Below are 576716 nucleotides of genomic sequence, written 5' to 3'. Positions count from 1 at the left end.
ATATTAACGAAAAGGACATTGAAAACAACCAGTCACCCCCAGGAAACAGAGAAAGATTTGTTGACATATTCTCAAAAGCATTCTTCATCTTCAGGCTGATTCTCAGGCTTCATCCTTCCTGAGAATTTCAGCACAAGTGTTCATTGTTATTTTTGGAACTGACTTCTACACTCAAGTACTTGCTTGTTTAACATATTTTCCTTTCCTTAAACTTTCTGTTAAAAACTTGGGTTTTTGAGAGCATACACAGATTTCAGAATGAAAAGAACTGTTTTAATGGTGACACAAAGCAAGGAGGAGATGCATTTAATAAGACATAGTCCCTCCATTACTTTCGTAACACTCTCAATAGTACAACTGTAGTAGCAGAAGACAGTAACTTTGTATGTACTCTGTAGTCTTTTCTTACTTTCAACTTTCGATACACAATCTTCATATCTTACTTTAAGCATTTTATTAAAAATAACTGTCATTATTAAGTGTCATTATAAAACATTTTAATCAAATATTTTATCAAAAAGGCTTGAGGATGATGGAGATGCTAGAACTCAACGTTCTTGGGGTTAGTTCTAATACCTCTATTAAAACACTAGTTAATCTTCGTCTATGTGTTGAGCAATGCAACTTCAAAGAACACGGTATCAGAACCCAGGAGTCCTCCTGGAAGAAAACTTTGGTAAAAAAATATTCAGTGTAGTCTTCATCTCAAACTTATTTTCTTTTTGAAAATTTTGCTCTGTTCCAGTGCAAGCTTCTGTAAAGCCAAGTATTTTTAAAAGAGAATAAAGAAGGAAGTTCCTTGTAAGTTAAAAAAAAATTCATCTCTCTAGGTGTAAATCTGATTAAAATCTTAAAGACACTAATTCTTTCTAGCAAACAATCTATACTGGAAATCAGAGACACTTTTTTTTTTACATTTCAGCACTGCAACTTCATCTGATATACTTCTATGGTCCTTTGAATAATCCTCATCTGTCCTATTAATTGCTGACATGCATTTTAAATCTGTAATGTTATTTTATAATCCCTGAAAAAGCCTTCACCAGGAAGAGAAGAGGGGGGGGGGAAATCTACCTTTGCTAAGCAGCTTCTTGTAGATGCTGTGTTTATCATTCCAATAAAATTTAACATTGAACAATTAGGTGTTCATCAATCACGGCTTCCCGGAACAAGTGAGTATATTTTTCACATGTTGGAAGACACAAAGGCCAAAGAAAACAAGATGACTCCGATAGGAGAACACAAGGTTGTGACTAGAAAAATACTAAACTCCATGGACTAAGCTGTAATTCTCTATTAACAGAATGCTGGATAGTGAAAATGAATAATTCTTTTTCTTACCTGAAAGTGGCAATAATGATACCATAGTTACAAAGCACTTCATTGACAGTTTTGCATTTAGAAGCTTTGTGAGTTTTAAGCATTGAAAAATTAACTTGACAGAACTGCATTTGTACTGCTAACTTTTTATGGCACTATTCATTTTCCATCAGCCCCACAGAGGGCAGAATTAAAATCTCCTCTGTCCTACTGTGCTCTCTCTAGAGTTTTTTCAGAGAAACTATAAAGCAAAATAAAGATTGAATTGATTCTGTGATTATTTTAAAACAAAACAACAAAATCCCATACTTTTATACCTACTAATCAAAGCTAAAAGTAGAACGTTATCAACGCAAAAAACTACTAAAAAAAAAAAAAATTGTCCTTTGAAAACCAACCGTGGACCTTACCAGGGTCAGACCAGGTTCCACATCCACAGAAAAACAGAAATGCTTCCCTACATTCTACATGAAGAAGGATACTGAAAAGAAGTCCAGATATAGTCTTAGCTATAGTCTCAGCAATATTCACCAGTGCAGAGAAGTTGCATTTTAAGGCAAACTATAACCAATCGTATAGTAAATAGATCTGTACAAAGCTGAAATGCTTGGCATGCTAGTGGTAGGTAACAGTTTGATATCTCACAGAATACAGTAGATTATTTAGACCAAGTCCAGTGTTATACCATTCTTTGTGAAGTTACTTGCACCTTTCAGGTCTGCAGGCACGTGAGAAGTTGTTAATGCTAGATGCTGATGACAGAAAATAAAACTCAAGTTACTCTGCTGTTAGTGTTTTTGATGCTACAAATTCAAAAAAGTATATGGTTACTATCAATGAGAGTGCTAGTAAAGACTAGCAACCATTTAACTGACAAGTCAGTAGTACAGTTAAGCATGATAGACATAAGCTTCTCATGGTTTTGTACCTTAAATACAAAAGGCATTCTCTCTCCATTGTCAAATTCATAACTTGCTTGCAAAACACAACACAGACATACCTTAAAGATTTTCTTGCAATGCCTTAGATCTAGGTGACCATCTAACTCAGTAGAACATAAGTATATCTATCAGATAAGGCAAATAAAATCACATGAAGAAGAGTGCACAATAACAGAAAAGTTACTAATCCTGGCAGCATAAAATAATACAGTTTTTTGTAGCTACACAAAATATTTCTTGATATGTGAAAATACACCTTCAATTAAAACATTAACATAAAGTAATAAAAAAAGAGCTAGTATAGAGAAAAAGAGATAGTTTTGTAGGCAAAGAATACCTATAACATTACTGAAAGTACATTTAACAGAGCCTACTTTAACATTCCTTACCAGCAGGACAGAAATTATTCCTAACTCTTTACTGTAGCAAGTTTGAGATACACAACTGATTCATTGGCCTCTGCAACTAGCAAAATGTTAGACTATCCAATAAAACTACTTGTATGCTTCCTAACTCGATTTTAGCACTTTCTAAAACAACCAGCATAGCACTTTACTAAATCTGCTTACTGTCTTTTCAAGATACACATAACATGTCAAAGCTTTAAGTGCATCAATAAGCTTTAGTGGTGCTGACCAGGCTGAGCTGGTACATCCTGCCATACCGCTGCCCAAAGCCCTGGAGATGCATTTAAGCTCAGCCTAGGCCCCACAGTCCTAGCCAGAGTTACACTGCAAAAGCTTTGGTCCTTAGCTCTGTCACAGCTAAGTCCCTACCTAGCCTTAGATATCCTCCTGATCTGAACTGCTCCCTGATGCAGAACCCTGAATTCTTCAAACCAGCAGTGTAGGACTTGTTCTTTTTCACAGGTCAACAAGTGATTACTGGAGTGATTGGTGATGCTTTTAGAATGGAATTAATTTGCACCCTGAAAATTTTTAAAACCATATCTATCTTTACTCTAAAAAAAAAACCCACCAAACCCTGAAGAATAATTAGTGCAAATCAAAACTTGATAGTCAATTTTTTAAGTAATTAAAAATACTACTTGCTTTGGCTTCAGAGAAGAGGTAACACTGCAAGTAAGATAACTGTTACTACTCTAATTTACACTATGATAATAATTCACAATTCATTTTTAAAATCAAATTTAGTAATTCAATGCTTTATAGTTTGACTACAGCTAAGTCAAAATCCTGTATTTTGTGGATGGTTTGCTATAAGACAAAGTCAAGTTTGCTTTAGGATTTAATAGGCTCTCTAAGTAATATGTCATAGATTTATTTATGTTTTAATGTTCTTAGTAGAAACCTGCCAGGGGATCTTCTAGTCTTACTACCCCTTTTATTTTTTTCCTGGTACAGCTGCAAAATAACTAAGATTTTGGTCATATGTTACTATGCAGGCTGTGTTTTACCCAAATACATCATTTCATCAGCCATAACAATTGGAGAAAACAAATAATTTACGAACAAAACTGTTCTCCATGGGGCTAAATGCCTCACACAATACAAGCTCCAGGGTCCAAGCCGAGGCTCAGGATTTAGCATTTTGTCACATTCAGTAATTCTAAGTAAAAACACTTAAATAATTTGAAAATAGTTGGCCAAGCTGCAGCTAAAAAAATATAGACTTGTATTAACAATATTACATCACCTAAGCTAGTCAGACAATATGTGTTTAGATTTACATATTATTTATTTTTGTGCAAAGCCAGAGTAAATCCATACATTATAATGTATTTGGAGGCACAGCCTGAGGGAGTTCTGGTCCAAAATCAAGGAGCAACCAGATGCATATCTATTCAATTTACCGATATGAGTGTATACAAATACACAGTATTATCTCTTCGTGTTATATTTTTTTCTACAGCTAAGTATGTGATCTGTACGTATATAGTAACGGGACCAGTACCTGTGTGCGAGTCCCCAGTAAACCCCCACTGAGGGCTTACTGTCCTGAGCAGACGGCTCACATTTTAAAGGGCCATCACACAGACGACTGCGGCACAGCAGCTGCACGGGAAGTCTCGCAGCGCCACATGAAGCGCTCTAGCCCGAGGAGGGGCTGGCGGCAGCGGGGCTGGCAGGGGGCTAGCGGCGGCAGCGGGGCTGGCAGGGGGCTAGCGGCGGCAGCGGGGCTGGCAGGGGGCTAGCGGCGGCAGGGGCTAGCGGCGCCGGTCTGGAGGCTGGCGGCCCCCGGGGCGCTCGCTGAGGGGGCGCTCGCTGAGGGGGCGCTCGCTGAGGGGGCGCTCGCTGAGGGGGCGCTCGCTGAGGGGGCGCTCGCTGAGGGGGGGCGCTCGCTGAGGGGGGGCGCTCGCGAGCCCGCTGTTGCTGCGGCAACAGCGCCGCGCGCACCTGGCCCAGAAGCCCTCCTTCGTCCTCGCGCACGCTGGGATTGGCCGGTCCCGCCTCGGGGGCGGAGCCAGCCCACCTCCCCCGCCCTTTGCCCGAGCACATCCGGGTCGGTTGGTGTTTGTGAGGGGAAGTGCGCGGGGCACGGACCGCCGTGTGCTGGCGGCACGGCTCAGCTCGGTTCGGGGCACAGCTCTGTCGCCATCATGTCGCGGGGGTCCATTGAGATCCCTCTCCGGGATACCGATGAGGCGAGTCGGGAGCTGGGAGGCGGCGGCGCGGCCTGGTGCTGGGGAGGCAGGGGCGCGCGGTGTGATAGTAGTGGGGCGCAGGCGGTTACCGCTTCCTCGCGTAGTTTTGTCCCGAGCTCGAGGTGTTGTGTCACTCCCTTCCTTGAGCGGGATAAGTTGCTGGGGTTATACATGTGTCACTTTGCAGAAAGAAACCCAAACTTGCGTTCACCGTTGCCCCTCGGTTAGCAGTGCCTGCCCTCTGCTAGCCGCAACTTCCCTGTCCTTGCCCTAGGGGCTTGCTGGCGAGGGAGGGATACAGTCACACCTTCTGTCCGGGGTCCTTCAGTACCACGCTTGTGTGGAGAACGGGCAGCCTCTTCTCCCACAGTATTCTTTAAGCGTGTACTACGCTCAGGAGTGAAGATTTTGCAGGGAACAGCGTGTGATCTTTAGTTTGTGCTTGTGTACGGTGGCCTTGTCCAGGTAAATTCTCTCTCTAGCTCCTTAGATGCTTATTTTTCAACACACATGTCGCTAAATCAGCATATAGAAACAGGGCAGTTGATCCACTGTCATTTCCATATGGTTTAGAACTTTTCATTATTGTAGAGTGTCACAAGGCAAGATTAAAAATGTTTAAGAAAAGTATGTGTAGATATGCAGGGTATTATAAAGTTTCAAGTGAAAACATTCCCTGGCAGATACTAAATTAATACTGTGGCTAAATAAGGCATTAAAACATACAGCTTACAGGTTGAAGAATGTTTTTTTTATAAACACGTTTATCCACAGGCTAAAAAAATTTCTTAAGACTGCCATTGAATTTTTGTCTCTCAAAGGTACTTTCTGTGGGTTTCATATTGGAGGGCTTTTTTCTCTGTGACAGCAACTTCTGTCTAAGTTGTTAACGTTAATAGTTGATATTGGTGGTGCTGTTCTAATTATGGCAAGGACTGCTTCGATCCTGAGGTTTGACTTCATCACTAAGGATTGCTATGGAATATATATTTTTAATTTTTTTTTACAGATATTTTTTACTTTGGAAATATCTGTTTCTCATTAATAACTATTTCAGTTTGTAGATAAGAGTTGTCCAGACTTAAAAGCATCATTCTTTGTCAGACAGGAGGTATTATACAAGACAAACTCAAACTGAAAATATCAATAGTAGCAGAAAGGTTTTTGCTAGTACTATCATGTTTTGCTAGTACTATCATGTTTTGCATAGTCAAAACTATAAGCCCTTACAGACTCTAATCCAGTCTGCAGAGAAAGAGTCCCTGCACTGGTAATCGGGGTAGACCAACTACATCTCTTCCTTGCTGTAAGATGAAATTGTGATGTAAATGACTAATATTGAAGGAAACATTACTGAGTAGCAAGTGAACAATTAGGCAGTGAAATTGTGTTATCAGATATTCCATCTTGGCAATCTCAGTCCTTTTTCCTCATTTTCTTTCTCAGAAGAGTAGATCAACATCCAAAAAGTAGAACTTGCAAAATAATCCATGTATGGTGAAAAGTTATGAATGCCATTTTCTCGTGATGACTAAGGTTTTAATATAAAGAGTAGATTACATTTCCCAGTAATGTTTGCCACTTCAATAACCTCTTAGTTTTCTTCAGCATAAAGATAACTTTAGAAAATTTAAAGGCTCTGAGATAAGTCTTAGATATTGATTCTTTGACACCTGGTTACTTGGAAGGTTTTGACTGTATCCTAGACCTTTGTAGGAGTTAAACAGTGTGCAGTCAAGTTGGTTATTTGTTGAACTGTAAAAATTCTGAGCTGAGGTCTATAGTGAAATAACTTAAATTAGCATCTCTGTTTATTCTCACTGACTAGTAGCCAAAATATTTGTCTATCTTTTCTCTGATATTTGTGAGAGATCATCACTTTTGTGTTGTATAGAATGCAATACATTAGCACTTCTTTATTTATAACCTTGTTTAAACACAAATAATGATTTACATTTTGTGCTCTAAAACATCTGACTTCTTTGGAGCTCAGTGGTAGAGAACATTGTTAATGCTTTGTGAAAAGAAGATTTGTTTTGTTTGGTTCTAGGTTATTGAGCTCGACTTCGATCAGTTACCTGAGGGTGATGAAGTTATAAGTATACTGAAACAGGAACACACTCAGTTGCACATATGGATTGCTTTAGCGGTTAGTATCTATACAAGTTGTGTATTTAAATATCGTTTTCAGGTAATCAAATAATAATTTTCACTTTTTTACTTTTTTGGCCAGGGTAACTGAATTCTGAACAGGAGCTTAATGGGGTTATTCAGTCACTGATTCTAGGCCAGATACTTCTGATTTGACATTACATATATTAAGATTTTAATTTCATGGTGGTTTAGGGAAACAATGGAGTTTTTTTTTCCTCAATCTATGATTCTTCTGGTGTGTGCCTTTGATTGTGCACCTCATGCAAAAGGAATGAGCACTATCTATGCTATGGAAAGTATGGTGAAACACGTATATATCCAAAGAGGAAAAAACAGTCGAGTCTGTAGTTATGAACAGCTGTAAGACTTCTCTTTAAATATAAAACCACTAAGTTGAGATGACAACAGAATAATATTTCATGATACCATAATGTCTTTGTCTGATTATCCCTACATTTGTCTGATTTATCTCTACATTGTGGAAATAGAATCTGTATGACACCTAGGACATGAAGTTGATATGTTACTTAACTCGCTGGGGTAGTATTGTCTGTTAAAACAGTATGTTTTATAGCTGGAATACTACAAACAAGGGAAAACAGAAGACTTCGTGAAGCTGTTAGAAGCTGCACGCATAGATGGAAACTTGGACTACAGAGACCACGAAAAAGATCAGATGACCTGTCTGGATACTCTGGCAGCATACTATGTACAGCAGGCTCGAAAGGAAAAGAACAAAGATAACAAGAAAGAGCTGATTACACAAGCTACCTTATTGTATACCATGGCTGACAAAATTATCATGTATGATCAGGTAAACACAAAATCTGTTTAAAACCCTTTATCTGTAAATTATTTAGTGATTGTAAAGAAAACAAGTATTGATTCACTAAAGGAAATACAGAAATTGCTTGAAGTCTGTTGGTGCAGTGCATGTAAGCAAAACTCTTTAAGTATCTGAAACATGTGCGATGGCACCAGGAATGGTTATTTCTAGCTTGGGATACCTGGTAGTACTAGGTAGTAGGTCAGTCAATGTTTGGAAATTGGGAAGAAAGGATTGCTTGATATGTGAATTTTAGTGGATGATTAAGACCCTTTCAGTTAATTGTATAAAGCTTTATATCATAGCCAGTTAATCTTTAATGTCGTGTGATCTTTCCAATAAATGTATTGGAAATTGTTTTATCTTATCTAGAATCACTTGTTGGGAAGAGCCTGCTTTTGTCTGCTTGAAGGTGATAAGATGGACCAAGCTGATGCCCAATTTCATTTTGTGCTCAACCAGTCTCCAAATAATATTCCTGCTCTTCTTGGTATGAGTTTCTGAGTATTTTTGTAAAAACCTCGTCTCCCTGGTTGAGTTTTGGAATGAGTTGTGTTCTTAAGTGGGTGCATGTGTGAGTAGAAAGAATGTGATTAAGTGTTTTTGACCAGACATGACAGAGATGACTTTAAACTTGGGAAGTGTGTGTAGGTGTAAGATCTGTGAAAAAGGATAATGCTAGCTACCATCTTCTGAGACCCATGGGCGTACATCCCATCAAACTGCATATGTTTCCCCGATGATGCCAATGAAGCTGTATGCTCTTGTTGAACGTGAAAATACCAGTAATGAGGGATCAGTGGGCTTTAACACTTGTATTTTAATTTGTTTGCTAATCCATCTAGTCTTAGTAAATGTCTTTCCTTTGGACCAGGAGAGAATTAAGTTTCTACAGAAAACCATGAAAATGTAAATTTAATGTGTTCTTACATCTGATTTTTTTTTTTTCATCTAGTTGACATCATCAAAGATAATAAAAGTTGTAGTTATCAGAATTTTCTATTAGTTTTTAACTGTAACTTTTGAAAATTAGCATAGCACAAGTTTGCTAAGTAATGCTTCAAAGCTCCTGGTTTACAAGTGCTTTGTTTATATTTCTGATTTATTCATAACTGGTGTGTTGTAACAGGTAAAGCATGCATTTCTTTCAACAAGAAAGACTATAGAGGAGCCCTTGCCTACTACAAGAAAGCATTGCGTACCAATCCAGGTTGCCCAGGTAAGACAGAATGTTTTCAGTGCTTGCAAAGTCGTCTTGATTTAAACACCAAAGAGCTTTTTTGTGATCTACATCTGTCAAAAAAACCCACCCCTTATGATGGAGGAGCTCTTGTGTTGAAGTGTTCCTTAATTATTAGAGAAGGAAATTGCATTCAGGAGAATACTTTTTCATTTTTTCAAATTATTGGATTTTAAAGAGCTATTAGAAAATGAGAAGTTGCTTGTAAGAGAAGTTCAGATTGTATGGGAAGGTAGGGAACTATTCAAGACTGTTGCAGAACCTCTCTGTGAGCTCTTTTATTCATTGGTTAAAAAAACAAGGTATTAGCATTAACAGTGAAACAAGGCATGAAAAGTAGAATTCTTCATATTGTGCATGATGTGAGTTTTTCTGGTATGGTAGTTTTCTTAATGCAAAAACCAGGGAAAGCAATTGGCAATAGCTCTAAAAGCAATGCATGTGATTTAGAGATAATAGTTCTGGGTAGTTTTATGAGGTTCATAAATAGCCTGAAGTCTCTTGAGACGTGGTACGCTTTAGCCGAAAGCTATCTGAAAAAGAATTTGTTATGAAGTTGATGTCTCTTCTGTAGTCTGATTTAGCATAAGAATCCTTGCTGCAAAAGTGGATTTAGAAATGCAAGCTTTACTTTTAAACAAATATCTTCAATTCACTCTCCTTTTTCACACAGACACAGATTTGAAATTGCTGGACAGAAATATCTCTGTAGTCTTAGTTCACAGGCAGTCTAAAAGGGTAATATGATGTAAATTCTCTGTATTAGTTCATCTATACATAATCGTGGAAGTTATAGGATAATAAACAGTATTTTATTAGCAGTGAATGAGTCGATCATTTAAGGAGAAATGTCTAGCTAACTTGTTTATTTGTCTGCATTTTCTGAAGGCCTACTACTCTCAGGTGAACTTAACTTGCTTAAGAAATGTCCAACCCTTTCATCTGCCAATTTTTTAATGCTTTTCTCCATTTTTTAAAATACATTTCCATAAAAATGGTTTTTATTTGTTGAATATCAAAGTCTGTTGGAAACATAGACCAATGTTCAGGGGTACATAAAGAAATAAAGTCTTATTAATCTGTTCAAGTTAGTTTTGGTGCCAGGCGTAGGAGACTGCCTTTCAAAATAGCAAACTGCTGGATGGCTTTACAGGTTTTAAAGAAATATTAAAAATTCTGCTTTCACTTTAATCGATGTCCAAAAAAATAATGAAGTGGAAATTCGGGAATTCTGAATGATGTCATCTTGTTCTCTAGCTGAAGTTCGATTAGGTATGGGCCACTGCTTCGTGAAGCTCAACAAGTTGGAAAAAGCTCGCCTGGCTTTCAGCAGAGCTCTGGAGCTGAATTCAAAATGCGTAGGGGCTTTGGTTGGACTGGCTGTTCTGGAGCTCAATAATAAAGAGGTGGGTCTATGTTAACAAGAAGAAAGTAAACTGAGCATGGATTCTTGTCTGAAAAAGGAGTATATAAAAGCGATAATAACTTTTTATTAAATCATTTCAAGCCTTTGTCACTGCTGAATGATGTTGGAGATACACACTTGTGGTGTGAGCAGCACATTCTCTTTATTCTGTTGTTAAAAAAATTTGAACCCCACTGCTTATACAAGTGTTCATCATAGAAACACAGGGCTAGATTAGCTATTTTAATTAAAGTAATAGATATGCAAATACATGCCCTGTCACTTAAAATCTTACTGTAATGAGCAGTACTTGTGATATGTATAATAGCCGTACCTACTTAAGTCATTCGTGACTCCACGAAGGTTGACTAAATCAGTTCATACTTGAGATGCTCTTAAAGCCCTTAGATACTGGGAGGCCTCACTTGCAATGGCAGCTGTATTCCAGAGCATCAAGAATTTGTTTTGAAGGAGCATAATGCTAACAGGAAGGTCTGGTGGAGGGTGTCCCTGCCCATAGCAGGGGAACTGGAACTAGGTGATCTTTAAGATCCCTTCAAACCCAAACCATTGTACAATTCTAAGTTAAAAGACATGGTCCCAGAAGATTAGTCCTGGGCTTTAAGGAACATAAGCTTTCCATGGTAACATGTGGTAAATCAACGAGTAGGCAAGTAGAAGTTTAAACTAGGCTGAAACTATGATAAAGTGGTGATCCTACCTCTCTAGATGTCATATCAATAGAAAAAAACATATGCTTATGTAAGATCTGAGATGGTTAATCTATGCTAAGGAAGTTATCAGGGGAGTATGGGGCCTTTAAATGTTTTTTTAAAATAATGTTACATAATTGTATGTGGCTGAAATTTTCTGTTATGCTTTCTGTAGCACATGTAGCTCCCTAGAAAGATCTTTTGTTAACACAGAATTTCTGAAAGTTACTTTTTTTCCCCCCACCCGTGACATAGTAAACCAACAGTTAAGACTTTCATGAAGATTTCTGAAAAATGTGGGCACAAGAGTTTTCTTTCCTAAACCTGTGGAGACAACCAAAAATATTCTAAAGTCAAATTTTAATAGATAATTCCATGGTAAAGAAATTAATGAAGCCTGGTATCTTTTTTTTTTTTTTTCTGAAGTTCTTTTGACTAAAGTCAAGGGATGAGCACGCTCAGACTAAGTAGACCAAATTCCAAAAAGCTGTGATTAAAAGCTGATCCACTCAATTGTAATTTTTTTGTTGTTGTTTTTTGTAAGAAATGTGTTATCTGTGCTTTACTTCAAACTGCTTTCACAGTGTGCTCTGCAAAGTTAGTATAACATCTAAGAGCTCACATGGGGGAGGGAGAACACTCTCTGGGGAAAAGATTCTCTCTGGAGTTGCCAACTACTAATTGACATCTTTTTGGTGCTTAGGTATTTCTAATGTTGCTCTCTCCTGGAAGATGTTGTGTGTTCAAGTCAGGGTTGAGATTGCACAGTGTTCTTGTTGAGATCTGTCTTATCTCTGGCTTTCTGTAATGTAAGTGCTTAGGAGCTTTGAGACCTAACTGTCTCTTGAATTTGGTTGAGATTGAACATGAGATTCAGATTATCATAGAACTCAAACACAAAAACATTTTTGCCATTGAAAATTAAACAAGAATGAATCATCATCTCCTAGAGAAAGATAGTGCCTTTATGTTTTTTAGCTGCTGATTGGACTTCACCTTATGTGTTAACCTCACAAAGACTGATCTGTTCAGTATTAACAATATCAGCTTTCTGCTAATAATAATTCAAAAGTAAAGCACAGATTACATAAAATTTTTTGTATTTCTGTTCAGAAATAAATACAGATTTAAGTTGACATGTGTGTCAGCTAGATCTCATGGTGTCCCAAATAAATAGCAGTTATGGGTTTGAACTTGTAGGTAAGTAAAACTTGTACCTATGGAAAACTTCACAGTTTAAAGAAAGTTTCTATAGAAATAAGTTGATAAACTATCACTGTATCGTAATGATGTAGTGATATAAACACAGCAAACTTCTAATTTCTTTTATTAACAACTTAAATTCTAGTAGCTCTTAGTTCAACATCTGAAGTTATTGTTTCGAATTTGGACAGGAGCCTATTTTAATTTTGCTGTTGAACTAATGTATAAGAGATGGAAACCTAAACCAAACAGGAACAGGGAACATTGAATAGTAGAAGGGCTGTTGGGATGTGAGTGTGAAATGACAAAGAACACCAAGACCAAGTTGTTTTTTTTTTTCCTGGTAAGTCCTGCTCTGCTTTTTGGTATCCACATGTGGTGGCGTCATTATCCATTTTCCATCTGTATGCTGCTGAGAGAAAAGCTGAATTTACTTTTTTTCTGTGAGCGTATCAAGGTTTTGTCAGAGTTCCTGCAGCAGCCCAGGCTAAAGAATAATTTTGAAGATGTAATTGAGATACAGCTATTGAGACGCTACTGATACCTGTCAATGTTTCATTTAGGCTGATTCCATCAAGAACGGTGTTCAGCTCCTCTCTAGGGCTTACACAATTGATCCCAGTAATCCAATGGTGTTGAATCACTTGGCTAATCACTTCTTCTTCAAGAAGGTAAGAGGTCTGTGTAATTTTGCAGTTAAATACCTGATAACTTCTGAACTGCGAGGATTCTGGCATTATATTCAATCTAATTTCATGAGGCTAAGTGGAGCTTAATATGGAGCTCTTAATCTAGATGAAGTGTTAAGTTTTTTTACTTAAATTTTGTATCAACTTTTTGCAGGAAAGCCAAGAAAAGATGCTCTTATTTCTGAAGGTTAATTTTGCCCTGAAAGTTGTGTTCCTGCTGCTGCCTTCAAGCTTTAGATATGAAATATGAACAAGAATGATAACTGCTAACACTAAATCGGTTGTTATTAATTTGGTGCTATGGCTTATGTTTTCTTGTCTTTTCCATCTGTGCTTTTTAAAATAATAAATCACTTGACCATAAATAGAACAAAGGCTTTCAAATTTCATTTAACTTCGTTTTTTTCAGGACTATGGTAAAGTCCAGCACTTGGCTCTTCATGCTTTCCATAATACAGAAGTTGAAGCAATGCAGGCGGAGAGTTGTTACCAGCTGGCGAGGTCTTTTCATGTACAGGTAGGGTAGTTTTTAAGTCTCCTTTGAGATTACACGTAGTCTGTGTTGTAAAAGTTGATACAAAGCTTACCTGTGAAAACACTACTGTTCTTTATTTACTTCTTTTTACGTAGGAAGATTACGATCAAGCTTTCCAGTATTATTACCAGGCCACTCAGTTTGCCTCATCTTCTTTTGTACTCCCGTTTTTTGGATTGGGTCAAATGTACATTTATCGAGGAGACAAAGAAAATGCATCACAGTGCTTTGAAAAAGTTTTGAAAGCCTATCCTAACAATTATGAGACTATGAAAATCCTTGGATCTCTTTACGCAGCTTCAGAAGACCAGGAGAAAAGGGATATTGCAAAGGTGAGTGCGGCTTCTGCCAGCATCGTACTTTTACATAAAAGACTAGAACTTGAAAATCAGGTTTGAAATCAGACTGTGCCTTAAGTTGCATAAAACTCAGGATTACTTGGCTGTAGGTATAAAATAGTTAATATTGGCTGTTTATAAGAGAGTTTCCTAACAGTGGATAGAATTGAGACTCCTCCTGGACTCTGGTTAAATCAAGTCCAGGAATTTATAAGTGGCACCAGTATCACATTTGTATTTGGTGCTATGAAAAAGGCAGAGTTTCTTCCCATATACGTTTAAAATTCAGAAGGTGTTAAGTTAGCTAGATTTCCCAAAGACAGCAGCTTGTGATTTCCAGAGGATGCTTGTAGCATCTCTGGAAGGACAATGTTATGCTTTATTTCAGTGAAAGGGTTTATAAATCTAATATTGGGTAAATAAGTGCAAAAAATGCTAGGCATCACTTCTCTAGCTTCTCATGCTGTGTAACAGTTCCTGCTTCTCCAAGACTTTAAGCAGATGTTGTGTTCTACAGAAAAGTGTACCGATGAGAGAAGGAAATTGTTATTGATTGGTTTTTTTTGTGGCCAGACTGTGCAGATGTTTAGGATGTTTTCTTTTTCTTGTGGTATATATTTCCAGTGTTAAGATTATATCTTCACTCCTTCTTTTGGTTTGTTTTTTTTTTTTTTTTTTACCAGTTTTTGTGTCCGACAGAAGCAACATAATCATCTTCTCCTGTTTTTCAGGGACATCTAAAAAAAGTGACAGAACAATATCCTGATGATGTAGAGGCATGGATTGAGCTAGCCCAAATTCTAGAACAGACTGATATACAGGTATTATTAATATACACTTAATTCATTATGTGTGTAGTTTTCATAAGAGCACATAGAGCTCATTCTCCTGTTTTTCATGCACTTTCTCTTCCTTTGCCAAGGGTGCACTGTCAGCCTACGGTACAGCCACACGCATTCTGCAAGAGAAAGTGCAAGCTGATGTCCCACCAGAAATATTGAACAATGTGGGTGCTCTGCACTTCAGGCTGGGAAACCTAGGAGAAGCAAAGGTATGTAATTACTCCAAGTTTGAATTGAGTTTGCTGATCACCCATAAGTTTTACTACAAGTGTTCTGGAGTGCTTTATTCCTTTTGTTTTTCTTTTTATACTTTAGAAATATTTTTTGGCATCACTGGATCGTGCAAAAGCTGAAGCTGAACATGATGAGCATTATTACAATGCCATCTCTGTAACAACGTCCTACAACCTTGCCAGACTCTATGAGGCAATGTGTGAATTTCATGAAGCAGAGAAGCTGTATAAGAACATTTTAAGAGAACATCCAAATTATGTTGATTGTAAGAAACATTTTATATTAGTTCCACTGTCCTCCTTATAATAGCAAGTCTTCCTGTTTACAGTGTCTTCTAACCTCCTTATATGTGTCTTCATTTCTTTTCATAGTAGTTTTGGGGCTTGCTTGCCTACCCCCAGTTTTACCTACCTTTTTTCTAAGGCTTGCATCATCCTTATAGTACAGTCTTTGGCTTTAAACCTTCTATTAATTGGCAAATCATACAGTACTTCAAAAATCTAGCAGAATTAGTTTATCTAGACTTGCATACCTTTTGCTCACTTGCTCCCCACCAAAGCCTTAGCACCTCAGCACTCAGGGACAATCAGGACCATTCACTTGACATGCACAGGCTCTGCAGCTCTACCTACGTGGGTGGAAATCAGTTCATCTTGAACCCTGGACTTCCTCCAGGGAAGAAGGGCTATTGAGGATGTTAGCACAGCATCTATGGCATATGCTGTTTTTAGTCCTCATTCTGCTCTTCCTCTTGCCTCCAAGTGTCTGACCTCTGATATTTGCTGTGAAGTCAAGGTGGTAGCCCTTGCCCAGCAAGCAGCATCACACAGGATGCCCCAGCCTAATTTATAGCCTTTTCCCTGCTTATTTTCCATTCTTATCTGCTAACTGATACTCTTCCCAAAGCTTGCAGAGATAGGAGACGTGTTTAAAGTGGAAGGAGGAGAGTTATCTAACTGATGTATCTTCCTTTATTTGGGATATCTCAGTTGTGTTTAACTTGCAAAACCAATTAAAAACATTTACATTACTTTAACAGTTAGAAATCTGCAATTTCCATATCACCATTGTAGATGGATATTCCTCTTCACCCTGTGCTTAGCGGATCAAGAAAAAGATTGGTTTTGAAATTAATGCATGACCAGTATTGTCTTTGTTTGAGATGGCTTTAACTTGTTTCCAAATTTTTGTTTCAGGCTACTTGCGCTTGGGAGCTATGGCTAGGGATAAAGGAAACTTTTATGAGGCTTCCGATTGGTTTAAAGAAGCACTTCAGATAAATCAGGTTTGTAAGCCTTTAAGCAAGTCAAAGGAGGTGATTCTGCCCTTTTCCTCTAGTCACCTAAGACCCGAGGTGGAGTACTATGTTTAGCTCTGGGCTGCCAACATAGGAAGGACATGGAGCTGTTAGAGTGGGTCCAGAGGAGGCCGTGAAGAGGGCTGGAGTACCTCTCCTGTGAAGACAGGCTGGGAGAGCTGCTGTTGTTCAGCCTAGAGATAAGAAGGCTCTAGGGAGACCTTTTAGCAGCCTTCCAGTCCCTAAAGGGGCCTATGGGAAAGTCAGAGAGTGACATTTTACCAGGGTCTGTAGTGACAGGACAAGGGGAAATGGCTTTAAATTGAAAGAGAGTGTACTTCAATTAGGTATCTCTGGATATTGTCAGCTATCTCTGGATAACCCAGAGAGCTTCTGGATGTCCTGTCCCTGGCAGTGTTCAAGGCCAGGTTAGATGACAGCTTTGAGCAACCTGCTTTAGTGGAAGGTATCTCTGCCCATGGTGGGGGAGTTAGAACTGGATGATCTTTAAGGTCCCTTCTAACCCAACCCATTCTATGAATCTGTGATGATTCTAAAAATTAGAACACTTGAAATCCTATCTTAAAATTTTGTTTTCCTTCTATTTCATTTTAATTTTGTTTGTTCATGTAAACTAGGGGAAGGAGAGAGAGCTACTGTAATCTGCCCTCTATGTGTTGTTTGTTGTGGTAGTTTTTAAATACAGAGTTCTATTTAAGAACTTCAAAAAGTAACCTTGCAAGGAAAAACAATGCTTTTGCAACTCAAGTTTTTACTTAGGACCATCCGGATGCTTGGTCTCTTATTGGCAATCTTCATTTGGCTAAACAAGAGTGGGGTCCAGGACAAAAGAAGTTCGAAAGAATATTGAAACAGCCCTCCACACAAAATGATACTTATTCCATGCTGGCTCTTGGCAACGTCTGGTTGCAGACTCTACATCAACCCACAAGAGACAGAGAAAAGGTAATAGGCATCTGTCTGCCCTCTGTGTGATTTTTATTTATTTGTTTTATATGCTCTTAGCAATTCAGAACCTTTTCTTGATGCCCGTTTGGCACTTTCTAGTCCATAAAATTTGTGGATTGATCTTGATCCCTCATTTCTGTAATGGGGTATTACAATTGGAGTACTTCTTTCTGCAGGAGAAACGTCATCAAGACCGTGCATTAGCAATCTACAAACAAGTACTCAGAAATGATCCAAAGAATTTGTATGCTGCTAATGGCATAGGTGAGTATTACACCCTGATTTTCCTTTAGATGGGATGATACTCTTGTGTTTCATGCTTTAATATAGAATTGGTTTTGCAGGGCTTGAATGCTGTGTAGTGGAGCACAGGAAAGAATAGCTTTTGTACGGCAGTCATATCACTTAGTTTTCCATTAAGAACTTTATTCAGGGAATATTTTGTTTTCTTTGGTAGGAGTACATAGTACAGGAACCTGGAAGCTTACACTGTACATATTACTTTCCCCTTAGGAGCTGTCTTGGCGCATAAAGGATATTTCCGTGAAGCTCGTGATGTTTTTGCCCAAGTGAGAGAGGCAACAGCAGATATCAGTGATGTGTGGCTGAATTTGGCACATATCTACGTAGAACAGAAACAATACATCAGTGCTGTGCAGATGGTAACATCTCTGAATTGAACTACATAATATATTGAGTTAGATGACTTCTGAATGTTTCTCAGCTGTCATAGCAGCTGTGAAAGTTTCTGAATAATGCTTCAAGTTATAGGTCTATTTCTAGCATGCTGTTGGCTGTCAAGTCTAGATTTAAAAGCAAATCGAGAAGTGTGGGTAAGGGCTAACACAACACCTACCAGTTTGTATGCTGTGAGGTTTTTGGTAGAAGAGTTACAACATAATTGGGTTAGAGTTTTAGTCTTGGAATTAATTTTTAGTCAAAGGTGTTTCAATCAGTGTAGTTAACTGTGTGTGATTTACATTCAGATGTTACTGAACTAAGCAAGTGTAATTGGTTGCTGGGATTTTTTCAGTAGCAACACTTTCTATTTTTGCTCTTGTAAGAGATTACATAACTCACAATCAAAGCTGTCTGAAAGGCTGACTGTGCCATGGTCTCTTTTGCCACCGTTAACATAACAAGGTAATTCATGTTGCAAAAAATCTGTTGAGGTGCTGTAGTTTAACCTGCTCAATCAGGCTGACTTCCAAGCATCAACCTAATCTAACTAAATTGACTCAATTACTTGATCAAATGTATACAGAGAAGCTAAAGAAAAAAGTATATGTCAGACAAAATGGAATCTTAAGAGCAGACTTATTTCATTACAGTGGAGTCCACTTGCAGGCCAAAAAATTCAGAGATGTCCTGTAGTTTTTTGTGATGGTTCTAAGAAAGAGATGCTAGACCTTTTTCACCTGATCAAGACTTTGTACTTACTGACTTCCAGTGAGCTACTGTTAAAAAAGCTTTGGTAACACGATTGGGTTCATTCTCTTGTGTCTGAATGGAACCTGTTGTCCTTTTAACACAGTTTTTATTGACAAAAAGCTTAATGAAAATCTAATTTTAGCAATTGTTTAAGCAGTGAATTGCAGTGGAGAAACTGGTTATCATTTTCACCTTTTGATTTCTCAGAAAAATATTGTACTCATCTGCTAATGTATTTAAGTAAAGCTCTTAATAGAAATCTGTCTGTTTACTGAGGAGTTTTATTGTTCCCCGAGTTCTGCTGTGTACTTGGCCCAAGCCACAGCATGAGATATGTGATATTGCACTCAAAGGGAGACAAATCAAATGCAATAGCCTAGCTTACTCTGGCCACAACAACTACTCTAGTGAGTTCTCTATCATAAAGCACGCAAATCTTAGGCAGACTTAAGCTAAATGCAAAATCATTGACTCCGAAGCTGAGTGAAAATTGGGCACTCACAATACAGTGCAACTCACAATACAGGGCAGTTTCTGTATTTGAGCTGGAAATAAGGGGTGTGGTATTTCTTGCTATTGTTGAGGCTTAGAAGGTGTAAATGATTCTTTGAGAAAAGAATGTATCAAAACATGCCTGTTACTGACAAGGGTAAGTTCTGTAACTGTTGGGAACTTCAGTTCTAGGCCCACAGACCATATAGTAACAAATCTTCTTCTACACTTCAGAACAATTAAACAGCCCTTGGCATGCCAAATTATTCAGCTAGGTGGATAAAACAAATTTGATGTTGAATTACCTGCAATATGTTTTTCAACTAATTGCATCAGATATATGAAATTTCTACATTAAAGGTATTTCAATTTGTAAAGTATCTTGTACGAATGAAGAAAGTAGATTCTGACCCCAACCGTCGAGAAAAACTGAATGCTCTTAAAATGGGTCAGGTTCATTGGACTTCATGGTAATGTTACTTGCAAAGTGTTCTACTCTATTTTACGGCCTACAGAGCCTCCTGGACTGTTGCCAGTTTCCAGAAAAATGAGATACTTGCTGTGGAGTAGCATAAAGAGTTTTCTGGTCAGTGAAAAGAAGGCATCCATGTAGCATGATAGACTTCTGTGGAAAAACAAAAGGCATATTAGCAGTAATGTTTTTTAGGAATAGAAACATTTGCTGAAGTTAGCAAATCAAAATAACTAATCATTCTTACCTCTCATTTTTTTTTGTTTCCGTTTCAGTATGAAAACTGCCTCAGGAAGTTCTATAAGCATCAAAATACTGAAGTATTGTTATATTTGGCCCGGGCACTCTTCAAATGTGGCAAATTACAGGAATGCAAACAAACTTTATTAAAGGTATGAATATAAAATATCGTATATCACAGAATAAAATTATTGTAAGTTACATGTTTGTGTCTCCTTTCAGTCCCAGACTGCTGTATTTATGCTACCTTTTCTCTGTACGTCACTTCAGTGTACTTTTGTACATGTTGTAGCATGTCTTTAAAAATTGCTTTTGATTTACAGGCCAGGCATGTAGCGCCAAGTGATACAGTCCTTATGTTTAATGTGGCTTTAGTGCTCCAAAGACTAGCTACCTCTGTCCTGAAAGATGAGAAAAGCAATCTAAAGGAGGTGCTTAATGCTGTGAAAGAACTGGAGCTAGCCCACAGGTAAAGATGACTTCTTTCTAATCACTGTAATCTGTTTTGTTGTTCCCTTACAGTAAATTTACAGTGTAGCTCACAAATCTGATTAGAAGAGCAATTGTCCCCTATGAAGCACTGTATGTAATTCTAGAGTTTCCATCAGGAAAACAAAAGTTGGGCCTAACAAAAGGTTGTATTCAGGCTTTGCTACAGAGACAGATTTGTTTGGCCAGATGGTCAGTATGTATTTCTCAAAGGTTTTTATGTTAATATGACCAAGATGCTCTTCTCCTTGAAGCAGCGTAGTTGAAAAAAAAGTTGGAAATTGTGCTATGAATGTAATACTTGTTGAAAGATTTCTTTCATAACAACCTATAAGGCTCAAGGCAAATCTGTATTATCATAAGCCTAGTTAGTGACTGGTAGTACTTGAAAATAAATTTTGCCATGCTGTTGGCAAGTAAACCCTAAGTACTCTCATGGCTGAAGAACAGAATCAGCTTCTTAAGTGTATTTGAAATCTTTGAGTTTGAGTTGTTTTGTTTTTTTTTTAAACTCTGGGCAGAGGTCAGTGTGAATAATCTGATCCAATCCTCACCAGGTTTGAACAGAAAGTTTCAACCATTTCTTTTGCTTCTGGGTATTGTTGGTGTAGCTGTTGCTTGCTTTAGGCATTCTTAGCACTGCTGTTAGGTCAAGGAGAAGATGCCTTCAGTAATTCTGTCAACTAAAGCAACTCTTTCAAATAAGCATTTCACAATTCCAGTGCTTTACATGATGCAAGCTAAGCATCCAACATATACTCTTAATTAGAAGCTTGTTATTGTCTTAAAGTTCCACGAAAGCCTTTATTTTTAGCCATTACCTAGAAATTCAGACGTCTATCACTTTGTAAAATATTTTCCATAGTGCAAGACTTAAGCAAGGAATTATTCTTTCTTTTGAGTTCAGTCTAACACAAGCACTTCATTTAAAATGTGTCTTCTGGAATCTGGGAAGAAACTGGCAACCTTGAAAGTTAGGTGTTTGCCTTGAAATTAAATTCAAAACATTGAGCATCATCACGTACCTGTTTACTGGAAAAGGCTGTCAGCAAGGTTCAAGGAGGTTGTTCTAGAAGGATTGAAAAAAAATTTAGTTTTCCTTGCTTTTCTTATTCTGGTTTCAAGCACTTAAGTTGTGACAAATAATAAGTCTTTTGGGGTCAGCAATGTATTTGTTGCTAGGAGCTAGTAAATGAAATCTTAGAAGTCTCTTTAGAAATTTTCTGCTTTTTTGTTCCATTCTGGAGTGATTTAAAGTGCTTCAAGTTTTTGAGAATTCTGAGTATACTTTATATTGTTGTATTAAAAGAGGCTGCACAAAGAAGATTGGTGGTTTCCCCATCTGCTGAGTTTTGTAGGACTGTAATTCAGGGGTAAATGTTTTAAGGCAAAATTACAATAAGTATGTAAGTAATGCTGTATTTGCTTAATTATGTTTGATGTTTTTTCCCCCCAGGTACTTCAGTTACTTGAGTAAAGTAGGTGATAAGATGAGATTTGACTTGGCACTTGCTGCTACGGAAGCCAGGTAAAAAAACCCAAAACCTAAAGAAATCCGTTGTTCAGATATCGAGTGAAATATTTCTGTCTTGTTTTTCCATACTAAAATTCCAAAATTGCCACTGACAACTTCTTACAACAGTGGAAAAATACAAGTGCAGGGTTACTCCCTTATTAGGGGAGTTATAGGTTACTCCCTTATTAGGGGAGTTATAGGTTACTCTAGAGATAGAATTTCTAACTACTTTTCTGGTTAGGTTTGCTACAGTGTTGTGATTAAAGATGAGTTCTTCTGAAGCTGTCCACATTAGTCGAGATGATTCTTTTTATGTTGATGTGGGGGCTTTTGTATATGAATTGGCTGAATTTTAAGTGTGAAGCAATGTGTTTTGAAACTGCACGTTGGCTTACTAGGAAGCACTTTAGTTTTCTCAAAAATCTGTGCTATTCTATTGTGCTATTTCAAGTAGCTTTTCTTTCTTTGCTGGTGATTGTGAACATAGTGTTGTGATGCATGCCCATTATAAAACTGTTTCTTCCTGTCTGCCACCTTCCTTTACTTGAAAACGTTGCATGTTACAGGCAATGCTCTGACTTACTGAGTCAAGCTCAGTATCACGTGGCTCGGGCACGCAAGCAAGATGAAGAAGAGAGGGAGCTGCGTGCAAAGCAAGAGCAGGAGAAGGAGCTACTTCGCCAAAAACTGCTTAAAGAACAGGTGTTTTTCTATTTACTATCTTTTTTTTTTTAAAGTATACTTTTTAAAAGTATACATATCAACAATATTTATGCTTCTACTACTTTGTGTTGGGACTTGGTGTTCATGGTAAAATGTCTGGTGGCTATTTTTCTTGGTTATTATTAGCGCTAGAAGAAAATGTTATAGCTAACTGGGTGGTTCTCACTCTTTCTTCCCTTTAGCCTCAGAAATAGATTCTTACTTTTATCATGAAATAAAATTGGTGTCCCAGAAGGTCTGTCATCAAATATGTGTGCTTACAGGCTGGACGAAAAAGCTCTTGGTGCAGTAGTTCTGTCAGATTTTTGCTTACTCTAGTGTAGCCTTGTAGAAAAGTGGGTTTTTTGCTGTGTAGGCTTTCTGATCTGACATAGGCTGTCAAAGTCAGTTTTCCAGTTTCTTGTCAGCAGCATACATGCCTGTGATTATAACCATCACAATGCTGCAAATACAATAGTAATAGTTTTCTCTCTGTTTCAGGAAGAGAAGCGCTTAAGAGAAAAAGAAGAACAGAAGAAACTTCTGGAACAAAGAGCTCAATATGTGGAGAAAACCAAGAATATTCTGATGTTCACTGGTGAAGTAGAAGGATCCAAGGAGAAAAAACGTGGTGGCGGTGGAGGCAGGGTAGAAAGAAATTTTGATGATGTTATTTTTTGTAAATCCTTCGTTATCTTCATTTAATGTTTAGTCTCTTGCAGTGGCATAGATCTTGATTTCAAGCTCCTAGGCTTCACTGAGTGAAATGGCACAGGTTTAATAACCACATTAAAGTATTAGCTCCCAATTCTTATAAGTTCCAAGTACAGTGGCATCACCGAAACCTGTTCTATTCAATTGTTAAAATAACAGCTGAAGATGATTATGTCATTATGTGAAAATTTGGAATCAGTTTCTAATTTATATGAATGTAGAGATTATGGGAAAGTTGGCACAAGGTCTATATTTTAATATCTTTGAAAATGTATTCAGATTAAGGTTCTATTTTTAATTGTTTTCTAGTAACCTTTTAACTGGAAGGTGAATAACAGGCTGTACTCTGTGGCTTTTGTTTACGTAGCGTTCCAAAAAAGGAGCAGGGGAATTCGATGAGTTTGTCAATGATGACAGTGATGAAGATCTGCCCATATCTAGAAAGAAAAAGAAGAGGAAGGGCAGTGGTAGTGAACAAGATGGGGAAGAAGAGGAGGGTGAAAGAAAGAAGAAGAAAAGGAGGAGGTAACAGATACTTTAATGCTGGACTTCCCTGAGAAGTAGTATGGCTTTTGTGTATATTCTCATGTGGTCTTTCACAACAGTTTAAAAAAATGAATCATTGTCAAGAGGTCACTTGATTAACTTTTATTTATACATACACATTCTAAGACTTAAACAGCCACTCTGCAAAAGAAGTGTGTGTAACCTTTAATTGGGACATTTCTTGAGACAGTTAAGGTTTTTTTTGCAGCATTACACTTTAGATCATATTAAATATGTTTCTGTTTAAGACCCCAGAAGGCAGATGAGGGGAGTGATGATGAAGAACAGGAAAATGGTCCAAGACCTAAAAAACGTCGTCCACCAAAACCAGAGAAAAAGAAAGCTGTAAGTTAAACCCTGAGTAACCACATCACTTTCTAAATATGCATTTGGAGTTTAGTGTTACCCTAGTCAAGAGAGATTTATTAACATTGAAAGCTACAACGAAACTTCTTGTGGCAAACTGCCTCTGAGCTTATTTTTATCCTCCTCCTCTGTTGCTCTTGCTGCATTCAAGGATAAAAAGGATATTTCTGAAGCCATCTAGAATTAATGATAGTAAATGGAAAATTTTTTTACAGTCATGTCTGATTTTCTGAATATGTTTCTATGTTTGGGCACTGTGCTTTAATCGGCCACATGAACAAGCAACCCTTTGTTTTTCCCTGACGCAGCCCAAACCAGAACGCCTGCCTCCTTCAATGAAAGGGAAGATTAAATCAAAAGCCATCATTTCATCAAGTGATGATTCTTCTGATGAGGATAAACTCAAAATTGCTGATGATGGGTAAGGACCTTAATTAATTCTGTGTGTACTAAAGTTTCAGTGCGTACTTTCAAGAGAAACTGCAGTGTTGATAATAATGAGATAACACAGAGATAATGCAAAACCTTTTGTTGTACTCATAACATCACTTTCCACTGCAAATGAATTCCACTCATTCTGATAAGGCTAGCATAACTCAAATCTTGGTGTCTAGTTTTAATTTTAAGTTAAGAATAGCATCTTTTAATACTGATTGTTTGTTTTTTCCTTTTCCCTACAGACATGCTCGGAATAGCAACAGTGATTCAGATGATGGGCAGCGGCAGCACAGTAAACGCATTGTTTCTGATAGCGATTCTGATAACAGAAACAAATCTGGCAGCGAGGCAGGTAGTCCAAGGAGGTCCAGTGTCCATCCATCTGAGGAAGACTCTGACAGTGACAGGTCAGCTAGAAAAAGGAGGCGGTCGGATTCGGAGCAGTCTGACAATGAGTCTGTGCAGTCGGGGAGAAGTCGCTCTGGTGGTTCAGAAAACGAATCTCGCCCAGCGTCTCGCAGTGCTGAGTCAGACAGAGATTCTGAGAGAGGGTCTGACAACGAGGGCTCTGCCAGAGGGTCTGGTAACGAATCTGAACCAGAAGGATCCAACGATGAGGGGTCTGAAGGTGGTTCAGATGACAGTGATTAGATCTAACTTATAGACCATCTTTTTAAAATGTTTGTGTAAATATATTTCAGTTATAGGGAAAATCCATTTTTTATATTTGAAAACTGTGATTTGAAAGAAACCTCAATGTTTTAGTAAGCTGTTGTGAGACCTTCCTGTGTTTCTTTTTATTAGCAACTAATGGATGTTTCTCTAAGCTACCTTCTGGTATATTCCTAAACTGAAACTGCTGTAGATGAAGAACAGAATCCCTGTACTTTAATCAGCATACTAAGGATGGAATGCATGTAAAAGCTATGGAACATAAAATCTCTCTTTAGGTGGTTCCAGTGTGGCTAAAACTGTGTGTTCTGTGTTTATACATGCATAGATGGATCTTAAAATTCTACCAAATGGAACAAAGAGCTGTGGATATTTATCTTTTTCCTCATTCTGACTGAAGGTCAGTGGGGAAGGTTTTCTTGCTTTCCATTAAAGAATACATTTGCCATGATGTAATTCCTTATTTTTCCAAAAGTTTGTTCATTTGCTTCTGTTTCTGTTTAATTGGGTGAAAAGCTGCAGAGAGTAAGGAAATTTTATAAAGTAATGATGCAAATGTAGACGAAGTATTTAAACTGGCAGGTAAAGGAAAAAATTGGAGAACTTCATGTTGCTTGAGAAAGGTAAAGCTGCCAGTGTCACAATAAACTGTTCCTGCTTATTTGCTTGGAGTGATTTATTTTGCCTCTTAAAAGGTATAAGCAGAAAAACTGAAAATGTTACATGTGACAAAGGAATCTTGTTTTGAGGAAGTAGTCTTAACTTTGGTTTAGCTTAAGCACGTGGCTTTTGGAATCAAGTCCTTTCATAGAATGTGTTCAGGAGCTACAGTGAAAAATTTCTGTGGTGTAGACTGAAGACTCTCTGCAGTTCTGGAAAAAACTGATGTTTTACACCATTACACTTCAATCACATCCTACGTGAAGCATTTGGTGAGAGAGGAATATGTAGCTCTGGATAGTGTATTGCTACTGTTTTATAGTAGTGTATTACATTGTATAGCCTAAACTATGCTGCTCTGTTTTCAGAAGGTCTGGATTGTCACTAGTGATAGTTCACTGGAAGTAGTAACTGAAAGTTGAGTTTCCCACGCTACTATTCCTGGTTTGTTGTGAGCATTTGCTGTTCTCATTGTGTATGGGTTTCTTCATGTGTTTGTGGGCTGTTGGTAACCATAGCAGACAAAGTAGAGTGTAGAGCAGTTGAGATTCTCTTTTTGTGGTTCAGTTTGGTATCAAGTTTCCATATGGGATCTTACCTAAAACTTACATGCTTGGTAACATTCAGAGTGGAACAGCTATCATACTTGTTGAATTAGAGCAAAACTGAATCTTAACCGAGTCTTTTTGTTGATATAGGCACTTAAGTGGAAGATTTGTGACAGTCTGAGGCTGGAATTTATCTAACTCTAGAAACGTGCTGAAGAAAAAAATGTGGCCCTTGTAGGAAATGATTCTTCTATCAAGAGAATCATGATCCAGGTGCTTACCCCTTCCAGAATCACAGGGAAGCAGAGAATAGATATCACGTATGTGTGCTTGATGTCGTAGTGCTTCACTTAATAAACTAAGAAGGGTGAAAAAAACTATTGCAACTGAGGAAGACAAATATATGCCAGGGAAACAGAGCATTGTCAGGAATGGCAAGGGTAAGAGTAACCAGCTTTCCATGGATAGCAAAAGAAAATTGTACAGGTGAGATCAGAGACACTTTTTTGTGCCTCATACATCATACTCTTAATAACCTGATACAGAAGGTTATCTCTCATGAAAGGTCTGAAGGTTTGGTGTTGTATATTGCAAAGTATATTTTCTGTAGGTAAAATTGGCTCTAGATGAAGTGCTCAGTGGGTCATCAGCACCCAGTTAGAGAGGAGGGTTCTCAGTAAGTGTTAAAATCGAAGGGATTTCCATACATCTGTTGTCTGAGGAATAGGTGCATTTTCTGAGCTTTCCACAGTCAGAAAAGAGGCTTGTAAGAAGATACGACTTGAAAAGGCTTGAAATGCATTATATGCAAGAGACCAATCAGCAGGAGAGAAAAGGGGACAGGGGATGCTTTTGCTTCTGCCTTCACCTGCTTCTAATGAGCAAAAGAGGGGAAAAAAACAGCCAGGAGTCAACTTTACTTTTCCTTCTCTTTGATTAGGAGGATTAACAGGAGGATTAAGGTTGGATTTAAATCGCGCATTGCTGTAATTGGAGAGTAAGCTGTGTGTTAGCCTAATTCATAGTTTCTAATGCTTGTTTTTTGAAAGCTCAGTGATGGAATCACATTGCCATCAATCTCTTGGCAGCATTCCTTGCTTTCTAAAGTAGGTTGGCTTGCAGCTATAATATGCCTTTATTTACAGCAGTAATCTATTCCAGAATAAAGCACAGGGAGTCAAAAGTGTAATACTGCATCGCTATGGAAGGGTTTTATTTCTAGTTGGTTATGCATCCACTAACAAGTTGCATGGCTGTGTGGAAGAAGCGTTTCCTGTTGAGTTCTCTTGCACCTTGGTGGTTTGCCCTGCTCACACGTGAGCGCATCTGCTCTAGAGCACGGTGGAAAAGGATCATGTAGAGTTTGCTGTTAGCAAGCAGTTGATTTAAGAACAAAACAAGTCAAATTCCTGAAATGGATAAAGCAGACCCTTCACAGAACATGTACTTAAAAAAAGAATTCAAGTTGCTGAGTTGTTTTGTGGTTTTTGGTTTTCATTGGGTTTCATTGTGTTTTTTTATTATGATTTTTCTTGTAATCCACCTACAATTTTTCCTCTTTCAGAAGCTTTTCCAGGTCAGTACTTGGTGGGAAGGAGTAGCTGTTGCTGCTGAGTAACAAGCCACTGTGCATAAATTGATTCATTCTCTTCCTAAATGACCATTCCTGCTAATTGAACTCCTGAAAACAAGAGAAGTTTATCCACAGGTATCAAGGTGCAGGAATTTGGGAATGTGCTGCTAAGGAGTGCTTTAGACAAAGCAAGATCTGTGGTAGGAGCATTACAGCTGGAATTGTCAGTTCTTTTAATAAGTAAAGGCTTATTTCTGAGAAATTTCCTTTCTACATTAATTATTTCACTGTTTAGAGCAATAAGTGTTGTAGCAAGGCATTTTTTTCCTGCATAGGTTTAAAGCAGGGAGGTTGGACTAGATGATCTTTCAAGATCCCTTCCAAGCCTTAAGATTCTTTGATTCTGTGTGATTACAGGTTGGTTATTATTGTTTACATCTTGTATTAAAACTTACAGGCTTTCTGGAGCTACTCTTCTCCCTGGTTTGTTTTGTGCAGTTTCTTTGCTGTGATGATGTTCAATAGTAGCAGCTAACTTCCTGGAAAATTCCTACAGATGGAACTGCAGTTAGCAAGGGCAAACTCAGTATTAACACGGGTAATGGAACAACTTGACAAAATGCATATGAAAAAGGGTTTGTAATCAAATCCTTGTTCTCTTCATAGCTAGTAGTACTTACTGCTCCCAATAATAGTGTTCTGTTACCTAGCTAAACATTGTAGTTGCTCTACAGAAGAGAACTTGAATTGGAATTTAAGGGAATATTTAGGAGAAAAAATCAAAATAGGTATGCTGAAAATGTATTGTCTTGTATCTGTGAATTTCAGTCCACATCTGTTCAAACTTTGTGTACTTCATCCTAGAAGTAGTTGAAACTTGAGGACCTTTTTAGTCTTTGCAAAACCTATAGAAGGTACAATTGTATAGTCCTAAGACATCTTAACATGTCTTTTTCCTTTGGTCTGTAACTACTACAGAAGTTCAGAATGCTCATCATAGTTAGGTTCTTCTTTGAATTATTTTTGTCAGGGGTAGACCTGAGGTTGAACAACCTGGAGGTTGTTCTCTTCCCTTTTTTAATTTTTCCTTTACCCTGAGACAAAATCTCTTCCTTTCTCTGCAACCTCTAGAGCTCCAGACTGGCTCAGTATTTGGTCTACAAACTGTCTCATATGGGCACAATTCATTGAGTTAACCTTCTTACAGCTGTGTTTGAAATTGTCCGTGTTTAAGAGTCTATAGTGCTGCTTCTGAATATAGAGCATCCTTATGCATATCCCTGACTGGAGATACCTCCAGCATCGTTACAGTGCTGCCTGAACTCCAGACATGCTGTTTGGCTCAGTAGCATTCAAGAGTCTGGTACCTTCCCACCCATTCCTTGTTGATTAAAATACAATTATGCTGCATTAGCTAAAGAAACAGCTTCTGTTCAACATCTTAGAGTGATTGTCACATCGCAGTACCTTCAGTGGTTTTCTGTTACAAGGGTCCAAGCAGTTCTCTGGCTCTTTAAATGGTTTTGAAGCCTTCAGAGTTCTTAGCAGATGAATCTGCTCTCTTGCTTATCTTTAAGGCTATGCAAATGCCATATGCTAATTACAACAGCCAAAGCATTCTTGGACACACTGAGGAATATCAGGGGTCTCCTCTGTTTTTCAGGGCTCAGATCGTTGGCCTCCTGTCAAAGGTGCAATTCACTGATCACACAACACCTTCAGTGACAGATGTAGTCTGGAATGTTCTCTCTTAAACCTGTTTTCTAATGTGTAAGTGACTTCTAATTTAGGTCACAGGGCTTGTAGAGAAATCTGTCTTTTCTAGCTGCTTGTTCTATAATAGTAGGACAGAGGAGGTTGTAGTTTAAGAAGAATCTTTGCAGTGCTATATTCCCTCTGTTTCCACAAAGCTGCTCAGAGAAATTGTCTTTAGAGTCTTCTCACCTTTGCACCTGAAGGTTCTGCCTATACAGGCACTGCTAAAGCAACACACTGCTTTAAGCAGGACTCTTTCAAGTAGAGGCAAGATAGTAATAAATACCAGTCTTGACTTTCTTTGCACTGGTGACAGTTCCAGTTTTGAAGATGCTGTAGAGAATATGAAATGGATATCCTTTATCCACCTTCACTCTTGCAAGACAGATAACTCTTTTGTTCCAACTTTCAATAGAGTTCAAACTGCCCTAAACTGTCTCTTTTGTCCTTTGTCTGCCCACACTGTACTAAATTATGTCTAGTACATGTCCCATTCTCACAGCAGTCTGTCTAAGCAAAAGGTAACATTCTATTTTTTCTTGTGAAAAGCTGTCCTGGACCAGCTGGAGAGGAAGAATTATTGTCAGCAACTATTCTCTATCAGTGAAAAAGAAAGAGGAAATTGTATCTCATTTGGATTTACTAAGAAAATTGAAGTAAGTGACTTTAGTCAAAGTGCTCTTGACATTCCAGGCACACATATTTTTTGACCTCCAGCAAATCTATTGCTAAATTTCACCAAACACATACTCATTAAGAAATACTTGCACTTAATGGTGGATACAGACTGCTTCTGGATCATATTTTTCTGCTTTTGATGATGTCTTAACAGAGGTATTCAATTTGTTCACTCTCCTGATGAGCTACAAGAACCTGGAATTTGCTATGTCAGAGCTGCTACTGGTCAGATCTCCTGCAGGTTATCGTAACTTAGCTGAGTTTCTATTAAATGTTTCATTGTAGATGAAGACTTTGCTGGTTAGACAGTAAAAACATTTTCCTAGGTGTATACCTGAATGCACTGGGCTCTTTCATCTAGCATTCATACAGACTTGTCCCTCTCATCGTCATGGATCTATCTGTTTGGGTTTATGGTCAATGCATCAGGGGAATTAATGTGTACTTACAGGTTTAACCCATAACAATTTCATTTTTGTTCCTTGTTTCTTTCTTCAGTCTGTAGGCTGTTCATGGTTTGTGCAAGGTAAAGAGCCTTACAGGCATTAGCTGAGCTACAGACGTAATTAGCTATTGCCTCATAAACAAAATGGTATTGCTGAAAGGGATGGGGAAGGAAAGAAAAAGCCAGTGTGTCAGATTGGTGCTTAAAATACGTATTAATTATGGTCTGGTGACTTCGTTACTTAGGTCTCCACATTTCTAACTTGAATCTTCTATTTTGGCTTTGTTTTGTTCTCCAATCACATATTCATAATTAATGCCCAGAGAATTAATGTCACTTTGCCCACGTGTTTCAATTTCCATTGTCTTAAAACAGTTCAGGGGAAAAGATGATTTTTCAGTCCATGTGCAAGACCTATTGATCTCTCCAACTGCAAAACCAGAGAGGGGAAATTGTAAGAGAAAAAATGTATCACAAAAGACAGAATCTAGAGACAGATGGCCATTCACTCATAGGGACATCAATCCCTTGAAGTTGCAGAGGTGCTCTCTTGTATAAGGAGCAGCATTACCAGCAGTTATGTGTCTTCCTAATGGAAAGTGAAGTTTGAGTAGACTATATGAAGAAAACCATGCCTTGACCAGCTCTCTCAACTGCCATGGTGTATCTTCATCATGGATTTAAGATCCAGATATTGCTTTTAATAATAATGCAGTACCATATTTTGCTAAACCATTGTACTGCTTGTAGCTGGTTTAGTTCCTTGTGTTGTATTAGACTACTGAAAGCATGCACAATCATTACAGTGGAAAAAAAAGCCCAACTTCAAAAAACAGAATAATACAGATTGGGCCAATGTTTTTGACTCAAAATCTAAGATGACTTACCTTATTTTTTTAGCTGTTAACTCACAACAGGAGAATACAATCAGCTGTAATTCATGTCAGACACTTTTTGCCTGATCTAAAAGATCTTTGGAGCATAAATGGTATCTTACTTGATTCTAAAATGGCAGGCATTGTTGTGTGGTTAATAATAGCACACTGTCTGCAACATGTGCAACAGCCTCTCTCTCCTCCTTCATAGCAGAAAGGCTGGTGAAAATAATCTGGGTTTGATTCTGAGTGGTAAAACTTTAAAAGAAAGTAATATAAACACATCATTTTACTATTAGAAAGGTTGAAGTCCTGGCCAAGAGTACGGCTTGCAAACAAATTAGGGCCAGAATTGTTTTACAAAATGAAATCTTTATTGCTAAAAGTGGATCTTGGTGGTTGGTCTCCACAATGATGAGCTAGGTTTTAGGCCAGGCATGCCTTGATTCAATTCTTAAGTAAACTGCTACAAAGCTGCTTTGCTTTTACTGAGTACTTTCTGTAGGCAATCAATCAATATCTTCTAGAAGGCTTCAGCATAGGCTGTGGTTATAGTTGCACAATCACTGATGTTGCTGAGCAATCACATGTGGAAACTTACCATGAAAAAAATAAACCAAAACCCCAAACTGCCCAAATCCTCAGGCGCTGGGGGAGGATGGGACATGGAACCAAAAACCTCTTCCAGAACCCAGGTAAGTGAGCAGCTTGTAAATCCCTGGAAGACTGACAGCTGACTGACAGCTGTTCACTTTTCTAATGTAGAGGGGAAAGAGGAGATACCTCCCTGGTACCTGAAGCTTACTGAGCCCTATCTGGTGCCTGAGGTGCTCCAAAGCGCTGCAGAGGCAGCTGCTACAAAGGCTTCCAGCCGTGCCTTGGCAGCACAGGACATGACAGACCTGTATCAGCTTAGATGTTTCTGTTGAAATTCTTTGAAGAAGCCACCCAGCTGAACAACTGTCCAGGATGCTCCTTCTCAGTATTTAAGTTGTGCTTGAGGCTGGGTTGTACAAATGGTTATCTCATCTTTTGGACCTCTGACAGCTGAGGCCAAAGCTGTACACTTTGTAGCAGAAAGCACATCTGTGTTTCATGCCTACTGGAGAGGTGTCTTTGGCCCTAGCAGAGGCAGAGAAAGCTTGGGTAGAAACTCTGGATCAGCAGCAGCAATGTCACAAGAAAACTGAGAGTTTTTCTCTTCTAAAGCAGTGCTTGAGATAGTGTAAAAGAGGGCAACTTACACCTGAGCAGAAAAGTGTAGACTTCACGTTAAGCACACTTTGAAACTGGTGGTAGATGAGGATCTAAATTCTGCTATGTGAAGTATCTGGAGAAGCTTCATTAGATAAACCTACAAATTCATAGATGATACAGTAACTGGTCACTCAGAACTGGGGTAGATACATTCACTAGACTGTATCTCCATAGGCATGTGAGCATATCTAATACTTAGTATCCTTCCTCCTGCTGTCCAGTTTGATTTAGACTTTTAATTGCTACAGATGCAGATGTCACAGTTAAGAGGATGCATTTTTAGCATCTCTCAAAAAGAGTTAGTAAACCTGCTGGGACAAAAATGATCTAGTGTTGTAACTGCTGGGGTACAGGAGAGAAGATGCAGCAAGGCTGGTTGTTCCATAGCCAGCAGCTTGCTTTTCCTGAAAGCAGAAATCCCTCAGGCTTGCATCCTTCTCATGGGCATGACAAATTTGATAACCAGGTAGAATGTGCTTTCTTGCATGTGCTCTATGGGCGATATCTATATATCTATATGTTTAAAGAAAACCCAAAAATCAAAACCAACTGTAGTGGTTTTGTCTGGGCCAGGTTTGGTAGCAGGGGGATCTATAGGGATGGCCTCTTTAAACAAAGCTCTGCCAGAAGCTTTCCCTGTAGCTGATATAGGGCTAATGCCAGTCAATTGTAAGATGGACCCCACAGCTGACCCAGGCCTGGCCAATTAGTGACTGAGGTAATGACTCTGTGAGTAATGCATTGGAGAAGGGGTTGCTGTGCAGTTGCTAAATGGCAGCAGCAGAAAGGAGTGAGAATGTGAAAACATCTCCACAGACACCAAGGTCAGTGGAGAAGGAGGGGAAGGAGGGTGCTTAGGCCCTGAAAGAAAGACTCCCTTGTGACCTGTGGTGAGGCAGCTGTGCCCCTGCAGTCCATGGAGGCCACCGGGGAGCAGAGACCCACTAACAGCCTGTGGAGGAGCCCATGGCAGAAGGAGTGGATGCCTGAAGGAGGCTGTGACTCTATGGGAAGCCCACACTGGAGCAAGTTCCTGGCAGGACCTGGGAGCCTGTGGGGAGAGAAGAGCTCATGCCAGAGCAGGTTTGCCATCAGGACTTGTGATCCTGTTTTGACCTTTGAGCAGTTCTAGAAATCTAGACAGCTGTATTTCTAGAACAGTGATAGAAACAGGAGTTTTAGCTGATTGCACCAATGCAGTTTGAAACTGAGTTTCAATACATATTCTCACATTTTTTTTTGTCCTAGCAAAACACAATAAATGTCTTTTTACAAAGAGTCTTGATGAGCCACCAGGTACCCATTGATGCTAATGCTTTTCAGAGGCAGTTGTGCTCTGCCTTCAGCAGTGTCAGAACACAGATGTGCAGCACACTGTGTGTGTAGTGCAATTATGTGTTGATACTGAATTACTTCAAATTTTACTTCAGTGTCATAGATTGAGATAAGTGATTTAGATAATTTTTAGATGTCTGAAGATAAACAGTTTAGACACCTTGCACGGGCCCATGGCAGCCAATGGACTGGTATCCCCAGAGGGCACATCATCCTTTCCCAAGATAATTATCTAAGGTGGGTGGAATGAATCACTTCTCTGAGGAACCTGTCTCTCTGTTACATAGGAACTGTATAGATGTCTAGACACTCAACATTCAGAGTTGAGCTTAAGTAAGAGGAATCTTACCCAGCAAAACCATCACTCAGACATCATCTTTGTTACTCATGTGAATTAATTTCCAATTTTAGATATAATTTACCCCTCTAAGAACAATCAGGTAGGATCAAGTTCATGTGAGCTGTGATCACACTGTAAAAGGGATATTTCCAAGAACAGGTTTGCATACAGCTGGTATCCATCTACCAGTTCCCTTCATCTTTTGCCTTTTAGGAGTTTACCTTTTTAGTTACAATTTGGACAAAAACCCCTTAATATCTTTTCAGTCTGCTATTTCAGCACGTGTCAACAGCAAGTTTCTTCTCATAGTGTCAACTTAAGAATTACTACTTGTGCACCTGTGGAAGGCTGTAGCAATTTGGCATCTGAGCAATCAAGATGGAACTCTCAGAAGTTTGGTGGTAAATATGCAAAGAGTATGGGATGTGACTCCTATCCAAGTAGAGAGCATTGCAGTGGGAGGGGGTGACTCTGTGGCTGTGTGTCCCGGTAGCAGAGGTTGCTGGCTGACACGTGTAATGCACTAGGGCCTATGGAATACCTGTGCTTTTTGGAGAAAGCAGTTACAAGGTGTAGTGTCTGATTTCTCAGCTGCTCGTTATATATTGTACTGCACGGATAATAGATTACCAGGATGCAACTCCATCTTTATCCTGAATGTTTCCTAGTTAGAGATGAAATCCAAAGCTCCCGGGATGTCAGAAATAACAGTATTACCTGAATTTACAGTTTGACTATGCAGCAGCCTGTTTATAAAAGCTTGAGGGGGGAGGGTTTGACTCAGGTTTGTAAGAGGAAATTTCACTAAGTGTGCAGAGTCTTCTAAGCACCTTGGCCCACTTCCTGAACTGTGTTCCTTTTCAGTCCTTCGTACCGATTACTGTGGAATTTGCCCTGGCAAGGATTCAGTAAGGATAGCTGATGGAATAGCATGTTCTTTAACATAGCTGATACTCTAGATGTACCTCAGTCCTAGTCCTGGGCTCCTCCCACTTTCCTCAAGTTTAACCCCTTGCAGATTCATGCCAAAAGGCAGAAATAGAGGTGGGGTTTTAGCTGTTACTGCTTTATGATCTGCACCAACAGTGTAAATCTGCTGAGCTCTTGAACTGAATTTATGAGTGGCCTTTTATCATCCCTACATACTTCAGGGTCTTGAAAGTTAATTGAGGTGGTACTGCCCTTACTTTGATTCTGTAGATGGAGAATGATGAGAAATTGCAGGTCATCCTGGAAACATTGACTGGAGCAGGAAAGGGAACAGATGTATGCAACAGAGTTATCTACATCATCATGAAATAACCACAGCACCCCCCCTACAGCCTTCCTCACTTTGGCATGCTTTGGTCCTTCCTCCAGCAGCCCAGAGTGAACTGGTTTCCTTTGTAGAACACAGAGACAGTCCTACAATCTCAAGTTGTCTCACTGCACTACAGGGTTGGACAGCATTTAAGGTTGAAACATCAGCTGTACTGAGTACAGCTCCTGCAGGTTTGTGTTGTGTGGACACAGGGAAGGAGGATTGGTATTAATGCTTCTACTGCTACTCAGACCCTGAATATTAGTTATCTTAAAGCTGATAGTGCCTGCTAAGTTAAGTAACTGGATGGCATTTGGCTAAGAAAACCAAAAGCAATAAAAGTGGAGATAAATATATGTAATATGTATATAACATACACATACAAAGTACACATATGTTTATATACATACAGGAAAAAACAAGGCCTCACCTACTTGCCCTGCTGTATGCCTTTGGCTCGGCAGGAAGGCAGCACTGCCCCAGCCTGTTTCATACTCTGCTGTGGAGAACAGCTGGGAATGATTCTCCAGACTCATATTTGTATGATGCCACCTTATCCCTGAAGCATCTTGGCAGTTTAGTATGGAGGAACCTGCAGAGTTCTTTTCCTCAGAATGTGAAGTCCCAGCACAGAGTGTACTAGACTTTGGGTTTATAATTTGACTAATGTATAGAAGTGTTAGGAGACCAGATCCAATTAAATATGTTTTCAAGCACCTGACCATACCCCCCTTCCTGGAGCTGATACAGACTGCACAAAGCAAGCCTCTACCACAGGGAATTAACTTGGGCCTAATTTCATATTATCGAGAGGATTCAACTCAAAGCTGCAAGACTCCTTTCTGAGCAAGGCCAGGCACCCAGTATTCTACTCTTTGAAGTCACTAAATCTTCAACGGGCTCTGGAGTCTGAAAAAATAGGCCACCCTTCCATACAGGGTTAAAGCCATCAGCACAGAAATGCACATCAAGTCTTCACCTGTACTTCAATGTTTTTGCTCACCCTTCCTTTCTCAAATTTCCCTTAACACCAAAGAAGAGAAAACTCTATTTTATACCAAAGTGAGCTCTGTAAACTCTTACTCTTCCAAGGCATTTATCAGACTCCTTAGCAATCCCTTCTCCTTTCACAAACTGATGTGTTTTGCAAAGCTTCTTCAATAATAACATTCTGGGACTACTTCACACATTGGATCCTGCGGGGATGTGCACTGCCAACATCAACAAAAACTAAATACAAGATTTAGTTTGTTAGAAACCTCAAAATATTTGAAGAAGAAGTCCCACTCCAATGGCTGCTTTCCTCACGACAGCCCTGTATTGATGCCAAGTGTAACTGTTGTCATGGCTGCTTAGTCAACTCATTAAAAATAACAGTTCCCTGGTTTCCAACCACCAGCTGTATGGAGTCTGTTGGAGGAAATGGAGGGGGGCTGCGCAAAATGAATCCACATGAGCCTCTCTCACTTCATCACTGCATGAAAAGATGTGCTATTTTAGGAACTCCTTCCACCTAAAGAATCCTATTTACTCCCTGAACCTTAAGAGGTGGAGGCCCAATTTTGTTGCAGAGAACTCTTGGTCATTTGGAATTCTGCAACACCTGAGTAGGAGTGAGGCAGGGGAAATGCTGTAACGCATTTGTATCTCAGGCAAAGCTTTTCACGTAGCTATTTTGGGATGACAAACTTTCTCTGGGTATCTTGTCTAGAAGGGTCTGGAAGCAGATGCAGAACAACTGTGGAAATCTCCCAGCCAGGTTGATTACAGTCCCCTTTAATTGACTATGAATAGTGCTATCAAGCCTCACGCTGTGCAGCTAGGCATCTGCTCTGCAACTCTGCTGTGCGAGCAAGCATCCTATGTCTCAGCTGCACGTAGGTATTTGGTTTGCTTTTGACGACACAACAGCCAAGTAACTGTAACAACTTATCAAGACTCTAGCTGCCTATAGGGGCAAAACATCTGCTCTCTGGCCCACATACTTCCAGACAACAAGCAGCAATGACAAAGTTATGAGAAGATACAGCAATCTGCATCAAGAGAGGGACAAGTACCTTCACACAAGTGCATCTGCTAACAGTACTCTGGGTGACATCTCAGCACATTCTGACACTACCCTCCCATCCTAATTCTCATTTTTCTTATGAAGTCATGAGCTTCAAAACTGGTTTGTAGTCAAAGCAACTGCTTCCTTGCTTGAGCAATGAATGCTTCAAAATTAACATGTCTCATAGGGTGAGAATATCCAGGCCCTGCTTTAACCAGGGCGTACACTACCCCTCAGCCATTCTCTCACATTTTCACACGAGGTGGCACACAGCACTACCTGTTTTTTTCCTTTCTAACCCTGGTCAAACAGCAGGGGCAGGGAGCTCTAGCAGTAGCCTCACAGCACTTCCACCCCTACCCAGGGCAGAGCACATGGACTTGCAGGAGTTGCACTACTGCTGTTTATCTTAAGCTCCTGCTCCTCATCTATTCCAAGTTAGGGAAATACTTGTGACACCAATGGTGCCACATGCTTCCACCTCCCCTGCACACAGAACAAGAACACACCAAAATATCTCCATCTTTGAAGTAAATGTAGCAAACAGGAGAAATAAATACAGGTTTCTGCAAGCAGCTGCAGGAATAAGCTCTCCACTTTGCTGCACCAGGGCTCTGGTCACTGGTTTTAGAGAGTAAGTGGTACTAACTGGCTCTAAACTCATGTTTATCAGTGACTGCTAGATTTATCTAATCATTATTTGGGTTTATTCACTGCACTGGAAAAAAAAAAAACCCTCCAGCTCCAGGTAAGCCTTCAGCTAACAGCTTCCACCTTTTAAAAAAAGGTCAGCAAAGTCATACACAAAGATTTTGTCCTGTACACAGCCTCCTCCTCCCCTGGCCTCACAAGGCTTTCTCCTTCTGTCTTCCCAAAGGAAAGCGACACCTGTGCAGATGCTTTTCCCATCTGAATCCCTCCTCAAGATGTTAAATATAACCAATGCTAGAAAGAGACCTCTGTTCTGCTGTACAGGATGGTGTTAAGGACCAGTAATCCCACTTTTATACTTGGTCTGTCTTGGTGAGATTTTACAAGGTGTTTAAGAACCAGCCTCTTCTCTTGAAGGAACCTTTACTTTGGACATAGATCAACCCATGTAACTGTCCACCATGCATCTCCAACAGATGGCAGCGAAGTTTCCCGCAAGGTAACTGCAACCTTGTTGCCCAGTGCTGAAGGTGAAGCCAATGACTAGAACTGGTACAGGTTTCCTACCCCAGGCTCCTGGGAGCCCACCTGTTTACCGGCTCGAAGAGCACAGCCAGCTCACCCTTCATGCCCAATGACCCGAGCAGCAAAGCCTCCCTGCACAAAGACCTAAGACTGGAGCAATCGCATTTCCAGCTGCACAAGAATAAAAGGCTTAGTTATGCTGTTCAGATCATACAGCTACCAGCTTAACTACCAAAACAAAATAGTGCAGGTTCTGGTTCTATTCTCAAGTTCTGACTGGGAATAGTTTTAGCTTGCATCTCCTACTCTTGCCTTCCTCTAATGTCTACTGGTCAGAGACTTCTTTCATGATTTCTGCTTCCTCTAGCTCACGGTTTATCCAGTAACATGTAAACGGAGTGCAGATGGAGTAGTACAGTGATATGCACATTTGTTAGTGCTAACAGCAGAGCTTAAACATGAACTGAACAGACTGTTTAACACAACTGTTACTGAAACAACGTTAAAATCCCTGTGCAGAATTTGGAGCAGATGAAGCTTCAAACTGTGCTTATATCCCTCTAGCACCATAAAGGTATTTAACTGAAGAACCTGAATGAGAATGAAGGTCATTCACTTGAAAAGCACCTTCACCTCCCCTAGAACACACGTGAAGCAAGGGGTAAACCCTGCAGCCCCTCCATGACTCTACAGAGAGGAAATAGGGGAAGGAACAACATACCTCTCAGTTTTTGGAGGCCTGATGTTGATCACTGCTCACCACTCACCAGTGCACAGCAGTTCAATCTACATGAAAAGCAGATAGCTCCTGTCCTCCTGCTGCTCAAAGATGGGTTAGTGCTTTCCATCTCTGAACTCTAAAACCCAGCTCTCCTGTTTACTGCTCAGTATATAACATTACTGAAACAGCCTGCAAGGGCCATGGAACACGTGGAAGGGCACTGGGTTTGCAGGAGCACAGAACCTGTTTACAGCGCTACCCCCTGGACAGGCAGGCAGTGAGGCAGCTGAAGGAATCCAAGGAATCTGACTTGTAAGGGTGCCCAAGGCCACTGCTTGTACCGGTAGCTCAGGAAGCCTTCCAAGGCTTGCTTGCCAGCCACTGGGGAGAGCCAAACCCCATCCCCCAATGCAGCACAGACAAAAGCTCCCCCTCTGTCCAAGCAAGCCCACTTACAAACTCAAGCAGTTTTCTCACACTCCACTCTTTCCATCTCCCCTGATGCAGAAGAAAAGGTGCAGGCTGAAGCACTTGCACTTCCCTTACTGGCCAAACCCAGACCAGCAAGCAACTGTTTCACCATTACAAGTACATCACTTGTCAAGTCTGAATATCAAGAAGAAAAAAATTGCACTAGGGACAAAGGCTCTAGTAAGTAAGATATTTTGAGTATTTAATAGATGACATTTCAAGCCTGTACAATGCAACATCAATAAACTCATGGGTTTTTTGCCAATCTGATTTGAGAAACAGGCAGCTAATAGTCACTGCCACTTGATATAGAACATGCATGTGACCTGGGGAAAAGTTCAAGCATTAGGAAATTAAGCACATACTGACTGATAAAGCATACACTGGACCACAAGGCAAACTCCTCTACCATTTCTTCAGCACAATTTCATCTTCCTCATCACAGCACACCTTTACTGGCTAATCTTGTCTGTGACCTTATTTAGAGTTCATTTGCACGCTAAACACAATTATTGTTAAGAATCTTAAGACAGTCTCCAATCCAAGTCAACTCTCGCTGATGTTTCCTTCTGAAGGTAAATTAGTTGTCAGCCAAAGCTTTTTCAGTGGGAGACATTCAGAAACAAGTCAAGTATCACAATGTTTATTGATAGATACAAGTATATAAAACCAGGGCATGAACATGTCTTGATAAATTTAAGTAGACTTAATTTCAGTACTATAATAGAGGGACCAATTCAAATTTCTCACCATGCCATGTTTCACACCCACAAAAACCTCTTCCAAAGGGCATTAAACCATCTCTTCAGCTGATCTGTTTGTGCAAGTAAACCGGTTCTTTTAGAAAGACTTGTGCACTTGCCCAGGCTCAAGGATATTAAAACCTAGCACATAAAGCCCATGACTAGAGGTAGAAATACAGGCAATATACTATTACGGCAACAACCATCGATTACAGTTAAGGATTCTCTGTAACAACCAAATGGGATAATCAAATATTGCAACAACTCAAGTATTACACTGAGCAAAGTGCATTTCTACAGTATTCAGTGTTGCTATTCAGTTTTCTAACTTAAAAACAGCCTATGATAACTGGCAGCAAAGAAGACCCTTGCAACAGACTGCTTCTGCTCGAGAACTTATGATGTAATTATTGCATGCCGCTAATACACTGTTACCTAAACATTAAAGATACTCTAAAATATTTTTATTGTAGACTATTAAGACATACTACAAAACCCTTTTGCAGAGGATATCCTAGTGACATCTTCTGCATTAAATATTGTGAAACATTACAGCGGAATGAATTTTCGCAGTGGTTAGGTCAAATGCAGTTACATCATAGCAACAGTATGTTTGCACAATTTAAGGCTTTGGCTGGTTCTTTAGTCAGCTTCTTCTTCAGATTCTTCCTCTTCAGCGGTTTCCAGCCAGGTGAGCCACTGGTTTACCTGCAGTTACACAAAAGTGGTTTAAAAGGGGGCTTTAAGGGAGCGGGATTTATCTCCTCACTACATACTCCTGCAGAACACAGGTTTTAACTCCAACTCCTTTGAATAAGCCAAAACCTTTCAACCACACTTGGCACTAAATGTAGGTCTCCATTACAGAAAAAAAAATATTTCATAGAATGGTAAGGGCTGGAAGAGACCTCCACAGATCATCTACTCCAACCCCCGATAAGGCCGGTTCACACGAGTCACGTTTATAGTTTATCTTGTCTCACTCCTTCCTAGTGAAATACTCCATAACAAAGTTTATCTACCATGTCTTAAATGCCACTTCAAAAGGCTTCTCCAACACACAAATCTATTCTTATGCTAACAACTTTACCTGGAATAAAGCTTTGCCTTTCCCTGGAAACTCTTGAGTAATATCTTCTTTCCACGCCAAGAAGGCTTCTTCTTCAATGATCTCCATGTCATAAAAATGAACAAAGAAGCGCAGTAACATGCCTGTGGAAACAGATTTAAACTCTGTCATTTTTACAACCTTCTAAACAGCTTATCTGCCTGTAAGAAATAGCAACAAGCCTGAAAGCCATACACAGTCAAGTTCCATTTTGGGCAGGAGCCCCATGCACGTACCTTTTGGAAAGTTATTGTTGTAGCAGTGCACCTGGAGTGCATATAAAGCACTCACTTGCAGATCAACATGGTCATGGAGGAACTTTTGCATTACTGGCTTGAAGGAAAGAAGCAGCTGCTTTTCCTGCTCTAGCTGCTCTTTAGATGGAGCAGATGAAGAATCCGATTCATCACTAGGTGGATTTACTTCACTAGAAATATACTGCAAGAAACTGGACAAAAAAGGTTCTGTAAGCCAAGATAAAATACAAAGTGTAGCTGCTCTAAAGAAGAGAAATACTCCAAGTTCAGCTTGCTACTACTAAGAATATCCTCCTGCTTGGATCAGCAGTTAGGTCCATTCACAGTGAATAGCTCTGTGGCTGACTACACCACAGAATTCTAGTTTTGCTTCTCTTACGGCTCCAAAACATTCTGGAGAACACAAAGGTCCAGACTTCTTCCCAAGCAAAAACAACACAACGACAAGAGCCTCAAGGCTTGCTTTCCTTCTCAAAGACTTTGTGTGCTTAATACAGGAGAGGCTCACTCAGAACAGTTTATCTGCCCGTGTTAACTAACACCTTTTCCTGCAGAGCTACACACCAGCCTTCAGAGTTAGTGTCTTACTGGTAGGTTAACAAAATGTGTGCCTAAGCTACAGCATCTTACCTGGTCATCAATATATTCACAAATCCCTTATCTACATGAAGTTTGGGTGAAATGTTATCTTTAATCCACTTGTAGATGGCTTGAGGGGATGGATCTGATTTGATTTGCTTTAGCAGTTCCTTCTCCAGTTTCAGAAGCGGGAACAAGAAGCTAAGCCCCTTCCCTTCCAAGATCTCCAGCATGCGGTCCTTGTTCTGGTCGATTTCTGTCAAGGGAAGAAGGAAGAACATATTGAAGTGCTGGTGCCCATCAAAACATCCCATCAACGGCACATGCATCTGAGAACCTCTTAAGGAACACCATTCCCAACAGTCATGGCAGCTGATTGCACCAAAATAAGCTTAAGGAGAAAAACATCTTGTACACACTAACGTGAGGTGTCACAAGAACTATGTGGGAACTCTTACCTGGTAACATTTTCTGCATATTCACTTTGCTTTGTTGGAACAATTCTGTTAGCCATTCACGATCTTGTAACTTAGCTAACTGCTGAAGGCAAAGCAGGAAGAGAGGGAAATGGGTGCCACTTTCCAGTGGTTGAGCCAGCTCGGAAATGCTCACCAGTTCTGAAATAATGGCACGGGCTGCAAACTGTGCTAAGTAGGATTTCACCAATGGGATGTCCACCTCCAGTTTGGGGCACTGGTCCAATACATTCAGGAATGCCTATGGAACAGTAAACACACACAAGTTGCAATTCTGCAGCGATTCTGTTCTCGTGCACAGTAGCACTCCTGCTACATGCAAGCCTCACATTTCTTTTCAGCACTGAATCGCTTGCCAAGAGGTTCCCACCATTTCTAGTTCCTGAAATCTCGTACCTAGATTTGTCTTACGCCCCCCTCACAGGTTCATACATCACTTTCCCTCCTCAGATCAATAGACCTTAAAAGTTCGCACCCTGCCTTTACAAGCTTAATGTGGACAGCCAAGTAACAAGATCTGTGAGCCAAACTGAACTCCAGTACCTGCATGAAGTTGTCGCTTGTGGCTATTCCCTCCTGCTTGAGCAAACTGATCAAAGTACTTGCTTTCTCTTTGTCTTCATCTGACCTATCTAGGGACTGAATGATTACTTTGCTCAGCATCTCAGGAATGAAGTGTTTTGGAGCTCTCATTTCTCTCACAGTATTGACAGCATCATTAGCATTTCCATTATTCAGATACTCAGTCACAACAGCTTCCTAGAGAAAAAGGCACACAGTTAAACCCAGCATTCATTTTTACAGAGCATATACAAGGCTTCGAGAATCACTATTACACACTGAACTTACAGTTTGTTTAAGTAGCTCTTCTTTAGAAGGAGGTGGCTTCTTGGTGGTCTTTGCAGGCTTTTCTTGTATAAGTGGTGGATTTGTTTTAAGACCAAGTTGAGGAGGCTGAAAGAGATGCCAGAATGTCTTTGTTGTACATAACCATTATACAAATGGATGTATAAGAAGATAGAAGTATGAAGAAAAGCAGATACAAACCACATGAGGCTCTCAAACATCCTTTTTGTGTATACTGCTCTGTACAGTGACAGATTTCTCTCTCCCTTCCCATATAAGAAGCTAGCCTAAGTTTACATGCATTAAGAAACTGAGTATAGCCAACAACAGTCACTTTTTTATTTACCTGTCCCAAAGGTGGTGTCTGAGTGCGTGGTGGTTGAGCACTGGGAGGAATCATAGTTATCTGGGGCTGAAGCTTTGGCACTTGGTTTTTATTCATTGGAAAACACTGAGCAGGTCTCAGGCTAATCTGTAAACAGACAAGTCAGAAAAAACTCAAACTCTTTCAAGCATTCTGACCAAGAACACAACAGCCATGGACTCACACCAGCTGATCCCACTGAAGCACGACTTAGCCACTTCTACTATGTTAATACTCAAATAGATTCAGCGCAGGTGCTGAATTTCCCCCCAAAAGCATGACTTGGTGAATCACAACCTGCTGCAAGTTATTGATGTTTAGTTCCACAGCTATAAAGATCTGGAATCACTCTTTTTAGATGCGGTATGTTAGAGACCCAAGAAGATACTTTAGTGTGTTTGCTGATGTGTTTTACAGCCAAGACAAAACTACCAATTGCTCAGAAATCAGGATACACGTCTGGTTAACGCTCAAAGTAACAAAGCACTTTGGACATTTTGCCTATCACCCAGTTCTAAAAATAAAAAAAAAAAAAGTAGTCTGGTCCAGCACTTCAGGGTTTCTAAAGTTGAGGATTTTCTCAAGTTTTCATTAAATGTATTGTTATCAATGTGATGCATGGGAACTGATGTCAGAGTAGTGCTCTTGGGGAGGTGTGGGGGAAGAAAGTCACCCCAAGAAATTGCCCTCATATCTCAGTCTTGCTCATAGGACGCTGGATACCCTAAGGAAAGTGAGGGGGGGAAGGTAAAAGAGGAAGGGACAAAGAAGGAGGAGAAAGAGTTCCAGCATTAGTCCTCATAATAACGCGTCTTGCTATAATCATTGGGCAATATTTAGAAAGGCTTTAAGTAATGTAGGCATGTCATGTACCTCATCTGCATTAAGCTGTCCTTTCTTAGAAAACCGGGGTGGCATATCCTTCGACTGTCCTTGTTGCTGGGATAAGAGTCCCTGATTCTGGTTATGGTAGAGGTGGCTTTGCCCCTATTTCAGAAAGGGAGATATAGAGAAAGAAGTGCAGATGATGGAGTGGCGTACATCATATGGTAAGTAGTACCAGAGGGACCAGAAGAACAAAGATTCTATTTGCCAGGAAGGGAGAAAGAAGGAGCAGGGGTGGTGGGAGAGTAGCACCTATCCCTAAAAACAGGGCTATCTTAAATAAAAACCACACCATTCTGACCCACCAAAAGCCACATGCACCTTTTCTTGTAGTTAAAAAAAAGTGTATTCCTTGCATCTCTTTCACAATTTAGAAAGTGGTTTAGAATTTTTGTATCAGCTGAGCATCAGTCATTATCAGAATCAAATCTGAGGAACATAAGCAGACTATAATCCATAACATACGCATCTGCAGAGGAGCTTCTAAACAAGCTGAAGGCACCTTGTAAACATCATCTTTCTTACCTGACTTTTCAGAAAAGGTTTGCCTAGTTCTCCAAACTGGGGTTGAGCAGGAGGCATGAGGTGACCCCCATGGCCATTGAAAAGTTGGTTTGAACGATGGCGTCCCATGGTGGGTGAAAATCTATCCTGAATAACCCCTGGACCAGTACCAATTCCGCTACCTGTATTATTAAGAAGAAAAACTTAATTCTCGATCAGTACAGTACAGCTGCAGTCATAACATCAGCCTTGTAGTCTCAGCATACCTGGCATTTGTCCAAACATATCAGCAAGCCCTCCAAGTGGGTCCCTGTCAAGTTTCATCCTGGGTGGCATAAAGGGTCCCTCCAGAAAGAAGTCGCTTCTCATCGTTTGAGACATAGGAGCAGGAATAAAAACTCCCAAATCCTTTAAAACAAGAATTAACAATCTGGTCAATTTTGATGAACAGCCCTGGAGAAAGCCAAGTTTTTAAGCCCTGAACTACAGATGTCCAACTGTTTTTTACCCATAAGCCCTTACTGTCCCACTCTGCTTTAAAAGCAACTCCTAAGTGAACAGCCCAAGTTTTGCAACACAAACCTTTGCACTCAACACTTACTTTTACTGCATCTTGACGGATTTGATTGATAGTCTTTGGTCCATTGTCAAGAAAAGCTTTGCGAGGAACCCAGTTGTGTTCTCTCAACTCCACAGTATCCTTGGAACATATTGAGTTATTAGGAAAGGATTCAAGACAGCTTTGTAAGAAAAGAAAGCAGTAAGCTATTTATCACCATACCTGCAGCAGGAAACGAATCCTTGCTGGCAATTCCTTACTTGACATCAAGGAGCGCATACGGGCAAAGTACTGATCCATTAAGGACTGGGGAACAAAAGAGATGTTACAAGTGAGGGGCAATTCCATCAGTGGCTTGAGTATTTTCAGAAAAGGTGACTACATGTACGACACCCAAGCTGAACTACTCAGACTACCCTTTCCTGCCACCTCAATCTCCTTGGTGTCAGCAGAGCTTAAGGAAAGCTAATGCATAAAGACATCTCATCTGAGCCAAAGATAAAAAACCTGCTAGCAAAATCCTCATCACTATGACACCAACTTGAATGACAAGGACCAAAACGCATGTCAGATCACCTAATTGTGTCCAGCAGAGAGTTCCCTTAAACATCTTTTCAAGCAGCACTTGAAGACCACTCTCCCTTTAGGGCTTCCCAATGACCCTAACTCCCTTCTGGAAAGATGTTTAAACCCATTTTGAATGTCAGCTCCTTTTGCTATCAAGGGATTTGATGCAGGAGCAATAGTTGGCACTCTTGCTCTCCAAAACTCAGACCCCAGTTTTGCAATCAACATCTCAGACATAGAATTTAACTAGTTTAGCAGTGCAGTAAATAGACACATACCTTGGCTTTTGCATGGTCTAATCTAGGTCCCACTGTCCTCATTATCTGACAGAGGCACTCCAAATCCTCCCCCATATCTTTGAGTTGGACTCTCTTCTTCTTTTCCAAAAGCTGAAATATTGAAAGGGAATTATGTATTTCAACCTGTGACAATTTATAGTGACAAGCCTGTACACAGGCACACACAGAGGTTTTTAATCTTGTCCCGAAGACAGAGTGACTCACACTAGTTTAAAAACTGCCAATTGAACCACTTAGTACTTGGAAGTACCTGCAGTACCTCCCTCTGTGCCAAACTACATCTTCACTTGGAGACAATTCCTACAGCTTTGAACAAAGCTAATTTTACTTTCAGATCACATCAAAAGACTGTATTTCTAACAGTGGGAGGTAGGCTATTAACAGGACATATTTTTCAGTATTTTCCCAAGATTTCCAAGGTGGCCTTAACATGTACATTTTTTTTTTAAGTTTACAAACTGCTAGTTCTGCTCTTAGTCATCACCCCATCTCAATACTCACTGTTTTGATGCACTTATGAAGGATAGATTCATGAATAAGATCAAGCTTGCCAAGTTCTCCAATGAATTTGATGTTCCCCAGCATCTTGATCTTGGCAATGGCTCTCTGTTCCTCCTCCTCAGGAAGGAGGGGACCATCATGCTTATCATAGACTGGAAAACAAAGAAGTTTGTTTGTTTAACAGCTGTAGAAACAGAATATAAGTAAATACTATATTAAAGTGACTTTACACTTACTATCAACATTTCTGGTTCGGTTTTCAAATTCATCTTGAAGTTTAGATATTAGGAGGCGTCTGAATGTCTAAGCAAAAAGAACAAAGACAACAGTCAAGCTCATCAATACAACTACACATGCTAGCAAAATGGATCATTACAGACACAGGTATACTCACTGTGCTTTGCTTCTGTCCTGGATGACTCTCTGCTGATGGGCCATCAAAGTTGGGTGCATCTTCTGCCAGTCGCAGACATAGTTGAGCATACAGTGAGCTATACTTGGGCTCTTCAAGGGCTTTGTCTACGATCTAAACACATTTAGGTAATGTAGCATGTGGTAAGGTGCAAACTTAACTAACAACCTGAGTTGCAAGACACAAAACAGATTATCCCTCTATGACCTAGACTATTTTTTTGCTACTTCAAACAAGCAAAAATAATGGATTTTGTTTTAAACACCAGTCTCATTGCTGAACAAAGGAAAAAAGCTGCTTTACGCCACTAAAGAGCTTCTATACTCCTTAGGCAATAAATGGGACAAAGTTTATCCTCTGAACACTGAAGTTAGCATCAATCTGACCTCAGATTAAACGAAATGATAGCTGAATCAGTGTGCCAAGGTCACTTGTGGTAGCTCTTCCAAAACCATTAGGTCTGCTCATCAGGAAAACGAAGGCAAGGAAGTGCGAGTGCTAACTTACATCAAGACTCTAAAAAAAAAAAACCAACCAAACAAAATCCTCTACCACATTTACCAATTCTCAAGCTTGCTTCTTCCCCACTGTGTCCTTTTTGCACAAAGAACAGGGATGATATTTATGTCTGGATTATCAAATAGCCCATAGCCATGTTACTTCTGCATCACATTAAAACAAGACCACCTCTTTAACGCACAAGGAAACTAGTTAAAAGAAACATAGTCAGCTTACCAGCAGTATGACCCCTTTTAGGATGAGCTTAGATTCTACACCCACATTGAGGAGCTCAAGGCATAGCTTGTCAAACTTTTCAGGAGTAAGCTTATTGAGTATGCTAAAAAGAAACAAAAATACAGATAATAGGTACCACAAGCATCTTACAGCAAATTTCCTATTCAATTATTTCTTTGGAAGATGTTCAGAATGTGAAGCATCACTGAAAATACTAATCCTCTCACAAGAATTACTTAAAAGTATTTGCTGCTCCTGGGCTATCAGTTTCTGCCTCCTTCTCTCCAAAAGAGGCCACTCACAACCCCCTGAACTCCAGAGCCACATCTTCTATTCCTCCAGCCCCTTTATTAGGGATACATTTTGCTGAAGAAAACAGTAAGGAAGAACTTACCCTCTTACTTTCCTGAAGATTGCATCATGTCGTTCTTTGTCATTTGCGGAGTCGTCATCTCGTCTAGTGCTTCGTGAAGGAATCCATTTCTGAGCGTTTTGCCCTGGGGTTTTCCCCAGGAACTCGCTGGAAAATGTTAAAAAAATATGCTCATTGAAACAACCAGTTTCCAAAACTAACCCTTTGAAGTTTCAGAACCACCTCACTTTGGCTAAATCTGTTACTATCTTTCTAAGACCACGCACTTAGCCCCATTGACATTGCAGTACCTGTTGCAAAGTATTCACTCAACATTGGTAACTACCACCAAAAAAAGGACACCCAAGAAAAACCCTCTCAACTTTAAGTGACATGTATTAAAAGGTCTGTCCAACTCCTATCACCCATGACTCTCGTTATATACTTTTCTTGACAAAGGCTGGTGGAGCTCCTTGTACAACTTTGAAGATACTCTCTTTTGAACTTGGTATTTACCAACAAACATGCTCTTTGGCATAACTTTAAAGGTTCAGAAAGATGACATACCTGTTGATGGCAGTCTTGGGATAGTGCTGAGGTGCACCCCTACCACCTCCTCCGCCTGAAGAAGCACTGTTAAAAACAACCATGTAACATTGTGTAAGTTCAAAATACAAAGCTTTCAGTTACGCATTAGTTTTGGTATAAACATAAGACCAATTTCAATTCCCCTCAAAGGATAGTTGCTACTGCCAAGCATTGATTAAAGAAACCCCCAGCACCCAGAGCAGTAGTACCTGAAACGAGAAGCACCCCCTTCTGCAATCGCACTCTCCACTTTGGCGGCTTGACAACGAAGAATCTTCAAAAGAATAAAATGAAATTGACGGGGTGGGGAAAAACAAAACCTAGAAAGACAAATCGAGCATTCATATTATAGTTGTTTTAACTAGCCATGGTAGTATCTAACTTCTAATAAAAACACAAACACTTCTTAGAGAAGGGAAACTCTCAAACACTTAAAAAGTAAGCAACCTCTTCTTCATGCAATTGTTCAGAACATTTACAGAAAGGCTAATTTCATCATTATAGCCATGTTTTCTAACAAAAGTGAGGGAGAAAATATGGAAATCCTGTCTTGAGAAACTGAGAACCTCAGATTTGCCCTGTCAACCCTTCAAAAGCACTTGCAACGAAAAAAACCACCAAAATATGTGTTTCTTCTGCCAGTAGAGCTTAAGTTAATCCTTTATTAACATGCTTTACAAACTACAGTTAACTACGGCAAGACAGTCAGCTTTCAAAGTGAGCAGTACCTGACTAGTACTAGATCACGAAATGCACACTACTATACTAAAAGGGATGTATTCCACATCCAAGTCTAATGGGGATAAATAAACTACTAAATGAAAACATCGCCCCTCTTTACCCCTAATTTCAGCTTGCAATGCAGCAGCAGGGAGAAAGATGTTACTGAGCTGCTGAAGCAGTAGGCGGCCAGTCAGTGGGACAGAAACGCCTGGGGAGCTCGTAAATAACGTTACCACGGCGTTTTGATACTCCACTGGCGATGTGCTCCGAGACATTCTAGCAGCGAGCAGCCAGCCGAGCCGAGGCGGCCCCGGCGGCACGCGCACGAGGGCCGGCTCCCAACATGGCTGCCGCGAACAAAAGGGCTGCGCGAGCGGGAGGGGCGCCCCCCGGCGGAGGCGGGCGCTCCGCTGCCGCATGGAGCGGGCGGCACCGGGCTCACCGCACCGAGCCCCCTCCCCTTCCCCCCACCCCCGCCCCGGCGCCGCCCGCTCTCCGGCTCCGGCGCCGCCACCAGCCCGGCCGGCTCTTTGTTCTCTGCGAGGGAGGGGAGCGAGCTCCGCTTCTACCTCGCCGGCGGAAAACGGCGTCCTCAAACCGCGGCAGCCGCCTCGGTCCGCCCGGAAAGACGGGGAGGGAAAGCGGTCGGCGGCCTCCCCCCATCACCACCCCCGCTCGAGCAACGCTTTACTCGCCCAAGTCTGAACAGGAAACTTGGGCGAGGCCGGCGACAACAGATACGGGTTCTCGCTGGCCCACTCTCTCTTCCCCGAGGGAAGGAGACAGGAGTAAGTGAACGAGAAGCAAAACACAAACAGCCTCTCCACCGATTCTTGAGATCAGACAACTTGCCCCCGCCTCCCCTCCCAGAACCGCGGCACGTTACTTGCACTGAGGCTGCTTCCTTCCAAGGACAGACCTCTCGGGAGCACCTGCGGCCCTCAGAGACCGCTGCCAGAGACAAGGATCCTGCAGCCGCTCTGATCCCTCGACAGGCAGAGCTGCGAGCCGGCACTAACCCACGCCACCGCCCTCGCTACGACTGTGGGACTCTAACCTCAAACGCTCCTGCTCAGCTGCCCTCCTGCATCCAGCGGGTGCTGTCCCTCTCCGACCCTTCACTCAGCGTCTACGGTAATCCCAAAGCACACGGCAAGAGCGGCTATCGACCCGAGCCGCCATTTTGTGCGAGAAGGCGGCGACGAGAAAATGGCTGCCACTTCGGGCAGCCGCCATTTTAAGCGGCGGCTGCAGCAGTCCCCGTTCCCTCCCGGCCCCACATCATTCTGCCGACACTCTCGCATTTCTCACCTTCCCTAAGGCCTTGTCAGCTTCCCCGGGTCCCGGCGGCTACCAAGGGCAGGGGAAAAGGCAAGAGAAGGGGGGGGAGGGGAAGGGAGCCGGGGACCGGGGCTGGGGAGGGGAAGGGGGGAGCGCGCGGGACAGGGCGAGTCTCCGAGTCACCACAGCAGTTGCAGCACCGGCCCAACGCTTCCCTCCGCCACCTCCATAGAGAGCCGACCCGCTGCCGCGTCTAAACCGCACTGAGCCAGCCCCACTAACTTTATTACCGTTCACGCAACCTACCCCACCTCCCCTTAGCAGCCGCCAATGGCCGCGGAGGGCTCCGCCCGTCTTGCCAATCACAACCGAGAAAGGGGGTGGCCTTAACGTCGATGTGGGCGGAGGAGGGAGGAGGTTTGGTTGAACTGTGCCACCGCCGCAGTGCAGCATCCGTATTCGCGAAAGGCGCTACGCCGCCTCGCTGGCGGTAGGGCCGGGCGAAGAAGGGAGATTTGCGCAAGTGGCGTAGCCGGGTAATGGCGGCGGCTTGGCTGGCTGTTTGTTCCGCTGTTTGCTGCTCTGCTTCAACCGTTACAGAGCTCTAGTTCTAAAGGCCCAGGGTGTGAGTTCCAGTTGATTCTGTCACGCTCATAGGAAAGTATTTTGATATATATTTATTCTCATAAGGTTTTTTGGTTTGCAGTGTTTAAAATGTAATACATTTATTTAAGGTTTCTCCTCAGTCAGACCACATTTCAGATTGGAAGTAAAAAATTGGCTGAATATAGACTGTAGTCCTGAGCTTGCAATCAGATCCGAAGGAGGAGAGTGGCCGTTTGAGCTCCAGCAGTCTGTTTGTATGGATCCAGTTTCAGGTTTGCTTTCTGGGTTTGGAAACTATTTCTATCTCTGCATGTGCTTTTAGCTATTAAGTGGCCTGTCTGTGTCAGGGTGTTCTGCAGGCTACTCATGGACAACCAGTGCTGTTGAGAGATGTTTTTCTGTATTTATTATGATAAGCATGCAGCATCTCGTGGGGTTTTCTTGCTCCTTCTCAGTGAAACAAAACAAAGATGGCCAGGCTTTTAGCTGTAGGTGGAAGAAGTTTGAGTCACGGGAGACTTTCAGAGGCTTACCAGTTTTATCCTTTAACAATCAAGTCATAGTCCCAGGTTGTCACTGAGGTAGCAGCTACCAGGACTTGCCAAAGATTCAAACTTACTTGCTCTAGACAAAGCAGGACAGAAAAACAAGAGCTAAGTAAACCTGACAACAAATGCCACAAGCATCCACATCTGCTTTGTTCACACATAAACCTTCCACTTTCGGTTTGCATGACTCATAATTCAGATGACTGGGAGAAAGTGATACATGTAATAACTCTTGAACCACATAGACAGCAAGTCCAAACAAATTATATTGTAGAGTTTCCAATTTCCAACCTCATTCTTAATGCTTTCAGTGCCATGTGCCACAGTGTACCAAGGGTTATGTAAGGCCTAAAGGGTGCTGTCATGCCAGAGCTCATGTGTCACATCTTACCTGGGATGAAGTTTGTTCAAGAGAGGTTTCCTCATTATTCCTTAGCATTAAGTATAGTTTACTTACCAGATTCTGTTATGGAAAATCGTGAATAAATTACCTGAAAGTAGTTGCATAAGGGTGAACGTAACTGTCACAGGTACTTGTACCAGAACTGTTGTATTTTCCTGCATTTAACAATAGACGTTACTGCAAGAGCTTGGACCTTGCATGTGAATCTGCAAGAACAGAACTGTGCAGAACTCCATTGAAATCAATGGAATCCAGTTGAAAGAAGGGGTCAATGGGCACGGAGGCAACAGCAAAGTCAACAAGATGTAGATCCAGTTAATATTATTGAAATAAAATATTCTCAGAGTAAAAAGTAATAAAAATACTTGAAGATCTTAAAAGCAGAAGTGAAAGCAAGGATGGGATTTGCTTTGCATTGGATGGCAGAATATTCACATGAGGTGTTTCCAGGACAAGCATTCCAACACTGTTTAGGTCAGAGACATAATGATAATAAATAATAAAAATTAATAATAATCAGAGAATTTATCTTTTTTCGTGTGTGGGGAGATGTGAGGAGCAGAAGGGAGTGGAAAACCTGCAAAACACGGTAGGTACGTGTTGACAGACTAAGCAATGACTTTTTTTGGTTTATTTTAAATCATGCTATGAAATACTGATAACAGCAGAAAAACCAGCAATATTGGGTCAGTAAGAGAATAGTAGCAAATGATCACTGTTTTCTTAAAACTGTGTTGTTTTAGGCCTCAATCCTATGTTGTATTAAGACCAGCAGGATATAGGCTATTCCATAGCTCACACTGACTGGTGGGAACCTGAGATGTTTCTGTGCTTAGCTGCTCATAGCTTCCCTTCACATCTGTGCCACACTTTTGTCAGCCTCATTGACCAGCTGCACTAGTACAACTGATGAAGGCAATGAACTGTAGTAGAGAGGACAAAAAAAGGCTCTGCAATGCCTTCTATTTTATACATCTTGACAACTTCTTAAATTCCATAAATTAATGTGGGAGGTGCCATTATTTGTGTCTGAGAATGTAGCAGCCCAATTTCTGTGATTATGCAGTAACAAATTTACCTAAAGAATTTTTTTCCCATTTGCTTGACTTCACAAACAAAAAATTTAGTGAATGGAAGTGAATAGCTGTCAGTTTCACTATCACCTCGCATCTTAGAGTGTTGTCCAAATACCACCCTTCTGCTTTGTATTGCCCCCCTTTCTCTCTTGTCCTGAACACCAGTGATGCTTGAATTCAAATAAGCTGTTTTACAATTAACATAGTGGTAGTTCTGGATTTGTTTCTGCAAGTCTGAACTTGCAGAATCTGTGCCTAATTCCCACTTGAGTGCACTGCCACTGGTTATTTGGAGGGAGTGGCTGTCTGTGAAGTGTCACGAGGAACCTACTGTGTTGCAGACTGCATGGCACAGGACTTGCCGCCAGAGATGCAGCATCTCTCTGAGAGGAAGAAGAATGCCTCTTGCTGTGCGTGTGGCATAACTCAGAACCTGGACTGGCTGCTATCATCTACCAAAACAACCCCCAAAGTGTGGGGAAGCAGCTTTGCACACCGAGGAGTTTTTCCTTAGTATTGCCAAGCTGGAATCACTGTGACTTACCCTGTGTAGTAAGTTGCACTGCAGTGATTACAAAGCTGAGCCCTGCTGGGTGGAGGTTCCAGACGGAGTGCTGATGAGAGGGTAGCTGTAGCAGAGTGGCACTGTACCATCTCCAGCAAGTGCTGCATCTCATCACTGGTGGATCTAGCTCAGTTGGGTTTTATGCAGAGCACCCATTAATGTAGTATAAACATGCATATAATAGGAACCAAAGCATCGTGTTTAGAGTTACTGCAGAGTAAGTGATTCACTGAGAATTCACACCCTAGTTTACTCCATGATAATCTCTCTAATGTAATCACTGCCTGCCATTTCAAGTGAGCCTTATTTTTCTCCAAAGCCATATATATATAAGTCCTGACCTACCCCATGAAACCAGCAGTTGGCCCAAATATTTAACCAAATGTACTCGGTATAGGTTTTCCTGTGATAGAAGTCTGTCTCAAGGAGACCTGCACCGTAGACAAAAGGCCCAGGGAGAAAAAAAACCAAGAAAACTCAAATCCAAACTGAAAATCACACCTATATTTTTAATGTAAGTAGTTTTTTGGCACTTCTGCTGAAGCAGTGCTCTCAATGGCAAACCCATTTATACAGTGCAGATGCACCATTATGAGAATTGTTTGCACCATCTTTTGGAAAAATGCACTAATATATTGGTTACGTGCCTGATTTATGCAATACAGTATGGCTGGTGTGAAGGTGTTATGGAAGGCTTCGTGGATGTTCTCTACAGGGTTTTAATTTGCAGAGTACATATTGGTATTAAAACTTGTGAATATCTACAGAGATAACTTTTAGTGAGACTGATTTAATAACTGAAGCAAGAGCATTCCAGCCCTTCTAAACAGTGGTGGACTTCTAACCACCTGGGAAGTCACTTCTCTCTTTCTTTGGAAAATCCTTTGCAGTAGATTTCAGTAAGTTTTTGCTTTCTTCCATTTGTTTTCTGAAATGATGTTCCCTATACCCTTAACTCAGAACTTGGATTTACTGCTGCTGAGAACCATTCCTTTTTCAGAAATATATATATAATATATATATATATATATTTTAAAAATTCCTGAAACATAACAATTAGTCCAGCAGCTACAATTGCACAGGACTCTTATGGTGGTTCTTCATCAGAAGTATGGAAAGATATTTGGGATGTGACTTTATAGTTGGTGAAAACTGCCTACAATACTTAAATGTCAGGGATACTGACATTTCCTTGGTGAATGTTTATACAGGCAACCAGGTGAGGCAGTGCCTGTAAAAGTACAGCTGGCTTTGCTTTCAGAGGCCTATCCAGAACAGTAAATATTTGTAGCCAATATAATTGTACTAATACATAATCATCGTAACTTTCACAGAGGAAGATTGCAGATGTATGGGTTAGGAAAAAATACACACACAAAACCCAAACCCAACAGAAACTGTCTTCTCAGCAGGTCCACTTCAGTGAAAGGTGTAAGCTGCAAAATGTTTACGTTGTCTAGTCTTCTAAAATAACAAATCTGTTCATATATTTTTTTTTTGCATCAGCAGAGTGAGTGTGCTGTTCCTGGACTGCAGTGTAAAGCACTAGCTTTACAATAAAGTAAGAAACCTTTAAAATGTATAATTTTCATTATGCCAAGAGCTTTTCTTTCTTCTAACCACTGACAGCTCATGTTTGAATTACCTTAAAGCATGTCTATAATTTGTAATTTTTACAGTTATTAATATTTCATTTTTCATAGAATTGTAGAATGGGTTGGAAGGGACCTTAAAGATCATCTATTTTAATGTCTAATTCTGTCACCTTTTAGGCCTCTCCAATATGATGTCTTAGCGGGTTCTTGGGTTTAATTGTATGATGTTTAATAATTAATAATACCTACATCAGTTTTAAAATAAATTGGTATGAGTTCATTGGAATCTGCCCACTTAAGTGGTTTTGTGTCAATCATCTTCTACATGAAATACTTATCATATTCCTAAACAGCTACTGGAGCTGAACACAAATTACTGCTGATTGAGTTGGAGGAGTGTCCTATAGCCACATTGCATTGCTCTTATCTTTATAAAAATAACTTGTTGATGAACTCAGAAGCATGGGTAGGAAATTAAAATGCTGCTCGTGTTATTACCAGAATAATTTTGCATTATCTTATTCATTGCATAAAATGCTGTGTCACAGTGTGTTTGTGTAGGAAACACTAGAAATACAGCACAGAACCTGTATATGCTTTTAGTTTCTTGTAGAAAAGGGCTTGTAGTGAGCTACTCCGGGCTGTTTGCCTTACTTTTCCATAGGCAGAAATGTACCATGTCTTCTTCCAATTTAAGGTAATATTCACATGTAGTAGTTTTAAATGGTTGCGGTGAATATAATTTCTATCTCTGTCAAAGGATAGCATTAATATTCTGTTAGGTTTCTGTAAAGGACAGATTTTCTGTTGTTTAGGGAGCAAAGATTCACTTGATCTGAAAAAAGGGTGAGGAAAAGCTACAGCATTTTCAGTCATCAAGAGGAAGCAAAACCACAGGGCATTAAACAGTTAGATTACAATAAACAGTATTTCCACTGTTTGACCTATAGTTCTCTTTATTACATCCAGTCTACTTCCAGTGTGTTAAATTTGTTTTGCATTTTTGTACAGTATTTCTGTATTGGTGATCTTTATTCCTTAATCCATTTAAAGTGAGTGCAGCAACTCATTGAAATTATGTAATCAGTTCCTACTGTTGGTAAAATCAGTTTGGTTTCTAAAGGAATTGCATAAGGGAGACTTTTTCTCACTTGTAGCCAAATTGTTACTCTGGGAAGAGAGGTGGGCAAAGAGAACAAAAACCGCTATCAGAATGTGACTTAAATAAGCCAAACATCTGAAGACTCTCAGATCTCACAAAAAACCCCCTAGATCTGATTCTGAAGCTAGCTTTTATTAACCAGTAGGTGTTTCTGCCTTTGTGTGTCATGATTTTCTGTCATACAGTAAAACGGGTCCAGAGGAGAGCCACAAAAATGATCAGGGAGATGAACACCTCTCCTGTGAGGACAGGCTGAGAGACTTGAGGTTGTTCAGTCTGGAGAAGAGAAGGCTCTGGGGAGACCTTACTGTGGCCTTTCAGTGTTTAAATTGGTCTTCTAAGAAAGATGAGGACAGATGTTTGAGTAAGGCCTGTGGCAACAGGACAGGGGGTGATGGTTTTAAATCAAAAGAGGATAGGTATAAGGAAGAAATGTTTTACAAGGAGAGTGGCGAAACACTGGAACAGATTGCCCAGAGGGATGGTAAACGCCCCATTTCAGGAAACATTCAAGGTCTGGATGGACTGGGCCCTCAACAACCTGCTTACTTATTGTTGGACTAGATGACTTTTAAGGGTCCCTTCCAACCCAAACTATTCTATGCTTCTATGAAAATGTTAAATGTGTCCCATGGATTGAAAATATTTCGTTCCCTGGGGCAATACAAGCTATTTCAGCACCACAGAATTCTTCCCCATTAGCCAGCTCTACAGATTTAGTGAATTTAGGGAATGAATAATCATTAAACAAATGTAAAAAGAGACTTCAGAGGTGTATTTGAATAACATGATCCCATTTGTCTAGATTCCTTCTTGTGCAATTTTGAGTAAAAATGGATGGTCTGAATAGAAAAGGTTATGAAAACTTAGTTCTTTTGCAAGTTCTGTGCTAGTATGGCCTTGTCACCTGGCAACAGCCTCACACACAGCAGTGGGAATTGCTTTATTATGGTTGGTGAATAATCTTATGAAGGGTTGCAAAGTAAAGGGTGAAGGAGAGGTAAGCTGTATGTATGCTTATTGTAAAATACCTGTAATCAGAAGAATCTCCAACTTTTTCCTGGATTTCCTTGGTAAAATGAAAGTGGTTTTGTTTCTGTTTTGTTTTTTTTTGGGGGGGGAGTTGTTAGTTTTGGTTAGGTTTTTGTGATTTTTAAGTGAGAAGGTATAAAGTCAGCATAATTTCACACTAGGTAGTTATTCTGGTTAATATAAATGGTTTACTGAAATTATGTTAGTTTTGCCAGGCATTCAAGCTTAGCATTTAAATGCTATGTGTCCAAAAGAAAGTCCCACATCCCACAGTGATATAGACATGTTTATTTTCAGATGGAAATAGCAGGATCCCTAGACTGAGGTGATATTGAGTTGAATTACAAAATTTTCTAGAGGTTTAAGTTCCTAGATAATTCCTGGTTTCAGCATTTTTCACATACTGTGAGAACTGAGCTGCTGGTATTGAAGTATTTAACAGGGTGACACACCCCTCCTTCCCCCTTGAGCTAATCAAAAGCCTTTATTCCTTCTCTAGACTCTTAGGACTATATTTTTAGCAAGTGGAAGTCTGTTTAGGCCCTAAACAAACACAAAAGGACACAGCCTTGTGTAACTACTGGTGTTGGTTTTATCAGGGATTAATTTGACTCTGCATTTTATGCATATTATATACTTTAGTGAATGCAGCAGCTCTCAGAAAAATAGCTGAGAGCACAGCTACAGGGTGCTTGCTTCAAATATACTAGCTCTGATGTTCATCTAGCTCCATTAGAAAATAACAGGTTGATTAATGTTGTTTCCTAAATAACATCGGTGGAAAAGTTCAAGAAAAATAAGAGTCAGTAATTTAAGTTTAAAGCCTGTTCTGATCAAAGGAGGTAGTTTGGTGTGTCCATTTTTGCAGATTAGAAGCTACAGTAGAAAACTTTAAGTAAGAGCTCAGCTTCTTACTGTTCTAGGGAGGTAAAGTATGAAAGAAGCCAAAACAGATACAAATGATGTCAAAACTGTTCCTGCCAATGGGTATTGCTGTCCTCAGCTTAATAAAAGATTTCTGATTTTCCTTACACTTATCCTTTTCTTCCTGGGTCTTGATTTTCTTAAGTAATATATACGTTCTTAGCCAGCTCCCCATTCATCTCACTTTCAGCAGTCACATTGTAATTTTACTCACTGTGTCTTTTAGCCAGATAGGTGTAGAACCATGCTAGCAGTGTGACAAATAGAAAAAGTACAAGGCTGAGGATGTGTCAGCAGGAAAACACTCTGGAAGATGAGACCAAATACACAGAGTTTATGGATTAATTGAAATTAGAACTTGGATACATTCAGCCAGGTGTCTTAAATTGAATTATTAAAGCACTTTACAAAAGGGAAAACAAATGGCATGTTGCTCCTGCAGAAACATTAGTAACATAGGCTATTGTATTTGGGTGTACTAAAAATGGAAAAAAAGAAGATTTGTGCTTTATTTAGCATAAATTTCATTTTCATTTTGTCTTTTCCTGACTTAAAACTTTCCTCATAACAATAAATACAGACTTTCAATTCATAGTAAACATATATGCACATTTGTATCCTTAACAACAAGTTTGAGTGGCTTCACTAATCTCTGTATTTCCATGGCAAGACCATGGATACAGCAAATTTCTTCCATGTAAGCATTATTTTCAAGAAATAGATAATGAGGTTTGATAGGCAACAGGTGTAGTCATGTCAATTGACTAAAATGAGGACGAACTAGAACAAAGCTAGATTACATTATGGATAGGAAATTATCTATCCTTGTAATCAGGCAGCATTATACTCTTCCTGTTTAACAGGCAACTGTGTCTACAGCTAATGCATTGCCAAAAGGGTCAGTTGCAGAATAGGTATTTTAAGTAGACTACACTTACGGGAGTGATGATTGCTTTGCACTCTGTGAATTGTTAGCAGCAGTAGAACATGAAAAGGCGAGGCAAAAAACGATGTCAAAAACAATTATACTGTGGTGAGCAGGACTAGGGCAGCAGCAGTTGTCATCCTGTACTCAGCACTGCTGAAGCCACACTTCAAATGCTGTGTTCAGTTTTGGGGCCCTCACTACAAATTAGACACTGAGGTGCTGGAGTGTGTCCACAGACATGCAATGAAGCTGGTGAAGGGTCTGGGGCACAAGTCCTGTGAGGAGCAGCTGAGGGAACTGGGACTGTTTAGTCTGGAGAAAAGGATGCTAAGGAGAGACGTAGTCACTCTCTACAACTACCGGAAAGGAGATTGTAGTGATGCGGGGGTCAATCTCTTCTTCCATGTAACATTTGATAAGACAAGAGGAAACAGCTTCAAATTGTGTCAGGGGATGTTTTGATTAGCTATTAAGAATTTTTTTTTTTGACCAAAAGGATTATCAAGTGTTGAAACAGGCAGCCCAGGGAAGTGGCTGACTGTCTATCCCTGGAGATAGTCAAAAGCCATGAGCTGCGGTGTTGAGGGACATGGTTTAGTGATGGATGTGACAGTGAGGGGTTAATCGTTGGAATCAATGATCTTAAAGGTCTTTTCCAACCTTATATTTTCCAAACTATTCTGTGATTCTGTGAATTTGCTGGGGGTAAACTTTGAGTACAGAGTACTTCCCTTTAACTGTTGGGTTTTTTTCTTGTTGTATTAGCAAAAGTTGCAAAGCAATAGAAGTCAAGTTACAGAAGACAGATTTTATCTGTAACAAGCTTCATCCTGCCCAAATTGTATCATAAGTGTTACAGAAACATGGGATAGAATACAGGCAAAAAAACCTCAACCCACCTGGGCACGTACTTTACCTTCTAGCAGTTATGTTTTGCATACTTCTTCTAAAGTCCTTTCTCTCCTTTTTTCAAAGTATAGCCCCTCTAAAGTTTGAATGTAATCTTGTTTAGTTCAGTGTTGCCTCTTTACACTACATTGCGCACCTGTGTGAAGGCAGCACCGGGAATTTAACTCTGTACTTGCTGGAGATTGTTGTCACTTCTCAATGAATATAAGAACAAAAAGTCTTTGAGATTGTAATTCACATTCATGCCCAGTGACTGCCCAGATGGACAGAAATGCTCAGTAGGATATGGCATTTGAAGACTTGATATTTGTGTTGCTGATCAAGTTTAGTGCATCTATTACTTAATAGTGACTTCCTCCGTTCTGATGGTGGCCTTTTTCCACAAATCTCTACAAGACAGATGGGTTTCACGTTACAAGTCTTTATCAAGATCAAGGCTACTTTGACAGAAAGCACATCCTAGTTGGTATGGCAAAATTTGATGGGTCAATTTTTTGCCTGTTTATTCAGTTCATAATTGCTCCTACATTCAAACTGCTGTTTCAGTGATTTATGTGTTTTAGACAGAAAGAATATCATAGAATCATAGAACGGTAGGCGTTGGAAGGGACCTTTAGAGATTATCTAGTCCAACCCCCAGAAGACTTCTAAAAGTCTTCAGGCTTCTTTAAAAATTGCAGAACATCAGCATAGTGCTTATGTTTTCAAATGTGAATTTATATAAAGAGTATTATCTATTTATTATATTTGATGAAATTTAATACATCTTCCCCCGTAAATATTACTAAGAAGCATTCATTATTTTCGTTGGGGCTTAGCCAACTATCAAGAAAAAGGGAAAAAAGAAGCTTCAGTATTTAGGCCATCAAGGTCTCATAATCCTTGAACCTCAGGATTCAAAAGCTTTTGCAGCTAGAAACTTTAGTGGGAAGTAAACAAACAAAACTGATATCAGGAATCCTCAGTCTTACTAGAGCAAATGTTAAAAGGGTTAGCACTGATGTTTCAAAGAGTTTATTCTTTTACAAAATGTAAAGTTGTCACTTCTGCTATGCCCTCTCAGAATTGCTGATGCTGAGCTCCTGAAGGAAAATCACTACTAATGCAACTAAGTCTGCCTGGAAAAAAAACCCAACCCAAATGGAGAGCATTGTTGGCCTCCTTTTGATGTCAGTTGATGATCTAGCTTCATATGATGCCATCTTCTCGGTATGGTGTTATAGTCTATTATAGATAACAACCGTAATTAACTATAATGTAAAAATTATGGTCAGATTACTATAATATTGATTCTTACTTTCATGAACTGTTTTTTAAGAGAGAGAATTCAAAGGGTTTCACTTGAAGGACAACATGTTGCCTCACAGACCGGATATGCCTGAGGTATACCTGGCTAAAAAGACAACAAACACAGAGAGTGAGATGGGTATTTCTTATTTACAGTAGACCACTTGCTTTATCTCAGTTTTAAGCATGATTACATAGGGAGGGTAAAGCTCCAAATCTGTAGATAAAAGCATACAAAATATGCTTGCACCAATATGTCTTTTTTTGTTATTCAGTTGTGGGATTTATGCAGGTTTTATAGTTACTAATTTTGGAAAGTAAGTTCAGGAATAGATAGTGAAAACAAGGTTTGTAGTTTGGGTGGTAAAAAAGGGAGAGGAAGAGACTACTAAAGCAGTCTATACTATAGTGCCATTGAAGAAAGAGTGAAGTTACTACCTTGCTTGTGATACAGTGAGTAGAATTTATGGTGCAATTAGATATTAGGCCAGCCTAAAAATGTCTGGACTACATATATATATATGTAGTACATTTTATTATACAATTTATTTTTAAAGACAGTTTCTTGGCTATTTGCTGGTATATAATTTAGATTAAAAGATAGAAAAGAGTAGTCATACTTTATACAGGGGATGTATAAATACTCACCAAAACATGTGCTTTTCATGTTCTCCACACCGAAGTAACCATAAGCAACCAGGGTGACTGGACCTGGGTTGGGAACATGAAGCATTGGAAAATGACAAATGCAGAATAAACTGTTAGTGTCACAAATACCAAGTAAGATACATTGTCTTTTACTCTGGCAACACAGATTTGTTTGTAAGCAGTGAGTATTGTAAGTAAACATATCCAAAAATACCAGTTCCTTTCAATTCATCTTATGAATTAGACATAATCTTTTCTATGTAATTGATAGCAGATCTTTGAACGTTGTTTAAACCAATAGTCACATGGAAATGTGAAAGTAGGGTAAATAGTGTACTATTTTCATGATGAATTAAGAGTTCAAACTTAATACGTTATGTTTCCTGTGAATTGTCAGAAGAGATCAAAATAAAAACATGGGGTGAAGACAAAAAAAAAGGTTGGATTCTGTACTTACAATGTCAGAATAGATGCAAAGATTACCCCATTGCCCCAAATGAGGAAACTAATTACTTCCACCTTGGAGGTTTCTATCGACTCTTTTCTTTTTCAGAAGCTCTCTGTTTATGTCAGAGAATGTGTGCGAAACTAGTGAGAATCAGCAGGAGATCAGAGCTAACTCTGTCCTTAACCCCTCTACAGTTTTTTTTCCAATGAGATTGTGATTTTTTATGTTGACCATATGGATTTCCTCAGTGTCAGATTATTCTGGGGACCTATGAGAGAGGTGTGTGGAGAGGGTTGACTGCACATTTTCTACAGTCTCTAAATTTCAGATGTGTATAGAATGATCTAGGAACAATGCTTTTCATCCCAGACCATCTATTCTTTATTGACAAATTCCTGTAAACAGTAAGTGTCTTCTAAGGGATGTGTGCAAATAAATACCATTGTTTCTTAGCTTTTTTAGCATGTAGGTGGTAGGGACATAGGTGATTCAATTATTAGAAAAATGTAATTTACATTTCTACAGAAAGTACTGTAACAAAACAGCCAATCTGCATCTCAATAAATTTGCATCTCAGTAAATTAGCACCAGTTGAATTACACACCATGATTCATACATCAAAATCTTTACTTGCCTGTCTTTTAGTTTTTATCTGCTTTAGCTTTTCTAGATATTTGTGTAGTTTCTGTCTGAACAACATAGAAAAATCAATAATGTAAATTCCAGTTTTATTAAGACCTTTCATTTAATAAATACAATTTTTGTCCCATTTAAGGGTGTTTTGTGCTACTGTAACAAGGACAAAGGAGCCTCAGTACAAGACCAACTCGAGATGTAGTTAATTGGTCTGTGTTGCAGTCTGCAACTGGAGAAGGAAGATCAAGAAATAAAGGTATTGTCTTCATGGAAAAATTAGCGCTGTTCATGTGCAACATTATCAGCTGTTCTAGACAAATGTGCGTTATGGACACTGAAAGGGTCTTTTCAGGCCAAAAGGCAAAGCTGTGTATCTAAAACTATCCCTAAATTACATTAGGGAACATTTGAGAAACACATATTTATGACTAGGAAGAAGACGTGCTGCTTCTGATACTGAAATTTAACAGCGCTGCGTTGTGGAATGTCATTACTTACACCTTTGGATTTCACTAGGACTGTCATTGTTCAAAATAGTTTAATGCATATTCAAAGTGGGAAAAGCTGCTTTGCTTTCTGTGTGGTAACAATATTTATATTGGGAGTTAGTTAAGAGTTGGTGGTGTGCTTTGAATTGAGGTTAGTTTTCCTTTATGTTTACTTCCTTGTGTAGACGAACTGAGTTAAGTGCGTCACACAGGAAGTCTGTGGAGTTACTTGAGATTTGTGCTGGTGTAACAGGACACATGACATAAAATGTATGACTCTCTGCCCCTAGCAGATGCAATAATGTTCAGTGACAGCTCCAATAGGAGCAGATCTTAGGAAGTACTATTTTAAAAGGCTTTGTTAAATAAGAATGTTTTAAAGATAACTGGAAATAGTCTTCTTTCAATTTTAAAAAAAGCATGAATAGTGCATTATGAGCCTGCCCTGCTCATAATGATGGAATACTATCAATGCCCTCTGTTTTGCCAGCTTTAGTGTAACCTAGTCTATTTAAATTTATATTCTAAAGGAAAAAGATCAATGTCTGTGCCGCTCCAAGAAGTAAGTACTTCCAGTCTGTGCTGGACTTATAATATGCTACCTGTCCTTTACTTGTGACTTTCCTGTTTTGCCTCTAAAGTACTGAGAGAAAAACATTTGTAATACTGAAAGAACTGATGGAAGAGACCTTATAAATGTGTTCAAAGGCATCACTGCCATTTTAAAGCTCTTCATAACAAATAAAAGACAAGTGTGGACTTCTGCATCTCCACTAGTGTAGTAAATGTCATCACACTTTCCATTAGTATTGTACTGTGTTTTCCAAGAAGAGAAATGCCATCATGTTCATCCAGTTCAATTTTTGAAAATCTCTTTCTGTCTCTCTCCAGCTTCCAAACACTATTGAGGAGACTGGACAAAGTTAAACACGGCAAGTCAAAAGCCATATCCATTAGCCAAGATGGAATTAGACTTCCTGTTAAAAGAAGAACAATGAAAAATACTGACAGAGTGAACACACTGAGGCTTTCTTTAATTTAGATATTGTAGTCTCTTTGTATCACATATTTCCTGAATAGCTTTTACTGGACAGAATTGATTTTTTCTGGCCTAGCCTTTTCCTTTCTTCAATAGCCTTATGTTCTTTTTTTTTGTATGATACATTGGATACGTTAAATAATTCAGTTCCGTTCTCTAATCAGTATTTGTTAGCTTCCAGGAGTCAGCTCTTATTGCTAGGCAACTAAACAAGAAATCTCCATCTTTGTATTAAGCAGTTTGCTGTATCTATGCTTGACCCTATGCTTATCTGTATATATGTCTGTAAAATTACTTAATTGCTGCTGTAAACATTAAATTCAAACATGCTGCATATATTACACATATTGAATTTATCTTGAAACTGAGTTGTTACTAGTCAAAACAGCTTGGAAAAGGACACAGATTTGTTCCTCTCCCTTTTTAGATGTATTTCCCTCACATACAACTATCTTTAAGGGCGGCTGTTGTGCTGAAAATTACTTTTGTCTTTTGGACTATGAAAAGAAGAGCTATTTCTATATTAACCACTCCAATCTATGCATTTTTACATCAGGATACCTCCGTATTAATGTTTCTGTCTGATTTGAATTACTGTAATTCTCTGTGTGCAAGTTTTCCAACTTACGGGACAGATGAGTTTGCTTAAAAAACCAATAGCAGGGCTTCAGCAGATTGCACAGAGAGCAGTCTTTTAACAAAGCTTATACATTTAATATTTTAATGAGTTTGTATCAGCCATTGTGGTGTTTGATTGCATTTCCATTGCCATCCAGCTTATTTTGTTTACCTCTTAATAATAAAGTGACCTCAATAACATCATATTTATTTATTCTTCTTTTCTTCAATGTCATTTTTGTAGCTAGAGTATCACTCTTCTGCCATGGAGAAAAAACCCTTCCCAAGTCATGCATTGATATAACTTTTATTTTTCATTAAACTATTTAATATTTATTTTAATCAGTTCATGTCATGCTTTTAACATGTGTGTTTGTGTGTATGATATGTGAGCCTCAGTCTTAGAATTATAGAATGAAGGTCAGAAGGGATATGTGGAGGTCACGTGGTTCAGAGTCCTGCTGCTCATGGTTACTCCTAGAGCTTCAGGGCTTTGTCCTGTTTGGTTTTGAAAATCTCCACAGCTGGAGTTTGCCCAGGCTCTCCAAGGCCTTGCTGCAGTGCTTAGCTACTGTCATGGTGAAAATTTTTTAACTTGTGCATGGTCAGAATTGCCTTTTGTTCTTTCTCTCTATGCCTCTGAAAAGAGTCTGCTTTTGTCTTCTCTGTAACTGCTCTCTAGGTGGGAGAACACCACATTTGGGTTCCTCACAGCCTTCCCCCCCCCCCCCCCCCATCCCCTCCACTTGCTAAATAAGCCCAATTCTCTTCATCTCAGCTCAAGTAATGCAGCTCCTTAGCCTCTGGGGGAGGCTGCCTCTGGACTCCTTCCAGTTCACATTTCTCTGCCCTATACTGAGTGCCAAAACTCGACACAGTATTCCAGTAAAGGGTGTTCTGGATGTAGCCTCACAAGTGCTGAGCAAGGCGGAATAGCTTCCCCCAATATGCTAGCTATGTGTGTGCTAATGCAGATGGGGATGTGGTTTGCCATCCTTACTGCAGAAGTGCATTGCTGACTCACGTTCAACTTGATGCCCTGTCTTATGTCAGTGTTTAGAGGGTGCCATCTTAGTCAGGATCTCACTGTGCTTGGTATCCACACAAACACCATTGTGAAGCCAAGGTGATGGAGCGGTGAATTTTGCAGGTATTGCTTGGGCATGCTACCGTCACTACTCCTTAGTTAATCACTTAATTTAGCTGGCTGAATTACTTAGCCAGGTTTTTAAGTAAATGCTTTGGAGAGAACAAGCCCCTTCCAATACCTAACTCTGTGTTTTGAATTACAGTTCAAACAAGCTTCAGATCCTTAATATCTACAGAAGGAGCTTATAGATACGCTTTTAAAATTCTGATTGGCTCATATAGGTACACCTAAAATTGGTTAGTATAAATAAAGGAACTGAACTGATCCATTTTCTGTTCTAATTTTGGTTCAGCTGCGCTTCAAGTTGTTCCGCTGTCCTTCCTGTTCACATCAGAAATAGATTGGTAACTGACTCATGTTAGAAAATATAACATTTAAAAATAGAAATGATTGCATGCTGTGGGTGATCCCATGGAATGGGGCTTCAGGTGGAGGTAGGGTGTAAACCTTTTTGTCCACTTTGTTGTCACAGCACTATTATTTATTTCTCACACAGACCACTGCTTTTCTCACCTCTTCAATCTCACTTGCCTTATTTAGGAACTGAGGCAATCTGGCAAGTGCAGTTGAGGAGATGGAGAAAAGCTGTAGGTCTGCACTATAGTAAGTATTCTAGTAGGGCTGTCAGCTGTGCCAAGGATGTGGGAGATCAGAAGGGAGACGCTGAAGCCCTCCTTGGAGTGTGAATGTACATTGGTATTTGTACTGTCAGAGACACTTTTCTGGGGTGAATAGCTGATGGGGCTAAGAGGGCACTGCTCTGATGGCAGTGATAGCACACTATTGCTGGGCCAGCACAAAGGGAACTCTGTGGTCATTGAGGATCAGTTGTCCAAATGTACAAAGGTGGCAGACTGTGTAGCAAAGGACACAGAATAGGAGGAAACAGCATAAGTTTCTCCCTCAATTTCTGCCAATTTAAAGAAAAGTGAAGAGGAAGTAGTATCTCACATACCTATGCAGCCATTAGCCTCTCCTTGAACTGCAAGTACAGGTGTCAGATAATACTGGTTGTGGGGATGTATATCACAGATGTAAACCAAGCTAACACCACAGGTATACTCCATATAAACCACTCAACAGCTTAAAAAAAAAATCAGATTAAAGAGAGGCTTGTGTCCTCCTATTAGGCATCCACTAAGCTGCCCAATATCCACAAAATGATGTTACTGTATTTCCTGTTGTTTGTTCAGTTATAAATTTCACTTTAATTCTCGAGTTGGTACATCTGACCAAACTGTATCTACTAGAAATATTATTCTTGATATAATGTTAGACACTGGCTGTTTTCTCTTACTGATTCTAGCCAGTCTTTTTTCTTTCTCGTAATATGAATTTTCTGGTGCAGAGTAGCTAATTCTAAGATGTTAGAGATGAAAATATGAAACAAATAAAATAGTTAATATGTTTTTATATTTTATGCCATAAAAAATCCTGTATTTTTGAGACTTTAGCTTGCTTTCACTAAAACACCCCTACTGGGTTTGGTTTCTTATAGCATAATTTTCTGAATCTATATCCCCAAATCTATAGATAATTAAAATCTTGTATCTGCCTCTTCTGTGGACTAAAATTCTATGAAGATATAACGGAATAGGATTCCGAGAGAGGTGGTCAGTGCTCCAGGCCTGCCAGTGTTTAAGAGGCGTTGGGACATGGGCATTTAACTTTTGGTAAACCCTGAAGTGGTCAGGCAGTTGGACAAGATGATTGCTTTAGGTCCCTTCCAACCAAAATATTCTATTCCTATTCCTATTCCTATTCCTATTCCTATTCCTATTCCTATTCCTATTCCGCTCCATTCCATTCCATTCCATTTGATAGAAAACAATAAAAAAACAGTTCAATCTTCTAATAGAGTTAGTTCATCCACCTTCCTCAGCCTTTCCATGATGGTACTTCGAAAGTAGCAAACTTCAGCTCAGTTGTGAGTTCATAACCAGATTAAATAAATACATTTTATCAACCTATCAGATTTTTCTTTCCTTCTCACTGATGTAATTGTGATTTCCAACCTTGCCCTTTCTTACAGTGCTTCAATGGAGACATGAAACTGTTTGCCACAAAGTATTCTTGAAATAAGTGCATAGGTTTTTAAACTTCAGGTAAAATGTGTTAGAGTCACGGGATAAGCATGGCAATAGATTCTAAACATAAAATAACTGTACACCACATTTTCAGTATATTCATCTGTGTACATGCAGATGACATGCTTGCACATGCATATGACATGCCAGATTGTGGCTGCTAGAACTTGGATTTGCTTGAACTTCCTAACATATGTGAGTCTGCCTTGCATCCATTCCTCCTATGCAAACAAAAAGATCTATTTGAAAAGTGATTTAATCAAAGGAAGTTTTATTAAGAGTAAAGTTGAGACAGAAGAAGGAAACACATCCTGCTGTGCAAAATTTTACTCCAGCCTTCCCACTGCCCTGAGCCAATCTTGTCCATGTCTACAATAGCAAATTGTGTTGCGCAGTAAGGGCCAATCTATAGTTGGTGCTAAGAACCTGATGTCCACCTTACCTGTGAGTGGGGGGAAAAGAGGGCAGCTGCTTTGAACTAGCTCCAGTTTGCTCCTGCAAACTGAAAGTCCATTAATAGTTTAGCACATCAGATGCTCTGTAAAGTGCAGCTTTCAGCTTTATTTCATTTGAGGGATTTCTAGCCATACTCTTTGACCCATGCTGTGTGATACAAAGCAAGGTAAGAAGGAATGAATGGGAGATTCACTTCAAAAGCATTTTCCTGATTGGAACTTAAAGACTCAATGAGATGCTAATCCATTGATCAGATGGTTTGAAAAGCCAAAATTCAGCCAGACTGTAGGGAATTAGTACCTTCTTGTCTTTGAAAATAAATTAACTCTGTATTCACTGGTGCTTAAAAAAATTATGCCTGTGTATATTCTCTCTGCTAGGATGAGAGAGAGGAAACATGATAGCATATAAGGATGTTCACAACGGAAGCTACTTGTTAGGTTAATAACAAAAGACTAACCTGCTAACTCATGACATTCTGTTTCAAAACTAAACTTGAGGGTATATGGACAGAAATTATCTTCTATATCTATGATTTTACTATTTGGAAGCCTTCACTGTTTACCTTTTTTGTAGAGCTACAACTAAGAGAACGTTCCCAGTTTTCAAATGTTTCATTGTCCGTAATGTGAAAACTGAGACATTTAAGACCTTACATGAGATCCAGTGTACCACTTAATTTTATAGCATTAGTTGCAGACAGTGCAGTGAGATTGTTGATACCTTTATTCTTCTGAGTCGTTCCTGTAAAATACTACAGCAATGAATGCAGAAAAATATGATAGTTCTGTAATGACACTGGAACTGAAGAAGGTTATGTAATTCAAACACTTGTGAAATTAGTAGGATGATAGATTTCTTGCCAAGGCTTGTCTTCTGAGACTGCGGTTGTTTACAGGAGCTCTAGCACAGAAGCCCATGAGGAAAGATGATATGAGGAGGCTGATTCTGCAGTCTTATTCAGATGAAGCAGGACTTGCTCTAAGCAATGAATGCATTCACTTTCGTGAGGCAGCTTAATAATGGAACACTAAAGCACAACGGAATTGAACCCTACATCTTATTATTCGAAGTGTTGAGATAACTGAATGCACAATGCTTTATGACACTTTGGTATCATATGATTCACAGTGGAAATAGGTAACATAATATATACCACATAGGTAAAAACAAGAAGATTGAGGCCATTTGATTTTTTTACACAAACTGTGCTAAAAATAGGTAATTATCAACGGAGCAGAGGCAATGAGCCATATAGAAATTTATTACCAAAGCTGTCACAAACTGTAGCACAAAAGCTGCATCATTTATGTAGCTTTAAATGGGAATATTATCAGCTTTATGTAAAGATAATCAACCCATAACTACATATTTTTTAAGAAAAGTGCAAAATGAGCATTCTTTAAACTTTCCTTCTCCTTTTGTGAACTGCTAGAAATCAGTGTTCCACATGTGGCACTTCCTTCAGCACTACGTCAGTGTGTCTGCTGGTCAGTGGGAGTTTTGCCAGAGTACAGTCTAAAGCAGGTTTTGGGAATCCATGGTTGCAGATTGTGAAAGGCTGGCAGCAGAGCTAGCATGGGGTTAAGAGCCATAACGGATTGAGGGAGCTGGCTAAGAGAACCAATATTTTCTTCAGAGCTCAGCAGAAGTCCTGGAGTAGGGAAGCAGCATTTTATCTGTTTGGGTTGGAGGGGGTTTTAAATTCTGCTACTGGGTTTCTGTCAGCACCCTCAGCCTCTCATTTGGGAAAGAAGACTATAGTCTAGCACGACACATTTGAAAAGTCTGTGATCCCTGAGTATTTGAGCTTTGATATCTTACTGTGAGCATCTACTTTTAATCATATTTAGGGCCTGAGTAATTGTAACCATTGCTTGATTAAGTGCTACTTGGTCCCTCAGGGTTGTTTTTTGGTAAAAGGCGTATATATGGCGTATGTAAGAATTAATTAATTCCCTGCAGGTCTTTGTATCCCCTTCAACTCCCAGTCTCATTTTCTGGATCTTTCTGCCTGTTCATATGTATTCAGCAGCTAAACAACTAGGATAAAGAAAAAAAAAAGGTCATTAAAAAATACCAAATTGACATTTCCCTTCTTCAGCCTGTCACAGGATAACTGCAACAGAGAGGGGCAGCTGATTTGAGACCTAGAGAACAAATAACTCCACAACACTTTTTTGCCTGTGTAGTTGTTGTTCATTTTTATTGATTGGAATGAAACTTAAAAGTATGTTTCTTCTCAAGCCTTTTGAGAAATGACAGCTCTCAATATATGTGTAAGGCTGAAGCATTTATCACCAGCACTGTAAAGATGGTGAATTAGTTCTGCTGGAGTATGTGTGACCCCTGTGAGAGCTCTTCTGTCTGATGGTGAAATCAGAGGTTACTTAAAAAATTTTAATACAGGTGGAGGAGAAGAAGAACAATTTCTGTGTGATGTGAAAATTTATGAGCAATCAGTAAGTGTAATATGCAGGTTAAAAGCACCTTTTTTGAGAAAGCAGCAAAGTATAACATTATGTACTAAGGTCTGATTCCACAAATACATTTGCAAAAATTATTCCCCGAGCAGTCCTGTAGAACTCAGAGACACTTTCCTCATGAAGAATGATTTATACTTGAGTATAACTTCACTGGGGTTGTGATCTGGTTATTTAGTTCTGTAAAACTTATGTAGCTTCAAATATAATTGAAATTATGTTCCAATTGTAATTAGATATTTACAAGCAAAAGCAGAAATCACCATGAAAAGTATATTTATATGTTAAGAAAAAGAAAGCATATTAAGTGCAAACTAAAGCATTTCAAAAATAGGAAATGTCTCAGAATTTGAGTAACCTGGGCTGAATCGTTTGATCTGTAAAATAAGCATTAGAAATAAGCAAGACCCAGAAAAAAAGAGATTTCAGTATGAATTATTCCTGCTTATTGAAATTTGTGTGAGTGTAATTGAATAAATGACTCTCATATACTTGGGTGCATTTAGATATGTGTGATACAGCATGCTTAGTTCATGGGCACATGCATACGTTGCTCTTAAGCATATCAGTGGCTGTAACCTGGCCAAGTGAGGTCTTATGTTAGATGTGACAGATGTATACAAGTAAAGGCAAAGTAAAGTTGTTGCAAACCAGAACATATTTTCTAATTGTTCTACTGTGTGCGTTTGGACAAGTAAAACACCACACTTGTAGAAGTAATTACTAATTTGGGAAGGTCTAAGACAAATGTAAGTGCAATTTTCAGAAGTACGGAAGAGTCAAGGTCACTGAAAGCTGAAGATTTTGAGTACTTAAGGAAACTGACTTGGTAATTTTGGAAATCAACTTTTTTGTATGAGCTTAGTACACTTTAAAACCCTAATTTCACTCACCTCTGAATTTTTTTCCCCAACGTTAACAGAATCACCATAGTCTATAATCTCAAAAGAATACATTCTGATGATTGAAGAACACATTTAGAAAATGCTTTGGTTTTTGCTTATTAGTAAATGACAACATATTTTGTACTTGGTTGGGTTTTTTTTGCTCCTTCAAGGTGATATTTGACATCTGTCAAGCTGAAGATCCTGCACTAGAGTAGAAGTTATTCTACCAAAAATTAGCTATTATAGGAATAACTGATTTCCGAGTTCATGGTCATGTTTATGAAGTCCTGAGAGGACCATTTTCATTAATTTGATTTCCAGAAGGTAGCAGTACATATTTCTTTCTTTATTTTTTAAAATGTGAAGAGTAAAGGCAAATATCTTCTGGTAATATATACAGATTATACTTACACATTTGATTAATATATTATGTACAGATAATCTGTAAACTCCCTTGAAGTGGAACAAAAGCTTTAAAGACACTCCTACAATCTAGTTTATGATACCCGTAAATGTTATCACTGAGGAAGGAGAAAGCAATTTTTCCTGAACTTTACCTCCATGAATAATTGTTGACAAAAGGCTCTTCAGGATGAAATGTCACATCTTTTTTTTTTTCCTATGGCTTGTGATAGGTCACACAATCAAAATGGTAGGGTGATTAATTTCTTGTTAGGAAAGAGTTTGTCTACATGACCAGAAAGTTTTTCAGTTCTCTGTAACTTTGAAGCCACAATATGTGATGGAAGTAAAAGACATTGAGGTAATATTTGTGCCTGCTAATACAAACACAACTGTACCATCTCTTACTGGTTAGATAAAAATTCTGTCTGCAAAGTTCAGATCTGGAAATAAATATCAGAGCTGACCAACGTTAAATTTGTTGTTTAGTTTGGGTCCAGTGTTTCGTTTGTTTCCTGACATAGTTTTCTGTGCTTACATTGGTAATCCTCACCCCCGTAAAAGCAACTTAAACAGATTATTCTTTTGCCTCTGCAGTTTAATAAAATAAACTCAAAAGCAATTTCATTTTCTCAAATATAGTTCTGTCTTTATGGAGTGCATTGCTGCAGAGTTGTGATCTTTTTTGTCACCCATTTAGCCAACCTAGCTAGGGTGGCAAAGCCTTTTAATTATGGATCAGGCCTTGTTGAGGATTTCTGCAGAGATTGGATTCATTTATTACAATACATAAAGCAAATGCAATTTCAGTTCATCCTGCGTATAAATAGCTCCTCTAAGGCATTAGGTTTTTCTCAATTATTCAGATTACCCATATGTTTCTTGGGTTATAAACACATATTTTTTTATAAAAAGAAGAAGGAGGAGGACTGATTTTGACATTTTCTCGGTTACGAGCAATGACATGTCTGAAATTGTATCAGTCTGCTGCCAACTACGGATGTTGACTCAGGCATGAGATTTTTTCAAAAGGCATCCTTCCTTTAGAGACTAGTTTATCATGTTTCCATCTGTTGGATAAATATTTTTTGACTAAGTGTAAAACCTCAAATGCATGTCATCCCAGATGCTCAAGAAATTTTTCATCTTGACTTTTCTTCTTGAATGAGGGGCAACAAGGTGAGATGGAAAATCCATTGAAAGCACCTGCCAAACAAAGCTGTACAATCCTGTCTCAGGCAGATAGAAACTCCTTTAGATCACACTTGGAACTGTATTGTAGGGTAGCCATCTGAGATTTTGGACTTCAACAATCCCAAGATTAAAATCAGCAATCTGATGGCTGACAGTGCAAACAAATGTTACTGATCGGGTATGATTACCCAGCAGGTGGGAGATGTAAATCAGCAGCCTGGAGAGAATCAGGAGATACGAGAATGGCAGGGAGTTGTATGATCAAGTGCATGACCTCTGCAGTTGAGTCACACGAAATCTGACCTTGGGTTATTTTGGATGCTGGCTGATAGAAGCTTTTTCCTTCCAGTCTGAGCATTGTGGCTAAATAAATTTTCATTCCTGCTTTTTGTATTTTATCCTGTTGGCTTTATCAGATGGGATTGATGAAAGCAGGTGAGACCCTAATCCCGTTCTTTGTTGCGGGCATTCAGAGTTTTCTTGGTCCATCACAGGGTGTATTTGGAAAATAGACTTTTGGAGTGTACCTTAAGAGTCTGAAAAAAATATATGCTTATTTGTAAATACACCTATTTTTTTTTCTTCTGCCTTCAGTGAGATAATATAATGTTCTGTTGGTACATTCTCTCTGATCCTTCTGTGGCTTCACTTGAATAGATGTGTAAGGAGTCGTTGCTCAAATAGCAGCCTCCTCTGCACATGAATGTGCTTTCATTGATACAGATTTTTTTTCCTTGTTTTTTTATATTGTATCTATTAATGTATTCACCTAGGAAAAAGCAAAAGCAGAGAAAATAGAAGAGATTAAGTGATTATGACAGAAGAACAGCATTATGCTGTTGACTACTCAACAGCAGGTTTTATGAGAGCAGGTAAGGACAAAAAAATTGTTGGGTTTTATTTTTTTGAGTCAGTTATGAGTTTCCCTTAATGTAACCATTAGGAGACTTGGTGACCCTATGACCCTTTTTTACATGGCGTGATTTTGGCCTTGGAGTTTTCCTTTTTTGTCTCAAAAGCAGATTTCTTCTCTTTTGTATTTACATTTGATCCTGACCAAGGCAGTGAACAACTATGGCTTAGTGTAAGTTGGTGCTGTTACTTTCTTGATACCTTCCCAATTTCTGCTTGCAGAATAGGAACGTGACACTGGAAGTGACTCTCTAGGTCATAGAATCCACCTCTCTGCTGCAGCAGGCATCACATCTCAGAAATGCTGTTAAAAACAACAAAACTCAGTCATGAAACTACTTCTTCATGCACCTCACCTGTACTGAGATATACTACATTGTTTTAAAAATGCTGTTCATGAACTTTAAAGGCCTCAGCTCTGCTCACTGCTGGAAGAGAAGGCCTCTCTTCATATTAAACTTGCCTTCCTAACAGCACTACTGCTAAGTAAGCTTTTTTTTTCCCCCAGATGATACTGAAGATATATAGATGAAAATATGGTTTGTAGGTGTTTGCTTCTTTCCAGTTACTCTTACCAGAGTACTGTTCTGGGACTCCACTGATTATAAACCTAATTTCTTTGTCCAGCCTTTATGGCTAGTCAGCTATGTTTGAAAGTCTTCCAGCTTGCAGACTTGATTGTGCAGTTTCTTGAGGTGTTAAAATCCTTCTGGGGAGGTTTGTTTAAAGCTTTTTTTAAGATCTGTTTAAGATTGCTCACTGAAGTCAGTTATGGAAATGCACAAACTATTATTTTGTCAATATGTATTCTGTAAAGAATGTAGGAATAAAGTGGAAGATCCAGGCTTACTAAATCGTAATATAGTAGAGGAAGAACTCCTTGGCTTTTTTGGATGTTACAGAGACTGATTACAAAAGCCTTTTAAATAGAAACATTTCAAGACATCTGAATTGTATGTTTAAAGTCAGCATTACAGACTTCTCATATATAGGGAAGATTTAATTTTAGAATGCTTAAAAAAACTTAATGCCTCTATGACAGCTTTTCCAATTCAGTGAAAAATAACCAGCTTCAAGAATGATTCTATGGCTTTATGAAAGGAAATAGCATAAATAGCATGACCTGAGCCTATATCTTCTGGCCAGAAACAGGAAAGAGAAAAATCTCTGTGGAATTTCTGGTTTACATCTGGTTTGTTTTTTTTTTTTTTTCCCTGATTCAGAACTTCCATTGTCTTCAGTGATTATCTGAAATGAAATTCTAACCATGTAGATGTTTGTCCATCCTTAGCCATGCAATTAACTTGTTCTCTTTTCTTCCAGTACTCATTTCCTGGGCTGATACCATAACAATTTGCATTGATTCCCTACTTTATGACTAGTATTATAACTAAAGCAAATTGCTTTCTTTTCAATTGTTAAAATTAAGGTTTAAGTAGACCCTATCTTCATCTGATATTCTGTGGATTTATTATCAGCCTCTGACAAGGGAAATAATACAGACTTTTTAGATAAATATAACATAAACGACATAGTTCCAGAAATACCTGTCTAGCACTATCTTTTTTGAATTTGTGTACTAGCTAGTAGTTTTGGAGTTGTTTAGGGGAGATTTTATTGATGAAGTAAGATGGAGTTCTTTCTTATATACTTTGGAGTGGCTTATTGATGGTTTTCACAGAATCACAGAATCTTAAGGGTTGGAAGAGACATCGAGAGATCATGTAGTTCAAACCCCAGAGCAGGACCACCTAGAGTAGGTCACACAGAAACTCATCCAGGTGAGTTTTGAATGTCCCCAGAGAAGGAGACTCAACAACCCTTTTGGGCAGCCTGTTCTAGAGCTCCCTCACCCTCACAGTGAAGAAATTCTGTGTTTCTTTGGAACCTCTTGTGTTCCAGCTTATGCCCATTGTCCCTTGTCCTATCATTGGACATCACTGAGAAGAGCCTGGCTCCATCCTCCTGTCACACACCCTTTACATATTTGTAAACATTAACGAGATCACCCCTCAGTTTCCTCTTCTCCAAGCTTAAAGAGCCCCAGCTCCCTCAGCCTTTCTGGACACAATATTCCAGATGCGGTCTCACGAGGACAGAGTAGAGGGGGAAGAGAACTTCTCTTGACCTACTGCCCACAGCCCTTCTGATACACCTCAGGATGCCATTGGCCTTCTTGGCCATGAGGGCACATTGCTGGCTCATGCTCATCCTGCTGTCCACCAAGACCCCCAGGTCCCTTTCCCCTACACTACTCAAGAGTTCATTCCCCAGCCTGTACTGGTACATGGGGTTATTGTTTCCCAGATGCAAGACTCTACACTTGCCCTTGTTGAACTTCATTAGATTTCTCTCTGCCCAACCCTCCAACCTGCCCAGGTCTTGTTGAATGGCAGCACAGCCTTCTGGTGTATCAGACACTCGCCCCAGTTTATTGTCAGCAGTCTTGCTGACAGTGCCCTGTGTTCCCTCATCAAGATCATTAATGAATATATTGAATAGTACTGGTCCCAGCACCGACCCCTGAGGGACCCTATTAGATACAGGCCTTCAACTAGACCCTGTCCCATTGATCACAACTCTCTGCCTTCTTCCCTTCATCCAGTTCACAGTCCATCTCACTAACTGATCATCCAGCCCACACTTACTCAGTTTTGCTGTGAGGATGCTGTGGGAGATGATGTCAAATGCTTTACTGAAATGAAGATAAACCACATCCACTGCACTACCACCATCTACCCACCTGGTTACATCTTCATAAAAGGCTGGTCAAACATGACTTCCCCTTGCTAAAGCCATGTTGACTGCTCCTAATGACCCCCTTGTCCTTTAAATGCCTGGAGACAGCACCCAGGAGAAGTTGTCCATCACCTTTCCAGCGATGGAAGTGAGGCTGACTGGTCTGTAGTTACCTGGGTCCTCCTTCTTACCCTTTTTGAAGATGGGAGTGACATTTTCTCTCCTCCAGTCCTCAGGCATCTCTCCTGTTCTCCATGACTTACTGAAGCTGATGGAGAGTGGTTTAGCAATGACTTCCACCAGCTCCCTCAGCACCCACAGGTGCATCCCACCAGGGCCCATGGATTTATGCACATCCAGACTGCTCAACTGATCCTTAACCCAGTCCTCATCAACCAAACAAAACTCCTCCTTTAGCCTGACTTCCTCTGGGGCTCCTGAGGACAGTCTCCAGCAGTATAGACAGGGGCAAAGAAGGCATTCGGTAACTCTGCCTTCTCTGTATCCTCTGTGACCAGGGCACCTGCCGCATTCAACAGTGGGCCTACATTGCCTTTAGGGTTAGTTTTGTCCTCAATGTGTTTGAAGAAGCCCTTTTTGTTGTCATTCAAGTCACAGATGCACAAATTACTGGTTTTGGTAGGGCTCTGGCAAAGGCAGATTGATCTAAGTGCATAGAAGGGTGAAATTTAATCCTTAAGTGGGAATCTGTAGTTCTAAAATGTAACAATGCCCACTTGGGGCTTATTCACTGAGGAAACCTCCTCTGAGTTCAGTCACTCATCGACACCTTTGTTACAGAATTGCAGATCATCTTTATAATCCTCTCTTTTATCCTCATATCAAATATTGGACATTGCTTCTATGCTCACAGAGTCTGTCAACAGTTTCAATATTTTTGGCTGCAAGGGGTAGAAGCTGTGGAGGGTTTTTTGGAGGAGAAAGTTACAGGGTCTGTTCATATGTTATTCTGCCACATGATGTCCTCCTAACCTAGGTTAGAGTCATCAAATGCACACACTCCAATTTCAACTGTCAAATTCTATCAGACATGTATTTATATAAAAGGTATAATTTGTCTTACGATTACTCTAATCAGAAAGATCTAATTTTTTTGAGTTGCTGTATATGAATTGTGGACATTTTCTTTTGAGTCTGAACATTATAAATACAGTCTTATGATTACCTGCGTTAAAATCTAAAGCTTAAGAAGCTTAAGCATTTTAATTGTGTACTACTGTAATGAACATAGTCAAGTTTAGTGTTATTGGTACCCCTCACTACTTTGTAGAAATATTTCATGCTAGTTTGTAATTTTTGCACCAAGGTGTGATTTAAATGTTGCACAAATTATGTGAGAGTTGTAATTAATCTTATTATGAATAAATGACATAGAACAAAATTTCTAGCACTAGTAGGAGGTACAACACAAATACAGACTTTAAATATAGATAAAACATACTACTTATCCCTTCATTTTTGCCCTGTTATTTCTTGCTTTAAGTAGTCTTTGTCAAAACCAAATATATTTTATAATGCTCATGGAGCATATTTTTGTGTACTTAAGACTTTATGAATGTCAGTTTTCTGCCATTGATAAAAGTGGGTGGATAATCTTGTATGCTCCTATTCCAAATAAAGGCAAATACTTAAACTGAGGAATAATTTCATTAGCCTTAAGAATTTTCAGGCTAGTGCTGAGCACCTGCACCCACTGGAGGTCAGTAATGCGCTGGATGCAGTGTGGTGTTGAGCACTGACTCCTCCCAGCTGTGGCAGAGGGATTAAGTCTAAGGCTTTGTGATATTAACCAAAAAAAGAATTTAAAAATAAACCCTGCTTTGTTTGCAGCAGGGTTGACAGATGTTTTCTCTACATATTTTATCCATTTATATCTGTGTATATCAATCTATGTGTATAAATATGCATTTCTCACCATATAGAAACCAACTCATACTCAAGTAAAACTTCATCTCTTCCTGCTAACCTGGTAGGGATTTACATTGTGCGTAACTATTTGTAATAACACATACTTTACAAGGTGGCTGGATAGCAGCAAAAGGAATGTTTTCTGATACAAATATCTACATTTTGGAAGTTTACCTGCAAATCTGACTCTTGGTATGTCCATGAAATATGACTCTGAGACTTATGTCATACTGCTGGACTTTCTTCTGATATGGAACTTAAGTTTGACTTAAACTTCAGTTTAGGATTTTAAAATTAATTCTTTCCTCTGTTAAAAAGGGAGGAAAATGGTTATAGAGAATATTATTAGGGAAATGAAAAGAACCCTTTTCCATTGAATACTCAGTAATTGGCCCATCCCTCTCCCCTAAATGCAACCAGTACTATTTAAAGTAATTATACTAATCATCACAGTATTTATGCACAGATTACGTTCATGGAGAAAAATGAAAATGCTGTTCCAGCATGCCAGCAAAATCTGCTTTGACAAGTTAATTCAGTATTTACTTAATTAAACAATGGTAATAAAATATTTAATTGCACTTTGAGATTTCTATTTCTGTCATACAACCAGGCAAAAAATTCAGAAAATCCACTGTATGTCAAGCAATGAAAATGCCTCAAGCACATCCAGTGTCACTGTGTTTTATAGATTAATGAAAGAAACTGAGCTGCCACATGCACAGGTATAAATAGTTAATTATTTAATTCCCTTTCTGGTATTTAAAGGTAAAGCAAAAGAGAAATACTTCTCTGCTCCCCCAACCCAGCCCTGTTTGTTTCTGAAGAATGTTAATCAGCTTCCTAGTGCCAGCAGGCTACAATCACCAACTACTAATTAGTTTTAGATAATGATATTGGTAACAAGCCTCAAGTTCCTCAGAGGCAGTAGACTGAACTTGACTCAGATTTATTGAGTTATTTATAAAGAATGTTATTGTGACAAGCAATGTGAACAGTTTGGGCATGTTTAGTGCCAAATATTTTCCTTTCATTTGCTGCTATCGACACACCATTTCTAAAACAGATTTTGCTGAAATAACAGCTGGTTTTAGATTAACTTTCAATTACACAATGATAGTATTAATCTCCTTGTTAGTCCAATTATGTGATTACTCTCTTGGACATCTTTACTACTCAGGCAGTTAACTAATCACCTAAGGTAAGAACACTTAATTGAGGAAGATTTTAAAGTGAACTTCCTGTGACATTGCCTCTTTAGGAGGTCTGTGTGTGGTCTAGTGTCAGACAATGATTTTACACTGCTATTTTTACGCGGCATAAAGTTCTCCGGTTTGCAATTGGGTACATTGAGATTAATGTTGTGTTGGAGCTGCCAGCTGTGAGGAGTACAGAAAATAGTTCAGTCTCCATATAGAGCTTTTGCTACAGTTGTCAGATATGGGGGTATTTTGTATGTTCCAAAAAGTTATCCTTAAAATACTTTTCATCATTATGACAGGTAAAGAATACCAGTATCCAGGAGATTATAGCAAATATTGTGGAATGATTTAAGCCTAGAGCTGCAGTAGGAAAGCAGAAATGAGATATTTTAGCACTTGAGGTAGCACTCAGTTTGATGCCACCTTTTTCCCTGGTAAGTTTACATGGGAGGAGGATTGTGTTTAGTGGGTAGACATATGAAAAAATGCCATATCTGTTTCCTTGTAGCATTGCACATTACAAGTGAGACTACAGAAGATAGAAATACCGCTTACCTGTTTCCTGAATGACTTATCTCTGCTTCTGATGAACATTATAGGGATTATTTGACTTTTAATCCCAAATGCCTGTCAGAAAACTCACAGTGACATGTTGAAACATTCTGGATTTTGTGCTCTTTTTAACTTTCCATGGCATTCTTCTGTTCATATGTGTTCTGAGTAAAAGCCGGAGTCCTATTGCTGCTCCAAAAGATTAGGTATTTAAATACGGGATTTTTTGTTGTCAAATTCACATGTCTAAATGTCAGTTCTGAAAATGCTTGCGAGTGCTTTCTTGTGGTGTGTGGAGTCAGTTTTTGTTTTCCTCTTGCAATTGAAAGTTCCCAGTGTGACTGAAACTTCCTCAATTTTGACTAGCTAAGCATTAAAAACTACTGGAATTGTTATTTTTTTGTATATGTTGAGCAAGCTTCAAGACATACGTAATTGCATTTATGCCATCAAGAAAATATGTGATATTTTTGTCTTCCACTCAATAGAGCATCATTCTGAGATGGGGAACATTGTGAGTTTTTGTTCTGGTTTCCAGGAAAGTTTCTATCACTAATAACAAGTGTAAGAATCATTAATGAGACACCCAGTTGCACTCTTTCGTGTGATTCTTTTACCTGGCCCAAGAAGTCTTGAATTATTTTCCTAATAGTAACATAGCTGCAGTTGAATGGTGTAAAATAGTTTCCAGCTTGCTTTGTTAATATGTTCTCTGGGAAAATGGAAGACATGAACTTCAGCTCCCTCATTCTGAGGAGAAAATCAAAGCTGAGCTTTTTATTTCATAGGTGACTGCTAGGCTCTTCTGTGAACAATAGAAACCTTTTTTACTCATGTCCACAGGTTCTGCAGCAGTATAACAGGTGCCAGTCAGCTCTTCAAGGAATCTATACCTTTCTTAGGGGAGGGAGATCTAGGCTATGGATCTCTAGTGAATGAAAATGCTTTCCATCAAACCTGAAGAGGATATTTAGAGACATACCATTGTCTAAAAAAAAAAAAGTTTTGTCTACAGTAGCTTTTGGCACTACTTTCTTTCTGCTAGCTTAAGTTTGTTCCATTGATCTTGAGCCCTATGTAGGGCATGTGGCAACTTTTCTTGAAGTCCTAAACTCTGTTTTGAGACCAAGGAACAAAACATACCCATTGCAGCATCTGTATGTAAGCTTTTTGTTGTATTTATCACTTTATTCTACTTACACTTTAATTATTCTTAGTGTGAAATCTGCAGCTACCATTGAACTGCTTTTTCTCTTTGTTGTGTCATGATTTTTGGATACTTTTCCTCACAGTCAGATCTGATGAAATTGTGAGAAGAGTGACGAGTGTTTTAACAAAACAAACCAAAACCCTCTCAAAAACTGAGAGTCCTCTGATCCATTTATCAAGGATATGCTTAATTTAAATTGAAGTTAAACAAAAACACAATTAATCTTGAATTTCTAACTCTCTGATGACAAGGATATTTAAATGAAGATTTCATAAATTAAGCATGAAATTGGAAGTGGTATTAATAGCATTCTGTACTCCTATTCCCTTCTCAGAATTCTGTGGTAAGTAGCAGTATTATAGCTCTGCAGATGTTGATACAGAAGAATTACAACTCTTTCTGAGTGTATGAAGTGTCCAACTTGCTGAAGACTAAGGATATCAGGATATATCAGTTAAAATGAAAATACAGGTTCCATCTAAGTAAAGGACTGTAGAAAGCAAATTTTTTTTTCTTTAATGTAATGGGGGACAAATATATTGAAAATATTGTGTTTTATACAACCAAATTTTTGTCAGTAGGTAAAATTGTATTTGAGATTAACAGTATTAGAATATGATAATTACCCAGTGACTATGCACAACTGTGAACTTTGACAATGGAGATGGAACCATAAATCACTCCATATCTTTTTATTTTGTGTTCTCATAGCATGTTTATTAAATGTAGGATGCACTCCAGCTGTGAGATATTGGAATCTGGCTAGCAAGATAGCAAGCGTGGCCCATAATGTAACTTCTTTGTGTTTTGACTCCAGAATTTTATTTGTCAATCACCAGGTCCAACTCCCTGCTCCTTGTGGGACTACCTAAAACTGAATCACACAACTAAGAGCATTAACCAGATGCTCCTTGAACTCTGACAGTGCTGTGACCACTTCCCTGGGGGGCTGTTGTAGTGACTGACCACCCTTTCAGTGAAGAACACTTTCCTTATATCCAATCTGAACTTGCCCTGGTGCAGCTTCATTCCGCTTCCTCATGTGCTACCACTGGTCCCCACAGAGAGGAGATCAGCCCCTGCCCCTTTGTTGCCCCTAATGAGGAAGTTGTAGACTGCCATGAGGTCACCCCTCAGCCTTCTCCAAACTGAACCAACCAAGTGATCTCAGCTGTTCCTCCTAAGTTTTGCCCAAAAGACCTTCCACCATCGTGGTCACCCTCCTCTGGACACACTCTAGTAGTCTGATGTCCTTCTTGCATTGAGGTACCTAAAACTGCATACAGTACTTGAGGTGGGGCCACATGAGTGTAGTGTGAAGCGGGACAGTCATTTCCCTTGCCAGGCTAGCTATGCTGTGCTTGCTACACCCCAGGACACCATTGGCCATTTTGGCTACCAGGGTGTACTGTTGACTCATACTCAACCTGCCATCAACCCAAACACCTAGATTTCTTTCTGTGGGGCTGCTTTGGAGCCTCTCATTCTCCAGTTTGCATGGATAAGTAGGATCACCCCATCCCAGGTACAGTATTGAGTACATGCTCTTGTTAAATGTCACACAGTTGGTGATTGCCAGGTTCCTAGTCTATCCAGATCTCTCTGCAGGGCCTCTACACTCGAGGAGTCCACAGCTCTTCTTGGTTTAGCATCATCGTCAAACTTACTTATTGTACATTCAGTTCTTGCATCCACACTATTTCCAAAAACATTAAAAAGCACTGGCCCTAAAATTGAGCTCTGAGGAACCCCACTGGTGATGTACTGCCAGCCTGATGTAACCCTATTTACTAGAACTCTTTGAGTTTGCCTGTCAGCCAGTTTCATCACCCAACATGCTGCGAACTTGTCTAGCTGTATGCTGGACATTTTGTCCAGAGGGATGCTGTGAGAGACAGAATCAAGAGATGAAAGGAGATAAACAAGCAGTTTTGTTCTACTCCCAAGGGTCAGCTAACTTTCCCTTTTCTACTTCTAAGCACATAATGTGCATGGACATTTTTTCTATTTATGCCACACCAATTTTCTGCTTTCTCTTATCAGAGAAATATGAAGTGATTGCAGCTTGCCAAGGTGACACTAAGTGTGTAGTTGTTCAGTAAAGAGCTGATGTTTTATTGTTTAGGCATGCTATATTGTTGTGTGTCTCACAACATCACCCACAGGAGGGTTGCGATGTGCTTAAATGACAAATGCATCTCCCTTTGCCAAACTTCTCACGATTTGAACTTCTTTATTTGTTTGGCAAAAATCCTTAATGATGATTATTTATATTTGAAGTCTTCTGTCAGCTTCAGTTTGCTTCAGCCTGTCTGCTGTGAAAGAAATGTAGATCATGAACTTGTCAGTCAGGCAAAGGCAAGAATGTTTTACAGCCTTTTAATTATTTGAAAAGAGGAAAAGCTTTTTTCTACATATTTTTCCACTGAACTGCTGAGGGTAAAGCTATCTTTGAGAAGTATGGCAGAACAGTGTAGTAGCAAGTACTGCTACTTGGAGGAATTCTGCTGACATTACAGCTAACAAAAAACCAAAGCAAGTTTAAGAACCATCTTAAAGAGTTTCTTGTTAAAGTTGGTTCTTAAGCTTGCTTTGCTTTTTTTGTTAGGTACCTGAAAGTATGAGAAATTTCTTTATTAATGTTCTTTTTCTAGAAAACTATATGAACCAAACTTACAAAGCTTGAACAAATTGTCGAGTTCTTTTCTTATTTCAGTTAGTGTATGAATTTTAATACAAATACTTAAGCTAGAGCTCTCTTTATAACATTTACACATTTCAGTGGGAAATTAGCCAGCAGCGTATTTTATAAATATGAAAAGACAAAGAAGTGAATAGTTTGCTTGCCACATGAACAAACCATTCATCTTTGTATCCAGAGAAATGATGTAACATACAGAAAAGTAAGATTTCCATTAGAATATTTTCTAAAGATAAAAAGGAAAATAATTTGTTGGATTTTGAAACTGTTCAAATGAGTGTAAAAAAAAATTAGAAAAAACTGAAATAACTTGAATACCTTTAACAAAAAGTTAAGAGTAGTGCAGCAATGAACTAAAACTTGTACTAATAATGAAATTGCTGAAATTTTTTTGATCACTTTAGCAGGGAAAATTAGATTAGATTATGTAAATGGAAGTTTTGTGTTTTAATTACAATTTCCTTTTAAAGATTGTCAGTTTAACTATTGTTAGGATGAGCAATTCTTTAATTTCCAGTGAACTAAACTCTGAATTCTATATGAAAAGTTTCCATGAAGAACTAAATTTTAGTATATTGACCAAGAGAAAAAGAATCTGATAGTGTCTGGGAGGTGGTATCTTAGTTTTATCGTAATTCACAGTATTTGAATTCTACTGTTCCAGTTTACTAACTCATGAAAACTATATGGCAGTGTCCTCGTTTTTCCATTCTGTCTTGAGGGCATGATTTTCTTTAGTTTTTGTTACATTCTTCTGTTATGGCAAGAGACTTTAGACTGTAGAAGAGAGTGGCTCATAAAAGCTATCATCTGATTGATCAGGGAGCTTGTCTGATGGTTTCAGGTGAGTGTGGCACACCTGTAACATGTCACGGAAGGATATCTGACTCAAGATATCTTACTTTTTTATGTAGAATACAGTTAAATTCCTTCCTGCCCTACCCAAAATATTTTTGTAAATAATTTCAACAAGAGCTTTGAAGAGGTAAGGGTTTGAATGACTGTAACTGACTGCCATTTCTGGTTTCTTTGTTGTTAGAAAATACAAAGAAGGCAATGTATGCCAGAAAGGCAAAGCAAAATACTTTTTTTGGTTGAAGCAACTGTCTCTTTTGCCAGGAAACACAGTGTTTAGCCCTGGAGTCTCAAATTTGATATGTTTTCTCAAATCCTGTAAGGGAATCACTTTTTTTTTTGTTTTGTTTGTTGAGTATATCTTCCTGATAAAGAATTAACTTAGCTATTTACTAATGTTCCTAAATGTGGCTTACAAACTTATTTTAGTGTACAGAACCTTTATTTTCTCATGTAAGAAACAAATGGTAAAAAGTTATGTTCTCATAGATCTTTTAAGATACATGAGCATATGGGATGGCAGATGTCATAAAACATGAGAGGTTATACTTAATGAGAAAGGCGCAATGAAAATGAGTGAATAAGTCCAAATTAAGAACAAGAGAATAGAACAATGTTATTTAAAAGATTTTGAAATGTAGTTTTGAAGTAGCTGGAATAGAAATGGATGAAGTTCATTTGACAATTCATTCTGGAAGACATACTACCATTCTATGATTCAAGCTTAAACTGAAGTATATAAGTAGTTATGTCCAAGTTTATGCCATGCTGTAGCACATATCAGAGTTATTTTTATGGAACTGTAAAGAAAGACAAGTTTTCAAAACATATAATATTCTTCAGCTCCTTCCCAGGCTTTTAAAACAACTTATATTGCTATCTCCTCTATTTCTGCACTCTATCCTTTGTAGATTTTATTAATATTCTCTTGCCTCAATCTTTATATCCAAGAGTTGCAGAGATTGGAATTTGGAGTTGTAAAAAGAGCATTGCTTAACTATCCTCTTAAAAAACCAAAACCACATGAAGATCGAAGCAAAAAAACACGTTTTCACCTTGTCAGTTGACTGAGAGGCTAAATAAATTAGGACTTTGGCAACTGTAGTTTGCTTACCTCCTTCCTCAAGAAGATAAAATGGACTTTTTCACCTGTGCAAAACTACACTTCATACACCCATTTTTCTGTTTTTCAGGAACTCTTGATGTTTCAAGTTGTTTTTCTGTTTCATGCCAGAATAGTATGAAATGTTTTGACTATTTTCCTGAAATTGGGTTGTCAAAGTCAGAATTTCAGCTCTTTGATTTTGAGAAGTATGCATTGTCTGTCACTAATATACATGTCATGCTTATAACCCTAGCAGGAAATGTGGGAGATCTTGATTTAAATTTCTCTTCTTGGTTCAGAGCAGTTTATCTTACATTACCCAGAGTCAGGCAGAGCATAGACATGAACATGGATCCCCTGTGAATCTATGTGAATGTATATATATGTATACATGCCTCACCTATGGTATATCTCTGTACAAAAACAACATGCTAAAGTTTCATTTAATAAAAAAATGCTCTGTCATGTCTATGTTTATAAATAGCAAACAGTTATTTTCAGAATAACTCTTTAAAATTCCATTTAAAGCCATTAAGGTTAATCTGGGCATTTAAAAGATCATTATCAAGCAATTAATTTCCTTTCTGTTGAATATTGGATTTCTTAAAAATGCGTTTGAAAGGGAAAATTGCAGTGGAAGAAACTTTCAGACCAAGGAACAAAAATAAATAAAATGTCTTGATGTCTGGTGAAAGAACCCTTGGAAAAGCAGATACTAATTTCCAAAAGTAGGTTTTCTTTCTGATAGCCTGTCCTTTGCCATCCCCCCTTAGATCTGCCAAAAGGTTATATTTCTGTTACTTTCATCATTTCTGTTGTGGTTATATCTCAGAAGACCAAATTATTTCCTGAGTGATGAAATGGAGGGGAAAAAAAATTCAAAAAACTTGAGAGAGTAAGTCTTTATTCAAATATTAATTAACAAATTTCAGCATTCTGTGGTGAAACGAAAGATAGTGCCTTAAACTACCTATTTCTCACAATTATAGTCCTGAAGAGTATTGTATATTCTTCAATGTTGGCACAGTAGAAGCATCTTAAAGAGTGGCTCATTGTCTCAACTTGATTTTTTTGGTAAAATTATTAGCAGGAAAAAAGTTATCTTAATATTTTAATTGTATAAACATTTAGAATTATCAGTGCAGTTAAATACTGGAAGAGTAATTTAATGTCAGAGACACAGGCCTTTCAGGATCTCTGAAGACTCAGCCCATGTACTACATTTTAGTAGTTTTAGTTTTTAGTCGTTTAGTAGGCCTTGGTCACTGACTGCCTTCTCTGCTGTGGTTCCAATTATTTACAACTTGTTGTCTTTAATGTTTTTAAGTGAAGGATGAGACAAGGAGCTAGTAAATTAATTAGAAAGGTCAGGCACACTTGTAATTCTATGGTATGGAAATTGCTGTAGCTATGAAAGAGGAAATCCTGTTAACAGCTTTTAATTGACTTCTTGGCCACTGAGATCAATTAGATGGGCAGAACTCCCCCTCCGCCTTCACCCTTCCTGAGGAGATTTTTTATAACCTGTTTCTTTGAACAGAAAAGTGTGGATTGTCCTGTGAGCCAGGAGCTGAGAGTGACCACAGCACAGGTAGGACAGTGCCCTTGTCAACCACAGCAGAGTCCCACGGCAAGCTCCCTGGGCCCTTGGGCAGGAGCTGTGTGGGTGCAGGTCCCGGGTCAGGATGGTTAGGACATGTAAGGGCTGTTGGTACACTCTAGGCCCTGATAAAAGGTTGGTGAGCTGGTAATTTCATGGAAGATTTTGTGCAGCTGGCTTCTGGCACAATTCAGAGAAAATGAATATGATTTAGGTTCTCTCTAAGATAAGAGAATTATTCACAAGTATGCACAGATTAATGGAATCTGCTTTTTCCATTTTCTAATAGATATCCTCTCAGGTGGACAGTGTCTGAGTTTATAGGCTGATTATAAAGAATTTAATCTTTTATCAATATTCTTCAATATTATGTGATTTTGTTCTGTTATGCAGAGTACTGTCTTAATAGAGCCAAAGGATAAAATTAGGCATACTGTTTAGTGTTTGAAGCTTTTGGCCTCAGAATTTCTGAATCATGAAACTTTGGCAGTGTGAATCTGCTTTTAAAAAATGGAAAATATTGTATGTGTTCATTTCAATGGTAGAATATAATACTGTATTTCAATTCCTCACCACATAGGTTTCTCAGAAGCTTGTAAGGAGACTAATTAACATTTAAGCTTTTAATCGATTTCTTTATAATCTTCAGGTCCAAATAAAGTTTTGGATCTAGATCTAATGTTCAACCTCTGTTTTACTAATGTGTTTTATCCTGTTGTACAAATCCACGATGATTGGTATGTATAAAAGGTTTAGGAACTGAGTTTCAGGTTAAAAATAAGCAGTCCTTGGGAGACTATAAACTCACAGTTTAAGAGAAACCTAGCCTGCAATAAGGCAAGTATTAAAAGATGAATGCTTCAACTTAACTTGGTACTTTCAATAGTTATGCTATCAATTTCTGTGTGCCTCTTTAGTGTTTGTTCCATTCTCTGATTATAACTTGTGTTAAATGGGATTACGAATTTTCTGGGTAGTAATTAAGAACAGAACTTAAAACCAAAAGTATTTTCAGCATAATTAAAATGCTTTGCAGAAGTCTGTTCTGTTGTGTTTAGGCCAAAAATGAAACCTGTACCTTTAAAATGAAGATCTGAAATATTTTGAAGACAAAATATGACTATTTTCTTAAACTGCTTTTATGATATTTTGCACAGGAGTTACCTCCCCTTCATTTAAATCAACTCTGCAAGGAAATAGTTGTTTGTGCATGTTTTGCTCTGCTAGTCTAATGGAGCTATGAGCTCTAATGATGCTTCTAGAGGCTGCTGCAATACATATATATATCAAAAAAACCCCCAACAAAATAAACCAAAACCCAATAAAACAAATCTCTCAACCAAAAAAAAAAACCAAACCAAACCAACCCCAAATCCCACTGCCATACCCCATCCCGATATGCCAAAACTTCTCAGTGCCCTTAGGATCCTCATAGAATGCATTAATTTGGACTTGTTACTGTACTGCAAACATAGCAGATCAAGGCTGATACTGCTATTTGAATTAATTTGGTTTTGTTTCAGCATAAACAATCTGCAGTGACTATTCCAGTAATGGTATTTTCCAGAGTGCCTCAGAGCACCCACTTTGATTGGCAGGGCTGTAGTACTGGGCAATTCTGGAGAATTTATGCCTGTTATAGCAGCTACTCAATGTTGTTACTTAATGTGCAGTATTCGATCAGGGCTATAATTTACAGCAAATTGAACATATTTCCCACTCCATTTAAAGACTGCTCCATTGTTAGAAGGCTTGTGTCCTCTTTTATGGGTTTTTTTTTGTTATTTTAATGATTTTTTTAGCTTTTCCTGGTACCAGTGGCAGATTTGTCTTTCTGCTTCAGTATTTAATTATAGTTCCAGTGGAATTCTTGCTGTAAAAGAGTAACCTTAATTTACATTCCCTCTGAAGCTGTTTTGGCAAGTAAAATACAGTGCCTGTCTGCATAGTGTTATTCACAGTTTTTCAGGCCTCACTTCGGACATAGAGAAAATAATTGAGAGAAGGAATGGATACTTAAAAAGTTCTCCTTCCTTCTATTTTTGTGGTAAGTAGTTAGAGGGTCCCTGCTCAGATTTGTGTGTCATGCTGTATGAGGTACAGTGAAAATGGAGACCTCTGAATTTAATGACTGCTTGTCCCTCGAAGCTTCAGAAGCTTAAGTGAGGATACACACATCCTACTTACCCAGTATTTGTTACAGCAGTAACACAAACCTGCCTTGAGAGCTGCATCATGTTTTGTGGCTGTTTTTCCATGAGGACAATGAATCTTTGGGCTCATTTTTTCTTCTTGTGTTGTCAATGTGAGCTGTTAGCTTCATGGAGATGCCTTCAGGGAACCTCATTTGCAGTACAGTTGTCTTATTTAATATATAGTTCCTTCTTTCGGTTTGTCCCTAGGTGGTGTACTTTGCACTGTGAAATTAAATTCTCTTTATCTTTTAATATCAAATTCTTTAAACTTGGTTACACAACTCTTTCTTTACTTTTAACTTGCTGCCCTCTGTCCCATATAGTTAATCTTTCAATTTTTTGTCAGGTTTTGCTGACAAACCACTGGGTATATAAAAGCTCAGCCAGACTGATGGAAATTTCGTGCAAACACAGTGATCTTTTCTCCTTTTGTTCATTGCAGAATTTGGACCAGAGGGATCTTTTTTATTCTTATGTTCTTAGACGAGATTTGGGGACTAGAAACATCCTTTTCTACCTCTTAACCTTTCTGATCTTTTCTTGCTCGGTTTACTTAGGAGACTGCAGTCCCTTGCTCTATACTGCCTAAACAAGTGATTCGTAATACCTTGTTGCTCTGTTCCTATGTTGCATTCACAACATTGACTTCATAGGAATGGCAGTTGATTCAGTCTCCTGTGTGCAAGAAATGGTTGTTATTGTTTGTAGCTTGAATCCTCTTTAACCTAATGTGATTCTGGCTACTCAGGTGTCATTAGCACCTTACTTAATTTTTTAACTTGTGTAATTTTTCCCAGTGTTATAAGGTAATACATGTAAGCAGCAGTTCTGTAATTAACTTGCCTCTCTGTCTAAATATGTAAAATTCTCATTCACAGCTGTATTGATTTGAATGGAACTATGTTGCTTTAAACCAGTGAAAGAACTGCCTTCTGTTTTTAATATGATTTTGTGATTCTGAAACTGTGCTTGCTGTATTGTAGCCACACAAAAATGACTGGGGCTATTCGTAGTACCTGGAATTTAACATGTACTCAATGTTTTCCGTCCTAGGTTCATAATCTCTTTTTACTTTTCTGTAACTACTTCTGGTTTTAAGGAGTAGGACTGTATTTTTACTTTCCAGGCAGCTTTTAATTACGATGAGGCAATGGTAGGTTTTTAACGAATTCTATCAAAAAAGCAGACAAATGCTTCTATGTTTAAAATATTTCTTGAGCTATTGCGTAAATGTGCAAGATATTAAGGTTGAGGTGTTTCCTACTTAAATGAAATCTCCCACTAAAATAATGATGTAGTATGAAAAGAAAAAATGCCTCTTCATGCAGCTTCAGCTGCAGGACTTGAAGTATAAATCGATGGGGGAAAAAAGTGACAATTTTCTTTCAAAGGATTCAGTAATCAAGAGCTGTTGGGTTGTTTTTCTCTACTGAGGAAAATTCGACTCATAATTATAGCCTGCCCAATGCATCAAAGCATACTTTTCTATTTTTATCTAAGTTGTCTTACGTGTTTCTCATCCAAAATGTCCTCATCAGACTCACAATCATTCTCAATTATTATAGCCACTATTTCTGACTCTGAAGAGATGTTTTTTTGACAGTTCACATTTCCAGCCAGATTTCTGGTTTAACGAGCTCCATCTTATCTGATGCAATAATTAGAAGATCTACATACTTTCTATTTGTTACAGTGTTCTGTTTAACTTGTTTTCTTGTGTATTTTAAAATACACGTTATTATGCATTTATTCCCACAGCTGGTTGCCCATTTAGTAATTCATAATATTATCTAAAGTGTACAAGCTGAGTAGATGTGAAATTCTGTGTATGCAGATGTGCAGCTCATCTGTTGCATCTTGAGAGGTTGGTCTGTCATGCCTTTAAAACTGGTTTTGTGGAGTGAAATTCTGCTTTTGGTTAGTGCCATTGATCATTTGGTTAGGCTTCTTAGGCTTGGTTAGCAAGCTCCTACTGCTGTGAGGAAATTTTGAAGGCAAACAGTATTTACTTATGGAAAGAGAATTTTATAGGGTGATTTATTCTGAATAGTGACTCCCCCAACTCCCCTCCTTATGCTACAGTACCTGATACTATGCATAATTATAAAAAAAGGCTTTGATTGAATAAAGAGATTGGCACTAACTAAACCCTTGTTAGATTTTGTGCATGGAGAGTTAAGCACTGAAAAGGTGCCTTTCTTAAAACGAGGAGAATACTTGCTCTGATGTCTTACTGTTTTAGTTTAAGAATTTGGAATAGTGCTCAACAATTCAATTACTTCTGTATCTCTTGGTACATGTAATTTATTGCAGAATAGTAGAAATACAAATGTTATCTTTTCTTGTTTGATTTGGAAGCCAGGAAATATATTGGGAAAATTACTTGAAGATATAATCAGAAAAAAAAGATAGTGCTTTTGAATATTGTCAAGATGATCAGACCAAAAGAAGGATCTTTCTTCCATATCTTATAAGCAATTATTGTTAAACCCAGTAGTTAAATACTGTCTTTTTCTTGGAGAAGCAATATTGTATGTAGGACAGTGGTAGTGAGCTGGTGATAGAATAAGAGCTCCTGATCATTGGGTTTTAATTTGGCTAGCTATGAAAGAGTGTTTAATTATGATCAGTATGAATTTACTTTGCAACTGGAATAAGAAGATATTTGGAAATTCTTTCAGGAGCACAGAGATGATGCAAGAAGCTTCTTAGAACCACCATGTGGTTGTCTACTTTGTCTTCAGTTAGTGCCTGTTAACAACTGAGTGCTTCTATTTACAGGAGTCTCTCCCATTCTTACCAGACTTTTGCAGCAGATGGTGTCTGTTAAATAAAGAAATTTTGACTGATTTAAATAGGAGTTTGAAGAGATGTGACCTGATGTGGAAAGAGTAAATAGCTAAAGGGACAGGTTGAAAGCGAAAGTACTATTTCCTCCCAACTCTTTCTCTCAAGCTGTATTGAGTTTAAGACCAAGCAAGGTAGGAAACAGAGACAGTGAAAATGGAGCCGGAGTAGCAGGAAGCTTTCTTCCCAATTTGAACAGGCAACAATGGAATGAAAACCGGTGTGTTGGAACCATTGGGAACCTCAGAGAGGAAGCAAGGCACTTGCACCATAGATGCCTGTTCTTCCTTCCTATATGTATAGGAAAGAAAGTAAGGAAAAGGATACCGGTGATGTGGAGCACATGTCCCTTTGCTTAAGTATTCACATCCCACACAGCTCAGAAGTGCAGAGTACCTGGGATTCTGTGGAACATTACGTTTTATTTTCTTCACTCAAGAAGAGTGTATATCCAAAGAGATCAATCAGGGAAACAGTCTCTTTCACAAATAAGAGATTCTCTTCCATCTTTCATAAAAGAAACTCATCTCACCAGCCTTTGCTTTTTATTTCCTTGTAAAATTAGTTTTGCTGTAAATTTTTGCTAATTGCAAAAGTAGTCATTAGAAAGTTGGGTAGAGTAGTACCAACGAGAACTTAGTTACCTATAACAATAAATGCCCGTGTAAATGCATTATCAACCGCATGTTACTTTTTAATGCAAAATCTTCAATCACTCCTCGACTTAACAGTTGACTCTAAGGCAGATAATTTGTCATGGTGAAATAATGATAGGAATTTTATCTCTCAGGCCAAATAAATCAAGGTGTGGCATGACTTCAGCTCTGGAAATTGAGTGTTATTTGTCCTGTTTGCACATCTCTTCCTTCCCAATGAGACGTTTAATATGAGACAGACATATCTTTCTGACAATTCATAACATATTATGATAGGGATTACCTAAAACTGTCTCTGCAGTAAAGAAAGAATAGGATAATAGACTGTTTTTCCACTGGATGTCACTCTTAGCTTAGATCTGTGGTAGCTTAATACTAGGGCATTGTCTGCATAAACCTGATACCTGGTTTGCTTGGTGGTTTGTTGTTTTTTTAAAATGAAGTTTTAAAGAAGTTTGCTTAACATTATGACTTTAAGATTTTTTTAAGGAAAAAAGTGCTAAAATGTTAATGATATGTGGAGTTAGTATTTGCATGTGTGATTCTGGTGTATTTCTGGATAGGGAATGAGGTTGTGAAACAACAACAGAAGAAAAATCCAAATGCACTGAAGTTAAGTAATTATTTCCTCTCAAGCTTCCAGTGATTGCAAAGGAGTATTATTTTGTTGAACCAGAAGGGAAGTGCTTCCCTAGGCTAAAGGATGTTTCAACATGCCAATCCTACTTCTACTCCTCATTGCCCTTGAAACAGTAGGATCTCTGTAGATTGTAGTGGGATACTGTGGGTCTGTGAGGATGCCAATATAGTGTTTGCATCTCCTAATCCTCATCAGAGCCTCCATGTACATATGTTCATCTGCTTCATCTGGAGCATATACAAATAGAGCCATTCCTTTCTCCACTGTGAAGTGCCATGTGGGAGATGCAGTTTTTCTACAGTTTTGAGACAGAAATGTCTGGGATGAGGTGGGGAAAATTGCATTCCCTTCCATCACTTGCTTCCCATTTTGTTTGTTCAGTATATGAGAGAGATTTGACCCTAGTAAATATACTCCTGAAAGTCATTTTAGGTTGTGCCAATGAGCTAAACTCCTCATTAATTGATGTTCTGTAATGCTCCATCAGAAGCAGTAATTAAAGATATATCATATATAGGTTTTGTTTACCTGTGTTCCATTAAGTCGACACAGGATGCTTCTGGTTCTGTGGCATTTTGTTTTGCGCTACTCCTCAGGGTCATGCACAACAGCATACAGCTGCCCTTCTGTAATTGCATTTCAATGACACAACTCAGATGTTTGGTTCTTCGGCTCAGCGCTAACAATGTCACCATATATTGCCTACAAAAGAGCTTTGAAATTTACGTTCCTTTAAGGTGATTTCTGAAGTTCATGTCTTTGATACTTAAATGTCACATTACTTTGATTCAAAGTCAGAGCAGAGGGAACAAAATTTATATGAACACAGGAACGTGCTCTGCCTTCCCCATGGCCACATATTATAGTAAGCACGTGGGCTGAAAGTGAAGCACCGAGGCTGAATTTGGAAGTCCTGTCCTATGATTGCTTTTTCTCCTGCAGAGCTAGTTTGAACAGCTAGAACCAATATAAAGATTAAGTATATCACTCTATTTAACTTACAAAGTTTTTCTGTTGTCAATAGCATTTACTCCATTTGTGTTGCTTAAGTGCCAAATCAGTGTGTTTGTATTCCAGTCTCACCTGTGAGTTATTGTACAGACATAAACAGGCCTAAATTATTGCAGTTTATACATGGTCCTCAGCTGCCTTCCTTGCCTTGGTCTTTTAGGCACTGACAGCTGATTTCTTGTCAGTGTCTGCTATTGGATGACCGTTTGTGCAGGGTCACCTGATCCCATGGTACAGCCTCTGGTGTAGGGAGGAATTGAAAGGATAATTAAATACCAAATAGAATGTAGAACCTGTGCTTATAGAGCAACTGCATCAACAGCAAGCAGCATCACTCCTGGAGAACAGCAACTTGGATTGTTTGTTACAATATCTGCTCTAAGAAATGCATTGAGGAATCTATTATCTTTCTATTCATGCCAAGTGAAGTGATTTGGTACTAGGTACTTTGGTTTCCTGTTGCTCTTATACAGACTTTTTGTTCCTGTTGGGAAGAATATACTTTTATATTGATATTCATTTTTCTTTGCCATTTCCATTGAAAATGTTAGCAATGATAATGATTAATGTATTTGATGATAGTATTTGAGTGATCTACAAATACACCTCAGACTCCTTCTCTCTGTGTCCATCCAGAATTGCTTTTCAGAACCTACACTTAATCCCATTTCAAACATTTGTTTTCATTAGATATTGAAATACAAATTGTTAATGGGAATGATTATATGACTATCTCATAATATCAGTTATCATGATTTTCCTGTTGAAAGGCAGAAGTTTGTAAGCACTATCTTCCCTGCTCACCTTCCCATTGGCAAACTAGAGAGATGTGAACTGAATGACATATTACTGCTGTATGGAACAGTTGTACCAAATTTTGTAAGGGATAGCTTTTGAAGGACTATTTCTGTTGTATTAACAATACTTGCTACATTAATTTATATGCTTATTCAGATTAAAAAAAAATGGAAATTTTTCTTTACAGTTCTAGTATTGAAGACAAAACTCTACACATCTGATGATAAAGTAAAAGGTATGATTTGAGGATAATGCTAGAGATTGTGCTTGATGTTTTCTTCTATGCTGAAAGAACATCTCTTAATGTGTGAGCATTGCCTGAACCTTGCCTGAGGGAAGCCTGAAGAGCTGATGGAGTCATGCAGGCCTGGAGCTCAGCTGGAGATACATCGATGCTTTCCAATGCAGTGGTGTAGATCAGTTGTTCCATTAAATACTACTCATTTGTTACGTTTGATGATGCATCAGTAACAGGTTATTTAGTATTTCATTTAGACTGTAACTGATTTATTACTGTTTTGAACTGGAAGAAGTTGCACTCTATTTTCTTACATTTGGGAACATATCTTGCAGTATTTTTGAGTGTGAATTCAGATCTAGTAGTAGCAAGAGTGGGTTGTGTCTAGATACTGGGGAAAAAATATATACATATTTATCTGATAGTGCTTCTGAAGAGTAGCTGCTTCATCTGACATCACCATATAAACAAAGGCCTGGAAGGGAAGGAGGGCTTAAAAACAGGCTTAAAAAGGTTCACAAATGGATGCTTTAAGGAAGGGAAAACGGTATCTATAAAGGATTATGTCTCATCTCTTACTCTGGAAATGAATGGCAAGAATCTCTCTGAACAGCAATGGAAACTGTATTTTTTCCTCAAATCACATATCAATTCATGAACAAATACAGAAATGGCATTTAGATGTTTTTACATACTGGTAGTATATAAACTTTCCTTGCACAGGTGCTGATCCAAACACATATATCAGTAGCAGAGTGGACCCTGCTGCAAAGGTTTGTTGCTGGGTCAGACTGGAAAGCATTGATCCAGCATACTGTCCCAGTTCCCTGTGGGAATCATTTTAAGAGTGAAGCATGCCAGTCTATGAGAAATGATTTAGTTGACTGCAGAAGAAAATACTCCTATGAGGAAATTCAGCACAATGTTGCTAACCACATATATGATTTTTACATTATATAAAGAAGGCTGATGCAGTGGTAACTGAAGTACGAGAGAGTTTCCTGAACTGTAGGCAGGGAGAGATTAATAGCTAAACTATGTTCATAGTGCTGTCAGTGGGAGCTCTAGGAAATACAAAACTGCAGGTCACAAGAAATGTGTGTATTTGACACCTTATTTGGAGTATTTAGACACTGGATTTATTTGCAGGCACCTATAATCCTCTTCTGACTAACACTCTTCTGACTAGCATTTGTAATAACTTCACAGATTAAACTATTAAAATTAAACTGAGTATAGATGTCAATTTGGAAATGCTCTCCCTGGGCCAGGATTAAGATACGTAGGTTAAATTAAATCGCTGCTATCTAGCATGTGTTAATTGTATGAAGAAATGGAGAATTTCCCTCACCACGTTTGGCAAATCTAGTACAACTCACAGCAATCAATTTTGCATTTTGTAGAACTGAAAGAAGAAATATAGCAATAGAAATCAATGTGTTTCTGGTTTAATTTGGCCTATCTGCAATATTAAATAAAGGTAAGTATCCAGGTCTGTTTCACTTCTAAATACTATGAACCCTTAAAGGGCTCACATGTAAAGGAGGGAAAGGTGGTCAAAGTAAAGAAAAAAGAATGAATTGTGCTCCAATTCTGCTTTGGGTTTCCTGAAGAGATGGAAGGATAGGACACTTTGCATCAAAAATGGCATCTACAGCACCATTGTCTGTTTTCCTTCTGTGTTTTAGTGTATGAGGTATATTAGTCAGAGTCCATTCCATGTTAAGTACCTTAAAAATAGTCTGCCACTCTTCCAAATTACCTCCTTTGGCTGTCTTGGCATATCAGACTTGTTACTGATCATAAATGCCATCTTTATTCTTGCATTTATAGTTCACATTTTTACTCCTTTTTATTGCCCTTACATACATTTGTTTAGAACAAGTCTCTTTATTTCATGTTTCAATAGCAACAGGGTTATTTGGGGTTCGATTGTGTTTTAACCATTACTTGTTTGAGAGTTACAGCTACAATTTTGGGTTATGATTTCAGTCTTGGAAATGCCCTAAATATAGCACTGACTTAGTTCTACATTTTTTCCTTCATTATTTCGTCTCTTAAGGTACATTCAGCTTCTTACTGGAAGCCTGGAAGGTTTCTTTTCTAAGTTGTCACCATGAAAATAGTTGACAGCCTACTCATCACTTCATGCCATAGGGAAGCTGGCAGTGGAAAGAGATGAGGAAATAGTTTCTCTATTTTGAAGTGGACTGCAGAACAAAAAACAATGACCCCATTGGAGCAATGTTAATATTTTTTCTAAGATGTGGGTTTTATTTCCCCCCTTAAGCCTCCATTGATGTGGAATTAAATTAATAGTTTAATAAGAAAATGGCTGAAGGAATGCTACTGAATCAAGCTTTGTAAAATCAGTCTGCTTAATTTTCTGTCTCTTGCATTTCTGTTGTTTTCATCATAAGGAACAGTTAGCACTTTTGTTACTTTATTATGTCATCTGTGTTGTTATTTTGCACTACATGCTCTGCAGCAAGTACCTCTGGGACTTTTTTTCATTAAACAGTGATCATCTAATCAGTGTTGCAGAATTGGAGTTCAACTTTAGAGCTTTCTGTGTTTGGTCTCTAGGAATGCAGGAATGCTAAGTGGCACTAATTCAGAAGTTTTAGAATCTCTTTTGGAAAGCTAGAAACTTTTGGTGTTTGACATTTCTAGTAGCTTTTTTCCAGCTCAAAGAGATTGAACTCTTTTGCTTGGTTGGGTTTTTTTTGGAGCTCTCCTGTCAATGTTCTTACAACACTATCGTCATAGAATTCTGGGAAATGATAGTCTTGATTTGTTTGACTTTACTTTTTGGTTAACATGAAACAGTAGGAATTTTTCTAGTGAACTCAGTGCATAAAAAGATTGCCACTGTTCCTAGGCAAATAAATAAAAAACTCCATAGCACCCATCATATCTTCATGGTAGAAGAATCTATCAGTTATCAAAGCAACTTACATGTGGCTAATTAAGCACAAGTGAAAACCTACATTCCTGTCTTGTGACCTTTGTAAGAATGTTTATTTTGCTATTCACATACTCTTTCTCAGACAGCTATGGTTTTATGTCTTCACCTCTCCAAGTTTATCTGCAGTTTTTAACAAAAGCTATCAAAGTAGAGATTGTCTGGAAAAAAAAAATCAGTGCTTGATAGATGATGCACAGTGGAGAAGAATGTTTGAGTGTAAATCCTGTTCAGCATTTGTCTTACATTCTGGGGAGATGATTGAACCACTGAGCTTTTCTTTTTACATCTTCAACTCAAGTATTTCAATTGTCTGGTTTGTAAAGCTGCTTCCCATGACATTACATCAGTATGGTGGAGGCAGAAGTGAGTGTGGGTTAAAGGTTGATATAGAGAGATAGATATTTTTAAATGGTGGAGAAGAGAACCCACAGCCTTTGTCCTCATATATACAGGATCAAAAAGTCTCATTTTACACAAGGAAATCCTTTTTTGAATGAAGCTGTATTAAAAGGGTGGACAAAATCAGTGGGTTTTTTTGAAATTTATCCTAGTTGAAAATTTCCTGAACATTTCTAATACCAACCTATCCATCTCAAAAGAAAATTTATGCATGAAATTTGGCTTTATCGGTCGAATGTTGTAGCAGACATTTTAATGATCTATTTGATAGTGTGCTTGAGAGAAATGCAGAATATCTTACCTACATTTCTACGGATGGGCAGCAGGAAGACTTATAAGCATGTACACTGCTTTGATTCTAATATGTAACTAGTTATACAGTAGCACTTGTCATGCTGAGATATACATTGGGTGTCATTGCATTATCTTACTGATTTAGTGTTGGCTTTTCCCCCAGTGATCAATTTACTTGGATTATGAACCTGGCTTGCTGCAACAGGATATTTGTGAAAAGAACCCAGTAGGATGTAGAAGACTCCCTACATATAGGGAGGAGGATGTTGTCAGGGAGGAGGATGTAGACTAGCTTCCCTCTTAAAAAGATGAAAAATGGCCTCTGTTCACTATGCAAAACTCACTGACTCCAATGAACTTGTAAAATTGGAACTGTTAAAAATAATAATAAAACTCTCTAAAAAGCTGGATGTTGTTGCTGATGTTCCATTGGTTTTTGCTTGAACAAGAACGTTAAGTAACTGAAAGGGTTTGCAGGGAGCTTCAAGAGAAACTTGCTGTCATGAAGATTTTGGGGATATTCTTGTGTGCAGTCATGCATGTCTGTATTACTGCTAATGCTGTAAGAAGCACAATCAACATAAATTTTCCTAGTGCATTAACAAGAGACGTTAGCCAAGCTTGCCTTCTGACAATAGCATTACAAGCTCATTTTTCTAGTTAAGGTTTAACAGTATTTGTGGTTTCCTTGGCATTGTATTAACCAAAGAACTGTGCTGCTGCTCAAGCTGCAGATCGAGTCCAGCAAGCAAGAAGGAAAGAGAATCAAAACTAGGCTATTAACCTAAATGAGAGTAATGAGGCATTCTAAGCCTATTTCTAATTTGCATTCTGGACTTTGAAATCTTTGTTCTATCAAAATGAAACCAAACCATTATCTTTGGTCTGTTTCAGGTAATTCTGCTTCCAGTATAGAAAGTCCTGAATCAATTTATGTTAACATAGGTAGCTGGAGCAGCTAATTTGTATCATATTCTCCTTACATTTTCAGATGTCACTAGAGATATGTTTAGAAACTGAAGAAGTACTTGGGCATAGCGACTCAGAAATTATAGGTGCTCAAAAAACTGCTTGTGTCAGGCATAACCTCCTTTATCTCAAATAATCTCAGAAGCAGTTACAAGCAAATGTAGAACTCTGCTCTGAGTTGACTTGCTTCAATGTCAGTGGAGTTCAATCAGGTTGAAAAGGTGAGAGGAAAGCTAGGCAATTGTAAAAACTTTCTTTTAAACTTGTGAGATTCATTAACTTCAAGCTTCAACTTCAAGCATAATGGTGTCACTGACCAGAATGACACTGCTCAGATCACTTAATTTGCCTTTATGAGAGACCTTTTGTTGTTCAATGAAATATCTCTGTCTCTTACTGGTTTTCAGTGTGCATAGGTAGAAAAAAAGTTAAGCTAAACTTTTATTTTTATAGAGGTTTACATTGGAGAACCTCATTCTACTTTAATGGATGTGTATGTGAACCTGAATCCTAGAATGATCTGTTTTCACATTTTTCCACCTGAAATATATTTTTGAAAAATAGTAGTTGTTGGTATCATCTAAGATACTAGGTGTATTTAAAAAAAACCCAAAATTCAGTTGTTTTTTGATACTTCTATACACATGAATTTAATTGTCTTTTTTTTTGTTCTGCTGTCAAAAGTTCCCCTTGGTGTCTCTAGTTCTGTTTTTTCCACACTGGCTTTACTGGAGATTGCAGTCTGCATTGTTAGTGTGTAGGAACTCATTTCTCATTCAGTCAGATGGTCTTGGTGTGACTATGAAATGAAGCAAATAGTATGGAATGGGAGAATTGGCCCTAACACATTCAAGGATATATTTTTAAGATAAAGGTTTTGGGTTTTTTAATGTGGTAATTAAAAGTAAGTAACCTTCAGGCTGTACTTGAATCCAGCACGATTTGATTTTAAAGTTACTTTAAAGGAAGTTCTGTAACTTAGAAGATGTCTTCTGTTAATTTAATGGTTTAATACATTTAAATTAACTAACTAATCTGAAAGAAAATAACTTTGCAATCTCTTGGAAACTTGCTTCCATTGGTTTCTAATGGGACTTGAATTCTTTTCCAGATGTAATCTATTTTAAGAGGGTGGCTTCATGTTGCAAAAATCTGGTCTCATTAGATTTCAAGGACTTAACTCTTTTTTTCCCTAAGAACATACTTTTGGCAACTAGTACAGAGCAGTTTCCTGTTTCAGTAGTATGCTGCTTTTTAAAAATAATGCTGAAGCTGTGTGAAGTTTGCCTAAGGGCACTTCTTGATGACTAAACTAAAGATTATTTAATATCTGCAATGTTTCCAACATGCAAAAGGGATCTCAAAATATCTGGGTTTGTTAGCACTTCCTGGACCTAAGAAAAATGTCTAGGAGGTCGGGGATCAAGGATGAGGGAAGACTTATTTGTTGGTTGTTTTTTTTTTTTTTAAGCAGGAATTGTTGCACAAAGCATTTAAGGAAAGGCTGAATGGGGCTGCAACACAGCTTACTTACATCAAGAAGTCTGTATGCAGAATTTCCAGATTGATTGTTCAAAACCCTTCAGTACACTCTGGGAGAAATCCTAATGGTTTCTTGCTATATAAGAAGATTGTTTACAGTGCCTGATGCTGGTATGTAAGTGTCCATTTCACCGTGTATTTAGAATGACTCCTGCTCCCAAGACAGAGTGGAGATGGTATACCTTAGTGTTTTTCTACTTCAGTGCTATTTTAAAAACTATATTTAAGTAGATGTAGCTGATTTGCAGTGTCTGAAAGGATCAAGCCTGCAGGGTGTCTCATTAGACTGTCTATGTGGTTTTGTTTGTTTTGGAAAACAGATACAGTAAAAGGGGATGTGACAAACTTGCTGCCTTTTCTAACTGGAAAGGCAGTTGGTGGGCTTCCAATAAAATGTTATAAATGTTCCACCATTCCATAAACTGATTCATTTAAAGAATAAAGATTCACAGCCATGTATGATAGGAAAAATAACTGCAGAAGCTATGAAGATAGTGAACCATTCTTAGATAAATTTAGAGAGAAACACTTTCAGTATACAACTTTTTGATGAGTTGCTCGGTATATTCCCCCATTAAAATAGGAGTTTGCCTTAACTGTGTTCTTCTCCTTCCTGGGTTTTCCCAGATTTCCTCCTTCCCCACCTCGTGCTCCCCAACATGGCTCGGCTGCCAGCCTTGAAGCTAAAGCATGATACAATCTTTTTACGTCTTCCTGTTAAACATGGGTCCAGATGATCAGTGAGTTATGACTAGGGGATCCATGGTTGAGGCTATGATTACCTTGATAGCTGTGTGCACTGATTAGAGGAGGAACAGCTGCCTTTTGTGTCCTTTTTTTATGGTAATGCTTTAAAAATTGACCCTGTAATAGAGCCTACTTGCATGTCATTGTTTAGGTAGCCTGAAACAGTTGAGTGTGCACAAGCTCCTGGCTTACCCAAAGATTTGTATTGTCTCTTGTTTAAAAAAACCTAAAACAAAAAACAAAGCAACCAAAAATAACTCTTCTTCAGTTAACCCTCTGTGCCTGCATTACAGAACCCTATTGCTTATATTGCTGCATTGCATATGGTTTGAAAAGAGTCTTTTGGCCAATAGGAATCTGCATTATGGAAAGTGATCCTTTCTGAGCAAAGTGTGAGAATGGTATCTTTCAAATTGAAAGGTATTTTTCTCTGTTAGTATCTAACAGTTCTACAATGACATGGTCTATGATGCAGATGCTCACCCATGTGTTTATACAAGCTCCATAAAACAAGCCACTCAGAAATGTAGAGGAAAATATGAAATCATAGAATCATAGAATGGTAGGGGTTGGAAGAGACCTCTAAAGATCATCTAGTAACTAGGAATATGCACAAACAGGCATTGGCAGCTCTTTTTCCTTCTGAAAGTGAGAAGAAAAAGATGTTCTTACTAAAAGTCCGAGTCAGAGAGTGTTAAAATTGGCACTTGTATACAGCCAACAACCATATGTCAGATATAACTGGATGGTAGAACTATAAATTGAGCCAGTAATTAAACCCGGTGCTGTTATTAACATATTGGATTAGTTATGTACTTTGTCAGTTGAGGCAAAATGTTAATCTTTAATCTGAATTAGTTCCAAGTATTTAAAATGCAGCTTTAGCTTGCTTTACAAATCATGCTATAAGGACCTAAAGTAGTCCTTGCACTGGTTTTAGCTAACAGGGTCTTTATATAAAATCATAGAACTGTTTTGGTTGGAAAAGACCTTTAAGATCAAGTCCAGCTATTAACCTAACACTGCCAAACCCACCACTAAACCATGTCACTCAGCACCTCATCTACATGTCTTTTAAATATCTCCAGCGGTGGTTACTCTGCCACCTCTCTGGGCAGCCTCTTCTGGTGTTTAGCAACTCTTTCAGTGAAAAGTTCTTAATATCCAATCTAAACCTCCCCTGGCACAACTGGAGGCCATTTCCTCTTGTTACTTGGGAGAAGAGACAAACTCACACTTTGCTACAACCTCCTTTCATGTAGTTGCAGAGTGATTGTGGCTCCCCTCAAAGGCCTATTCTCCAGGCTGAATGACTCCAACTCCAGGCCCTTCAACAGTTTTGTTTCCTGTTTCTGGACATGCTCCAGAATCAAAATGTTATTCTTGTAGTAAGGGGCCCAGAACTGAACATAGTGTGAGAGGTGTGGCCTCACTAATGCCAAGTACTGGGGGACAATCACTTTGCAGAGTGGTAAGATTCGTAAGACAGTCTCTGAAAGATGTAATATTGTTAAGAGGTGGTGAGTAGCACTGTTTCTGGAACAGGCACTGTCACAGCAATTCTAGTGTGCTCTGTCTGTGTATATGGTGTTTGTGTGCTTGCTAGGGAAAGTACTCCATTCCTTCTGTCTCCTAATGATGGGAGTTGTTTTGGGCTGTGTGGCATGTCCAGAACAACATGTTTTGTTTCATTGTCTTGAATTAGACTGAGATGAGTGACCACAATGCTTCCCAGCAAGCACCCCAAGGCACCATAAATACATTATTATTCCTTTTCCCAAGGCTGTCCTTTTTGCTGCCCACATATGTCCCGTTCTCCACCTCAGGTTTTTTTCTCTTCTATGTATGCCCCTCCCACCCCCAATCCCCTTTTTACCTGTTGGTCCCAGTTTTGCTGCATCTATACCTATCTATATCTATTATCTATTGCCTAGATAATATCAGCTTTTTGTGGTGTTACTGTTATGGTTACTGAAATACTGCCAGCCTAGCACAGCTCAGCTCTCAGGAAGCCCTTAAGACTCTCCTTCAGTTATTGGTGTAATGAATCTGTTTTTCATCTAACTTGCCCATTACCACCTGTGAAAGCCAGTCATACTTCATGGTGTTAAGTGTAGCTGTTGTCATCTTTCCACCTATGGCATTTTTTGCATGCCATGTTCAGAAGCTTTTCATGCCCTCTGCAGTTGGCTTAGGCTCATGCCAGGGCCTAGTCCTTTGCCTGCAGCCCTAGTAGGTGTATAGAACCAACTCTGTTTCTGCCATGTCAATTTTTTTTCCAGGAGGCAGGTCTTCTTTGGGAAAGAGAGCATATTTTTTTCTGGTCATGCAAGAGCCTACAAAAGTCTTTCTGTTTACCCAACAACCTGGAGAAGTCAAATAAAACTGTCATGGCATGCCACTGAGCACTGAAACTCTGTGCAAACGTCCAATTTGATCTGCTCTACTGGAACTCTGTTGGAGTAGATATATCAGTTCATTCTTTTGAACCTGCTGGGCATTTTATGGGAAAAACAGCATGAGTATCTGTAAGTACTGCTTCACATTTCTATTCTTGCTTCTCCTAAAAAAAATTTGCAGTATCTCTGAGCACCTTTGAAAATCAGTTCTTTTAAGAATATGTAGGGTTTACATTACTAAAGTCGAACGGCCTGCATTTGTAGAAATTACCATTTATATGCTTTTTCTTAATGTCAATGTATCCTCAATTGATAATAGTAAATATAGAATCTAACTCTTTAGTAGAAATTAATGTTAAATAATGATGGCTAAAATGGGCTGAAAATTACTCGAGTACTTCATAGAATCATAGAATCATAGAATGGTAGGGGTTGGAAGGGACTTTTAGAGATCATCTAGTCACTGCACTTTATTTATTTTAAGGAAAAGCTTAAAGATGTTGTGGCTCATAGGCTTCCTAGTGTTTCAAAAGTCATGCTGTCATTTCTACAGAGACATTGGTGCTTATTGAAAGATAGCATCAGTGTTCTAAAGGTTTCACAGGCTCCCATAATGATTCTGTTGGGTATTCAGGAAGATCAAAAGAGTTCTTTCAGAATGGTAGGGAAGAGAATGATCAGTTTATTACTGATAAGGTGATCTGAGTAGAATAAAGATACATTAACATTCATAACAGTAGCAAATGAGCATTTAAAATAATTTTGATAGTTTCACTCAGTACCTTTTCCAGTAACTTGAAAGGGAGCAAGATGAGTACCCTTTAAATTAGATGACTGGAAGTTTTTTTTCCCTTGGGCACAGAAAGTGATAGGATCTGCTCCTAACAATACATGGAGGATGTACTATTGCCTGCTAAGACGTTTAGTGTATTTTAGAAACAGCTTGTATATTGTAACCTTGGAATTAGTTGACTGTGATATTGGGAGAAATTATCATAATCAATTTAAATAGGCACAGATAGTTTTAAGTTTAGTTTGGTGGAAAAAAAAAAAAATCTAATATCTAATCTAAACCTCCCCTGGCACAACTTGAAGCTGTTTTGCCTTGTCCTATCACTTATTAGTTGGGAGAAGAGACTAGTCTCCACCTTGCTACAACTTTCTTTGTTGTAGACTCCTTTGCTTAAAGACTCCTTGAAAGGACAGATTGAGAGGACAATAAATGGTAGCTAATAAAGGATTAACATTGCTTAATTAGCATGAAAATTCGCTTTACCTGACTTTGGCAGGTTGTGGGAAACACTGGAAAAAACAAAGGAAATGGTTAGCCCATATCTGAAAGAGCAAGAAGTCTCAGTAGACAGAACAGTTGAAAGCAAAAGATTCTTGCACAGGTGGAGGGGAACAGGGTCACAGGAAAACTTGGTGGCAAAGCTGGATATTGAATTAGTATCTTTATAGTGTTAGTTTTAGTACCTTTTCAATAAAAAGGCTTTTGTACTTCCTTTCCTTTTAGACAAATGTATGTCTTCACTGACTGTAGAAATCAGAATGGACTTCTCTGGGTTTTTGTATTAAATGATATGAAGGTATAAAATGCAGTTGTTAAAGACTATAATTACCTAATATGTTGCAATTACTAGGAATTAGAATTGATTTGGGCCAAAGAGCCAATTAGAGTTGGTTGCATTGATATGTATGTTCATTTAAAGAAAAAAAAAATCTTAATTTCAAGATGATTAATGAGCTTTAAACATAAAGTTTCCAGTATTTACAAATATTTTTATTCTCATGTGATTTCTTTTTTTAATTTCAGCATTTACTACAGTCAATAAAATATTTCCTTTGGTTTTTTTTTAATGGGTTCTGTACTCGACTTCTAAGGCTAGACATATAAAATAACTTGACCCACAAATGGTTTCCCACACATTAATAATTAACTGGTTCACTACTAGGTCACTTAACCACAAATTTGATCTGAATCAGGCATGATGAGAGCATCACATTTATTTTTAATTATTCAGAGCAGAAGATAGCCTATATATGCCCACTGAAGTCTTTAGCATCTTATTTTTCCTGCTGTAATGCACAGATGGCCTATTTACTTTCTTTCCAATGTGTTATGGTATACTTTCCCTGTTTCCCTGAGAGGACTTTTTGAGGTTAGTCTTAGGGGAAAGGTCCTGGTGGAGCTGGCAAATGATGTTATACTGTGGTTAAATTCAGGAATTGGAGTTGGTTAGATAAAAATTGTGAAAAACCTAATCCATAGCAGATCACAACGATAGAAGTGTGCAGAAGATGGAAGTAGAATTCACAGATGCTGGGACAGGGCTAGAAGGGACTGGAAGATGTCTATTCCATTGATCCTGAAAGAGTATGGAAAATCCCATGTGTTCATGTCTGCCATTGTCTTACGTATGTGAAACTTGATTCAACTGCTTTTTTTTACTTCAAGCCTTGATGAATTTCACATATGTTTCTCAAGCTTCCAGAAAAGTCTGCTTACCAGGTAGTATGCCCTCTTGGATGGAATTGATATTCAGAGGTGAGGGGAGACTTGTTTGAGTTGTGTCTCTGCAGAAAACAAGGGCAGGATTGCATGGGCTAAAGAGGGAAGGATGTCTGAACTTATATCCCAGTGATGAAAACACTTACCTGGAAGAGAGCAGGTCTGATTTCTAGTCCTTTCTCCAAAACTTTGTGTTTTACACTGAATATTCATGGGGTAAAATGCTTAGATACAGATAGCAGTTTGTGATCCTGATAGAGTAGGAGAGATCAAACAGACTTCAGAGGAAAAGTTCAGAGCCTGAGGAGGGGTAAGCTGCTTTTAGTTGGTACACCTGTAAAAGATTGGACAGTCTGGGTACTTTGCAGAAAAAAAAAACCAAACCAAAAAAGCAAGCATTTTTGATAGCCATGAAGGATTTCAAAAGTCCTATAGCTGTGCTTCCAGGAGGATTATTAAGGATATTTTATTTTAGATTGTAATAATGATAAATATATAGATATAATGACATCAAGGGAGATTTTCAAAGACACATAGATGCCTTTCTTGTCATAGCTGAAGAGTTACACTAAGGACATAACATAATATCCTTTACAATAAACAAAATCTTGCTACTGCAGAGCTGAAGGCTGCTTGAAGTGCAAAGCAGCTGCTATAGTATGAGATGCCATGTGCAGCCCTGCTGGGCACTGATGAGCAGCAGTGAGAATTGGATTTCATTTGTAAAGGTATTCTAAGGAAGCCACTTTGCTTATACACACATTTCAACACTGTAATTTTCAAAATAAAGTCTGAGGGATGCAGGAAGGCACCTCAATCTCTCTCTCATGATGCTGCAAGAATTTCAATCACATGATAAGTGCAAGAAATATTGGGTCATGGTTCTGCCATTGGTGCATTGGATTACTGCATTCCAGAGTGTACAGGCTACCTGACTGTGTAATCAGATTGTGACAGGAAAGCTACACATTTCAGCGCACTTGTAGATGAGGAGAATCTTTCTAAAAGAAGGACACTGATGCTGTATTTCTTAAATTACTCCAAGTTATTTCAGGTCTTCATTTTTTTTTTTTAAACACTAATGGAAAAAGTATACTTGAGATAATGAAACCTCAGTTTTCAGGATAATGGAAGTTTGTTTGTGTTTTGCAGTGTATTTTGGATCACTTCAAGTCTGTGATGAAACTGAATGTATTATTTCAGCAGGGGATTGTAGAAATCAAATATGAAATCAATGGACCAGTTCATGTAGCAGCACAGAGAAAGTTGGTATCTGTAAGCTTTTGGAGTGTGGGGGAAAGTTGGTTTGGCAAGCAACTTATGACTGTGTTCCTGTGCAGTTCTCACTGTGATGACTAACCTAGTGCTATGCTTTAGTTCGATTTTTATAACCTACATGTAAACATTGACTTAGCTGTAATTCTGCATGCAAACTCTTGGACTGACAAAATGCTTCTTGCCCTTAAATCTGCAGTTCTATCAGCTGGCTGCTTTTCAAGGCTTCCTGTTTGTGAAAGGAGAATTTAGGGATTTAGGATTCCAGTTGGAATTGTGTCTATGGCTGTTATCCTATTCTTATAAAAGAAGAAAGATAACAGAGTATGAAAGACCCTCATCTTCTCACTGACCTCTATTAAAACTTGCAGAAAAACTAATGCCTTGTGCCCAGGTTGTTCCTACACTTGCTGATGTTTTGCACCATTGAAGGCATTGGATCATGGAGAAAAGTTTGTACCACTGGTCTGTATTTATATTCTTTCCTTAAAGCCTTTGACGTGACTTTCCTGGGGACAAATTCCACAGTCACCTTGTCTTGGCTTTAGGAGATGTGGTGCAAGCAGCTTATTTGGAATGTTCCTGTGTATTTCTGGAGGAAGTCTGGGCACTCTGTTCTCAGATTCACCCTCTTTAAGGGCTATTGTAGACTATTGGGAAAGGTGATGTGGACTGTGCTTCCATGACCTCGCATGCCATGATTCTGTTATCTCAAACTCATCCTAATTGCCAAAAAATTCTTTGGTGGAGGCAGGGTTTCTAGCTCTCTCTGATGATCTGATCTCGCTGCTGCACCATCAACAGACTGCTCGGATAGTTACCCATAGTAGTGCTAAGGAATGCCAAGTGAGACTCTTAGGATCTTGTCTTGGATGCTGAGGTCTGTCTGACCAACAGTACAGTTTAGTTCCTACCACTGTGTTCTCACCTTCTAACATAAGTGGTTCATACAGGGCCATTTCCCACATGTGTCAGCTGCTGAGTGATGCCGTCTGTGGAGCTACTGCCTGAAAGTGTGCCTTTTCCCCTGTTGTAATCATAACTAAATGTTTGCCAGGAGAGTGATGCAAAGAAGCTTGGAATCACCTTACTTTGTGCTAGTGAGATATTAATCTAATTGAAGCCTGACTGTTTTGGCTCCCTAAGTTCTCCCTTGTGTTCAGCTTACTTTTTAATTTTGTAGTGATGGTTAGATATAGTGCTTTGGACCTTGTTTACTTTTTAGTATAAACTGAAGCCATCATCAGAACAAAGTACTGCAGCAATTACAACACTAATTAACTAGCTGGGATGGGACAAGTCCTCCTGTACTGAGATCTAGAATTGTTTAACTGTGAATGACTTCTGGATTAATTTTTAAGTAAGCTACCTGATAGATATTAAGATGGATTACCATCTGTGCCACAAGGATGCGTGATTGTTCAGCGTAGTCTTCTTGTTCCATCCCTGGCTACTGAAAAATGTATTTGCCTGCTCCTCCAAAATTGAGACTATATATAATAACATCCCTGATGGATGTATTGGATGCTTGCATACTTGGGAATAAATGAACTAATATTGGGACTTCAATTTTTCCATCTTTGTAATAACGCATTGTTGGTCTTGGAGAGTCATTGACACTGGAGTTTCGGATTGCTACCCAGTGAAGCACTAGCAGCAAAGACGTAAGCCACATGAAAATCCTGATTTGGATGCTGTTACTAACCAAAAATGTATTTCTTGAAAGGTGTTGCTGAGATTTGCCAATGTTTGTGTGATGATGGTTTACAGCACAGCTTTGCTTTGAAGTGCAAAACCCTCTGGTTGAAGGATTTTAGCAGTCCAAGATAGGAGGTTAAACTAGTCTGTATGAAAGATAACATCCCAGTTCTATCAGGTACATATGGGAGAAATCCAAAATATAACAGTAAATATATTGTAGGTGGTATGACCTTATCAAATACAGATGAATAACATAAAAGCTGTCTGATGTAGTATTGTTACTAAGAGATAGTAATGGGGTGAGAGTAGAAGGTCTTCTGCTGTGACTGATGGAAAAGGTGGCCTGGAGATTGAGACAGCAGAGTCAAGGGAACAGAGCAAAAAATAACCAAAAATTCCATTTAATAGCTGTTCTTTTTTACACCCAGGCTGCCTGAATTAGAAAGAGGAGATGGGATGATGTGTCTCCTTTCGTGTCTCTTTTTGGGATGACTGTCACCTGTGATAACTCTGGATTTTTTTTATCTTAAAGGTTAGAAAGTAGAAAAATTGTGACTATTACTTCCTCTGTCTTGGTACAGATTTTACCTTAAATTGTCCCTTTTTCTAGAAATCTCAGTGCATCAGGATCTATGAAAAATGATATACTCCGTGGTGTTAAGAGTTTCCGATGTATGCTCAGATATATGTAAATGGTAAATAGCTTTACTCCTTTGCGTGCTCTAGCATTAGATCTACTGCCTACTAGTTTGTAGTCAGTAAAATCCAACTACTTCACCAAAATAATGGATAGGAACTGCCCTGAAAAGGAAGGTGTTTCTGTACAGCCTATTCAAAATAATAACCAGATTTAAATTCTTGAAGACATTGCTTCATTTTTTTACTGGCTTTTTAATCTTGCTATACTTTATTCCTACAAATGCAATACTTAAAGGAAAGAATGAGGGTATTTATCTCTTGGATAGTGTATGAAGAGCACAATTGCATGTGCAATATGTCATTCAAAACAAATGCTTTCAACATATTGATGCATGTTCTGGGCCTGAGTAAAACCAGTTAGCAAGAAAATGAAGTTGCATGTATTTTTTATCCTCATCTAGAAAAGAAGTTATCTTAACACAGAACTGAATGAAATTATATTTCCTTTTTAATTGTTTTTTAACATATACTGGGAGTTACTTTTTATCAATGATATTTCCTACATATTTTTGAACCAAAATATTGTAATGTGGAAAAGTGTCTTTTATTTCTGTCTCACAAGATCAATATGACTCTGTATCCCCCTTTTAAACTATCTAATATAGTAGTAAGCCATTTCTTTGTGACTATCAGCATGGAAAAAGACAATGCCAGGGTCTGTGGCAGACTGTATGATGTGCTATAATACTAACCAAAGAACACATTTCTCAGGACATTGCCATTAGTAGAGAACAAAATTTCCCTACTAAGCCTTGCGTTTCACAGTGGTTATTATAGTGGTTACCTTCTTACTCAAGTTTAAGCTAGTATAGAAAAAGAACTTGAAAACCATGATTGATAAAACAGCAAATTGAAGGGGAATGTGTCTTTTCTCCTAATGTTTCAGTCTTCTGATTTGATTTCTGTAAGAACACTCTCCACTAGTGACAGGTAAATCCCCAAATTAATTTACTTACTTTTTCATCAGCTACTTCATTGAAAGCTGATCTTGTTTGAGTTTCACTTTTGTTTTGTTTTTTCCCCCTAAAGGAACTTGTGGACAAGTAAATATTACACTAGTGGTTTCAGTCTTGACCGTTTGTAATACAATGCAAGAGAACAGATTCTCAACAACAAAAAAATTACTTATGGGAATTCTACAATAAAGTACCTTGATTTTAAACATTGACAGTTGTGACGTTAAAAGAAAATGTCTTTGTTTTAATTGTACTTTGGCTTTTTAACTATATCAATACATGTATTCTCCACTTTCATCCTAATGAAAGGAAAAGAAAGGTACAAAAATATTCATGAAATTGTGGAATTTCTGAATTTATTCAAACTCCAGAAAAGGAGATAGGAATCAATTCTTGACTATTTTAGGAAGTTTGCACAACTAATGGGTATATTTCAAAAGTGATGATGGTTCTTTCCCTTTAATTTCTTTGTAGCTTCTCTTATGCAAAGGAAGTTAACTAATGTCAGCATGCTAATGTGTTAACTGTTTGTTTGGCTTTTTTTAGACAAAGAGACATTGGATAAAATTTGGCTCAGCATCTCAACTAATAGCTGCTTTATTTGAACATAGCTTAAGACTCTTTGAAAATCATGTGCTAGTTCCAAATTCTTCTCTGTGAAGTCTCAGCTTTCAGATTCCTACCCATATTTTAATCTTTATTCATAAACTAGAACTATTTGATCACCAAGAGTCCGTGGAAATGAAATATCTGTAATCATATAATTATTCTGAGATATAATGTATATACTTTTCCAGAACACATTAATATTGAAGACTTGTAAAAGAACAGAAAATTTCCTTCAAAATAGATCTCCATGTATAGACCTGTTCAATATTCTAAAGGCTTTTCTGAAGAAAATACAAGATTTCTCCTTGAGCAGAGCTTAAAATTAGCTTTCATGGGCTATGGATGCATCAATAAAAGGTTGTGCTGGGTGCAGAGGTAAAACACTGCTGGCATTTTAAGACTTATCAATTTGAGAAGAGCTATCAGTTCTGTCCTCTCTTGTCTTCTAAAGTTATTCTATGCATGTGTTATGCAGAACTTTCTATGTATTCATCCATTTAGTGTTGTCTCTGGACATGATAAGTTACTTAAACCCTGGAATTTTAATTAGTTGTGAGAGAAGAAAACAAAATTGTGGATCAGTTATCTTAATTTCAGCGATGTAGTCTTACTGAGATGCATAATTTACATCATTGTTATCCATGTCAGAGTTCAGAAAGGATGGTAATACATCAGTCAGACATAAAGAAACAGGGTAAGGAGAAAAAGGTCCTATCTATGTGTATAGGGACATTAATTAAATTAGATAATCACCTCTCCATGCAGCACCTTTGAATGAAATCTCTCTTTGCTCTTTCTTTTATTATCTGGAAAGTTGCTAAGTGTTTTAACTTGCCTTTGAAATGCTTTGTATGTGATTCTAGCTCATCTCTTGGCATTAGCATCTAGCCGTTTCTTGGGAAAATATGTGACTTAGGCAGCAAATACACTGGAACCTCCTGGCAGCAGTTCAGATAGTCTGCCAGCTGAGCCACAAGACCTAGGATGTGTATTAGATGTTAAGGGGGAAGTTGCTCTGTCCTTAAGGCACATGTTTCAGTATATGGGTGAATACACTGTGTGAAGTATTGTAATTTAAAATGCAAAGGTAAACTTTGGACAGAGATGAGTTCTTTAAAAACATACATTCAAGATGGAGGCTGGAGTGACATGGCTGAATAGACAGAACTAGAAATAAGAGCAGTTCTGACTGCTCATAAGGTTCAACACAAAGAGAGCCAAACGCTGGAGCAGCCTGCCCACAGATGCTGTGTCGTCTCCATCATTGCGGTTTCTCAAGGCCTGACAGGATAAAACTTTGAGCAACCTGGTATGATCTGTGAGCTGGAGGCTGGGCTATGAGACCTCCTGAGGTCCCTTCTGCCCCAAATTATTATATACTTCTGTATATAATAAAGTATATAATATATACTTTCTGCCCCAAATTGGACATAGCCCGACTCAATGCATCAGCATGCAGTTCTTAACTTAGAAATTCGGTGATGTTTCTGATATATGTCTAATTCTACTTGGGATGTGTTTTTATGCTTAATGCTTCAGTGCTGTGATCATCTGCCCATGTGCTCAAGGGAAGGTAACCCAGTCTTCGGGGAACATGGAGAGTTCCAAGTTGAGCATGTGAATTTTAGGTGATTGATAACTGAGCCTTTCTGGGCCTTCAGCCTGAGAGGGTTGTCAGCCCCTGTGCCAGGCTGCAAAAACAATGAAGCAGATTTGTTTCTAGGTTTCCCTGTCTGTAGCTGTTGATTTCACAAAACCTGTAGGCAGATTGCTGGAAGTCCTTAAGTGCTTTTTAGCCTCCAGGAGGTGTTTTGTCAGGAAAGAGTTCCCAAAAAACACGCGCCAGGAAGTTGGGATTTGTGCTTTACCGATTCCATGCTTTTCAGAAGTAAATGGGGGGCTATTTTATTACTGTAATGTCCTCATTCACATTATACCTTAAACTATTTCTTTCATGCTGACATTTAAAAGGACTGGTGTAACCAAATGGTGTTGGTAATGTCTTCACCTACACTAGGTAAAACCACGAGTTATATTCTGATTAGAGACTACAAGACATGTTTTGTTTGATTTAATATGCCTGCCTGCTCCTTCTTTGGGAATTGAGTAGTCAGTTTGAAAGTTTAAATCAAAGTTGAATTTTCTTGGCTTGCTAGGTTTTTTTTTGAAGACCCTAGAAAAAGTAAGAGCCCTTCCTTGCCTTCAGTAAGCGGGTGACATACTAAGAATGCCACCGGCAGTCCCCATGAGCATGTGGAGATTTTGTCTGTAAGATAAGGAATATGATCCCGTGTTACTGAGGAAGATAATGAGAAAGGAAAAGGCAAAACCTAGAGGTTGGACCTTACTCCTCTTTTTGGTCCTTCTTCCCTGGTGGAGTTGGTTTCACTGAATGTAATGCGTATAGGTCCCCTGACAATATAAATTTTCTCCACCACTAGCTGTCAAGTTGCTTTGAGCTTCATTGTGTCTGTTGTTCATTTACTAGCTACTCATAATCATTACAGTGAAAACAATATGGAAAATGGTTAAAATGCAGAGCTCACCATGCTGAAGGGGAGAAGGAGCAAAGAAAGTGAGACATAAAGAAAAAATAGCTAGCTGTGTACCAGATATATTCATGTATCTGCACTGTTTATTTGGGATTATTAATAGAATAATAAGACATTAAGCTCTCTCTTGCTAAAGGGCTTGCTAGTTTGAGGGGCTTTTTGTGTAGATTTTTTTGTTTAAATCAAAGATTGTGGAGAAAATGCATGTGTAGGGGTGTAGTCAATTTAACGGTACAAGCAACTGATAATTTTTCCCAGAAGAAATTGTAAGTGAATGACATTGTGTGTTTTAATGTGAGTTTATTTACAATTAGTTTCAAGGTATCAGGAGAAATATCTCTGTATGCACGAGTCTGGAATATTAACATTGATTATGGCACTAATAGAGCTTTACAAGCTTGTAGTTCTTTTGTACTACCTCCCAAAATTGCAGAGCTACAAAAACCTTTTGAGACGAGAAATTGTGCATTGCATATGCACTACTTTGAAATAAAAGGTCTTTGTGTTTTGGAATAATTGCACTTGTATCAGATTCTTTTATACTGCCATCTCTGATGTCTCCAAGCAGTCAGGAAAGGAATAGAGAGGCCAGAGAACGGGCAGAACCTCGATGACACCTCACTGCCTGCATACTTCACACTGTTGTTACAGTGGCAGGTCATGGTGAAGAAGTGTGGCAGACTGTTTTTTCCCTGAGGAGGAGAATTATTATCTCAGCTCATAATCTCCTTTTTTATTCCTTGGGCAACAATACAGTGATTTTTACTTTGGACCAGAATATATGCAGGCTGTTTAGCCCTCACTAACTGTTGTTAATTTATCTGATAGTTTTGTAGTTTTTGTAACTAAATGCTGCATTCTACTGTAGTTGTTTTTTGCAACTCTTGGTGCACTCAAGTGTCTTCAAATTCCCTTTAAGGTCTGCAGTTATCAAACAAATAAAGCAGAAACATTTATGTTCTCTCTCTGGAACTTATGGAAAAGTCACATATTAAAGAGCTTTTAATTTCTGTTTTCCATAAGCATTTGTCCAGAGGAGAAAGCTATACTAGAGCCAGTGTGCTGGTTCAAAGATACCTTTTGAATAAGTTATATGGTTGAATAAGTTTTTACAAATTTTCACATCAAAAGTCATTGTAACTGTTCTCACAGATTCATTTGTATTTGCAGTCTGGAGAGAGCAACACCATTTTATTGTCTATCAGATGTGAAAAGCAGAACCTCTGCTGTATAACATGTGGTAAAATATGTAGTAACTGTGCAGCCATGGAGATAGAAACTTCAGCTCTTGGTATGCAGCAGATCTCCTCATAACCCATTTCACCTTTGTTTCATCAAAGTAGTTGTTTTCTTATTATGATTGATACCATTTTCAAACAAATCTGTTACAGAATTACGTGATACATCAGATTTGCTTTGTAAAACCCACTTAACTCATACAACTCCATGTTGATGTGAGAAGTAGTAACTAATTTTTTTCCACTGTTATAGGTCAGCAGAGGCTTCTAGTAGGTAAATTTTCTTGCAATTGATGAAGGGCTGTGGAAAAATGTCTTAGCTGCAATCATATTTCTATAGCCTTTCCCAGCCATTGCTATAGAAGAAAGCTGTTAATTTCCTTTTCCACTGAAGTTCCTTGAAAGAAGAAAGTGGCTGTAAGTCTGGCTGTGTGGCTTTGGGAGTGGCATTATACAAATAAGTCAGATAGACTTGGAATAGTGTAACATGTTTTTCTCAGAATATGGATGACAGTGTCCAAAACTTGAACAAGATTTCAGAAAATCCGTGTCGGCTTATTTTCAAACTCTGTTAGAAGGTGACAGAATGAATGTAATGGGATGAAGCTGAGGAGGAGAGATTATATTAAATGTCAGAAATAAAACTCTGTCCTACTTTGGAGTAGTTTCCCAAGGGAGATGTGGGATGCTTCATATCTTTGAAGTTGTGTTTAAAATGAGACAGGGCTAGAAAACATAGTACAGTGTACAGTAAATGAGTAATGCATCCTGCCTTAGGTATGAGAAGGAAAACGAACCTGCTTGGTGCTTTCCAAACCTGATTTGTCAGATTTCATAAAATGAATGAAACTTTTTTTTTTTTAATTGTAATGCTTTATCTGAAAACATATTCTGCACAGAACACGTTTAAAGTTCTCTTCTTTGCACTTAATAATTAGTCTAATCAGTCATTCCATAAAAGCCAAATGTCATTAAACATAGTTATAATGTCACTTGGGAGATTACCTAGCAAATGAGATTGTATCTGTGACAAATCTCATCTTTAGTTTTCAGAAGATATGGAAAAAAAAAGTCGTCAGATGTTCTTCTTTATGCTCTCAGCTGAGTCAACAAATGCTGGCAGTTGCTGCTGACAAGATGGATGTTGGCCCATATGAATAATTGATCTGGTCAGTTATGGCAAATCTTCCCTGTCTGAAAGCCCTGAGCTCCAACCCTGCTCTTGTATTTCTCTGATTATGTTTCTGCACCCTTGAGTACTCTAGCGCAGCTTTGTGACTACCCACCCACATCTTACAGCCTTGGGTACCTTAAAAACCTTCAAACTGCAGTTTAAAATATCAGGAGCCTATCCTCTTAAACGATATAAACGTAGCTTTCTGCTTTAGGCAGATTCACTTGATTCATGGGAGTCCGTTCTGTTCTGTTGAGACTTTGAGGATACCATGCTAGTATACAGCACTTTATAGAATGTTTACTGCCTTCCTGTTTCTTGGCTGTCCATTATTTCAAGGGCAGATGTATTTCAAAGGGTATCCAATTTGTAAAGGTCATTCTCAGGTCTATATGCAAATGTAAAATGTTATTTGTACTTCATACTCTTATTAGACTTCCTAATTACATGAGGCAATCAAAATGAGTGGAGGCAGAGGCTTTATTCAATACTTATCTCAGCAATAAAAATGTATTGCATCAAACCTATTAAAAATAAATGGTAAAGATTAGCTGGCTGAATTCAGTGTTGATAAAATTACCTTAATCTAAACCAAGAATGCAATCAGTAGATGAATAACACTTCACAAAAATGGCCACGTGAGTGGGCAGTAGAATTAAAAGTGAGCATAATTTGGCACCTGATTGAGCTGGATTTCAGCCTTACTTTCATAGTTTCTATCCAGAATGTTTGTTGTTCGTTTTGCTAGGTGAATTTGAATGCATTTGTGGCTCAATGCATGTTCTCAAAGATTCTGGGGATCTTTTTCAGTTTTATCTGCTTTCCAAATATTCTAAACAGACAGTTTTGTGACCAAGCCATGGTTTTGTGATGATAGGTATTGGAAGCTGTACAATGAATGCCTTGCCTTGGCTTGCTCTTTTTTTTGGCACCTCCCACTGACATGGGACAACAGATGTCTTCAAGGTTGATAGACTTACATAGTAAACAGGCCAGCACAGTGTTGCTGAACTAATAGAAAGCCTAGTTTCTTTGGGAAAAAAATAGTTGTGGGTATTCCACATTTGACTAAAAAACAATGCAACTTCTTTTTCTGAAATGCAACTTCTTTTTCTGATGTGTGTCATCTTCATTTTACACCCTCTTGAAAAGACAGCCTTCTGACTCACACCCCAACATGTCACACCCTGCTCTTCACACCACAGGGTGCTTGATGCTGCTGATGATGCAGAGAACAGCTGGAATGAATGAACAGAGAACAGAGGTGTCAGACTGACAACTGTGCATCTTTCTGAGATAAGTTACTTTGTTTATAGCTGTGATAACCAATGATATAAAAAGCAGTAAGGATTCTGAGGGTAAATTCGTTTTCTTTGCAAGGTAGGATCTTTTGTCAAATCAAATGACACACGTTAAAATGTTCCTATTTCAAACAGAAAAGCAGTAGTTAATGTTAGTGCCAAGGACTGAGAGTACGTAAATGTATTGGCCTTTGTTATTGTATGATATATAAATATACTTTGTGTTATGTGTCAATGGTATCTGTTTGTATAACATTGAAAATAAAAAAGGTTGGCTTAATATAGTTAATTTGCAATCCCTGCCTTATAAACCACTGCACAAAATCATGCCTTTTGCTTGCAGGATATATTTATATACACTGTAGAAAATTTAGCCCTGAATAAGCAGATTTTCAACTTCCATCAGATTGAATTCAGAGGCATCTGTATCTTCTGCTGACTCAGGTAGGAGCTGAAGATGTCATATATTTTTTTGAATCAAATTATTTTTTTAATTGATAAAGTTACACATGCAAGAGGGAGAACTTGTGTATTCTCTACAATCAATACAAGCTCTTGGAAGAAGTTTTAATAGCATTAATGAGCTAAATGATGTAACACTATCATTCTTCATGAAATCACAGTCACTAGTATCTTTGCCTTGGGTCACAGAGATTTGGAATATATTATTTTCTAATTTAAAGAGAAGAGAAGGATTTCCTTTATTATCTTATGAAAGTTATCCTGCATAGCTGAAAATATTATTAAATGTCTTCAGAAGGGGAATTTAATCTTCTGGGCTGCTGACATTGTAAATTCTTGATGTTCTTTTAGTCAGCAGATACAGATACTTTTCCTGGATTGTGAACATTTTCAAGACTTTTTTTTTCCCCTAGTCTAACTCTTCTTTTCTTTGTGCGACTACCAATCATTATTCAGGCAAAAGATGAGCTAGGCAAAACCCTCTGAACTGAATAGTATTAGAATTAGATATGTCTATGGGATATTGTATTTGATGCTATTTTTTGAAGGCTCAGACATTGTAATTTATCTTTCTGAACTCTGTCCTATTTCTTTACAAACTCATGCTCTGAGGCTGAATAGATGGAAGAGTCATTAATTTGTTTCAGTCAAGAAAGTAATTAAAGAAATTAAAGTAAATGAAAGAAGTTAAATTTGAAGAAATTAATGAAGTTTCTTTAGCATGTTTAATTAAAAAAGACATTGGATAAAATCCTTCTGTTTATATATAGAATGGAAGGAGTGGGGATTAATTTTGCAATCCCATAGCTTAATGAAGAATTTTCTATTAAATTTTATTTAAAGTTCTGTTTTAAGACAGTATTCTGTGACCTTCCAGAAAAAAAAAAATCTCCCTGGCAGGAATATTTGGACAAAGCTTGAGTTGGACAGACATTAACATGCTTATCCATCACTGATTTTTTGTTCAGCAGTTACTTGAGGGAAAGACTTTGGAAAGCATAACAGTAAATAGAAACAGTGCAGTTTATCATGAGGAACAGAGGGCTTCAATATTGCTTTATAATTACTGGATGCACTGAAATATGTATATTGTTTTAGATGAGAATGGATTCTTTTGAGATTTGTTAAATACACCACCAGCCTAGCAGGGGTGTCTCAGGAACTAATCCATTATTCTTCATGAAGACTTCTACCAAATGATGATATTTGTGAATGCTGTCTCTTCATTACAGTGTCAATCTTTATGAAAATATGCCCTATGAATGTTGTGTAGCTGGTACAAGGGTTCATTATGAGCTACAGAGATCTTTATTTCCAGTCCAGGATTGGGATTTTGGACAGCTTGGTCATAAATTCTGAATAATATCAGTGAAATGTTTTGTATTGCTATTTGCAATATGGCTGACTGTGATGAGAAACGAAAATCTACGTAACTGTCAATCAGGATGGAACTACCTTCATAAATACATCCAATGTTATTCTAGGGAGGACCTTTGGTGTCTTTTTGATAGCTTTTGTAAATATCACCAATCTTTCATTTGTTTACCTATGAAATATCAGAAATGGGTTTTATATCTTGTGGCAATTCTGTCACCAAACTGACTGATCTGAGCAAAGCTGCTCTTTTTTACATCACTGTGGCTCAATATAGAATATGGATTGTTAAAATTGCATGGGAACATCAGCAGCATGTGAGTATTAAAGATAAACACACATTGTTACTGGAGTCCTTTTGGTAGAAAAAGTGTTGTGTAAATTATGAACACTTTTCTGTTAAACTGGAGATATTTACCAACTGTGCTAAAATTGGTTCCTTACAATTGTGGTAATCTGTCATGTTTTCAAACAGAAAGCTGTTATGGAACATGGGACTTGGACAGAATTACAAAAATAAAAAAAAAAAAAGAGAAAAAAAGACTCCAGGGTGAGCATGGGTCTGTTCACTGTGCTGTTTTTTCTTAAGCATAATAATTGTCAGGATAAAACACAGAATTGCCTCAGGGCTGTTGCAAAATACGGCTATATAGATAGAATCGAGACTGGGAAAAGATCATACGAACTAGATAAAAACTGAAGCTACTATATTTCTTTTTTTTTTTAATTAACATGGTTTTACCTTACCCTGAATGTTCTGTGAGGATGAAGTGAGACAGAATATCTCACTTCTGAAGGTATTTTAATTATCAGGAAAGATGTTCTGTTCAAGCTGTTTTTATACCAAAAGGAAGAATTTGTTCTAATATTTTACAATATTGTGTACACAGTGACTAATCTTGAGATGAAAAGTTTATCCTTGTATTTGAGTTCAGTTTTAACTGTGGAAGCTCATTAAGTGCTTTGAGCAAGGCTGGACTGTATGTTTGAAAAGGAATGCCGATATAAGTCCTTACTGGCCTAACCAGTAGCCAGTTTGCATGGTAGGCATACCAGGAGGAGGCAGCATTTTATTATATCTATGTACTAGCAAGTAGTTTCCTCTAAGAGTCACATAGTTTTATTACAGAGTACGTAAACATTGAGGAAATGTCTTAAAATTATTTGAAGGCAAAGAGTACCTCTATTGTTACTCTAGAACAGTTATATCCACAGATTTTGCCTGCTACAGTTAGTATTTATTGCAAATCGTTTAAGCTGATCATCGAGCAACTGATTGAAACTGTAGGGGAAAATTTGTGAAGCAATGAACCATTCATTGCAAAAAATTGCAACGTTAAGGTCTTGAATAAATGATCTATTCCTAATGTAAATGTCAGATAGTTCCCATGTCTTTATATGGCTAAACCACTTTTTTGTGCCTCTGGGGATAGGGGTGGGTGTGTGTGCATATTAAAAAATCTGCTTGAGTTTTATCACTTATTTTAGTTACTCCTGAGATTGTTCAGGCAGAGTTCAGACTTCAGAGAGCTCAATGTGATTGCACACCTTTTTTGTCTCAAATCTTTTAAATCAATGGCCTTTGTTCTGTAAACAGATCTGTACAGAAAGAGTTTGAGATTTGTGCTTCTTATCCACTGCAGTCTTTGGATGTCAGCACACTGACAAAGAGTTAGGCAATGCAGAGCTCTCTGTGGGATGGCTGCTGTTACTGTAAAACAAAATGCAATAGATACAGTTAAATACAGAGTGGGTACATCAACTATCAGACAAAAACATAGTATTAGACAACTCAATTGCAGGAATGTAACTGATAAGCATTTGCAGTGAGAAAAATCAGAATGTCTTTCTGTACATTTATGTGCCAAATACTTGATGTTTGGATCCAGACCATTTCTGACAGAAAGTACTTGTATGCAGGACTTACTTAGAGGCAGACATAAAATAAAGTTAACAAGTGAAAAATTGATTTGATTACAAAAGTGATTTAGTTAATGGGAGGGGGAAGGGGGCTATATCAACCCACTTTAGATCAACCTGAGATGGACCATGAAAGACACGAGCAGTGATTTTTCTTCTCTTATACTCACCCTCACTGAAATGATTGTTTTGTCTTAATCGAGCAATTAATTCCTACATGCCAAAAATCTTCTTAATCTCTTGTGTGTTGTATTGTAATTGAGCTGTTTCTAATCCCTGTCCAAGATCCTTGTCTATCATCTTCAATAATATGGTATATGTGAAGTCAAACAAATGTTGCAGTTCCACCAGTGAACATGTCTTACTGTACTCCCCTGAAGTAGCATTTTGTTACAGAGACAATTTTTTTAATGATAGTTGTGACTCAAAATAACAGAAATTTGGCATTTTTTACATTTCCAGAAGGTGTATCTGAGAAACAATAGCTTCTGCTGGTTTTTGAAGTGGAAATGATTTGCATGCTGTATTGCAATTTGCTGCAATTATTGCATCTGTATATAAAAAAAGCCTTGGGATGAGAGTGAGGGAAATTTACATTATCATTAAGCTTCTTATCCTAAAAACTTTATCTTGTGATCTATAAAATAAAGCTTTTACTAGGCTGTTTGTTTCCTTGTGATCAGCATGGCTGTCTTTTTCCCAAATACTGTCACTCACAAGGAGAGGTCCAAGCTTTGACAGTCAGAATTTGTTAAGTCTTCCAAATGGAAAGAAATTATGATATGTTTTTTTCACTTTAACTTGAATGGCAGTTGTATCTTGATTTTTAAAACAACTATCTAATCCGTAGCCTGCATATCTGATCGAAAGTGAGATGTAATTGTTCAATAGAGTGATGTTTTGCTCTCATATTACATTGAATCTTGCAGAGTTAGTTATGTCAAATGATGGTTACTAATGCTGTGAGAATAGCCAAAAACACTGCATGACTTCTCTTTAGGCTAATAATCATGATAAAAACCATACAGTGAATTTTACAGCTGCATTGCTTGCTGAATGAGTAGTCTTCAAGCACAGAAAGGAAGCATTCATAGTTTCCTTGCAAAGCAAAACTCATGTGAACAGCATTGACAAGGTAACGAGATTTTTTCTTCCTCCTTCTCTGCAATAGAGGATGATACTATGTGCTGAAGTTTAATAAATACATTGATTAAAACCAGCCTGGACATTTCAGTCCTAGTCCCCTAGGTAACTGTTATTGTATTTTTCATACAGCTTTAGGTACTGTAGTTTAAAATGCAGCACAAGATTTTGGAAGGGAAAAGTACTGACAGCTTGCCCTTGCAAGAGATTAATTTATACATTTTGAATTCAGAGGGTTATTTTCCAATATAGCACAAATAATGTTAGCCAACTTGAAAAAAATGGATATTTGTGGGTATACAGATGAGTGCAAACGACTGTTTTAAATCAGAGTATCTAAAGTGAGGGGAAAGCTGATGTAAAAGAGAGGAATAATGTGGAGTGGGGTTTTTTTTTTTTTTTTTTAAGACTTGACTGTCTGTTAAATGGTGAGATGTGAGTTTATCTATAGTACAAAATAATGTTGGGTCTGAAACAGGCCATATAGCATCTCGTGGAGCCACTTATGGACTCAATTTCCTATTATCTTCCTTACCATGTAACCAGAAGGTATTTCAGGACTGAGATGCAGTTTTTCTTTATGATCTCTTCAGAGCTGCAGACCACTTGAGGGATGTCTGCCTCTTGGATGGGTGAACTTGCTGTGCTGTGGTTCATAAGAGACTGAGGGAGGTCTCAAAAATGCCGAAGAGAAGCAATTGTTAGATTTGTTATTTCAAGAGATTGGCCCATAGTGCACAGGTTGGACATATTTAGGGCAAAGCAAATGTAATCTTGGAGGCTATAGAAATCAGAATAAATTGTATACATAAATAATAAATAGTAAAACTAGATAAATTACATTTCACTGCCAGGAACCAGAGAATTAATAGTGTAGTCTACATAAGAATAACAATAATCATATCCAAAACAAGTTTAAAGGTAGAGTAGATTTCTGTAAACTATGCTATTGTTTTACATTGGAGATGTAAAAGGAGAAATTAGGTATGTAGATTGTCATAAGAAGAAAGACTGGTTAACCAACAAGTTAGACTGAAGCACTGACAAGATTGCTGCTCAATGTCTGTGTAAACTCAATGTTTGTCACACATTTTGAAATATGCATAGCTGATGTGTGGAGAGACTCTCCTCATCAGTGTCCAGTGACAGTACAAGACTTGATAGGCACAAACTGAAACACGGGAGGTTCTTTCATAACATAAGGAAAAACTATTCTCTTTTGAGGGTGCATGTGACCTTCAGACGTCCTTCCAACCACAGTCATTCTGTGATCAGCTGTATTATGCTTCTTAATTCATTCAGATATAATTCCACTTTCACTATTTCTGTATTGGGTTGAAATTAATCTTAGTGAAATATATCTGGAGAGAAGCATTTTTTTTTCAATACCTGTACAGAATTGCAGGAACAAAATAATATTTTATGCTCTTGGGCTTAAGAACTTGGAGTATTGAAGTTTAGCCATGTACACATAAATTTTTTAAAAATACTTTCTTTCCTACTTTTATTCAATAACAAAACCTTTCCATTGAGCATGGCATATCCTAAGTTAATAACAGAAGCTAGGCAAACCTTTTTGGTTGTTTGAAATCTTTCCAAATTTAAGGGCAATTTAGGATAAGGAGATAGTGGCTAAGGAAAAAAAATGGCTCCAGAGACCTGATACATTGATCTGCCCCATGATTTTACATGGAAAATAAATACTTCCATTAATTGAAAGCATCAAGTAAAAGTCAGGACAATATATCATATTAAAAGAAGTACAAGTCTGGTTAAACTTGAGCAACAGAACCACTGAAATAAAGAGCTTGAACATGAGACAAACTATTGAAATACTATTTTTTCTGTGAGGCAAAGGTAGAAAAGAAGCTTATGGCAGTTCAAGTTGAGGCTTAAAACAGGGGCGTGTTGGGTTTTGCTGCTTCTTTTTAAAGAAGACTAAACAGGGAGAGAAGAGCTATGAAGGTAAATATAACATGAAAAACCCTCTATCCTCAGTTTAAAAATATCAAATTATAATTGAGAAATACCTGGGGAAAAGAAAAAACAGACTTACACTTTCAAGTAGGAAAAAAATTAAAGCAGAAGTATGGAGAAAGCATTCAGTAAGCGCTTTTCTTGTATCTGGCACTAGTCCAGCAGTGACTTTGCAGTACTTCTTTTTAAATTCCACCTCTAAAACACAAACATACAGGGATCTTTTTTTTTTTTTTTTGTATTTTGTGACTGAACTTCTAATCCTGGCCATTAGCACAGAGTGAATTTTTAGCAAAGTAGAAAAGTGATGGTTTTGAGTGCCATCTGCAAGTTGTCAAGGTAACGTGGTTGGATCTAGCCAGTAGCAACAGGAAAAAAAAAATTCTGAGCAATTTATGTTTAATTTTTAAGGGATAGATCTGAAAAACTGAAGATGAGGACTTTTATCTAACAATTGATAGTTATTTGCCACCACAAGGTCTGTAATTTTCCTTAATTTGTGATTTCTGCAGAACTTGCAGTATAAACTTCCAAAGAAAGAATGTTTCTTGAATGTAAATCATTAGTAGTCTTTTAGTCAGAACAGGTCTATCAGTATGATGTTCCTGTAAAGCTGTGTGTCCAAACAGGCAGTTCAGCCTTGTACTCCAAAACTATCTTAACTGATTGTGTGAACTACTCTAACTCATTTAAAACTTTAAGTTCCAGCTTTTAAGTTCCGATTTTTCTGGTGAACTAAATTTACATACAAAGACAAACTTCTAGCACTCCATTTTATGTGGAGCCAAAAGAACTTTAAAAAATAGCCAAAAATTATGTCTTGAGCAGAAGTGCCCACTCAGAAAGCACTTGGTCTCACTTTCCCAACCACCCAGACTCCCAGCTGCACCTAGGTTTATCCTGGTCTCTGCATGGTGATACAAGCTACCTGACTGTCACTTTTCAGCTGCTTACAGCTTTTTTGTCCTTTTTAACTTGTTCAAAGTAGAACAAAAAATGCAAGTTCTTTGAAACCTGCCTTTCTCCAACTAGACCCATAGATTTCTAATGATGAGCAGGAGCTTTCTCATCAATACAGTAGCATCTAATATTCAGAGGGTATCTGGAGAGACCATGAGCTTGCTGCTGCAAAACACTCACTGAATTATCTGATGGAAGTGTGATGTGCTCTTTCATGTCTTTATCTTGCCTTTGATCACTGATAGTATAATATAGAAAAAATAGGGTAACATATATGGAGCAAGGGATATGTAGGAAGAAGAATTTTATGTAATCCTAATGAGAAGTCCTTTGAACTTGCTTGAGGTAGTTGTGAAAAGGATGGAATCTAAGTACTAGGAAGTTTCTTATGCTTCTTAATGAGCTTAGAATAGCGTGTTACAGAGGTACAGTGTTACCCTACAACAGTTAACACATACTGTATTTCTAGAATCTATGCCTTTGTGACACATGAAGTAGAGCACCAAAAAGAGTTGAAGATGTGCATTACTACTAATTGAGTGGATTTTGAAAGTTGGAGTGTTTCACTTCTTTTATTTGAAGGAAACCCCCTGAAACAGATACGTAACACTTTGCAATATTGCTTTAGTACTCACAAAATCTTTGAATTGCAACCAATCTAGAACTTAAGCTGTTTTGTGACTTCCCTTGTTTGAACACTAGGGGAAGGTAGCTGTTCCTTTATGGTGAGATTTAAGAGCAGGTTAGCCTTTTTTGTATAGCCTGACAGGTGAATGAAAAGCTTTTAGTTAGTGACTAAAGCATTTTTCAATGATCAGATAATAGAATTTGTTTTCAAAAGACAAAGCTTGACTTCTTTTTATGGGCTATAATCTTTGATACCTCTGCACTTTGTTACATAATGAAAGAAATTGTAATCCCATCAGTGTCAATAGCACAAGAATAATTTACCTGTCATTTGTGGAAAATAATTGTATATTTTTATAACTGCAAATTACAGTTTTGGTTTTTTTTTTTTTTAATCCTCAAAACTCTTCAAAAGCCACAGTTTCCTCATTGCTGATTTATTCCAAAAGCTTTTCAAAAAAAATGTGTCACATGTAACAAAAGAAAATTTTGATGAGAAGGCTATTTTCTCTAACAAGTAATGCTCATTTCTAATGGCTGAACTTGTCTTGGATGGAAATAAAATTTAACAGTCTATAATATGATCATACCGATTCATTAGTAACTCTGTTAGCTTTCAAAATAGGAACCCTGTAGACTTTCTGTGTGCTGTTTTCTGAAAAACTTATCTTTAATTCCAGAAAATTAAATTGCCATTTGAACTAATATGTCTTCTGAAGGGAAGCTAGTGTGGTGCATCCACAGTGCTACACTACTAGGTTTAGCAATGCTAGTATAACAGGACAAGCAAAATATTCAGAAAAAATACCACACAGTTATGTTTTAAAAGCTTGTGTCTGAGACTGGCCTCCCTTAATTGTTAATCTAAATCATTTTTCTCTCTCAACCCACGTGTTTTACTAAATTTCTCCCTGCCTCCATATTGTCAGTGCTATTAAAGTGATCTCTGCACTAAAGCCTTTTGCATATGCACTGTTCTGTACCTGACCAGATGCCTTTAATGATGCATGATCTATGCTCTTAAAGGAGAAAAGCTTTTCATCATTCCCGAAAAGCCATTCTCTTCTTTGATTGATGCTCCTAATGAGATTGAAACTTTTTCTTTAATGTGCTGCATATTCTAAAAATAGTTTAGACATTGAAGCAATTCTCATAATAAAGTATTTGCAAGTCCCTAAGCAAAGATGGAGAAAATAAATCCACCACACTAAACCTATCAGGAGTATACAGTTAGAGGCTGGGAAATAAGGCTGGCAAAAACTGTTTTTACAGGAGCTGATTTTACGGGATAAAGTTCATTAGTATAAAATTCACTGTATGATGATGCAAGAATGGAATAGGAGAGGCAAAGGAACTAATTTAAAGAAACATATTAAAAGAAAATGTTTTTAAAGCCTTCCTGTTTATTCCATGAAGTTGGTATAGATGGTTTCCTCTTTGATCAATAACTTTTGCCAAATTAGAAATGGACTAGAGGGGATGGTCTAGAGGTCTAAAGATTAATTAATTAGAAATCTTCAGGAATGGTAAAGTGGTATAAAAACAAACAGAAATTTTAAATGGGTTTTCAAGTGATGTAGAGAGCAATAAAAGTAAATGAAAGCCTATTGACAGACCTACCAAAAAAAAATTCCTTGAAGCTCCTTCTTTATGTTGTCTGGAAACTAAAACCAAATGATCAGAAAGGTGAGAAGGTGGCAACACGACTACTGCCTGCCCCTCTGCTCCTAAACCACAAACATCATTCCTCCCAACTGCAGAATTACTAAAATACCTTGTGTTTTTTATCTGATGCTCTTCACATAACATTTTTGGGGATATATGTAGCCTTAAGTTATGTGGAGACTATGGAGGCTTGGACAACCATAGCCATAATGATAATTGACATTCAAAATATTAGTATCCATGGTAAGACTATAACAATGGGAATTTTCGAATCTTTTCAGACAATATTCCCAATAGGTAAGCAAATGTTTGAACTGCAGCAATATTCAGTTATTTGGTAGGGAGATTGTTTAACCTGTAATGCAAGTATTATTATTTACACACTGTAAGTATAAATTACAACTAGATTCAATCTATTCAGAACTTTCTTAAAATTGAATTGCTGCATTTACTAATAGTGATTTAGGACTGTACCCACCATATTTCATAAATATAGATTGGACAATGTAAAGGCTATGTAGTTAGAGGTATTGCAGTCTTATTTTGCAGACAAGTCAATAAAGTGGTCCTGATTTAATTTTGATATAGAAGTATTGCAAACCATAAACTACGTTGTACTAATGAAATAGCAGCTATAGCCTTGGAAGACTCGTCTAGACTTTAACTGGACATTTTATCCCATAGATAGTTCTTTGTTATATGTTAGGAAGGGATATGCATGGAGTGAATGAAAGATCATATGACAGGAATTATAATTTGCATGAATGATTGTTTCATTTTTCTGAAGGCAAATTTTTCATTTACAAAAGAAGCTACTAGGGCAAACAATGAGCACTGAAGTTTATTTATGTTCTTCAGATTTTTTGGTGTGTCCTGCTCTAAATATGTACTTCTTGTCACACCTAATATAATTAACTTCTGCTGTTGAGAGAGCTTAAGCTCAGAGTCTAGAAGTTTGCTCTTTGTTACTTGAAAACCTTGATGAGTAAGCCTGCTCAATGGACTGTCTCAAATAGCTTGTTGTAAAATATTTGTTGAAAAAGCAAATAGTAACAAATCAGAGAGAAACTTTCTTGACAGCAGCCAGAGATTAATAGGTCATCTTTGGAGAAGAAAACATTGGAAAAAGGTTTCTGGTTTGAGTGATATACATGCCATTGGGGCATTTGCAGGCTCATGAAGCCAGATTTATTATAATTTACTGTTTCGTAGACTGTTATGTTTGCTACTTCGCAAAAACTGTGTTCCTAAGATGAATGGTTTCATACTTTCTGCAATGAGAAGGAAACCAGATGAATAAACATTGATTTTCATCCCTAGTGACCGAAAAAAGGCAGGCAGACTCAGTTAGTATCTTTTACTCTTATCTTCATTGATATCCTGGTCTCAATTTTTTTGAGGTTTTTCATAGCCATTTGAAGGGCTTAGAGGTTTACATGTATGTATCAGTTTTTACTGGTGTACCATTTTGCCTTTTGTGAGCAAGAAGAACAAATCCTGCTGAAATATGTATTGGATTGTTGCATGTCAAATCATATAAATATCACCAAATTCCCTAAGAGAATTTGAAGATAGATTCTAGACTGACTTGTTTCTGTGTGTATGCTGAAATTCTGTTATCACACACACTCTCTTCAAAAAGGTCTTACATGTAGGTGGGTTTGTTTGTTTGTTTGTTTCTTTTCCATGGAAAAATTCTGACCTTTCTTATAGAAAGGATTTGAAAATGCTTTAGGAACTTCTTCAAATACTCCAGAGCACTATAAGACAGGCTTGAAAATATTCTGTATGTGTCCTTAGGAATGAACTGCCTAAAAAAAATAGAGGTTTTTTTTCTATACTGAAATTAAAGGCTTCAAAAACTTAGTTCTGATATTTCCTCTGTATCCAGGAGATGGTTCCCTGAAGTTAATACTAATTAAAACAAAATTAATCAAAACTATACATTTTCTAACTTTTGAAAGAGATAAAACCTTAATATCTGCTATGAATTACAGAAACTGGTAAGATAACCTGATACATTTGCTTTGCATCATTTGGAAGACTCATTTCACAGCAATTATTGACTTTGATCAATAAAATATTGTTTTATACAAATAAGCAATCTGCTAGGAACTTTTGACATTTAGGAACAGTCTGATCATTTTTTTTGCAGAAAACAGGAAAAACTTGATAACCAGATGCCACTAGCTAATACCTTTGGGACTTAATGTAAAAATTCCATAAAGCTTTTATGTTGTTCTAAAGTTTCCTATGTCATCTGACTCCTACCCAACAGATGTATTTACATTATGAACACAATAACATTATCACAGAAACTGATGTCTCAGACATCACCTGAAAAGGTCTGGGTATTTTTATCTTACATTAGTGTAAAAAAAAAAAAAATCTGACTGCTCTATTAATTTCTTAGATGTAGCCTTTGGATTTTGTTTTAATGAAGCCAAAGTAAATTTAGTTTACTCTCAAATTGGATAGTAGCCATTATTCAACTTTGTGCATTTCTCACTTAAGGAAGGAGGAAATGGGAGAAAGATATAGTGCAACAGAAGAAACCTGAATTAAGTTAGAAGTATATAGTGAACTGATTTGCCTTGAGTTTCATTCATGTTGTGCAAGAGGACTGGCAGGTTGCTGGTGCTTTCTGGTATCATTCACATTTTAAAGCAATGAGCACTTTAAAGTATACGTGTTCTGGACCTCTAAAATCTGGCAGTGACATCTCTTCTCTTGAGCTGCGTGTTGAGTATCTCACAATAAGGAAGTTAATCTGAATCTGTTCTGTCATTTCTGGATGTTTTGTAGTTTGGATCTTACACAGTCAATTTTTATCTCATATAGATCTCACTGAACCTCTGTGAACCTTGATGCATCATCATTTAGTATCCAGCTAGGATGTCTAATATGCTGTCTCAGAGTTAGTGATCTTAATTTGACTAATATGCTTGTTAATGTTAATGCAATTTCCACAATCTTTTGTTAGAGGACTTGAGTATTTACAATTTACCCTAAAATCTCAGCACAATGCTTGGAAAGTGTTAGGCTAACTCCCAGAATCACTTAGCTGAGTTAGTTGCTAAATAACTTAAAATGAGACTTAATGAAAATACTCACTAAAACAAACATTTGCTATGAGGATTGATAAATAACTTCAAGTAACTGCACTTAAGTTACTCAGTTAAGTCACAAGCCAGTCTTGTTAACATATTAACCAGTGGAAACAATATTATATAGTTAACTTTCTGGGTAGATTTATATTGGCTCCCCAACCAGACCCTGTGTTTCAGCCTCAAAAATGCATGGCAAATTTTAACAAATGGATGCATTTCGTTTGAGCAGTTGCTCTGTTTACAAACATACCTAATATAATTATCTCAAATTCATAATGCAAATGACAAAAGTAATTAGTTCTGAAATTTGGACTAGGGGGCTTTGTGTGGAATACTTCTCTCCAGGGGATTCTGTCTCAAAACATTTTAGGTCATAATTTATTGTATCTGAATCTAATAGCATGCCAGGTTTTGTAAGGTTTCAATTATGTTTGAATAATGTAGGAAGGAAAGAAAAAGTAATGGTTCCAAGCTTACTGTATTAATTTCAGTCAACAGAGAAGGAATTGTTTGCACTGGAGGCTACAAACATGCTCACTGCAATATTCTATGCAGCCTGCAAACAAAAGTAGATTATGTTCTCAAAACTGTGTGAAAATTGCTCATGCAAACAGGCAATTCAAGAAACCAATGTGACTTGCATGCTGAAATACCATAAATACGCACCTACAAACTGTGTTTTTCTCATCTAATCTGTCAGAATATTCCTAAAACCATTTGTGTATGCAGCATGTGTATTTTTCAGGTACTGAGTTTACAGAAATGCTTGAAATATATGTTCAGAAAGATGAAGTCCTTCATAAGCAAAAATATGAAGCTGTAATTTAAAACTACTTGCTTCAGACACTGCTATCTGCTGAAAGCACATCCCAGAAGCCAAAAAGCTCATACTGGTATTCAGTAATTTTCCCTCTTGCGCTTCAAGTGGAACTGGTACTTTCTCCCTGTTTCTGCTTTAATCTCATGTTCACATTACTTTCTTCAGTGATAGTGTATCCACTTTGAGTATGGTTACATTGCAAAAAATGTTTTAGAACACTTCATTGGGAACACCAAGTGGCATTCAGGTGTGCTGCCAAATTACTGCAGCACTCATCTGCGGTAGAAAGAGCACTAAATGCTCGCTCACCACCCTCAAGTCTGGCTTAAAAAGAAGGTTGATACTTTAAACTTTTCTAAGCAAATTTTCTTAGAGGCAAATGATGCATTTTTTTAAGTGCCAAGTGATAAACTGTATGTGTGCGTTTTTCTGCTTTTTTTCTGGAAAAAGTCTGTCTATATTTGCTGATATATATGGAGAACTGAATCCACTAAATGTTGGTAAACTTGGAAGACTCTTGTAACTCTAAGAACTGTGCTACTAGAAGGGCAGGAAACTTCTCAAAAGTCTGGAGATACTAAATCAAGACATGCTAGCTGGAGGCAAAGTTTTTGTGTTATAAGTTAGGAAAGCTTAGCACCAGCTACCACCATCCTCAGCAGTTTTTGAAGATGATATGCCTCCTACAAAAGACTGAAAAGAATCATATGCTTATGCCCAAAGGCAAGCAGCAAGTCACTCAGGAGTGCGTAAAAAACATATTTGAGTATAAATTAAGTGTTTTACCTTCTTTGAGGTTGTATATTGTAGCCCTGTAAACTGGATTTTCTCTTTTGCTTTTGGGCCAGTTGATGTACCTTTAGTAACTGCATCACTTATTTTAGGAACTCTAATGTTACTCTAACAGGCTGCTATTTGAATACTGTTTACTTTCTAATGGAGTGAGAGAAAAAGCAAAAGTTACTATGCCATTCCCTTGCCTACTATATATCTACTTACCCATGCTGACCTGAGCATATTCTGTACCAAGGAGTCACATGGTAAGTGAAAAATGACAGGGAGAAATAATTAGTCTGACAACCCCACAGTGTGTATAGGGAATATATGACTCTCTGCATCTTTTTGAGTTCAGTGAGTCAAGTCCATAATCAGCTGGCCATTTCGTTTAGCTCTAAGGGTGAAATGGGGTAACAGTCCACTTATGCTCTGGAGACAGCTTGATGCATTTGTAAGAAAAAATATCCAGCTTGTTTGCACCTCCATAACTTCTTCTTTTTTTAAGGATATAGAAGGAAAAGTGACAAACAATGGAATGTTTATATCTCCTTTTTCCCCCACCTCCCACCCCAAGTGGCCCTTTTCTGTATTTTAGGGCATCCTGAACTCTTGCTCTCATTTAACGCACCTATCATTTTTGGTTGCCAATTTTATCCACAGCCCACGTGATGAAGGGTATTAACATTTGAGAATGAGTACTAGACAATATACAAGAGGGCAACTGCAGATAGTTTACAACAGGATGTTCTCTTAAGTGACTACCATTATCCATATAGTAGAATTTCGAAGCAGTATTTGATGCAGATAAAACGTTGACCATGAAATGAATTGTGTACTGCCACTTTTAAGCTTGGAATCCTCTGTCATTCTGTACTACCTGCAACAATTTTGCACTGGGAGGGGGGATTAAGTGAATCAAAGCCCTTAAACTTCATTTATTAAAGTATTCTTTGACCTTTTTTCAGGTTTTTTATCCTCAGCCAAAAAGACGGGCTTTGTTACATTTAAACAACAAATAGAAATGTTAAAAGTGTTGTTGATTTCTTTTACAGTGTTGTCATGGTTTGACATGACAGCCTTTTCTGGTAAGGGGGAAGGGGCTGCAAAGATGGCTCCTGCAAGAAGTTGCTCACAACTCTCCCCAGCTCAGAGCCAGACCCACTTCTGGGGCTAAGCCAATTAGACGCCTCCATGATCACTTTTTAAGAAGAAGCCGGAAGGGGAGGTGTCTTCCTCCATCTTCTTTTCTTTCTTCTGCCCCTTCTTCTCTTCTTCTGGCTGGTGGTGGTGCAAGGAGTAGGAACAATGAGAGAGACAACCATGCGGACTCCAAGGTCAGTGATGAAAGGGAGGAGGTGTGCTGGAGCAGAGACTCCCCTGCATTCTATGGAGAGAACTGGTGAAGCTGAGATTTATTTTCATTTCTTTAAAGACCCTGCATCAGCGGGAGAGACTCATTTTGATAATGAGCCCGCATCAGGGGCAGAGAATCATTTTGCTAAAGCTGACCCCGGACCAGGGGCAGCGATTCACTTAAAGGCCCCGAGCCAGGGACAGTGATTTTGGCCGGAGGAGGCCTTGTCCCAAAGGAGAGGCCCTTTATCACTATGGCCGGAGCAGGCCCTGTCCCGAGGAAGGGACCCAATATCCACAGCTGCAACTGTGGGGAGGAACCCACGTCAGAGATATTCACCAAGGACTGTCTCCCGTGTGAGGGACCCTGTATCAGCAGAAGCCGCAGCTGCTGGGAACAACCCACACCAGAGAAGTTTGTTAAGGACTGTGTTCCGGGGGAGGAACCCCGTGTTGGAGCAGGGGAAGAATGCCAGGAGTCATCCTCATCTGAGAAGACAGAAGCGGCAGAGCCCATCTGTGAGAGACTGACCACATCGCCCACTCCCTGTCCCCCTGAGCCGTTGGGGGGGAGGAGGTAGAGATATCGGGAGCAGTGAGCTGGGCCCGGGAAGAAAGGAGGGATGGGGGAGGGAGATCTTAAAGTGCTGGTTGTAATTTTCTCATCATCCTACTCCCTTTTTGCTTTTATTCCGTTCTGTTTCTTGTAGAATAAACTTTCCTAGTTTCTAAGTCGAGTACTAGAGTCTGTTTTGCCCAGAACCATAATTGGCAGTGAGCCCTTCCTGCCCTTGTCTCAATCCACAACAATCTTGCTTATCTTTTTACTCCCATTTCGCTGGGTCCTCCACCATCTTAACGAGGGTAGGGGTGAATGGGGGCATCGAGCGAGAAACTGTCGTGGTGCTGTTGTGCTAGCTGGGCCAAACCACGACAAGTGTTCACTTGATTTAGCCATCAGTTGTAATGGTCATTGGTCAATCTACACCAGCAAAATACTCCCTTTGAGGTACTACCTGCAAATTTATGTTTCACAATAGAATGGCTTGGTTCTGAATAAAGGAGTCTGTGAATATATTTTAGATTTTGTTCCTCCTCAGCTGGAGACGTGTGTTAAAACACATCGATGGGATGCCTTCTAAGTCACTTTCTCTGAATTAAGTTTGTATGAGTTTTATCTCAACAATTATAATCTTTTTATATCAAAGAATTTTGTAGCTGGGAAACTATTTCAGGTGGCTTTTTTTTTTTTTTCCCCATCCTTTTTTCATTAATTTAATTTCTTCCTGTTCATGTGAGCACAGATATTTGCAAAACATATTAAAATCATGACTGCAAAAATTCAAGTTTTGTTCAAAACCCAGATATCTTGAAAGGTTATAAAGAAAAATGTCAAGCTGCAGTAGCTGCAACCAAAGGAATTAAGAATTGGACTGAACTAACGTCTCTCACTTCTTGTGCTGCTAAAGTGTATGTTATCTTGAGTTTCAGAATTTCTAAAACTAATTCAGACTATTGGCAAACAAGATAAACTCCTGAATACACTTAGAATTAGTAGAAGTGATAGGATTTATTAATCTGGAAGCAAAACTGTTTTTAGGGATGGAAGTAAGGACTGTTGGGAATGACTGGAGTCTTCTTGAATTGTAGACAGGGAGAAGACAAATCTCTATTGTGACTAAGAGAATTGATAAGGACTTAATCCTGAAGAAAACCTGAAAGGCTTTCTGTGATCAGATGAACATTAACTCCCTGGGACTGCACTGATGGCACCTAATGTTCTGCAGCCTTTCATATTGACAGTTGTATCCCCTTTTTGCATAGCAGCTTAATAGTGAAGGCATATCACAGGATGCCTGTTTTTAATGTAAGATCCTACAGAGATATGAACTGAAGAATTCAACAGGAAAAAGACTGTATCCTGGCTAGGCAGACCTCTGTATTTGCCTCTAGGCAAATTATTAGAGACAGGATATAAAACAGCACACTCTCATACCTGATCCAGTTGGGTGGTTGCTGTAAAATGACACCAGGATGTGGTAGCAAGTTCTCTGGTGCTTTTCTTGGTGTAGACTGTAAAACTCTGTTTAAGAATGAATTTGAAATGGTAATTGTGCATCACGTGTGATGCTCTTCCATTTTACCTTTTGGTAGCTCTTTGAAAGGGAGTAAATGATTAAGCAGAATTATGTTTAGAGACAAAAGTATCAGAGATCTTGTTACTCTATTCCTTTTCTCTCACTGGAGTTACAAAAAGTAGTATTCAAAGGTGATCTAATTATCCTCATTTATTGTTTAATGTGTTCCACTGCCTATTTTTTGTAATCTTGTCTATGCAAATATGCCTACTTAACAAAAAAGCAAAACCAGAGATGGAGACTCAGCAGTGCAGTTCACACCTTAGGGTTAAGGGGCTGAGATGTTTATACCAGTTAATCCTTCACTGACTGTTCAATGAGATGCAAAATAAGCATATAGTGCTGTAGCCTAGAAGGAAATAATTTTCTCCACTTACTCTTCTGAAAGTAAATAAGTTGATTTTTCAGTAAATGTGGGATTCATCTGTGAAATTTACATGCAGGGGCCTTTTTTACATACAGCCAGTAAAAACCTGAATTATTCATGATTTTGTAATTTCTTTCAGTGGTTGGTTATCCTGTGAGGGAGGAAACTAAAGTTTATTCTGCAGACACTCTCTCTTTATTACTGTAATGGGAACATTGCACTGGTAATTATAGTTTTACTAATTATACTTACTCATTTGCTTAATGTTCGTAAGAAGAATATTATTTAAATCTAGTTTGCTGTTAGACACTGTAGCTAAATTATAAATTGTAAGCAGGAAAGAGGTCAAGTCTGTTTGTGTGATCTTGTCCCTGTTTCTCTATTAGGTTCCTGGAAGGTTCCTTTTGAAAGATGGCCCAGTCAATGTTGAATAATTCAAAGAGTCTACAGACCTTATGTTTGTACAGTGCAGATAAGTATATTATAGGGAAGAAAAAAAAAATAGAAGGATTTCTAGCCCTGCTACTGGTTGCATCTTGCTATCACAACTGTTTTATCAACAAAAGCAAAAGAACCAAAATCCTTAATGTCTTCCTGTCAAGTCATTTCTCACTGATAAATGTAGACAACTGCTCTGCTTTGTTCTGCTTAGAGATAGTTTTGGGTTGTTTTGTGATTGGGAAATAGACTTGTTGTTTCTTCCCAGAGATTATAGAGCCAGATCCAAGACGCTTCTAAAGGAAGAAGATATTCTCTGTTGGTTTAAGAAGACCTTGGATCAGACTTGTTACTATCAAACCTCAGAATTTGAACACATCAGTCAAGTACCTATCCTGAATCTAGATTTTCATGAGATTCCTGTGGTTTTCCTAGGGTGAGTTAACTTCTTTTACTCACAAAGTGATGAAGGTCGAGCAGAATCTATTTAATTGCTTTAAGTTTATGTATACACTTGCAATTTATTTGCATATTTTGAGGTATGCAAAATCAGAATAGCTGACAGTGAATAAGGAAAAGGGCAAATAATTAGACAATGTAACGACTACTTGTGTAAAGTTCAGCGAATTTTAATAATTCTTAACATGCAAACCTAAATGTAATTTATGTTCCCTAAAAATCATCATTTAGCAAATATGTAACAGCAGGAAGGGTTCCATTCATGTAACACTGTCTGTAGAAATCAGGTAACCATTACTACATATTGCAAATGTTAATATGAAGTCTTTCATTAGTTGTGACAGGATATTGAGGCTGCAAATAACTAACTCCTGAATATCCACTGAGCATAAAAAGTTTCGAAGATTGTAACCACACATCAATTTCTGTGTCAACTTTTTAACCCCCAAAGCTTCACGTGGTATTTGAAAAAAGCCAAAAATTTTTCAGGGCCAATTCTTTTCTCTCAGATAAATGTGACCTCATAACATCATGAGCTGGATTCTTTACAGAAGTAAACTGACAGGACTATCAATATTGGTGTGAGTGTGCACACCATCTGAGACTGCAAGACTTGAGCTTATAAGAGTGAGATTCCTGTGGTGCTGCCATTTCTCTGTTTACTCCCAGAGGAAAAGAAATGCTTTAGTGATAAATGAAATTCTGAAAAGAAAAACAGCAACTCATGTCTCTTAATTGCCATGGGTGAAGAGTATTAGTAGATGAACATCAGTCTACTTATCTGATGAAAGAAGACAAGTGCACGATTAATTATTTAATAAAGCATGTTTGTCTTTGCCGGTAAGTTTTGAGGCTATTTCTCAAGAAACTTGAATATTTCCACTGAGTTGTATCATATTAGATAGACAGACTCCTGTTTTCTTACTGAGAAATTAGCTTGTTGAGGAAATTGTCTTAATGACAGCTGGATTGTTTGCTTTCTGCAGTAGTAGTTCACATCATCTTACTGTAGTACATGCTTGGGCACATGCAGTTATCTAATTGTCTGTTTTAAAATGGATTGTAATTATTATGCTTCATATGTTAGTGGAAATGCCTCTTGCATGGGCATTTGAAAATGTTTTTCTTTACTTTTTCCATACATGATTTATCAACTCTATCATTGCTTACGTGTTCTTTATTATGCCTTCCAAAAGATTTTTTCCAGAACGCTCTTTTGCTTAAGGACCACAGGAAGAAGATCAATGAAACTTAAATTCTTTGTCAAATATTAAGTCTTTTAAGCAATTTTTTGTAGCCACTGGCACATCCTTAATAGTCCCAAAGGGAAAACAAGGAAGGTAGCTATCAAAGTTGGATATGCATTTATTATCTTGTCATAAATACTGAAAAACAGAGACTCAGGAAACTAGACAAACACTTTTCCTAGGAAATTTTCAGAATATGTGTTAGTGGTACTTTGCTCAACTGTGAGATTCACATAATGCTCTGAAGGTTTTAGCTCTCCCTGGTTTCTGTGTCTTTGGATCCTAATTGTTACAACTTTCAACATAACTCTGCAGTTGATCTCTTTTTAAGTCCTTTGTGGTTGCTGTACATGTGTTTTTGCCACTGCAAGAAAGTGCTATAAGCAGTGATACTCCTAGGTCCTTCTGCATAAGGAGAGACTTCTGAATGTGTCTCTACTATAAAACTACTTAAAGTTGCTGTTTTCTAAAAATCTATTAATTTACATAATTACTCTGGCATGTACTTCCTTCTGGCCCACATTCCTTCTTTTGGTATAATTCCTCACATTTTACCAATAGAAAGCTGAAGCAGCTAGTTGTTAAACTTCATAGAAGAGATTGCTGTCAGAGCAATGCTTAAAATTTTGAATGACTTGTCATTCAGATTGACAGATGCCACCTCTCCTCACAGAAGTCAGACTAGAGGTTGTGCTGAGTGTGCTGTCAAAATGTCTTTGATGGTATTGTCTGTGACACTGAGAGCTGGGATAAGAACTGCAGGTCACTAGGGGTGAGCTATGTGTGCCAGAGAGATTCTTTTGCATGTAAATTCACTTTGTGACTTCCTGTATGCACTGGAGTGCTGGAAAATGAGTCTGAAGTCATGTCCTAGAGTGCCATTGAGGCTGCATTTCCTGGGAGGTAAATGAAGGCATTCCAGCAGCAAACTCTCCATATGCATGCACAGTGAGTGCCCAGGACTGGCAAGTGGCATGGATTTCCTTATGGGTAGATACAGTGTGGACATGTGGTTCTGCATCCATAATGCAGTGCAGCACATCAAACCCTCACTTCGCCTCCTTTGCCTGTCACTACTCAGTATACTGTAAATGCACCCAGATCCTGGAATTTCCAGAACTACTTACAACCAATCAGCAATGTGAGGAATTTTTTTTCCAATTGTCTTCTGTTACTGTCTGCTTGGGGTTTTTTTTTTAGTTGCTTTTGATATTTTCCACAGTCCAGGGCATTATGTTCTGTTCTCTTATTCTCATCACTTGTTCTCAGCTCATCTCAATTCAGTGCATCGTTGAATCTTGCATACTCCCTCCCCTGGTGCTCTTGCTCTGATTTATTCTGTGGTCATTCTTTTTCAAACTTCCACTGTTTTTTGTCTGATTTAAGAAGAGAGAAACCCATACTTCCTGCATGTGACTCGGTGTGAATTTTAAGTTAATAACATCCTTTTGAATACCATTCCAGATCTAGATATGTCAACTTTTTATCTTGTGGTAGGGATTGTGAACACTGCAGAAGCTTTAGAAGAAATTAGAAACTCAAGCATTTAATAATGCAGGAGCATTATTAAAATAACTCACCTAATGGATCACCTCTCCAGAGAGAGGAGACTAATGCAGGCAAGTAATCTGTGCAAGAAAGGTAAAAGATCCAAGAGAATGAAATTAATAGCATCATTTAAAAAAAATCTGCTTCAGTGCCTTTAATTTGTAAAGAAAGCAGGTTAATGATAATGTAGACAAAGGGTGAGATTCTATCAGTTTATCTTTAATTAAAATCCTTGCAGTCAGTGCAAAGCCATGGAAGCACACCTCAGAATCTTCTTTGTTTATTCACAGAACAGGAGCATCATGAAAGGATGTTTTTTTGTTTCCTTGGTCCTTAGTATTCCCTGACAAAAGGCTTACGAAGCCAACTCATTTCCCATGTTTCCCGTGAGCAAATTCTATGTATTGAAAGAAGAGGGTGGAGAAGGTCACTATTTCCAATATATCTGCTTAGACTGCAAAAAAAGCTGCTGAGTAATAGGGGACAGGAATTACATCTATTTCCTTTGCCCTGGGCCTGTGGGCTGTGCTGTAGTGAGGCCAGGATTATTGAGACATTGAAGATTTTTGGGTGTCAAACATCTTAAACATAATTTCTAAGGTGCTTTTCAGAGACCTATTTCTTAGGAAGTGCTGTATTGCTGCCTTTTCGTGGTATCCTATTCTGTGTACTTCAGGACACTTCTAGTGGTAAATTCACTGCTGGTAAATTCACTTACATCTTACTACGAGTCAAAGCTGGTTAGTACAAGTAAAGATAGGAGAACCTAGTGACGGTTCATGTTTAAAACTCTTCATACAAATTCATACATGGGTTGGAACTCCTGTGTTAAAGGATAATTTGTATTCTTTAAAAAAAAATAATGCCTTGAATTTATATAGCACCCTTGAATAGCACAGGCTTTGACATGTCAGAGATTTGATCTACACAAAGGAACAATTTGGCAAGCTCTAGGCTTAAGAAGCTCTTGAAAGAAAAAAACAAAAATATTTGTGCACCAAGAAGCAGAACTTGTGCTTTAGTAGTTACCCTCTCCTAGCATTTTAGAGCTCTCATAGCTTTGCTTATCTGCTTAGCTACATCCAGGAAAGAAAAACAAACGGTACTTTCTAGATAGCTTGTTATTATGTGAACAACATGAGAAGGAAAGATTGTCTGTTTCTAATATTTTGCAGTGATCAGACTTTATGTAAGACAGTTGTAAAAGGAAGTTCTTGGTACTGGTTTAGTTATTAGATATATAGCTATGGTTATATACGGATTTCAGAGGTATCTGCAGCTACAGCAAGCTCAGTAATGACTGAGCCTTGCTTGGGTGCATGCACATGGTTATATGTATGGGAAAAAAATGTTCTTTAAATTCATTTCAAGGCCATTCTGGTATTATTGTCTTACCAAATACATTTATTTTTATCCACAAGGCTGAAACTAAAACATTTTGATAATTTCTCTGTAAATGTCTCCTTCTAGGAATAGTCATTGAGACTATAAAGAAGAAGGTTAAACATATAAATTGACACCTTATTAAGATGAGAGTTTCTGCTATACTTCAAATCCAAACTATTTCATAATTGAATAAGATTCTAAAAACCTGTCCAAATGTTTTCCGTTGACTACATGTAAAAATTGCTGCAGAAAGGTCTGTATTATTGTTTTTAGTATTTCAAAGATGCTTTTAAGCCTTTAAATGTATATCTTCAGCTTTTAGTTATATTTAGAAATTCATGGAAAGAAATATGTGTGTGTTTGTGTAGTTTCCTGTGGTACCAATAACTTGGGATTTCATGTTTGAGTAGTTTGCTGAATCCAATCTTTTCATCTAATTTATCTGTTCTAAAATGTTAGCAAATGCTAGCTGTGTGCTGATTAAAGTTAGTCATTTGATTGAAAAGTTTTCAAGATGTTAACACTTTTCTATTGTTTCATTGTGGTATAAAGTCAGATCTAAAGTAACTGCAGCATAAGATCAGAGGTGCATTGTTTTTAGGTACACTGATCTGTCTTCATTCAATAAATCTGGCAAGTATTGTGGAGGAAAAATAAATATCCATAAATATTTAGCCATATATGAGTGAAATTAATCACAGAATGTAAATATAGAGAAGCTGATCTGAGTGTCTTCCTCTTGTTCTTCACCTGTCTTGAAATTATTTTCACAAAGCATCATCATCTCCAGTATCCAGTTAGTGTTTTCCATTTTTCTGGATTTGTTTTTCAGGGCATTTGAGTACATCTGAGTAGCTTAACTACATTCCCATGAGACCTGAGAAGTGAAACTTTTGTACAAATATCTATTTTGTAAACTCTTGGGAACCGAGTCTATTATAAAAGCTTTTATTGCTGACATGATTTAATGTTGCTTTTGAATATTTTAACAAGTATATCTGCATTAGAGATGCATTAAAGTAATATTGAAAAGATTTTTATATAGTCAATCAGCTATAGATTATGTTCTAATTCTTATTAAATACTCAGATTCTATTGTAGTTTAAAAATGTTTTAATGATCTAGTTTGTTTATACCTACTGTATGTGTGACACTGTAAAAATCCTTAAAAGATTATTTAGATCACTATACCTTTCTGATGTAAAGAAACTGCCTATGCTAAAAGCTAAGCAGATTCCTACTGTTTGAAATATCTTTTTTCTTTTCCTGACTTTATCGAAGTTCAAGGGTGTTTATACAGATAGTCATTCAATGATGTCCAATGATAGGACAAGAGGCAATGGGGCAATAGCTACATGCTAGAACATAAGAGGTTCCAAAGAAACACAAGGGAAAACTTCCTCACTGTGAGGGTGATGGAGCACTGGAACAGGCTGCCCAGATGGGTTGTTGAGTCTCCTCTGGAGACATGCGAAACCCACCTGGATGAGTTCCTGTGTGACCTACTCTAGGTGATCCTGCTCTGGCAGGGGGATTGGACTAGATGATCTTTTGAGGTCCCTTCCAACCCTTAAGATTCTGTGTTTCTGGAACAAGCATGAAATTCCTGGTATCTTTCTTTGTCCTGCAGAAATGAATGTTCTCATTCATCACATTACATTTAACAGGCTTCATGCATGTGGTCTCTTCATGACTTGTTTCCCAAGTGATGTGGTCAATGTTGCCTATCTCAAAGTGTGTGTGAGAAGAGGGAAGTGAGTCTAAATCTGTGGAAAGAAGGGAAAAAGAAGGTGAAAGTTCTTACAGGTCTGCTCCCATCTATTCTCTGTTCCCACTGCCTCCACCATGAACATTAGGACAGCTCACCACACTGCTTAAAGTTGTGTTTCCTAGTACACCAGGGCTATTTTCTTTTTCCAGAAACACACAGGGATTTTAGGAACTTGCTGGTTTTTTCAGGTAGGTAGTGAGGAACTGAAGTGTCAGTGGACAGTGGCATTCAGGCTTTTCAGTTCACTGTCCTGTAAAGGTACCAGAGTTAGCTCAAAGCTGGTTTGTACTGGTAGGAGTCATAGTGTCAGCATTTGATCTATCTACTCTGAAGAGAAGCTTCCTTTGGGTGTCATGGTTGGTGGATCTTCAGCTTTCAAAACCTGGAGCAATATTTTGGGGACATACTAGGCGATTTGGTGACTAACAGATGGGCTTGGGTGATTTAGTGAGCTAGGAGTTCTGCTGTCTCCCTTTTGCATTCCAGTCCTTGCCAGAAGTTCCTGCTCCAGAAGGGTGAGCTGTGTGCCTGCGCTTCTGCCACTCTCATACAAAGCTTAGCATTTCAGTTGATGCTAAGTTGGTACTAACATATTACGGAGTGAAGTTGGGGAGCAGGATTGTGTGCTTGTACTCTGCTATGCTCTGGTGTGGGAGCAGTAATTTCCTGTGAAGAGGTGAGATGAATACCTGGGAAGCTAATGTATTTTGAAAATAGTACTTACCCACTTCAATTGCTTATCTGGAAAGCTCTTTGACAAATATTTATCCAAGTGACAATATATCATAGTCTTTCTTGTGTATTCACTTTTGCTGTCTTATGGGTTAATAAGGAATAAGAGAAAGCTGAGGGAAAGAAAAAAAGATTGGAACAGTACAGAAAATGGAATGCTGATAAGGATAAATGCTGATGCTGGCAAAGAGATGATGTAATTGTACTTTAAGTGACATTTATGGGTTATGAAATATCTGCAGAAAATCTCAGAGAAATAATTGAACCAGACATTTTTTAGTTCTGGTGAACTATGAGCAAAAGATCCAATATTCCATGCTTTATAAAAGAAAAAAAAGGTTATGCTTCATTGGATAATACAAATCTAATGATGAGCTGATTTTCAAATTATACAATATGCACTTTTGATATATAGCTGTACAGCCTGAGAGACTTTTATTCTGAATTTAAAATTTCTATTAGCTTTGGATTTTTTCTTATCCTTGTCCCTGTCTCTTTCCCCCTTGGAGGCTTCCCAGAAAGATTTATATATGCCTAGCTCCTCAGAGAGGATGCATTCAGGTAGGTAAGTGGAAAGATTTCTTTATCAAACTAAGTAGGAGCCAGACTCAAGAGTTCAAAATGATTTTCTAGGAACTTGCTGCTGTGAACTGTTGACTGTCTGGACCCATGAGTTCCTTGTTCATGGCCAATGATGGCAGCAGAAATTTTCGAATTATTGGCATGAATGAAATGAAGAAAGTTCCCAACCAATTATCAGAGAAAAATGGAAAAGCACATGTGCCTTTTCCATCTGCATTATTTCAGACTCATTTCTTTTCTTTATATAATGTTTCCATTTTATTTCATTGTAACAGGAATTCTCCTTCCTTCCTCTCCTTACAATTTAGAGTTAATCCTAAAAGTTAATCCTAAATTTATAATTATACTTCTTTTAAATGCCTCTGGACAAATTTACAGATTTGGGTGAGAAGGAAATATAATTATTGTTGAGGTCAGTCTGTGGGAGCAGATAAGGTTTTATAATACATACTTTACTGATGACCTAAACTTGATTTTTTTCACTGCAAATTGTAGTTGACCACAGCTAGTGGACAATGGAGCTATGGAGAAGCTTTTACAGAAGTTCTGAATTTAGTTTCTGTGGTCTCAACCATTCCTAGTTGTTCAGACAGATTTGAAAACAGTATATATCTTTGCCTTTCTATTAGTTTAAGACATTTTTCTGTCCCCAAATCTGTTTAGGACATGGGAGAGCATGCATTTGCTTCACAGTCATAACAGTAAGAAGTCATTGACATGGTTGTTCCTGCTAGAATGTTCAATATTGTTTTTTAAATTGACATTTAAATGTAAAGGACATCTGGTTACATGTGATTTTGTTGATACTGATGGAATGTGTCCTTTTCTGAGACAGATTATGCCTTCTTGCCTGAACACCTGTTAATGTACTCTCAGTTTTCCTCTGGTGTAGATTCACTCTGTTACTCTAGTCAGGAACCTTTCATTTTGCTCTTTGCAATATTGAGAAATGCAAATCATCAAATTTGATGTGGCAGCTTAGGTGCTAATGTCATAGAGTGTAGCTCATATGCCTGACTGAACCCTGAGAATAATACATGGAGGAAGATGTAGGTGTGTGAAGTACGTTTTTTGGAGAGTTCTGGAGGAGTAAGTATTGTTATTTGCCATTGCTTGCTGCAACTCAGTATATCATAAAATGAAACATTATTTATGTCTAAACTTTACTAATGCTCCAAAATGGGACACAAACAGTTTTACCCCAAAAAAGCAGTTTAACTGTATACTGCTCTGATACTTTTTCATAAAATAAAACTAATAATTCTAAGATATTTTGTATGCTTTTCCCTAAGCTCTTTAAAAGTGATCCATTCCTGCTCTGTGATCAAATCCATAGAATGGCATGTAACTGAAAGTGTAGCTGAGTGTTCAGAACTGTACCAATTTCTTCTTTTTCAACGGCTATATATGTTTAGCATATTCTGTTAGCTTATGAATCATTGGTCTTGACACACTCCTGAGAAACTGAACATCAGCTTCACATTTCATACATGTGTCACTGTAGATCAGTCTATGCCAATTTGTAGGCAAAACTGTGGTTTTTTTCTTCCGTTTTCAGATTTTTTTCAGTTATTATTTTAGAGATATGTGAAGCAAATAAGTACTGTTTTCAAATATGTTAAAAGTTTATGAATGTGTGCAAAAATGAATAACAAAAGCTCTATATAATCCTTGAGACATGAATTGTAACAAGGGAAAATAGAATTTATTTGAATGTTAACAGTTAGTAAGATGCAAAACAAAGTAACTGTTAATGTAATAAATGCAAAATTACTTTTTTTGGTGATTTCTTTGGCTCACTTGCCCTTGTACTGATGACCAATACTGTAAATGGGAAGTACAGAGAATGACCAGCTATTCAAATAAAGGAACATACAAAAGGTCACAGTAATAAAGTTTACTGCCATCTTTCAGAGGTAAATGAGTCATTAAAACGCTAGCTTCTCTTTCTTACGGCAAAGATAGAAACAAATGTAGGATATGCCCTTTCTTGTTCTCATTTGTTTGACGCAAACAACATAAGCTTATTTAATTCTCACCTTCTAAAGATGTACTTATTAGTGGCTCTTTTTCAACGAGAAAATTAGTTTAAAAAAATTCAGCTGTCTGTCTTTACAGCTACTAAACTGATAGGTAAAAACAGACAGGGGAACACTCCTCAGACTTAAATCTATTCATGAAGGAAAAGCTAAAGAAATTTGAGAGTAGGAGGCTGACTGAAGGAGAATTGCAGTTACATACTCATATGCTTTCCACAGATTATTAAAAAGTATATGGCTTTGTGAACTAACAGTCTGCATCCTGTGGGGTTATACTATTAAACAAAAGTGTCCTGGGAAAGAGAAGGGAAACGGACGGCTCTTTTCCGCAGACTGCAACTGCCTGCTACTGAGCCAAGCTTGATTTTATTCAATCTGAGTATTGGCTTGGATTTCTGAAAAGGAAGTTTTGGAAGCCTGCCTCGTTCATCAGAAATAATTTAGGTACCACCACAGAGGCAAGAGAGGCTTCTCAGTATTGTTTTCTGTGTTTTATGATGTTGACATTCTTCCTGAAATAACTTGAGAGCTGCAGATAAAATAGTATTTTGGATTGTAAAAAAACATCTCATCAATGAAATGTATGTTTTGTTCTATCTAGTTTTTGGTAATGTGCCTCTTCCTCAGTAAATAGAACCCTTTCTGGAAACTTACTCTGAATAATAGCATCATTATGTCAAGGACTTCTTTGCAAAAGCGAAGTAGAGCAATTAACAAGAAATGAAAAAAAATATGTGAATGCTCTTATAAACTTCTATGGACTATCGACAAAAGATTTAAAAACCACAGTCTATTGAAGTGCAGATTCTTAAAATAAGTAACTTCAACATTTCTGTGTGACAAAAACCCATTTTTATATCTCCTGCAAACATTTTCCAACTGAACTTGCCAGTGAGAACTCAGTATTTAAGAGATGGGCAGATATAGAATCATAGAATCATGGAGGTTAGAAAAGACCCCTAAGATCGAGTCCAGCTGTTAAAGTAACACTGCCACATCCACCACATCTGCATGTCACGTTGTCAGCAGCACATTTGCATGTCTTTTGAATACCTCTGGGAATGGTCACTCAATTGCTTCCCTGGTCAGCCTGTTCCAATGCTTGATAACCTTTTTGGTGAAGAAATGTTTTGTAATATCTAATCTAACACACTTCATGACCTCAATGTCTTTCTTGGAGGGCCCAAAACTGAATACCTGGCCAGTACCAAGTACAGGGGGGCAATCACTGCTGCACTGATCCTGCTGGCCACACTATTTCTGATGCCATTTGCCTTCTTGGCCACCTGGGCACACTGCTGGCTCATGTTCAGCCATCTGAGGACCAGCAAGCCAAGATGTAGCTTCAGTTCTAGACACATAGCTGCTTTGGGGAGAGAGAGTGTGATAAATTCAGCCTTTTTAAAGTGTTTCCTCTTCTGATACTATAAATGTGACTCACACTAAGAAATTTAGTTACACATAAAAAAAACTTGCTGTGTAGTTTGCAGCTCAGTAGTCTCATAGTAAAGCTATTTAATTTCATCACAATAGGCCAAAGTATTTCCATTAAATGATCATCAGTTGAAAGCGTGGAAAGCAGCAATAAGACATGCTTTAAAAGATTTGAGCTGAAATGGTAAAATTATTTAGAATAAATTTTCACCTGGCTGAGTGTCAACATATTTAAAACTGAATTGAAACTGGAATATTGAAACATCTGGGAGTAAGACACTGAAGATTACTGAATCAAAGATTCAGTGATGACTCCTGGGGAGTTTTCATCCTTTCTCCATGTCATTAGGAAAATAGGAATGACTCTGTTGTGCTAGACTAGAAGTTCATGTATATGAGCATCTGTGACCAAATAAGAAGACTGTAAGACTAAGCAAAAGATGAAGGAAAACTTTCTCTGACTCCTCATTCTGCCTTCAGCTATTTGCCAATTTATGTGAGTTCAGTAATCTGCAGTGGTTTTCCATTTCATTAATTAGTCCAATCTCATGTAAACTTTGTTCTGAACCTGTAATGTGCAGTATGATTGCTAAAATTAACAACGCGCTAATTAGCAGGCCATTGTCTGATGCTTGTGGTGTAAATTGGAAAAATTCCATTGACATTTGGTACTGTGCCCACTTACATAAATACAGAGCTTTCATCCATGTTCCTAAGATAGAAACAGAGATTATTTGAAATATTTTAAGATAAGGAGACCACTTCTGGCATAAGAATCATATCATCTTTCCTTTTATTTTTTTTAGATCAATGGTTCTACTCCATTTTTAAGCGCCACTTTTATTGAGAATGCTAATATGTTTTAACTGACTCCCTAGAAATCCTCAGTGAATTTGTCACTAAGAGTGGTCTTGGGTTCATTTTTTGATGAGCCACTTTGCCATTCTGACATCTGTAACCAAGACAGAGACAAGGTATTAATCTAAAAGTATTCATCTCTTCAACTAAGTGATAGTGCTGAACTTCTTGAATACAATTTGGAATTTTTTGTCTACAGTCTTAGAAGAAAACCACTTCTTATGGGTTTTTTTTTTACAGGAGGTCTGTTCTTTACATCTTAGGTGTCAGAGGGCCTTTGGAACATCAAACTGTGTCTTACCTAATTCAAAATGATGAAGCTGAAACATTGTGTCATCTCATCCAAACTATATCACAGGAGAAGTTGACTTTATAGTTTTGCTAAGGAATGTCTGCAAATGATGAGTAGGAGCCAAGTACTGAACAACAAGCAGCAACATTTGAAATAACAGTAATTCAGAAATCTCTTATTCCTTTGCACAGTTTAACTAACTTGACTATCCTCTACCAATATATAAATTAACTGATCAGAAATGGCTTTCAATGTTAAACCTACCTAATTATGATGAATTACATTTGGTCCATGTCAGGAACATTCTATGAGAGTCCAGAAAATAAAAATTAATTATTGTTGCATTTATTCCAGTTGAATAGAATTTTGGACAAAAATAAGAAGAAAACTCATGCTCATTCTTAATTTACAAAGAGCAGTGCCCTTTAAAATGTGCTTATTCATGACAAAAGAAATTTGATTGGGTCATATCTTAATTGTTATAACCAGAAGACATCGATTCATTAAATGTTTTGTGATTTAGAATAAGAAATCCTTCAAAACCTTACAGATGCCTCAATCATATCCTAATGAAGAGAGTCTTTGGACAAATTTTCTTGATTACTTAAAAACAGATTTAGTGATCTTTCATTTTTATTAATAAGTTTCATATATGATGATACCAGAAAGGAAACACGGGCAGGCACTCGGGGATTCTTTCAGTTCAAGGATTTATCATTCAGACTTGGTCTCTGTCTCACCCTGTATGTAATCATTTACAACACTCTGCTTGTTGCATTTTGCTTGTTATTGTTAATGTAAAACAGATTCCTGGAGAGAGAAGCCAGAACAAGTAAGTCTCATTAAAAATAGCTCTTTGGTCAGTCAGGCTCCCAAAAAATACAAGAAAAAAGAAAGGAAGTAAAAAGTGAAAAAGATACATTCAGGGCCAGTAATATAATCATAATGTGAAATGGAATTGAAAGTTAGCATTTTAACTGAAATTCCATTTTTGGTTTTGTTTACCATCCTGCAGTTTTCATCTTTATCATCAGAACATCAAATATGCTCCACTTCAGTCACTCTGTGTGATAGCCAAGGGAGAGTCTTTTTAACCAAAAATAGCAAACATATTGGTTTTGATATATCACTGGATCTGGAATAATTCATTAAAGAGTTAACTTTTTGGCCTCAAACAATAAGTAGTATGTGCCATTTAGTAACTGTTCTATTCTGTACGTCATGGAGGTCAGTAGTACTAAATCATTTGTCTTTGAGAACACATAAAGGACACAGAATTCATTATACTGCCTAGTAGTACAAGCAGAATTCATAGTCATCATTAAAAAGTTGTAACAAAGGGTAAACTAGATGCTGAAATATAAACATTTACTTGCAAGAAACATTCTTGTGCCTAGGATTACTGGGAGGTTACGGAAATTAGGTCAGATGCAGTAGCTATAAAGTCTACTTTGTTCTCTGTTGCAGCTGGGTAAATTAATGGATTCTTCTCCCCCAGTAATTCAAAATGGCCTAATCCCACCACCATCATTCATGAGTTAGTTTTGCACACTGAATTGTTCAGATATGTTAGGTGAAACCTCTCTGAACTGATGAAACACACTATCATGTAGAAATGGTCCCTATCAATTTATGAATTTACTGTTCACAGTTATAATCTGTCTTTTGAATTTTCAAGGTCTTTCTGTTCTCTGTACTACTTTGTCCTGGGAACTCTAATCAGGAATTCCTTTTCTTATATTCAGAGCAATAATAAATGTTTCAGTAGGACTAGATAAGCTAGATGGATTTTTCTGGAGCCAGATTGGATGATGGCATTCTCGATAATATGGTTTTCATCTAATTTTTCATAGCTAAGACATTTTAAAATAAATACATTAAAGCAGGCTTTCTTAATTAAAAAAGCCCAATCAAATTAGAAAGCTGAAACTGAGGATGCTTTGTGTTTTCATCTCTACCCCTAAGCAATCGTGAGTCAACTGTCTACAATAAAATTTTGTCTTAAGATTTGTAGTATTGAATACAAACATGTTATGAACCCTGTGACTTCAGATGTTATGATAAAGTGTTGAAGTAGCTTAGTTAAATCCCATTTTCCAAAGTGACATTGACAATGTCCTTGTATCCCAATGAGAAACATTACTGAGAAACAGATCATCTATAGCTGTGTATAAGTTATGTGGTGGAATAACTTACAAAGCTGTATGTGGTAAAGTGTCTAATTTTCATAAAATCTACAGCACTCAGCACTGTTATCCGTTAAATCCCCTTGTTGGTGTCTGTTGGTGAGATGAGTCAAGGGGTAGGTAGAAGCAAGAATCCTACATATTTGCAGGGTGTAGAGGTCTTGAGGTGCCGTTGTTTCTGGTATTCAGCTCATGGTACATTGTGGTAACAGATCATGTAATGCTTGTGGTTCAGCACAGGATGTTTGCCCAGGATGCTGTGATTTAGATCAAGTTGATACCATGTGAAAAACAAAGATTCATAGGAAACATTTAATGCTCTTGAAGCTTGTTGAGAACAGTGTTTGCATAAACTGAAAATCATCTGCCATTTTGAGTACACACTGAGCAAAATTGTTTATCCTGATGTAAACCACTTGACTGATTAATTTCATAATTCTTTTTACTATTTCTTTCTTTGCATTTCGTTTCTTTGCCTTTCATAGACAATCATAGATTTCCCTGACTATGAAATTCCATTATTAAGTGTTTAAATGAAATGGGAAGAATGTTAAGGTTTTTTAGAGTAAAGAATAACATCATCTTAAATAGATGCATCTCTGTAGCAAACTGCGTACTTAGTCATCTTTCACTGTAATTAATGAAATCTGTGCTTCTCACTGCTTATGATTTAGGTTTCTAAGTAAGACAGCAAATTCTAATCAGTAACATTTTTATTGTTATTGACTCCTGAGGGAGGGACTTTGCTGTATAAAATCTTCCATTAGCTTATGTACAAACAAACAGTATGATATACCTACAGAATGCCATTATTGCCTGATAATTTCATATCTGTCAAGATTCCTACCTTCCTTTTCTGTTGACAGCCTGCATTAACATTGTAATGCTTAAAGAAAGCTCTTCCATTCTTACCCTAGAGCCATAATTACGTTTAGGCCTTGAGCCAGAGATAAACTTGTGCTAGCAAAATGTTTGTGTGTGTCCTGAAAATGTAATATGAGAATGATGCTAACTGGGTTCATGTCTTACATGCGATACAGGCAAATCCAGCAGCCTTATTCTTCCCCAGAATTAGTGATTATTCATTTTCCAAAGAATTGCCAGATTCAAGAGCTGTTTGATAACCAGTGAAATGGATGTTGATGGCAGAGGTGTGAGTTACAAGTCCAAGTTTCTAATCCAGCAAAAGATGTTTAACATGTATAACTAAAATAAATAGGACAATATAGAGGTTGCTGTGAACTACACTGTGGTTACATTGTCAGTTAAGGAGAGTTTCTTCTCTGAGCACGTACAGAAGTGACAAGATTGTATATGAATAGTTTTTGCCAAATAGTGCTTTTCTATCTTAGTTGGAGTAAGACTGATGGATGAACATAACAAAGCAAAGAGAACATTGTTTTCCTCTGTGGACTCATCAAGTTTTCTGTTCATCAGAGCAGAGAGAGGCAAAAATAGTTGATACGAATGTTATCTCATGATCCCCAAAGTGGAAGTTGACACATGAGAGAAAAAAGTGGATTGCAATCATAAAGCCTGCTCAGGTTATTGAATACTAAATGATGGAGAGATGGGAGAGGGAGAAAAATGGAAGGCAAAGCAATTTTAATTTTTGTCCAAAGTAGATGAATTTAGGCTGCTTGGTCTGAATTGGTTTCCATTAACATAGATGGAAGGCATAGGACTGGATGTATATCACAGCCTCCAGCTAGAAATGATGTGAAATGTTTGTTACCCTATTAATTAAACTTAAGCACATATGTAAGTGCTTGCAAAATATGTGGCTTTTCACTTTCTTCGTTTCCCAACTAATGTGATGATTCTGTTCTTAAAATTATTTTTAAAATCTGTTTTTAGCTTGCCCAGACCTCTGTTATGAAGGATTTCAGAATAACTGATTGAAACTGATGTGTTCCATTCTGTCAAGCAGTGATTCCAAATGTGGTATGACTGCACTTCTTTGAGTTGACTGGCCTTCACATTGCTCTTCTTCAGGACAGCCAGAAGGTAAGAAGGGCTGTCTCCACATAGCCACAACTGATGCATGGAACAGATAATTTAGGAGTTGATAAAGAAGAAAAGAGCTTTCACTGGTACCCAGGAAAGCTTTCTGTGTGTCTTAAGATACATGGCCAGACTCAGGGTTGCAGAATGATTTTTATGTAGGGTATTCACTGAAAGTAATGAAAATTGGAGAACATACCTCCACTGTGTCCTAGAAAACATGGTTTTTGGTTTTTGATGTCTTTGGGGTTTTTTTAATTTCCTACTCCGTCTGAAGGGCTTTTCAAAGCAGAGAAGTGATTTGACAGAGAGGAAAACTGGGATGCGAGAATTACTAGAGGAACAAGGATGGATTCAATAATATTTTTATTTAAATCATAAAATGAAATCCTAATTTGTTTTCCAGTACTTTATTTTAAAGTTATGATTTTTCTGGCAGAACAGCAGTGCCTTGAAACATGTTGATTTAACAGACACGTATTTTATGTCAATTCATCAATACTTCAAGGGAAATTGGGAAAGCTAGCCAGCTGGAATGAAACAAGTTTGTCGAGCTAGTTGGCTGGGAGGCTCTGTGGTTATCCAGGACTCAGTTCCCTAACTAGCAGCTGTGCAGGCTATCCAATGCTGCGAGTTGTCTCATGTACTGGCTGGCAGGGATTGTGTGGTTGCCCAGTTGCACAGCAAGGAGGCTTATCAAAGGAATAAGTTTTTGCATCTAAAGCATTTTTGTCTGAGAGATTCTTTTGAATGTGAAACTAGTAGGTGGATGCTTAAAATGCAATACAATTCAATTTGTTTTTAAAAGCTGATAGAGTAAAGCCAAGCAAAAATATAGAGACAGCCTAAGAAGTAACTAGTTTCTTCAATTAGAAGTAACCTCAGTGGGTATGATGAAATTTGCCTATTCTGGCAATGTGCTTTTCTGGTGCCATTAGGTCTCTTGTGACTATAACCACTACATATTTAAAGGAACTGAAGTTACTAGAAAAGACATTATGTAAATGTATGGCTAATACCATTTAAATCAATACAATGAGTCACAGTTTCGCAACATCTGAGTATATATTAGTGCTTCCATGTGTTAGATTCAGGGAATTTAAATTAAATAGCAAATGTTAGTGATACAATAAAAAAATATTCCTCTGCTTTGCATGCTGAAACCATATAGGATGCCTAGGAAAGTCTTTGAGAAAAAAATACAGTATTTATGCTGTTCTTTTATTGTATTATTTCATCCCACATAAAAATTTCGTGTGACTTGCAAAATTTTCCTAATACTTGCAAAAATTTCCTAATATTACATAAGGATAGGGAGTTGATTGTGTTTTGCTTTTTCAAATCTTTGAAATTTAATATATATGCCTCTATTCTTGCAGTAAAATGAAGATATGTGTGTACATATATATACTCTTTCTGCTGGAATATCTTTCAAAGAAAAATGTGCATATTCTTGTTTAAATATACAAAATTGATTTTATTTCCTTTCAGTTTCAAGAAATTAGTGTGGCTCCAGTAGTCATAGAATCTGCAAATAAGAACTGACTGTTGAATGGAACCATCATCAGAAATTCTGAATAGTGAATATAGTTTTTTAAGTTTCCTACCTACATGGGAACATAAAAGAACATTCAGAAGAAAACTTTTTTTATCGATCTATCAAATATGGCAGCAGCTATTTGATTGTTACCTAAATTTTAATGGTAGCAATAGTTCAGGCCTAAGTAAAAGGCTATTCTGTATTTGCAATCCACACTCTCTCAAGTGAATATTGAGTTACATTTTGTGACATTACAAATCTGAGGAATTTTTGTCTTGCAAATCAAAGATAGAAATTTCAAGTACAATTGGGTGAAAATTTTTATTATGAGCATAAGGCCTTAATATCTGAAGTATAACAGTTAAAACTCTGTATTAGATATCTACATAAACTCTAAAAATGTATTAGCTATCTGTAAAATATGTAAACAAGCATATATCAAATTTGTACTTCTAAATATTGTAACTACAGTCACAGATGAAGTAATTGCATATGAAATTAGCAACCATATGATTGTGTGGATTTACCTGATTTGATTTGCATGCTTGACTGTGAAGAATTATGCATGTGAATCAAGCTTAGTAAATAATTCATACCATATCCTATAGCTAACTAATTTAACATCAATTTTCTTTTAAAAATTTTGTAGGAGTGCAGTATTCTCTTGGAATTAGCAGCCTTTCAATAATAATTGCCAGTATCTAGAAATAAGTTCTGGTTTGCAAACTTTTCAGTGAAGAGTCACTATTACTCATTCAGTATTTGAATAGAGATGTTAGTCCTAATTGGTCACATGAACTGTATTTTTCTGGTTTTCTCACCTGATTTAAAATAATGCTTGGGTGTAGAGCACTTGTGTGAATATATGTTTTAAAAACAGGTTTTCTGCATGCATTTATTATCCTCCCTTTGCCTCTAAATCACAGCCTTTGATATCCTAGAGAGTCAAAATAATTGACAGTGGCAAGGGGAACTAAAGATCAGCAGCTTGGCCATAGCAAATACCTACAGTGAAAATTAATACTAAGAAAATGTTTTCATGAGTTTAACAGTAGAATTTGGCTTCAGATAAATAATTAGCTATCAGTAAGGTCCATAGTATTTTAAGGCACCTACTGCTATAAATTGGGCAATTACTGGCATCTAATGATACTACAGAGACTGCAGCAAATTTATTAAGAGTATAGGGTTGACTACTGGGGCTTGTCATTAAAAGAGAAATATAAATAAGACAGTTCACTTGCAAAGTAGAAGGAAAATGTGTGAAAGGCCCTTCCACATCCATTTTTGTTACACGCTTCAGAATCTTCGGTGAAACTAAAAGAATACTAAATCTTGAAAAGGATTACATTTCTGTTCCAGAAAGCTTAAAATATAAAATCTGGACAATATGATACAGAGTCCTTAAACTTATGAAAGCTGTTGCAGGAATTTACTTTACTATCTGGATTGTTTGTTAGATTTTCATTACTGGGAAGTTTGTCAAAAGAGAATTTGGTGATAGGCAAGGGAGTAGCAGGATGCTAATTTCTTCCTTTGACATTCTGTGACATGGGAAGTATATACTCTCTTCATCTTGGAATTCTGGGACTGTTTAGCTTGGAGAAGAGGAGATTGAGTGGGGACCTCATTAATACTTACAAGTATTTGAAAGGTGTATGTCAAGAGGATGTGGCAACACTTTTTTTCTGTAGTGTCCAGTGATACGACTAGGCGTAATGAACATAAGCTGGAACACTAAAAGTGCCACTTAAACTTAAGGAAAAACTTCTTTACTGTAGGGATGAAGGAGCACTGGCACAGGCTGCCCAAGAAGGTTGTGAAGTTTCCTTCTCTGAACGTTTTCAAAACCCACCTGGACACATTCCTGAGTGACATGATGTAGGTAGACCTCCTTGAGCAAGGGGGTTGGACTAGATGATCTTTAGAGGTACCTTCCAACCCTTGCCATTCTGTGATTCTGTGATATAGGCTGTAACAGTTGGAAGATATTTCAGCCAACTATAAGTAACATATACATCCGCTTTTGGAGACAAAGAACCATTCTGAATCTCAGGTGAGAAAAAGTAGGTCATAAAGATGCTAAGTGCTGGTTATTTATGGCAGACAATATTTTTGAAACAGTGGGTGCCCCCAGCTCTGGCCTCACATATTTCTCAAGTGCTACAGGTCACTACTTGATATTCTGTACAAGAAAAGAAAGGCACTTAGCATTCACTAGTGCTCTGGAACTACAAATGGCTTTCCAAATACTACACTAAGTCACACGATTTCTCTGATACATTAAATATTTGCTCATCATAATCTCATTTTTGCAAGCAGGAAGCATCAGTCACTCTTCAAGATAGAAAATGGAGAAAGGCCTGGCCAAATCACAGTGAAGGCTGGGTTAATGGACAGTAGCACAGAGTATCAGTTCTCTGCACTTTCTCTGGGATGATGCTCAAGGCTATAAAAAACTGGGTGTCTTTCCCACAATGAAAATAACATAGAAATTTAATTTGCATTTTATATTTTCTTTAACATAAACTATCTGATGCCAAGTCATCCAGGGTTTTTTGGCATTTGAGTATGAATAGATCTATTTGGAAAGAAAGAAGTAGTGTATATTGAAAATACCTCCAAGCATTTCTCTTTTTTCATAGCTGTTTAGCTTGAAGATAGGTATTTTGTTAACAGATTTTATCAACTCTCCAGGCTCCAGTCAGGAAGTTCAGGCAACCAACAATTACAGATACTTTTTCTTGAAGGAATGTTTTCTACTTTTGGGCTTAATTTCAAAGTGTTAAGAAAGTTCTTTAAATGTTTGAAATGTTTTAATAGTTTGAGTCCTGATTTCCTCTAAGATTATACTCTTTCCTATGGCATAGTGTCAGGATGAAGTATTTTAAGTATGGAACATAGACAGCACAAGCAGATTTGTAAAGATATTGCATTAAGGATATCATAGTGAAATGTTTTGTTGTTTGGGATTCCCGTAGAACAAAAGATCTAACTTCTTCCTTCAGTTTAAGAGAGAGGAAATAATCCAAATCTTCTCAGGTTTCCTGGTTTAGTAAAGTGTGTTCTTTTTTTCATTTTTGAGGAGTTTCATTTGAAATTTTATGAAACCTCCTGGTGCTTCTGTGAGCTGTTTATGTAGGTTTTATTATTAATGCAAGTCTAATACTTTATTTATGTTGCCTTGTTATAAAGCCACTTGAGGAACAAGACATACATACCTTCAGTGACAGTCTGGCTTGTTTATTTTGAATTTGTATCTTGAAAGGGTAGATGAAGGGTGAAAAATCAATTTGTGGACCTTTTCACTAAGAATATAGTGCAGAGAAATTATTCCACTGCAATCAACTGCTCATAAAGGGAAGCAGCTTAGAGAGATCTTTACAACCAAGGGGATCTTAAACTCAATGAAGCAAAAGGCTATGAAATCACCCCTAAGTTAGAAAGGGAGGCTTGTAAGATTGGAATTTTGGTTAAACAAGTTTGCTGTAAACTAGAAGTTAAATGTTTTTCTGAGTTTATGCATTTTAGATCATGAATTTCAAAATTCTCCTTTCCTAGTCAAATAACAGTTGATAGTGTAGATTCAGGGGGTTCCAGTGTTGTCATTTGCTTTTTTTGAATTCCATTGGGACCTTCTGCTCTTGCTGACCAACACCCAAAGCATCTGGGTAATATCAGTTCTGCCCTAAGAAATGCGCAGAACTGATTATTTGCCTAAAAATATTGATATGTCTCCAGTATGTTTCTTTCTTAAAATGTGTGACATTACTGTAGTTCTTATAGTCAGAGGTATGAAAATTATATTGCTGGTAGAAAGAACACTAAAAATAGAATTTAGTCTAAGGACATCCATTGTAGCTCTGTCAGTCCAGATAAGACTGCCGAGAATAGAGAAGTAATGATCAGTTGAATGGGTTGTCCTCTCTCTGGTTTATGGAAAGGCTTAGGGCTGGAGAGGAACTCTAATACAACAGTGAGATGCAGAAATACTCTGGCTATGAATTGTCCAGTTAATATTTATATAGGTAATATTACCAGTAAAAGCTTGAAGTTGCCTCTCCTGCTTTTTCTTACCCTTCCACTACCATGAAAGCTATGAAGACCTTTCATACATTTTCCAAACTCTAAGCAGGTTATAATTAGTCCGGGTCATGTCAATCACCTAATTTACAGCACAGCTTCAGAAACAGTTACATGACAGCTGGGAAGGAACTGAAATGCAATGGGAGGAGTGAGTGCACAGGCATAGGACTATCAGGGGCTTCTTAACCCAAACTAGAGCTTAGATACCACAGCTGTCACATTTTCTAAGTCCCTTCATTTGTCAGTATATCTGTTTTTCTTAATATATGCAAGTGGGGTGGGGTGAGGATTCTGACCCATACTTTGCCCTCTGTCCTAATCTCCTTAGAGAAGGACTCACTTTCACTGAGTGCTTAGACCAAATTGAGAATTCTGTCTTCTCTGGACCCTCTGTGAATTTTAACAGGTCAAGGAGAATATTTATCTAGTGTGACAGATATATGGAAAAAGTTAAACACAATTTTAATAAACCTGCTTATATCAATATGTTGTTGTAGTTTTATAAGGTTGGTCTTTTTGTCTGTGTGTGTGGTTTGTTTTTTGATTTTTCAGGAAAGCTCTTTATTATTTAAATTACAGTTTTATGGGACAATCTCTCTCAACTGCCTAATGATGCTTCCCAATTGTCTGCTACCATTTTCAACTGCTGCTATTGTCATACCTGTTCTTACAAAATTAATTACGATTGAATATAAGCTTGTTTTAACAGTATTGATATCTTTATATATTTTTGTTTGTTTTGCAAAAATATGCACCAATGTTTCCAGAACTGTTATGTTCCTTGTTACAGAATTTCATATGCTTTGCTCTGGTAATGTCTATAAGGGAACCAACAAAGCTACCACAGAGAGATCATTTATGTTCTTTTAGTTTGGCCATAGTTTGTCAGAAACAAGGCTGACTTTCTACCTGTCTTTCCTTGATTCTGAAGAGAAAATGATGTATGCAGAGAAGCATTTTCAGTTATAGATTATTCCAGGTTTTCAGCTGACTGGTTTGAGGCTTGATATTCAGTGATGATTCAAAGACAAGAGGATTAGGTTAAACAAACCTTTCTTTTAACAGCAGGTAAGCAGATAAGCAGTACAGTAAAGTAAGATGGTTACTTCAACAAGTGGAATTCTGGATGTGATGCAATTTTTGACAGTTACACTGAATTTGAGATGCAGGCCAGAGAAACAATGGAAAAAACATCAAGTTTTTTTTATTTATTGTCAGTGGAAAAGCTTTTCCTTATCACAGTTGGGGAAAAAATCCCTTATGAACTTACACATTTGAAACTGAACATGCATTTTGAATAAACAAACATGCAAATGCTTGATTTTAAATAGAAGACTTGTGAGCATACAGTCTTTAGCTTATGTAATTGAATGTTTGTTTGAAATGACAGGTGTATTGCAATACAAAAGATGTGTTTTGCTGTGTTAAATTAAACAAGCAGTGAAATAAATGAGATGAAATAATGTAAGACACCTGATAAAGTAGACAAAAATATTTTTATGTACTTTGAATATTTTCAAGATGTTAAAATCTTTCTCATATTACATCAGACTGAGATTTTGAATATAAGATTGAGAGGGGATAGCAGGAATGTGGCACAATGGGTACTTGAACTCCATGATTCAAGAGAGTTGGTTCTAAGGTAAGTCAAGATCTTTTCAACACCTTTGTTTGCTGCCTGTCCCAAGGGAAGCAGAGGGACAAGGGAAGAGATATGACCTTACAAATTCATGCTAGTCTTGTGGGATGGAATGGAAGGGTAACTTTTACTGGTGGAAGACATATTTTCTTTCAATACCAACTCCTTGATGAGCTCATGTTTCACTCATGGCAGCTTTACCCCTCCCTGGTGGCAAAGGCAGGAGCAGGGAGATAATGGGCCAGGGCTGTGGTAGAGGGGGCTTAGGCCCTGGGCCTTGGCTGATGTGTTGCTCTCATCATTCCATAGCACCTGCTAAGCATCTGCTTTGTCCATTCCTAAAACCAGCCTTGGTTATACCAACTAGAACCTTTTCTTTTATCTCCACTCCTGCAGATAGGTGTCTTTCTGTGTGACTACACAGGTCATTCAGTCACTTCCACCTTTAGTAAACTGAAAAAAAAATCCTTCAAAATCAGAATAATCCAGTATTTTCTGACAAATAAAACCAATCATCTCATTGAATGGTTCCTAAGTGGCATAAATATGATGCTATGTGAAAGGTGCGACCACATGGAAACCAAAGTTAAGGGGAGAAAATGGACTGTTTGTAAGATCTCAGGTGAATGGGATTTGTCCCTGAGCTTATATGACTGTATTTTTGAAAAGGCAGGACAAATTATAAATCATAGACTCATAGAATGGTACAGATTGAAAGAGACCTTAAGAGATCACCTAGTCCAATCCCTTAAATAGATGTTTAGCCATCTTCATGATATCAGTATAGTCTACTTTCTGTTTGCTGATAAATCATATGCATAATCAATATAACACTCATTTCTAATACCATGCTGAAGTTACATTTCACAAATTTGCTGATGACCATAGGCAGTTTGTGAGCAGTAGAGTTTAGTGTTTTAACAATAGATTTTTAAATCTTAAGTTTAAATCTACATATTTGTAGTGTGAGGTCTGCATATTAATTTTGTGAAATCTTAATAAAACTGATGTAAGAGAGTGACAGACAGGCCTATTAACATCAGGCAGAGATTTCATCTTCTACAGAGATTTTTTTATGGAGATGTCTCAGTTTTCCCACTGATCTTGTCTCTGAATTTTGAGATGAATGACAGTAAGAAATATGTTCATTTGTTTCAATCAAAAGGATTCAGTAAGAGATCCATATAATTAATTTTCTGAATCCTGCTATTTCATACTAACACCTAACCATCTCATAATTGCCTTAGAATTAAAGCTACTGCACATAAACGAGAAAGGCGACAAAGAACTGTATGTCTTCTTGACACATAGCCTTGTTTGAACTTTGATGTCTTGGAATATCCCATCTAGTTTATCATGTACATTACTATTTACCAGGTCTGCAGCCTGGAGCAACATATTCATTAGTTATAATTTTCAGAATTGCCTGAAAATGAACTTAGGAAAGTTGATGTGCTCTTTCATGTCAAACAATCTCAACAAAACTTGTATTAAGAGAGTGGTATTTATCTCTGTAGTGGGTCTGGGACGGTAGTGATTTTCCACAGCAGGTCCTGCAGTGCTGTGCTTACTGTTGATATCAATATTATGACTACCGCTTGCACAACATCGGGGCTGTCCCTCCAGCATTCCTTCCCCCACCTTCACCAATAGCTGTGAGTGGGCATGATCTTGGGAGGGACTATGGCCAGGACAGCTGACCCAGGCTGACCAAGGAGATATTCCATACCATATGACGTCAGCTCAGTAATATAAACTGGGGAAAAGGAGCAGGAAGGGGAGGCGAGATGCATTTCTGGCCTTCCCAAAGCAACCGCTACGCGTACTGAAGCCCTGCTTCTCGGGAGGTGGCCGGACATCGCTGCTGATGGGAAGTAGAGAGTAACAGCTTATCTGCTTCTGCTTTGCTTCCCGCGCGCGCGGCTTTGCTGCTTATTTATTAAACTGCTTTTATCTCAACCCATGAGATTCCCATTTTTTTTTCTCCCCTTCCCTGGCTTGCTTCTCGGGAGGTGGGGGGTAAAGCGGTGTGGTGGGCACCTGGCATCCAGCCAGGCTCAAACTACCACAGCCCTTTTGGCGCCCAACGTGGGGCGAGATAATAGCAGATTTACATTAACTGCATTGCAATTACAGTAAACCAATGAGAGCAAAGTTCCTGTGCTGGTCACGGAGCCTTGCTGCTATGCAGCTTATCTTACACTTTCTAATGTTTGGGAACACGATGCTCCTAACATTGACTCTTGGCTGTGCTTTAACCTTAATAGCTTTGCTAAGCTGGCTATATAATTTTGTGAAGAGGATGAAAGGGCCTGGGAACATGATGGCCCAAATAATAATAGCAAGTCTCATTCTGTTACTGATGAATTTAGTGTGCTGTGGGAGCTATCTTGTGGAGGCCATGGGGCAAAGCACCTCTTTCTCCTCAGCTCGGACTGATCTAGACAATTCTGTTACACAGACTTCCCAGGTCCTTAGTCACCCTTATACAAGAGTTTTAATATTACTAATTAACATGGTTGGTATATTATATATCTTGTGGAATCTGGAGTCATCTGGGTATCAGAGAGTACAAATTTGTGATGGAAACATGTTAAAATGCCCCCTGAAGCGGCCAGTCCCTGGGTGGCAGGGTATGTGGATGAATTTAGGCAAATTCCTAGGACGGTTATCACCTCCTGTAATCTGGGATTTTACATCTGAACAGATAAAAAACCCTGCTTTACTGACACGCTACCTGATAGAAGGGTGTCTTACCTACCCTAATGAGGCCCATCAGGTTCAGGCACTATACTGGGGCCTAGCCTCTGCCTACCGAGCTGCATTCCAGTCCTCTCAGAGAACTGTAATTGAAATGGAAACTCAAACGGTACCTGAGACCAACATAGTTGAGTCAGTCGCAGTCCAGCCCTCTCAGAGAACTGTGATTGAAATGGAAACTCAAACGGTACCTGAGACCAACATAGTTGAGTCAGTCGCAGTCCAGCCCTCTCAGAGAACTATGGCCGAGGTGGAAATTCAAACTATACCTGAGACTACCATGGTTGAGTCAGGGAACCAAACAACAACCACAGTGGTTGCCCCAGTAGTGAAAAAGAAGCAGTGGATAAGGAGGTCAAGTCCATATCATCGATTAGTAAGGGCAGACAAGGAGGAAGAGGAAAGGCTAGAAGAAGAAACTGGTCCTTCGGTAAGGAGATCAGGAGAAGTGAAAGAAATCGAAAAGGAAATGGAAACTACTCGGTCCCTCACCTCAACAGAACTTAGAGATATGCGAAAAGATTACAGTCGCCAGCCAGGTGAGCGGATTGGTGCCTGGCTGCTCCGATGCTGGGATAACGGGGCTGACAGTCAACAATTGGAAGGCAGAGAAGCCCAACAGCTAGGATCTCTTGCTAGGGACCGGGGAATTGATAAAGGCATTGGAAAGAAAACCTCAGTTTGTAGTCTCTGGAAACGACTCCTCTCAAGTGTACGGGCAAGATACCCATTCAAGGAAGACCTTGTAAATGCCCGAGGAAAGTGGACTAGAGCTGATGAAGGGATCCAATATCTAAGGGAATTAGCTGTGTTGGAAGTCATCTATGGTGATCTGGATAATGTCGAGGTCTCCACAGATCCAGACGATGTCCAGTGTACACGGGCCATGTTGAGAAAAGTGATCCAGAGTGCCCCAGCTACATATTCTAATATCCTGGCAATGGTGTATCATCCAGACATGGACATACCAACAGTGGAGAGGGTATCTTCTTGGTTACAGAACTATGAAGAGAGCCTCTGCACCTCCTCATCAGTGTGGGATGATGGCCTGATTGTTAGATCTGCCTCAAGAACTCAGTCATCCACTGTCCCGACCAGGGGAAAGGGAAGTCCCAGACGCAGGAGTACACCGCGAAATGAACTCTGGCTCTTTTTGCGTGGCCAAGGAGAGGATATGAGGAAGTGGGATGGTGAACCCACTTTTAAGCTAGAAGCGCGTGTACGTGAACTAAGGGGGAAGACAGCTGTTAGAAAAGGACCGCCCAGGAGAGCTGTCAGCAGAGTGGCTGCCAAACCAAAAGAGGACAATCAACAATCTCCAAGACATAGAAGAACTGCAACTACTTCCTTCGAAGCCAATAAGGAGACTTCAGGTCTGCAATTGCAAGGATCAGATAGCGAATACTCTGATGAAGAACAGAAATAGAGGGTCCCTGCCTCCAGCCAGGAGGAGGAAAGGGATGACCGAATCTACTGGACTGTGTGGGTTCGATGGCCTGGCACATCAAACCCACAAAGGTATAAAGCCTTAGTAGACACAGGGGCACAGTGTACATTGATGCCATCAAGGTATAGAGGCACAGATTCTGTCTGGATCTCTGGAGTGACAGGGGGATGTGAAGAATTATCTGTATTAGAGGCTGAAGTGAGCTTAACAGGGGACAAATGGAAAAAACACCCCATTGTGACTGGTCCAGAGGCCCCTTGTATTCTTGGCATAGACTACCTCAGGAGAGGGTACTTCAAAGACCCCAAGGGGTATCGATGGGCTTTTGGTATAGCCACTGTAGATGCAGAGAAAATCAAACAACTCTCTAATTTACCTGGCCTCTCAGAAGACCCTTTTGTTGTGGGATTGCTGCAAGTTCAAGAGCAACAGGTACCAATTGCTACCAGGACAGTGCACCGGAGGCAATATCGCACGAACCGAGATTCCCTGGCTCCCATCCGTGAGTTGATTCATCAACTGGAGGCTCAAGGAGTAATTAGCAAAACTCATTCTCCATTTAATAGTCCCATATGGCCTGTGAAAAAATCTGATGGAGGGTGGAGGTTAACAGTAGACTATCGTGGCCTGAACGAAGTGACATCACCACTGAGTGCTGCTGTACCAGACATGTTAGAGCTCCAGTATGAACTGGAGTCAAAAGCAGCCAAGTGGTATGCTACGATTGACATCGCTAATGCATTCTTCTCAATTCCATTGGCAGCAGAGTGCAGGCCACAATTTGCCTTCACATGGAGAGGTGTCCAATATACCTGGAATCGATTGCCCCAGGGGTGGAAACATAGTCCTACTATTTGCCATGGTCTAATCCAAACTGTGCTGGAAACGGGTGATGCCCCTGAACATTTACAGTACATTGATGACATAATTGTATGGGGCAACAAGGCAGAAGAAGTGTTTGAGAAAGGGAAAAGAATAATACAGATTCTCCTGAAAGCTGGTTTTGCTATAAAAAGAAACAAAGTAAAGGGACCTGCACAAGAGATACAGTTTTTGGGCATAAAATGGCAAGATGGGCGTCGGCATGTGCCTATGGATGTTGTGAATAAAATAGCAACTATGTCTCAACCGACTAATAAGAAAGAAACACAAGCTTTCCTGGGCCTTGTGGGATTCTGGAGGATGCATATCCCAGGTTATAGTCAGCTTGTGAGCCCTCTCTTTAGAGTAACCAGAAAAAAGAACTGTTTTGAGTGGGGCCTTGAGCAACAACAAGCTTTTCAACAAATTAAACAGGAAATAGCTCGTGCAGTCGCCCTTGGGCCCATCCGTACAGGACCAGATGTGCAGAATATCCTCTACACTGCCGCTGGAGAGCATGGTCTCACCTGGAGCCTCTGGCAGAAAACATCTGGAGAAACCCGAGGTCGACCATTAGGGTTTTGGAGCCGAGGATATCGAGGATCGGAAGCCCACTACACCCCAACTGAAAAAGAAATACTAGCAGCATATGAGGGACTTCGAGCTGCTTCAGAAGTCATTGGCACAGAAGCTCATCTCCTCTTGGCACCACGTCTGCCTGTGTTACACTGGATGTTCAAAGGGAAAACCCCTTCTATACATCATGCAACCAGCGCTACATGGAGTAAGTGGATGGCGTTGATTACACAACGATCTCGGCTGGGGAAATCTAATCGCCCAGGAATCCTGGAAGAAATCATGGACTGGCCAGAAGGCAGAGATTTTGGAGCATTGCCTGAGGAAGTAGCTCGCGCCCAAGAGGCACCACCATATAATGAACTGTCAGAAGATGAGAGGCATTATGCTTTGTTTACTGACGGATCCTGCCGCGTGGTAGGAAATCATCGTAAGTGGAAAGCTGCTGTGTGGAGTCCCACACGACGAGTTGTTGAGGCCACTGAAGGAGAAGGTGAGTCAAGTCAGTTTGCTGAAGTGAAGGCTATCCAACTAGCTCTAAAGATTGCAGAACGAGAGAAGTGGCCAGTACTCTATCTTTACACTGACTCCTGGATGGTGGCTAATGCTCTATGGGGATGGCTACAGCAATGGAAGAAGACCAACTGGCAGCGCAAGGGTAAACCCATCTGGGCTGCTGCATTATGGCAAGACATTGCTGCTCGGGTGGAAAATATAACTCTGAAGGTACGTCATGTAGATGCTCATGTGCCAAAAAGCCGTGCCAATGAAGAACAATGGAATAACCAACAGGTAGATAAAGCTGCTAAAATTGAACTAGCTCAGGTAGATCTAGACTGGGAGCGTAAAGGTGAGCTATTTATAGCTCGATGGGCCCATGAAACATCAGGACATCTGGGAAGAGATGCAACATATAGATGGGCTCGTGATCGAGGGGTGGACTTGACCATGGAAGCCATCACACAGGTCACCCATGAATGTGAAACATGTGCCGCAATCAAGCGAGCCACACGAATCAAGTCTCCCTGGAACAGAGGCCGATGGCTGGGTTTTCAGTATGGTGAGGCCTGGCAAATTGACTATGTTGGACCACTACCACGAACACATCAAGGCAAGCGGTATATACTCACCATGGTGGAAGCAACTACTGGTTGGTTGGAAACATACTCTGTAAACCACGCCACTGCCCGAAATACTGTCTTGGGTCTTGAAAGGCAAGTTTTGTGGCGACACGGCACTCCAGAAAGAATTGAATCAGATAATGGAACTCATTTTCGAAATAATCTCATAAACTCCTGGGCAAAGAAACATGGCATTGAGTGGATATACCACATCCCCTATCACCCTCAAGCCTCTGGAAAGATTGAGAGATATAATGGGTTACTAAAGACCATGTTGAGAGCACTGGGCAATGGGGCATGGAAGCAGTGGGATAAAAATTTAGCAGAAGCCACTTGGCTGGTCAATAGCAGAGGTTCAATTAACCGTCCTGGTCCTGCCCAAACAAAACCACTACACACTGTGGGAGGAGATAAGGTCCCCGTAGTGCACCCAGGGAAATGGCTGGGGAAGGCAGTATGGGTTGCACCTCCCATGGGAAAAGGCAAGCCCATTCGTGGGATTGTCTTTGCTCAAGGGCCTGGCTGTACTTGGTGGGTGATGAGAAAGGATGGGGAAACTCGATGTGTACCTCAAGGAGACTTAACCTTGGGGGAAAAATAACCTGTTATGTGAGTTATCTGTTGTAGATGAACTTTGCAAGAAAAACCGGACAAGTGGACAAACCAAGCCGGTGCTGGTGCCCAACACTGAACATACTGTTTCCCCTGGCCTGGATATTCATCTTGATGGATGAGACAGAAGTTATGACCTGCTCCAGTGAACATCTACAGAGGATGAAAGATATAAGAATGTTGTTTGTTTGTTTGATGCAAGATGCAAGAGGGAATACAAGAATGATGGTTGTCTGTTGAAGAGTGGGGGTACTGGTTAATGAGAGTATATAAGAATGTATATGGATTGTTAAGATGGTTTGTCTGAGCATGACATAAATGGTATGGAATAAGGGGTGGAGACTGTAGTGGGTCTGGGACGGTAGTGATTTTCCACAGCAGGTCCTGCAGTGCTGTGCTTACTGTTGATATCAATATTATGACTACCGCTTGCACAACATCGGGGCTGTCCCTCCAGCATTCCTTCCCCCACCTTCACCAATAGCTGTGAGTGGGCATGATCTTGGGAGGGACTATGGCCAGGACAGCTGACCCAGGCTGACCAAGGAGATATTCCATACCATATGACGTCAGCTCAGTAATATAAACTGGGGAAAAGGAGCAGGAAGGGGAGGCGAGATGCATTTCTGGCCTTCCCAAAGCAACCGCTACGCGTACTGAAGCCCTGCTTCTCGGGAGGTGGCCGGACATCGCTGCTGATGGGAAGTAGAGAGTAACAGCTTATCTGCTTCTGCTTTGCTTCCCGCGCGCGCGGCTTTGCTGCTTATTTATTAAACTGCTTTTATCTCAACCCACGAGATTCCCATTTTTTTTTCTCCCCTTCCCTGGCTTGCTTCTCGGGAGGTGGGGGGTAAAGCGGTGTGGTGGGCACCTGGCATCCAGCCAGGCTCAAACTACCACAATCTCCCATCCTGTTCTGTACAGATTATTGTGCAGTTTGACTTATTTTGTAATTCATGTCTCTTGCAATCATTTTGTGTGAAGATCAGTAAATATTCTTTAGGAAGAACTCAGATGTGATAAGAGCAAACAAAGCTGAAAAGGATAGATTATGAAATAGCAATATGACAAGTATGCCTATTTTCCACAATTTCTTATAATCCTGAGGTTCTCTATGAATACTAATAGAACTAATTATGAGTTTGTCACTTACTGTTTGGATTCTAATTAGTGTAAGCTCGTATATTCATTGTGCTAACCCAAAGGATAATGTGAACAAAGACTGAAATATTCTTTATGGCTGTGAAGATAAGAGACACCCCATAGTCTTCTAGTAGTTTACAAAATTTTCAGAGGCTGTGGCATAAAGCCAGACATCTGCAAATGTTCATCATGGAGGCTGTCTATGAAGATACTAAACCGAATGAATGAAACTGTTTCCGATATGGTGAAGGAAAGGAGAGATTAAGGAGGACTCAAATGGTGGAAGTGACTCTGTGACCATGAAAAACATAAGGAAACTAAACCAGACTGAATGTCTGGCAATTCTCATCCCTTGAAAAATTCTTTTTTTAGACACCAGAGCACTAGTAAACTTCCTGGAGAAGTGCATTTCAGGCTGAAAATTAACAATGTGGACCTGAGTTGTAAAGAGGGCAATTTCTTGAATTATTGTAGAGGTGAAGAACTGTGAACTTTTTTCTCTTTACCAGTGGCCTTTTCATGAAAAATATTAATATTTGACATTTTAAACATTTTCTTTTTTCATGTCGTATTAGTTGAAAATTCATAGTCATTACCCCAAAAGTCAGAGACATTCTGTGATTCAGTGACAGTCAAGAAATTTAATGTACATTCTCACTTTATTAATACAGGACATATTTATGATACCAATTTTCATATAACCACAAAATAATTTTATTACAGTATCAATGTTTCATTCAAAACATATATTTTTCTAAAGAAACATTTCTTGTTCATTCACAGTAAGCAATTTCAACAACACTTCCATTAAGGAAGATTCCACTCCATTAAGGTAGAGTCTCCTCTCTTTTAGTTTCAACATAAACTTTTTTTGAGAAGACTGTATGTAACTGAGAATTGGCACAGATTTCCCAGAGAGGCTGTGAGGTCTCCGTCTTTGGAGATATTAGGAAGCTGTTTGGACATCATCCTGGGTAACATTTTCTAGGTGACCCTGCTTGAGCAAGTGTCTTCCAGACAAGATGTCTTCCAAAGGTCACTGTCTACCTCAGCCATTCATTGATTCTATGAAAAGTTAATTAATTGGTCACCATTGTTTCAAAGTACTCAAAGCAGCAAACAATGTCTTAGTACAAGGTGATCCTGTAGTATAGTTCTCTCTGCTTTTCACAGGTCACTTAAAGTTTTGGGTTTTCATCTTGTTTCATTTGTCCATCTCTTTTTGTCTCAATTTTTTTCTGTTTGTCCATCATTTTTGTTTCATTTTCCTTTTTTTTGTTTGTTTTTTTGTTAAAATGTATCTTCTGTCTTGTTTTGATTATAGAATTTAAAGAAGAATTTAAAAGCTTCTTACTGTGAAAAAAGTTCCATCCATGCTTTAGTCTCTTTTTTCTTTTCTCCTTCTGGTTTTTTGGGTTTTTTTCTTTTCTTGCAGGACATCCTTAAAATAAGAAAAAAAGAAACACACAGTGGTCACCTTTCAAGAAAGCCTAATGAAGCTTGCTATTGAATTAATGAAAATTACTGGTATCAAAGCTTGTCAAAATTACAGCCTCCATTCCAGGCTTGTTATACTTTCAAATAATTGAAAATAATATCAGACTTTGAAACTGTAGTTTAATTATGGTACTATTACCATAGCTTTACTGCTTTATTGGGATAGGTTTGTTGGTCTTAGAAGCAAAATTAATTTGTTTATCATTTCGTTCTGAATCTATTTGTTTCAATAAATTGCAAAATGTGAGCTTAATCAACCATCAGGCATTCATCTCAACTGCATTTAATTTCTTCAGTAGAACAAGCACCCAATGACATCTGATGGGCCAAAATAGACATTTTATTAGTTTAGATTCTGAATGCACAGATGATAAATAATTATAAACTCAGTGCAATGTGAAATGTCTAACAAAAACTGTTGTTTCCCAATGAATATTGGAAGAGGCAGTATAAACTCCTTGCAAATGTATTCCAAATGTATTCCAAAAAAAAAGGATTTTTTTTGTGTACTATAAAAGCCTTTGCCACAGTCTCCCACAGCTTCCTACTGGAAGAAGTGGCTGCCCATGGCTTGGATGGAACTACCCTGTGTTGAGTGGAAAATTGGCTGATGGCTCAGCCCAGAACGTGATGGGGAATGGAGTTAAATCCAGTTGTTGCCCAGTCAGCAGTGGTGTTCCCCATGGCTCAGTGGGCCTATTTGGTGTAACAGGTTGATATGATATGGTGCTGCTTTTAATTCTTTCAGTAGAATTTTCAGAAGAATCTTCTGATTCAATATCTTCTTTCAGAAGAATTCTTTCAGTATTCCAATTACCTTACTTTATATCATTTTAGAATTTTTACTGACTCCTTTCCTGTGGAAAAGCCTGAATTACTTTTATGCTGTCCAGAAATAGACCCATTATGGTGACCCTAAGCAGCTAACAGATTCATTATCACTAAGTACTTAAAAAAGCAAGATTTCTCAAATAAGGGTTCAGACTTTGCTGTAACTCTTTGTTCTTGTGCCTAGCAGCTGAAAGAAGTTTTAAAGAGCAGATATCTGTTAGCAGTATGTAATGTAAAGGTTAGGCAAAGAAAAACAGGATAGGCTGACATTCATTTCGTTCAGTCTTGCTGTGGCAGTACTGGGTTCCTGAGAATGTTTTGTTTATGTTGTGTTAGTTTTGGAGGCAGTCAGCTTCTCTTTGCTTGTCAGTCACTTTTTTGTGACACGGCTGCCATTTCTACATATTGGCCAAGCTGGATAAAGAGCAGATACTCTGACTCTGAGACTAGTAGGAAGTAGGTTGATAAGAACTTTCTTTAAATTTTCCCCTCAGGGTTTAAGGCTTCAGTGCACACAAATGTACCTTAGCTTTCAATAAAATAAATACATACATACTCTGCCAATTAGTCCATGATGACTATGTACATAGATACACAGACCTCTGGGTAAACCCAACGTCACGATCACTGCGGTTGATTCATTTCTCATTTTCTATGGTGCTAGCGTATGAACACGGACTGTTACTGTCAAACTGATGTTCTGTCAGTTGACACCCTAGCATTCCCTAGGGGGTCAAGGGAAACGTATGTTTGGAACCTGTGTCCCTACCGAGACTAGGTTAAAAACAATTGAGAGCTGCTTTAACTTAGGCTGTGGCTGGGCAATGTACCATCAGCAAGCTGCTGTCAAAGATTTCCTGGTCTCAGCAGACATTAAGCAGCACTTTGTAGATCTATACATTTTTTAATGTTTTCACAAAACTGCAGCATCATCTATTGCATTCAGATCCAGAGAATTAAGACAAAAATAACCTCTTAATCACATTTTCACTGAAATCCTCTACAGTGCAGTGGGTTAAGGTGTTTCTGTACTTCTGTGGGTAAGATATTACTTGTCTCTGTATGTTCTCTGCATAAGAGCTGGTAGAAATATTCTGCGTTATTAGTCATTTCAGCATTGCATTTACACAGTCATTTATTTTCAGCTGAGAGAAGGTAGGTGATATAAGGCAGGATTTTATTTTCAATTTTTCATTCCTACTGGTCAATTTGACAGCGGCAGAAGAACTTACTTTCTACTATCAGCTTCAAGACTTTATGATGAAATAATGCTTTTAATGCAGCTAGAGTCCTGTACATTATATTAATGTTACATTTAACTCCTTGATGTGAAGTGTGATTGGGATCTGATTTTCCTGTAAATCAAAACCTTCTTATATTCCTACATTCATCCTGAATGACTGTCCTTTGTGGCACCTGTGTAGACTTCTATGCTTAAGACACCCTTATAGTTCATTAGAAGGGAGTTAAGATTAACAGTTGGAGTCACATTCAGTTGCAGAGGAGAACAAAACTCTGGAAACTGCTATCTCACCATTACTGCCTTGCAGTTGCAGGAAGGCCATGGTTGGGCATGCACAGCCACACCTTAGGTTTATTCTGTTGTGCTTTGCACTGTCATTCCATGGTTCTTGGCTGTCATTCTGATTGAAGCAGACTGGACAGAGAATGATAAATTTCGTATTAGACAGAGCGCTCAGACTGCAGATGAGGAAAAAATGGTACACTGTTCTGAGATATTCACAAGACATATGCCAAACTAATGTAGGAATGACATATGTGGATATGAAGATGTATTTCTACTTTGTCCCTTTTTGCTTCAGAAAACTTTGTGTCATGTATTTGGAAAGGTAAAAAGTCTTTGAACTTACAAACTGTTTTTTGGCAGAAAATACTATAAGGAGGAGTAAACTAAAACTTCCCATAGGATTTCTTGATGAAAATGGTTTGAATTCTTGAAATATTCTATTTTGGTCCAAAGGAGTATGACGACACTAATATAGATGAAGTAGCACAGAAGTATTAATACTCCTTGGCTAAGATTAGGGCTTTATATATAACTCTGTTTTGCACATTATTTATGATAGTTTTTTTGCTTGCTGCTTCACTTAGCTACACATGGTGATTGTCATTTTTAGCTGAGTACTATAATAATATATTGGGAAAACAATTTTAAGCCTTATGAAGTTAAACCTTTTTTTTTCCCCCCCCGATTGTTTGAAGGAACTTCTCTTCTGAAAAAGCAGTTTTTAGGAGGAATTTCTGCTTTCTAGTTCTCTGTCATTTTAGCTTCAGAGTAACCTAAAGTCATAGCCATTATTAATTTGTTTTACAAATATTCTTTATAGTCACAAATGCTAGAATTTTCTGAATGAATTAATTGATGAAAACATGCATTGTTTTATTGATTACTTCTAGGAAATACGCTGAACAATTTTTAAAGAAAGATGTGACAAAGGCTTATGATGAAAAGTAGTCATCCATTCTTAAATTTTCAATCTGACTGTAATAGCTGCTACATTCTATGTGTACTATTAGAAGTGTATACAATCCTGCAAGTCATTATGCACATGTATAACTTCATACTTACAAGAAATTGTAGTTACTACAGTGGGACAATTATATAGGCCAAACTCTTTGGCTTCTGTAAAAGTCTTTGCAGGCCTTTAATCGATGCTTGATGAAATCATTGTAGCAAGTTTCCCGTTGAAATTAGTGGACATTTTACTTACAAGATAGATTAAAAAAATTGGGACAAAAATACTCATAATCACAATAGATTATAATGGTCTGCATTTAAAGTCTTGCCCTGAAATCTACACTGCAGAAAAAATATCTACTCTGACATAGAGTGCTGAACAGAAGTATACACACATAGAATTACAGTGAGGAAGCTGCAAAAACCAAAATTGCATCTATAATTTCGAGAGTGACAAAGGAGAAGGGCACATAAGGTCCTCAGTTCAATAGTACTGATTCCAAACATGAACATCCATTGAGCCAACCTGAAAGCTCTTAAAGATTCTCAGGCCTGTAGCTGCTATTATTGCTAGCTTATGTTACCTAGTACTGCAGTATAGTGAGTCATATTTCCCTTCATTGTAAATATACTCCACTTGGCCTGAATTAAATGATCCTGCATTTTGATTGCATCAAAATTTTCAATACCATAATCGAATCTGGAGGTAATTAAACTAGCTCAGATTTTTATGTTCTCAGTGAAGCAACAATATTGCTCTCCATGTATGATTTTTGTTATGCGCAAATGTTCACACATTTCTAGGTGGATGAAATAAATTCTAAAGTCATTACGATGGTTGGGCTAACAACAAACTCGAATCCCGCTACTGACATTGTGGTAGTGAGGAAAGATTTTCATTGCAAGAAAGGAATAAGTAGGATTAGAAAAAAATTCTTCTAACCAGATTGATAAGTAAGATGTTCTGATGGGGACACTAATATTCTAAAAACAGACTCTCAGCAGGATGCTTACCATATGTGAGGAAAGCATTAGTCACAGCACAGACACCTCTTTTTTTTTTCCCTAATCAAGAGTGACATTGGTGGAGACAGGAGATAAGATACAACGTTGCAGAACTGGTATATTTGATGTCAAGGTCAAGGGAGGTTCTTCTTCCTCTCTACTCTGCCCTGGTGATGCCTCATCTGGAGTCCTGTGTCCAGTTCTGGGCTCCTCAGCTCAAGAGGGACAGGGAAGTGCTGGAGAGAGTCCAGCACAGGGCAACCAAGATGATCAGGGGAATAGAACATCTTCCTTATGAGGAAAGGCTGCAGGAACTGGGGCTGTTTAGTCTGGAGAAGAGGAGATTGAGGGGTAATCTTATTAACAGTTATAAATATCTAAAGGGTGGGTGTCAGGAGGTTGGGACATCCCTTTTTTCTATAGTATCTAGCAACAGGACAAGGGGTAATGGGATGAAGCTGGAACACAAAAAGTTCCGCTTAAACATAAGAAAAAACTATTTCACTGTTGAGGTGAGGGAGCCCTGGCACAGGCTGCCCAGAGGGGTTGTGGAGTCTCCTTCCTTGGAGGTCTTCAAGACCCACCTGGACATGTTCCTATGAGACCTGATCTAGATTGACCTGCTTCTGCAGGGGGGTTGGACTAGATGATCTCTAAAGGTCCCTTCCAACCCCTACCATTCTATGATTCTATGATTCTGTAAAGAAACTCCTTTTCAAAATTAACATAATGAAGTACAACTAGATGTGTTTATAATTTGTTAAGGATAAGGGCAAGACTAGATTTGGGTCTGGTTGTTTTTCTTGGTTTACAGTTGCCTGAATCAAAAGGAAATAGTAAATATTTACTGCCTGGGGGCATTTTCTTGACAGCACATGATGTATTTCCTACGTTCAAAAAATGCTGTTGTCTAATCTATGCCTCAAGTTAAAGAGACAGTTATCATGTCCCTTACAGGAAGACTGAAAGTGGAGATCTAAGAGATTTAGTCAGTATTTTGGATAGTTTAATTTATATTAAACTGTTTAATGCCACTTAATTAAATTACCTCAATTCCAAGGCCATCTCTGGCCCTATGTTGTCAGAATCTGTCAGACCCTGGCTCATGAAAGTTCTGCCAAGGGTAGTAAAAGATGGTAAGGTTCCCTGTGTTGTATGATCTTAGGTGAAATATGTCCACAAAAGACATCAAGAAATAATATAGCCTAGTTCTTTTTGTACAGAATTTTTGAGAGGAATCTGTCTGATCTGCTCTGTAAAAATGTGTGGCTGTGGCTATGGAGAATCACAACCTTGTTCTTATTATTGTTTTAGTGTAGCCTAATTTGAAGCACACAACCCCCCCTTCTCACATTTGAAACATATGCTAAGCAGGACATGGAGATTTATTAATGTCTTTTCACAAATTTGAAGCCTTGTCTTCTCTCATTATTTCCCATTTAGACTATAGAAAGCCTAGTACACTTAGTCTTTCCATATGTCATGTACTGTCTTCTCATAGGTTTTCAATGCTCACATCCATCTGTATTTTTTTTTGAAGTCTTATTCTGCAAATAGGACATGTTAATGTGAAAAGCCAGATGGATTTAGCTGGCTCTGTTTAGTGTTCCAACAAAGATCAACTTAAGATTAAATCTGGTAAGGTATATTCCATGACTGGGTCAATTATTAATGAAGAAAATGCTTGAAGTATCTGTATCTTTTATTGGTTTGTCTTTTGTGTTTTACACTATTTTGTTGCTTTGATTGGTTTGAAATTTCCTTTTTTTAAAAAAAAGGAAATGTGAATATTTTATTTTAGGTGTTCTATTTAAATATTCTTTGTGTTTTTAAATACACATTTTGGGTTTTATTCTAAGTACCTATCAATGTGATACTCTAAATATTCTGAATTTGTTCTTTGTATTAAAAAGCAAATCCCTTTTTCATCCCTTTTAATCTCTTATCTAGTATCTTTCTTCTCAAATAAATGGAAACATTTTTACTGTCTCCCTAGCTAGAGTATATGATATTAAAGATTTATTTGCTAGGTCTTCCCAATACTTCAGAGGAAATGTGCCTCCACTTAACTTGCAGAGTTGTTTCACAAAATCTTCTTGTTGGAATGTTTTTCGTTTTTCCAAGGTTTGAGTTTAACAAGCAAATTTGGGAGATTGCCTGGGGAAACAAAATGCAATTGTGCTGAAGTATTTGACAAATAATCATACATCAAAGCAGGTAAACCCTCTCCTTCCCCTCAAATATTTAATAAAGCTTGCAGATTGATATCACTGCAAAAATTAGCATATCTATAAAGTTAGTACTTCTGTATAGTTCTAACAGCATGTGGAAACAATGAACCTGACTGAATGTTCAGATGTCTGATAACTTCAGATTTTAATAGAATGCTAAACTATTTTCTGCAGGTTCATAATTGAGGATACATCTGTAAATTCTATCTTGAGTGCTTTAACAAACTGGAGATCTTTTTATTAATTTTTACTTGTTCAAAACTCAGAATCTATAAACCACATTTAGCCAGAGTATGAGCCAACAGCACTGTGTCAGGAATGAATTCAGTCTGTTGCATCCATGGGTCTGTTGGCATTGCACTCTGGAGAATGTTCAAAGTGCATGTTTTCCCAAGAGCTAACTACAGTCCAGCTCTTTATTCTTATAACAAAAAAGTGAGAAAGGAATAAAATCCCCTTCCCATTCAGAGCCCATCAGGTCAGCATGTTTTGTTTTGACATTGTCTTTAAATATTTCCAAATAAGCCAAACAGTCTGTGCTAGTACTTTCACCTCTAATTATTTTACTATTTCCAAAGGAACCTTTTTTACAAGGTAAGAGTTCATGAAAAATAAACTTCAGGTGAAAGGGACTGTTGTCTCTGTGATGAATGGCATTTCAGAAATTGCCAGTTTTTAAATGACAGAAATTACATTTTCTTCCTTCTTTGATTTTTAGTCTTTGTTTTAGTCACTGTGGAATTAAAGGAAAACTATAAATGCTGACAGACTGGTACAGAATGAATGACAGAAGTCTATGTTTCATGCCTTGCCAGCTTGTCAATTTCCTTTGATTCTTCAGCAGACACTGATGGAGATGTCAAATGCTTCTGGAATTTATGTGGATCACAGAACTATAAAAGGGCTTCGTGACAGATAACCCTCAAGAAGTTCCTCCTCCCATTCATAATAAAACAGTCTGATTTGTCTTGATTAGTAGACATTGTATTCTAATATCAAAGACAGGTTCTATTTGGAAGAGATATTTAATATTACTAAAACTATGCATTATAGCATCAAAGTGACTGTGATAAAGCAAAAAACAATTCAGTTACCACTTCAGTATCAGACACTACAAATCATGTTATACCTGATGTTGGATCTATTTGGTTTTGGTTTTGTTTTTTTACAAAAACTTACACCATAAAAGAGAGTTTGTTGTAGACATATATCCTTATATAGTGGTTTATCCCTTTTGTTAACTCCAAGAGTCAAGACTCTATCAATCAAGAGACAGAATTAAAATATTTTTTTTCCCACTGGATGATTAATAAGGTATTGTTGTGGTTTTTTTGTTAACCCACAGCCTGAGGTAACTAAACGTAGCTTCCATGTAGACACAGGTATGTGTTCAGAGAGTAAAGAAACAGCCCAGTTTTTACAAACGTAAGATATAGTTTCTGTCCTACTCCAGAAATGTGTAATATAAGTCAACTCTTGATGAGATCTTTTAGATAATGAAAGGGCACTGGTAATTTACTATTACAGGAAACATTGTAGAAATATAGTTTATTGGGTGTAACATAGATGACCATACCTTTTCTTCTCCATGAGTATGTTGACTTGGTTTTATAACCTTTTAAATTTCCATGGACATAGTAGTAAGTGTCATGTTGAATGTTGTTGACAAATGCTGTTGGCTTTCTAGTTACAAAGCTTTTTACATGTGCTACAACTGCTGAACATATTAGCTGCCTTGATCCAAAGTTTGAGAACTTCTTTATTTGAGATATTTGTGATTCAATTTATTTTAATTTCTAAAAAGATTAAAGCTTTAATAGGAATAGCTTTAAAACTGGGAGAAGATAGATCTTCTGAAAGCATCCTGTGCTCTAGAGAGAAAATATAATGGGTTGTATGTGCCAGTTGGCTGTGAAGGCTAAAGAGAGGCTGCAAAGCCCTTTAACTGGTATTTTAATGTTTTTGGCTGGATGTCTCAGAACTCCATCCAGGTCAGGGGCCTCCATAGTTGTACACTAGATATATATAAAGAAGAGTTTAAAGTCTTCAACAGATACAGTTTATACATGTAGTGGGTCTGGGACGGTAGTGATTTTCCACAGCAGCTCCTGCAGTGCTGTGCTTACTGTTGATATCAATATTATGACTACCGCTTGCACAACATCGGGGCTGTCCCTCCAGCATTCCTTCCCCGACCTTCACCAATAGCTGTGAGTGGGCATGATCTTGGGAGGGACTATGGCCAGGACAGCTGACCCAGGCTGACCAAGGAGATATTCCATACCATATGACGTCAGCTCAGTAATATAAACTGGGGGAAAGGAGCAGGAAGGTGAGGCGAGATTCATTTCTGGCCTTCCCAAAGCAACCGCTACGCGTACTGAAGCCCTGCTTCTCGGGAGGTGGCCGGACATCGCTGCTGATGGGAAGTAGAGAGTAACAGCTTATCTGCTTCTGCTTTGCTTCCCGCGCGCGCGGCTTTGCTACTTATTTATTAAACTGCTTTTATCTCAACCCACGAGATTCCCATCTTATTTTCTCCCCTTCCCTGGCTTGCTTCTCGGGAGGTGGGGGGTAAAGCGGTGTGGTGGGCACCTGGCATCCAGCCAGGCTCAAACTACCACAGCCCTTTTGGCGCCCAACGTGGGGCGAGATAATAGCAGATTTACATTAACTGCATTGCAATTACAGTAAACCAATGAGAGCAAAGTTCCTGTGCTGGTCACGGAGCCTTGCTGCTATGCAGCTTGTCTTACACTTTCTAATGTTTGGGAACATGATGCTCCTAACATTGACTCTCGGCTGTGCTTTAACCTTAATAGCTTTGCTAAGCTGGCTATATAATTTTGTGAAGAGGATGAAAGGGCCTGGGAACATGATGGCCCAAATAATAATAGCAAGTCTCATTCTGTTACTGATGAATTTAGTGTGCTGTGGGAGCTATCTTGTGGAGGCCATGGGGCAAAGCACCTCTTTCTCCTCAGCTCGGACTGATCTAGACAATTCTGTTACACAGACTTCCCAGGTCCTTAGTCACCCTTATACGAGAGTTTTAATATTACTAATTAACATGGTTGGTATATTATATATCTTGTGGAATCTGGAGTCATCTGGGTATCAGAGAGTACAAATTTGTGATGGAAACATGTTAAAATGCCCCCTGAAGCGGCCAGTCCCTGGGTGGCAGGGTATGTGGATGAATTTAGGCAAATTCCTAGGACGGTTATCACCTCCTGTAATCTGGGATTTTACATCTGAACAGATAAAAAACCCTGCTTTACTGACACGCTACCTGATAGAAGGGTGTCTTACCTACCCTAATGAGGCCCATCAGGTTCAGGCACTATACTGGGGCCTAGCCTCTGCCTACCGAGCTGCATTCCAGTCCTCTCAGAGAACTGTAATTGAAATGGAAACTCAAACGGTACCTGAGACCAACATAGTTGAGTCAGTCGCAGTCCAGCCCTCTCAGAGAACTATGGCCGAGGTGGAAATTCAAACTATACCTGAGACCAACATAGTTGAGTCAGTCGCAGTCCAGCCCTCTCAGAGAACTATGGCCGAGGTGGAAATTCAAACTATACCTGAGACTACCATGGTTGAGTCAGGGAACCAAACAACAACCACAGTGGTTGCCCCAGTAGTGAAAAAGAAGCAGTGGATAAGGAGGTCAAGTCCATATCATCGATTAGTAAGGGCAGACAAGGAGGAAGAGGAAAGGCTAGAAGAAGAAACTGGTCCTTCGGTAAGGAGATCAGGAGAAGTGAAAGAAATCGAAAAGGAAATGGAAACTACTCGGTCCCTCACCTCAACAGAACTTAGAGATATGCGAAAAGATTACAGTCGCCAGCCAGGTGAGCGGATTGGTGCCTGGCTGCTCCGATGCTGGGATAACGGGGCTGACAGTCAACAATTGGAAGGCAGAGAAGCCCAACAGCTAGGATCTCTTGCTAGGGACCGGGGAATTGATAAAGGCATTGGAAAGAAAACCTCAGTTTGTAGTCTCTGGAAACGACTCCTCTCAAGTGTACGGGCAAGATACCCATTCAAGGAAGACCTTGTAAATGCCCGAGGAAAGTGGACTAGAGCTGATGAAGGGATCCAATATCTAAGGGAATTAGCTGTGTTGGAAGTCATCTATGGTGATCTGGATAATGTCGAGGCCTCCACAGATCCAGACGATGTCCAGTGTACACGGGCCATGTTGAGAAAAGTGATCCAGAGTGCCCCAGCTACATATTCTAATATCCTGGCAATGGTGTATCATCCAGACATGGATATACCAACAGTGGAGAGGGTATCTTCTTGGTTACAGAATTATGAAGAGAGCCTCTGCACCTCCTCATCAGCGTGGGATGATGGCCTGATTGTTAGATCTGCCTCAAGAACTCAGTCATCCACCGTCCCGACCAGGGGAAAGGGAAGTCCCAGACGCAGGAGTACACCGCGAAATGAACTCTGGCTCTTTTTGCGTGGCCAAGGAGAGGATATGAGGAAGTGGGATGGTGAACCCACTTTTAAGCTAGAAGCGCGTGTACGTGAACTAAGGGGGAAGACAGCTGTTAGAAAAGGACCACCCAAGAGGGCTGTCAGCAGAGTGGCTGCCAAAACAAAAGAGGACAATCAACAATCTCCAAGACATAGAAGAACTGCAACTACTTCCTTCGAAGCCAATAAGGAGACTTCAGGTCTGCAATTGCAAGGATCAGATAGCGAATACTCTGATGAAGAACAGAAATAGAGGGTCCCTGCCTCCAGCCAGGAGGAGGAAAGGGATGACCGAATCTACTGGACTGTGTGGGTTCGATGGCCTGGCACATCAAACCCACAAAGGTATAAAGCCTTAGTAGACACAGGGGCACAGTGTACATTGATGCCATCAAGGTATAGAGGCACAGATTCTGTCTGGATCTCTGGAGTGACAGGGGGATGTGAAGAATTATCTGTATTAGAGGCTGAAGTGAGCTTAACAGGGGACAAATGGAAAAAACACCCCATTGTGACTGGTCCAGAGGCCCCTTGTATTCTTGGCATAGATTACCTCAGGAGAGGGTACTTCAAAGACCCCAAGGGGTATCGATGGGCTTTTGGTATAGCCACTGTAGATACAGAGAAAATCAAACAACTCTCTAATTTACCTGGCCTCTCAGAAGACCCTTTTGTTGTGGGATTGCTGCAAGTTCAAGAGCAACAGGTACCAATTGCTACCAGGACAGTGCACCGGAGGCAATATCGCACGAACCGAGATTCCCTGGCTCCCATCCGTGAGTTGATTCATCAGCTGGAGGCTCAAGGAGTAATTAGCAAAACTCATTCCCCATTTAATAGTCCCATATGGCCTGTGAAAAAATCTGATGGAGGGTGGAGGTTAACAGTAGACTATCGTGGCCTGAACGAAGTGACACCACCACTGAGTGCTGCTGTACCAGACATGTTAGAGCTCCAGTATGAACTGGAGTCAAAAGCAGCCAAGTGGTATGCTACGATTGACATCGCTAATGCATTCTTCTCAATTCCATTGGCAGCAGAGTGCAGGCCACAATTTGCCTTCACATGGAGAGGTGTCCAATATACCTGGAATCGATTGCCCCAGGGGTGGAAACATAGTCCTACTATTTGCCATGGTCTAATCCAAACTGTGCTGGAAACGGGTGATGCCCCTGAACATTTACAGTACATTGATGACATAATTGTATGGGGCAACAAGGCAGAAGAAGTGTTTGAGAAAGGGAAAAGAATAATACAGATTCTCCTGAAAGCTGGTTTTGCTATAAAAAGAAACAAAGTAAAGGGACCTGCACAAGAGATACAGTTTTTGGGCATAAAATGGCAAGATGGGCGTCGGCATGTGCCTATGGATGTTGTGAATAAAATAGCAACTATGTCTCAACCGACTAATAAGAAAGAAACACAAGCTTTCCTGGGCCTTGTGGGATTCTGGAGGATGCATATCCCAGGTTATAGTCAGCTTGTGAGCCCTCTCTTTAGAGTAACCAGAAAAAAGAACTGTTTTGAGTGGGGCCTTGAGCAACAACAAGCTTTTCAACAAATTAAACAGGAAATAGCTCGTGCAGTCGCCCTTGGGCCCATCCGTACAGGACCAGATGTGCAGAATATCCTCTACACTGCCGCTGGAGAGCATGGTCTCACCTGGAGCCTCTGGCAGAAAACATCTGGAGAAACCCGAGGTCGACCATTAGGGTTTTGGAGCCGAGGATATCGAGGATCGGAAGCCCACTACACCCCAACTGAAAAAGAAATACTAGCAGCATATGAGGGACTTCGAGCTGCTTCAGAAGTCATTGGCACAGAAGCTCATCTCCTCTTGGCACCACGTCTGCCTGTGTTACACTGGATGTTCAAAGGGAAAACCCCTTCTATACATCATGCAACCAGCGCTACATGGAGTAAGTGGATGGCGTTGATTACACAACGATCTCGGCTGGGGAAATCTAATCGCCCAGGAATCCTGGAAGAAATCATGGACTGGCCAGAAGGCAGAGATTTTGGAGCATTGCCTGAGGAAGTAGCTCGCGCCCAAGAGGCACCACCATATAATGAACTGTCAGAAGATGAGAGGCATTATGCTTTGTTTACTGACGGATCCTGCCGCGTGGTAGGAAATCATCGTAAGTGGAAAGCTGCTGTGTGGAGTCCCACACGACGAGTTGTTGAGGCCACTGAAGGAGAAGGTGAGTCAAGTCAGTTTGCTGAAGTGAAGGCTATCCAACTAGCTCTAAAGATTGCAGAACGAGAGAAGTGGCCAGTACTCTATCTTTACACTGACTCCTGGATGGTGGCTAATGCTCTATGGGGATGGCTACAGCAATGGAAGAAGACCAACTGGCAGCGCAAGGGTAAACCCATCTGGGCTGCTGCATTATGGCAAGACATTGCTGCTCGGGTGGAAAATATAACTCTGAAGGTACGTCATGTAGATGCTCATGTGCCAAAAAGCCGTGCCAATGAAGAACAATGGAATAACCAACAGGTAGATAAAGCTGCTAAAATTGAACTAGCTCAGGTAGATCTAGACTGGGAGCGTAAAGGTGAGCTATTTATAGCTCGATGGGCCCATGAAACATCAGGACATCTGGGAAGAGATGCAACATATAGATGGGCTCGTGATCGAGGGGTGGACTTGACCATGGAAGCCATCACACAGGTCACCCATGAATGTGAAACATGTGCCGCAATCAAGCGAGCCACACGAATCAAGTCTCCCTGGAACAGAGGCCGATGGCTGGGTTTTCAGTATGGTGAGGCCTGGCAAATTGACTATGTTGGACCACTACCACGAACACATCAAGGCAAGCGGTATATACTCACCATGGTGGAAGCAACTACTGGTTGGTTGGAAACATACTCTGTAAACCACGCCACTGCCCGAAATACTGTCTTGGGTCTTGAAAGGCAAGTTTTGTGGCGACACGGCACTCCAGAAAGAATTGAATCAGATAATGGAACTCATTTTCGAAATAATCTCATAAACTCCTGGGCAAAGAAACATGGCATTGAGTGGATATACCACATCCCCTATCACCCTCAAGCCTCTGGAAAGATTGAGAGATATAATGGGTTACTAAAGACCATGTTGAGAGCACTGGGCAATGGGGCATGGAAGCAGTGGGATAAAAATTTAGCAGAAGCCACTTGGCTGGTCAATAGCAGAGGTTCAATTAACCGTCCTGGTCCTGCCCAAACAAAACCACTACACACTGTGGGAGGAGATAAGGTCCCCGTAGTGCACCCAGGGAAATGGCTGGGGAAGGCAGTATGGGTTGCACCTCCCATGGGAAAAGGCAAGCCCATTCGTGGGATTGTCTTTGCTCAAGGGCCTGGCTGTACTTGGTGGGTGATGAGAAAGGATGGGGAAACTCGATGTGTACCTCAAGGAGACTTAACCTTGGGGGAAAAATAACCTGTTATGTGAGTTATCTGTTGTAGATGAACTTTGCAAGAAAAACCGGACAAGTGGACAAACCAAGCCGGTGCTGGTGCCCAACACTGAACATACTGTTTCCCCTGGCCTGGATATTCATCTTGATGGATGAGACAGAAGTTATGACCTGCTCCAGTGAACATCTACAGAGGATGAAAGATATAAGAATGTTGTTTGTTTGTTTGATGCAAGATGCAAGAGGGAATACAAGAATGATGTTTGTCTGTTGAAGAGTGGGGGTACTGGTTAATGAGAGTATATAAGAATGTATATGGATTGTTAAGATGGTTTGTCTGAGCATGACATAAATGGTATGGAATAAGGGGTGGAGACTGTAGTGGGTCTGGGACGGTAGTGATTTTCCACAGCAGGTCCTGCAGTGCTGTGCTTACTGTTGATATCAATATTATGACTACCGCTTGCACAACATCGGGGCTGTCCCTCCAGCATTCCTTCCCCCACCTTCACCAATAGCTGTGAGTGGGCATGATCTTGGGAGGGACTATGGCCAGGACAGCTGACCCAGGCTGACCAAGGAGATATTCCATACCATATGACGTCAGCTCAGTAATATAAACTGGGGGAAAGGAGCAGGAAGGTGAGGCGAGATTCATTTCTGGCCTTCCCAAAGCAACCGCTACGCGTACTGAAGCCCTGCTTCTCGGGAGGTGGCCGGACATCGCTGCTGATGGGAAGTAGAGAGTAACAGCTTATCTGCTTCTGCTTTGCTTCCCGCGCGCGCGGCTTTGCTACTTATTTATTAAACTGCTTTTATCTCAACCCACGAGATTCCCATCTTATTTTCTCCCCTTCCCTGGCTTGCTTCTCGGGAGGTGGGGGGTAAAGCGGTGTGGTGGGCACCTGGCATCCAGCCAGGCTCAAACTACCACAATACATAACTAGGCAAAGCAGATAAATAAAACAGAAGGAAGTGTAGGATGAGAACAAGTAACAGAAATAGTTGCATATTTTGACACAGCTGAATTGGATTCACTGTTCTTGATGTAGCGCTCTTTAAGACTACAACAGCACTACATGTTCAGTGCAGGTAATTAGCATCTCCTCAGACACTAAACCAAAGTTTACATAACATCTTTTACTGAACAGAATTCTTTAGTTTTACATTTTGAAATGTTGCTTTGTCTTCAATGCCAACACAAGTTGCTGATTTTGAATATAAAAAGTAATGACTGTGGAAATTTTTGGCATTAGCTTTTGATTTACCTGAAAAATGTCACCTTGTGTTCAGAAAGGGAAACTCTGTTTCCAGCTGAACTTGCACTTCTTTTGTCAGTGTAGTAAGATATTGTCACAGGATACTGGATTCATGCCAAAGTTAAAGGTTTCTTCATAAAAAAAGAGACCTTAAACACTGACAATACATTTTTATTGAATGTATTATTATTTAAGACGACAAAAGAACTATAAATCATTGTGAGATAAATAGGAACACATTAGAATTACAGATATTTTAGTGTTGAGCCAATGTATTGTAACAGTATGCAATAACCCAACTTAGGAACTGATTGTATCCAAGAAATTACTATTACTATACTATTCTAATGGAAGAAAGACTGGATATACACACTGTCTGGCAAGCAAGCTATACTTGTATATAGAAACTCGTTTTTACTTGTATGTAGCCTTATATTACTGAATATTGAACTAGCCACCATAATGTCAGGGAAAGCTGGTATTAAACTCACTCTGAAAATGTCTTGTTTTTTTCTCCCTATTGACTAGAGAGACACACTTCCCTTCCTAAACAGAAACATACATCTTTGACTAGATATCTAAATTCCAGGAGCCAAAAGATTGGTCAAATGAATCCCTGACTTCAAGTCTACAGTTAAAATGTAAGGATATCAGGAAATATCTTCAGCTGAACTCATAAATTGAGTTTAACAAAGCAAAAAGTGTAGTGTAACATTATTTTTTGTCATACTTTGTTATTCTTAACACTACCATGTATCTACTTAATATACAGGAGTTATTGAGTTTCAAAATGAATTGGGACAACTTAATTTTTAAAAAAGCATGCTGTATTAGCTGTATTTTCTGCAAGATGCCAAAACGTTAATTAAAGTGCATCAATGTCAAATAATATTTCTGTTAAATTTCCTGGAAATAATTTGCTCAAATCTATTTATAACAGATACATGCAAGTTAACAACTATGATTTCCAAACTCTTTGGTCTCTGAAATTGTGATAAATGTTACCAACAGGTTCTAAGCTTTATTAAAATAATTGGTACTAAGCAATGTACAACTTTCTGCTTCAACATCTTTGAGAGATCCAGGATCGTAACATTTTTTGTATGTAGAAAACATAATGACTGGATGGAAATGCCATCTGCTAACTGGTTACACTGCATACCTGCATTGCTGAGTGACTATTAACTTCAGTAGAACAGCCTGACCTAACCTAGGTGGACCTGCTTTAGCAGGGGTGTTGGACTAAATGATCTCTAGAGGTTCCTTCCAACCCCTGCCATTCTGTGATTCAGATGGGACATCATCGTGGTGTACCAAGTTTCTAGTGTACCAATAGAAACAATGTGAATGAGTATTTAAAGGTTAAAGATTAACATAACAGCTAAACATGTACACTTCTGTTTGCTCTTTTTTAGGTTTTATATATATATATATGTGAAATACACTGTTTCTCTTAAAACTTAGTGTTTACTTTTTACCACCAGTAAATTATTTCAGTGGCTTAAACTTTTCCCCTTTGCTTTTGGCCCAGACATGCTGGATAAAAATTCATTTGCCTGTCCTGCATCCTTTCTTACTGCATGAGTATTGAGACTAATGAGCCTGCCTCCTGCATGTGTTTGGCTTTGCCAGACGCTTCCTCTATTTCTCCAGACACATTTTTTTTCCCTAGATATTATCTATCTTATTGTTGTTGCTTTTTTGGAATTTTTCTGTGCCAGCTTCCTATACAGATTTCTTCAGCAGGACACCTGGTTTGAGCTAAATTATACATAAGCACACAGTAGGCTTCTGATTTCTTGCAGTAGCTCAAAGATGATCATGCTAAACAATGAAATCTTTAGATTGTGAATAATTTGAATTTTCTGCATTGGTTAGAAATAGTGATTATTTTAATCAGTGAATTGTAAGAAGCATTTGACTGTATTTATTGAAAAATACATTCAAATATCTTCTGCAAGTGTGTAGGGACATCACAAAATTCTTTTGGATAGATTTTTGGTTTTTGGAAGATGAAAGTAGTAAGTGGACATACTTTAGTCAACAATTTAATTATTTTTCTAGACAGGGAAATAAAAGCATGTAGATAAAGTGCTCAGAGTGTAAAATAATAAGAAAATTATGAAAATATTAAAGTATTAAAGCATGGACAATTACAGAAATATATACACCACATAAAGAGAGTGTGTAGATTAAAGAGAAGGAACTATTTACCACAAGGGCACTGAGCACTTCTGTATAGCAGTTAATGCAGTTACAATATTGTTTGTATAGCAATGAAAGAATTGCTCAGGCATCATAAATGTGCTCTAAAAACAAAGAAAGTGTATCACCTGTGTTACCGTGCCTTCAAAATTCTACATCAAAAAGCAAGAGCAAAAGTATGCCAAAAATAAATACCAGTCCAGAAGCACTTCACCATGGTATCTTGAGCTTTGCCTGCTCATGTATAACAGAAGAAAGGTGTGGTGATTAAAGCCAAAGTTTAGGTCTCAAGATATTTGAGGTTAAATTGTCAACCAGAGTAGAAATTTCCTACATGACCTTAGGCAAGTCTTTTAATCTCTATCCTTCTATGAAAGGGGTACAATGATTCTCTTACAATTTGTCTATTCCACACATATGCATTGTAAGTTTTTCAGTGTAGGGTCTGCCTCTCTCAGATGTGCAGCATTAGGCACAGCGATACTCTGTTTTGAGTAAGAAAAGACCCCTGCACACATTTAAAGCCGAGAGACAACTCTCTAATATTGTTTTAGATGGGAAATCTTCATTGAACTTAGCAATAAGACTCCACAAGATCTTACTAGGGATTAGTAGTCTATGCAGTTTTCTCATATAAATGTATATATGGAGGAGTCAGAAGATTTGTTCTTTACATTGTTTGCATTGCTCACAGCCTGGTTTTGTCAACAGGCTCTGGGCAAATATGGCACCTTACATCAAACTTCTTGTTTTTGATGATAGCCAAGAGTCAAAAGTGCTTTTATAAGTGACCTGATGAAATGACAAATGGCAAGGAAGCAAATCCGAGAAAGAATATCTAAAGAGTATCTAAAACTCTCATCATCTTTTTTTCAGCAGTTATCAGTTGTTATAAGAAAAGATAGTGCCACTTCTAATGACTCTTCCCTACCTATATAGATATTCTAATCAACAAAAAATTGGGCATCACTGTTTTTGCCACCCCGTTGTCATAAAAGCATAAATAAGCAGAACAAAGGCAATTTGCAATGCCAGCAACTTGGATTATGTTAAGAAAAGAACAATAGGTCAGCAAATGATCTCTTTCCACCGAGATGACTTCATGCTGAGTCATTGACCATAGACTCACCTGGAATTGGAATACAGTATGAATTACAAGATGTTACAAGAAATAAAAAAACTTCTATGACCTTGTTTCTCTGCTGTGATATAAAGGGAAAGCTTACTCCACTTTGCTGTTCCACTGTCTCATAGAGTAGATGTTCAGCACCATGTAAAATTACAAGAAAGGTATTCTCAGGTACATTTCTTGCACCAGCTCTGAAGCACCACTTTAAAAATGTAGGAGGCTTTTTGTGGTGTAGATCACACTTTCTTTTGGTGCTGTAGGTCCTATTCAGGTGATGGTATTTCACAGCATTACAAGTTTGAAGCCAGTTTTTGATTCCTTATTTTGTCAGTTTACTCAGGATATTTAGTCTAAAAGAATATTGAATTTTAAAAGTCCCAGCTGTTCTTCAACAGTTAAATCTGCCTGAAGGTATAAAACTTTCAGAGCAGTAGCATAAAAATATGCCATATATTTTGAAATGCAGCCAACTACACTGGCATTGTGTGTTGTTACTGTCAGCTCATATAGGTGCTGGACACCCTGAATCAATTATGAGTCATTATTGCCATTGAGAAAGAGTATCCAAATATACAATTCCCCTGATATATACAGCAAGAAATATAAATTTGCCCAAGTAATTTCCATTTCTTAATTTTACTTATGTGTTAGTTTTCCTGTTCTCTGGATATGGAATCTGCATCTCTACTTATCTCCCTTACCACAACATGGAGAATGAAGACCTACTGTTCCTTCCATTATGAGCTTTATTGTTTGTTGCTCACTGTGAACACACAGCATCCTCACTTAATCTGTAAGTAACTGCACAAGAAAGACAGGCGTCATATTCTATTATTCTTGTCATAGCGATTAGTATATATAAATTGTGTTGTGCATAGGAATAAGACTTCTCTAGTGAAGCAAGCATTTATTACTGTTACAATAAAAATGTTCTCACAGAAAAATGCATATATGGAGGTAATAAAAATACAGAACGGTGTAACATATGTAGAGTACATTTCTACTTGTGTCCATTTTTAATACAGAAAAGTTGTTTGTCATGCTAAGATTTCTCTTGTATCATGTCTGTATGTCTGTGCAGCAGTGTCCTGAAACAGCATTGAAAGGTCCTTCATTTGTTAATTCGTGTAACAGGTATACTTCTGGTACAGAAACTATTCCACAGATGTGGTTTAGTAATCACTGGCTGCTCATGTAAATTCACATTTTCAGTTTAGCAATGAAAGATAAGCTCTGCAGAGTAAAAGGGCTGCTCTCAAAGCTGGCAGCAGCTGGAGCTTTGCTCAAGAATCTATTTTTTAGACATGCTTAAGTGACAAAAGGCAATATTATTTCCTGCACTATGTTTAAACTAAAACCTCAGTTATACAGAACTGTCACACTCATAACTTGTGGTCACTAAATAATGTCAGAATAAAAGAGGTGAATAATACTTTGAAATGTGCTCACAGAATTAATATGATAGTTATGCAATTTTACATTTACATTAATAGTTCAGTGACAATGATAAAATCATAAAATGGAAAAGTTTCATTATAAACTGAAAGCCAGTCAAATGCATGTACTTTGAGTTATTTTGCTTTTTGCAGATAGCAGCTGGTGGTGAGGATTTTTTCTGGCCTGCAGGGGGAAAGAAAAGTCACAGACAAAATTGAACTCCAGTTACAAAGAACCTAAAGAATGTCATATATCTTATAGAACGGCAATATGATGTAGCACTTCTGTACTTTTCACCTCTTCTTTGATGCAGCTGTTACGATTTGCAGAACAGATCAGGGGTTATACAAGTGCATTTTCTGTGCTGTTTCTGGTTGACTGTCTGGTGTGCAGAATGACAACATGCTGGGAAACCTGCACTCTACACTTACTAATACATATGCCATTGCCTTTTTAAATGGATGTATAACTCAAACTGCAAGAATACATTCTGGTCTTCAGTAACCAGCATGTATTCAGAATAATTCTGCTGGAGTTAATTTTGACTAAGTTCACAATTTGAGCCATAAATCTGGCACCACATTTTTAGTGGCAATATTTTATTTCACTTTCTGTAATTGTTTATTTTGAACTGAAGGAGTAGTTTATTAAACATTTGTAGTAAAAATGAGATCCTTGATAGCTGTTGATGATTAAAAATAATTATATGAGCAATCTTTGTTTAAACCAGCAGCATTCCATACTGAGAACAGGCTGCACAGAGGGGTTGTGGAGTCTCCTTCCCTGGAGGTCTTCAAGACCCGCCTGGACATGTTCCTGTGTGACCTGATCTAGGTGAACCTGCTTCTGCAGAGGAATTGGACTAGATGATCTCTAAAGGCCCCTTCCAACCCCTTCCATTCTGTGATTCTATGATTCTATGTCAGAAATAGCTTCTGCATAGCTGACCTTGCTTCAGGCAGAGAGATGTTCTAATGACTTCTTGAAATCAGTTCCGTACTGTTTTTTTTCATGATCCATTGACAATTTGCCTTCTCTGCAATGGCAAAAATGCATATTTACTGCTACTTCTTGCTAGGCAAACAGACGTTTTTCGAGTTCTGATCTGGTATTCTGTGAGCTATAATAGCAATGAAAAAACAGTATAGCTAGAGATATCTGTAACAGAAATAATGACCCCGATTCTTGCATCTTTGCTTATAGATGTGGGATGGCCTCAAGTAATAGAAACTTCCCATCACCGGATTCCAAAACTGGTATTTTAAGTTTCATGTAATGTGATGGATCTCAGGTATTAACCCCATGACCTTAAACTAAGTCTTTTTCCGTGGCTGGAGACACGGAAAACTTTAGAATTATTTAACATAGGAGGTTGGTTTGCAAAACCATTTAAGACTAAACTGAGGGAAAAGTGAGGAGTTTTTTGGATGGAATTGGAAGCAGTTGTTTTGCTGATGTGTACTACGGATGAGGTTAACAATACATGGCTCGACTGTGACATGCCTGAAATTTTTAGTTTGTATTAAGTAAAAGACTAAGTTATTTAAGCATTCTGTTGGGCATGTTGCAAGTTAAAACATGGTGTGTTTTCAGTTCTTTACTAGTGAACTTTATAAGAACATATTTCATCAGAATTTCTGCACTTTGTGTGCTCTAATGTAAGCTCCTCAATATGGTGACTGGGAAGAATGATGAGCAGGAGCAAGAAAAAGTACATGAGACTTCACATATCCTCTTTTGAGATCCTGGTTTTCAACTTTGCCTTAGCTATTGGGCAGTCTCAGGAGAAAGCAGTAGGCTGTTGAGCTAGTCTTTAGATACTTGGGCAGTGTATAACTGCTGATATAGCTCCCATACAGTTAGTGGCATCTATGGAATGCTTCAGGAAGCCCTGCACTACAATGTTATGGACAAAGGGTCAGATTTTCATAAAGCTAAATATTAACCAGTCACAAAATCACAGGATCTTAAGAGCTAGAAGGGACCTCGAAAGATCATCTAGTCCAACCCCTTTGCCAGAGCAGACCACCTAGAGTAAGTTACACAGGAACTGGTCCAGATGGCTTTTGAATGTCCCCATCTTTTAAGATTCAGGTGAACAGAGTGCTGGGCCATCTCGTCTTTTGCCAAGAGAGGTTAGACTAGATGATCCCTGAGGTCAATTCTAGCCTGATATTCTATGATTCTTTCACTAGCTAATGTTCTTACTCAAGCTCTTAACAGTGGATTTATGTAGCAGTATACTTGCTTGTTCTTTGTTTCTTCAAGGAGAGCTTGGATATAAACATCTTTCCGAAGATCCTAGTTAAAGCCTAGTTAAAGCTCTATCAAAAGACAGGGCAAGACATATCTTACTATTCTGTGGTTTAGAAAAAAAACAACAAACAAAGAAAGTGAACTAGCAGAGGAAAAAAAATGAGGTAACAATTAATTACTTTGTATACCCCAATGAAAATATAGAAGGCACTTAAAGATATTACTGGTAGCAAATGAGGTTTTTGTAATGCTATACACAAAACCTGATTATTTATTTGTTATTGTTGTAAGCAGAAGGTAAAGAAAATCTGATATGTGCTTGTGTGCACATACATACATAAATATGTTCATGCAAAATGCATCTTTGCTATTTTATGAAAGTGATTCAGAATGTCAGCTGTGTCAGCATAGACTGACAGAATATGCTTAATATACATCGGTAATATGTACTATAGATACTGTACGTACTATAGATGATATAATGCTCCTAATGAATCCCAAGTTTATATGTGTTGGTCCAAAAACTAGTCAGAAGGAAGGAAATAGTGTCTCACCTTCCTTCCTCTACAAACCTGTGATATTTTCTTTACATTTTGATTGTGAAACATGTTTGTGTCCTGTTTTGAAGAAACCAGACACTCTCGCAGCATTTTTGAGAGAGAAATTGTGAGTAATCTCACATAATACCTCTGTTTTCAGTGTGGAACTAACAAATAATGTAATGATTCAATGTAGTCCATAGTGTTTAGAAGAGAAGTTTACACGGACTAAATGTATGCTTGAGGCTATACGCAGTCTACATGTACATCCATGTTAGCACATCAGGGTGAAGTCAGAATATCTTTTGGTATAACATTGTGTGTATTGGGACAGGCACTCAACTGTGTCTGTGGTGTGCTCAAAGTGGTTTCATTCCTGGTAGAACCGAGACTGTAATTGTGTACCTGGTTGCTACCTTGAGTACCGACTTGAAACATGGATGTTACGTTCTCATGCACAGTGTGCAGTCAGGCATGCAGCATCCAGTCAACACTCATTGCTAGTAAAGGTGCAACATGGACACTTTGTCCTGCTGCAAAGTGAACTCTAATCCTTCCCTCTTTGGATATTTCAGTTATGTGGATGCACATTACATAATATTTAAGCCCCTTGATGGTCATTACTGAACACTCTAAAACACTGAATGACTAATGAGAGACATTACTGTAGCAGACTCCAAGATCAGGGGAGAGTAAAAAGCATAAACAACTAGCCATTTTCTGAATATTTTTCTGATAAGCCTTTGAATTTAGTCCAATAAGCCTGTTAATGAAGACAGTAGCTTACAGCACTTCAGAAAAAATCAAACTGATTCAAATAAAAGCCTGTTGTAATTACAATAAGCTACTATATGGTTCATATATTTTTGATAAAAGTGATTACATTCAACATTTCCTAAAATGAAATGGTGAGAAAGATTTCAGATCTAATGTTCTTTTCAGAGTTTCAAGTATGGTCAGAGCTAGTTGTTTCGATAGGATAGAGTAGAGGTCTGCCCTCTCAGTGGCATTCTGTGTAATGAATTTGTCAAACTAATGATGAAATGATAATTATAGGATGAGAGAAAGGAAAAGAGAGAATGAGCAGAACAACCAGATGCCAATAACACAAACAAACACATGAAAACCTGGTAATGGCACGATGTGGCTGTTATGACTGTATGCCTGGCTACTTCAGGGCTAAAGATATGTTGGGAATTAATATTGTTGTTCCTAGGAAAATGATGTAAAGATTGTCTTTCGTACCACGTGCTTGTTTAAAAGAAGAATTTCTCACAACAATGGGTGAAAATACACAATAAAAGCTCACATTTAGTGAAAATAGTTCTACTGATTCTGTTCACTTCTGGAAAATGGATGGATATCCCTCTGAGGTAAGTAAGATTCTTTAACTCTAATAGTATGAGATAAAGAACATAAAAAGTCTTATACACTCTCAGAAGCTTTACTTCTTATCACCTCCACTGCAGACAGTACAAAGGTTCTTTTTTTCCCAGTAGCTGTACTTTCATCCAGGGAAGAGAACAAGCCCTCCCACCCCCTCCAAGCTCCCACCTTGTTCTCCTGTCCCTCATTTCTTTTAAAAATATTTTTTCAAAGCTTGGTGAAGCTGGTTGATAATAATGTTCTGTGCATGGCTACAGAAACCTTCCTTCCTGTACCATGCTCCATCTGCAGACCAGCCCTTAAATCTCCGGCCTCTACCTCTTTCTCCTGTTATCTGTCATAAATCCCTTTGTTCTTTTTTATGTATTTGGCTTTTCATCTTCCTCTTGTCATGCCAAGATTTATTCCAGCTGCCATTTTCTGTACTTTTTTCTTACCAATCTTCCTCTAATCTTCTTCTCTCACATTTTTTTGTCTTTTTCCTTCTCATATATAGACTTGCTTATAAGGATTTTTCACTAGCTTTATCACCATAAAAAGCCTCTGTGATTGCAGCTGGTACACAGCAGTATCTCTCCCCATGTTATCTTAGATACTGCTAAGTGATAATCGAGGCTAGATGTTGATATTTCAGAGATCATTGTACCTCATGACAGGCTACTAAACTGGTGTTTTAGAGAGAATTGACAGATGCTTCTGTTTCTACACATAGTTGTCAAAGCTGTAGGACACTGGCAGGTATTCAGTTGAGAATGACTGGAGGGATATACATAATGGCAAGGGATGGTTTCAGAGGCATCCTCTCAATTTTAAGGGAGGAAAAAAAATCTATTCCAAAGCTTTAAAAAAAAATCTTTACTCTTAAGATAATTGTGGCAGTTTATCCACTCAGAGAGATTCAAAGAGAGGCTCTGTGGAGTTTGTTGTTATGATTCCAGTAACATTCAGATGAATTATATGGTAAAACTTTTGGCATCTCTGTATCATAGTATCCTGGGACAGGTCTGAAAACTTCACGCTGTATTTATCCATTAATTAAATTGCAATCTATCACTCTTACCAAAAGAAACAGGATGAGGACATGTCTATTAACCAAAGCACAGTACCAAACAAAACAGTTCTCAAAGAAGAAATGCATTTAGCAATCCAAAGGCCAACATGGAATTCATAGTAAACAGCACACATTTCTCAGCAATAAACTAGCCTAAATATACATAGGCGATTCACATTTCAAAGTGTTATTTTAGCTGCACAAACAGCTAAACACCATCTTGCTGCAGACTGAACAGAAGAAAGCATTTACTTTGGCTACTTGTAAATAAATGTTGCTAGATTTCCCCAATGCATTTTCAGAGTTTATTTCTAGAATGTGATTGGCTTTGTTTTTACTGATTAATGTTAGCACTGAGGTTGGAGATGGTAATTTATTGCCACAGAAATATACCTTGATCACCTTGTAGTCCGGGGGCTGCAAAGATGAATTAGTCTTTAGGGGTCTTGGAATCTTTTTAATCATTCATCTGCTGTTTGGCTTCAGCAAATCTCTTCTGTTTTCTACATTGTACCTGTTTTTGCTAATTAAGGAGAGTGAGGACTGTCTTCTGCGAGGTGTTAATGTACTATATACCTTCTACAGGGCAATGCTCATCTTGGTTGTGACCTTAGTGAAATAAAATAAGCAACAATCAATTAATCAGTTCATTTAACCTGTTAACTAAAGTAGAGGATCATCGGCTAATGCTATTTTTTCTAGTCATTATGCTGTAAATATTAGCAGATCATTGTTCTGCCTAGTTAGATGCTGAAGGTACAGTAAGGCCGATAAGCACTGAAGTCTGAGTTATAACTTCGACTTACATATTGTTAGACCTTCCTGGCTTCTGTTGTTTAAAAGTCTGTCATTCGAATTGCCTATGACATCTATAATGTAGATATTTAAACATATCTTCAGCTTGAAATAAATATATAGGAAGGAGAATGGAGAGACCAGATAGGAGAATGTTATTTTACAATTTGTGACTTAAGACAGAAAGCCCAAAGACCTTTGCTACTGTAATAACTGAGTAAAAATGTTGAGAAAATAGTCTAATATTGTGCCTTTTCATGCTGCATCTCTGTAAATTTATCATTATTATTACAGTAATCATAAAAATAAATGCAGTGTTGCCACTGTTTAGTAGACTTTACCATCTGCAAGAACTAGGCAATACCACGAACTTCACCTGAGATAGAATTCTTTACACAGTGAATACAAGCATTTCCATTAAGGCTGAAGACAAGCTACTGTGAATTCAATTTTAAAATATAGATTATAGTTTATGCTAAATTTTTTCTGGTTTTACACTTTATTATTTTCCATTTCCCAGAATCTGACAGATGTGCAGAACGTGCTGTGAAACTTCCTGCTTCAAGAATTCTTGATGGAATAGTTCAAGTTCTGCCTGTGCAGTTTCAGATACTTGTATTTTCTAGTTGATTTTAAGATCAGACCACAAAAATCTAATCCAAGTGCTGTAGAAAGCAAATTTAGGACTATGTCCTACCTGGCTGTTGACTGTACAAAAGAAACTGAGAAATACTTTCTTAGGTCATAGTTCTAATATATTTATCAGTGTGTGATTTGTGTGTTTGATAGCTTCAGCAAGAATACTTTAGAATGTAAGGATGTTCTTGGAATACTCACAACACTTATCCAGGAGAGTCTGTTGGTCTACATGGCCTCAGTTTGAATCCACTGAAGACTAATTCCATGAAAAGATGTCAGCATCTGACATGGAGTTCAAGGCGCACATATCCTAAAATGTAGAAGGCAGAGAATACAAGAAACCTAAAAGACACCTCCCAACCCAATAGAAGCAGCTCATCTTTTTCTATTCTCATTTTGGAAGAAAGAGTGAATATTCTTTGGAGCCAGAATTGAGTTATCAAGATAAAAGAAAGCATAGAGAGTGCACTGGCAGTAAAACTGAATGGAATGAATGAACCTTTTTTTTTTTTTTTCATTATAAAATGATAGAGATTAAAAAAAACAGTAGAGGCTGTGAAATGGTACTGAAAATAAGGGAATAACAAAGCTATTTTTAGGTGTCAGAGATCTGCTTCATGCCAGAGTTTTAATTAACCAATGCTGTGTATTGTGTGCAGTCAGTGCTGGTTGGTATGTGATACAAAACTCTTTACCTAGGTACTGCCTTCCACAATTAGGTAAAATATCATTCTTTTCAACTTAGGAAGCTTTCTAGATCCTTTCCAACTCAACTGTATGTTCAAGTAAGTGTTGGAACTTCCAGCTGTTCCTCTGATTTGATTATAGTATCATACATTTACATTTTCAGTGACCTATGTATGAGATACCCCATCTACTATGAACTCTGAATGCATTTGAATGCTAAAATACAGGAAGGAAAATTGTGACACAACAAGCAAGAAAAAATCAAGTATCCTAACTTGGCATGATAGTAGTAAGACCTAATATATATTTAAATATAGTGATTTGTATCTCTAATTGCATCATTTGCTGAAAAACTACCCTAAAACAATAATTTCCAACTGTTTTGGTGTACATACCTCTGAACATTTTTCATTGATGGTCTGCATTCTAATTAGGTAAATCTTCCTAGTGTAAGTTTGTTTCCTTCAGTGGTAGTCCATGGATCCTGAAATACTCTCAGACAACAGGTTTTAAACTTATTTGTTAGCATTTAAAAAAAATATTTGGAAAATAAATTTGTAATTAGATGAATGGATAAGGTTTTCTGGGTGTTTCCCTTCTGTGATTATTAATACTATCTCTCATCATGCTAAGTAAAAGCAAGACTGGACCTAACCTTCATGATCATGAAGGATTTCACCTCCATGAGTAAGAAAATAATTGTCTGTAGTCTAGACAACTAGAACAATTATTTCTTATTCAATAGGAGTGAAAGCCATGAACAAGAGATCACACTTTCATCTGATTGTGGCAATATGATAAACCATAACTGGTTTGATATGCCCTCCAACCCTCTTGGGCATCTTTTCACAGCCTCCTACTGGAGGGATGAGTGCTTGTGAGGGAAGTTCTGACTGAGCATCTGTGTTCCAGAGGAAGGTGGGTCTCAGCTCTTACTGTTTTCATCCTGCTGTGAGCCAGAAGTTGTAGTTTAGGCAGGCAAATTTGGCTTCCACTTGCAAATGTCTTCCATCTGTGCAAAGACTGTGATTCAAGATAGAACAGTGAAACATAATCCCCTTTTCTCTGTTCCCCTCCTTCCCTTACAACTATCAGGCAAGATATCACATGTGTATGTTAATGACTGCTTTTTTCTGAACAGCAGGTTAGACAGAGCTTCTCAGAACTGTGAATTATATGCACTTACCTTTGGTTTTTATCTTTCAAAATACTTCAGCCAGGAAATATTTAAGGATTCTCCTTTATTTCCTCAGTCCTGATGTGTTTTAGATTATTAAAATGCATTTTGAATTATGTCTCTGGAAGTTGAGAGGAATAGAATGAAGTCCTTTATTGCAGGAAGAGGTATGGTTGGGCATCTTTATGGATATGATTTTCAGAGGTGAGCATGTTCCATTTTTTCTCTTATTTTCTTGAGCTGCACTGTGTTCCTAAAGAAGGCACAGCTGAGTTTCTCTTTGATGTTCACCCAGGCAACCTTTATCTGTGAGATTTAAAAGACAGCAAAACAGAGCTGATGCTCCAAACGTGGCTCAGAGCCTTTTGTTCTATCTCCCTACCTAATGTATTACCATCAAATGCATTGGGAAGAGAGTAAGAATAAGAACTCCATCTTTATACCAATTGTGCTGGCTCTTAGCAAAGCAAAGGCAAAAAGCAGAACTTCAAATGAAGCAAAACGTTCTCTAGCTCAAGAATGCGAGGGCAGTCTTACTCAGAGCATCTGAACCATACTTTTACAGCTTCTCAGTGCCAGTATTTCTGTAATGGTTTTAATTGGCAGATACGAATACTTTCCTACCCACAGGAGGAATATGAAGGTTATTCAATGTTTCTAAAAAGCTTTGAAGATGAACAAAGTTTCCCCTGAAGAGTTGTCTGTGATTTCATTAGGAAAGTACAGCAGGACTGAAAAACTTCCTAGGTTTATTTTGCTGGCAGTTAGAATAATTTTAGCTGTTCACTGGAGAAAAAGTTGTTTTACCTCACTATTTGATGGGCTGGATTGTTATACAGCAGGTCTGCTAGACCAGCTGAGTGTCCTTAGAATCACAGATCACGGAATCATAGACTGGTAGGGGTTGGAGGGGTTTACAGATCATCTAGTCCAACCCCTCTGCTAAAGCAGCTTCACCTTGATCAGGTCACACAGGAGTGCATCCAAGAACCATTCTTCTCTCCCTACATGACCCATTCATTCCTGGCCTGTAACATCAGCAAATTAGGATGTTTCTGTACTAGTCCATGCAATGGGAAGATGAAGTTAAGGCTCTAGTCTTTTCTCTTTCCTGAGCACTCACCTTATCTTGGGGGAGAGTTAAAAAGCAGTTCATAGGTAACTGTTCCTGGAGTCATGCACAAACTCTATGTTTTTGTCAAAAAACCCCCAACCAAACAACTTTTCTGCTTTCTTCCATCAAGAAGTATATGAGGTTATAATCAGAGCCAAAGTGACTTGCCAATATCTATCACCACTTAGTAATGCAGAAGATTAACACCCAAGTGCAATATTGGGTCCCTAGAATTCCTGCTGTTGGCTGTGCTAGACAAACTTGTACTTCTTAAGGTGTTTTTTTTAATTTCTAAAACTCTTGTATAATTTTTGTAAGGTGTTTCATGTCATCACTAAACCAGATTCAGATCCTGTGTTATCTCAGCCAAACTAGCCATGCTGGCTGAATTGGTGACTGCTTGGAAGTAGTACTTGCACCAAGAGACACAATGTTACATGTTTTAGATTTCAAGCAGTTTAACTTTATGACTTGGATTGATGGAAGTGAAGAATGTGAAGTATGAGAGCAGGAGAATATAGTACAGAAAAATACACTGGCACATAAACCAATAGCTGCTTGCACCTTTATGGATATGAAAAGAGGCAGCATAGTTATCAAAAAGAGTACTTCAAGGATAGCATTGAAAGCAATACTGAGTCACAGAATCATAAAATCGTTCAGATTGGAGAAGACTGTTAAGATCATCAAGTCCAATCATAAACACTGCGAAGGCCATGACTAAGCCATGTCCCTCAGCACCACATCTACAGGTATTTTGAACACCTCCAGCGATGGTGATTCAACCACTTCCCTGGGCAGCTGTCGTGATTTTGCCCAGCCAGAGCAAAGGGGGAAAAAAACCCGCGACAACTCCCCGTCCCCCTCCCGACGGAATGCGGAGGGGATCGGAGAGGGAGAAAAAAAAGGTAAAGGAGCCCGTGTAAGTTGAAATAAGAACAGTTTACTGGGGAAAATTGAAGAGGAACAACTACAACAAAGACAAGGGGATATTACAAAGAAAACTGGTGAGTGATACAGTTGCTCACCACCCGGCACCCGACGTGAGCGACCCCTCCGGACTGGTGGCTGAGAGTCCGCGCCCCCCGGAAGAGCTTATTACGGCCAGCCCCCACCTGTACCCTGGGCATGACGTTAGGATGGTATCGAATACCTGCTGGCCAGCCTGGGTCAGCTGTTCAGGCTGTGCCCTTTCCTGGTTCCTCACGGGAATTAGCTCTATCCTGGCTCAAACCAGGACAGCAGCCTGTTCCAATGCTAGATAACCATTTCAGTGAGGAAATTTTTCCAAATATCCAATCTAAATCTCCCTTGGCACAACTTGCAGCCATTTCTTCTCATCCTATCACTTTACCTGAGAGAAAAGACCAACACCCACCTTGCTAAAAGTTGTAGAGGGCAGTAAAGTCTTCCCCCAGCCTCCTCTTCTCCAGACTGAACAACCCCAGTTCATTTAACTGCTCCTCATCAGACTTGTGTTCTAGACCCTTCATCAGCTTCATTATCCATCTCTGGACAAGCTCCAGCACCTCAATGTCTTCTTGGAGAGAGAGGCCCAAAACTCATTCATGGTGCAGCCTCACCGGTGCTGAGTACGGGGGGACAATAACTTCCTTAATCCTGCTGGCCACACTATTTCTATTACAAGCCAGAATGCTAATGGCCTTCTTGGCCACCTTGGCTCGTATTCAGCAAGCTGTCAATCAACATCCCCAGGTCCTTTTCTTCTGGGCAGCTTTCCAGCCGCTCATCCCCAAGCCTGTAGTGTTGCATGGGGTCATTGTGGTACAAGTGCAGGACCTGGCACCGAGTCTTATTCAGTCTCATACAATTGGCCTTGGTGAATTGGTTCACGCTGTAGAACCTTCTGTAGAACCTTCCTTCCCTCAAGCAGAAAAACACTCACGCTCAACATCGTGTCAGCTGCAGACTTAGTGAGGGTGCACTCGATCCCCTTGTCCAGGTCATTGATAACGATATTAAACAGAACTGGCCCCAATTCTGGGCCCTGGAGAACACCTCTTGTGACTGGCTGCCAATTGGATTTAACTCTTCACCACCACTCTTTGGGTCCAGACTGCTTTTTACTCAGTAAGAGATCGAGGGCAAGCTTTTGGTTAACGTTTTATACTCATAGCTACCAACAGGCAACAGAGAAGTGCCAGTGCTAGAATCAGCATAATAAACCTTTTTTAATGGCAGTAGCATTGTTTGTCCAAGAAAGAGACTTTGGTGAAGAATGAAGCCATAGATCTGCTGAAGAGGTGACTATGTCTGTGTATTTGGGAAAAGTTTTCTATCACTTGTACTTACATGGACTATCCTGTATTTCTTGGTTAGGCTCATCTGTCTCCACTATGGGCTACTGTACTTGATGCTAAAGGACTTACAATGACAATGGTCATTATTCTGTCTCTGAGCTGTTTTGTGTGATAAACAGAATCATGTTTCTGCATTCAATTATGGTATATATCTTAATTTAGAAACTCAGTATTCAAGAGACTCCAACTTTTAACACAGCTCTCTGCAAAACTGCAATGTTGCCATAAAACAATGGGTTGCATTTCTTCTACACTACTGTGGTTTTACTCCACTAAGTACCAGAACCTCCTAGCTAAGAGTAATGTGATGTTTTGGAGTTTAAGTAATGTTACCATATAAAAACATGCATTAACAATCAGTTAGCTTATAAGTGGGGAATAAAGTAGAGATCCATTAGTATATTAACTCATTGGCAGTAGTAACAAGTAATTACTCACTATTGTCATCTCTTCTTGACATTTCTGCTGCTGAAATTTTTAGTGGAACTGCAAAATGTTCTCAGACATATTAGAAATCTATTGATGGATGTTCAGCTGGTATCACACTCTTAGAGCAAGCTGCTCCTCTGGATTGCTGCCTAGTTAATTGGTGGTTAATGAAATCTACCATTTTGTATATGAATTTGGAAGCCTGTGTTCTTGGCATTGTTGAAATATGTAAATGTCTTCCTCAGATAAAACATGACAGACAACATCTAAAATACAAGTGCTTTGTTCTGCTACCTGTCAGATCAAGGAAAATGTCCAGATTCTAAAAGTTATGAATTTAATTGGGAGAGGAGATGAATTGGCAAAACCACTGAACTCAGTTCTTTTTGTGACATCCTGTGGAATCACTTTGTATAATGAAGGGCAAAAGCAGCAGATGAGAGATATTGATCTCCTTGTCAAAACATCCAGCACATTTCTAAATAAAGACTTGCAGGTTGTTTAAAGTAAACATTTTTAAAAAGCAGATACACTTTTGAGGTGCCCTACCACAGGTATGGCTGGATATCTGAAACTTCAGAGGGAAGCATGGGTTTAAAAAAAAAATCCAATTACTATTACCAGGGGAAATCCTGAGTGGAGATAAATGCTGACAAGTTCCTCTGAAATTAATGGGAATTGTGGGTAATTAATGCTTCCTAGAATTTGACCCAGAGTTTGTAGGAATGGCCTCTTTTAACTGTTGGTAATTAAATTGTTATTCTTGCAAAGGAACTGCAAGCTGTGCTAAGCATAGTCCTGCAATCATTACCTTGCAATTAATTCTTCTTTAGGGCTTTCAGAAGTAGCTCTTGAAGCTGACAGCTGCAGCCTGCAACATATCAAGTGCTTTATATAGCTACTTTAATGGAAACTCAGATGAGTCTAAGGTCAGTCTCTCCACAGTATGTTCTAATTAGATTTCCACTTTCCTTTAAAAAGTGGATCACATCTGGCCTAAAGACCATTGTGCCAGACGTGTAATAGAATAGGTGTTGTTTTGTACTTCTCATCTCTGAAACACAATGACTTGGAAAACTCATTCTCTTCTACTCTTCAGTAATCTTCCATCTGTTATCGTATTTGTGTGTGCAACAGGATACAAAACCTAATCACAAACCTCTGCTTTAAAAGAGTTTTTGTTAGCTCTCATGTTAACATATGCTTATGTAGATGAGGCTGTTGAAGCAGAAATGTTGCAATGTGGAACATTGCTCAACTGTATATGCAAGACTGGATTATTAATATCACAGCATCCCCATAAAGCAGTTATTACAAAGTTTCAAGACATATTCATAGCTTATTGTTCACTTTAATGTGTTCTAGGTGAGTCCTCTGGTTCCTTGGAAAGCTGTCTTCATTCATGGAGCAGAATGGCATTATTTCTGTCTTGTGGAATTTGATTTGAACTGAAGAATTTTTCTAATATTCCTTTCTGAGATGAGCAATTTGGAGATGACATTTCTGTCTCTTGTGCAATAGCATGTGTTCCCACCCACAAAAGAACAAAATCTACTTTTCTAATTTTGTAGGAGGAGGTGGAAGCATGGAGATGATGCCTGGAGGTGATATAGTTCTGCTGCTGGATTGTGCTGTATCAGAGCAAAAGGCAGGTGTGTACCAGGCTTTTCACTTAGTAACAAGCATAAGGCCATCAATATTATGGGGGTGGAAGGAACAAATCTGTGTATAGTCTTGACTCCTTTAAAATGCCCATAATTTTAGAAGGGCAGGATTTCACTGTAGTACTTTAAAAGATATTGAAATTACTTGAAAGGAAAATTACATCTGTGGAGGAAACAATCAGTCATAGAATCTTAGAATGGTAGAGGTTGGAAGGGATCTTTAGAGATCCCTGCAGAAGCAGGTTCATCTAGATCAGGTTGCATAGGAACATGTCCAGGTGGGTCGCTGCATTCTTTTTTATGTAAATTGTTACTGATGCTGTTACTCATTTACTTTTGTATTCTGCCTCAACAGAGCCAAAGGTAGCAATTTCTCTCTTGAGCTATTGGTCAGAAAGTCAAATCTAAGTGAATTTTCAAGAACCATCTTAAACTGAGCAATGTTACCATGAAGAGAAAACAGACACATCATGACTGGACATGTGCTTATAAGGGATGCAGAGCAAAAGAAAACTCTGTAAGAGTAGGCTGAAATGCAGAATTGAGTTGTCTGTCAAGCACGCTGAAAGAAGTCACAAATTGTTATTCAGGAAAAGAACAATTAATGCTTCCAGATCCTGACATGAATGTCCTCCTTGCTTGTCCATTCTGACCTAGGAACCTTAAGGTACTGTATTCTGAGCAGTTAATAAATACTGTATTTTCTGAAAAAGCTGTCCTGTGTCGCTGTAAAGTGTCTTCTACTGCATCGGAATTGTAACAAGTCTAATTCTCAATGGACATCCATCCTCCAAGTGAAAGAAGCCACAGTGAGGAGTATATGCAAGTAATCCAGTCATAATGGATCAAAAAACTTGCAAAAAAAATTAAAAGGAGTTATGACAGGTTGCTGTAAGCTGAGGGAGGTGAGATTGCCATATTGCTTTTTCAGACCAGCAAACTGTGGGTTTAATGAGCTTTGTGAACAATTGGTGCTCTGGAAGGCAGTATTTTATTTTCCCTCCTATTACTTAGTGTAAACAAACTGTCATCCAAGAAGCCTAATTGAAGCATGTGAATAGTTCCATTGAAAGTAATAAGATTAATCATGCTGAAAGCCAACCGCATGGTTAAATATCCTCCTAAAGAGCAACTCCAGAACCTAGAACAACGTTGACTCAGGCTTCCTTGGGGCCCTTTTGTTTTGCCATGGTATCTCCAGTGGAAAAAATATGCACAGTAAATTACTAATCTGCTAAATCATGTTACTTCCCACAAATACTGCCCATAAGTCCCCTAAACATCAAAGCTTTGTTAGCCTTTTCATTTGTATTCTTTAGTATGCTATCTCCTCTATTATTTTATTCCAATATTTTTAAATAGATTTTTAAGTAGATCCCAAGTAGGGTGTTTTATAGATACATCATTAGTTATTTATAGGTAACAGTAAAGACTGGTGTAAAATACCTATGCATTTCAGAGAATAGAATATGGCAGTGAAATGGGTGTGGTTTTATCTGTTAGTTGTGAAGGTAAAGAAACTTTTTACTCATCTTGTAGTAAGTTTTATTTTCTGTATCTCTTATTCTAGAATATATGTTAATAAAACTTCAGGTGTCAGTGTAGATGGTTTATATCCTTTAGTAGAAGGCTCATCCTGTCCTTTCTTATCCATTAACTATGTGTACAATTGAGATCATTCATTCTTCAAGGAATAACCTCTTTGGATAAACAAGGCAGAACCACTTGTGTTAATGTGAAATGTGTATGTGTTCCAGATGCAGGTAACAGAGAAAGTCCTCAGGTTTAGTAGGAGCCGAGTACCTTATAGACATCTCACTTTAAATCTTAGTTTTATTTTTATGGGCAAATTCAATGCATATTCTGACTTTGTGCCAGGTACCTTACCTCTGTCTTAATCTCAGATTTATGTTGTACAGTACTAGCCATTTAATCTGGATTTGCACAGAACACATTCAGAATTTAGGCCTGTGATGAAAACTTCTAAACACTCAGCTCCTAAGGATATGTGGTTTCCGTCATATGAACACCTTCCTATTAGCCATAATGGCAGTGGTGATCATGAATACTGTACATACATTGTACTTTAGGCAGATATAGCAGAGCTTTCAGTCTTTGCATCTGCTAGGTTTTCAAAATAGCAACAGGACAAGGGGTAATGGGATGAAGCTGGAACACAAAAAGTTCCACTTAAATATAAGAAAAACTATTTCACTGTTCAGGTGATGGAGCCCTGGCACAGGCTGCCCAGAGGGGTTGTGGAGTCTCCTTCCTTGGAGGTCTTCAAGACTCACCTGGACATGTTCCTATGCGACCTGATTTAGGTGAACCTGCTTCTGCAGGGAGGTTGGACTAGATGATCTCTAAAGGTCCCTTCCAGCCCCTACCATTCTATGATTCTATGAAAAGAAGATGTATACCCGCTAAAACAAAAGTCACCAGTTTTAAAGGAACAGTGACATGCATTAACTTAATTCTGTCTTTGAAGCCAAGAAGTTGTGAGCACTTTTGTGTAGCTTTTCTGACCTAGTGGCTTGTGAGTCCCAAGCTGGTGGCAAGGAAAGAGCAAAATGAACTGAAAACCACATATGAAAGGATGCTCCTCTGTTTATGGCAACTTTTATACTTAGATATTTTCTAACCCCAAAGTAACAGTTTTTTAAAATGTTTGACTTGTAAACAAGAAGTTTACCTGAAAACTGTGCAAAGCACGCCTAAGCTCAACAATGTATATACTTTTTACATTAAGGTTGGTTTTAAGTGGTAGGAAATCTGGTAGCCAGTTTGGAATTTGCATTTTTGGCAGCTTCACACAAGAGTTACAATTTGAGGTCTGGGCTGAGCTCTCCAGAGGAGACAGACTGAAGATAGAGCCACAGTTTGGGATTCATTTAATCTCATGACATTCTTTTAGCCACATGAAAAAAAAAAAATCTGATGGTTGTTGTGCTTCGATGTTTATGAATCCCACAGTGAGAAACATACCTAAGGACCCTACTGTCCATATTAAGCACAAGATCTAAGTGGCCCACAAGAAAAGGATGAGCAATTAATTTTGAGTCAGAAATTGTTCTACTGTAGGAAAGGAAGAATAGAATTTCCAGCAAAGGGTTTGAATGCAATCCTGAGAATATTAAGTAGAAGTTCTGTTTCATTTGGCACTTTCAGAGGTCTCCCAGTAGAAGACTAATTTTCACAGTTCAGCAAGCTTGTTGATCACCAGTGAGAAGAGCCAGTGGAACAATTAAAGCATAAGAAAAAACATATTAAAGAGGAAGAGTTCCAGGAACTCAGTCTACTTAATCTATCAAATTTAAGTTGAAAGAGTGGTTGTAGTAGTCAACATATGAGAAATATAATTATATATTCTCATAAGGTAGGAAATACAAAATTCCTGCAGGCCCTTCTGAAATCTGTCAGATGAAAATACAGAAAGTTCTGATGTTTGAAATTGGCAAATGGGGAATCAGGAGATTAAATATTTTAACAGTTGGACTCCTACTTGCCAGGGAAGCCATGGATTATGCTTCTCAGGACTCATCTTAAATCAATAATAGATATCGCTTCATAAAATATGAATTGCTGGAATGAGTTTTGCCTTTGACTCTCAACTTCATACCCCTGCTTTTCCAGTTTTGTGTTATTTATAAGAAGAAGCTATTGCAGGTTGTTTACAATGGTTTTGGATGTGAACTAATAGCCTTTAATGCACGCTTGTTTTATCCTTAGGACTTACTAGGGTTTAAAATGTCTGTTTGTAGAAATAAATAGCTAAAGCACTCCCTTTTCCCACTTAGCAGACAAAACACAATTGCAGTTATCTGTATTCTCTGAAGGTTATGCTAGAAGTTTGACAATTTTAAAGTGGGTTAAACTTTTGCATATTGTTTACAAATTAGATTCTATAAAACATCCTGGCTACATGGAAATGACAGTGATTGATGTGAAGTAACGTACACACAATTAGTACCAACGGATTTGCTAATTATGGAATTGACTTCTCACTTGCAATGAGGTGCCGCAGGTCTTTTGCAAAAAGAACTGGCAGTGTTGTGTTATTTCTCCATTTCTCTCAGCTTGTAGTTTGATGTCCTGCACTTAAAGCTTGACTAAACGTTTATTCTCATCTTGTAAAAATATTTTGCAATGTAAGAAAAAAACCTTAGGATGAAAAACAAAATGTTCACCATTCCCATCATGGTTTAACCCCAGCTGCCAACTAAACACCACACAGCCACTCGCTCACTCCCCCACCACGGGATCATAGAATCATAGAATGGTAGGGGTTGGAAGGGACCTTTAGAGATCATCTAGTCCAACCCCCCTGCAGAAGCAGGTTCACCTAGATCAAGTTTACACAGGAACGTGTGCAGGTGGGTACAGGGAGAGTCAGAAAAGAAAGTAAAACTCATGGGTTGAGATGACAATAGTTTAATAATTAAATAAATATCATAATAATAGTAATGAAAAGAAAGAAAACAAAATAAAGGAAAAAAAAAAAGAAAAAGAAACAAAGGCCAAGAAAGATGAGCGATGCACAATGCAATTGCTCATTAGCTGGTGCCCAATGCCCAGCCAGTCACTGAGCAGCAATCGGCACCCCCTAGTTTCTATATGAAGCATGATGGCCTATGGTGTGGAGTAGCCCTTTGGCCAAGTTCCCTCCCAGCTTCTTGAGCAGCTCCTCACTGGTAGAGCATGGAAACCTGAAACAGTGCTTGATTTAGGATAAACAGTACTTAGAAACAACTAAAATATCAGTGTGTTATCAACATTATTCTCATACTAAATGCAAAACACAGCACTGTACTATTGACTAGGAAGAAAATTGACAATATTCCACTCAAAACCAGGACAACTCCTGAAGTATTAAATCTCTCCTGACAGTTTCTTCTATGAAAGAAGATAAATTGTGCTATACTGTTACTTATTTTATTAGTTAGACCAACTGTCTTACCTTTTCTGCTTTATTTCCCTGGTATGGAAAAAAAAAATAGTGCTGTTACAGAGGTAACTTCTGCAGAAATCTAGCTTGAAAGGGAAGTGCATTGGAAAGGGTACATTTTATTAAGGGAACCCCTGGTATCTGAAAAAAGCAAAATACTAATTTTCAGAAGCTATGTTGTGGAGTGGCCCTTAAGACAGTAGGTTCACAGAGATGGACTGGCCAGATGAAATCTCAAATTTAGCACAGGAGAGCATCTGTTGATTGAGATAAAGCAGTCACCTTGCTTTCCCACATATATACAAAGAATGGTGTGGTTATTCCATGACTAAAATAGGATTGTTTGTCACAAGATGAGTAATATTTGAAAGGATTTAAAAATAGATGCTGTAGTCTGGCATGTGCTGACTACTGGTGTAGGTAGAGAAGAGGGAACAGTGAGGAAGCAGAAACAGAGAATGACAGCACTAACACTGACAATGGAACCAGAAGCTGTAGGGTAAAATAAAGTTACTGTATAGGGTGTTCCCAATGCTGCAGAGCTGTCACTATTTCTTGACTCAATGAATAAGGAAGCCAATGGGATGTATCCCCAGCAGTCTTGCAGGTTTAGCCTCAGGCATTCTCAGAAACAGAGACCCTATTTGTGTAAGGAAAGAGTCCTTTGGCTTAGGTGATTTCAGAGGTACATGCACGCTTTTTGATATGGTTCCACCCTTCATCTGTTAACATAATTAATTTATAAGAGTGATGTATGAACTGTGCTCCCTGTGGCCTGCAGAGAGGATCAAAAAGGGGCTCAGTCGAACCAAGCAGAGTCCAGAAATGTCTAGGTGTTTGGAATATGAGGAGACTTAAGTAGAAGCACAGAGAAGACTGAGCTATGCATGAGTATCCCAAGGCAGAAACATTTCTTTACCCCCAGCAATATCAGTGTGCAGAGAAGACCTCTGCATTCTGCCAAGCATTCTGCATATCTGCCCTGCCTGCAGAGATTTTTCAAGCATGGCTTTTAATCACAAGCCCTGCAAAATGAAAATAGCAGATTTTTGTTAGTTTAGGTTTTTTTTAAGAGATAGAAAGAAGAAGCTGCATTATTATTTGTATGGCTTATCTGAGAGGTTTAGTTGCAATGAGAGCTGTAAGTGTGCATTATACAGTAGGACAAACTTAAAGATATGCTTTTGGCATATTTTGGTGCCGGTAGCATTACAAATAGTCTTGCAGAAGGGTAGTCTTAGCTTCAACTTCATCCTCAACATGGGTACTTGGGTTAAATGGCTAAAATTAGTTAGGTGGGATGAATGAGTGGCCTCACAAATAGGTAAAAAAACCCAAGTGTCTAAAAGATCTCAAATGAAGTTTTTATAATTGAGGGAAAACAGTCAGTAGGTGTTCAAGTTACTCCATGCCTTACTGAGGATTGGTGGGACCAGTAGGGGACAGAAATGTTTCATAAAGAATTAGTCAAACATTCGGTGATGGGGTAACAGTTTATTACCCTGACTGTGGTATTTTCTTACAAAATGGATTCAAAATGAAACAGAAAGCATATATGGTGTTAGCCCCCCATATTACATAACTTTCCACTTTTCAGGTTCAGTGGTGACAGAAATGGAAAAGAAAAACTTTGCCTTTTCAGAAGGCACTTTATTATTCTCTCTGACAGAATCTTAGTAATTCCAAAGTCTTTTGAGATAAGAAAAACCCCAAACCTTAAAATATTTTTAACAGCATGTGGTTTGAAATGAGAACAGAGTCTAAGCACTGTTATCCTTTACTGGTCTTCCTAATAAGATATGATATGACAGGAATGCTAAGTGCCTTCAGTTTAGCAAATGGACCTCTGATTCCTTCTTCAAAAGTGCCTGGTTTACTCATTCTGACAGCTAAAATGTGAAAATAGCTACTACGACATATACCTATATAATGAAAAAAAGGTCTTACTTAACAGTCAGGATCTGCCAGAACAAGAATGTTCACTATATACATCAGTTCTTTTATTGCCCTTATTAATAGCATCAGGAATGGAAAATCATGGTGTTCAGTGAATTTTCTAGATTAAAATATGCTTACATAGCTGACAGACAAGAGGGATTTACCAATGGTAGTGGAAGAAACACAACACACAGAGATTAACAAGAGTGTTTCATTAATTTTATACTTACTCAACTTTCTGTCCAGTCTTTTCCCAAGTCCTGTGGAATATGGCTTTAAGGTCAGAGGCAGAAGGATAAGGTACTTAGGTTTGCTGAATAAAGTCTTGGTTATTTTTAACGTAACGGACTGACATGTTCTAGCCAAAGCAGAGCACAGAAGCTTTGTTTTCTATACATTAATGTTTCTGAACTCACAAAAGCCATCCAGGCCTGTCAGGGAAATAACTTTTCTTGTTCATACTTTCACAACAGCAGCATGTCATTCTCTTAATCCCTGTAGGGGAATGAATATTTTATAGCAGATTAGCTAACACGACATACCTAATAAGTTACTAGAAAAATAGGTCTGTGGTTGGCAGTATTTATGCTAAGCATAGTATGGGTTTACGATAATGAAAGGGCCCAATGGGGTTGGCCCACCGCAAGGAAAGTTACTGTAAGGTTAGCAGTGATGGATCAAAGTGGAAGAGATGATGTTTAGTAGAACAGTTAGCTTGACCTGAAAACAAACACATTTCCATACCATAGAAATGTTTTTTTTCTGCTAGGGCCAGCAAATACAGAATGATTTCCTGGTACAGAAAGTTTTCCTGGTAGAGGTGAGTTTTTTCCACCCTTCATGTGAAAAAAACTAGAGGTCATTTGAAAAGAGCAGACGTGTGAGTGATCATTGTTGATGTTATTTTTGCAAAGTATCTGTATGCATTATAAGTCTGCTATAGATTATGGATGTATGCATTACACATTGTCTTCATAGGCTTGATTTGCCCAAGAGTCATGTGAAAATACGTACAACTTTAACTGAAATTAATGAGTAATCTGGATGAAGTTGAATATGAGTTTGTGTTTGGAAGATGAGATAAAACAGTAAAACAGGAGAACTTACAGTTTTCTTCATTCACTTTGGAGAGGGCAAGAACCTGTTTTCTGCTATATGGTTCATGTTTCAGGAGAATGGAGGACACATGTAGTTTTTACCTGAAGCTGTGCTTGTATGTGTATTTGCGTACGAGTGTGTGTGTGTGTGGAGGTGCAGACAGAGAACCCATGATGCATTCAGTTTAGCTTAATAAACCACTGCCACTGATGTCAGTTGAAGTAGAAGTAGTAATGAGCTTGTCCTGATATCAGGTTGAAAACTCCAGAGAACTTGGTGATTTTTTTGGTATGCTAATACTGGCAAATATGTATCCTATTCAATTTATAGATATATTTTTAATGTACTCATCAGTATAAATGATATCCCAACAATATGTAAACTGGAGTCTTAATATTTAACAATTAATAATAATAATTAAAGTCTATCTTTAATCCCGACTTATTTGAGGAAGCAGGCATTCCAACTCATCCTGTTTAAATGGGTATATATTGGAGTTAAAGGGTTCAGATCTTTGTGTTAACCTGTCTCTATGTTAAGACTCCTAGTAATTTATCCTGTGAATTTAGAAGATCTAATTTATAACAATCTGTGTACCTAGTTACTGCTAATATGCAGTTCTGGGTGCAGAACCAGAAAAGGCAATGAGGCCGTCACATGCACACATTTCATAGAACAGATCACACATACAGAAAACCAGCATACATACGGCAGGTACAATGTATGGGGGAAGTAAGATGGGATAGAACTTCATACTTTGGCATTGTGTGAAATCGTAAAACTGCTTCAAATACACTCAGTTCTTTACTTATTTATTAAAGATAATTGCCTTTGAAGATCACACTCATTCAAGTTTAAGACCTAACTGTGAAGAAGACTGTAATCTAAATCAACTGACAAATTAAATCTGTTCACATCCAATAAGGAACCAACACGTTTCAGGGACATTAATAATATCTTAATAAAATTAAAATAATTAAATTATTACAAACTACCAAAAGTAGTTTATAATAATACCATATATATTATACTATATTATATACTATATTATATACTATACATATATATTGTACTACCATAAGTATTTATATTGAAATATCATTAGAAAATTATTACTGTTAAGTTATAACATTTCGGTAATGATGTAATGGCCACACATAGCTTCTGAATAGATATTTCTGATTAGACTCTGGAAAAAAGGCATCTCTAAATAGTAGCTTTTCCTGGGCAGCATACATTCTCCCAGAGCACTTGCAGAAGTTTCCAAAGGTCAAAAAGTTATGGAAGAAAAAGATGGTAGGGTGACAGAAAGGGCCGCTGTCTACCACTACTGGTACATTTGTCTCTGGGAACAGGATTAGGGGCCAATATAAAAGAATGATGGGTAAACTACTTTTATGATATGGGGGTAAATAAAACATTAGGCTCCAGTTCCAAACTTCTGTGAATATGACAAACCTCCTTCATATCGTAAGGATGGAGTATCAAGATACATACGCCAATGAAAAATGAACACACTGGTGGACAGATGTATTCATGAAAAGAATTTCTTTATACATGCTATGTAGTAGAAGAAAAATGAGAGCACACTTTGTCAAACAGTATTAAAATATGTATTCATCTAGCTGAGAGTTTTAGGGATGCATTTTTTAAAATAGTTATTTCAGTATTTTATCATTTTACCACTGGCTGGTTTGATTTGCCTAACAGGTTTATTCTTTATCAGTTCTCTTTTAACAGGTTTTCACTGTATAGCTTTGATCTGGAATAACTGGGACAGAACAAAGTTTTTAGCAGTTCTTTTCTTACACTGTAAGTGACATTTCTTTACAGATATTACTTTCATAGAGATATTAAGGCACCATTCTTAATAGGTCTAGTCACAGAACTAGAAGTGGTCTGTGAAGTGCTCAAACTCTATAGTAGAGCAATTTTTCTTTCAGTTTCCCCAGAATTATTATTTTGGATAGGAATGGCAAATGAGCCATTGCAGCTTACAGCAAAATGTACTTAGCTACGTGCTGTGAGTGGTTAAGTGTATCTATACCTATAGCACTCCAAGTCTATGCTTGATTTCTATTGTCCTTAGTGAGCCAGAAATACATTATTTAGTGTTTTGCTGAACTAGGCCCACCTTCATTGCAGTGCTTTGGCTCCAAGTCTCTGTGTAGATAAGAAATTAGTGTTGGTATCTAAAGGTGTAGGAGGCTAAATATTTTGTTGAATCTGAACTAGAATGCATTTGATTATGAAAGCAATTCAGCAACCTTTTCTTAGTAAAGCTAAAGTTGAACACAAAACGCTCCCACTAAAATGAAAGTAGGTCTTAAAGAATCAGTCCCATTTCTTGTTTATAAACAGAAGACTGAGAATGTTTCAAATTTCAAAAACTAATTCTAAGGGCAGGAAATAAGTATTTCCATTTTGTCTTTACTCAAGTGCTAGTTCAGATATAGAGCAAAATTGCTGTGGGAGCAGAAACACTGGCTGCGTATAAAAGCAAATACCTTTGCAACCTTGTAAATGGATTTTTGAGAAATGGAGAAACAGTTAGTCAGAGCATGCCTTCCCGAACAGTTCCCAGTTTGAGGCTTAGCTAGGCCATTTAACTTTTTTTTTAAAGAGTCATGATTAAAATAATAACTAGAAAGGACCAAAAAGTAACATCTTTCCTGAGGGAAATTCTGTTTCAACATTGTTTTCAGCTTGAGCTAAAGAAAAAATCCAAGTATCAAGACTTTTTACTGAATGAAAGGTTCAGAAAAATCTCCAGTTGACAGTATAATAAACCCCTTGAAATGTTTTCATCTGTAAGCTGGTGTCTGTATAGGGCTGCATAGGAGCTTCAGCCTAAACCTTCAGTTTTGGGCATTAAGCCTGATTCCTCCAATAGTTTAACCTTGCCTGGTGGGTTCTTCTGCTAGAGCCAGGTTAGGGGTGAGCACAGCCACAGGGTGGCTGGCAGGCGTGAGAGGTTACCTGGAACACAGTGCTGAGGTGCAGGGCACAGGCTGAGCACACATGTGACGTCAGCTAGCTCAGGAGAGTAGCTGTGCGAGCTCGTGGGGTGAGCTGGTAATCCTTGATAGGTCATGGTGAAATTAAATAGTTCTTGAGGTCAGGAAATATTTTGACCAATTTATGACCAACAGACAGCTGAACGCTCTCCAGCAGGTGGGAGGTATAGCTCTGAATCCACATATCCCACAGTGCATGCATGTAAAACTCTGCTTTCTCAACAGAACAGAATCTGTAGAACTAACAGAAATTTTGCTCTGTAATGACTTTTTAGATGTTGCAACAGATTTAAATGTCTTTGCAAATAAGTCTTTCCAGTCACTATTCTGAATAAAAACATGTAATTCGTGAGGTGATTACTAACATCATACAAAAACCAATTATAACTGCTTAGACTTTTACCACAGATCAGTGGTACTATCACCGATTTTATTAAAAAATATGTTTGGATATAAAGTTTGCCCAGATACATTTATTTTTGTCATGGTCTGTTGGCGTTTAGACAGACAGATGGGAATTTACATTGCAGGTGGATATGGGATGCACAGTGTCCAACTCTCCAGCGAAGGACCTGCTGCCTGCACTGATCTTTGCTGCTTTGGGGAGGAGGCACAGCTCGTGAAAGGCAGCTCCAGCTCTGCTGTGGCTCCCACCCTGACCTGGGGTGTGTAGCTCCCACCAGCCTCCCCGGCACGTGGCCAGCAGCACGTAGCCTGCCTCACGGCTGAGGGCTGCGAGCACTTTGGCTGCCAGGGCCATTCACGTTATTGTTAGAGATAGGAACCAGCTTTGTGCTATCGGCCCTCAGGTCACCTGTGCCGGCGAGCCTGCCGACCCGGTAGTCCTCGGCCGCACTGGCGATGCGCTCCCCGCTCGGCTACCCCCTCGGCTCGGCCCCTTCCTAGCGGGAGGCCCTTCGCGAAGGTTCGGCAGCGGGTGGCCCTCAGGCAGTGACAGGCGGGCCGGGCCGCTCCACGCAGGGAGAGGGGAGTGCTGGTCGTTGGTGCAGCGAGCCTGCATGCTGTGTGCACTCCAGGTGTAGGTACAAAGGTTTTCGTGTTGTTACAAAAGGTTTTCTTGTTATTATGTCTTCTGTAGCAAAACACCCCACGGTGTGTCACCTCCCGTCTTACGCTGCCTCCTACCTGCTCTCAGTTATTGGAAGCTGGAGGCAGGCCGTTACTCAAAAGACATTTGTTGTAAATAGCCACGTTCATAAAAACTTCTTTGATGTAATTGGAAGAGATGACTGTAAGAGTCCCCAGAGGTGATGTCAGTGTTCCCTCAGGGCTAGCAACCCACACTGGGCTGCCTTCTGTGGTCTGATGTGGTCAGAACAGTCACACTATCTATTTTTCTTTGAAAAAACTAATTCCTTTGGTAATCACAACCCTTTTTTTAGACTTCTTTATATAGCAAAGGCTATTTCTGAGCCTGCATTTCTCTTCTACAACATAGTGTGGCTATAATTGTGTGTATGTAGTAAATAGGTTACTTATTGTAATTACTACTATTGGAATGACATATATGAAATACATAAAAAGCTGCTTGGTTATCTGTGGAGCTGTGTTAAGGTTTTTATGGTGTGACATAGTGGCATCCTGCATGGAGCCTGCTGCAATGCTGGGATTCAGGTTCAAGATGTGAGCAAGGACAATGGTCTGCAGTTGAAATGGCTCTGAAGAGAAGGGGCAGTGTGAAGCTGGATTGTCTCTAGAGATGTCTGTGATAGTGGGAAAAAGGCTCTTTTTTTCTTTTTCTTTGAACACAGAACTAGGACAGCAACTAATTTTCCCGTAACAGTAGAATTGCCCTCTATAGAATTCCTGAAAATATGATTTCTGTTCTGGTATAAATATTTTATTTTAACCTCAAATTTGAGATGTGGTTTGAATGTGTTTTTATTTATGGGAGCTATTCCAGTTTTATCTGTAGCATTAAAGGAAAATAAATATAGTAGCATCATATTTTGCTATAGCTGTGCGGGGAGACAGTGTCTATGTAGACAGAAGTCTTCCTCTGTAACGATGGTAGTTCCTTCTGACCTGCCTAGCCAAAGATGGTGAAAAGCCACAAAACCAATTGAATTTACTGCTTCTTGAATGTATAGTGATTTGTTGCTAGGCAGGGGTTTTATGGACATTGGGATAAAGGTTGATGATGAAAACAGGGGATGCTGGAGGGTTGTAGTTTTCTCCCCCTGCTTTACAAAGCAATGCGTGTTTTGTAGCATTTTATATCATCTCGCTCGTTTCTCTAGTCTGTTTTTGTAGGAGTGCAAAGTGTCACCAGCATAGTTGTAGAATGAGAAACAATGTAACAATACAATGTAGTGTACACAATACAAAGGAAACAATACATTACAGTTTAGTGTATTTCGAGTGTTACTTCCCTTTTCCCATCTTTTAAAGTGAGGGTGAGTTAGTGCCAGCATTCCGCAGCACTTCTGTTTTGTCCATATATCAGACAGAGAAGTTGCAAGCTGGAAGCAGTTGCAGAGGCAGGATGGCTTCAGGAAGTAGGCATTGCTATAAGGCCTTCTGATGACAAATTAAATGTTTGCTCTATTCCCTTAAGCATTTATCTGCAGAAATGCATAAAGAGGTCACTGTGGCATTTACATATTTTGCTTGTACAGCCCATGCAAGGAACATGCGTTTTTTTGTGACACTGACTGTCTAGTCTGTTGTTTGTACACCTGTTCCCTCAGAGAAGGCAGAGGTTCATTATGATAATGTGTTCATGCATCCAGAACTACAACTACTTTTGAAAATAAATTGGCTTTAATTAGCAGCTTTTGTTTCCAAAATATGCAGTAAGTTATCAGCACATAAACCAGACCCCATGAGCAAAGTGAAGTATGGATTTTCTAGTGTGCTAGTATTCTCTGGTAACTACCTATGCTTTTGGTTTCGTATCATGATTAATGTGACATTTCTCACTGCAGAATATCAGCATGTTTGTGAGTAACTAGCTGAAGTGCTCTATACTTTTGTTTAGCTTGTGATAACTTTTTTGGGTGACCTTATCCTTACTGAATCGCACAATTGTTACCCTACTGAATCTAACCCATTTCAGTTATTTGAACTATTCTTTCACTTTCATTCTAGTTCTTCTTGGTTTATGCTTTGTAGTACTGAACACATTTAAGAGAACAAGCATTTATTTTGACAGATTGGGAGACGAAATGTTCTGTCCTAGTAGACTGTTCTATAATTCCCCAAGGCAATGAGCCATTCTAGTTCTGGGTAACCTGTTTTGGTCTATGGAGTGTTTGGTTGGTTGTTGGTTTTTTGTTGTATTGCAGCAGTTTCTGCAGCTTCTGCTCAAACATAAAATCATTTATTCATATGATTGGTTACAGAAAAGGTTTCTGATGGACAGTGACTGTACATTTTCCAGCTCAAATAACTAATGAGAAGCCTATGAAAAGGAAGCCATTTCTAAAAAGCAAAATCAGAACAAATGAAAAACCTCCTAATAGATTTTAGCATTGAACAGGTAATAGACTCAGAAAGCATAAGGAAGCATCACGCTCACTGTTACAAATTTGAGACTGGTATCTCATTTGACTTTGTCTCGGCTTCAGTTATTGATTGATATATTTTTCTTTATATTGATCAATAGATTTGTCTCTTTATTAATTTATTTATTTATTTTAAATTAAGAGCCAAAACCCTCCTGTTCCTCAAGGCAGGACAACCAGTTAATTCAGAGCAGGTTACTCAGAGCTTTATCCAGTCTGCATCTGAAAACCTCAAAGGACCGTTATTCCACAAGCTCTTTGAGCTACGTGTTCCAGTGTTTGGCTGTCCTCTAGCTGCATATTTTTCAGTGATCATTGTACAACAGTGTGGTACTGCTGGCTACATTGTTCTGCTCATAGCTGTCCTCTGATATAGTTAATTATGGGGTTTTGGGGATGCTGTCCTTCTAGGCAGATATTTTTGTGCAGACTTGAATAATAAAATCCCCTCAAACATTCTATCTCTATGATGTTCTAGTATCACAAGATTCCAGTGAATTTCTAACACGCGGTGTAAACCAATCTGCTGTAATGGAACATGTATAGACAAAATTTGGTGTCAAAAAATATGAAAGAGCTGAACTGAAGGATAATAGCGTTAAGTGTCATTTTCCCAAGGCTACTTCTTCCACAAAGGCAAAACTCCAAAAAGGGATTAAAGGAAGCCTGCAGGGATTTAATTTTGTGATCAATATGTAATAATTTGTTTATGATAATTTATGGTAATCATAGATTCTTGTACATTCTTACATAGATATTTTACCCAACTGTTTGCAGGTCTCATAAAAAAATCTGCATATATAAAGATATAGCTGATACATTTCTGAGGAAGGTTCCAGACAATCTGGGTGGAACTCTTTCTGGAGGAAAACGTATCATTAAGGTATCACTTGTATTTTGAAAAAGTGTGTCATAATGATAAGAAAATAAACATTGTAAACACAAATTAATCTTTATCATACAATCATAAAGAAATTACAATGTCTGTAACAAGAGCCAATAACAAAAAGACTTAATAAATGGGTTACCATGTGGGGTTTTCTTAATACTTGGTAAAGCTGTTTATGGTAATGTCAAAATGCAAGCCATGATAACTTATGAAGGATTGCAATGTTTGAATAGAGAAATAGTCCTGAGAGCTTTAGAAAGGGAAAAATGCTTTTTTTTTTTTTAATTTTTAAAGTAGAAAGACAAAAATGTTCTTACTCTCAAAATATCTTTGGAATGGTCCTCTCAAGTGTTCTTAGAAGGGTACTCCAGAACTGCTGAAGTGAGCGCTCCATTATGGAGAAAATTTTGCCTTTTATCTGAAAAGCACACAACAAAATTCTAGCTGTTAATCAGAACTATGTAATAGTCCACGTAGATTTTATGAGGATGGCCAACTGCTTCTGTTGGTACAGGTAAAAATTTCTTCAATCCACTTGACTTGCACTTGGCAGACCTCCAGTTTGTGCTATGTGGCACAACTATAAGACTACTAGGGATGTTTAGTTAAAAAAAATCCAGATTGCTGCCAGATAGCATAATGAATGAATTCACAGTAAAAATAAGCACAACGTGCCTTTCATCTGATGATATATGCTGGTAAGACTGCTGTATCTGTAATGTTACAAAATTTCTATGCTACTTTGGCTTTATTTCAGCTGCGCAGAAGGAAAAAAAGTAGTAAGTGTAAAGATATGGCTTCTTGTTTAGTCACCCATCAGTCTTAGCTTCAGCTTGTGAATTTCACACATTCTGGATTTTTTTTTTTCCTCTTCCTATTTTACTCTTATGGAACATTTTTGTTTCCTCCAAAAGCATTAATCTTTTGCCAGGTGTATTGGTGTTTCGTGTTAATATAGCAGTACTTCTTGACCGTGACTCTATGATTGTTTTTGGGAGACATAATCAATGGGCTACTCCAGATGATAATTAAGCAGTGAAAATGAAACTGTTTTCCTGTGACTCCTTTGGTTTTAGTCTAATTGTCTTCCATTTGTACTGTGAAGGAGGCAGAAGCTGAGGGTAGTGAGTGCCATTCCATCAGGCCTCTGTTTCTTCCCTTCAGAAGGGAAGTCAACAGCTGATGCTGTGCAGTGCTGTCTCTGCAATGTGTCTCAGAACCTGGTAGGAGAGCTAGGGCAGAGTAGGTACTGATACTGTTCAGTACAAGCACACAAATGACATATATACCTTGTGGTTATCCTTTTGTCAGAGCCCAGAAAGTTGATTCATGGATGTTTCAAGTGCTGTCACAATTATTTATTTGAATGAAAGTGGTGCTAGAGTGGGGAGCTCATGTTTGTTGAAAATGTAATTGTGCAATATGTCAGGGTTAGTATGTACTTGTGCTGCTAACACGTTTAGCTATGGGTCAAAAACCGTAAGTTTGTAAAATGACATCACAAAATACACCTGGAATTTAAGTGTCTTAAGACCTCTATGCACTAGAAGATTTTACTGTACTGCAGTCCCCATTTCTGTCCTCTCCAACCAACTAGTTATATTTCTGCATGCGTCCTACTCTGTGTGTGGTTATCACTTAGTGTAGTTACTATAGAAGCGCTCTGTAGCAGTCAGACTTTCTCTGCCTGGGGAAAGAAATGTATGGTATAAAACATATTTTGTATGTGCATAATTGTGGATGGTCAGTTTTGGATTTTGGAGTAACAGAGAACTACCACTTTTGTGACTAGAGGAGACACACCAGTCCCATATTCTACCTGTAGACTAATGTGTTTGCAAAAGAACTGCCCTCACACTCTCATTTGCAAATTTCATTTAATGATTTTCGTATAGAAAGTGCTTCATATGTGTATCTCAGTTATGTTGTCTCTTGTGCATGTCTCACTTATGCATTGAAAATATGAGATTAGAGTTTGTCTTCTGAGAATAACATCATTTCTTAGCTGAGAAAATGAGTTATACTGCTCTGCTCCCTTGAAGTATGTATTTATTAGTTGCTTCAGGTAGGTTAAGCTGTATCAGTCCACTGTTACAACAGCTTTTACCACCTCTTTAAAAGTATTTTCATTAATATGTAATTATTCAGAAAATGTTCAAAATATCCTCCTCTTTAGAGGAAGAGCCTAGGTGGCTATAAAACATGACACTTGAATTCTGTAGTGTTGTGATACTAATGCTCTGAACACCTTAATGTATGTGTTGTTGGTAGGGTGCTAGCTTTACTGCTTCTATTATCCATTACCTTTAAAATGAGAATCATTGGTTTATATTTATGGCAAACCTATTATGAGCTTTTAATCAGCAGTGCTTCAGATGATACTCCAGCTCGGTGGTAAGAGCTTGCCTTGGCTCAACCGTTATTTTCTCTAAGCATGTATTAATTCATCTACTTATTCAAAGTTGCTGTCACACCAAGGAGCATAATTACAGACTGCATGGAGACTCTTGATAAGAAAATGGGGAAAAAAAAATATCAGCAAGATCAAAGAAGCACCTGAAGTTAATGACAAATTAGCATTGAAGTGTAGCCATCAAAGCTCTCTAATTATTACTGGAGGTTAAAAAACCCCAGTATGATCTTGCATGTTGGTTAACTTTGCACCAGAGTACTTTCATTGTATTCATTTACACCTAATATAACTGAAAGATGAATGACTTCCAGCCTGAAAGAAAGGCACTAGAGATGTCATTTGTCAAAGGTTTCTACTGCATAGGAAGGTTATACATTTTTTTTTTGTTATTCTTCAAGTCATTGGTGCCTCGTACAATCAAGGTGATTAGAGAATCCCCGCTGAAATGTGATTTATGATTGATGAGTAAAACTGAGTTACTATTATATTACTATGTTAAACTATTTTTTTCCATGCTGACATCAGGAGGATACATAAAACCTTATCGTCAAGTTTATTTCAAAGCTGAAGCCTTTTAGAGAAGTGTCTCTTGTTACTTGCAGCCAAAGGTACCTATTGAGAGCCAGATGCCAGTAAAGGTCAGGCACCTGCATCACGACACAGGCCTTAGGTCATGGGTTAGCATTTGATATCTGGTGCCAGAGTACCATCTCTAACGTAATTTAGACAGTTCATAGATTAATAAATATTGATGGTAATATTTAGAAGACGGCTGTTGCTTACAGTTTAGGGGTTTTTTTTTGAGAGTTTGCTTCTTTGTTTATTAAGTGATGCTGTTATCCACAATATTCCAATAGAAAGTTGAATAAACCCAAGCATTCTGCTTTAGAATCTAGCTTGTCAAGAAATCTAGGCATTTATTTCAAAACTTTCCATCAGCTACATTCTCTAAAACATGTTTTCTTTCAATTTAAAAAGAATATTTTTATGCTTATGCTAACTGAATTAGCACGAGGGTTAGCTGATGAATATGGATTTTTTTCTCCCTTGCTTGTGAATCTTCAAACAGCTTATTAATTAGAACTAGTTGAGAAATTGTGAAGAAATCAAAATGTCATTTTCTCTGTTATCTATCACAGGTTGTCCATAAGATTTCGGTGTAACTACTGCTTGCTGGTTTTTTTCTTTTTAAACTACAATCTCACACATTCATTGCCTGTGAAAAAAAGGTGACCAAGGGAAGCAGGAATGAATATAATATACAAAGGTGTAACAAACATCTGGAATCTGAACTTCATTTGGATGAATGATACTGTGTCCATTTTGTCAAAAAATAGTTTGTGAGTTACCTTACAAATACATTGGAGAAGCTCAAAAACATTGATTGGTTACAACTGGATTGATGTCAGTCCATACAGAAGTCTGTTTTTTCTAAGAGATACTGGACTCCAGAGTTTCTGCAGGAAATACAGAGCAGTGTTTCTTTAGCATTTGAGACTTTTTCCCAATGTCCAGTATCAGTCTTTCATGGTTTTTGTCATATCCACTATATAGGTAGAACATTGATTTTGCAGCCTTTTTTTGTGTATTTAAAGATTGTTGCCATATATTCTCTAAACTTGATTTCTGTAGGCTAAATGACTGTAGTTCTTTCAGATTTTCCTCACAGAACCTGGTTTGTAGGTGTCCATTCTTCATGCCACTATCTGTTTATCCCAGATGGACCTATCTGAAAAATATTATTAATAAAGAAAAAATTATGAACTTCAATGCAGCATGAAAGCAATTTGGCAACTTGACAATATTCACAACTTTATGCCTCACAATAATTATTTCAGACATTTTTTTTAAACTCAAAAAAAAGATCTTTCTCTTAAAAAGTAATTTTCATATGAAAGGGGAAGGAAACTCAAATTGTACACCTGTGGCAAAACTGGAGGCAAGCTTCTTTATTTACTACCAACTCAAGCTGTATAATCTGTAATAGGCTCTTACAGTTATAGTATAGGATCACTCTAAATAGATGTAAACTATTTGATATTTTATATATGAATATATAAAATTGCTATACTGGAATGGGATTACTTTTGTGTAATCTTTGATCTCTCTGACTATCTTTTTATCAGCCATCCCTATATTATCTGAATGTAGTAAAGATTGTTTACGACAGTGGAAAAATAAGCTGTTGGAAGCAATAGAATGCCACTCAGTATATCCTGAGAAAAGGGAGAAGCTTGGCCAGTGTGACAGCTCATTGATCTTAAGTTGTAAGTTGCAAGTTACTGCTGGAGTGTTCGTAGGAGATTTGTAAGTGTCTATGTAAACAATGCATTTAAACTGGTCCTATAATAAACAATGTTCCCATCTATCATTGTTAGTAAGCTACTTCTGAATACAAGTGTGCAGACTACAACTTGCAACACAGCATGCTTTAGGAGATGGATAGACAGACTTACACTTCTGAGCTCTTACCTATCACTGTCTTTTCAAGACCTGAATGTCATCACGTTGTGCCGTAGTATTCAGAGCAATCAACTTATGTGGAATTGTGCATGAGTTTGCGTCATATTATAATAAAAATTGAGCAATGTATCATAATAATTCTGATACCTGAACACAGTTTTTATTTCATGTGACCAGTATTACTAATAGAAGAATACATACTTTTATTTCTTTCTGTGGAACTAGTTATACGTGGGGTTTTTTAAGTGTGATAACTGTTTTTTGCCCCTTGCTTTGATTTTCTTTTCTGGCTGTTGCTTGCAGCAACAGTGAGTATAAGTCTGCCAAGTGTTCACCTGCTGATTTCGTGGATTGTTTTCAGAATTGTCACTAGCAGATATGAAACTAGTCAACTGCAAAAGTGCTACAGATAGGAAAGAGGGAGCTACTGCAAAAGATGCTTATTTGCTTACAGAAGATGTGAAAACTGAGAGCTCCCAGAAGTATATTAAATTACTTACCTCTCTTTTACACCAACACAAAATAGAAAAACTCCAGCAAATTCAGTAGCAGTAGTCCAGTGTCAAATCAAAATGAATGCAATGAGAATGCCTCAAAAATACCTTTATTTCCCCCTCCTAAGTCTCTGGTGGCCATTCTGAACAAAACTTCCAGTGGAAGCTAAGCTCATTAATATTTCAGGTAGAAAATGTACTGTCATCTGCCTGAATTTCCATCCCAAGCTAGAGTGGAAGACTGGAAAGTAAATTAATTTGTCTGTGTGTCAATTGATTCACAATAAATGTTCAAATTTGTGGATTCTTGTGTTTGAAAACTAAGCAAATAAATATCCTGAGGAGTGATTTTAATCTTCTCAATGTACCTCTTTCAATTTCTCACCATCTTTGACAATCTCTGTATTTGTGTCAGTGCTTTCTTTCTGCAGTTTTAATCTGCATTAGTGTCTTATGATTATCTCAGCAATACAGGTGTGATCAAATTTTACCAAAAAGATTTTAAAATAAGAGGTTTCTGAAGTACAGCTAGGCTCTTATGTTATATAAAAGGCTACTGTATCAAGCTCTTGCTGATTACTCTTCCTGTCTTCACTGTTCTCAAGTCCTGTAAATTTCCCATTGTTTGCTGGAGGGATTATTTTAGTCAGATCCTTATGCATATTTCTCAATTTAGCCAATGGCAAGCTTTGTATGCCAGATGCATAAGCTTCATTCTCAACATAGTCTAGTCTTTTTGTCTGCTTTTCAGGATGATTTAGTAGGTGAAGGTGCTTCTGGAATTTGTTAGTGAGGCTTTTTTTTTCTTAAATTACACGTAATTTTTTCTATGGCCATTTTTTTCTTCAGCTTTTTGAAACCTGTTTGTTAATAAGTTGGGGTAGCAAATTTTAATGTAACTTCCTTAAGATACTTGAACATGGCTTCAAGTACATCACATTTGAAGTAACAAATACGTTGTTTCAATTCTTTCAAATATTAATGATTGATGAACAGAGAAAGTAGTTTTTTAGAATTTTAATGACTTTCACATTCATTTTTCAGTTATGCTATACATTGTATGACACAGAAAAAGCATGTGGCAACTGTCTGAAAAACTTGGAGACCCTTATTGATAGACATCCAGTTTGAACTTAAGGTGCCAAATGCCATGTATCTGCAATATCTGCTTTCAAAACAAGCTGCTACATTGTTTTCTGGTAATTTGCTGCCTCCCTTATAATTAGACAGCTAAATTTCTCATTTTGTGGTATTGTACATATCCTGAAAGCTGATGAGCAACAATCAATAGCACTTTCTTTAGCATAAATGCTTTTAAGGTAATTGCTCTTGAATCTTAAGGGATTGGGATTGGTTTTGGTTTTTTTAATATTCTCTTTTAAAACATGCTCTTTTATCAGAGGATGATTTAAAGGAAACTGTGGTGTTTGCAAGTGGTGTTCTAATAGGCAGATTTGATGAGATTTCAGGTATGGTAAGGATGTAGTGAACTCTTCTCAGAAAGAATTGATTTCTGTGAATCAGAAAGGCAAATGCATTCATTCAAACTAGGTGACTTTTCTTCTACTGTCCTTGCCACAGTACTTACAGGGACCAGAGCATCCAGGTTTCATTACATCAGTGTATCTTTGCTACCTCAGAGAGAGGGGCAAAAGAGCAACCAGAAGCTTCCACTCTTCTACTGAAAAACAGAGGGAAACTTTCCTGACCATTCCATGGTATTATAGATGCAGAAATTTCCCTTCCTTTTGCTCACTCTTCAACCCAACAGACTTCCTCTCTCCTACTCCAGTGCTTCTATGATAAGAAGCACCAAGGAATTTTCAGATACTAACAAAAAGAGTAAGTGATCAGCAGTTTACACTACAGAATTGTGTTGAGGTGCATGATGGAAGCCATTTACATATTTACTAGTGTACAGCATCTGAAACATTGTCATTGTATTTAGCTAGATTACAGTTTTATTAGAAATGAAACCCCTGTCGGAGTTACGTTATCACAACATTTGCTCAGTGCAGTTTCACAAATGATATTTGGTTCTTTGTGAGGGTGCCATTCCCCTATAACTCTTGTACTCACAGGTAGGTAGTCAAAGTGATTGTCTGCATGAAGGAAATCCAGGGCATGAGTGTAACTGCAGAATTAAACAGTATTTATTACTTACATGTGGCTTTTTCATTGTAACTAGAGGTTGTCAGGTCAATCTACTCTGCTGGACTGCTAGATCAGATCACTGTTTTAAGTATCTTAAGGTAGTATGAGTCTTGGAGGATGTTGACATTGGAAGTAGTCCCTGGTTGAAGAAGGCTACAATCTGAATATAGATCTTATTCATTTGTGTTGAAAGCAGGCAGGATCAGAGAATTAAGATGACTTGTATGTGGCTGACAAGCAGATCCTAGAAGCAAAAAAATGCAATCACGGTTGGCACCATGACTGTTGCAGAAGGCCCTTGCTCTTTCAAAGAAGATTCTTCAAATAGTTATCAGCCACATTTGTAAGCTGGTGGCTGTATAAATCATGTGTGGTAAACTGCTAGAAGGACTCCAAATCAGACCTTTCTGTTTGCAAGAATTGCTTGAGGCAACTTTTGGTTTGAAAGCAGAAAGAAAAGGCTTCATCTGGCTTCCAACACTTTAATTCCAATTTAGCAGACTCCCTTCTTTCCATTTCTCCTTTCCATTCCCTTCCACTTCATTTCTTCAGTCTTCCACCATGGCAGAGTTCAGTTAACTGAACAGAAGATGCAATGGCACCATGAGAGTCTGAGAGTTGGGTGGAGATAAATCTCATGAGGTTCAACAAGGACAAGTGCAGAGTCCTGCATCTGGAGAAGAACCATCCCATGCATCAGTACAGGCTGGAGTGTCATGGTACGGTTGAGGTTGCTTCACAAATTGTAACTCATCACAGCCTACCTGAACCAATTATAATATCAAACAGACAGAAGTAGACTTTACTTCTACTTTGCATACATGGATGTTACTGTCATTATTGAGAATAAATCCCTGAATTGCTTTTATATACTCCAGAAAGCAAAAGTTACTTACTGCAGTTGACTATTTGCATAATTAGTGCATCCTCATCCTAAGCCAATGACACTTACTACCAGTATAAAGTCAATTAAAGAGCTCTCAAGATATCACAAGATAGCAGTAATTTCTGTTGCCATGGGAATATTAGTATACTTCAAAAATCGAAAGAGACCTGAATGAATGTGTTTATTAGTAAATGCTTAGATTTTTATGCATCCAAATCAGTTTTACATGGGTTTATGCCACTGCAATATCATAGCTATACATGGATAGCAAGTAGTATGCTTTTGTTTTATGTCATAGCAAATCCAGGAAGACTACATTTAGGTGATGAAAGAATCCACTGTTAACTAAAGTTGATGGCAGCTTGGTTTTAAAGCATTTAAATTAAAAAGTGGTACCTAAGACACAGCCTCCACACAACTGGAAGATATGTTAACGTTAACATAGTGGGATTACCAAGTGAAAACAGTGAGGAAGGATGATTGTGGTACAGAGAGCTGGAGACAGGACACTGCTTCTGCATTTCTTCAGTACATGAAGAAATTGTAAACTTATTACAGGAGGGCCAAGGAAAAATATTTAGAAGAATCTGAGAAAGTAGTGGAAAGGTGAAGATGTGGCTGATAATTACAATGCCTAGTTTGGGAGAGAGAAGTGGCAACTGAGAAGTGGCAGCTGACTGAAGTACTGAATACTCTTCAATCTGAATAAACCGGTGCAGTTCAAAGTGCTCTGAATGACCGTTTTTTCACCTGACTCATTAAGAGAGTTTACAGGCTAGGACTGTCTGCCTCTTCTGAGTAAGTAACTGGCTTGAGGCAAAAATAATTTCTTCAAAATAGATGTGCAAAGTGAGGGACAGAGTGCAAATTTACTGGGAGATCTTAATTGACTTCCATGTGAATTTTAGCTCTCTTGTGAGATAGCTGAACACTTAGAAAGAATAGTTTTCAATGTCATGTGGATCAATTGTGAGGAAACTTAATGGTCTGGTAGTTTCTTTTCTCTTTTTCTCTCTAAATGTGTGAGATATCCTTTCAGACACTGTGAGAAAAAAGCGTTGCATTCTCCTAGTACTTTCTGTTCAGACAGTCAGAATTATATTAAGAGGTTTCTGAAAAAGATGCAGCTGGTTGCATATGTGTAATCCAGGTCTAATACACCTCATTTTCAGACGGTGCATCTGAATATCTGGATGTGTGAACAGAAAGAAGTGTAGGATATAACAAGTTCTTGCTTGCTTCAAATGGCATGCATGTTGACATTAATTAAAAAAAACCCAAAACACTGACACTTTCATTTTTCTCAGGTGCCATCTTTGCTTTCATTACTAAGGACACAATGAATCAATCCTAATTAGAAACTTAATTGAACAGTCCAAGGAGTAATCGATATTAAACCAAATGCTATTAATGGTGATCTGTCGAGGTTTGTTTTTTTATGCCAAAGTCATATCTTTAATGCTTCTTTTAAATTGATTTTTAAAAAGATCTTTCACTTGAATTTTAAATCGGCACCTACTGGAGTATCTATGTCCATCAGAAATTAATAGCCCTATTAGTAATCCGAAACTCAAAATTAATAGGGTAACACCTGGTAAACAAATGAAAACTTCAAGGTTGAAAAAATATTGTTTAAATGTTTAAAAAAATCCAATCCTCTTATCTCAGCTAAATCCCAAACTTTCTGTGGGCCAAGGTTTCAGCAGGTATATACCAACTGATTTATGCCAGTTAAAGATCTCACGTTTATAGAAGACAAAGTACAGGCTTGCCTTTTCTGCTCTAAATAGTTTAAGCTAGCAATTTGAAGAGAAGATAATATGAAAAACATTGTAGTAATAAAGAATTGAAAGAATGCTGGAAAACTCAAGAGCAATGTCAGCTAACAATCAGTATGAAAAAGTGGTGTATTGAAAGGATAAATCCTTTCGTTTTCAAGGACATGAAAGGGAACATTCCAAAGGACAGAACTGCAACCAATACTTACATAGTATGTTTGTTACAGTAATTTTAGTTAAATATTTTTGGCATTAAGAATATGTCTTTAAGGCCTAGAAAAAAATTTATTCAATGGGCAAACATAATCTAAAATTTAAAAGATAAAATTAAAGGAAACTCCATCAGAACAGTTTGTTTCTTATGTTGAACAATTCAAAAAGCAATAGAGTGGCAAATGAGGTAGAAATGTGAACATCATCATGTTCTATCCTTTCATGGAATTACAGCATCATGCTCTTTCAAAGCTGCTATTTCAAATGTGATATTAGAGCTATGTGCCTTTCCTTGTTGCATTCATAGTTCTAGTCATTTCAGAGTGGCTCTAGTTATTCAGAACCAATTTCTCTGTGTGCGGAGACTCTAAATCATTCAGTTTAAAGTGCTGGAAGAGAAGATTTTTTTCTTCTACTGCCAAGATCTTGTTCCTGTCCTCTATTAAATGAATTAAATCAAGTAATCACATAAATCAAGTAAATATTTAATCAAATAAATCAAAGTAATATTTGAAAAAACAGGTGTCTCATAAAAATAGGACAAAATATTAACCTGACTTTTAGTTATGGAAGTCTCAAGTTTGTAAGCGTAATTTACAAAACTGAATCCTTCTACCAACTTTAAATCTGCAGCATAAACCTGTTTCATTCATTAACTAAGATTTTTATGTGGGATTATAGCAGTGTCATAATAACTGCTGTTATTCCCAAAATGTCCTAACTCTGATTTTGAGAAGATCTGTAATATGCTACTCTTGTTCAAAGCAGGCTTGAGACAATGACAACTCTTTCACTGAGATTTCTTTGCTATAATGTGGCATTTTATTAATGCAATACTTCTTCAGTTCAAACCATGAGACCTATTTCTTATTGGGCTTGTTTGTAGTATGATTTTACCTAGAGGACTGTCAGTGAAAAGTTACACAGGTGTGCTTCTTGGGACCTTAACTGGTGAAATTGTTAAAATTTGCAAAAATACAGTGAGTTTTATAAAATGAATTATTAAATATTAAATTTAAGAGTAAATACAAAATTCACTAGGATTTTTTGTTTTCATAAAGTCTACCCTCAAGGAACAGGGACAATTACAATCTGCAGAAGCTTTCAGTATGTTTAGAGAAAATGGAAGATAAAGATGAATTCATTCACATATGGTGACAGTAATGGAGATGTGGCAGACATCTGGAGAGAAAGAATGGCAAATGCTCAAAATTCAGCTGCTATATCAAGCAAAACCTCTGAGCAGAGAAATTAGAAGTTGAATTGATCTCCAAATGGAAAACATAAGTTGTGAAGCAGAAGTAATTTTGGAAGATGCCTTTTCATTCATTTAATAGATGTGTAGCTTATGCATTTAAACTGTGTACAGAATAATATTCAGGGAAACTATAATTAGTCACCTATTTACCTTAAATTTTGCTTGGTTTTAGTTTGTTACTGATACCTGTGCACTGTATGCAAATATTCTGATATAAACGTGATTAGTTAAGTAATGTGTGTTGGGTTTGTGGCCAGCTGAAACTTGGAAAGTGTGATAAGTAAGTCCTGGTTGCCATTTTAACTGGGGTGAGGCAGATGGGACAGAAGAAAATAAAGGAGCCTTGCATCTTGTCAGAATGAGAAATAAGAAGCAGCCAAGGTCAGGCATTTTGATTACCAATAAGGAGGATGATGGGAACAGGATGTAAGGGACAAAGGCCAATGTAAGAAAAGTGGAAAATATGTCATGCAATGCCAGTAAAGGTCAAGAGGAATATCAGAAGTGAAATAGCGGTAAAGCTGGAGAGTACAGGTCATTCAAATTTACACTGAAATGTAGTCAATGTCAGCTGCAAAGGAAAGCTGTGTACAGCAGATTTCTGAGCTTGGCCTCTGCAGTGGGATTCTAATGCATCATGAAGGGAACATTTTGTTGAATCAAGCATTTTATTTTTCATCAGAACATGATCTGACAAACTTTCATCTGATTAGACTATGACATCTGGCAGAAGCTTGTGTGTGGCATAATACATAGCTCCCGTGCTGCTTGTTTAATCACAATGAATGTGGGGATGGGAACAAATTATCTCTCTTTTTCTACTACAGAGAAAAAAAAAGTGGATATTTATGAATTTGTTTGGATAATTTTCTCAAATACAGAGAAAACCCAGAAGATTTTCAAGGAGGCTACATGCTTCCTACTACCTCATACCTCATATCATTGATACAATGTCAGACGGCATAACAGTGGGCTACAGTGTCTGTCAGTCTTACTGTGTTTGTGAATGTAATTGAATTCTAAAGTTCCTGGCTTCTGAAAGATTCTCACTGTTGGGCCTGGAAGACTGATATTTTAAGCCACTTTAGTATGGGTTATGGAGGATGGAAAGGTAAATGAAAAGGTGAATTTTTGTTAAAAAATCTTTCTTTCCATATTGTATTTTTGTAATTTCTTTTTTAAAGTCTTGAACCTTTTGTTCAGGGTTTGTGGATTGGGGTGAGTTTGTACATCATTTGAGTATTTTAGCAACCTGACTCAAGCAGAGCAAATGCATTATGAATTGGGGTTATGGCAAGGCACATCTGTAGGCTGACAGAATGTGACAAAAAATACATGAGCAGCAGAAGCTATGGATGCCAGACTTTTTCTCATCTTTCTGTCTTCTTGACTGTGTATTTTTTCCTAGGAGTATCATGTTACATACTGTCAGAATCTGATCTTGTTTTCCATCTTTGAATCTTGATGCCATTCACTTTTTTTTTTTCAAGTGAAGAAGGAGGCAAGATAAGGACACTGGTCTGAGAAATAAGTGATGTTCCTTCCTGTGTTTGACTGATCTTTTCTCCCCCTCTTCTATATACATTTTTGGAAATGGAAAAGAATTTTAAAGCACAAGAATGCTAACTCAGCTTCTCCGTGTCAGTACAGCAAAAGGGGGTGTTAACTGTTTCACTTCTTCTCAAGGCATATAAGAATATTCTTTCACTTGCTGTTAGCATTTTCCAAAATGTGCATAGCAGAACACTGGAGGAAAAGGCTCAAAGAAGTGCAAGCCTTTGCTAATGCATGGCATTAGGATGTAAAATGTCTGGGAATTAAAGGAAGAATAGGAAGCATGATACAGATTCAAGAAGGCTGATCTGGTGGCAGATGCAAATTGCTCTAATACGGTGGTACAGTGCCTACAGGCAACTCTGGTCTATTGGCATTACTCAGCACTGGGGCTGCTGTTCAGTTGTCTCACTGCTTACCTCACAAGTCCTGCCTGAGACACCTGTGCTTCTGCCTCTGCATGCATGCTGATCTGGGGAGTGGGATCTACCCTACAGATAACTTAATTTGCTCTACTTTATTTTCTCTTTTAGGACAAGCGTTATTAGAGGATAGTAACTGGTGGAATATCAATTAACACTCATTTTCAGCATTTTGGGCAGCTGATTTTCACCAAAGGGAGCAGAGAGGAAAGTGCTACTGAGTGTACAGTGCCCAAAGATAACAAGCTCTATACACTGCTGAAATCTTGCCTGCAGGAGTAATTTATTTTCTGAGAGATGTACACGTTCAATGAACTTATGCCTTTGGTTATATCTTATGGCTGAAAATCATTTGGTATCACCTAACCATTCACTTTTAGTTATGCCCTACATATGTCTCATATTCTTATGATTTGTTTATTGCTTATTCTTATGTATTACCTTAACTGTAAATATACCTCTTGATTTGTCAAGTGGTTTGGCAGTTAATATACTGCTATACCTATGAGAAGCATTTTCATAAACAAATATTTACAGCAAACCCTACATTCTGCTATATCATATTGTACAAATATTTACTTTATTTGTTTAAATTCCATTCAGAATGCATTCAGTGGGACAGCACTTGGAGATGAAAGAAATACATCTGGGGAAATAAAGAGGTAAAATCTACAAAGCTGGTAGTGGAACACACCGAATAGTTGTTGCAGTTTTGACGATGGACAGTAAAGTCACTAAGCAAGAGAAATCGTGTGTCTTTTGGTATCCGTTTATCCATTTGTCCTACTACTGTGTGCACAGCTATAAAACTAAAGGTTTTTTCTTTTCACTTGAACTTCTAAGAGCCCTTCTGATATGTGAAATCCAACAGTATTTATGGTAACAGTTACTGTAGCCTGTTATAGTCCAGTAGAAGTTATGAAGTAGTCTTTCTTTATAGTTCTCTTTATGAAACCAATTGTTTTAGCACATGTTTATCATTAATATATGGAAAGAGCGAAGTGTCTTGTAATGAAGCAGAATCGTGTAACAGTATCAGTTGATGCCTCATTACCAAGACAAGGCTTGTTGGACTCTCCCTTTTTTCAAGACACAAAGCCAAGCTTATCCATATAATTTCAAAACTTTTAGAGACCACATAGATACCCTTTCATGCTTGTTAAGTTTCTCCTCACCTTTGTTCTCTCTTCTGAGCCAGAAGAGATCCCAGTTGCAGACCTGATATATCTTTAAAGCTGCAGTCATATTGCTGTACTGAAGATGCAATACCCTAGGAAAGCATTATCAAGTAATATGATAAACTGAGCAGTACTTTAAGGATATATGAAAGCACTTCACTTATTCCCCCCTACCTGCCTTTCTCCACTCCTGGTTTTTCCAGTAGTAGGTTGGTATCCAGGTTTTTAGCTTGTGTATTGTGTCATTCAAGCTTATTCAACACTAGAATCCTATTAATGGTGTTGTCTCAGTGGTAGCCTGCCTACTAAAAGGTATCTGTTAATGCAAGCACAGGGAAAATAGTACTGTGGAGTGGGTCCATGCTGCAGTTAGCAACACAGCTTACTTGGTGTGAATTGATCTTCCTTCAAACTGCTGCAGTTAATTTTGTGACTAAATAGCTATCTCAGGCAATATTCCTCAGTCATCTTTACAATAACTCTGAGACATAGACAACATATATCTACTCTTTCCAAATGACCTTTAAAGAGATTAATTTTATGCTAATGAACCATCTTAGGAACAGGTTCCTAGAGGAGATCTTTTTACTGTATAAACTGGGGCTGCAAAATGGTGTGAGGTATTAACTGTAAAGAGCAGCTGGCTGAATTCAGGACAGAGAGCAGAGTCTTTCCTCTACATATTCCTGCTTAAAACCACGAAATCCCGAGGGGCAGCTAGAATTGGCCTTTTATTTCTAGCCAGCAGGAGAGGGGCCAGAAGAACTGCAGTACTGATTTTTTTCTCTTTGTCATGCATGGTATGCTGTAGAGACCTTTAAGGTGTTTATTGTGTTTGTTTCTTCTCTGCATTAACACCCAAGTGAAGCAGGTGGCTGGCTGTCATTGTCGTTTTTTTTTTTTTTTTAATATATTTCTTGCATATATCTATGCCACCTTCATGGAGATAATTCTGAAAAGCTTGGTCTTATAAAGCAAATCTTTTCAAGAGTAAATTGATGGCATACACATTCACGTGAAACAAGCACAGATATTTATGAGACAACTCTTCCTTGAAGGGATCAAGGTAGCTTTTAAGCAAAAGTGAAGAGGGTGGAGTTGTTTTTAGTCAATCTTAAGTAGTGAAAAGTAATGTATCTTCTGAAAGCTAAGTAACCAAAACAGATTGTACTTCTATGAGGTGATTTATGAGTTTTAAGACTTTTATATTGAAAACAACAAGAAAACCACAAACAAACAAACAAAAAACCTCAAACCCAAAAGCAACAAAAAACCCTCTATATCCCCAAAACTCTCACTGTTTCTCTAATTAATCTGTGATGTTCAACTAAGGAAGCATTGCTTGCATGACATTTAAGTGAGATCCGACCATCAAATAAATATATTAAGTATGTTAATTATTGATCTCCATACTTCTTAATTCTATGGTGCTTTGATGAATTAGATTATTTATTTAATGTAAAGGATTTGTAGGCCTGAAATATTTTTTCCAGCTGTAGTAGTTGGCTTAATGAAAGATACCCTTTTTCCACAACAGTTAGCTGAGAAGTGCCTAAAGAGAATAATCTGTCCTACCCTGAGAAAAGTGTGACTCTGTGGGATGGATTGCCCTCTCAATTTACCTATCACTCCTCACTGACTGTAGAGGAAGTGCTGATGGGGACTGCTCTTCCTTAAGTTTGGGGATAGGAATCCTCCCATAAGTGCTAAGTAAATGAATGACAGGTTGGTCATTTGCTAGGAAGAACAGCTACAAATTTACACTATGTTTTTGAGGCCTGCATTTTCACATTTTAAGGCTTCCATTTTCAGAAAGGACTGATTTTCTTCTAGTGTGTGATTGTTCATACTAAAAAATGTGACAGAGCTGTGAATCTCATTAGAAAGTGTTAAGCGCCTGCCTTTGGAAATCCAGTCCCTTTTACATTTAAAATTTAAATGACATTTTAAATTAGTCATCTAAAATCATGAATAGTTGCTGATAAGGACACACTGAGTTACCATGTTTCATTTCAACCTTTACACATTTAAATCCCAGATATCCCAGTAGGTACCCAGAAGCTACTGCTAGTAGTTTCTATTTCTATGTAGCAGAAAGTGAGGACAGAATAAATAAAAATACCCAGAGGTCACATAAATAAACGTAACATTGTGAATACTAGATTGGAATACAAGATACTTCTTGAACTCTAAATTTTTCAGAACAGGCATTCTGTCACTTTCACATAGTTCTATGAGCTGCTGAGTTGTCAGCAGTTTCAATTGTGGCACATTTCTTTTGGTATCATGTCACTGTCTTCATGTGCGACAGCATTTTCAGACTTTGGCTTACTGATTCTAAATACAAAACTCCATTAAACTACAATGTGTTTGAAGTGCAGTTGACCTCAAATTGGTAACATTTATCAAGAGTTCTCTCTGCGACTTGTTGTCATATTTCATAGATTAACTTTTATCATCAGTATTTAACTAGGTTAAATGTTACAAGGCCTGAAAAAAAAAATTGATTCTTTCTTAATATTCTCCCAGTCTCCATTTTTTGTAGAAATCAGTATAACTGTTGAAGGGACCATATTTAATCTCTGAGAAGTATCTCAGCAATCACTCGTAGGTTTATGTCACTGCAGAAACAGGCTTACTTTTCATGATTTAAAGGAACCTTGTTGGAATGTGACATCAAACAGAATCTCATTCCTTTAAGTAATGAAACCTTTAATTACATCCACATGCAGAACAAAAGGTAATATATACCAAATGAAAGATTTCTTCAGACACTTCTGTGTCAGCATTACATAAAGCTCTCTAACATATTCACAAGGTCTGAACACTACAGTATTCTTATGGAAGTGGTTTAATAGCAGTATTCACTTTAAAAGTTAATTTTAATTTAACCTTTTTTATAACTAAATAGAGTTTATTTCAAATTATCCCACAGGAATAATAGTGTACATGTGTTTCTGACATATCTTATTTGCATAGTACTAAAAGATGAGACAGCGTTAACTACTAGTTGCATATCTTCAGTATGGTGGTTGATGCTACAGCTGAGGAAATTGCCTCTCTGTTGTATTGCTGCATGCTTAATTAGTTACACAGATCATCAGTAAAGGATAGACAGCTCCTATCAGAGAGAACATATTTTTATATACATAGAATCTCAGACCTCCTGTTTCTTGAATCTAAACCTCAGTCTTCAAGGGAGATCTACAAAATGCTTTTAAATTATGGGAAGTAAAATCTATAACAACTGCTTACTAAAAAAATCAGAGCAGCAGCAGAAGCATTTGTGTTATGGACCAGTCTAATCTACTGATCCCTCTTTGTTGCAAAGTCGCTATTATTTTCTTCCTTTGTTTTCATTTTCCCTAACACCAAGTACTGCTTGAAGAGCTACCAGTGTTCTTGTTTTCCAGTGGGTTTTTTTTTCTGATTCACCCTAAGCTATCAGCAGGGCTCCATCTGTTAGTAAAACCGTTCCCACCAATGTAACATCTCTTTGACATGAGAAGGGAAGGGCTTTTTCATCCCTGCTAAATTTTTCACCCCCTTCCTGTGCTATTCCTCTCTTCATGCACATAGCACTTACCTTGTGTCAGTTCTGAATTTAAGCAACCCAGTCCTAGACAGGTATGTCTCACAACTGGTGATGTGGCTTTATTCATTACATAGGGAGGAAAGTATCAAGGAGAAAAAAAAAAAAGTTAGTTTCCTGTCATTTTAGTGCAGAAAAGGATGTTGGAAGCATAAGATCCAGGTAAAAGGTAAACGTTATAGCAGTGAGGCAGATGAGTTGGAATGGGGATGGAGAAAGGGGAATAAATGGAAACCTTGCCCAATTTATTGCAGCCATGCATCAGATGAAATTCTTAAACTATAATACAGTAGTTGCAAATTTGATTAAATAACATTTAATTGGAATTTAACTTCTTTTTGTCAGCTCCGGCAATAAGATTCTGTATGCTGGACATGCTTTTAAAAAAGAAAGTGGATGTTTCTTTTAACTGTGCCTTTTGATATTTTTTCATTGCCTGATATTTTGTCTTATATGGAATAGTATTTATTCATACAGATTGTTTTGGCTACATGAGGTTTACTGACTTCTAGGAAAATGTTAACTTTTGTAAAGAAAATGTTAAACATTTTCTCAGTTGAGTTAATTCTAAGCAAAGTTCATATTGATTCAGCAAAAGATCAGGAAGATGGTGTTCTGTCAGGTCTTTTTTCCTCTGCACACAGTTTAGCTATTTCTGTGTTTTGACACTCAGAGGCCGACTTAATTTTGAAAAAAATCAGTGACTTTGATTAATAAGATACATTCATTGAAATAATACAGTAGCATTTCTGCCAGGCTGAACAATATGAGTGGAAGCAGACAGTAAAAATCCATCTCATATGGATTTGTTATGTGTAAGTAAAGAGCAATTTCATGGTGGGTCATTCATACTACACTCCTTTAAGGAATCTGGATCAGAAACTCAGTCAAACTCAGTCAACTTTTAGAGAAGAACTTATTGCAGGTTATCTTGTGTGCTTTCCATTGCTAGTGCTGGTCTCCTTTATATTGCATTGCATTTTCATGAGCCTATCTTTTCTTTTTTTCCCCCTCTTTTTACACAAGAAATCTAGCACAATTTTCTTTTATTCTATGTAAGTAAGGAACCATACCAAGAAGATTCTAGTTCTGTCAGATTGTTAGGGTACCAAAACGAGAAGCCTTAGATGACATGATTATGTATCACAAAATATTAATTTTGCTTATCCTTTAGAGTGTTTCATTCTGGGAAATATATTTTATATAACCCTTCTCTATTTTTCCAGTGACAGTGGGAATATAGGACACTTCTCCAAGTCCTTTTGAGCTGCTGGCCCAACTCATCCAGCTGTGGTGGAATCCTGAGGTGTAGATGAGACTGTGGCAGTTTTCTTCAGTCAAAGGCTTAGTGTAACAAAATAAAAGGGAATCATGGACTGTATTCGAAATTGGGTAGAATGACAGTCAGGCTCTTGCTAGTGTTCCATTTACTAATTTGTTTACTAGGTGAAAAATGTTGAAAGTTCCCTGACAGAGAATAATTTCAAAAAGGGAAAAAGTTGCATGGGCAATGAAGAGTCAGACAGTGGTTTGAGCTTTTACAAGGTTTTATCACTGAAATGCTCTTTTGCCAATTTCTCTTTAAACTTATTTAATTAAAATAATGGTTGAGCAAATGATCTTTTACTTCAGCTGTGTCACACATTGTTTCATTTTTATGTTCCTTGTCCCAGATCAAGGTAGATCATCAGGGTTTTTAATCTATATATTTATAGTAAAACTGGTAAGAATGTGCATTGCATTCTAATACTTGGTGTGGCTTGACAGTGTACTCTGGGTAGGACATTACCCAGGCCAACAAAATTGCTGAGAAGATCCATGGAAAGCTTCTGTATCTACTTGGCACTTCAGGTTTACTTTAGGCCTTTTGCTAGTTCACAGGACACACTTGAAAGAGAAGATTCTGATTCTACACTGTTTTCTAGAGCAGTTGCATTATTCTAAGTCACAGCAGAAACTGCTTGGAATGAAGATACAGGACTTGAAACATGCTTATCATCTTCCAAGATTGGGGACCCTAGAAATAATAAAGACTATTACCCAAAGTTACTGAAGGAATGTACAGTTAAGGTCAGATCACTTCAAAATGTGAGAAAAATCACTTTTCAAAGTACTTAGTAGTTCTTTCACTTCTTTTTGCTGCAAAATTGGGATTCTTCCTGTATGGGAAATGTACCTAATATAGTCAGGAAAGGAAGTATGACTGGAGTTAGGAAGTGGGAACTTGTTTCTTCCCAGAAAACTACACCTCAAGCAAATGTACCTTTTGAAAAGCAAACACATTACATTTTTCGTGTGCAAGTAAGTTACAGTGATGATGTGGACCCTGGACCCCTGATCTTCCCTAATGCACATCCTCTTCATTATGCCACATTCTTTCTCCTGATCCATTTTCAAAATAACGTGGTCTTTTTGACTGTTCAACGGACTGTGGGGGAAAACAGGATTTTTTTCATGTTTAGAAACATGAACCTGCCTAAATACTATGCTATTATCTGCAATGTCAGCTTCAGGGTAATTGAAATCCCATATGATCAATGCTACAGTCTCTTTAAAAGTCTCTGTTAGCTGTATAAACATTGGCAAATTTCTTTTTCTCTCATACCCTAGAGATCTATAACCACTTCCATTATCTTTTTTCTTTTAGCATTCTATCTGTAACACTAATCCAAATTCTCCAATGAAGTTGATAATTTAAGTGTTCTTTTTTTTTTTAATTAATGTATTAATATCTTCCCTCACTTATACAGCTGCCTTCTATTCCTTAACAAGTCTGAGTTTTAGCTAACACATGTTAGCTAAATTGTAATATCCTAGCCAATTGTGTGTTTGACTACATAATCTATTCTCAAAGAGCAAAAATGTTACCACTGCAGATTGTGTCATAATGAGCAAACCACCAGCATTGAATCCCTGTATATATCTAAGATACATGATTTTATTCTTCTTGGTTTTACAAATGTTTACTTTCAGGTATTGTGAATATATTGCATTGATATATTTCATTTGCTTTCCGAGTGCTTCCACACTGTCTTTCCTTGCAGCCCTGTAATATTGTTACTATACTGTGAGAGAGTAAGACAAATCTTTTTAGGAAGAAAATAATATTTATTTGCAAACTTGTGAGCAGGGAAGATGTCACACAAAGAAGTGACAATTTGTGACATGTTCATATATCCATTCTCAATTTGTGTAGCTTTTGGACTTGCCTCTTAGAGAACGAGTCTAGAGATGAAGATATGGAAAAAATGATGAGTCATAAATGCTAGTCACTTAATGAGCAGAATTCTGAGGACAACTGATTGCCCGTCGTGCTTTGTCTGGTTTTTTGTATACATTAGCATCTGTTTCAATCAAAAGCAGCAGATGTTTAGAGAAAATAGAGCTGAAGACCGGAGTTCCTACCATACAGATTGCAGGGTTCTTTTACATCCAATAACCTTAGTCTGTTTCTACTGGCTGAATGCCCATTTCGTACTATAATTAGTTGTGTGACCTTCTGAAGCACATCTCCCATTTCATTTTAATCTGATAAAAAAATATCTACTTTACCAGCTCCAAGGACTGCCTTCATAAGGATACCTTAAAAAAATTGTCCTTGATAAACTTCCCCAGACTATCAACCCTCCAGGATGTATTTAGATGAGTGGTATCATACTCAATTTACACAAGCATCCAGTGTGTGAATAATACTGGGGCCAAAGCTAGAACTCAGTTCGAGGAGGCTTCCTAAAGGTATTTGTTGGGATGGAGTACTTTATTGGACAGATTGTGATTTCAGAGGTAGACAGATACCCTCGATTGTGCACAGTTCCTTCATGATGAGTCTCCATTATAGCTGTGTTTAGAGGGCTTTCTCCAGAGGAAACTAATTTCTGCAGAGCAGCTCCTAGCTTCAGGAAGGAATTTTGAAACTGTAAAGGCTGCACTTGTATAGGGAGAGATGTTAGCAGGGCTGTAATGTAGCTGCAAGCTGGTGACAAGATTAAAGTGGACAGATATCATGTGCTAATGAGCTACAAGGGTGAAGAAGACTATCACACATACAAATTGTGACAACGCATTGTGGTTTGAATACAAGATCATTTTTTTAATAAAGTCACCTTATTTCCTAGTGCTAATTGTTGAGCATTAGTTTATCTCTCAGATATTAACTAAAATAATAATCTGAATTGTAGTAGTCTTTCACATTGAAACCTCAACTGTGTATGAACAGATTACAGAAAATGCCAGAAAAGACATATAAACTTCCAAAGGAATAAGAAATTAAATTTATTCTAAATATAGGAAAATGGGAAAACTAAAACTCCTGTTTGACTCTATGACATTATCAACATTTTTTTTGGTTTCTAGTCACATGTCTGTATTAATGCTTAGAGAGAAAAGGCAATACTTCACCAAAGCTGTTAATATATTCAGACACTTTTGATTACTACTTATTTTATCCCGACATAAACAAAACAGAAAAAAATCCTGAGCAAATGAGTAGTGATTTCAAGTGCTAAAACTACAAGGAAAGTTAGGAAAGCTGGTGACTGGTGAAGCAGCAGTCATGTTTTCTTATTGTACCTCCCCTCTGCCCCCCACAAAAACTCCAAACCTGAACTACTCCTGTATCAAAAAGCCCTCTACTTTTTCTCCCAATGTAAAACCCTTCTCTCACAGAGTAGACTTTAGAGTATATTTGATTGGCTTATGATGCAAAAAGTATTTGTATTTCTTGAAATACTTTTAATGATGCCAAAGAAATAATGACAAGATTTTTTAGATATGAATGTGCTCTGTCTTCAAAAATATTTTACAGACTGTGACAGAAGTTGAATCTAATTACTGCAGTATGCCACTGCCAAGCTATTTTATCTGTATTTGTAGATTTTTGCCTTGGATTTGGTGATGAGAATCCTTCAAAATACAACATGAGGGCATTTTGTGTAGTTTATAAGTGCATAGTAGCTGTTGAGACCAGTTTCATTATTACAATATTAAATTATTATTATTATATACAAACAGGAAAATAGAGGTAGTTAGAAAATTATATCATTACCTCTTTGTAAGCTAACTACTGATAGTTTGGAATGGTATGTAATTTGTATGTGATAGTTCAGTGAAATATTGTGCTATAATCAGCATACAGGGAAGATGAATTTCTGCCTCTGAATGCAGCTTTAGAATAGTAGTGTCTTTTAATTTGAGAGTTCAATTATGTGGCCTTAATGTTCACTGAGGAAGTTTTTGTATGGTATATGTTCTCTTGTATCACGTACAATATGTAGAATAGGATCTTCCACTGTGTTCCAAGTTAGGTTTTAGCACCTATTTCCTTTTGATAGCCCATTCTCTGTCATTATAGTTAACTGAAAGGCAGTGGATATCTTTGTATTTTACTTTATTATATTTATTATATTACATGAAATACTGAATTCTTTTCTACTTTTTCTAGAAAGTTTTTTAGTTACTTTTATTTGATGTCAGAAGACAGAAAATTTGTGGCACTGTTGGTTTTGCCATATAAAGGTTCTGTGCTGCAGCATTGTTTTTATGGAAATGGGTTGTACTAAAAGCCAGAAGACATTACCTTACTTTGAACTCTCACTAGAATGAATTCTAAGAGCTATTTCTTGAGACTAGTTTTTGCAGAAAGAAAATATTCTAGAATAATTAATGCTACCATGAATTATTATATACATCTATAATGTTTAGGTATTTGAACCTGGAAACAAATGCATATATCTTGATTTTCTCGGTCATATACATTAAAAATAATACTACAGATCCTTTAGACAGTCTTGTATATGCTTTGACTATCCAGATATAAAACTGCAATAGCAATGCTCAATAATGATTGGCACTTTTATTTGTTTTACTACTATATAAATTACATGAGGAGTTCTCACAGTTCCATTACAACACCTACCTCTCTTTTTGTTGAAAGACAGTTGTGAGTTCAGAAGCAGATTAGAAGAAAATTGTAAGTAAATGAGATATAGGGAAAGTGGCTAAAGTTGAAAGGTTTAAGATTGACAACTAAATTACTAAAATTTTCCTTTAAAAATTATTCTTATTAGAGATGAACATGAAAATAATGTCTTTTGCAGAGCTGTAATGTAGTGTGTTGTGTGAATGCAGAAGTTAATGTGAATTGTTGAAATTAATAGTATTTGCAGGCTTAAAAACAGGTTCATTGGATGTTTACTTTTTCAGTAACCAAGAACACTATTTTGTCAGATGATATGAGATCTTATTAACATTTATAAATATCTAAAGGGTGGGTGTCAGGAGGTTGGGACATCCCTTTTTTCAATAGTAGCTAGCAACAGGACAAGGGGTAATGGGTTGAAGCTGGAACACAAAAAGTTCCACTTAAACATAAGAAAAAACTATTTCACTGTTCAAGTGAGGGAGCCCTGGCACAGGCTGCCCAGAGGGGCTGTGGAGTCTCCTTCCTTGGAGGTCTTCAAGACCCACCTGGACATGTTCCTATGCAACCTTATCTAGGCTTCTGCAGGGGGGTCAGACTAGATGATCTCTAAAGGTCCCTTCCATGATTCTATGATTCTATGATTTCACCTGAAAGAAGGTGAAAAAAACAGAATCCTACAAATCTCTTCAAGCTATTTTTCAACTATTCTCAAAGTGGCCTTTTATTTAAAATTTTCAGTAGAAATGATAATTAGCTGCAAATGCTCTTGGAAATAGCATGCACTGTAAAATTTGAGGCCATTTCTCTGTTTGCCACTCCCCAGAATAGCAGGTGATCAAAATTTGCTTACTAGCATCATTAATTTAACTGTGAGTTTCAACAAACATTGAGCTATTTCATTTGCTGAGTGACTGGTGCACGTTGGTCTGTATGACTAAAGAAGTCCTATTTGGAACTGTTCATAGCAGATAACTGTGACTTCCTTAAATTGTATGTCAGGACAGAGTGTTATGACCATGTTTGATCAATATCTTACCTGGAATTTAATAGTAAATATCTAGTCTTTTGTAAGTTGAAAAATAAGTAGTAAAAGCAAGATATTTTTCAGTAGCTTAAGCTATTGAGGCCAATATTTCCTCAGGTGATTCTGAATGTCTCAGTGGTTGGCTACAGAAGTTGGCATCTCATTGTTCTGATTTTCTTAGAATGACACCCATTGCTTTTGTTGAAGTATTTTGTCAGCAGTTGCAGTATTGACCAATTTACTCCAAGAGGAGTAAACAAATAAACAGGGTGAGCATGAGGATTATTTTAGGCTCTAAAGAAAACACAGACCAAAAAAAAAAAAAACCCCTTGGAGGCTGAAAATTCATAGTGTATATAACCAATTACTCGCATTATAAACAATTTATTATTCAATCTGCAACAAGTGTTTGTAATGAAAGAAATGAATAGCGGGAATTTTATTACAAATGAGACTATCTTTCTGCAAGATCTATGAACAGATGTTTGGAATAGTTAAGTGTTTTTATTTTTTTTGTGGCTAATGTTTGCTTTACTCATACTTGTAAACAACAGGTCAAAACCAATTTCTATCAGTACCTGCACACGCATTTGATACACATATAGTCTTTACCCTGAAGAGATTATCATGTAAATATGCAAAACAAATTGAAGTTGAGAAACAGAGAAAATTTGTATTTCTGTTTTAGAAAAGAAATACAAAGAGAAAAATAATCAGCAGCTTACTTAGATTATTAAGTCTTAGTCATGTCACTGAAACCGTCTAGAAAAGTTGCTTATGCTGCGTATTAAAAGTTAACTGTCTTGGCCAGTAGACTTTTTAGAGTCACCTTGGACACCTGTGACAGCCTGGAGAGTCACTGACATCTGGTACCTAGTTGAGTGCTTCTCTGAACTGTGAAATCATCCAGCTGTGAAACGTACTTGCTATCTATAAAGCAATAACATTGTTGAGGGCTCCACTAGCATGAAAAGCCAGTAAAGAATTATGGTGAGGAAGGGAATAGCTGATCAGCTTCAGGAGGGAAATATCCAATTTCTGTGACTTCAGAAGAAAATTTTCACAGAAAGGTCAGGAGGAAGTCTAGCTCTCTAAGAAGAAAATAAACCTCTGACTATGTGATTTTCTTCCCCCAGAAGTATGTTCAAATTTGGGTTTTATGTGAGAGAAAATAAAAAGAAGAATGTAATGAAGGATGTAGTTTTATACTTAAGTGCTTTTTTGAGAGCATTTTGCATCTGATATTTTTCCAAGGAACTATAAACAGAACTAAATTGGATATATGGAACAAATTCTTAATTTTATTAGCCAAGCTAACTGTGATTTACTTTTGTCCTTTTTCCTCATGTTCACCATGGATCTCGCTTAGGTATTTTCTGTCTTTCGCAGTACATTCCCTCATATTGCAAAATACTTTGTTTCAAAGCCTCTTTAATATGTGGGGCCTGTTATTTTGAACTTGCTGTGAATGCAGCAGGAATACTAATACTTCCTGTGATCTATCAACTGATTGACTCATTTATTGGTCTATATTTAAGTTATATGCTCACATGGGAATGCAAAAAAGCATTCAGAGCTTTTTTTGGCACTAAAGTAAAATATCACCAGTAAGTCACAAATATTTGCAAACTTATCAACTTATAACAATATACTGAAGTGCAGCTTGCAAGATCCAGTACTAAAAAAATAGCAGGTTCTTTGAAGCTGGTATGTGCATAATGAACATTTGCAATCTGCGTTGCAGGCTTTTGAGATTGTTCTAATCCGACAGTGATAGTTAAATACTGAAATTTATATTTCAATATACGAATAATTGATTTTAAGCATCTAAAAAATCTCGTCTTCTAAAAATTTGAGCAGTGCCTTTTACGTTGATGGGCATCAGCAGCATTTTATCTAACTTAGTCTCACTATCTCTGAGCCCTGTTAATTTCTATGGTGTTGCACTGATGGTGTATTTGTCTTACTACCTTCCTTAGCATTTAGATGTTGCAATATCTAAACGTCAAACTACATAATTAAATTCTTCTGGTCATTTAAAAACATGGACAAATCATTTTTTAAATGGTTTTTATGCTCAGCAAATAAAGCAGTATGTTTAGCTTGACCTACTAGTGTCCATACAGTAAGATAATATAATTTTCTTAGTAGAGAGAGAAAGTCTTGGGCTAACACCTTTGAAAATTACAGAGACATTCTGGAAAGATTTGAAGTGAAAATTGTGCTGTTCCTTGCCATAGCTTGGCCAGCTTCCTGAAAGTCTTGTGCGAGCAGTTCCATTGGACAGAGTGGTCATAAAAGGAATGTCTGTGAAAAACAACTGCAGACCTGCAAACTGTATTCTTGTTAATTTTCTGTTAAACTATTTGATGTCCTCTAAAGAATCTCTCATTAACACACTCTACTTCCACTGGCGAAGGAATGATGAATGGCACTAAGATCAGTTGGTCAAAACAGCCTCATTTTTCACTTGCCTATAGTTGTAATTGTAAGTATACACTTACACTTATTTCTTAGGCCTCACAGTGTCTTACTATACCAGACTGCTCAAAGGAGGAAAGGAGATCTTCAGCATTGGCAGAAAGGGATTGTACAAACCCAGTAACTACAGGAGACCAATGTGTTGTGGGAGCTTCCATTGTGTAAATGTGGATTTTATTTTTCAGTCTCAATGTGATGGGGATTTACCCCAGCCAGCAACTAAGTACCACACTTCCCCTCACAGTGAAAAAACTTGTGTGTACAAGTGGACAGATTAATTAACAAAGGAAAGAGGAAGAAAAAAAGTCCCAAACAAATGAAGGCCATCACTAACCACTTCCTGTAAGTAGACTAGTAGGCCTAGAAAGTCTCTGAGCAATGTCTACCTCCCTCAAATCCCCTCCCTCTGTTTTTTATTGCTATACAGCATATAACATCCCTTTGGTCAAGTTGGGTCAGCTGTCCAGGTTGTGTCCCCTCTCAATTTCTTGCCCATCTCCAGCCTACTCACTACAGAGGGGCAAGGAAGTGGGAAAAAGAGAAGGCCCTGATGCTGTGCAAGTATTGCTCAATAGTAGAGTCATCCCAACCAGACCCAGTGCATTCAGCTTCATGATTTGACATACCTTCAAGAGACATTCACAGGCAGTAATCAACAGTGGAGTACTGGATAATGGATGAAGGGTCAGTGATAACTGAGTCCAAAATGGAATGAAACATGTGTTCTGCAAGCCAAAGCATTTTCAGGACTTGCACCACATCTGTTCTTCCTAGTGTTCTTGTCAAGCAGATAATGTAGTATTGATATTTTCTCTATTAAGCTGGTTGTTTTCTAGTAGAAAACAAGGAGAAAGAAAACTTCTGTGTCCCTTGTCTGTAATTTAATTTTATTGAACAAGAGTTTTTAAGGGAAAAAAAGTAATGAGCTGTGGCTTATAGTCCAAAATCACTGATGCCATCAGTTTTCAAATCATTGCTCTACTTGTTTAGTTAAATATTTAGGTGTTTTGATTGCATGTGGAAAGAAGTATAGTAGGGCAAGGTAGGAAGCTAAGAAATGAGAATTATTATCTGCAGTTCCTTTTATTTTGCTGTTATAATTAGATCACTAGAGCATAGTATTTGGAACATATTGCTAATAGACCAGCAGTGCATGCATCCTTTATTATTTAAATGATATACACAGCTTTTGGAAATTATACAGGACACATTTATGGGAGAGCACAAACACTCTCAACCCTGTCAGACTTTAACAAGAATGGAACACGTTTGTGATGTTATTATAGAGAGACCAGAGGCTGTATGCAGGTGCAATGTGAATAGACGAAGGGATGGTAAAATTAATGTGTCACTCGGTTATATTTACTGTAACTAAATAACTCTACTCCATAAAGCTTACAGTTTGTGTTTATCAAGTGCCTGAGTTATGGCATTCATAGATGATAAAACCTGGTAATTCAGTCAACAAATGAATGTTAAGATTCTCCATCAGAATAGGGAACTTTATTTTTGATGTTAGCTCTTCTCTTGCTTGGGGACTGATTTGAGGAATGGTTTATCTTGAGTGTGTGCTTAGTTGCTTGCTTGAACCAGGATCTGTGTGCAGGATTTGCAAAGCTCCTTTTGCTCTCTGTCAGATTTCGCAGTTTATTTTGTTCAGCTCTGAGTTAGGCCCATTTAGCATCTGGGACAAATACTGTAAGTAACTATATAGAGGATGCAGGTTTAATTCTGACCCATTCCTTTAACCTGCTGGATCAAGTCTCCCAGCTTTGTAACTAGCTCTATTTTATCTATCTGTTTCTATAGCTGCAAACATGAATGGTATCTGTCTTGTAAAGTGTTCTGAGATTTATTGCTCTGTTATTGTTGTTTATTATTATCTCTGAGTTGTCCCTGGTGAATCTTACCCAAATGTTTTCATTAGGTTCCACAGAGTTTGGCCACTTCAGAGCACCAGTGAGAATGTTCTGGAGGATTTTCCTTCTGTTCACACAATCCTGTGTATCCTGATGTCAGATAGTCCAAAGCTGTTGGTGCAACCAATTGCCATTCCTCAGCAGTGGAATGCTGAGTCTTGGATCAGAAACATTAGTATTATTGATGCATTAAATTGTTAAGTGGTTATAGTGCAGCAAGTTTACTGACCACAGTTATATTTGTGTTACATAGAAATGTTTAAAGTGTTACCCATTGCTGACACATCAAATCTGACAAAGTTTAGATTACAAGTTTCTTGGGCAAAGATCCAGAGATGTTCATTTATTTACTTTTGTAGTTCTCAGCTGGGAATAAAACAGAAGGTCTTGAAATACAGCTACTATGATTGGTTTTAATTGATATTATTTTTCTATGTCAGTTCAGATTATTAGCAGAAAAGGGTTTAAGCTGAGTTAATCTCCTCTACCAACAGTAACTGAAGCAATTTTAGTAATTGTATGCGTGGTTTTCAGTCATCTACATGACAAGGTTCAACTCTCTGTGTATGATTTCTGTATTGGCCATCTGACACAAAAATGAGCCTTTCTGAAGCACACAGTATCCATCTGAGTTTGCTGCCCTTGAAGCAAGTGGAAGCAAATGTAGAGCAGACATACTCTACTAAAATGACAAAGAAACAAACTCCATGTGTGCTGAACCAGCAGGGCAGAAAAAGTGGATGTTCAGTAGTAAGTACTGCCGAGACAAAGCTTTTGTTTCTTGCTACTATTGACCTTTTATATAGGACCTTCTCCCTATAAGCTACCTGCATCAATAAGCCAGTTTAAATAACAGTCTGAATGACAGTCTACCAACTTCAGTTTTGCCTCTGATTAGATGCTTCTGCCAGACAGAGGACCAGAAACCTATGTTTGTTCAATGTATGACATTGTACTTTTGTCTCCTTGAGATGCCTTTTGTATTGTATTAGGATGGCACAGGCTATCCTGCCATCTGCAATGTGCAGAGAGTAAATATGTTAATATTTTTAAAACAAAATCCTTTCTCTCTCTAAGAAAGCCAACACAGTTAAAAGAAGGAGCTTTCACGGCTCTCTGTGATGCTTTCAAATTGTGCTGAGTATTGAATATGCTGCCAAGCCCTGCACATCACTAAAGAGTAGTCTTTGGTAGCCAGTTGGCTGGCAAACTAACCCTATCACATCATTATCCTGAAAGGAATACAACTTTCTGCTTCAGTAAGCTATGGCATTGTAAAAGCTTCTGGAATATCACTTGAAAAGGCCTGAATGCTGTATTTGAGCTCATATCAAATGTACATGGATTTAATTTGGAATCCAAGCCCAAATTTTTTGACTGACCTGTTTATAATGGGTCAGAGAATTTTGGGAAAAAATGTAGCTATAGGCTTTTGTATGTGCTCTAGAGATTTTCTCTTTTATTTTTGCCTGCTTATCCTGGCAGTGGTTTTGTGTTCTCTTTAGAGACTCACAGAGGCAGCACAACCCTCTGTGTGTTTTGTTTTGCATGCTGTTCTTACTGAAGCCTTCTTTTGTTCATTTTCTTAGCTTCATCTGAGTCATTAGGCTTCCTTTTATGTGTCAAATGATACACATAGTGATGATGAGGGTGAGCAATTCAACACTTGTACTTGACATTTGTCATGTCAGGCAGTTGGTGCTTTATGTGTAAGTACAATGAGATTTTGCAAAAGCAGTCTGTGTTTGCCTGAGTCTGTACTCGCTAAAAAACCAATTACACCTTAAATTCTTCACACACTATAGAGGCCTTTATATTCTATGTATTTTTGAGAAATATTTTGTGTTTTATAATTACCTAGAAGCAGCATATTAAGTTTTGTATAAGAGTAAATATGTGAAAGATTACAAAGGGATAAAGCTTTTTTCTTTGTCATACTCTAAACCATATGTTTTGTTTGAAAGCTGTTTTGAAGCCCCCATCCCCCTGCCTTCTTGAATCTTTTTTTTTTTCTTTTTGCCAAGCTTATCCCACAGAAATCTTACTCTGAAAGATAGATTTTAATTATCTTGCTGTGTGGAAATTGCTTCTTGGAACTGGATGGTGTAATAAGTGCTAATGTTTAATTTCTTTTGCCCTGAGTTGAAATCTGGACTTAGATAACAAGTAAAGGGGAGTTTGTTGACTGTACAGTCAAGGAAAAGAACTAATTGGTTGCAGAGAAGAGTCTCTTTGAAGAGGCTATTGAAATGATAATGGCTAGGTGATAATTTAGCAAAATAGGTGTATGCATTTGCTCTGATTGACTGAAGCATAGAGAGAATAATTCACTGCTGAGTTTTCCACTTACCTATTTATTTCTTTACTGTGAATCCAAACTTTAATTTTAGTGCAAAACATATTTACCAGCAAGGAAAGACACTGATGCTGTTCAGACACAGGCTAGGGTATGTGGCTACCTTTTCTGGCTCTTGAATATGTTCTGTAAGAAAAAGACAAATCCTGTGTTCTCTCTCTCCAATTATCTCATTTGTAAGGGAAGGTGGCAACACATCATTTGTTGATGTGGCAGAACTCTTATAGAAGGGACTGTCATTTACAGTATATTTTTACAGTTCTTTCCTAAGGCTGATCTTTCAACACTTGGAGATGATGGGACAGGATAGGATAGGATAGGATAGGATAGGATAGGATAGGATAGTGGGTGACCTTATTCAGAAGGCACTCTGTGTCCAGAGAAATGAACTCTACCTGTGAGTAACTGAAACAACTAAAAGGGAAAAGAACACACTATGCTTAAAAACAACACAGTGCCAGTGAGTACCCATTGACTCTCATAATCAGAATGTTCTTTGTGAAAATGGAGATATTTTTAAGAAAAAGAAACCAAACCAAACTTTGTTTTTCCCCTCACTACAGGTAAGTCTGAATACTATGTTTTGTAGCCTATGATATAGCTGTACTCTTTCATCATAGGCTGGTGCCACAATTTTGGAATAAGTGAAACTGTGTGAAGGAGAAAACCTAAGTTCAAGTATGCTGAAGGTAGAGCAGTGTGAATGTCTATAAAAATATCTGAATTTTTAACAGGAAATAATGTTTCTAAAAGTAAATGAGTAATTGTGCACAGGCCTTGGCAATTTCTTGGCCTTCATATGACATTGTTCAGACATTGTAGTTATTGCTATTTTGTGAGAAGTGCTGTGGCACAATGCCAGGCTGAACTGTGCAAGTGTCTAACAAGAAGTAGACCTAAGGGAGACAGTTTTAGGGCAGACTTAGATTAAATCTTACTTCATTCCCTCCAGCCACCCATACAATAGTTAAATAAAAGGCTTTCTTTGAGACCCTTTTTTCCTCTGAAATCCTTCATGAAATGTGACTAGAATCTGTCATTTGGTAAGTTTTCCTCTACCATGGTTTTGGTGATAAAAACAATTTTCCCTAGTTGAAGACAGATTTCAACTGTATAATTGTCTTGTGTGTGATGCACCACACACTGTATTACCTGAGGCTGCCACACATCTCTGCTCTGTAGGACCATATGGTGGCAAAGGGCGATTAAAAAAGGTCATCCAAAGGAACAAGTACTCTGCGGAGTCACTTCTCTCCTATTGTTGGACTTCAAAGTCCAGACATAGCTGAGATGCTAGAAATGTGTGAACTAGTGGTATCATGAGAGAGTAGACAAAGAGCATATTTTTAGTTTGCAAAGATGATTAAAGCAAGGTATGTAGCACCTTTGAACAGATCAGCTTATATTACTAGATTCCAAAGACTTCGCATTTGTCTTCTTCTGGATGTTATTCATGGCAAAAAGACATTAATTGTTGATAGAGAGGTTTTTTTTAAGGTGTACATTTAATCTGCATTCTTGTGACTGCCTTTTTATTCCAACAGAGCAATTTCTAAGTATTTTCTTTTGTTAATTTTTAGCATTCTTGTGGTGATTTATCCTTTTACCAGTTGTCCAGTGAAAAGATATGGGACTAAAATGGGTCTTATTCCACGTTGGTACAATTACAAAGTAGGAATATTGTTCATTATTTCACGTGCACAGCTATTGAAACAAATGAGAGAAGAGGAGTACTTTCCTTAGTGAGAAGGTTCTGTAAATGGTTTAATCTTAAAAAAAAAAGTGCAACAGTTAGAAGGGGACAGGAGAGTTTTAAACATTCTTAATATCAGACGAATGAACAGAGGAATGAGAAGAGATGCTTATATGGATTTCCTGAGTTTCATTTGAAATTCTTGCTTCTGTATCTTTAATCATGAGTACAAGCATATAGTAAAAAATGTTTTAAAAGTCTATTTTCTGGTCACAAAAAGAAAGTGCACAGTAAATCTAAAGATTTGAGGGCCTAATCTATACTCTCAAGTGGTCCAGAACTACTCACTTCAGTCAGGTCAAGGCCCTGGGTACCTCAGCTGCTTCTAGATCAATTCAAGAACTATAACATTGCACAAAGGTCTCTTAGAACCTGCAGTCACCAAAACCTACCCTATCTCTTTTGTATATCCTGATCATTAAGAGATAAAGCCCCAAATCTTTTCTGTATAGAATAAAAACGAAAGGGTAAATTATATAGTAATATAAGTCTTACAAAACCAAGGTAAACCAGTTTTTACCATAATTGGAATAGCCCATTCTGATGAGTTACTTGGGAACTTTATTTTTTATCAGGGTCATGTCCTCTATTCAACAGAAAAACAAATGGAAATAAATTATTGAGAAGTACTCTGGGTCCGATGAATTCTAGGAGGAATTAAGTCACAAATGGGCAGTCATAAATGATTACTGGATGGAAAACTTCTCCTAAAGTGAAATACCTTAGACCTCTTATGTCTTATATCATAAAATATTTACTATAAAAGCTCAAATACTCTTGGCATAATAAAATACAACCTTCCACCATCAAAAGCTTCTCTAAAGTTTTTAAGATAGTTGAATGGACTGATATCTGTTTTCCCTATATAGGATTAATTTGATAAAAGATTTGTCAAAAAGTTGAGTAAGATGCTATAATCTTTTAATATCAGAAAGAAATCAAGTTGTTATTTCACAAGTCATTGATCCACTGAGCAAATCATACAAGACCCTGTGCTCGGGTAGTGACTACCCCCCCTAGCTGGGGTAGTGGCTGCCCAGAGGAGGCCATGTCCTGTGGGAGGGACCTTGTATTGGCAGAAGCTGTAACAGTTCAGCAGAACTCACACCAGAGAAGTTTGTTAAGAACTGTGTACCATGGGTGGGACCTCGTATCGGAGCAGGGGAAGAATGCCAGGAGTCATCCTCCTCTGAGAAGAGAGAAGCAGCAGAGCCTATCTGTGAGAGACTGACCACGTCCCCCATTCCATATCTCCACATGCCATTGAGGGGGGAGGAGGTAGAGATATCAGGAGCAGTGAGCTGGGCCTGGAAAGAAAGGAAGAATAGGGAGTGCTGGTTGTATTTTTCTCATCATTCTGCTCTGTTTTTGTAGGTAGTAGAATAAACGTTCCTTACTTTCCTCTCTAAGCTTAGTAGTGGAGTCTGTTTTGCCTGGAAGTGTAATTGGCCTGCAACCTGCCCTTGTCTCAATCCATAAGGTCCTTGGTTATCTTTTTCTTCCTCCCATCTTGCTGGAGCCTTTGCCTTCCTAAGGAAGTGGGGAGTGGATGGGAGGCAGTGAGCAAGAGACTTTCATGATTCTTTGGTGCTGGCTGGGCAAAAACCACAATGTGCAGAGATACCAACTGCCCTTTTTGAATGGCTCTTTACCAATACTGTAATGCTCATCATGATACTTTTCAATTGGCTTGTCATAAATGGAAAATTAGGTCCAAAAGCAGGAGACTCTAGGTCCTACATTAGGATCCAGACTATTAAATTACTCTAGTTAATGAAAGAATTTTATTTAATAATACTGGAGGTAGAAAATGAGCAAGCTACTTGACTTGAAAGTTCTATTTCATGCCAGCACCAGGCTGTGATGCACATCTTTCTGTTATGCATAACTTTGAGTGAATTAAAATATGCATGAAAGTTTAGATCAATATCAGTTGTGCAGCCTCTAACATATAAGGTGTTTTTTAGGCAGAATTGCCAGTGACTATAAAATGGTAGCCTTGAAAAATTTCAGATCAGGTGAACTACTGGAGTTACAAACCAGTATCTTAAGGTTTCATACTGCTAGTTATTGGGTAATATTTTTGTCTTTGTGCTGCCTAAGTTGCTAATAAATGTTATGTTGTCTTAATATTTTTAATTTGCATTCTAAATGCTTATATTGTATACATGTACACAGAACACGGCTGATCTTTTCAGGGTGGTACTTCTAGGTTTAGAAAAAGAACTGCTATCACTGCAGTCCAAAATACTGCTCCCTGTAATATTGAACATAACCCCAGTGAGAAATGTGACTATGAATCCCCTTCAACTGCTTTCTCAATCAATGTTGCTATGCAGAAGGCAAATTTGGCAGTTGTGTGACCCAGATACTGAGCTCTGAAAGATTTTCCATTGTAGAATCTGCATCTTGCTTGCTCATTGTAAAACAGTAACATTTTTTGTTGCCTTCATTTTAATTGAACAGTGTTGTGGAGGCTTGTAATTATCTTGACTATACCATGTTTTTCTTTAGTACTAAGTGCAGCTGTAAATTATTATACTAAGAGTAGCATTTTATAATTACTCAAAAACCCTTGGTAAACAGATTATAGACTGATACTATGCAAGAAGTTCTGCAGGATGCTTTTCTGACTTCAATCAAAATATGTAAAGGGATATGACATTGTGACACTACCTGTGTGCTCTCATGGCCAAGAAGGCCAATGGCATTCTGGGATGCATCAAGAAGAGTGTGGCCAGCAGGTCGAGGGAGGTTCTTCTCCCCCTCTACTCTGCCCTGGTGAGGCCTCATATGGAGTACAGTGTCCAGTTCTGGGCTCCTCAGCTCAAGAGGGACAGGGAACTGCTGGAGAGAGTCCAGTGCAGGGCCACCAAGATAATCAGGGGTATGGAACATCTTTCATATGAGGAAAGGCTGCGGGAACTGGGGCTGTTTAGTCTGGAGAAGAGGAGACTGAGAGGAGATCTTATTAACGTTTACAAATATCTAAAGGGTGGGTGTCAAGAGGTTGGAACATCACTTTTTTCTATAGTATCTAGCAACAGGACAAGGGGTAATGGGATGAAGCTGGAACACAAAAAGTTCCACTTAAATATAAGAAAAACTACTTCACTGTTCAGGTGAGGGAGCCCTGGCACAGGCTGCCCAGAGGGGTTGTGGAGTCTCCTTCCTTGGAGGTCTTCAAGACCTGCCTGGACATGTTCCTATGTGACCTGATCTAGGTGACCCTGCTTCTGCAGCGGGGTTGGATTAGATGATCTCTAAAGGACCCTTCCAACCCTACCATTCTATGATTCAAAATGATGCCTTGAATAGCGTTTGGCATTATTGATGAAGGTTCTAGTACTGTGCAGTGCACTGAATCTGAGTAATCAGATGATCTGCAGTACTCATAAACCAGATCTGATGGCAGTCTTGAATCCCTACATTTGAAATTATTCATAGATGGTGAACTGAATCTTGCTTCTTGTTTAACTGTACACCTGATGTCAAATACCTTTCTTGCTGTCTATGTCATGCCAGGAAGAATTTTCCTCTCAGTACATATATAAGCAAGTTATCTGAGGGTCAATGTTTTCATGAACTATTTACTGTGGCAAAACTAATGATTTAAAGCTTCGTAATATTTTTACTATCAGTTTTCTTGCATTGTTAAGCAGAAGAGTGAGGATAAAAATTGATTAACTTGGTGGCTTACAGACTGCAGTTCTGATGCTATGAAGCAGTAAGTGTGTTACTTTTCATGTAGAAGTCTTATAATTTTTGTGGGAAATCTAGCTATTCATAAACTCAGAAGCTTCTCATTCAGCCAAAATTACTCTCTATAGAAAGTGAAGAAAACACAGGATCTTTTCATTAAGGTCATATCTTTGTTGTATCTCTACAGCGCTGTTGAGATACTTTATACTTCATCTATTATAAAAGCTCACTTATTTATTGGTAATTCTGTTGATATAACAATTCTTTTGGTTCCAGTGAATCCCATGAGATAACAAAGAAAACATAGTTCATGAAAAGCAAAGTAAATCTTGCTGTTAAGTAGGCCAGGCAAGAGCAACGTGGAATCAGTAGAGAGTAAAATGAGATTAGAGAAAAACACCTCTTTCAAAATAAAGCAGAATTTCATATTATATACCTACTTGATATGTCTAGATATGGAACTTAGGTTCAAATATGGTAATAAAAGAAAACTTTGTTTATGAGTACATTGTGGCCAATACTTTGCCTTTTTCAGTACTTCTGTAGTAAAAGTTCTGTCTTCTTAGGATAAAAGAAAGAGATGTTCTAGGTCAGGTCTGTAATTCAAAAAAGGCAGAGAAGGCAGCTATTATTCATGTGAACTTCATTAATAAACAAAAAAAGCAGTATCTGATCTGTAATGGAGAGTGAAATAAGTCAGTGCGTTGAGTCTGTAGTTCTAGACCTGAGCACTCAAAAACTAAACTGTAAATATCTCTCTGTGAGAACTATTAGATAGATAATCAATAGTGGAGGACAAGAGAAAGGTTGACAGAGTCCCTTCTGCCAAAAAAAAAGTTACATTTTTTGCACTGCAAACAGAGGAGAATAAGGATGGATGTGTGTGGCTCATGTCCACCTTTGACAGAAAATCTCTGAGCCTGATAATGAACTCGACTTTCTTAAGAATGCTGAGACAGGATGAAATTGTTTTATCAGTTGAATGGAGAAAATGCCAAATGCTTTCTAACCAAGTTTAAAAAAATAGGATGAGCTGTTACATAGCAGAACCTACTGGCTCTTAAGCCTCTAAATACATTACCTTTATCACTGGATCTTAGATCTAGACATTTTAGAAACATCTGTGTGCAGTGACAGAAATATTCAAGGTGAACCTAGCCCATAGCAGTTTCAATACTTCTGTCTCCAGTGAGAAAGATAAATAGAGAAATTAAAGGTGAAAACTGCCTGCTAGCTCATACACTCAGCTCTCTCAAGACAGAAAATAAAAGAGAAGTTATTAGTGGTGTAAAACCCTTTTGACTTTGTAGCAGAACTTGTCAGTACACAGAGATCTATTCAGTAGGATGCTTTATGCAATACAGCTGTAAACAGTTTATATTGTTTCTGGGGCTCCCAATCGCAGTAGGAGACTGTAATTTAACACATGTGATAGTAGGAGGAGATCCTAATAGACTCATCTTGATGTGAGATTGGTGCCAAGATGAAGATTATATGAGAATGGTTTCAATGTGTTTTCTTTTGCACATGGTTCCATTTTTCCAAGTGATGTTTCCAAGTTTCAGGCTGAGAGCTTCAACACATAGAGTGGTTATGTGGCACCTGATGCTAGAGATAGCCATTGATCTTTCCTCCTTGATAGACACACAGAGATGATAAATTTCAGCTGGCTGGCTTGCAAACAGTAACTTGATTTCAATTTGCTGTCTGCAAATAACTGCCTATTGTTAATTTATTGATAGATTTATATGTGTCAGTGCACAGCTAGTCTTTCAAGAGTACCAATCTTCTATACTATTTGGAAATACTGTACTTTTCTTAATAAATTGCAAAGTGAGAGAAATTAATCCATTTGGCTATCTAGTACTGGCCAAATGGTACTGGCCAAAGGCCTACTAGAGTCAGTGCATGGGTGAGGAATAATTTTGTTATTTTATCATTACAGGGGCTTTCACATCAAATCTTTATCTTCTAAAAAGAAAAGGCCAATCTAAGTTACAAGCAATTTCCATGCACTAGATAATAACAGATCTGCTAAGCAGATGTAGTAGAATCTGTATTTTAGTCTGTTTAGCATTAAATAACATATTAATTTCTGATAATGAAATGTTTTTCTAATATTTGCAATGGAATTTCGAAGTTCAGTGGTAACATAGCTTACGTAAGTATTCAGAGAGCCAAAGCTTGCCCTGAACTATCCTTTCTCTACAGCTGATTACTTTCTGCAGCTTGGCATGTTCTCTTAGGGCAAGTACTCATTCAGATATGGTCTATCTCTAATAGGCCTTTCCCTGACAATTAATGAATGCATTTAATATATTATAATGAAATATATAATACAATACCAAAATATCTCACTTTCAAGGGTGGGTTGTACTAAAGAGTTTTCATTTGTGATTCCAGAATGAAGCTGGATTTTGTCTCCATCTTTCTTGTCCTGCCTTCTCCTTCATTCTACCTCTCTTCCACTCTCCAGGAAGGAAAGGAAATAATAGAACTGTGTTACCAAGCAAAGTAATTTTCAACAATGCAAGTACCAGCCTATGTTACACTGTAATACTCACATATCACTATAAACTGTCTGCACCGATGAACAGGTAATTTTGCAATGCTAAATCAGGAATTTATTGTGCACCTTCAAGTATTAATTTTTATGGCACTCAAAAATCTGCCTGATACTTTACATACATGTATAGGATTAAATGATAGTGTAGATAACCTAAAGAACTTGGGTATAATCAATTATGCTATGTAAGCACGCAGCGTACAAGAACATGAAATGAGAAAAACAGAGGCATTTTATCTTGCAGTGTTCTATTTTGGGCAATTTGTGGAGTTAAGATTATTCTTTCCGGGGGAGGTAGCTGTAATTGATGATTTTTGCTACAAAATGTAGCAAAATGTTTCCCTCTGAAATGGGCCAATAGCCATTTAATCCATTTGCTGGAGCAATAATACATTTGTAAATACCCCTCAGGCAGAATTAAACATCAAGACCACATTTCTTCTTTATTTGTAAGGGTTTTAGCTACTGAACTAATGAATAAAAAAAGATAAATCATCAAAACTTTATAAAAGAAAGTTAGTCCTAGAATCTTGAGGAAAAGCATGGTTTATTACACCAAAATCTCTTGACTTTTCTGCATAGCTACCCAAACTCACTGGCCTCAGCCTGATAGCTTTAGTGACCTAATAGATGACACCCTATCCTCTTCGTTGGTATACGTCCTCTGAAACTGTGTGTGCTGGCTTGAGAAACAGATTGTTCATCAATTCTGATAAACAGAGGTTTGTCAAACAGAATTGAGGATTTTTCTGTGCCTAATTTTCTTTGTTCTACCTGGAACAAAGCTGTAGCTGTTCATATCCAATTGAGCTGACAAGTGGCATGACACTTTGTTTCAGTAAGTATATATTTTATTTATTCTAGGAAAAGTTAAGTATTAGACAAGATTTTTCTCTGTTATACTGTGTAAGTTCAGAGTTACTTAAAATTAACATGACAGCATCATTTTGCCCTCAACCCAGTACACACTTGCTTTGTTTCTATATTAAAAGATACCCAAATTTCTTTTCAAGGAATACTAGTGTGCCTTTTGGTGTTCACATATTTGTAGTGTTTGGCATCATTAATTGATCTGTATCACTGCTAGTAACTGGATATCATTTACCTATATCAGAGATAATATATTATTAATATGACCCATGAATTAAGTATGTCAATTTATTTCTAGTTAAATGAAGAAATTTATGGCATTAGAAAAACTATTATAGTAGCTGATACAAACACACTCAGTAATGATGGCAATGCCAAGTTTAAATGCTTCTGAGAAGAATTACTGATATAAATACCACAACAATCACTATTCATGTTTGACAGCACTATGCAGATGTAGCAATTACTAGTTTTATGCTCTTTTAAGTCTAGTTTAAATAACAGCTTTCACACTATCAGTGTCTTTCAAAAAATTTTGCAGAAAACCATTGCAAAAAAGGTCCCTTCTGATTCTGTGAAAGCTATAATACTTTGTAGCACCGAATCTGTACCACACTCAAACTGAAGCAAAACACTGGAATTTATCTTTCCTGTGCGTTTTGACATTATTATCTACTTAAAGATAAGGTGGAGAATCATGTTTGTGAAATAACTCATTCTATTAAATGCTGAAAACAAAGAAAAATATCTTGGTTAAAAAAGTGTGAGAAATGGCTCTTGCCATATAGACTGGACTCTTTTCATAATTTACTCATTAGGCAAGTATTTCTGTTTTATCTCAACGATATCAAGAAAGTGATCTTTATTTGAGCAGCTGCAAAAAAAGCAGACATTTCCGAAGAGGGTATTACTGCTTTTCCCGTGTCTTATTTATATTAGAAATGTTTTCCTAACCTTAAACTCAGTTTACTAACAACCTTAAGTTTGTTACCTCACCTCAAGAATTTCAAACTTTGTCATAATTGGTACATTTATTTATTGTTTCGCAAGGACCACTATCTAGTTGAAGATTTAGACTTTTCAGCTTATGATGGTGAGAACTGTTACATGTTAATGTAAAATAATAAGTAAATGAAATTAATGAGGACACAATTATCCTGAATGTGAGAATTACTGCAACTGAGAAATTTAAAAAATCAATATAACAATTAGCAAGATTTTTTATGGTCTTTATAGATGGGAAAAGTCATGAGGTAACAGTACAAAGATGAAATACATTTGGTTACTCCTGCTAGTTTGCAGGCAGATTATGGGGTTTGCACACTTCTACACTTAATTTTGGCCTGAATTTTTCAAAGTTGTAAATGCTGCTAATCCTACTGATTTTGAAGGAATGAGTTCATAATCTGCAGTTTTGAATGTCACGTCATTTGAATCTAAAAGAAGTGCAGCTAACTGCCTGCGGGAAAGGTTTTTTTTGGTGGCTGGGCACTTGGGGATTTTTAATGTTATGAGCTAAACCAGACAATGTTTGAGATTGTATTTTTTTAAACAAAATCTTTTAGGGAGGAAAAAACAGGTATAAATATGCATGAATAAGATGGGAAAGATTTCCTTTCCAACGAACCATTATTAAGTAGAAAGCACATCTAAGCTTTGAGAATGTATTTTGGTTTCTAGAATTGCATAGACAAGGCTAATTATGCCTGTTAGACACAATAATATGCTATCTATCTATATGCAACTTTGGTTCTTCAGCTTCTAGGCTGGAATTCTGTTCAAGCAAAATGAGAAAAGTAAATTCAAAAGCTTTCCTAGAAATATATCAACAATTAAATCTGTTGTTCTCAAGGTTAAATAATATTTATTTTTCTCTCTGCCATGTGTAGAGACAGTGGTGAAAAAGGAAATCTTCTCAGTGTTTCTAATACAGAAGAATTCAGCTGTATTTTTTTTTCCTCTTTTCTCCCCTGGATTAAAAAATGAAACCCGTGTAGTCTTCACTGCCTGGGAAAGGAAAAGTGGTTATTGGATGCAAGAGTGACTGTTCTCAAAATATTAAAAAAGCCACTGCCTGTTTTTCCATTAGCTAACAGCAATAACAGCCATTTCTTAGAGGGACTCATTAAAGAACACAGCAAGGTAGAAAAATGGTAAAAGATGAAAAAAATTGTATGCATGAGAGAAAGTCATGTAAAAATGCATTGAGTTGTTGTGAACAGGATAAATTATGGAAGTAGCAATCTTAGATTTGAATTTTTTTTATTTCCTGATTTATTACATAGTTCTAGGAAATTATCACCAGTTGTCCAATCAAAAAAAGTAAAAATCAGTATTTTTGATGTTGGAAAATTCTTCTATCACAAGGTGTTCCTGCTCTGCCTTGCCAGTGTCTATGCAGTTGGAACCTAGAATTAAGGAACTCAGCTAAGGAATGAGATTTAACTCACTGGACATGAGTTTATGGGAAGTGGCTGGTTAAACTACACTGAGTCACAGAAGTGAAGGCTTCTCTTGATCTGGGAATATATGGACTGTAAAACTTCACAGACATGTGGTAAGAAATTAAACAATGTCAAGGAACTGTGAATGAACACTTAGATCATGACAATCTTCAATTCAGATGGTTCATATGCTCAATATCGTAAGTATTCAGTTGTGTTAAGGAATGTGAGTGTGGTTGGATGTCCACAGCTGACATTTTAGTCTTTAAAGGCATTCAGAAACCAAATATACTCTTGGAGAACAGTCTCACACTTCATGACCTCACACTGTGATGGAGCAGAGGACAGGTTTTAGTCTATATTTTTTATCTTCTATTCCATCTGTCTTCAGTGTGTCACTTTACCAGAGAGGACTTTTGATGTAATTTTCCAGCCTCTTTGCAGTGATTCAGCATCTCACAGGAACCTGAAGAAAATCTAAGGATGAAACACATTTTATCTTTCAGGGTCATGCCTTAAATAACAACTTGAGGGTACACTGCGTCTATAATCATGTCATCCTCATGTGCCCTTACGCTGAGTGAGAGGCTGCTTTATATCTTTACCTCTCGTTAGATTTTTGTTGTGTGGAAAAAGCACCAGGCAGAGAGAAAGCAATTTTATTCTCTGGAGTGCAATTAGTGAATAAACTGTGATCAAAAACCTCACACAGTTGCACAAAAGGCTTAAGAAGAAAAGCCCTTAGAGAGGACATTTTCAATATTATGTTGTGGACAAGTGTCACACCATCTTGCAGTATCCCTCAATGTCTTCAAGACTAAAGCAAAATCCTGTGCCCTTTCTTCTGACAGCATTAAAATTTCTACAGAAAATTGTAGGTGTGAATATGTAAAACTAAACACCTGTTGGAGGAAAACCAACCTGATTTCCCTTTGAAACTGGATAAAATAGGTGAAAACTGCATCAACCAAAAAGAAAAAAGGAAGAAAAAAATATGCCTGTAGCTATTACTCTACAAATGCTGGAGTATTCATAACATAGCACAGTCTTAAAGTTCCCTGCAATTTCATTGATTTTTGATGGCATTATATCGCTATATACTTCCCAAATTTACTGAAAAAGGAATTAAGTTAAAAAGCCAATATGCTGTCATCTGTGTAGTGTCCACATAATGGAACATTAAATAATCTTAATTATGAAAGTCAGGGAGCAGACACCATGGTATGTACAATATGTCCAATTAAGTTACATTTCCAGTCTGGTATCTTAATTCAGTGGATAAAAGTTGCATTACACTTTACATACAAGGAATGTCCTGAAAAATTTAGTTATGTCTCTAAACAAGCAGGTCAGTGTATCCACAAAGACTGAATGATCACATTGAAGAACATTCATATAGTTAAAAATAAGATACCACCATTTAAACAGATACATTTAGTACTCTCAAATAAGTATTTTGCATATAGTATATGGATATTTATATTTTTATGGTTTTTGTTCCTTATGTACAAATGATAAGATCACACTTTCAGTGTGTATATACATAACTTTCCATTCTGTGCATGCAGAAGTTCAAGTTATCTCATTTTAACTAAAGCAGCTGCAGGTTCTGTGCATGCCTACATATAATCCAGTAACTATGCTCATGTTTCTTTTGCTGAAGTCCCCTGAAAAGACTGCTGCAGTACAGGTTCTCAGAGAAGACTACAACGTCAGGTTCTTCACAGGCTGATTTGGTTGGGTTTCTTTCCTTTTCAAAAGAAGCTTCCAGCAGAGACTAATACCTAAATCATTCTAATCTTTGCCCAAGATGTATCATCATATTCTCCACCCCTAGTTCTTCCTGCTGCCATGATAATTTGTGGTGTATTCAGTCTTCAAAGCAATTAAAAATCCAGTACAGGTTTGACGATTTTATAGTAACAGTAAAACTTATATAAACTAGTATTTACTAAAGACAGAAGCAATCATGGAATGCTTTTTAACTTGTGGACAGCTTTATTTCATGGATAATGGCCCAAGAAAGAAAATAGTTCATTGTAAATATCTTAAAAGAAAGAATGAACATATACACACACACATTAAGATCTAAATATAACTTATAAACATCTTTCCCTAAGGCAGTGGCATTGTCTAACAAGTCTGTGTAACATCTCCCATGATCATATAGAGATATCTGAAAAACCATGGTAACAGCAAATTAAAGAACCTGTCGACAGCCTTATTAGAAAACAAGTATGATTTCCTGATGACCAACACGGTGAAGAACTATTTGATAGCAAATAGCGCTTGGGTAATTTCAGTTGTATCAGCAGATTTGGTTTGCTTATAACTGGGTTGATTTTGACCCTCTACTATGTAATGCACACATATTAACTGCCAGTGGAAGACTTACTGCCGCATTAGGCACAAAAATAAAGTGACTCACGAGCTTGCATTCAACAAAAGAATTCACAGGGGATAGTGAAGCTGCACTGGGTTTGTGTGGAGCTGCTTTTTCTTGGTAACAGGAGGAGGAGGCTGCAGTGCTGCCCCCATAAGCAGTTCTTGAAACTTCCCCTGGCTTTGTGTTGGACCGACCTGTGGCCTGGCTGGGCCAATCTGTCACCTCTGCATTCACCATTTAAGAAGGGAAATCTGCAGTGGAAGAGGAGGTGGAAGGAGTGGGACAAGATAGGAGCAACCATGAGGAGTCAGAAGAAGGGAAGGAACCAGGAGTGCTAGAGTGGAGACCTCCTGCAGCCTTTGGTGAGAGTGCAGCTATCCCCTTACAACCCAACAAAGGTAATGGTGGGACTGTTATTCACCTGCAGCTCTGGGAGAATCCCATGCCAGGGGTACTGATTGAGCTTAGTAAGGACCCCATACAGCTAGCAACAGGACAAGGGGTAAAGCTGGAACACAAGAAGTTCCACTTAAAGATAAGAAAAAACTATTTCACTGTGAGGGTCATGGAGCAGTGGCACAGGCTGCCCAGAGGGGTTGTGGAGTCTCCTTCCTTGGAGGTCTTCAAGACCCACCTGAACATGTTCCTATGTGACCTGATCTAGGTGATGCTGCTTTTGCAGGGGGGTTGGACTAGATGATCTCTAAAGGTCTCTTTCAACCCTACCATTCTATGATTCTATCAATATTTGACCCAATATCTACCCTCTCAGTGAGTGTTTGTATTTTCTTAATGTTGTTTTCCAGATAATGTTTATGCAATGCAAAGTGCACAATCCCTGTGTGACTTACTTTTCATGCACCTGTTGAGCTAGGAAATATATGCACACAAACTTAGTGCCAACAAAGCTTAGGAGGTCATACAGAAGGTTTAGCCTCTAACTTTAATTTATTGTTATATCATCAAAATGAGTAAATAAAAAATACATTATGCAATGAGGGTGTTATATTGTTAGTGCTGGATCTGCCTCCTGTATTGTAGGAGTCGATTTATTCCTGTAATTTTTTTTTTGTTTCCCAAAGTTTCTGTTCAACTAAGATTAAAATATACTTGTTCATCTTATGAACTTCTTGAGATTCTGATCAAAACATATGCCATATGTTTTCATTTTGAAAATCATTGCTCAGTCTTAGTGACACACAGCATATATCCTTCTAAATACTGTTACACATTAATCTTACCTTAACCTTACATTCCAATAAATCTTTTTTGGCTTGCAAGTATCAGAAAACAGTAAATAATATTGAAAAATATTTTCTGAGGAAAGTCATAGTATATAGGCAGACAAACAAAAAAGATTCCGCTCAGTAGTATTTTATAGTCAGCTTTAGCATTATCTTTCAACTGCAGACCTAAATTAAAGTTAATTTCAAAAATCTGTGGGTTTGAGTGTTATATGACTTGGTTATTTTTTTAAGGGCTTCAGAAAAAGACAATAGTAATTACCTTTAATAGACAAAAATAACTATCCACATACAGCCCATTCTTGCTTCACTCTCTGTGTAGCTTTAGACTCTAAGGAGTTGGCCCTTCACACTTACATTTTTTCTTTTTCATAGTCTAGCAACAGTGAACATAAGTCACTAATGTGTTGAAACACACACACACGCACACAAAGTAAATCCTTAGATTCCTCAAAGTAAGAGTTTTAGTTTTGTAAAGTATTGTACACTACCATCCCTGGACACAGGAAAATTTGTGCTATGGATCTCTCTTGTCATAGTAAAACAATTAAAATCAACGAGAAGGATTGCAAACTGGAAAGACTTCTAAAAGTAGGCTATGAAGAGTGGGAGAAGAAAAGTGTGCCCCAGGTGTAAGGAGTTAGGTGTAATGGCAAACAGCTGAGGTGAGGCCACCAGCAGGCACGGCTGCAGGAGCTAGGGCACTATCATGGGTGCTGGAAAATAGTGTTGGTGTGGTAGAGCTTTAAAGGAAAAGATCTAGTATGAGAGGCAAAACAAATCATCGTCAGTGGTTATCAAATGACTTGTCATTGTCACTGGCAATGTGACATAGTAGTGAGTTTCTTCTAGTCTTGTATTTTTCTGAATCCTAGCTGTCCTGGGAAGAAGACATGCGATTGAGTGACTCTCTGCACTGATGCTAGTGACTCCAGCTAACTTCTGTTCTGGGAACCAAGCAGCAGAATTAGCTTAATCATTAAATCCTCTCCAGTTCAGCCTGCTCCTAGACTGAGACATATATAAAAGGTATCATTAGGTGATATGCCAATTATTACTTAAGAGTCCTCTTAAGTTTCTTAAAATTTGATGTACTCTTCTGCTTCAGTTTGTAGTAATTTTCTTTTTCACTTGCCTTGGTCTGGCCTTTAAAAGTGGTATTTTTATCAAGTACTGAGCGATGACCATTTCGTTTTTAGGAGATGTTGGTTGTATTGGGGTTTTTTTTCCTATTTTTGCAAATTGAGACACTGAAATTACTGAGAAGATACTGCCTTGTGAGGAGATAGGAGAGAAGTAATATGGTTTATGACTTTGATTAATATCTGTTTTCCAACTATGTTTGGCTGTGTTTTTCAGGCTTTACCCTTATAATTCTGGGAGTCTCAGAGTACCCAATGACTGAAGTTTGTTCCTTAAGTAATTTCAAAACTGCCATTGTCTAAAAATTTGCTGATGTGATTTAGAAAACTTGTGAGCATTGGATAAAATAGCCATGAAATAAAATTTTAGAGACCTTGTCTATTTATGTGCACTTTTATTTTTTTAAATTATCCCTCCTTTACATCTGGTAAGCTTCTGAAACTTCAGTCTTCTAAATTATTGCCCTGACAGCAATGTTTCCCTGTGCAGACCTGTGTTGCTGATCTTAATAGGGTGATGACCCCTTCTAGTTGTCTCATCCTTGGTGAGAGAAATAGGAGATGTTGGCCCACAGCCATTCAGACTTTTTCCTGAGTTTCTGATGAGTACAGAAGTATTTAAGTACTTGAGGAGAAATAAGTACATCCAATTTGCTACCCTGTTGTGAGAGAGAACTTTATCTTTTTCTACCTTTATTTTTTTTCCCCAGAAGGCTTTCTTTCCCTCTGTCTTTTTTAAGCTCTCTGAAGTCATTGTATTTGTCTTCAAAGTCTGTGATTACGGCTACTTTCAAGGAAAAGGCTCAAGGAGGGCAAAGTTTCTTTAATCTTTGCAGATGCACAGCTGCTTGTCACTATTTGGATTGTAATGTTGGTACTGTTATTTTGTACTTGTCATGAAAGCTTAGTTTAGGATCTATGACTTCCTGGTTGGACAATTAATTTAGAAATAATGAAATAGTGCTGCAGTACCACACAGAGTTTTAGGCTACATAATGTGTGTATAAAACTATGTCACAATTCTATACTGCTGCTTCTGCATTGATGTTTTTATGATACAATAAATTGTGAAATCAGAGCCATTATTCAGGTGAAATGAGAAAGACAGGACTCTTGGGTTTTTTTGGAGCTAGTGATTCAATACTGATCCTACATGTTAAATTAGCCATTTACTAACTTTGGGTTTTCAAATGACTAAAAGAAAATGGAGACCTGTGTTTTTTTGGCCATATGTATGACTTAATCAATTTAACCCAAATGCAGAAGAAAAGAGTTAAACATGTTGCTACCATATTTTGGGGTTTAAAACCTACTTTATATAACGTCTAGAACTGGCCAGAGACTAACTAGAGGACAAACATTTTTTAATTATTGCCAGAGAAGGAGACAACACATGCCAAAACCCCACCACACAGTAAGATGCCAGAAAATGAGAAGTGATATGCCCTGTTCACTGATGAGTCGTGTTGCACTGTGAGAAAGTGTTGGAGGTGGAAAGTGGCTGTATGGAGTCCCTTGTATGGAGTCCCCAGGAAGCTGCAGAATCTGTGGAAGGAAAGGATGAATTGAGTTTCAAAAAGATTTCTAGGCTGAAAACTTTACCATGTGCCTCGTGAATGCAAAAACATTTCTACTAAACTTGGAATGTATTTTCTAAAGCAAACAATATAGCTAATCACTGGGGTGGCTCTCACTGTTGGAAGTGTTACAGTTTATGCACTACTTAGAAGACATTGCAAAACTCACTGTATTGAATAGAAATTACAGTTCTCTCTGTAACAGCAAGAAAATGTCAATAATTATATTTCTCTTTCCCTGGATAATGATATCTGGGATTTTTGCCTGGGGTATTCACAAGGGACTTCCTTTAGGGAATTTCTCATTATCCTTGTGTCTGAAAGAAGATAGTTATATAAATCCACAGACCAGGGTTCAAGCAGACTACTTGGAAAATAGACTCTCAGTTTTAAAAATTATTTGTCTTTGTGTGTCCCTGGAAAAATAATTTGGAAGAAAAATCAGCCTCCCTTGAGGGATGTATCTTTTTTGCTTGGTTTTGAAGTGGGTGAAGTAGGAAGGGAGAAAGTGACAGTTATGTGCACATGCAAGCCAGTAACTCACTGCGGATTGGCATTGTGTATTTTCTTAAGCACTAGAAGAATGCAATTTTTTGTAAGACATTTTTTTGTTTGTGCAAAAGTTATGGATTGAATATGAAAATCACCTGGAGGAACTCTGTAGCCTATATCCTGTTTAGTAGAACAGCTACTTAGGCCCTTTCTGGCACCAAAGTCTGAATTTGTGTTGCTGTGAAGGAGATTAAATCTTTCTGTGGGGAAAACAATTACAGAAGAAGAAATACTAATATGTTGATTTAAGGTAACTTCTAGGTATGTCTTTAGAAACTCTATATAGTAGGGCATAAAGAATGTCATTAGCTATGGTACATAAATACAAAGGGAAATAGTTATGCAGTAGCACAGTAATAGAGAAGTAATAGGAATTCATGTGGATGAAGAGATTAGTCCTCCTAGAAGGCTCAGGAATAAAGTGGATCCATTGAAAGCCATGAAGAGAATATGGAAAAGTACTGTATTTCACCTGATGTGGTACTCCTGGAGAAAGATAAGTTTCAACTTTTTAGACCTTTGACTCACAGAATTGAGGCCCATTTCTTGTGTAGCTCTGCAAAGCTCCACCCAAGAACTCTAACAGAAGGTGTGTCTTTTAACTAAAGCTCTGGATCTAAATTTGGAGAATGGGTTACTTGTTTCAGTGGAGAAATGAGAATTCAATACTAATTTCCCGTGAACTGCAGAGAAGTTCAGATCTCTCCTTTTCATTATGCATTTGTAACTTTTTACAAGTAATGACACAAGGATGAATAGAGTGGTTTGTAAGCTCCATACTCTTAAGACTCATCAATTTAGAAAGCAATTCAAATAACAATCCCAGCCCAATGTATTTTGACAGGATGACTTCCATGTACTTCCCTTTCTATCTAATGATCATGCTGCAAAGATGCTGCATTACGATGATGTAGATGCTGTCATAATCCTAGGTCTCACCTGTCAGTGCTAGTTAACGGTTAGCTTACAGTGAAAGACTGAAATATCTTTAGCAGCTATTTCTCAGCTATTTCTCCTTCCTCTCTGATATGCTTCTAAGGTAAAATTCTGCATTGATTAATTTAATGTCTGTTATATTGCTGAAATTACAGAGATCTCTATAACATCTCTTTTGATGACTAATCTTATTCTTTCACATCAGCTATATGTTAAAAGAAGAACTGCAACTATCCTTGTAATGATCCTCCAGTAGGTGTGGAGGGGATAGCTAGTTACCACTCTGCCTTCCTGGGTTTTAGCAAAGCACAGCCTGTACATTCCATGAATTTTCTTCCCAGTGTTCCAGACAGAAAATAAAAAAAGCTCCAGTGGTGGAGGGGGATGTGGGAGGGCAAGCTGTGATCTTTTGGGGAAAGACAAAAGTGAGGACCAGAAGTATCAGAAAAAAGACTACTATCTTACCACAGGGAAAAGCATAAGTGCTCTGGAAACAGTTAAAAAGAAAACATCTGTACTTCAGCTTAATAGAAATATAGACCTCTTCATAAAACATTCCACCTGGCGGGGGCGAAGTGAATCAGACCTCCTGAGCATTTTTGCTGTTCAGCTCTACCTGTCTAGCATTAATTTTGATTTAGAATATTTGCAGTGTTTGGAGAGGTCATTATAAGATGGACTTGAAGTTAAAATCTTAAGTGGAATATTTTCAGTAGTAAATAAATGACCATTTGCAGTTCTCAATTTTTTCTGACTATAGCAGGTTAATGAGGTAGTTCTCTAGCAAAAGTATGTAAAATGTCTGATAATTACTGTTCAGGGAAGGTAGACAGACGGAAAACTGACAAAGTAGGTTGCAGCAAGTTAGTTGTATTCTCTTCATTTTAAAAAATTATTTTTTTGCTGCTTGGAGATAGTGCTCTCTAAATGAAATATCTCCACAAATTAGTGGTACACCTTTCTCTATAATACTTAGAACTCAGTGGAGTAACAAAAGTGACATTGTTACTATAATGATGACAAGAATTATAGCTCTGTACAGCTAGCCAAGTAAATGAAATATTTCATAGCGAAAAGAGTCAGTAATGGTAGATCTATGCTTAAAGAACTACAGTAGTCAAGTGGAAATTCTTCAGAAGCACTCTATTTCTGTACATTTTCTGCTTACAAAATTTGACGTGGTTTTAACTTTTTAATGAATGCCGTTGTGTTTGGTATTGCAAGGAAAGCTGTGTAAAAGGAAAAGCGGAATTTCTGAATCAATGTCTTCCTTTTTCCTTTGAAATCCTTATTCTTTTGTTACAGAGTAATTTGAAGTGATGAAAAAAATATTTCTGATAGAAACATAGCAGCCCAGTGACTCAATGATATCCCTTTCTTTAAATTCAATGAGTCAGACTCTTCAACGTGCAGAACAGTTTCTTAGATTATTTCTGGAAGAATGTATCCTTTGTAGCACGCTGTTTGGCACATAGCTTAACAAGTTTTAGTTAATGTGAGCAGATACCACACAAATCTTATACGAACAAGACATACTGCTTTAATTTTGTACCCATATTCTTTTTTAAAGACTAATGAGGAGCTTGTATTTTTCCTTTTAATTGTATATGAGAAGCTTTTAGAAGCTCCTGAAATGGTGCAAGAATCTAAACTTCAATTTGATGTTTCAGAAATATGAACTTTAATGAGTAAAATTTGCTTTGTAATGATCTGTCAGTTTTCTTAGCTAATTTGTCAAACTGACTTTTGAGTCTGCTGACTCTTCAAACAGTAGTATTTGTATTTAGTTATAATAATCCTGGAAGTAATTGTATTCTTTTTCTTTACCCAACTATTTAATAGCTTAGTTGCTTTATTCTCCTTGGTTTCAGTTTTAGGAAGTTTATGTTTACCTCTGATTTTATTAACAATAGTATCTCATATCTTCAACATCAGATTGGACAAATACTTTATGATGAATTCTACAATCAACAGGAAAGTATGTTGGTTTGGTTTGTTTTTTTCTACATGGATGATCCAACAGGGAAAAGTCAGATAACTTTGCATCTGTCCTTCTGAAGAGGATCAGGGAGTAGCATTGACTCATGTATCAGTCTGTCTTAATGTTTGGAGAGCACTTTGGTTTGTGCTTTCCATTAACAGAAAAGAAGTCTTATATTTTTGGCCTGAAAAACATAGTTTGGAATAAGTGGTAGAAATAGGAAATGAAACAAGGAAAAATATAGTCAGATTGTATGGGAGAAGTTGTTGGCTATTCTTCACTCTGGCAGAAATCTTGGAATAAGCTCTTCAACCAGTGAGTCTTCTTGCTGGTGAAAGGATGAATGTCTTAAATTTTAAAAATACAGCTCAGAGTATAAGCTTAGAATTCTATACATCACAAAACCCTCCATAAACAGATCCAAATTCATAAATAGCCTGTAGTTTTTAGGATGCTTCTAGATGCCGCTATCTAAGGGTTAATTTTGATGAGATGTATAATGAAAGCACCTCTCTTCTGTTAGACTTAATATTTAAGGAGCAGAACGTGCTTTCAGACTTGAAGTGAATATGCTTTCATTTTTTAAAAGAATGCTCTGCATTTCTAAGTTTCACTAGATGTATTTTTCAACTTCTGTGTCAGAGCTGAGGATTGTCAGGCCATCAGTATAAGCCAGCCCAGTTTAACCCCTTGTCAGATGTGCTAAGAGTAATTAAGCACAAAGAAGAAGTAGTTACGGGAATTGTTTTTCTTTTCAGTTTGATTGACAATGTAGATACTGCCTACTGGCTTTGCTCACTTTCCCATTGAGCCATAGCCAGACAACTGAAAAACCAACATCTGCAGAATTTTGCTCCAAGCAGCTGGGAGGTTTTGTGTGATGTGAGAACATAAAAAGGGGGGCAGAGGGGGGAAGATTCTTCACCTTTACCCATTCTCTTTTCTTTCACTGATTTCTAAGTAATGTCTATTAAATAATCTCTCAGTCACTTAAAAATTGTGCAGACTGAGTTTTGCTGAAAGTGAATGGGTCCAAACCTCCAACATACTGGTTTCCCAATGAAATGTAGATGCAACTCGGGCCTTAGATTTTTAGTGCTGCCACAGGAGGGTGTTTTTTATGTTGGCTATAGCCAATTCTACTGGTCTGTTGCAGTTCTGAATTTGACAGTATATTCAGGGGACCAAATGGTGCTCCTATCAGCAGCTACAGAGTTTTTCTCAAGTGAGTAAAAGTAATAATTAAAAAACCCCTGCTAATGTTAAACTTGAGGCTTTTCTTCTTAGAGCTTGTTTCTGCAATGGTGTAAACCTACCAAACGGATTTGAATTGCTAAGCAAGACTCAAGTGAAGCAGGTTAGAATATGACATATCTATTTCATTTGAAGATGTGGAACAAAACCAAGATTTTCAGAAATGTGTGTCACACAGAACATTGACTCTTCATAGTTAACTGGTTCTTTGATCTCGTTTTGTCTAGAAATGCCATGCTAAAGTTGAAACACTTTGTGTATAGTGTTTTTCTTTTAATCAGAGCACCTAGAAGCACTAAGGTTCTTCTGAAGTAATTTTATTTGAGGGGAAAATTTTATTTCTGGGGAAAATGTCCTGAATGCCTTTGAGCAGCTGTAGATCAGCTCCTGTAAGCTATTTATCACTGAGTCCTAATGCGCTAAGAAGAACTGGTCTATTGAATCTGCAACTTTCCTAACATACAGAAAGACGAGGAAATATGTATGTTAAATGAATAGCTTCTTTTCACTATTGTCAAGAAGACACCAAGAAAACAGTAACTGTGAATACTTGGTAACAACTCTAAAACCACACATCTTTTAGAATCTAAATATAAGCTTTTCTTTCCCTTTATTTTCTGAGTTCGGTTATTTGCAAAGACAGCATAAATCCTCCTCACTTCATCTTACCTTTGCAATGTCATATACTTAAAGAAAATCCAATTCAGTCAAGATCTTCCAGGGATGCCAGCAAGAGACGTGAAGGTGTCAGGCGCTGCTGTTTGTATGACTGGTGCTTTGTATCCAATTTGAAGAGTCAGAACTCGAACTCCTCTTTTTCTTCCAAAAATGAAGCTTACATTCACCTTTTACCTCAAGGTTTTCTCTTTACCATTTAACTTGAAGTAGTTGAATTTTCACACACTTGTAAACTCTGCATGCAGTCTGACTTGCTGAGACATGGAGTTGTAGATAGGAAAGATGCAACATGAGATGAACCTGCACCAACTCTTTTATAACATAGGGGGGAAAATCTTTTGTAATCTTTACTTGCAAACACTTTGAACTGTCATTTTCACGAGTTAGCACTTCATGGCTGAAACTCTTCCCAATTTTTTTGTTCTTGAATTGCAATGTTATTCTTGCTTTAGTGCTGTTGGGTTTTTTTGCTTCTTTGTTAGGTAGAATTTTATAAGTTCGACCAGTGTAGGTAGTCAAAGGCAGTAGAAGCTGATGTGGAATGATGTCTGAGAAAGCAGATGGTCAGGCTGTAGGTAAAAGTAGAAAGAGTTAAGATTACATTAATTTGAAATCTTGTTTTGTAGGTTATTTTGATTTTTTGGTTGGTTGGTTTTTAAACACAAGAGATTCAGAATGCATGAAAAGTGCAACTAAGAGACTGACTGACTTGGACTTGCAAAGGCTTTTACAATTTTTCTCCCTGCCCAAATGCTCATTTAAAAATAATGTCAAGATTGTATCCTGTAGTCATACTGTACTTACAAAAATAGTAGCTGTTATCAAAGTACAGGAAGGGAGTCAGGTCAGAATGAGGAAATGAAATATATAAAATTGTGTGGCAAAACCACATGGATTAAAAAGCTTGTTACAGTCTTTTCTCTCCCTTGCAGACATGATGGTTTTTCTAATCCATCTCTGTTACAACTTCAATAATGACACGTAACTTGTTATAGTTTCAGTAACGACATGTAACTCAGTATTATTGTTGATAACTCTACAGAGACAGATTATTCCTAGGTGCATTTTCAAAAACACAAATTCAATCTATTTCATATTTTTGAAGTCTAGCAAGAAATCGTAATTAAATATCCATCATGATATCAATCAGGGCTAAGAAAACTGAATTGCAAATACTTTGGGAAAAGTTTGGGATCTGTTTTGGGGGGAATTGGAGCTGGGTTTTGGTTTGTTCTTTTTTTTTTTTTTTAAATTAATCTAAAAGAGTTGGTGTGGTCCAATAAGCTGCAAGAGTTGGAGTAAGAATGAGGAATATGGACTTATGCATTGGTATGTGCTCACTAATTTGGGCATTGTTGCAGGAGTTAGGAGTCAATATACTGTGTATATCAAATATGCTCAGGTCCTTGGCTGTGAAAGACAAGAATATGCAAAGATGTGCTGACTGAGGAGCTGTGCTCTGTTTTCTCTACTATGGTTCACATGTAGTCATTTCACTACCTTACTCCTTTGCTATACCTACTTCTCTCTGTTGACAGGGAAGGGTAATTCCTTGCACTCTAAGATGCGCTTCTAAAATAAAACAGATGGGTTCCACTCTAGAAGGACATTTAGAAAGCTAAGGGAGATGATTAATATCCTGTTTAGAAATTGCTAAAATACATTGTTTTCATCTTGACTGCTGAACATTTTCTTCTTCTTAAACTCAGCTGTCAATTGTAGTGTTTTGGTTTTCTTCACTGGAAGTGTTATCAACTCAATAAAAGTGTCTAGATAGCAACTGCTTTGGTGAATTTTGATTTGAATCCTATCTGAGTAGCAAATCTTTTATATTTCTTGAAGACATACAATAATACCTATTGTGAGAGTTTGAACTTGGCATGTTCATACTGTTATTCCTGTATGTAATCCTCTTCTGTGATAGCATTTGGCACCTAATTAGTGAGGTAGTCAATAACTGATAAATGGAAAGTAATATTCTTCCCATAGTCATCAATGGCCTATTTTTGCTATGAATCTGCTCTCTTCCTGTGAACTTCAGGCATTTCAAGGGATTTCATTTACATATCTTTATCTTTCTTACTCTTGTTTAAATAAATAACAGATTTTAATGCTCTCATGAGCAGATAGCATCGAATATGCAAGAGTGACTAAAGTGTTGCAGCAGCTTGGTTTATTAAGTGGTTAGCAAGTTGGGCTCATGGTTTTATTTGACTCTTGCAGTAAGGCCATGAGTAACAATTCCTGAAGCACTAAAAAAAAAAATCAAAATCCAACCAACTCTTCCTCCAGTCAAAACAGCACACACTTGTTTCAAGATACTGTTATTCCAAGCTACTTCAGGAGGAAATTGCTGTTGCCCTTCTGGGGTTCTGATGCTATAAGGCACATCCAGTGGCAGAAGCACCACAGGTCCCCCATGAAGTTTGCAGCTTTGTGATGTGAAGTTGTATTGGTGATGACAAAGATTAAACAAGTTGTGTGGATTGTTCCAGTAGAACACAGCCACCTGCCAAGCTGCCTTCAGTTACAGCTTGGGAAAACAGCTTGATGCCTGCTCTGTTTTTACAGCTTTGAAACTTAGCCTTGGTTTATGTGGCAACGTACACTTAGAATTTTTTGTTGGATGGTGGGGTTTTTGTTGGATGGTGGGGTTTTTGTTGGATGGTGGAGTTTTTGTTGGATGGTGGGGTTTTTTAAGTGATGGAGAAACATTAGAAAGTATCCTGAAGGTGCTTTTAGTTTGATTCTCTATAGTAATGTAACCTCTAGATTTAACATGAAAAAGCACTGTTTTGATATCCTGTGATGAAATCTTAGAATGATGGTATTGTCTAAATACTGCAAAACAGAAAAAAACGCATACATCTATGGTGGGAAGTATCAGAGGAGAAACATGACTTCTATATACAGCAAAGAGCTGTTTTTTTTCTAAAGCACAAGATCCATTTCAAGAAATGCACTAAACCAAGATATAGTTCTTGATGTGGCACAAGTGACATCCTGACACTTCATGACAATAGAATGGGAGAAATTGTTTTTACAAAACACAGAGCATTTTTGTTGGTGCAAACTTGGCACAGATTTATTCAGAATATGGTCTGTGTATTCTGCAGTCTGACTACATTTCTGTACGTGAAGAATACATACTTCAAACAATATATGAACTTTGGCATTGCTTACCTTGTAAAGTCACACATTATAAGCCAAAATTCAAACCTTGTTTTATATGTACTGGATCTAAGGTGCTCTTTCAACTTTCTAATATTAATGTATTTCTCCTGGGAAAGTGTCCCACTTCATTGCAGCAGGAAAAGGCTTTCATTTCTGTTCTCTGGATCAGCTGCTAAGTTTTGTATCGATTTAGTTCTGCTTTTTCAACCGTTTAGGCTCATGAGTTACCCTCTATTTCTCTTTTCTCAGAAATCCAACTTGTGGCTTGCTTTGTTAAGAAGCTTAGCTGCACAGCTCCCATCCATTAAACTACTGAAAACTCATTTTAAAGAACAATTCAAAGAAAACACCTCACCAAACTGGGAGAACATTGTATCAGTATATCTTTTTACTGATTTAAGGCAATTTAGAATTAATCACCGGCATAAGACAGTAATCTTTGGAAGAAGTTTTGATAGAAGTGTGATAATACCATTTCAGACTCTTAAGGTCATATTTGTAGAGCACATTAACCACTGAGCATTAGGACATGCAATCAGCCTAAAGGACACATTCCAGTGCAATGTGTATACTTCCAATCCCATGTAGTGTATACTTCTTTGGATGTGACAGAAAGTAAGCTCACATTCTGTGGGGGATATGAAATAACAAGATACTGAAGTGGATGCCATATTGAGTAACTCTCCTGTAGCACATCAGTAATGAACTTCCATTTTTAAGGCAGCAATAGTTCCAGGCAACTGAGACTGTTGTTTGGCTTCAATCTGTGTTTTGTATATTTATATACAAGCACAAAAGACATGTATGCTGGAAAATAAAGGCAGATAAACCAATGTATCTACATCTATCTATATATGTTGGATACTTTAAGGACTTTTTTGCAAGTCTCCATCTGTTTGAATTTTTACCATATCCCTCCTAAAATTTATATATTGAGAAAGTAAGCAGTGGCAACTATTCTAGGCAGATATAATGCTCTCTGGATCTACAAGTACCTTTTCTGAACAAATAAAATTTAAACCAAGAAGATTCTTTACCAGTATAACAGCAGTGATGCTTTCTTCCCTACCACTACAGTGTCAAAAACTGTTGTAAAATGTAGCTCATATTTTAAGGTCAAGAATAACTGTTGTGATTTATTGCAGGAACAGATGTGCCTATCTCTCTCCAAGTAATTGCACTGAATCCTGAGATCCCTGTAGAATCTGGTCAAAATGCATACTTAAATAAACATAGATATTTCATTTTGAGTTGTTGGAAAGCTTTTATTAGACACTATGTATTTCTGGGCTAACAGCATCTCAATGAAACGTTGAAAAACATTTTAATGAGTATCTTAGATGTAAGATTGTAATCTACCATGATAAATACGAGGATTTGTAGGGAGCTTAGAGACTGTTACTCTGATGCTGAGGTCTTGCAGTCATAAGCAGCTATACTCTTGTCTCCTCTCCAACTCTGACTCTTCCAGAAGGAGCTGACTACTTTGGAGGGAGGAGATGGGGAGTGTTGAATATTTTGGGGTTTCTTTTATTTAATGTGTTTTGGTTTTCTCTTTTTTTTCGGGGGAGGGGGAATGGGGTTTGGTGGTGGTTTTGTTTTGTTTTACTTTAATCTGAAAGAGAGTCTGTCCAGGCATGAAAACAATACAATTTGTCATGTGGAAACTTAACATCATATTTTCACTGCAATGACTTACTTTTTCGTTTGTATTTTCCAGTCATTCTCTCAGTGAGATAGAAAGACTCTCATAGAAACCCCACATCCTGAATCTCTCTGATATTTGTTAGCTGTGATCCAAAAAAAATTAATTGTAGTTATTGTGTGTGAACACAGCAGAAGAATCCCAAATGTAGGCATGTGGTAGAATTAAGTTTACTCTTTGTAGAAACACAACAGTGGCCACTGATTTGTCAGATTTCCCCAATCTGTATGGCACTGATTGTCCCATTATTTGATGTATATGTCATGGAAATTGGAGTTAGATAGATTTTTATGATGCTTCAGGGTAAAATAAAGCAGCTTAGGAACGGTGTCATTATTATCCTCTCTCTCATGCTGTTGAAGCTCTAACAGAACTATAACAAATGAACCTTGATTGAAGATTGACAGGCCCATCATCTGTAAGAGGAAAATGGACACACTTTAAATTCTGACAGTATAATAAAACTGCCAACTTAAGTAATGAACAGGGTCACGCCTTGTCAATATTGCAATAGCATTCAGGTACTGTGGCAGTCAAATCAGTGTCATTGTAGTTTAGATAGTTTTCTTACAGAGCTACGAGGTTTTGTTATTTACTTTTATGACACTTCAAGGGAAATGAGGCACATAAAGTCTTTCTGAATATAAGAAGTGGAGATGGTCTTACCGTGATGTTACTTGGGCTAGTGCCTACTCTTCCAGAAGCTGCACTGAGGGAAAGAGCACAAAACTTCTGTAAACTCCTTCTCCCCTTGTACATATAGCTGGAAAGGAAATGGTCTTTCAGGAGTGAAAAATGAGACTCTTTTTTTTGACATTTTCCCATCTCTTCCTTTAAAAAGTGACAAAATACTGGAAACCTGGAAGTTCACAGCTGAGATCCACAGTATGGTCTCAAAACTAAATGGGTTTTTTTTATAAGTAATTTCTATCTGACATTAAAAGCTGTACTGAGTTCAGCAATGACAGAAGCAACTATAGTTCACACTGTTTTGTACCTCCTTATCTCTGAATATCAGTAGAATAAATGAACAGATTCTTGTTATGATTAAAACTGTACTTGTACTACTGTTATTCAGAAAAGGGCAACCACAAAAACCTGTCTGTTTTTGGTCTTTGAGCAAGGACATAGGAAATGAGAATTTCACTCAGCCCCTTACCTCTGAAATGCATTTAATCCCATAGTCTCTTGTTTTCTTTATCTAAGAAACTTGTAGTAATATAAAATAACAAAGCAAAAGAAATCCCTAGAGCCTTACAGAGTGATCTGTCTCTGTCATGTGTAATGCAGAGGGTCATGCTGTAAAGTTGCAAAAGCTATATTCGGCTGCACACGTTATACAGTTTCCATTTTCTATATATTTTGGTTTTGATTGCAATATCAATTGCCATCTGATCAAACCTGCAGTCACACTCTAAGTTAACCCCATCACCACTGAAAGAGTAAATTAAACACAAAATCTGCCAACTTCTTACAAAAGCCTTTTACCACTCTTTTTAAGAACTGTACCTAAATGTTCACCTAGATTTATCTGTTTATAGTGCATATTGAATTTGCTTATGTCACTTGCTACATGCTCTTAGTCCATTCAAACATGAGAAATATTCTCCCCAAGCTGGAACGAGGATATTTTTTAGTTGAATCTTTATAGAGTGTGGTCAGGCTCTTTTGTAATCAGGAAAAATTGGTAACAGGGTCTATTTGATTTGTAACTATTTCTGAAATTTAGAAAATAATCTTTGTTGAATTTTTCTCCAGGTAGTTTGCTCTATACATTGGTTTGCAATGGAATTTTGTCAAGGGTCTGATGAAAGATGAAAATGGGGAGGAGGAAAGAGTAACTGACATAGCTGATCAAAGTGTATCTATTCATAAATAAGGAATGTAGCAGGTTCTGAAGATCTGAGCTTGTAGCTCAAATCCCTGGGAAGACTAGGCTACAGTGATAGGCACAGCATCTCAGATAATAAGCTGGCATGGTAAAGAACCTGTTTTATAACAAATTAAACAGTGTATAGTACCTTCAGCAGAATTAATATCTGTATTTTGGCGACTTTATTTCAAAAGATGCATTATGTGTCATTTGCCTTTGCTATTAGCTCTCTGCCATATATTCATGTTCTCTTTTTTTTCTCCTCTTCTAATACAGAAAGGTAGATTTGGAAGAAAAATCTGTACTGAATCAGCGATTAGGTGTATGGAGGCTTTAAGTTATATGTGCATGTACGTATTTTTTGTGATGTTAATACAAGACTAGACAGGTTATGTTTAACTGTTAAGGCTATTAGGCACCTACTAAAAGTCTTCCGAGAAACTATTGAGTGTTTGAAGAAAATACTTTCCTGTTTTTCAGCGTTTGCATGTCTCATTTAAATCTTTGCCTTGGTTTGGGAGCAGGGACACTGGATCAAAAGGCAGCAGTTATCAAATCCAGCCTGTTGATCTGATTTCTTTGTATTGTTTTTAAAGACCTGTCATTGCTTCGGAGTCCTCTTCTTTAGGTGCTGTTGATAAGATTAAAGGACAATTTGCAACCAGAATGTTATGAAATGGCTTTATTTGCTTTAAGATACACAGCAACAGAAAAGGAAGTGGTGGTGGCCAGTTATGGAGGCCAGGCTATTAACTATTCTATAAATGTAATGCTTTTGGGTTTTAGAGTATAGTGGTAATTTGATTCATTTTTTCAAAGCGTTTCAGTGCTGCCATGTGACATAGAAACAGAGCTAGTTTTGAACAACACACCATGAGTACAAGAATAAGTCAAACTTGGTTTTGTGATGTCCTTATAGAGTAAAGTAAACCTTCATGGCTCTTGTGTATACTGTTTAATATAGTTGAAACTTGAACAACGTACCCTTTTTTGCCACCTCTTTCTCTAACCATATTACATGTCAAAATTCTGTCCTTTGTGTTCATAGGTTTTTCTTTAGTCATTGAGACCAAATTATGGGGGTTTGGTTTGGGTTGTTCTTCTGTTTTGTTTTTGTTTTCTTGGCATTAATGCCTCGTGTCTTGTTCTTTCAAATAAAATACAAGCAGTGTATTCATTTTAAGGGCTTAAAGTCTAAGCAGAAAATGGTTGCTCTCCTCTGGATACTGGAAGAGTACTAAAATATGAAGATGGCAAACACAGAAAATAAGAGGTTTAACAAAATACCAATCATCTAGTGTATTTCAAGTTCAAGAGGTAAGGAGGAGGGAAAAGAAGGGCTGCATCTCTTAGCTTTTTAGCAAATTGTAATGGAGTACCGTAAATGGACCATTTATTTCTTTAAAAGCTGTGGTTCAAATTTTCAGTAATTGCTAATGACTTAAGATTTGGTTTGGAAAGTGGGTCACTTTGATTTCCTTTTTCAGGGTCAGCTGTAAATGTGGAATTTTTAGGGAAAGACTACTCTTACTTGATTATGTGGGGAAACTTGGAGAGGTAGTTTGTAACAATTTGATGCAGACTGTCTTACTTTTTCTTCTAAAATAGGGTGGTTTTCATCACTGGAGGTGGCATAAATAGTTACCAGTATTTCATTTAGTTTTGTAATTCCTAAAATGAAGTCATTTCAGAGCCCCAACTTCATTTATTCAAGAATCAAGAAAGAGCTTCTGAAGAGAAGGCTTCCTCAACTAACAGTTTATCTGTCACAGTTCTGGAGCTGTTTAAAATGCTGTACAACCCTCCCCAGCAGCACTCTGTAGATATCAATTTACGCTTGCTGAAGTGGTACAGATTTCTCTAGTACTCCTCAAAAGTCAGTGTTAATTTAGAGCACAGAATCATCCTGAATAGTAGCTTTCCTTTAAGATGAGTTGTCTGCTAATTTCTATGTGAAGTTCCAAAATTCTAACTGTTCTTTCCTCATTTTCTAATCTTTACGGAACGTGTGTGACTTAATTCAGCTGCAGGATTTTGCAGTTCATCAGAAAGAATAGCTGAATTGCTTTCAACTGAAGATCAAACAAAAATTCTGCTTGAAAGATTATGAGGATTTCTTTTTCTTTATATTTTAGTATTCTACAGAAAGTTCTGGTCTTCCACACATGGCACAGGAAATATTTGAGTGCCCTAGTACTCGTATTATTTCTGTTTGTGCTTTGCAGAATCTTTACTGTTTTCTGTGTAAAATATTTTTACTTCTCAAGATACGATGTAAAAATATGACTGTTAATATATTAGCAAATATAAACATTAGCAAGACTGCCAGGCCTGTAGCATGCAGAGTATCTTAGTTTTTAATTGACAAGACAAACTAATAATCAGGAGAATTACGCTAATATGCATTATGAAGATTTGCTTAGGGATTATGTAGCCACTGGTATGAAATCAGAACCTGAAGAAAACAGACTCTCTTTGTTGCTAAGAATAAAAAAGGACAGATGAGTTTTATGTGTCAAAAGTAAAAACATTCCTGTAAGATACAAGCTTTCTAAAATATGTTTCAGTACCTTTACATTCTTCACATTTCTTATGCTAATACACAAACCAAAAGTAATTATCAACCAAATGTCTTCTAATGGCGTGTTTAGTAGATAGGAAGAGAAAGACTTCTGATATAATTTTTTTCCCCCTCTCTTCATGTACTTGTTCATTCAGTGTGGGAAAAGATTAGCTGCTGTGCCATGCATCCATATCCCCCACTTAGACATAGATAGAATTGATTAGGGGCACAGAGAAAGGTGAACAATATTTTAATTCAGTTCTGCTGATTGCCTGGATAGCAAAATTAAAAATTATTTGTTGGATTCTGAATCATATGGGTAAAGCAATAGATTTTCCTTTGTATTCGAAGGTATTTCTACATGTGAACTCCAAAGTTTGGACCTTGAGTATTTTGCATACAGTATTTTGAGCCATCTGAACTTGTTCAAGATGGTGCTCTCCCATCTGTGCCATCTTGCAGCACTGACTTCTCAAATTGATTATATATTGTTTAAACCAAGCAAGGTTCAAGGGGAAAAAGTTTTGCGGCTGTCTGGAGTTCACACTAAGTCCAATTTCTCTTATCTCTGAGAGACTTGATGAGTGACCTTGGGCAAGTTATTTCCTCAATCTATGCCTTTTTGTTGGGGATTTTTGGTTGGCTGTTTATCAAGCTGGTAATCGTCAGCCTGACAGGTATATTGGAGATTAGGTCGTTGTGGTTTGTAGAGAAAAGAGAAGCCTTTCAGTGGAAGGCAACGCAGGAGCACAGAACTAGATCTTCAAATTAAATGCTGCAGGAAAGGGACCCTGGGTTTTTATCATCATTAGCTGAGGATGTTTTTCTGATGGAGCAGTACACACAGTGTAATAAATAGTTTTTTATGAACTGGGAGTCACACACTGCTATCTTCTCAACTTCCTAGAAGGTGCTTCTCTCTCCTGTCTTTCATAAGTTATCAAAAAGAAAATGAAGCTACAAGCCAGAAGAAATAGAAATACTAAAGAAAAGCAATGTGTTTACTCTGCATGTCAAACTGTTTCCTATCACACAGGTACACTTAGTGCTGTCTGTACCCATCAAAAATCAAACACAGGCAGATACCAAATTGCCCAAGGTCTAATAGCTGAATGAGGAAGAAGGAACTGGTGTTTTGCAGCTGTTTAAGGGTGCATGAGATTCTCAAGACCTGTAGTTTAGAAGTCAGGGTCTTTGTGCAGTTTGCATTATTGCTATTAAAATATATCCCAAGAGCATAATATAATGCATTTCCCTTGATGCTACTGCAGCATATTTACTTATTTAACTTTAGTGCTCCTTGGGTGAAGAAAGCTTTTCCCACAGTTTTGGGAATTTTGTTGTTTTACGAGTTTTTTTTCCCTTTTCCTTTTTTCCTTCCTTTTTTATATACAGTCTCCACCCATGTGGCTTAGAATTCATTTTTCAAATTCATTTTTTTAAAAGGAAATTTCAAATTCTTTTGTGGCAACTGTATCTTCCTTCAATTCTTTAAGGATAATTCTTGTAATAATTTGTGAGACTATAGATCAGGAACACAGGGGAAGAAAGCTGATACCTTCATAACTTAGAGCATTGTATGAAAGTGACTTCCTTTAAGTGCATTGTTTTTCCTTTCTGGATTCCTGTCAGCCTTCTTTCTGAATATTTCTCACTTTATTATTCTTAAGTTGTATTTGTATCTTGCTTGAATACCAAAGCATGTAAAAGCCTGCTCTGTTTATGCTCTATCAATTTAGAGAATGTATCACATAGGAAATCCATCATAAATTTTAAGGTATGAATACAGTGATTAAAAAAAAGAAGGGGTGTGGAGAACTATTTATTAAAAGAGTAAATTGGAGGGGAATAGGCTATTTGTTTTGTTCCACGTCCCAGATGAAAGTAATTGGTTCATTAATCACAATATCAGCTTGGTGATTTTAGGAACATCAGACTGAAGAATGAATAGATACAAGGTACACAATTTTAAAATTTAAAAAGCAGACATTAAGAGCATCAGTGAAAGAAACTTCAGTAAAAAGCCCTTGACATCTCGTCACTTTACATAAGCAAAGTTTTAGGATTAAATGTATTTCATGCCCTTCACGTGCACACACAGAGCTCATTTGGAAATATATGCTGAAAAGATATTTTTGTGTGTATACACACATATGCACTGAGACAACATCATGCAAATTAATGCTGATTTCTTACCTTCAAATTTTTCTGGCTAGGTGAATGTTCTTTTGTCTTTGCTATCTTTCTATGCATGCATTCTTTCTTTCCCAAGCTGTTTTCAATTACCTTTGAATGCAAGTAGTTGTTGATAAAGCATAGAGAAGGCAGAACAGAAACCCTGAAAACTTCCCACTCTGGTTTCCTTTAATGTTTCAGATGTCATATTTTCCTGTGGGAAGAAAGGTTTTGTTTCAGTCTCAGCTCTGAAATACCAAACTTCCATGAGAATATTGTCTTCTTTTTTTACATTTAGTATGATTTTTTTAAAAAAGAAATCAAGTACTTTTGAAGATCTCAGAGAGTTTCCACAAGTTAACAGCTTTTCATATAACGTTTAAAACTACTGCTGTGATTTAGAAAGCTTTCAGGTGGGGATGACAGTATGCTCTGTCTGTACCTTTTTTCAGGTGGGGATGACAGTATGCTCTGTCTGTACCTTTTTTTCACTGGGTCTAATCTATTTGTGTTTTTTTCCTGAATCTATACCACAGTATTATCCTCTGCTACTGTAGTCTCCAGACCAACATAAACCTCAGATCTGCAGCACCTCAGATTTCTAACCCTCCAGCATATCTCCTGGTTGCTCATTTTGCTCACTGCCTTTTGAGTAAGCTCAATACCTTCGCATTCAGTGTCATTTAATTTCAGAGGATGACTACAGACATACAAAATATACTATCATGCAATAAGCCAGTATAATGGGTGCTAGGATGATATCCTAGTTCTGCTATAGCCAGCAGGGGTTTTGGCAGACAGAATTTTCTAGATGATCAGTGTGCAGAGGAAGAGTTTTTTTATTTTTGTCATAACTTAATAGACACTCTGGAAACACTTGTGCTACAATCAAATACTGTCTTGAGGTGCAGACAGAAAACGAGCATTCTCTTAAAAGTACTGCACATGGACAATAATCTGTCATAGGAACAGATACATACAGTTAAAACCCCACAGTTTCAACATTCTTTGGATTATGAGTGCTTCTGAAAGGATTTGGAACCAACTTAATAAGTCATCATTTGTTTCTTCTTAAGTTACATGTAGCTTCATGGATGAATTGCTGAGGGATATGGTTTAGTTTAGCAATGGGCTTGGCAGTGTGAGGTTAGTGGTTAGACTCAATCTTAAAGGTCTTTTCCAACTGTTATGAATCTATAATTCACAACCCTGATTTTTATCTGCATAAAAGAGTATTAAATAACATTTTAAGGCTAGGTAATTATTAGACCCCAATGGATGCATGCTTAAATATAGCATGTAACTGTTTAGTGAGTTACACTAGAGTGTATGCTGAAGTCCAGTGTATACTGTCTAAAGTGGCTATTCTTTTATAGATTCCCTAAAGGACAGGCCTGAGATTTCACATCCAGAAAGGAATTGTAATCTGAATGAAGTCTGAGGCTGTCTTGTTTGATATATTTCTTTAAAATCTCTCATTTGTATGGGGAAAACTACAAAAAAAGCTATGTGTGCTCCATATGAAATGACATTGTTATTGATGAATCCTGTCCAATTAGTTTATGGCAAATAATACTTACTATTCTTTATATGAAAACTAAAGAGAAAACAGCTGATAACCTATTTTTTTTTAATATATCTGTGCAGAATAATTTTTTACTCTGTGTTTGAAATTAGTGAGTCTGGTCATGGATGAAAATGTCTAATTGGTGCTATATTTATGCTGAGAAGCTAAGAAGGCGGTATGGTACAGCAGAAGAGAGGTGTAATCATAATCTTATGATTAATCCATTGATTTTAACTGTTAGTAGTCCATCTGCAGAGTTTTGAATATGTTAAAATGGGAAGCTGAAAATTAATGCTGATATGGGAAAGGCCTATTTCTGTAGGGCACAGAACATCAGTGCGTGGATCAGGATCTTTATATTCTGAGGCTTCAAACGGCTTGACAGGTGAGCCATCTTTTTCAAAGGACAAAAGACAAGTTTTGATATCTGATTTATAGGTGGAATCAAGAGAGAATCATGGAGCCAGATGAAAAGGAGAGGTATGGGAATTTTCTAAACAATAGTAATAATAATGTTAGAATTCCTGAGTGAATAGAGCCTGTGATGAAGAGTTCTGCTTTAACGTCTGATAAATGGCAATGACAATATGTTCACCTTTTGGTACCCTCTTTTCTCAGAGAGGAAAATGGCTGAAATAGAACATATAGCATGAATTACCCTCTGCAAGCATATGTACTGAATTCTTTTTTGGAAAAGTACAAGAAATGGCCTGATTCTCTTACCAGCTGCTGAAAGCAGCTCCAACAGTGATGTAACTTTGCTGCTGTATAACATTTTTCTCCCTTCCCCTACAAGAGTCCTAAAGTCTCTTTCTGATGTAAGAATTGCTCTGCTCTTCACTGGTTGGAATCTCAGACTTCAGTTCTCTGTTAATGAACCGAGCATGTGTGATAGGGTGAGTCAGCTAGTAATGGGTTTTTCTATATCTGCAAGGGCTAAAACTAATTTACATTATTCCTCTCTTCCTTTCTTTTTAGATCTCATGTTCTTTCTTATTGTCTCTCAGATGTATCTCAAACAAACTTGGCGAGGGTCTTGCATGTCTGAAAGTTCATCCAGTCTTTCCTATGGTATCATTTAGTGAAGAAGACATTATTTTTTCCTTTACTAACCTTGTTTGAAATCAAGTCATTGAGACAAAAGTACATTTACTGTAACCTTTATTTTACTCACAAAAACAAACCAAACCAAAAAGTAACAGGAGATGAGAGCCTAGAAATGATGGTAATGTATCCTTTACTTAAGAAATCCAAGTTGGAAGCTTCTTTCTAAAATTGCTAGATCCACATTGCATCTCACCTGGCAATAACTTGGCCTTTAAAAGCTGCCTGGACTTCCTGATATCAAGGAACACTTTTTATGTTAGTGTGAATTTCACCCACAGTGAAATCTTCCAGACTTGGTGACTAATCTAGAGATCATTGCAGTGACTTTCTCACAGGGTAGAAAGGAGTAATATCTGTCTCCCTCAAGGAAAACACATGTGTAACCAACATCAATTCTGCTAAAGCTGAGCTTGTAATAGGATTTGCCAGTTCATCTATGACAAGGTTGGCAGTATTTGGGTCAGATCAAAGCTTATGTTACTAAATTCTTGGTGGATTTGGGGTTTTTTTTGAACACTTGTCTCTCTTATTCTGTTTACATCAGACATTTCTAGTGCATGGACCTTAATTAACTACCAGCATGAGATCTTCAATTTAGAACTTACAGAAAGACAAAATCTTGCGTGATTGAGAAATACTGCTGCTGTTTTCCTCTTCTCTTTTTAAAAGCAACTTTTATGTCTGGAAATCTGAGCTATTTAGAGCATATAGATCAAGGCCAGAGAGTTTTGACAATTCCCTTTGCAGGTCCCCTAGCAGCACATCACATTTGACAAATTTCTCCAAAATGGGACAGTGTAGTTTTTATTTCCCCCCTCTTGTTCACCACTGTTCTGTAAATCTAAACTAAAGAATTATTTTTTGAGAATTAAGTCTAAGTCATGTAAATAATAAATTGTTGCAATTTACTTTTAAAACCTTCCCTATCGCATTCCTCCTATCTGGATGGAATATAAACCCATTGAAAGTATTGAAAAATAGCTGCACTTGAATAAGCTTACTGCAGTAAAGATTCTGGGGGCACCTTTCAGTTCTTTATTAATAATGGCTGTCACTTCTGGTGAAGGCAATGCTGTCAAATGACAGGAAGCTTAGTATTAACCAACTGGTTCCTCCTTTCTGATTTTTATTCAAGATGACTGGAGAGGACAGGACTCTCTTTAGCAGGAGATGCTTATCACATAAATCATTCAAAGCAACATCTGTGAATTTTAAGATCAAAGTGTTCCAACAGTTGTTTACCCAGTTTTCATGTAAACATTATATTAGTGTGTTTTGTTATTGGTCATTATAATAAGATGAAGAGACCATTAGAAATTACTTAAGCATTCTACATCCATTTTGAATTGTGTTTGTTGCTTCTATTGCATTTAAAGCATTTAAAGTTGGATCCACAAGGCCAATTTCCAAGTCTCTGTTTTGACAAACTTTAGCTGATCATTTCTGTGGTGGAGATTGTGAGCTGATTCTGTTAGTGCAGAAAAGATAGAATATTTAGAAAAATATGATGAGGTTTTATATGATCATCATATGAAAATATGATGAGGTCTTTAGCAACTTGACATTCTTTCAATTATATGGCTTCAGATAGGCATTTGAGTTGGTTAGGTTTGTATTGTACCTCTTTTTATTAATTTTCTTGTTAGCAAAATTACCCAAACAGTACATATTAACACTGAAAGCTGTTTCTGAAGTGGAATTAGAAAGTTCTCCATTTCATGCTACAGAGCTGTATGGTTCTACTGTCAGTGCATCTCAAAGGGAAAAGCATCTGATTATTTTCCTCCATAAATGGACTGGCTTTCAAAGAACTGTTAATGCTGATGAATTCAGTGTGTATTTAGCATGCCCAAATCTTTTCTATCTGAAACTTCACTTAAAGGAAAAAGTCCCACCAAATTAATCACTAGTACTTTTGTTTAAAAAGCAGATAAAAGTGCTACTAGGGGTTACATTCCAAGTACAAAGCTAAAAATAGAGAAACTGTCTTTGAAAAACTGTTTTCTCCAGTTGCTTCAAATGGAAGTGGTTTATGAGCTGATTACAGCAGGAACACCAGAACTGACACTTACCATTCATCCCATAAATGAGTTTTCTCAGCTCTGGAATATTCACATGACTACTTGTGAACTCTGAAACATATGTATGGAGTCCTGCAGCGTTTCTAGTCCACAGCATTTTAAAATGTTGTGTGAAGAATGAAGCTTTCTTGAGAGAGTGAGAGGAAGATAAATCCTAGGGCAAAGAGGTGATGACATAAACCCACATTTTTAAATGGTAACATAATCAAGACTCTCAGAAAACAAACAGATACAGAGTGTGGATCCCAAGCTTTTGTAGTTAGATAACTATCCTGTAGACATCAATTGGATGTATCCTGCTCCCCCTCTGTCTTGATTACTTTTGAAATTCCAGAGATGTTCCTTGCATGTACTATGCCAGATTTGCCTGCATATAATAAATAAACAAACAGACAAATAAATTCTCAGAAGAACTCTCTTGCTAGAACCCTTAACAGGCACAGGCATGACAGGACTGATGGCAGAAAACTTCCAGAGTTTTGTATTGCAAGTAGCCATGTCCTGAAGTTAAGTAAATGAAAAAGTTGATAGACACTTCATTTGTTGTAAATGTTTGAAACTGACTATCTCCACGGGTTTCAGTGGGGTTTCATTGATAAACAAAATAAGAATGGGATTTTAAGATGCTATTTTTTTTCTTTAGATGAGCCTGATACTATTTAACAGTAGTTGTGGTTTGTTTTGATCCTCTTACCCCACTACCATGCGTTCTACATTTAATAAAACTCAATGCAACTTTCGAAAGGTAAACAGAATGTGCTAAAAAGTACGCCTAGAAAAAATGTATGTGCTGAAAAACAAACTCTGAACAAAATAACCTAGTCCAGGTCACTTGAATGCATTTTTGGAATGCTTTTTTTTATTGCCTCATCAAAATACAACAAGTGACACCTACTAGGCTTTCCTAAATAGCTCTTGCCATTCAATTTTGGTTCCCTGCCCATGTTTGAACTTCAAGGTTTTTTTAAATAGGCAATTTTTCAGGTACAGGCAAGATTTCTCTTTCCCCAGAGTCATATGCATTGTCCATATACTGTACTGTAATTCAGAGATGTTCATCTTTGATCTCTTTTAGTCAAGGAGTCATGTAGTCTTCTTTTAACTGCATTCACTTTCATTTAGCTCAGCAGGTCAAGATTTTTTTTTTTGTATGGCTACTGCAAGTACATCTACAAGAGATAAGTAAAACTTGCATTCCACTTTCAAGTGTGTGTTAGCCTAAATGGGCTATGTTTGGTGGCTTTTTACTTCAGAGTTATAGTTGGACTATGTGTTTTCAGTTTCTGTTTTTTCTCCCTTCATTCTTGCGATTACCATTCCTAAACAAAACAAATAGTTACCTCATTTCAAATTATTCACTATTCAAAAGTTGAGAGGGGAAGCCTTCTCTCTTTGTTTGATTTGGAATTCTTTTTTGCTGAACTCTGTAAGCGGGACAACTCTGTTAAGTGGGCTCAGTCCAATGCTCTGTGCTTGCTGAGTTCTGGCATCACTCATGGATCCCCACTAAAGAGACACCAGGGTGACACTCTCCCTTCATTACCTACTGACGAGCTAATAGTTCTTGAGCTGTTGTAAGCTGTAGGAGGAAACTAGATGGAGTTCTCAAAGCTACTGTTTTTTCTGTGTGCTCCTTACTGTTACCTCTTTTAGCTGGCAGATCTTTGAATGGATATATTCTCTATTCTTTGTTTTGATTGCTTGCCTGTTTAGCACAGTGAGCCACTGGAAATACTTACAATTATTTATTCTATTATGTTATATTATGCCTAGAGGTCAAAGTGGAACACCATCATTCCAGATGTTTATAGCTTAACATGACATCACAGACCAAAGAGGTGCTTTGGCAGCATATAGAGGTGAAAGTAGTAGGATAAGTGGACAAATTATGTCATGAAGAGTCTTCTATTAAAACAAGACATCTCCCTGATGTCACAAATGTAAGTCATATATACTGTTTTCTTTAGAGCTTTGTATTGCTTTACAGGTTTGTCTTATGTCTGTGTTGTTGACATTTGTCTTAGTTAGGATTGCATTGGGTGACAAAAGGAGTTAGTCAGGTGAGGAAAATACATTTAGCTTATCTTCTGAGTCCAAGGAGCTGTGAAAAGGTGCAGTTCAAAGATCAATAGCTCTAATTATTAATGTGATTCCCGTTTCCCTTAACAGGGGAGGGCAGCAAGAGCAAATAATTTCTTTGAAGAAAGTTCCTTGTAAATCCAGACAGACCAACTTGGGTTGAAATAGACTGAGTTAGACTGACAAGTGCTGATAACGGTGATTCTTTGAAGACTTCGGGTTTTACAGATAGAGGGGAATGTGTATTTCTACACATAAAAAGAACACTTTGAAGAAGCCAGTAGTGATGGTAACTGCAAGATCATACTTCTTAGGAGATGGCACACACATGAATTCCACAGGGAGATTATCATCATTCCATAACAATGAATAAAAAAAATAATCAGACAGCATATGTTCACTATCAGTTTTTCTATCTCTGCCTTGTTTATTTTCCTTTGCAGTTACTAGCTAGAATAAAGCACAAGAGCTTCAGTTTTTAGTGATATATAGAGTTTGGTGAGGGGTTATGGATCTACTAATGACCCTAGAAATAGAAAATGTCCTTTAGTTCAGTCAAAAACCTCACATTCTCTTCTGCACGTTCCCCATTTAATCCCTGGAAGTGTTCAAAATAATGGTGATCAGTCTTCCACTAACCCCAGATGGATTTTCATGAATTATTTTCAAACACCATGAGGGAAACCATTTTAATATCCCTTTTTAAGATGTGAGAACTGAGGGTCATGTACCTTGTGTGAGGTCATATCCAGTCTTTGGCAAGAATTTTGGAGTGATTTTTTTTCCTACTCTTGGCATAAGATGGCAACTGTACTACTGCTGTAGAACTAAAGCACACTAGGCACACTCCAGGTTTTTTTACAGTGGGGTAAAAGCAATGAAATATTTTTGAAAAAGTCTATTTACGTTCTTGCTTATTTTAGACCAGGCTGAGGAAGTAACTGGATTTTCTGTTGATTTCTCCATACTCTCTCTACCATCTTCCAATGGTAGCAATTTCTGATGCCAGAATGCTTGGCTGCCTTTTCCAAAAGGAAACACAAAGCAATTGACTGATAGTACAATTTTAATGTGGAATCCCTGTCTTGTAACTGTTTTGTGGCTGTGTAGAACAGCATAAGAAATGAGAATGTGTGGTACTTATAAACTCTGCTTCTCTAATTTCCTGGGGTGGGCAACGTCAAAAAGCATGAGAGAATATTGAAACCCATTTTACCTTTATATTTTCTAATTATTAATGCTGGGATTCAGCATTCAGCTTATGGAAATTAAATTGCATGAAAATGATTTTAATTAGTGAGTTCATACTGTGCACTCTCCCCAGTGTTGTTTGAAACAAGTAGTGAAACAAAATCCACCATAAAAAAACCCCACAGTGTTTCTGTGTGACCTGATCTATGTGCACCTGCTCTAGCAGGGGAGTTGGACTAGATGATCTCTGGAGGTCCCTTCCAACCCCTTCCATTCTGTGATTGTGTGTTGTTTGTACCATTCTCATTGGATTCCTAATGATATTGCATGATTTAAAGAAAATTGTAGTTTTATGTTTTCATCTCAACAGGCATTTGACGGTGTCTAGGACATTGTATTATGCCATCCTACACCTATACGTCAGAACATACTGTTGCTTAGTTGTACCTCATGTGCTCTGCATGTTGGGTTATTTAGGATGATAGCAAGCAACTGCCTTCACAACACAGTGAAGCAGAACATTAGAAATTGTAGATCAGTAGGTTTTTGGCTTCTCTGTGATTGGGTGACTTAAGAAACCATATATATGGGGAAATAAAGACAAGTGGGCCATGGTTCTCTGGTTATGCTTTGGCTTTGTATATTATTTTTCCTTTTGGTTCTGTCATCTCTTTGTGTGTCAGCAATTGTGTACAGCCAAAAAAATCAGTTGGGTATTTCATTTTGCTTTGGAAGTACCAAGTTAGTTATTCCAGCTCTTAGAACTGCATGAAGTGGTGTAGACTTTGAACTATGTTTTAACTGATTTTTTTCTTATAGGCATTTTAAAGTCTGGTTTATAATATTACCTGTACTTAGGACTGTCATTCTCTCAGAACCTTGTTCTTTTCCCACAGGTCCACATCCTCAGCTCTCTTCTTTCACTGCTTTCTATGTCTGATCCCTCATCTTGTCCTTTTGCCTGGCTTATTCTTTGGAACAAACAATGCATGTGTTCCCATCGTTGCCTCACTCACCTCCAGCTCCCCTCCCTTTCCTTTATATTTTATGAACTTGCATTGTGCATTCTTGGTCAGTATTTTTCAAATTAGATGTTCTGTTCTTCAGCTGATTTGTAAGCCCAATATAAGTGCAAGTAGATGAATTAGCACTAAAAAAACAGAAATTAGGTAGACTTGGGACAAGTTTGTGATTTTGCTACGTGAAGGAGCTTGAAGACGTATTTAACCAGAGACAATTCAGAATCTTTTAGAAGCAGTGACGTCTCATCAGTTCTTCTTCTTCTAAAGAAGCCTCCTCAAACCAACAACCATCAACAAAAGCAGTCCAGAACTAATGAATTTTCTTCTTCTATCTTTCAGCTTTTTATTCCTTTGTCTTGTCTCCTTAGACACTAGAGAACTTAGATTAAAGTTCTCTCACTTTGTCCTCTGTCCTGTCATCCACTTTCAGCAGATACAAATAACCCTCTCCTCAAAGGGCTTGCTCTGAGCAATATCATTTCCTCTTGATAGTGCAGGTGCATGAATTTCTCATCTAGGTTTAATAATGGGTAGTGTCTTTTTATTTAAGCCTAGGCTTCTCAAAATAAAGGCTTGTGCATTGCAAATACTTACAGACTCTGTAGGCTGGTGCTGTCAGCTCTTTCTCTGCTTTCTCGCATTCAGTAAAACCAGTACTGTTTTTGATACAGATCTTGTCAGGCTATTACCAGCATCATTTGCCTTCTTTCAAACCTGAAACATCTTTGCAAAGGTTCATATACCATTTCTGCCATTGTTATAATCTCAGCTGGATATCCTCTCTGTTTTTATATCATTATCCAAACAATAACACTTATTTAGAAATATGAATGCAGGGATGGTTTGTGCCTGTGTATGAGTATGCCTGTCTGCATGCAAAGAATCACAGAAACTCAGGGGCTGGAAGGGACCTCAAGAGATCATCTAGTCCAATCCTCCTGCCAGAGCAGGACCATCTAGAGTAGGTCCAGACAATGGCCTTTGTTCTTTGTGCATATGGCATTCTTTCCCTCTGCCTTTATCTGTCTTTCAAATTCTGAGTTCTTCAGAGCAAGGATCATGAGTCATATGTTTGTAGAGCAGTGGGCATTCTGTGAGTGCTATTGTAGTAATATAGATTAGAAGCATTTCTCCTCAAGCTGAATGCCCTGGGAGGAGGCAATTCAGTGAATAATGCACTATTTACATCCCTGAAAGGTACCAGAATTCTTGAGTTCTGGATTTTTTTGCTGAAATACCACTGGTACCCCTTTCCCAACAGGCCTGTGTAGTCAGTTATTTGCAGTTGCCCCGTGACAACGCAGTACTGGGTGTAGTGCCATGAATGCACTGGATGAGAGTAGGAGCTTCACAGAATTTGAGCAGTCTGCAGTAAAAATCCAGTACAAGTTTCCAAGCGCTTATGCAATCATAAAAGCTTTACTCTATGGTGTTAGCTCTAGGAGAGGAAAAAGAGCCATACAAGAAATAGATAAACATGTAAATAGATAAACATCTTTCTTCTTTCAAATGCAACTAACAAAAAATTGCAGCTGCCTCCTGATGTGGAAAGTGTGTGAAACTATTGGTTTTTTTCCCCCAGTTTTATTTTCAAAATCACTCTTTACCAGTTTAGGGTACATATTTGTATGGTGTCAAGGAGGATCTTGCCAAATCTTAGTGCTGTACTCCTGTCTGATTCTAGCTATCATTCTATACTGTGTCACTCACTTTTTTTCCCAACGAAATATAGTTGGATGAGCTTGTCTGTCTCTTATCCTAAGCAAATGTAGTTTTACTTCTATTTCTATGTGCATAATAGAGCATGCATGCATTGCAGTAGTCAGTTGCATTATCTGACAAGATTTTTCTTCAAATTCTGGTTCTTTGCTTGTAGAGGAAACTTTGCATCCATATTTTTAGAGGCAATATTAAAATATTAGAGTAGACTCTTCACAGTAATGTAAACTGAATATACATGTAAAAAAATCGTGGTCTACTCATTTCTTACTCTGGATTAGATCATAGATTGCCGAATGGTCTGGACAAAGTACTTCTCTGTGTCTCATTTTAACTCGTAGAGATAAATTAGTTACCTACTTCATGGGCATGTTATATAGATTAATCCATTATTTAAGCAGCACTTAAAGCACTGGTATAAGTAGGTGATGAGTATTAATGGTGCAGATATTCAGATGCACAAATGGCAGTTGGACACTTAACAACCATTTCCGCCTCTGAAAATTTTCCCCTGGCTATTGGTGGTAGTGATTTGCTGTAGTATGTGACCTGGGGGAAGCTACTTAACTTCTCTGCCAAATTGGAAGACTAATGATGCACCTCAAAGGCATTTAATCTGCAAAGAGCTTTGAAATCCTCAGATGAGAGGGGCACCATCAGTGAGCTGCTTAGAGTTGTAAATCATCTGAGATTTTTTGGAAAAACTTTCAGCTTGTGCTGCTTCTTGCATGACAAGGATGCTTTCTATTCCAAATATCAATTTTATTAATTAACATATCCTATATTATACTCTGGAGGTACTAGGCAGAGAACTAGACGTATGCTGAGGATATGATCCACATTTACCTTTGAAATGACATTGATTTATTCTTCATGTTCTTGTGTAACAGCTATCCATTGTATGGCAAAGGAGCTACAGTCAGGCATTCTAGTATTATTGCTTCAGGATGTTCCAGTGAGAAACCCAAGCCAAACATTTTATTGGAATAGGAAGGAAAAAGAATTTATTAAATAGTCTTTTAAGATGCATCTTAACCTCAACACAGTAGCCACCCAAACACTGGCTAAAGTTAAATATGATGGTTGACAAGCACTGTGAGTTCAGTTATTCAAAGTGCCTTAGAAGATGTCTGGAGGATCAGGATTGAAAATACTTGGAGTCAATAGAAAGGAGACAAATTAGCAGCAGTGCAAGTCAGATGAGAACTTCCCTCAGTAGAGAGTAGGTTTTGGTTTGGTTTATTTCTGGCCAAAAATTAGGCTTTGAAAAAGTAGGATCGAAGAACTTTCTACATCTATAGCACAGCGCTCCACCTGCTAGCTCCACAGTATCAGTTAGCTAGCAGTGTTATTCACAGGGTATCAATAACATTGATGAACAGATGTTTTGGCATGGTAACAATAGGAACATGCCTCTAGTAGTCTTGAAAAGTAGGTCCTCTGAAACCTCAGGCTTGTGATAAAGTGCTGCATCAGACATTGTGAGTTAGCAGAGACGGTGGCAGTAGCAGCTTTAATTTTTCTGCATGAAGTATGATTCCACTGCAATAACTTAGTGTGATAAAATGTGCTGAAGAGGAGAAAACCCTTGCAAAGACTGCTTTAAAAAGATGTTGTTAGGAAAGTCACTCCCTTGAAAGTTGGGGAAAATGGGCTTCATTCCTCTGGAAAGAAGGCTATTTAATATAACTGCCACTTCAGTGTGAATGGTCTTAACTGCTGATAAAAAGGAAAAACAGCCACACTGTTTTGAGTAGGGACTACACTTTTATGAGAGTTCAGAGAGCATGCCTGGTCACAACTTGAGGAATTCTTATATTTCTGTACCTAATAAATTTTTTGTTGAGATGAAGCTTGAGAAAGGAAACAAGTGTAGCAGAGACATTTTTCTGTGTAGAAAAGAGCACATACTAAGTAAAACCTGGGATGGGGCAAATTCAGTGTTTAGTCAACTAATTACTTAAATTAGGCACTTTATTTCCTTTGAATGAATCCAAAATTTGATTTTCCTGATGTTTTACCATAAATTTTCACCAAGTTTCTCTTTACAGATTTCCCTGAAAATCCTTGTATGCAAACAATTTTCACATATGTGATGGCTTAGCCCTGGCTGGGTGTCAGATGCTCACCAAGTTGTTCTATCACTCCCCCTCCAAAACAGGACAGGGGAGGGAGAAATGTAACAAGAGATTTTCTTAACATTTAAAAATACCTAAAGGGTGGGTGTCACAGGTTCCCAGGTCCTGCCAGGAACTTGCTCCAGGGTGGGCTTCCCATGGGGTCACAGTCTGACTGTATAATGTCATATATTACTGCTGTTTATTAACAGCTTGAATTTTGGAGAAAAAAAACCAAAAGATAAAAAGCTGTTCTTTCTTTGATTTTTTTGCCACCTGCCTAATTATGTCCAGTGTCTTGACTCCAAGACTGAATGTTACTGTATGTCCTTTCCGTTGTTTGATCTGTGGTGAGTGTAAATATCTCCTTATGATAATACAAAATTAAGTTCAGCATTTCTTTAGATTTGCTGCTGTACCAAAATGGTCAGTAATTGCAAGGTATCAATTCTGAAAAGGTAAATGATTGCTGAGTTCACGTAGCTATAGTGCTTACAAAATGACATCGTTAGAGATGTAATTATATAACACCATTAGAGACTGAATCCACACGTCTGTCCTGGGTTCTTGCCCAATTGTTTTTTAGGAGAGCTCTAACTGATTGTTTGCGTATTGCTTATTTACAAAAATGTGGTGTTCTGATTCAAGAGCAAACAACTGGAATTAGGTATGTTGACTTAGCTGGTCTGAATGTATCGCTACAGAGGAGTATTTAGAGGCAGATAATTTTGGATGTTCAGTAGATACAGCTCACAGAAGAGCATTTATGAAGGACTCTTGATGTAGAAGGCAGTAGTATAAGTAATCTGGCCTGTCAATGCACATTGGAAAGCATACAGACTAAATATAGACAAGCTAAGAAACTTTTCATTAGATTATCTATGTCCATTAGATTGGCTACTGGGAAAAGGGGCTTGTAGAAAACAGTAGTTCATGCATATTTTATTGCCATCTCTTCCAATGCATTTGCAAATCCTTCCCTGTAGACAGCTGTTGCTAATTGCTATATGTAAATAATATAGTGATAAGGTGTAATATATTCCACAAGACAATTCCTTGGGATAATTTGTTGGGGAGTTTCTTCCAGGGGAATGTGTAGGCTTTGTTAAATTACCACTTTGCAAAATACATTAAAAAAAGCCTAAAATAATATTCTCAGCTGTTGTATGAGAAATGGCAGCACTGTTGTGAAGTTGTCCAAGTAGCTGCAGGAGTGAGGAAAGCAGGGCTGGCCCTGAATTACCAAGCTGTCAGAATGGTTGGTTGCAGAACTGGGATGTTAGCTGCTTCTGGTAACAGCTGTAAAAGCCAGCTGGATCCCCACTCTGTGGCTATGGTGCTTGCAGTTTCTAAGGGATGTGGAATTACTTGCTTTCTAAGGTGCTATGAGCAGGTAGAGTACATCACTAAAAAGCATCTGCAAGATAACTGCTTTTGGGACAAAATAATAACCAAAAGGTTGTACAATCTAGCTTTCTCAGTGACCAGCTATTAGAATCTTCCAAGACTGAAAAATTTGTGTGCAGTTCTCTGTCCACTGTATATATTTCCATACACTGGAAGCTTCTTAGTCACCTTGAAGTGGACTTAGAATCTCATGCACTTTGTATGCACTGCCTACACCTAACCCTCCACTCCCAGCACTCCGTCTTTTGTGTGGCCTCTATTAGGGAAGAGATATGAAGCTCTCACTCCGTGTTTCTCCTGAAATATGTTGCACTTTGGAGGACAGATTTGTTACCGCTCTGTGGCTCGTACCCTTTGCCAATAAAGCTGCTTCTCAACTCTCTCTCTGACCCGTTGTAAGCAGGAGGAGAGAGTATCTGCAGCTATAATTGTACTTGGTTCTCTCTTTTTGGTCTGTAGCAGCTGTTTCACTCCAAGCCAACTGCTGCAATAGCATTCCCTGTTTCTGTAGAGTGGATTTGGAAGAATGAGGTCTCTGAAAAGTGCAGCCTTCAAAAATGACAACATAAAGTAATATTCAGGCCCTGCCCCTTTCTTATACTCTTGTGGGTAAAGAGCTAAAGGAAAATACTTTGTTGTCTGTGATGGTCAGTGTCGCCTTGTACTGTTACTCACCACTGGAACTTATATAAAAGATAAAAATGGACTCGAGCTACCTGTGAAGTACAAGTAATGTTTTCCTACCAACAAGCTGATCAATGTTATGTCAGTTTTAGAAAAAGCCAAATTTCATTTGCTGGAAAATGCTTGGATTTTATGCCTATATGTGGGCTGGAAGTTCGAGAACCATATACCAAGTCCTGAGGTATTAATTAGAATTGTTATTTTTCTGAACAGCAAAAGGCCTCCCTTCTTCTTCCTGCAACTCTAAAGTACACACTCAAAACTAACAGCTTTTAAAGAATTTAGCTCTTTGCTTAAAGTTCTCCTTAGCAATAAAGATATTGTCAGTCTGTGGACAAAGAAGAAATTGTATTCCTTACTACAATTGCAGTTAAAAGCAGTTGTTATGGCAACTATTGCAGTATCTTCATTGGTATTTTTACTGTACTGTTTCAGAGACGCAAAAATCTCTTTTGCTGTACTGCATGTGACTGACAGAATGGGACACTGAGATGGTCCCTGTTGCCAAACAGTAAGATGAGGATTCTGGTAATGTGTTTTAAGTTAGCCTCCCCCTTCCCTAGGGCACAGGAAAGCAAGGGCTGCCCATAAAGGCAGACAGATTGCACACAGATAGACACAGGATCAGAACACTATTTCCAAACCTCCCAGCACCCAGAAGACCTGGCTGAAAGTATAGACAGATGGTTTCACATGTCAATCTTAGTAGCCAAATCTCTATGTGCTGCTCTAGGGGAAGTGTGATGTGTGTCATTTACTGAGTATCTAGAGGTCTTGTCCAAATACCTGACTGAAGTCAGACAGAAACTGTTGGCTGTGTGCTTAATGGGTAATTGAAGAATACTCTGCAGCAATGTTCGTATTGCCTCTGTGGATAGTCCCTCATGCCTTCCAGTTGTGAAATTAGATTTGCATTTGGACCTTTGTCTGCAGTTTACCTGCAAACTTGTGTCTGCTTGTTTGGCTTCTAAGTTTGACCTGGACTAATTTTTCCCTCAATTTTTTGGTTTAGTTGGTTGTTTCCCTTTATAGTTTTCAACTTTGTTTTACACTATTTTTGTGGCGGTGGTTATTGTAACAGTAGAGCACATGGAGAGTTCAGAAAGGTGCTGTATAATCCATTGTTGTTTCATAGGCAGCTGGTGGCATATATCATGCCAGAGGGATCTGCCCAGTTTTTAAAAGCATGGGTGATACAAGTTAAATAGCATTTCTGAGGTAAACACTGGACACCTGGTGCAATGTGGCAAAACAGCTGATCTGCATGGTGATGGATTTCTAGCTTTAGCATCAGGAGTTAAGAACTTGGTGACTGGAAGGAGGATGGAAAATACATAAGTTGCAGAGGTTCAGCAGCTGTATGAATACCAACACATGCCTGTTTCACCGTGTGTGGCTTTGTGCTGTCTTTTACATCAGGAAACAAACTACCTTTAAGCAACTGTAAGCTATCCAATCAGCCTTTTCTTCCTCTTCTCTTGGATGAGCAAGGATCTGCTGGGACAACTCAGGCAGAAAGCAGCCATCTATGAGAGCTGGAAACAGGGGCTGGCTTCTTGGGAAGAGTATAGGAACATTGCCAGGGCATGCAGGGGTGCAGCTAGGAAGGCTAGAGCCCTTCTAGAATTCAATTTAGCCAGGAAAGTTAAGGACAGCAATAAGGCATTTTTCAAGTACATCAGCAGCAGAAGGATGATGAGGGGGAATGTGGGCCCACTGCTAAACACTGAGGGTGTCCTGGTGTCTGAGGATGCAGAGAAGGCCGAAGTACTGAATGCCTTCTTTGCTTCAGTCTTTACGGTCAAGGCTGACCCTTGGGAAGCCCAGCCCAGCTAGGATAGTAGGATAGCCTGGACAACAGAGGAGTTGCCCTGGGTGGAAGAGGAAGAGGTTAAAGACTTGTTGGCCAAGCTTAAGGCTCATAAGTCAATGGGTCCTGATGGGATGCATCCTAGAGTGCTGAGAGAGCTGGCTGATGTGATTGCTAAGCCTCTCTCCATCATTTTTGAACCATCATGGAGGGCAGGCAAGGTGCCTGAGGACTGGAGAAAGGCCAATGTCACGCCAGTCTTCAAAAAGGGCAGGAAAGGTGACCCAGGAAAATACAGGCCGGCCAGCCTCACCTCCATCCCTGGAAAAGTGATGGAACAACTCATCCTGAATGTCTTCAGGATGTCTCAAATTGATGCCTTCTATGAGTGCATAATCGGCTAGCTAGATGAGGGGAGAGCAGTGGATGTCATCTACCTTGACTTCAGCAAGGCTTTTGACACTGTCTCCCACAACATCCTCATCAGAAAGCTCAGGCAGTGTGGCTTGGATGAGTGGACAGTGAGGTGGATGGAGAGCTGGCTGAATGACAGAGCCCAGAGAGTGGTGATCAATGGCACAGATTCGAGTTGGAGGCCTGTGGCCAGTGGAGTTCCACAGGGATCGATTCTGGAGCCAGTCTTGTTCAACATCTTCATCAATGTTTTCATCAATGACCTGGATGAGGGGACAGAGTGTACCCTCAGCAAGTTCCCTGATGACACCAAACTGGGAGGACTGGCTGACTCCCCAGAAGGCTGTGCTGCCATTCAGCGGGATCTCGACCGGCTTGAGAGTTGGGCAGAGAGGAACCTCATGAGGTTCAACAAGGACAAGTGCAGAGTCCTGCATCTGAAAGGAACAACCCCATGCACCAGTACAGGCTGGGGGTCGAACAGCTGAAGAGCAGCTCTGCAGAGAGAGACCTGGGAGTCCTGATTGATAATAAGCTAAATATGAGCCATCAATGTGCCCTCGTGGCCAAGAAGGCCAATGGCATCCTGGGATGCATCAAGAAGAGTGTGGCCAGCAGGTCAAGGGAGGTTCTTCTCCCTCTCTACTCTGCCCTGGTGAGGTCTCATCTGGAGTCCTGTGTCCAGTTCTGGACTCCTCAGCTCAAGAGGGACAGGGAACTGCTGGAGAGAGTCCAGTGCAGGGCCACCAAGATGATCAGGGGTATGGAACATCTTTCATACGAGGAAAGGCTGCAGGAACTGGGGCTGTTTAGTCTGGAGAAGAGGAGACTGAGGGGAGATCTTATTAACATTTATAAATATCTAAAGGGTGGGTGTCAGGAGGTTGGGACATCCCTTTTTTCTATAGTAGCTAGCAACAGGACAAGGGGTAATGGGATGAAGCTGGAACACAAAAAGTTCCACTTAAATATAAGAAAAAACTATTTCACTGTTCAGGTGATGGAGCCCTGGCATAGGCTGCCCAGAGGGGTTGTGGAGTCTCCTTCCTTGGAGGTCTTCAAGACCCGCCTGGACATGTTCCTATGCGACCTGATCTAGGTGAACCTGCTTCTGCAGGGGAGTTGGACTAGATGACCTCTAAAGGTCCCTTCCAACCCCTGCTATTCTATGATATTGTTTTTCTGTGTCTTCATTCTAACTGAATCGCTGCCTCTCTGTTAGGGTAACTATTAAGTCATCAGTATCTACTATTGTGCTTTACTTCCTTCAGCTAAAAGCTCCAAGGGACATTTGTGATAGCAGAAGAAAGTATTCTTGTTTGCTCTTTGACTACCAAGTCTTATTTTCTGTGTTTATGTAGATGAGAAGTTCTAGACTGCGTCAAAGACACATCCATCATGTTAGTAGCACTTTTATAAAGATGATCAAATATTGACTATGTGCTTCTTTTGCCATATGCTGTGTACTATTAAAAACTTTCTGTTGGATCAAACAACTCTAGAAAGCAATCTTTGATAATATACACTACTTTGGGAGCCAAATGCGAAGTTTTTCACAAATTTTCATCCACTAAGCCCATTTTCTTGAATATTTTAGAAGGTAAAAGAGAGCTCTGGACTGCAAGGAAACTTCCTTGTTCATCTCATGGTAATAATATCTCTAATGGAAAGGAGAATAGCTATGGCCAGATACAAAGAACCCATAAGTAATGTACTCAAGAAAACAGAGAATTCACTTATGTACATAATGGCTTCTTGGGCACAGTGGGGAGAAGAGCAAAGTGCATTCTGAGCTGTGAAGTCTGGCTTTATGAGTAGGCTGACATCTTGTGCAGACTTTAATTCTCTTGTTTCTTGTTGTTTGTATAAAAATAATTGTTAAGCATAGACTGATGTTCCTTTAGCACAAGAGGTAGGACACAATTAATTAACGTTAGCACATTCCTGCTTTGGTCTGGAAGGATCAGTTGATAAAGAAAATTGGAGAGCAAAATATGCAGCATTATATAAATACACAAGGAAGAAACTGTAGTTGCATCCAGTTTCCTGGGAGTCTATGTCTCCAAATCCTGTCCTATTTCCTCTTCATGCAGTCCCAGTCATGCCTAAGTACAGAGGAAATTGCTGGCAGGTTACATTCCTGCACCTTCCTTTCAGCAGTCTCACTATCACAAAGGCAAAATAGCAGCCATGATTTTAAGGAACTATTTAAGTCTGACACAGATGGTCATTTAAAAAATCTTCAGTGATATATACAGATCAGAGAGTGCTTCAAGATGTTCCTATATCTCTGACTCATGTAGCAATCTTTAATAGTCTGTTGATTCTACACTGGCCTTAACAGTTCCAGACACTATATTGCGGTAAAAGAAGGGTATAGCTCAATAGACCATAATTCAATTAATAATCAAGAGTTGGGTTTTAATTACCGTGTTCCTCCAGGAAAGCATGTGACTCTTCAAGTGCTCCCCCAGAAAGTGACATACAGGAAAAGATGAGAGCTCTCTAGCTAATGTGATTATCTGATAATCTTCATCTCTCAGGAAAGGGCACGAGACTGTTTTCCGTGAAGTAAATGATAGCTTCTGCTGACAATCTCAAGTCTAAGTGAACACACAGGCTTCTGAAACTACATCACTAAACCTTGACTTGTGTGAGTTTAGACATGATACACAATGTTCTTTCCAGATCTTTTCTTGATGAAAGCTCCATGTTATTTAATCTCTCCCAGGAAACATCAAAGATTTAAGACCTGAAAGCATCGCTTCTAAGAAGCAGAATTATTTAAAGTTGCCATTCTTGCCAGTAGTTATTGATTGCAAACCAAGCAGACGAAGCCATACTATGGGACAACACAGTGATTTAAATATGAACTGTTTTAAGTCTGAAGTGTCATCTTGAATATTTCTGCCTCTCTGCTATCAAACTTAAGAGTAGAGAGGGTTTTTGTTTGACTTTGTTGATCACTTAAATACACAGAAACCATAACAGTAAGATACCTAGGCACAATGTACATAGATTGGAAAAATGGAGGTGGCATGCATTGCACTCAGCTGCAGGCAAAAGGGTTAGGTGTCTAAGAGATAGCCAGCCAATGTGGCTGCAAAGTAATTCAGTTTGCTCTCGTCTGTTTTAGAATGGTTAAGAAAGATTACAAAAGTGGTACTTGCCAGAAATTTGAAGTTACTACTGATCCTGTTTTTGTGTTTTGAGGGGTTTTTTTTTATGTTTGTGTGCCAAGGTAATATATGCTCAGGTAAGATGTGTACCCAGGGAATATATGCAAAGCACACGAGGACCTGAAAATGTCCAGGTGATTCACTTCTTTAGCATGATGATGATCTTTCTTAATCTCTTAGTAAAACAACCTTTCTCCAAATGGCTGCCAAATCTTCCTGGATACGTTCAGCTTAAAAGAGCACAAGATCTAGTTTGGAAAGTTACTGTCCATATGATAACTTCTAATTCTTGTCTTTGCAATGCTTATGTTGTACTTTTTCAACTGTTAGAAAGGTATTCTCAGTATCCAATTTGGCTGGTAAAATCTTTTTTTTTTAGTGGAAGTTTACAGTGCATGTGTGAGTTCTCAACACCAGTTACACCCATGTATAAACAGGGCTTATTCGTAGAATTCAGCATGAGTCTTACTGGAAGTGTACTTCAAGGAACTGCATCAGTTCCATGTTATGAGGAATCGGCCCAGATTCCCAGAGTCAATGTGTGTGGTGAGGATTGTGCCTGTTATTAGCACATATTGGCACAACATGCTGCATAGCCTTTCTGTATTCCCATGCTAACGGTTGGCTCTGGATATGAGTAAGAACGGCTAGGTGAGTTTCAGACTGTGGGAAGTGGCAGGAGCTTTTAGTTTGGTACTTGTCACTGGTTATTCAAGATGTTCTGCAGCCATAATTGTGGCAGAAGGTTGGGATGCATTTTAGAATCTCTTCTCCAATTGTGAGCATTTCCAGAGCCTTTGGAACTCAAGTGATAAAAGATTTTTTTCACTATATAGCCAAACAGTGTCTAGGAGAATATAAAAAAATATGTTAAACAAGGTTAAGTAACAAAATGCAATGCACAGACACCTCTTATTAGCAGAGGCAGAAGATAAGAATGCAGTCTTTGGTGATTTATTTTGAATTGAACTTAATGTTCTTTCCTCAGCGTCATCTGCGGCAAAATATTCACAGCTGGTCTGAGGATTGATGTCATGAATCGGAACTTGAAGTATAGGAAATGAACCGATCTTCCCAAGTCAACTTCTAGTATGCCAGTTCTAGAGCAGGTATTAAAGATGGAGAAATAACTCACTGATAAGCAAGTGATTTTAACAATGAGAGACTTTAAGGCAATTATATTAGCCAAAATGACATGCCGAGGCTTATGGTATTCATTGCGTGTGCTGACAAGAGCTTTCTCTTCTTTGTCTGGCCTTAGAGGTGGCAAACCTCTGCAGCCAGTGTGCTCTGTGCTGTGTTCAAGGTTTGGGGACTAGATTCACTCTATTACAGATTTACTAAGTTATTGCCTTTGGCCAAGGAAATGCATTTTTTATGTTCCTCAAAGCTAAGGCATGAATAGCCCTCTGGATCCGGCTGGAGAATCGGACTTTCCTTTTGTGGATAAATGAGTGAGCAAGGGATTGCTGGATAGCCATGGACTTGGGTAATGGGCCACCCAAGTTTAGCTGCCAGAAGAGGGAGGATCTGTAGTAAGAAAGTATCAGTACTTTTACAAATTTTGTATGCTGTTGTTTCTAAATAATCATACTACCCAAACACAGAACCGCTGGTGAAGGATGTCAGCAGAGTTTAAAGGATGGATTTAACCTCTCATCTCGTTACCTTCTTTTAGATCTGAGCAGTTGTCACTTTCTAAACTGTGGTTCAGAGTTTACTTAGAATTATTCTTCCTTTCAAAAGATAGAAGTTGTATTTACCTGTAGCCTTCTCCAAGTCATATATATTTGTTGTCTTCACATCTTAAGGTGGATATATATATATTCCTTTAATTGGAAAGTTCTGTCCTATCATATATGCACTTCAAATGAGGCTACTTCATCAGAAATAATACATTCTGATGAAAAGTGTAGTACTGGTTTTAGGAGAAGTTTCTAGCTAGTTTATCACAAAGAGCCCTTTCTGAGACTATGCATAACAACACAGAATTCAGGTGAAACAGTTACTTCCACCTGACAATACAAAGCTAATGATAGTCAACAAACAAAAGTATACTGCTTTGCTCCTTCAGAATATAGCTGTGAATGACATTCCTGGGCATCATTAAGTATTTTCATGATAAAAGCAAGAAAGGGATGTGTGTAGGGGAGGTTTAAGGAATCCTACAGTAAATCAATAACACTGTTATTCAAAAGCCTTGATTGCCTCCCGAGCCTCTGTATTAGCACAACTGTTTTGTATCCTGGTTTTAAGAAGTTATTCTGACAGCCCTGTGGAAAACCTGTAACATTTATTTGAACAAAAAGTTGAAATATGATGATGTTACATTCTGACTTTTTGACAGTGTTAAAACCAGAAGTAGTGCTGAAAGTATTCTGGGTAGTATAATGATAAAATCATGATCCTAACACACTTTTTGGTGTCTTATTCACATGTCTTTAAGATTGTGGTTGGATAAAGTGCCCTCTAATATGACTTTTCATTGGTCAGTAAACAGTCAGTATGTGGGTATGTACACGCAGAGTTGTGTTTTATATGTCTCTGGTGTATATGTATATATATGTACATATGTATATTTGTGTGTGTGTGTGTATACATATGCAATTTAAGGTGTAAACAAAATTATGGTGCATTTTATTGATGTATGACCTTGAAATCTCAATGTTTCCCTATATCTCCAGCTGAGTATTCCCTGCTGCTTCCCAGTATAGAATGACATGTGACAGCAACCTGCTTAATTGTGACTGCCTCTTGATAAACATATATAGGCAGCCTCAGTGATGGGTGCTGACTAACTTCTTTTTAGCAGACACAGAGGGTAATAAAGCTGAGGCCTAACGTCAGTGGATTGAGTTCTGGTTTTTCAAAAAGATGATACCAAAAATAGCTGCCTCTTCCATCCAAAGGAAGACAATGCTACGCTCAATTCTGCACACTCACTCCTAACAGATGTTAGCAAGCCTGGAAAGACCAAGCAGATGAGGGCACACTTGAATTCCCTTGTTCTAGCTGAGAATGAACAGGTATGGTCTTGGTACTCCGTGCTTCTGAATGGATCTAGCTTTGCAAAAATAAATGAACAAGTTCTTAGAGCTTGGATTTCTTCTTAAGACTGTACAGCCCATCTCCAGAAGTATTACATAAAGATCTCTGATACAAGTCAAACCCTAATATCTTCTCCCCAAGGATGTAAAAGTATTCTTTTCTGCATGTTGTGCTCATGTCATCAGCATAGCTCCTTTCCTCCTCAGGGCTGGTGCCCTGCCTCACATGCAGATGTTATGAGAAGACATGTAGTAGAATTCTTATAGCCTTAAGAAAGTGCTGTAGGTGATACCCTACTGTGAACAATTTGACTGAATGATAGATGAGGAGATAGAGGAAAACAAGTATATGTTGTCCACCATAAATACATGAAGAAGTATATATTTGAAGGAAGACTTAGTGTTGCTTGAAATTTAGTTGTTTCATTGCCAGGATATCCTTCCCAGCTAGTGAAAACACTGTTGTTAGTTGTCAAGAAAAACTCTACCAAAATATACTGTGAGCAGGTCTGTAACAGCAGGAGGAAGAGGGAACTGACAGGATCTTTCTGGCCGTCTTTATCTCTGCCATACTTGGGTGAGGAGATATATGACCTCTGGAACAGTGTTGTTTTTACCCTTAAGTGCTAGCTTTCCTTCCTTAAAACAATTTCAGAAACCCTCAAACTGCAAAGGCAGATTTGGGATTGTTTTTGAGCATTTGAGGCAACCGATGATTGAATAATATCCTGTAATTTTCCAGAAAGTGAAGATGGGTTTTGACACTTAGCATGGTGATTATTTGTCATGTACAGCATGAGGCGCTGCTGCTGTACCTCTGTAATTCCTGTGTGGCTGTAAAGGAAAGCAGTGATGAAGCAGTTCAGGACTAAGAGTGAGTATGTGTCTTGCAAAAGATGGCTACGTCCTTCAGTTCCTTTTGTTCTGCTCCATTTTTCTCTCTTTTCCAAGAGCAGAGGCATGTCAGAGATAATCTTAGCTCTCAAAGTTCACAGCAATGGTGCTGTGTATGTACATTTCTAATTTCTACAGTATTGGCACAGTAGGCTCAACCACAGGTTGAAACCCATTTCCCTTTTTCTATATGCTACCACATAAAAATGTTTCTTCCATGATACAAAACAAAGGTAAAAGCATATTATGATACATATATTTTACATATAGCTGATTTGCCACAGTAAAAAGTAATGTTTAAAGTCTGGATTTATAGGGTGATTTCTCCCCAGTATTTATTTTGGTCATTTCATGGTAGTTAACTGGAATTGCAGTGCAATCAAATTTAAACTGACAGTTACCAATGAGGGATTCCCGGTAATGTTCAGTATTAGAGAAGCTGAAGAAAACTGATCCTCAGTGCAGGTCCCTTGGGAATCAAGGGTAGCAGCACCCTCAGAACGGGTGTGTAGCAGGGAGACATAGCTGGATAGCACCAAACCTGGCTTGGTGAGACTCCGTGGCTCACTGAAGGGGTTTAAGTTAGTTCACTTAGCAGTGAACATCAGCACACTGCTGCAATTTAATTGGGAATTAAAGTGATTCAGAGCTCAACTCCTTCACATTTGTCAAATCTCTGCCAATTATGTCTCTAGTGCTCAAGAAAACACCCAAAATGTTGGGCCACAACCACACCAGGCAACACCATGGGATTGGGGAAGAATATCTGGAAAACTGTCCGGGGGAAAAAAGGACCAGGGAGTGTTGGTCAAAAGCCGACTGAATATGAGCCAGCAGTGTGCTCAGGTAGCCAAGAAGGCCCATGGCACCCTGGCTTGTATCAGAAATAGTGTGACCAGCAGGACCAAGGAAGTAATTTTCACCCTGTACTCAGCAGTGGTGAGGCTGCCCAGGGAGGTGGTGGAGTCCCCATCTCTTGGAGATATTTAAAAGGTGTAGATGAGTTGCTGAGGGTTTAGTGATGGGCCTGGCAGTATCAGGTTAGTGGTTGGATTTGATGATTTTAAAGGTCTTTTCCAATCAAAATGATTCTATGATTCAAAGCAAAACACCCCAAAAATGACTGCTAAGCATGCAGTAGGTCTATAAGAATCCAGAGGAGACTGGTTTGATCCATGCAACTTAATTGTTTTTCCCTTATGTTTACATCTCCATACACTAAAGTCTTGGTATCTTTGCTGAAAAGAAGCTTGTTTTATTTCATGCTATCTCTGTCTGAACATGCAGCTTCCTTCTCTTTCATCTGAATTTCTGTGAAAAATAAGTCCATTTGGCCAGTAGCAGAGCTTGGGCTCTGCCTGCTGTGTACTGAGCCTTCTCCCACTGGGACACTGCACATGCTCCCCTGTGCAGACTCACTTGTGTAGCAACCTCCTGTTTGCTTTGCAGGATGAAACTAAAGCTGCTTTACCTTGTGCTGCTGTGTTACCCTAATGCTCAGGTTTTTGATGCTCTTTCAGGGTTCTAATTTTAACGGGGGTTTTCACTCAAACAAGCCTGAGGGACCTCTAAAGTCAGTCAAAGTGCAGGTGTTAAGCTTGCCTTTATTGGCAGTTGCTGTTTTCCTGATGTTGGCTCAGCATTTTCTTCCCTGAGAAGCAGATGTGTGGTAACTATATATAGCAGAAGGTTGAACACATGTAATTAACGTGCCACGTAACTTATTAAACAGTCATAAGAAATGACACTGCTGGCTGGTTCTCAATGTAACGCCAGTCTGTATAAGCAGGTTTGATACACAACCCATTCTAGAAGAGGTTATGACTCTTACTTAAGGTAACAAACAACAGAATAAAAAAAACAGATAGAGTAATAAATGGAATTTTACATGCAAATAAAAGCAGCTGGATATAAAGAGGCCAGTAATCCTAGTGTTCTGGTTTATCTTATCAGACTGTTTCATCCTCTCCTCATCCCAGTCTTGGCTGAGATAAAATGATATGGCACTGCATTCACACCTCCTTAGAGGCAGGGAGCGAGTCCATACGTTTTGCTGTTGCTCTTGGATGGACTCATTTTTCTCCAAGGCTGTGGTAGCCAGGGAATGGTGCATTTAAAGAAGAAAACCAGAAACTGTAAGGACTATGAACAATTGGAAGGAAAGTGCAGTCCTTGAAATGGAGGCCAGCCCCTTGAGAAATGTCAAGGTGGTTTTAAAAAATTTTACTTCCAATAGCTGCTGCTTTTTTTTGTAACTTTTATTTTTTCTCTTCTTTATAATTAATTCTCTTCCCTGCTTCACCTAAGCTGTGGGGTTCTCTCTGTGATTTTACTTAGTACTGGTGAGGAAAAGTATGTGGGTGCATATGATACACCGATACACCTCCACACTGCAGCACATCACACCACATCTCCCCCTGTATGTGCACACCAGTAGCTGCCATGACCTAGATATCTCTCCCTCGAGGGAGAAAGGAGAAAATCCTCCCTCACTGTAGCTACTACTATGCAGGTGGACTTTTTATCACAAGCCTAGGGAATACTGATACTCGGCAACAATTTGCTGAGATCAGGCTTGGGTTAATGAAAACCATGAAACCACCACTTCCAAATGGATTTCCATGGAGACAGACAGACAGTAATAGTGTTTGGACTTTTTTATTCAATAAAAGTTTGCATTATAAATATTCTCCATTTGTTTCCTATTTACAGTTGTAAAATATTTTAGGATAGCCTACCTGTCACCTGTCATTCAACATCTCTATAAATTCCGTGAAAACATCATTGTGAAATAAAAATGTCTTATTTTCAACCCACAAACCCAATTTCCACACGCTCACAAAGTAAAATCAAAGGGACAAAAAAAAAGGGGAAGGAACCAGGGGAGTGGGGAGCAAGAGGAATACAGTACAGCAGGCAACAATGCAATACTTGCTACACAGTAGCAAAAGAAAAGGGTAAAAAATTTCATCTGCTATGATGACAAGCTTTTCAGGACGTTTGTTATAGACCAGCGCTGTCCAGTGCATTTCTGAAGGACCAGTTGAAATCCAAATTCATTTTCATTGTTTTCCTGCAACTCCAGGCAACGCTTGGATTTTCGGTTCTGGATTGGACCTCCCTTTAAAGATGGGGGGAAAAAAAGAGAAGTGTTTGGATTAAACATTGTGAAGTTGTTGCATTTTTACTACGTGATAATATAGATAATAATGCAGTGTCCATCTACTCAAGTCCACTGCTGCTTTGAAAAATGTTTCTGATAGAGATAAGCACTGGGTTGGATTTGGAGTGAAGGTTTCCTTTGTCACAGGCTGCTTTACTCTCTGATGCAGCTCAAAACAGCCCCAACTGCCTGGTTCCCACATCAGCAAACAGGGTTTCTAGAATTGAGCTGTTTCCAGACATATTTTTTAACCATGAGCCAAAAGCTTTCCTGTTGGCTTCAGTTACCCAGCTTAGGGGCTCTGCTGCACCTCTGAACCTTAAACCAAGGCAAAAGACCAATGCCTTGGGTAGGGATGTCTTCTACCTAGGATGAAATGCAAGAAATTGTTTATTATTTGAATCCTGAACTTAACTGTGTTTTATAATCTTATGTTGCTAATCCTTAGTATTGACCCTCTGTTCTCATCTTAACACTGCCATAGTAAAGCCCTACCTTCACTGCTGAGTTGCTGCAAATCTTAAATCACTGGGGCTTTCACACATTTAACTATAGGCCTAAATTACAATTAAATCATCATGTAGGTGACAGAAATTACTTTTTTCCTCTTTAATTCTGGTTTCAATTGGTGTTTTTTTCATCCTCTCTCCTGTCTAATAAGAATAATAGATAACCTATACACATTAGTGTCTGGGAAGTTTCTTCCAAGATGTACAGAGCAATTCACATAGAAGTCTGAAAGTCTGATCTCTAGAGCATCTTGGACTTATGTAGTAGATAATTAATTAGTTAATCTGCAAATCAAAGAACTGCGTGTAAATCAGTACAGATTAGTACAGCCTAAGTATGGAAAGAGCAGACACATTTAAAGTACTGATTTGTCCAATGGGGAAAAAATAGTTGCTATTAAAAATGACCAGCCAACTCCATACAAACCCCTACTTTATTAGTTTTGTTCAAGCCTATCTTATACCTTGTATTAGGAAGTCATAACTGTGTGAGAATTCTATTATAATCACAAGGATATTGGTGTAAGTTCCACAGACACGAGCTTCCCCTTTCAGAGAAGGCTGTCCCTCCAACCAGGGTAGCTCTTGCTACTCAGTACAGATTCCGTTTCCTTCAGACAGGTGACTGGGGGTGTCTTTTCTCCTCCTATCCTACCAGTAATACTTAGTAAGAACTTTCTCTGAGAAGTGATTTCTAAACCCACTTTTTAGACTTGGCTGATGATCTACAGAATTAGGTTTGAAAGCTCAAGGTTTTAAATATGGCTTTGGGTAAGAAAGACCATTTCTAGAACAATCCACAAAACTCAAAACATGAGGCTCCCACAAATCCTCCTTGGTATAGGCCTACATGCAGTCTAGATAGGATTTTCACTGACTACTTGACTAGACAGACAAGCATGCAGTAGGCATTTTAATAGGCCTCCATAACAAAATGCTGAGTGAACTCTATTTTCCCACTGCTGTATAACTATTATTGACATTCATATTAATAACAGTAGTAAAATTTGGGTGTCTGTTGGGAGCATAAACTCTAAGCTATCTGTAAGCAATAAAAACTGCTTGACATATAAGAAATCTGAAGAAACTAGGATGGGAAAATAGTCAAAGCTTGAGTGTATGCTATTATCCTCCACACACCCTCCTCCCTCTAAGTCACTTTGGCCTTTTAGAGCTCACTGTGGTGAGAATTTTGTTGGTTTCGTTTTTTGTTATTTTTGGGTTTTCTTGTTTTGTTTTTTTTTTTTCCCCAAAAGGAATTAAAATGAGCTTTGAATTAGGTCCTTGAGATATAAAACTGTAAGGTAATGGATATTTTCTGATTGCCAAAAGAAGCACTTGTAGGGTTTTTTGTTTGTTCTTTTCTTCTAGAAAAACACAGAGTTTCTGTTCTTAACGAAACCTCTTCATAGACTCAGTGTTGCATGGCACCCAGGGTCAGCTCCCTGGGTTTAAACTGGGAATTGGCAATTACAGTTTACTGGAAATGTTGATGCCTACATAAAAATTGAGATAAACTGCCTTGTGCTTCTGACCAATGCTGGAGATGCTTGTGTAGCTGTCTTTTAAGTTAATTAGGTTTGTAACCTTCATTTATCAGTTACTCCTTGTCTCAGTTTTGGTGTCTAAGATGTCCTCAGCTCAGATCTTACACTAAGGATACAGGAGAAAGAAGTTGTCTCATTTTGTCTTGTCAGAAAACTAACTGGTTGTGGGAGACTTATTCTTCACTTCCCTGAGTTTTGTACCTGGGCTATGATAAGCACCAGGGCTGAAATACTGCCGTGTCCAGTTGGAATTTCTTTGTGCTGAACTCCCATTTGATCAAGGGGTTTTTCTTCCACTTGAATGGGCCCAAAAGCCTTCTTTTCCCATTGAGGATTTCAGGGTAGAGGAAGAAGGATGCTCACAGTAGGGACAATATTTTTCCTCTATTCTACATCACTTAGAGCATCCATAGGTGTTACAGTAAATGTATCCATGTGAAATACTTTAATACAAGCAGTAATATAAACAAAGCATAAACCAGTCCTAAGGAAAAACAAAACAAGCAAGCAACCAAAAAAACCCATACAAAAGCTCCCATCACTCCTCTTTTCTTGATGTGCCTTCTTGTGAAATCCAGCTTCTATTTAACAGAAACAAGCGACTCAGGAGATAAAAAGCTGAGAAAGCTCTTTTTGATGTGCTGCAAAGCACTCTGCAGTAGCTGTGGAATATCACCCTGCTGAGTACATTGGAGTGGCTGTATGGAACATGAAAGAGACACCCAAGTTAAGTAGTGGCTAATGTGTGTGAATTGAGCTTTGTAGAGAGCAGGGATGCTTTTAGCAGGGTGACATTTTTCCCCCCACAAAAGAGAGATATAGAGATTCACATCCTTTTGGAAACAGAACAGCTTAGCTCTGAAGAGATGTGAGGTCTGTGCAGAACCATGACAGTCCCTCAGAGAGAATGCAGCCTACACTGTATTGGTTCTTTTTAGTAAGCATATAAATCAAAGAAGTACAGTGAGAAGGGTTTGCATAGTGCTTACTTAATATGTCCTGTTGTTAGCTGACTTCATTACATTCAGTTGTTTTCCCCTTGGTAGTGCCATGCCATCCTGCTACAGTGGTAATGGTTTCTTATCTCTGGGGTGAGACTGTGCACCCGCTCCGTCCTGCAGGGCCTGACCCCATGAGCATTAAAGCACACGAATCAAATATCTCCCCTGAAGGAAATGAATGAGCAGGACTGACACACTGAAAATTAACATTACATTTTGCTATGAGGACTGCTTTGGCCTCCAAATTGCAGTATACCTGACCAATTCCTGCAGTTTGTCATCATCATTAGCATTTGGAATCCTATGGCCAAACGCGGACAAAGGTGTCCTTTTAGTTAACTCCTCTTTTTTTAAATAACCATTTAGTAAAACTTGTTTATAACTCTGACAGTCATGCTTTCTGCTTGCCCAGCAAAATGCTTTATTGTAATACCACACTTCAGGCTAAGTGCAGGGCAGGTTGTCTATCTGGTTCCCTCTCACCATCCTGGGTATGGCCTCTGCTCTCCGATTTAAAGGCAAGAAATTGATACCCGAAGGTAATCACGATACATATAGTTCCAGAGGCTGAAACAAGTTAAAGAGGAATTCTGCCCAGCTGAACAAATTAAGATCATTGATGATGGGAGGCAGCTCAATGCATTAGGATTCTCAAGAGGATAAATAAATATCCAAGTCAATTGTTTTTAAAAAGTAGACTGAACGTGATAGCACTAACAAGTCTGACTGGAAACTTGATGGGTTTTGCAATGCAAATGGAAGCAATTCCTCTGAGAAGCACATATGCTCTCAGCTCCTGTGGTACCCTTAGGCACAGCTAAAGCTGATCGAGCACTTCATAAGCACACTTTGAATGGCAGCACTCCTGTTACGACCAATAGCTATTGGAATGTGACATAATGGTTTCACACACGATGGAAAGCAATACTTCTGCCTTTAGAATTATTATGCTTTCTGCATGTCTGCCATATGTAAGAGGTTTCCTTTCAAGACTAAAGTAGAATTTATCCAATAATACAGCACCTATGAATGCCCTTTGTGCCTGCCAACCATGACTGTATAAGGACAGTCCAGCACACTTGGTACATAGTCCTATGAGAGTCTGTCATATGTGAAAACCCACTTGCTTTTAGAAAAAGCAGCATATTACAGGTTTATATTTATTTACATATTCTAGGTCAGAGCTGGAGTGATAATAAGCTGAGTGAAGTTAGTCATTGCTGAACTGTAGTGTGCTTTGGTATTGTTTTGGTTTGAGTAGTGGATGCACAACTCCCATACCTTCCCCTTTCCATATTTGTTCTGCAGGGCAGTAAAGTGAGATAGGTCCTCTCTGCAATACTGGTCCTTGCAGAACCAGGCTTAGTTGAAATCTGTCATAAAGTTTCTCTAATGTCTAGCAGGCCTTCTGTCCAGAGGGCTACAAATGGGACTCAGCATTGGTGCAGCTCTCTTTGCAAATACCAGAGATGTTAAATACTATGTTTTTGCAAAGCAATAAGTACACTCTCCATAGACTGTGTATCCTGGAACTCCTGCCCCTCCATACCACTGCTACTGCAGAACTGGGGTTAAATACCATGTTACGCTCTTCAGGTAAACTCCCTTCAAAACCAAGCCTGTTCTGACTTGGTGACAAGGAAAGATTCAAACATGGATATGTGGCATCATTAAAGTGGAATAAATAATTCATATCTAATTGACTTGGTCAGTTTAGCCACTGTTTGTACTTAGCACATCTGCTAGGTGTGATCCATGACATTCCAGCCATTTTGGTAGGTGTGATGGCTTCTGTGAGCTGTAAGTTCTTGCAATGGGTTTCCAAATCTCTCAGAAAAAGAAACATGGAAAGGAAAACCAGGGAAGTGAGGTTGTTGCTTTAGACTGAATTTCATAAGCTAGTAAAAGCTCTTGGGCATGAAACTTAAGATGGGGTTTGATCCCTTGTAAAAATAAGTGATGTTAAATGAATGCTGGAGGCTGTCAGCATTACTGGCAATCTGACTGACAGCTCTTTTCAACAAGTTCTATAAAGTGTATACTTTTGTTACAGAGTTTAAACCTACTTTTTGATCATCATGTTAAAGCTCATGTTATTCTACCTCAAAGAGGAAAAAAGAAGGGCTCTTACCAGCTTCCCTAACCGTGGCTATTTCAGAAAAAGGTCTTATGAGGTTAATCAGTGTGTATCCAGCCCCATGTTCCATTGCTATAGGGATTGTTGCATTCACTAGTCTATAATTTTCTATTTGTACCTCAATCAGTGACCTCAAATATTTGCACGTTCGCTCTACCTTTGAGGCAGAAACTCTAATCTTCACTATTGCTTTCATACATTTAAATCAAACAATTATGCTGAGGTATATATAACAAATATATTTTCCACTCAGACTGCATGTTCTTGTTATTCATTTCCCCAGAATACTGGGATAAATTTTCAATGAGTGTTAGTATCTAAATTTAGTCCTAAAAAAATTACTGTATATTTTACAAGTAATTTTTTCTTCTATGTGGTCACTTTTGTATGGATGTTGCCACAGTGAAAAAGTGTTTCTAGGAAAAAGTTAATAATTTGTCCCATACAGTAATTAATAAATTTTCAGTATTGCCCAATTGGATGATGTTCTTGTCCTACTGTGCCTAACTGGTAGCATTCAGAAAACTGTGAATGCAGACCCCGTTGTACTGAGTAGTTGCAGTACTTAGTGCTCTGGCTTTAATACTCAACATCCACCACTAAACCACGTCTCTCCCTGCCACAGCTACGTGGCTCTCAAATGCCTCCAGAGATGGTGATGACTCAACCACCTCCCTGGGCAGCCTGTTCCAATGCTTGATAATCCTTTTAGTGAAGAAAAAAAAAAAATCCCAATATCCAATCTTAAACCTCCCCTGGCACAGCATGGAGCCATTTTCTTTCAGGCAGATATAGAGCGTCGTCATGTCTCCCCTCAGCCTCCTCCAGGCTAAACAACCCCAGCATCCATAGCCACTCCAGACCCTTCACCAGCTTTGTTGCCCACCTCTGGACATGTTCCAGCACCTCAAATGTCCCTCTTGGAGTAAGGTGCCCAGAACTGAACATAGTATTCGAGGTGCAGCCTCACCACGGCCAAGTCCAGGGAGAAAATTACTTCCTTGGTCCTGCTGGTCACACTCTTTCTTATACAAGCCAGGATGCTGTTGGCCTTTTTGGCCACCTAGGCACACTTTTGGCTCATATTCAGCTGCTCAACATATTCAGATGATTCAACATCTCCAGGTCCTTTTTTGGGGGGCTGCTTTCAAGCCACTCATCCCCAAGCCTGTGTTGTTGCATGGAGTGGTTGTGGCCCAAGTGCAGGATCCAGCATGTGGCATTGTTAAGCCTCATACAATTGGCCTTGGCCCATCGTTCCAGTCTGGCCAAGTCTCTCTGAAGAACCTTTGGGTCCTCAAGCAGGTCAACACTCCTTCCCAAAGTGGTGGTGTCTGTAAACTTACTGGTTTGAAGTAATTTAAAAATGGAACTGCTTGCATTCTTATGACTAAACCAGTCTCTAGAGACCAGGAAATAAATTGAGGGCCAACTGAAGGAAATTAAGAAATGAATTTGCACCAGTATTTCAATCGATCTCCATATTCTAACATGGGAATTTAGGTTGGGCTCTTTGAGACTTTGGTCACAGTATCTAGTTATTGAAAATAGCTTTTTCCCTAGTAACCACACACTTCTGTTAGCTGATTGTAATTGATATTGCAAAGGAAACAAGCAGAAACCTTGTACAATTTACTCTGACAATAATGGAATACTTTCTGTCTCTTATACTGGGTATTGTCACTGCTGGGCTCGGGCTCCCAGGCTTGATGGCCTGATCATCTCTCTAAATAACAAGCACTCTTTTCTTGTCATACATATCATTATTGCATCCTGACTTAGTTGCCTTTCAAGTTAACATTCTTCCTAAGTATGCTGGATTGTAGGGTGTTAACTGATAGCCAAAGCTTGCTTACAAACATTTTGTGGTCTCCATTACAATTAAAGATGCAGCTTCTACTGACTTGATGAGGACAGAGTTTTGATTTTTTCTGGGAAATTGGAAAAAATAAAATATCTGTGTTTGTTAAAAGTAAAAACACTTCCATCCATCTCACAGCTGAGGAATGAAGAACCCAAAAAGTGACTGATCAGCAATGCAAAGGAGAGATGAACAGAGCTCAGATCTCCTGAAAACCAGCTACTTAATCTGCTAAGTGTTGGTTATCAGCTGTAGACAACATTCTGGATTTGGCCATTCTTTTGTATGCCTATTATAATGAACACCACGTGCGGGACCTTGTCAGCAGCAGATGTCATCTGCAGTTTTTGGACGGAGCCTATCTGGACATCTGAAATTGGGAAAAATCAGGTGGAACTAGAACAAATAATTTATTTGTAAATAAATGTGGTGGTTTAAATTATATGCTAAAATATGCAAATAGGCTATCTGTTTTGAAGGGGAAACATGGGTATGTGTTAACTTCCTTCTAAATTAATTCAGCACAAGTGTCTTTGGAGTGTCCTCTAGAGAGTAAATACTGTATAATGTGATATGATGGAAAACGCACCCACTAAAAGCTCATTTTACTGCTGTATTCACACACAAACTTTCTATCTGGTGAGTTCTACACCTAATTTGCAAGATTAAAACATGCTACTAGAAAATTACTCCAAATAGAAGACTGAACTTCTACATGGCAATTTTGATTACCACCAACTACAGCAACAACTGCAAGCAAATTTAACACCAGTATTTAAAACACCTTACATAGTAATATTTGTATTTAATATTTTTTCTGCATGTGTTTAATGTACACATTTTCATATTTGAGTCAAATATTCAAAATGGAAAAAGACTGAATGTCTTCAGATTTTTTTGTACTTCTAAACAATTCCATTCTGCACAAATGGGACTAAAGAGTCTGTAGGTTTAAAGTAAGACATAGATCAAGGAGTATAAAAACCAAATACTCTAATACACACTGTTTTTAAAAAGTGTTTAAAATGACAAGAATATTGGTTAAGTTGCACATGAATTAGGGACAAATTTACTACTGCAAAACAAAACTGGAACATTAACTATAACTTTTTCCCATCTAAGGAGAACAACGGTTCATGGTCCTGGTCCTCCAGCTGTAATACTTTGTGCAGTTATCCAGTTAGCTAAAATATTAAGTACAAGCAAGCTAGTGTAGTATTTGATCAAAGAGTAGCAAAGTAAAAAATAAAAATGTGCTGATATACTGGCCCTGCACATCACCAGGGCATCGCGGCCCCTGGGGCTTGTGAAAGTGCTCTTTTGGGGTTGAGGTTCTTAGTTCCACATTGGCAACACTGGGCATTTAAAAGCCAGATAGCCTCACTAGAAATACAGGGTGTAACCTAGTCTGATGGGTCAATTAAATGAATAATTAGCTTCTGTTTTTCTTTATATTTTTCCTGCAGGATCAAAATCTGCATTTCTTTTAACAGGATCATAATAATTTTGTGTTCTGAGCTGCCAGGCAGATAGCACTGCATAATTATATAGCTGTATAGCAGTACAGCATGTCTTAGACTGCAAATACATACTGAGTGTATTTGCATCCTTTGGGGCTAGAAGTACAGGATAAACTGTACAGGATAAATTAATGATGCTGTTTTTCTACACCACGTTTTCATAATGCAAGAATCTGAAGAAGGTTACGGGGCATGTGGTTCCCTTATAGACACACAGCTCTGCTGAAATTAATCTGTCTGGTACACCCATGTCCTTGGTTCATATATATGGGTTGAAAACCAGGAGTGGACATTAGAAGGAAACTGCCATCCAATGTTAGCCTCCCCTTCTGCATTGTGCATACTCTGCAAGGGGGCACATGAAATTGGTACAGAGATTCTCTGCTTGCTTCACAGGCCTCCAGCTTAATCCTGCCACGCAGTCTGCACCCCACATTCCCTTATTTGTTTGGCATGTGGTTGTGGGTGATAGTTCTAGCTAGCAGTAGTATGGCACATCCTTTAATTTCATAAGATAAAGGCAGGTAAGACTAATTCAGAATGCCTGGCAAAGGTCAAAATCTGTAGAGGAACAAGATGTAAATTATTTCAGTAATTTTAAGGTCTATTCATTCTTCATAGAGTTACATAGAGTATTTAATATATCTGTTATCTAATTAATGCCTATTTAAATGAGATCTGAATCATTATGTTTATCTATTCAATACTGTAACAACTGAGTAAATAATTTGCTCTCCTCAGTCTTCCCCTCTTCCTTCCAAAGTAATTTGTACTATGGTATTTGAGAAATTACACATACAGTGACTACAGCTGTGACCAACAAGTTTTATTTACAGGTTCTCAGGACACCATGTTCACCCCTCTGAACACTTCTGAACTGGAAGATTTCCTCTGGAAACTTCCAATCACTGACTGGTATCACAATTCCCCATTGCACATAAAAGCGATACTCGCATGGCGGGCAGATGGGTGCGGGTACAGGACAGTGCTGGGCGTGGGCTCTGCATGGCCTCCCTGTCCCAGGAGGCCTGTGAGGAGCAGCTACCCCTATGGGTTCATACTCTCACCTTTCTATGGCAACCACTGTGGCAACCACACTCAAAGCTGAATTACCTAAATTATGCAATGTGCTGGACTGAAAAGAATTCAACGTGGAATAACTTTAAAAGGATTAATCTCAGGTTTTTAGATCTGTCTCATCCTTACTTATATCTCTTTTTACACAGAGCCCTCACTTGTCACATTTCTCACATGACCAAACAGTGACAGCGCGGCCAGTCTGGTTAGAAGTGTAACCAATCTAAATATAAACACAAAGACACTTCCAGATAAAAGAGTAATTACAGAAAAACTTCCTCCTTTTGCCTTTGTTATGCTGCTGGCCTCCATCTTCTCCACCTTGGAGTCCCTTCTGTGTCACACCACAGTGGTGTAAGGCAGTCACTATGCAGTCCCACAGACATCAGCTTTCCATGACACTGCCTGTCATGCCCGTGTGCTGCTGACCTGAGGCTTCCTGCCAGCATTCAGTTGTGGGGGAGCAGTCACTGCTGCCAGCACCTGCACGTGCACCTGCTCCTTCCCTTCTCAGGGCGCAAGCACGATTAATTGTAGTACTAAGTCAAGGGCACACAGTGGCAACAGAGGTTACTTTCTGCTTTTCCTTGTGGCTCACAGAGCATTTTCCTTGAGATCATGTTTAAATAAATATTTTAGTTAAATTCTGACCATCCTACCACCATGTAATTCTTGAAATTCTGTCCCCTCTGCCTTGTGTAATTTCAGGTGATTACTTACACTTTCGCTATAAGGTCTAATTCTGTTCTGATTAAGCGAAAAAGCGGTCAGACAGACTGAACTAGGTGAACTGTCAACACCTAGAAGACTTGTCAGCATAAAAGTATTCCCCAAATAAGTATTTCCCTAAAAGAAGATTTGACAAACAACCTGAACAATAAAATTCTTGAGCACTACCCAGTTGATGGGAGCCTTTTCAGGGCTAATTTACATCATTTGACATAATTACAGTTATAAACACTCACAGAAGCCTTGGAAGGAAAAATGTCACTAAAGCCTACATTTTATTGGATCTGTTGCATTTGGCAGCTATACAAAACTGTGGAGCATGGAAATTTGCTCAGATGGATCCTGATTACACAAACACATAATGCAAGCTTTGAATGCTCAATGCGAGTTTGTTCTGTACAGAAAGACACAACAGTGTCTCCCAAGGCCTCTCTCCAGTTAGCCAGCATGATGCATGCATAATGAAAACAGTTTGAGGAACTTGTGGTGGTTCCCTCCATAGCAATGCCCATTAAACCACTATTTTTCCCCCAAGGTATCAGTGGCCATCTGAGAGTGTGACTCCAGCAGCCAGCCCCGTGGAGGGCAGCCATGCAACGTAACAATTTAAAACCCAAAATAAAAGATAGATTAAAAAAAAAAAAGGGAAACCAAGATTGATATCTATATGTATACATGTCTAATCAAAGCCTGTAACACATCTGCAGAACCAAGACCACTAACTGAGGATGACCCTTATTTTCTGCTTTTGTCATAAGGGAGGAGGCAAATTTAATACAAAGAATCCTTTCTCTAAAAAGCTGTACAGTCTAACAACCAGACTATAGAATAGAGTGCATTTTGCAGAAAAATGAGAAAGTTCATTCAAATTTTAAGATACATGTCTGGAATGCAGCGCAAATGCTGGCTGTTGTGCTGGTCAGGGAACTCTAGTTTGATTGGTTTATCCTGCTCTGTCTTGTTCCCATTCCCTTTCTGAGACAATGCTCTACATGCACTGCTATATTTTTAATTCTCTATATCATCAGACCATTCTTGCAGCCAAAAAGAAGGTGCTATAAAAAGCTACTGCCAGTACCTACATTTTAATTCATATTCACAAACTTCAAGACTATCAATACTTACAGTTCTGCTCACTGCATATTATGAAAAAATAAATACCAGAGCTTTAAAAACATAATAAAAAAGACTCTTTCAGATAGACAGTATCCAGCACATTCACAGAATAAATCCTTTCACCAGACCAAATGGGAGCATTTCAAATGGGGTTCATCAGCTGATCTTGGCAAGCCTTGATTACTCTCATTAGCTTTCTTCTAGCTTACAGAATGTACAAGGGGCTGTGTACCATACAGTATGCTGAGAAATAATAGCATTTTAATTGCACTGGGTATTAACAAAATCCTTTTTGAACAGCAAACTTTTAATTATTTCATTTGTTTCTTAATTTATCACAAGGAAGCAACTAATTAGCTTTCACTTCTCCTAGGCAGAAATTTCCTTGTAGAAGACTTGAGTACAGAGTCCATGGTGTCTACTTTCACAGCACTGCCCCTTCACTGGAAGATTATATTTGAGAACACAGAATAGAAATATATAGAGAAAAAAATCCTAAAATAGTTCAATACAATTTTTTAAGCTTTTAATAGTTAAATTATCAATGCATTCTACTGCTGTCCCCCAAATCTGATCTAATGTAATTAGTATTACAAAATAGCAGCAGTATTCTGGAGTAGAAATCATTGTCAGCAAAGAGTTGGGTTATACAGCACAATAGGTGATTAAATGACTTAAATGTTACTGAAATACTATTAAATAAATGTTGGTTAAACTTTTTAAAAATGGTACCAAAAATCAGTTACAGAGACGGCCACAGTGAAGGCTTCCCTCATGATGAGACCATTGCTACAATTTGAGAGAAGATATAATTAAAAACCTGCCCCTGAGGAAACAGAAAATGAAAGCTGGGATTACTTTCCAGGTTAGGGATTTAAAGTCTGATGCTTGAAAGCTACACCTTAAAGACCAAAAATACAGATTATGTTAATAATATGCTTTACTGTTTGCTGACCAAATGTTCTCTGCACTAAGGTAGGTGATAAACTATATTACCAGTGTTCTAAAATATACTGATTGTGGCTATTGAAGTAAAAGAAAAATACCCAGTGAGCTGGCAGAAAAGGTATTTGCAAACCCACATGGATGATACACCAAAATTAAATGCATGAATAAAATTACCTTAATGGTGATCCTCAGCCCACGGGCACACAACTAGATTTGTAGCCTCAAAACTGCAGAGCAGCAACTGTGACCAGTCAAACTCACACTAGCTATTCATTTTTTCAGAGAAGCTAAGTCAGTTGTTTTAGAAAGTACTGTAATAACATTTTATTTATCCTAAGCAACCAAGATGTCAGTACTTAACACAGTAAAATTCTAATGTGTTAGGAAAATCAAACCTTCCTTTGAAAAGACCAAATTCAACTATCTTTAGTTTCCAACCATCGGAACCTTGTCTTCAGGATAACTTCTATCCCTCTGTGGAAACACTGATGTGGTTTGAGTCACCCTGGTGCTTTCTGAACAGAGTGAACTCCATAAGCACTGTATCACAGAGCCCCACAACTTCCGTGGCTTCTTTATACTTCTCCCTTGCATTTCTAAATCAGTTATGGAATGTTGACAGCAGGCCTGGACCCTGTGTCCTATCAGCATTCTCATCACTGTGAAATCACTTCTCAGCCTTTACTTGCACTTCTTTTTATCTCTCTCTGTCACATACACACACATAAAAGCATTAGCCTTTTAAAGTAAGAAACTGCAAAAGTAGCTCATGATGAGGCTGTTACGGTCCCTGAGTCACTACCCCCTTTTCTGAATTGCTGCTTCCAAAAAAATCCCGTTTCTTGTTCATAAATGCATTGCTTTGCGTTTGACTCTACCAAAATCTCTTCTTTTTTTGATTGAGATAACTCTACAGCAGTTACTCTGCTTTAGAAACAAATTATTTACTGTGGACTCAAAATACAATGCAAGTTTTATAACCTTCTAAGGTAGCTGACATTGGGTTCAAATTTAAACATAGCTTCCTGGCTCTGTGCAAAGCAAAAATGGATAAATCTGGTTCTGTCTGTTAGTAAACAGATTACTCACACTTCTAATTGATACAGAAACAGAGCTTTTGAACTTTCTGGAATGTCTGCTGAGTAAGAATTACCTGAGTAAACTGCCAGTAAAGCTTCATTCTCTTGGCTTTGGCATAATTGCATTCAATGAGCCTGGGCCTGCTGTTCACATCCACCAGGCATCTGTTGTCATCATCGTCGATAGTGGGACTCAGAACACCCACATGGAGCTGCTGATTGCTTGTGTAATAAACATTCTGCAACAGGAAGCACAAACAAGATTTGTGGCCTCTAGCCAGAAGCAGCACTTTTACCAAAAAGCTAAAGGCAAAGTTATAATGCTGGATAGCAGTAGGCTGACCCCACAGCAGCTTTTAACTTATTTCCTTTCATGCAGGAAGCAACACACAATTTGAAAAGTTGTTCTAAATTAACAACGAATTCTTACCAACAAGTAAATGTTGGTTAACTACTTAATAGGAAATAAGCAAACATAACTCATTGTGTGCCTATTTGCTTCTGTTTCCTACTGTCATGCACCATGGGTCTTCAAGGAGAGAGACACGCACCCTCTAGCAGGAAGTGGGATTAGTTTGAGTATTGCCATCAGCTCTGATTAGACTGTATCATCTGAGGATAATACCTTACAGGAGAGGTAAAAGAGAACAGCAGTGCAGTAGTTCAGCAGGAAGGATCTCAATCATTTATACGACAGCTAGGAAGAGAAATGAAGGTTTTCTACAAATAAATGCTAAACCCCAAATTTGAGACATCTAACTGGAACTCTATATATACAATAAAAAGTTACTAGCAGTTGGCAACAGGCAGATACGTGGCAGGAGAAAGAACAGAATGGTCATGTTTAGAGACATTTGTTCTCATTTTATTTTTTATATGTCAATACATACAGACTGGAAAGAGAGACCAGATACTGGCTGCCAAGGAGTGCTCTCATAGGCCTCAGTGATTACACTTATGATCAAAGGCACAAGACTATGATATTACACAAATTCTTTCAATTCTGACTATGAACAGGTATGTGGGAAGTTTCTATAGAAGAAAGCAGGGGAAGGAAAGTGAGCTTGACAAAGTCAATAACGTGTCCTCTTGAAGATAACAGGTTATACACCAGCTCAGAAAGTTAACACGGGACTACGCTATGATTATCTGTTTGCTAGTCACAAAAATCATTTATATTGCTAAAAGCAGATCTTTTCTTAAGAGGACTATAAGAAAGAAAATATGATGCTGCCATTTCATAAGAGCCTTTCTGATAAGGGTAGGTGTAAGGCTTTGACAGCTCCAGTGGTATCAGTCACAACAGACAAGAGCTGGACAGAAGCACCAAAGCAATGTCCTCAGCATTTACTGAATCCATTCTATGTGTCTGTAACAAAAGGGAGCTGTACATGTTTGGGTGTCTCTTCTGCTCCCAGAGGTTGATGGTACTAACTCCTAGTGTCTCTTCATTGTTGATGTTGTAGCTTGTTTTATATGCGTCTATTCTTACTTGTGAAAACTGATAAAATACTGCTTGCAAATAGGAGAGAAAGCAGAGAAACAGAACACACCAGGACTGAGATGAGATTTAGGAGCTTCATGTGAACAAAAACCCCAACAATTTCAATGCTGAAATCAGTCAATGCAGGGATTAAACACAGATCAAACCAAATGCTGGTGTTTCTGTGCAAGACTATGTCCCCTGTTTACCCTTCTGGAACACTTTGGGGCAGGATCCACAGCAGACGTAAACTAACACAGTTCCACAACAGTTAATGAAGTTGCCATTAATGGTTTAGACTAATCAATGGTTGACCCACTTCATCAGGTTACACGCTTTTCACCCCACAAAAATGATAACAGAAATCTGAATGGGCTGAAGTGAGGTAAGAGTCAGAATAGAAAAAAGTTGAATAGTTGAATCATGCCTTAGAGGAGAAACAATGGATAAATAAAAGGATGCAGCAGAGCACATTTCCCAAATGGCTGGTTATTACTGATTGAAGTAAACTCTAAGAACTGTGGAAAGATTAACAAGAGCACATTCTAACAAACTCTATCCATGAGTTAGATATTTATCATCCCTGCAAACAAAACCAATGCTTTAACAGAGAAGTAATAATTTAGAATGGACTTCTACAGTGACTATTTCAGACGTGTTGTTTAAGATCTATCCAGATGCTTTTTTTCAGAGAGAAACTGAGACAGTGATAAAGCAAGGCAATAAGATCAAGATGATGAACTTTAAAAGAGATTGTAAGGACACGTTGACTGTACAGATGAACATCTTGTTGCACTTTGTTTGCCTCAACTAAAATTGCTACTAGAAAAACAAGAGGGAAATTATTTGCATTTTCTACTAATAGGAAGTGAGCTGGTAACTGCATTTTTCCAGCATGTTGTCACCAGAGAAAACATGGAAGAAGAAAATCAAGTGGTTTAGCTTTTCATTTTTTCCTCTTTTCTGAAAGATACACACCTGTCACTAAAAATAAACGAGCAGACTTGGCTATAACTCTCAGAAGTACACACTATAGCTCAGGATTGCTTGTGCAAAAAAAAAAAAGTGGTGTACCTGCAAACCCTCAGGGCTAAGCTGTTTTTATTAGCTCAGTCTCCTCAGCCTTTCACAGAGTGGCCTGAAGGTAATCATTTCATCTTCCTGGATAAAACAAGTCATAGTGCAACTCCACCAGCTTTTTTTGATGTCAAATCAGCAAAGGTTCAGTCAGAGCATCTTTCTGGGCAGAAGTAGAATGATGGCTCTGGCTGGGGGAATTACTCAATTCTGTTTGTTGGCAAAACTGTGCAGAAATAGAACAATCAAACGCAATTATGCTTAATAGATGTAATTAGAAGGTTGTTGCTAATTCTTTAGAGAGCTCACCCTACCTGCTAATATCTCTTCACTTTTCATTGTGGACCATTTAGAAAAAGGTGTGAAATCTTGTATTCTCACCTAGTATTTGGAAAGGCACCTTCCAGTCTGTAAGTGGCATGTAAAAATAGGCTCAAACTGAAGCAGAATGTGGTTCTATGGAAGTTTATCAGGATGCTTATCCAGTAATATGAATATTATTTAATTATTTATTAGATACACTATTAAAAGTATTTTAGGATCTTATCCAATATTACTATATCTTACTTCAGAATTGAAAACATTGTACAACCTGGTAATTTGACTGCTAATGTTTTTCTAATGGAGGGATCACATCAAAAGCACAAATCATCTACAAATTCTACTTGAGCACCATATGTTAAACAGTGAGGCATCAGTTTGTGTTGCACTTCACTAGAAAACATTTTTAAAAGGTATGGTCAGTCCCTGGCTCCTTTCCCCCAGCCCCAGGATGAAACACTGCCGTGAGCGCAATAGTAATTATGTCAGGCTAAAGGGAGGACATTCTATTTAGTAAAACAGAATTAACTGTTGACACTACTGATTAATGCTCTTCTAGTCTGAAACCTAAAGCTATTAAATAGGAAACTAAAAAACCAAACTTAATTGCTTTCACACTATATCTCCCTGTTTCTATTTATTTTCCAAAATTCCATGTGTGAGAGTTTTTTGGGGCATCTGGGGGGTCTTGGTTCTGTGGCTTTTGGGTTTTTTTTTAGTTTAAAGACAATTCACAAATTCTCTTTCCGGAGCGGGCTATGGGAGATTAACCATCTGAGTTAAATGAACTGAATTACCACCTCACAATGTACTTGTCAAGTATGCACATATATGACTTTATTGATAATCTTTCAAATTGACCTTCAGGTAAAATACCATCTTACGGATTAAAGCCACGCTCATGCTTTACTATCTTTTGTGTAGTCCTATCATAAACAGTCTGTACTTGTGATTTGTTAAATAGATAAATGCCTAGCAGTACTTCTTCAAGAGAATGCTTTGAACAAGCATCAATAAACATTATCTAAAACACTCCAGAAGGCACAGGCAAAATGCATTTAACCAGTACATTTGTCCCTACAATATTGTGTCATCACCATCAACTAACGCAATGGGATAGAGATTTTTCAGTAATTTAGGAAAGTGCTTTTTGAACAATCATTCCAATACAGTCTTGGAAGTCCAAATGACTGAATATTGAATATGGACTGTTAGGGTAACTTTGAAAACTTTACTCAGACCTTGGACCTTTCGTTTCTGCTACAACAGCTAATGCCACAGCAGTCCTTGTTCAAGGGACTGGAGACTTAGTAGCCACAAATTTGCTTAATTCGACTGAAGCCAAGACACTTGCTGTATGCTAATTTACAGCATTCATTCCTTTGCACTTTCACGGAAGATGCAGCCTCATCAAAACACAACCCCACATGTTCAAATCATCGTCACATACAAACTCATCGAGGAGCTACTCAATTTCCACAGCAACAATCTTGCTTGGATGTTGGTTGGAAAACATATGATTAAAAAAACCCCAACAAACAACTCCCTTATTCTGTAACAAAATAAGCCTCATTAGATTTCATTAGTCTGTTCTAGCCCACAGCACTTTACCAGCTATTTCTTTCACTGTAACAGTATTGATGTACAACTGTCTCCTGGGCAACTGGAAGGAGCACCTTTGTTCAGGAAATCAGTTAGTAGGCTCGACAACAGGCACTTATCTTCTCAAAAAGTGAAACTACAAGGATTCAGCATTACTGTCAGTTAGAAATTGTAAAACTGTAGGTAGAATTTGTGATCTGCAAAGTGTCAGAGGCAACATGGGACTTGAGCCTTAGGCAATTCCACATCTCCTTCAGCTGCACTCCCACCGGGTGCTTTTCTGTACTGGTAAGTGCCAGTCACACATGGATAGGCTGGCACTGGAGGCTATCACTTGCTGCCTGCTTTCCCTGCCTCATTTCGGGTTCAGCTGCATTCAGTGTCCTAAAAAAACTTCCTCTGGAAGTCTGATGCTTGCAGCAGGTTAAGTGATGCAAAGAAGTTGTGCAAAACAAAACCTTTTGTTGTTGATTTGCAGGAAACAAACAATCAAAGTATGAAAAGTTTCATACCCAAGTCTGAAGAAAAGTTTTGCCTTTGGTTACCTTCATAGGTCACTGCCACAAGGCTTTGGTTTCAGTCTCTCTCCTGTTCTCAAACAGCCTTGTAACTAATCACCTACACAGTTAATCATCCTCTGCACTGTAAGAGATGGAGGCTTTTGTAAACTGTTTCCAGAGTTTAAAATGTGTACTGAGAAACATGGCCAACAAATAGCCTTGTGCCTTTAAAATGGCGACTTCCAACTAAAGGACCAATTATTCCATAGTTTTCTGGAATTTATTTTTCCAGAAGTGTCCTCAGGCCATTGCTTTATTTCCCGTTTTCTCCACCTAATAATCTCTCCAATTATTCACATTAAGATAAAATATGAGACAAGCAAAACAAACCTGATACAATGGTTCCCAAAATCTTCACAAGGTGAATGAGTGACATTTAATCAAGGCATATTTGTGACTTTTTCTAAACATTTTGTTTTGTTTTAAGAACACTATTTGTCCTAAAAAGACATCTAAAAGAGGAAACCACAAAGGAGTGGTAGTTGAGAGCTGTGTCGCCTAGGATTCTCAATAAATCTTCATAATGACTAGAGACTATTAGAGAAAATCTGGTCTTAAATGCTTTCCCCACATGCCTTTTGGGTGTACTGATTTGCTGTATGCTATTTTTTCCATTTAATACTCTAAGCCTATTTTTTTTTCCTGAAAATTTGCTTGGATGTCAGGAAAAGTTACAATACAATATTGTGATCAAAACAGAAGTTGTACACTGTACTGAACAAATTCTAAATCTGCCATGAGAGCAATGCAGGCCTAGGTAATTCAGTCAACTTATTTATCTACACGAAAATATTTCAAACACCTACACAAAACAAAATCTGCACAAATCCCCATGATGCTGTAGAGTACAAGGGGAAGGTAAATGAGCTCTGTCTACTTGGACACAAATACACGGCTTCATCCTCAAAATGATGTGATGTAGAGTTTCTATTCATGAGATGTTTGCCCTAAAAGGTCAAACTGTGATTCCCATTGCAATTCACACTGAAATTCCACTGCCTTCAAGTGCAATGAGATTTTTGGCTCCAAGTTTATTATTAAACTTTGAAAAGCCACCAGAGTTGATAAGGACTCCAGAGCTCAAGTGGGTTGCCAGTCGCAGTAAATTATTCATAGGAGCTGGTTTATCATGTAGCAAAAAGTTATAGTAAGATATTCAACTTAACACAAGATGATTATCTGAAGGATAAATTGTCAACTCCCCACTGGAAGTTTAAAGCAATACACACCAATTTTCAGGCTGAAAGCCATTTGTAATCCTTATGGCAATGTTCCCAGATGAAATCAGACTGGAGACTGGTACATGACTCTGCATTTATAATGAGCAAACTTAATGCTCACCACCAGCAGTATTTATTTGCTGCCCTGCTTTTGGCATAATAACTCTGAGGGATAAAAAGCCTGTTTCACTACTTTATTCCGTCTTTGAACAGTATTTTTCTTCAAATGAATCCATGAAGTCATTTACTGTCAGGATTAAACTATTAACATATTAGGTTCAAAGTCTCACACAGTAGATTCACACTTGACTACGCAGCTACAGGGCAGTCTAGTGGATTCCAGTAAATCCAGACCTAGCTAACATTGCTGTTACTAGGCTATGCATATTGTTCCTGACTTTTACTCCAGCATTTCTTGTTACATAAACACAACTGAATGAAATAACTTTCCAACTCTGATAAGAAAAGTCTTGGTAGAATCCAAGTTCATTGTGAATAACGCAAACACATACATCACTAAGATAAAGATCAGGTGCTTTCCCATTTACTAATCATGTAAGAAGTGACAGGAGAGAAAGGCTGTGCTGTCCTGTCACCACAATCAACATTACTGCATCTTGAGCTGCCCTAAAAAACATACTGCTGAAGAAGTACAAGCATAAGAACACAGGCTGAGAATTACAGGAAGTTACTCCTAAGCCAGGTATACTCTTAGAAGATTCATGTTATTTTTCTAAGGTAGTTTTTTCAGCTGGTGAAGACTGATAATGCAACTTTAAAACAATTATAACACTATTTTGTCCATGCTGAGGATCTATTCACTATGAAACCTTTTTTACTGATGAACTGACAAACAGCTAGTATACCAAATGTAGCAATGTCATAATTTACACTTAAATTGTAAAGCGGGTAAGAAGGAAACTATTCACTATTTCACTTCAGTGTTTAGATTTGTATCTACTGAATTAACCCACCAACATACTGATTATCTGACCTACTCGCTCTTTTCCATGCCTGTGCACTAATTAACTTCTGGATTCGAAGCATCAGATTCCATAGCAATAAAGTCAAAGTGTTCAGAAACCTTTAATAATATAGTGTGATGTTATAAATACAAACTTAAAGACACATATATGTTAGCATGTTATTTTAATAGGAGACAGATGGGAACTCAATGACAGACTTTTTCATGTAAATTCATGAACCTATCTTGCAGTGGAATACTTCATTCTTCTGCTGCCTACACTTTGGTGTTCTGCTTTGGTTTATTTAAAATGAGCAAATAAAAATCTCATATTTAAGCTCCGCCTTTAAAATTGAACAGGACTGTCAATCATTGGTTTCATAGAAGCTTTTAGTACTTGTTTCCATAGTTTTCTTCGCTGGTAACTACAGAATTAACAAGTTTTACTTGATTCATTTCCTAAAGCTTCTCCTGGTTTTGCTCTTACCTCTCCACAAGATGTCCACAACTCTTCCATAAGAAAAAAAATAAAGGTAGTAAAAAAGAATTAAAATCTGAGCCATTCTGGCATAGGCAACTGTGTTCTTTTTCTAAAAAGTATGCTGTCTTATGGCTCTTGTCACTGCCCTGTTTTAACTTTCCTTTTCCCTCTCCTACCAGTCCCTCTTTAACCTTCACAGTTTTCTCTGTGGACTCTTATAGAATCCTAGTCTGTCTTATCCTGTTTCCTTCACCTTCAACACACCTGCAAACAAGCTCAGCCATTGTCCCTGTATGCTGATACACTGGTCCATCTTTTACACCAGAGTTGACTCCTTCTGGCCAAATTAAAATCTGAGCTAGTTCATTGCCATCTGTGAAGAAGCATTTGGTAGCTCAACACCAACAAGTCTAAAAGCAGATTTTTTTACCTTTTCACAGCTAGACACAACTGCTTCCAATTACTACAGGCACAGTCACATTCAGGTAGTCATGCATTATATAACACACACTTTCATCTTGAACCTCTTCCAAAGTCATCAAAGCTGGTTATACAGCCTTTTTTTCACCCTGCAAAACATCTCTAAAATACCCATCTTTTCGACCCAAGACTGACCCTTGCAGGCTTTCTCACTGATGCCAACACTCAGGTTCTCTTTAAATCCATCCTGAATGCTTCCGAAAACTTGGTTTTCAGGTTGCTGTCAGGAAGGCAATACCCTTCCACTTGTTCTGTTTTCCATGCTATGTAAACTGCTTGTCTCGCTCATCTGCAAATAAAATCAAACACGTCTCAGGCTGGAATACTGTGCTCACGTTCCAGAGATTTTTCCTTTCTTCTAGTCCCCAAGAAAAGGGCAAAGAAAAGCAGCACCTGATAAATTTTTATCACTGAAGGTACTTTTAGTGCTAATGACACTTTTTAAAGGAAAGATGGACATGAGGAAGGATATTAGAATTAACCATACACCAAGGTTTCTTATCCTGAGTACTCCAGTCTTTAAAAGGCTTTCTAGACTAGGAACAAATACATAAATAAAGCTATTTAAAATGCAGATAATTGCTTTCATGTCAAGCAAGACATTAATGCCAATTCAACTGTCCTAGCTATGTGGGAAGCCTTACTGTGCTTGGCTGAGTGAGCTTCATTTCTTCTGTGACTAAGAACACTGCCAACTTTGTATTATGTCCCTTGCACGAATAAGGCTGAAAACCTTGGCAAGAAATGAAACAGTACATACTGTGGTGTTCAAAGGCACATTGCGAATAGAACGATACTTCCCACCCTGTTTTCATTCATTAGGCCTTGATTTCCAGGGCCTTCAATCACACTGTGATTGTCAGGTGGGTGAGGCAGCAAAGTAAAGCCAACAACTCTAAAACCAGTTTGTTTGAATGACCTTCAAGAGTAAGAGTGAATAGTTATGCTTCAGGCTGCTGAGGTATCACTAGGCTGGGATTCATCGTGAAATGATGAATCCCGCCTTCATCCTGAAAGTTAGATTATGTCACAGATTTTCCCCTGCCTTTTCTGCCTGTCTTAGGAGCCCTTATTATGTTATCTGAAGTAGATTATCTTATTATGGTATCTGCAGGGCACAGAACTAAGGAAAAGAAAATGCCCTCTGTCTTGCTGGGTAGAATTAATACAAAAACTAGGCACATCAGTCACTTGTAATTAGAAGTCACTGAAACACAGTTCTTTCAGGATTCTTTTAAGTAAACTAATTTTACAACATCCTTTTGATTGTTTGAAAACAACAACAATTATTACTGTTAGCTGCTTCCTAATTTGCATATGAAAAGAACACTAAGAAAGATTATTACCATTGTCTATTGTATAATAAACTATTTAGTGATTTGTATTGTTCTGCACAGCTGATTGTCCTCAAAGCACAAATGCGTGTCCCTACATGAGCCTTCTAGATCCTCCCTAGGAGTGCAGAGGTGTGCACCAGAGAAATAGTAGTTGGGGAATTAAGATGCTCCCTCCTTGATCTTCCCCTCCTTCTCAGGGAAAAAGATCCTATGTCCATTCCCGTGACCACATAGGAGGCACTGCCAAGGAGAGACATGCTGCTGCAGTCCTCATCCATGCCAAACTGTCAGCAGACCTTCTACTTTCCTAGACACTAGGCTCTAAGGCCCAAGTAATCTGTGCAGAAGTTTATGAAAGAAGTAATTAAAAAAAATCCCACATGTGCAGGCACATTATAACAAAGGAAACCTTTTTATCACACTGTGCTACACTAATGCCACAGTATTTGATAATTTCTGTTTGAACAATGGGAGATTTCTGCATCAAGAAGAGTGTGGCCAGCAGGTCAAGGGAGGTTCTCCTCCCCCTCTACTCTGCCCTGGTGAGGCCTCATCTGGAATACTATGTCCAGTTATGGGCTCCCCAGCTCATGAACATCTTTCGTACGAGGAAAGGCTGCATGAACTGGGGCTGTTTAGTCTGGAGAAGAGAAGACTGAGAGGGGATCTCATTAATACTGAAAAATATCTAAATGGTGGATGTCAGGAGGTTGGGGCATCACTTTTTTCTGTTGTATCTAGAGACAAGACAAGGGGTAATGGGATGAAGCTGGAACACCAAAAGTTCCATTGAAACATAAGGAAAAACTATTTCACTGTTCAGGTGAGGGAGCCCTGGCACAGGCTGCCCAGGGTGGATGTGGAGTCTCCGTCTCTAGAGGTTTTCAAAACCCACCTGGACACGTTCCTGTGTGACCTGAACTAGGTGGACCTGCTTTGGCAGGGGGGTTGGAGTAGATGATCTCTAAAGGTCCCTTCGAACCCCTAACATTTTATGATTCTATGATTTGAACACATATGAGGACAAATTAAAAAGTTAAGGATTTGTCTCAATGTTACTATAGAAGATCTGACTAAAACTCTAAACTGATCTAAAATTCACAGCTCAGATTTACTATCATTGACATCATCTCCTTACGTACTGAGTTCTGTCCCTGCCCTTTTGTCACAGATCTCCATACTAAATTCAAAGCAGCACAATCTATAAAAGTTCCAGATTTAATGTGATACTTTATCTCACTTTTCTCCAGTTTGTAATTTAAACTTCAGGTCATTTTAACAAAACTTGTGAGTTCATAAGCTGTACTGATATTTTTCCCTTTCCAAACTGACGCGATTAGTGAGTCAGTCAATGCAGACCTCACAGTTTTAAGGCTAATTTCAGAGTTCAAAAGCACTAAAAATAAATGCTGAAATGGAATATGCATGCTGAATAAATCACAACATCTTTAACATAGCAAGAGGCACAAAGCTCCAATGTTCGCAATCAGTGGAAGTTAATAATACAAAGTTAATACTGTACTAACATCTGAGTGACTTCAATGCATCCATCAGCTTTTTCACTTGATTGCTCTAAGCCTTTATGGATGGCCAGCTGAGCAGATAGGCTTGGCACAATAGAGCTATCCCAGTATAATTTGTTTAATCACACTTTAAAAGCAAAAAAACCCAAACCAACACCACAACAAATGGAAATTTAGCAACTATTTTTAAAGCTATAAGATTCTTTATCTTACAAAAACATGTTAAAATACCAATTTCTTTAAAGGCATTCCATTATTCTTCTTCTGCAACAACCAATGTTATTTCAGTACCTTCTAAATTGAATTGAAGTTTAAAGAAATGATTGACACGTTACTAGATTTAAGAGTGAAAAAAGACCATTAGTTTTTTTACTTTGATCTTCCATATGCCACAGGCTATGCACTTCCACCTGCTTACCTCTAAATCTAATAACTGCTATTAATAACTACTATATTATAGTTTCCAGCATTGTATCAGCCTTGATAACTTCAACAGTTACTGTCATTGTTTCTTATGATGGCTGGGCATCTGCTCTGATATATGAACATGCACTCCGCTGCTATTTTTTATCCAGTAGCTTTAATTTCTCAGGAAAAAACACCTCTACTCTCCAAATATATCTAGGCTTAGATTGAGCTCACCTCTTGCTGAAGGCTAGTTTGATGGCTGATTTCAAATAAATTATCTGTCAAACAGCCCTTTTTTTGGCTTATAAACCAATGTAGATTGTTTTTTTCAGAGTTATTCATAAATATTCAATCAAGACTTTATGTGAACAAATAATTTCTGACATTCTCTCTGCTTCCTTATTGGACAAATGATGGTTAATGAACAGGAGAAAAAACTTCTCTTTTTTCACAGAAACACACTGTGGATACAATCATCCCATAAACACTTCTGCAAATAACTCTACTCTGCAAGTAGTGAACAATACTAGAGAGAAACTAAGCTGAAACTGAATTGCTGATCAGAATTTGAATGAATGCCGTGAAAGTAATATGGATCGTGTAATTACTGAGGGAGTTATATATGCTTTCATGGGAACTGAATTTGGTCCATGAATTCTAAATGAGCCAGTAGATTACTTCAATTAAGGAAATGACATAATAAAATTATCAATAAAACTAAAGAAATTATAAAGAAAATCTTCCATCTACTGTATTAACTACCTTCTCTAACAGTTTAACACATTCTGTCAGGAATCTGAGAAACAAAAATCTGACCTTCAGAACTTTAACTCTGATGAATTAACAGACAAGGTAGTATAACATCAGTCTAAAGATAGTTAAATTGATAATCATCTGACAATTACTACAACATTAATCTTCAAGTACTATACATGTGTTTCCATAACTATATTAGTTTTATGCTGAATTTATATTGTAAGAGACAATTGGTTTTAAAAACTACTCATTGAAATGCTAATTTGCAATGAGAAGAGACATCTTTAAAATATGGATAACTCTAGTAATTGCTACATAATATGCAACTCTGATCTACTTCAAATTAATACACTTACAAAATGTGAAATGCTCAAATAATATTAGATTGTGAGACACTGCAGGTACCCAACACAGCTGCTTTATTTCTCCAAGGGCACTAATGACAAACATTTCTGACATAGCAAAAAAAAGGCCTAAAAGGCCTGTTGTTTGGGGTTTTTTTTGGAGGGGTCTACTATATACTTTGAGATTAAAATCAGCTGAAGTATGGAAAGTTTTCCACCGATTCCACCTGTCAGAGAAAGACTGATAATAGAAAATGGGAAGTTAATTTCACTTATAAAAACTATTTCAACTCAACACTAAAGTAGCGTATGGAATTTCAGGGTACTGGCCTCAGGACAGGCACTTAATACATTTTTGTTAAGAGAAAAAACCCAAACAAACATGGATGCTTATGAAGTGCCATTGAAATAATTAAGATACAACCAAAAAAGGTGGAGGACACTTCTCACCAGTCACAGCACTGGAGATGAGGAGGTTGAGGGGAGACATGGTCACTTTCTACAACTACCTGAAAAGAGGTTGTAGCAAGGTGGGGGTCGGTCTCCTCTCCAAAGTAATGAGTGATAGGACAAGAGGGGCCCAAATTGCACCAGGGGAGGTTTACATTGGAGATTAGGAAGAACTTTTTCACTGAGAGGGTTGTTAAACACTGGCACAGGCTGCCCAGGGAGGTTGTGGAGTCCCCATCCCTGGAGATATTTAAAAGACGTGGATGAGTTGCAGAGGGACATGGTTTAGTGATGGGCCTGGCCTGAGGTGATGGGCCTGAGGTTAGCGGTTGGACCTGATGATCTGATCTTAAAGACCTTTTCCAATCAAAATGATTCTATGATCTCTGAGTGAGCCAACTTTAGGCTTCAAGATCAGAGTAGTAGCCAACCATTGCAAAAGTCAGCAGAAGCTTCAGAAACAAGATGGCCAGTATATTTTGGGAGTTACCTCCAAAGCCCTTTGGCACTAGCTCACTGCTTATATGTAGAATCATAGAATGGTAGGGGTTGGAAGGGACCTTTAGAGATCATCCAGTCCAACCCCTGAGATGTAATAAGACTATTATAAGCCTATACTCCTGAAGTGAACCAAACAGGAAAGGCAGCATTACCCTTAATTGGCTTAGTGTTCAACATGAAAAGCACAGAATCTGCATCCAAAATCCAGTGCCAAGCTTGTCACTTCGAAGCTCAACAATATTTCACCTTCATGTTTTCAAATATTTTGATGTTTTAACTTGTTGAAATCCTTTTGGCCTAACCTATCCATACAAATAATTACTTAATATAACACGAGAAAAAAAAATTGCCTGGCAATGTATATGCATTTTTATTTCCCAGATGAGAACACTTTTGAACTATTGTATAATATTCAGGCTAACAACTCTAATCTTTTCTAAATTAAAACAGTACATGAGAGCTTGAAATGCTCTGATAATTTTAAGCTCTTAGGCACTGCAGTTACTCTCAACAGTTTGTTTCAATTACATTTTCAATGGACTGTTTTTACTACAGACATTCCAGGCAAGTTGCCTTAAAAATGTAAACTAGGGAGGAAAGTTCTTACAGTGACCCATCACAAGCTCAGTAACTATGATCTGAATCTTACAAAATATAAAAAAATCAAAAGAAGATGTTTACTCTAAATATCCTGAAAACCAACTCATTTGATATTCTACTCATCCTCTCTTCCTGCATCAGTCTCACCTACTTCACAAAATGCTGAATAAATTGTTTCCATTCAAACTATTGAGAGAGCAGATGTATATCCCACTCCTTCTATATCAATAACAGATGTATCAACAGTGGACAAACTGACCAGGAAATCTGATAATGATGCTAAATTAATAGCATCTTGAGAGGCAGGCATGAAGATTAAGGCATCGCAGGAAAGGTGCAAGGTAATAATAACACGATATACAAAATGTGAATTGGAAATACTTCATAAATTATTTTAAAAAAACAATTGGGAAAAAGCCCTGTAATGTACACCAATACCAACTACCTAGTTTTACTTAAATACAAAAAAATAACCCAAACCACTCACCCCCTAAACCCTCAAATAAACTGAAAAAGCCCCAGATCTGTGAGCTGTGTGGTACAACAGGGGAGAACAGAGGTTCTAATTCATTAATCCTATTGTTTCTGTGCATGAGTAATCTTTGTGGTCCCCAGTGAACTCCTCTGTGCACTCCACAAGCTTGCTTACTACTATCTTTTTGCTGACATGATGCATTATTTTTTCTGCAGAAATGTGATAACAGCAAAGTTTATCAGGTCTGGGTGAGTTACATCAGAATTTTTTGCCAGTTGAAGCTTCTCTCTATGGAAATCCTGATTTCCTAGGCAAAAGCTTTCTATCTGACTTTGCTGGCACTTTCTGAGTATCTTTCTGACATTAATTCTGATCAGCATTTGCCATCTTTCCTTCCTTCCATTAAGGTCAACTTACACTTCTCTATCGTTTCAGCACATCTTGTAATGTATATAGAATTGCACTCATACCTCTACTGTAAAATATTAAATATTACAGCTATCATCAAAGAACTCTTATCCACTCTCTGAGATGAGCATTTCCCTTTTATTTGGAAGAATGGATGATTGAACAGATTTGGACTATTAGAGACAACTACTTTTATTCCTGTTATATTTTGCGGTTAGAGGTTTTCTTTTTCAAACAAACATCATCTGTGGCACTGGCCAAGTTACCTTTGACTGCTGCATCTACTTGAGTAAAAGACGCAGTCTCTTCTATTCAGAAAAAATGCTTATCAATTGGCCAATATTAATGGAATATTTATAAAGAAATATTACAAAGACATTTATAAATAATTTTATAAAGAAAACCTTCGTTTTCTTAGAGCCTTCTTGGCTCTAAGTTTTCAAGTTATTCAAGTTCTTAATGTTCTTCCTTCTTGTCCTAAATATTCATAGCACTCGAAAGAATTGAACTACTTAATTCTTCCTCTTCAACTCAGGTCCTGAAACCTGAATGTCAAGATTAGTACTTTATCCAGATCACAGGTTTCAGCTTGTACTAGTATTTTCCTTTTTCATTTTCATTATTCATGCTCACCTTCAGCAGTGATCCTGTACACTAGGCAAGAACACAGATTTCAAAAGCATCTAAGACATTTGTAAGTCTTTTAATTCTAGGCCATCCTATCAAAACAAACAAAAAAATCTCTTAGAAACAAAATCATTTCTCCAAATGCTATATGCTCCTAAATGAGAAAATCAATGTTACTCTTAGGGAAAGAAATGATTGCTTTTCAAGCATAGCATTTTACTCTGGTTGGAGTTTCAATTTCCAAGTGGTCAGTGCTCTCAAGTCTCAGAGGCGTACATGATGATTTTACACTATATAGTTTCAAACACAAAAATAAATAAGCAGCAATATCAATTCCACTACTTCCAAATTAAGGGATGTAGGAGATATCTCCTCTGATCCACAGTAATGCAGTTTTACAGCTTTGCTTTTGTTTTTAATCAGTGAAGTGGACACACAAAAGAGTTATCCTAGGTCTGAAAACTGAAGGAGGATCTCTTTTGTTCATTCCTTTGAAGGCACTTTTCAAGAGTCTTTTACCCTGTGAACAGGGAATGATGTTCATTAAGTCTGATACTTTCCTAAAATTAAGCGACAGGTTAGCCTCTGGTGCTACTATCATAAAGACCTATGGTCACTTGTAAAATATAGTCTACAAATCACTCATCATTCTGTGCTCAGAAAATGGACCTAGTGATCAGATCCATACCTGTACTTTACGAGTTAATAATCCAATATCAGTGATCTTCACCTAGAAATGAACAACTCTCTTTAAATAATGTCTCCTACTGTGCAATAGATATTGAATTTGAATGAGATAAGCAATACAGATGACTGGGTAATGGTTATGTTATCTATATGAACAGAAAGCCTTTCGAATCAAGTCACAGTAAGTACAGAAATCATTTACTCATGGAAAACAGTTCAGTACAAAATTTCCTCCAAAACTGGGAATAAGATTAACAGATTCTCTCTCCAGATAACACATTCTCTCTCTGAAACTTTGTACTAAAGTTAATAATGAGAATTTGGGCAGAGTAAAACTTAAGGAAAAAAGATTAAAAAAAAGAAAATAATATACAACATGACATGACATGTTACAGTCTTCACCCACAACATGCCCCCATGAAGAAAATGTTATACTGCCTGTGCTAGGCCAAGGAAGGACTGGTTGGTTTTGGAAGCCTTTGAAAGATGTCCATAGCTCCCTGCTGTACTCTAAAGAAGCTGCACTTCGAGAAAGTGTTCGCTGGATTTAGCTTCTCAGGCATGTACCAGAAAAGCTCTCCACTGTGAAAGGGACTGCAGAAAACTAACACCAGCTTTTGCTTTCATTGCAAACAAGGTCACAGTTTCTATTAACTTTACTATGATCAAAATCAGAATTTATACACTGAAACCAATTAACAGAAATATAAATAGCCTCAATAAACTCCTCAGCAGGAATGTCTTATGTAAGACACTAATTGCCATAGCAAGTGGGCCCTTTACAAAATATGTTTAAAATAAAAAAAATAGAATTCATTAATACCTCTAAGGATCCTTGCTAGGTAGTTTCACTGACTTTGTAACTTTATCTCCTGTTACTTAGATCTTTACTGAACTAAGCAAGCTAGATTAAAAAAAAAATAACTATTCCAGATCTAGAAGTATTTACTGTGGAAATACCCTTGTTCCCAGACAGCATGCTATATGTACATATAGTGCTAGGTGCAGTGCTTAGACCCTTCCACGAGACTTAGTGAAAAAAGCAAAGGAAAACAATGATCCTGACTGTGCTTTGTGAGATGCAGCCTCTGGTAGTATGCAACGAGAAGCACAGATCCCTGTGCAGGGACACAGAATCAGGCTGGTCAGCATTCTGGATGCAGCTGCTCCACTTTCTATGAATAACATTGTACAAAGAGGAGTGACTGCTCTCTCTACTACATGGTCTGACTTTTCACTGCAAAATGTCTGGACAAGGACATAATTGGATGCTTTGCACAGTTCAGTTTCTGTATAGCACTCTGTATGTATCTCCATATGTAAAATAATCATCTTAAACTACATAACTCTTAACTTTAGACAATGTCTTAGCAGATCTTTGGAAAGGAATGGTACTATGCTGAACAGATGTCATATCAGACTGTCTTCTACACAGACACTGAATTTTTAACATTTACCTTGAAGAAAATATGAACAACTGACCCTAAGTTTGCATATGACTGACAGCTGTTAAAACAGCTGCTCTGCTGCTTCTTGCTTAAGGAAGACTCCCTAAAAATATTTACTGTAGACATCTCATCTTCAGGGCAGTGATTTTTCAACTTTGAAAGGTCAATCATTGATTCACATCAGCAGGTTTTGTTCTGTTCTTCCTTATTCCCTGACAACCCCTGAAACACATTTAGTATCAGCAGCTGTGAGATGTGAGGCCTTCTGTGTAACTATTTGCTTGCAGAGTGTCGGAGTGTTTTGTTGGCAGCAGTGTAAGACTGTCAAGGAAATGTTGCTGCAGTATTTGGTTTTTAAACTTTTTTAAAGTAAATGGAAAGGTGTCATGGAAAGCCTGACCTGTAGTAAATGATATAATCATACTCAGTCTATTAATTTCTTCTTATAAAATAATGCTTCTTGGTCAGCATACTTCATATACACAAAGTCACTCCTAAGAGAGCTACCATTTCTGCTTCCAGATTCCCTTAACATTCATCCTGACAAAACGTGATTCTTCTCCTAGCTTTCCTGGCATTGGTGATTGGCCAAGACAATGGGAATTTCATTAGGCACAGGAACTTATTAAAATTAAGGCTCTATTAAAATTCATTTGAGTTTATATTTGTAACGTCTGAAGAACATGACCACATTAACTTTACTTGAGGTGTCTAACTCATTTAAAATAAACTGACAATTTGCTTCTCTTTATTTGCAAAGCAATGTTTATTGTTTTGATACTTGTTTACTGAACATCCCTGAATTATTCTCTATCCTGGGTTTTGCAGATTGGACTAACAACTATACAGTGTTTGTGATCAACCCTGGACTTTTTTGCTGGAATACAATTGCCTTTAGTGATATCTATTTTTAATCATAGATATTCTGGGTTAGAAATTAACAGATATCTGTGTATGGACAACACAGATGCTAAGGGGTTTCACTGAAGAAAAAATAGACAAAGAATTTTCAGAAGTTCATGGGAGTTTCTGTTACTGCTGTTTTCAGCACTTCACACACTGTGCTTAGAATACATTAAGCTTTCAGGTCAGAGTCTCATGCAGTGGAAACTGGCACAGCTCTACTTGTTGGCATGACATCCTTTCATTGCTTTCAGCAGAGATGCAATAATTCATACCAGACAAGGCTGTAGTCATCGGTTTCTGAGTGTCAGTTCTGCAATCTCTTGCAAGAATATGAAATGATATGAATGGGTGTCCCTTCTCACCTGCACTTCTTTTCTAGTAGTTCTCCCAATCTAGTCTTCTGACCCTGGCTCTCAACTTAAATTACTCAAAATCTAACTGGATTGTATTGACTTTCATATCTCTGGATGAGCTTCTTAGTTTAACTGCTTATAAATTGAGAAATATGTGAGCCAGAAGCTATTGAACACGGAATGCAGAACTGCCCATTATCCCCTCAATCACAAGCACTTTTCAAGGTAAATCTGTACTTAAAATATCACTTCATTGACTGATAGTACTTGTTTATTATACAACAGTTACAAACTCTCTAATAATGTGGTGTTTCATTCTCAGCAAATAATCTTCCAAATTACCACTCAGGAGTAGTTTTACTGCAAGTGACACACTGTCATCACTCTGCCTTCACAATTACAGGCCTGGTTAAACAGCAGTCTTTAAACAACAACAAATATCCAGGCTGAGGTGGTTCCCAGAATTAGGAAGAGAGTGCAGTCAGGTATGCACTTACTGCAACTATGTATATTGATGTACAAGACGTACAAGCAACTATGTTTTCTGCGTGAAATGGAGGCACTGCTGGAAATGGACCTTTTAAGGCCTAAATATCTGACTGAATTGTAGCTTTGCTTTAAGTTCAAGAATTAAAACAGTATCTTTATCCCTTTCTGCATGAATCACTTAAACCCAGCAAAACTCACACAACCTCACATGAACTTTATGTTTTGTACTGTTTTGCCACTCCTATTCATCTGTCTTCTCTTTCCTTTACTCTCACTGTACTCCTTTTTCCTTTCCTCTCACCGTACCCCTCACTGCCAGTTCACCTCATCACCAATTTTCCCTTTTCCCTTTATCACCACACTAAAGGGAGGCTGCTTTCTCATCCCCCCACCAAAGCTATCTCCAGTAATGTCTTTGGCCAAGAACAAGTGTGAGCTGTTGTGCTTTTACCTCTGAGCTGTTCTAACACAATTAAAGCAACACCATAGTGTAGTAGGATCTTATTTTAACTACTGTTGTAAACTATTTTACCATGTTCCATTTACTATGTTAGCTATTTAAATAGTTGCAGAAGTCAGTTTTATTCATCTGTTCTAAGAAGCAGCAGCATTGCACAACAGAAGAGGCTGGATATGGCAGACTGACACTGAAAGTCCCTTCCAATTGATCAATCAGCACACCAAAGTTACCAAAACCACCTTATGGCCTTGCTTGACACACATCTACTAACTGCTTAGTGTCCACAGTGGCTACCAGAAGTGCTCAGGTGTGACAGGGATGTTGTGGCTGACGAGTCTGGGGAGTTATGCCAACATACTGTATGTTGCTATACAGATGGGAGTAGTGACGACAGTGCTTATTTTGGACAGTGTCCTGGTTGCCAGCTGGAGTTAAACCATGACAGACAGATAACGACTAAAGGCAGAAATAGAAGGATGTGGTGCTCAGGAAGTAATATACTGCCAGCAGAATCAGGGGAAGATGAGCAGCTTAGGAAGTGGTGCTGTTCAGATGCTACTGCTTCGAAAAACAAAGAAGTTCCTGACAGAATCTGTAATTATCTGGCCAATGTTTCCTAAAGAAATCATTCTTAATAAAGATCAAGTAATAGCAATTCATCCCTTAAAGTAATGAGAACACATTGCAACATGGAAGTTGCTCTGCTAAGTGGTTGCTATTGTATTTCCTGAAGTGTCCAGGCTTCTGGGGACCAGGAAGAAACATAGCTACCATGGGAAGCACTCTCTGAAGACAGGAGAACAGTACAAAACATATCTAATAACAGGTAGAAATTTTTCAAGTGCTTTCTGTCTTTTCCGGCCAAGCAAATACGCTGCTGTGAGAAATGCTCTTTCATGAGTAGTATCAGAGGACTAAGGAAATGGACAGACTGCTTAACCACATGAGAGATTGCATCAGTTTCACTATTTGTCGAACAGTACTACAAATAAACAGTTATAAAGTGCTCTAAGACACTTGCAGGGATGAATTATGAATATGGTAACGTTAATTACAGTAGACATATGGAGTGGACTGCTGAAAGGTTCGGGACTCTGAATCACAGAAGTCTTACCATCAGTAATCCTGATGTCTATTTAAAATGGAACTGAAGCACCGCAAGGAACATTCTTTCTCATCATTTCATTGCAATATTTGGGCATATTCCTTTGCAATTTTCTATTGCTTTTAATCACATGATGTTCTCACTATTGTCTGCAAAAAATGGAGTGTGGACTTTTAATGTCACACGGAAAGTTCCCTTTCTGTGGATTTCCATGATTTTATTCTTATATAAAACATGCTAAAAGAAAACAGTACCTGTACATACAAGTCTGAAACTATTACTTTATGTTAAAACACTTCATCTAAGCCATTTCCGATGCAAAAATGAAATGGCTTCAGATGTTTCTGGTGAAGATCCAGAAACACCTGAAAGAGAGCAATGGGGGAAAAAAAAAAGGAAGTGATTCAATTTAGAAGAGCAGTAACTAAGGACAGCAACTTAAACTGTGTATGAGGGAGTGGTTCCTGGTATCCAGATAACACTAATGCTGATCTAGATGCAACTTTGCAAAGCCCTCCATGGTGGCAGCTCCAACACCATAAATGTTATAGATGCAAAACCCTCAGTCATACAAGCAGTCCTGGAGCAGGGGCCTAATCTTTTTGACTAATCTATTTTGATAAGGACTGTCAGGTGGGCAAAGTAACTTCCTTTATATAGCATTTCACCATTACTTAGAATAAAATTATCATCTTGCCAATATCTTTTGTGGTTATTGGCAGGTTCACTAAGATGAAAAGGAATAGTTATTCAAGTATTTCCAAGATACTATAGGTACAGCTCTGCTTCAGCAAGAGATGCACTATGTGCAATGGAAATCTACAGTTATGCTGAATAATATTTGTTAGTGCTTTGCCTATCAATATCATAATCCTTAACCCACAGAAAGTCTGCTCCTCCTTTAAAGAAAGTTCTCACGCAGTAATGGGATCTTGCTCATGTGTGGGCCTTTCTGGGGGTCCTTTTAACAGTTACAAAATTAAATATATTTTAATGAGAGGAGATACAAAATGGTAATTATGAAAGGAAAAGGATCTTATCAAGAAAAGTTTCCCCTGCCTCTTTCCCCGGTGTTTATTTATTTATTTATTTGCTTCTATCTCATCTATATAAAACGTCAGCTGACATTCAAAAGTGTTTTTTGATCTGCTGAATACTGAACTGTACCAACTGAAGTGACTTTTGTTATTGTTATCTCTTAACTATAATTAAAGTTTCTAATTGGAATTTACAATTGTGCCTGTAGTGTGTTATCACAGATGACATGCCAGAAGAGAATTATGGTGCCCTCCTGGGAGATGAAGAAAAATGGCTGTGGCTCCCAAGTGAATCACACAGTTCCTCAGTGAATACCGAGGACTAGCTTCAAAATCTCCTGGAGGCAAACAGTGGTTACCACATAATTACGTGACAAATAAGCCACAACCCTTGTAGTGAGTGAGTGAGTCTGATGGATGAGATTTTCAGATATTTTTGTCTTCATCGTTCATAATTTACTCAAGCATGATGCCACCAGTGATCAACTTGAAAGGGCCTCAGCAAAAGAAGCCAGCACAGAACACAGTTGCAGCATGTGTAACTTGTCAAGGAAATACAGAATCATAGCTGTGTTTCACCAAACTCATGTTTCCAGTCACTAGGATCCAGAGGTACAGAGGATAAGACTACATTGTTGATCTGATTTCCAAGGTATTAGGATTCATTTGCTGATTAGTCAAATCATGTAACTGGCAATTCCATGGGTAAAACCACATTCCATAAATCAAGTGGAGCATAACAAAGTCCTTTTGAGAAAGCAAATATGAAAGGTAGTCAAAGAAAAAAATTATTCAAACGGGTGGATTTTTCATGTTCTCAAATCACTCCCACAAACACATCCATATTCTTTATGTCATTTTTGTTTATGTTACTTTTCAGGGTTAGATAATCTGCACATCTGTCTTTGACAAGCCTGTTCTAGACCACATAACATTACTTTTACTGTCGAGATCTGCCTAGAAACACTTTCAGCTATGCCTATATACTTTGCCACTTGGGGAGACACAATATCTTAGCCCTCTTGTTTGCTAGGTCAATAAATACAGGTGTTGTGTAAGAAGATGGAAAGTTTTTGGTAATTTGAGTCTTTGGCACATACTAAAGTAACAGGACAACAGCAGAAAAGGGGAAAAAAAGAGGAGCTTTAGAAGAAGTGGTTTCACAAGAGCAATATTTGGAATTTGACACAGTTATGTGGTGTGAAGAAGATGGCTGTATATTCAGATTTGTGAAAATAAGACAGAAAATGTATCAAGTAAAACAGATAATGCTTTGGATAACATATATATAAACTATGAGTATACATATGTATGTATGTAATAGGTTTTAAAATGCACTGCTTCATTCATACAACATGCCCAGTTAAAGATCAGAAATGAAAGCGTTTGTATCAGCAAATCTGGGTCAGTGCTGACTCTCACATTCCTTAAATTCTTTCAAAATGAATATACACACTTCATTGTCAAAGCACTAATATAACAGTGATTCTCAGTTTACAGCACAAATCATAGAATCATAGAATGGTAAGGGTTGGAAGGGACCTTTAGAGGTCATCTAGTCCAACCCTCCAATAGAAATAATGTTCTAGCTTTCTGTAAAAGTGCTACTAAACAGCTTATGGAGGTATTGTTGCAGGAAAACAATGACAAGCACAAGACAGTCCCTCAAGCACAGTCTAAGAGCAGCAGCAATATCAGAGACCATGAGATAAACTAACCTGTGGCGTCATTCCATGGCAGATATACATGATTGGGATATTCTCCGTGTCTGGCCCTTGATCGAGGCACAAATCACTTTTCAGGGAATTCTGCAGCTAAAATAAACAGAAATAAAGAGAAATCAAGTAAGTCTTACATAAGAAAAAGATGGTGTGATTACTTTCCTTATTTGAAACAGGATCGTATGTAGTTGAACAAAGATGCAAAATTAAAAATACTTGTTGCAGTGAAGATACCAAAGAGAAAGCACCTGGACTAAATCTTTCCTTGTAGGTAATCTAAGGCTACTGACTTCAAAAATGTTGCACAGGGTTTCAGGGAGAGTAGATTTTAAAAAGCTTTCAGAAACAGCAATAGTTTTTTATATATATTTTTAAAATATTAAGTTTAAGGGGCCTCTGATACACACTATGGTCAAAAGAGAGCAGCTAGCTGAGCAGTATGGATGGAGTTTCAAACATATGAAAAAGCCCTGTAATTAAACAGCTTTTCAGAATCACTCAAGAGAGTCTTGTGATTTCTGGAAATGATTAAAAAAAAAAAATCCTTTCTGATGACACTTGGACACTTCTGGCCAATTGGTATGCACTGGCTCTTCTGTGCACTCTTCTGGGCTAACCCACGCACAGACTGAGCTACGAACAGACTGCAAAGTACTTGGCCCTGCTCATCACAAAGCCCTATATATTACCTGTGCAATGCTGAGACAGAATTTTCTGAAAGTGAAGTGCTAAATTAATGAGCACAGATAGCTGCAAGGTCTTTTTAGAGTGTGAGGCCAAAGATGTGAATTGCATATCCATGGGCACGTATAAAGGTGTAAAAACAGTTCCGAGAAGATGAGAGAATTGTCTGAGGGAGGAAGGGAAAAGGTGATGTGGTTTGCCACCACCTGTGATTAACTGAACAGTCCTATGAGCTGTCTACAGGGACCTCCCCTGAGGAAAACAAATTGATATGCTTTGGAAGAAAACCTAGAAGTGCACTAGTCTGTAAGAAGTGTGGACAAGCCAGAGACTGAAACCATGCAGTGAATAAAATCAAAACCATGAACTCATTTCTACAAGATTTCCAACTCCAAATCTAACTCTAAAGTCAGTAATAGGACAAATCTCAACATTATAAAGAAAATATTCACGAGGTATCAAAACTAGCCTTGTTCTTAGCTGCAGGCCTTGAGAATTCAATAAAGTTTCCTCTCTCAAAGCTTTGTATTTCTCAGTCAAAAACATAACCACAGCCATGACTCTGTCATCGGATGTTAGGCACTGCTCTCTATCTAAACCAATGATAAATACCAGCCTTATTAATTCATGCCGGGATCCATTATTACCTTTGGCTTTTCAAAACTATAGGCCAAAGCATAAACTAGATGTGAATGACCCAACTATGTTCCTAACTCTTAGAAAACAGGAGACTTGGGATTCACAAAATAAATATGGGTGGTGACAAAGTAGATGCCTATATCCTACCTCTCACCCCTATTCAGATAACTTTCGTAATTCCTTGGTATTTTTTTAAACTAACGATCATGCTACAGTAGCAATATATCTTCTACAAAAAATGTGGAAGTTGGTGAATGGAAGCACTTAGAGAATCCGCAAGCAGTTGACTTGGTTTGAAATATCACACCTTTCTCCATTAGAAGGCATGCAAGAGAACAGGAGAGCAGATAAGAAGGAAGATTAGAGATCCCAGCAATTCCTCTACTAAAAAGACTGAGGCACTTTATCTTTTTGTTTCATAGACCATTACTTCCTAAAGCAGTAAAAGCTGTGTATTTCATAAACACTCTACCCATACAGATATGTTGCCATAGCTGTCTTTTGTCAAAGTACAAATAATTAAATAAAGTCTGCTGCTCACAGTTACTTTTATACTGCAGACAAAAGACTGCAGCATGTGTGATATTTTGCAGTACCTAAATATGCATGTTCTGGTGACCAGTGAGTTCAGTATTTCTGTAACACACTCTTCTGATTCTTTTTGGTTTGTATATTGCCAGCAAGGAACCTTCAAAGGCTGATAAAAAAAGTCTCAGCAGAATATAAAGTCATAGGTGCCTGTTCACTGATTGTCATTTTGACTTACACGAGGTGGAGTTAATCCTGAGACTACACAAGTACTTTCCCTATTCCACTCAGGTGACTTTTTTTTTTTATCTAGTAGCAATTCTACGTGCAATCAAAGATTTTTTTAGACGGAGGTATCTGCCAGAACCATGCACCTATTAGCTGCTATGTCTCCTCCTCAGGAAGCTCTGCTTCTGATTAGGTCATGGTATCACTGAGGGCAATTCCACACAGTCTATGGAAGAAGCTCCTTGCACAAAGGTGGGATTTTGATGTTGTTAAGAACTATTTTGGAAGGTAACCATTATCTTACACACTGAACAGTGATGTTTTTTCATCTCTTTTTTGATTGTGTGAAAAGACAGCATAATTTTAATTGATCATCAAAGGGGTCATGGAACTTTGTGTGGAACACAACAATTTCATTTGCCAAAACAGAGCAACTGCTGTATGGTCCCCATACTGGCAAACTGCATGACTCAGACATGCAGTAACAAGTGATAGGACAAGAGGAAACGGCCTCAAGTTGCACCAGAGGAGGTTTAGATTAGAGACTGGAAAGAACTTGACTGAAAGGGTTGTAAAACACTAGAACAGGCTGCCCAGAGAGGTAGTGGAGTCACTACCTCTGGAGATATTTAAAAGATATGTAGATCAGGTGCTGAGGGACAAGTTAATGGTGGGCTTGGCAGTGTGAGGTTAGTGGGTGGACTTGATGGTCTCTTAAATGTCTTTTCCAACCAGAAAGATTCTGTGATTCTATGTTCTTATATTTTCTGAGACTTCTGTTCATAGGAATAAATTTTTGTGAATATGATATTGGACAGAGAATGTGAAAAGAGTGTCCTAGCTCTACTAGCTTATTATGGGCCCATATTAACTTACAGTGCTCACCTTCCATGCCACACATACCTACACCTGTTTAGTGTTGATTTCTAGGGACAAGATTTGTCTCTTCTTTAATTAGGACAATACAACTCAAGCCTGGTATCAACATAGAGAAGGGTACTCTACACAAGTGATGATGATCATGATCCCAAAATACAGGAATTTGAGGTTCTAAATTAAGATCTTGCTACAATATTAATAAGCCTGCAGATGAAATACTGAGCCCATTTTGTTAATTCACCTGCTGCCACAAACCTTCCATCTGGCATCTCCAATGTGTCTAAAAAAACCTGCCTTCCATATCACTGACTGGAATTCAAGCCATGAAAAAAACAAACCAAAAAAATCAGGAGGAACATAATATTCAGAATACCTCAGCATAAACAACAGCAGAGCAGCTGTCTCTGTCAACTAACCAGTCTAACAAATTTTTAAACTAGTGACCTCAAGTTTATCCAGTTCTTCTATTTAGAGTCAGATATTGTCTGGATTGATTACTTCCACTATTACACCTTTCTCCCCCACCTTTTTAAAATGGAAAACATAAACAAAGTCCTTACCACTCCATAGGCAATAGTATCTGAATACATTCTCATCTCTGGATACACACTGACAAGATACCACCTAAAGGTCTTGCACTGGAGCTTTTTCCTCAGGGCTTTTCTCTCAGAAATATCTCCAATATCAATTCCAGAGTCCTGCACATAAAACAAAGGACACAAAAGCAGAAAAGACATCAGTGATATACTTTCCTGTAAACTAATCATCCAGAGTCTCCCTCTTTGCAAAGATGATTATGACCTACAAAAATTATCAGTTTCTGGTTGCAAAATGAATCTGTTATGCACACACACATTGTAAGTGCCCCAGTTAAACATGATACAGGTCACCATGCTGAGGTCTCTTTCAAAGTCTGCTTTGGTCAATGGAACCACTCTTATGGTTGAATATCTCCAATGCTGTATTCTCTGATTTTCTGGCACTTTCCAAATCTAGAAGTAAGTCAAAAGCCACCTGGACGAGCTCCTGTGTGACCTACTCTAGGTGGTCCTGCTCTGGCAGCGGGGTTGGACTAGACGACCTTTGAGGTTCCTTTCAACCCTTAAGATTCTGTGGTTCTGTGAAGTAGCAAGATGCCCTAGAACCAACCTTATTGCTAGTGTCCCACTGTGGCCTAATCATTAGTGTATGACACTTTCTGGACATTTCAGAAGTATGGGTTTACTGCTTCACTGCAAGAAGCAGCAGCTCTGCTCGCCTTTCTGAAATGTCACTTATAACATTGCTCTTGTAAAAAGAGAAGTTGCTATTTTTGTTAAAAGCAATTGCAGAGTATTCTCTCCCATAACTTTTATTTCTGGCATTTCTGGCTAATCTCATTTCTACTTATCGTAAGAGCAGATTATAAAGCATGAGTTTCATAAAGTTCCTGTATATAAAAATCCATAATTTATCACATGAAAATCACACAGTAGAAATTTTGAGAGAGGGATGTAAGTGCAACTCCGCAGCTGCTATTTGACAGGAAATGAAATGAGACATTTTACTCCACACTGTGCTCTACCACTTCTGCCTCAGAACAAAACACAGGCTAAATAAATTTTCATAGGGAAATCCTGTAATCTGTCTACTTAAGCAACAGCCTTTACTGGGCCACAGATGCCCCAAAGATTTTGTCAGCCACCAGATATAATGTAAAAATAACATTGGAAGCACTGAATTTTTTTCTTCGTTATGCATCAAAAAGATATCTTTATATGTATCTAGGTTTCTGAGCTGTTGAAGCAACTACTGTTTCTTACATCCCAAAGCACTGAATTAATGTTTATCTGGCACATAAAAAGTATACTTTATTATGGAAACATTTTCTAACTACAGTAAAATTGACTTGCATATTAGCAAAGTTTACTAAGAAGAAGGAAACCTGACGTCTGGCATTAACAGGCATAACTCAAGTTAATCCTTAAAAATGATGACTCCCCTCCCCTCAAGCCATACATCACTCTCAAAACTTTATGTGGAACTATTCCTTAAGTGATCATTACTCCCTCACTTTTTTAGCAAGGGATTAGATAAGAGGAACATGCTGTTAGGTGCTGTAAGACAACCCACTGATCCCAGAGACAAATCCCACTCGTGCATCATTCTGCTGCACTTGCCAGTGTATATGCCACTTGGTGTGAAGGTAAAAGGAGGATGCCAGCACAGAAACATTCCATTTAAAGTACTAACAAGGCTTCCTGGGATCAGGTACTAAATTGGTCCAGCGCATCCCAACTCCTTTCTCATGCAGCCCTGCAGGCACCAACACTTTTTTCCTCATAGGTTATTGTATAAGGTAAGAAAGAGCATCTGAGGCCTTGGTAATCACATCCTCCCATGTGGCTGGAGAAGGAAAATAGCTCACATGTAGCATACTGGCTTTATCACCAGCAATAACTCAGTGTGTTCCCCAAAGCTGAAAACACGATGGAGGAAAAAAAATCCCAACCCAAAACCATAGGGGAGGACACATGGAGAGTACAGCTCTTGCTTCTGGGACTTGAAAAATCTTTCCTTTGGGTTTTAAGTGCTTTCCTGGATTTTATTTATCTAAGCAGTTACAATGTAGGAATCACCATGGTATCGGAGATTCCCATTTGAAGTCCTCAGTACTTCAGAGTCATCTACAGGGATCCCAACAGGGCAGTCAAAACACAGTGCCAAATTAATCTATCTCATTATTATTATTATTACTATTATTACTATTATCTCTCAAAGACTAAAACCTTTGGAAACATCTGACTATGGGCCTTCTCTCAGAGATCCTGGAAATCTTCCATGGAAAAAACAGGTCCTGTGGTTAACATTTTGGAATAACATATTTCATGGAAAAATCCTGACTGTTATGACTGAATACATTTCTATGACCTACACAGTCCATTATCAGTGCACTACTTCATCAGCTTTCAGACAGAAGATTATTCCTGTAGTTATCCACTTGTGTGACAGTATTTAGCCTTGGTGTCTGTCTGTCCTCTGCATGTCTGTCTCAATGATGTCTTGACATCTTTTTGTCTAAGCTGAAGCTAGGTTTGATTTGAAAATTATTCCTCTCTTTTAATTCAGCTTTAATTTAATCTTGAGGCAAGCCAAGGCAAATCAGAAATAGTGCCAACCAGTCTGATATCTAAATTTTATCCCAGCTTCTCTTATCTACTATCTCTTTGCCTACTGGAAGTCTGACAAGTGTCTCAGAACCTTTAATTTTTGGGTTGCTTCTTTACACTGAATACTCCCTCTTTCTACTGATGTTTCTATATGAACCAAAAACTGCATTGTTCTTAACCTTTTGATGTATAAAAGAGGACTCTCACTTATCAGGTAGGTTTTCCTTATACTGTCTTATTCAATCACAGTGCTTGGGAACGTAACTTTGTATTGTATTTTCCTCTTTCTATTAAATGTACAGAAGCTGTCCTTAAACACACAGTTGTTTGTTTCGTACTGCTCTAGAACTAGTTCAGTACTTGGAAAGTTTAGCATGGGAAAGAAGAAGAAAGTCCCAGCTCTTCAGAGCTCTTCCCCGGATTCTTGGCACCAGGCATCACACAGTGAACACAAAGATGCTTAGAACTGTGTCAGATTATACAACTGATTTGGGATACTTGAGCATGTGTCAGGTTGTCAGAACAAAACAGAGCCCCAACACTCTTATAATTCCTTCCCTATTCTCCACGTGGCAAAAGATGGAAGCTGGGTGAACAGCACTTGAATGAACACAGCTGTAAGTCACAGACTCCATCTGACAAGAAAACCTTTTATGGTCACAAAGGTGCCATACTGACTCTGAGCATCCTGGAGCAATTACTAGGTAACGAGTAGATTCAAGCTTTATAGGCCTGTTACAACTGTGAAAACTAAGCTGTTTCCCAGTATATTTTAAATAAGTACGTGGGCATGTGTGTGTTGATTTGGTTTTCTGCAGTGGTGAGAAATACAAATGAGGGTTCTTTGTGCTACGTGTTCCATATATGCACATAGTAATAGATTTCTCCCAACGACAGAGGCATCTCATTACATTGCAGGAGAGGTTACAACTATTAAAAGCTGATTTAGCGCTTGCCATTTCCAGCATTTAAGTCTGTACTGTGGTTTGACAGCAGTAGCCTTTGTGAAGATGAAGAGAGAATATAATCTGCATTGCAATTTATTCAAGCAGTTCAGTGCAATGATTAGTACATTTCTGGTGGGAAAATGACTGGATATTGAAGTAGTAAGAAAACTTGTTATTCCTCTTAAAAACTACACAGAAAATAAGCTTTGGCAGTACAAGACCTACTGTGCCAACACCTTGATGCATTTTGTGACCTGAAGAAATTAGTTCAATCCACATACTGCATTTATTTTTCCTTTATCTAATAATGTTTCCTTTCCTTAGTAAATGAGCTTTAAAATTTATTGTAACGACCTTATTTTGTTCAGATCTATCAGCACACTCAAGACTGTGTTATTACTCATTACATTTCCATTTAACAAGTAATAATAACAACTGCATCTTATCTTTGTGGTCTTTATGAATGGGATTTCCAAATTGCATTCAAATCTCAACTTTGCATAAGATTAAGTGCCACTGCCGTGATATCTAGACGAATATTAGGACAAAAATGTATGATACTGCATATCCTAGTTAGAAAAAGAGATTTTACTGAAGAAATAAAACAAATTGCTCAAGTTCATTTATTAAGTCTAGAATATCTGCCTTCCCTGTAATAATAAGAGCTGTGCACTGTAACTCAAAACTCAGATTCAATTACAGTCTCTAGGTGAAAACAACCTATCCTACACAGATAGAGTAGATATAGTCAAGGTTTCTCAGAACCCTATAGCTCTAAAGAGTTCATAGGTTAAATACCACTGACTGCGGAAATGAAGAACAACTAAAACAAGACGTCAAACTGAACTCTCTGGTTAGCCAGCTGACATGACCTTTGCAATACAGTGGAGCAACCATTGCTCGTCTACGGAGAAGAAATCTGGACAAGCAGGACAAAAGGGAGTTGCAGCTCATTCTGCAATATGCCACAAGATCTAACAGCCATCGTTACTCTGATATGAAATTTCTCGAGAGTAATTGATGAATTGATAAGTGTTAAAACCCCTTTGCCCCTTGGCAGAACTCCTCTCACAAATTTAGTCGAATTATATTCCTCTGTGATGGCAAATAAGAGACTCAAATTCAATATAAGGTGTTTAATACAGATTTGATGCTTCTTTCTTCCACATTTCTGCAGCTACTAGATTAAAATCTCCATGAAGAGTCATCAGTGATGATGATGAACTTGACAAGAAATTCATTTTTTAAGAACCTGAAGACGAATGATTCTAGAATAAAACACGTCTACGCCTGTATTTTTTAGGTAACTGTATACGTACAGGCGTATCTTATGCCTGTATGTAAGACATAAATATATACATACATGTACACAAATAAAACTCTAACACAGAAATAAAAATTCAGAATAGGAACTTAAAAAAATCTAAAGTCAAAGCTTGTAAATATTCATCTTTGTGACTCACTTCCTGGGGTATGTTCCATGCCATGTAGACATGGCTCTTGAATTCATCCATCCAGACCTCAGCCACCCTTAGCGCATTTCTCCGGACGTGTGCAGTTAGATCTTCTGTGTATGGTTTATGTGCTCTTTCAATGTGGGCAATCCTGGAGCAAGGCAGAACCTCAACACTCCCTCCACATTGCCATACCTAGGAGGAAAAAAGACATTCTGCTAGTGAGAGCTCCCTACACCACTGCTGTCCTTTAGTAAATACACTAAAATTATTTTACTTCTATGCTTGTCATTGTAACAAAGGAGAATAATTACTCAAGACTTATTTGACTATCCTGAGGTTCTTTTAGACAGATGTGAAAGAAGACAGTTACAATCTCACCTTAGCATGAATTATTACTACTACTTAACCTTACTGCAGAATTATTACATTGCCAGTAGCCTCTCATCACAATCTTTCCGGAATTTAGCTATTCTCAGGATTACTAATAAAATTATTGATGGCATTGAAAGAATAGCATCTGGGTCTAGGCATTTCTCCAAGGTTGTGCATGGTCTACCTCAATGTATACACACAGTATTCAAAATCTCTAACTAGGCAGCTTCAAGTAAAAGGGAAATTAAGCCAATCAGCTTTTTCAGATCACAAAAGTTTCAGGTTCTAGGAAGATTAGGAATATAAATGTATATTATGCTTTGCTTTAAACATAGCCTAGAAAATCACAGAATCATTTTGGCTGGAAAAGACCTTCAAAGTCATTGAGTCCAATCATCAACCTAACACTGTCAGGTTCATAAGAATTGGGTTTATTTCTTTTGAGGAGAGACAAAGACTAACACTCCCTAATGAAAATGTTCTACGAACAACTTCAACACACATTATCTGACATATATATATGTAAAAACTACAATACATTTATAATACAGGTTACTGTACCTGCTCAAATGTCTTTCAGTTTTGCCCACAACTGCAGCTGAGCAAATGTCCATAATGTTAATTATAAGTATTGCATTAATTTCTGATTTACTTTCTGCTTTCAACAAAAAAGAAAATCACTTTGGCAGCCTTAACAGTCATTTAAGTAAAAAATAAATTAGCATATTAAATTACATGAAATATATTTTATTCAATATTTAACACGTGAATTAGTTTACATAACAGCTCTTTTTTTCCTGTGTACTAGGTAAACTTCCTACTAGGATTAAGGCAGCCCATGCCTAAGGATGTTATCCAGGTGAAAATCCAGAAGTGCTTGAACTGTTTGACCCTGCTGAACAAGTATTTCAGTGACCCAGAGGCAGGTGTACTCACTGAGAAGTGACAGACTTTGCCTTATGATACTGCTAGCAGAGATTCCTGAAGTCTGGTATTCCATATCAAGAGAGCAAAACTGAGAGTAAAGGAACTCTTTCTTCGTACAGCTCATCCAGGAGAGAGTATATTCTGGTCTTCTTCCTCCTGGCCAGGAATGTAGGCTGGCAGAACACCATGTTCTGGTGCTGATCTCAGACCCCTTAGGTCCATCCATCCTATATGCATATGCTCTGCTAAGGAGGCACTTTGTTCGGTCATTCTTTTTATATATTTAGACATCTGGCTTGAATACAACATTTAGGCATTTGGCAGCTCCTGAGACCAGAAAATGTGGCATGGATTCAGAATGTTTACAAAGCCTATTCTGAACTGGTGCCTAATTGCATTCAGCATATGCTGGGAGAAGAGATAGAGCCTTGGTTTTCAGAGCTCTCTGATGAGCTATCCTGTGAACCTACTGCACAGTTAAGAAGGGAGCTGAAAAGACTTCAGCATGTGTCCATGTCCAGAACTTGGAAAACTGTAAAAGTAAATAAACATGAACACTACCAATAGCAGGGCAAAACTGGAAGAATCATAAATATTTAAAAATAAATGAGCAATTGATCTGGCACGAGAACAAACAATCTAGAAACAAAATGTATGTCCTGTCTTTCTAAATACATAAAGTGGTTAATTCAGTTTAACAATCTAACAAAAAACAATAGTTTGTCAAACCTTTAGTTCCAAATGGTTCAGTTACATTTCCTAACACAGATTAAACATGAAGTGTCATCAGGCTTTGCTCACACAATACCTGCCTTCAGTCCAAGCCATTTCTCAGGAGAGCATTGACACCCAGCTATAAATTGTTTCAGTTACTCACTGTACACTGTTTAAATTAGTATCATTAAAGACAAGGAAGATGTAGAGATGGTTATAACTTAGCCTAGGAGAAGACAAATCACTTTCCACATGCGCTGCCTACTCTGCCTCGTCTTTGCTCATTTTAACTAGGGATGGCCTTGATCCAAGTCCAACGTGTCAACACCAAATCTTTTGTGGGATTTTCAGTTAAATTTGAATGCCACCTTGACAACAAGCTGAGCCAAAAGTTCACAGTCTCTAATAACCTGAATTTCCAAGTACATTTCTAGGATCTGAAAATCTGAAGAGCAGACTCACCTATAATTTTAGTACTGATTCAGTAATCAGTAAAATCTAATTTGACTTTATAATGAAGTCATATGTTTTTGCAAAAAAAACACCTTGAAGTAACAAAGTCTATAATATAGTTTGTAAATAACAATTACCCACACTACCTGAATAAACACCAATTAATCAAATCTGATGGCCACTCCTTTCACTCAGACACTGTCAGTCTTTGTTCTGTTTCCAAAGACTAATTAATTACTCTACAAGAACTATGGATCCACTTAAAAACATAACACTAAGAGGAAGCTGTCCATACAGATGTGGACAGAATGATTGGGTTGTATTGAACTGCTTCAAAACAAAATCCTATTATTTCTAAGCAAAAATGCCCTGCAATCCATGAAAATATGATTAGCATGCATCAAAACAAGGCTAGAGAGATATGTTAATAGCTGCCATATATCAAGACAAATAAAAGTCCTTTAATTAATTACTTTCTTAAGAGGAAAACATGAGAAACACATGTGATTTGAAGTTACAGGAGTCATAAGTTAAGAGTGTGTGCAGAGCTTGCAGTTAGAGCACTAAGCAAGTAGCACTCCCTACGTGTAGACTACAAAGCCTCACAGAACACTCACTGAAGGACGGCAGATACAATACTTTATAATGGCAGAAAGCACCATCCTGACATGCTCAGTTGGTCACGAGGACCAGCCTCAGTTCCTTTCTCTCCCACTAGTGTTCTTTGCCAGTGGGATTATAGTATGGTAAGAAAGCTCTTTTCTCCAAATATTTCATTGCATGTAGGGAGAGGCAAGTTGCAAGGAAAGAAAATGGTAGGTATTAAAGTGGGATTTTCAAATGGCATGAAATATCAGGGGATTCTGGATTCCCAGCTCACCAAAACATACAAAGTCTCCAGCCAAGGAATGAATGGCTTTGCTAGTCACACACTAAATATTAAACGCTATACTGAACAGGATATATGAATACTAAACAAACATGATTAACTGGTGTCAGGTTTGTTTCATTCTCCCACTTCAACTTTCCACTTGAATCTGGCCACTCTCCATCCCCTTTACTTAAGTAAACAAATCTGTGGTACTCCAACCATTGTGTTGGAGCCACTGCAGATGGTTGGATAGTTTTTGGACCCATTTTAAAAAGGTAAACATCTCACATCAAAAGTGCATTAATTACTCTGAACTAATACCTTTTGGTCAAAGGCAATTTTTAGGGTTTTTTAATTAATATTTTAATCCTAAGAAATATTTGCTTAAAGATTCAACTCAGAGGAAGGTTGCAAAGTCTTTTGGAGTGCTCTGTTCATCATCTAATAACATTCCTGGAGACAAGAGAATGTATAGTTAAGAAACGGGAATAGCAATTGGGAGTCAGTTCCTCACAACTTCACACATCACCCCTTTGACTTTCACAGCTATTGTTTTTGCTGTCACCAGTAATCTTTATTCAGGCTTCATCCAAACTGTAAGAGTACCTTTCTAGTTTTCCAGCACTGTTATTTTATGTGATGTCTATAAATAAATGCAAAGTTTTAAAACCACTGAGGCTTTTCCAAATTATCACCCGTGATTTTAGCAAGAACTCTAAAGATAAAAGAGCTTCAAAGACTTTTTTTAAACACATGGAATGGTTTCAAGTAAAATCCTGTATCTCTAAGCATGCTGTCACTGCAATCAGTAATATTTAATGACAAACCAGCTTGTACAAATGTCAAGGAAGAAACTTGATGAATTTCCTAAACTGTGGTTAAAAGGAAATACATAGCACCTCTTCCTGTTCCCCATGAAGGTGTTTTACCTATGGTAGCAAGAGATGGAAATTGTTTGCAATAGTCTCAGTTTCCTGCCAAGTCTCTAAAAACACAGACACACCTGTCAAAAATAACTATACCAAATGGGTCTCAGGCTTTGCCTTATGGCAAAGATTTTAGAAAATTTTCACATGTGAGAGACTGTGTATCTTTGGGAGTACTTAGCATGATTGCTGGAACCCCAGAGATGCAGAAAGTTTCCTTTTCTTTGGAGGTATTTCTTGAGGTTCTCATCCTACTGGTTTACTTTACAGAAAAACAGTTACAGAGAGAACACCCTCACTGAAGTTTGCCATCCAAAGAGTTCTATGAATCCATTTCAGTGTTTTTCTTCCAAGAAGACCTTAGAAAGGACTCTTTATTCTTGAATAAAGGGCCAGTCTTGTTCAACATCTTCATCAATGACCTGGATGAGGGGACAGAGTGTACCCTCAGCAAGTTCCCTGATGGCACCAAACTGGGAGGACTGGCTGATTCCCCAGAGGCTGTGCTGCCATTCAGTGGGATCTTGACCGGCTTGAGAGTTGGACAGAGAGGAACCTCATGAGGTTCAACAAGGAAAAGTGCAGAGTCCTGCATCTGGGAAGGAACAACCCCACGCACCAGTACAGGCTGGGGGTCAAACTGCTGAAGAGTAGCTCTGCAGAGAGAGACCTGGGAATCCTGATTGATAATAGACTAAATATGAGCCAAGAAGGCTCATATTCTTGCCTCGTGGCCAAGAAGGCCAATGGCATCCTGGGGTGCATCAAGAAGAGTGTGGCCATCAGGTCGATGGAGGTTCTTCTCCCCCTCTACTCCGCCCTGGTGAGGCCTCATCTGGAGTACAGTGTCCAGTTCTGGGCTTCCCAGCTCAAGAGAGACAGGGAAGTGCTGGAGAGAGTCCAGAGCAGGGCCACCAAGATGATCAAGGGTATGGAACATCTTTCATACGAGGAAAGACTGTGGGAACTGAGACTGTTTAGTCTGGAGAAGAGGAGATTGAGGGGAGATCTTATTAACATTTATAAATATCTAAAGGGTGGGTGTGTTAGGAGGTTGGGACATCCCTTTTCTATAGTAGCTAGTAACAGGACAAGGGGTAATGGGATGAAGCTGGAACACAAAAAGTTCCACTTAAATATAAGAAAAAACTATTTGACTGTTCAGGTGAGGGAGCCCTGGCACAGGCTGCCCAGAGGGGTTGTGGAGTCTCCTTCCTTGGAGGTCTTCAAGACCCGCCTGGACATGTTCCTATGTGACCTGATCTAGGTGACCCTGCTTCTGCAGGGGAGTTGGACTAGATGATCTCTAAAGGTCCCTTCCAACCCCTACCATTCTATGATTCTATGAATTTTCTGAGGAGGTTCATATATTTAGTATAGCCCCAGAAGGGGCTTAGAGGGCTTCCTCTTCTTGAAAGGGTTCCTTCATCACTAGCAAAAGGTAATAAAATTGATTAAAACATTCAAGATAAAGGGACAGTTGCAATGCCAGAGTGACTTCTAACACTTATACAGCTGAAAGACTAAAATTAGCAAAGTCTATGACCTAAAACTAAGAAAAGCAAGAGGGAGATCACAGGAACATTAAATGAATACAGAGAATCTACTACAGTGAAAAAAAAAAAAGCAACAGGGAGGAGGGGGAATCTCCTTTTTCAGTCTTCCATTGTTGGGACTTATGTGGAGAATTTGTCCAAGTTCTAAGCACTTCTTACTGTTAATTCTCTGAAAGTACATTCACACTTAAGCTGTAATTGTGGCCCTACATCTTTACAACTTTATGTTCAGCAAGGTTAAAGTAGTCTCATAGAGCAACTAGTAAATATGTTCATCACGTTGGAAGAAGCATGAAAGCAAAGGATACATACAACTGCAAAGAGAAAAGAGGAAAGCACCAAAGCACTTGGGCAAGTCCAATGGGATGGCACAAATGAGGCAGCTACAGAAACAGTAACAGAGCAGCTTCCTTAAGTATTGTGCAAAGGCATAAGCCCTAACACTGCTGTGGTGTCATCCCCTCAAAACAAGGGCAGTAGTGACGGCACCTGCACAGCTTTCAGTGTGCAGCAGAGACAGGTGACTCACATCCTTAGAAGTGTATAAATCAATCTGGGCATATTTTTTTAAAGTAAATTCCATTCACATCTGGAAAATGTTTCACTAAAAAAAGGGTCTCCATTTCTAGTTAGTTTTATTTTTAAACTCACATCCTTTAGTAAATCCTTTAAAATTGTATTTAAACATATTTGAATTTGCATATTTAATCAAAACAATTACCACTCTGAAGCTGATGTCTCTCAAATATTTAATTTATACTTCATTATGAAATGACATAACACTTCTTCATTAAAGTGTTTCTTTTTATCTCTTTAATCACTGAGTGTTCTTTTCATGTTATGGAGGCTTAATCTAATAAAAAAATAACCCTACATGAAGCTGAGGAATTTATTAGCATGTACTGCATTCATTAAATTTACACAGACCATGCAGTTTCTCCAAGAACTGATGTGACCTTGTTTGAAACCATCATTCCATTTAGATTGCAAACAAAACTTTTTAATTATTAAGTGATTTCTCAAAAAGATGAAGCAATTTCTAGCTTCTGTGAAGTCTGCAAACGATAAAAATAGAAGAACTCATTAAAGATACCCTGAAGATAAGAAAGTAAATAGTCAGTGTGAATTAATTACTACTACAAATACAAACAAATTGTCACCAGTATCTATAAAATGTATTTTGGGGAATAATTTAATGCAAAAAATATTTGTGAATCTTGTTAACCTTTGTCATTACCATGTATTGTTTACTGATACCCAATAATGAGCTTGATGGTTTACAGGCAAGTAGTATGAATAAACTATTTTTATTCAGTTCCATAAGTGATCATTTTGGGTCTGCATTTTTGTTTTGGTATCTTGGCAGGTGACTGCAGAAAGGACAGAGGATGGCCAGACAACAAGATCACTGAAATAAATGTTGATGTTTCCGATAGCAATGAGAGCAAGTTTTTGGACTGTCACATACATTTGAGCCTCTGTCTCTGTAAACCTGGAAACTATACTCACTGGATGAAATACGTTAATCTTTATTTAGGTCATATCTCCATGGAAGTCAGATAATTTTCACCAAATAATTGCAGTTTTGACAAGAGGTATTGATAGATATGGTTAATTTCCCCAAAATTCAGCAGGAAGCCATGCATAACTTTGTTTACTCCACTAGTCTCAAATAGCTTCCTCTCACTGAAGGAGTCTGCCCAAATAATAGAATGAAACAGAGTCCTGGCCTGAGTCACATAAACTCTGGATTAGAAAAATAAGAATATAGGTGGACAAGAAGAGAAAGAAAATTCACTGCTTACTGAAGCATTGATTCTGGCTTACTCCTTGCTTCTCTATGCTGAAGGGGCTGGAAAAGGCAATGATGTCATTGGTGTGTACTCCTGCCAAGTGGAAAACTATGTAACTCAGTTTCAAGAGATGACTGCCTATAGTCACAGCTCACGCATAGAGAAATCAGAGAATGGAGAGAGAGACTTTTAAAATTACTTAATCTCTTTTGCTGGAGCCCTGTGAGGTTTCTGAAGACCATTCTACTTGTCATCATACAATCCTGTCACATTTTCAGGTAAATTTATCTGTGTGCAAGAATAACTTTTCTCCATGACCAAGCTGATTATCTTAACATCAGTCTGTAAGGAACACTCCTCCACAACCTAAAAGACTTAAGAAAATAAAAGGCTTTAATATAACTAGAGCTGCTCTCAGTATTTAAAATTTAAATTATCCTTTGAATCTTACTTTTGAAGTCATCACTAATTGCCTCATAGGCCTCATTTTATATTAATTGTCCCTATATAAAACACTCATTGAGAAAGTAATACATGTAAAGATTCTTCCCATATTAAATTGACAGTAGTTTTCTTCCTCTTTTAGCTAATTGCTTCATTATGTACTTTCAAAATTGTTTTGTTCTGCAGGGATTAATTTTGCACATCTCTTCATGAGCTGTACAACTTGTACAAAGTATTGTTAAAATACTTATGTTATGTTGCTGGCTTACAATAGCAGGAACTACTCTATGCCTTGTGTTACCAGGAGATAACATGCTTCAAGGGTCAGTGAAGGCATATGGCTTCATTCAGTTCTCTTTCAAATGTGTCTTTCTTACTGCTAGGCACAGCAAATAACTGACACAAATCACTGCATTGCAAAGTTTAAGCCATGAATAGGAAGCAAAATAAATCACTTGTGGTCTTAGAAGGCAAACAGGTAGCAAGCTGAATAACCAGATCACCACTGGTTTAGTGTTCATGGAGTAACTTCCTCTACTGCTCATTTTCTATGTTTTTACCTTTTTCTCCCTTAGCACAGCCGTAATTAGCTTGATCAGTCTTGTTAATCTTGCACTAATCCTAAAGACTTGGTCAGTACCAGAATATTCAGCTAAGAAAACTCTAGAACAGAGTGTTTTCAGTTGGAAGGGATCTACAGCAATCATCTAGTTCAACTGCTTGACCACTTCAGGGCTAACCAAAGGCTAAAGCACGGTATTAAGGGCATTATCCAAATGCCTCTTAAGCACTGACAGGCCTGGGGCACCAACCACCTCTCTAGGAAGCCTGTTGCAGTATTTGACCTTCTCTTGGTAAAGAAATGCTTCCTACTTCCTAATCTCCCCTGATGCAGCTTTGAACCATTCCTGCATGTCCTATCACTGGACACAGGGAAAAGAGACCAGCATCCCCCCTTCCACATCCCCTCCTCAGGAAGCTGTAGAGAGCAATGAGGTCACCTCTCAGCCTGCTTTCCTCCAAACTAGACAAATCCAAAGTCCTCAGCTACTCCTCACATAGGACATCCCTTCCTGCCCTTCCACCAGCTTTGTTACTCTCCTCTGGACACATTCAAGGACCTTCACCTCCGCAATTTGTGTGGCCCAGAAGTGCACACAGTGCTGGAGATGAGGCTGCACCAGTGTTGAGCACAGCGGGTGACCCCTCTTTTGCCTGTCTGGTTGCCCTGTGTTTGTGTTTGATGCACCCCATGCCATGGGTTGCCCTCTTGGCTGCCAGGGCTCACACTCCTGACTCACACTGAGCCTGCTGCTGACCAGCACCCTCAGACCCCTTTCTGCAGGGCTGCTCTCCAGCCACCCCTCTCCCAGTTTATACTTGTGCCCAAGGTTACTCCATAGTGGCTTCAGGATCCGGTGCTGAAGTAAACTTGTTACATTTCATCCCCTTAGTCATCGCCCAATGCTCCAGCATATATAGATACCTCTGCCAGACACCTTGTCCCTCAAGAGAGTCAACAGCATCTCTCAGTTTGTTATCATCAGCAAACTGGCTAATGGTGCATTTGACTCCTTCATCCAGATTGTTGATAAATATATTGAACAGAACTGTCCCTAGAACTGAACTCTTCTGGAGACACCACTGGGGAATAGTCAGTCGCCAGTTAGATGTAACCCAACCCACTACAACTCTTTGAGCTCTGCCCTTCAGCCAGTTCATCACCTAGTCTACCATGAATATGCTCATTCCATAGTTGGACAATTTGTCTAGACGGATGCAATGAGGGACAATATCAAATGTTTTACTAAACCCCAGAAAAACTGCATCCATCACTTTCCCTTCATCCTCAAGGTGGGTAACTATCATAGAAGGATATCAAACTAGTCAAAGGGGACTTGCCATTTGTGAATCCACATTGTCTGTGTCTGATAATTGCATTGTTCTTTAAATGCCTTTCAGCAGTCACCACTATAATCTTATCTGTAATTTTTCCAGGAACTGAGGTTAGACTAAGAGTTCTGACATTCCCTGGGTCTTCCCTCATATCCTTGTTGTACACTGGAATAACATTGGCCAGTTTCCAGTCAGCAGGGACCTCTTCAGATTCCCAAGACCTTTGGTAGATGATTGAGAGGGGTCCTGCCCTAACATTCACTTCACTAACTCTCTCAGTGCTATGGAATGAATCCCATCAGACCCCAAGGACTTGCAAACATTGAGCTGATACAGCTGCTCCTTTACAATTACAGTGTCCATAAATGGAAAGTCATTACTCCCACACCCATGGTCCTCTGACTCAAGGGACCAAGTAGCCCAAGGGGAGTTGGACTAGATGATCTCTAAAGGTCCCTTCCAACACTACCGTTCTATGATTCTATGATCAAAGGCAAAAAAAAAAGTCTGGAAAGCCTCTGCTTTCCCTAACATTCTCTTCAGACCTCCTTTTGCTGTCAATGTACTTACAAAAGCTCTTCTTGTTATCTTGACACAACACTGGCCAGTTTCAACTCTAGTTGAGCTTTAGTCTTTCATGTCTTCTTCCTGCATATATGCACCACAGCTCTGTGATCTTCCTGTGAAGCCTGACCTTGCTTCCAGAGATCATACAATTTCTTCCTACTGTTGAACTCCATAAGGAATCCCCTGTTCAGCCAAGCTGGTCTTCTGCCACACTTGCTTGACTCATGACACAAGGTGCTGTGACTTTGCAGATTTTGACCCAAATGCTGGATTCATCCTGGTGAATACATCCCAGTCATCTATTCAATTCTGTTACACCACAACAATCCATTGTTCTCACACACTGGTCCTTCCTCTAATCTTAGATTACTAAATTAGTCTTTCAGTACTAAAAACTCCCATGAAATTAAATTCTAGAGAGATCTCACCTCAGTATCATGTTAAAACAAATATGGAATCTTCACAGCTGCAATGGCATTGTCAGCATGCTGTGATTTAAAACTGCTGAAAGGTATTCAACATAAGACTATTTAATAATAGTGCACCAATTAATTTGCATCTCGCTTGAGTCCACTGACTTGTATGTGCACATTGTCTTGAACTGTTTTATTTCTTTCCATATCAATACAAACAACAAATTTCCTATCATAAAACATCAAGATGCCTGTACTTCCCAGTTGCTAATGTGCAACCACATAGGCACAAATGGTAAAACACACCTGTAAGAAATCTCCAGGTGCCTTGTCCTCTTTTCTTGTAGGCTCTAGTGATACCACATGTTAGCTGGTGCTGGATCAATCATTTGCTTTCCTGTGGGAGCAGCTGATAAAACGTTCTCTCCCCAGAAAGAGCAAAATCACAAAAATGATTCATTGTTAACGTTGCCTGTATGTATAATTAAACATGCTGTAGCTGCAGGTTACCTGCTGAGACATTCATGGGCAAAACTGGGGAAAAAACCCAATTCTTCCACAGCAGGTTTGACACAAAACCAGAACAGGCCACATAAAGCCAGTTTCTTTTGATATGACTGATTCCTGTTTAGAAGTATGACAATTCCTTAGTTTATTCTCAGTAGAGGCTGGGTTTTTTTCCTGTTTGAATTACAACCCTATAAATTCAGAATTTTAGTCTGTGTCATCTTGGGATTCAGACTGTTAACACAGAGAGGCACTTTCCAAACCAAAATTAACCTCAGCAGCAATCCTGGCCACACTGAGAAGCCACTTGTTGTTACACAGGGTGTTAGGTAAGTACTTATGTCATTCTTGCAACACAAAGGAATTACTTTTCTCTATGCAAAATTGTGGGCTATAAAAAGCATTGGATACCTCTTGTAAGAAGTAACATTTGGTCAATCTTAGCAAATTTTTCTTGCAGAGTTCAATCTAGAAACAATCCCTTCTTAATCCACAAAATGAAAAAAAACCCCATACATCTCTAAAGTTTTAACGTAAAGAGAAATCACTATCTCAAAAAGCACTCTTTAAATGTCATCTAAAATAAGCAACTAAGGATATTCTTATTCTTGTACTTCTCAGCTCTTCCCCTTCACACATCATCAATCTAATACTGTTGAACAGCACTTGTGACCATACACCAAGGATTTTTTTCCGTACAGCATATCATTCCCTGGTGGGAAGAGCTATGGCCTACTTATTAAGTAAAAAACTTGGCTTTAAGACCACAGCAAGTGATCGCAGCTCTAAGTGCAAGAATGGGGGACAACTAGATTCATTTTCCTGAAGGGAATTTAGGGAAGATCTACATTGCTCAGTGGAGTACCATTAAAGGGGACCCGGCAGCAAGGACAAAAAGGGACACTGCATGCATGACACATCCCACTGCTCGCTCTCTGTGAGAATAAAGTAGCTTAGTGAAAAATCCTCTCACTTTCTTTCTTCCCTCAGTCATTTCTATCTCTTGGCACATCAGCCTCTCAATTTTCCTAACACAACATGTTGCATGGTAAATCACAAACCGATTAACATGACAATTAACCCTGCAGTTTAAAAAAAACCCCCGTTATGATGTTAAAGTTTACTTCTGAACTAGAGGTGTTCAGTCACAGTGGGTATGAGGCAGCCTTTCAGACAGCTATGCTGGCAGAGCCAAAGCACTGGTGTGCTGCAACAGTGACAACAGGAGGATGGCAAGAAGGACACAAAAATGTCAGCCAGCATAGCTGTTTAAGCTATGTGCTGTGAAACTACACCATAGCTTGTACACTGTGCAAAGTCTTTCCTTAATAAAACCAGACATCTAATATAGTCACGATTTCATATAATTCATGGCCTGTATTATAAACACTGACAGGTAAAATTGCTGGAAACTTCTAGGGAAAGAGAAAAAAGCCCAAACTGTTTTCAGATAAATATGGAGATCTGGGGGCAAATGTAAGTATCTGCACTTGCACACGATTACCACAGGCACATTATAAAAAGAGATCTGAGGTGAGAAACAATTGATATACAGACACTTTGGACTGGAAGTAACCAGACATGTAAGCCAGCAATAGGCTTCTATGCATCAGATGGGAGAGACTCTGTTAGCTTGTCAGCAATGGAGAATCATGATCCCAGAAGTTGAAGCAGGGAGAGCTTAAAAAGAAGAAAAAAATTGAGCCAAAGTACCTTCAAAAAAACCCAGCCCCCTCAAAAGTCCACCTCAAAACAAACACATAAAAGCAAGTCATCTTTGGAATATAAGAAAAAATACATCTATGAGAGGCACAACAGACTTCAAATCTGCTTGCAACAGAGGGACTTCATCATACAGACAATAACACAAAGAACATTGGGACTGTTTTCTGGTCAAATAACTTATTTCTGCAGCTTTGCTTGTAAACTGCACTGCTCTAGTTCTCCACCAACAGAAAAATACATCAGCTTCAACTACATTCTATAGACAAATTAACAGCCAGATTAACAAGAAATGAAGCAGATATATTTACTGCAATGCTATTTTATTGCAAATACAGCTAATTTTGGTATGGCAATATATTGTATAAAAGTAGTGGGCCATGCTCAGTCTGAACTATAAATGCAGTTTTCCTCCCAGGTCAGCTGATGCAAAGTGTTGATGTATCATTTAGCAGGATTAAGATGCATTCCTTTCCCCTTAAAGAGCTATTACCTCCTAAAAAATTTTCCTCTTCTCCACTTAACAGGGCTATTATATCCCTGAGAACATGAATTCATCTGTAAGCACAAAGTCCTGATGACAGACATAATTACTTTTAAGTCAAAGTCTAGGCTTACATTCCCTTGACTCTGATGATGACTTGGTCCGTGACCTGAGGCAAATCACTGAATATTTGTTCAGACATCCCTAAAAGTGGTACAAACAACATTGCTGTAACAGATACTCGGAAGCTTTACCAAACACATAGGCTGCTTTAAAAGACAAAACGATTGCTATGGGCTTGCTTCTTGTTGAAAATCATCTGCTGACTTCAGTAGGAATTTGAATAGGCCTTTGAGAAGCCTATTGAAAACTTGAACAATCTAATGTAGCATCTAATTGATTACAGTGGGTGTCTAGGGGCTTCTGTAAGTACAACTATTGCTCATGCAAGCACAACCCAGAAGCAGAGTCCAAATAACTAGCCTTACACTCACATTTTGTTTCTGATATAATGCAGTTACCAAGAGCTCCTCTTTGGTCTCTGGGACAAGTGATGTGATTCCAGTTTGCCCTCTAAATGCAATCCGGTCCCCTAAAAGCACACTTAAGTCCATTCAATTGGGAATGATTGAATATGAACCAAAAAGCAGCATTACTCATCGTAACATGAATTTAAGAATATGATTCTGAGGCACAGTAAATGAATCTTTCAAAAATCTTAGATAAAGTGACTGAGCTGCTCAAGAAGGATGATGTCAAGTCTTGCATCAGCCAGCCTGTCTGTTTTCTTATGGGGCAAATAAATAGCTTTGCAAGAAAATATTTGCTTGAGGAGAAAATACAGCATTGCTTCTAAGATTCAAAATGCATTCATATTGTGCACTGATCTGTCAGCTTCTAGCTCAAGGCCACACAAGCCTATTAATACTTATTTAATAATATTTTTTAATATTTTATAAATGTTATTAATGCCACAGACAATGTTAAAAATCTTAGAAGCTAAAATAATACACCAAAGTAGAGATGAATAGAGCTGAGCAGAGAAACCAATTAATCAGTCAAGAGAGTAATCCTCTAATCAAAGAGCTGTTTTCTGTGGCTTCTTACAGTTCACCAACAATAGATGCTTCAGATACAATTTCCAATAGCTGAGGATTTTCCAGCACACATGTAACATAAATAACTACATATTTGTGCAGATCATGAGGTCAAAAGCGAATTCTTGGGAGAGGATACTGAGATAAGTCTCCTTTTTGTCAGGGTCTAATTCCTGTCCCTGCACAGTGAAAAACCTATTGATTTAGTTCAAAACAAACCACTTTAAGATTTTAGAAGACACAGTAATGGTTTCTCCATTCTAACGAAAAGAAATCCTAAATAGGTAGACTTTGCCTCTCAGAAGCATCTCAGCTGGGAGATTAAATCTTATCTCACATCACTGAAGACGCAGCTGCTAACAAAGCAAGCGGAGAATAAGGCCTTGACTCTGTGTATAGGCAAAGAGATAGTGATTTACCCAGTTCTGTCATTCCACAATGCTGCAGCTGGTCTGCATATGAGTTTGGCTCACACTAGTTTCATATCATCTGGAATAAAATTAGTAAAAGGAAGACACGGGCCCATGCTCTACATGACGTGTTTATGATAAAAAGGTAGCTGAGATGATCCTAACTCTTGCAGCTATTTCTGTAGTTGAAAATAACTCCTCCTGTTCCTGTAGATGTTTGCACTTACATGTTTATGCATAAAATTTCTCAATGAAAGAACTGACTTCCAGTGTCTACACACTGCAAAGAATGGGAAAAGGCTGTGTGAAATTTGCTTATAAATTCAAGGTATGAAAAAAAATTAAGGTAATTTCATTAGAAATCAACTCCATCCTATCAGAGAACGTGATACACAACATCTGGCCTCTTGGCTAGCCTGGATATGAAGCCAGTTTGGGCACATGGTATCTACCTCTCCACTCCTACATGATAATACAGAACACTAGATGATACTTCTTAGTAAAGAAAAATGGCAACAAAAGATGAAGCATAGTGAGCAACTTGTAGTCATGGACTGGAGAGCAGATCTAAAATGGAAACATTATTGCACTAATCCTGTAATTCCAATGCACTTTTTGTAGAACAATTAAGTGATGCATCACAGGCCTTGCAGTTGAAAGCAACAGAAGTAATCTAGAGATGCAGAAATTTCTGCAGTTTGGTGCTGCAGAGACAAAAATGTAGTTCAGCAGCAGAGACAGACCATCTGACCTGAAATCACCTGCCAACTATGGCTTTCCATATAGCCCTATCTAAAGGGTATAAAAGGCACCTGCTGGGAGCTGCAGCCCTAGGGACAAGTGCGTAGGATATACCTGAGTTACACAGCTGCCCACCTTCGTTCGAGAGCACATTTGAAGCAGACACCTGTATTTTGCCAAGATGAGGTGTATGGCCCCAGAGGTGCACCAGAAGCAGGTGGCTGAGGGAAAGTTTGGTTTTCAAGCCTAACATCTGCAGAAATAGTATCATGCTTCTCAGATGCTCTAATATTGCACAGCACATTTTATATTCAGCCTAGTATTATCTGGGATATGCTGAGAACTGTGAGAAGAGTTGGTAATAAACTGCTGAAAAATCTGTTCATTACAGCTCAGTAATTTGTTTTGGTATAGCCAGGAACACAGATCCAAGTCAGGATAAAGTTAGATGAGGTGGCATACATTATGATACCTTGCACGCTACAAACTGTTACAGATGAAAGTGTTTCATGTAGGTCAGGCACTGCTTCCCTGGAGACAGACAAAAAGCCACAAGGAAATCAGAGCAGTGTTCGGCCTTATTCCAGTGATCCAGTCTACTCCAAAATTTCAATTAGGCAGAGATTTGTGTTCCTCTGGTCTCATCTATCAAAGTACTCTTCCCAATCAACTTCTGCAAGGCTGAGTATAGCAGACTGGACAGCATATATCTCATGATGTGAAACTAGGTGAAACTCCTCACGCTCACAAGAAGACAATAGTTTTGTCAGTTGAAAAAAGAACAGAACAATCAAAGCAGCCCTAATTTCAACTCATCGCAACACTGAGCTGCAAAACCAGGTTTTGGGAACAAAAGGCCGCTCTGGCCCTCACAGTGATGAGAATGGTGTTATTAAAAGAGGCAGTCTTGCATTTCTCTCTTCCTTTCCATAAAACTAATGTAACTGAGAGGGGACCTGTTTCAGTCTTCCTGCAATAACGCCTCATCTATGACAGGTGGAAGAAAACGAATTTCAGGCACCCTGAAGTAAAAATGAGAACTTTTTGTTATATCTCAGAGTCTCAGCAGAGAATTCTATATTTTAAAAGAAAGTTCTCTTTTTTTCTTTGCTATTATAGAACACTATGCTTTGATCCTGGCAACTACAAAAGCATACAAGCTTCCACTAACATTTCATAGCAGAGTTCAGAGTTTAATTTTATAAAACACATTATCTCATTTTTCAGTACCACATACCTAGCTAAGAACCTCTCTTCTATAAAAAACCTGAAAAATTCTCAAACAGAACAGCACTGTGTTTTCAGAATGGTATGTATCTGTGCAGAGATATAAAGAAGCACACAAATCACACAAAATACTGCATATAGTCAGCAGACGAAGTGTATGATAGAAGAAGAAAATGTGTACTTATGCACTTTAATATCTTAATTCCCTTCCAGAAGGAAAGCAGCAGCAATACCTATATATTTCAGTTTGCTCTGCAGTGATTTTCCTAATTTAAATAAACCAAATAATCAACTAAATAATCTAGAAAGGCATTTCCCATGAAGCCTGTGAGAAACTATCCTCCTTATCAGGTAAGGGAGCACAGGTAAACAGGGAGTTTTAAGTTTCATCGCTGCAGAACTCTATCCTTGTTACATGAATAATAAGGAAGAATAATATCAGATTCTGTATTTCTATCCTTGTCCCAGATAAGTTCTTTAAAAATATATAGGAGCTTTTGCTCTTTCCCCCCCACCCAGTACAACAATTTATACTACTGCAGAGCTGTGGATCTCCTTTGCATGCCATCATCCATACATTTTTTAGTAGTTTTTCCCTGCAATAAGAAGCAAGCTGTATTTTAAATGGAAGTTAGCAGTGTTGGTAGGTTATGTTCCTTACCCTGATTCCAAGCTCCACATTCTCTCCTCCATATACTTCCATGCCTTCATCGAGTAAGCCAATCTCTTGGAAATACTCTCTATCAACTATGAAGCATCCAATCAACGCAGGACTTCTGGAAGAATAAAGCAGCAACCAAAATTAGCAGTCAGAATACGGACAATTTTATTTCAGAAAGAGATTATATTTGTTATTGCTTGGTCCAATGGTGTGTCAAGACAGGTAAGAGATTGTTTCTTGAATAGGAACGTCCAGATAAGGTTTTGTAATACAAAACCAAGAAATGTCAGCCCTTACCAGCATACTGTAAGATTAATCTGTTGCCCTGAGCCAAATTTAAACAAGTCACATATCTTTACTGAATCAGTAAGCTCTATTTATGCTGTAACCTGGATTATCCAACTTCTACTATGAAGAACCAGTCTTAACAAGGTAATATTCAGGCCCAGAGAGTACAATTTTACCTTTACGAGACACAGTGCAAGAGAACCAAGAGTAATTTAGCCTTTTTCATTTTTCTCCTACCTTATAATCCACAATTGCAAGAAACAAAAATGTCTTTTCTGATTATTATGCTGGTAACTCTGGTAACAACAGGATATTAATTAGCAGTACAGAGGAAATCATCTTTCATTTAGTGGGAACATTCAAGCTGCAATACGTGTAGATGCGTACTTTCAAACAGATTATAGGATGTCTTAATCACAAATTGAACAATTCTACAGAAATCTATACATTTATGCTTTTAACTAGAAGTACTACATTACCCACTTTATAACAATGAAAGACTGTTTCTGATGTATTTATTAATGAAGAAATTACACTTAAGTCACTTAACATCACTTCAAAAATTATGTTGCTTTTAAGACAAAGTACTCTTGCTTTTGGTGATGTTTTTAAAGTATTTTTCTGCTTCCTTTTGTTATAATTCTTGAAGCATACTGGAAGCATGACAGAAGGCATCAGTCAATACATGTGGCTTGCTTTGTTTAATTACCCAGCAGTGTATTGCACTGAATAAAAGGGAAAGGGTAGAGAAAAAAGCTAAACATCCAGTATTCATAAAGGACATTCACTCTACAGCCCTCACATAGAAGAGAGTTTTTTGAGTAAAATGGAAAAGTAGATTTGCTCTTTATTCTGAGTTTAAACATTTTTAATTTAAAAAGTCAGCACCATTACTATAGAAGGTTTGCCTCTCCAGGACTTAGAACATTTCAAAGCATTTTCATAATGTTAACTGAGTTCATTAAAAGTGATAAACATTTCTAATGCTGTGGAAATCACCACCCCTTTTTACATATGTCTCTGGCAAACCTGTGAATTTTTATCTCCTACTTTCCAATTCTAGGTCCTGTTCTAACAACCAGCATGTGGGTCAGTGCAGTTCAGAGCGTTTGAGTTGTCAACTCTCAAAAAAGGCTGTCTGCCTGAAAAGATAGAACTACTGGATGCATGGAAACTGATTGGTAGTGATGACCCCCACAGCTATTTAAGGTTTTGCTTTGCAGCTGGTGAAAACAGTCTCTGCACTTTCTTTCCACAGAGAGCTGGAGCGCAGGCATCAGTGACCTCCTAGGTGTGAATGAATAGCTAGAAGAAAGGCCTGGAACCTCAGCAGGGTTTCTGAGGGGATTCAGAGGCACCTACTCCACTCCGCAGGATAAGGGTATTGTTCTGTACTGGCCTAACAATACTGTAGACGTGATAAGAAAATACAGAGCTGCATTGTACCAAAGGAAGGATTTAATAATACAGCCTTTGCTCACACACCATCAGTGGAGCAGCATTAACTCCTAGGACATAACATAGCTGTAAAGCTATGTGATAGTATTATGAAGAGTACAACTGTCCAATCAGTTCTGTTTATATAGTCCATTTGTAAAGAAAATTCTGTTTGTGGCCCATTACCACTACTTGAGCAGCCAAGACAGCTGAAGGAAGCAGTGCTGCTAAGCATCCAGGTCTACTACTTCACCTTGGCTATGTGTTTTGCCCCATGCTAAAAACAAGGAAACCAATTTTAACATCTACTGAAGCTGTTAAGTTTTCTTGCTGACTGTGTAGGGGTCAAGGACAAAAACTGAGGAGGATGTCTCAAGGACATTTAACTAATTTAACATTACAGTGAGTAAAACCTATTAGATAGCTGAGACCATTCACCATTTGTGATATCTAGATGAGCATTGCCAGCCACGTGCTAATCCAGGTACGGCTCCATGTTACCTTATTGGAGCAGTTGTGTTCTCCAGCTTCCACCATGACTTAGGAGGGTTCAGGTATCGGCACCACAGCTCCCAGTCAAACCCCTGTGCTGAGAGGGGATACTCTTCTATTTCAAAATTGTCATACTTTATATTATCAAATGATGGAGAAATGACTCTTTTTCTGTTCTCTTTTATCCTAGTGAGCACTGGTTCAGCCCTAAAATAAAGAAAAAAAAAAGTTAAATGTATGTGAGTAGAAGCCTAACACTGATGGAAATCATAGAACAGTTTGGTTTGTAAGGGACATTTAAAGGTCATCTAGTGCAACTCCCCAAATAAACAGCAGGTTAAGTCAAATATTTCAGAAGGGGCAATGTTTACATCTGTTACCCATTCAGAGCTCCCTTTATTTTGAGATGGAGTTTTGACAGAGCAAGACCTGCCTAAAAATAGCACACTGCAATATTTTATCTAGGATATCCCATTATTAACCTTGACATAACCTGATGGTGTATCTGCATATCACAGAACATTTACACCCTTGCTACCACAAAAGGATAACTGCAGGCTCACAATATTATTGAGGATATCAAGATCAAAGTTAATAATAGATCTATCCTAAGGACAGAAGCTCCTGCCTTTTTACCATATTTTTCACCCAAGAAGCAACAGAGATATTAAATCCAGACTGAACAAGTTAAAACGCATGGATTTAGTTATGCGCTACTTTTGCACACAGCAGCAACCTTGGTTCCAAAATGTCACTCCTTTTTTTATACTGTAGAACATAAAATAAACAACGTATTTTCAGTTAAGATAAATTGGCCCTTAAAGGCAAAGGACTACATTATCAGAGGAAGTTTTTAATGTCTAGTTTTCCAGAACAGTTTAAATACATTGGAATTACACCAGCAGATAACTCACACTATAAAAGTAGATCTAGATTATATTACATAGAACGAATACATTTTTCATGCTTGTGTCCATGATTGTGTCTGAATCTTCATTAAAAAGACCAGAATGCTAACTCACCCTCTATATTCAAGAGAAACGCCATGCAGTAATTCGTACACAATGCCTGGGAAAAGACCCTTGCTCAGAGAAATTCATGGAGACACATACCATCCCACATTGAATTCCACATGGGCATCAAAGAGAGCAACTACTGGTGCTGTGGCTACTCTCCATCCACTAACTCGAGATCGAATCAGTCCCTCTTGTTTACTGTGTCGAACGACTTTGATGAAACCAGGCTTATGGGCATTGACTTCATCAACGTATTTCTTCAGTTTCTCCTTGAGCTCTTCTGTGGAAACCAAAAATTGGATGTTAACAAGAGGTATGAGCTCAACAAGATGTAAAAATCTGTTCTTTCAGTAAAACAGGAGCCTTCACATGTGGAAATACTGCCTTTTGATTTAACCACTAAGAATTGTCAAACAGTAAAGTCTAAAAGGAAGCAAACAAAAAGTAAGACAAAAAATTATATAGCAATAAAAATTCCAGGTATAACTATTCAGCCTAAGTGACTGACATCACAATCCTGCCACTGTTTAATGTGTCACAAAATAAAGCACTCAGTCCTAAGGTACCATAGCTACATAAGTGCATGTTGTGTTACTGTAGTAACAAACAAGATAACTACCTTACATCTCTGGAAAAATTTTCCCAAGAATCGCCAATGAGCTTTCCTTACCAATACTTCAAGAAAATAAAAGTATAAATAAAATGGATTATTTACTCTTTTTCCATTTTCCTTTCTAAACTTTAACATCTCTTTTCTGTCTCTACTAAAAAGTTCCATGATTGCTGCTCTTTTCTCAGCAGAACAAAGACCAGTAAAAATACTAGAGAAGAATCATTCCTAACTAAAATGGGATAATTTTTAAATCAACAGCTATCATATCTCTGCTTTAAAGGCCATTGCATGAAAAAATCCAATATGTAGAGCTGAAATATGCTGTTCACTATTAACTGAAAACATTGCTCATCAATTTTCCTTATTAGCATTGCTATGTTCTATTTATGTTATGGTATCACTCAGAATTCCCTTAGTGTTACTAAATTCTCTTTCTTCCAAATCTCTCCACGAAACCAGAAATGTCTTTGCTGTGATGCATAGTAATACTCCTGTGGCTAGGATGCTAAACTGGGTATCATCAAATCTGCATTAAAAGCTCAATGCTGCCTAGTCCTTCCTGTGAAACCTTAAGCAAGTCACTTCATTGTAATCAATTCCCCATCTGCAAAATAGGATCATCACACTTATTTCTTTTTTTCAGTCTATTTAAACTTTAATCTCTCAACCAAAGCACTAGTTTTCTTTGTCTCTGAATTTGGCCAGTCCCTAGTGCCCTGAGGCACTTGCTGAAGGCACTGATGACCAGACAAGGATGACACCAGAGCCCAGCAGCCGGAGGAGCAGCACTCAGTAGTTCAGCGGTGTGGGAGGACAACTGTCGTGTTGGCTGGCTCAAACTGCTTTTCAACTGAACCAATGAGACTTTCTCTTCTGTTGTTTTGCTGGCATTAAGCAGTGCAAACTGCCCTTAGCTATGCATAAGGGGCACATCAATGTGCATTGACCCCAGGTAGCTTCTCAACATAAGCCAACTACTCTGGGAACTGGTCACATCAAACAGAACTGGGCAATGCACACATTAGAATGATTAATGCAACAGAATATTAAAAGCAAGCACACCTCATTAGGGACCTGTTTTTAGCTCGAATAAAGTTAATTTTCTTCCTAGTTGCTGGTATGGGGCTGTGTTTTGGATTTAGGATGAGAATAATGTTGATAACACAAGTGCTTTAGTTGTTGCTAAGTAATGTTTATACTAAGTCAGAGACATTTCAGCTTCTCACGCTGCCCTGCCAGAGGAGGCTGGGAGTGCATGAGAAGCTGGGAGGAGACACAGCCAGGACAGCTGACACAAAGTGCTATTCCATTCCATATGATGTCATGCCCAGTGTATAAACCAGTGGGAGTTGGCTGATGGACACTGTGTCTTGGGGATTGGCTGGGTATCACTCATCAGGTGGTGAGCAACTGTATTGTGCATCACTTATTTTGAATATTGTTATTATCTTCCTTTTCTGTCTTCACTGTCTTTATCTGAACTCATGAATTTTACTCTTTTAACCCTCTCCCCTGTTCCACTGGGGAGGGGCACTGAGCAAGTGACTGTGTTAAACCACAGCAATTAGTCACATTAAATATTCATCCTTGGAAAGGAGGTGGATGTATCCTCTCTTAAGAGCTGTTTCACAAGAAGTGCTCTACATGAAGTGTGCTACAACCCACATGACTTTAGTAAATCCACTTCTCTGAGGATATGGAGGAAAGGGTGAGATGGTCAAGTACAGAGACTCCTTATATTCAGCTCTTTTTTAAAAGACTCTCAGATAGCCACCAGGCATGATACTCTTGCACTGGGTTCCACAGGCATTGCAGGGCTGTGCATGCCACAGACCTTTGTGTAAATTAACTCTCTGCATGGAAGTGACAAAATACCAGAGAAAAGTACTGAAAATAATTAAACAGAAATAACCTGATGATCATGTCCACCACAGTACATAAACTGCAGCTGTATTTTAGGAATGGACTCAATATATTCCCAGAATTTTCCACATTATATGGACAGTATCTATTCAAATTGTCATTGCATGACCTTGAATAGACAATATGAGGCACATATCATAGAGCACTACTCCACTTTGAATTAGGTTTGCTGTGTATTGATCAATACATTTCATTTCCTTTATCAAGACAAAAAAATCATACTTGGGTTTTCCATCACATTTATGCACAGCCACAGTTCCTACTATTCATCCCCTAACACACAGAGACTTGTAGTAAGCACAAAACTATCAAAACAGTCATTACCTAACAGCACTTGAAATGCAAAAGAAGACACTTATGCAACTGAAATTGTGCCCACCTAAAAATTGGGTAAATAGTTCTATTCCCAAAATGGAACATTGTGGAAGGTGAATATAAAAATGTGAAGATCAGCTTTATTCTCAGTGCAAGTGGCTGTTTGTAGCTTTGCGATACCAGGAAGCTTTATTTGCCACAACAATGCAGCATCACCACTGAGTACAAAATATATAAAAGGAAAGCGGGCTCTAATCAAGGACTTGAAAATCAGTACCCTTGATGGAGTCATTGTTCTCTCAATCACTGTTTTGAGCAAGTGAGCTATTCTTACTCCTGTCATCTACTTTTCCTAATGTGGACTCACTTCAAATAAACACAAAATGTTTTTCATAGCTTGGTGTAGTGCAGAAATAGGTAGAAATGGAACAGAACCCAAATCTTGGCTGGTCACCAGCATGAGTTCAGCTGCACATCATAGCTGTGACAGTTACTGGGCAGCAAACACTTCTAATTTTCTGGTTACACTGCAGCTTTTTTCAAATGAAGTAAATGGCCTGAGAGAGTCTCAGGGGCCCACTGGAGGTCAGTTAGTATGGAGGAATCCTTCCCCCAAACTTCAGATTCAGCCTCAGTAGGCAAAGTGCTGTATTGTACCTAATCTTCAATATTGGCCCACATGCAGTGACTTTGTAGCATGTCCACAGAAGACAAAACAATGTTTAGCAGTCAGGTATTTTCTGGTATTTGCTATTTAAAACAGATTAGCCTTGCTTTGCAAAGGTGGGGTGCTGAGCAGAGCATTACGTGCATGCATCCTCTGTCTTATGGAGCCTACTGGGCAGACTGTCCCAGAAGAAACGATAAGCCTACTAAAAAAAGGTATCTCTTTCACTCAGCCACCCAACCCAGCAGACATGTAAATGAAACTGAAAAAGTCACTATTTTAAAAGAACATTAAAGTTGCCCTAGCAGGACACTTAAGTCAGGGTTTTTTATGCATTCCACGTTTTCCTTTACATAAGAAATATGAGTCCAATTGTCTTTGACAGTTTTAGAGCACCCTGCCCAAAAAGATGAAAGACTGAAAGATAGGGCTCTCTCCCTAGAATTGACCATACACTTTGTGATGCCACAAATGGTCTTCAGCAGTAGATTTTTAACCCATGATCTGAGGTTTTTTTCCACCTCAGCTACATTGTCTGAATAATAAACACTCTTTTTCAATAATTACTGTGCTTCACTGCTTTATGCCACCATAGGGAGAAAATATGTCATCTTCAATACACAGTTGATTCAGTTTCTAATTATGGAAACAAACACGCTCATAAAGATAGATGTGTTTGTCTTTCAGTGCAGAATCTCTCAAATAAGAACTCAATTTGACTAAGCTGAATGAATATCTGCAATTGGAGAGAAAGAGCAGCCATGTATGGAATGGTAAAATGCTGTCAATCTGGCACTTATAAATGCTGCACTCTACCACCATGTCTGTATGGTACAGATGTCTGGAGAGCATAGCATAACTCTCCTCATTAGTATAGAAAACATAATTAATTTGCCATAATTAAGTTCTAATACTTCTAAGAGGTTCGTTTTCAACAATTTCACAAAGATTTGGTTTGTCAACTTTCCCTATTCATGGTGACAAAGCAGTGCTCAAGAATCCATGCAACTTTGCCTTCTTAGGAAGGAGCAGAGCAGGGCAGGATGGAGGCAGGGAGCAAAAGGAATCAGAAGACGTCAGCGGTCTCACAGCTACAGATATGGTATATTAAGGGATCATTTAGCTCATGAAAATCTCTTCACAAGTCACTTAACTTTCTGGATCTGAGAGAATGGTGACTTGAGAGAAGTCCTGGCGATACAACTGCTCTCCGTGCAATACTGCAGCTTGCTTGGCTTATGTGTGTGGCCAGTCCTGACTCAGAGGGGCAATCTGGACCACAATTCTGTCTCCTCTTTGAGCACTGGGGGTTGCAGCAGGCCATGCAATACGGAAAAGATTTCCCACTTATGACCCAGAGAGTTTTGCAGAAGATAAACCATCATGCCCCTCATCTAGTTGCATGCAAGCAGCCTATGTTGTGCATGCCTCCATCCTCCCTAAATTGTCAGCTTATTAGGATAAATGCTCAATGATGTCAGTCAATGATGTCAAATAGTAGTGTCATAAATAATAAATCACTTCCTTACATTCACAGAGAAGTAGCTTAAAGAACAGTCAATTAAGCCTCACTTTCAACAAATTTCATGCCTTAATGTACTCCCATTCTGAGTGCTTAAATGAGTCCTCACAACTCTCCAAACAATTACATTTGTAAAGTCTGACACTCATGCTTTACTGAGACAGGCACATTTGGCTGACTTTTTAAAACTCCTCTTCTTAGTTGCAAGTTGGCCACAGAGCTAAAATAACAAATAAATAAATAAACAGAATCTTTCTCATAACTTTATGCATCTTCTAAAGTCTGAAAGTCCCTGTTGACTTCAGTGCAGAAGAATGTGTGCTGATGTTACTGCCATCTCTGCAAGCCTTGTGCTTTTACTTCTAGGGAAAAAATTATTTCTATGTCAAAGACCCAGGAATTACCATGTCCCTCTTTAACCTTAGCACTTGGTACAAACATGGCCTCTTTTACTGTGATGGGAAAAAAATTCCCCTTCAACCTTCAATATGGGGTTTAACATAACAATTGTCCTCCCTGCGCCAGAAACTGTGGATTGTCACATTATATGAAAAGTGTCAAAACCTGTCAATTCATATTTTTATGTGCTAGCTTTGTGTGTTCATTGAGCACAATGCTCTGGTCCCCAGGTAAAGAACCATGTTAGATATCTTCTTACATCATAAATGACACTTTTAAAGGCAAATCATTACAGCAGCTGCAGGAATACAGTGGAGCTATTGCCTACCTCAGAGCCAAGAGACCACTGGTCAGCTTGCCTCTGGCAAGGATCCCAGGACCTTTCTGAACAACCTGTGCAGTAGGTCAGAAAGGGATCCACTACCTTGCACCAAGGCAAAACAGCCACTGGCAAAGCACAGAAGTCAGTACCCTATGACAGCTGCAGCCATACTAGGAGCATCTCATCAGGTACCTCCCGCTTCTGTATGAAAGGCAAGTCAATTGGCAAAAACACAAAATTCGCACAAACCAATTAATTTTAGACCAAGATTTTTTCCTTCTTTTTTATCTGACTGTAGCCCAAAGCTTTAGCAATAGGAAGAGTTTCTTTTCCACTCTTCCAGTAGTAATTTTATTGCCTTTAGAAAAATAAAATGTATTAAAATAGCTAACTTTCCTTCTGGCAAATAAAGAAAGCTTGTTATTCCAGGTTTGCTGAAAAAAAACCCCAAGTAAACTTGCCCTCTTACATAACAGGCTTGTACATTGGATTGTCACTTATTTTGTATGCAGCTCAGTGCTTCATAATTTTTATTTTCCTTTCCTCTGGCCTCTTATCTTTCATGCTCAAGTGATCACCTCTCATCTCTGTAGCAGAAGCTGATAATTCCAAATGGAAAATATTTATAACCAGATAGAGGCATGTCAATTGTAATGCACATGTGTAAGTAGAAATGTTTGCAATAGAGGGCAACAATGCACAAACAGATAACGCCGGTCTGCTGTGCACACGTATTTAATAACCTCATGTTATTTGGTAACAGATAAACCACCCGAGGGAAATTACCAATGTGATGCAAGGAATTGATTTGGACAGATCTCAAAACCAAAAAAACGCAGCATAGTCCCTTTCCTCCACTCCTATACCGAACTTGTATCATTGACAGAGATGCATAATCTAATCTCAGAAGTTCAGGCTATCCACATGTAAAGCCAGATAGAATAATGAACTTTCATAGTCAAAACCTTTGCATTCAGCAAGCCAAGTCTTAGCTGCTGTCAAACCTCCCCAGGTCTATAAAGATAAATGAGGCCTACAATAACTCATTCCAACTCACACCTCGGACTACAGGCCAAGGATTTCTTTAGTCTAGAACACAAACAGCACCCTTCTCCCATAATACAGGAAAAAAAAAATCCTTCTCGCCCCCTATACACAAACATGCTCTTTCAACTGTCCCAGAGAATCTAGCACAGAGGAGTGGGGAGCACACAAAGGGTTTGATGGAGGCTGCTTTAAGCTATTTTCAAGTCCTCTCACAAACAACACATCTATGCATGGAGAGAGCTTAGGTGGACACTTCGCTGAATCCTCTTGATGGTTCTAAGTTCCAGGGAGCGTGAGAGCATGAGAACTACGTACCAGAAAGTCATTTCACTTTAAATCAGTAAACTAGCACACCTCCCAACACAAAACAGGCTCTGCAGAAGAGACCTGTGTCAGCAATTACTCCTTGAATGATCTAATAGACACACACACTACTTGGGTTCATTTGGTGTTTTGTTTTTTAATAAATGATGCTAGATACCAAGCTCTAGATCATGAATTCCTACCCAGAAATATTGCTGCATTTTAATAAATCCCAACAGTATGGGAAGAAAAATGAAAATCATCTTTTGGAAATTGTGACAGCTGAACACTATGTTGTGGAGGAGAGGGATACTGGAGACAGAAACACTACATCTGATATTTTTTGTCAGTACTATTCTCTTGTAGTAATGTCTTTATAATAAGGGCTGTAAACCCCTTTTATTTCCTTTTTATTATTTACTGAGTACTGTTCAAAGATAGTACTCAATTTCTGTCCTAAGGTGCACCCTGTCATATGTATTACCAAGCCCACACTCTAGCAGCTGAGCATCTCACATCAGTTTGCAAGACAGAGAGATAAACTGAGATGCCAGAAAAAACTACAAGGTCACACCAGATATTGTAGAAGAGGAGAAAGAGAACCTGGGTCTCCCAAAACCCTGGGCAGCACATTAAGACTGCATGATTTCCCTGAGGCTGTGATTCTACAGTTTTAGCTAGGGTCCATATGGAGCACAGACAACTCTGTGCAGATACAAGAACTCATCCACATCAGAGAGTCAGGATTAAGCGGCTGATACCCAGAGTTGTTGTGAATGTCAACAGAAATGCATTGCAACAAAGGAATTAAATGTGGCCCTATTCTATTCCCCTAACAATGTGAGAGACTCACATGCTTACATCTGATTACAGAGCAGAGCTTACTAAAGGTAAGTGTTAATGTCAAGAGAGGAAAAGAAAATAAACCTGCTCTCAGATGAACATTCCTTAGAGCTCTTTAAATAATTCAAGTATATGTGGCAAGGCAGGACTAATAGAAGAAGCACAAAGTGTCTTTTCTTAGAGTCCAAAATTCCCAAATTAGAAAGCTGACAACTGATAGTAAAAGCCAGTTGGGCATGTATGTGCTTATACCAGCCAACACACTAACACAAGCTAAAAGTTGAAAGGGGACTTTCCAGGCACTGTCAATAGTTACCAGCTGCCAAACACACAACAAAGCAAAGGTACAGAGGCTGCTATGTCTCTTTTCAAGGTGATACCTAGAACCTTTTCAACAGAAGGGTATTTAAATCATCAAAATATGTTTAAACATAGACCTGTAATTATTTAATCTTAATTGTTCCACTCAACTTTCTGATTGAAGGGTGCTTGAATTCATCTCAGCAGCAACACTGCCACTGCAATCTACTGTGTATGACTGTTTCCTATTAGGGACCGTCACTGAATATATTGTGGTTACAGTAACATGTTCACAACGATGGTTAAACCTGGTCAGGAGTGAACACTATGACTGAAATCAGATATTCATATCATATCTGATGCAAGAATGACTTCTGGTGCTTATTTGGATATAATAGTCAGAAAGGGGACATAAAGTGAGAAGTACACAAGCACCAAGATCATGCATTAGGTAAGGCTGACAGTGAATATAATACACTGCTGAAATAACCACTGCCAAAACACCGAGTTTGTAATTTCATTTCTTGGTGTTCCTGGATTCATTTGTAAAATGACCTTTAAATGTTAAAGAGGAGTGCCTGAAAAATGCTTTCTAGTCCCAGTGGGAGAGCGGCTGTTTCCAGTAATCCAAGTGGCACTTCTTTCCAATATGTAGTATTTAATTCTAATGTATTTCTTGGACGTGTATGGAAGAGAAAAATCACTACTCAGAAAAAGAAACTAAGTGTCTGAACAGAGCCAGAGTGGACTGTATAAATCTAGAAAAATACAATCTAAAAAGCACATTAGAAATGTTCTGTATTTCTATAACCATCAAACACAACAAGCTGCTGCTGTACTGTAAACATGATAAATAATTATGACTCCAAGGAACAGCGTGGCAGATCATGTTATGATAACAGATTCATAAGGAAAAGGAAACTGTCAATTAAAACGCAATAGTCCAAGTCTAACTACTTTATTCCAAGTCTAACTACTTTATTTCGGGAATAGATTCAGAGGAAATCAGTCACATAAGATGCATTAAAAATGGAAAATAGAAATATGCAGTTAGAAATGTATGGAACAGAGCTGCTTTCATTTCTCTCTGGATCAAACCACTCTCTAACAGCAAAGAAGTTGAGAACAGGACTATAAAAAGAAGAGGAAACAGTAACCATGGAATACTTCTGCTTGGAAGGCATCTCTGCAATCCCACCTTTGCATCAAAGCAGGTACAATTAAACACCATTAAAGGGTGACTATTTAAAAGAATGCTATTGAGTATTAAAAGTTATATTTTAGTTTTATTGTAAAAAATTGGACATAGTCTTGCATGTCACATTGGTTATTATGAGAATCTGACTTTATATCTGAAATTATAATCAAACTCTATGCTCATTGCATAGAATTACTGCCTTGAGGGTCAGGACACTGTGTCTGCTTTTGAGATCTCCCTCTACAAATCAAACTGCAGTTGTGGGAAAAAAGCCCATGAAAACAAACCACTTTGTAGTGTAGTTTTTATAAACCTCATCCAAATGGAGAGTTTCTACCTCTTCTTTTGAATGGACTCTTACTCTATTGGACAACTTTTACCCATCAGGTACAAAATGTTCTGTTTGTATCCAGGTCAGAATGATTGATATCTTGACTGCCTGTGATCCCATTGTGTATGACCTGCTCTTATCTTTTCCTTTCAAAGGTGGATTGTCCTCTGCAGAAGAATGAGATTCATCACAGCAACGGCAATACAGTAACCAGTACACCAAGCAGAAGTACAAGCTGCCTGGGCAGGAGGGCTCTTTTTGACAGACAGGATTAGTTCACAAAAAGAACTTGTTTCAACATCAGCAGAATTTCCATCACACAAGATGTTTCCATTAACAGAGAGGAAAAAAACCCAAAACAACAAAAAATGGCAAATTATACCAATAAGAGCAAATTTTGTTCATTATTCTGATAGTTAATACATTGCTGGAAATGCAAACAAGAATAGATCCATTAATATCACTTGGGTTATTGTTACTGTAAATGTAAAGCTCTAACATGCCCTTGCATTATACCACAGTCCTGAAAAATTCTACTGAACACAATACATCTCACATCCATCAGAGTCTGATAATATGGGATACAAACAAGAAGCAGGCTCTATCCCATCACCTACCAAGCAAGCAAAGAAGAGCCTCCAGTGTACACTTCCACTACAACTCTAGGTGAAATGCCACCTCACAGACCACTGCCACAGTTCACTTGGGACAATCTGGTAGGTATCTACTGTGCTATTTAAGTCATGGGTTTTAACTAACATCACTTTAATAATTTGGAAGTTACAACTCCTCCTTTCTGTAACTTCCTAAATATATGGACAAAATCCAAACAATTCTTCCTCCTCTAAAGCATCTATCCAAATCAGAAATTATTTAGTTTAAATACCATAAGAGCTGAAGGATTTGTCTTTATATAAAGATGGAAACTGGATTTTATTGCAAGAATCAACTATGAACATTTTCAAATTAAAGGAAAAAATTCTGGCTTGCTTCTTCCCCAGCACATTTGATTATTCCACATGAATAACAGAATTCTGGGACTGTGCCATTTGGTAGCTGTGGAAAGCCTCTCAATCTGGCATATACAACAACCCCAGGCAACACTACAGGCTTGGGGATGTGTGGCTGGAAAATCTGTCCAGTGGAAAAGGACCTGGAGGTGTTAATTGACAGTCATCTGTACATAAGACAGCAGTGTGTCCAGGTGGCCAAGAAGGCCAATGGCATCCTGGCTTGTATCAGAAACAGTGTGACCAGCAGGACCAGGGAAGTGATTTTGCTCCTGTATTTGGTGCTGGTGAGGCTGCATCTTGAATACTGTGTTCACTTTGGGATGACTCACTCCAAGAGGGACATTGAGGTGCTGGAGCATGTCCAGAGGCAGTAAACTAAGCTGGTGAAGGTCTGGAGAAGAAATTTGATGAGAAGCAGCTGAAGGAGCTGGGGATGTTTAGTCTGGAGAAGAGGAGGCTGAGGGGAGACATGGTCACTCTCTACAATTGCCTGAAAGGAGTTGCAGCAAAGTGGGGATTGGACTAGAGGAAATGGCCTCAAATTGCACCAGAGGAGATTTAGATTGGAGATTAGGAAGAATTTTTTCACAGACAAGGTTGTTGGACACTGGCACAGGCTGCCCAGGAAGGTGATGGAGTCACCATCCCTGGAGATATTTAAAATATGTGTAGATGAGGTGCTGAGGGATATGGTTTCGTTTAGTGACAGGCTTGGCAGTGTTAGTGGTTGGACTTGACGATCTTAAAGGTCTTTTCCAATGAAATGATTCTGTATATGATCTCCAAGTAAAGATCTGCTTATTCTAATAGTGTACCACCCACTGGTTCCAAAAACTCCCAAACTCCAAGTCTTAAAATAACACAATAGCATACAATTTGTATCTTTAGATGAAATATATCAGCATGCAACAAATTATTCCAAGCTTTTCATCAACTCTTCTAGAAAATTTCTCTGTAGGCATCTAATCACAATCTATCCATTAGTTTTAAAGAAAAGTTTGGGGTTTATGTGTTATATTGCAAGTGTTATCCATTCCCTGCCTTTTTGCACTGGAAACATTCAAGAGGCAGTAGCAACAACCCTTACAGTTTCTGAAAAAAAAGTGGAAAGTATAACCCAGGCAGTAACTAGAATCCAAAATTCATACCTTTTCAAGTAACAATACATGAACATCACTGTCACTAGCATCCTGCTGCAGTCTGGGAAAGATCTGGTTAAATCCTGTTTAATTGAGAGTATGCTATTTTAAAACTCAAGTATGTTAATCGGGCTATTAGTATGCCTCCCAGCAGGATGGAAGCCTTGCTTGCATAAAACATGCACATAAAACACCAGCCTTGCCTTTCCTGCTCCCCAGAAACAACCTGCCAATATTCTTTGACATTAAAAGCAGTAAAAGTGTCTTCTCACTGTGCTGATCTAGGACAACATTCCACCAGCTCCAACAGTCCCTCCTAGAACTATACTGAGCAAGCAGCCAGAGGCTCAAGAGACTGGGCTGCTCCACAGTCCTGCTTTACACTACAGATGGTTGGAACTCCCAGGGAAGGACATTACCTGCTGCAGACTACAGTAAGCATGCTGGGCTACCAGTTCAAGTTCTCACCTTGTTAGCAAAAGCAGTGCTGCTTGGTGCTGGCTGAGAAACCCATGAGGAACCACCCAGCACTTTGGGAGCTGCTGTCTGGGGTTCAGCAGCAGCAGTTCTCTCTCTGAAGTGGTGACACATCAACACCTGACACTGACAAGCACAGCAGCTCATTAGCTGCTAAGGATACCAGTCACAGGAAACGGACTGAAATCAAAAGCACAAACTGGGCACTGAAATGACCCATATCTTCAGAGATCTCACTAAGGAACATTTCCATAGATGAAGACAATGCCTAAATTTAACAAAAAACTTTATACAGCTTTTAACTTTTTTTTCATCCAGTATTAGGCAAGCAAGAGTCCAGAAGAATATTCTTGAAGTACAGTTTCTCTTACTATTACTTAGATAAACTATAACATGTTTGTTCAAAATTTGCATTCTGGTAAGGATTACACAGAAACGTAGTTTGTTTCATTTCTCATTATTATTTGTCACTTAATTGTAGCTCTTTCTTTAAAATTTATCTTCTAAAGCAACACTTTAACATCTGTGGTCAAAGGAGAGAGCCTCTTGGGACCCATCACTCACTGCCCAGCAAGTACAAGCCAAGATGTGACAAACTTATTGATAGTTTGTGTGGGAAACTATGCACACAGGCATTTGTATCCAGGCTCTCCCCTACAACATTTTTCAGATAGCTTCATTTTCTCAATAAATGCAGCAAATTTCAATGACTCCATGAAGTGCTTCCAACATAATTTTTACTGACATTATTATTTCTTACACACATTATACTTCTGAATCCTGACATTTATATAAAATTTTACTTGGGAATGTTAAGGTCTTTTCCAGCAGATCTTTTTATGAGGGACTGTTAGCATTAAGTACTGTCTGTAACTCACTTAGCTAGCCGTGATGTGGTCTTTAGCACCATAAACCTACCAGACTCCATTTATTATAGCGATTCAAATGCTTGGAAACTATCACCTCCTAGCCAATTCTTCCAGTATACCATTTGACTGTTATTGTGAATAATGGTTTTACATGGATACAGGCTAACTTCCTTTGACTGGATTTTGATTTACAATGATTTGCAATTTGATTTGCAGTATAGCTACATTTTTCAGAATAGTTACTGTCTGACTTCTCAGATTGAAATCTTTTAGCATCTTCAAACGTCCCTTGCACAGTTAAATTTAGGAATGAAATTCCATGGTTAAATTCTCTCCAATTAAGAGCATTAAATTTCTACCTTGTCTACATAATGCAGTATGTTGTATTGAAGACCATTTGACAACTTTAGACTGGGTAATGATCTCATTATCCCACATGGCATTCACTTTGGTTAACCTCAGAGGGTTACTAAACAGCTATATTCTTATATCACTGGGAGAGATTGCTCCAGAAGGTAAAGTTATAACTGATATCCAAAACTTTAAAATCCTGAGCAGCATTTATTCTATAGAAATTTTGGTGATATTTCCAAATCTCAAAAACCTTCAGACATGGATGTGTCAGAAAGCTGAATAACAAAAAGAACCTTGAGGCTTGTAACTCTTCCATCTTCAAAGGCTTCACATCACCTCCCTTTCTAGATTTGCCCTGATATGAGAAGTTACAAATGTGCAAATTGTACTCTACACAGCCAACATGGCCATGCTACCCACGTTGGAAAGAGTTAAGTGGCATAAACAATCTTCTACTCAACATAAAACTTCTGTGACATTTTGTGAGTCAGAGCAATAAATGTGTATGAATTTAACACAGCCAGACAGCCTGATGCATTTTCCCAAGTTCTCACTCTGTCACTGACACCAGAGATTACAATTACAGCTATCGTGCCACACTGGGAAAAGGCGAGATAGACCAAAATAACATGGACATTTTGGACTCTGCCTTGATTCCAAGACTGTCACCTCATTGATGACATGAACCAGCAGGTTACATTTCATCTGACTAAATTAAAGGAGATGCTACCTTGATGTTTCATTGACTAGCTGCTACTTCAATCTATAAAGCACCAAATAAAGTCTATATAGCAACACATTGCTTACTAGACTATACATAGCAAATATTTGCCTTCATACAACAAAGTGGCCCAGCTTTATGTGGTCCTTGACCACTTGCATTCTGCGTATCATTTCCACCAAAGAAGTTTAGACACTCCTCAGAAGAGCTATGTGCAAAGCTGTTGTCAAAAGAACTGACAGGTTTTACTATCAGAGCTGCATTTGCAGCTCATGTGAAGAACCTGAACCACATGCTGCAATTCCATGTACGGAACTCAAACTGGGAAAATAAGAAACAATAATTAATGCCATAAGCCTAGGAAGACAAAACGCTTGAAGAGATAAACGAGAAGTGGTCACAGTTCAAATACTACAAACTGGAGATTAGGTTATGTTGCTGTCAAATCAGGGTGACAACAGAGAGCTTGTAGGTTTCAGAACATTTCTTTGAAAAACATAGCAGATGGAGTGTTTTTTTTCTCTCAGACCATTCAGAAGAACAAAAATCCCCAAACCTACTCCACAGCAAAAAAAAGTATCTTCAGAAATGCAAGATGACCACCAACTTGCAAAAAGTCCCTCAGAGTCTTCTTGTTAAGCTGCACATGAAAACGTAGCTCATAGTTCCTTTTATTTGCTATGTGAATGAATGTTCTCTATAGCTAAAAAGTAAACACTGTGGGTGTTAATTGGAAGCATTTGTGAAAACTAATTACAATTGCTGTGCTGCAGTCGTGCTTCAGAAAAGGTTTTTTGTATCAAATCCTAATAAAGATTTGTTTTTCTTGTATGTGCTTTGTTTAATCCCTTCAGGTAGGTAAACACAGAACACACCAGTCATATTCTAATAAAAGAGAGGAAGCAGCAACTTTCTTCTAATCAAAGGACTTTCTTTACAATTAAATCTAAACCCATTATTTAGGGACCTTGGTACAGGCTGTCCCCAGATAAATACAAGGCTTAAACACAGGAATGTCAAGATAAGAATTGGGGAGTATACTCCTCGGGAAGATGGTCATGCCACATGATTTTTGGCACATTGATGTGTGCCAGAAGTCACACAAGTAGGCTGGCTACAGTTTGGGAAACAAGCTGTTACTCCCATATCAACCACCTTGAACACAGCTGGCAGGTTCTGAAATACTCCACTGACATAAACTTACCACTCCTTACCTCAAAACAAAACTGTTTGTGTATTCTTCCTAAACTAACCCATGCCACCACTGCTTCCATGTGATCATTCCCTAATGAACTACCCTTCCCTTTTGTTCTCATCAAGGCTATCCTTCCCTAATGAGGTGAAATGGACCTGATATTTGATATATACTACCACTCACAAGTCCCTCTGAAATTAGCTGGCATCAAATGTGCCTAAAATTTATGAAGAGGCTGGATGACCTACGTCTGTTTCCTGTCTGTATCCGTAGGTAATATCTACACTTACCAAACAATGCCTCATTTTTCTCCAACCTTCTGCTGCTTTCATGTTGTAAGTCATTGTTCCTTTTGGTTTGATTTACACTGCATTGAACAAAATCAGCAGCAGTACCAAGGCACATCTCTTAAAAGCTCTTCACTATTCACTAAAATCTAGCCATTTCTTTCTCTTCATAAATACTCTGTATTTCACTAGGACACAATCATCACCATAAAATCTCTCTGTTTGAAAGCCTAAAATATCCACTAGCATAGTATTATCAAATAGGCACGATTGGGATTTCCCATTCAGCAAGTAAGGGCTGTGTGCTGTAAGGACAGGGCCCCATGGCCCCCAAGGTCACAGCGATCCTGCGTGGCTGTGGCACACACAGCCACCTGAGCTGCCACTAATGAACTGTGTAGACATGATGCCTCCAGGTCTGGCAGCAGACTGACTGATTTACTTGCAAGACTGAGTTGACAGGATTGGGAGGAGAGTTTTTAGATATTTTATATTTAAGGTGGTAATTACAAAGAAATGGTCTCTCCAGGACAAGAGAACAGTACCGTCTGTAATAGCAGTAGTTCCCAGAGAAGTCCAGCCTATAAGATTTTTACTGCATTCCCCTTGGAAGATTGTACTCCAGCCAGACATGTCCTAGACCTCTGGCAGAGAGCTTTCTAAAGCCAGAGGAAAAGACCTGTCAGCTACAGTCTTCTACATGGAATGACAAACAAATACTCAGCTATCCTGGGCCCAAGCCATGCAGCACACCTTACGGGCTGCTATGTACAGTACAACATGGCTTTGTGGCTGCAAAAACATACTGCAGTGCCCTGAATAAGAGGCAGTTCCCCTAGACAACACCCCTGCCTATCTCACACTATAGCTGCCAGCCAAAGATTGACCATGCCTGTGGCTGACTTTACTTACCCAGACCTTGAGACGCAGTATGAAACCATCTGAGGTGGTTCATGCACAGCTGTCTCACATCCATTTCCTTGACAAGTGCAGTATCATTTCATTTTCTCCTGCCAATATGCCGTTCTTAAAATATTACTAACCACTCTCTTTGAATCTGTATTTTTAATAACATTTTGCTCATATGAGACACTGCTCTGAAGCTCTGTCCATTTAACTGTTGAAGGGAAGGCACTTTAAAAACTCTTTAGCAGCTGGCCATCAGAAATTCTTCTGTGAATTAAGATGACAAGAGCAGCTTTGGTAAGAACTATCCAGTGTCTGAATTAAGCAAATACAGTCAGTGAGGCTCAGCTGGGCTCACAGATCAAAAGAGGTTTCATCTACACGCAAAATGCAGTCCATTTTTTTTCTTAACGTTTGAGCTTTGCATTTCTATCTTAAATTTCCAGTCATTTTAAATCCTTTTTACTAGTGTAACAAAGATATTACTGATGTTGGAGTTTTTGTAAACCTAACAGACATGGTCTTAGGCAACTTCCTCTAGGTGACCTAGCTTTCTGCACAGAAGTGAGACTATGTGACCCTCAGAGGTTGTTTCCTACCTCAGCCATTCTGTTTCTCTGATAGAGTTCACATGTGCCTTGGAGAGAATGCATTAATTTCTTTTGATGCATGCCTATCTTCTGAAAAAAATAAACAAGCAGCCATAGAACAAATGACAACATTGAGTAGATGGTCTGAGAGCAACACGGGAATTGGCATACATACAATTTACCTCTTGAACACTTCTGTGGGCTTGCAGCATCCTGTCATAATATCACCAAACCTGATTTTAATATTTTTTCGATTTCATAGACAAATAAAAACCTTGCCAAGAAACTAAGTGCACATCTCTGAAGCTGTAGGATCAAGGTTTTAGAAAAAAATATCTGAAGCTTGACTTAGGTGATGGAATAGAAATTTTTTGATTTTCATAGATCTACAGAGACTAAACACCACAGTATTCAGCTGAATGAGCAGGTTCAACAGTAGTGAGATAATGGGACCGAGTCTCTTTCACTAATGTTTATGCAATTCTGCATATCAGTGACTAAGTACAATTACAAACCCCTTCCACTTTAAAACTATATATATGTTAATAAAGACAAAAGAAGCCAAAGTTGTCACAAGTTTTTCAACAGCAATAGTTTGCTAATGAAATTGAGCTTTGCAATTACTTGTTTGCAGATGGTAAATGAGATAGCATTAATGCAAAGGAATATTGTGATCTCATGCACCATAGGCTGTTACGCAAAGAACAAGCTGTGAACCTTTTAATGTATGTTCTCTATATATAACTTATATTATCACAGAATGTCAGGGACTGGAAGGGACCTCTAGAGGTCATCCAGTTAAAGCCTCTGCTAACAGGTTCAGCTCAATCAGGTCACACAGGAACACATCCAGGTGGGTTTTGAAAATCTCCAGAGAAGGAGACTCTACACCCTCCCTGAGCAGCCTGTGCCAGGGCTCCCTCATCCTCACAGAGAAGATGTTTTTCCTCATGTTCAAGTGGAAATTTCGGTGTTCTAGCTCGTGCTTGTTATCCTGTCCTGTCACTGGGCACTACAGGAAAAAGACTGGTGCCATCCACTCAGCACCTGCCCTGTAGGTATTTATAAGCATTGATAAGGTCCCTTCTCAGTCTTCTCTTCTGCAGGCTAAACAGCTCCAGGTCTCATAGCCCTTCCTCATAAGGGATATTCTCCAGTCCACTGATCATCTTGGTAGTCCTCGGATGGAATCTCTCCAGCAGATCCCTGTCTCTCTTGAAGTGGGAGGCCCAGAACTGGACACAGTAGTCCAGATTGAAGTGGATAGCAAAGCCCGACTGATTGGTTTTGTTTCATATACAGCAACCTATGTTTAAAAATACATCTTAGAAAAACTTGGGAGTGTGGACACAGTCAATGTTTACCAATTACTTTGAACACTACAACATGAGAGATACTAAAGATATTTCGAGGTCTGCATACTGGCACAGGAACATTCACAGAACCCTTAAGGGCTTTCAGAGGATCTAATTTTTCCATATGTGTCTAAAACTTACAAAATTTTGAGGTAAAAATTATTTATAGTAGAATAAAAATAAATCCACAATAGATAGAACTTTCTGCTACTGGTTGAAACTTCTCCACTTTCCCTTCAAAAAGAACAGCTCCTGAGATACTTTCATGACAGTCAGAAACTACAACAGGTTTCTTAGAATATTAAATGACTGCCCTGAAAATCTACATGCTGACTAATCACTGAGTGTTTACAAACTGCACCTTAGATCTGTTCCATTTAAAGACCAAAAATAGTTCGACAAATAGAGAATCAAAGAGTGCAGCACTGAATAGACTTTGAGAGATTGTCTGGTCCTTCTTCTTATCCCAACACAGAGGGAACTATGTTTCAATTAATCCTGACAAAACTTGTTTTTAGGTTTACCCATCAAATACTGTCCTATGCTCTTTATAGATAGATGAAAAGAAGCATACAGTAAAGATTAATGTATTAACAGTACACATTAGGTTTTTGTCTAACAGTTAAAAATTATAATACTCCCAAATCTACAGCAACTAAATTGATACTTGCATTTGAAGCCATAAAACTAACTTGCTTTGGACTACTTACAAGAGACATGAGCCATAAACCAAAACAGCAATAAAAGATCTAAAACTATTTCCAGAACTCTCCACTGACAAGAACATTTTTCCCTATAAATCTGAGGACCAAAAGGAACTCTTAACAAGCTCTTTTGAAGATTCAGAAATATTAACATATTTCAGACAGAAAATTCATTGTAGCAACTTTGCTTTTAGAGTTGGTATTTCAAGATCACCCTTTGATGAGGAATGACACTATCTCCCATCACCAAGCTGGCAGATCTCTTTTTGAACAGAAATTCACTGGAAAATGCAGTATCCTCTCACGAGCAACACCAGCAGCCTGTGGGGGCATGATAGCTCTAACAATTTGGCAAGACAGATAGCTGGCTCTAAATACTACACAGTCATCAGTAACATTTAAGAAACAGCTTTTACATAGAACATGGAAAAACTGTCCAAATTTGCTCACTGCCAAATCACTTGAACACAACAACAACAAAAAAGCAAAGAACTAGTTTGAGAAAAAACCACTTCAAGTACTAAACTGTGGGAGAAATACAGGGAAAGTGTTAAGATAGAAAGCTACCAATTTCAAGAAATTAAACACCACAGACATAATTGATTCAGGGAAAGTATTCTATAGCCCATAAAAACCTCAAAATCTACAAAAATCATATAAGAATGAAACAGCCCTATTGTCTCAGACAAAAAGTCTACAGCTGCCTTGTGATTTGCCTTAATTTCCCTTTCAGATAAAAAAATAATTTGTTTATTTCATTTATGTTAAACAGGGTGACAAGAATCTGTAGCTTGTCTACTAAATATTCCAGGCAGTTGTCACAGTACTTATAGAGGAATTTTTTTAACTTTTTTATCTTATGAATACCAAATCTGTGGTAAACTAGCACCATTTATGGAAGCCAAGACATAGGTGCTCCTATTCATGGCATACAGTACCATATGCTGTAAATATTTTCATTGAATGTCATGGCATTAAAGAAGATGGGATGAATTCTGAGTCTCACTGCTAAACAGCACCTTAACCAAGGAGTACATCACTGTTTCCATGTGGTATCTCACAAAACAATATAAATCATGCAACTGTATCAGGCTTACAATCTATTATAAATATACACAATGGACCGAGGAATGAATTAGGCTTTATGATAAGGGTGACGCAATGTTCAGTTCTTAATTTTAAGTGAGACTGTTTGAGCAGACTTGTTCCTATTTTTGCATCTGTGTCAGGAACAGCACAATAGCAAATGAGTTTCTGACAGAAGTGCCAAATAAACACATTGAGGAGCCTTGAATCTGACTCTTGGGACAGACTTGAGCAAGCAGTATAATTCCTTAAGCCTTCTTCAGTGGCACTGTGATTTGACACATGTCGGAGAGGCATTTATTTCCTGGGGAGAAATGAATGAGCATCTTACACGGCCACAACAGCTGCCATCACTCCTCCCTGCCCTGGGAAGGCTCACCTACTCCAGGCAGTGGGCAGTGGAGGTTCATCCCCTAGCACTCCTGGTCCTCCTGCTCTGGAGCATGTCCCACATGCTCCTGTGCACTCACTTCATTCACTAGGCAGCTCACCCACAGAAACAATGTAAATTTTTGTCTCCTGGGGGAGATGAACAGCTGAAATCAGAATTGCATTAAAGTATGTGTTGACTAAATTTTTCCAAAAGAATACCAGATAGAGCACAGCTGGCGCCTCTCACTACCAAAGAAAAACAGAACTATTAGGCAGATATGCAGGTACTGTCAGGATTAAAGGATAGTGGAATTTTTAGAAATGAAGTGTCAGGCCAAGAGTCTGTTCAATACTCCCTTTAAAACTGGTTATTTATCACATATAATTTGGATATTTCTCAGCTATCACTAGTAAAGCCCCTTTTGGGATCCTACTGAGCCCTTGAGCTAAAGCTTATGTCAACAAGGGTTCTGCTGTTACTAGGATAATGCAGGCAGAGTTTACCCCTCAGTTTAACAGAATGGTAGGGGTTGGAAGGGAACTCTGGAGTCCACCTTCCCTGTTAACACAGGTTCCCCTCAATCAGGTCATACATGAATGCATCCAGCTGGGTTTTGAAAACCTCCAGAGGAGACTGCACAATCCCCTTGGGCAGGCTGTGCCAGGGCTCCCTCACCTGGACAGTAAAGTAGTTTTTCCTTATGTTTAAATTAAACTTTTTGTGTTCCAGCTTTTTTCCATTACCCTTTGTCCTGTCACTGGACACTACAGAAAAAAAACTGTCGCCCCAACCTCTTGACATACACCTTTCAAATACTTGTGTCTTCTCTTCTCTAGACTAAACAGCCCCAGTTCCCGCAGCCTTTCCTCGTATGAAAGATGCTCCAGTCCCCTGATCATCTTGGTGATCCTGCGCTGGACTCTTTCCAGAAGTTCCCTGTTCCTCTTGAGCTGGGGAGCCCAGAACTGGACACAAGAGTCCAGATGAGGCCTCCCCAGGGCAGAGTAGAGGGGGAGAAGAACCTCCCTTGACCTGCTGGCCACAGTCTTCTTGATGCATCCCAGGATGCCATTGGCCTTCTTGGACATGAGGGCACATTGCTGGCTCATGTTTAATTTGTTGTCCAATTTCAACACTATGTTTAAGGAAATTCTCCAAAATTCACCAAAAAAATTGCCCTTCTGTTTCTAAAATAATCCTTAAAAAAAGTAGGAACATATTTATTTTATACTTACTGATGTTTCTATGGGCTTTTTTTAGCGAGGCAAGGACTGGACACATAACCTATTACACAAGTAACTACATAATACTGAAAGTGCTATAAAACTTTAAAAATATAACACAAAAGCAGAGAAAACACTTTTCTCTATCATAGTCAGTTATATAAATCACAGGCATTTCTACTGTAATGGGTACATATGACACAGACAGAAATGCAGTTTTCACACTGATAGGAACCTTTAAAAATTGCCAGAATCAGAAATCCACTCAATTCAATTGGAGATGGGTAGGTAGGAGAAGTTACGACAGCAGAAAACTTGGCTCTGATAACCAAAGTAGCCTGCTGCGATTAAAAGTTGTGGAGGGCAGACTGAAACTCATTTGAAATAAAGTCCATCTCCAGAATACATATTTGCTAACTCAGGCTGTATCTGGTGTAAGTTCCGGATCACTGTTCCGGAATAAATGAATCACACTCCTTACTGCTCTAATAATAAAGAAGAAAGTCAGACAGCATAGTAGAGGACAGTCCATCCAAAGAGCTTTGCATTCTTCAAGAAAATACCCTGTGTGGACTCTAAACCAAGGGGTGTATGCAACACTGTGCAGTACCATAACAATCACCACAATCTGTGGAGTGTGTTTTGCCATATATCAGGGGTAAGTCTCAGACATAAGACCTTGTGAGAGAGACATAAATCACACGCTGCTGTTTTTCATGCTACTTCGGTAATTTTGATAATCCAGTCCCAGGAAGTCCAATGAACTGTTGAACACATATCATCTTTTATAGTTCAACTGAACTATTCTTATACTTTGTTTCTTCCTGACCTAAAGCTGACTGAGTCATTGTGCAGTAATCCACAGTTGATTAAACTCAGTTTGATATGTTCTCATGCAACAGGCACATCTTTCTAGGGCACTTTCCATTGTAAGGAAAGCTGCTTAGACCTTTTTCCCCATTTTACTGTAGTCAAGTCACATCTCTCAGTGTTACTAGTTTAGGGCCATAAAATGAAGGTTAGTTTAACAGACCATTTTATTAACTCACCTCCCCTGAGGATTTTCTTTTTTAGATAGTTTAAAAGACTCTTGACTTCTTAATTTTTATGCATTATTGAAAGAGTGCTAAAAAGAACAAATACTGGATATAGGTAACTTACAGTGAGCATGTAGTCAGATTTACATATCCCTGAAAATGACTGAAGCTTAGTTTTGCATTCATCTTCCTGGTAGTCTCCTTGTGCTAGTCCCTCTGACAGGAGCTCCAAGGAGCTGAAACTTCTGATTAGAACTGACAGGATCACAGAGGTTCCAGTTGTATCTTTTTGGGAAGAAAACTCTTTCCTTTAATGATGAACTACTTCTAATCTGGTGTGGTGTAATATGTGAGTTTCTATTGAGCTAACATCACTGAAAGGATTGGACTTCCTTCATTTCGTTGTAACACTCTCTGGACTACTTTATGGATAATACTTTTCTATGTCACATGAAAGAACTCACATTGCAGTGTAGAATGTAATCTGTTACTGAGAAAGGAAGTCCAATACCCACTCCCAAAAAAAAAGCTCTTGCTTAGGAAAAAAAAGGTATAAAAAAAATCCCAAACCTTTTCAAATAAGAGAATAAGAGTTTTCATGCATTTAATCTCTTCTTTAGGTTGTATATCATACCTAGTTTAATATCAGCACCACTTTAAGAAAGGTAGCACACCACAACTTAAAGAGTTATTGTTGACAGAAGCTTGAACACTGCAATTATTGTGCCATTCTCACCTCAGAGACTATGAGTGTACATCTGCAAAACCAACAGAAAATACAACAATACAACCCTACAACATGCAGTAAAATGGTAATTTTTACTGCCTTAAACTGAATTTACTGATCTGTGTTCTGCTGAAGTGCTCATACTTGCATTACACCTGAAGCTTTTGTAGAGTATTCCAGGCTGTTGGAGAGAGAAACACATAGAACTTCACATGCTCAGTGTATTTTCAAGGATATGAACTACCAATGTTTCCTGACACCAAAGTCTTTGCAGAGCTCCTACTGAGGAATACAATAATAGAGTCATTTACTCAGATTTCACATATGAAGTCAAGAGAGGAGTGGGTCGGTGAAAGTTTTGTTGGAGTTGCATAAAATACTACTCTGTTTCAAGGTCAACTGAATATCAGGCAACCTGTAAAGTACAGCTGTATAACAACTGATCTTTTCAGCCTGGTAGGAGAAAACTGAAGTACAAATTCTCTTATTTCATCTGACACGTTTCTCTTCCTATGATCTGTAATCATACTCTGTCCACATATAACGTTGCTTTTTTGACCAAGCTACTGAGGTTTCCTGCAACTTCATTATTTTCTGTTGTTCTTTTCTTCTGTATGACATAATTGCTGAAGCAAAGGGACAGACTAGACAAAAATTTCAAGTCAGACACTGCTTACTTCAAATACCTCTCTAGCAGTGTGCTAATCTAGACAAAAAAAATAAAAGAAAAGGAAAAGGAAGGCTAAATAACTTCTACAGTGTTTTTCTTGCCCTTACATAGTCTTTGGGCTCCCTAGGAGAAAGGAGTTCAGGACAAGGTTTTGTTTCTCAGTCGTAAAATCTCTTTTATACAGCCTACCTTTTCTGTTGGCTATACTATAGCTAAAATCATTCTCCTCTGATAGGGAAGTATGTTTCATTGCTTCTTCCTTGTGTCTCTCAATCTCTCCAGCTTGCTAGAGATGCTGGTAAACAACAACTATTAATTTCTAACTGCTTTGCTTGATTTCTGGTGAAAAAGTTTTCCTCAAATCTCTTTTCTTAACATTGGACTAATGCTCTAAATTGAATTGTCGTAAGATTCATAAGCTGAATGGGAAGCCATAAGCCATAAGCTGAATGGGAACATTCGGTGTTTAGCAATAGACAAGCTTCTCACATTTTGGAGACAATATTCCCAGAGATGACAATTTGACAGTCTTGGCAAAAATCTATCTTGGACACAAGGCACTCCAGAAGTTGTCACAGCACATGCTCATTAAGTTCTTGCCCTTCTACACAATGCTTTATAGCAGAAAGAGCATTAATAAAGACTAATGCTATTTGTGGAATATGTTCTGTCTTACATCAGGACCAGTCTCAGTACATAAGATCCTGCATGTGAGATATAAACTATACACACAGTCATGCAACTTATTCCTTAAGGTGTGGGAAACAAGCAAAGGGACGAAGCATTCCTTTGAAAACTGTGATATATCTGATTAAAGAATACAAAACCAGACCCAGTGCTCTACAGTTTCACTTGCATGTTCAAAATTGATTGTCAAAGGCACAAAGAACTTTCAAGGGCACGAATACCACTAAAAAGTAATCCTAGATATTTCATATAAGAAGCAGGCTCCATGGAAATGTTTTAAACTTGCTGTTCATACAGCAATAAGAATTCTGCAAGGCAAGGAGACATAGTCACTTATTTGACATGGGGATGTAAGTACATTTTTCAGGCACTGACATTGCACTTGTTCATGGTAATAAAAATCAGAAACTGTTGTTTATTTGCTGGCACAGAAGTTGTCAACTTGCTGATTTGCTGGCAAATGACTTGTCAACTTGTTTTCCATTTTAGAAGACCTTGTTTTTCCTCTTTCCACTTTGTGCACATGAGCAAGGATTAGGGGTAATAGGTCAGGCAGAACAATCATTCTATAGCATGAAAAACTGATAGACCATGTATTTAGCCTGAGAAATATCTTTAAGATTCCTAAGATTTGACCATAATTTGATTATATGGTATTTTTTGTAGCTTCATAAAATATTTATGCTCCTTGCATCTAATTTTCTTGGGGTTTTGCTTTTTTTTTTTACTTTATTTTTCCAATTACTTCTACTGTATGCAAATCTGCTGGTATTTGTACTGCTTGAAAAGACTGCTTCAAAAAGAAGATGGCAGCTTTTGAAACATTAAACAATGATTAGACAGGCATTGGGCCAAAGGAGTGTGTCAGTTAGGTGCAAAGGAACAATGCAGCAGTCGACAGTAAGCTATCTTGAGAGAACTGAGAGCACTTAGCAATTCCATCAAGAGTTTCTCTGCTGCCAAACAAAACCAACAGTGATTCATGCTGCCACATTATTTAGCATTCATCATGATTCTAAATCATTTATTGGAGTTTACACTGCAGTGCAGACAAACCTTGTTAAATTTAATGAAAGGCAAATTGTCCTTTGAATTGGCATCAAAAACATCTGTGAGAAAGCTTTGGAGCATCTACTACTCCTCTCAGATTACACTTGGAGAGAAATTAATATTCAAAAAGAAATTTAAAAAATAATAATCGTTGGTTTATTTGCAAATTCCATTGGAAGATGCCATGGAGATGTGGCAGCAGACTAACAGGCAACACAGCTTCATGCACGTTCTCCAGTCAGAAGCCTTTGCCCATCACACTGCCAGCAAAGCAAGATTTGCCCTGTCCTGTAGGAGGTAGGCAGCAGAACTTACTCAATAGTCTCCCAGACATTTGTTAAGATCATAAAGAATGTGAAGGGTAAGTTTTTAGCATATAACCTGTATCCCCTCCAATATGGACTCAACTCTGTATTTCTCTCTACACAGACTTTCAAAACAGACTTCCAATACATGGAGGTACCAAGGATTCTGTTTATGCAGGGCGAAGACAAACAAAACATCTTTTCCAAATAAACTGGCTGAGGAAAAACAAGCAGAAATTTTCACTCTCAGTCTAACCTTAAGTCTTCATTTTCCCCATGTTAATTCTATCATCGAAAATGGAAATTCTAGCTTTTATGCCTAGTTTCATCACAGTTTCCACAAAGTTTTAAACTGAGCTTCCCCAAAGCTTCCCAGGCTGCTATTTGAAGCTTAAAATACGTTAGTGTTCCAGTGCAAAGGAAAGAACAGATCCACAAACAACTAACAGTGAACAAGTGAAGTCAAGTCCTCTAAAATTTGGTCATCCAATATACTTGGAGAATACTTTCAAAAATTAAATGTCGAGCACATCTACAGAAAAGTATGCCAAAACAAAGTCAACGTTAATTGATTTTTTAATTCAGGAGTTCAAATACCCTTTGATAATACCCTTCAGACTTACAGTAGGTTCTGCAATTTCTTTAAAACATCTAGCAATGCCTGCACATGTTCCTTTGTGTATGCCCATTGAGTGAACATAAAATAGTCTGTAATTTATTCATATATTTTTGCTAACTGATTTTTATCATTTGGCAATACACTTAAACACCCTTAAATACTTCCTTAGGCAAATCTCTTACATCTTGGACCCTTCAGCATGTTAAGAATTTTCAGATTCTATCACAAAGAAGCTAAAGTGTTTGAAATTATCAGCTCTGGCAGGAAGTTTTACCACCAGGAAGTTAAGAAATCAGCATTAATTTTATAAAAGTTATCTTTTAATTAATTTTTCTTTTTAATAAAAATATGCTTAGGTCAGGAAGAAAAGACACATTTTAGTACTTCTGGTTTAAAAGGCAATTTGTATTTTTTACTTTATACAGGACACAATCTTTTAACTCCTTTGCCCAACACTACAGAACATTTTCCCCATCCGTTGTCAAACTTGCAGTTGTAAGTACTATTCTCTTGATAAGGAAAGAGAAAGAAATCCTTTAAAAGTCATCCAGGCTTTTAACAGCTTGCATTATTAGAATAACTCAAATACCATTTCTACAAGAGGCATGGAAATCTCTGGATACTTTACAGGGAGATATCAAAAGGAAATAATCTGATCAAACCAGAGTTACCTTACTGACATTAACATATCAGCAGTCCTCTCAAGTTTTACATCACTGTCACTGCACCATATGTGTACATATGGCTGACACTTAAATGTAGCGAGATGTGTTTGAGAAACAGAAACTGTTCAAGCGTTCTTGAAGGCAACATAATCACATAAATGTGAGAGGGAAAAAGGCTTTGGGGCTTTTTTTCAACCAAGCAATCTCTCTGAGATCTGTAGTAACTAATTTTAAGGCTAAAATCACAGTGACAGTACTGAGAAGTGGACCAAGGCAGCATTTATATGTTGGTATTTTCACAGCAAGGATGCCACCAGTCCATAACACTTCCAATGCACATAGGGTGAATTCCTTCCTCATTCCTACCAGAAGAGCTTAAAATTGCTCCATTCTTACTGAACTTGACTGCAATCTTTAGCACTGAGAGACATATGGTTTCTCAATCACATCTAGTGATGCTATTTCCTATAAATTGGCTCAAATCATTCTTCCAAAGGATTCCAATGCACCAATATACAACCTATTCATCATCATCTAGAAACTTCAGCTGTATTTGTTGTATTGGGTTTTGATATGATTAGTAACCTGATAGCAGGTATGACTGTGCTCACAGTAAGGATTGTGTCATTAAATGGTGACAGAAAAAGACAGAGAGATGAAGAACATGAAAACACTGTGTATTGTGCTACTTGACATATACAGGGTACACAGTGTATGTCAAATAAGATATATAGTATGAACTTGTACACTGGGATTCAAGCTAAAACAAAACCACAATGAGAAAACGCCAGTGTAGCTTTCAGTTTTATTTGCCATATGAAGAAAAAGGAGAATATATAAGACAACTGTAAAGCTGGAGCTCAAGTCATCCCTGGATTCTGTTTCCTAGCTCCAGTTTTTCAGCATTTCCTAATATTGTAATTCAGATACTCCACTTTACTATCTGCTATTAGGATTAAATATGGCATGTAGATGTTGCTCAAATAACCCTTAAATTAGTTCCTCCTGTGCTGAAATCAGATACATTGTTATTCTAATCTTAAGGCTTAGTTTAATGGCAATGGGCTTGTCTTATTAGGGAAAAAGAAAGGAAAGAAAAAAACCCAACTTCTCTGGCAATAAGGTTTGAAGCTGCATAAAGTAACTTCTACCTATCATGTTGCCAACATTAAACTGCAAGTACAGAAAATGCTGGGTTTAGAAGCCACGGCTCTGTCTTCTTGGACTTGCTGTATTGAATGTCATAGGCACTTACTATAATGACAGCAACACTGCAGGTGTATTAGGACTGAATGAGTTAAATTACCTCATGGATGGAATAAAAGAGATGACCATATATTAACTTTCATCAATTGCTGGCTATGGAAGATTATATGAACATTTGCATCAAAAACTCTGATGCCAGGAAGCTGCAATAAAAGCTCTACTGACCCCTGATGTGGACAGAGGTCATGTTATCAGCTTGCACACACATTGAAATTCTGCTTTTCCAACTGTACAAACAGACTGGACTATACTATGTTGCAGATCGTTACCATAACTGTTCTTTTGAAAGGCCACTTGCCGAGCACACACTTCCACTGAGGCCAACGGTTCAACAGATGTGTGAGTTCCTCTGGGACACACTGGAAGAGTCACACTTAGCTGCAGTGCTCCTGCAGCTCCAGCTCACTCTCACAGTCCTGGAGCTCTCCTAACCATCCAGAAAACAAAGGCTAAGGACCTTCTAGTTATAAAGAAGGGAGAATGTGACAGTTCCCATTATAAAGCAAAGCAAAATGCATGCTGGTTATCAAACAGCTTTCATACAACTGTAATTACAATGCTACACAAGTCAGAGTCTTGCCTCCAGCAAGAGATGCTATCCTCACCCCCACATGTGACTGAACACAGGCAGAGAATGAGTCTTATGCTGTATGGAGTTGAAATACGGGAGAGTGAGAAACATTGGTCTAAAAGAATACAATGTGATTATTTTTAAATGAAAGTAAAAGAAAATAGAAAAATACATCAGAAAAGGAGGAGAATTAGGAGGCTGATAAAAATGTGCCAAAAAATAGGGAGGAAAATACTGCTGGAGAGGGAGAGAGGAGTCTAATTACTGTGGCTAAAGGCAAGTGGGAGTTGAATGATGAGATGAGAAACGTGGAAGAGAGCAGTTTGTGACAAAGAGCAGCAAATATTGGGGTGGAGGAGACTGGGAGAAGAGGACAGATACACTGGAATTTGAGAACATGGAAAATGGAGAACCCAGCTGAAGGACACAAGCTCATACAAAGACGGATGAGGAGTATGGAATGTGTGTGAGGAAGTGAACATCTGAAAAGAGCAGATTGCCAGGATGGAATGAGGAAAAGGAAGTGGAATGAGCGAATAAAAACCAAGGATATAGACACCATCCCAAATTAAAAAAGAAAGAATGAACATAGAAGGAGTAAAAGGTGTGAAGAGTGATAAAACAAAGCAAAACAGAGACAAGAATAGTTGGGACAGACAGTCTTACCAACAGTATTCATCTTTTTTCTGCTTTGTTCCTCACATCCTTGTGATATCCTACTCCACAACCTCTTCCCATTAAAGTAGGAATCAAATACAATGTCACAGAGACTGACAAGTAAGATAACAGTCTGCAGCCACTTTAGTTCAGGACCTACTGTGCTTATAAAAATCTCATAGTCCACTTACACTAGTGGTTCTTAATTTTTCCACAAGAGTTTTCAGTTACATGGCCACTGGGACACGAATCAAGGTGTTCACATACTCCACTCTCTCACACATCAAAATAGGAACCACATTTCTTAATTCTGCTAACTTCTGCTGACAGCTGAAATAGCTGGTCAGTGGACTATGCTTTGTTTCTGGTTATTTTCTTCTTATATATGGTCAGAAGCATCCATAGTAGCTGGCACATAGGCCAAGACATACCTCATGGCTCTCCTAGCATCAGCACAGAAGACATAGCAGTAAACACACATTCAATGAACTGTTATAATTTCTTCAGGTTTCAGTGCCAAATGTTACTATGCAAGTAAAACACATAGTTTGTAACAGCCAATGTCCTTCTCAAATCGACAATGGAGACAATGCTTTTTAGCATCTAATTCCTAACTAGCATTACACAGACCTCTCTCATGTCAATCCCTGTCAACGCTACTGGAAAGTTCCTAGTGTAAGACTGTGCATTAGTAAGGATTTCAGCATCAAGACCTTTAAGTAATGAGGGGAATGAATCAAAGCCTTCTCAATGGATAAACCATAGCCCAAAAGTGAATGTAGGACTGAATAAAGTTTGGCTTTTCCTTGTTTTAAAAATGTTTTTATTTGCCTCATTTTTGCTGGCATTCAAGTAAGAAAAGAAGAAGAAGCCATAGAGAAGGACAACAAGTCATAGAATCATAGAATGGTAGGGGTTGGAAGGGACCTTTAGAGATCATCTAGTCCAAGCCCCCTGCAGAAGCAGGTTCACCTAGATCAGGTCACATAGGAACATGTCCAGGCAGGACCTGAAGACCTCCAAGGAAGGAGACTCCACAACCCCTCTGGGCAGTCTGTGCCAGGGCTCCATCACCCTCATGGTGAAATAGTTTTTTCTTATATTTAAGTGGAACTTTTTGTGTTCCAGCTTCATCCCATTATTCCTGTTGCTAGGGATGTCCCAATCTCCTGACACTCACCCTTTAGATATTTGTAATTGTTAATAAGATCTCCCCTCAGTCTCCTCCAGACTAAACAGCCCCAGTTCCCACAGTCCTTCCTTGTATGAAAAATGTTCCATACCCCTGATCATCTTGGTGGCATTGCACCAGACTGTCTCCATCACTTTCCTGTCCCTCTTGAGCTGAGGAGTCCAGAACTGGACACTGTACTCCAGATGAGGCCTCACCAGGGCAGAGTAAAGGAGGAGAAGAACCTCCCTTGACCTGCTGGCCACACTCTTCTTGATGCATCCCAGGATGCCATTGGCCTTCTTGGCCACGAGGGCACATTGTTGGCTCATATTTAGCTTATTATCAACCAGCACTCCCAGGTCTTTCTCTGCAGAGCCGCTCTTCAACAGTTTGACCCCCAGCATGGTGGGTGCATGGCGTTGTTCCTTCCCAGATGCAGGACTCTGCACTTGTCCTTGTTGAACCTCATGAGGTTCCTCTCTGCTCAACGCTCAAGCCGGTCGAGATCCCACTGAATGGCAGCACAGCCTCTGGGGGATCAGCCAGTCCTCCCAGTTTGGTGTCATCAACGAACTTGCTGATAACACACTCTGTCCCCTCATCCAGGTCGTTGATGAAGATGTTGAACAAGACTGGCCCCAGAACCGATCCCTGTGGAACTCCACTGGCCACAGGCCTCCAACTCAATTCTGTGCCATTGATCACCACCCTCTGGACTCTGTCTTTCAGCCAGCTCTCAATCCACCTTACTCTCCACAAAGGCCTAAAGCTTTCCCTAGGGAGCTGGTAATAATAGGGTTTTTAAAAGTCAACATTCATAGTTGTCTGGTCTACAAGTAAGTCAGCTTCCAATTATGCTGTAATATGAAACCTCATCACTTCTTTTTTAAGGAAAAAAAAAAAATCAGACATTCTTCTATTCCCAAATATCCCTAAAAAAAAAAACCAAAGAAGACAGACATCTTTGGGATGAAAAACTCTTGGATGTTGAAAAGTTTCTTTTTATTCAGCGTTTTGAGAAAAGCGTTGCAAAGATCTCAAAGGTGATCCAGTTGTAACTGACCCACTTCCTACCATTCTGTGCTAATTCTCTTTAATGCTGCAAGTCATAAAATTAGTATCCTGTGATATCTATTGTTATTACTGCAATTCTATAGCTGTATTCATGGAAATCTCAGGACAAAATGAGAACCGTTAAATTGAACATGTTAGAATATTTCATTCATAAGTAATGATTCAATGAAAAAGGAAGAAACTTTATGAAATCTGAAGCTCTATTGCAACATTTATTATTAGCTTTAATCTGAAAAAATGTCATATAGGATGATAATTATTGCTATCATCTAAAGTTCTATAAGGCATACTCTGGACACATTAATGCATATTGCCTCCCCATGAAGCTGAACACATTATGGCTCACAATGAGCTTCCTCACAGAGACGTCAAATCATCTTAAAATACCTTCAAGAGGTGCTTCATAATGCAGCAGCATTCAATGCCAGCAAAAAGACACAAAAGCCAACACGGGACTCCAGTGACACAGAAGGACATCATTCTGTCGCCAAAGAGCAGGATGCAACAAGTCAGAGAGTGAATAAAACACTGTATTCCAGTGTCTTCAGTTCAGGCAATGCCTTTTCTAAATATATTCCTGACGTCTGATTAACTACCGGTAGTCATAGGCATGGTCACTTCAAAGTGTTTTTAAGCCTCTTCTCTGTTAAGTCTCTCTCCTCAAATAGATTGAATCATTTGGAAAACCTTGCTACTTCTGAAAGCAAAAACGGATAAGTTATGCTATTTCCCAGTTATAAACCAATGATTACATTACCTCAAAAAAGCAAACAGCATTCCTGTGGAGAATAGGAAGATTCTGACCTCACAGAAAGCATTTAAACCTAAAGTAAAACAGCTGAAAACTGTGAAGTTGTTCTTTTTCACACCAATGTGACCCTGACCTGAATGAGATGCAAGGGTGGTGTTCCACATTGATATTTGGTTTGTTCTTTTTTTAATAAATCTTTTGCTCTCATTATACAGTACACAGATAATCACTGAAATGCACTTCTTTTAACACTAATGTACCTAACAGCACACATAAAACATTTCAGTGTTATTAGAATTCCACTGGAAAAGATGGTGCAGTGACACACATACACTAAGCCACGCAAATGGCTTTATTAAAATAAAGCATCAAAATTTGGGGACCTGTTAAATCTGTTTTCTGCTTTTAAACGGCCCACACTGGCATTTTCACATTCTCCTAACTTAAAACATTTATTTTAAAAAGTGGAATCACCACAAAGAGATTAATTGAGGTCTCCTGAAACACAACTGGGAACTTGAAAAACTGCACTGAGGTTTAGAGAAAGTCATAGATAATTTGTTTGACATACCCTGAAGTGCATGAAATAAATAGTATAGCTTATAATGTTCAAGACAAATGTACAGACTTTGCTTATACACTTGATATAGCGTTTCTGAAATCAGCCTTCTGCAATTTTAAAAAGCAACTAGTTCTTCCATGGCTCTCTCCTGAAACATAGATCTGCTAAAATCAGAAATGAAACAAGGTGTTCATTACCAGAATCAGAATTTGGCCTACAGCAAGAATCTATACCAGCTTACCAGTATATTGCTTTCCCTCAGAAGCAGGAACTTTTGGTGACCCTCTTTAGTGCCAATCACCATATCTGTTCTCATTTAAATCACTACTCAATAAAAAATGAGTTCATTTGCACTCTGCCTGATCTCTGTTCTCATTTCTTCTCTCTAGTCATTTCCCATAGTGTGACATGTCTTGCCTGTGAAATCCATGGCTGTGGCATCACAGGAAAAAGAAATCTTACATCAAGTTGTAAAAGTTGCCATCCTCAATGAAAGCCTGAGAGTAAACGTACCGCTTATAATTAGGACTGTGACAGATCTCAGAGAGAAGCCATCTGGAGCCAAATGCAAACAGGAAGCAAGCTTTTGCCCCCTCAGGTAACATTACAGGGAAACCCAGAGTAACCCACTTATCTTACAAGCAGCAACACTTGCAAGCTAAAGAGCCACTAACAGAAACATAAAACGAAGGATTTGTTTTGGCAATGCTACAAGGGAGAAAAAAATTGAAAACAGAATACTGTAAAAGTAAATTGTAAAATAAATATTTCAGGATTTAAACTAATAATAGAAAAGCTCATAAATCATCTTTACAATCGCACCCTTTCCTGACGAACATCCATCCTCTCCAAATGGATGCCTATTACCAGGTCTTCAGCACACATTCCGGGATAAAGAAGACTGTAGGAATCTAATTTACTACTGCAGGGAAGAGATATCAAAGAAACGGTTAGAGTAGTAGCAAAAAATCCTGGAGAGAGCTGAATTTTTCTAGGAGACTAAGTATCACTTTTGCTCAGTGTGACTTTATGCAAAATGACATGTAACACCAAGTCAGAACAGCCAAAGCAAAGGTTACCTTCCTCGGAATTTCTGCCCTGTTTAGGGCCAGGAACCTAAGGATTTAAGACACTGGAGGGTAAGAAAGGAAGGCCTGGATAGAAGGTACATCCACCCATACCAATAAGATACAGAATCACAGAATCTTAAGGGTTGGAAGAGATATCGAGAAATCATCTAGTCCAACCCCTCTGCCAGAGCAGGACCACCTAGAGTAGGTCACACAGGAACTCATCCAGGTGGGTTTGGAATGTCCCCAGATAAGGAGATAGCCCATTCCAATGCTCTGTCACCCTCACAGTGAAGAAATTCTTCCTTGTATTTCTTTGGAACCTCTTATGTTCCAGCTTACACCCACTGCCCCTTGTCCTGTCATTAGTCATCATTGAGAACAGCCTGGCTCCATCCTCCTGACACCTGCTCTTCACATATTTGTAAACATTAATGAGGTCACCCCTCAGTCTCCTCTTCTCCAAGTTAGAGAGCCCCAGCTCCCTCAGCCTTTCATCATAAGGGAGATGCCCTTCATCATCCTGGTGGCCCTGAGTTGAACTCTCTCCAGCAGCTCCCTGTCCTTCTTGAACTGAGGGGCCCAGAACTGGACACAATATTCCCGATGTAGTCTCATGAGGGTAAAGTAGAGGGAGTGGAGAACCTCTCTTGACCTACTGCCCACAGCCCTTCTAATCCACTTGAGGATGCCATTGGCCTTCTTGGCCATGAGGGCACATTGCTGGCTCATTGCTGCTGTCCACCAAGACTCCCAGGTCTCTTTCCCCTACACTACTCTCTAGCAGGTTGTTCCCCAATCTGTACTGGTATATGGGGTTTTTCTTTCCTATATAGTACCAATACTGGTATTAACAAAAGATGTGTCAGAACAAGTATTCCTGAAAGATTAAGTGCTTCCTGTGATTTCCTTTCTATTTCAAGAAATAATGAAGAATGGTAATTTTGACAAGCCCATAAGAGCACTGTGCAAAGTGTATTAGTGAGTTCACCACAGTGACAGGCTCTCAGAAACACTGAAGTTTCCAATCCTGCTCTGCAATGTGCCCACTGGAATAACTGCCTGCCAATTACAGAAAATCAGACTCTAACTCTAGAAAACGCTGTTTTTCAGATAGATGGTTTTTCTTCATCTATGGCTGCCTTGTTGCCAGTTTCTGTGTGTTCAGAGGCCTCGGGTCCTCCAGTACCAACAGCCATTCAGATTCATGAAGCTTCTGGCATCATATTAACCGTATCTGTTTGAAAGATGCTGGAATTAATTTCCAGAAACTCATTCCAGAGCCCAAGTCCCCCAGCTGAAAGTTGTATTTAAATTTTTTGGGTTTTCCTACCAAATTGCCATGTACTGCATGAGGGAGCAGGCAAAAATGAAGGCCAGTAAGAGTGCATCTGTAAAACTACATGTCAAATGATTGAACTACATGCTGAAGCAAGTCAAGCCTACCTCAGTTCACAAGATGTTTCCGAATTATGTGTGTATGTGAGCTTGTAGGTTGATTATGTTTTTTACTTTGCTCATAGTTTACTGTTTCATGTGATTTTTCTTTACTTCATCACAGTCCTACATCACAAAATGCACCACAAACCAGGAACAGCAACTCATAAATTCTGTATGCCAATTTATCCACACTGTTCCAGGAGTAGGTGTTTCAAGAAAAGCTTGGTTAGCCTTAGGAAACTCTAAACAGTATTATTCACTGGGATTGGAATTAGATTTGACATAAGCCTACGTCAAGTTGTTGGGTCTTGTGTGTCTACATTAGTCAGGATTTTACTTTTTCAGTCATTGATAGTCAGCAGAAGAGGATACAATGAAGTGCATTACTTGAGGTGGGGAACATATTTACTTGTTTATTTGCTGTACAAATCTGAGATGCGTTTATGATCAGCAGTAAACCGCAGGATGTAGTTACAGGGATCACACAACAGCTGTAATGACAGCAAGGATAAGAGAATCCCTTTGTTCAGTATTTTCCTTTAACAGGATAAATTCAGATTCTCCTTGTATTCTAGGAGTTCAGAACCAACTCTTCAGCACAGCAAAATTTTTCTTTAATTTCAGCATCCTGTGCTTACTAAAATTTCATTGCTAAAGTTGACAGAAAATAAGACTTGTAAATAAGGCCCAGCACAGCCTCACTGACAAACTCCCACACAAGTACTGAACAATCAGATATGGACAGTCCAGTCCTTCAGATCGCAGAGAGCAAAACTGCAGTATACACAGTAGAAATGCAGCAAAGTCAATGCTGCCAATGGGGAGCGGAAAACTGGAAACCTAAAGGAGATGTCCAGGAAACCAGAAAGATACTTTACACAAAAGAAAGTGGGTACACACATGCAATCATACAACTGAAAAAACCAGAATTTAAATAATGAATAAATAACCAAAATCACTTGCTTACCATTGTTACTGTTATCATCAACTAAAATAATCTCTTTGAGCAGGTGGGCAGGAGTTCGATCAATGGCTGAATGAATGGAACGCAGAATCACTGACAGAGCCTCGTTAACAAATATGAATACAATGCTGACCTCAGGAAGCCTGTCAGGAAATGTGAGGTTTCTGCACCTGCAGAAAAAAAACAAAAGCAAAAGCAAAAAAAGTAAGTTGTTGAAAGTCACCATGCCAACAGAAAACACTTCAAAGAAATTTATCCCCAGCCATGAGAATTTTCACAGCATCACAGAATGGCAGGGGCTGGAAGGGACCTCTAGAAATCATGTAGTCCAATCCCCCTGCTAACACAGGTTCACCTCAATCAGATCGCACAGGGACACGTCCAGGTAGGTTTTGAAAACCTCCAGAGGAAACTCAACACCCTCTCTGGGCAGCCTGTGCCAGGGCTCCCTCATCCTCACAGGTCCTCTCTCAGTTTTCTGGGCTAAACAGCCTAAGGTCCCGCAGCCTTTCCTCATAAGAAAGATGTTCTGGTCACCATTAATTAATTAATGCAATGTTTCTGAACAATTATTTCTACCTTTTCCTCAGATCTGAAACCATTTACTAGAATGAAATTAGGCCACAGGCTGGCCCAGGCATCATTTCTAGATAGGTTCCGTGGATGGAAGTAATTCATGTTAATGCTCTGCTCTGCCTCCTGTCAACACTGAAGTGGCTATCTTCTCTCGAGGTGCCTAGATTCACTATAGCCAGGAACTCTTGAAAGCTGTGGAAAGCATTGTTAACAGCCAATGCTTAGAATACAAAAAGCATGGATGGATTCAGAATCTTTAAGTCATGCTTGAATTTGATCACCTTAACTAAATTTCTCTGAAAATCAGATTGTCATAAAGGCTTATATTTGCACATCTTCTATGCTCGCTCTTTAAAAGCAGGTGCAGCCATGATCCTTACTGGTTTTATCAATAGATTCCCAACAGAAATGTAAATAATCTAAATGTTGCATCTTTCTGTAGAGTAATATGTAACCCACAAAGCACATAGCTGCTCAGAAGCACACATGCAGGACAGGAAAGCAAAAGCTTTCTCCATGAAACACTGTGGGCCCTCTGAATTAATCAAAGCCATAGGTACTTTCCTAGACATAAGTACCCGAGTGGTTTTTTGTTCAAAATAAAACACTATGACAAGAGGCAGAGTGAACTGTTGTTTCTTCTGGAACACTACTGCAAGCTGGCAATAGTTTTCTCGTTTAGTCAGTAGTTCACAAGTCAAAACCTTCAACCAGGATAGAAGGAGAACAAGTTCAATCTTCTCTGTTCTCCACAGAGAGCTATCTAATTACTTGTCAGTTCAATGTGAATATTTTCAGTTCCCCTTTTCAGGCTCATTCTACTTTCTGGGGAATGTATGCTAAGTTGGAGTGATACCAAGTAAGTCTCTCCAGCCTCATGTTTAGGGCAAATTCCTTGGAGGAAGGACCTGTATTGCAGTGTCTATTCCAACAAGTGTTCATGTATTTTAAACCCTAGACTTCACTCTTCACAGCTATGTCCAATCTTCTAGATAATAGTTCCATAGTAACTCTTGTGATGACTTTCTTTTTTCTTTTGCAAGCTAATATTTTCTGTTTCCATTCACAGAGCCTGCAAATCAGATGTCAGGGCACTTTATTGGGAAGCAATATAGAATCACAGAATGGTTGAGGTTGGAATGGACCTCTGGTGGTCATTCTGTCCAATCCTCTGCTCAAGCAGGATTGTCTAGAGCCAGCTGACTAAGATCCTATCGACAGCTTTTGGTTATCTCCAAGGATGGAGACTCTGCAATCTCCCTGGGCAACCTGTACCGGTGCTTGGTCATCCTCACAGTAAAAAAGAGTGTCTTGATGTCCAGGCAGAATCTCCTGTATTTCAGCTGGTGCCCACTGCCTTTGGTGCTGTCACTGGGCACCCACTGCAAAGAGCTTGGCTCCATTCTCTTTGCAGCCTCCTTTCAGATAACTATGTTATATTGATGACATTCGCTGTCAGCTTCCTCTTCTCTAGGCTATAGAGAAGTCCTCAGTCCTCAGTCTCAGCTCTATATATCACAGAAGTTTTCCAATCTTCCTTAAGGAGAAAAGACAGTTCTCCACACCTGCCTCCTGTACCCTGCAATGAGTATTTTAACCTCTGAAGTTGTACACTGAAGAAAGGTTGTCTTCTGTGGTGAACAATCTCTAAAAACACTGCATAAAAACACCAGTGATGTTCTTATCTACCGCGTAGATGTAGCGGGCACATACTGACTTGGGCTCAGCACTGTCCAATCTGAGGTGAATCTCTGGTAAATGTGAATTTTAGATACCACCAGGGTTAGGTGGCATCTGAAAACAGGATTTTTAAGGTGTGTATTTCAGGCTCAAACTGTGTGTAGGGCCTCTGTACTTACTATCACACTAGTTTTAAAATACTAACCCTCACAGTTTTCCAGAAGGTGCTCTGACCGTTACAGATCCAACTCCTTGAACTGTTCATGTCACACTGTGTCTGAGTATGTGCATGCCATTTTACATCGAGGGGAAAAAAAAATCCATATGCAATCTGGAGACTCTTATTTTGTGGATGTCATCTCTTACATGCAAGTTAGATGCAAAAATTTCCATGAGTATCATGAGAAATTATCAACAAAATTCCAGTCTCCTGTACAGCTTTATAAAGGTAGCACATTTCTGTTTGGTGTAACAATTATATTTTATCCAAGTTTTGAAAATTGGTCTTCAAACTGACTATGAACTAGTTAACAGGCTTAAATGCACTGAAATAATGTTCAGTAACAGTCACTAAAGAACCTACAAAGTCTGTTCATTTAGTGATTCACTTGAAGCCAAAATGCACAGAGGTATAAAACAGTCCAGCAAACAATGCCACAGCCTACCTATCTTTTAGCTGTAGTAACATTTGTTATCCTCAGTGATACCAATGTACAAAGATGATAAGAGAACTCTAGCTAAAAAGGTAAGATATGTCACCTATCAGACAAAGAACAACACAGTGATTTTTAGAAAATATTTCAAATGGCAATGAACATGTACTGAAAATAGTTCAAAGAAACTGCCTCCTTAAAAACTGCAGGTTTTCTAGTGTGTTAATTCAGCTAAGGTTGAGATATAAGTAAAACATACTTTTGTAAGAAATTAGGCACAAACCATATTCCAAAAATGTTCCAGATGACAGAATCAGCCCCCAAAACACTGCGGCCCTAACAGAAACCCACGCAGAACTGAAACGTTCAAACAAAATTTCTGCTTCTGACATGTCTTCATCCACTTAAAGGAAATTATCTTCACCTGGATTCATATACATCTTTTCCAATTAGATCACACTGGACAAGATTTTCCACTGTTTGACACCTTGTGCAGACAATAGCAAGGTGTTTAAAGCTGTGAATGTCATACAATACAAGGTAACTACATATGGAACACGAGAATAGAATTATGCTTCCATTGTGCCCAATTTCTTTAGTCTTTTCAAAGGGATTCTTTTTCAATGACAGTACATTCCTAAATTGAGTTGATATTTTCTTCCTTCCATTCCTACTCATTTATCATCTTTAGTTTCAGCTTGGATTCTCTTTTTCACTGCATGCAGAGTTTTTTTAAAATGTATTCTCCTGCCTATGTCATTTTTCGTATCAGATGGTGACAATTAAAATTATCTACTTTTTAAATATAAACAATTCAGGAATAAAGCCACACACCTCAGATCATGCACAGAATGCAGAGCACTTGTGCAGTTTCACATATATGTCTCTCTACTTCTTTTTGCTAAGTAAAATGCCAAAATTCTAGCAATGAAGAAGAAGTAACTATAGAAAAAGGGTGTATGTATACGTGCATAAAACATGCTGAAGGGGTAAAAAAAGAGGGAATTGTATGGATCAAAATCTTAGATCCATTAAGCCCTAAGAATTGAACGGTTGCGTGGCAACCAGCAACATACAAGTTTCAATGATATCTCTGCCTCGGACTCACCCAGGGGCCTCAGACAAGACCTCTAGTGTGTTCCTCGACAAAGTAAGGCCCTCACTAATTCAAAGACAAATTCATATAGAGCATATTCATATAGAGCATATTTCAGTATTGTGGCTAAGTGATTTTTAAATAGAAATTCTAAATATTATTTTAAATTACAATAATGAGTATCAGACCAAGGCAGCTAAAAAAATTACCTCTAGCAACCTACTCTGCTAAATTACATTGGACTAATAACACTAAAGTAACAGTTGTCATGGTTACCAGAAATTTAGAGAAACTCCTGGTGTTCTATTTCAAGCACAACTGTGGTAAATGGAGGACAGTATACATTATGAATCTTCTTCAAATACTTGTCTACAAAAAGAATGATACATGCATTGTAACAAGATAATTTAGCTGTTCACTTTAAAATCAGTTTAGCATAACTATGCAGAAAGAACAGAACTATCGTGATTTCCTGTATTAATAACTAATCTCTAAGACCATCTACAAGTATGTATATTAATTGAGAAGCTTTCACCAAGTATATGGGTATCACAGCTAACAATGACAACAAACCACAACTTTTTCTATGAATCACTAAACTATCGTCTATTCCACCTTTTTTTTAAAAAAAAAAAAACACAGGATGCAAGAAAGCACATTACTAAAACATTTGTGATACAAGTACTGTTTTATGAACATATGTGGGATGGAACTTTAGTTCCAACAGAATAAGAATTTCTCAGAAGCACAAGCAAAACCAGAATTTTACTTTCTTCAAGATCTGGTAAACATTTTGTCATCAGCCAAAAGAAGAAATAGAAGTTCAAGATGTATGGGGGAAAAATAAAATCATCTCATTCTGGCATAAATGAAATAAACACCCCTAAAACTCTTGCAAATGAACTGTGTTGTTTAAGATCTCCAGCTCAGTTATTTACATTTATAATTTCATGATCATTCCTCATTTTTGCTTTCAATATTATCAGTACTTTAAGTTTTAACCGAACTATGCTAAAAAAGATGGCACTGGACAACATATAAAAACAGCTTTTTTCTTGACCTCTAAGGATAACAATCTGTTCTTACGGAACCACAGCCTGTAAAATAGTACAACTGCTGCAAATCTGGACATCGTTGTTTGTGGTCATCATCTTCTATTACAAGGGAGCAAAGGCAGCACATAATCCTGTGTGGTACTTGAATGTAGAGTTACCATTACTACAGGAAAATATGGCTAACATTTTTTTTTTTCTCCTGACACCAACCCCTAAAAACAAACAACAAATTTGTAATAAGGAGAAACTAGATAACAGGCAGAGAACTTGATAAATATGCAGATAAGTTCCAAGACTGTAACACAAGAAAGATTAGTACTTGGTCTCCTAAGCATATTACAGCATGGATTTAATTGCAACACACTGATTCCCCAATGACTCCTTTTAATAAAAGCTATTCATGTCAATACAATTATATAATAAAGATCCTTTTTTATTATTTTTTGTATTTAAATCCAAGATCTTTCTCTGAATAAAGGAATAAGAATAGTAATCTTGGAGCTGATGATCTCAATAAAATTCATTTTTGGATGAATGAGAAGAATTCTGTAGCACTATTTGGCCAAAACTTTCAGTTTTATGCCAGCAATTCTTCTGAGTGTGTTTTACTGTAAATGTATGCCAAGTAACAGAAATTTGCTTGTTATGACACACTAAAAAGAGACAGGGAAAATGAGAGTGAGAGAGAATGTGTGCATATTACTGCACTGCATCTTCTTTCAGTTAAAAAAGACAACAGAGAAGATCAAAACCAACAAGAGTACATCATTATTAACCACAGTTATTACAGCAGCTTGGAAACTGCAGCTGATTTGATTTCACTGCAAGTGATATTTAATACTTCTAGAGCAGTCATTTGAGGAGATACGTTCAGACAGGACAAACTGAGGGAGAGACCGGAACCACAGAAGGGGACTACTCAAGCAGCACACACCACTGCTATGAAGCAGTCTGAAGGCAGGGAAAAAACAGTGAGACAAAAAAAAAAGAAGAATCAAAGGTAGAGACATGTAAAATAAGTGTGGCAAATATGACAGAATTTAACATCAGGTATTTAAGAAGAATGAATTTTTGTAATTTAAGGAGTTCTATCCAAAACAATGTCATAGGTGACGTACCAGGCTTTTCTTCTCTTTTAAAGGATTCCTTTGAAATATCAAATGCTATATACAAGATGTACTCTTTCATGAGTAGAAACCAAGGGATTCATTCAGAAATTAATATGCAGCCCTAACCATCACTAACATAAGCTCAGCAAAATAGAACTGTTTCACAGATACATATGGAAACAAATACCTAGGGAATGCAAGTCTGTAGGAGCTCACTTTTGGGGAGAAGCAGAGCTAATGTACAAATGACCAGCCTGAACCTCACAATTTGAGAGAAGATGTTTTTCTTACATCAGTTTTAATAAAGGAAAACCTACAGGTTTATAGAAGTCTGACGTCTTGTACACTACATCCAGGACTGCATATAGCACTGATGGATATTTTAGACAGATGTACATACATAAACAGCTTTTCTTCTAAAATGCATCACTCTCCTCAACCAGTCAACACTTAATTTTTCTCCCTTATATAATTTCTCCCTTAACTATATAATTTTTCTTCCTTATATTCCCACTCAGTAGATATCCTGCCTGTTCTTTTTGTGCCTAGTTTATGATGAAACTAATTCCAGCACTCTTCAAGGCTTCTACCATTGTTCCTTACCAAACTGAGCCTCAGTGTACTACAATTTGGGACTGGTGAATTGTTTGAAACAAGAAGTACTTACAGAGTGGCCAAAGTCCTTCTCTGCACGGGAAACAGGACATCTCTGCACTTGTCTAGATGCCAAACACCACTGACTCAGCTGGGAAAAGGGCAAACCTGCTACAAGCCAAATATTGTATCGTGATATTTAGCAATCTACAAAGACAAAAAAAATCTCAGCTTTAAATGCCTGTTTTACCCGGCTACCCTTCCAGCCTTTGCTTCCTCAAACAAATATTGTGTTTACCAACACAAAAGAAGCTTGGCTGACTGCAGTTACACTGACTGAAAAAGTTGCTTTATGCCTACTGGTCAGCTCCTTCATATCACAAAAGCTTTTCAGGAGCAAAACTCTGCAGAATAATCCCTCTGCTGGGGTCTTGCTTCACACCTCTTTTTCCACTACTCATTCATCCCAAGAGAAAAGAATGTTATCTCTCTCACAAGTGCTTCAGAAGCACACTGAATCAGGCAAACAAAAAAATTTACAAGCCAACAAAATAAAATATAAGTGCATCCACTTGAAAGGAGATTTGGTACACAGCTTTGGGATCCCTAACAACCTAAGTTTTAATAATGTCTTTCTGCGTGAGCTTGTTCAACATTTCACTCACGACAAGCTTTGTCAGTACTGCCTGCCCTACTTAAACTAATGAGCACCACAGAATTATAACTAACATAGAAGTATTATTGTTTTCCTTTACACAGTAAGGATAACATTGCCTTCCTCAATGCTTCCAAGCTCATTAGAGCAAGTAGTTATTTCTTAGTTTGCAATGTAGATATGTTATGGGCTAACAGATGCACATAAGAACGGTAAACAGCAGAGCACCCAATTTCAGCAACAGAAAATAAATGGAGGCCCTGGGAAAGACAGTATAACCAAAGTACCCCACAATACTGCTGGTAATATCTACTAAGTACTGCAAAAAAAGAGCTTACTTCAGGATGTGACAATTACCTCAGGAGGCTGAGATATACAGGGAATTATTTATTATAATCTGTATTATAACAGATTATTTCAGAATGTGCTGGGGACACCACTGTGCTAGTGCAAATATTCACAGTGAGAAGAAATCAAATTCTGAACATTATACCACAGGACATGAGGCTCGTGGCTGTACAGAGGCTCAGAAACCATTCCGCAGTACCTAACACGAGAAGGTCCCACTGCAAGGTATTACAGCTGACACAGTCTGACCCAGCTATAATCTGCTGAATTTTTTCATCTATCTTAAGGTAAATTTTTGCAGAGAAGACAGAGTTCAGAGGCTTGGGCAGAGTGCACTGCCCCAACTACTGCATGTGGTCCCCCACCTTTGCATGTCACTCACTCATATTGGAGGACTGCACAAGGCTGAATATTTGCCTTCTCCTCCAACATGAGTTGGGCTCAACAATCTCTACTCGTCCTCTAGAAAATCCTCTATGCTATAATACACTGTTATTACATACATGGAGGTGCCTTTCTCACTGCAGAACCTTGCAAAGAAATGCTGAGCTCCTCTGCTAAGTTGTTTTGATGTGATTTCTCAGAGCACTGCAGGCTGAAAGAAGGTCAAGGCTGAGTCATACCAGCATACCTAAAGGTCTACTAACACCACAGATCACTTGGCAGATCACTTAATTCTCCCAGTCTCAACTGGGAGCAACTATATATTAACTAGGTTAGACTTCAGTTATATATATATTTCTATTGTCTTTCCAACTTCCTATGCTTCACAGGTTCTGAATATAAATGATAGACCACAGTCGATTCCAGACATACCTATGGACACTCCATTGCTTTTGCTACCTACCCTCAAGGTTTTGCTGAGATTCCAGTGTCACACCGATTCTTGCAGAACCACTGCTAAATCCAGACTAATGAGCTTGGTTAAACCCAGGTTAACTCCACCCAGAGCTATTGTGGTACCTCTGTCATATCTGTGTTTTTGTGCATTTCCAGTCAGAACAAGACTACCACAGCCAAGGTCCAGTGATGTTGATTAGCTTGGTCTCCATGCCACCTGCTGTGTGCACTCTTCAGAACAACCTGTCCTTGGCTTTCATGCTATGCTGCTTGAGTCTAGTATCTGCCCATGGATAATTTAAATACAGCTCTGTGGGCTCTGGAAGCGACAAATGCAATTGGCTTTAAAAATAGGTGCTACAAATCCTAAAAATTGATTACTGTAGTGGAAAATATACTCTTGCAGGGTAGCTTCTCCTACTATAGCCATGCCTGTGCTGTTGTACACATGAGAACTGGTGTATCTTTTTTCTGCAACATGCCTTTCAGAATACCCTGTAGCTCTGTACTCCACAGGGTGCCATACATACAAACACACAGTGCATCATCTGACAATACACTTGATTTCCCTCAGTATCAGAATTCACTACATTTCAGTGTCATTAACTACTTCCTCCTGAAGCATGATAAAAGGGGGAGGGATCTTCCTGAACTACCATTACTAAGTCATTATTTTGTATGCATGCATCCATAAATGTATTGCAATGTCTAACATGTTTCTGGAAGACAGTTAACTAAGGATCAAAAGTTTCACAGAAATTAGGATCGTGATTTGTTTCTAACTGGAATTTCTTTTAAAATCCCAACTCTAATTTATTTCTTTCAGCTACAGTAACATCCATTTTATCTGTCCTTTTAATTTTTAAAACCCACAGTTATAAAAAATTTAGATTTAAATAATTCAGGGGAGTAATTTCAAAAGAGCTAGAAGAACAGACACATTTCTGTCACTGATGTCATTAGTTACAGAAGATTTATTTTTTCCTCTAAATTAGTTTACAATTTAAAAAAAAAGATTGTCTTCCCAGACAGTGCTAAATTGATTTAATCAAAATACAAATATAATTACATGGACTTTGATTTCCTTAAAGTCATTATTTGAGCAAATCCACAACATAAATATTTCTAAAATGTGATTTACAATAATATATAGCACAATATATTTTAAATTGCTAAGCTGTTGTCCAGAACAGTGTTCATACCTGTTTATTAATATCAGACAACTTAATATAAAGTGTACTGCTTACTGCTTTAGTTATTGAAACATTTGGTTAAAATAAGTAATTAAGAACACATCTGGACTGCTTTTAGAATTGGCAAGGAGCTAAGAAGCCCTTCACATCTTGGTTACTGCTTCAATTCAGTAAGTACCCATGATGTTTATTTTAAAGATTTATTTCATCTCAATGAGCTTCAAAAAAGCAGTTTTCCCTCTACTCATTTCCCCATCCCCAGAGCTGCTGTTTGTTCAAAGGATCAGATTCATCACCAAGGCTGAAAAAAGGTTGTGCATTAAGTGTCTCTGTGAATGGTCATACTAGAACAGGCCTCAAATGCACTAAAGGGAAAGCTGTTCATTCCCTTGGTCCTATCTATGTCACCAAGCCATTATGGTGTAACAGTGGACGTATTTACCCTGCCTGATTCTCACATTTCCCGGTAGATAACAACCCAGTGAAGGAGGCTCCATTGGCTTTAACTGGTACACGCTGCTTGACTAGATTATGTATTTCACCACTAGACCTCTACAGTTTCACCTGTTTATTGATCTTTATCAGACAGTTCTGTGCTTTAAAAAAGAGTACTTCTTATTTTCTCCCTATCTTAGGCAAATCTTGTGATGAAATTGAAATTTAATATAAAAAGGTTATTCTTTCAGCAATAAAACACTTACTATCTAATATAAATTGTAGGTGGGATTATGGTTTCAAAGGATCTCAAGGAACATCTAATAAATACTCAGTGGGATTTAAGTAGGAATTAATTTTGGCACTCTGGTGTTTCAAGAGACACTTGAAATTTCCAAGCTTCATCTATTTGACAGAAATTACTCATTCCGGCCACTATGTGTAACCTACCTTCTTCACAATCACACAACATATCACTTCCAGGTGAAAAAGAGCTGACAGACTTACAGTGCTAGGTCGGAATACAGCACTCACCCGTTAGGCCTAAGGTCAGGCAAGGGCCTGTCCAGCGGCAAGCGGTCGCTCAGGTAAGCATTGTAGCCGTAGTACTGGAATTGTTTAAGTGCGATACGTCTGTTTTCAGGACTGAGATCCTGGCCCCAGTGAGCAAAGAGAGATGAGTCAGTGAACGCTTCAGCAGGGTTTTCTTCCAGTTTTGGTGGAGCTTCTATAACAGATAAAGACAAGAAGAAACAATTTTAGACTTTCATACCATCAGGGTCTAGGGTACTTTAAGAAGAATAACGTTGGGGAGAATGTCACAAAGAATACCACATGCTGCTGGCTTACTGCAGCCTGTAAGCCTTCATGTACCATGTCCTCACACACCTCTTGTGGCAGTGTAATTATTACCACCTAAGACTCAAGATCAAAATCCAATATTCAAAACACAATTAGTTAAAAGACATTTTTTTTTAATCACAATCAGACTGAAGGTCAGGAGTGACAAATCCTAATGAACTAAATTTCCGAAGCACTCTTATCAGACAACAGGAATGTTATTTTGTTTTATATACGTCAATGAACTATTTCATTTTAGCCTGAATTATCTTGCTAGAAAAACATTAAAGCTTTGAAGGGGAAAACCAAAGACAGATAGTCTGCAGAGAACACACGAAATGGCTGTCCAGGTTTGAGTGTAAAATAAATTCTTTGAAACTACAGATTCAACAGAGAAAAAAAAATCACTGCATTTGGCATCCATGTTTAAATAGCAAACCAGTTTCAGTCACACACAAAGTTTATGGTCCAGTTTACCAATCTGGTTTATTTGAACTTCCAGTCCATATTTAGGTGTGTGCAATTATGCTATTGGGATTGTCACTTTATAATATATGTGTCATTATAAAATGCTTTTGTTCCATAAGGCCACACCTCTGCCTGCTGTAACAAATACAGAAGATGTGAAAGATATACCTAAACATTCAGTTAAGAAGAGCACCAGTACAATGAAATCACAGCATTCATTCTCAATATTTAGCTGCTAAAGAAAACCATTCAAGGTGAACTTGTAAGGCTCTCTGTAACAACATTGTCTCACCTTTCTAACCAGCCCTTCAGTCTTTATGCAGCTGACCAAACAATCTAACCTAGAGAATCTCTTGCCTCTGCAACACTTCATGATATATAGCACAGTAATAAGGAAAGATCAAACGTCTTACTTGACCCCTATTTGTTAACACAAGCTGGAGCCTCACAAAGCAAAAATGTCTTAATTTTCTGGAAGTTCTAATTATTTATGAACAGTCTCCATAGCCATTAACAACTAACCAACTAAATAAAACATCTAATTTCTGTGGAAGTATGCTCACAAACCGTAACTGGTCACACAGAGACTTATGAATACAAAAGTGCATCTTTGGACAATCTTCAAATGTGACTAATAGGCAGAAATTTCAACTGTGTTCAATGTTTTCCCCAGCATCCACATAGTCACCTCAAGATCTGACAGCTAGCTTAAGCTAGCTACATGGAAATATCTAAAGGCACCTGTTTGTGTACTAGTAGTACAGACCACCAGAATCCTGACTCCCAAAGAATGTCAGGAAGAACATTCTTTGATCTCTTACTATAAAGAACCTAAAATGCAAAACGAGAATTTGAGAAGATTAATTTGTTTGATTTGTTCAAGATGTTTTCCTTTTCTGGTTAAAAAAACTGACAGGAAAGTAATGACACTTGTTTCCCTGCATTACATTCCAACCTCTGTAAATGTGTAATGTTTCTTTAATTGTTAAAGTACTCCCTCCCAGCCTGGATCTTTGAATCAGACACAGTTCTTCAAAGATGAAAGGCATGCTAAACACTCAGTCAAACGAGGAAGATACTCCGACAGGCCCTGCTCCCACACAGAAAACTGTGTTGGAGTGGAGCTTGTGAGGTCACATAGAATTCTGCAATGGAAATTAAGAAAGTTTGAGAAATTCCAATCATTTTAGAAAATCCTGATTTGAGAAAGGCAGAAGTTTTTTAAACATCAGTCCAAAAAAAAAAAAAAAGGAATGGGGAAGGTTGTTTGACAACTATGTGATCTCCACAAAGCCAACTCAAATTTACACAAAGAATCTCACAAACTATCTTCACGTCATACGAGATTTAAATCAGGTATGTTCCTGGTCCACAGCAGTGGAAATTAACATTTCTTGGCACTTACCAAGAACACATACACTAATGCTAATCAAGAAAACTGTGCAAGTATTTATTTAGCCTGTTGTATGGTATATTAAACCTGTTCTCTGCAAATCAGGAACATTTTCCCTGAAAGTCTTCACTTTTATATTATTACCCTTATGGCAGAAGGCTGTAGAATGCACCCACATGCAAACAGCACACCAATGTAGGACACCTGAATAAGACTCACGGTAACAATAGTGCATGAGTATGCATTTGCCAAGCTTAAGGCTTATAAGGCAATGTGTCCTGATGGGATGCATCCTAGAGTGCTGAGAGAGCTGGCTGATGAGACTGCTAAGCCTCTATCATTTTTGAACAACCATGGAGGACAGGTGAGGTGCCTGAGGACTGGAGAAAGGCCAATGTCACGCCAGTCTTCAAAAAGGGCAAGAAGGACGACCCAGAAAACTACAGGCCAGTCAGCCTCACCTCCATCCCTGGAAAAGTGATGGAACAACTCATCCTGAATGTTATCACTGAACATATGAAGGAAAAGATGGTTATTAGGGGGAGTCAACATGGTTTCACCAAGGGGAAATCATGTTTGACCAACCTGATATCCTTCTATGAGTGCATAACCAGCTGGCTAGATGAGGGGAGAGCAGCGGATGTCATCTACCTTGACTTCAGCAAGGCTTTTGACACTGTCTCCCACAACATCCTCATCAGAAAGCTCAGGTAGTGTGGCTTGGGTGAGTGGACAGTGAGGTGGATCGAGAGCTGAATGACAGAGCCCAGAGGGTGGTGATCAATGGCACATAGTCGAGTTGGAGGCCTGTGGCCAGTGGAGTTCCACAGGGATCGGTTCTGGAGCCAGTCTTGTTCAACATCTTCATCAGTGACCTGGATGAGAGGACAGAGTGTACCCTCAGCAAGTTCCCTGATGGCACCAAACTGGGAGGACTGGCTGATTCCCCAGAGGCTGTGCTGCCATTCAGCGGGATCTCAACCGGCTTGAGAGTTGGGCAGAGAGGAACCTCATGAGGTTCAACAAGGACAAGTGCAGAGTCCTGCATCTGAAAGGAATAACCCCATGAACCAGTACAGGCTGGGGGTCAAACTGCTGAAGAGCAGCTCTGCAGAGAGAGACCTGGGAGTCCTGATTGATAATAAGTTAAATATGAGCCAGCAATGTGCCCTCGTGGCCAAGAAGGCCAATGGCAGTCTGGGATGCATCAAGAAGAGTGTGGCCAGCAGGTCAAGGGAGGTTCTCCTCCCCCTCTACTCTGCCCTGGTGAGGTCTCATCTGGAGTACAGTGTCCAGTTCTGGGCTCCTCAGCTCAAGAGGGACAGGGAAGTGCTGGAGAGAGTCCAGCGCAGGGCCACCAAGATAATCAGGGGTACAGAACATCTTTCATACGAGGAAAGGCTGCAGGAACTGGGGCTGTTTAGTCTGGAGGAGATTGAGAGGTGATCTTATTAACATTTATAAATATCTAATGGGTGGGTGTCAGGAGGTTGGGACATCCCTCTTTTCTATAGTAGATAGTAACAGGATAAGGGGTAATGGGATGAAGCTGGAACACAAAAAGTTTCACTTAAACATAAGAAAAAACTATTTCACTGTGAGGTGATGGAGCAGTGGCACAGGCTGCTCAGAGGAGTTGTGGAGTCTCCTTCCTTGGAGGTCTTCAAGACCCACCTGGACATGTTCCTATGCGACGTGATCTAGTTGACCCTGCTTCTGCAGGGGGATTGGACTAGATGATCTCTAAAGGTCCCTTCCAACCCCTACCATTCTATGATTTGTAACTATAGGCATTTCCAAGGATAATTTTTCATGGATGAAGAGCTATCCCAGAAACAATTGCCTTCACGGAATCACACTCCCAGGCATCTATTACATGTCACATGATCTAGGATCTAGGAACTCCTGTTATTTCTTAATTGAAAAAACACTCAGTAATCTAGGATGCATCAACAAGAGTGATTTTCTAGCAATAGATATCTGTGAATTTAGTTTACAAGCTGTAATAAACCACTTGCCAAACATAGCCATTTGTTGTATACTAAGCAAATGTGTTACTTCAATACGCTGTTCTACAGGAAAAAAGCATTAGCAAGAACTTTCAATTACAGTTCCAATCAATGCAAGTAAGCATGCATCACTGATGACAAAGTGTTTCTTCCCCTCAAAACCCTTGGGAGAAGTGACTTTGTTCAGCCATTCTCTCACAAGAAACAAAACCAACTATTGTAAGACTAACAGCTGTCTTTTGATTAGTCAACAAGTGTACTTGATGCCTTAGTCTCTGTAAACAGATCTTGGCCTGAAGAATCACAGCCAATTCTTCTTACCACTTGCTTCTACAATCACGGAATAATCATGGGAAGCTGAGGCTCAAAAGTAGACCAATAAGTAGCAGCGCCTGAAGCAATACAAAGATAGGAACATTTATCTGCTCAGTTATTATTAAAAAGGAAAGATCATTTCCATTTTTCCTGTGGGAAAGAAGCTTACCATCCACAGCACATTTGTGCAAATGTTAACGTGGGGTGTTCTCTAAATTAACTTTTCAGACAACAAGGATGAGCAGCACTATATACAGACATGAGCCTTGGCAGAATGACACTTTGCCATTCAATCAGTGGATACCAGAGATAAATCAGAGAGAGATCAGCTGTCTGTACACCTGGGCTGATGAAGTGTCCTCTCAGAGGCCTGGCTGTTCCTGGCATCTGCATGAGGTTGGTCACACACTGCTTACCCATGACAAAAACACTGTTTTCCAAAAGCATTTGTATGTCTTTAGCTCATACCTCCTGGATTATGTTTATTAGTAATGCAATTAATCTTAATATAAAAAACTATTGCCTCATCTGATCTCACTGACCTCCAAGACAGACATTCCCTCTCCTTTTTCTATTGCTTGTTATATAAATCTTATGTAAGTTAGAGACACCAAACCATAGTGCAACACTGAAATCCAGGTAGTAAGTGACATAAACCCAATTCTCTCCCAGTAAGAAAAGATGTTTTGATTAATAATTGAAATTTCAATGAATTTGCACTAAACACTACCCCTGTAATAAAATACTCAGGTTTCAATAGCCTTTTCTACCACATTAAGTACAAACAGCAAGGTTTAGTTAGTGTAGGGACTGCAGGAGTGGCCTCGGTGGGAGAAGGTCAGGTGCCGCCCTATGCCACACAAAGCCACTTCCCCAGAAAGACTCACTGTTGGCCAAATCTGAGTCTATCAGTAAAACTGATGGCACTTCTGTGAAAAAAATATCTTTAAAAGGGTAGAAAATGATGAGGAAGAGGGAACAAGGGTACAATGGAGCAGTTAAGAGATCAACAGAGGAAATAAGAAAATGAGAGAAGACCAAAGGTCAGGAGAGTAGGAGGTGCTCCATGTTGTCCTTCCTTTTTAATACCCAAACTGGTAACTAACTGTTTGTGTTAATTTGTAATAAATTAAATACTTGCTTTCTTCAGAGTTTGTATGACCAAGCAACAATGAAATGGTCAACAAAATGTCTGTGCTTTATTAGTAGTAAGGAACTGCAAACAAGCAATGTGTTCAAAGCAACAAGAGAAGACATGACAGTCCCTATTGTCTCGAGATTGAGAGGATAGAACAACTTGGTGGGCACTTGGCACCTAGTCAAGGTTAAACCACCACACCTATTTATAGCATCATTTAATAACAGTTAATAATGGCACAAGAATGATTCTGCCCACAAAACCACAATTTTTTCTAGGGTACTATAGGACAGCCACTTAATTTAAACAATGTTCTTACGTTGTGAAAAGAAGGAAATGTATTGTATCCAACTGTAATTGCAGTAGTCTTCAAGATTTGTGCAAAATACTATTATTTAATTAAATGGGCATACTTTCTACTCATCAGATGCATACCACTGTTTCAGAACCACAAACGGTACCACTAACAGTACTGATGCATCAGCTATACAAAGGTTTAGCAGTGACAGTTCTTGAAAGACTGTCTTTAGCTTTGTCATCAGTATAATTTTCATTGCATTGACATATTTCTTGCATACCTGCTATGCACGTGCTGGTCCTACCCACTCATATCTCCTTATCAAGATATGAGAACACCAGTGGCTGCTCCAAGTTTCCTATGGCCTTAACCATTAAGTTCATGAACTCATGTAATAACATTAACAGCTGGCATCTATCAGATTAAATGGGTAAGAAATATTGCATATTTAATCTAATTTCAGTGGTAGCTAAGGCACAATGATACTAAAACATCCATAAGGAATAATTTTTAAAGCAATTTAGCTTCTAAATCTGCAACTGGCTCTGTGGTTGTTTTTATTGTATCATGATCCATCTATAGAAGCCTTAAAGCTTTAAAATAAATCAGCTGTCCTCTCTTATAGTGTGCTTCTGTAGTAAGCAACTATGTGGTTTACAGAAGAGGACATAAAGACAGCTCAGAACACTAAGAGTTCAGTACTTCAGAAGTCAGCACACTGCACATAGTTTATCCTCCTCTGTGCTGCTTAATTTGGACCATCAATTGTTGCAAGCGATACACTTTTTTTTTCTTTTTTCCCTCTCATTTATTTTCCTAATCTGTTCATTGCATAACTTTTATCTCGCTTATGATCAACATTAAACTTACTCTGTTGTCACGTTTTTCATCATTTCTCACATCTCTCTCTCCTTTGAGTTTTATCCCATAAGAACAGACTTCTTAGCTGGTATTAACCACTTCTACAAACAGTATCATGTATTGCATTTGTGTGGTAAGATTTGGGTAGCCAGAGGCCTATTGGGTTGCCTCTGGGAGAAATTGTTAGAAGCTTGCCGTATGTCCAATGTCAAACAGCTCCCAGACAGACTCGGTGCTGGACAAGGTCAAGCCCATCAGCAATAGTGCCAGCGCTTTTGGCATTACATATTTCAGAGCGGAAAAGTCTTCTGCACAATAGCAATCAGAACACATGTGTGCAAATATGTGAGAGCAACAGCCCTGCAGACATGAAGGTAAGTGTAGAAAGAGAAGGAGCTCCAGACACTGGGGCAGAGATTCCTTGGCAGCTTGTGCTGAAGAACATGGTGAGGTAGGTCCTGTCCCTGCAGCCCATGGAGCTTAATCGTGGAGCAGAGATCCACCCACATAGCAAGAGGGTGATTCCATGGGAAGCCCACACTGGAGTAGGGACCTAGCAGGACCTGTGGAGACAGGAGCCCACACTGGAGCAGGTTTGCTGGCAAGACTCTTGACCCCATGGAAGACCAAACTGGAGCACTCTGTTCCTGAAAGACTGCAGCCCATGGAAGAGACCCACGTTGGAGAAGTTCACAGAGGCCCATCCCCCATGGGATGGACTCTATGCTGGAGCAGAGGAAGAGTGTAAAGAGTCCTGCCCCTGAGGAGGAAGGAGTGGAGGAAGGATTGTGACCCCCATTCCTTGTCCTCCTGTGCTACCAGGGAGGAGGAGGTAAAGAAATTGGCAGTAAAGCTGAGCCCAGGAAGAAGGGAGGTTTGAGGGGAAGCTGTTTTAAGTTTTATTTTCTCATTATTCTACTCTGTTTTGATCAGTAATAAACGAAACTAATTTCTCCAATGAAAGTCTGTTTTGCTCATGACAGTAATTGGTGAATGATCTCTTATCTTGATCCACAAGCCCTTTGTTGTATTTCTTTCTCCCCTGTCTTTCTCTCCCTGGGGAGGAGAGTGACAGAGTGGCTTTGGTGGCATCTGGCATCTAGCCAGGGTCAGCCCATAACATACCACCAGGCCTTGAAGTAAAGAACCCAGATGTAAATATGCAACAGAAATGGCAGGAGAAAGGCCCATCCCTAACGACAACTGGGACATTCTAGTAACATAGTTACACTACTGTAACTAAATTACTAGTTAATAATGCAGAACTATATTAAATTTTGTGAAAAACTCACGTGTATTGCATATCCCAAAAAGGAAATTCTCCTCAGATCAACACTGCTGAGAACGACAGGACTAAAAAAACAGCCAGCTTCAACTGACATCATTATCTGTACATCCACAAAAACCCTTCATGATCATTAAAACATACTGATTTCTTTTTTTCAGCTTCGCTCAGATTTCAACTTTTCTTCCTAAGAAAGGTTTCTAGGAACAGGATTACAATTAAGAGAAAAGAACAAGCCAGAAAAGGGCTGTAAAAATAGTTGCTGAAGTAGATTCAGACTTGCTTTGTTTGTTGTTACTAGTCCATAAGATTTAGTTTATTTCTACTCCTCATTTGACTGCAGGCCTACTCACAAAAGCATCAGTGTTTCTTACCAAAGCTTTACCATTGCTTCCCATGGTATCAGAAGTGCTATACAGAATCTGCAGTGTCACCTTACATGCCAATTTCTCTAAGTACCAGTAACAAGAAGGGACAGACAATAAGTCAGCAAAAATATCTCATCTGCCAAAATGCCCCTTTGTCAGCTAAAGACATGGAGAAGACATCAATAATTGAGCAAAACTACACACACTCTGGCGTTACAGGTTGATCATGAAAGAAAAATGAATTAGGTGTGAAGGCAGGATGCAGGCAGAAAGGCTTTGATCACGTGCCCTTCTGAATTCTCCAGTGCTAGACACTTTGCCTTACCTTACAGGGTTGACTCATGATGCAAATTTAAGTAGACTACCATTAAAGACAAAATAAACCTTAGCTCTCTTTGATGTTCAGCAACGGGATTTTTGAAAAGTGAAGATAATGTAGTAAAAGCTTTTGTGAAAGAGTATCATAGTTTGAAATTGTTCTGAAAATTCAAGTTAGTCCCCCTTGCCAGCATCTAGTTTTGCTCCCAAAGAAATGACATTAATGGAAATACACCTAAGAAAAAATGAAATATCTAAGTAGGTTACATTCTGTTATCACTGCTTACTTCCAGCTCAGTAAGTCACACTGAAGTTGCCAACACTGCTCAAAGAGACTGACAGAGACTGTCAGAGTCTGTAGAGAGTGTGAAGATCAGCGAAGCCCTAATCTTAAAAAAAAAATCAGATCCAAACTACATACAAAACACAAAATCCCTCTGAGAGTATTCAACTCAATACCTAGTCTTTCCATATTCCAGTAGTTAGTGTCAACAATGGACACATTAAACAGACAGGGAATGGGAAAAACACCAACCCTCCCAAAAAGGCAATCCTTTCCTGAAAAGATAACTGTCAAGAAGCTGTAATAATACTATGACTAGTACAAAATCAGTACAAAACTTTAAAAATTAAACCGTATGTGACAGCACATGTAGAAGGAAAACTCTCTAAACAAAATTTTGACATTTTTGAGAACATGAAACACAATTTGTTCTTATTGATATGTTAGCACTATTGCACTTTAATGTAGGCAATACACATACATGCTGGTAAGCTACTAGGGTGCTGCTAACATTTATTTTTGTTTCTAAAAACCAAAAATCTCTTGAGGAAATCTGATTTTTTTTTCTCAGAAATTATCCCATACTTACTGTGTGTATCCAGATGGAAATTCATTCCGTTTCTCCTGCTTAGCAGAAGCCCTTTTGCTCCCTGAAGTGACTTAGAAGTTCTAGAAACATAAACATCAGACTGCATTTTCCCTATATGAATGACACAAGTAGATATAAACTAAGAGCCAGAGATAGATGTGGGAATCTTTACTCAGATTCACGCCTACATCAAAGTGCTTTTTGGTTGTCTTCTCTTTCATTTTTGGCTAAACAGGCCATCCTGGAACCCTGAACCTTTGGGAAGCCTCGGACAGATCTGTCTGGGTCTCCCCTGGAGCCACACTGACACCCCAGAGAGAGCTTGAACAGGTCCCAGGGCAGGGATACTGTATTTTTCCACAGTATTCTTCCTTGTGTACGTATTTCCTAGATTTTTCCCATTCACTGTTCAGTAGACAAGACTGTGAGGAGGTAACTATCAAATACACTCTCATAAAGGGATTAAGTTAATTCTACCACACATTCTCAATTATGTACTGACACATCATTTCCTGGCAGGGACTTCCTATCAGAAATATCAGAATATATTAGATGCTTGGTGATAGAAAGATCCATGAGATCTCCCAATTGAAAATTGAAAATTAAGTTCACATTATGAGTTAATACACTGCAGGAAACTGAAGAAGGGATGCTAACATGTACTTACTGAAAGGCAATGTCAGCAGTTCAAGTTCTCAACACAGCAAATGGACAGTCTGGTTATGGCAAGTTTGGTTATCAAGCAATGCAGTTAAGAGCAGTAAAAGCATGTGAGTTGTTCCAGTGATGCTACAACTCATGAAGATGTCAGAACACAGCTCATGTCTGCTAAAGGGTCACCTAAGACTTGGCTCCACTTTGCTCGAGATCAAGGCACTTGCAGATTACAGTGATCCAGATGCTTCTCTCAGGGAGGAAACACAGGGGAAGACAGTGTTTGCAGAAGGCTGCAGGTCACTGGTCCAGAATATTGCACAACCTTCTACTTACATTGGCTATGTGTCCTGAACTTCATTTGATTTGACTGTTGACTGATAGAGATGTCTGCTGCAAACACAGGCAGTTTTCAGGTTTTCACAACTGGATGTTTGTCTCATTTGTACAAAATTCTGTCTGTTCTACAGAATATATATGTATGTTCAACAAAAAGGACAGATGGTCACGTAGAGAAGTTGGATGTTTCCTGCCTTGGCAGACTTTGATAACCTTAAGAGTTATCCTAAGAAGCCACTGCACAGAAGTTCCCCTACCCTGGGGAAAACTGTTTGAAGGCGACTGGGCACGCACCTAGCACTAGAAGGCACGGTAGAGAGCAGGAAAGCTGTCTCCTAGAGAAACAAGCCTTTTCAGATTTCATAAGGACTTGTTAGAAAGCGCTCAGAACTGCAAGTAACAAACTTATAAAATGCTAATTAACTGGCAAACTCTATTACAGTCTTTATTTCCTAAGGCTAAGAAAATATATAGGAGAAAAATTAAATTACTATGTCATCAAATAAGTGCCAAACTATATAGTGTGGGTGCATGCAAACAATGCTTTATTGGAATAACGTATTAGTAAGGGTTCTATATTTCACTTGAATATACTAGAACTAGCGGGACTTGATCTAAAAATACTGTAAAACCTGGCCAATGTTGGTTCTACTAGATATCATCTTCCTACTAGCCTATTAAATTCCCCTCTAGCCAAAACTGAGCCATGCACATGAATCAGGCTAGACAAGTTCCTGCATCATTCCGGCAAAGTTAACCAAGTTACTACAAGCCTGTACAATCTGAAATTAGACTAAAATCTTTTAACTTACCGGAAAGAGATTGCCAAAGTAAATATGTATTTCCAAGAGCAATCAATTTCCTCTGGTATTATTTATCAGATGAAGGCATAGAGCTCTCTAGTAGGTACCAATATTGCAATTCTAATGCCTTCTATATCCGTCCACACCACTATTTTGACAGAGATAAATTTTGTCTTCTCAAATGAGTAAAAGGCTGATTTTCAAAAAATACACTATCTGGATTTTCAAAACTAAGGAATACCAAGTTCAAAATCTTCATACTTTCTAAAATACATTTTAAAGACTGTCCAAAGCTATACTCCTCTGCATTCCTTATATTTGGAAACCAGATTTTAAAGAGCATAGATTCACTTGAAGTAAAACGTAACTGCTTAACTACAGGCTTCCAAGATAAAAGGTGATCAGAAGAATTATTCAGTGATTATGACTTAAAGAATGAAGATGTCTTCATTGGAAGAAATACATTTTAAACTATAAAAATTATTTTTCTCATTTTAAAAAAGTCTGTACTTAAAGCACTAACTTAAACTTAACCTATAGGCAAACACTGAAGAATTTTTGAATAATAGCCTAATGACACCATAATAATCTGCCCAAAACTGAATTAAAATTAATTTGGCAGGTTTACTTCTGTTTATGATACACAAATCTCAACATTACAAACAGCAGTACAACTGCCACAGATTGATAGGGGTACCCCTAACGGAAACAGGACTGAGATTAGGCATAATTACCAATCTAGTTTTTCAGATAAACAGCAGGACAGTTCTGTTCCAAGCCATGGTTCTGGTTAGCAGGAATGAACACCCCTGCAACGCTGAATAGATCATATTCTCACCAAGCCAGTTTGAGCTCATCCCTGATCTCTGTTGTTTGTGAAAGCTATAGCACTGGCCTAACAAGTTTCCTGTTTTAGACCAAAAAGACAGTATATTGTCACACATAATGGCCAGTTTTTTAGGTATCTGTGATAATCTTTTGCAAAATTATAATTTCATTACAATGAGCACTGTACAAACAAAAAGAAAAGAACATACAAATTAAAGCCAACTTTTATAAAACAGACAAATGTTCAATCACTTCACACAGAAGTTCTACTGACTTTAGCACCTTCAGGAAGACTTGAATAAGCAACTTCCATGTTTACATCATGCTTGCCTAACAGTTTGTCATTAGGTAAATTGGTTACACTGGATATTTTTTCCAGGAAAGACTGGAAGACAACAGAAATTCATAGAGGAGAGAGCCCAAGAAACAGGTGTCAGAGATTGCTTCCACTTAATGCTCAGTAACAAAGTATCTCAAAAAGAACTGGGAGAGAGTGCCCTCACTAGCATCCAACCAATTCCTCCCAGCAGTTACTAAAATAATGAAAATACTTGCTCGTTACATGCTCTTGTCAGATGCAGTCAATAAAATCTACAAAGAGCAGTCTGCAAAGGCAACAGGATAAACCGGATTCCACAGTAAGTTTAAGGGTCAGAGATAGCTGAAAGACAGAGCACAGTGTCTCCCAGTGCAGGAAAGGAGATAAAGAGATTCAGAATACTTCACTGATTGTAACTGCCCATGTTCCTATATTTAGGCATCTGCTTATGTGCTTACTAAAAAGGAATCTCATTTGCATTTAATGAATAGCAAACTACATTTTTCTTTGCCATTAGTAGAGTTTGCATCTGTGCAGCTGAGAGGATTTAAAAGCTCTATGCGTTCTATTTCATAAAGCCAAATCTATGTCACCTGACGTATATACAAAAGCACTTAACTATTTTGAAAACTTTAATTTGTCAAGAGCTGTCAGTCTGTGATGCTAATTAGTCATGTGTACAGCTTTTACTCTTGCACAAAACTGAGTAGTCACACCAAAAGTTCACACGAGGAAAGAGAAACTAGCTCCCTTCTTTACTCACTCAACTCCAAACACCAAGTATAGGCTAGCTCTTTCAATAATGACATAAAATGAGATTTTCTCTGCTTGCCAGGCTGTACTGAGCTTCCTCAGATTAGTTCTCCTTCACCAATTTCCATCCAGTCTTCTGAGGAATGCAATTTTTGCCTCTTCTTCAGAAATACAAAAATTTTACAGAGCAGCAGCTCCTCCACTCAAGACAGACTTCTCACTTTTCATAAAAGCTTCCAACATTAGGACAAACGCTGTAAGCTGTTTCACTACTTCCACCAAAATACATCACTGCTATCTTGGTAAACAGCCATTTTGATAAGTGGGCCTGTGCTTGACAGGGCTCCTATTTCAGAAGTACTCTTCGAACACTTAACAGATGTAATTGTACAAGCTTGGAGCTAGTTCATACTTCCAAGACTTCTCCTAAGCTCTCCCAAGAGGCAGAGATGAGCTTCTGTTTTAGATGAAACCTGAAGAAACAGTGGTTTTAAAGAAGAGCCCGCGGGTACTTCCGTAAAAGCATCTTAGGCATGCTTTTGCCACTACTCTTTGCATGTTTAAAGCACTAGATATACACAAATGCAGTAGCAGGAAGTAGAAACATAGAATCATTTTGGTTCAAAAAGACCTTTAAGATCACCAAGTCCAACCACTAATCTAACACTGCCAAACCCACCACTAAACTGCATCTATCAGCACCTCATCTCCACGTCTTTTAAATATCTCCAGCTTTTAAATGACTCCATCACCTCCCAGGGCAGCCTGTCCTGGTGTCTAACAACCCTCAAAACGAAAAAATTCTTCCTAATACCTAATCTAAACCTCCCCTGGCACAACTTCAGGACATTTCCTCATCCTATCACTCATTATTTGGGAGAAGACAATGACCTCCACTGCACTATAATCTCCTTTCAGGTAGTTGTAGAGAGTGATCGTGTCCCCCCTCAGCCTCCTCCACATTAAACAACCCCAGTCTAACGTACATGTTAAAGATTTGCAAACTACATTGCAATAGAAAAAGAAAAGCATAATATAGCTCTTCTTCTTTGCTGAAAAATATGAATGACAAATTAAAAGCCCTCTCCCATCTTTGATACCAAGTAGATGTTTTTTACTAATGTCTATTATAAAGTGAAGGTGTCAAGATGTCATGATTTCTCCTTGAAATAGTAAGAAAAAAAAAAAAGAAAACTGCAAAAAAAATGAAGTCCTTGGGTTTAACAAGCATCTGATAAACACTGTAAGACTATACTTATCCTGAACTTAGTTTTGGAAAAAGGATAGTAAGGCAAAAACATGCTAAATGTAGACAACATCACTCTGCATAAACATAAGGCAAAAAAAGTTTTCTAGGTTACATACAGCAAAAAATTTGGTTAGTTTACTGTTCTCAGCTGTATGCACTGTCTATTCTACAATCACAACTCTGAGAAACATTTACTATCTAAGGTTTTTTTCCTCTTTTGTGTTATTTTAAGAACTGCGTATAAAATGGCCTTAAAACTTAGAACATTCTGCATTTTCTCTGCACGTGTAAAAAACACAATAACTTTTTTTTGAAGCTGCATTAACTACTCTTCCTCTGGTTCTGTCGTGTGAAGAATGGAAGTGTTTGAGCAATGTCAGCTCTGTGGGCTTCTGCTCCATTAGCAAGATTGCAATTTTTGCTGAGTTTACACAAAGATTTCCAAAATTTGGTAAATGCGCCAAAAAAAAAACACACTATGAAAGGCAGCATCTCCCCATTGTTCTCCAGTGTCAAGGTCATGAGACTCCTCTAAAGACTGGACTGTAATGAAGAAAGAACAAGATTGGAAAACTCCAGAAGCATTGTTATTCCTCAAGACAAGAGGAAAAAGATGCATTCGGCTCTCACCAAAGCATACGATTGCCCACAGACTTTGATGATCATTATATAAGGCAAGAACTGCACACTGAGTGCCCCTCCACATCAAAGAGTATGCTCTTCAGATGAAAAGAATATAGATACAGTTTTTAAAAGCCCTATCTTTGTATCCACAATGAGGTTCCTCTTTGGAAAATAATGCAATAAAACTAATAAACCCTGCAGAACAGCAAAGCTCAATCATTCAATTTTTGTTAAGCATTTTGAAGGGATACATTTTTATCTGTTTTACATTGTTCTTTGCAACACACGAGGTTCATTCCTCAGAAGAGATATTGTGCAGTTTTGCAGATAGGGGTATGAAGAAACCCTAAATGATCGTTACGAGGGAAAAAAGGTGCAGCGACACAATCATTACTATTGAAAGAGATCTAAAAGCATAGAACGCATGGGTTGCTTCTTATTAAACAGAGGCTGATTGCTAGAAAATGACAGATAAATTCCACTATCATTTACACTAGAAATTAAAGACATGCAGAGGTGGTTGGTTATTTTTGGGTTTGGTTTTGTGGGATTTTTTAAAGCCATCACAGCCCTATCAGAATTTTAAAACCTCAAAATCAAAGAAAACACCCAGCTAGCTTAGAGAATGAATCAAATTTGTAGCTAAAAATTCAGTTTTTTACTGAAATAAAAAGCAAGATGAAGAAGCCAAGAAAAACTGAACCTGCTGCCAAAGAAAAGGAAACGAAACAAAAATAAAGGAAAATTCAATTCATTATGCAAGACACAATGGGCACTCTAGTTAGTAACTTCTTATTGTAGAACTACAGATTTCCCTGTACATCTACCATGACTTCAGTGTGAGGTCTTACTGGAAACAGATGAAATCCAGATATCTACCTCTTGTGCTAAATACATGCTGAAGGACATAGACAGAAATATCTTTTGGCATTTTTAATTTATTACGTTTCTTGCCACATAAAGTAATAATTTGCCAAAATTCAGTCATACCTGTTTTCTTCCTGTCCTCATCTCACATCTGTAGATCACCTTCTAATAACTGCAAAAAGAAGAAAGGTGAGGAGAAAAACCCTCTACCCCTTAGTGGGTGTACATTTTGAAATTATACAAGAATTTTCTACTTTTCCATTTCCTTCAAATAACCCTGTGTATTGTTCAGCCTGAAGGGAAATACAGTTGTTAATTAGAGATGAATACAGTTGTTCATTTTGTTTAAGATGGAAATCGAGACTCTCTCATTTGGTAAGAATTGTTCCAGTCCTTTTAATGGTGCTCACCAGTACTGGATTTCAATTTAAGCCAGGGCAAAGGAGTACTGTGCCCACTGCACAGCACCTCCAGAAGCATCAATATCTTACTGAGTTACCATGAAATACTGTTACATACTGAGTTAGCCTCAGAACTTCTGCAGAAAGCCTGTTCTTCAGGTTACACTTATCACCAATATAATCCAAACCTGCTTACTTAGACACACTGATAAAAATCGCAGCTGGACAATGTTATTGAAAAAATGTCCCCTTTTATGATTGTTGTAACTTAATCATGTTTGCATTACATTTTCACATTCACATTCCTGTGTTTTCCAGACAAAAAAACTCAACCATACAACAGAAAATAGACTGGGAAGACATTACTAACCATGACTGTGAAAACAGCTTAACTTCTAGGCACTTAATGATCTTACCAAACTCATACTCTTCAGGTGAGACACAAGTGATACTCAGATGTCAGCACGCCCATTACGAAGCCACTCAGGTAGGCAAGAGAAAATGCCAAGGTCAGAGAGCCTTGCCTCAAATCCTGTCTTCCACAATGACTGCAAAGAAGCACCTTCTTTCACCTGAGATTAACAGCTTTGAATACTTTCTGGATTTACATGTCAACATATTCTCTTTAAAACAGTCTCACAGACCTGACCTTCTTCTCTACAAACAATTTGGAATATGGTCTTCCTCTTTATCCAGTCTCTGCAGGGTACAAACCACTCAGGTTTACTTCTCTCTCCCGTGTAAAGTGATTTGAATGTATGTCAAGGCCATAGTGGGACCCATGAGAAAGCTACTTAAATGACTGACAGCACAAGTGCTGCTACTGATTTGTGCCAGAAAAAGATCTATAAAAACATTTAAAATAGTCTATTATAGGATAAATTCTCATCTTTGCTATATCAAAATGGACAGGATTAGAATTTCCTTGAACTCAAAAGGCTGCTAAGGGATGACAGAGTTACATTTGGTGTAACTGCACAGAAATATTTTCTACCAATTCTGCTGTTCCACTGTGAAAGGCAGCAGAATCAGGCCTGGACCCTACAGTCTGTGCATTCAGCAGGTATCCCATATACATATAATCCCAGACAGGTGGCTACTAATCCTAGCTGTTCTAAACAGAAACATAATTATTGAGGAGTATTAGCCAACATCAGAAAAACACTTTTAAAAAAGGGTAATCAAAATATACTTTCACAAATGTTGTGAAATACTTTTAATAATAGAATCCTTATTATATTATTTATTATTGTTATATTATTACCATTACTTTTAGGAGAGACCATGAGGATAGAAAGCAGAAGAATATATTCTGATAAAACACTAAAGAATTGTGAGACTTTCCATTTTGCATTTATGTGATGCTTTTAGGAATTATGCACAGTAAGAGATTTCATTAATTTTGAGGTTATGTCCAAAATGAGAGTGGTTCTTCCATTTGCTCCACCTGCCCAGCAGGTGTTTGAAATCTGCAGGGCTTGCAAGTTAATTACTCACGAGTCACTAGGGTGGGATGGGCTAATTAAACACTATTTGAAAAAGAACAGGATGAACAAATCATTTTACCAAAAGAGTTAGAATATTAGTTGCAGAGCAGTAGTGAAGGAAGAAACTCTAGAAGTTGCCAGCTCTGAAGAGAAGACTTGATATTCCAAAGTAGGAATAGCTATCTATCAATGAAACCAAAGATTTTCTACATCCACAGTGGAAGTAATTTTCTCTAACTGCAAATGAAGATGCTTAACAATTTGTTTCTAATTAATCTTCACTACTGGAGAAAAGCTGCCCTTTCATACTTTGAGGTTTAAACACAGTTGGCATAGACTGCAAAAAAAAACCCCTCAGTAAAGGCCCCAGTAATTTTGTAAACAAATCCTAGCTCGAGGCAACGCCAGAGAATTAAATTTCTTACCTGCAAAGTAGAATCTGGGACATTTTAATCCAATGTTTTTTACCTGAGCTGCTTTCTAAGTGCAATCTCTGAAAAAAGGAATTATTATGAAAGAAATTGAAGTCAATTAGAAAGTGGGAGGTAATATCTGTGGCAGGAGAACTAAACCTCATTGCATTGATCACAATCGACATCTCCAACCTTAGCCAGCAAAGTTTCCACACAGTGGAAAAAAGCCCCACACAGTGTTTCACTGTGTCATTGGGCAAAAGGGATTCAGTAAGCTTGCTGAGGAGGCACAGCTTTCTCCACGAGCAGTGCCATAATTTGTCTGTGAATATTTTAATGAATCTGCTTCTCTTTCCTTCTGACTAAAACGTGTACATGGAATCCACCTCCAAATCCACCATAACCAGAAATTACGTCAAGGTTGCATCTCTGCCTGATACTGATGTTTGTTGTCACTGTCCGAAAGAGGCAGCAGGTGCACAAAGGAGAGTTGGAAATTCTACTCTAAGGTCACTTTTGAATTTTAAGGTAATTTACCAGAAAAATACATTTCTGTCTTAATAGCTTGGCATAGTTTCCTGCCAAAAACCTTGCAAGTTGTGTAGGACTGGATGTCTGGCTTTCCAACACCATTTCTTTAGTTTCATCTACCACCAGGTTCTCCAGTTCCCCAGTGCCCTCAGATATGGAACTACAGATACTAGATTTCCACTTATTTGGGTCCTCAGCTTCACCTACAGTTAATGGAAGACTTGCCATTGCTGTTCTCCTGGATACTTTCTCCACTGTTGTTTTGCACAGCCTTCATAAGGTGAATTTTCTCTTTGTGTTTATGATACATTCTCAGTACTTTGTCTGTCCCTCCTGACACCCTTGCTTCCTGATTTTGGCCTACTTTCAAACTGCTGCAACGTGGAATGTGCAAAGCTGTGTAACATGGGTAAGTTACTTAGATACCAAAACATCCACAGCTTAAAAAAAGTGCCTAGCCTTCAATGCAAAGAGCTATTTCCAAAATGGCCTGTCGTCTCAGTTCAGAAGGAGGAAATGCTGAAACTTGACAGCCAAACTGTCCACAACCTAGAGCATATCCTTTGACCTCCTGTGGGGGATGACGGTTGCACTGGGAACTTACACTAAGGGTAATTTTCTCCTGTTGCTGCTCACAGTATTCTTAACAGTGGTAAAGGAAAAAGAGGACTCTATTTTCTGCCTAACATAATTCCTTAATTATCTTTGTACAACTGAGCACTTACAGAAAAGCCAGAATGTTCTCCCCATGGATCTCATCTTGCCATTGTAAAACAGGAATATCACTGTTTCCCCTGCCTTGCAGGAGTACTAAAATAAAGCTACACTTCTGAGCTACTCAGTACCAGCCATCACTGAAACGCCTATAAAAGCAATAAAAATCCTCTTTCCGCTCATTAGCAAAGACGTTAAGAGCACACATTTTTCACAAATTCAGCTGCATCAGCAGACAGTTTGCATCACAAATCATCTTCAATTATTTGCTGTCCTCATTCCACAAGAAGTTAATACTGAAGATGTTGGTTTCACTGTTTCCAAGCGACCCGACTCTAACACTCTATTACAAGGAGCAGCTGTTTGCCACAATTCTATTTCCTTAAGTTGCAACAGCGGATTTGTTTCGTGCTTAAGAAGATTAACTAGATTTTCAAACCTCTTTGGTGTTTGGATTGTGAGGAATATTTTATATTTCAGTAGAACCATCTTTCCAATGAAGAGTTACGTGGATCACACATTCATTGTCTTACAGTACGACAAAAAGTAAGTTCTATGACAGCAAATGTTCAATTGTTAGCAAGAGGGCATCCATTCCCAACTGGCCTAATTGTACAGCATATAAAGAAGTGAAAACACTAATCTTCAAGTTAGAATACAGTGCACTTAATTTTGCTCAGGCAAAATCCTTTCTTTAAATTATATCTACTACCCCCAACAAAATGTGCACTTGTTTGCACGTATTCTGCATATTTTACCCCTCTCTTCTCCCATTTCCATTTTTTGTCTTTTCTTGCTCTGAAGTATGCAAACCATCTGTGCAGCTACCGTGGTCTAATAACTATTGGAAAATCTGTTTCCCTAAAAGCGACATTACCAAAGCTGGAAGGCCAAACAGTACCAGCTGCTCGCAGGAGTGCAGGCTTCCACATCACACGGCCTCTTTGACTTCCTCACTCCATGTCCTTCTACATGGACTATACATGAAAATATGTAAGACTCCACAGTTCCCATATCCACACATTTTTTTGTTTTCTAATACTATAGCGTGTTATATGAGTTTAAATGTCAGTACTTCAAATAGCACCAGCTAAAACATCTCTTTAGTAAACAAGATTATTTTTACTACAAGAGAAACTCTGACATAATCTTACTTTGGCTATTACTGATGTAAAGGAGACTTGCGGCTTTACAACAAAGTACAAGCATTAGAAGTGGAGCAAATACATACTTTTGACCAAAAGTAAAACCTTTCCCATAAAAAGAGTCTGTCGAGGGTGGAGGGAATCTGGTTTAAATATACTCAACAGACTCAGAGGAGCTTCTTATTACATCTATTCTCTTCTGATAGCACTCAAACATTAATGCTCACAGCCTCCAATACTTACAGAAAAGCCATGATCTAGAAAACATGATGGTAATGTCTTTTCAACTTGTATTTCCTGTTAGTAACATTAATCTCAGCTTAACTTTAAGTATTTGGTTACCTCTTAATGTACCTGTTACAATACATTGCTGCTAGTGTAGGGAATGGTAGAAGCAAAGGACAGGTATGAGAAAGCACTTTCATTCTATTGCCTGCAATACACTAACCAGCAAAGCATTGATACTGCATGGAAAATAGTAAATTATGCAGGGAAAAAAAGTCAACATATAACTGTTCTCTCCTAGAGTAAAAGGACATTCTATATACTACAGTAGTGCTCCTTCTGGACTTTTCAGCAATCACTACTAAAATTCTCCTACACAGGATCAACTTAACTCTTGCTAATTTTTAATTTAAATAAGTACTAGTTTCCTAACCACATCTTTGACATGAGTCCTTAATGGAGAAGATAAAGCATAAAGTGATACTGGAAAAGTAATTCCCACATTGTTTTAACATTTAAGGAAAGGGAGTTACTCTTTCACAAATTTCACTTAAATGAGTATCTTTAAATCAACTATACTCCAAATACAAGGCTTACAGTAAGCTACAACATATCTTCCCAAGTGGTAACAAGACACATCCAGAGAAGAAAACAGTGCTGGAAACTATGATAAAACCCAAAACTTTGGTTCACTTGTGACTGACTGATGGATGACAGTGTCTGCCTAATGTTTAACTGGATTTCCAAGGTCTACCTTTTAACATGATCAGTTGTTTGTCTTCAAGTCGTACTTGGCAAATAAAATTAAGTAGTTTGGATTTATGTGAGCTTCTTCACAGAATTTCCATATATAAACACAGAATTCACATTTCTTATTTAACGTTTCCCATTCGAAAAGCTGAATGAGAAATGAGATTTTGTTGTATTTGTCATATAATTCTATTTGATGTCATTACTTTTTCAGTGATTTCTAGCTGCATAATTTAATAGTTCATTACCATATTACATCGACTGAATCTCAAATGGCTGCTAACGATCACATTTCAGAACCTGTTAGCGTCTACTTACTACACTCGTATCTGAGCCACTTCCAGACAGTCAGTGGAGGAAAAAGTATTAATAGTATTAAAATAGCAGGGTAGAAAAGTTGCATGACAACATCTAACACCTTTAATGTTCAGGTGGATGCTTCCAAACATCTTAAATAAGTTTCTGTGCAGCTTTTAGTAATACATTCCATTAGACTCCATGTGCCTTATTTAAAAACAATAAGACTGGTTAAGTTCTTGGGGTTTTTTTTCTTTTCATCTTTTCAAATACTAAAAAGAATGACTTTTCCTGTACAGGAATTAGCTCTGTATGTTAATCTAAAATCATTATTATTTCTTTTATCTCAGACTGCCCAAATCATACTCTACATATTAAACAAAACCAGGCTTTACCCAAAGTCAAGAGTGTAAGCACAGTTAATTGAACATGAAAGACATAAGGATTCCTCAGCCAGGCAACCAAGCTGGATTTTCTGCCCCTCATCTCAATTTTCCCCTCTTCTTCCTCAGAGTAACTTCCACACAAGTCACTGTAATAAGCTGATCTATTTCTCCTATGCTACTTTGTGGAAAACTAACTCCAGAGGAATAAAGGTCCCACAAAGACATTTACAATTGCATTGTAATTGCTGTTGAATCTCTATAAAAAATGCAGGCAAACTCGGGATTCCTTCCAAGGATCAGGAAGACCAGTCTACATCATTGTTAAAAATTAATGCCTATTTACACAAAGTCATGTCTACGAATTCAATCCCTCAGATCAAGAAAACTATTAACTCTGTAGCTGACAAAAAAACAAAGCCACAACTATCTTCACTGTTATCACCAAGACCAATCTGACCTCCAGTCTTCACCTTAACAGTGAAACCAAAACTGTGTGTCAGGGTCTGCTGGGTCTCAGGTTTCCATGCAGACAAATATTCTTTGATACCCAAATTTATCCTTCTCAAAGCTTATTTTATACTCAGTATTTTCTACAAAATTTATTTAGATATGTTTTCCTACCACAATCCTATAGGAAATTTCTTTTGTTAAAAACTGTTTCATAGAATCATAGACTGCCTTGAGTTGGAAAGGGCTCCTAAGGATCATTGAGTCCAACTCCCTGCTCCTCACAGGACTACCTAAAACTAAATCACATGACGAACAGTGCTGTCCCAAGTGCTCCTTAAACTTGACAGGCCTGGTGCTGTGACCTCTGCCCTGGAGAGCTTGTTCCAGTAACTAATCATACCTATATTACCTCCTAGAAAGTGACTTTGCAAAAATACAACTTGTAATTCTACATATGTCTGAATCTGTAATGTATGAAAAATGTGACTATCAGGTTGTCTTTTACCACATCTGACAGACTGCCATGACCTACAACCTTGCTGAATGTCAGCTTCTTGGTGATGTATGTTTCCATCAGCATTAAAATGCAGCTACTCTGAATGCACAGAAAAAAGAAGCATCAGGTAGAAAGATATCAGAGAGCTTGTCTTACGTAAAGAAACTACTGTCACAAAAAACATTGAGGGAAAAAAATTTGGATGAGAGCAATAAGAAAATATTGGGGTTTATTAAGAAAATAAATTATCTACATATATGGTACATATACTGGAGGTCTATTGCATAGAAGTTTAAATACATATTCATTTATGCTTGACAGATAAGGTGTACCATAATCCATTATAATATTCTATTATTTAAGGAAGTTTTGTTACCTCCATTTTAAAGATGTAATCGGGAGTAGTAAAGGGTAGATATAACTGGAACATTCCTACAGCTTTAACCATACAAACATTAGAAACATTAACAAATCAGTTAAAATCCAGTGAAGCAAATACATTCCTGCAAATGTTCAGCTTATGCATAGGTGGGATTAATAATTTCCATGAAAATGCAAAAACTTTTAGAAAGATCATTACACTTTCTGTGAAATTAAACATCAGATTGTTCTCTTAATAAAGGGAAGCCTTCATGAAAAGCCAAAGAGAAACTATTGAATGAGAATTTAGATTAGGTTTCAGAATTCTGTCTTGAAGTTAGGAAATACATTTACATTCCTAGCAGCCACCAGCACTATGGAGCTCATTACTTAACGAGGGCAATCTAGCCTGTAAAACCGACTGGCAACTCAGAAGAAAAAGCTTTTAAGTCAAGAATGCTCTCTGGTGACACACTACTGATGATGATTTTTATATCAGTGACTGTGAGAGATGCAAAACACACTAAAGCCAGAGATTTTTATCTGCAAGGTCAGAGTATCAGATGTGCAGAGTACTCCCCAGAATACAAAAGAAAAGATTACTTGATTTTAGTAGTTATCAAGTGCAATTATGTATTCTGTACCTTGCAAAAAAATAAAGTGATCTATAAAAAAAAGGTATTAAAAGCATTTTCCATGAATTTGATGGTGCTATTTATGCCTCTTTTTAAGAGCCCATAAAGCAACTTGTGAAACTATGGTCTCCCATACTGAAAAACTTGGTGATGATGCTGACGCATCAGCTTACTAATTAGCACATACTCTGCAATTGCAATTACTTTGCTTCCTTTTAAACATCTTTGTACAATGGAAATCTCTCTATAGCTCTGTGATGTTCTCAATACACAATTAAAATCTTCATCATATTTATCAACCATCCCAAATACCATTTGTGACAGTTGTTCCTAAGCGTATTACTGTTAGTTTATATTACCCAAGCCCAACTCTGACTAGAAAAGTTTACTTGATAGACATTAAATTTGGAAAGTTGATATCTCTTGGGAGAAAGTTTCATACCATTTTAAAGGTTTGACATGGTAGGAAGCAAGCAAAGCTCCACTAAACAACAAGGCATGGTGGTACTTTCCTGTAGAATTTAAAACAAGTAACTTTCCCTTCCAAAGGCAGAAAAGCTGCTTTTGTTGTCTTTCATTTAAGTGAAGTTCTCCCTTTTTCTCCCTATCTTTCAATATGTTGCTAGGATGCTTATTCTTCTACATGCACTCCAGAGTCATCACTCCACCAGTCTCCCAGACTCTCTTTAGTTTGCAGATACACCTTATGGTCACTATTTATGTTTATAAACTTCCTTAGCCTTTCATCTGAACTTCTGTCCTCTACTTGAAGCTTATCTTTTCACACTGCTCTCTGCAATAATCTCCTCTGGTGCACATGTCACCAGTTAGGCTGGTTTTCTCATGGTCCTTTTCATTGATTCTCTTGTCAGGTTTCCAGACTCCTTTGGAATGATGCCTGTTCTCCCTTGAAGAGACCAGGACCTTATTTTGATACCTGTACTTGCTTTATAAACCATTCAAAACACATCAGCTATAACACACCTGGAAAGGGTCAGAATAGATTTTCACTGGCACAAAAACAACACAGAAAGATCGTAAATCCTTTGCTCCCACTACAAAGGGAATCTTGAACTACTCCGGCTTGAAGAATTCATTTTCGATCAGAGAGAAGCCCAGTCTCAGTGTGTCAATTAAGGGAGACACACACAATGGCTTCTCTTGAAGCTTTGTATTCTGCTTTATCCCTTGAAGGAACCATCAGAGAAAACAGCTCTGGGGGTTTTTTCAGCTCTTGTGCAAATTCCTGACATCTGTAGTTCCTCCTTCCATGAACAAAAATACCTTGGGATTGGGCCAGATGAGGCCAGATATCCACTGTGCTTACTTGCAACAAACTTTTTAAAATTTATTACTTTTACTTTTACTGACGACTATTGATTGTTCAATTTTGTTATCTGCTTAACTTCTTGCATAGCTATCACTCTTGCTAACAGTTTGTAAGAAAGTATTGGCCAACTAGAAAAGATTGACAATCTGGGAAAAAGTGACAGCAGAATGATCTTTCACAAGATAAACCTGGTTCGTGAAGCTGTGCCACAATACACATCAGTTTCGCAGGTGGGTGGAAGAAGCAGCTTATGTAGACAGATAACCCACTAACTCTTGCAAAGCATCTTTAAGGTCAACCAAATACCCAGAGTGATTTTGAAATGTTTTGATACCTGGGTAACCCTCTTACAGGGAGCAACAATACTGACCAGAGCAGCATCAGGCCTTAACACAAGTATTTAACAAGTACCTTGCTTTCAGAGAAGAACACTAACTGACATGGGTGCAACATACGTACCTCAAATGTGATGGGTTGGACTCAGTCTTGATCCTTTCAACCCATAATCCACCCATAATAATAAATACAAGTTCAGTGCTCTTCCAAAACATTCTCACACACACAAAAAATGCCACTCATTAACTGTGGCATTATTAAATCTTCACCATGCAGCAACTTAATTAGCAATGCATTTTTGCAAATGCTCTAAGGAACAAGAGATTCCAACAGTCTCTTACAGTCTCAAGTCTCAGGACAGACATTTTTACTTTCTCTTCATCAAACACATGCTAGCTACCTCTATACAGCTCAGCTGTATTTGTGCTCCTAATGACACCAACTGGGAGCTGGAAACACACAGCCTCCTCCAGTATTCCCAACAGCAAAACAGAGATATTGACTTTCCAGTTGAAGCAATAGCAGCAGGTTGCCTCAGTTTCCTGCCATTTCATCTTCAGCAAAACTTCTGCACCTTTACCTCTATTAACCTCATCACTCCAAGACATGAAATAGAATTTTTTTCTTCCTTTATAGCTGAAAGCTCTGTGGTTCTTTAGTGCTAAAATATCATCCATTGGGTCATCAGGTAAGTAAAAGACCTGTTCTATTTAAGATCAATTTTCTTAAACTAAAGGTATGTTTGGCACATGATTCACATTTCAAGTGACCAAAACACAGAAGTGTCATCAGTCTCAAGCAGTAGGCAAAGCTTTACAAAAATGAAGCCTGCAGTTGCTGCTGAACTTACTAATAATTAGTACATGGTATTGGCATTAGTAAGTCAGTACATTTAAGCCCTTTAAAGAAATAATGTCTGCAACAAGGTCTTGAAGAGGATTTTTTTTAAAATTTATTTTTACTTTTGTCTGATATTTATATGGAAAAACTAACCCGGGACCAGAAATAGAGAAGAAATGCTGAAAGAGTAAATGAGATACAGCAACTGAAATGAAAGAGCCTCAAGCATAATGTAGCTGTACCTACCTAACAGATAGGTCTCTTCTCAATCTGTTGGACTCTGCAAGGCTGCCAAAACAAAATTTAGCATCTCCTAAGAAAAATCCAAGAGTTCCCTCTCTTTTTAGCTGAGCCCACATGCATATTTATGAATTTTCTGTAAACATTGGGTTTGTTTAAAGCATTGCCCTCTGCAGTTTTGAGAAGATAAATGCAATAACAAAAAAACACCCCAAAACTACTACTATCAGCCCAAAGAGTTTACAAGCATAAAGCAAGTTGTGAGTAGAGAGGTTATAAATTATACAGTGGGTTTTTTATTTCACACACTAAAGAATAATATCATATTCTTTTCCTGCAAAGAACAGAAACTCTGGTTATGGTTCTTGACATCCACAAGTGGTAATGGACAATTTCATCTCAGCAAGCCTTGCTACAAATGGATCCCTCTAATATTGACCATGACCCCTCCATAGCATCTGCCATCTCCATCCTCTCCTATATTCCCCTACCTTGATCAGCAAAAGCTGAGCTAGGTCCTAAACCATTGAAAATCAATACTTGGTCAGTCTCATGGAGACAGCACAGCAGTGTTTGATAGGCTGAAGTGGGATTCCAATCCTACTCACAGCACAACTGTGTACTCCCTATCCTCACTTCTTAAAATACCTTCCTAGTTATTGCATACACTTTGTTCTAAAGCTTTTCAGTATCTAAAGCATAACCTTAGAGAACAAAGTAACTTCCCAGCCCCAGAAGTACACCCAGAATTTTCTGCTATGTTTTTAGACTATATTGCAGCGGTAGTGCTCTGAGCACACCTCAAACAAAGCAACTTTGTTTAATAAAGGCCACACAATACAGATAGCCTTACATTCTACTCCAGCTGTGCTTTACCCGTGCCCCTCCGGTGAAGAAAAAAATCACCTCTGAAACAGGATATATTTAAGATGCGCCCTTTCCCAAACCAGTAGATCATCAAAACAGACCAACACTCCACAGTAACAAATGAAGGACTAAGCTTGCAGACATCCCTCTGAAAGCTGAGCAGCTCAGCAGGTGCTTCCATTCTCTCCCCTCCCTGTCTTTTGAGTTTTGTTGTTTTGCTTTTCACTAACAATTCACAACTCCAGACAGGCTGACAACTTATTGAAAATGGTTCTTCTTCAGAAAAGTGTGCACTGCTTACTGCATACCATCCTTCTTACATTGGTACTGACATCTAACACTCAATAAATCTGCTGTAGACCTTCCGTGGAGCTCTGCCTTACAGTTAAATTCAGATTTCTCCTTTTCCTTTGATACTTCAGGTTTTCTGGGGACTAGAAGTTGGTTTCATACCTGGCATTTAATTACTATGCAAGACACTTGCATACATTCCTTCCTGCTGGCAAGATGAATCAAAAAGGGAGACACGGAGGGGGAGATTTTCCTAAGCATCTTACACAAAATTTCACAGTTCTTTTTTCTCTCAACACACAAAACCAAATTGTGCCACTCTCTTCAACTGCAGTTTGTAACTTCCTCAGCAACAGGCAGTGCAAACTGAGTGAAGAAGACTGACAGTTCTCCTAGTTAGATGTTCTGGTGCAGGTTCATCATCAGACCAATGGGGAAGGGTCAGGAGATGCTGCTGATAGATGCTGTCTCTCAAAATAGGGTGATGTAATAACTTCCCAGGTAAGAATTCCTGCACTGCAGCAATCCCATGAGGCAGGAAAGGCAGAGCACTAGGAAGGGTCAGAGAGGGAACTTCTACACTTCAGCTCAGAATGCTTTCACCCCAGGGGAACTGCTCAGATGATTTTCAACTGGCACCACAGCTCCCAAAAGCAGCACTACACAGGAGTTTTTAGCAGCACTCAGTGATAACTAAGCACTTTGAATTCAATGACATACAACAAAAAGGAGAATTCAGTTGACTCAAACTGGAGACAAGCAAATGATTCCCAAAGACATTTTATTCAACACCTAATTAAGTTATCAATAACTGTAAACAGAATTAATCCACAGAGCCAATTCTCTTCAATGTTTTTATTTCATTTTCTTCTCATGTCAAAAATTAGTTACATCCAGTTAATTTGTTCTACAGTGGATTTTTAGACAAGCCAAAGAGCATAGGTGCCTGAAACAAAGGGCATGGCCCCTTCAGAGGGTTGCCAAAACATCCCATTGCATCTCAACGGATATATTTTGTTAAGACAGGTATACAAAAGGTCAGCAGACACACATGGTGGTGGAAACTGGCTACGGTACCTCAGGAGCACAAAGCAGGAGGATTCTCATGAGCTTACAGAAGACCATGTCAGAACAGAACATGAGCCCACTGGAGGCTGAGTAAGGGGAATTGCCACAGAGAGCAACATTGTCAAGCCTTGGATCTTCATGATCAAAATAAAGCTCCAACAAGACAGACATTTGTGAGGGGAAGGGAAGGGAAGGGAAGGGAAGGGAAGGGAAGGGAAGGGAAGGGAAGGGAAGGGAAGGGAAGGGAAGGGAAGGGAAGGGAAGGGAAGGGCCAAGTGCATAATCTAAGGAGAATAGGAGTCAGCTTCCTCAGAGACATGTGACGGTGAGTGAGGTTAACACAAGTATGTTGATAGCCTATGGAGCCAAAGAGGCTGGATCATACCATATAATAATGTCCAATCATTAGTGAAGGATATAGGAGAACATAGCCTAACTCTTCGATTACTTTAACAATATGGAAGCTGCTTTTTAATAAAGGCTTTAATAGATATTTTCCTGCTGATTATGAACCAATAGCTCATTTCAAGAAGCTTCAACCTTTTATCTTTGTCAGTTACACACCAGAAAATCACATTTCTGGATGCTCAGCTGTTGGAAATTGGCACTGCTCCATCATGAGACACAGCCTAATTCCCACTAAGACTACAGATGATGTGACCCCTTCACATAGAGGATGACAGTGAATGAAGAGTGAAATGTGACAGCCAATATATATTCCTTGGGGTTATTCATTCTATTCCAAGTCAGAAATGAAGCATATGCAGTGCTTCACATGCATGCAATGTATGATACATAGGAAAATCAATTCTTGTTGCATGGCAAGCTTTCTGTTTCTTAGTAATGTTTCTTTACATCACAAATACTTAAATTCATGACAATTCCAGCTTTCCTTAAGAAAAGAAAATGTATAGCTCTCTGACTTTCCTCACACTGACAGAGTAAATCTGCAAGTCCTAAAATATGTAACAGTGAGAGCTCACAAAACTGAAATGCATCATAGAAACTCAATATTTTTAATTCATACCTTTTTTGGTCAATCTTGTGATTAAGGTATTTTGACTTAAAAATGCTTAAGATTTGCTAATGCTATACTTACTTAAACACCACATTTCATTTTGGCATACAAGATACACTAACATCAAATTTGACTGCAGGTTATAAAAAAACTAAATGTAACTATGCTCCCTTCAGAGACCACATTTAGCTTTTAATACAGGGCACAGCATTACTATGCCATTACAGAGATGTGAAGCAATACCTTTCTTCCATCTAAGAAACTGTAATTCATTTTCTGAAACAGGAGTATGAACATAACTGAGCAGTTGTGCAGATTGGTATGTTGTAATCTTGACTATTCATTTGCCCATGCCAGATATCCTTTGTACAAAGGTTATCAACTAGTATGTCTCCCTAACTGCATCATTCTTCCCTGCTCTTACCAAAACTGTCTTTAAAGATGTCTTTAATTTCACCTCACAAAAGAAATAATATGCAGATCTATCTTTCAGCAAGACAAAATAATTTTTAATTAAAACACCTTACATGGATTACATTTTTTTCAGTACACAGAAAAAAGGCATAGTGCTAGACTTTTACTTTGAAGCATGCCAATAATGGGGACAAAGCATATCAATGGATGCTTATTGATGCATATTCCTCATGGACAGTAACACTGGGTATTTTAGTGATTCATCTTGCTATCATTCAAGTAGATATCTTAATGCTAAAATCTGACCTTTTGTCAAGACAGTAAGATACTGGGTATATTCAAGAAATCAAAAAGTTTCCCTAGAGAAGTCTAGCACTGAAGTTTCAACTACATACCTAGGTAGTTCAGACTTTATGTTAACTCGATTTTAATGCTCTCTACAGGATCACAGTCAAGTGCTGAATATCATGTTGCACACCCAGGCAGACTCCATATGGAAATACAGAATTCCTCTGTTTTTTCATTGTACAACTTATTCCAGACTACACAGTTTGGAGTGATTTTTCTGATTTGACTATCTTCCCCCAAAGACTACACAAATGAAGCAAACCTTCAGGCTATATATATATATTGCTATTGTTTTCCTTTTCTAAATGCCACATCTTTGATTAATTTGATTGTAACTATCAAGTACAAACTGGATCTCATCCAAAACGTGAATGCAAAGCACAAAGACTGTTGCATCCACCACGAAAAAAACCCTAAAGTAATCCATTAATATTCTTAAGGTGAAAGCCACACCCGTGGAATTCCTTTTTTCATGAAATACATAAAGCAATCTAACAAATAGATAAGCTGCTATTTTAACTGTAACCATAGCCTATCAGAAAATTTTCATCAAAATATTTGCTGTAAAACAATAATGACTCACCAGAAAGAACCAAAACTTTTGATGGAATAAATTCAATCATGATATTCAATCAAGAACCATTTCTGAGCTCTAGAAGCTAAAATTTCATTAACGTCAAAAAGATTTAAATTCTAAACTGAAAGAAGAAAAAAAAGAAAGACCAGAGAGATTCAAGATCACATCCCACATAAACACTATGACTACTGACTGGTTACTACCTGAAGAACCATCCTATTCTCAAACACTTTTTTAATGACAGATGGCAGAAACTCCTGAAAGTCATTAAATGAAAATTTCTGCACTCCTTGAAGGCTTCCAATAATGACAAAATTGACTTCTGCATAGCTCTAGTCATATAATGAAAAATAATACGAGGAGGCGTCCTAGCAGGTACCTCTGTATCCATTTTAAAATAAAGTTGAAATCAGTGAAATAAATCTCTTCTTAATCAGCAATGTTTTAAAAGTGAAATTACAGCTAGAGTATGCAATGAAGAGATAAAACTATGAATATTAATAGAAAGAAATTAAGTTATAATTGCTTGAGGAGAGGGAACTATCTAACTTTATCAGGCAAATAACAGCAGTTTCACGAAACTCTTGTTTAGAGCCTGCTTTTCTTCTAATCTCCAAATTTCTGAGTACCCAAAGCAGAATTTGTGTAGATTCTAAGACAACACACAAAATCTGTTCCCAACAGATCAGATTTGATAGAATATCTTAATTTTGAAAAGATTACTTACTATCCAAAGCACTGCAAATGCTGCTACAGGGTACGCATGAGTAACATGAATCAATTTAGGAAGTCTGTTAAGCAGTACCATCTTTCCTATTACCCAGGAGATGCAGCAATGCTCTCTACTTTTCTGGATGTTATTTTAAAAGAGACAACTTCACTATTTCAAGGATTTTTCAAAGTAATGAAGCTCAAAGAATAAAATCCTTTTCATTAGCCAATCATATCTGGTTTTCATAAATGCAACCAACTGCTAAATAAATAGAACAAGATATGCAAAAACGAACAGGATTCCTGAGACTTGAGCGTCATATTTCTCAGCTACTGTGTGAACACTAATGCTGCATCCTCTGGCTCAAATTCAATCATGAACTCTCACACATAACAGCAGTAATGGAAAAATAGTTCTAAAATTTTCAGCATACTACTGAGTGGCAGCTCAGCACCTGTCAACTGGTGTTAGCATCAGATTCTATGGAAACAATACAAAATGTATTCCTTGCATGATTTGAAGTACATACTGCTCCTTCAGAGGAATATCAGCATTAATCTAGGTATACTACTGCAGGCTTATTCTTTCTCTGTAATGCAACTCTAAAGATGATGTGTTTCCATGAATGGCTTTGGTCAAAATTTGTATCAGCTATGTACTGGTTTAGTCCTTTGTCTTACTAAAAGGTTACAAATGTCAGGAAGTCCTTGATCTGAACATCATTAAATTGAATCGAAGAAAATTACTGGATGCAAATCCTACTGAGAGTAACAGAAAACTTCTTAGGACACAATGGGTATTGACAGCAATGCAAGACATGAATGCTTAGGCTCTCCAAAAATATAAGCCAACCAGGCAGGGTAACCACTGAATTTATGTAGCCTATCTGAATGCTCTGAATTACCAGCTAACATCTCGCTGACACTTCAAGGCAGACTGAACTGAACTTACTATCACAGTCATGCCTTACAAAGCTAGGCTTCTCAAGAAAATTTTGAGTTGCAGCTTGCAGCCTAAGTGAGAAGTAGCATCATGAAATAAAAGATGCCACTAAATGTCAGCTTTATTTCAATCTTGAGAAAAACTTTACCATTTATGCAGCCCAACTGCTGCCTTTACTGACTGGACTAATGCAACAGCTCTTATTCAACTTTATGAATGCACACATACTTTTTCTTCCAGTAGCTTCACAGTTGTATGATCAAAGAAATTAATCTAGCCCACGTTGTCGCTATTCAGAGACAAAATGAGTACAGTATTCTTAATGGTAGGGCAATATTTCAATCTTGTAGCCATAACCATGATCACAAGAGATTCCTTCTCACCTGATACACTATTTTACCAAAGCAAAACTCAATTGGTTATATACCAAACACATAGTCTGTAGTTCAATAGAGTATCTCCAGACAGAACAAAAATTAATCTTCTAGGGAATAGCAGCTGGGAAAGAACTAATGGAATTTCAGTCTCATTTCAGAAACTTATACAGACTATGGTAGTATAACAGGAACTAAGTGGACCTTAAATCTTAGGCAAGGTGAAAGAAAAGGAAGAAAAGTGAATGTTCAAGTAAATTCAGTATCTGCCTTAAGTTCTTCTGGTATTTGACTGTTTTGCTTCAAAGGGATCTATAACCTCAGGAAATCAGAATAAAAAGTACGTTTCAAAATGTTTTAGACAAAGAGAAATATCTCATTTTCTTTCAGACAGTATGAATAGTACAAACACATTCATACAGATTAAGCCCAAAGTATCTGTAGAACAAGAAAAGGTGAACAGATTTTCAAGACACTGTGTATGATCAAAGAAATTAATCTAGACCACATCATTATTCAGAAACAAAATGAGTACAGTATTCTTAACAGTAGGGCAATATTTCAATCTTGCAGCAATAACCATGATCACATGAGATTCCCTCTCACCTGACACACTATTTTACCAAAGCAAAACTCAACTGCACAGGGTTATATACCAAACCCAGAGTCTGCAATGAAGTCTTCTGTGATCAAGTAGCTATTTCTGGAGACAGATATTTTCGTAAAGATATTGTTGTGGTTTAACCTCACAGTCAGCAACCAAGCCCTACACAGCCACTTGTTCACTACCCCTGCTGGGATAGAGGAGAGAATCAGAAGAGTAAAAGTGAGAAAACTCAGAGGTTGAGATAAAAACAGCGTAACAGGTAAAGTAAAAGCTGCATGTGGAAGAAAAGCAAATCAAACAATTGATTCACCACCTCCCATGGGCAGGCAGGTGCTCAGTCATCCCCAGGAAAGCCAGGCTCCATCACCTGTAACACCATCACTCCCAACATCCTCCCCTTTCCCCCCAGCTTTATGTGCTGACCATGGCACCATGCAGTCTGGGATATCCCTAGGGTCAGTTGGGATCAGCTGTCCTGGCTGTGTCCCATCCCATCTTCTTCTGCACCCCCAGCCTCCTCAATGGGTGGGGTGAGAAGCAAAAAAGGCCTTGACTCCATGGTAAGACCTGCACAGTAGTTATAAAAACATCCCTGTGTTAACAACAGCGTTTCCTGCACAAATCCAAAATATAGCCCCACATTAGCTGCTATGAAGAAAATTAAGCCAAAAGCAGCACAAGTGTGTTCTTTTCTATAGGTTTTGTTTCCCTGCAAAAACAAATGTCTACTTCATTAGTGCTTTTCACATATCTTTTTTTCTCTCTCACAAAATGTCCAGGCCAGAGCTTTCAAAACAAAAACAGAGAACATTCTGCTGCATTTGAAAAAAAAAAAAGACAATAGTGGGATAAACATCTAACAACATACATTGAAACTTCTACATTTTCTTTGACAATTTCCAGATAAAAATGTTGAAAAATAAGAGAAAAGTATGTGAGAGCTGAAACAGAGGGAAAACAATAGAACTAAAATAAAATGAAAATATAGTTACTTCATCTTCTTTTCCCATAAACCTCAGCAGATAACTGATACTACCAATCGAAAAGATTGAAAATGTACATTTTCCTTTGTTTATTGCTGCAGCAAGCCAATGGAAGGAGCCTGCCTAACTTTAAATAAAACATATGAAGTCCTACCTTGTTTTTGTTTTCTGTAAGGAATCAGGAACATCTATTTAAGTAGCATGAGATCTCTGTAAAGCTCTCTTTTTATAATTCTGTGCATTCACCTTGGAATGATAAGGTAGTGAGACATCAGTAGCGTTGAGATTACAGATCAGAAACTGCCATTTAATTTCATGAGTGTCAAGACAACACAGCAGAAAGGATAGAATTTAGAGCCAGTGCTCTAATTTTCAGAAATTATGTGGCTGCAGGAATCCAATGTGCATTAAGTAAGTTTGATGATGATAGTAAACCAGGAAGAGCTGTGGACTCCGTCGAGGTTAGAGAGACCCTGCAAAGAGATTTGGATAGACCAAAAACTCAGCAATCACCAACTGTACAAAATGTAAAAAAGAGCAAGGACTCAATTCTGCACCTGAGATGGGGTAATCCTGCTTATCCATGCAAACTGGGGAATGAGAGGCTGGAGAGCAACCCCACAGAAAGAGATATGGGAGTTTGGATTGACAGTAAGTTCAGTATGAGTCAACAGTGTGTCCTGGCAGCCAAGATGGCTGTGTCCTGGGGTGTAGCAAGTACAGCATAGCTAGCCTGGCAAGGGAGGTGACTGTCTCACTTCACAACACAGTCATATGGCCTTACCTCGAGTACTATTTGCAGTTTTGGGTACCTCAATGCAAGAAGGATATCAGGCTAATAGTGTGTGTACAGGGGAGGGTCTCCACGATGGTGTAAGGTCTCATGGGCAAGACTTAGGAGGAACAGCTGAGGTCACTTGATTCAGCCTGGAGAAAAGAAATCTGAGAGGTGACCTCATGGCAGTCTACAATTTCCTTATGGGGGGCAGCAGAGGGGCAGGTGCTCATCTGTGGCAACCAGTGGTGGCAAATGAGAAAATGGAATGAAGCTGCACCAGGGGAAGTTCAGATTGGATATTAGGAAAATGTTCTTCACTGAAAGGGTGGTCAGTCACTGGAACAGCCCCTCAGGGAAGTGGTCACAGCACCAAGCCTATCAGAGTTCCAGGACTATCTGGATAACACTCTTAGTCATGTCATAAAACTTAAGGTAGTCCTGTGAGGAACAGCGAGTTGGACTCAGTGATCCTTATTGGTCCCTTACAACTTGAAATATCCTGTGACACAAGAAAAATTTCTTCACAATGCTTCTTCATCAAACTTGAAAGTGAAATCCATACTTTTTTCTCCTCTAGGTGATATTCTGATTCCTTTTCACATAACTATATTTCTGCCCACCATCGTTACAGGAACAAGCAACATCCATTTGAGAAAGGCTCTAAGGTACTATAATGGGCAGCATACATGTCACATACACATTTACTAGTACTTGATGCAGTAAAACAGTTGGTCTACAGTAAAGCTTATTTATTTTTATTTCAAAACTAAAACTCAACATTTGTCAAGGATGAAAAACCTTCCAAGCTTTCTTTCTTTTTTTATTCATATGATTAGAAGTTTTTAAAAAGTAACAAAAAATAAAAATTGGGAATAGGAGCTTGACCTGCTTCTGCTTGGTAATCAACATTTTTTTTTACACCAAGAGTCAGATATGCAACAGCTTCGGTTGAAATCCAAGAGATGTATTTTCATCAGAAGATCTGGTCAGAGAAATGCAAGTCCCTTTGTTTCTCATGCAATGCTGGTCATACACAAACTAAATGCATGCACAAACACATCAGTTGTTATTTACAGAGACTTAATTCAGAAAAATAACATTCTAGTCTTGTGTACTGGCCTAAAAGAGGCTAAATAAAAATGTATTTGGCTTTCATTTCTCTTTAATGAGAAAGCTGTTGGTATGTTTTGTTACAGTAGAAAGTTATAATTTAGTTTTATTTCTGTTACTCTGCACTTCAGTGAGAGGGAAGGTATTAACTATTCATAAGAGTGAGATATTCATTGATGAGAGACTTAGAAACAAAGCAAAATAAGTAGAGTACCACACAATCTCTTTCCAGTTCTGTACAAAACATCATTTTGAATCTCCATACTATGCTTACTGAGGTTGTGACAAAAGGTCAAAGTATGACAGGTATTAAAGAGGGCAATTAATAAAATGCTTGGTTGTGCCTTACATTCTTTACAAGGTAAAATGTAAGGGCATGTCAGAAAAAGAGGTCAGCTGTAATCAGCAAGTGAGGAGCTAATCTGCAGTATGTGCTGTGGTGTTTCAGACCAACACAGATTATATTAATCTGTGTGACCTGCCTGCAGTGACTCCTACCATGTAACACAGAACATAGTCAGCACTGGGAGTTGCAAGAAGACATCTTCAAGTTCCTGCAGATTAATGTTTTCACAGGAGGTGGAGGAGAGACACTCAGTACAACTCATCACCTCATAAGCAGCAGAACTGACGGCATAAATAAGATAGATTTCCAAGCAAAGTACATCTTACTGAATTTATATGTCACTTGGGTATGCCTGCATTCAAAGGCAAGCCAACAGCGACATGCTTTTATTCTGTGGTTCTGAAGACAAGTTTAGTAACAACCTCTTAAGGATGCAAATGTAAAACATCTCTTGTTTTCAAAGGAAACTCTCACCTCCTCCTTGAACAGAGGCCCACTGAAGGACTTCCATGAATAAATTTCATTGTGGAAATACCAAGGCTGTTGCTGAATGAGAAACAAGCACCTTTCAGAGGTGGCATGTCAGTAAACTTTTCCTTGTCACACAGCCAAAATGCTGTGGGGGCGGGGGCCGGGGAAGGGACACGGTCCCATACACAAGTGTGCCATTTAATTTGTATAAATAGCTTTCCATTAAGTGCCAATAAAAATAGTAAAAAAACCCCCCTGTTTATATTTCCACAACGGGCTGCAATTCACACCTATTCCATTTGGGTTCAAACCTTCAATTTCTACACTTTCCAGCAAAATAGTGTGATGGAAACTTTTCTTCTAGCTTAACCTCCCCTTACAATTTTCAAAACTCATTCTTTATCACCCACTGCACAGACAAGCAAAAATTAGGGGGTTTTTTTCCTGTTAAAAGACAATCATGAATTTTCTTCCTCAACATACAAATCAAAAAACCTGCAACTTCCAAAGACAGATAAATCCTATTTTGCCCTGAAGGACACTATTTAGGGCCTAGAGTCAGGTGATTTCTCTTTAACATATTATTATGTCTGAATGAGTCTTTGAAATTATGAGCATCTTGCCTGCTGACACCTCGAAGAATGAACATTTCAGTCCTTATTTTAACTATTACAGAGCAAATAGCTCAGGTGAGCTCAAGGCAAACTTGCTTGACATCTTTCAAAGCAATCAGAAATTGCTAAAACCAAGTGTGTCCTAAGCTATATATGCCCACATAGATATAGATACACCCTGAATTCAGAGGAAGGCACCAAGGTCTGGATAGTCCCTCAAATATATTCAAAAGAGTAGATACTTAATAGCTTCTTATATTTCAACACACCATTTCTCCATATGCATAGGAGACAAGGCCAGTTTCCATCAATGTTCTCAGAGGCTGGGATTCCTTAGGAAAATACCCTTCTGTTGGAACTGTGCAACTGCTACACCACTATGCATCTAGATCCTTATCTGGCATAAAGCAGAACCATTCCACCTAATTCTGCAAAACTGCACAGAGAGCCTGATGAGAACTGACTATCTAAATAAGCAGTAAATAATTTATGGTATAGTACAGTATAAAGGTTTTTATACATATTAATGTGAGCTTTACAACTACTCTTACTTCATAAATTCACAAAGTGAGCAGTACATTCATCAAAAATATGTCTCCAATAACATTTTCCTTGAGGCATGTTTATGCTATACACAAATATCAATGTGAGAATAGTAAGACATATTGGCTAAAATTAATTACAAGCAAGACTGATTGATTAGATTGCTATCTTTACCTATGCCAGTTAAGGATTTTTATATCACTCATTTTACTACAGTCATCTGAATTTAACAAAGCCACTGCAAGGAGTTAAAATATCTTTCTCTCGCTTTTTGCAGAAAATGTTTCACTAATAAATCAGACTTGTGCATAAAAAGAGCACACATTGGGATTAAATCCTTTTGCATCTGTGAAACAGTCTTGGAGCCACCTGCTCTGAATGCTGATTTGGAGTTAGAAAATTAAAAATAGCCAATCAACTTGTACCTTTTTCAGTCCTACCCTGTATTAATTCTTCTCCTTAGAGAGCACAAAGAAATCAGGGTGAACATTTTGTGTCCAGACTGAGCAGGTCAGATAAGTAGTGGTTGATATCCAACAGAAGAGTAAAGGAAATGATGCATGAACAAGAAAATTGTAATGCAGCCATGGATCACTTCTGACACTTTTAATTAAGGTTCTGTTAAGCACCTACAAATTTTTATGAGTAGCTTTGGAAAAAAAGAAATTAAAATATTTCCAATTTTCTTAAATTGTCTGACTTTTCCATAAAAACCTATTGTATTTGTATTTTATTGTTTTCCCACATTTGACTCCCAGATAACTGCACTCTAAATTTTGATGCTAAATTCTTGGCAAGCTGTTTGCTCTTGTTTTAATTAGAGACATCTGCATTTCAAGATTCTTAAATCAAAAACCGTTATGAATTTGTATTATTAAGACAGTCATTTTAAAATAATTCTATTTCAAGAAGACGGGATTATTCCATCTACATAAATACACCTAGTTAGAATTGAAAAACACCTTTACAACTGAAACTCATAATTAAAGCAGAACCTAAGTAAATGTCTACTGTGAACTTTAGCAGAATGGTTTCATTCGGCAATGCTCTCCTTCGTGCTGTTTACTGAGAATATGTGTCACTATGATACAAGAAGTATCTTTACGGTACTTTCTCACGTTTCTTTTTCAGCAGTACTTGTAGAAACACTACATCTCTGAATGTGCTACTTTAAAACCTCTGTTCTGTCCTTTCTTTCCAAATAATTTTCATTCCAGCTATTCTTGAATTTATCAGCTTCCTCCAGAATGAAAACCCAACTGCTGAGGGGAAAGAGTGAAGAGGCATTTTTATTTATTCTTGGATGCATCAGAAGTAGAATGCTCTCCCAATCACAGGCTGGTTTAATAGATGATAATGAGATGTACCAGGAATGAGAAACAGCAAAACACACAGCTTGAGATAACTTTGTTTCAGAAAAGGAAAACAAACCCAAGAAAGTAAACTCTGCAAACAGCAGCCTGACAATTCAGTTCATACTGCAGCATCTCATACTGAACTTCCTTTTTCTAGAACCAACACAGCAGAACCAGAAGGAACCGACACTTCACAGACTGTATTATAACTACTCCAACAATAGACAAGCATAAAAATATATACTTTCATTTTACAGTAGTAGTTTATGATCTCTTGAAGATGCACGCACATGTAACTAAACCTCTCTAAAACACTAGGCACCAGCATTACACTAGCAGAACTGGAGGTAATGCATTAAGTACAACACTGGAAAGCCATTCTCTCTCCAGTAGCATATTTTGAAGCTTTTCCTAGATTTCAGTTTAAAAACTCAGAATTAATGGAGTTACAAGCCTCAAATTAATTAATACATTCTGAAAACTCGCAACAAGATAAAGCTCTTGTGGCATGCAAGTCGCTACGCTGACAGATTAAGGCCTCAATCTTACAATGTCATTAACTATATCTACATACAATATCAAGCATTTAACTCCTATGATGAGCTTCAAGTGCACTTTGAATGCACAAACACTAAAGCCTCATCCCAGAGATTTTTACACCTTCCTCTAATTCCTTAGCACCACGTGTTTTCATCTAATTCTGCCTGAGGAGATTGAATTACATGCACTAATGCCATTAGAAAGTATTTGCAGTATTAGCTAAAATACAGAACTAACTCCCTCATTAAAAATGTGCAATTATTGTATTTCAATGGCAATTTTTTACTTGAAAGAAAACAACACAAATAGCCGACATCCTCTCCTAAGGCATTTCACAATTTCAGCGTTTACAAGCATTATTTCGTTCAACAAGGTTTAATGTCCCTCTTGAAGTTGTTCAGCAAATTTGCCCAGGTTTCATTCACTGAAAACACAGGGGATTTGAGTCATAGCCTAAGTATTCCAACAGTTTTGCATTTCTTATTAAAAAGAAATACATTTCTATGCCACTCAAAACAAGGATAACAGATTATCTATTACCATCAAAATGGAGTATGTCCTAGCTTTTATTCATTTCAATATAAAATTGAAAAGAGTTTCATTCAAGTGACCTATGTTATCTTACTTTTAAATTTCGCTTTTCCTCAGTATTTCTCAAAGACAGTCTGAAGACAGTGCTTGTTAGAAAAAGCAGCTACATGGAATTTGTGGGTTAAATCCCATTGACAAATCAGAGTGCAAAATTACTTGGCAAAATCAGAGATGTTGTTATCTATAGGGCAATTAATTCTATCTCCCGAGAAGCATGTTCCCTGCTTTAATTTATATGCATTTATGGGATGTCAGACGCTATCCTGATCAATCTCCTAAATCACAATTAGATACAATAGCTAAGATTCAAGGGAAAAAATGTCCTCTACCTGTTTAATACTCTGATGCTATTAGTGGCATTCCAGCTAGTATATAACCAATATATATTGTGTATATATATGTAGTTGAAGAAAGACAGAGACTGGTATCAAGAGGCACCCAGCTGGGGGGTTCATGAGGAATAGCCAGCTTTGGGCCCTCTCCATGCCTTGTCCTAACTTGGTTAAACTACAGTTGCTATGCAAGGTGAGGGGGTAACATTTCCTCCATGCAGTACTACAGGGCCATGTTACTGGGCACACCATTAGTTACTTCCAATTAAAATACTTCACGTCTTAGTAGACTAAGGATGGGATAAAAGCCAACCACACACATTGCTGGTACTACACGTCAACCAAAGGCAGTGGAGGACATGCAGGTCTCTCACTTCACATAAGGGACTTAACCATAACCAAGCAAAGGAAGAAAAAAATCAACAATCAAAAGGTACTTGTAGCTTGAATTTTTGAAAATAAAAAGTTTTCACAGACTATAGACTTGAACTACTTTCTCTAGTTATTATTTTCTCAGGAGCATTAACACACTATACAAATATTACAGAATTAATTCTACCAGTACCTTCAAGCCTCCTGCTTCCAGTAAGGCTTGGAAAAACAGGCACAGTAGGAACAGACTTTTAAGTCTGCAAAGATTTCACAACCATATCCAAGAACTTGCAGTATTTGGTGCTCTCTTTACAAAGCACTCTTCCAAATTCACCACCAATGCAAAACCTCCTTTTTACCTTAGTGTTGTTTAGAGAATGATTTAACCTCTGTAATAATGCTTTTGCTTAGCTTTGAAAGACTTGATGAAGACAGTTAGTGCAACATCACTATTAATACCATTAAACTTACCTATACATTTCTTCATGAATAAGGTTGACATTGCAACTCCTAGTACAACATCCTGTTTTGCTAGTCAATTCACAATCATTTTTATTTACTTCTCATCAGAGTTTAAAATTCTAACTACAGGTTATCATTTTGTGCCCTTTTTTAACTAAGATTGGTTCCCAGTCTGAAATACCATGTTAGCTTATTTTCTGTTTCTCAGATGTGTATTTTAAATAACTTATTCACTACCCTTGCCAGCATGCTGACATACCACAATATTTTTTGCACAAAAATCAGTACTTTGCCTTTGTATTTATGCAATTAAGCAAGTTTGGGGTTGGTGGGTTTGTTTTGTCAAGGAGAGTTTTTGTTCCTTGGTATTTATCACACATATCTATTATATAAGATAACCAGCACAGCAGTTCTATGTTAGTTGATGCTACTTAAACAGAGACTACTAGACTAAGCAATACCAGACTACAAGCAGATGAAGAATATATAATACTAGCAGTCTACACAGAATAACAGATTGCTTTTTAAAATTTTGTCTGCATAAATACAAGCACACATTCATGATCTTCAGTTAAATGAAAGGCTGAGAGAACTGGGGCTGTTTACTCTAAAGAAGAGGAGACTGCAGGGCAGGGGAGGCAGATCTTATTAATATTTACAACTATCTAAATGGTGGATGTCAAGGGGTTTGGGGCATCCCTTTTTTCTGTTGTATCTAGGGCAAGGGGTAAGGGGATGAAGCTGGAACATAAAAAGTTCCATTTAAACGTAAGAAAAAACTATTTCACTGTGAGGGTGACGGAGCACCAGCACAGGCTGCCCAGGGAGGGTGTGGAGTCTCCTTCTGTGGAGGTCTTCAAAATCCCACTGAACGTGTTCTTGTGTGACCTGATCTAGTTGGACCTGTTTGAGCAGGAGGGTTGGACCAGATGACCTCTAAAGGTCCCTTCCAACCCCTAATATTCTATGATTCTACCAGTTATCTCCATACATGCTTCTTACATCTATTTATGCTTGCTGAAATCAACACAGTACTTAAATAACCAATATATCCATAACAACATCAAGCTATACTTTGAGTAAATTGGACTGGTATCTATACTGAAGACAGTTGTTACTGGTGACCAGAGATCAGTTTTCTTTGAAATGATCGCTGGCAGTAAGGCATAAGCCACAACTTCTAAGTCAGCTGAGATCATCTCCCACTTATCCCGGAGTGTTTTATGTCATGGCTGTCTTAGACAGGGATTCAGCCATGCTTCTTCCCTTAATCCTGAGCCACTATAATCACATTACTGAGATGGAATGACTAATTAGTTCTGGAAATAGTACAGAATTCCAGGACAAGTAGGTTGGCTTGTAATGACCATGATAGAGTTCATCGGAAATGTGTCTTCTCTGAGTGTAAATGAGCTTACTGACCTAAGGAACAGCCCATAGAAATTAACGGTCTGGCACTCTTAAGCTGTTTTCAGATTTGCAACTGTTCTGTGACAGCTGATGTGCCATCCTGGAACCATTTGGTTGCAAGTGACCCCAACAGACCCCATCCTATACAAATTTTGCACGAATTTGAATCTTACTGGCAAATGGGACAGCAAAGTTCTGATACTGCCTGGCTGCTGGAAACCAAAGCCTGGTTTCACCCATTCTCACTCTCTAAAAGAAACACAGGCATTTGCTTTGGAAGAACAGTCCCATAGGAGTCAGGAACTTGCTCAGTGTATATCTTCTTAGGGTTTTGTTGGGGTTTTTTTTCTCTCAAAAGTGATAAGAGCTGTTAGTTAATGACTTAAATCACCAATGTAAACTGGCACTGCTCTCACACAATTATCAGGACTATTATTCAATATTCCAAAGGAGTTACCATGTCAGAGGAGGTTTTTGCTCCATTGGATCCAGCATGCTGTCTCCACCAATAGCAAAGAAATTATGCTTTGGAAGAAAAAGAACTTCTGTCTGAAATGTATTTAATCAGCCTCCACTTGAATCACCACTCACTCACTACTCTGTGCTGATTTCTCTCTCCATGTACAGACTCTCATTCCACTGGGAAAACATGGCAATTGCAGGACAAGAACTACAGTGCAGGAACATACACTCAGTGTATGTCTTCTCAGTCCAGGGACTGTGGTCTTTCTGCCTACTGTGGATGGGGCAGATTAACTCAAAAATCAAAGGAAAGGGTCCAGTGTAAATTTTATTGCTAAGAAGCTAAGGTGCATTCAAATATACCATTTTTAGAAGAAAGCACATGAATCAGCTCTTTTCAGACAAAACTTTAATATCTCTTTCAGTTCAGCTCAGCAAGCACTGACTGACACAAAAAGCCAAGCCAGTATTGGAAAATATGACCTAAATTATCTGTACCCTTATTAACTGTGAAAAGGAGATGACTTTCTAAGAATAAGTTATATTCTTTTAAAATATGGAATCAGTTGAAGGAAAACTTTATATAGTTTGATTAAAAGCATTCACTAACTTTATCTGAAACAGACTTGCCAAAACTTATTTTCCCATTTATTAGACCGACTGTACTTTAAACATTTGTTACATACATTAGACTACATCTAATCTCCTCCTCAACTTGTACAGCTCAGGACATCTTTGAGATCTCCCCTCTGGAACACAATCTTCCATACTACTACAAAATAAGCAGGTAACAATCAACAGCTTAATTCATGACCAAAGTAATGTATTATTCTGACTGGCATTGCCCTTTGGTCCTAATAACAGTGTCACTACCTGGAGCACAGGCGAAGTCAGCTGAGTGGCTGAACTCAGCAGCAGGTGCTATCACTTCATCAGCTTCACGTGGCCCAGGCAATGGCAAATAACAAGACAGCTTGGCCTGCGCTGCACACATGTAGTTCCTCCGTCGCTGGGCCCTGGCAGCAATGCATCCATTTAACAGACCTGGGAACCTTTATTTGACACAGGCAATATAGCAAACACCAGGAGAGATCTGGGACACAGATATAATCACAAAAATATTTTGTTCCAGCAGCTTTTTGATTAAGCAATAATGGAAAAAATATACCCATCATATATGAATTAAGGGCGACTGCAATTAAGGGAATGATATATTTAGATAGCACTTCGTAAATTCACTCTTCTGGCTATGCCCACACAGACGTGGCTGGCTGTACCTTACAAAGCTGAGTTAGGTAGTTAATCCAAAAGAAGGGAAATTGAAATTGGCCAGCAGGGTTGCTTCTGATGATTCCACCTCAATTAGACATAATTATTCCACATCCTAGCACCACAGTTTGAAGATACAGATCGCAACCAAGTGATTTCCAACAGCTCTCCAATTTACTTTGCTCGTATGTTTTATGAGGCGTGTACACACTGTGCAGGAATGCTTGGGTGTCTTAAGGAAAGTTTTTTTTCTGATGCTGGCTGCAGGAAAAGTTGGCTTTTACCCACGGATGGCAGATGGCACCATCAAAGCAGCACAGCTGTACTGTAAGTCCTACACTAAATGAATTATTGCCTCTGCTAATGGGAGTCACACTGTCACAGAAATAAAAACAATGGAGTCCAAAGGAAGAGGAAAGGCAACTGGGCAGCAGTGGGAAAGATTGACCTTATCCTTTCTGCTGCACATCCCTGATAAATCTGCCATACGTTAAATGTCCCCGAACCAAGAAGACTCACACTATCAGCTAGACGAGAGCAGGGTGTTTAGTCTCTTTCTGAGCTTGTGGACTTAAGTCCTAAGCTGTCCCATGATGATGTATTTTTCTAGCAAGAGAGGTAACAACAGAAAAACGCTATGTCACTGCTAATATAGGATGGGATTGTTGTTCTCCAATTTTATTACTGCAATACCTATCAAGAATTTTCTTAACCACCGCTCAAAATAGTGTCTTACTGCTGGTCTGCTCTCAGATACAAAGGAACAGCCTGGTCACTACAGTGGCCACCTCAGGGCTGCTCGGTGTGCTCTGCCAGATTCATTCCTAACAACCTGTTCTGTCTCCTGACCGACCTTGCACACAGGGCACCATACATTGACATATATGAAGTTCTCTGCTGACAGGTTTAAAGAGGCTCTGATGTTTCCAATTCATGACACAGAACCTTCTCCACACCAGCATCAAAAGCCATTTTGTTTGTTTCATGAAAGACAGGTACAAAGCCATCACAGTTCACAAGTTAAAACTGCAATGCCATACTACTCACATACCACATTTTGTAGGAGCAAAATAAGCAGCCAATTTGACACTGAGGAGATTACTCCAAGTCACCTATTCCAACGACCAAATGGAAAAACCATGGGAAATTTGTGCATGTTTTTGTCATAAAATAACAATGATACTGTTAGGCATATGAGCTACATCTGGTTAAAACTGGTACAATCCACTTACAAATGAAAAGGCTAAAAGCAAGTTATTAGTAGACTTGTCAAGAAATTAACTAGTTGCTAAACCTCCATAACAAAAATTAAGTCAATATTAAGATTTTTTTTCTTAAGATATAAAAACCTTAATGTCTTTGGACAAGAACACTTTTGAATTATTTGTATAGGTTATAATATGCATGAAAGTATCAATTCTGTGGAACTCAAACAAAGGGAATTATCCCTTCAGATGTTTTCCACCAAGGTCAACTAAACAGGCGTGAAAATATACTTAACAGACACAGTGAACAGGCAGAAAACTTTTAGAAAATAGAACAGAAATTGTTCACATTCCTCCCTCCCACTGCTGATCTCACAGAATAAACTCAGCATAAAGATATGAAACTATCTATCACAAACTAATATAAACCCAGAGTTACTTTGTCACTGTAATAAGTTTTTATAAATTATTGCTGCAGCTGGAATCAGAAGATATTCCCTAGATAACGAAGGAGGTAAGCAAGTACTCAGCACTTATTAGCGCCTAGAAAACGGAGAGCACTGCTGCTTGTCTTTGTTCTTCCCAGCTGCCTGACAGCACATGGGTAATCCATCAGTCTAGACTGGTGGAGGTCACAATTTAGAAACAGATTCTCAGGCAAAGTCAAGGACACTCCTGAAAAACACAGAACATCAGGCATCTTGTCAACCCTTGCATAAGACAACAAACATGGATGGTTCTCTCTTTGTAGATCCAAGGGCCTCCTTCACAGTCTCTTGATGAGACAGAGTAAATCCTTCAAGGCCAACTGCCACAAGATCAGCAAATATCCTTAAAATCTTGCAGTCTCCTTTTTTTTTTCTGAATTTCCACTACATTTTTATGTGGCCTCCCTGTTCTTTATGTCAAAAAACCCCAGTAAATTCATTAAGTACTTAACATTCACAAAAGAGTAAGAACAGATCAAAGAACTAGCTGCAGTAATTTTTAAGTCTTGCATTCATCTCAAATGCCAGTGGATCAGCAAATGCCTTTAGTCAAGTGCTGCCAGACACACTACACTATGCAGAAGGTACAAACTGCAGACTCAAAAGAAAGGTGGTACATAAACCTCTCGCACTGTCACACACATCACTCTAGGACACAAATCTGATATAAACCTGAAGAAAAGCCAGCATAGGGAAAAAAAAGTTTGCCCACAATATATGAGAGAATCATGACATACTCTAACAAATGTAATAATGAACCAAAATAACTATATCAAGATGTTAGGGAGAACTACTTTTATTTTGTTTTCCAACACTAATAGCCTGAGAGAGAAAACCCACTGAAAGCCTGTCACATCATGAAAAAAAGAAGAGGCCTAGAAATAGAGAATGGCCAAAGAGCTTTATTGCACATATTGCAGGTTGGTGATCTCCCTGTGCATCTCTCAGGATGCTGGTGTCTCATAAGCCACTTCTATGGCTGCCTTGCCTCAATGTTGTTTTACCAATGGATTTGCATATAACTTTCTACAATTCTCTAAGAGTCCATTTTTTATCAAGAGGTACCATTTCATTTTCACAGAGAATGGAAATGTCTCAAAATTGAAAGTTTATAGTAATCAAACACATGGTTAACAGTCCTTACACTCCATTTTATATGTGTACATGAAACTAATTAATATGCTCTTTCCTTGGCCTTCACCTCCAAATTTCAAGGTCTCTTTCCCATGTACAATGAAGAATGAATTAGAGAGATGCATACACGTATTCATACACTTTCATACAAATACCACAGCAAACAAGACATAAATGGATGGATGGTATGTGGAGTGGGGCAAATTCCCCACACTAATCAGTATATTAGCCATTCCTATCATAATATCCATGACATAACCCCAAGCATGCTGTGGAAGAAAAGTGGCATTGAACAACAAAAGGAAAACACAAGTAGATGTTCAAGATAACTAAGACATAAATCATATTGCAGAAAGGAAAATGAGGGCACACAGGAGAAAAAGAATTTGGAGAAGATTCTCAAGCACTGGTCTGAGGAACATCTTTTGCAGCTATAGCTTACTGCACCCAGTTCTGTAAAATAGTATGTTCAACTTCTGCCTCATGTCACCACTTGTGGTGGGGATACGGTGGGTAGCAATTCTGATGCCTTCAACAATACAAGAGTGAGGCCCTTCAGCTAACCGAGCAGGTCATTGTCTTTTACACCACAGCTCTCCATTGTATTCTAAATTTGAATTCCAATTCAAAGTCAACTTCAAGCAGAGAATAGCTCTTACTTATCTTCCTCCTTTTTTTTTTTTTTTAAAAAGAAGAAAAAAAATCTTTGAGCACACCCTCCTGCCCTCCCCCAAACTGAAACATTCTGGCAACAGTAACACTACAACCACCACCACCACCACTGTATTTACAGCAAAGACGGGGTTAAGGGTGTGGGGATTGCATCAAGAAATTTCCAGTTTACAAGTCTGAAATTCTTACTGTCCATGATAAGAAAGGTCCTTTTGCACAGTCATTGCTTCTGTATCTCCTCATCAGAAAGTTTGCTGGATACTTATCCACAACCTCTATTATCCTTGTATAGCATTGAAGTTTCCAGTACTTCAAAAATTCACAGGTATCATTAACTTCACTTATAGACTGAGAAACTGCTGATGGTAGAGGGGCAGAAATTGGCAATAGCATGTACACAGTCATGTAGCAGAACAAAGCATGGCTGGTTCCCATTTTTCTAGTCCAAATGCCAGAAAAATCTGCCTCCATTTCCTTGGTCTTCTTTTATGTTTTACTTTTTTTTGTTTTCCTCATCTCTACATCCCCAACAAGACTCATTCATCTCTTAGGTAAAACCATCTGGAATTGGAAAGCAGCTTCAGATGTGTTATCAACAGCTGTGGCTGCTCTGACTGGACAAACAGTTTCAATTTGCTGGATTCCACAAGGAAAAAAATACTACAGAATAACTAATAGACCCATTTAATTTTGTTGGATTAAAAAAAAAAAAAAAACCACAGAAAAAACAAAACCAAACCCAACAACTCTCAAGTGGATGCAAAGGCATTCATCCCAAGTCATCATGCCTTCTGTAATTTCCCTCCAGGTTTTTTGTTTGTATAAACTATTTACATTACGAGACTATTATTATCTACCACTGTAACAGCACTAGAGCTCCTCCGATGGCTAGGCAGACATTAAATTCACCACGAGTTTCTTCATGGCAAGGACAACAAAAGCAGTGCCTTTAACATATTACATTCTTTGAACAGTTAACTCACTTTGAATAATGTAACCAATGTCCTTATACTGACCCAAGAACCCCTACACCTGCAAAACATTATACCTCAATTTCATGCACAAAGGAATTTTATAACAGTTCCTTAAATTTACAGGCTAAGGTCAGAAAGCCCCACTGCTCATTAAGTTCTACCTCCCACAGAGCGGCATTCTAATCTCACACAGATTTGCACTGACCCCAGTAACTTGTAGAGTTTTTTAAACAGTCTTTCCAAAGCTTAATCCAGATCAGGTTTTACCTTGTAAATTCTGCATCAAGTTCAGTGTTTCAATAATGACAGTCTTTACTTAAGGACAAAACCCACTAAGGACTAAAGTTAAATTTAACTTAACTCTCATTTACCTTTATCATTAAAAATGAGTCTCTAATCTGAATTTACTTAGGCTAAAGTTCAAATGTTTGAATCTTGCTATGTTTTTTATCTAATTAACATATAATAACCCCTCAGTCATTTAAACACTCTCCTAAAGGACTATAATGTCATCCTTTAACTTGTGTCTTTCAATTAAAAACTAGGCTTAACTTCAAATCTCTGACTTTAAGAGACATTGCTAGTCATGGTGTCTAGGCCTTTTGGTGATCTGTAACACCAACACAGCAAACAGAAACATTTAAACAAAAATCAACCTTGATATCATAGCTTCACCCTGAAGAAAAAAGCTTCATAAACAACACCTTGCTTAGCAAATATATGCCTATTTTCATGCCACAGGCCTAATGGTGCATATTAAGGGAAAACAAGAATAGATGAAAGTGTGACTTTGATTTCTTTTTCTCTGCTAGCATTCCAAAGCCAATGCCAGTAATAGAAAAAAAAACAAACTGAATTACCTACTGACCAGCATTTCTTCAACAAAATGGTTACCTAGATTTTGATTGCTGAGCATTTACATTAGGGGACACATAAGCCAGAAATAAAGAACCATGTCACTTAGCAAACCAGATTGCTGGCCTTTTCCAATAATCACTTGCTAATTGTAAAGACATCAATGTTAACAACTGATGCTTTCTCTTCCTAGAACAAACAACTTGCAACACTACAAAGGTATTGTCTTGTACTTGTTTTCCAGTCACAGATGTAATGATACAGAAATAGCTAGAGCAAAAACGTAAAAAGCAATCCAATATCACTAGTTTGGACTTCAGTTTGGACAAATATGGGTGTTCTTACTATAAAGCTAACACTGGCAATGAGACCCATCAAAATCTCTTCCTAACAGTATTCAATTCTGCTTGTAGCATTTCCCACTCTGAGAACAGTAGAATCAAAACCAACGGAAATGAAGTAAAAATGTTGATTTGCTGTTCTTGTTTCTAATGAGACCTTGGAAACAAACTGTTTCTGCTCCTCAAGTTTGACACTGCATATCTCTTACTTTCACTTAATTTTTTTAACTAGTGATTTTTCTTCCTATTTAGTGAGCAACTAAACAGTGATGGCAAACTTTTCTACAGCTTCTGATGGTTTTTAAATGCCATGTTTATAAATGTAACTGCAGGTACAAATTACTCTTGCACCTGTCCCTTAAAATGCAAGGCTGCCCTTTAAATGTTTATTTTACCTGAAGTTCATCCATGTTCTGAAAGTTAATGAGCCCCCTGAAACTCTTTCATAAATACCTTCCTTTCTGCAGCATTTCTTTCCTGTAGAAAGCGTCTGGGGAGCCTCTACAGACCTGTCCTATGCAGTAAGAGCCATTACCTTTTACCAGTTGCTGCTTTTTAAAAATTGAGTGAGATTCTTTGTAGCAGTTACAGACAAGGTGAGATAGCACACAGCCTCATTGAGAAGTTTGTTTCCCATGTTCAAAATGCAAACAATAACAGAGTGCAGAATGGTGTTAACTTCCGGGACATCTCTTTGCTCGTAGCACCACAGGCTTCTGCTCCATTGCCCTGCTGAAGGTGTGCATTCAAAAGTAATTCAGCACTGTCTCCGCTCCCATTTAGGTCTCACAAAGAAACAAAACAAGGTAGGAACTTTCCCAACTGTTCTCAATAGGAACAGCTTAGAGATTTTTGTTTACTATCTGTTGTAAACATCCTTTGAAAATAAAAAGACCTAAATTTTTAATGTCTACCATTTCTACAGGCAGCGTTCCTCATTAGTACAAACGAGAATAGTACTGTCAACTATGCACAAATCCAGGGTGGTCTCACGCATGTAAAACAGCTGGAAATGACTCAGGCTGCAGCTCAAGTCTGTACTGTATCTGCATGTGTGTGTTTCTCCTAAAAGGAGGAAGATTATGTTTGTGAACTGTAATTGCAAACTGTAATCGCATTTTATGATGTCCTGTATAACCTTCTTTATTTTAACTATCAGAGATGCCTTCAAAGCAGAAAAATAATTCAATCATTGTTTTCTATAGCCCCGCCTTTACATATGCAGGATCATTTGGCAGTCATATAGTAGGATGTCACTCCATTAAAAGGAGTCAGAGTTACTTAAAATCTGATGCATCTTGAAAAGCTGCCCATATCTCACTGCTTTCATCTTTGGATTGTATTTATTGAACATGGGAGTGGAGGGGCCAAAACCAGCCCTAGAGGGCTCTCATGAGCAAACCGTAAAAACTCCAGTCACCTTGTTAGTTGCTGCTGTAAATGAAGGTTTCAGAACTGTTTTGCAAAAGGAAAGATGATGAGCATCACAAAACAGATTCCACCTGTGTGAAAATTCTCTTTAGGTGAACCAATTGCCCTCACCTTCTTCAGTTTGGACCAAATCTCCAGAGATACATTTTGGTTTTATCTAGGCAATCACATTCCTTTCAGTGGTATCACATATGAATAATTACACTAGAATTTGGTTCAGTGCATAGGAATGTTGAAATCATTTTTCTCACATCAAGAGCCATCAAGGGAAATAAATTTTAAAGAACTATTTTGATAACATGCTTTTAATGCTTATAATGTTATGATCTTAGACTTTTTTTTCCACCATTCCAACCATGAGAGACATCACTCCAGACTGCAGGCTGCCTGAGAGTATGTGCATAATGCCCATCATGTGAGTAACCCCGCTGACATCAGAAACCTCAAAGAAAAGCACATGACTAAGCCATTGAAAGGAGCACTCATTAGCAATACATCTTCTGGAAAGCAAAATGAGCAGAGGAATATAAGCTAAAGAAAAGGTCTAGCATTCTGACATAAGTTTTGAAATAAATATGAGTTTAACTTTAAGGGTCAATATAGCTATTAAGATTGGACTGTATAATACAAAAATGATGACTCTGGTGCACCTTCGCCTACATATACCTACTTGTCTTACAACCAAAAGTATGTTTTCTGTTAAGAGTCCTCATTCATACAGCACTGGTGATACTGTACCTGTAATCCTACACACCAAATCCAATGTCTCAGCAACAGAGCTGACAATAGTTTACTGAGAACACGTAACAGTGTAATCAAATCAGAAAGTCATCAACTTCTCCTCTGTAAAGTATAAAAGGAAACAAATAGATTTGCTAAAAACAAGACACAAATTACCCACAGGAACAGGAGAGATATATACCTGCCACAGACTGGGCTCTCTATTGACTTTTTAAAAGGCCATTTGACACTAGCTTAAATCCGAAGCTGACAGTCTATGCAAGAGCAGCAGAGACTTCGTATGAATTAATTCAGTATACACAGAAAATTAAAGAGTGTATGTATGTGCCAGTATGTGACACTGGAAAATAAAAATGCAAGAGACTTGAACTTCCAGATATGATCACTGTCTACTTTTAATGGTATTTATGGAAGGGCAAGTGAGGGTTCAATATTAAATGAGTAACGTAGCCATGCATGTTAAATTCCTCAGCCCTGCATGTACAATGGTAACTCTTGTACGTGCTCAGCACAATCTAAATCCAAGATTGCTTATCATTTATTGGAAGAGACTAAATTGGAAGAATCATTAAAAAAACATTGAAGAGACCTGCTGAAGAACTGTTTATTACAGTCTTTAGTAATATAATCTCAGGCCCTTTGCCTTCTATAAAATTCTGCCTGACAGGAGACCTAGTCTCTCTAGGAATTCTACTCTCCAGGAGATCTAGTCTCTCTGTGGGCTGCTGTGATGCTGCTAGTGAAGACATGCTTTTGAAGGGCAGTTCACATGAAAGCATACTTATACCATGCTAAGTGCCAAAAATAAAACAAATGTGAACTATTAAACAATACACCTAATCCATATGCCAAATCTAAGGCACCAGTTTCCTCTTCACTACTTGCCTGAACAAAAATTCACCTTGGCCTCAGCAATTCAGAAGATTTTGTCAAAGAAATGGCAAAAAAAGATGAAAATGTAGCACATAACCAAGTGGGTCCATAATGACCAGAAGTAATAACACTCAGTTTCCCATCACCTGCTGTTTGGTATTTTGATCCTCTAGTAAGACACAAGCTCTAGCCAAACCTGACACTGACAGAGTCTATGTGATTTCAAACTCTTGTTCTCAGTTTAAACTCGTGCTGCAACACTTTCTGCCACAGGACAACTTCAGGAGGCAATTCTACTCCTAGTCAACTATTTGCCAAAAGCATTAAGAACTTAGCACCTTTGACATCTCTCCTTTGCCAAGTTTAGCTCAAAAATCAACCAGATGGGTTCAAAATTTCCTCTATATGAACACATACTCTTGTACCCATATGCAACCTTACTGCTTCAGGACATTAAACTGCACTTATCTACTTTTCTCTAATGGTGAAACATAGAAAACGCTCCATCTTTTTTTACTTTTAAAACCATCACTCCCATCATATTGTGTGTTTTGCAATTACTGCAATGTCATTTTCTACAGACTGGCTTCATGAAAACAGCCACAATTGTCTGCACCTCTTCAACCGAAGTACAAATTAAGTCAAAGATGGGGGAAAAACATCAGTTATTACTGAAATGGGAAAACTTAATGTACTTGGTCATTGAAGAAGTGCTGAAGATTAAGTAGGAGTCTTCTCTCCCACATCCCCTACCACTTAGCTCAATAACATTTGCTATTTCCCTAGTATATCAAATTGGTTAAGGAAGGGATAAGAAGGTGTTAAGTCAAAGGTGAGAACAAGTCAAGCCTGATGAGATTCAAAAAAACCACAGCCCACAAGCTTGTCACTTACAGTTAAACCTGTAGAAAATAACGAGCCGTTCTGCAAAGAGATCTGATTCATGTTCAGACATCTTAGATGTCGTAAGTAACAAGTTATCCATGTGTTGCTGGCTCTCCTTTCCAAGCTTCTCACCACTGGCAATACGTGCACTGAACACTGCAAAAAGAATTGTTGGAAACTCGAGACTGGCAACTGCAAACACAGCAGACACTGCAAAAACACTGCAAGCTGCTGAACATTTAGCCTTGCAGTCTGAAAGCATGTAGCCCACGTATTTTAGCATCCCTCAAACAAAGACTCCAAAGAAAAGATGATCTGCAGTCAGAAATGTAGAAGAAATCAACTTTCTCAAAAAAAAAAATCTTAAAAAAAAGAATGAAAGCAAATGCTAAAAACATAAACATTCTGTAATGAAGACAGGCAACATGTTCAGCTGCAACAATACTTACTGATGCTCCAGCAGCCTAACACACGCTCTGCTCAGCAGCTGAGCTGGGCTCCTCTCATGCTCCGTGTAAAACAGCTGAGAGAGGGGCAAGAGACACAGCTGGGCTGGGAGCCCAGGCTGAGGCACAGCATCATGGATTTATTGGCACTGCAGCAGCAGCACTGCTATCACTGATAGCATCTCACTGCCCACATCAGAAGGCACAGTACTATCATAATAGCAGTACCACTGACACATGTCTACCATCTCTCTCCCTCCAGGAGGCTGCAATTCACACAGAATGGAGCAGGTCTTATATCACATACCTGTAAAAGCTATCCCTGGAACCACTGTAAGGGCCTCCAAGACAACCAGTTCCTGTGCTAAATGCATGACTCTAGCAGCTCTGAAACAATTTCTATTGTAACAAACTGCCCCTACAGTTTAGCCCATGGCAACATATTGAAGACAAAGATCTGTCCTCAAATGGATCTAATTTAAATAATCCTTATCAGAGAGCACTAACCAAAGCCAGAGTGGAAAAAGCAGTATTTCACCCACCATTACTCAGCCTTTGCTTTAGCTAACATACATTTTATTCAAATACAGCTTTCATTGCAGATGATTTAATGACCCCTACTCAACCAGTTCCATCCTAGTGCAGTTCTCAAGGCAACCTTCAGAAAGTCAGCTTACCAGAAAGCATTCAGATAATTACAGTGGTTTTAAAGGTTATTCTCAAGTATTATCCATGTAGAGTTTTAAAAATCTAATTAAGAATAAAAGTATTAAGCAGCAAGAAACCTCAACCATTTGGAAGACTGGTTCCAATATTAATTTTAGCCTAAAACTCTAAGAAGTTGACTAATTGCCTCTGCAAATGTTGTCTCAATCCAAGCAAGACTGGCATGGCTCCCTGATTAAAGTTACAAGGTCATTGTTTCTACCCATCAGAGCTCCTCTGAAAAAAAAATCATAAAATAAACCAACATAGAACACCCCATTTGCCTTTTTTTTGTATTACTAATACGCTAATTTATAAATAGTCTCCCAATACTGCTACAGTTGCATTAGTAGTCTGACTTGCCAATATGCTGCTAGATCACCATTTGACTCTCGACCACAGTCTACCATGAAATCTCATTACAACATTTTAGGCCCTTACCAGTTCTAGTAAGAAAGGTGTCTTCATGCAGGCATACCTAAATAACTACTAATCACAGCAGTGCACCTTCTGGACATGCAACATACGAAGAACTGCAAGTGAATTCCTAAAAACAAGATGGGTAATTACTGGGCACTTACATTAAAAGTTTTCCTACTTAAGACCATACTGCAGTGGTGTTACAGGTGGAAGAACGGATTCTTCACTGCTCAACATCCATTTCAATTTATTGCAGTCATTTCACTCTGATCAATCATGTTGAGAAGAATATGAATGGCTACAATCAATATTTTCAATCAAATACTATCCACTTACAAGCTTTTAAATTATTTGTAGTTGGTCACCTGAGATAACTGAGGTACCACCCTTAAAAAAATTGAATTTTCTACATTTGTAAGAGATGCTGAATGCAAGCAGAAAAGTGAACAGATGCTTTTTAACTTTGATGCTTTGGCTCCCTGAACACCTCCAAACCCATTTTCTTAGTATGTCTACAAATTCTCTTCATTTGCCTTTTCTCATAATGTCCTCTATACTTAGAGCAGGTGCTTAGCAATTCTTCAGAAATCATCCGTCTTCCTTGCGTCTCCCAAGCACTATTTTTTCAGAATGCTTCTCTGGTTGTTTAGTATTGCTCTGGTCTCAGCCTGCTCGACATATTTTTCCTATGTTTCTCAGCCTTAACATATCTTACAACAAATCTAAGACTTTGGTCAGGATTTAGGTCATTTCTATGCTAATATAGCTTTCTTCTTTTCCTCCAGTAGGTATCATGTAAACATCTGAAAGTGTCTATTAACACTCCCAGAGAACAGGCAATCAACAGGTCACAATCCAATTTGCCACTTAACAAAATGAACAGAAGCCCAAAACGTGATTGTGATCTAACAAAGTATTCTGTTGTCAACGTTTGATAGCTCAGAAAAAGAACAAGGAGAAAAAGTGTACATTCAAGCTACAAAAGTTCACACTTCCTCGTAACACTTCAGATAATTTCTTACTTCCTCCTTGAGATTAGTTTCATCTTTATTTTACTCTAGATCCTGAATATAAACAGCTAACACTAACAGAGAAATGAAGAACTCTGCTCTTTCATAAGCTAAAAACAAGTTATACTCTAAAAGGCTTCAAGACCCTCTTAGGCCTCCATTCTAGTACATTTCTTAGGACCTTAAATAAGGGCATGATGCAGAAATAATCTAGTCTATCAGCTTCCTCTGTGAGTAACAACACTTACTGAACCTTTTACAATTTTTGATCATGTTACAGGGGCTCATTTTCCCCAGTATGTCCTACATACATACCTCAGATGACTTGCTGATGATCTGTCCAATCTGTTTATCTGTTTGCATTTCATTCGTTAAACTAGAACAGTAATGAAATTTTGGAATATTAAAAAAATTAGTAATAAAAATTAGTATTTTGAGCAGACAATTCATATAACAAGCTGCTTTTGCTTAGTGACAATTATTCTTAGCTGATTTTTCCACTTCCTATCATAACACTGTGGTCAAATCACTGACAAAGAATAGCAGAATAGGATAACTAAACACACAAATGGAAAAGGAAGACAGTATCTTGAAATCATACCAGATCTTACATTATTTCTTTTGGCTTCACAGATTCAAAACAAATTTCAACAAAGCAGAATTGTTCTAATAATTCTAACTGTCATTACTAAAATAAGCCAGTTTAAAAATAGCATGTGGTATTGTTTATACTGAAGTAATTAGCATCGGTCAGGAAATTTGTTCATAACACTCTACCTCTTTAGAACAGGGGAAAAAAGGCATGAAGCCAACTGAAAACTGCATAAGAGTACATTAACAGGACCAAACACTAGTAGTTATGCAGCTGTATGCTATTCATTTGTTGTCTTCCAGGCATTGGTCCAAAAACCCCTTTCAAATAGCAGCTTAGCTTCATAGCTACTCATAAAATTAAAGTCAGCAAAAATACTCAACTATTGATGGAAATCATTAAATACTTTACTAGATCAAAACAGGCCTAAATCAATAAATAAGTCTTCATCATCCATAACAAGTTACTTCTGCAATGTTACTACCATAGGTTACACAGAAAATTGTGGGAGAAGAGTTGTGGTTTTACTTCAGAAGCACATTTGAAGCTGTTAAGTATGGGTTTGTATGTTTTCTGACGTTACATGTTTTAGGATTTTGTTTATCTCAACTGGGGTATCGAATGACAGGCATCAGAATGCCACAATAATGTTTACTTTTCAAAGAATTGTAAGCATCCTTTCCTCTCAAGCTCACAAATTTACAGATCAATAGTTAGCAAAGTCGTTCTTCACAGGTTCCCATACTTGATTAAAATGATCTCCAGTATGCTGGATGAGAGAAGAAATGTCATTGCAGCAAGAGCAGCGAGACACTATCTCTGAATGCAAAGCCTGCACTGCAACCTATCAGCCTGAGAATTACATATTCAGTGCATTGAGGCTTCTACATTTCTTCCAGGAATGAAGGGCAGCAAGTTATTAATAACAGCCTAAGGCAAACATAATGACATCACCAATATTCTCCTGCAGCTATCATTGGCTTCTCAACCATACTACTATTTACTTATGCTTTTTTGCTGTCTTTTGTAAAATTTAATGTGCATCTAGATGAAATATGTATGAGGGCATTATGTAGCAAAATCTCAAGTAGGCTGTGTTTCTGTGCAAGTGTTCATCTTCTCTACAGGAAGCCTTTTAGGTGTATACAGCCTTAGCTTCTCAATCTATACTGAAATCTCACCAAAAAAAAAAAAAAATGGAAAGGAGCTTTGTTGGTTTTTTCTGGCTCATCTTCTTTTTATAAAATATATTTTCATCCTTTGTGGCAGAAAGCAGGTTATATAAAAAGAATATGTGAAGAAATGCAATTTTGAGAAACAAAGAATAATAAAAATCAAAGCCATAAAAAAGCCATTTGAAATAAAAGTCTAACAACATCTAGGAGAGACTGCAGCTTAACTTCATTTAGTCTTCACTCTTAAGCTTTAGAGATATTTGAGGCATACAGTTCTGACTGAGAAAAATTCAGAGTACCTAGTGATGTATATTCAAGAGTCACCGAGACTGTAATATCCTTTTTATGTAATATAAAGCATCATCAAGAAAGCCACACTGAAGACTGAGTCACCCTCTTTTTCTGCCATCCTTAGCTGTCAATGCTAGCATTAGCTATATAAAGAAAGATAAAATATTTTAGAATTCAGTTAAATTAGTTTCTTTGAGCAAAATGTGAATAGGCACAGGTTAGACTGAAAAGATCCTCTAAAAAATTATTACCTCCTTACGTATTTTCACAAGGTAATGAAAACGAGATCAGTGAAGTGGATTTTTATTGTCTATTGCCCAGACTATCAAATTTGCACAAATTATCACTGATTCTGAACAAAAAACAACCAAAAAAAAAGGAGATCTGGCAGAAGAAATAATACCCAATAGCTTAGCTTTGGAAGTGATTGTCCATTGTGGTAAGGAGCAGTTTGCACAGATCAAAAGGGAGGTGGGACAAGTTCAGGAAACCAGAGACAATTATTAAACACAGTTTTTAACCACACCTATCTCAATTAATTTATGGGCTGAAAATAGTTGTAGTCTCAGAAGGAAATAGAAAGCATTATTGTGCATTCTTGCCTTGTTCCTGTTCTTCCTTCTTGTTTATAACTGCTGCTCAAGATCATCTTTTGTCTGATCCAGTACAGCCTTTCTTATTTTCTCAGGCAATAAGTGGCGTAACAGGAAAACAGACTGGATAGAAATACTACAAAGACTGCCATACTACAGTCTACAAAAGATACAATCCAGATGGAAGTCTCCAAAATTTCACAGAATCTGTCACCAAATATTTGGCTTAAAATCGCTTTCAAATGTAATGAAAGTTGGTGGCAATCTGACAAAGCTCAACTGACCTCAGCCTATCACCACCTGAAGAGACAGATAAGATGGCCTCCTGTGGGCTAAGAGGATGGTTGAAAGGAATTGTGCACACAGCAAGATCAATAATAAAAGTACCCTCTAATCCTGTCTGCATTCTTTTCTGTCCTCTCACCCATCCACTTGCTTACTTTGCATACTGTGATTTGTTTGTTGCAGTGTAAATTGTTCAGGGTAAGAACTGTCACTGATGTTTGTAGAGGGCTTTGCACAGTAGACAGCATTCAGTGCAAGCCTCTGGCCTCTACCAAAACAGGAATGGCAGAAAAAAAGACAGGATAGCAGCTGAGGGTAATGGCACGTTGGTATTCCTAATTCTCTGAAAGCAGCATTAGAACTAAAGTGAGCAGCAGAAAGACTGGTAATGCAGAAGGCAGGCATTTTACCTCTGACATGGGGCTACATGCCTCACATTTTAGCCCTTTCTTAAAACTCACTTTTTCTGAAAGGTAATTTGTTCATTGTCTACAGCTTCACTTATTCTGTATCAACAAAAATCAGCTGCGTGAAAAAGTCCAAGTCTGGTTTTTACTGTTAATGGAATGCTCATCATCACCAGCAACATTTCAATTACTCTCCTGATTGCTTCTCTCCTCCACATCTCTTGTTGCTCCATTTTCTCTTCAGCCTAACTGAATACAGCAAATCTATCAAAAGCTCTCTTCTATTTCCGCCTGTAAGGTAAACTAAAGATCTGAGCCACTATTAATTCACTGTAATTCATGTTAATGCACAGAAGGCAACAAAATTGGCAAAGTAATAAGGCATCACAGTAACACACGAGGAGCTTGCCTACCATTGACGCCACATGAAGTTAGGGGTTTTTTTGTAGCCTTGTATTCACAGCGTTTCTAACATCATTATTCTACAGTTTTCCTTACTGCTCACAGAAAAGCCCATCTTTAGCATCTCCTTTAGTGTTTAGTTTGGTTTAGAATTCCTACATCTCAAGAAGCAAACAGCCAGGGAACATTGTTTTGTCTCTGATCAGAATGTTCAAAGACGATTTGCACAAGAAACACTAACATCTCTCTTAAAAGCACATCACAGGAAAACCATGTTTTGCATGTTTAAAGAAAGTCACATATGTTGTTACATTGCTTAAATTCTCATATACTAGTGCAGAAATTATAGACTCCTGTAATTTCATCCATCTTTGTGAAGCTACACCAATTCATGTGGGCTCTAAATTTGGCTTACGACTGAACACTTCTCTCTCCTATAGCTCTCAAATTGTTGATCAGCTTTCCTTATTAATATTTTCAAAACTTCATGAAGTTTATGGGCCTTGTTATTCTTCAAATCCCATCTTTGCCATATCACTTACATGTCAGCAAATAGAAGAGGATTACAACTACTTTATATAATTTAACATCACAAAATGTTCTTGAAATTAGTGTTACTAACCCTATTCTCTAGGTAAAATCAAACAAGAGTTCATAGCAGAGGAGAATTAAGCTCTCAATCTCAGTTCAATGAAAACTATCTTCCTCCATTTCCAAACTCTGAAATTTGCATACATGACACCTTTTGGAGAAAATCCCTCAGAAATCATTCTGAAATCCTCTGGCATTCCAGGTCTGAAAATAATACAGCTAAAGAGAACTTGTCTGATTTGTCTGCCAAACACAATGTGCTATTTTTTTCTTTACTCCAGTGTGATACAAAGCTTTTTTCTTTCCAGTGGCATAAAACGTAGTATATCTTCTTCTGTCGTACATGGCCTTTTTAGCATACTTTTAAATAATAAAGTGAGTAGAAAGGAGAACATGACATGACATAGTGTCATTAGTTATTAGCAGTCTTTCTTTCACTCTATTCCTGTTCTGAAGATCGTACATACACCTCTGAAGTAAGTGCAAGCAACAGAAGTAGAAAATCTTATCTTCTTCAGATCCCACATCTTCACCTTCTGGTAGACAGTCTTTTTGTAACACTTTAAAGGGAAAAAGAAAAAACACTTTTATTTTAAAAACAGAAGCTACTGTTTGCCTTCGGGAAGCCATTAGACAAGGAGAGGGCAGTCACACAGCCAAAGTAAGCAACATTAGTTTTACAAACAACTGGCTAGTAAAACAAGATGACTTGGTTGCCAGCTGAATTGAATGACAAAGATAAAGCTCTCAAAGCAGTCTTATTAAAGCTCTAGAATATTTTATGCTATCTGAGGGACAATGAAAGCAAAGCAAGCACCTTAAAAACAAAAAAAAAGATGAGTGGATAGTAGTTAAACACACTGACAACTTGAAGGCTATCAATATTTCCAAAATAAAATGTATCATCTCACTTGATTTAGTGACACCTATGATCAAAAGTAGTAAATAAATAAACTCTGCACTAAGCTTTCACACTCTTCCTCTCCCATCCTTCCTTTTTACAAATGCAGAGCTTTGTCTCCCTCCTCCAGCTTGACAAAGTGGTAACTGGAACTGATTTTTGAAGCCTCAGGCAAAACACTCACATGGATTTGTTTCCTTACAGTGGCAGAAACTTGGGATGGATGTCCTAAGTGAGCACAGACTGCCAGGCTGGTGAACAGCTATGGAATTTGCACCTCCACTTCACCAAGCAATCTGGGGAAGCTTAGCTGACAATAATACAGTTTGTCTTGTCTGCCAGGGGTGGAAATAATAGGCACCATCTGTCCTGTCTCACTCAGAAGTGCAGGCATCCTAAATGAAGGATCCGGTCAGAGCACCAGAAAATGATTACAGTGGAGAGCTGAATCCACACTGATTAGCACAGTGTTTTGGTTCACCTCATTTAGGTACTTAACTATGGCCCAGAACCACGCAAGAGTTTCCCTTTCCGACTGGTGATTCCTGCTGTCCGCACATGATGTAGCAGGCTTTGCACTAATGACAGATAATGAAAAGTTTAACAGCTGTCACACACTGCTTGTCAAATGTTATAAACTTGTACATCACCAGTTACAAGGTTCCAGTGATCTGATTGGATGTCATACTCCCACTCTTGAAACCCCCACCCTCTTTTCATCTATACATCACTTATATAACACAAAGCACTTCTACATACAGGAACTGTACCCATTTTATGAAGCTGCAAATTTACAAACAGAATTCATTTGCCCTGTGAGTGGATACACTGAGAAAAGAGTGTATTTTACATAGCTCTTATGGCAACACAGAAGTCAACAATAATGGACAAAAGCAGGAAAACAAAAAGTTCCACTTTAACACAAGGAAAAACTTCTTTACAGTGAAAACAGAGGGTGAGGGAGCCCTGGCACAGGCTGCCCATGGAGGTTGTGGAGCCTCCTCTGGAGGTTTTCAAAACCCACTTTGATGTGTTCCTGTGTGACCTGATCTAGGTCGACCTGCTTGAACAGAGGAGTTGGACTAGATGATCTTACAGTGCCCTTCCAACCCCTACCATTCTATGATCTAAAGCCACAAGAAAATTTCAGGATCACACTAACTGCATTCATTTGTTACATCTGCTGTCCAAGTCTCTCAGCTTAAAATTAAAAATTGATAGTAAGAAATTGTTAGAAAACAATTGTTTAAAAACTCATCTGTTGCCTACAGCATATTCTTCAGCAGTGTTATTCAACATATTTTGTAAATAAAAAATATGAGAATATAGCAACTTTCCTTAGCCTCCTATTTCATCACCAAGATCTACTGTAGTCCAACTATTTGTATTGTAGCTTTTCCAACACACAAAAAAAAGCATATGGCCAAAGGATTTAGTCTTTGGACATCAATCTCAGCTACCAATGTTTCTGTCTCCAGCTGACTGCTGCTAAGGAATGAAGCATCAGACCTTATCATGAGAACCCTAAAGATATTTTCAACCACAGGGCTACCTCTGCAGGCTTTTTGGCATCCCCACAGGAAGCTTTATATTTTATCTGCATGAGGGCATTCAGTACCCTGAGATGAAGCAATGCAGTAATTAGGACATATTTATCGAAGCAAAGGAAGGTAATTTGCTTCCAGTTTTAGCAAGGGAAAGAGAAGGGTAATAGGTAAGTAAAGAAGTGAATACTGACCTTGCCAGAACTCTTTTTTTCAAAGCAAAGAATTCTTTCTGAAAAATACAGGTCTGAAACGGTAAATTTAACATTTGCATAATAAAGTCCCAGCAGGTTAGATACTACAGAATAAATTACTATAGTGAAATACTCCACACAGAGGATAATTTTGCTGGAATACTCTCTACAGAACTGTCATCTTCAGAGAGAAAAAATACATAAAAGATGTCATTATTCAGAGACATTATGTATATCTATAACGTCACATTATATAGAAAAACATATTATATGATCATATCAATATTGATATTATATGCATATTATACAGTATGTATTGTAAATCTATCTGTAGAATTATCTGTACACATTATATACATGATATTTTAATATAAAGTGTAGATAAGATCTTTGTGCGACATGAAGAAAAGTGATGCAAAACTGCAGTGCAACAAGCACTCATTTTCTGAGCAAAACCCCTGCAGATAAAGAGATGAAGCCCCAAGAAATCTTTAAAAAAAAGTCCAGTACATTTTTTCACACCATCAGTGTGAACAACTGCAAATAAAGAAAAGGTTGAATGTAAAAATCAATATTCTCAGTCAAAACAATAAGGAGACACTATCAGGCTTATGGAATACAGCTGCAGCTCTGTATATTAATTCAGACATGCTGCTGTCAGTGTCCAGTGACACTGAAAACAAGGGTTGACTTGTTTTCCTCAGCACTGTCAAAGAGTGGCTGTATTTTACCTAACACGACTGTAAACCTTCAGGAAAGATGCTTCTATCACCTCTTTTAGTAACTCAAAATCTGAAAAAGCTTTTCAGCAAGGCAAAAGGATGACAGAATAATTCATCAGAACGTTTAATAAATACCACCTACAATAAAAAAACATAAAATCATACACCCCTCCTGCAAGGTTGTAATATGAATTTGCAAATATTTTGCTAATATTAGTCACAAAAATATCATCAGCATCATCTTTAAAATATAGATTCAGTTACCACATGGTAAACTTATACAAGATGCCAGACGGAGTTTTCTGTTCCCTTTTCCTCCTGAGCAGTATCTTGACACTAAATGCTGCCTGGCACTGCCAGTTCAGTTCTTACAAGAATCTCATCCAACTCCACAGATCTCTTAAAAATTTCTGAGAAAACCTTTTTCGTATGGAAATCTCAAGGATAAATTTAAACACAGCTACAAATTTACATAAGTCATATCTGGAAAGATTCTCCTCTCTGAAACTGTGAAAGGAAAAATAACCTCTTTAGTCCTCCCATTCTCACCTCAGAAACACAACATTCCAAACTTGACATTTTCAGTTAATCAATTTCCTCAAAACTCAAAAGCCATCAGGCGTAACCTAATGGGGAGTTTATTACTAGTCTTCAAATACAGTCTCTGGAAGCTTTGGGAGTTCTCTAGTTTTCAGAAATGTTTATGATGATTTACAATTACCAAATATAGAGTCAAATAGTAAATGAATGAGAAACTAGGTTAACTTCCTTCTCAGTTATTGTTTGCCACAAATTTTGCCCAAAACCACGTCACTGGATATGTACTAAAAAATTTAGAGAGATTAACCAGTCAATTACTTTTTTTTTTTTATTTTGTACTTAAATTTTCACATTCAGGAATTGAAAAAAAGTTGAATAGTAACATCTGGCAAGAAAACAACCCCCTTTTTTCCCCAAAGTCCCTTTTTTTGCTCTAACTTCAGTTTTCACTTTGCAGTATTTCCAAATAAATACAGTAAGAAAGAATGCAACTACTATTCTTTTTGCAAAAGTTGAAAACTAAAAAAATATCCTGACCATTTAAAAAAACTTTAAAAAAACAAAAAAATTCCACAAGCCAAAGTCTGTAAGATGCAAAAGAATGCAGACCATTGGGACTGTCTTCATAAAACTATTTGGTTTATTTTTCTTTAATATTTTTACCAAACATGAAACTTGAATCATTTGTGTAACAAGTACCACCGGTTTTCACTCCCATTGTGATATTTGTATCATGAAATCAATACCTCTTTTCTAATAACCAGCATCAGGTGTTTCACTCCCTGTGCAACTGACTGTGTAATTCTGAGTAGTCAAGAAACACAGTATTATAATAGTATAGTGGAAATAGAAGCAAGGTTGATGCAAAAAACGACTTGAGACCTTCAGAAAAGTCAGAAAGCAGGTCTAGGGGTCTTCCTTCTTGGTTTGTGCATTTGTTTAGAAATACTGGTGTAATTAAGGTTTCTTATTCAACTTGGTTGTGTATTCAAGTCCTTACTACAGCTTTGATAAAGTTACAGAACGATAGGAAAATAAGACAAGGGTGTCTTTACAAATAAAGGGGTAGCAATGAGGCTTGGCAGGCCTCATGAGAGCTTTGCAGAACCATACAATGCTATGAAATGGCAGAGATTTGCAACCCAAAGTGGTCTGAAGTCCTATTCACCAACTGGGGCTAGGTGAGAAAAAACCTCAACAAGGTAGATTCTTTTGATCTCTGGGTGTTCTTGAAGTTAGGTTGAGATAAGTATGCATGCTTAATAGGTTCATACATATTAACTTCCCCGCCCTGGGCAGCATAAAATTCGAGTTAATGAGACATACAATGTGAGAGAGCAGTACATACTAGAGCAAATATGTAACAGTGGATGGGGAAGTCTGTACCCTCAGAGTACTTCAGCAAATTGGGAAACGAGGAGGGTCTCCAGTGGCCAGGAAGTTAGAATAAAAGCAGGCAGGACCCTCCAGCAAGTGGACACCTCGCAGGGGATGCCCCAGTGGACTCTCCCTTTATTGAATGAAGCTTACAGGACTCTTCTGTCTCCCTTGTGAACACTGACTTTTGGCTGTGAGATTTTTTCCAAACAAGAACACTACATAAATTTTCATTTCTTTGCCTAGGTCATTGCTCTGTTATTTTTCACCACCATTTTCCAAACAATACAACAGTCAAGGAACATAACAGTAGAAAGTTAAGACAGCACACAATAGAAGGCCTTTCTTCGTAAGTATGTCAATGATTTGCCTACTCACTGATATGTAAGAGTCTTCCATATGTTCTGGTGCTCTGTTAGCAGTCAGATCGATTTCAAATAAAAGCATGTATGAGCAGACTGTACTTTTCCATGTCAGCTTAGCTCTATCAATACAGAGCTTCTGAAAGCAGAGCAACAACTCAGTTGCTCCAGCAGTCAACCACGCCCCTCTAGCCTCCTCTCTGCATCCTAAGCTGTTATACTTACCTGGAAATGACTACACATCCAACTACAACTGAGCCTTCTCTCCTTCTTTGCCAGGTGGTATTGTCACAGGGAAATGTCTGTAAACCAAGCTGGTAAAAGCTGACTGAACTATCCCAGACTTAGACCATTAGGCCACATGTTTCAGACTGCAGGAAAACCGTGCTCACTGTTCAGGATCAGTCTGCAAGGATTAGCCAGGAATTAGGTTAGAGTTACATAAACCCTAATTCAAAAAGGATTTCAGTCTCATTGTCTGGTTCAGCTAACACAATTACAGAAGAAGCTTTGTCAATACAGTGAAAAGATTTATTCTTTGCAAATGTTCCTGCTGCATTTGGAGTCAGAAGAGAATTAGGACAGATAGAAATGATGCCATCTGTGTAGACAAAGTTTCCAAAAAGATGCAGAGATGCAGAAGAATTTGGGTTCATGCTGATACATCACAAATGATGTGAACTCTACTGAATTTACAACAGAGAAATGAAAAACACATGCTTTGTCACTAGGAGCTGTCAGCATTTACTGTGTTGACTGAAATGTAGGGGTTATGAAACATAACTTTGAAAAGTTCTTAGCTAAAAGTGTTACAAAAGCCTGAAGTAACTGGCCATTTACCTTAAACCATAACAGTGTTTTAAGCAAACTAACCAATTGATTATAAAAGCACAAAGAACAAAAAAAAAATCTATGGCATTCTCAGCTTTCATTGGTTTGAATATTGCAGGAGGTGTGCAGCTAAGCAAAAGGCGTCAAAGAAAAAGTTATAAACTCTTTCATAATATGATCTGCTGGCCATCACATCTTCTTTAACATAGACATATATACTGTTCCAAGGATTTTCAAACAGCATACTGTCTCACAGAAAACCTGTCTGATCACCACTGAGTAAAGAAAGCATAGATCTCAACTTCAGCACATGTTACTGGACTTTATAAGCCAAACCTACATGCCTCCCGAGTCTTCTGTCTTTCACTTGTTCAAAGCATTGTCAATTCCACAGCAAGCAGGAGCTGCTCTCTGCCTGCCTCAGGTTACACACACTAGGAAATAGGCAAGAGCTTCCGTAAAAACTTTCAAAATTAGGTAGGATTTAGTATCAACCCAAAGAACTTAAATCTTGAATGTATGTTAATATTCAAATCCATAATGCTCTTCTCTCTCATACAAAAAGCTGTTTTGACTAGGAGCAGTTCTACTGTTTTATGGAAACATACAACTGATTCTAACATGCAAGGTCTACTTGATATAAGAGACTTCTGAATCACAATTTTGCAACTAGGTTCTATGGAAAAAAAACAACAAAACCTGAAAAAAAACCATGTACATCAATCCCATTTATAAGGGCTGAATCAGAATTCATCTATGTCCAACCTTTGGCATATTTGAAACACGTAACACTTCTATTTCTAGTGATACCCCCATGTGTTACTGATGATCTACACATATTTATACATCTCAGGAAGACGTAAACAGTATGAACTAACACTAGTCAGAGCAGAGAGAGCCCTAGTCAGAACACAGAAACTGCTTCACAGCAATTTGCCTTTAAGTTTCCCATCTGCTAGTTTCAAATAGCTGTCATGCATGCAGAACTGCCTGGCATGCCTCTCATTTGGGGCCTAGACTGTGCTGCAGGAACACACTCACTCTTGCAAAATGCATTAGCACATTCATGGTAGGTTTCTTCAGTACTCTTTCTCAGAATTTAAAAGATATTTCTCAATTTTCATATACAATACCTGTATTTGTTACAAATTTATTAACGTTCCTGCTCTCCAATATTGGTCATAGAACAGCTCATGATGACCACTAAAAGCTTCACCTGTAGCATGCAACAAAACCTGTCTCCTGTTTATTCATTATAATCCTACATCATCACTATTTTTTTCCAAACTGAACCACATTTCTTCTGATCAGTCAGAAGACCTGGAAGGCCTGAATGACAAAGTGAAAACACAGAACTGACAGAAGAGCCAGCAACTAACCGCAATAAAGACATCCAAGTGAATCCCATTAGGGTATCATATAAGAACTGAGCATTCTCTCGTGAAAACAAGCAAAAATTTTGTATGTGCAGTGTTCAGGCAGAGAGATTACGGACCTTAAATTCTATGTCAGAACACAGAACTGATGCAAACCTGAACAGACTTTCTGCCACGACTTCAACCAACCTTTGGGCTTCTGGTTTTGTATCTTTAAAATCCTTTACAGAAAGGGGGGAAAAAAAAAAGTTGGGGGGGGGGGGTAGAATGAGAATACCTATGAGGAAAGTAGAATGACATATAAAGTATACAGCAGCTGTGGGAATATTAGCAGATCCCGAGAGTAAAGACAGAACAAGATAAAGTACACATCACTTTAAGCCTTAGAAAAGTCTGCATTTAAGTCAAACAAAAGAAAGCTGAGGGTTCCTAGACACTGTAATAGAACGTTATATTAACTGAACTACAAAGCCACAACACTTGGTTTCTCTTCATAATAAATCTCACTAAACTTGCGTTTTGCCATATGATGGAATTCAGCTGCTTAATCTACAAAGCAATGCCATTTTTTTGAATTAGGTATGTATATCAAAATCACTGCTTCATTTGAACACATTTTGCCTACCTTGAAAGCTATCAGGAAAGCACAGTATCAACTTGAAAAACTCATGTGCTAAAAACACTGAGTAAAAATTAACTTCCAAGGGAAAAAAAAAAAAAAGCTTTGACTACATTTTTAGTTTAAATATCCTTGTATTTGTTTTCACATCTCTCTCTAGTGTGATTTCCCATACCCTTGGTTTCAGCCACACAGGCATATTCCAGGTATAAGTTGTAGCTAATTAGTTGTAAACTATCACAGTGCTAAGAAGGAAAATAAAGGAGATCCATAAATAACCACAAGAGAACCCTTGTTACAAAAAAAAATAAATCTTCAGCTTTAAAAGGTGAGAGTAAACTCTTCTTTTAGAAATGAGAAAATACATTTCTCAGAACACCACAATGTGAATGCCTCGGTATTGCTGTGGAAGAAGACTTACAAGTAAATGAGAGATGATCACTGAACTATGGATGCAGTCTCAACTTAAGCAGACAAACTGGAACATGTTAGCCATTTACTAAGCTAACAGCTGATCTCCAGAAGCCAAGTTTTCCCTTAATATACAGCAGCCGTTAAGATCAAGCTATTTGGATTTACTCTCAGAATTTTTAGCCTGAGGGCTTACTGGTGTCACAAGTATTTGAAAATAGGGATAAGCACTGTACAGAGATAATGTCACTGCAGCATAAACACCTGCCAGCTGAACTGACAGCTCTTCAAAGATATCTTTGGACACCAGTCCCAAAAGAGCTAATAGCAGCTGAGTTAAGCTGGAGGTTCACAAATGGGCCACGTGGAGTACCTGATGTACACAGACAGCTACCTTTCACAGTCTAAAGTTTCCCTGTCAACAAGGTTCATAAAAGCAAATTCTATACAACCAAATTCTTGCAGTTTGAAAATAATTTTTCAAATAAATTACTCAGTAATAATTGATAAATCATGTCCTGCATCTAATTAATGCACGTATCTTGATTTGTCAGTCATATCCCTATACAAACATGAGTCAAACATACATGTAACACAGTATTACTGCTACATAAGTAGCCTCAACAACCACCATTAACTTTCCTAAGCTAAATTAGAGTCACAAATGTAATGTGGTGTCATTATAGTTAACATTCCTTTATAATCATAGAATGGTAGGGGGTTGGAAGGGACCTTTAGAGATCATCTAGTCCAATTCCCCTGCAGAAGCAGGTTCACCTAGATCAGGTCGCAAAGGAACTTAAGGAAAGATGTTTAAAAAACAAAATATTTTTTTCAGGTTCCTTCATGACACAGACATTTAAACAAAGAAAACTGGATGTTACTAATAATTTGACAGCAAAAGTTAATAAAAAGAGAGGCTGAGTAGCATGAAACTGAAGACTCATCAGGCAAGCAACAGAAATTTCTCAGCTTGCAACAGGAAATGTAAACAACAGGGTTGAGAACAAGAAGTTACTTCTCAAGCAGCAATGTTTTGTTACTCTGATAATGTAGCCAAACTCAATCCTCTTGCTCACTTTTATTTAATATGGCAACATATCAAAGCATTCCTTATTACTGGAAAAGTTCATACTCTTTCTTGTTATTACTGCCCACCCATGATGACTGCTGTAGCAAATGACCTGGAACTGCACAAAAATTGAGACTAAACAGGGCTGCCTTGAAGGGGAATATACTGCCAACTTACGTAACCAAAGTAGAACCTGAACACGTAGGCTCATTCCATTATCCTGAGGTACTCTACGACAGGTATGGCAACTGCACATCCACTCCTTAATGCAAATAAACACTGAAGCACATTACAGCTTTGGGAGACCAGAGAATAGCTCATCTAACTGTTTGAACATATCTATATGAACATTCTTTTGTTTCACCACCTCTTCTGCAAGGATGATGATCCTTGGTACATCAATGCTTGAAAGAAATCCTGGATAATATGTAAAAAAAAAAAAGTAGCTATTTACAAATTTACTGGTTTAGAAACCTGAGTTAATTTCATTAATAACTGTTTACATTCATTTCTGAAAGAATAGATGCAGTACAAACTTCTAATTAGACAAACTAATGTTCCTGTGCCATCACTACATATTTTTTACGGCTCAGTTACAGCAGTCAAAAATCTCCACTGTAAGGATGTAACAACAACAACAAAAACTCTACATAGCAAAAACATTCTGTGCTTTTAATAGGTTGCTATGGAAATATTTTTCTTTCTGTAATATCAAAGTAGCTTCACACACCCAAGCAGAAGATAGGTTGCTAAGTCATTAACTTGATTCACTTTCAGAGGCCTTCTCCATTTACAGGATGGTAACAAGCTAGGACTCTCACTAAACAAACAGAAAAACCAAAACAAGTCAGTAAAAAAAAAAAAAAAAAAAAAATCAATTAATTTAAAAGGTTAGGTCCTCAAAAACATCTAAGTGGCAGGAGGGGGGACCTTGGCATGAGTAATTTCTTTGACTGGAAGTACTTCAGCAAAGTTCAGCTACATGCAGAAGGTTTAGAAAGTAACAGAAAAACAAGCCCACTTCAGTGTGATGATGGTTTCACAACAACACAGGACAGCTCAAAGGTGGAGAGATGTGACAGTAATTAAACATATCAACCTCGGAGTCTAGAGACTGATTCAATTTGCAGCACTGTTACAGACACTCTCAGGCATATGACATCTGTAGCCATACATCTCTGCTTCCTATCAGAAAAATAACAATAAACAGTATCTTCCTATTTCAGGAGGAATGCTTGGAGGATATCTTACAAACATGTGAGGCGCTCAGACATCATAATAGCAGGAGTAAACACATCCCTAAGACAGGCAGAAGAGTTAGTGTTGTATGTACATAGCTTCTTTCCTCTCCTATATCTCTAACCAGCTAGGCATGTTTCAAAGAGATATCATGTCTCTAAAAACATGGCAAAATTCCCAGTTTCCAACATCATTGAGCAGTTGCACTACAGAAGAACATAAACTGAGCTCACAGATGACTACTTGCCAAATGGATGAAGTGGTTATAGAACTAGTTGTTCTTTATGTCCCTCTCCCAGCATTTGTTACTCCCAAAGGGCCCAAGGTCTCTCCTGACTAGATACATTTTCCACCATCCATCCCTGTTCAAAGCCTAGTGACTTCCACCACAGTTGGAGACCACTAGTGCTTCAGCTATCATATCCAAATTCCCTTTTCAAAAATATAGGCCTTCGTTGTGCTAACATGAAAATGATACAGCAAGCACAGATGCCCTTACTGCTGACAATGCTAAGAAAACACTGTTAACCAGAAGTGGTACTAATCTTTATGTATTGTCCCTTCAGTCAGCCTGCAAGCTTCTAGGAGTGCTTAATTAACACCTACTAAAATATTCTAGGATTTACCTAACAGGAACAAGGTAAAATTCTTCTGCAAGGATCCTGTCTTACCTACTAGTAGAGGGGTATTTTGCTTTAATGACTCTTCCCTTGCCCTTTTATTTTCACTGGTAGTTAAAAATTATTATATAATGGAAAACTACAAATCTTTAAATGGAAAATAAACTTCAGCAAACCAAACCTGGAAAGCCCTGAAGTGTTTACTCATGGAACTTACAGATATTTTCAGAAGTCAGATTCAAAGATATGTTACTATAACTACTATGAAGACTAATACATTAAACATCTTTTTCATCTACCTTTTTAAATTAGAAATTGAAAATCTACTCTAAAGAACCATTGCAGAGCTTAAAAAGATGAAGTCATGCTTTTAAAAAGTAAAATATTTACTTTCTTTTTCAATTTACAGTGTAAAAGTACAAGAATATGCATTTCAATACAGAGGCAATATACTGATAGTTGCCTGATATTTATGCACTTTAAACCATAACACTAGAAAAATTTTAACCTGACATTCTAATTACATACAGAAGTCACCCATTAACTGCTGAAACCTAAGCACCTTGGCAAATGAAAATTGAAATAGGTGCAGGAAAGCAGAAAGGAGATCCAACAGCAGCTGGGGCTTAACACGCTGAAGCAGTGCCTCACAACCTCCTTACTAAGAGGGCTGGCTCTTTGGAAGCTCCAAAACTCATCCCTGCCCCTGCTCTTAACTTCCTGTAAGAATTAAATTCAGGCAAACACTTGCAAAAGTTTGAATGTGACTATCAAAGGTGTTGCCCATCAGTATGAATAGTGCTGCAACCAAGCATCTCCAAAAGCCACAAACTCAATTTGCCTCAAAGTTAACTAAGCCATGTCAATCTGAAAGATCTGCTTTAGTACAGGAATATATGCACATGGATTTATAGATTTGATTTGTAAACTGTATTCTTCCACACTTTTTTTTAATTACCATTTTCCATCGAAGTCCTTAAACATTTTTCTTGCTAATAACTAGCAAAACCACAAGTCATCAGCAGAAATGACACATATAAAATCTAGTTCAGCACTCACTGAACTACATAGAAGGATTTTTTTCATTCTTTCAGTATACTTTGAACTATAGCAATGGATGTGAGATGACTGCTAGAACTGAAGTCACTACTAGTAATACAAAGAACACGTTTCTTTTAAGATAAGCCTTCCATAGAAGAAAATCTGAAGATCCATAATCACATTCCCAGTTTTACTGCAGAGTCTTAAACTAGTACTTTTTAAAGGGTCTCAAATCATTCAAATCTATCTAATCATCCAGCTATCCCATGTTGACTACACCAAAAGCAGAATAATCTCTCTCTGATTCTTCAGGCACAACACAGCAATGAATAGAGCATAAGTGATTTTTCCCTCTAGAGATAGACACAGATTGCAAGAAAAGTCTAAGTGGCTTTAGCTAACAATCTTACCTCTATTTGCAGTGACAGGAGAAAAGCACAAAGTGCACTATACATACCGTAATCCTCCAGCAAGATTCTTCTATTCATTAAACTCCATGTTTACACATGTTTTGTTGAGTCACCTCTGTGCAAACTACTGATCAATTATTTTAAAAGAGTGTTTCAATATACTGTTATATTGATATTGTTATTGGTATCATCATCTTAAGTGGAGTTTTTCTTTGCTATTACACCATTTGTGGAGAGCTCAAATAGTTAACTGTGCTGCTTCTTAAAATGTTGCTGCTTTAGCCTTCATCAAGTCTCTAATTCCAACATTATTTTGGTTTACATAGCATTTAATGTTTAGTTTCAAGTGTATTTATTTGTATTTTTAATACTACAGATTTCCTTTCAGATCCTTATCCCTAGGAAATAAGCAGCTTTCACCACCTTAAAAATAAATTTTTAATGACTGAAATTCAATGTAGGTAGAAAACTTAAAAAAGGAAATTTGAGCAGAGTGCAGAAATGATGCAACAGAAAAACCTACACATGGAGACTACATGGCAGTTCAAAACCACAGTTCTCTTTTTAAAGCTCACATGTGCTCCTTTGTAAGCAGTAGAAATCTTGATAACAGTCACTACTCTACATTGCCCGTCCTTAGGTACATCTCTACTAGGGCTGGCTGAACAAATGAAGAGCCTTAAATTCATTCCAATTAAAAAAAGGAAAGTCTTCTCAAGCTCTTTTTTTTTCCCATTTGCCCTCAAGTTGTGTGTCTAATAGCTCAGTAAATTCTAAGATAGGCCTGAAAATAGTACAGTACACATTTTTGACAAATAGCACTGAATGAACCCTTTCTTTGGCCATTTGAATCGAAGAAATTATTGGTTGAAAAGAGATTTAATAAGTCTACTTACCACCAGCAAACTCTAATACATACTGTCTTGTAACCAGATGGTACCATCTCTCATCCAAAACATTATTGTTAAAAAATTTTGTTCCAGCCCTCTATGTTACTGCTTGCACCAAACTTTTTTCACAAGACCTTTCCACATCTCTCACAAGTAAACCTGCAGTTTCTTAGTATGATCTACCAGAAGAAATCAAACCCCAAACCCAGAATCTTTTAAGCTAAATTGCACCCAAATATTCCATGGCCTCTGAACTTTGCTGCACCTTTCTTCCTTTCATATAATGAGGTTGGTACAAATAACTATATTTGGTTCATTGCTTAACTGCCTATACTGTAAACACTGTTTATACTTACAAAATTAACTGAAGATCTTGGTACTACAAAACACAGGTAAAACTGCGGATACTAGTATCTCGGTCACACAGAAAATGCTTGGTTTATGACAATTATTTTGACCCCAGACTGACAGATGAATTGTAAGGCTGAAATGGTATTTTTCACTGAATAGAAAATTCAAATAAATGTGAATTAATGTCTGGCACTACATCTGACAGTAACTACTTCCATTATTCAAAGTAGTATTTAGCCCAAGGAAAACTTGGCCCTGCAGTACAAAAGTTTGCCGAGTCCTGATTGTTTACTATTATTATTTTTTAAAGATTATTAGAAAGATTATTCTGGCCAAATTAAGGGAACTTTTAAACCAAAACACTGGTTCATACCAAAAAAATATGCCATGAAAATGCAATAAGAGTGACATGCTATACTTACTGTTCACTGTACACTTTTTACAACTTATCATTCCAGTTCTGTCCCCTAGGCCCAGGAGGATGCCTGCTCTAGTTTTGAGCATCTTTTGCTGAGACTCAGAGTTTACTTTTGGTACAGAAGATATAGTAAGTTACACTGCAGCTGAGAAAAATCTCATACTGAGAGCTGAATTAATCTCAGTTCTAAACATGACTATCCGAAGCTCTAGGCAGGAAGTACAGCCTTCACACTCTCTACTCAAGAGCTGCACCAGAAGAAACTGCTACATCATAGACCCCATTTCTACACAAGGCAGGGCCACTTCCAGAAGGGTCCCACCCGATGCCATCTGAGAGCTGAGTGGAAGGAGCTACTCTCCACTCCTCCATCGTGATCTCCTACCCAGCAATGCTAGTCAAAACAAAGTGCAGCCCTCCATCATGTACCTGTCACTCTGGGCATTGCAATATTTTTCAAAAAAACAATATGAAAACACATGCACACCTACATGTATCACATGCTTTGAATAACAAATATCAGTACCATATAGTAAAAAAAAAAAAGAATAATTCCATGGGCTCAATATTACACAACATAGACAACTTAGTTTTTAATTTTCCCTTCAATTTACTCTGCAGTTCCCAGTTGAAACAGAATTATTTTTTAAGCATTTAAGATAATTTCACTTTATTGACTTTGGAGTAGGGTTATGTGAAAAACTAATATTATGTGCTGATGACCAAAAGCAAGAGGATTTGTAAGATGACTGAGATGAAGCTGAATGTACAGTAATAAATTCAAAAGTAGAGATTTAAATTTAGAGACTCCAAACAGATGCTCCATTGTACAACTCTCTTTCCTCCATTATTTATTCAGAGATGCCAGATAGGACAGTCAGCATTAATTTACATGTGAGTGAATATGAACATACCCTTAAGATTCTGTGATATGCTCCTCAATTCAGTGTATGCATGTGAGAAGATGGGTTTCTCAACTCAAAATGGTGCAGAGGAACACATAGATAACACTCAAAATGCAATCTACCAATACAGTACACTGAAATAATTATGTTGACCAGTTTTTGAATACCATCACCCTTGCCCAGTCATGGAGCATGCAAACATTTCCATGCTAAGCCCACACACAAAAAAAACCCCACAGAATGACCAAGTCCCTGCATTTCAAAGTAAAAATGCTGGAATAGTGCAGATGACAGCCCAACAGCAGAGTCAGCAAAGGCAACAGAAAACCAAACATGTCAAGCCCTTGCTGCAAAACATGCCTAGAGTGAGTCAGAGGTCATGAAGGAAAAGCAGCTCTTCCACAAGAGAAAATGCTCCAGAACTCAACTCCAGGCAATCAGAGACTGAGCTTGGGCAACTTTGATGAAGTCCAAGATCCACAATTTGGTCCCACGAAACATGGAACAACTGCAGATTCGTACCTGAAGGTTCAAGACTGAACCTCTAACACATCTTAATATGGCACACCAAGATCAGCCAATATTCAAAGAACATCTACCTGTACCAGATGTCATTTCTTCTTGCTCTGATATCTACCACCTTTTGAACATTTATCAGCAGAATACTTTTCACCAAGCTAAATCCACACAAACTCACCTATCTTCCTCAATACCAATTTGCACTTCTTTACAAAACTGAATTCTGAACGTGTTCAAGTAAAAGCTTTCCCCTTTGAGCTAAAAGCACATGTTAATCAAACTCTGGGCAACCTTCAAGTTTTCGATCTATTTTTTAGCATCCTACTACTAGACAAACCAGGCCCTTTACAAATAAATTAAGCTGCAAAAGGTCCATCTCAAGCAGATCACTGCCAAAGCATTGTATTGTAACCATCAGATCATGTTGCACTGGACTAAGGTCATAGTAGTAAACTGATTTTTTTGCACAGAAACATTAATATAACAGAACAACTATAGACAGACATTCACACATTTCATATATACATCCATAATCTATTAAATATTTTCAGAGTAAAGGATATTACTAGAAGATTTTTTTCTGACAAAGTTCTTTCATTACGCATCCCGCAAATGGCATTACTGTGAATTTTGTTTCTATCCATAATGTTGTGGTAGGACCACACAAAGAGTTTAGGAAATCTAATGTCATGACAATATTAAGATTTCTAAAGAGAAATTCTGAGTCATATGCCAGATAGTACAAAAAATATTCTCCCTAATTTTATTTTGGCTTAAAATCAATTTTCAAGTTAATTCTCATTGGCACTGTCTTTGAAGATTATTGTTCTATCATTAGTGGCTGGTGTGCAGAACAGTTTCTCAAGAAGCTTTCTAAAATACTTTAATATTGTAATGAGAAGATACCAACACCTTCAACTTTACACCACCTTGAATTCCTCTCCTGTTTAACAATTCAAATCATCTGTATTTTATCTGGAATTATGCTCTTCAAAAAATTGTTGACTTCCTATTGAAATCAAGATTATTCTGTTTTGAATGCTTGTATATAAGGTATTAATATATATTCTATCAGGCAGGAACCATTTGTCAGATTTACCGTGGTGTAACATCCTAGATATACAAAAAGCTCTTCCTATTTATATGCAATTTTCTTTTACTTTATAAAAATGGATTCAGACTGTTTTAAACAAACTAAACAATCAGCCTCTCATTCTCTGTGCGTATGACCTCCACTGCAGACAACAGCAATATTTTAATTGCAAGACTCACAAGACCAGACTCTAAGAAGACCTCGTACAAAGACATAGGAAAAGCAGGGCTGAAAAGAGACTGTCTTTGCTAAGTCCTCACTGTCATTAAACTAAAAGCCTGGGGTTTTAGGTACTAACCTAGATATTGCATCACACAGAGATTTAACTGGTTTGCATTCTAGAAATGCCAAAATTTGGCAGACACTGACTGTGGATATTTGTTTTATTAAAGGTATGATTAGAACCCAGGCTTTCTTTTTGTGCAGACAGAGTTCGCTGCCAGAAGGATAGTGCCAATTCTGTTAAAAAAAATAATGGAGATGTTTTGCAAACAACCTGAACTTCCTTTACAACCCAAATTCATAGTCATACATTTTTTTCCCCCTTGATTTTGCTAATGAACAATACAATACCATCTCTCAGGCTTTGAATGATTTCCTTACAGAAGCCACTTCCCTCCCAAGCCCATTCTGCAAACAGAAAGGATTTTAGTTTTCAGTTTGCCAATATTTTAGCAACAAAATAAAACCAGTTTTCTTAGAGAATTCATACCTTCTTGCAGATGAATGCAGCCTATTTATTTAATTAAGCCAGGGCTCGGGAAATGGCAGGTGCTTCAAGCTAGCACTGGCCTATTACCTAAGGTAAGATTGGAGCAGCAAGGCGAGTATCACACAGAGCAGCCAGGAGGAAAGCAAACAAAAGGAAACCTTACATCAACCACAGCCATATTTTACTTTGTCTATAGTGGCATTCATTATATTTTACTTCCATTTGAAACTCGGAATTAATATTTATTTTTCAAGGGCTTCCCATCCGTGAAGATCTCTATGCACTGACAGTTTGCTAGCAGGACTTAAAGGACAAAGGACGAAAGAAGGAGGAAAAGTAAAGAAGACATTAATCTACAGAAAATCCCATGAGACAAGGTCAGTACATCAGTCATTGTCTGTCTGAGGTGAGAAATTCAATAAAGTCTGAGCACAGCAAACCTCCTGATGAATCTTTCTAACATCCTTCATTTCAATAACAATTTTTATGGCTGGCACAGTGTAAAACACTTTGTGATAAGCAGCTCTTGGAAAGTTGCAGACAATTGCAGTTGCCAGTCTCAGAATAACTGGAGATAACTTGTTGCTTTGAAATGTCTACCAAAATTTGGCAATTCCACATGATTTTCATAGGAAAGCCTCAACCATGAGGGATTAATTCCTTAACAGAAATTGTTTGTTTGTATAACGATATCCTCAAGGAGTTCCCACCACATTCAGAGATAATTTTGTTCTGTAATGTATGGCTACATAGATAAAGAGTAGCTATTCTTCCTTAATGTCATACCCAGAGCATAACCTGTTTCTGGAGTAAAAACCTTTAATTACCACATTGTTCCACAGAGATCTCAGAAGCAGCCTATGTTTCTTCAGATCCATTGGACCAAGAGAGTCAACAAATGTTCATTATCAGAAGTAAAATGCAAACAACATAATTCACTCCGAACTATCATGATTCATAAAGCAGTAGTTTTCTACATCTTCTAGGAAGAGGCATCCAATAAAAAACCCCAAAGACCTAGTGGCCTAAAGCACAGATAGTGCACAGACACACTTTTCTCTCCCCTCCTATTTCGAACTGGTGGGGCAGGAAGCCTCAATTAGGAAACAGATAAAAGGGACAGAATTAAATAATCTGACCTAATCAACAAAACTTCTGAAATTAAATGAAGCCATGATGTCATACCTGCCCTTGAAAACAGGCTTTTTGTTTTCTATGGGACTGGTTACCAATTTCTTGGATGGCCTTCATTTCACACCAGCAAACATCATCAGAGACTTTTTTCCCATTGATGCATCTCATGCTGTTAAGAGTTTGAAACATCATGAACTGAACTAATTTTGTACTCAAGAAGTTCTGAAGAAAAATAGAGATGTCAAAGGCTGCGTTGCTCACAAAACCCTTAGATTAAAATTTTGGCGGCAGCTTCTTGACAATCATCTGTGCTGTGGCCACATATAAAAAAGCTCATAGAAGAGTCTTAAAATTACCCTGAATTGTTTCACTCTGTAATGCCCACAAATTAAATATACTTATGAAATCATAAATTAATCCTATTACCAGTAAGCACTCCTTTATGAGTTAATATACTATATTTTGTTTTCCCCATAGCTTAAGCACCCTTAATTAGTATCTTACTTATAACAAGCAGCAAATGTTTAATTATTTGGATACAACCACCACAGCTAGGTGGAGAGAATCAACCAGCTTTAATATTCCCAGTGCCTCATATTGTGTTCATTTAACTTGAAGGTATACAACATGCAAGAAACTTGTTTCTCTGTGTGTTTGCTTCCTTTTCTTGGGGTGGGGGTTTGGATCTTCTCATGTTATGTGTAGCCATTCTAGAACAAAGTAAATATACTGAAAAAAATTAGTCTGACACAGAAAAACCTTAAAAGGGATCTTCAGGGAGATTAAAAAAAGAAAGCAGAAAGATAAATATTTAATAAAAAGGCTCTGAGGTGAAACTTGCATGGCCTTCAGACTCTCTCTTGTCATAAACACATCAAAAACTGTAATCTGACATTGCCAAGGCAGGTAACAAGTTGTGACAAACAGTTGGCGATTATACACAATGTTATGCTATTCTAAAGCACAGAGCTATTTATAGTCACCTTATCATTACCAAGTCCAGCCCATTAGACTGTTTTATCCACAGATTTTAAAAACACAAATACCTATGAAATTTCATTAAATCCAGGTGTTCTAAATTTCAGGCTAGAACTGTAATTACCAAACAGCCTTTCTTCAATTGCATCAATTTAAAAATCCAGCACAGAAAAGCTCAAACTAGCTGTGAGAAACCTAGTCAGCTGGTATAGCACAGGGCAAGGCTGGATCTCCAGAGGCAGGGATGGCCCTCACCAGGAAAACAGCCTGCCAAGGAAGAGGTCTGCTTAGTCCAGGCACACAGCAGCACAACACAGCCACTCTCTTTTGGTATCAGAGCTGCACAGCCAGTCTATGTGTCCTACCAGCGCTGCATGACACAGAATCATAGAATCGTTTCAGCTGGAAGAGACCTTTAAGATCATCACGTCCAGTCTTTGTCTTAGCCCTATCAACCACTAGACCATTTGTCTAAGTGCAACAGCCAAAGCCTGCATTCTCTGGGAGCAGGTACATATGGTATGACTTCTGAATGCCTAAAACAGTGAGATCTGATCCAGTTAGGGCTTCAATTTACCACCACTGAGAGGACTAATATAAAATCCTGATAATCAAGAAGGCAGACTGATATACACTCAGCAAAAAGTATTCAAAATTTATTTTTCACTTGATTTGAAGATAGCTGGAGACTACTTAAACAATTTTAAAATATGTTGATTACAGCACTATCAGCTGCTTCTAGTTCATCTTTGTTTTGTGGAGTTTCATCCTGCTTAAAAACAACATGCACACTCAAATGCCAGCATATGGTATTGGCTTGAAGAACAGCTTCCCTTTGGATCTCCAGTGGGTAAGACATGATTGGATTAAGGGTAATGGACATAAGCTGGAAAACAAGAACTTCCACTTAAATATATGGAAGAACTATTTTACTGTTCAGGTGAGGGAGCCCTGGCACAGGCTGCCCAGGGAGGGTGTGGATTCTCCTTCTCTGGACGCTTTCAAAACCTGCCTGGATGTGTTCCTGTGTGACCTGAGGTGAACCTGCTTTAGCGGGTGTGATGACACACAAAGCGGTTCAGGTTATCCGTGAAACAGTTCTTACTGCAAGCTCTGTGTCTCTGTGCTCTTAAGATATAGCCTTTAAAAAACAAAACCAAAAAAATCCACATGTTTACATTACAAATTCCTTCTACATGGCAGCATTTAAAAGCTTTCTTTTTCCTTCCATTTTTATTATTTTTCCTGCTTTCATTTTTTAATGGAATGAACAAATCATTTGGTGTTTATGAAGGCAGCAGTTCAGTAGCCCTAGAGACTGAAGTCTAATTAAGTTGTTTTCAGAACCTGTGACTTCCTTTTCCCATTCTATAAACACAGGATGGCAACCATGCAAATTGCACTAAGGGTACGCATAACAGCCAAAACCTGCTTCCCACTGAAGTCAAGGGTCCTAATCCCTTGTGCTTTGCATTTCTACTTTTCCCACACTAGCAGAGAAGAGACAACATGGTAATGATCACCTTTATTAAAAAAAAAAAGTGCACTTCAGCTCTAAGCTAAAAAACAGAAGCCCACACTGTGGTAGCACAGCAGGACACGTTGCCTCTGCCCCTGCTGTACCACAGATGAAAGACTCCCTGGTTCCTAATAGCTTCCAAAATAAGGAACGAAACACAACATACCCCTCCTACTCATGACTAGTTCTTTATAATACTGGGATTTTTTTTTTTTTAAGCTAAGCTGTAAGCTAACTGTAAGCTTCTAACAGAATATGCTGAGCTGACCCTGCCATTACATTAATATTCCTACTAATCCTTGCAGGAAGGACTGAATCTCTTGCTTCAAGTTGGGAGATGACAAACTGTTGCTACTTACCTGAAAGTTCTTTAGGTTTCAAAGAATAATACCCACCATTTAGTTTTTTGCACCTATTTATATATAAATCTCATGCCAAATTGCATCAAAACAGCTTAAGGATTCAAAATTAACAAAGAAAATGGGAGGGCGAAGTGAGAATTTAAGCCACATGTATGACATATCATCTTTGTCATGCTGCACTGAAACTTGCACAAGAATAAATAACCCAAACTTAATATTCCTGGTACTCAGTGGAACGAGCAACCTAAGGAAAAGCCAGAACTGAAGCACTGCTATAAATTAGGTTTAACATTCATAATAGCTTGTCACTCAAAATTCCCAAATGGCCGCAGAAATAATTTCCTGTAGTTCTTATATATAAATTATTATTTTCAAACTACACAGAAATGTTTTGTGTCCTTACTCACCTCCTGTCCTATGTATTACTTTCTGGTCCAGATTCTGCAGTACTACTAGAACTGTGCATAATACATCCTAAATCTAATGTTTAGGGGGGTTATATAATGAGCCTTCATATCCCAAGTAAAAGGCTCAAAAATGAAGACTGCTACTAGTGAAACAGAGGATTATCAACGATGCAACTAGAACACAGATCCATTATGTCAATGACTTTATAGATACCCTTTCACATCTACAACAGACAACATTCATGCTAAAATACTGAGATGAATGTCTTCAGACTGTATTTGTTTCAGTAATAAAGCTTATATGTTGCTGGTCAAGACAATCTGAAAGGCTACATAACCTCATAAAATGAGCTAATATCTAAACACAAAGTACTGGTTAGCTCATACAAAGAAGAAAAAACAAGCTTCCATTACTTGCTGTAAGACAGTTTAAAACTAGTCAACCTCACTCACATAATTAACTACATTGATTTCAAGAGATTTAGACTGATAAACCTTTAAAGTGAGGTTTCTGTCATCAAACTTTAAACACAAAATGGATATCTACATGAGGGTTAGTCAGCTTAAGCTTTTACAGCAGGTATTTACATGTGGATTATTAAAATTCAGAAGCAGGTGCTTTTATGGAGAAATCTAGATGTTTCTACTTTGAGTTAAGTCTCTTCCTTTAAAGGGAGTCTTTACGTAAACTTTCAGTCAGCTAAATCTTTCTCCCACTTTCCGTAAGGCTCATATAAGAGAAAAAAACAGAGGGCTGTTTAGCTTTTAAGGCAAAGCAATTAATACAACGCATAGCCTTCTCTTTCTTTTCTATTGTCAAAGACAACGTCTCATAGCAGAAAGAAAAGATAAGCTGAGCTCACACTAGACCAATGGAAGCCTTTTTTTAAAAAGCATCCACTTTGGGCATGGTTCTATTCCTTTTCATTCTGCACAATAAAGACAGTTGCTGCCTCAGAAGAACTCCTGTAAAGCACTGATTTAAAACCAATAATTTTGAAGTCATCATGGAAGAGAATTAGTTATTCAAAACAGTTAAATGTTAATGAAACACAAAGTCACCCGAACTGCTAACCAAAACCATATTAGAATAGTTTATAAGCAGTGTATCCACTTTCTTGAAAAAATAAGCTCTTGGGTTTCGTTTTTGGCGTGTTGTTGTTTTTCTTTAAAAAAAAAAAACACACAACAAGAAAAACCAACAACACGAGAAATAAGGGTTGGATTTTTGCTTTCACACAAAGTCAAACCGTTTAGGGTAGCATCCACCAAATTTGGCAAGGAATTAGCAAAAGACTCAGTTGTCATTGGTGTATTATTACAAAACGTTGCACTAAGATAGGGTTCAGGCCCACAGAAACCTTCAGGAAGAAAAGCAAGAGACTATGGAGAAGCAGAAGATCCTTGGCAACACTGGGACCTCCTTGTCTTCCTCTTTCCTCTTACTGGACAACATCATACAATATAGAAGAAATTAAGAGAAATACTCTGTTTTCCAGATTACAGTCTTAATTCAACACTTGTCTAGAACAAGATGAGAAAGTGCCAACATGCAGGCAAAAATAAAGAGAGAAATGTTAAACACACTCTACACCCTGAAAACTACTCTATATACTGTTCCCAAGCTACAAACGGTGATTCTAGCATGTATTCAAGGCAGAAGAAATTGAATGTAAAAGTGAATTCCAGGCTATGTAGATCTTTTAAAATATATCTTGGCTTTCCTCAAGTCGAAGAAAGGAGAGGACAGACTCTTGTCCAGGTTTGTGGATTTGATGTGGGGCTTTTTTTCTTTCCCTTTAGTTGTGATCACCTTAAAGACCTCGGGCAAAATTCTAAAAGATACCACAGTAAAACAATTGATTTGATTCAGTAAATGTTCTAGGAAGAAAGTGAACTCCTAGTCTGTGTTCTTCTCTGTTTTGCTGTAAAAACACATTTCTGTATGGCTATTTTCTCTTCTTCTTCCTCTCAGCTGCACAAGTAAACAAAGATGTAGAAATACTGCACTGGAATTCTGTCTCAAGATGGCTATTTCACAAAAAGTTTTTTCCAAAGTTTACCCTGGACTTTTTTGAAAGGGAATAAACAGATTTTTCTCAAGGTGAATGACTGATATTTTTCCTCTCCATCTAAATTGAACTTACTAATTCCACCATCATAATGAATTTTAATGATGTTCTGCACACATTAATTTTCTTATTTTCACATGACTGAGAAAGGAAAACTTGTAAGAAGGGAAATGCTACATGGTCATAAATAATCTGGAGTGCACAGAATAAGCCACTCAGGCTTTTCTGTATTCAACAAATCTCAACAATGGCTGCTTCAGTCATAGTTTTCCAAAAATTACTCATGGAACAGGCTACAGATTGGTCTGGCAGAACAATAAAGTCACGAGTGGAATGAAGTTCTATTAAAATGCAACGTGGAACAGATTATACTAGTCTTGCTGATTACTACTCTACTAACCAAGTCAGCAGGATTGCAGGACTAGATTAAGGAAAGAGTAAAGTGCTATGCAATTCAGAAAAGAAAATATTTTGTCTGGAAAACTTCCAGGTCTACTAGAAGGAAAATAAACTGAAATAAGTACTTTTAGTAGGGACCTGTGTATGATAAGAAGTTTAATCTAATCAACATACATTTTCCAGATAGGAAAAATCAAACATGCACATTTTGGATGCTTACATTCTGCAGAATCATCATGAGAAACTCTGCGTTTGGAAGAAGAAATGGATGTACAAAAAGAGCATTTCCATTAATTAAATTCCCCTCTCAGCAAAGCCTATTTATTGAACTCCCTGAGTACCAAAAACTCATTGAAACTTAGGGGCAAACACCTTTGACTTAATCTGAATACTTAATCTGAACTGTACAGAAGCACTGCTGAAATGTGCAGAACAAAAAGCTGACACCCTTGCCTTTGTTTGTACCTTAAGGCATACAATAAAATCACATGAAAAATTGATAGCTTGAATCATTCCATTAGAAGGAAAGTGCTCAAGGAACTCAGGCCATTAGCACAAGCTTTATGGAATTAAGTTATCAACAGAGTAAATTGCAACCCAGATCTTCTGTAAGTTCTACTGCAATTCTAAGTAAAACCATCTTAGTCATATGAAGGCATAAGGGTTGGCATTTCAAGGATTTCAGAGGTAGTGGAAGGAAGGAAAAAATTCTTGCATTTAAGCACACATAAGAAATTAGTGATTCCTGGAAAGAGATGTATTAATAATTAAACAGATCTTCTGGGTTGAAAAAACAATCAATAATATACATTAAGGTCAGACATTCCTTGAAGATTTGGCAGATTATGTATTCACACAAACTTCTGTTTACATCTCTCATATCTGTCATTACGATACCAAATGAATGCTAACCTCAAGACTTTTTAAACTGTAGTTCCCTACAGTGTTATGTTTAAAGCCTGTAGTAGTGCCCAAATTATCCCTAATTACCTACCAGAATTTTCTTTATTGTTCCTCTAGTCAAAGACTTAAGGGTTTGGTTTGTTGGTTTGGGTTTTTTTCGTTTGTGGCTTTGAGGGCAGGGTGTGATCTACTTGTAAAGAATTTAATGCAAGTAAAATTTTTAAAGAAAAGCAATTCCCTTCTGTCAATGTGTTGCTAAGAAATTCTTACTAAACTATGCATTAAATTGGGGTTTACTGTGGTATCAGCTTATCCTAAAGAACAGGAATTCTTGTTAGAGTGCATACTACTACAATTCTTAAGAACTTTGTTGCCTTTACAGTGATTTTAACACTTCATTGGAGGAAGCTCTCCTAACAAGGTATAAAACCTTTTCTGTAGCACTACATTAAGGAAATGACAGAAAGTATATGCTTTACAAAGCAACCATACTCATAGGTAGTCAGAAAATGAAGTAAGATTCTCTTAGAAGTTTGTGTCATTGTCAAGACAATTCCTAACCCTGCAAAAGCTTCCTAGCTGAAATTTTGCCAATGTAATATAACGCAGCAGAGTTGATAACACCCCAAACTGATGGACTATCAGACTTTACCTTTCCCTTGCTATGCCAGACTTAACAAATACTAATTTTTTTCTCAACAGGACACGGTATCACTACCCTGCAAATGTGTCTGCTTAATCACCTTGAAATACCACACAATTTCAAAGAAGTGGAATGAAACTACCACTGTACCATGAGGTGCCGTGTTTCTTCTTGAGAGAAGCTTTTTTCTTGAAAATCCGTATTTCCAATTTACTAAAAGTATAAGGTAGTATCCCTTGGGCAATGCAAAGCAAGAAAAGGAACCAACCTAGTCACAGAGAAGAGCAACAGAAGGGCCTCAGTCCTCATGGCTAGTTGCACTGTCTGTATACAAAATTGTCACAAGGTCACCTCTCATTTTACCAAAGTTGTTAGCATATAATTTGATCCTAAGCAAGAGCAGATAAACACATCCACCAGACAGATTTTTAACAAAATCAGAGAAAAAATTCCCATCATAGAAGCAAAAAATTCACTTACTAAAAATGCAGTAACACTTATCTTTCTGCTGCAAACATTCTTTTAGCAATTCTGTTCATTGCAGAGGGCCCCAAACAGTATCAAGTTTCTGTGCTTTGTTTCATAAAAATATTCATGCACAGGCTGATTACAATGTATCCCAAACACAATTTGCCATGTAAATATAATGACTGATTGGATTTGACAAGCCTCCTTCTAGAACAGTAAACACTGAAGCTTTTGTTTAGGGATATTAATCATCTCAGCAAGCCAAAGATGTCACCTGTATCAGAGTAAAAGAAAAATCATCCCCACCTGCTGGTAGAACAAACACCAGTAATATCAAAAGGAGGCAGTACTATTAATTGACAGAACTAACCCAGATCCCAGTGATTCCAAGCAGCAGGCTTTCTCATCCTTCCTGTAACTTATCACTCTATTAGCAGTAAGGATCCTCCTGTAATGGGTGTGGAGATCCAAACTGAAATCTGGAATAGCTTTCTGCAAACTAAGATCTGCAAATCCAGGTAGGTGTAAATGCAAATCTAGATTCCCTACAGACTTACCCAGGGGCCTGCATTTGCACCTTAATGCAGAATAAAAACAGCATAGACTACATTTAAAATATCTTTATATTCTGTAAAGCTGAGCTTAATTTAAGAATAATTTTAAAAAAAAACAGATGATAGGGAACAGTATATCAAACTATTCAAGTACAGCTTGGCCATCAGTAAGTCTTATTGGCATTCTTCTATTCGTCTGCCCAGTGGCAAAGGACATTACTGAAGGTCTGTGCTCAAGTTTAGGCTCTTTTAGAATGGCAATTGATTATGTAGAAAATCAACTAGTTAACTTCAGTGGTGAAGTGGCACTCTGAAGTCCACCAAAATGCTGTCCTCAACTGCAAAATGTTAATTTGTTATAGGAAGGTATCATACATCCTGAGCAAACAGGAACAATCTTCAGATGGTGAAAGAAATTACTCCAAAACAATTCAAACATGGAAATTTTTATGTATCATACCCACCTCGGACCACAGTGCAAGGCTTTGTGAACCACAATGAAATTAATTGTAATTAATTGTGATAGTAGCTGTTCTGCCTTCTCAAGTGATATATATATACACATTTCTACAGCAAAACAAGTCCTTTTTCAAATGTTCTGCAGACCACTGAACAACGTAACTGAAGGGTTTTTTCCAAACTAGGTCTTCTGAATTGTCACATTTGTTAACTGTATGATTTTACCTAGCTATTACATATATACATATACTCACACATATATTTATGAGACACAACAGTTTCTGCATAGAACGATTCTTTTCATTTCCTGCATTTTACCTACTACTCAGAAAACCTACCTCTCTCCAGATTGTTTGCGCACATACCAGCATGTACACAAACGATCTCTAGCCTGATTACCAAATACCAGGAAGATTCTGCAGCAATAGGTGTGTGTCAGCCTAAAGCCAGCAAAGCCTCATAGAGAATCAAGGCATTAGGTAGTTAGTCCATAGGGATAATATGCTTTAAGATTTCCGAGCTTACGAAAATTAAGACCAAAAATTGTTAAAAGCACATCTCTTTCCACTGACTGATGCACGTACAGCCTGGAAATTTCTCATCTAGGTTTCACTTGTTTTTCACATTCTGACCCTTGCAAAGGGGCTAAGAGTAGTGTTGAAGAACCAGCTTAGTGTTCCACTGTCCCACTCCCAGAGATGCTGGATTCCAACAACCAATGGACTTCTCAATTACAACCATCAAAAGACCATATGATCCCTTCATCATCAAAGGAAATTCCCAAAGCTGCGGAGAATGGACTATTAGGTCAGAAGATATTCTGCACAAAATACAAAGATAGCAAAGTACATTCTCCATCTCATTTATTAATACTGCTACTCACTTTGCTGTGTCCCAGTTTTTCAGCCACCAGCAATCAGAATTCAGTATAGCTGATAAAAAAGCAAATGTATGTCATACAAACCAGGAAGTTCCAGTCATATTAGGAGAATGAACAATCCCTTTCCTGCACAGGAATTCTCTTCAAGAAGCTTAGAAAGGATCCGAGACACAAATAAGATCACTAAGCACAAGAATTTGGACTTACTTCTGGGATTACATGTTAACTCATTTCAAAAACTTCATTTCAAAAACTTAAAATTTTCATGGCATATGTGTGTTCTTTTCTATGCACATTCTCTGGTGGTGAATATTAATAAATGGAGCTTTCAGCTGGCACAAGGAGAGCACTGACAGAGGCTCCTTCTATTACCTGTGGGAGATTCATATGGATATGATTATTTCCAAGTTTTTTAACCTCTGATTCACATCAATTTGACTTCTAGGCTCCAAATTTGCTAGAAAGCTTGTCTACCTTTCTAGTAACTTTGGAGTCTAGTAGTCAAATTGATGTGAATTACATTGTTTTATTCTTAATTAAGAAATAAAAGATGAAAAGATTATGATAGCCCAGAACACGTTTGAGTCCTCCTTTTAAGACTGATTTTACTAGTAACGATATTAAGCAATTACATAATAAATTTTATTGAGAGAATTCCTCAGAATTTGTATTAGTTGTTCTTTTATATCTAGTTCTCTTAATAGGAACACCTACACAGCATGGCAACATGTTACAACTTTCAAATCGGATATTAAAAGATTATATCTAAAGTCAGCAAATAAGCAAGCATTGAATGTGAACTGGCCATGGACACACACCTCCACTGACACAACATAACATACTGCTGACACAAGCTCTGAATTCATTCTAGAAAGCAACAATATTTTGTGCAAGTCTCAGCCTTTGTGCTCCAGAGAAACAAAACCATGTAGGTTTAATCACTGCCAAGCCACGGTTCAGGCAGCTGCTGAGGCTGAAGTACACAGTCCAGCTAACTGTGTGCTGACCAGACTACTGATAGCCACCAAATTCATAGACAAAAAGCCCACCTTCTGTGACAGGGAAATCCTTCCTCTCCTATTCCAGTGACACCTGTAGTCCTGAATGACTTAATCCAAGATAAACCAAATATCTGTCTATAAGCACTGTTGTCTATGTTCACTGTATTATGTATCGTCTATGTTCATCGTTGTGTTACTAAATAGTAGGACAGCAGTGCAATCTAATATTCCATAATATCACAGTTGTCCAAAGCAGCAGCAATATCCTTAAAGTACTTTTTTTTCATTTTCTTTTTAAAAAAAATATTCTGGACTCTATGTAAATATATTTATATATACACATGTACACACACACATATATATATGAGGGAAGTACTGCATAAGGTAGAAGTACCAGGGTGTCTCTCATCTGAATTCTAACACCAGGATTGCATGTGGGAAAATTCTGAGCTATGCCTTTAGCAATTTAAAAGACGAATTTATTTTTCTTTCCTGGAAAGGTAACATGCATTAAAGGAAGTTAAGCAGTTGAAGCTTCAAAGTCACTTAGAGAAAAAGTTTTAAAAAGATATCTAAGAGACCTACAGAAATGAGATTTATAGGTTTAAAAAAACCATGATACTGAATGCCTGCTTCTCTGACAGCCATGAGTTTTGTCATCATTTCTAATTCGAAGGTTTTTACTCACACTGTCTGCTGATTTGACAGCACTTTTTGTGTCAGGTAAAAGGCAGTGCTAAAACTTGTCAAGACAATCAAGAGCCAATTTAAAATGTGTGTACAAACAATAAAAAAAAACTAATTCAAGAAGTTGCATACACCAAACTGGGAAAACAACTTGCATTCAGATACGTGATTATTTGTTGCAAGAAATCATCTAAATGAGGCTTCAAGACTGAGGCATTCAAAGAATTGCATTCTTCAGGAAGCAGAAAGGAAATGTCTTGGACAAACAAGCTGCTTCCAGACTTCTGGAAATGAGTTATAATAAGAACATAAGGAGACTAAACTTACCTGCAGATATACAAGAAACATACAAGGAGTTTAAGTTTTTAATGAAAACCAGAAATAATGAAAATTCTGAGCTTAATTTGCACAACTGGAAAGAATGACACATAATAATTTGACATTATAGCAATAAAGTCAACTGCTTTAGTGTGGGGGTTGGACTAGATGGTCTCTAAAGGTGTCTTCGAATCCCTGCCATTCTATGGTTCTATGATACTGTGTTGATGTATACATGAGTCCATCCTCCATAAAGGTCCACAGAGAGAGGGGCAACTCCATTAACTGGCACACAGAGTAAGGCTCCAAACAAGCCCTTATTCATGCTGTCCTTCTCGTACTTTTTACGGTACAAGTGAGTTTCCTGGTTAAACAACACACAGTTATTCTGCCTGACAAGCAATAGCATACTAAACGCAAAGGGGCAAACATTTATGTTACAAAAGCTTTAGACATTCTGTCTGTGAGAGAATCTACCAAAATACATATGGTCTGTTTGTTCTATACATAGAAACTGAACAGGAACTTAGCTATCTTGGAAGAAGGAAAACTTGTAAATTAGAAGGCAATCCTAAAGAAAAAAAAAACTGTTGAAGAAATAGAATAACTTGAACACAAGTTTCACAGAAAGGCACTCTAACAGAAGTCCACACTATAATAAGATCACTGTCCCTTTGACAAGGTTCTTCAACGGGAGCCTCCAGCACCAGAGAAGGACTCTGCCGCCACTTGCAAGGCTTAACTATTATTTCTGGGCTCTTGTTTTTTTAGTAAAATGGATCAAGCTGATGGGGAAAAAATAATTTTCATTCCCATTTAGACTATTTCACATCCTAAGCACTCATAGAAATTTGTCTGACTACAGCGTAACATACCTTTTTAGCAGCAACTTAGCCTTTATTCAAAAATCTCTGGTTTGAATCTTTTTGCAGAGAGGCAGCATGGGAACTCCTACATATTTGTAAGAGACATTCCATGACTGAACATACCCTTTCATAACTACTTTTATTCATAGGTTTTGAAACTCCTAACTTATCATAATACAGATCAACATTTTTTTAAGAGCAGGGTTAATGTACAGGTAAAAAAAAACACTCATAAAAAAATATGAAAGACATTAGTAGAGTTTGGCAAAATGGGGGTAAAAAGCCCTCACAGGGCAACAGTGTTTTAAACTATTTAGATTTTCAAGCAAATTCTAATTGCTTGACTGCAATCTTGTTTGTATCTCTAGTTAAACCAATGTAGTTTATGTTTTGTAGCTGCTAAGGCAAGTTGGAACCAAAACACTGCTAGACTGAAGGTAACTTGAAAACAGATATCCTGCACAGTGCTGGCAAAAGTTATGTCGCCAAAACACAACACTCAGGTCTCAATATTCCTAAAGTATCATGGATTGATACTTTCCTTTGTCCACTTAAGGAGAATATACAACTTTCCCTTGTGATGTTGAAACTGAAGGATGTGAAACTTACATGTGTAAGTTTCTTCAGCCAGGGCCTTCAGCCCTCAGTGTCACTCCCACTGTTTGAGGTGACTGCAGGCAGGTTCCAGACACTGCAGGAGAGGAGGGTTTTTGCCAACAACATTAAAGCTGTGCCAGAGTTGTTGAATACTCCATCAGTTTACTTCAAGAAGGGTAATTCCCATCTCACTGCTTTCACTGTTTGCTGGTATAAATTGGGAATGACTCAAGCACTATACTTTTCCTGCTCTGCAGTTCAGTGAGACGAAACACCCTACAAAGAGGGAGCTTCTGTTTCTCTTTCTTCCTAAGAAGAAATTAAAACTTAGTTTATTATATTTAAATTTGAATCTTGAGAAAATTATTGAGCTGCATACACTTCATATACTGAAGAAGGGCATGAATATGACTTCATAAAATTGCCTTTTTTTAAAAATCTAAAAGACACAGATACTCATTCTGATGAAATGAGTAGGATTTCTCTTGAGTTTAAATGCAGTGAAAAGGGTATTTTGTTTTCCACCTTGCATTGAATTGGCCCTTGTAGGCAAATTGCCTGAATAAACCCTGCTTGTTGGATGATAATTAAATGAGCTCGGGGAATTTTGCCAGTTCCAGGTGTTCAGGAGTTGGGAAAAAATAACATCTGTTCTCATCAAACAACAGAAAGGCAAGTTCAAAGTCAATCAATAGATTTGTAGCATGAACATTAAACAGAAAGTAAAAGAGATATATTAAAAATTCTTTAGTAAAAAGTAAAAACAGGCTTGTTTTATTAGCTTAATGTAGCAAAGCTAAGCTGCTACATCCTATGTTGTTATTTTATCCTTTTTTTTCTGTCATAGCTTGCATTGTCACAATTTGACGTTGTGGCTAAAACTCTCACATGTTCATTGTAAAAACAGCCAATTAAAGGCTACAAACTGACATGCAAGAACAGCCTGGCTTAGCTAAGTGCTTGCTAAGCACATGTTTTGAAAATAGACAGCAGAAACCACACTGCTAAGTATTTGCCATTGCCTGTAATTTGACATAGTATTTTACATAACTCCTTTAACAATTACATTAGATTTCATAATTATGGATCCTCTGACCCTTCTTTCCCATCCCCTTCATTGTGCTTCAGACTCGGGTGCTTACATGGTGGTATGAGAAAAGTAACTCCACAGATGTGAGGCAATTAAGAGACACCCTTCCTGATCCTGACCCAGCCAGTGGGTATCCAGGGCAGAACTCTGAGGCAGCAGAGGGAACAGAAGAAATCAGTTACTGGGTTCCGCACAGATCATCCTCCTCACTTCCAAGCCCCACAATAGCTCAGACATATGAATTACGGCAGTATGGCAATGACAGCAAGTTATGAAAGTCAAACAGAGGAAAGAATTTAGAGCAAGAACTTTAAATATATTCACACTGACTGAGAACTCAGTCCAAGGACTCTATATATCGAAAGACTACAATCCAAAAAAATAACATTGATCGTTATATTACAGTTTTTAAGGGAAAATGTCAAGACACAACAACTACCATGACTTTCTCATTCTCACTTTCGCATACAGACCTCATATCTTTTTAGTAGCAGAGAGGGTGAGCATATGTCCATAGGTGGCTTTACTACTTAAAGTTTGTCTTAGCTGGACAGTTACAATGATAATCCAAGTACTGGAAAAGCAAATATCCGGAATTCTCTTCCATTTAATCTGTGCCAACACACACAGCATTGATTAATCCTTCCTCCCTGTACCTTCTTTCCCTAGGGCAGCTAATCAACTTTTTATGGAAGTTACATGGCATTCTTACTTGGAAAAAAATGCCACAAGAACTAGGTTAAATGCACAAGCTCTTTGTCTTAACCTGCCAAGAAACGTATTCCCTGTTGTTGTCCCAACACTGCAAACGTACTGAGAGTTCTTATTCGTATAGGCATGTTCTCAGCTTCAGCAGTGCCAGTCGCAGCCTCAAAGCTGCTCACACAAATACAGTAACAAAATGTAATCAGAAAAGAACTGGTAAGTAAAGCAAAGTTTTTTTAAAAAAGCACTCTCCATGATCATGCCAGTTTTATATGTACCATCTTATTGTGTTTACAAAACTCAGAGAGATGGGGATTACTCTGTAACCTACACTTCTGTCCACAGTGACTGCCACTGTCATGCTTCACTGCTGATGTGGGCAGAACGAGTACTTTGAGCTGAAGAGCTGAATATCCATTGATTCCCATAGAACTGATGCAAGTGGTAAACACACAGCCACATGGGACACGCTTGGAACGGCATCTTTACATCATCTGGGACCTGGGTGCTTTTTGCCAGTCAGGGTCTCTTTCTCCAGGGTATGAAGACAATACTGGTATTTGATCAAGTGCTTGACTGCAACCCTTTTTCAGACTACAGCTCAAGGTTTTGTTTTCATCTCAGAACACAAAGAGGAACATTCCTTGAAATATATTTAGACAAAACTTTTTTTTTTAAAACGTTAATTTTCAGGAATGTTGCCAATCCACTTCTAGCAGATGATTTACTATTTAATGTCTCTAGGCAAGGCAGAAAAGCTTTAATCAATATAATCAAAAGAAATGTTGAGAAACTACATGCAGTTTTACTAAATCAAAGGCATTTCCTATATATTGTCAAGCAGACAAAAACATATTGACATGTTGTTACTGCAAGGAGACAAGGAATGTTTCACATATTATGACATTAAATTTTCTTCCACATGTTGTCAAGTCTCTAGGCTTCCTCATAACAAGGAATTTTACCCTTTCATCAATTTAAAAATTCTCCAGCAGCTTATATCTTCATCATGAAAAAAAGAACCCAGGGCCAAACAATCCAAAATCTACATGCAAGAGCTAGAAGCTGCAACATAAAAAGCTTTACTTTTGCTTACTTCTTCAAATGAGAAATCAATAGTGTGGCTCCCCATTCCCTCTATGAGCCAGTATCCTTCCTGCTCCTACAGCAGTCAATCACCCTGAAAACACTCTCCACTAGTAAGGGATGAAATGTGCAGGGCTCACTCTAGCCATCAGCTAGTACTCAGCTACAGCAGTTAGCACTAATGTCTGTCTGAACATCCAATTCTGATGCACTTTAAGCAATACTACTGTCCTTTGCATTTCCAGACTTGCCAGTCTTTTCCTGCTGCCACCATACTGAGATATTACACAAACATGGTCCCATGTACTCTAATCAAGATCTTGTTTCATTGCTTATGAATTTGCACATTTACACACTCTTCCACATCAGCTGGTATGAGGCAATGGTGAGGATTCTTCCTGATATCAAGATAAGACATGTGGATACTTAGTGTAAAACAAACACATACATTTATATAGATCAAAGTTATTGTTATATAAATAGTATCTATTAAATATTTGTGTATCTATTTCCATATTTATTCACATGCAAAATTTTTCTCAGTACTTAAATGAAAATGGTAATAGAATTAGCACTAGGAAGGTCCTTCTAAACTAGTTTCATGTAAGAAAGACATAAGCTGTGCTGAAAAAACAATCTATGTTGATACAGTGGCATTTATATGAAATATAACAATATATCATAGAGATTAAAATGTTTATATACCAAAAGCATTCCTGTTACAATGCCTACATATAGAGAAATGAAAGCTGCAAATGAGAATGATCTATCCAAACATTAAGTCTTCTGTTGTCATTTTGCTGCTGCTTTTTCTGGCCTTGCTGCTTTTAGTGCATAAATTCACTAGTCTTCCTGGCATTAAGCACAGCTTTATACATCCTTTTGGAACTTGAGAGATTTTTTTTCTATTGTTGATTTGCTTGTTTTATGTCTAACAGTTTGAAATTAATTTTAAACTCATACAGCTTTATAACCATAAGAAAATATAAGCTAAACACGAGCTTAAAATATCTCATTTAATTACATCTAAGTTTAATGATGTCATAATCCTTTACAGCTGACATGACGCTGTAAAGTCAGAGTACTAACTCTACTGCCTCTTGAAATACCAAGATCAAAAAAAACCAATACATGATTATAATGTTGGAGATCAATACCAATACCATTTTCATTCCAAGATCAGTATTTTCCGTATAATAGTCTGACTGTATGCAAGCCAAATATTTCTTATTTCATTAAAGAGACTACATGTTTTAAATGGTCTATATAAACTAAATTAAATAGACTGATGTTGTCACCTGATCTAGGTGGACCTGCTTTGGCAGAGGGGTTGGACTAGATGATCTCTAAAGGTCCCTTCCAACTCTTACCATTCTATGATTCTATGAAGTTTCTCATTTTTGAATGCTAGATTTTGTTTTAATTAACCAGCAAATATTTGTAATAACCTATGAGACGTGAAACTGGTTTTGAGAGTGACAAAACAGTAAAAGGCTCTCAGAATAGCATCAGAAATGGTGTGTTGCTTCTTTCCAGTCCATGGAAACTCAATAGCACTAGTTTCACCAGTTTCAATAATCCTAGTGGAAACACAACAGTTTACACACAGTAACTGTAGTTTCATGTTGACCAAAAGGGGATAAAAAAAATCAGGTACTCTTATGCAGCCTTCAGCCTTTTCTATACTTTTCTCTTCCCTGACTCTCTTCATTCTCCAAGTTGCTCCACATGAACACATCATCTAGTCAGAAATACCACAGAAATTACAACATACTACTCCCCCACTCTTCACTTGAGCAACTTTAAATATTCCTGTTAGTACAAGTAGAAAAGTGAAATACTGGCATCATGTGATCATGCAATATACAGCTGGTAAAACTATAAATACCTCAGAGAAAAACAAACAAATAGAACAAAATTAATTTTAAAACTATTCTGTGTTCTCTTCTGCAAGCATTCTGTGCACAGAGAAATCCCAAAAGGTGTTTTCTCTAACCTTAACTTCATTGCATTGATAATCCTGTAATAGATGGGTACAGACTCACTGAGTCTGATGTGCAGGAAAACTTTATCTGTCAGTTTTTCTTTTACCTACGGCATGCCAAACCTTTTTGTAAAGCCTTTGGCAAGTCATGACTGGATGCAGAAAGAAAAGCTTCAAAAGAATCTGAATCTACCATGAAAGCAGGGACACGTAATTCACTGCACTAGTTGGAAGATTCATGGAATAGACCTCTAGCTAGATCCAGATTATGTATGGGCAAATAACAGGCTAAAACTCTATATTATCTTCCTAAAATGAAGACTAGAATGATCATTTATCTATGAAGAAAAAAACAGAAATAGTATCTCTTTTTCTTATATTCTTCAGAAAGCTTCTTATAGAAATCCTCTTTTCTCAGAGATCACCTGTGACAGCTCTAATAAAAGGAAAATTGAAACATTCATGTTTAAAGTACGCATTTTGATTTAGAAGGTAGGAAATAGCAAAACCAAAACTACAACACGATTTCCACACCCCCACTGACACTACTGACACAAGGTCACTGAGATACTAGCAGAGAATTAGGCAAATATGTGGTATTTAAGATGTGCAAATTATAACATGCATGTTGGGGAGATACCTAGTCTCCTATTTCAGAGCTTATGTCAGTCTCAAATTTGTACCAGTGAGGCCAAGATCTGCAGTGGGAGAAGAAACATGGCTACTACATGACATTGTGACATTTGCCTACTGCAGGATTCACACATTCTCTGGGCTGTTGCTAATTGGAGAGGAGAAAACCTTTTGTCTGATTCATCTGAGCGACCCCATCAGAGTGTCAAACCTACCACCAACAGTCTGCATAGATTTGGCCATATCAATTCTTTATATCCCTCTCCTCTGCCCAGCTCCTGCAGACCTTATGCATGGAGACTAAGATCTCTGAGTCAAGGGTTCTGCTAGATATTTGCACAGCACTGATCACAAGACAGCTGGGATTTCAGCTAGCTGCCACAGTATTATTGTGATAGAAATAACACATTTTCAAAATTATATAATTTGAGGATATATTAAGAATCCATTATGGACTTGAAAAGACATATTCTGGCATTTCAAAGGCAGGGAGTTTCAAGGTAGCAACCAGGACCTTCCATCTTCATATTATAAAAAAAAAAAAAAAGAACTCAGAATATTTATTTCTCATTTATTCATTTTCAAAGCCAAGTAAAGGAGGTGCTGAAGAGCTATAATAATTACAGTCAACGGTTTTGGCTCCTAAAGATCTCTGCCTTTGCCTCAGGAAACACAGGATATCATGTTAAAAATAGTACCTTGGTTAGAAAACACCAGTTGAGCAGAGAAAATTTATGAAGAAAACAAAACAAAAATGTTATACAGAGAACACATCTGCACTGCAGAATAGATTTCAAGATAACAGCAGCATGAAGACAGAATATTAAGTTTCAGGTACCCAGCAATTTCAGTGTCTACTCAGTGTATCTGTCCACATTGTCTCACCAAACAGCCTGTTACTGAGCTCAAGTTGCTAAAAGAAAAGAGCCCAAAGATTTCTAAAGGAGCTACAGAGGCAGCACTGGAAGGTCAAGGGCAGGACAGAAAACATCCCTTCACAGGTGATGGAAGTGCTATTGGATTCTGATCATACTATGGTGTAGTGAACAAAACAAGGAAGGTAAGACATTATTAAATATTAAAAAAAGAGACAAAAGGAACATAATATAGCAAATAAATGAAATTATTTCCCCTCAGAGGAGGCGTGACTTTTCACTTTTTGCATTTTTTCATTAGATAAAAATTTAACTTCATTCAAGAATTTTGCTAGTTGTGGACCAGTATATCACTTCTTATCAGCTGTCACACAATATCTGCTCTAGACTCAGAACAATCCCAAAACACCACAGCAAGCTGTACTAAGCCCAGTCTCCAATCTCTGGGCCAGGCACAGCTAACAGCGTAATCTTACACCTGCAATAAATGAGGACAGCTGTTAACCAACTAAAGATGATTCATGTCATGCTATGTCTCTTGCCATACTCCATACATTAACAGCTGCTGATGAAGTTTCTGGGCTGTTCTAGTGGCAATCAAAGGTTCCCCATCATTCTTGAGGAGGCAGCTAAACCTTCCTCACAACTGCCATCACTGTCTCAAGATCCAAATCTCATACATTTTTTAATCACCACAGATTTTCTTTACTTATCATATCCCTAACATTCAGACAGCTAATATTAGCTTATCCCATCAGACTACAGCTTATACATCTTTTCAAAGTATAACATTGATGACAAAACCTTTCTGTTGAACACAGAATTAAGTTAGACTGCTCTTTGGCTTATCACAGGCCAGGAAGCTATGTTAGGTAGAGGCAGGCAACAACCCCAAACTTTTGGCCCTACAGACAAGGGAGAAATCACACAGCCCATGCCAGGCTCACTGATAAACAAGTGATTGTAGTCTCTTTTTATAATATAAAACAAAGCCTCATATTTTGCACACAACCACTTGCAGGTCTAGATCCTGTACTACTGGATGCAGAATACTAGACTCTTTCATAAACACTCAGCTCATGCTGACAAACAAACAATACGTTGGCATGTGATTCTAGAGTTTGGTCCTGTCCTGGAAAAATAGAGTATTATTAGTATCTGGGAGTCACCTCTGGAAACACAGTCTTGAACCCGAGGTACAAAAACATTCTTGAAGTTGTTTCAGAAATACAGAGAGTGTATCTTGTGTACAGATACAGTCATCTCTTTCTGACCCAGTAATCAGAACAGACATATCACATCATACAGTGACCTCAGCATCAGGCTCCCCTGAGCAAAGGCTCTTTTGAGTTTTAAGCCATGACAGAAATCTCACCTCCCAATGATCTCTTTGCCTGTCCTTGTATGCACAACAGTTAATTGGCAGATCACAACCAACCCCAGGCCACAGTTCGGCCAAGTGAAAGAGTACACTAGGCTGCTAAGGCAGATATTGCCATGAGAGAGCATGACACCATAACCAAGCTGATCTCACATAATAGACAATTCCCAGCAGCTATGTGTAGGTCTTCCTTTGTGTTTCTTCTCATACGTATTTATTTGTATTTTGGTCATGTAGATAAAATCATTCTTTAGTACTAAAATGGGCATAACAGTCAGGCGGAAAGTCAAAAGACCTAAGTTTGAATCTGCACAGTTGCAGGTTGCTTGTGTCAACCTGAACGACGTTTTCCAAAGTGATACCTAGGCTGAAAATGAAGCACTGAATGGAGGCCAGAACTTAAGCAGAATAGCTATCTCCATCTCCAAACAGGCCATAAATCATCTGCATAAGGACCGTAGTACACAATCTGCTCTTTCCACTGAAGCTGGGCCATTATGCAGAGATCAAGGTCAACAAAAATGAACTTTTTCAGAGAAAAAAGGCAAAATTCTCTAGCTCAGCAATAAGAGAAGTGGTGGAGGGCACAGTAGTCAGTTTCCAGCCTCTGCCACTGATTCACTTTTTAATCTTTTGTTCAAAACTTTCATGTGAACTACAGAAGTGGTCTAGATTGAAGGAAACTGAATCCTGGTCAATCCCCTGTCCAACTACAAAGCTACCATTCTCTCTCACTTGGTATCCAAATAAACATTGTCTACTTTGAGTCACAAACACCAAAATCTCAAAAAAAAAAAATCTAACTCAAAATCAAAAACATTGTATAAATCTGAAGAAAACAGATAGAAGAAAATTAAAGATCTTTAAAGCACAAAAATGTTAAGTTTAGTAGTAGTAATAATAAACTACCAGGTTGTAGTCAACATAATCAACATCAAGTCTTCTGTAGATGGTCCTTGAATTAGCTTCACCCCCAGCAACACTCAAAAATTTACTGTGATTTAAGTCATTCAGCCTAAATTACTATATGAAAGTTTTCTTTAGTGGACCCATTCCTAAACACGGAAGAACATGAAAGTTAAATTCAAATTAATGTTCACTGATATGCAGCAATCTAGAATGCCTTGAGAAGTCACTGTCTAAAGAGAAAAAATAATGGGATTAATCCTGTATGTCTTTCATATCCAAGGAGTTCCTTCCCTCACAATTAGTTACATTGGGACCACAGTCCCTTTGCTTGTACAGAGACTGTGAATATAGGGCCCTCAGTAGTGGAGTAAGAGCTGTGTTCCTAGGGCTACTGTCTACTGCTGAGTTGTTTCTCAGTAGAATAAATACACTGCATAGAGTGATAAACATGCCTAATTGCTTTGGATCTTGAGGGAAATAAGCTGGGTAGATTTACCAATTAATTATTCCCAAAAGAAAAGTATCAGAAGAGTAAGAAACATGGTGGAGTGGTCATGCAAATCCTAGCGAGCCTGACTTTATGGAACTCAGCTGCAAAGGACAGCTATCACAAATCAGAGGTTTATATACTACATTCTTCCTTGTGTTTGAGATGAAGAAATAAATAAAGGGTAGATATCAAACACAGAATTTACTAATCCAAATGTTTAGATGGCTACAACTAAGAATCTGGGTTGACAGTACTCCCAAAAATCAAAATATCCAATTTCTGAAAGCAAATCATTCCAGCCTAACACTTGTCCAAGACACGGGGAATGAATCACATGCTGGAGATCTCTCTCTTCCCCAGCCGACCACAGACAGTGATTAGATATTCAACTCTGGGATAGCTAACATCAGCTAAAGCAAATCCACAGAGCAAATCATTCTAAGCAGCCAGTTGAGAGATACTTCTCCTCCTATTTTATGAATTCTGTTTAGGTCCCAACAGAATTAATGTCTAGGAGGTGGGGGGGAGTGTCGGAGACGGCATGGAAGCAAGTTCATTTCATAGTCTACAATCTTTCAAAATAACTCTGGAATGCAAACATCATCTGATTAAAACTAGGAAGGCTGAAAAATATTAAAATGACTAAGACAAACAGGATGGCACACATGAGGTGTTTGAAGTGATATCGGCTTAACCATAGCATAACTACTCAAGATTATAACTCATCAGCTGTGACAGCCTAAAACTAGGCTGCAGAAAACAATAAATCGCTCCCTTCTTGTAGTTTTTCCTCTTGTCATTGTTACAAAGTAAGTATCTGATTAAAAGCAGCCTGCCTGCTCACATGATCTTCCAACTGCACATGCAACTTAGGGCAGTTTTTTAGTGACAGAGCCAATGCATGATGCATTATTAATATGAACAATGTGTTGCCATCTACGTAAAGCACTCTTGTATTGATTTTAATAAAATGAGAGTGTTTGGGGGTTTTTTGACCAGTATGTTCCTTGTGAACTCCACCGAACATGCTGTTTTCTAATACCTTTGGGAATAATTTATTTCAAATCTAAGGCTGAAACCACAGATACTTCATTTAACACAACGTTAATTAACCTTCGTCCCTTGAAGTATACAGAGCTCAATAGTTCTAGATTATACATGTGCCACACACTTTTGTTAGTCATGGAAGAAAGAACTGCATTGTTCATAAAAGTATCCATATCTGGTCTTTTCTCAGTTTCTTTCACACATAAAAACATATACAATTCATCTTGGGAAAAAAACAAATAATCCACATCAGGTTGTTTGCAAACTCAAAAGGATGTGGAAATGAAAAGTTTCAGTGGGTTGCCTACTCACATAACATGTATGCCTCCTACTAAGGATTTGGGGTGGGCAGGGGTGGAATCTCTTTAGTACTAGCCAGGCAGGTAAAGATAACATGATTTGACCAAAACCATCTTGTAAATTGTAGGAGGCCACAAGCCAAGAATTCAAAATTCCCAGGCTCCAGTTCCAGCATCAGGCTTCCACTCCACAAAATACATCTTTCTGTGGTCCATACTTCTCAACTAGATTGCAAGACTGCCAATCCTGCCCCAAAGTACCTTCCACAGAAGTCAGCATACAGATGCTCGACTCATGCACAGCATGTCCATAGGGTACACAACATAAATTACAAGCGCCATATCAGCAGAACAGATACACATGCGCTCGTTCCATTTCTAGCACCCAGAAAAAGTGTACAGAGAAATCAGTACCCTTCAACATCTACAGAAGTGTGACTACACAGAGGTGTAAGATGTGCAATATGTCAGGTACATACTTGTGCATTCAAACTTTTCCATTCTTGGCCGATGTCAGCATTTCCATACCATTCCTTCCAAACACAGGACATACACAATTTCCTTCTCCCTGAACTTATCTGGAAACCCATTTTCCTGCCATGAAAATGTCTTTTTTAAAAGGATTTTATATGAAGGCATCTCTTCTTCTCATTTCAAGGACACCTGATAGAATATTACAAGACTGCAATTTATATGCTAACGGAATTCCCAGATGGCATCTAATTAAACAACTCAATCAGAAAACAAATTAAAATGAAATATTAACATTGCCCCATGTGTAAAATGAAGCAGATAAAGCTCTCTGGAATTTGCAGAATATCCTATGGAATGCAATTCTATTTCCTGTGCTGATTTCATGCCTGTTCAGCACTGCAGAACATCTGAGATATTGACACCTCTCTCCAACATAAAGCAGAAATGGTCCAAGGAAAAGTTTAGTAACAAACTACAGATAATGCTTATCACCTTGTCCAGAACCTCGGTTATTACTATTTGGAAAGTAAAAGCACTGAAAATCCACTCAGGGATAATGATCTGTGATTTTTATTTAGTTTATTTATCTTAAGGAGTAAGTGGTTTCAATGCAGTATGAGAACTAACTTCACAAACTTCTATTTTTCCCCCCTAAAAATATTTCAGTACTTATTACCAAACTGTTCACCAAATTATTTTTTGAAGACTCTCTTCAACTTTCATATCAATGTTATTTAAGGAAAATACCTTCTGGTTTGGTTTATGTGTAGTCACAAAAGTCACAAAAAAGGTTTATGCTTTAATGCATGCTAAACTCTCCCTTGATTTAAGCATACCTTTCTCCAATACTCTTGAGAACCACTGAACCAAAGGAACATGCTGACATAGTTATTTTACTTGAAAAAAATAGTGTTTGAGCTTCACATCAACAAACCCGAAGGAGTTATGCTCCAAATTCATATGGAAAGTCACATCATTTCATGCATCTAACTCTTAACAGCACTTTTTGAAAAATCCTTGCCTTCATCCATGCTTCCACAGTGCACTCCACTGGCACACACACAAGAATATATCTCCCTTTAAAACCACATTCCAGGAATTAGGGGAAACTTAAGGACTGCATAAGAGAACTTAAGACTTGCAGGAGCTGCTATAACTCATCCTCCAGGGGGAAAAACAACCAAACAAAAAAAAAGAAGTATTTTACCAATTTACCCAAGATGACAAGACTATCTGAGAAATGAAGGCATATGCAAATGGAATGGTATGTGTCATATTTTAAAATATATTAGCACAAGTTGTAGCAAAGTAACTCTGCTTTAATAGTGCTGTAAATTTATGAGTATTGACAGGCAGGGGAAGCTCAATTTATACAGGATTAGCCACCTCCCTGCTCCACCTTTGTCCATATTCCCACAAGATCAGTTGTCCAAAGCTTTGTGGAAGCAGCAGCAGGTATCATTTACCAGATAGTTTGCTCTTCCTTTTCAGATTTAGGAGAGACTGTAATTGGGATTTGAACATTCAGTAGACTTCAAGCAGAAACAGAGAAAGATGATACCTCTAGATTTTGAAAGAGCTCTCACCTACTCCCACCTTCAGCCTCCTTACTATCCAACCCACTTAGCAAACTGAGAGGACTATAGGATGCCATGCAGATGATCAAAATAGGAAAGAAGATACCAAAGATCACCCAGCAAAGCAAAGTCATGCAAAACTCAAAACTCCCAGGAAATAACCATATTCACCTCCACTGCTTGCCCACTTCAACCTTTCTCCCAGAGCTCCCATTACAAGGAGATTGAATTAAAAAGGCGTTACACAAATGAGACTGCCCCAGTTATAATCCCAAGTGGCTCCCTGAACTACAGCAGCACTAGGGGAAAACCTTGAGCACACTCAGGCACAGACTCTCATCAAGGATTACCAGAGTCAGGTTTACGGGGTAAAGAGAAGCAACCCATTTCGCCCCTCCTCCTCCCTCCCCCCCCAAAAACAAACCCCAAACCCCACATTAATACAAAACAATGACCGTAAAAGCAAGATGGGAAGAGGCTTCCCTGCTCTTCGCGCCGAGCCCTCCCCGCGGACCCCCTACTTCAGCAAGACACAGACAGATGGGAAGCTGAGACCAGGTTTATTACAGCACCAGGCCGAGCCCAGGACGGCGGGGCTACCGTTGCCGCTGCCCAGCGCCGGGGGCTCGGACCGAGCCGCCCCCGAGTCCTCCGCCGCCCGGCCCGCCCCGGCACCAAGCGCCCGGCGCTCGCGGCCCGCTCTCCGCGGCGCGGGGGCGGCTTCTCGCGGCCGGCGGCCCCCGCTCGCCGCCCCGGGAGGGGGGAGGTTGAAAGAGAGGGAGAGGAGCGTGGCGGGTGCCCCCCGCGCCGCCCGCCTCCGCCGCTCCTCTCGCCAGGCAGCGGGAGGGGACCGCCGGGGGCTCCCACACGCACCGCAGCCTCCGGCTCTTCCCGGCTGAGGAATGGCTCTCCCCGATCGCGACAGAAATGTCACACGCACACAACACAAACGCGGCGGGAGGGGATGCAGCCTGCACGCGGCCAGCGCCGGGCTGGGGAGGGAGAGCAAGCGGGGGGTAAGGTGGTACCTTGGATGTGCTGCTTGATGACATTTTCCAAATGGTCCAGCCTTTCTATAATCCTTAAAGTGTCCCCTTTGTCTTCCTCTAACTTTTTTTCTGATATTGGCTCCTGCACTTTCACATAAACATTGGCAATGTAGTTGGTGACCCAGCCCACGTACAGCAGGCAGACGATGTTAGTCATTCCACTCAAAATCACGCAAGTGGACACTAAAGTTTTGGTTTTCCTGGTGCACACCATCCTGAGATCCCTCCATATAGCTCCAAAAATCCTGCGATCCAAAAAAGAAAAATAAACTGTGATGAAAATAAATCCTTTCCCCCCTTTCCCCGAAAAGGAGAGCACTCAGAAGTCAGTAAATTTCCATGCAAAAAGTTCTCTAATCCACAGAAAGAAAATATTTGTCGCCTACCTAGAAGGAGAGGTGGGGGCGAGGAGGGTTGATAATTAGAATCCTGGATTTTAGTACATTAAAATAGCTGAAACTTTGCGATAGCAGTGCCGGCAGCAGCCCAGCAAGGCGTGCCAGCCACCCGGCTGCCCGCTGGTATTAGGCACCGGCTCCTGCCACGGGCATCAAGGACGCGAGCAGCCAAGTGCCCAAGTGTTGCAAACTTTATTTCCTCCGACGCCGCTTCCCATTGCGACCGACCACAGCTCCAGAATCAGACCTCGGGAGCAGCTTGCCGGAGAGTGGGGCTTGCTCGGCCGCGGATTGACAGCCCCCTCCTCCAATAAAGAGCCTGCTCTGGCACGGAGGTTGCTGCCATCACCGTATGGCCGACGGGGACCCGCGCGGGGCGGGGTTACGCGGGGCCCACCTGCTCCTCACACACACACACACACGCGCGCTGGGGCCCCACCGCCGTGCTGCAAGCCGGGCCGGGAGGGCGGGGACGGCGGCCTCTGCTATTTCTGTAGCTGGCTGCAAAGAATTCCCAGCCTAGATGGGAAGCAGCGGCAGCCAGTTCCCGTCTGCTGCTAGGTGAACGCTCTGCTGCTTGGCTGGAGAGAGCAGCCGCTATCATTAAGATGTATGCTCGAACGGATAGTCATCCATTTGCCTGGAGGGAGTGAAACCGGAGACATGCCTTGTGCTCATCGGAGCTACCGGTTCCACAGCTCCAAGATACCCAGCGGCCACCCACTATGACAAGATCTTTGTCTTTTAGCCTGTTTGCCTGACCCCTTCCCTGGGAGGTTATATTATTAATAGTTAGTTGTTGCTTGCATCCACACCAGCAAGTCCCTGCACCCCTCCATCGCCTCCCCCACTTCCATGGGAACACACCATATCAGAGCATAATCTGTCCAGAATCAGCTTCAGTATCAGGGATAGAGTCAGTAACTCGCAATTTAGCTCAGCATATCTGTGCTGCTTTCCTCTCTTCTAAGTGTATCTTAAATACACTTTTGGAAACACACTAAAAGGGGCAAATTGTTCTCAATATGAAATCACACCGATTTTAGAGCAGGTACACGATAGAGCAACTTCTTCCATACCTATTAGATAGAAACTTTTGTACTAAACAAGATATTTTCTTTCAATAGTCTCAAGGTAGAAATGTAACATGAGCATGACTACAATTAGGAACAACAAGGCACCTGTTAACATACTGAGATCAGTTTAAGTACTTATGATCCAGTGAAAGCAAGAAGTAACAAATGCCATTGATCATACCATAGTTATGTAGTCACCCTCCACAACTTGTCATTATACCAGGGCTATCCTCTGTGCAGAAAGCACAGCAGATAGCAAGACTTACTCCTCTGAAGCACATACATATGACCATTCAACCCTGCAATATCTTGGATGTACATTTCAATATCTTAATAGAAGTAAAAGCAGATGATTTGTCTCAGTTTGGGTTGTTATTTATATATGGATTATAAGCAAGACTCAGTATTCAAGAGAGAAGGCATGCAACTGTTCTGCCAAAAGGCAGAACGACTTCTTCCTTTCCATCACTTAGCACTCTCGAGAAACAGTAAAAGCTACAGATACTCAAACATGTACAAAACCAGCACCAACAGAAGCTGCAGCAAACTCTGACATTGATACACTGAAGGAGGCCAATCCAATACAACTCATTTGGAAACTATATAACACTAAGTATTTGAATGAGAAAAAGGGTACATATTTACATTTTAAGAGAAAAGTCTTTTTAGTTGTACAGGGAAGTTTGTTGGACAAACCAGTTAATTAACAACTCTAAGCTTTACATAAGACAAAATATTGACAGAATATAGCAGTAGGGCTCTGTTGCATAAGTCAATTATCCTCTTGGTCCACAATGAACATTTGTCTACAGCAACATTATTTTCCTATTTCCTATCTTCATACATCAGTGTTACAGCTCCACAGCTGGTAGCAACTGACAGCACTGTGTCTCACTATAGCCTCTAATAACAGTGTTATCTAGATTTGCTATAATCTTTGTAAACTCTGTCTGCAGTCACAACATACAAATCCTTCAGCCCTGGCAATTTATGTAGAATCCATGAAGTGGCCTTGGACTTCTCAATTTATGGCAAAACTTACTGGAAATCAATCCAGATAAGGGACAAGTAACAACCATTAATAAGCCACCTTTTCCATGAAAGTTTATAAAATGTTGACAAAAAAATGCTTTTATAAACAAATATGAACAGTATTTGTTACTAATGACTGTCAGCACATCTGTGAGTGACATAAAAATTTGAAAAAAAGATGGCTAATGTGTCTCACAGGACTCATGGGTTGCTTATAACACCTCATAATTAACCTCTTGTTACTATGCATCAGCCCTTTACTCCCAACAGTTTTCTGATCGTGTTTGAAATATAATTTAATTTATAACTACATTCTCCTACTAGCAAAGCTGTGTTCCTCAACAGCAGAACAGTAATTCCTTGTCTCCTCATTGAAGCCTTGATTTTACTGAAGCTAGTGTTAAAACTCTGGCTTCAGATGCTTTAACAGACAAAAAATGTGCTTGCTTTCTTGTCTCTGGTAATAATGATCTGGGCTGGTCTCTTCAGAAATCTTCTGTGAGTTTATACAAAGTTGAAGGTATCCAAGTGTATGCTGTTTAGAAATTGGTTGAGTTTGTCATTCTGATTTATTGTATAGTATCACAATCCAGATGAGACAACTTCATGCAGTGTATTATACTAATACATAAGCAGTCCACTTCTATAATTCAATTGGAACAAAAACAAGGAAAGGAACAATAGAATAGAAATGCTACAAGCCTCACACTATAGTCAAGGAGAAAATTAGGTGATAAAAACCGTAAACAGTTCTTTTGTTGAACATTTCAATTAGAAGGGAACACACAGTTTATGATTTTTTTTCTCTTAAATCACAGGGGTGTTTCTGAAAGTTCTGCTTCAGATGTTTAAGCTTGAGGGAATACAATCTACTGTGCAGGTCACTAAAGTAGGCATCTGATGTTATCCTTGTCCTGATACTGATCTATGTCATGCTATGCAAATTTTTTCACTTCTGTTTCACTCTAGATAATGGAAAAAAAAAATCTTTAAATTTTCATGTATCAATACAAATTGCCCCCAACTACACTAATGTAATGAGATACTATTTCAATCAGCACTGAGAAAATATTAACCTCATAACCTAGTAAATAAAGCCACCACTTACCTTGCATTACAGTGTTCTCTAAGGAAAGTAATTCCATTAGTATTTCTTCCCTATCACTAAAGTTCAGAGAAGGGAATGACAGAAAGAAAGATATGTGTAAGAATTACATTTTTACTGGTGCATTTTGATGCAGGCTAAAACATTTTTAGCCGTAAGAGGGTCCTTGAAGAAAGCAGTAGCAAAACATCAGAACCCACAGTATTTACATCCCATTTTACATGAGAAGGTTTATTACACCTCATTAGAAATCAATGGAAAAGCTTAACTTTTTTAACATTACTTTGATTGCTTTCTATTTGGGTTCTTAGCTGAAATCCTATTAGGTTGTGGAGATATAATCTTCATTATTATCTAGTCTGAGTAGATTTGCTTCTATTATTCCTTTCCTCTCTCACACCATGCTCACATCTTTTGTTTGGAAAGATGATATAAAATTCCAAAGGCACTCAAGATGCAATACAGCATTTTACATTGTGGAGAGAGATGAGCAAACACATGTAGAAAACTCTAAATTACCCTGAGTAGGTAATTTGTTGGAAACTCTGATGTCTGGATCTGCATACATATGAATCAAAAACTATCCACCTCCTGAGCAGAGATTCCCCTCTTCTGCAGATGAGCTCTTCCCAAGAGTTCAAGTTATGAAGCTGTTTTTTTAGCTCCCCAAAAGAAGCAGCTTTCTGTATTTTGAAGATAAAGTTCATAAGTTCAGTCTCCAGTGATGTAATGATCATAGTTACCTACTGTCCCTAGTCATCTCTCTCACTAGATTTAAGCCCATATTTTATTAAATCATAAAAAGACATATGCAGGTACTGCAGAGACAGCTTTGCGTATTGTGGAGCTGGGTTTTGAAGCAAGACATTTGTTATATGGATATTGTAGATAATTAATATGGCCTGAATAGGAGGAAAAAAGCTGAATGGATTAAAAGCCAGGTGGAAGAAGACGAGAAAAATATAAATTGCACTTTTCTTGTTATACTGGGATACATTATCATGATCTTTATTCCTCTGGCATTTTATCTGTTGCCTGTTATTTTACTCTTTTTTACTTTCTTCCAGTCCATATCTGCCCCCTTGCTTTTCTATTATTCCATCATCTTTCTCATTCCTCATTTAAAGATAACTACTTTAAGTTTACTCTAGTTCTGTTACACATCACTCTCTGTGACATTTTACATATCATCAGTTCATTTAGGTTATGCAAGACTCCTCATTTTTCACTGCTTGGCAAAGACTGCTCAGCAAACCACTATCTACAGTAAAATTCAGTCCCATATCGCCATACTATAGTCTTCTGAGGAAAGGTAAAATGGTGCCCAAGTCATTCAATAGCATTTGGATATTGAACATCCACAAAGCATCATTTCCAAATAATTCACCTAGCACTGAAAGGAAGAAATAAAACAATACAGAAATGGAAGATACAGGAACAGGAGAGCACGTACTATTTCTTGTTGAAAACAGAACTAGATCCTATCTGTGGATTGAGCTCTAACTGCACCTAAAGCAATGAGGAAACAACTGATGCAAAGAGAACAGAACAGAGGTAGCAGCAACATTAAAACATCTAATGGAAACTTAAGTACAAAAGCAACTTGCAAGAGACAGGGGCACAAGGATGTATGTTGTCTTCTCCTTCATCACCAGATTCATGCCTTAGAAGACATCTGCTGTCACCCTGACACAGTTGCTATAAAATTTATGTTTGTGTTTGTTGTTTCCAGATGGCATTTTCCATTCTCAGTGTTTGCCAGGCTTATCTTGTCCATTTGTCCTTCCAAAATGTTTTTCTATCCAAAACATCAAAAATCACTTTATACTTTAACTGATCTCTGCTATGCTGTTTTATTAGTTGTTTTTGTGCACTGTGATTTTTTTTTTTCTGGCAGCATTACACTGTGCTATTTATTTGTGGCAAAACTCTCAGTTAATCCATCTCAAATGAATCACACGACCAGCAACTCACCAGTGTTAGTAAAAGATGCAACATATGGGCCTTTGCGAGCAGCATGTCTACAGTTACTCAGAGAAGCATTATGTTCTGTTCTTTTCAAAGCTGTCATGTGTCTACCCTTCACCCCACAGTGACAACTCTGTCCCTGAGCAACTTTATTTTCATTTTTGAGTGTTAAACCTTGGATACATTTGAAATAGAGACTGCGGCCCACTCAATTTATGAATCTCTTTATGTTCAGAAGCAAAAAATTAGTAAACACAAAATCATTTGCCATGTCTAAAAATTTTGGCTTTGACAATCCACTTCTCAGGGCCCTTGTTTTTCTATCTTTAACTATATTATTATAGTTGTACTATGTCAAGCAAAACTTGATGCATCCGAATGTCCTATTTCCAAATACTGTCTAGCTCTGAACGTTGAGAGACATGAATAGTCGTTTGCCTGGCAAAGCTTTAACATGTTTAATGTCTCAAAGCATTCCAGTGTCAGAGGTTGCAACCAAGCAACTGCTTTCACTAGCTATGTAAGCAATTAACAAATTCACAAGTTAATCCCTTTTTGAACCTGTACCTTCTCATATGCCAAAGAAACATGACAAATCATTTTGCAGTCACCTTTCCATCTGTGATTGCCTCCTTAGATGGCTCTTGGCCAAGCTGAGTCTCGTATATGCAGCCCCTTCTCACATGACAGGGACTACATACTTCGACTACTTTTTTTCTTTTTCTAATTTCACTTTTGCTTTTTGAGATGGGATGACAATGCAGTCTATGATACATCATTTTATATGCAATCTTCTCAACTCCTTCCTTTATGTTAGTTTTCTCAGTTGTCACCAAGACTCAAGTTAACCTCAGCAAACTAGTCACAAAGATCTCCTCTGTCATGTAAACACAAAACCTAGTCATAAACTAGACGTAGTTTTGTAGGTCTTTCTAGGCAGAGGCTACCTCACATTTTGCTGTTTCATCAACTTGTCATTCAAGGTCACGGATTCTCTAACTTTTTGCAGCTAGCTTTAGAAATTACTACCATGAATATGGCATCCTCATTATTTATATGTGCTGAACAACGAAGATCCAGATTTGCTCAACTCATGATTGTCTTCTCTTTGGAAACTAATGATTTATTCTTATTCTTTGTTCTCTCCTTCTTAATCAGTTTTTAATGCACGACTGAAGCTTCTTCATATGCATAACGGGTATCAAGAGCCTTTGGAGCAAATTCCTAGGAAGGCTTTGCAGCCCAAAGACCAGTTAAATCCAGCATCTCTCCATTATCCATATGTTCTCTGGTGTCTCAAAAAAATTTAAAAATAAAAAACCAGTAAATAGGTGGGAAGTGTCTTCCTTCAACTGCTCATAAGAGAACTATTTATCTAGATAGAATTTAGAAGAAATAATCACCCTCTGTCTTACAGGAATAGGAGGAAAAGAAGTATTACAGATTTTTATGCTTCTTATAAGGATTTTTTTCCTTCTGGAAGCCTGGGGCTTCATTTGTTTCAGAGAAATGGGCACTGAGGCATTATATCAGAGTAAAGACAAGTAATAAAAAAGACTACTGAGTTAAAGGATAGAACCTCAGAAGTTACTGTAAACTCAAAACAGACATCAGAGAGACTGGAACATTAAAGTAATTGCCCTTTATAATCTGAATTGATGGTTAGAAAAAAATACATTACTTCTGTAGACTCAGTTTATTATTCCACTACAAATTTTAAAGAATCTGGATGATTCTGCTTTATTTGTTTCACACTAGTTAGGAGAGACATCCTGGAGGGGCAATGCTGGTGAAATTAGCTGGTTTAATGGTTCCGTTTCCCAAACAGCATTATCCCAATAATTTTAAAAATGAGCATTGGACAGCTGTTCTTCAGCCAATATTTAGAGTAAATGCACAAGACCCACTGCTAATGTTCTGCCAAATTCACAATCAAGCATGTAATTCAGCTGAAACACGGATTCTACAATTTGAGACTGTCGAAACAATTTTCTGGATAACACCTTCTTTCATCAGGTACTGCAGCCACAGCTTAAGCAAACCAACAATTTACATTAAAATACCTATTGTAATTTATTCTCATTTTAGGTAGTTAGAAAAAGTTTTCCATTTTGGGTGTGATTTTGGTGGGTTGATTTTGCTTTTTAAAGGATTCAGTGATGCCCAGGAATAAACTTTTATCTGATCCATTCACTGCAGTAACAACAACCAGTAACAACAACCCTAAAACAAACAAAAAAAAGTGTCTACTTTTAGACAAAGCTGATTCCAAAACAACAAACCTTTCAGTCCAACTTGGTCTTATAACAATTCTGACAATACAAGAAGAGATGCAAGCTTTTTTTCATTGGGCCTGGAATATCATGCTGGTGTGCGCTATAAAAATGTCTAACAAAAGTAAGCAACATATTAATACTTCCAAAAGACTTTTCTTTTTGTTTTTTTTAAAGGAAAAAAAAAAGGGGGGGGGGGGGGGGAGAGCTCTCTCTTTTTAGTTATCTAAGTTATTCAAAAAGAAAAGCAAAAAGAATCCAAAAGGAAGCATGCAGAGGAAGCAATGGATTACAGCCAAGAGTTATTTCAACAGCCAGTACAGTACCAGCCAGTACAGCTCACCCAGTGTAGGATTCAGAAATTTATATATGTCTCTAGTCCTTCATGTATCACTTCTGATTTTAGAACTGCTGAAAAGAATATTTCAAAGAACAAACTTCAGATAACTTACACTCCCCCTCTTTTTTTTTTTTTTTTTTTAAGTAAAAAGGTTGGTACTCATAAAAAGGGGTTTAAAAATCTCATATGCAGTTCCAACCAGATTCTTTCCTTACTAAATAACAATATCCCAGATGGTATGCATTTTGAGTCATATGCACATACTCTTTTGATGTACAACAATCACATTCCTTGCACTTTGTTCAGGGGAATACATATGCTCTATGGTATTTGGCATAACAACTCAAAATTACCCTCTCTCCTCTTGGCAACTGTTCAAAAGTGTGTAAGTATTGAGTCACAACAAGGCAGCAAAGTTCATTTTTAACGCAGTCCCTTGTGTCAATCCGTCATCCTGGGGTAGGCTTGTATCAGTTGCATCTTCCAAAAGAAGGTCAGAGAATTATTTATTATTAGATTGCAAGCACAATAGGCTTCCTTATAAACATTGACTTCAATATGCTTGCATCAGTTATAGATAAAAGTTCCTAGTTTACATTTTCAGAATCTGTGGCTCTGCAAAGCAGTTAAATACCATTAAAACTTGCATTCCTTTGGGAACAGACAACAAATATTTCTTCTGCCACACCTTCATGAAGCAACAATTCAGAAGATCTTAGTGTTTGACAGACAGGCATTAATAATTCAACCTGTTGCGAACACCCTTGAACGTATTGAGATGAAGAACAAATAAGTTCATGTTTTAAGCATGAAATATGAAGCATGAATAGTTCATGAATGTGAACTAATCAGATTGAATAGATATGAATTCTTACTTGAATCAGACCTAGACCACCAAATTTTTTGCATTTACTTCTAAAAACTAGGTGTCTTGGCCTTCCTGAAAAATCAGCTCTTCCATTTTATGTCATGTGTGGCACAACTAGCAGTAAAGTGCCCCAGTATGACAAAGGAACAATAGCCTTTGAACACTGGCTGAACCACTGTTCAAAGTTCAGTACCTATCTACTGAAAAGCTTCCTCAAGTCTGTAATGTAATTTGGAGAGCTTATAGAAAAACAAAGACAGCAGCCTCATCAGTCGTTGGTTTAAAAAAAAAAAAAAAAAGAACAACACTGCACGAGTGAGAGTTATTTGTATAAATAAAGAAGGCCTGAGGGACCTAGGCTTGATCTCTGAATGGTCCACATAAATCACCAAATTCTCAGTTACCATGATAATCAAAATCAATTGGGCACTAGCAAAGGGATTTAACAAATGAAAGCAGGCTCAAAGCATAAAGTAGCATTAACTTTTACAGAGACTTACTGTATCTCTTTGAGCTTAAACAATTATAAGTTAGTCAAAGAGGAAAAAGCCAAGGAAAATACTTTGTTACTGCTGTCCAAAAAGCAGATTCTTTACCTAGTGTGCAACTCATCAATAATTGCACACTCAGGAGAGACAGATGGTTGCTGACTTCATGCTAATTCTGCAACCATCCAGTCTTTGGGTCTTCTGAGGCAGGAGGTTCCCTTCTAATCAGTCTCTAGTCCCTCTTTAAGGGTACAAAGTAGTCAGGTTCACATAATGAAGCTATCGATTTAGGGCCATCTTAACTTAAACAGTGTTACTACATCATAGACATTAACCTCTTCTATATAACAGATTCTCAAGACACTCATCTCCTTGTTCTTGTAACATGGGGAAATGGAGCACAAGTTTCACTGAGATGTTACTTAGATTAAACCTCCCAAGTGAAGATGTAAGCATGAAAAACTGAGGACAAAGAACATGAGGGAAAAGTTATCATGCACCTGGAAGTATTGTCATAACTATGAGAAAACTCTGGATGACATCTGGAGGTGATTGTGAGTTATTTGAAGCAATGAAGAACATTGCCTCCTTGTACTTTGGTGGGTTGAAACAGGTAAAAATAAAAAGGTAAAAAAGAAAATGTTGTTACATACTTTGGAAGATTTCCAGTCTAGAAGCTGGCTTTGGATACAGTCAATTCTAGGCTCCAGTTGTAACATTATTTACAGCTTAATTTACAGCTTGAATTTTTATCAGCACAGAACATACACAATCCACATCTTCTTCGGGCCAAATAAAAGCTACAAAATGTATTTTGGAACCAGCACCCAGCAGTTTACTAACCCACAGCTCTAATGATCACATGACAGGATTACAAAAACGCCCAGGGTTTTTTCACTGCAGCACTGCAAGTGAGAACACCTTTTTATTTTTTTAAATGTGCTCAAGTGGTTTCACCCTTCCTTGTATTGTCTTTCCAAGTCAAGTTCAGAACTAAACAAGACTCACATTGTCATTACGGCTGCCGTTTTTTCTTTGCCAAATCCATACCGGATGTCAGCAAAATTATCAAACTATTCATTCCTTTGTTGTTGTTAAATAGCCTGCACACTAAGAAAAAGAATTTTGTTTTGTAAAGTCACCTACTTCTATAAAGCTCAATACAGGCAAGGACATGAATTTCTATTTGCCTCTGCTAATGCGAAATCACACTATATCCAGTCGCAGAATAAGTTGCCATCAGTTAGTAATACTACAAGAACTTCTATAGAACAAGCAGCTAAATTTTGCTGTGTAGGTATCTCAGTTTACCTTCTTGTATATCACAGTATTTGCTTCATACAGGCTAGAACAGTCTCTTCCAAATTCCCTTCTGCCCTACGGAGAACTTTCATTAAATACTGCTGGCTCCCATGGTCTAGAACAGAAAGCAAGAGCTCAAGCAAGTATCAAAATCTTTCCCATGATGGAAATCCAAACACCATACGTTTGAAGAATAAAGTCAACTGCAGGATTACTTTATTTTGGAATTTTTATGAGCAAAAGGTACATTATATCTGTAGTACTAACTGGGAGATGGGATCAGAAAGCATCAGTCCACAAGAGGAAGGAGGAAAAGTTTCACAAATGTTTAAAAAAATCTCTTTTTTTTTAAGTTACCTCAAAATATCCACATAAGAGACATCATTTCAGTTCCTTAGGTTGCCACAGCTTTAGTGAACTAAATGGCAATTTTGAAATCCAACAACCTGGCCAAGTACTTATTATGAAGTCTTGGAAGATACCTAAATAATTAATTTTCAGCCAATGAGATTGCATCCAGACACTTTAAAGGCTGCTGTTGTTTGTTTTTGTCAGATTATACTGTTTCAAAAAAGCTACAAGATAATATGAATTTAACTGTAAGGTGCAATCTGCTTAAATCATACCACGTCTCTTCCTCCTTAGCACCTCTTAACTGTGTGTTTTCAACTACTCAGTTTTCTGGCATTGGTTTAATGAGATTATTTCCTGTATAGTATTACATTCCATGAGCTTCTTGCCAAAACCATTCAGACTAGAAGAGCAGAAATCTTTGTCCATCAACTAGAATAGCATAGCTGACATATATCTTCAGGCAACTACATTGTGACAAACAGCACTGTGCTAAAGCACAAATTTCACTAATCTTAAACATCACTTGACATTGAGACTTGGATATCATGATACCCGCAATGAACATAAGCCAGAACTTTTTTGTTTAATGCCATTTTCACAGCAGGAACTCAGGTTAGCCTCAAAAATAAAATAGTGCTAACCACAGCAGCCTTTTTCAACACAATGAGGAAAAGGGCAAAGAACTTCAGCTGGAATAAATCAGTGTATGTCTGTTGAAACCATAAAAGAACATGAGTCTCCATCAGTTAATAGTCTAAGGTCCTTTACTTAACATCCCATTCATTAAAAGCTCTTCTAATGTGTTGTAGTTATTATTATGGGATGCAATTTGTTGCTTTATAATTTCAACAAGTCCCTAGTGAATGCAAGGTGTCTAACCTGGCTGTAGTTCCAACTGGCAAGGTAGCTATAAGATGTTCCCAAGTCAGTTGTACAGAAATCATAGAAACCAATTCCTAGTATAGAGCCAAGAATGCTCCATCTACTATTGAAAAAACATGGCTAAGATGAATCTTGCCATCAGCCTTTCTGTTAGTGGTCACTACTGAACGGACTAGAAAACCTGATGAGGACAATTCACTAAGGCTTGGATGGTGTTTCTACCTAAGTGTTGCTAAAGAAGTGCAAAGTATGTAAATTATTACATTACATTGGATATTAATACAAAAAAAAAAAAGTATTGTAAGATATGGAAATCACAGCAGACACTGTTTCTCTGTAGCTTGTAAATAACATAGTTGAGTGACAGAAATTCTGCTCAAGGCTCAGTGTTATTTAAATCAGTCTCATGCTTTACCACCACAGCAGAACTTCTTTTTCTTTCCCTGGGGTGTTAGAAAGGTTTCACTGCAAATGCCTCAGAAATAACATTTTCAACTTTGTCTTAGTGAGTCATTAATTGCACAGAAAAGTAGCACGAAACATCACTAGCAACTTCCCAACCAAGAGCTCTTCCTCCTCCTGCATCTAGAGTTCTCAACTGAAGTCTCTTAGGAACAAAGTGATACAGAATCAAGACTGACATACTGATTTGCATAGCAAACAATCCATACAAAGAACTTTAAGGTGTTGCAGTGAAAAGTAAAGAGTAAAAGGTATATAGAAGGTGGAGGATTAAGAAAAACAATAGGAAAACAACTCAACCTGTAAGTAAAGGGAAAAGACAAGGTGCAATAAAATCTGCAAACTAAGAGTTCACCACTGACACAAGACACAAGTCTATGCTTTGTTTATTTCTTCTTTCTAGCGAAGGACCGCTGGACAGAAGAGAAGCTTCTAATCTGTTATTAATTTACTTTACTTCCCGCTGTAAGAGACTTGGGGAAAAAAATACCCTAGCCATGTTTCAATGTAAGTTTTCCCCCAGCTTAGGTGACTTCCAACAGTTTTAACTTAGACTTATCTATTGCACGTCAAGCATTATTTTATTAAAATTATGTGTTCTGAGGATGACTCATCAGTGAAAGAATATTTCTGTAAAATATCCACAGAACTCAGTGATGCCAGGCTGCAGAATACACTTCTGGCTGTTAGGAGCAGAATTAATTCTAGTTGCTATTTTTGATGATAGGAAAATACGTAACCATAATTTGGAAGTTATTATCATTGGGGGGTTTGTTAAGCAAGATCTTCTGTTTCTTAAGCAGAATCTGAACACAAGTTAATCGTTATCCATTTCTCTCAGTAGATCAGATTTTATGCTTCAAAGTGCATTCTGATCCATTCTGATAATCAAATGACATACATACAAACACTCAGCATACAGGAATAAAGTGATTTAGGTGTTTTGTAATAGGACATCTGTTGGTAACATGCTTTAAAGCCAGTTTGTGGCCAAGAGAAGAATTTGTGAGATAGGCAATGCTTCTTTATGGTGTTAGCAACTTACATTGTTGCCTTTTCCAGAAAAATGAAACTGCTATCATCCTGTAACAGCTCCACCATCTTGAAAGTTCAACTGCAAGGTCCTTTTTACAAAGACTGAACATAGAAGTTAAATGTCTTTCAGTCTTCAAGGGCAATATAAATGCAAAGCCCTTCAAAATTTTGGAGCAGTCTTCCTGGACTCACTTTTTTCTTTTCCTTTGTTATTTTTCTTAAAGCAAAAAACAACTTAATAGCTGTGACGAATGCAAAAGGAGGTGTAAAGGTAAAATGCCGCAAGCTTCCTTCATTAAAGCATGTTTTCTCCTTATCTATGTCTTGTAAGAACTCAGGAATAGCTATTAAACAAATAGTTTTGTTTAAATTTGGCAACACACATCAATCCATCAGCAAAAAAGAAAGAATCCTCTTTCTCCTCTGATGTGTGAGTATCTGCAATGAACATTGCATACAGCTTACATTTTGTCTAACAGATCAAAATTTTATCATTATCAGTGTCACAGTGAGACAAAAATGTCAATCAAAAGCTACTTTGGACAAGAAAGAGCAGAAAATAATTCAAACAAATTTGTGCCTGTGATCAAGAAGATACTAATTTATTCCAATCAGTTTTTACAAAAATGAGAAAAGAGGCACAAATATGACTAAAACAACTGCATTCCTTAAAGTGATTAATTTTAGGCAATATGCAGCACAAATACATTGAGAAATATTAATTTCTTCCCCAGGACTACTTCAACAAAGATAAAAAGCATTAGTCTCAAATCTGATTTTAAAACCTTTGCCTAAAAACTATGTGGATTCTTTTCTGCCCCCCTGCCTGCCCCCCCTTCCCCCTTTTTTTCCACAGAAACCATGCCTTCTGATGGGAAAAGGCATTTTACTTAAAAAAAACCCCATCAGAATAGCATTTGATTACCACCATGCTAACTTACTTTTTCCCCCCCAACTAAGTGGTACTTTCAATGCTGTATATTTATGTCGTATTAGTTCTAAACTGCTTGGCATTCTTACAGTGAAATAAAAATAAATCAGTCAGTTAAAGGATATACTTGTTTGCAATAAAGAGGAAAGAATCTGTGGACTAGTTTAGGAAGAAACTAATCCAAGAATAGGTTCACAAACCCGCAGGATATTAACAGGACTTTTTGAAACTGTTTATATCTGTCTCACTTCTAAAACCAAAACTAAAACACCATCAGCACCACAAAAAGGAAGAACATCACTCCTTTCCTGTACCTCAAAACCTAAGCTTTTAGAAAATAACTGAAACATTAACTGTCAACCTTTAAGCTATCTTTAATGGATATCCTAAATCAAGACATAAGATGCCACATTATTCGTCTCCATCTTCATGACCTAAAACACAATATCCCTCATATTAGATGGGATAAAAAGTTTTGCACCATTTCTGTGTTGGAAAAGAAAGTTGAATAAATCTTGTTCTGCAGCTGGAGCTTAATTAGGGTCACTTTTATGTCCTTGTTTTGTTTATCAGAAAAGAGATTTCTTTTACAGCAATACAGAAATTCACAATCCACAGAAGGGGTCACCCTAGGCAGTATGTGTTCCCCATACCTATTCCTTGTTACTTGATTGCCAGGCAAGGTATCTGTATCAGGTAACTAAGGTAAACCCTCCTTAGTCTATGTGTCAGTCTGTCCTTCCTCAATGATGGCACTACCTCACAGAGACATCAATGATCCTACTTACTGCTTTGATCAACAAAGCAGCCTCCACTCCCTCAGGCAACAGAGGCTCAAACACCTCAGTTTCGTTTCTCCTACTGACTTAGAGTAGGAGCACTGTGTAGGCATCAGGGCACAAGAATAAGACTTGCTTAAGACAGCGATTACAACTAGAAGAAATAAAAAGAAAGGGGAAAGATTTCCAGATTTTAGGGAGCACTGAAGTTTGATGCTGCAGTGGGAAAATATACAAAACCCTTGTTCAATCAGCCTATCTTACGAAGTGCTGAGGAAAAAAGTTATCCTTACAAAAGAAAAAGACTTTACTGAGATCTACAGGCATCAGCACAAACCCCCAAAGTATTTAGAGGTATAAAGGGTGCTGGTGGGATTAGATCAGGGAATTCCTAGAGCAAGACTGTTGCTAAAGAAAGAAGAAAAAAAAACTTCCCACTTTTCTTAATAAACAGCAGAGCAATTAAGAGGCAGCGATTACAACAATTAAAGACAGGTGGCAGCAAGGAGAGAAAAGATCCTCTTAGGGACCATGCAGGTGCACATTATGCCAAGATTCAGTCCAGACTGGAATATTCAGAGCAACAAAGCAGCTCAAAAGTTTCCTCAAAGCTCGTTTGACTCCCTCAGTGAGCACAACTATTTGAGAAGAGCTAGAAGGGTTTTTACTTGGCTTGACTTTGTTGGGTAGGGGAAAAGAAGGGCAGGGGTTGTTAAGGATTTTTTTTTTTTACTATTTTTTTTCCTCATGGGGGAAGGAGAGAGCACACGATGTTATGACAGCAATTGTGGCATACTGGAAAAACTCTATTAACTGAAGCTGGTACTATTGCTCTTGGCAAATCCATCATATTGGCATGAAGAGAACCTTCTATGCATTATTTACCATTGTCCACCAATGCTGCTACATAGATAGGTTTAAAAAACTATGGAAGAGCAGAGAGAGAGGGTAAGCAGCAATTTTTAAGGTTGACACAGCTTTGTTAACCTGAATGGATGATGCTGATCTTAAACCAGGGGAGACATTCCTCCTCTGTTCATGAGCTTTCATCAAGTGGGGAAAGGACCATCAGCAGAAACATCCCAAACTATGGACAATATCTCAGACTAGTTATGCTGCTCAGTATTTTGACATTATTGTAGATACTATTCTTACAAGACTTACTAAGAACAACAGGGATGACTGGCTCTAGCTCATGATCCAGCCTCAGCCACCACTTAGACAGAAACATTGTATTAACAATGAAGGTTTCCATGAGCTCTAGAGAAGGCTTGATAGCCTCAAATATGTAGTAAACCATGAGTTCAACTACTTCCTATTACATAAATATGTGACTGCAACCCATTTATTAATGATATTCCAAAAAAGATTAATATATGGTATAGAAGTATTATTAAATGTTAGGCAATACTTTTGAAAGAAAAGTTCTGACACCCAAAATCTTATCTGAAGTTTTAAAATTAGCAAAGAAATCTGGCTTTGAGTTTCTGGTCTCAGTTTCCTTTAAAGACAGAGGAGTATTTCCCTTCAAATCCTCGATCTGCTTCTCTCTTTCCTTCCTTTTGTCCGCTTCCCCATCACAACTATTGAGAATTCCCTCAGTGTTTTAGGAGTTTTAATGAGTTCCAGTTAGGCAGCAAAATCAGATAAAACCCAACTACAGCAATTACTATGCTAAGTGGAGACAGAAAATAATGCAAACAAACAAGCCAAGGAAAACCTCTCAAACTTTGCAACTGCAATTCTCTCTCTACTTTCATTCATTAAGTATAAGAACCACTGAAGCTGCCATGAATGCTACCTTCTAACTCCTGTCCCTGGCAGTACAGATCTAGAACCTGTACTGAAATTTTGCCAGATGCACTACCAAAAGCTGTATTTTTTTTCTTCCTGTTAGATAAATATGTAGCAAAGCTGAAATACATATCAAGGCTAAAGGAGGCTTAACACTGCTAATTCATGCATCACCGCTGTTGGGCTTTGCTGAGCATTTCACTAGGCTGCTTTCTTTCCAGTAGGCTAACACAACAAACCCATGTCAGAGACCAATCATTTGATAAACTGGTTGAAGCTGGTTGGGTTAGAACATGAAAGATTTTGCAAGACTGTAGGTGTATATTTATAGTGTGCTCTGAGTGAAGCAGAGTTCATTTATAAAGAATTTAGCGGACAGCAAATTTTATTGCATTTATCAAAAAAAACCCTATTTCCAAACATATTTAGCTGACAGCTCAAGTATGAAGAAAAGGATTCTGCAATTACTAAGCTGAAAAAGTACTATTCAGGAATCTAAGGTTACATGTTTGTCCTTCTCTGGTTACAAAAAAGTCTTGATCTTATAACACTATCTTTCCCAGAGGGCAATTTCCACTAGCCACATGTAAACATGAAATCCATGTACACTGGCTGTGAACATTTCTTCTTATCTCTCTTAGTAGCAGCTGGAAATAGAAAGTTTTCTTAGTTCAGTCTAGTAGGATTATCTGACAGTTACAGAACTGCAATATTGTTAAACCTGAGATTGCTCAGAAACACTAAGAAGCTACTTTAATGGAATGCTCTTTTAGATCAAGTCTGTAGTGTCATAGACTGAAATCAAGACTCTCTTACCTTTTTAGGTACTATTTTTTTTTTGTGACACTAAAGTATACTTTCTGTGGCTCTTACTCCTCAAACAAAACTTGCAAGGAATTAGAACAGGAAAAACACACAGCTACTTCAAAGTTACTTCAAAATTTGAAGTAGCTTGTCCTAGCTTTCGTTGCATTTGGTATCCTACACATTCAGGCAACAAAGCACTCATTTTTAGTTTTGTCTGCCATGAAGAATATTTTTGTTCTCAGTGCCCTTGTACACTATAGAACAAGTCCAAAGGACAGGGAGTATCCACCTCTTTCTTCCTTGAACTATTTTACGCACACAGGTAAGAACTGACCCTAACTGACAAATCAGCATAGTTGAACTCAGATTACCTCAACAGAAACTTTACCCTTTTTTAAAAAAAGAAATAGGAAAATGAACCCGTCACTCAAGTTTCATTCATTAGATTTTCCTCAATATTCTAAGATCTCTCCCTCCCCTTCCCTCTACAGCTCCTTTTTGACAGGCATCATTGGCAAAACCACTCAGAGGACTGTTAATAAGCCTCTCAGCTCCACCAAAACCAGAAAAACCTACACTGTCTTAATTGTGAAGTCACTATGGTACAGAGAGGACCCATAATAACACAGAGAGAAGTTCCTTTGTAGTTCTTGCTCGTAAGAGAAAATTTCCTATTGTACAGGGGAAGACTCCAGCACTCCAGTTAACATAGGTGTGCCCATCACAGAAACACAGCACAGACCCATTACTTGCATGTGCATTCAGGAACATGGAGATTACTTCAGTGCTGCTATAGCTAGGGCATACAGGAAAGGCTTGTCCGTTACTGTTGTGTTAGTTCTGTCTCAGATCCAGCAAAGCTTGCTTTATGTTTTCAGCCTACAACTAAGAATTTCCAGATACCAAGGCTAAACAGCTAAAGTTTGATGATTGCCTCTGGCACATTTTAACATGCGCTGCTGAAAGCCACTTTCCGGGTTTCTATTAACCTTGCAGATGTTGTCTTTTCAGCATTGCATACATATTTATTGACAGAAAAAGAACAAATCAAAACTAGCCACAAAGTTTGCATGAATACTAACAGGCTGGTGAAGCATAAGTCACTATCATGAAGTTCCAAATAGCTGTCAAGAACATAATTTAACACGATTTTTTAAGAGAAAAATGTCTAGATTGCTCAATGGCATATATTATGTTTTGAAATGTTCCCTACAGAATCAATTGCTTTTAATGTAGCTAAGCCTGTCCTCAATACACATTCTAAAAATTGTCTCATCAAGACAGTGCAAATATTTTCCAGGAAACCTGTGAGTCTTGGGTTCCTGGCCTCCTAAGGGCCTGAAGCTTACAGTAATATTTGCAGTTGAATCCAGCATCAGTAGAAGCACACCACTAGGCTTGATGGAAGACTTTTACAAGTGCTGACTGTCCTGGTGAATGTTTGCTCATTGCCAATTAAGTTCTCATTAAAACAGTGTCAAGACCTGACTGGTTAGTGTTGTCTTTTTAAGATTGTAGCAAAATTTTGACTTCTGTAAATTTTAATAGAAAAAGTCTTTGATATAATTTCCTTGCACACAATAATGCAATAGAATACCACCATGACTTCCCTGTCTTCTAGGATCTGATTTTGTGATTATGTATCTAAGTTAATCTGATCCTAGCCATCAAGATTTAGTTTTCCTTATGAAGCTGTAAAATTAAAACTAGCTTACCGAAAATATTTGGAACTCATCCCTTAAAATATTTTTTTTTTAAAAACCAACAATCCAAAACCTCAGTTAAGCCCACAATGGGATTCACTGAATCACAGAATGTCAAGGGCTGGAAGGGACCTCAAAAGGTCATCTAGTCCAATACCCCTGCCAGAGCAGGACCATCTTGAGTAGGTCACACAGGAACTCATCCAGGTGGGTTTTTTAATGTCTCCAGAGAAGGAGATTGCACAACCCATCTGGGCAGCCCTTTCCAGTGCTCCCCCACCCCCACAGTGAAGAAATTCTTCCCTGTATTTCTCTGGAACCTCTTATGTTCCAGCTTATACTCATTGCCCCTTGTCCTATCATTGGCCATCATTGAGAAAAGCCTCGTTTATAAGTATACTACAGGTAACACAGCACACTTGTAAAGCAGAAGCATGTGTCCACCTCTTACACTGATGATGGCTCATACCATCAGTTCCAATCTGCTTTCTGCTACAACCTTATGCTATGCCGAGTGCAGACCTGTGTTACACAGCTCATCCACTGCAGTAGAACCATGGCAGCACATGTGGAGCCTTGCGCGAGGGAGCCAGCATCTTGGGAGGTGAACTGGTGCCTCATTCATCCAACTTTCAATGCCTGATGAATCAAATCTTCCAATGTTACCCCATCAATACATCTCTCATGCAAATGCCTTTAGTTTTTCCCTACTAGCATTCAGTCCAGACCAATGTATAGACCTGGTTTTTGTTACATAGAAGATATTACCACACGAGTCTTTAGAGAGGCAAGAGACTGAATATACCCCTGCTTCTCAAAGACTTCTATGCCCAAGAACCATTTCTGCAGTGTTATGCTGCTGCTTCACATGGAAGGTTTCAAGCAAGTTGAATGCTTTACAAGACATCTGACAATTATAAAATCAACATGGGCTTCTCCCTCATCCTTCCCTCCCACTCCAAATTAATCAGCTGCAAGACGTAGGTTTTGACATGACATGGTGATGACTGAAGTCTATGCATGTACATTCCTTCATCATCAGGCAATACACAATAAATGCACTGTGGGGAACAAAAGATACACCTAAGATACATCTGCAGTTTAAGACTGTGAAATAGTTTCACTTCCTTGAGACTGGAAAAGTCTTAGGAAAAGATTTTGCCTTTGAAACCAGTAAACATGAAAAAAAATTACTACTTATCAGCCAGTAATTAAAAGACAACTACATACTGACAAGCAAGATTATAGCATTTCATTGATGGTCTTATACAGAATTGAAGACAAAAACCCAAAGAACTGCTCCATTGTTTTAGTACTAGACCGAGCACCTTTTTTAGTAATACACATATCCTTCAGTAGATATTAAATGTGATAAATGTCGCGTTCTCAAGTTACTGAAGGCTGGTTTTCTGTCACTCGCAGATTAAGTTAAACTGATTGTTGGGCAGATGGTGAGAAAGAGGGTGCATAATGTGTTCTCGATCTGACACAGATTATACTCTTCAAGCAGTAACTGAAGCACTTTAATATACCATTTTTCATCCAGTGCCATCAGAAAAGGAAAGTTCCTTACTCACATTGACGATACCTCCCTAGTAAACTGTATTTCAGTTATCATGCAAGTCATAGAAGTCTATTTTAAGATTCTTTGCTTCCATTACAGTACATATGGAGGAGGTTCTCTCCTGACATTTGAATAATCTGTCTTCACCCAGCAGGTGTGTTTTCCTTACAGAACTTTTTTAATAACCTACTGAAATATAATCAGGAGAACTGGAAGAGAATGAACTAGAGTTATGATGATGGGCATATGTGCTGTGTTTAACAGTGCCCAGCAATGGTGTCATACTAAAAAATGCATTAAAACCACATTCAAGGCAGAGTACGTAAATCAAGGGAGAACATGCATACATTTCATTTTCAGGTCAGCACACAGCTCCCGCACTCTCTTCCTTCTTGTGCTAATGGTAATAGTTTAAGAGTTGAAGCAACCTTGGTGTCATTCACCACTCCAGCCAGAGCTCAACTTCTCATTGCAGAGATCTCTTCAAGCCAGAGTAGCAGAGATGCCTGACTTAACTGTCTTGGAGGAACATATTACTAGCAGACAGACATTCCTCCTTCAGACATGCAGTGAAATGGATCCCATCACAGACAGCTAATGTGCATTCTTTAAGATCTTAGAAGCATTTGTCGGGGTTTTTTTTCTGGCAAGCATCTCAGAACTCAGTGAACAGATCCCAGATGAAGAAATGTTGCAAGACACAAGCAACAGATGCAGCACACATCCTGATAGAGCAGACTTGGCTGTTACCAATTAGTTGTGAGGCTTTTTTTTTTTGTCAAAAATACAAGCCATTGCATAGTCCTTCCGCAAGTCTTCTGTAACTGTATGGTTCAGACTGACAAAAACAGAAGACAGAAAAAAAGAAAGATTAACTTAGCTGGGGTAAGGGAATATACCACAGTTTTATATGTAGCTAAGCCAACTTGATGAGATTCTTTTCAAATAATCTCACATTCAGACCTGCGACCTCCAAGCTTTGCATCATTAGGTGGTTCAAGTAGACCGAATAAGGAGAAAAATCCATAAATGATTTGATTTTTCTAGCTCAGAGCTTTGGCCATGTGCCCAGTGAGTTCCTGATTATTTTAAGTCATTCAGTTACAGCACTGAAAATACCTCCTCATTAATAAGGTGCTTAAATGCCATTTTCTAGTGTCAGGAAGAACAGAAGAAACACAGGAAATCAAATTCTGCTCCTCCTCTAAATACCTTCAAGATGATCTCATCAATGCCCAAAGCCATGAGACCAAGCACATTGCATTCTTACAAGAATATTTGGGCTCAAAAATATTTACTTCCTGAACCAGTAGATGACTTGTTCATACCTGTGCTATTTGCCAAACTGAGGTGAGTGAATTCCTTCCTTCAAGACAAGGACACTATATGTGTTGTGATCACCATTATCAGCAGGACTAACACAGATGGCAGTCAGGTTACTAAGAACTTGGTTCATGTTCAGTATTTTGGATCAATGTTGGGGAGTTAAAAGTCTGGAGACATCTTGCATACTGTAGACCTTCCAGTTTTGCACCAACTTTGCAAGACAACCATTGTGCCTTTTCTACAATCTCTGCCTATTTTGTGCCAGATTTCAAGAGACTGAAAGGTCTCTTTCAGTTTGGGCACAATTTATGTGGTAAGTGATTGTAGCAGCAGGATCCCAAAACTAAGTCTCCTTCCAGAGACCATCTTAGGCTATTCCTAGATACAATGTTTGACACTTGTGCCTCATGAGTTGCATGATTTGATCAGTATGCCTTCTATTTCACAGCTGTGCGAAATCATGTAATTACTAAAGCATGCCCATTGTTTAAGAGGATGAAGCCAATGGAGGCATGAAGAGGCCACAGGACTTACAGATTTCAGTGCCCATGGCAAAGCCAGACAACTATTTAGGCAAGGCAAGGAAATGAAAACACAAAGTTCTGAAAATTTAAGAATTTTTTTTTATACAGTTTAGCTAAAATGAAGAATCTGAAAACTCATTGTGTTTTTACAGCTATAGGATATTATTAGCTGAAATTGATGAGGAAAATAGTGAGTGCATTCTGCAGGAGTCACTACCTGTAGGTAAAAACACAACTGCAGCTGAAACTGCTATTTGAACAATTAGCACTGGTTTCATAAAATATACAGGCACCTGAAACGGGTCTATGTTAGCACTGCTTGCTTTAGATTCCTAACCATGATGTTCTCCATGCTTTGAGACAACTGCAGTTTCCACTCATGAAGAAAAGCTTCCCTTCACCTCCTGCCAAAGAGATCCCCAAAAGATATGTTAATTTTTCTTTAATGTATTATCTACTCTATCACCACAGCTGTCTTATCTGCTTTTCCCTCAAGGACTGATGCAGTGGCAAATACTTTCCTGCATCCCATGATAGATTTTATTAATGACATCAAACATTGTTTCATGCTTTGCCTTGTTATTAAGTCATGTGGTGGTAGCGGATATTGCATTCCTTTGTGTAAGTTCTGTAATTTTCTGAGTTTTGATAAGGCCATTAATCACAACATCAGTATGCTAATCCAGACTATCTTAGTGTGCAAGACAATGCTAATGATAACCACTCTTTAATAACCATCTTCGTTTGCCTAATACTTACCTGTACAGATTCTATCTGCTTATTCAGTACCCTTTTTTAACAGACATAGAAGACGGTGAAGACTGAAGTAACATGGTTGTGTTTCAGTAAAATTTCTTCTAAAGAGTCAGTATAGGGCTGACCTTATGAGCTTAACATCTCATTATGTCCTAATTGACCTCACACCCCAGTGACATCACTGGTAGTTGAAAACATTCAACGTCTGGCAATACTTGGACTCAAAAGATGCAAAACAGATGAAAATTCACAAATGAAAAGTAATATAAACAGCACTGATTTCTTTATTCCTCTGTGTGGTAGCCTGACACTGCAGAACGTCTGCTGACTGCAAGCATTTGTGCTCCTTGTATCTGCTGAGCAAAACGTTGGCATCTTTCAGAATAGCGTCTGAAAGGTCTACACCTACAGAAATCAGCCTGCCAAAGAACAAAATTGAGCAAAATTTGGCATCGACATTTTCATAGAATCATAGAATGGTAGGGTTGGAAGGGAGTTTTAGAGATCATCTAGACTAACCCCCCTGCAGTAGCAGGTTCACCTAGATCAGGTCACACAGGAATGCATCCAGGTGGGTTTTGAAGACCTGTAGACAAGGAAACTTGACACCTTCCCTGGGCAGCCTGTGCCAGGGCTCCCTCACCTGAACAATAAAATAGGTTTTTCTTATGTTTAAATGGAACTTTTTGTGTTCCAGCTTCATCCCATTACCCCTTGTCCTACTGAGATACAATAGAAAAAAGGGATGCCCCAACCTCCTGATATCCACCACTTATATACTTGTAAATATTAATGAGATCCCCCGACAATCTCCTCTTCTCCAGACTAAACAGCCCCAGTTCCCGCAGCCTTTCCTCATAAGGAAGATGCTCCAGTCCCCTGATCATCTTGGTGACCCTCCACTGGACTCTCTCAAGGAGTTCTCTGTCCCTCTTGAGCTGGGGAGCCCAGAACTGGACACAAGACTCCAGATAAGGCCTCATCAGGGCAGAGTAGAGGGGGAGGAGAACCTCCCTTGATCTGCTGGCCACACTCTTCTTGATGCATCCCAGGATGCCATTGGCCTTCTTGGCCACAAGGGCACATCGCTGGCTCATGGTTAGTTTATTGTCAACCAGGACTCCCAGGTCTCTCTCTGCAGAGCTGCTCTCCAGTGAGTTAATTCTCAGCCCGTACTGGTGCATGGCGTTGTTCCTTCCCAGATGCAGGACTCTGCACTTGTCCTTGTTGAACCTCATGAGGTTCCTCTCTGCCCAACTCTCAAGCCAGATGAGATCCTGCTGAATGGTAGCACAGCCTTCTGGGGAATCAGTCAGTCCCCCCCCATATTCTCATTTGTCAATGCTTTTCACATTTCCTGTTTTGCTCGTCATTTATCACAAAGTTTTGGGGCTTTGCACTATTCTAATTGGGTACTGAGTACTACTGAGAAGTATATTTCAAAACGATGTATTTTAGTATTATTTTGCACCTGACCACCCACAGAGGTGATGTCCGTGTCCATATGCACATCGATATATAAAGCACAGGCACTATGTTATATATGACCCTCAAAAAATAAGGAATTTCATATTAGGAAAGAAGACACAGACTCAATACATTTCCTTCTTGCAGACATGTTTTCCTTCCTCTGTAACCCATATAGCCATCTACTATATTTTAGATGCCTCAAGTACAGAGATTACTTATCCCTGAAGTGCACTCAGCACTTCAAAGGATTTTAACCCAGCAGGTGTTAACTGCAGCAGGGTACAAAAGGAGTCTCTTGCATTACACCTGCGTGTAGCCAGCCTACTACAAGACACTGTCTATGAGCAAGGCAGTAGAAATACTGGGAGTTCAATTCCTTTCCTAAGCCTTTTAAGTGTCTAACTGTGAACAACATGGATCTTTGTTGTCCTCTACAGCAGCCAACAGGAAACAGCCCACAAAGAGCAAATATGGAGCACAGAGAGGAGAGGTTTTTTTCTCCAAAATATTCTTCCAGCTTCCAGAGATTTGACTTAGGAACTCTGCCTACTGCAAAGGTGGTGCTCTGGTGTCCTACAGCCCTGACTGAATCTCCCAGAAATACAGGAAATTTTTAATGTGGAATGTAGAGAGGACCCAACCCTTGACAGCTGAGTTCAATGCATTCAAATGGAGCAGCTTCCCTCCTTAGTTCTGTTTCTTTTTCCCAACCTTCCACCATCTGATGCACCAAGTTGTATCAGGACAGTCAGCAAGCATTCTTCGTCAATTACTTCAGTGGCCTCTCTTCCATCTTAGTCTGATTGTCCTTCAGAGGACAACATTTAAGGCAGATACATGTCTGAATGCAGTAGTTGCCTACTCGAGGCTGCACATGTCAGCTTTTTCTAGAACTGGCATCTCTCTAGCCCGACAAGGAGTGAGCTCAGGAAGATTTCTGGCAGACAGTTCATCTCTCTGAACTGCAGTCAGCCATGCAGTAGAGTCATTACAAAAGAGAGTGAAACTGTATGGTGATGAGCAGCAACAAAGGACACAGCAATAAAAAGCTTAGCTTTGGTGGAACTGCACAGACTCAAGTGCTCTGTAACCTCACTACTTCTTGACATACAAGCGTCAAGGGGTGGGTGTAAGTTACACGGCAATCTCAGGTACTAGCTTACAAATAAGGCTCCTCTTGACCTTTCTGGGTGTGAAAAGGTGTGGTTTTGCAGGTACAGCAGCAGCTACTGGTTTACAGCAAGACCAGAAGTGCATTAATGACATATATTTATCACATAAGACTATAACAGTCAAATGATTTCAGTGCATTCTTATAAAGTATAACAGCTTACTGCACCTAGAAATAGGCCATATCATTTCCCAAGTTTATTTAAACTCAGTAAGTCACCACACAGTTAATTTTTCTTCAAAGAGCTCACTTCATACTGGCCGATTTTGGAAGCCTCCATAGACTTCTTAGGTAGATAGCTAGCTTTGGATTTGTGGAGAAGGGAAAGAAAACATGTTTGGTGTGCTTCATTATACAATATAGCTTACTATTACATCGCCTTCTAACTATTAACAGCATTCATACATAATGTACCTAGTGTTTAATAGTACAATAGTTAAAACACAGATATTTCTCTGTCTCTTACAACTGCAATTCCATTCTCAGGCAGCCCAAAGTACATTAACTGTGTGACTGGAAACAGGATTTGGTGTTCTGCCTGTAAAAGAGTAAAAAAGCATGTCCTTCCTGAAGCATTTCATGAAGCTATCTCTCCGGTAACATGTAAGTAATATTATGATAGACAGAAGAAGAGTAGGTGATCCAAAAGACAGGGACAGAAGTCATCTGGACCTAAGACACCAGGGAAGAACAAGACTCAGATCAAAACATCCCTATTCTTTATATGAAACTTGAGTGCAGTTATTAGAACATAAAGCCATATGTAATGTGGATATAGCAAAAAGAAAACCAACTTAAAAGACTGTATGTGCAAATCTCCCAGGAATACAGAAAATTACTATAGTAACCTGGAATGCAGAGAAGACCCAACCCTTGACAAATGCTAGGTTAACCAGGATCAAGATATGCTTTGTATTGTTATTCCTCTGGAATGTTAACCTTGCTAAGTAGTAATATATTTTGGAAATCTGCCCATCAGTTATGCAGTTCATGCTTTCATAACAGCAGCAACATCTAAAAACAAGAAAGACTGAAAATCCGGAGCATATCCTTTTATTTAGTGGAGTATAAGCGTTTATGATAAAAAAATACTCTTTGTGGAAGTCAAATCACTGAAACCTACAAATAATCGAGCAGAGATTAACCATGACTGATCCTCCTCTCACTTGCCTTTCAGAATAATAAAATGTGTGCTATTTAGAACCATTTCTTAAATTTGGAGAAAAGGGATGGGTAAGAACAGTCCTCCAAAACCTTTTCAGTTTTGAGACCCCCATTCCCAGGTACCCACACAATCTATGAATAAAACCAAGAGGATCAGGCACTGACAAAACATGCAAGTCCTAGAACACACTTCTGTGAAAATGAGCCAGATTTATTCGAACATAAGCTAGAATTAGAAAAATAGCAGATGGCCAATTGCAGCACCACTGAAATTCCAACAGCTTGTTTTCAAATGTTAATTCTTAAAATAAGGTTTTACAGTTGGAATAGATTCTCTAGGGGTAACAGGAAGCTTTTGAAGAATTGAAAGTGGGATAGAAGTTCTTTTCTCCCCCAGGAGACATTTTTCCCCATGTACCACCACCAGACAAATTCAAGATACTCCAAAAGCTACTCTGGGCATGTTGATATTACCATGACTTTGTGTAAGGACAAACAATACAGGAAACCTTACTTTCAAGCTACGATCAAACGGTTTTCATTACTGTTAGAAATTGAAGTGCTTAGGTTGTCAATCCCTTCAAAAGAAGCTTGCTTACAGCTTTAAGGAAAAGGGATGCTAAAAATGCAAGCTGAACCCTGAATTCTAGACTAGAAATCATGGTTGACGGTGCTACACACGGCGCACAAGCCCCGCGTCAAGACCTCGGAGCCTCGGGCAGCTCCACCCGCAGCGCCGGTGCCTCCCGCCGAGCCGGGGATCCCCGAGGCGGCGGCGCGAGGCGGCCGCCCGCCGGCGCCATCTTGCGGCCTTGTCTCGGCTTTCCCTCTGCTGGGGCCGGAGCGTTGCTCGCGGCACCCCTGCCGCTGAGCTCCGGGCCTGCGGAGGCCGGGCTGCTCCCCGCCCCCGCTGGGTGCAGGGGTAGTAGCAAAGCCAGAGCAGTGACCTGCTCCCGCGGGCTGTGGGCGCCTCACCCGGCTGCTTCACGCACTGCCCACCACCCGTTACAGATTGACAGGTCCGGACCACAAAAGTACTATGAACATTTCAAAACAAAACACTTGCAGTCACTCTAGGCATCAAACGAGGGTTGATCTTACAGCCTCCACACCCTCACCTCCCCGGTTTACATTCATCACTTACCAGAAACTTCTCAGAGTGGTGCAACTGCTATCTCCTCCGAAATCTTTGGTGACTCCACCTTCCCGAGTCAAAAACATCCTTCTGCATCTCCAGGCAAAGCAGCAAAACCTCCAACAACCACTTTTGTCACGGGCACACTTGCTTTTGGAGCAAAAACCACAGAGTCTTTCCTCAGGTGACAGGGCAGCCCAGATGGCTCTGGCAATGTGGGACCAGGTAAGCCAGCTGCAGCTGCTCCTGCAGAGGCTTAGCGGGGCTCCCTGCACACAGGTGCACCCTTTTGCTGGGTATCCCTAAGCATGGAATTTTACTGGTTAAGTTGTAACAGCTTTTGCAAAACAAACAAACAAAAATGTTGTGGGTTGTTGTAGGTTTTTTTCTCAAGGGCAGTTGTGGAAGTCAGGGCCTTGAGCACTACACAGAAGACTTTTAAGGCTTTCCTCCTCAATGTACGGATGTTCTCATCCTGTACCAGACTCTGAAAATAATTGTTTGTATGTGTTTTTTTGTTTGTTTCACTGTAGACAGATTTGTCATAGTATTTCTTAAGGTACAGCTTTTTTAGCAGTCAGCAAGACTAACATTAAAGGCAGGTCACAATTTCCATTACAAGCACTGGTTTCCAGAATCTTACTACTCTTAAATAAAATTTGCCCTGCAAGCAGAAATTACACTGCAGAAAGCAATTAAAGAACGAAAACTGAGGCACGGTTTTGCACCTACTAGCACTGGTTTCATGAACCTATTTCCACTTTTCACCAGACAGTAATCTGATTATTTTAAAATTTTTCATGTGTTAGTGGGATTTTCCTAGTGCAAAGCAAAGCAGACCTATCATGGCAAACCAGCAGCTGCAACAACCACCATTCTGCAACAGGTACAGGATAGTTTGTACTGTTTGAACAAACATGTTAATGAAGGTTTGCTATAGAAAAAAAATTAGAAGCCTTTGAGCACCCCAGACATTAAATCCTCATTTAAGGATGGGAAGTATGTTGTTCCAACACCCAGGACACAATGCCACAACTTTAACGAGCTGATTAATTTTCTCTCCAATGCCTAAATGTATGTCATGGACATATGGTGCCATATCATTCTCAGCTGGGAATTGACTTTATTGTTTTCTGCCACAGTGTGTATGCTCTTCCAATATTTTAGTGATTACTCTGAACTCTGAAAAGGAAAATATCCACAAGGGAACTTGAAAAAACAGTAAACCAGAGGTCTATTGTGTCGCACAAAAGATCTCTTGAGAAGGAGAGAAAGCCTTTCAGTTGTGAAAAACAATGAGAGAGATATGCTACTTCAGATGCTACTTCTGATTCATGAAAGAATCAGAAAACAGAAGTACTCAGCTCTTGGGCAGCATTTTATTCCCAGGATCCCATCCTTGTGGACCAATACTGTACTTATTTTTGGCAGAGATTACAAGTTACTGCTGTTGCTGTTACAGTGGACACCTCAAATATATTTTCACTGATCTTTCCTTTTATATTAAGATTAGTGTGCAAAGACTTTTTTGTCGTTGTTGTTGATCAAGTTTCACCATAATGCTGTATAAATAACAGAAGTAGCATTTTGGAGGTGAGTGGAAACTACACCCTAGCTTTTAGCAGTAGTACAGAAGCCAGTTGTGAAATTGCACTTTCGTACCTGGAAAATAGGAAACAACGTTTGTCAAGGCAGCTGACACCTTTTATCAGATGACCCAATGCAGCTGGGAAGAAAACTAGGTTTTTCAAACACTCAAGCCCTTCCTCAAGCAATTTATCTGCTGTGGAATTGATTTGCCAGTCAGTTTCACAGGGAGAAAAGCAGTTACCTGTCAAAACCAGCCAAACAAAAACTTTGGTCCAGAAAGTGAAAATGACTCCACAGCTGGGTAGCTGAATTATTTGTTTGTAATACCAGGTGCAGTTCCTGTTGCAATCAGAATTAAATTATTCTATATATAGGGAGGTATTTCAACTGGGGAATACAGAAATCTTGCAACAGAATGTTCTTGATTCTATTTGCCAACATACTCTCCTGAGAGGCTCTGATTCTGCCTCCAAATTGGATGGGCAAGTGAATGAAATCTCTCATTTTTCTTGTGCTAAGCAGGTGAAACAATCTTGTGCTATTCAATGGGTGTTGCCAGCTCCCTTGTGTTTCAGGAGGGTTGTGCAAGTAAAAAAGATAGGAAAATACATAACTTGTAAAACTTACATCAGCTTTGATTTGGTAGAAGTGCCATGATGTTCAAGATATAAGCAGTTTTAAACATGAATAGTGACTGAAAATTCATGGATCCTGACCTCGACTGGGTTAGATGGCAGCTATTTTCTCATAGGAAAAAGCTCTCGTGAACGGCCTGTAAGACCATGAACTTGTTCTTTCAGGTACTGAATTTCTTCTCTTTTATCTCTTGCCTGTCTTCAAGGTTATTCAGTTCCTCTTTATCATGCTATAATTCTCTTGCACAGTAACAGTGTTTCCCAGCTGCATGCCAACAGCAGGTTTCATTAGCAAACTCTTCATTATTGCACAAAGGTCATTAATGAAAGCATCACATATTTGGCCCAAAGAAAATTCCTTGAAGATCTTTGGTAGCAAACTCCTTCTAGCCTTATAACTCCTCTTAAGGAGGTGTCACCATCAGCTTACATCCTTAAGTCCCAAAGCCTCATTATAATATCCAATACATGATTTAATCTGTTAGGTATAGAATTAATAATGCATCATAATGCTATAGTGAACAATACTCGCAGAAAGATGTAGACTTCTTCAAATGCAGCATATCCATCCTAATGCTTGCATGCAAGTAGGAACAAGATGATGACCTAAAACAATAACAATTTACCAAGGGACTAAAAGGGAACATATTTTAACTATATCTGAATTAGACAATACCAGATGAACTGACCTGAATATAGTAGTCTGAGTAAAAGCCACACATGGAATATGATTCCAGCAACATCAAAGAGGTTATTAATTTATCAGGAAACAATCAAGAAAATAAAATGGTCATGTTTTCAAGAATCCGAAATCTGTATGTATCACACACTTGCACGAAAATACAGCAGTAGATATGGATTAACAAATTAGTCACCTGTATTAATCAAAGAGAATGTTTCATTATCATCCAAAATTAACCAAATGCCTCTTTAGATTTGTGTTGTATGCCAAATAATTAGCACAACCACTCAACAATTTGGCTAGCTGAAGAGGGAATACCATCCAGAACTCCCAACGGAAGGAATATTTTTGGTCCAGTCACCGGCTGCTTCTCAGAGGTGTGCAAAAGAGCTCTCATAACCAGGTGAATCACTGGTCTGGCTTATCTGGGGCCTCTAAAATGAATAAGGTTTTACATCACTTACTATGCATCAATTATCAAAAGTATGAGATAGAGCAAAGTTATCTAAGCTCCTGCAAGTAAGCAGGGAGACTGAGTTCTTGTGTCATTTCCTGATGCTGTTATATCAGGATCTTCTTCTCTCCACTCTCTCTTCCATGGTCTCATCATCATTCGCTCCTTCAAGCTTCCTAGTTACTGTGCAGAACCCATTTTCTCTTGCCAGTCAAGAACTGTCTTGTCTACCTTGGCAGCAAACCTTATTTCTTGCTTCTTGTGCCATATCTTCTGTTCCTTTTTTTCTGTTTGTTTTGTTTCATCCCTGGTAGATTTTTAAACTGCTTTATTCCATATTTAATAGTAGGTTAGCTTAATAAAACATGGTTTATTTGTATTCACAGGATTAGGCCTTCTTTCTAGTCTGTTGTCTACAAGGTATCTGGCAAGTTTATTTGGGTCATATCATCCTGAAAAGCACGGTTTATGTTGGACAAAAGAATAAGTAACCCAAGACTACCATAGCAGTATACAAGAAGTAGGTCAGAAGCTTTATTTCATTTGCTATTCTATATATCACAAACACACGTGTGCACCTGAGTAAAGACGTGCAGATCACCATTCAAAAATTTAAAAACCCAGTAAACCATATGAAAAAGACACTATCATTAAGTTAACATTTCTTTAAAAATATTATATATTACTTAGGAGAATCATTTACAAGGATATGAAAAGTATAGCCAAGAATTAAGGAACTTGGAAATAATGGGATTAAGACTGTGCATATTCATAATGATACACATCTTTACTGCCTGCACATCTACTATTTCCTCTACATGACCCATTCCTTACTTGGAGTTAAAACAGATTGATTGCTCTCTTATTGAACAGCTATCCACTATTAGATTTTGTTCTTATTTGTTCACTGGGCAAAAGCCAGTACTATACTCAGCATGCACTGTTCCGTTCCTACTTTAAATGGGGTGTATTGGACTTTAGAAGGTATGTATCTTCCTCTCTCTCCTCTTATATACAAATGATTTTATAGCAGAGAGAGGGTATGTATGTACCATGCAATGGAGCATAATGCAAAGTTAATTCAACCATTCCAGTAACTCCATAGTACACACAGCTCATGCTTTCCATATAAGATGATAAACTAACTTGGGTACCAGAGGCAGGTTAGAGCAGCACCATGCTGATACTAAAACACTTGACTCTTAGTGCTGCTAATCAGAGCTGACATGCTGTCCTGATTGCAGTGCCAAACATGGCTGAGAAATGTCTTCTGTGCTGTACTGACATGGAGAGGGCTGACAGACTCTTGGACTCAAGCCAAGTGGAATCTACAGAAGGTTTTGTCCCTTAAACTCTATGACCACACATCAACTTTGAAACTCACAAAGCAAAATATTTAAGAGAAAGGAAGAGATCAAAATTAGGAAGTTTTAATTGGTTTAATCCAAATGGCATTTCTGGTGGAAGCGGTGAGATTTTTTCAGTAGACCTCTAGAACTAGAAAGACTGGTATATAGGTCAAAAACATATTAAAAATTACTGCATAGAGTAGATGAGATACTTTGAATTGGGCCTCGAGTGACTAGCCCTAGAAACCCTTGACTAGCACTCCCTCTTGACACTGCAACCTATGGTATTATACCAGAGATTTTACTGGTATATCTAAGAGG

General features: G+C 38.2%; 3 protein-coding genes, 1 long non-coding RNA gene and 1 other non-coding gene across 13 annotated transcripts; 2 read left to right on the top strand and 3 right to left on the bottom strand.

Moving 5' to 3' along the window:
• Positions 1-4738: 4738 nt before the first annotated feature.
• CTR9 (CTR9 homolog, Paf1/RNA polymerase II complex component) lies at positions 4739-26050 on the top strand. Its single transcript, XM_062000077.1, has 25 exons — positions 4739-4866; positions 6917-7015; positions 7595-7834; positions 8219-8336; positions 8976-9065; positions 10344-10492; positions 12971-13078; positions 13506-13613; positions 13727-13963; positions 14701-14790; positions 14892-15020; positions 15127-15310; positions 16242-16330; positions 17123-17308; positions 17488-17575; positions 17825-17973; positions 19982-20098; positions 20270-20415; positions 21892-21963; positions 22518-22653; positions 23155-23301; positions 23735-23892; positions 24162-24258; positions 24588-24700; positions 24960-26050. Exons 1-25 carry the CDS (start codon positions 4822-4824, stop codon positions 25366-25368), a joined length of 3504 nt encoding a protein of 1167 aa, XP_061856061.1. The 5' UTR covers positions 4739-4821; the 3' UTR covers positions 25369-26050.
• Positions 26051-40749: 14699 nt separating this feature from the next.
• EIF4G2 (eukaryotic translation initiation factor 4 gamma 2) lies at positions 40750-52822 on the bottom strand. Of its 2 annotated transcripts, XM_062000561.1 has the most exons (22): positions 52659-52822; positions 50558-50622; positions 50328-50393; positions 49803-49928; positions 49409-49511; positions 48656-48787; positions 48498-48564; positions 48262-48413; positions 47740-47850; positions 47117-47200; positions 46937-47035; positions 46602-46743; positions 46357-46517; positions 45820-45933; positions 44929-45054; positions 44586-44690; positions 44280-44495; positions 43719-43977; positions 43312-43516; positions 42661-42872; positions 42407-42528; positions 40750-42024 (listed from the first exon to the last, which is right to left on the bottom strand). In XM_062000561.1, the coding sequence occupies exons 1-22, from the start codon at positions 52803-52805 to the stop codon at positions 41959-41961; spliced, it is 2880 nt and encodes a 959-aa protein (XP_061856545.1). In that variant the 5' UTR covers positions 52806-52822; the 3' UTR covers positions 40750-41958. The 2 variants fall into 2 exon arrangements, with proteins under 2 accessions (XP_061856545.1, XP_061856546.1); XM_062000562.1 differs by lacking the exon at positions 45820-45933.
• LOC133625886 (small nucleolar RNA SNORD97) lies at positions 45629-45779 on the bottom strand. Its single transcript, XR_009819135.1, has one exon. It is a non-coding gene; the product is annotated as a small nucleolar RNA SNORD97 (small nucleolar RNA).
• LOC133625849 (uncharacterized) lies at positions 52458-67483 on the top strand. Of its 7 annotated transcripts, none has more exons than XR_009819116.1 (6): positions 52458-53230; positions 54459-54498; positions 57060-57111; positions 63164-63309; positions 65259-65375; positions 66499-67483. It is a non-coding gene; the product is annotated as an uncharacterized LOC133625849 (long non-coding RNA). The 7 variants fall into 7 exon arrangements; XR_009819115.1 differs by having other exon boundaries at positions 54459-54502; XR_009819114.1 differs by having other exon boundaries at positions 54459-54502; positions 57057-57111.
• Positions 67484-318985: 251502 nt separating this feature from the next.
• Positions 318986-543738, bottom strand: GALNT18 (polypeptide N-acetylgalactosaminyltransferase 18). 2 transcript variants are annotated; one of them, XM_062000180.1, is made up of 12 exons: positions 543365-543737; positions 542958-543223; positions 434511-434703; positions 423746-423912; positions 386475-386658; positions 385372-385569; positions 383146-383260; positions 365371-365556; positions 360372-360509; positions 356851-356946; positions 333105-333269; positions 318986-319464 (listed from the first exon to the last, which is right to left on the bottom strand). In XM_062000180.1, the coding sequence occupies exons 2-12, from the start codon at positions 543190-543192 to the stop codon at positions 319318-319320; spliced, it is 1824 nt and encodes a 607-aa protein (XP_061856164.1). In that variant the 5' UTR covers positions 543193-543223; positions 543365-543737; the 3' UTR covers positions 318986-319317. The 2 variants fall into 2 exon arrangements, with proteins under 2 accessions (XP_061856164.1, XP_061856165.1); XM_062000181.1 differs by lacking the exon at positions 333105-333269 and having other exon boundaries at positions 543365-543738.
• Positions 543739-576716: the final 32978 nt, after the last annotated feature.

This window comes from Colius striatus, chromosome 7, assembly GCF_028858725.1.
Source record: "Colius striatus isolate bColStr4 chromosome 7, bColStr4.1.hap1, whole genome shotgun sequence".
Taxonomy (NCBI): Eukaryota; Metazoa; Chordata; class Aves; order Coliiformes; family Coliidae; genus Colius; species Colius striatus.
The sequence above is the reverse complement of the archived record's forward strand: the minus strand, read 5'-3'. Positions and strand labels throughout refer to the sequence as shown.

Bases quoted from the DNA above. Each gene is read 5' to 3' on its own strand.
- GALNT18 (XM_062000180.1), bottom strand. From the start codon at position 543,192: ATGGTGTGCACCAGGAAAACCAAAACTTTAGTGTCCACTTGCGTGATT. The intron at 383,261-385,371 runs GTAACATGGAGC...TTATTCTTCCAG, and splicing joins AACACAACTGCTCCAATAAG to AAGTCCTGCGTTGATTGGAT. The intron at 319,465-333,104 runs GTAATTCTTACT...CCATCTTTAAAG, and splicing joins TTTACTGGCAGTTTACTCAG to GGAGGTCCAATCCAGAACCG.
- EIF4G2 (XM_062000561.1), bottom strand. From the start codon at position 52,805: ATGCTGCACTGCGGCGGTGGCACAGTTCAACCAAACCTCCTCCCTCCT. The intron at 49,929-50,327 runs GTATGTCATCTT...AACATTTTCCAG, and splicing joins CCCAAGACTGCCATCAACAG to CGAGTTCCTGGGGAAAACCC. The intron at 45,055-45,819 runs GTACATGACATG...GTCTGTTTACAG, and splicing joins GACAGCTTAATGCAGATGAG to ATTAGCCTGAGACCTGCTCA.
- CTR9 (XM_062000077.1), top strand. From the start codon at position 4,822: ATGTCGCGGGGGTCCATTGAGATCCCTCTCCGGGATACCGATGAG. The intron at 17,576-17,824 runs GTGAGTATTACA...CTTTCCCCTTAG, and splicing joins GTATGCTGCTAATGGCATAG to GAGCTGTCTTGGCGCATAAA. The intron at 23,302-23,734 runs GTAGAAAGAAAT...TTGTTTACGTAG, and splicing joins GTGGTGGCGGTGGAGGCAGG to CGTTCCAAAAAAGGAGCAGG.